Genomic DNA, 576,716 nt, shown 5'->3' with positions numbered 1-576,716 from the left:
ATCGAACTTCATCACTGGTCGCCTGCCAGCAACTTCTTCTTTCAGGCTCCATAGACTGTAACGAGGATTCCCGACGTCTTTTGAACCCTATGCAGCCGCAGCCCCTGTGCTAGGTAACTTGAGCATTTGGGTGCTCCAACGTAGGTTCACTATCTAATTGTCCAGATCCTTTTTCGTTTTTAGCCTAACAAGTCGGATTCGTCCGATAACACTAACTTTACGAAATCTAGCATCCATAGACTTTGTCCCGTATCCCGCGTGAGAGTGCACACTCTGCACCCGATCTCCCTAGGCCTCCTGCTCCTAACCTGAAGGTTCTGTAGTGTAGTCCTAGCGATCCTAAAGCCTCTGGATCCAGTTACTTACTTGCTAGTTTTTCGCATTCCACTTTTGTAGTATATGGTTTTTCGTGCCCCTCGGGCATTTGTGTAAATTGTGCAACTTAAAGTATTTTCTCAAGAGTTTTGTTATGTGCTTAGCTCCCTGACTCATAAAGAGATCAGGGTAGACTTGTTATAAATAAATATCCTTTTATTTTCATAACTTGTGTGGTGTCCTTTCACTTGGTGTTCAAGGGGTATATGTGATGGTATAACAGCTGGCTTAACACGCCCTCTAGAGTTTAGCCTAAAGACTGCTCTTGTCCATGCTACTAGGATAGCTGGTCTATAAGGTTGACTTACAACTAATCATCAATAAGGGTCGTTTGGAATGATACATAGTGATCACTAGAATAGTGAGCACTGCATATCAGGCCAACTTCTCACAAGAGCAATAACATATTATTTCTCTAGTAAATCACGAAGCTCTTCTGGGTTGAAAGCTAAAACAACAATTATGTGTCGTGTGCAAAAGTGAAGCAAGAATGAAAACGGCGTGCAAACATTTAATAAACTCATGCTAACTTAACACAGTATGTAGAAAAGAAGTAGCTATATGACAGGAGAAGTAAGGAGTTATTTTCAATAAACATGATATCCTCTTTTTTTAACGAGTTATAAAATATACATTATGTAGATAAACCTAACTGAAGACCATGTTTGATGAATGAAGTTTGTTTTTCCATTTTAAATTTGTTAATGCAGATTCAAAATTGCACTAATGGAATACCAACTGCTTAAAGCAGCAGATCTGATGTATAGCTACAGCATTATCTTATTGTGTCTTGCAGTGGTTTGTGTTCTTTTTAATGATAAAAGATACTTGAGAAAATCGGAAGACTTTTTTCGCTTTGTGTGGTGTCTTTCAAAGGTAGAAGTGTTGTTCTCCAGTATTGTATCTTTTATGGTTTCACATGCTTGAATTGTCCTCGTCCTCATTTATTTATTTATTTTTGTGTTTTATAGAGCGCGAACATGACCCGTGAGGGTATCAGAGCGCTTTACACAGTATACATTGTTGAGCAAACAAAAGATTGAGGTGCAGGGACAAACAGATCAAACGTTTACACGGTATACAATGTTGAGCAAAAAGATTAAGGTGCAGGGACAAACAGATCCACACGAATGGTTGCACTCATTGTCATAGACAGAAACAAAAGCAAGGTTCCAAATGTATTTGTCGTGGGTAGCTTTTGATATGTGAGGCGGTAGTCTTAGATTAGTCCCACTCAATGAGGAGGTTCTGGGCAGACCTTAGGCGAAGAATTTCGTCTCAGTTTTGAAGCGTGCTAGAAGAGGGATTTTTCTGATGGAGGGTGGAAGAGAGTTCCAGATTCGTGGTGCTGCTCCGGTGAACGCCCTGTTATAAGTTTTTTTTTTAAGGAGGCAGGTTGAAGCAGTAGGTTTCCGGCAGACCTGGAGTTTCTGTGCCAGATAAGCAGGGGAATTTGTGTAAAGCGCCTTGTGTACAGTGCAAGCCAATTTCAACTGGATTCTGGCCTCCAGGGGGAGCCAGTTCAGCACTTTCATGTGTGGAGAGATGTTGTCAAACTTCCTGGTACCTGTGAGTAGTCTGGCAGCCGCTTTGAGGCAGGCTTTTAGAGGTGCTAAGGAGGTCTTAGGTAATCCTGTGAGGGTAGAACAGCCGTATTCCAGTCTGGAGATGACAAGTGCTTGAACTGCAGTTTTTAAGTCTGGTGCATCGATGAAAGGTTTCAGCTTCCAGAGGTAGCTCAGGTGGAATCTGGCTGCTTTGGCCATCGAGTTAATGTGGTCTCTCATATTGAGGTTACTGTCGAGGATAATGCCCAGGGATTTGGCAGAGTCCACAATGGTCGGTGGGCAATTCAGGGCTGTGATGGCCTTAATCCACATCTGTATCTCCGGGTTGGTTTTAGATGGGGAGATTAGGAGAAATTCAGTTTTCTTTGCATTTAGTTTGAGTTGGTTATTGGCTAGCCAGTGGACAGTTAATTTCAGGGTCTCGTTCAGGGAGTTTATCTCATTGAGCGAGGAGATGTTGATGTATAATTGGGTGTCGTCCGCATACATATGGTAGGAGATGTTGGCGGAGCGGAGAACTTCGGTGAGTGGCTCAAGGTAAAGGTTGAAAAGGGTAGGGGAGAGGGTTGAGCCTTGAGGGACTCCGACTGTGACCGGGGTGGGAGCTGATAGATTGCCGTTGATGAGGAATCTCTGGGAACGATTGTGGAGGAAGGATCTGAACCATTCTAGTACCACGCCATCCAGGCCCATCCTGAGTTTGAGGCGTTCAAGTAGTTTTTCATGGTTGACCGTATCGAAGGCAGAGGATAGATCAAGAAGGATTAGAAGGCAGGTTTTGCCTTGGTCTAGGGCTTGGAGGGCATCGTCCACGATGTGCAGCAAAGCAGTTTCGGTGCTGTGCCCTGGTCTAAATCCAGATTGGAAGTCATCTAGTAGGTGGAAGTTGTTAATATGCTGGCTTAGTTGCTGTTGAACACACTTCTCTAATACTTTGGCTAGTAGCGGGATATTGGAGATAGGTCTAAAATTGTCAGGAGAGGCAGGGTCAAGTGAAGGTTTTTTTAAGATGGGGAGAACTTGGCCAGCTTTCAAAGGGTCCGGGATCAAGCCCTGCTGGAGAGAGGCGTAGATAATTGCAGTCCAACAGGGGACGATGGATTGGGAGGCGATGGTGAGGCAGTTGGAAGGAAGCGGATCATTGAAGTGATTGTTTGGTTTTAAGCTAGAGAGAATTTTTGAGATGGAGTCTTCATTATAGTATTTGAAGTCCGTCCAGCGGGCTTTGTTTTTAGGGGAGGCCATAGAGGTAGGAGTGCAAGGGTGTGGCAGAGCAGGAGGGGTTGGGCGCAGTTGGTAGTACTAAGTTCAATTCCTAATGCCGTGATTTTATCAGCGAAGAAGGAGGAGAATTCGTCTGCAGATATTAGCGATTTGGGGGATTCTTTTGTTGTTTTAGCCAGTTTGTTAGATTGGAATTTAACCAGTTCAAAAAGCTTTTGGGGTCTGTTCTTGGCGTTCCCTAATTCCGATCTGAAGTACTCTTTTTTGCAGTTGATGATGTGCTTGTTGTAGGCATTTCTCGCCTGGCGCAGCAGTTTTAGATGCACTGCAGAGGGTTGTTGTCTCCAACTTCTTTCAAACTGACGGAGGGCTATCCTCTCTATGTTGAGGGAGCCAGTGAACCAAGGGTTTCTGTCCTTGATTTGAGTTCTTTTAAGCTTTAGTGGGGTAAGAAACTCACGTTATCAGTAAAATAGCAGTATCAAGGTTTAAAACTAAGTTCCCCTTGAAATTAAATAGTATTCATTAACCAGTTAACCTCATTGAAGAACATCCAAACTCCAGCCAATCACATGATGGACCCAGAGTATCCATCTCCTGCAGGGCCACCATACCTCAGATTTCTTACCGCACGTCTTGTGTTGAGGAGCATCTTTGAACTATGCTCAGTGAGTGTTTCTGTCTTGACCTTATCAACATTCAGCCAGCAGTACCTTTTTCTTCAACCTTCTCTTCAGCAGAGTTACTGTTGGAAAGTGAGTTTACCTTTTTCTGTCTTTGCTGCAGGATTTCAGAGTCTAAAAAAGGGTTGTTTAGTTCTGCAAGACTTGTGGAAAGTCCAGGCTTTTCTCTGAAGGTCTGCATAAGGAGTGCTTATACTGCTTATATCCGGATCATAATCTCAAAGACTTTAAGCACTGCCGGACTTTCTCTCCAAAAATCCTAAAGCATCGTGAGGGAAGACTGCTCCAATGGTTTCAAAAGAGCAAATATATTAAAGATTCTGACTCCGAGAGTGAGGACAAGCCTCATACCTCCTCTAAGAAAAGGAAGGAAGAAGACCCTTCTGTCCAGAGTGTCGAAGAAATCAATGTCTCAAAGTAAGGAGTTATCTGTGGAGAGAAGGGCTAAAAAAGAGAAGTCTGGCTCATCTCATGCCCAGGAAAGATCTGGTTCTGCGCCTCATACTCCCTCACAAAAAAATCCACCTTTTCGGCGGCCTCGTCGATGAAGCATTCGCCGTCTACGATCGCTGGATCCGGAATGCTATTGACTGTTTCTTCAGCGACATCTATGCCGTTGATGGTCCGAACGACGACAGTTGTAGCGTCAACGAAGATTGAAGTGATGTCGACAACTGAGGAGTTCTATGTCGTCAAGAGCTTCGCCGTCGGCAGTTTAGCTGGGCGCTGCGTCGCTGACTAGTGTCTCCACACCGTCGACATTACTGCCGACAACCCCGTCAACGGTCCAGTCGACGAAGAAAATTGACATGCCTGTTCCAAAGGCAGTTCCATCCCTACTGCAGGATTTCTCAAAAACCTCTCCACTGCCTCCTGGACTACCAGGAATCGGAGGATATGTGTACTTATGGTCCCGCATATAGTCCTTCGTAGCTTAGGGTCACATGCCAGGAAACTGAGGACGAAGAGCCACTGGATGACCCTTCTGCATACTTGGAAAGCGGTTATTCCTTCTTGGACAGAGAACTCTGGAGTTCTGGACTTTTTGGTTCCGTCCAGAGGTGTCAGGGAACAACACCCAAAGACCCCGGAGTTCCCACCTGCCTTGGTGCACAAATGAACAGAAACACGGGCTTCTCGATGGTGGCGTCAAAGACCAAAGGTTTATTACTGCAGGGACACAGAAGTCACAGAAACTACGCATGGGCAGTAACCAGGAGCCTGTTCGATTTGTACAAAGAGGGTTGCTCCTTATATACTGAATTTTAAGCTAGGGGCAAATTCTTTACATGTAATACATTCCCAAAACCTTTGTGTCTAAAACAATAAATATTTGGCGTTACACAGGAACCGTCGATAATATCTGAGGCAAAACATTGCGAAGAGAGGGGTTCCCACTAGTTTGTCACAATTCCCTGTCAATATTGCATTCAGGACCCGGACCGCCTCATCGTAAAGTTCGTTACCTCCCCCTAATAAAGATTCAGAAAGAAAGAAACAGAGCCAGGTGTGGAAGATAGGAAAGCGGGATAAGAGATGTTTGTGGGTTGTAAATGGGCAAGGCTACCGGCTTCGGCCGCCTAATCATGATCAGGACAATGGACACGAAGACCAGTTTGGCAGGACTGGCCTCGGGCAGAGGAGGCAGCCTTTGTCGAGTCATGCAGCTACAGCGTGATCTGGTTTAAGGTGCACGTGTCATGAAAGAGGTGAATCTCCGGCTAAGGTTACGTGTCCTTAATCGAAATGAAGTGATCAGAGGTTATTGCGTATGTGAGGGCAAGAAACACAAAATGGCGGCCATGATCTAAGATGGATGCCGTGGGTAGATCAGAAATGTGTTTATAAAAGGAGTGCTCTTGCTCGTAGCGTAGCGAAAACACCAGGATATACTAAATGGATCATTTGCGGTTCGCTGATACCAATATTATGTATTTCCGACAAACTTGAAAACACGGGTTCAAATCGTCACGGAACCGTCACGGAACCTCAGACCCTCCTTTTGCCCTTACATAGGCAATCACTCAGTCTATGTCAGAATCTAGTTCTATGTTCATCAGGTCAGTGACATGCTGTTGTATCATCATCCTTTCTCGTGCCTTTTCTCCAAACGCAGGTGGTTTTCTGAGACAAGTTGCAGCACAAAGACTACACAGAGCAGGACCACACTGGATAATCAGACAACATGAGAAAAGGAATACTAAGATGACACCAATGACCATCAGAACCTTCCATCCCCACGCTGATATCAGAGTCCAAAACCACTCCATGAAGGACCAGTTTCCCTTGTCTACATGTATAGAGTCGGAAATCTTGTGTAGCTTAGAGATCGCCTCATAGACTGTTGGAGCATTATTAGGAATAAAGACACAGCAGCTCGATTGGATCATTCTGCATACCCCACCTCGATCTGCAAGTATAACGTCTAGAACCATACGATTCTGCAACGTCATGAGCCTATCCGCCTGAAGCTCAGCTGTCAAGTTGCTAAGGGCACCAGCAGTTTCGGTAATAGTAGATTCAACTACCCGTGTTAGCTGACGTATGTTTCTACTATTGGCCATAGGCCCCCAGAACGGAAGGAAGCCTTTGAAGAAGTCTCCAGCTTCCTGACCAGCGGTATCTTCCTTGCTGAAGACACCTCTCGCTATTCTGGTTCTGTGGTAATCAGATGATGCAGTGTATGTCGGAGGCAACAATCGAGCAATATAACATGATCCTGAAAAGTCGGCAGGCAACCATGTATAAGCTCTGTCTCGACAAATGAAGTAAGTACCCCTAGCAGTGAGAAAGGCAGGGGAAGAGTTAGCCGGAAACACATAAGTCTCTACGCACTCACTCCTCCCTAGCTGAGCTCTCGGATTTCTCCCGTTACCTTGCAAACAGACCTGACCTCGGTGAGGTACGACCCAGATTGGAGTTGAGCTTTTACGCTTGCTTTCTCCTAAACTAAGGCGATACTCTGAAGTATTCCAACTTAAATATACTCACAATTCGTCTCTAGGGTAAGATGGAGTATTATTGACGTCCTTGACCATGTCAATAATCCCCTGGACTAAGGCTTTGTTGGCAGAGTTATATTTAGTGGAACGCGGTGGACGTGGAGGATAGGTTTCAAGGGCATAAGCAAAGATGGTTTGGAAGGCCTGAAATGATCCATTATAGCTGTAAGGCAAAACCAGATAGGGAATACCTTTATCCATAGTGTGGGGTATCAAGCCACACACCCAGCAGTCTGTAGTGTTAACTACCAGTTGGTGTTGGTGCAAGAGCTGTACAAAAGTGTTGTTGGTGAATTCTGAGCGTCGGGCTTGCTCATGTTCAGGAAACGAGTGAAAAGAGTGTATAGAAGAAACAGTAGAAGTGGCAGGATCAAGGGGAGGTACTGTAGTAACTGGCACAAAAATCAAATTTATACTAAAGACGATTCCACCCACCAATGTTGCTAAAATAATCAAAAATGTAATGGCACATTGCATCAAAAAACATTTGCTATGAAGAATTCTATTAAGTCTGTTTCTGCGAACATAAATCACATTTTCTCGTTGCAGCGCAGGAAGCTCCATCTTCTACAATCCGCTCGCGACCACTGATGATGTGTACGTAGATGAAAATGCCTCTATCAGCCCTGGGAGTTCCCAGAACCAACAGAAAGATCGACCTTGTGTCAGACCCCTGCAGATTCAAACTAGGCACACAGCCACGACCCTACGGCTACCCAGACGGCAAGGCAATTTTAAAAACAATAAACAATAGCAAACTTCCTGGCTGAAGGCAAAGGTTCAATATATCAAAATCACAATATGCAGTTGCCTGCTTTATTTGTCCATTTTACGGCTTCTTAAGTTATATCTCTGTTTTGCTGGAACTGTCTGATCGGAAAATAGTGTATCACTAGCAGCTGTTGCAGTGTTTAAGTTCGCAGATAGCAAAGTTTCTTCTGATGCTGGAGACAAATGTTCAGTGTTCAAAGGAGTCTTTTCAGGAGGAGAGTCAGGTTTTGAAGTGTCAGTAATCAATTCGGCATCGCTGAAAGAGATGAACTTCGGTGTGCTTTCAGATTCGGAGGCACCAATTCCCTTCTTTACCCAGTCGTCGTAAGGGAGCGGCAAAGGGACACGCTTAACATGTGATGCGTGTACCCAGTGCTTGCGGCCAGCTACACGAACTGCTGTCCTCGTTGCCAGTAAGATTTGGAAAGGCCCCACAAATCTCGGCTGAAGGTTCTTCGTCCTCGCGAAGTTCTTGATGACAACGAAGTCTCCCGGTTTCAGCTGATGCCCTGGACTCTCCGGAGGTTTTGGCAAAGCATCGAAAACCTGTTGATGAATAAGACTCAATTTAGCAGTCAAGTCGTAAAGGTAGTCTATCAACATAGGATATTCTATGGAACAAAATTCTTTAGGCCTTGGCACACCCCAGATATTTGCCGGGCGACCAAAGACTATTTCATACGGACTAAGCCCTATTCTAGAATGTACCGTTGCTCTCGTTGATAACAAGGCCAAAGGAAGTGCGTCTGGCCAGGCTAAACCTGTGGATGCTTGTATTTTAGCTATTTTCAGCTTGAGGGTACCATTGTAACCCTCCACTAAACCAGCAGACTGGGGATGGTTTGCACTGTGAAATTTCTGTTTCAGTCCTAGGCCGGCACACACACTCTGCATAACTTTCCCTATAAACTCACTTCCGTTATCTGACCATACAATCCGTGGCATTCCAAATCTAGGGAAAAATTCTTTGAGAAGAATTTTGGCAGTTGATAGGGCAGTGTTGTCCTTTAATGGATATGCTTCTATCCACCTGGAAAAAGCACAAACTACCACCAGGACATACTTCAAATTATTGCAGCGCTCCATGTGAATGAAATCTAACTGAATCACTTCAAAGGGGCAGGAAGGAGGAGCGAAATGACCAGCTGGAGTTGGAGTTCCCTTGCCAGGATTATGCATTAAGCACACCATACAATTTTTCACCACCCTCTCTGCACACTTACTGATTCCCTCATTTTTCCAGACCGGAGCCAACATCTTACATATCCCTTTAGAACTTATATGCGCTACTCCATGCGCCATCGTCACTACTGCAAGCACATACGCATCGGGCAACATCCAACGCTGTTGTTCTGTCAAATCAATCCAACATCCATTCGAGTCCAACTTGCCCGTACTTTCTCTCCATACACGTTTTTCTTCCTCAGTTGCTTCTTTCTGAATCTCTTTCACACTTTCCATAGTATCCTCACACATTCCAGACTCAGCAATCCATCTTGCAGACGTAGCAACATACATTCTGCTCATCGTGTCTCTAGCTGTCTGTTTAGCAATTTCATCAGCAAAAGCATTCCCGCGACCAACATCATCCGTGATTGCTTTATGAGCACTGCACTTTACAATCGCAACTTCAGTCGGCAAGGTTAGAGATTCCAACAAGTCATTAACTAGCTGACCATGTTGGATCTTAGTCCCATGGGACGTAATGAAACCTCTTTCTCTCCATAACCGGCCAAAACTATGGGCCACGCCAAATGCGTACTGACTATCTGTAAACCCATTTACTCTCTTTCCCTCAGCTAAAACACATGCTCTCGTTAGGGCTATTAATTCTGCAGCTTGGGCAGAATTCTGACTCACTCTTGCAGTCTCCACAATCGTTTTCAAAGTCGTTACTGCGTAAGCAGCAGTCACATCACCATTCTCCAATTTAAAACATGACCCGTCCACATACAGCGTACCATCCGGATCTGATAACGGAGTATCCTTCAAATCAATGCGTCCTTTTGTCTCTTCCTCCGTTTTGAAACAGCAATCATGTGGCTCGGAATCACTCGACTCTTGATCAGTCGGCAACAGTGTCGCTGGATTCAATACATTACATCTTTTGATCTGAATATGACTCGCTAGTAATGTCAGCTCGTAACCAGATAATCTCGCACTAGTAAGGTGTTGTGTCTTCGTTCGGTTCATGAGTGTATCCACTGCATGAGGAACCATGACCACTAGCATGTTGTTCATCACCAAACCAGCAGATTGTCGAATGGAAGCCGCAGCTGCCGCTGTAGCTCTCAAACAACTAGGCAACGCTCTGGCTACCGGATCTAATGTTGATGAAAAATACGCACAAGGGCGTTGTTTATCACCAAACTTCTGTGTCAGAACACTCAACGCGCAACCTTCTCTCTCGTGAACGTAGAGCGTGAATGGCTTACTGTAATCAGGTGTACCCAATACAGGAGCTGAACACAATGCTTTTCGTAATTCAGTAAAACTTTCCTGACATTCATCAGACCATGGCACCGGACTCGGAACATTTTTCCCAGTCAAAGCTACCAATGGTTTCGCTAAAAGAGAAAAATTTGGAATCCACTGCCTACAGTAGGAGGTAATACCTAGAAAGGCACGTACTTCTCTCTGTGTGCGTGGAACACTCATCTGTGTAATTGCTTTTATTCTTTCTGGGGTCAACTTCCTTCCCTCCTTTGACAAGAGATGACCTAGGTAGGTCACTTCTTGGCAGCAGTATTGCATTTTGGAAGGAGACACCTTGTGATTCAAATTAGACAAATGATGCAATAGGGAAATTGTAGCTGCTTTGCAAGTTTCCTTGTCATCGGCAGCCACTAGAAGATCGTCTACGTACTGTACTAGAGCAGAACCTGGAGGAAGGACAAAAGAATCTAACTGGCTTTTTAATGCTTGACTGTAAATGGATGGACTCTCACAATAGCCTTGTGGAGCGCGTTTAAATCTGAAACTGCGACCTCCTATACAGAAGCCGAAAATATCTCTACTTTCTTCGGCTATCGGAATGCTGAAAAAGGCATTTTTTAAGTCAATAACTGAGAACCATGTGGCTGTAGCAGGAATCAATGTTAGCAAGGCAGTAATGTCTGGCACTACAGGAAACTGCGTGACTACAATCTTATTAACTTCTCTAAGGTCTATGACAAACCTGTACACTGGAGGTTTTGTAGGATCAGTTCGTTTCAGAATCGGCAATACAGGACTGTTACAGACATTTCCTCTAGTTTCTTCAACCACACCTTTCTTAATCAAATCTTGCACAATGAATAAAAGTGCACGCTCTCCTTCACTAGATATTTTATATTGGGGAATTCTTGGAAATTTTACATTTGTTTTCAAAGTTACCACATACGGTGGAATTTCTAGGAGACCTACATCATTAGGACCAGTCGCCCAAAGAGAATCAGGGAGTGAACGTAGCTCTGGCGGGAGTGCGTCCATTGACAAGTACATCGGAGAGGTGATATTTTTACCCAATGTAAGCTGTACTCCTTCCGGAGAACAGTACAATGTCGCATATAGTCGTTTTAACAAATCTAAACCAAGCAGATTTTCATTACAACCTGTCGTCAAAATCAGGGGTGCTTTCAATTGGCACGGTCCAACAGAAATAGACAAAGGACCAGATATCGGGTTGTAAACAGGGGCGCCTGAAAAACCTACGGAAACATTTGTTGAGCCGGACAAAGGTGCGCCAGGGAGTTTTGCATGAATGATAGAACTTTTTGCGGCACCAGTATCCAACAGAAACGGTTCGACTACACCTGATGTTGCTACTGCGACATAAGGCCCACTCTGATCCACTGGAACTGATACTACTCCCTCTCTCTGTCCATGGCTGTCCTAGTACCCATTTTGCTGAAAACCCTCATCTATTTCACAATAGTCCTCAACAAGATATTGTTGAGATCTATTCTGTTGAGTAGATTGTCCATTTCGTTGATCAAAGTGATTGGAGGGACGATCATTCGTTTGTGGAGGCATAGCACCTCGTCCTCGACCTCTAGAATTTTGCACAAAACCACCACGACCGCTCTGAGCTGCTGCTGCATTATTTTGCGCTAAGATCGGACATTCATTTTTATAGTGACCCTCTTTCTTACAGTACGCACACTGATTCCACTGGTATTGAGGTCTTGATGAGCTATAATCTGTCCTTTGGTACGAACTTTGCTGCGTATTAGATTGATTCGTGCGAGGCGGATACGCCTGCTGCAAAAGAACTTTAGTTTTTAAATCTTTCGTTTTCTTTTCTGATTTTTCCTTTTCCTCTTTATCCCTATTTTCGTAGTACTGTGCAGTCGCAAGTATTTGCGCTGTTGTAGATACAGCCCACGCACTTTCTGAATCCTTTAATTTATTGCATAATTCAGGTAACAAATTATGCACAAATTTATCGACAAACAGTCTTTGTCCTCCTTCTGTACTCATGTCCTGACCACTATGATCTGCAAAAGTCTCTTCAAACCTCGTGAAGAAGTCGGAGACACTTTCGTCTTTCTTCTGCCTGCATGCTGACAGCTTGTCCCAGTTTACACGCAATGCTGGCATCAGAGTCTTCATTAGATCAATTATTCTACCTGGAAGATTAGCAATTAGAGGTTCGGGTTTTGCGCCACCTATTTGCTGACCATCTGCTGCAGTGATAGCTGCCCAATCACCACCTAAGGCAGCTTGATGATCCTCTCTACGAATTTTAGCCCACACTGGTTGCGGAACTACGTTACCAAACAACATATCGATGTCCACTAAGTTCATTATACAAGCCTCAACTGTCTGTGTTAATTCCTTGTAATATCCAGCAGGATTCTTGCGTGGATCTGGCAAGGCCTGTTTCACCGCTAGCACTTCAGCTCGCTTCCATGGAATGTGTATCCACACTCGTTGGAACTGTGCTGGAGCAGCTGCAATACCAGCATTATCATCACGTTGTATTGCTTCGCGCCAGATTGGAGGAACCTCCCTCATAGGATATTGGCGACTTAGCTTCATTTTACCTTTTTCTAAATCTCTCGGCGAACGAAGAGATGGATCATTCCTAAAACTTAAAATAAGTTCCATCGCTTCCTTTATATTATCACCCACTATCATTCCAGCAGCAAACTCTTTTTGAATTTTAATTAAATCTTCCAAATCCGATTCAACATCGTCTTCTTCTATTTCTTCACGTAACAACGAGCACATCTCATCAAAGACGTACCGTTGTGTTGGTTCCTTCCACTGCATAAATGTGTCTAACACATCTCTCGTACTATATCTTCTACTCTTCGAAATCCATCTGAGAGCCGTGGAATCTAAAATTCCCCGTTCCTCAGTACTTGGTAGCTGACTACGTCTCTGAACTGAATCAGGAGTAGGAGTCTTAATTAAAGATTTATATAAAGGAGACAGTATGTTAGTAACAGAATCAGTGATTCTTCGACGAACAGAAAGTGGAGTTAGCACACTCGCAGACGTGGAGAATGCAGTAGAGGTAGGAATAGATAACGGAACAGTAGGAGTATCGAGAAAAATAGTTTGTGGAATAGTAGGTACAGATGTAGGTATAGAGGCTGGCAGTGCAGGAAGAGGAGGAGCTGTAGGAACATTCACATTCATCACAGGAGGTACAGGAACTTGATTCTGGGGAACAGGAGCAGGAACACCAGGTTGTCCAGCAACCGGCAATTGAACATTCGGGACAAGTGGAGCCGCAGCACCTTGTGCATACGGTGGAGGTGACCGTAACAGATAAGATAACAGAGGATCGTTTTCGGAATCCTCCAGTATCTTAGCCATTTTCGATGGCAAGGCAGGATAGCACTTGTCAATCGCTAAGTTATGCTCTCTAATTGCTACATCTATGGCCTTCTCACACTCGTTAGCCTGCAACTGTTTAGCCGCTTGCTCTAGAGTCAACTCTTCTTGTTCTTTCTGTTCTTTCTTCAACCTTTTCATTTCTCTCTGTTTGGATTCTTTTCGTCAGTAACGGAAAGAATCAAACATTGCCGGCCGGGCTTTCTTCCTAAACAATTTCGCTTCTAAGTTGTCGAGAATCTCGGGTTCAAAACTACCATGCAGTGGCCAACTAAGGACACCATCCTTCTTACAATAACGGACCCATACCTCATTATAAGATATAGGACCCACACCAAATTTACAATATAAATCATATAGGGGAGTCCCAATCGGAGGAACCAGACATGAGTCCTCCAATCGTGAGTCACGGTTGCAACCAAAACAAGACAACATTTTCCGACTTACCATTTTCAGTCCGGAACACAAAACAAACAAAACACGGAACAAATATGTGCACTCGAACCAAGAACTTAGGCCTACCAAAACGAACTGATGTATCGATACCCAAACTAAACCAAATAGATTATCGTAACTAGAACAACCAGTGATAATCTTACAAAACCAAACCAAACCAAGAACCGATCAAGGATTTTAACAATCCTCACAAAGTAACCAGCTAGCTATCACTAAATACTTAACTGAGTCACTGAAGACGTCACCAAGGAGAAACCCGTCACGTTTCGCCGTACTAAGGACTGCACCTCGGGTCCAAGACAGGGCGACGGTCAAGGCAACGGCCCACTGCAGCCCTCCTGAACGGGAAACCCTCGTGGAAGAGAACTTCGGGCCACTTTTGCGATATGCCGGGATCGATGAAGTGGGGCGCCTCCCTCAGGAATCTTCACACGAAGCTTCTCGAACTCTTCAGGCTTTTGGACCGGTACCGAATGACGTCGCCCCACGTTGGGCGCCAATTGGAGTTCTGGACTTTTTGGTTCCGTCCAGAGGTGTCAGGGAACAACACCCAAAGACCCCGGAGTTCCCACCTGCCTTGGTGCACAAATGAACAGAAACACGGGCTTCTCGATGGTGGCGTCAAAGACCAAAGGTTTATTACTGCAGGGACACAGAAGTCACAGAAACTACGCATGGGCAGTAACCAGGAGCCTGTTCGATTTGTACAAAGAGGGTTGCTCCTTATATACTGAATTTTAAGCTAGGGGCAAATTCTTTACATGTAATACATTCCCAAAACCTTTGTGTCTAAAACAATAAATATTTGGCGTTACACAGGAACCGTCGATAATATCTGAGGCAAAACATTGCGAAGAGAGGGGTTCCCACTAGTTTGTCACAATTCCCTGTCAATATTGCATTCAGGACCCGGACCGTCTCATCGTAAAGTTCGTTACCTCCCCCTAATAAAGATTCAGAAAGAAAGAAACAGAGCCAGGTGTGGAAGATAGGAAAGCGGGATAAGAGATGTTTGTGGGTTGTAAATGGGCAAGGCTACCGGCTTCGGCCGCCTAATCATGATCAGGACAATGGACACGAAGACCAGTTTGGCAGGACTGGCCTCGGGCAGAGGAGGCAGCCTTTGTCGAGTCATGCAGCTACAGCGTGATCTGGTTTAAGGTGCACGTGTCATGAAAGAGGTGAATCTCCGGCTAAGGTTACGTGTCCTTAATCGAAATGAAGTGATCAGAGGTTATTGCGTATGTGAGGGCAAGAAACACAAAATGGCGGCCATGATCTAAGATGGATGCCGTGGGTAGATCAGAAATGTGTTTATAAAAGGAGTGCTCTTGCTCGTAGCGTAGCGAAAACACCAGGATATACTAAATGGATCATTTGCGGTTCGCTGATACCAATATTATGTATTTCCGACAAACTTGAAAACACGGGTTCAAATCGTCACGGAACCGTCACGGAACCTCAACTCCTGGCATTTAGCGCTTGGATACTTTTCAGGAGTATTATCCTTATTATGAGCAGGAAGAGGAGGAACATCATCAGGAACCCTCCATTAATGTCCCTATGTCTCTAGTCATGGACTTGCGTCTGATGCTCCGTGACTACTACAAGCATTTCCTTGAGGCTAATGTTGCTCAAAAGCCAGCTCTTATACAGTGGGATACGGCTGTCATCTGTGATTAGAAGGCTGCACCTGCACCACCGAAGCAGAAATACTTACTGCCTTTGCAGATTCCTTTTCAAACTTTGGAAAGTGGTGACCAGCAGCTGGAAGAGGGGGAGCTGCAATTGGATCTGGATGTCCATGACGAATGGATTGACTGTGGCACATTCACTTCCTTCTCCCACTCTGCCGGTGGTTGATTCTCCTCTGGCAGATATCGATTGCTTTCATGACCTTTTAGAGTCGGCGTCAAACATTTTGACCTCCCCATGCTGGTCAAGCAAACCGAGTGCTTCTTATATGATTCCAAGGGCAATACGCAGCGCTCCATTAGAGCAATCCCTATTGTTGACTTCTTGGGAGGTCTTAAGCTGAGGAAGACTCCAGCTTCTGTGCCTGCAGTTATCCTGGAATTGGACAAAAAATACAGGGCGCCTGAGGACACTCCTGCATGCCTCATTGGCCATCCGAAGCCTGATTCCATGATAATGCAAGCCGCCCAAAGAAGATCCAAGAATCCTGCATCACCATGTACTGCCCCGTTGGACATGTTAGATAATATCTGAAACAGATTTTCCACGCTGGTAGCGATGGCCATCAGGGCCTCCAATGCCATGGCCATCCGCTGGAGGAATGACAGGCAGATGTGGTCAGACATCGCTCCCTTCCCGGAATATCTGCCCGAAGATGAGAAGAAAGAGGCGAGGGATATACTTTCAGAGAGAGAGAGAACCTCATCGGAAATCATCAATGTGGTGCTGGCCGTCTCTTCTATTGCCTTTAGGTAATTGGCGGGTGCTGCTGTGTTGCGCATACAGGGGTGGCTGAAGGCAACAACATTCTGCCAGGATAAGGTGCTAGGAATGCCATCTGATGGTGAATACCTTTTCGGCAAGCACTTGGATGAGACACTCCAGTCTATTAAATCAGACACTGACATGGCTAAATCCTTGGCCAATCTACAACAGAAGATATTTTCTCCTTTTCAAGGAAAGGCCAATTTCTTTCCCAGCTCCAGCAGCGCTTTTAGACCTACTATCAGCAGGGTTTCCGGCCGCAATATTCAGCGCCGTCCTTTCGCCAGACTTCCACACCAACTTACACGAGAGAACCAGCATGCAGACGACCCCCATCTGGAGGAAAGTCGCATGATGCAGGCAGAAGACAATGAACATTTTCAGGCACCCGTCACCCCAGTCCCCCCCTCCATTTGGCTCAAACTTCATCCAAATTCTTCCCTCAGTGGAATGCAATTTCTTCCGACAAATGAGTGTTAGATGTCTTCAACCATGGTCACACCCTGGAATTTCTTCAACGACCTCCAAGGTCTCTCCCCGGAAGACTGCTCACCATCATCTGGCACTTCCCAAAAAAGAAATGTCTCCCTCTCGACAAGCAAACAATCGAAGAGGTACCACACAGTCAGCACAACCTCAGCTTCTACTCTCACGTCTTTCTGACAAAGAAAAAAACAGGAACATGGAGGCAAATTATGGACCTTAAGTGAGCCTCTCAGGATGTTGTCGCTTCAGGAGATTCTTCTCTTGCACACAGGGGATTAAATGACCTCCCTGGATCTTCTTGATGCGTACTTTCATATTCCCTTACATCCAAAGTAACGTCAATTTCTCAGGTTCTGGGTGGCAGGGTGCCATTACTAATTCAAAGTGCTGCCTTTCGGGATAAAATCAGTGCCCAAGGTTTTCACCAAGTGTCTGGTGCCAGTGGCAGATTGTCTCCGGTGTTCCAGACACCAGTTTTTTCCCTACCTGGACGACTGGTTGGTCAAAGTCCCATCCTTTCAAGGCCCAAAGAGTAGACAAGAGCATGTATTCGAGAATTTCACTTGCTGGGCCTCAATCTCAACTGAGTAAAATCCTCTCTCCTTCCCTCCAGGTCGCTGGTGTTTCTGGGAGCGATATTAGATACCAACCGCTCAATTGCCTTTGGCTCAGTCCCTCTCCTCAAGAAGGTATGTTTCTGTAAGGACTTACAAGTCGATGTTGGGGATGATGTCATACTGCCAATTGTGGATGAGACCTCTCCAGAAGCTGCTCGAATATCAAAGGATTGAATCTTGAGGCTCCTTCGATGACATTGTCTCAATCACGCCAGAGACGACCATAGCGATGTCCTGGTGGGCAATTAGAAGCATCCTCTCTCAAGGCCTGTCCTTCCTCCCAGCAAAACCAGTGATGGTAATGACAAAAGACGCTTCCATGGAAGGATGGGGCGCTCACCTCCAGTAGCTTCAGGTCCAAGGGAGGTGGTCGGTCCAAGAATAATTGTCACATAAATCTGTTGGAACTAAAAGCAGTCTTTCTAGGGCTCGAATTCATTCTGCCAAGGATAAGGGGATCGTTGATTCTTGTCCACGCAGACAACACAACCACCATGTTCTACCTGCAGAAACTAGGGGAGATGAGGTCTCTGGCTCTGTCAAGTCTAGCACAACAAATTTGGAAATGGCTGATACACCACAACATATCTATGCAAGTCCTGCACGTTCCAGGAGTGCAGAACAAATGGGCTGATTCTCTCAGCAGGGTCACCAAACATTGAGATGGATGCCGATCAGCTAGGAATGGTGTTTTAGTGTTATCCAGTATTTGGGTATCTTTCATAGATTCACATGCTTAGAATCATTCCTGCCGACGAGGTGGGAGTCTCGAGGTACAATAAAACATATACATTATAGTCATAATAACATAATACAATAGGTTACTATGGACAGCAAAGTCACTACATTAACCTATCCTAGTCCTTTTTCAAAAAGAATCAAACTTGGAACTCTGCCAATCAGGTAGCAGCACCCTCTTAGAACCTTTTCCACAGAGGGGCAGACCCTCAGATTTTCTAACGCACCTCGTGTGACCGGGAGTCTCCCTGAGATCTGCTCAGTTTTTCCTTACTTTCCCTTCTTGAAGAGAAAATATGTCTGATTCTTCAAAGAAAAGCTTGTTCTTCATGTGGGAAGAAAAGATTGCACTTTGAGGATCCACATAAAGAATGTATTTATTGTATTTATGTTATGTTATGTTACCTAGCTTTTGTATAGCGCAAATCACCACTGGTCTCTAAGCATTTACCCAGCCCACAAGGTCAAACATTGCAGTACTTTTCCTTCCAAGACCTTGAAGGACCGAGATGGAAGACTTTTGGTTTGGCGGGAGGAAAAGGGAAATCCTCTTTCTCTTCTGAGGTAAAATCTGGTGGAAAGGTAAAGATTTCTGTGAAAACTGCCTCAAAATCCTTCGTCGACGTCAAAAACGGCTCCGTAGACTAAATATCCTCATGTGAGTGAATCTTCAGCGTCAACATAGAAAATCCCATCATCGACGAGAATTCCGTCGACGGCGCCGTCGGCGATGCCCATCACGTCGGCGCCTTCATCGACTCCTACCCCGTCGACGATGCCACTGCCGTCGACGACGATACACCTTTCATCGACGAGTACACCGTCGACGATGTTGCAAATTCCATTGACGACACTGTTGTCGACTAGCCCACCGTCGACGATTTTACTATCGACGACAAGCCCATTGTTGACAACGACAATAACAGCGACGACCTCCTTGATTTCAATGTCGACAGTATCTTTGATTATGGCAATTTCCATGGATACTGACTCGCCATCTATGTATATTTCTTCAACGCTGAAGCGTAAGAGGCCTGCATCTCTACAAATCACGCGTGTTTTAAGCTCTAAATTGTCATCTTCAAGACAATTTTACCAGGATGTGTCATATATTTTACCTTTACCTCCTAGCCACTATTTGAAGGAATCAGATGATGAAGATCCCTTTGGTCCAGCACTTGACCCTTCTCAGCTCCGAATAAAATATCAGGAGGATGATGACAAGGAGGAATATTATGAACCCTGCGAGTCTTTAAGAGGCCCTCAAGAATCTTTCCACCGAGAACCTATGGTTCAGATGCCTGCTGCCTTAATGCAAGACCTCACAGCGATGTTGAGGGACTATAATGCTAGTTTTCCTCCAGTACCAGTTCCGGAAACCGACCCTGCGCCTATAGCTGTGCAGCTTGCGACTCCGCCTACCCCTGTTTGAGTACCTTAGGTAGCCCTGCCTTTTCAATTCCTTCAGGATGATGGAGACACGGTGGCTGAAGGAGAAATACCAAACTTGCCCACGACTGCTGACGAGTGGGATGAGTATCTTATTCCAACACCAGCATCGCCAGTTCCCAAAGCTGTTGACTCCCCTCCTGAGGATCTAGGAGGTTTTCATGCTATCATGGAAAGGGCAGCCACTAGATTCCATCTGTCAATGCCGGTACAGAGTGTTTTCTTTATGATTTTAAAGACCAAGGCAGAAAGTCGGTTTGTTCAATTCCAATAATAGATCATATCTGGGAAGAAGGGGTAAAGGCAATGAAGACTCCGTACTCAATTCCAGCGATCCTTCCTAGAATAGACAAGAAATACAAGGCGCCAGATGATGCTCCTGCCTGCCTCTCAGGACACCCTAGACCTGACTCCGTTATCTCACAGGCGGCCTTAGAGGAAGTCTCGAAATCCTTCCGTCCCGATAACATCTCTGTAGGAAGGTGGATGTCTGACTATGGTTGCCCCCAACTTTTTGCCTGGTGTTTTGCTGGTTTTTCGACTTATTTGACCTGGGACCCTGCTATTTAGGACCCCAGGCCCACTGCTCTCTCTGTAAAATGGATTCCATGTACTCTAGGTACATATCTAATTGGATACTGAGTCACCTTATCAGTCCCTGTACAGTGTACCTTAGGTACCCAGAGCATAGGTGCACCCAGGGCCTACCAGGGGCTGCAGCATGTATTATGCCACCCCTGGCTGGCCATCCAAATCTGACACAACTGGCTGCACGACAGCTGGGGCAAGGTGGTGTAATCACCCTTTGCTTTAGATATAGTATTTCTATATCTAACCCTAAAATGGACACATATATTCCTAGCAGTCACTCCTATGGCAGGCCTTATCAATCCTGAAGGCAGAGTGCTTGGAATTATGTGAGAGGGTGCTCTGGCATGAGCTGAGCCCGTTTGCAGCTTGCAGAACCAAGTCCTAATAGCTGTTGCATGATAACGCGTACCATATACTCTTAAGTGCATTATAATCCTCGCGGTTATTTGCTAACTTTGGTATTGCATTATCAAAACATGTTGAGTAAGGTGTCATACGAATTGGAATACTAACCCCTCGCCAATTCTGGCGACGGAGTTAGCATTCCACCCTTCTAGAGGGACACGACATGTATGTAACTGTGAACCACTGTTAAAGTTAACTCGAGCCTCAGCATCACAAAATGGATGCTGCCACCACAGACACAAGTCTGACCTCCTGCTGCTGGGAGTCCTTCCAGCGAGGGAGGTTTAGACAAAGGGTTTCCTGCCTTGGGAGGTGTTGGCACCACCCCAGACAGGATTTTGTGTATTCGGTAGGACAGGGCTGAAAGGAATGAGACATGCCTGGGGCACACAAGGTATCCCTGTGCATATGCCGGTCCAAACCAGTTCCTGGGGCACTCCAGCCCCAGAGCTGGCGCAGGACCGGTCAAAGGAAAGGGGGTGTAACCACCCCCCTTCCTGGTCCCACCCAGGGGAGGGACCTAGTCGTAGTGCAGGCCCCTTTAGCCGGATAAAGTTAGGAGCTGGTCCCATTCCAAATTAGATTATCTTGATCAACTTCACAAGAAGAAACTCTGGACCTCGACGTTCTGCTCCACAGAAGACAGAAGGAATCTCCCTTGTGGGCAAGGAGTGTCCACCCTGCATCTGCAGGCACCATCAGCGTACCGTGACTTCCCTTTGTCGTCTTCCTGCAAAGGATCCAGACTTCAGAGCCCGACAAGACCCGGATTCCCAGACCTCTCTGACCTCAACCCACATCTGCAGCCGAGCTGAGACCCGTGGGTGCGACGAGACACGTGGGACAGGCCATCTTGAAAGAAGCAGCACTTCACTCCAGCACGACTTCCGAGGCCTCCTCGTCCACGTGCTTTGGGGACTGAGACGCCCCGACCCTGAGCAGCTCCTGCATCGAAGATCAGCCCTCCAGCATCCACGAGATCTGCGTGGGGCCCTTCTGCCTGTTTGCTGCTCGACGCGTTGTCTGGTCACTTGCCGGCTGGCTAGTGACCTCCTAGACGACGAACACCGACAACTTTGCTGCTGGTCTGGTTGCTCCAGACTGGCCCTTGCTCCCTTCCAGAAGAGGAGCACCCCGGACCCTCCTGGTCCACTCCAGACGCCGTTTCCACTCACCGCGTGGGTTGCCTTTGCCAAGGCCTGTTGAACCCGAATCCGGAGACGACACCGCCGACAGCGAGAGCCTGCGTGGGACAGCTCATGCCTCCATCCTGGTCGTCGAAGACACCACCTGGTCCACGTGGCTGCAGAGACAAGCGTCCACCTTCACCTGATCGCGACAACGACACCTGGTTCCACTCCTGGTTCCACTCCAGTCACTGGCTAGTGACTTTGAACATTGTCCCCTCTGCTTTCAGGTTCCTCTCTTCACCAATCCACCCTTGGATTGCACCGGACATCTTCCTCCTGACAGCCTGCAGCATCTTTTCCTCCAGGCTCCATAGACTCCAACGCCGGAACCAGACACGACTTGGCACCTATGCACCCGCAGCCTGTGGGTGAGGTAACACGAGCATTTCGGTGCTCAGGGGTAGCTTCACTATCCTAGTGTCCAGTTACATTGTTGTTTCAGTTCTACCTAGTCAGGGACGTCCGTACTCACCTTTTCTTTAAACTGTACTGTCCATAATCGATTGTATGCATCTCGCGTGTGAGTGCGCACGCGTTCTGTGGGCCTCCTATTACTTACCTCCAGTCAGGGTAGTGTGGTCCCAGCGATTCTACAGCCTCTGGACAGCTCCATTCCTTTGATTGACTTTCGCATTCCATTTATTTAGTGTATGGTTTGTTGCGCCCCTCAGGCGTTCATGTAAATACTGTGCGAACTCGTATTTCCTTTCAAGTATTGTCATGTGCTTAGCCCTCTGACCTCATAAAGAGTTCAGAGGTGTATGTTAGTTAATAAATATCTGTTTATTTTCATAACAACCTGTGTGGTGTCCTTTCACTTGGTATTCAAGGGGTTATATGTGGTAAAACAGCTGGCTTCACATGCCATTCAGAGTTTAGCCTAAAGACTGCTTTTGTCCACGCTACTAGGATAGCTGGTCTATAAGGTTGACTTACAACCAATCACCATAAGGGTTGTTTGGACTGATACAAGGTGATCACTAGAACTAGTGAGCATCATATATCAGGCCAACTTCTCACAATCTCCACCAGACAAAGATAGTAGGCGCCTAGACAACATTGGTAAATGTTTTACCACCTTGGCGATTTTAGGCAGATACGACCGACAATTGTGGTCAGATATTTCACCTTATTGGAGTATCTGCCTGAGGATAACAAGCAAGAAGCGAGGAAAATTGTTCTGGAGGGCGAAAGAGCTGCTTCTGAGATTGATAGCTCTATGGATGTAGCTTCTTTGGGGTTTCGCCAACTTGCTGGAGCAGCGACCCTTAGACGTCCGGGTTGGCTGAAATCTACTAACTTTCGCCCAGAGGTCCAAACTGAAATTCTGGACATGCCCTTTGACGGATATTTGTTTTTTGGCAAACACATAGATGAGGCATTGCAGGAAATCAAAAAGGACACTGATACCGCTTGGGCATTGGGTACCCTACAGTACAGAAAAACACCTTTTCGAGGAGCAAGGGGCAGAGGCTCATACTCCTTTCGTGGAGGATACCAGAAATACCAGCAACAGAATGTCAAGGTCAATATAGATACCATCAACAGCAGTAGTTCAATAGGAATCCCCCAGCAGCCGCCTATAGACAACAAGGCAGAAGTCAACCTCAAGGCAGAGATTCTGCTAGGAAACAGTGACAATCTAATGGAACCTGCACCAGATATGCCACAAGTATACAAAATTCCGAGGATATCCCATCTTCTCAAAAATTGGAGAAAAATAACCACAGACAAGTGGGTTTTGGATATAATCAAATTTGGTCATACCCTAGAATTCACTGAATTCCCCCTCCTCATCCACTTCTGAAGAAAAACCCATTGCATCTTGCTATGCTCCGAAAGGAGGTGAGACCCATGCTGTCGAAGGAAGCGCTAGAGAAAGTGCCTCGCTCTCAAACGGGAAAGGGATTTTATTCTCGCTTTTTTCTAATAAAGAAAAAGTCTCGGGAATGGAGACCAATCCTGGATTTAAGAAAACTTAACAAATATCTTCAGAAGAAATCCTTCCGGATGGTAACATGCCAGGAAATCCTCCAGCATTTGAATCATGCAGATTTCATGACAACGTTGGATCTTCAAGATGCGTATTTTCACATCCCAATTCATCCCAAACATCGAAGATTCCTAAGATTTACAGTGGCCGGTGCACATTTCCAATTCAAAGTATTCACATTTGGCCTAAGCTCAGCTCCAAGAGTATTTACCAAATTCCTAGCTCCAGTAGCAGCTCACCTCTGGCTACAGGGTATTTGGACGATTGGCTGATAAAGGCTCTATCTTTTTGTCAAGCTTCTCTTGCAAGAGCAAAATACCTGCAGGTTTTTCACTTTCTAGGACTATCTCTGAACGTCCAAAAGTCAATCCTCTATCCGTCCCAAATAATTCAATTTCTAGGGGCAAGACTGGATACGGTTCAAGACAAAGCATTCTTGTCCAAAGAAAGACAATCTCGCCTCATTTCTCTGGCGGCAGACCTCCTAAAAAGAAAGTTAGCTTCAGTGGGGATGGACAAGTCTTTCCTGGGAATATTATCGGCAATTCTGCTAGTGCCTCGTACGTGACTAAAGATGAGACCGATTCGAGAGGAGCTGGACAATCAGTGGCTCCAAATCTCTGGTTCATTAGACGACCTAGTCCAAATAACTCCAGTTATCAGAAGAACTTTTTCTTGGTGGAGGTTTTCCAAAAATGCCTCAGTAGGGCTCAGCTTTCCACCTTCAGTACCGGATTTCATCCTCACAACAGATGCCTACCTAGAAGGTTGGGGTGCGCATCTTCATGATCTCTGCATAAGAGGAAAGTGGTGTGTGGCAATGGCAAAGATGCACATCAATTTTCTGGACCTTCGAGCCATTTTCCTGGCGCTGCAGTCCTTTCTGCCAAAACTTCAAGGATCAACGGTTCTGATCAGAACAGACAACACCACTTGCATGCATTATCTAAACAAGCAAGGGGGTACCCGGTCTCACATTCTGTCTCAAGAGGCTCAAAGTATTTGGGAGTGGCTTCTCTCGCACCATATAACGATCCAGGTGGAACATCTTCCAGGAATCCACAACACTTTGGCAGACACTCTAAGCAGGACGTCGAAATCCTGTCACGAATGGGAGCTGGATCAAACCGTTCTGGAGAATGTATTTTAGAAGTGGGGCAAGCCAAATCTGGATCTCTTTGCCTCCAGGAACAATTAGAAGTGCCATTTCTTTGCAAGTTGGGAACCAGAGAAGGACACTTGGGGAAACGCTTTCATGAAGAGATGGACGGGGCTTTTCGCTTACGCATTCCCTCCCTTTCTGCTGATCCCAAGACTTTTGCGCAAGATCAAGATGGAACTATGCAGTATGATTCTAATTGCGCCGAAATAGCCACGTCAGCACTGGTTTACAGACCTTCTCTCGAAGAAGTGCAAACCATTTCGCCTTCCAACAATACCAAACCTGTTGTCAATGAGCGAAGGCCAGATTCTTCATCCTCGTCCGGCCCAACTGCAGCTCCATGCATGGTTTCTGAATTCTCGGAGTTCAAGGGGTTAGATTTGCATCAAGACTACAGAGACATTCTGAATAGGGCGAGAGCTCCTTTTACATTGAGGACCTATGCCTTAAAATGGAAGAGATTTAGTTGCTGGTGCAGCAACAGAAATTTACATCAGCTGAAATGTTCACCGGATAAGGTTCTACCATATTCATTGTCTAAATCTGTTCTTATGTTTGCTTCTGTTAAATTCCATCTAACTGCCATTTCCACATATAGGCGATCCTCAGGAGCGGCATACCTTTGTTCCAATCGTCTCATTAAACAGTTCCTGAAAGAGCTTATCAGGACTTTTCCACCTATTAAGGCTCCTCCTCCGGAATGGCGACTGATTTTAGTACTACAACAACTAATGAAGCATCCATTTGAACCCATTCACAAACCAGATTTAAAATATCTCTCACGGAAGACCGCTCTCCTATTGGCACTTACCTCTTCTCAAAGAGTAAGTGAAATACAAACGTTTATTATAAGACAGCCTTATTTAAAGTTCACCAATGAATGTCTTTTTAAGGATTAATCCACGTTCGTACCTAAGGTTCCTACTTCATTCCATCTCAACAAACCTGTTATATTGCGATCTTTCTTTCCTAATCCGTCTTCCTCTGCGGTAAAATCATTGCATACCTTGGATGTTTAAAGATGCTTGAAGTTCTACATTTCTCGGACTGTGTCCATCAGAAAATCAGACCAGTTGTTTATTTCTTATGTTAGTCAAAAGCCAGGATCAGCATTAACGAAGGACACAATCTCAAGGTGGATTGCATCCACTATCCAATTCTGCCATTGTAAGGCAGGACATCCGTTATCAAATCAACCTAAGGTTCACTCTACCAGGGCAGTATCTTCATCTACTGCACTAATCGCTGGGGTGTCATTGAGAAGATTTGCCATGCTGCAACCTGGAATAGTGTGCACACGTTTACTCGACATTATTGCCTGGATCTGGCAACAGAGGCTGAGTCAGCAGTTGGTCAAGCAGTATTACGAAACCTTTTTATATAAGTTAAGCCTATATGATACAAGTATATTGGTTCTGCTATTCTCATGTTATTTATTGCATGTAATTATTTATTGCATGTTATTATTTATTGCATAAGTTATGACTTGCTTTTTATTGGAATCGGAAGGTGTATATATTATTCCATTGGTTTGACATGATATCTTTTAGAATTTTCTTATGATACCCACCATCCACTATGTATCTGAGTATTATTTACTGCTAGCTATTCTGATTCTAAGCATGTGAATCTATGAAAGATACCCCAATACTGGATAAGAAAACAAGTTATTTACCTGTAACTTCAGTTATACAGTATTGATATTTTTCATAGATTCACATGCGACCCACCCTCCTCCCCGTAGAGGCTTACCTTATCAGTATAGCATACTTGCCCCAGTATTGGAACTTTCATAGATTCCCATGCTTTTGTATCATTCCCCGTCGTCGGGATGGGAGTCTCTGTAACAAAAATAACATAGCAGTAGGTACAAAAGAGAAAGGAAAAAGGCCTAGGCCGCATTCCCTTTTGTAGCATATCCGCCTCTTTTTGTAAAAGAGACCAAACTAAGCATTAGCCAATCAGAGGAGCCTCACCCCAAAGAACCCTCCTGAAGGAACCTCAGAGCCTCAGATTTTCTACCGCACTTTGAACTTAGGAAGTCTCCTTTGAGCTCTGCTCAATCTCTATTCTTTCAGAAGTTTTTCTTCAGGATTTCTATTCAAAATTGTTAGCAGGATGTCTGATAAGGAAAAGAAGGCCCTTTTCAAGCCATGTTCCACCTGTGGCAAGAAAAGATTATTTGTTGAGGATAAGCATAAAGATTGTATCAACTGCCTCTATCCTGATCATCTGCCGCACCTTTTCAACCAAGACCCTCTGGGATCGTGAGGGAAGGCTTCTTACATGGCTCCAGAAGTTGAAGTCAAGAAAGGACACAGTCTCCAGTGACAGTGAGGACTCTTCATCAGTGTCATCGACCAGAAGGTCCGTCAAAAGGTTTAGGGGTTTTCCTTTCTCCTTCTGTGGAGCGTACTTCTAAGTCCTCAAAAAAGACCCCCAGAGAGTCTGAGAGCCAAGGTCCAGTCAAATCTCCTCACCATGGTGAATAGGAGAGGGTTGGACCATCTAAGCCGTCTTCGAGTATGGAGACTGATCCAGCCTTCAAAAAACCCTCTTCTCAGTCTTCGGGAAAGTCTGACAGAAGTTCCATGTCGTCGATGATAAAGGCGTCGTTGACGAAGGCTCCGTCGACAAAGGAATTGAAGCCTCAGCTTAAAATGGTACCGCCGATGGGCTCGTCCACGGGACAATCGACGTCGACAGGATCGACAGGAAGACTGAGTCGTCGACGGCAGTAATACTGACGTTGAAGATGGTGTTGATGACGGCGACTAAGATATCGACAGCGGCGGCGACGATGATGTCGACAACGATAGCGACGACTAAGTGTTCGTCGGCGGTGTCGTCGTCGAAGCCCTCGACAACGACACAGTCGACGAACATTGACGACGACGGCAGAAGCGTCGACTGTGTCGTCGTCGACGGCATCGACAACGCCCATCTTGTCATCAATTGTTCTTTCGTCGACGCCTATTCCGTTGACGAAGCCGACGACGATGGTATTATCAGCACCATTGTCGACGGGATCGTCAACGATTTTATTAAAAAAGAATTACGATTTCTATGATGAGAATCACACCGGACATGACATCTCCTAGGAGAGTTACCCCCTTGCCTCCAGCTCTACTTTTAGAGGAGGATGATGATGAATTGGAGGATGACAATCAGGACTCATATGGCTATGCAAACAGTTCATCCCAGCTTCTGGTTAAATGCCTAGAGACGGATTCTGATGGAGAGTACAACCAGGAATGTGGTTATCATCATTATTCTGCCCAGCCTCAGCAGCACTCCGGACAAGACATGGTGTCTGTACCATCATCTTTCTTGCAGGACCTTCACAACATGCTGCAGGATTACAAGTCTAGATGTTCACAACCTGCTGCTGTTCCGCTTGCGCAAGCCATGCCTTTTCCTGCAGCTCCTGCATTGGCTACCCCTGAATTGCCGGCCCAGGTGTCATCTCATCCACAGACACAGGTTCCACAGGAGCCTTCAATACCATTGGACACCCATGATGATTTCTCGGATGAGGATCAAAATTTTGATGACAGGTCTGGTCAAGGTGTAGAATGGGATGAATACGTCATCCCAGACCCAGCATCTCCATGTCCGGATCCGGTGGACTCCCCGCCAGTGGCAGGCTGGATGACAGCGAACTATTTACAGCTGAAATGCCAACAAAACGGAGGTCCTGATAGTGGGCAAAAAATAGGTGATCAGTGGTGGCCATCGGCTTTGGGTAAGACACCCACACCAATAACTGAGGTAAAAAATCTGGGGTCTGGATTGACCCTTCCCTCAGTTTCATTAGCCACACTAAAAAAGTGGCGGCCACCTGCTTCGGCATTTTGCATGGCATCAAACCTATTCTAAAAAATGTTGATGCTCCCACCAGGCAGATGATAATTCAGGCCACCATACTGTCTCGTCTGGACTACTCTAGCTCCCTATTTTTGGGGGTAAATAAAGCCGGAGTCATCCGGATGCAGCGCATCCAGAATGCAGCTGCTAGGGCCTTAGTGGGCCTACCAAGGTTCTGCTCGGCTAAGGAGACCATTCGGAAGCTTCATTGGCTTCCAATGGCTCAAAGGATACAATTCAAGACGCTGTGTCTGTCCTTTAAAATTCTAAAACAGGCCACTCCGCAAATTCTTGAGAACCTGCTGACCCCTTATGTACCAACCCGTCTCCTACGGTCTGTGGGGCAGTGCCTGGTCACGGTGCCCCGCTTTAAACGTTGTAGAGCGGGAGGTCGCTCTTTTCGCTATCTGGCGGCAAAATTGTGGAACTTGCTGCTGACCCACATTCGAGCACTCAACGACCTTCTTTCCTTTCGGAAGGCGGTTAAGACACACCTTTTCCCGCTCAGGATACAATAATTTTACACTACTTTTTTGTTCGTCATCTTCCTTATAGCTGCCCTATACTCTGCTGCTCAGGTGCCTGGACGCCCCTTTGCTGGGGCAGCTGTGCGCTATAGAAATTGTTTTAACATAACATATAGGGGGGTTTCATAAGCTAATGAAGAGAGCGGCTGGCAGATTCAAACTATCAATGCCTTCTGTTGCCACCAAGAGTTTCTTATATGATTTTAAAGAAGACAACAAGATCTATCCCTATTGTCCAGCATCTGTGGGATGAAGGCCTTAAGGCAATAAAGAATCCAGAGACGGTGGTCCCTGTACTACCGCGCCTTGACAAAAAATACAAAGCGCCTGAGGATGGTCTGGCGTCTTTGATGGGACACCCTAGACCGGACTCTGTAATTTCACATGCGGCACAAAGGAAGTCACGCAACCCCTCAGCTCCTTTAACAACTCCTCCAGATAATGAGGGCAGGAGGTTAGACAACGCCGGGAAGAGGTTCTCTTCAATGGCGAGTCTTCTAGTGCTGGCAGCAAAGTCCTTGGCGATATTGGGGAGATACGATCGCCTACTATGGTGTGATGTTTCGCCATGTTTGGATCAACTTCCTCCAGAGTCAAAGACAGAAGCTAAAAAGGTTTTGCAAGAAGGGGAGGCAACATCAATGGAAGTCATAGACTGTGCCATGGACATTGCCACAATGGCTTTTCGTTCTTTGGCTGGGGCTGCAGTCCTTTGTCGCCAGGGATGGCTTAAGGCGACTTGGTTTAGACCCGAAATCCAGAATAAAATCCTGGATCTACCTTTTGATGGAGAGGCATTATTTGGAAAATTGATAGATGACAAGATATTAAAAAGGATACTGAGACTGATCAGTCTCTGGGTACGCTTCAGTACCGTAAAGCTCTTTTCAGAGGTTCCAGGGGCAAAAGCACCACCTACAGAGGCTCTTACCAGCAGCAAAGGTACTCCTCATATAGCTCAGGTTTGCAACAGTACAGCCAATCTTATCAGCAGAGGCAAGGCCAGTCGTCGAATTTCTCAAGACCTAATAACAGAGGGAAGCAGGCTCGCCAAGGACGTGATACGTCCAAAAGACAATAGCGGCCTCCTGGCTCTTCCTACTGTGCCCACCTCCGCAAGATCATCAGTAGGAGGCAAGGTGTCACAATACCTTCAGAATTGGTCCAAGATAACATCAGACCGATGGGTGCTAAACATCATTCGAAAGGGCCATACTTTAGAATTCACGCAAATCCCACCATCCAAGCCCCTTGCTGCCATTCCATCAAAACATCTGCGGCTCGAAGTTCATCAGATGCTCCTGAAAGGTGCTATAGAGCCGGTCCACTATGCCCAAAGAGGAGAAGGATTCCATTCCAGGTTCTTCCTGGTAAGGAAGACGCTAGAGAAATGGCGCCCCATTTTAGACCTCAGGGAGCTCAACACCTATCTCATCTCCCTGTCTTTCCGGATGGTCTCTTCAAGACATTCTACGTCTCATCAATCCAGGGGATTTCATGGCCCGCTCGATCTCGAAGGTTTCTACGATTTTTAGTAGCCAAGAGCCACTTTCAATTCAGGGTTTTACCCTTTGGTCTTCGCTCAGCCCCGAGAATCTTCACAAAGGTGCTGGCACCAGTAGCAGTGTTTCTACAGAAGAATCACTTTCAGATCTTCCCTTCCCTGGACGATTGGTTGGTGAAAGCTCCGTCCAGGGGGGCCGCAAGGGAAGCGGTTGACGCATGTACAAACCTGTTTCAGAATTTAGGTCTCACTTTAAACAAGGAGAAGTCTTCTCTGCTCCCGTCCAGGACAGCACGCTTCCTGTGAGCCATTTTGGACTCTAATCTCTTGGAGAGGCAGAAAAACCTGCACACCATGGCGCTAGAGTTACAAAGAAGAAGGTGTCTTTCAGTACGCCGCTACAAATCTCTTCTAGGGGGTAATTTCTTCATGCATTCCTCTAATTCCACACTGCAGATTGAGGATACCTCCTCTTCAGGAACAACTGGACATCCAATGGAAACAGATTCATGGGTCATTCGACGACAAGGTGGCCATCACTTCGGCAATGAAAAAAGCGGCCTTGTGGTGGACGAAGCAGGAAAACTTGTCCCAAGGTCTTCGTAAGCGATCCGTCTCCTCAGGTGGTGACGACGGATGCGTCGTTGGATGGTTGGGGAGCAGTACTGCAGGACCTACATGTCAGTGGACATTGGTCTCCTCAGAACCGTCAGCTCCAAATCAATCTCTTGGAGCTCAGAGCAATCAAACTGGCTCTTCAAGCTTTTCTCCCTCGCCTAAGAGGTTCAAAGGTTCTCATCTGGACGGACAACACCACTGCCATGCATTACGTAAACAAGGAAGGGGGAACCAGGTCTCTCCCGTTGTCTCAGGAAGCTGAAGAAATCTGGGAATGGGCGATCCTTCACGGAATGTCACTGCAGGCAAAACAAACTAAGCAGATTATCCTCAATCAGATCAGTCCCGAGTGGGAACTGAACCAGCGGGTTCTGGACGAGGTCTTCCAACAGTGGGGCAAACCTGCAATAGATCTATTTGCCACACTGACCAACAAGAAATGCCGGTCTTATACAAGCAGGCTTCACCACCGAGGATCATTGGGGAGTGCACTTTCCATAGCCTGCTCTGGGACATTTGTCTACGCCTTCCCCCCCATTCCACTGATCCCGAGGCTTATCAGGAAGATCAAAGTAGAACCATGCAAGATGATCTTGATAGCCCCTGCTTGACCAAGACAATTCTGGTTCCCGGAACTCCATCTGTTGTCGCTGACTCCTCCTCTTCCTTTGCGAGCCATTCCAGACCTTCTCACAATGTCCGAAGGGCAAATTTGGCATCCGGATCCAGAGTTATTGCACCTGACTACAGCATGGCTCCTGAACAGCGAGAATATATGAACCTTCCCATCTCAAATGAAATAAGAGGTTCTCTCCCAGGCTAGAGCCCCTTCCACGAACAAGACTTACCGTCTCAAATGGAAGAGATTTTGCGTTTGGTGCAGAAAAGAGTGTGTTGACCCTTTTTCTTCAGAACCTCATCAACTGCTGCCTTATCGTTTGTCCTTAGCTAAAACGGGGCTGGCCCATTCATCCATAAAATTTCATTTGGCAGCGATTTCTAGGTACAGTAGTTCTGAGTCTGGACCTTCTCTTTGGTCTTCCAGGATAGTTAAAGTTTCTCAAAGGATTGTTCCGTGTCTATCCGCTGGTGAGGCCTCCGCCTCCTACTTGGCAATTAAATTTGGTCCTCACGCAGCTCATGAAGGGCCCATTTGAACCAATACATCGATCAGACATGAAATTCTTTTCATGGAAATTGGCTCTCCTTCTTGCCCTCACATCAGCAAGACACAATCTTCATTTGGATAATGAGCATTGCTCTAAGGCCACGGAACTCATTGATGACTTCCTATCCCTCAATCTAAGTCTTAAGAATACTGGCCCAACCCACACTGCAGGTCACTTATTGGACCCAATCTTTTCGAATATTCAAAATTTAAACACCTTCCCAGCATTACCTATTCCTTGGTCCGACCACTTTCCCATTAAATTTTCCTTTCAAATACCAACATCTAATATCCCACATATGGCACTGCCCGCCATGGTGAGGAAATGGAAAAAACTAGATATTAATATTCTTAACACCTTGTTAGAAAATACGATACCATATACTACTTCAGGAGTTCAAAATTTATCCATCTCTATTCAATCATGGCTCTTAACAGCCATTGACTCCTGTCTTCCTGTGACTAAGCTAAAAGGCATTAACCAACGTCCACCTGCTCCGTGGTTTAATGACTCTTTAAAGCAGGAAAAAACTAAATGTAAGAATGCTGAGCGTCAATGGAGAAAGTCCTACTCCGTTGAAGCTAAGAATGAATACAAAAATCAACTAAATCAATACCAAAAGCTGTGCAGTAGAGCAAAAACCAACTTTGTCTGCTCTAAAATTACTGCTGCTTTAAACCAAGCTAAAACACTTTTCCAAACAGTTAAAGAGCTAGCTGGCTCTAACACCTCACCAACCCCACCTGATTTAAATAAAACCCAATGCAATCAACTTGCCGCATTTTTTGTCGACAAAGTTGATAAAATTTATCAGACCATCCAACTTAATCAGAACAATCATGAGGAAAGTCATTTTGACGGTAGTGATGCTAATAGATCAGATAGTGAAGAGACCAATTCTGCCACTCTTTCGGATATAATCACTACCCCTTCTCTGAGTGTTTGGCCTACACTCAACGTTGACACTGTCACCGAACTTCTAAGTACGATCAAATCAGGTTCGCCAAAAGACCCGCTACCATGCTCCATCTTAAAACTACTTAGCAGAAAAGCCCTATCCACTGTCACAGAGCTTCTAAATAAATCCTTGCAAGAAGAATGTGTTCCATCGGAGTGGAAACATGCCATGATCCATCCCCTCCTAAAAAAAGCTAATGCTGACCCGAAGGTACCCGCAAACTTTCGACCAATTTCTCTCCTACCTATATTTGCAAAAATTCTAGAGAAACATGTCCACCGCTGTCTCTCAAATTATATAACAACACATGACTTGTTACCTCCCTTTCAATCTGGCTTCCGAGCAGGTTTGTCAACCGAAACCACTCTCTTAGGTGTAACCGAAAATATTCGTCAAATGATAGACAGGGGTGAAACAGTGGCACTGGTGCTTTTAGACCTCAGTGCCGCTTTTGACACTGTCTCACATGCGGTACTAATAAAAACCCTTCGCTCAATGGGCATCTGTGGCCCTGCTTTAAATTGGATCACGTCCCTACTTGAAAACAGAACATTCCAAATTTTTTCAAACTCTACGTACTCAGATACTTATATCTTGAAACATGGCGTCCCCCAGGGTTCAATTTTAAGCCCATTACGTTTTAATTTATACATGAGCCCTCTTGCTAAAATAGCTAAGGATACTGGACTGATAATGTTCTCCTATGCTGATGACTCTCAGCTTCTCTTTTCCCTTCCGCCTACAGACAATAATGATCCCTCTATCTTGAGAACTGGGCTTACAAAAATTGCTGGATGGATGAAAAATAATTTTTTAAAATTAAACGGTGAAAAAACCGAACTCATAATTCTAGGGAAAAATAAAGAACTCTGGGGACCCCAACACTGGCCCCCAGAAATGGGCTCTCCTCCTATACCAACTAACCAGGCCCGTAATCTTGGCTTTGTGGTAGATGACACTCTTAGTATGCACCAGCAGGCCATCAAAACATCAGCCACCTGCTTTGTCATTCTGAAGTGGCTAAAGAAAATCTGCTGGATGCTACCAGATCACACCAAAAGAACTGTCATTAACGCCCTCATAACATCCAGATTGGATTATGCCAATATACTATATTTGGGAGCCAAAAAAGCCACTGTCCGCAAACTACAAACCGTACAAAATGCTGCAGCTAGATTGCTAGGTAAAATTCCCATCCATGCACCTACTACCAAACTCATACGAGAATTACACTGGTTGAAAATTGAGAGCAGAATCAAATTTAAATCACTATGCTTTATGCATAAAATCTCAGCAAATAAAGCCCCTAAATACCTGTTAAATCTGGTACAACACTACCGTCCATCCAGGACGCTGAGATCCGCAACAGCAAACAAATTTGCTGTGCCTAAAATAAGACTATCACGCATGGGAGGTAGAGCCTTTGCCTACCTTGGCCCCTCCCTGTGGAACTCTATGCCACAGGCTTTGCGCTCAGAGGTTAATCATATCAGTTTCAGAAAAGCCATTAAAACTTGGCTGTTTAACATCTAGTCAGTTGTCCAAACTTCCACCTCTGAATCACAAGCGCCGGGAAACCCTTTGTTGGGTAGCTGTTTGCGCTATACAAACTAAACAAACTAAACATTGGGGAGTTGCAGGCTCTCACAATCCAAGAGCCGTTTCTCCAATTCAAAAGGAATACAGTAATCTTGAGGACTAACCCAAAGTTTATACCCAAGGTGCCCTCGGACTTCCACTTAAATGAGCTGGTTATTCTTAAAGCTTTCTTTCCTCACCCTACTACACCAGCGGTGAGGTCACTGCATTCTCTGGACATACAACGGTGCTTAAAATTTTATTTGGATCGCACCAAGGGATTCCGTAAATCCTCCCAATTGTTCATTACTTTTAGTGGTTCTTGCAAGGGCCTCCCTCTATCCAAACAGGGTATTGTGAGGTGGATTACAAGTGCCATTCTACATTGCCATACTGCAGCGGGTAAGCCACTGACCAGCAAAGTTAGAGCGCATACCATAAGATCAGTGGCTTCTTCAACAGCTCTCTTCGCGGGAGTGCACATCAAAGACCTCTACAGAGCTGCGACTTCGAGCAGCGTGCACACCTTTACAAAGCATTACTGCTTGGACTCCTTGCAACAGGAGGACACAGCCATTGGCCAGATGGTCCTGAGGAACCTCTTCCACTAATTGGTGAGCTTTCCTTTCTATCCCATCTTCCTTTATCCTGCACATTTTGGTTTTCATGTAATGATGGCTATTGTAATGTATATTTATGCCACAAAATTTGTTTATGGCTACTGCTTGCTACTCTGATACAAAAGCATGGGAACCTATGAAAGTTCCAATACTGGGGCAAGAAAACAAGTTACTTACCTGTAACTTTGGTTGCCCAGTAGTGATAACTTTCATAGATTCCCATGCACCCACCCTCCTCCCCGAGGAAAGCTCAGCCTTCAGCAGATGTGGTTACTGTTACACAACGGCTGCGAAAATCGGAGGCTCTGAGGTTCCTTCAGGAGGGTTATATGGGGTGAGGCTCCTCTGATTGGCTAATGCTTAGTTTGGTCTCTTTTACAAAACGAGGCGGATATGCTACAAAAAGGAATTAGGCCTAGGCCTTTTTCTTTCTCTTTTGTACCTACTGCTATGTTATTTTTATTACCGAGACTCCCATTCCGACAACGGAGAATGATACAAAAGCATGGGAATCTATGAAAGTTACCAATACTGGGGAACCAAAGTTACATGTAAGTAACTTGTTTTCTTACTGTCACTTGTGCTACGAAAATCTGATGGTCTGCCTCTCTGTGAGGAAGGTTCTAAGAGGGTGCTGTTACCGGATTGTCTGAGTTCCAAGTTTGGTTCTTTTTTCAAAAGGACTAGGATAGGTTAATGTAGTGACTATGCTGTCCATAGTAGCCTATTGTATAATGTTATTATGACTATAATGTATATGTTTTATTGTACCTTGAGACTCCCACCTCGTCGATGGGGATGATTCTAAGCATGTGAATCTATGAAAGATACCAATACTGGATAACTGAAGTTACAGGTAAGTAACTAGTTTCCTTTTCAACCCTAGTACTATTCGCTACATCACACAACATAAAATGTGAATAATACACCAGCAGATTTCCTCAGCCTGGGTCTCCGGGGAACGCTTTCCATGTTTCCAGGGAAGGGACATTTGCTTACGCGTTTACTCAGTTCATGCTCATTCCGAAAGTTCTACAGAAAATCAAACTGAACCCTGCTGCATTATTCCTATTGCCCTGGTGTGGGCAAGACAGTTCTGGTACACTGCTTTGCCAATCCATCTTCAACCAAGTCTGCTTTACATAGACCAAGGCCAAGTGGTTCATCTACAGATTCAAGCGCTTCATTTGTGGGCTTGGCTCCTCACCACACTAGTTTGGGGACTTGATTCTCTCTGAGGAGTGCCAATCAATACTTAGCAAAGTCTGAACTCCTTCCACAGTCAAGTGTTACTAGGCTAAATGGAAGAGATGCTGTTCCAGGTGTGCCAAGCACTCTTGTCATCCTCTCTCGTCTCCTCCAGAATACGATTTGCCGTATCTCTTGTCTCTGGCCAAGGCTGATCTTTCTCACTCATCGATTAAAGTACATTTAGCGGCGATTTCTTGATATAGGATGCGTTCGAACCAGTTGTCTGTGGTCCAACAGACTGGTGAAGGAGTTTAGGAAGGGTCTTTTTAGAGCTTACCGACCGATTCGACCACCTCCGATTCTCTGGCAAATGAACATTTTCTTGTCGCATCTAAAGAGGTCACGCTTCAAGCCGATTCACAAGTGTTATTTTAAGTATCTCTCATGGAAGGTGACTTGTCTCTTAGCCATCACATCTGCTAGACGCGTTAGCGAAATTCAGGCCTTCACTGCAACAGAGCCTTACCATGCAGTTTCAACAGGACAGGGTGGTACTCTGCACCAATCCTTCCTTCATCCCCAAATTGCCAACCATGTTCTATATAAATGAACCAGTGGTCCTGCCTTCCTTTTTTCCTTCTCCTTCTACACCGGCAGAGAGAGGTCTCCATTCTTTGGACATTAAGCGTTTCTTGAAATTTTACTTACATAGGACAAGACCCTTTCGTAAATCTACCCAGCTGCTCATCTCCGTCCCTGCCCCTTGGAAGGGGCAAACCTTGACTAGAGCATCTATTGCACGCTGGGTTTCCTCTACTATAATTTTCTGTCACGAGAGAGTCGACTCCCGCTAACATTTAAAGTTACCACCCACTCCACCATGAAGATGGCAGCATCCTTGCCCTGTTTGACGGAGTGTCTTTACCTGACATCTGCAGGGCAGCGACATGGACAAACGTTCATACCTTCACAAGGCACTACTGCCTGGATGTATGGTGGAAGACTGATATTGCTGTTGGCCAAGCGGCCCTACAACGTCAGTTTGCATGAGGTAGGCTTGGTCTTATTTAGGTTTATTATGTTTTCCTTGGTGCTGTTTTGAGTATTTTTTCTTTGAATTTTGATATATATTTATGTTTATGTATGTAGGTACTGTATTATCTGCTTGCGATTCTTGTTATCGTTTTAGGGTCACATGTTGGGATGGTTCACATGTTCTTCCCACCTCTTTTAGCTCATATGTACTTCTTGCTATTCTAATTCAAGCATGTTAATCTTTAAAAGATATAATACGGGAGAAAAAAACAAGTTACTTACCTGTACACTGTGGTTCTCCAGTATTGATATATTTTATAGATTCACATGCGGCCTTCTGTCTTCCCCTACCTGGTTCAACTTCCATACCTCTATCCTTTTACTAACTGCAATTGTGCTCAAAATCTGTGGTATGGTATAGTATGGCAGGGGATGGATACACTGGGTCTGCCATGTGATTAGCTGGAGTTTGGATGTCTTCAATGAGGTTAACTGGTTACTGAATACTATTGAATTTCAAGGGGAGTTAAGTTTTAAACCTTGATACTGCTATTTCACTGTTAACGTAGGACTCCCACCATGACGATGGGGAAGATTCAAGCATTTGAATCTATAAAAGATATCAATACTGGAGAACCACAGTGTACAGGTAAGTAACTTGATTTTTCCAGAAGCCATTGATTGTTTCTCAAAGATCTATGTTCCAGGTGAAGATTGATCTGTGGAAGAGTCTTTGTTCCTATTCAAGGGCTGTTTGGTTTACCAGGAAGAGAGCCCATTATGGTATTAAGCTGTATTTGTTGTGTGAAAGTGCCTCTGGATAGGAGGATAATTCCAGGGTGTACACTGATAGGGGTTCTTCAAGTGACGCCCATGGATGTCCATTGATTTTTGGAGTCCGAGTAAAATCATAAGGTCACAGTGAGCAGTTAGAAGAGTCGTGATATCGAAGCAATAATCATCCATATAGATCTTTCACAATTTGTGGGGAGATGGAAGGAAACAAGATATCATTACTTTCAGAGTCCGACGGCAGCGGAGTATCGTCTGATTGTTCTGGAGACACAACCTGCGTGGGGTCACATAGGGAGGCAGCAGCCATCAGCGCAGACTCTTGTCCTGAGATAGCCTGCGCTGGAGTAGGTTGTTTACCTGAGAGTGTGCGACGGGACCTCGAGCCCTCCTGAGGTAATGGCAGACGACGTAACTGTTTATCAATGATGCCCAGAGATTGGGGAGGTAGTGTAGATTCCAACCAGGCGTTGGCTGCCTCAGGTTATTAAAAAAAATTAGATCTTTGTACCTTATTCCTAATATACTTTTTACTGTTTTCTGGGACCTGGACATTATGTAGACATCCATGTACAAGCTCATTAATTTTGCCTCCCCAGGTTCCTGTCTTCTCTGTGCCTATAAGAGGGACCGGCCCGTCTAAAGGGAATTGCATGCTATGCAAATGTGATGATAACATTTCCTTTCCCTCAGGTTCCACTTTAAATTTTTTCAATTATAGGGCCCGGCCCAGGGTGCAGCCTTCACACTACGAGCTTGCCCATGTTCTGTTTGGCACCCGCCCCTCCTACAGTTGTTGCAGTATATAATAGTGTGAATGTAATGCATTTTAGAACAAGTTTGGGCCAACCTAGTTTGCTCGTTGGTCCTAGAATTCTGGTGGGTTTGTTTGGTAAGGGTTTTCGGTTCCTGGTTCTAGATATATTTGTTCTCCCACTGTGCTTTTTAGGCTACTATATGGTATATTGCTGCGATACCCCACTGACTTATGGCTGTTTTGGGTAAATATAAAATGCTGACATGGAACGTCTGGGGAATGGGGTTTGTGCATAATAGACATTATATTCATGCCCAGCTGAACAGACACAAAGTTCATATAACTTTCATTCAAGAAACTCACTAATTCAGAAGTTTCTAAAGAAATGGAAAAGACAGTTTTTCAACACTTCTTATTCCCCTTTTGCCCTTTACATTAATCGAACAACAAGTCGACCCTTGGGGATGCTATGTATTCTAATTTTGGAAAGTTGGACGGTTCTCCGGTGATTGTTGGGTGTGTTTATGCTCCAAATTCCGACCAGAATAATTATCTTTCCAAGCTTAATACAGTACTATCTGAGTGGGCACGTATCCCCTGGGTTATCAGAGGTGATTTTAATTTGATCCTAGATATTCACTTGTATCGCTCACACCCCCCATTACGAGGAGCAGTACCCACTAAACATTCAGATGCTTTACAGGCATGGGCAATGGGGTGGGCATTACAAGATATTTGGCATGTGCATTGCCCTGACTGTTGAGAGTATTCTTTCTACTCCCCTCCACGCCAGTTGCACACTAGAATTTACAGAATATTCTGCTCTACACTGTTGATGCCCCAAATGGCTGAATCCACATACCTTGGGAAAACACTGTCCGACCATAACCCACTGGAAGTGATACTTACATGGGGTAGAACTCTGGTCCCAACCTGGCAATTCTGGCCACAAATGTTGGAAGACGCTGTCTTTCGTAACACTTCCGACACCACAATTACAAATTATTTCACTGAAAACAGTGGCACGGCATCTTCTTATCTGGTGGAATGGGATGCATTCAAGTCTTATCATGCGGGGAACAGCAATTCGAGCTATGGTTGGGGATCAACAAGAAGTAACTAAGCATCTTACCACAGTAGAGGCCTCCTTTAATAGGGTTGAGAACACTGCCATTACCGACCTGTCCCAGCTCCCATACCTTCAGGAGGCCAGAATTAAACACGCTGAGCTTCTGGAACAACTCCGGCTAATAGACCATAAGGCATACAGTCACAAAGATGCCGACAAATCGGGGACTCTCCTTGCACGACATTCCCGGGACTCTTTCTCCCTCCCCCCGTGCCTATTACAGAAGTCTATCTCCTGGACAGATCAATTGTGTCTACCCATGCTGAAATTAATTTAGCATTCTTTACATATTACCAACGCTTACCTACTACCATATCACACAATGATGTCATGACCTTTCTGCACGACCTACCCTTCCCCCCAGCTTTCAGATCACATTCAATCTGAATTAGAAGGCCCTATAACTTCCGCTGAAACTAAGGAGGTCATTAAAGATCTGCCTAGAAACAAGACCCCAGGCCTTAATGGCATACCCATAGAATTCTATGCACTCTACACCAAAAACTTGCCCCACGTCTCGAGACCCTATTCAACACAGTACTGGATAAATCTATGTTACCCCTAACGACCATGCAAGCATTGGTGACCTCTCTCCCTAAACCCAACGAGACCCCCGTGACATCTCTGGCTATCGCCTGCTCTCTTTACTGTCCACCGACTATAAAATACTCAGTAAATTATTAGCCAAGCGACTATTCTTTATAGTCCTAAACTAATCCATATCAATCAATGCAGCTTCGTTCCGGGCCGCAGTTCAACACTCAACATAAGGCGGCTTCATTATATTTTGGAGGCAGTAGCGGCCACTTCCCATACGGCGGGATGTATTTCCCTTGATATGCAACAAGCATTTGATACCCTCTCCTAACATTACATGTGGTGTGCTCTGGAACGGTTTGGTATTCCCAAGGGCCTCTTGCCATGAGTGAAGTTGCTATACAGTGGTCCAACAGCCCGGCCCGTACTGGCGCGCACATTTCTGCAACATACTCAATAACCAGGGCCACCGTTCAGGGCTGCCCACTATCGCCTTTACTTTTTGTGCTGGCGATGAAGCCTCTTCTCCTTCAACTTCGAAAGGATGCAGTGGATCTTGGAATTTGACTTAACAATACACCACATATAGTATCGGCCTATGATGATGACCTGATTCTTTTCCTTAATGACCTCAATCTCACTTTGGAGCCCATCCCATCTGTTTGTAAACGATTTGAACACATTTCTGGTCTAGCGATTGATGCTACTAAATCTTACACCTTTTTTATGCGATACAAGGAGAGTCCGGCTCCTATCTTATTTGGTGACTTAACGTTGCAGACAGTGCCTGACACGCTTAAATATCTAGGTATTCAAATATATAGAACCCCACAGGACCTAATCAATGGCAACATACTGAAAGTGATAGGCTCCCTCTGCTTTTGGATTTCCTTACCATTATCTGTTCTGGGCAGAATACTCTAAGATGGTGATGCTTCATCGACTTCTTTATTTTTTTGCTAACATGCCTGTAGTTATTACTGCTCTCATTTTTAAAACTTTAAATACTTTATTGACTGAGCTTATCTGGGGCAAGGCCGCAGAAGGATAGGGCTGGCAAAATTGCAGCTGCGTCCAGAGGAGGGAGGTCTGGGAGCACCTGATTTTAAAGCCTATTGTCTGTCTAGCCAACTACAGTGGCTATGATACTGTTTAGCAGGTCATCATCTGCAGGAAATAGAATATACTTTCCGAATGTTACACCAGGACACTTTGCATAACATGCTCTTACCGACTGGTAGGATCCCACATACGCTTCCTTCTTTGCTTAACACGGCCCTCCTATACTGGAAACAAACACTCAAATATACCAGCAAAGCAATTCCATACTCCGCTAATATACCACTACTTGGGATCCCCACTGCTACTGGTATAGTCTCTAATAAACTATTAACCCCATGGATACATGAGGGAGTCTCGAAGGTGGGGGCACTGTTTCCTGGCTGACCATGACAACTTCATACTTACTCAAGGGGTCCCTTCAATGTTATTTCTCCTTCATTCTACACTAGTCCGCTATATTAAACAATACTGGACTCCTGATGATGATGAGTCCGAACCACCTACTCATGCTTTAGTACATGCAATGCACCTAATTGGGGAAGGGCAACATCTCCTACGTTGGCTGTATAGGGGTATCAGGACTCACTCCAATACACCCTTACTTCGTACCCGATGGTCACTAGACTTAGGCAAAAAATTCACAGATAAAGACTGGGCTTCGATACTGGAATTCCCCAAGAAAGTGTACCGAAAGGCTTGTTTTAAACATATCTAACCCATGATTTTACATAGAGCCTATCTCACACCCCACCCTCTTAATACTATATACCTGAATGCTCAACTCTCCTGTCCTAGATGCCAGGAAGCAGATGCAAACCTTGTTCATATGCTATGGGCATGTCCTTGCCTCTGTTTCTTCTGGCATGCTGTTACATGTGCCATACAGCAAGTTACTAATACGACCAAAGGGTTGTCACCAGAAGCCTGCCTCCTAGGCCTCCACGGTCGGCCTAAGACACAGAAGGTCCAACTCAAGTTTCCACACTTGGTGATACTCCTTATTAACCCGGCAATTACAATGAGGTGTTAGTCTGCCTCTCCCCCCCACACCACTACACTGGCACACAGAACTGACACGATGGGGAATGGCCAAAAGCACTATAATTCGACAGGAGCAATTCCGGGGGCTGTGTAAGACCCTCATCTCCCTGGAATGGGATCAAATGTTGGAAACTTTAAAAGTCATGGATTCCTTTGCAACCCATTGTCACCGAAAGCTCAGACTCACCCGCCACTCCTGCATTTCCCCTAAATGACTTGACTATATCCATCTAATCAACTGTTAGCTTTCTAATTACTATATGAATGTACACAAATTTTAGCCCATCAAGGCTGACAACAGATGTTTCTATGTACCACCATGTGCCCCAGTATCAATATGCACATTGGGTGGCTCCATCGGAAATTGAATTATTATCAGGAATTTACGAACCAATGACCAGGGGGAGAGTTGGTTATTCTTTTATTTTAATTTGTTCTCACTTTTTCCTTTTAGCATTAGAATTGTCGAGACAATATACAGTGTGTTGTTATCTCTGCTTAGACTACTTTTTTTATTACATGGTAATGATCTTTGAATCGCGTTTATCCTACTTTGCTGTTATTACATATTGATCAGATGACTCACTCTTTACTTTCTGAAAAATCTCAGGTATATCTCATATGGACAAGATGATGTCATTTACTACAGCCTTTTTTGTAATGCACAGCTCTATTGACAACCAACTTTTGTATGTGGTTTTATTTGAAATATCAATAAAACTGGTAAAAAAAATAAGTACCAGCAGTGGGAAGGGCCTGAGCACCAGTCACGGCTGCTGCAGCTCGACGGCGGCAATTACTCGAGGCCCTGGCTTTGAGGCCTAGTAGACTGAAGCGCCGGAAGCAGAGGACATCCCCTATTAAACATCAGTAGAACACCGTAGAGGCAGGAGGACTCGCAAGTGGCATGGGCGAGAAAGAGCACCGGAGAGCAGCTCACACAGCCAGAGAAACTCCTAGGCAGAAAGGAACCGCAAGTGAAGCTAATACAAGTAGCCATTCACAAATGGAGTTTGACCCTCAATATTTATCTACAGACCACTGTCGCCACAAGAGGACCCACAGGTACCAGGAGCGACACAACAAATCAGGGAGCAGCCCACACAAGCGGAGGTGAGCCAGGGGGGCTGGTAACTGCAAATGCAATATGGCCCAGCGACCTACCAGCGCAACACTGCAACAATCACCTGATGCACTTATTGGGCAGAAAAAACGGATTGCGGGGACTTTAAGATATTGTTATAGGTTCAGTCACACTCTACACCCCCCCTACCTCTCCCCTGAAACGCAGTGACTTAGGGCGGAGCCTCATTTCGACTCCTTCCCCCAAATCGCGAGGTGATCGCCTGACTGGGAAACCCGACTGGCCGGCACATCTTCATTACACCGGACCCCCAAATTTTTTATAACAAGAACTTCGCAGTTCTCCTAAAAAGGCTCCATGATGATGTCAAACATTGGAGATCGCTGCCACTGTCATTAGTAGGTCGGGCGGCCCTATTTAAAATGTTGGCTCTACCGCAATTCCTCTATATTCTCCAGAATTGTCCATATTGGATACCCGACTCGTATTTCAACAGCATGGAGGGTGAGGTCCGTACACTATTGTGGGATGGAGGTACACTGCGCATAGCTTTAGGGAAATGGATGAAAGGTTGGTACGACGGTGGTATCGGACTCCCCGATGTACGACTCTATTATTGGGCATCACAATTGGTGGCGATATATCACTGGCTGTACCGCTCCCCGACTAACTCAGCATACAGATTAGGAAAATATCAGATGGGACGAGAGGGGTGTCTAGGGGCCCTTCACATTAAGGTCAGCACGGAGAGATATCTGTACCCTATGGCTCAAACGGTAACCATCTGGCATCAAGCAACAAAGCATCTGGACTAGATGGGTGTGCTGACAAAAGCTAAGCCTTTGTGGTCCTCAACAGCTGGGATTCCTTTGTAACCATATGGGTTTTGACAAATGGGTCACAATTGGACTGTCCACCATAGGAGACCTTATATATAAGGTAAAGATCCTTACATTCAAAGAATGACAAGCAAAACACGAACTAACACACAGTGAGATATTTCCATATATACAGATTCACCATGCTCTTAAAACAGCACTCCCAGACATGACAAACATGCTGGACTCGTCTCCCTTAGGGGACCGGCTGTTATCGGAACCTATCCAAGACAAAGCCATTTCACTCACATATCTTAAATTGTGCAATAATTTACCAGACCCCTTCCGCACTCTCAGAAACCACTGGCAGGCAGACTTGGGGTAGATCATTGCTGACGATTGGCAGACCGCATTGATGTCCCCAAGAGAGGCTGCCATAAATCATTGTTTTCGATTGGTTCAATTGAAAAGTTTACACAGAACATACCTCACAGGAGTAACCCTAGCCAAAATAGGTACAAGATAAGAAGCACTCTGTCTACGTGGGTGTCACCAAGTAGCAACACTTTATCATATTCTATGGGACTAACCCCAAATAAGACCCCTGTGGGAAAGGGCCAGAATGAAGATGCAAGACTCACTAGGGTAACAAATGACCCTAACACCACCAATGGGAAACCTAAATATTCGGGAGGCCACTGACCTAATGGAAATAGAGCAGCAATTAGCCACCTTGGGCTACACATTAGTGAAAAGAGCAATGAAATGGGGGACAGCAGATCGACCACTGACAGTAGACTGGTTGGCGGAAATGGACAAGTGCATGATTGCTGAAAAAATGTCTATAAATCCAGAGGCTGTCTTAAAAAGTGGGGCAAAAAGTGGGGTGGGTGGAACGCGTATAGAGGAGAACTGTGTGTTTCATTAACGGTGGACATGGAAATGTCAAAAAAGGGGGACCGCTGGCATGTAATAATGGACTGAAACACTGTGCATTTTAAATGTTTATATCTAATTGTCTTCTTATTTGTAAGGGAATGTATGCAAAGGTAAATCTGACTCTGACAAGTTAAAAATCATTTAAAAAAATGTTAAAACAAAGGGAAAACAAGCATTTACAATGCAATGGTTTTGCCTTTGTTAAAGTTAGAGCTATTGGCATTGCTCTTGACATTATTTTTATTTATGTTTTTTTAACATAAATAAATGGCATTGTCATTTACAATGCCAATAGCTTAATCTCTCGCAAATGCCACACACAAACTCACAGAGAGCCCGCCCCCACACACACAGAGCCCTCTCCCCACACCCACACAGAGCCTCCCCCATACACCCCCACACAGAGCCCCCCCACACACTGCGAGCAATCTTGTAAATGAAACTTATAAACCACGGTCGTGTGCTTCAACTCCACAACAGAGGTAGTAAATTCTATTGAAATGCAATTACAATCTTACAAGAACTTAATCTGCAAAAATATAAAAAATATACAAGTGCATGAGTTGCCTAGTTGTGATTTCTACCCTACACTTTGTCTCACGATTGCATTCTTATTCCATTTCTGCTTCCTCCCTTTGTCGATGTTTCCTAGTGTTTCTCCCTTTGCTTCCTGTCGCTCTGGGTCAAACTTTGATGATGAAAAGTAAGTTTGGGCCCTCAAAATTCAGTGTCGATGACCACCGGTTGCAAACACCGGCACAAATTAAGCACCACATCTAACCTTGTCAAAAGTGAATACGATCCTGTCTGCGGCACGTTGCCACTGACACTGTCATGCACTACAGTGACATTCACTGTCACAGCCACTTTATCAGCCCTATGCACGCTCATGTCTCTTTGACACACACGCTGTCTTGTGTGCTCACAGTGTTAAAACCTAACACACACAAACTCGCACTGACATACTATCACTATTAAAAGACAAATCCACACAGTCACAGGCACACACTCGCACTGTCCTGTCTTACATGGCCGACACTATCCCAATCACCAGAAGTTAATTGGTCGGTCTTGTGCGTGACACCTGCAGCTGTTCATTCCACAACACTTGGCAGGCCGGAATTGAGGCTCAGGCGTATTTTGACAAAAGTTAAACTACAATCCCCAGAATGCAAGATGCTGTTAGTTTAAAAAGCTCGGCTGTCTGAATCAGTCACACGTGGTATGTGGAAGCTTAGCAGCTAAGCCACACACATGACCAATCCACCGCACGCTGACATCATCGCACAGCCAGACCCCGTCACACAGAAGAGCACCACAAACACGTATACTCACTCTTGAGTGTGTTTTGATCAGTCTAAAGTCAGCGGGGTTTCCTGCCCTCACTTTTTCAGTCTCCGGCCCTGGAGCAGCTGTCCCGAGGGAGGTTTGCGAGGACTGACAGGGTACTCCCTTCCCCGGTGCCGCACTGCCTCCCTCTCCCGCGCTGCTCCCCTTCCCTCTGCCTCCCTCCATCCATCCCATACACACAGCTCTGCACTCTCTTCCTCCTCCTCCCCGGTCTCCTCCCAGAAGTCTCAGACCCTCTTCTAGCCTAGGTTCTTTCCACCTACCCCGGGCGACGCGGAGCCGCGGACGCTTCCTGGAGGCGGCGGCGGGGCAGGGCCGAGGTGACTGAGGTCTGCCGAGCCCATTTTGTAAAAACTCTCCTTCACAGAAAACGGAGGCCGCTTTCCTCTTTCCGGGGTACAGATGGTCGATTTGCTGGATAGGGGTCATTTTCATTTGGGTTTCCCAGGCTCACCCCGAGAAAGAAGGTTCCATCCAGTTTCAGACTTCCCAAGTTGTGGCTTTTTTTCGCACATCGAGCAGCCAGGCAGTAATGAGGTCGTTTGGCAGCAGCATGCATTGGGAAGACACCCACTGAGCTATGGAAACGCTGGTTCAATGAACGCCGACCAAAAATCGGCTAAAAGGGAAACTGAAACCGCAGTACGCAGTAGAACAAGCTACGTAAAGAAGGGGGACAGCACGGCCTCGTCCCGAGAGCCCTGTGAGCTGCACGAGAAAGACTGGCAACAAATCACCTTCCATTGTGTCTGCTCGGAGTAGAGAGCCGGTCAGGTCCTCACATGGAGAGCTGTCCAGCTGGTATGAGGAAGGATGCTGCAGAAAGAAGAAAAAAATAAACACGCCCACCGCCCGATGACGAGGCAAAAAGGGTGGAGAGGGAAAAAATCTCGGGAACGCCCCCGAATCTGGTCCGGCCTTGACGGACAGATCTCTGTTCCAATGGCTAGCCTCCATTTATGGAGCTAGCCAATGGAACAGAGGGCGTATTCAAGGCACCCATACTGAAAACTAAAGATTTCTCCTGGGGGCGGAGCTAAAGCTCCGTGCCCCAGGCAAAACCTAAAAAGGACCCAAGGGGGTGTGGCCAAGCAAGTCAAGATGGTGGACACGAACCTCTAGCGCTCCACCAGCCAGTCAGTCAGACAATCTCCTTCCAACTCTGGTGGTGGCAAGGCGGAAAGGCTGCAAATGAGAGGGTCGACTCCTGAGGCCTTACCCTACACTCTACGGAAGGTCAGAGCGACTTCTGAGGGCGCCTGCCATGGGATGACACCCACATAGTGGAATCCATTTCCAACAACGTAGACAAAACAGTGGAGAGGTTTAGGAAATGCATGGAACAAGTCAACCACTCGATGCAACGAAACCATTTGAAATTAAAAGGCGATAAATCCGAGGTAATGCTGTTTGGGATAAAACCCAACATCTGGTCACAGAAGTGGTGGCCGGACAGCCTGGGCGATTGTCCAGTACCAGTGGATAAAGTTAAGAATCTGGACTTCGTATTTGACGATAAACTTACATTTCTAGCCCAGACAAACAAACTGTCTTCCTCGGTGTAGTACACCTTGAAGCTGCTAAAAATAATCTACTGACATTTATCCCCGTAGATACCCGCAAAACCTTGGTAACCCTGCTGGCTCTTTCGAGGCTGGATTATGGGAACACCATATATGCAGGGATGCAGAATCAACTGATGCTAAAACTACGACGACTACAAAATGCGGCTGCTAGGCTAATTCTGGACATCCCCAAGTATGAACCAGTAGCCCAAAGACTCAGATGCCTGCATTGGCTTCCTATGGAGATAAGGGTATGTTTCAAGTCAGCTTGCCTGGCATACAAGGCCCTCCATGGGATTGATTCCCATTTTCTAAAACATAACCTAAAACAATATGATCCAACAAGGAATCTCAGATCTAGCAATGCGAAGTTGATCAAGACCCCTAGATTTAAACAACTAAGATGGGGGGAGAAGTTTCTTGCTGCATACAGCCAAGACCTGGAACCGACTGCCACTAGCAATAAAAAACAGCCCATCACTTCTAGCATTCAGGAAAGCTGTAAAAACCTTCCTCTTCTCGACTTAGCCCGTTTCCCAACTTGGCAGTCCTAGATTTTATGCATCTGACCCAGCGCCAAGACGCCTCTGGGGATTTGTGCGCTCTATAAATTCTTAAATCAAATCAAACCCCATGGCAGCTGCCATCATGGCTGCCGTTGCAGGCCGCTGATCTGGGCCAGAGGCGGTGGGGAGCTGTTGTTTGCTCCACGGCCCCGTAATACCACTTCAGGACACGTGCTACCATCCATCTGTGGGGGTGCAGCACCCCGGCCTGGCACCAGCACGGCAGTGCCGATGGGACGGGTGGAGCTGTGTGGGGGCCAGCCACGCCGGGGAGTCTGTCCAGGCCTTCGCAGCGACCACCGTGAATACTTCCCGTGCTGGGGACTCAGGTGACGGGCGGTTGCGAAGTGCAGGAGATCCTGGCAACACGATTTGCTTCCCTCTGCTATTATTTAGTCAGTGCCATAACCATAACCGAAGAGCTTCGGGAGAACGACCCTGTCTGTTCCGCTCCCCCTGCTGCAGGACTGAGGACTAGCACTTCCCCCACTGGGGACACAGGTGAGGGTAAGCGGCCATGAGTGAATGCTAAATCTGACAAACCTATGGCGGCCTATACAATGCCTGGAGTGGTGCGCCGCTGCTGGGTTGGGGGGCCCATGTGCAGCATGGGCGGTCCTGCCGCCCATTGATGCCTAGCAACTGGAGTCATTCACCAACCATGTTTCTTGTTTTCCACCTGAATTGACATGCTGCTCAGAGACCTGGTAGGCCACCCATCTTCAAACTATCATAATGCTGGAGGGGGCCAGTCAACCCTTGATCTCAAGGCAGTAGCAGACGGGCAGTTAGCATCCTGCCTCCCCATCTACCCCCAGATTGGCATCAGGGGCCGGTTGCAGGGGGATGACGTGGCCGGTGGGGTTTCCAGGGGGACCTCCCGCCTTGGTATTCCGTCCGTACTTAGTCACTCAGCGACCCTGTGCTTTGCCCCACCTTGATGGGACCTGGGCTGCTCCTGGACTGTCCTCAGACCTTTCCTCTTCCAGGACAACTGCTGCACAGACGCCTGGACGGGAATACTTGGGGGACCTCCTTCCCCTCTGCTCCCCAGCATTACTGACGCTACTTCTGCAATTCTGCCCACACACTCCCTTGCCAGGAGGGCAGCATGGAGGGACAACATCCAGCCACAATAAGACAGGAGGAGCTTCTTCACCTGTAGCAGCACCACAATCAAGGTGCGCACAGCTGACTACTGGTGGCGCCATTTCAGGGACCTAGGGCAATCCCTGAAACATAGGAGCTAAGTGGATACCTAGGGGGGCTGAGGAGATTGCATGGGGACCATCCTCGTGAAGACATCAAAGCTGTAGTTCACAGGAGTTCATTCACCACACCTGACCTCCAGGGTGGCCGCAGGTTCCAGAGTAGGGGCCCTCCCAAACCAGAGTCTGGGAACCATCCAACAATCTCCTCGAGCAGCACCACTGCTCGTAAAAGTGGGTTGGCAGCCATGGGGCAGCTCCACTCAGCCTCCACAGTCCCCCAATAGCTCTTACAAACTCGTCCTCGGATGCCCCAATGCCCCAACTGCCCTGCTGCCAGGGGACACCACCTCCCTTTCAACATCAGACAAGTTGAACAAGGTGCTAGAGGCCATTGAACATTCCAGAGCTTCCACGGAGGCCTGGTTTGGCGCCCTGTCTACAGCCCTTAACTTTTTGCATGTACAAAGTTGCAGATGTCTACTCTGCAGCCACTCAATACCAACCAATCAGCAATCCACGGCTTGCAAGGCCGCGTCCTACATCTCGCAGGCAGGGCAGGATGCGGATGTTACTCCCGCAGGAGTAACATCCGCATCTGTAGTTTCCAGAGGGAATGGAGGGGGCAGACCTACTCACCTATCTAGATACCTGGTTCAAAACATTCGCCTCTACATTGGACCTCACCGCTTCCTGCTCAATTTCGAGAGGGCGGACTGCATCCTGGCGAGAGCCCCGCCGCTGGGGTTCCTTCCCCGACCCATGCTGGCAAAGCTCCTGCATTCTGAAGACCACGATGACTTACTTTGAGCGGACAGACGAGCGAGCCCCCTCTGGCTTGAAGACAAAACGATCATGATGTCCCCGGAATACACTAGTGTCGTACATCGCCAGCGCATCTCCTTTCTGGATATCAAGCGGTGCCTCCAGTAGCAGGAGGTGCAATACTCTCTCCAGTTCCCCACCCGCCTCAAGGTTATATACAACAGCAACACTGTCTTCTTTACAGACCTTAAGGAGGCCTGGGACTGGGCCGACCTTTACCTGCTGGAGCCCACAGCCAATGGAGCCCGGCTGGCGGTTGACAACCATGGGTGAGCACCCGGTGATGGGGCAAACCACGTAAAAGACTGTGGGCCGGTATGTCCTCTGCCAGCTCCCCCAACCTGGAGCAAATTATCACTGACCAACGGCGGGCTAGACTAGCTGCAGCAAGGTTTGGGTCCAACACTGCTACAATGGAAAACAAGATGGGCCCTCACATATTCTCCTCAGAGGAAGACACCTTCCACTTCGACAATTCTTGAAACAACTTACAGACCCCCTGCGCTGGTGACCCTGCAGACAGAGGTGAACATTGGGATATTTACCTCTCTGATAGACTGGCGACTGACATAATTCTGTTTTGATATCTCACTGGAGCCGAGCAGACCATCATTGTCGCACTGGTTCTCGCACCGCCACACCCGGCTAACACACACAGCCATGCACACGTATGCCTATCATCGGGGGCGCGTGACTTGCGCTTGCCCTTGATGACGTCTGCCTTGGTTACTGGCGGGCTCTCGCCTTCACCTGCAAACCCCCTCATCCTTGACACTGAAGGGCTTCTAGGCTACTCTGCTTTACATCCACGATTAGCATTCCCCTACGATACACAGGGGTATAACCACCATGCTTAGTTTGGGCATACTGCTGGTTGCGGTAGGCTCCTGGTTTTAGAATTATATCCCTACCAAGTTACAGTTTCTTTTCACCACTTTCTCCCTTACAACTCCACCACCCTAGCATGCAGGTGTTCTATGCTTCTCAAGGTACGGGCAAAGCGATTGAGCGGGTGGCTTCCCTACACACTGCGCCCACATCAATCACACACCATCATGGCATTGACATGCAATTCCTCACCCTAAACATCTGCTGCATGCACACTGCTAGGAAGCGCTATGCTGTCTACTCCTACATCAAACATCAGGGGGCACAGGTAGTCTTCCTACAAGAGACACGCCGAGGTAGCTGGATCGCTTGCGCAAGCACTGGAGAGAACTCTTGTGTCACAACCTACTTGGCGTATGCGCAGGGCACCAGGCTGTGGTTCCGACTTGGAGTTCCTTTGCCGGAAAACAGTAGGACAATAGGCAAGGACGGTTGCTACACCCTCCTTGACGACCACCTAGACGTCCGGCCAGTTCTCCTCTGCAGCATTTATGCGCCCAACGCTGAGCATGGGACATTCTGGGATGCCCTCTCTACCACACTCGCCCACAGTACAGCATTACCATGGGTGTTGGGCAGGACTACAACTGCGTACTTGACCTGACCCTAGACACATCCCATCCTCCCCAACCTTGCTCCATCCCAAATGCATTTACAGATCCATGGCGATCCTGACACCCCATGTTCCGCCTTTACTCCTTCCACTCGATTCTGCATAACTTACATATGCAACTTGACTCCTTCCTCTGCTCTCTTACACTAGTACCCCTTATACAACACACAGACTATCTGCATCGGATAATCTCTGAACATGAAGTGCTCATCATGAACCTCAAGTGGGCACCCCCTTGTCCCCCACATCCACCTGGAAGCTGCTGTGCAAATGCCTTGAAGATCCGATGTTCCAGAAAGAACAGGAAGTCTGTATCTGGTAATACTTCCAACGAAAACCATAACAGAGCTTCCAGTGGGACACTGGAATGGGAAACATTTAAGGTGGTCGCAAGAGGAGCCTGTATCCATCAGATAGCAGGAGTCCACAGGACTCTTGAGAGGGACATAGAGGCAGCTGAGTGGACCCTAGCGGACCGTAGCAAGACAGCAGACATTGACCCCACGCTCACCTTGCGACTGGCAGACTCGAAAATTGAATACGTTGCTCTCCTGGAAAGCGTACGCCTCTACAATTCTATAGCCCATGCTGCTAGAGTTTACCAGGAGGGTAACAAGCCTGGCAGACTCTTAGCATGGCTTATACAGCAGGAGTAGGTGACTCGTCCCATAATCAAAGTGATCGATTTTGCAGTCCGCACTCAAACTGATATATTGCAGGCCTTCTACGAGTATTATTCTGCTATATACAGGACACCTTAGGGGACCCTGTCGGACGTTCCTAGCTGACATCCCCCTCCCTTGCATTCCGACCTCCACAGACTCTGCTTAGAAGTGGAGCTTACACCAGTAGACGTAAGCAGCCAATCCATAACCTTGCTCGTAACAAAACCTCGGGCCTCGTCAGTCTGCCCCAGAAGTATTATAGCACTTTTTTGTCTCTCCTTGCACCCTGCATGGTGGAAATGTGCACAGCAGCACTACGCGGTGATGAACTCCCCCACTCACTTCACAAGTTCCTCCTGGTTTACCTCCATAAACCAGACAGGGACCCCACGCAGCTGACCCATTGCTGTACTCGGGGGTGCTTACAAAATCCTAGCTAAAATTCTGAGTGTTCAATGTGCCCAGATCCTTCTGGAGCTGATACACACCATCAAAATGGAATTGTTGTGGGCCGTAGTACTTCTCAGGAAATTAGCTGCCTCTTCCACGTACAGGACTAGGTGAGGGGGCAATTCCCATGGGTGGCTTGCCTCATACTTGACTTAGAGAAGGCCTTCAACACCCTGACCTAGCATTACCTGTTTGTAGTGCTCACCTGCATCGGGATCAGACCCAGGCTCCTGGCTTTTACAAAATTATTGTACTCCAACCTAACATCCCAGATCCACTTGGGTCACCTGGTTTTGTCTCCCTTCCCGGTGGGCCGAGGGACGAGACTGATGTCCGCTCCCCACCTCTTAGATGCACTCGCAATTGAACCTCTTGCCATGTGGCTGCATGAGGGAGGCCGATCTACTCGCTAAGCTCAGAACAGGCACCTCTGGATACATATCTCGGGGACTCATGCCTCAACTGGCACACCACAGGGGTCCGCCTCTATCAAACCCCCCTGGATTCTATTAGGGGTACCTCTGCAGGGCCTTGGCGGGCATTAGATCCCAAGTTCACTTCTGGCAGTCCCTTCCCTTGGCTCCAATCAGCAAAATTGTCTTGGAAAAATGTTTATTCTGCCCGTCTTCTATATTATTGTGTGAATCTTCGGTTATACCACCCCACTCCTCCTTTAAGGTGTTGGACACAATCCTCTACTCTCTCATATGGGGACCCGGTCACTGGCGATTGGCCCTGACTAAACTGCAGCTGCCAATGGACCAGGAAAGTTTGCGGGCTCCATCCTTTGAAGAATACTTTCTAGTGGCACGTCTTTACTGGTGGTCCTGCTGAACGGATGGGTACTGTCTGAAAGAGTCCAACTCCTTGAGCTCTTAGTGATGTCTATGATCCAATGCCTACTCCTCCCAGGGGCACAATCCACAACCCCTTGCAGGCAACTGTAGCGAAGACTTGCATGGCCAGGATACACCGCCTCTCCCAGGAGACTCTGCTCTATGCCCCAATTTGTCTCTGGTTGGCCTTCCCCACAGCCAAGACTATTATACCACCGCAGAACTATGGTCTGGGCTGACCATTCACTGCTCGTGGTGGGCGACCTCTTCACGGAGGATCATCTCCTTTCCTTTGATCAACTGGCTGAGGCAGTTCCTCCCCCACAGACGACTCAGCCACACCTGCCATATCCTTTGGGATCTCTCAGGGGAAGTCCCTGCGACACACCTGGTACTTCGGACCATATTGACTATGGGTCTAGGTTACCACTTTATTACATGGTTGTGCAAAGCTATACAAAAACTGACAATAGCCCCTCTCAGAGCACTTCATCAAAAATGGGAGGACGAGTTTGACAAGGTGCTCTAAGATAGGGGGTGTGTACGGTCACTTGAGTTCCCAAAGAAAGTTTCCCGCAACTCACAGTTCAAGAACATACAGTTTTTCATTTTGCATAGGGCCTACCTAAACCCTGCTCAGCTACACCGCTAATTCCCCGAAGCACAGAATGCCCCCGCTGCCAGACTTCAGACCCGATATTCATGCCCATGCAGTGGTCATGCCGAGCCCTCAAAAACTATTGGCATGCGATCCATATCACACTGCGTTAGGTCACAGAGCTCACAGGCACTTGGGAGGCATGCTCCCTAGGCACATTGAAACGCAAGAAGCAACATAAAATATGGACCTGCACGGTTACACTCCACTAGTGATCTCCAATGCCCCCCCCCCCCCCCCCCCCCCCGGTAGAGGGATAGAGAGAAGCAATGAGCAAGTAGGGTGTGGTGAAGATGCCCTGCACTACGAGGAAGTCCATCCGATATGTCGTTGACCCATATCGCCACCGTGGGCTACCCTGCTCACACACTTTCGCCAGGTGGCAGACAATAACGACTTGCCTCCATGAATGCACCAGCCCTTCTCTGTTCATGTAAGACCCTTTCCTGGGATCGAATTTTCAAACCCAACGCCGGCCAGTCACGAGCCCCTATCCACTCCCACCAGGTATTAATACGCGAAGGTGCCACCCACTCCACCCCCTACCTAGAACCACCCAATTCACAACTATCGCTGCAACTAGACTTGCCCACCACCTTACCCACTTAGTCTCCCAAGGGTCACTACAAGTTGCGATCTGACGGTGCCAGCTATGACTGGCCATGAGCACTAAGCATCTACTAAGCATCCAAAGGCAAGGCAGATCTACATGCCGAAGTGTGCCCCTCAAACACATTCATCTGATGTGTTTGTGCTTCTCTTTTATTTTGCACTGTTGCTATAAAGCTGTAAAAAGTAATAAAATACTGTTTTTTACAATGCATAATCCAATAAAAAGGTAATGAAAAAAAAAAATCTAAAAAGGTCCCAAAACAGTAGTAAATGTACTACAGCTCAGACTTGGAGAAAGTCTAGCTTTATAGATGGCCAATCAGGGGTATGTAAATTAATGGAGTCTGGGACTTAAAATAGAACTCCATAGGAAATAATGTTTAAGTTAATTATTTATTTCATCTCTTTCAAAATATATACATTTAATTTATTGTTAATTATATATAAACAAAAAATACATGTTTTATTAAATACTTTTTGATTTAAAAATACATGTAGCTTAAAAATATTGAAATTAATGTAAATTAATTCTATACATAACTGTTTAATACATAATGAGTAAATATAAAAAAATAACTTTAAATGGGATTTTTAAAAATACATCTTTAAAAAAATAATTTTCATTTAATGTAACATTTATTTATAAACAGTTTAACATTTAACATTAATGGGATTGGAAAATTCATAATTGTAAAAATCTTTTGAGGCATAATAGTAAGTGTGGTCCAGCCTGAACTATCTTTTGTAACCTTTGAGTGCAACAACATATTTAGATTTGTCTTCTAGCCTTTCCAAAACATTCACCACATCTCATCCACTCACATCGCAAAACAACAGTAGTTACAATTCAATTACTTTATATACTTCAATTTTTAGACATGGACAATGTGAATCCATAAGAGTGCTAATAATAAGTTGTTGATCAAGACACATATAATATAAAGCATTTAAAAATGGCACTGTCTAAAAAATGAAGTATATAAAGGAATTAAATTGTAAATATTGTTGTGTTGCCCCGTGAGTGGATGAGATGTGGTGAATGTTTTGGAAAGCGTGAATGAGATAATGAATGTATGAAGCTTAATTTGTAGTACTGAACGTTTTTTATTGTTGTAATTATGCTGTAAAAATTTAAAAAGAAAGAATTGCATTCATGCTTTGACTTTGAGAAGAAAACAATAAGAGTTTAGAATGATTCAGACAGAACCATTAGTCTAATATACTTGTTGTAGGAGGTTCAACTTGTATGTACAAATTAGGAATGAATAAGATGGCAGTATTGGTGGTTGTTTAGTTGGATATTTACAACATAGAGCAGCTAACATCGCTTTATTGCAGGAAACACACTTGACGAGCCCAGAGGCTGTTCAGCTACGCCGTTGTCTGGTAATTAGCACTAACTACTCATCCCAGGCAAGAGGTGTACCAATCTGGGAGAAGGCCGGTGTCCCATGGGAAGAAGAAGTTGTAGTGGCAGACCCCGCTGGGTTCCATGTGTTCCTTGTGGGTAGATTAAATGGCCAACCCATTCTGCTAGGCTCTATCTATGCCCCTAACACAGATCAGAATGCCTTCCTTTGCAATCTATCAACACTTTTGCCCCGCTGGAAAGATGTTCCATGACTATTGGGGGGTGACTTCAACTCGATCTTGGATATCTCACTCGATCACACCTTCCCTCCCCTACACCGCACTATAGTCCCATCAAACACGCACTCTCTGCACACTTGGATGGGGCACTGGTCCCTGATGGATATCTGGCACAAGCGTAACCCTAACACAAGGATATACTCTTCCTACTCTCCGATTCATAACCTACATGTGCGGCTACACCGCATACTAACCTCGGCAGCTTTGATCCAGAATGCAGAGTACTTACGTCGCATGTACTCAGATCGTAATCCCCAGCTGCATTGGAAGATAAGGCGTTCCAGGGCTTGCTGGTGTCGACAGTGATCGGTTATTTCTAGCACAATGTGGGCTCCACAAACTCACCCTTGACAGAATGGGAGGCCTTTAAGGCTATGACCAGAGGGCATTGTTTGGGCCACACATGGAGCATTCATAAGCAACTAGATGAATCATTGTCAACAATCGAGCGGCAACTTCTCCACTTGGAAACATTAGTCATCACCCGACCTGAAGCAAAAACGCAACTTGAGGGAGGAGCCAAGATGGCCGACAGGACGGACGCGTAGGCTCCCAGCTCCGCGAGCCTCTTATTCTTGCACCGGTATCCTGTCATCAATCCTGATCATCAGCCGCGGCGCCACGACCGCGCTAACGCGCAGATCACGACCGCGTTCCTCCGAGGGCTCTACTGGCCGTGTGGACGACGATACGGTAACTCGAACCGTTCGCCATTGTGTCCCCCTGGACCTCGCTCTGATGGCCGCTGCGGGATGACGCTGCGTTGGGAGGACTGACACGGGAGGCGCCGCACCTCAAACTGGAATCGCTGCCGGTGGAGTGAAACGGCGGGGTCATCCTCCTCACCCGGGGCTCCCCGAACTTGGATGCGGTGGGCGCTGGCGGGTTGGGACCCCTAACCCTCTTTGTTTTTCGGAGTGGCTCGGCTGGAGGGCTGCCTCGGCTCCGGCCGGCGGTGCCGCCCGCGCCGGGGGCCGCCTTCAGACCAGCGGCGAGGGGTCGCTTGCTGTTTGCCACTCGGATTTGTGGTCTGCTCCCCTGCCGGCGCCCCCGCCTGCAGCATCTCGATTTTCGATCGTCTCTCTCTCCCTCCCTTTTGTTCCCGGATTGCCGTGGTGAAGATGGCGGACTTGGGGATATGATTGCTTCTTTGTCCTTTGGCTGTTCTGCCTTGCCTGCACCGCCCCGCTCCTATTCTCCGGGGACAACGACCCAAATGCCGGATTGTGAGGCCCCGCAGCGGGCCCCGACTCGTATGGAGATCCTGGCGGCTCTTGTGGATCTGGGTTCCACATGTCGGCAAATTGCTAGAGAGTTGAGCCGCAAGTTCGAGGAGGTGATTTCCACACCGGGACACCAGCTGCCTGCAACTATCCATGGCCCGGATACTATGTTACAGCTGGCGCCTGCCACGGAGCTAATGGTTTTTGGCGACAGTGTTGCTGCCTTGTCTGCCGACGCGAAGGGGGATACATTGTCTTTCTCCACCCTGTACTCTGATGCTCAGCCTCCGCCCTTACTGCTTCCACAGGGTTTGCTGACACCCCGACGGCTGGACTTCCTCGCTGTTCTTGCTGCTGGAACTTCATCCTCTCTCCAGTCGGTATTATCCTCTCCTGTGTATGCTGGGAAGCCCTCCCTTTTTGTCAGTCGTCCCCCCGTAGTTTGGGGCCCTGCATCTCCTTCTTCCAGGTTTTCTCTTCGTTGGGGACGGCCATCTTGTCCCTTTGTTTCGCCTTCGGCATGGTTCCCGAGGTGGCCATTTTCGGACGGACTGCAACGCTCAGGCCAGGGGTGATGTATTTTAGTACTGACTTTGCTTGCCTGGCTGCCGGACATCGGGACTTTCGACCTGTTTTGGAACTTCTGATGGTGTCTTGTATTGACCAGCATGGGGTTGTATTTGGTGGGCACAGCTGCTGATTTCTGCTTGAGGGATGGGGGTTCGGCTTGCGGTTGGTCTTGGGGTGAGTGCGGATGGAGGGATCCCTGCTACGGCTTTCTTTAGTTAACTGATTGCATTTTGGGTCGGGTTGTCCCTCGATGTATTGGGAGGCTACATGTTTGGCATGATTGCTTGTTCTGTGCTACATCTGACATGGTCTCTGGTGGGTCGTGGTTGTCGGGTGGGAGGTTAGGTGTGGGCTGGGAGCCTGGGTAATAATGTTGCTGGCCCTCCTCCGGGCTTCTGTTTTATGGGAGTGGGATTGGATTTTCTTCTCTTACTCTCATACTTCAGTCACTATCGTGTTTCCTTTTTCTTTCCTCTCTCTTTCTTACGCTAAATTTCGGGTTTACTGGGCGACAGACACACTGCTGGGGGGGGGGTAGGCCGTAGCCTCTGCATGCGTGTAGGGTGGTGGGTGGGGGGTAGGGTTTTCTTATTTTCGGTTTCTATGGTGCCTTGTTTTTTCCTTTCTATGATTTCTCTCTTTCTTCCTGCCTTGGGCCTGTGCTGCGATTGTGTGCGGGTGGCTGGGGGTGCATACCAGATAGCTTATTGATCCTGATACCCCTGTTGGTCGTACTTGACCCCTATGCTGCCTGCGGGACCCTGATTTTGTATCGTTATCTATATGGTGAACATACCGCCACCGATGTGTTTACACCTGCACGGGCCCTGTCTTACTATTTCTCTACCCTTATCTTGTATTTTATACTGGAACAGCAATGTTGGACTTTAATTGTTGCATAAAAAAAAACCTTTCAAAATTAACCTTACAGCTCCTGTGACGTGATATCACGTTAATGGTGTAACTTCATGATCATAGCCTATGTTCGTTATGTGCTACCGTGTCATTGTATTGCTTGCGACAGTGCTGCTACAGTTTTTCGTGGCCGGCCCGAGGGTTGTAGGCCCGTATATGTACTGCTATAAATGCACAATAAAGGTTTTCCAAAAATTAAAAAAAAAAAAAAAAAAACGCAACTTGACGATATTCAAGCTGAACTATCTAGCTCATTCAACTTCCACGCACTCTGGAGCAGATAGAGCAGGTAAACTATTGGCCTACTTAATGCGGCAGGAACCCCTGCATCGTCCAATACAGCTGTTAGTGGATGAGTTGAGGCATAGGAAGTACACACAAGGAGATATTCATTCAGTAATGACGAAACTCTATTCTAAACTGTATGCGTCTGAATCGAGAGGGGATTATCAACAAATTGGGACATTTTTGGATGCAGTCGAATTGCCCACACTGACGATTGGCCAACTCCTAGTATTGGACTCCCCCTTATCAGTGGATAAGTCAGAGAAGCACTAATGTCACTAACATCCAGGAAAACACCGGGACCGGACGGGCTCCCAACTGAATTCTTTAAGACATATGCGGAAACCCACGTCTACACGCATATGCAATAAGCAATATGGCCCTCGCTGTGCGCAGCTAATGTGGTCTCTTTATTTAAGCCGGGCAATGACCCAACATCCCCCGGATCGTGAAGGCCGAAAGCGATTTGAAATACGGACTACAAAATATTAGCGAAGGTCTTAGCTGGTAGGCTGGCGCAGTGTATGCCCACCCTTGTGCACCCAGACCAAAACTGGGTTGTTCCTACCCATAACACTGTTCTGAACATCTGTCGTTACTTTAGGGTAGCAGAGTATGCTCCTATGAATTGGCTTCTATTGGGTTGCTTGGTGCTAGACCTCGAGAGAACTTTTGATTCTCTTGAGTGGGATTATCTCTTTGCATCCTTACCTAAATATGGCATAGGACCCCACTTCCTTAACATGGTTAGGCTACTGTACAAATGCCTGACGGATCGGGTCAAGATGGGACCTTACATCTCAGACCCTATAGAAGTGAGACGTGGGACAAGACAAGGCTGTCCGTTGTCCCCTCTCCTCTTCTCGCTAGTAGTTGAGCCATTGGCAGCATACATTCGCTCACACGTCGACATGGGTATCACCTTGGGGGATGGCACACACGTAATCTCATTATATGTCGATGACTAAATGTTGTAGGTGAGAGAGAAATCTTCATGCCATCGCCCCTCCTCGGATCTAGCGCTAACATTATTCGCCAAAGCATCGGGGCTTCGGGTCACCGCTGCAAAATCCATTCTCTCTCTTTACCAACAGGCAACCTCAGACCAGGGAAACTCATTTGGAGAAACATGGTGCGCTGATACTTTCAGATAACTGGGGGTGCGCATATACCATACCAAAGAGGACCTATTTGAGGGAAATATAATGAGACCCACTACTGCCATCCAGTCGCAAATGAGCTTCTGGAAGACCCACCCATTAGCGGTCTCTGGTAGAATTGCTTTCACAAAGATTGTGGTCCTCCCTTGCCTCCTCTACTACTTCACTACCTTACCTATCGTCATCTCCCCTTCCTTTTTCCGCAAATGGGAAAAGACTATCAGGGATTTTATATGGGGGACGTCGAGACACAGAGTCTCCATGAGGAAACTATATTTGCCAATAGAACAGGCGGGTAGACAGTGCCCAATTTTGAACACAATTATCTAGCCTCCCAGTTGCAGCGGATAGCCCGATGGCTGTCTTCCTGGCCCCTGGCAGACACTGCTTCATTACAACCCCCAGTACCACTTGACATCTTACTTAGTATTTTCATCCATAATCGAAACCCAGGGTCCTGGGATCATTATTACTCACCATAGCATACAAATGCTACTGCAGATGCCTCTTTCTCACTAAGGACATCACGCCATATGTCCCTGCCATCCCCTTACTGGGAACGCCACGAGGAGACACATATACCACGGCAGCCGAGCTGCAGAACTGGGACACAGAGGGCTTTCAAGACACCGGGCCCTTTATCTAGATGGCTCCCTCATCCAATACCCAGAGCTTACGTCTGAGGAAAACATGCCCCCTGGACAATTCCTACTACATTGTGCGCTCATAGCTTCCCTGTCATCCAAATGGGGCAACCTTGCCTTGGAACCACCCACACACCATACAATTCAATATCTACACGTGATGGGAAATGGGGGGCACCTGACTTATTAGTTTGCGTCCTCACTCGCCAACACACAGTGATTGACCTTACCCCCCCTAAGACAACATTGGGAGGAGGATCTGGGGCACGCATTCACAGATAAGGAATGGACAACTGCTATGGAAGGTCCGACACATATCCCACACAATCAGCGTTTCAGACAGATTAGATTTTTCATACTGCATCGGGCATACCTCGCCCCAGCCCAGATAAATAAGTATTTTCACCGAACCGATGCAGCCTGCTCCAGATGCTGCTTACCAGACCCAGACATACTACACATGTTATGGCATAGCCCTGCTGTAGGTGAATACTGGACTAACATAACAGCTATACTGGACAATTGCACAAAACAAGACACTCCCTTTCGCTGGGAGGCATATATACTACATCTCTTTGCAGGAATAAGAAGAACAGGGCAACCTCCCGATATCTCGATTTTGGCCTAATCAGAGCGAAACGCTTGTTCACCAAGAAATGCAAATCCCTGATAGTCCCCCACACAATAGCCTGGCGCTGAGCACTGCTCAACTGGGCTAGGGCGAAGGGGGTGGCCTTGCGTAGAGAAGATCTGTTGGGTCTTTGCAAATTTCCTCTGGCTAGTCACTGGGAGAATATAGTGTTAGACCTTCAAGTCCTTGAAGCAGTAGTGGAGGAAGCCCAGGAGAGTGAGCACAGTGTCAAACAAACACTTAGGCTCTGAGAGCACACGTAGAGAGGACCAGGAAGATCAGATCCCCATTCACACAGCTTAAGCCCATACCTCAAGCGGTTTATCACCATTCGCTTCTAGTAGGGCTCTCCCTGACCAACATACCAGGCAACAGGTCTCATGCGAACACCCAATCCCTGATTTGGTTACTTTGTCCTCATTTTGTTGTATCCCACATCCACATTTTAAATGAGTGATACAACATGTTCAGAACATTAACACGTTGTATACCAAAATGTCTCATCAAAGCCATTAGTGTTATTCTAATGCAATTTTCTAAGTAATAATCCGAATTAGTCAAGTCAAGTCAAGTTAGAGAATTTATATAGCGCACTACATACCCAGAGGGTCTCAAGGCGCTTAGAAAGGGGAGGAGGATTATTTGTCAAATATCCACGTTTTAAGTTGCTTTCTGAATGCTAGGTGGTTCTGGGTAAGGCGAAGGTAAGCGGGGAGTGAGTTCCATGTTTTAGCAGCCAGGTATGAGAAGGATCTGCCTCCCATGGTGGTCTTGTTGATGCGAGGTACAGTGGCGAGGGCTTGGCTGGAAGAACGTAGTTGGCGGGGGGGGGTGTAGAAGGACAGTCGTGAGTTGAGGCATTCTGGTCCGGTGTCGTAGAGTGATTTGTGTGCGTGGGTTAGCAGTCGGAAAGTGATCCTCTTATTGACGGGTAGCCAGTGGAGGTCTTTAAGGTGACCAGAGATGTGTTCGTAGCGTGGGATGTCTAATATGATCCTGGCTGAGGCGTTTTGGATTCGTTGGAGTTTCTTCCGGAGTTTAGCGGTAGTGCCTGCGTAGAGGGTGTTTCCGTAGTCCAGTCGGCTCGTGACCAGAGCATGGGTGACTGTTTTCCTTGTTTCGGTGGGGATCCAGCGAAATGTTTTTCTGAGCATGCGAAGAATGTTGAAGCAGGAAGAGGATACGGCGCTGACTTGTCTGTTCATTGAGAGTGAGGAATCCAGGATGACGCCTAGGTTCCGTGCGTGGTCTGTTGGGATGGGTGTTTTTCCGAGGGCTTCCGGCCACCAGGAGTCGTCCCATGCAGAGCGCAAGCGTATGTGACACAATGGTAAATTGTACCAAGAACTGCATTGCCTAAATACTGTTATGATATATGATGTCATTACATTGTTGGTATTGTACGAGAAAATAAGAAATGTCGATAAAAAGATTTAAACAAAATTAAAAAATGAATACACACATCACTGTATGAAATAATAGTCTAATGCAGTCTAGGCAATAATGACTATTATTAAAATTAATAGACTGTAGCCCTCTGGCTGGTAGACTTCTTGCTTTTCATATGACCATTTGGACACTTGTGAATGCTACATGTCGATGTTTCCTAGTTCACAAATGATTATTTCTCAGCACTCAAACAAGTGTCAAACTTGGATTTTCACAGGCGTCTTACTTACAGCTTCCTTCATGCTCGATTCTGATGCTTGCCCTGGATTCCGTTTCGTTACCCACCTTCTCCATATTACTTAGAACTATACATGACTGAGGCAAATTCGAATCAGCTCGTCTGGCTGGTTGCAGAAGCCCCTGTGGTATAATTGCAAACTTGAGTCTTGAGGAATTCTCAACAGGGGAAGTCGCTGCTTTGAGTTTTCTGTATCTAATTCTGGTGAACAGGGACGTTTAGTCATCTATAATTCTAGTTTTTTAGCATTAAAAAAAAAATAGAACTGCAGTAACTATATATATATATCCGCCAACTCGAACCACATCGTTGACTCCGTCCAAGCGGTCAAGGTGGATGCGGTGCTCCCGGGTACTGGACACGGTTCTGGTTTCAAGCGGCCATGAAAGGGGGCTGATTTGGAGAAACCTGTTGCCCGAAAATGCCCGGAGAAATGACAATTAATGGCATTTAGCAACACTGACCCACTGGAGGGTTAAAAGACTTTCGGAAGAAAATACAAGAGGGAGCCGTGGGCACTACAAGGACCACCATGCTCAGAAAACAGGAAGTGACCTAACCAAGATCGTACCATCAAAGGAAACTGAGCCTTTAAAATCAAAGAAACATGTGGTGGCAAATCGGCTTCCCAATCAAACGGTGTTTGTAAACTGATGAAGTTCTTGGCAGAACGAAACGCGTCTTGCATAAATGCCGTTTTTCCAAAAAGAAAAGGAAATGAAAATAAAATGTAGTAATGTGGCAAATACTTCGGTTTCTGTGCGGCTCTACTTCTTCTCTGCGGGGGAGAGTTGTTGGAATATTTAATCGGCTTGGTTCCGCCGAAAGAGACTACACAGCCAACGAGAGCGCCATCATCCGCCAACTCGAACCACATCGTTGACTCCGTCCAAGCGGTCAAGGTGGATGCGTTGCTCCCGGGTACTGGACCAGGTTCTGGTTTCAAGCGGCCATGAAAGGGGGACGATTTGGAGAAACCTGTTGCCCGAAAATGCCCGGAGAAATGACAATTAATGGCATTTAGCAACACCGACACACTGGAGGGTTAAAAGACTTTCGGAAGAAAATACAAGAGGGAGCCGTGGGCACTACAAGGACCACCATGTTCAGAAAACAGGAAGTGACCTAACCAAGATCGTACCATCAAAGGAAACTGAGCCTTTAAAATCAAAGAAACATGTGGTGGCAAATCGACTTCCCAATCAAACTGTGTTTGTAAAGTGATGAAGTTCTTGGCAGAACGAAACGCGTCTTGCATAAATGCCGTTTTTCCAAAAAGAAAAGGAAATGAAAATAAAATGCAGTAATGTGGCAAATACTTCAGTTTCTGTGCGGCTCTACTTCTTCTCTGCGGGGGAGAGTTGTTGGAATATATATATATATATATATATCTATATATATATATATATATAACGAAAAAAAATAAAGGTATCTTAGTTGGGGAAATCTTTCTGGAATTTTTATGTACAAACTCAACTTAAACTATACAACCGTGGGAGGTTATAAAGTTATAGTTAAATCTAACATTTCGAATTTACGCACCACTAGATGGAAGTTACCTTTATAATTTACACACTCGCATCAATCGCCACACTATATTAACTCTAATTCACCCTTTCTCAATGCACTGGTGGTACCCCTGCATGTATATATCATATATGATGTGAAATCATAGTGGGCGTAATAAGACTTATGACATCCGAAATATCGGTACAAAGCAAGCAACTTTATTTCAGTTCTAAGACCATAAAAGTACAGAATATCAAACGTCTCAAGGTTAAAAAAAAACTTTGAACATAGACGAAATACACAATTTGCTGCAGTACATCTCAGTTGCGAATAAAGTGAATAACGAAAACACACATTACGTTAAAATGCCAATAGATGCATAGATTAAAATCATAGAACAATAATTTTACATTTAATAAAAACATGTGACAACTATTGATAATAAAACACATGGGAGTGCCTCCCTGCTAAACAAATTCCAGAAAGGCAAAAACCTAAGAAAGAACCTAAAAGAAACTCTAGGAGAGTCCGCTATGTCAATCATTATGTCTAGCAGATCGCACTAACTCTGGGCTTCTAAGGCATAACCTAACATAGGTAAAACGCAAGGTGCAAAGTGCACATAATGTAAAAATACTCAATAATCAATAAAACCTTAAGACCTTAAGAAGCCACCCTTAAAAAAAGAAAAATCACCCAACCTTTGATCTAATATACCAAATTGTGCGTAAAAGGGTTAAAAAAAATAAAATTATTTTATGATTACTTAAAATTGTTACAAATATCCCAAAAAATGCAATAAAATGGTTTTACCTGTAGCGTTAAAACCAGACAACATTGTTAAAGTACCACTGCTTAAAAGTGTGTGTTTTCCCAACACATAAAATGTTATGAATACAATAAATAAAATTGAATCCAACTTCAATTATCATGCTTACTAATGAGTTCATTAATATGTTATTCTTCCAGTCCATTTATTACGTATCTTGCCCAGCTGGACCCATGCCCTGTCAGTCACGCCTCTCTGTTCTCCTCCTGGTCTACTTGCTTTACAAAGTTTTCTTACCTCTGACAGGTATTTTACTCTCCAGCAGGCCAGAATTATGGAGGAACCGTCCAGCCAGTGTACTACCGATTGCCTACACGTACGGATATTCAGTTCATTAAAAATATGTTTTAAATACTGTTTCCTCAAAGTCATGACCGCTGGGCATACACACAGAAGATGGGTTAGAGATTCCTTGTGGTAGCCACACAGTCTGCACTGCAGTGATTGGTTAGGATGTTTCCAGGACTGCTGAAGGTCTTTTGCCTCGTGCATGCCCATCCGGGAGTCTGTGTAGCTCTTCTTCAAATGCTGACTGAAATGCGATAGTAAGTATGCTTGCGGTTTTAATAAATTTGAAGAGGATATGACCGTCCACCCATGCGGGCGTTGAGAAATTGTATTTTTGCTACGTAGTTGGCCGCCTTACTAATGCTTGCTTTACCTGCCCTATTTTCCCATACTCCTTGTATTTCCAAGACCGCCAAACAAGTTCTCAGATAGCTTCCCCATGAATTTGAGGTTTTTTGGCCCACATGTTGCTTGATTTCTTCCCAGCATAAGCTGTCCATTGTGTCTGGGTCTGCGGAGCAACATTTCTGGCATAGTTTTACAAAGCCACTCATGCCCCAGAATTTCTGGTTTTGGAGACCGAATTCAAGCCGGACACGCGACGGGGAGGCACACTTTGGCAGACTGAAAACGGCCTTGTAGATCTTCATCTGGAGGTCATTTAATAGCTCAACCTCCTTGCCTCGCCATGTGGTTAAACCGTATGATAAAGTGGGCAGGCTTTGCGCAGCCATTACTTTTAAGAGATGATTATGATTTGGGCAATCCAATTTTGTTTTTAGTTGTCTATACGTAAGAATTAACGATTGCGCTTTAGCTTTTATGGCCAGCTTGTGCTCCTTGTGTGTTATGCCCTGCCCAATTATTACGCCAAGGTATTTGTAGGACCCTTGCTCTTCCACCGTTGTCCCCTTTACCGACCATTTAAACTTGATTTTATTTAAATCCATTAGGCGGACAACTTTTGTTTTTTCTTTATTTAATTCCAAGTTTTCCTGGTCCAAGTACGATGCTAGATTGTTCATCGCTCTTTGAAGACCAATAGGGGTTTGGCTCAACAGTATGATACCATCCACGTACTGTAAAATGGAAATCGGCTTGTTGGCCATATTCGGCAGATGGCAATCGACTGCTTCCATGTTTTTGCCGATATCTGAGAGAAACAAATTAAATAGGCTTGGTGTTAACACGCATCCTTGTTTTAGTCCTTGCTGCGTGTCAATGCTCGAGGTTGTACTGCATCCGTCGCCTAGTTTCACTCTTGCCCAGGTGTCACTGTATAGGGCAATTATTGCATTTAATAGTTGGCTCAGCAATCCCCATGCCTTTAGCTTTTCCCAGAGCCGCTTTCTACTCACTCGATCAAAAGCGGATTTTATATCAACAAAACATGCATACAGTCGTGTTCTCTTTTTTACTGCTTTTTCAGTTAAGAGTGCCAGAATAGCCAAATTTGTTGTTTTGCCTATCCCTTGTCTAAAACCTGTTTGGAATTTGGGAATTATGTTCTTATCATCCATCCATTCTCGCAGATGAACACGGAGGCAGGAAGCGTAAAGTTTGGCCTCTACATCAATTAGGGATATCAACCTGTAATTCCCTGGTTTGCGGTGATCTCCGTGTTTAAATATTGTTCCCTTTCCAAGATTCAGGGATGTAGGTGTGCGTATAGATATAATTGAAGTTTTCCGACCAGAAATCTGTATCATTCTTAAAAAGTGCATTGGGTAGCCCATTCGGCCCTGCCGCTCCGTGTCTTAAGCTTTTGTATTATACCTCGCAGTTTCCTAATATTGGTCAGGGTTTTTTGTTCGTTACGATCTTTCTCTTGTTCTGTGTCTTGACCCTCCGCGTTGTCCTGGCTGAGTTTTGTTTTTATATTTTTCACTTCCTTTGACGGCCGTCGTGAACCTTCAGTGGTCCCTAATTCCATACAACTGTACATGTTCCACACATATTTATCCCACAATTCCACTCCAATTCCTGGTTCTTGCTGTAGAGGTACTCCTTTGTTCAGGTTATTTAAGATACCCCAGAAGTCCCTGCTGTTTGGCAATTTACTAGCACCCAATAGTTTTGTCCAGATGGATTCTTTATAAGCTGTTTTAGCTTTCCTCAGCATCTTCCTGTAGATTGCCCTTAATTCCTTCAATTTATTTTTATTTGCTTTTCTTCCCAATCTTATCGCCCGTGATTGTAGATGTACCTCTCTCGCGATCCTAATCTTTTGCTTTCGTAGGTCGATACTAAACCAGGGTTCCCTCCTCGTGTTTTTTCTAATTTGGCTACCCGGTTGGGCTGGGAATTTTCGGGTGAGGACCTGCGCCAGATCTTCCCAGTTATTTACACGTTCTTCGTCTATTTGTGTCCCCCGTTTGCTTACATACTCCCTGGAAGTCTCCTGAATGCTCTTCAAATCCCTTCCTTGCCATTTTAATTTTCGTAGGTTGAACTTTTCGGCACGTCTTATAAGGGAGTTGATTTTTTCGGCCTGTGAGATAGCAATATTCATTCTCGTAAATTGGGGGAGGTGATCACTTTCTATCCGCTGGACGATACTAAATGTTTCAGTACAAGGGAGTAACTTATTGCTGATAATTGTGAAATCTATGGTTGAGCGAACATTTATGGTTGAGCGACAAATATGTTTATGCCAGTGATGTATCGCCCTAAGTCTTACCATTCAAGATTGTCAGTCCCAAATCTTCTAACTTGTTCGTTATTAATCGACGTCCCCAATTTACTAACTCTTTCCTTTTATCCGATCTTTAATTATAAGATTACATTTGAAGTCTCCTGATATGACTATAGGGCACTGCTCATGAGATCTTTGCATTGTTTTGATCAGGGTCATTAAGGTAGAGTATTTTTCTTTCTGTGCCTTTCTCTCTGGATGGATGTAAACATTAACCAGTAGGAGTTGCCACTTTGATTTATTTTGTCTACACTTTCCACTGATTTTTATCGCTTGTACCCAATTAGCCCCTACGTCCAGTTCTTCGGTTAGCCAGTCATGATTTTGGGCAGCGTATATTGATAAACCTCCTCTCGGGTGCCCAAAGGTTGAAAGTCTTTCTGCAAGAATATGATGTTCTTTAAATCCTGGAATTGAAGATGGAGTCATATTCCAAGTTTCTTAGAGCAGGATTATATCTTGTTGTTGGAAAAAGGCTAAGGTTTCATGGTCCTGTTCCATGTCTTTAAACCCATGGGCATTCCATGAACAGATCGTCATACTATCCTGCCTTTGTCCCTCTAAATTCTGAACCTGCGTCTTTTCTCTTATTCTTCTATTTAAATCTTTGTTATGTATGCTTTTTACTTAGCGCCTTTGGCACCCATGACCAGTCTAGCCTGTCCAGGATTTGGCTTCCCTCATTTAATGTGTTTATTGATTTGCTAGGCCCGTCTCCGATGACTGATATGATAGGTGAAGTTGATCGAGGGTATCTTGGACGTTCGTGTAACTTCAGCGTAATTCCCCAGATTTTGAATCTTGATCTTGTTGCAAATATCTTGTCCATTAGTTATTTTGAGGACCAAGTTGTCACGGAATGTTCAACGTCAGGATTGTTTTTTGAAATTTAACAGCTTTTAAGTCTTGTGAGACAATTCCGTTTAGTTCTGGGATTGCTTTAAACAGCTTTTACAAGTTCCCTTGGTTCAGGCTATCTTGCCTTCCCTTGGTAGGATATTACGGTGCGAAAGTCACTTTTAATTCGAACTCGTCTGGGTCGGTATGAAAACCGTCGGGTGATTGTAAAATTACATCTTTGGTAGCTATTAAATTGTTAATAGTTGATAAATCGCGCACTGCGTGGGCTTCTTGTCCCGATTGGTCTTCATGCTCCTTTTCCTTTTCTATTTTCCCGTAGTTTTCTATTGTCCTTGTCCCTATTAGTTCGGGATCCGATTCCGTGGGGGGGCAGTATACATCTTCGTTTGTTTCCAGTTGTTGTAACCTTTATCAAGTTATGTTGGAGTTGAGGTTTGATTTTTTTTGTCCTTCCAGCCACCTCTTACATGTTGAATCTTCCTGGGTTCCTTTTTCCTTCCGTGTTTTGTTTTCCTCCTTCTGTTGTGAGGATGTGTCCCCTATTTGTGTCCTTGTGCATGTTTTGCTCCAAGAGAATTTTTTGTATCTATTTGTTTTGTTGGCATACGTCCTCCATCTATAAGGAGACACTGCTTTATCTGATTTTTTTGAGGGATGGGGACAGCGTTACCAGCAGCGCGTAAACTTTCCACCATTGGGTTGAGTTCTTGCATGTATTTCAGGTATTTCAGTAAATGTTGGCCTACTCATAGGTTCATTCAGTGATTTATTTTTTTCTCCATGTGATGTTTTAATTGTGAATATTGAAAAAATGTTCTCTGTGCCTACGCTTTGTTGCTTTTTGTATTTAAGCCTGGCCTTTCTTGCCCTTTATCTTTGCTTTTTTGTCGGTTTTGCAGGGGGCGAGGTATCTAGGGAATTGTGTAAAGCTTCCATTTGATTATCTGTATTGTCCGGTTGCTCCTCGATTTCCACTTGCTCTTGTTTGTCTTTGGCCTTGCTACTTAACTTTGTTAATGATTTGCTACAATTTGGAGTTGCCTTCCATCCATCGTATGTGAGGTTTCCATGTTCTGCCTATTGTTTGAAGTTAGTTTTACGGCCCCAAGAATATCCTTTAAAATATCAGGGAGACTTGCCAGTTTCTCAATTATGCTCCCGCAGCCGCAGTTAGGAAGTTGTTTATCTTTGATTGTTTGTTGCTCCAGATTTCCTCTGTTAGTTAGTAAGGACGTAATTAAGTCCATCTTGGAGTTTATGCTTGAAATGTGGCCAGCTATTAAATTTATAAGGTCTATTAGTACTTCCATTGTATCGGATTGATAATTCAGTACTCTTATTGCTTGGTCCAGTGTGCCTAGCAGAGACTGACTCCATTGTGTGCTTGGCTGTTGTTCTTCGCACTTCCCCGAGACCCCTGATGCACAATCTATCAAACAAACTATCGTCCAGTGTAATCCGTTGTTGAACTTTGCTGGCCGGCATGCTTCGTGGGGTTGATAGCGCTATTCCCTGTCGTCTCGTTGAGCTTCCAAGCGGGCCCTGACAGCGGGGCATTCCCTTGGGGTTCAGTTTTTTGTGTTATTATTTCCATGATTTCTAACAAGTTGGGGGTCATTGGATATAGACAATGAGTTTGGCCAGGGCTCTCCCCCTGGCGCTACCAGCTTTGGTGATTCGCTTAACTTTAGTATTTTCTCCGGGGCGTGGCCTGGCAGCCTAAGATGGCGGACGTGCTTCTCTAGAGCTCCGTCCCGGAATCGCCTGCGCAATCCACGCCAAACGCTACGGGGATCCTCTCCCGGCCCTCCGGCCATAATGCCACAGAGCTCAACACCCCTGGAGCCCCCCAGCGTCCCTGAAGTGTGAGGTGACGCGGAGCTGCCACGAGAACGGGACGACCGATCCGCGGCGGAGGTCAAAATGGCGGCACCTCTCAGGAAGACGGACGGTGGGATCTAACGGTGGCGGAATCGAGCATCCTCACAGGCGACCCGGAGTTACCCCCGGCTGTAGGTGTTTCCCGAGCGGAGGGAGCGGCGGCCGGATTGGAGCCCCCGATGTCCCCACGAGGCAAGTGAGAGCGCATACTCCAATGGCGCTCCGGGCCCTGCCGGCAGTGGGCGGCCCGTGCATAGGGCCTAGCTCCTGTGCTGTAATACCTGGGCCATAGTGGGAGACCCCCACTGTCATACAAAGACTGCCAAACTCCCTCCCTCCTGCTGCTTGAGAGGTCCGGATACGGGACACGTTCCGGGCGGTGGACCGGCAAGAGGGGTGCGGGGGCCTTGCTCCACCCGGCACCCTATACACTGATCTGGCGCCGAAATCCTTCGCCGCGACCCCCGCTGGGAGCCACCAACCCAATGGGCTACGCAGCTTCGTCCACAGACATATGCCCCACTAGGCCAGCGCGGCTCCAGCGGCAAAGAACTGCCCCCCCTCCCCTCACCCCCAATCGGCGCTGGTACTCTGAGCACAGGGGGGGCAACGGGGCCTAAATGTGAGGATACCGGCTGGGGAACAGAGCGGGAGGCCCATCACACTACACCCGCCATTGCTCTGGGACAGCAGAAACCCCTACGCCGGCTGTGAATGAAAACCCAGGGGCCCAGCGACAGGGCACATACCGAGAGGCAGCAAGGACCTGTAGGTGGGGTGCCAAATATCGCCAGAGCCACAATAACATGCCCAGGGCCCTGTGTGTACAGGATGGCGCCCACAACATACAACAGCAACACAGCTAACGACCCTTGAACCCCCTGCACACCGCCTCAAAGCATTGCTGGCTCTGGAACGTACCTAAGGTCCTCCCCCCGCCTGGCACTGGGCTTTGTGGTGCGCGGTGGGGGCCCTCAGCGAGGGGTGAGGGCAAAGGACGATACCAACCGTTACGGAGGGGTGACCTACATAGAAGAGACAGCCACAACAACCATCAGAGACAGGGGCGAAATGGACGAGGCAGATTCGTGCTGGGCCCGACGCGCAGCATTAAGACCAAACACGGGTGGGGATGGATCCCCGACCATCACGGCTCCCTGACACTTGACTCGACAGCCATCCGCAGCTTGTCACACCTTGCATGCCCAAATCAGACGGTGACCCCTGTACCTCTCCTACTCCCGGCGCCGGGACCCAAGGCACGAGTCAGGCGCCTAGATAGGAATTATCACATACGACATCATGGGACACCAACTCATAACAGGGTCCACACCGGCACCGAGTTGCAGGCAGGCTTATCTGGAACCCACAAATTCCTTCAAAGAAGAGTGGCCCTCCCACACAGCATCCACATCTGACAAACTGGATAAAGTCCTCGCCGCCATTGAACACTCCAGGGTGATGATGGAGAATAAGTTTGGAGAATTGGCAGCAGACGTCAATATATTGCGAGATGATCATTGGAAATTGGCAGACAAAGTTAAGCATACCGAAACGACGCTTCAAGTAATAGAACCACAGGTATGGATGCTCCAAGATGGCCTGAAAGACCTCCTGCACAGAATACAACTCCTTGAAAATAAAACGGACGATTTGGAAAGACTCTCTCGGAGGAGTAATATCTGCATCTTGAACCTGCCGGAAGGCTCAGAAGGTACCCACCCAGTTAAACATATGGAAGCATGGATAAAGTCATTTACCCGACCAGAAGATTTGACTCCATTCTTCTCCATAGAAAGGGCTCACCGAGTACCGGCTCGTAAACCAATACCAGGCTCACCACCATAACGGTTTCTCGTGAACCTACTCCACTTCTCAGACAGAGACACTATTCTCAGAGCAGCATGGGAGAAGGGTGCGCTTCACGTAGAAGATAAGCGTGTCATGCTGTTCCCAGACTACTCACGAGCCGTCCAGCAACAGAGAGCCACCTTCCTGGCGGTCAAGCGAACCCTGCGACAGAAACAGATGCAATACGCTCTCCTCTTTCCAGCCCGTTTAAAAATTCTCCATAAAGGCTCTACACATTTTTTCACCGACCCAGCGGAGGCAAGTGACTGGATAGACCAGCAGCTACCCAAGCCGGATGCCCATGAGATCACGCAATGCCGCTGACAGTTGAACAGCCACGGACGTCAAAAGAAAAAGATTAAACTCACACAGCTCAGCTCCCGCTCAGAGTCACTCACACATCGCTCCCCCAATCTAGAACAAATTATAGCAGAGCGCAGGAGGGCCCTACAGGTGGCAGCGGTGAGAAGGGTAGTCGAGAACAACCCTGTATGGAAAAAGCTCCCCACATCTTCCCCAGCGTACGACGAAGCCAGTGATACACAAACATCTCACGACGGCTCTGGCACACCGCCACTTGTCACTCTGCAAACAGCAGACACGTTGATATAGACTGTGATGAGAGGGGCAGGTCATGCTAAAATGTAGCTCCCTGGCCGATATCCACCCCCTAGACTTTAAGTGTACACAGGGCAGTGATGGGTGGCAAGGCTACACAACCCTAAGGGCGACCCGCCTGGGCTTGTCACAGAGCGAGATGACACACGAGCTACATCATGAGAGACCACTTCCCTAGCAACATGAACTGGTCACTATAAAGCGGGCAGCCAGACCTCCGGAGACACCCGCAGCCGAGCAACCACCCCCCCTCACAGAACGATTTAAAGAACAGTACATGAAGTACAGTTTGGACATACCGTTCCCGACGCTATATCCCCGTTTTGCAGTCTCACCCTATACCCCCTGCGGATCAATCAAGTAGAATCATATGTAATCAATGGACAGTCGGCAAAAGAAGGAGTAGGGTACAGGAGGGAGGTGAAGGGGTGTCACAAGGGAGCGGAAGGCCCACGTACACGACTTATCATGACCCATAGAGTCCCTAATACGGATATGAAGATCATTACCATAAATGTTAGGGGTATGCACACGGCTAGCAAGCGATCCTCTCAGATCACGATGTTCATATACTGACACTCAGATGGAGACCTCCACACCCCACGTGCCCACATGGAAACTGCCGCGTGATTGTCTTTCCGATCAGGTATTCCGACAGGAACACAGCTCCTATATTGGGGAACACTTTGCGCTTAACTCAGGCACAGCGGGGTCTAGCCTAATAGAAAGGGACGCGTTTAAAGTAGCTGCCAGGGGTCACTTCATACAACAAATAGTAGGGGTTCGAAAGATGATCGACAAAACACTTCAAACAGGGGAACTGACGCTAGCGACACTAGCGAAACAAACGGACACCACTGAAGCCACTACAGAGCAAATAGCGGCGGCTAAAACCACCTATGCAGAGGCACTACGAGACCTACGTAAATATAACTCTAGGGCCTATGCCTCCAGGACACACAGGGAGGGCAATAGGGCGGGTACACTATTAGCAAGGTTAGCCAGACAGGAAGTGAACACAAACCCGGTCACCGAACTACTAGACCACTCAGGTACCCCAGGCACTCACAAATCGACATTTTGCACATCGTCCGAGATTACCTTGCTAGATTGGCCTTGCTACTTAACTTTGTTAATGATTTGCTACAATTTGGAGTTGCCTTCCATCCATCGTATGTGAGGTTTCCATGTTCTGCCTATTGTTTGAAGTTAGTTTTACGGCCCCAAGAATATCCTTTAAAATATCAGGGAGACTTGCCAGTTTCTCAATTATGCTCCCGCAGCCGCAGTTAGGAAGTTGTTTATCTTTGATTGTTTGTTGCTCCAGATTTCCTCTGTTAGTTAGTAAGGACGTAATTGAGTCCATCTTGGAGTTTATGCTTGAAATGTGGCCAGCTATTAAATTTATAAGGTCTATTAGTACTTCCATTGTATCGGATTGATAATTCAGTACTCTTATTGCTTGGTCCAGTGTGCCTAGCAGAGACTGACTCCATTGTGTGCTTGGCTGTTGTTCTTCGCACTTCCCCGAGACCCCTGATGCACAATCTATCAAACAAACTATCGTCCAGTGTAATCCGTTGTTGAACATTGCTGGCCGGCATGCTTCGTGGGATTGATAGCGCTATTCCCTGTCGTCTCGTTGAGCTTCCAAGCGGGCCCTGACAGCGGGGCATTCCCTTGGGGTTCAGTTTTTTGTGTTATTATTTCCATGATTTCTAACAAGTTGGGGGTCATTGGATATAGACAATGAGTTTGGCCAGGGCTCTCCCCCTGGCGCTACCAGCTTTGGTGATTCGCTTAACTTTAGTATTTTCTCCGGGGCGTGGCCTGGCAGCCTAAGATGGCGGACGTGCTTCTCTAGAGCTCCGTCCCGGAATCGCCTGCGCAATCCACGCCAAACGCTACGGGGATCCTCTCCCGGCCCTCCGGCCATAATGCCACAGAGCTCAACACCCCTGGAGCCCCCCAGCGTCCCTGAAGTGTGAGGTGACGCGGAGCTGCCACGAGAACGGGACGACCGATCCGAGGCGGAGGTCAAAATGGCGGCACCTCTCAGGAAGACGGACGGTGGGATCTAACGGTGGCGGAATCGAGCATCCTCACAGGCGAGCCGGAGTTACCCCCGGCTGTAGGTGTGTCCCGAGCGGAGGGAGCGGCGGCCGGATTGGAGCCCCCGATGTCCCAACGAGGCAAGTGAGAGCGCATACTCCAACGGCGCTCCGGGCCCTGCCGGCAGTGGGCGGCCCGTGCATAGGGCCTAGCTCCTGTGCTGTAATACCTGGGCCATAGTGGGGGACCCCCACTGTCATACAAAGACTGCCAAACTCCCTCCCTCCTGCTGCTTGAGAGGTCTGGATACGGGACACGTTCCGGGCGGTGGACCGGCAAGAGGGGTGCGGGGGCCTTGCTCCACCCGGCGCCCTATACACTGATCTGGCGCCGAAATCCTTCGCCGCGACCCCCGCTGGGAGCCACCAACCCAATGGGCTACGCAGCTTCGTCCACAGACATATGCCTCACTAGGCCAGCGCGGCTCCAGCGGCAAAGAACTGCCCCCCCTCCCCTCACCCCCAATCGGCGCTGGTCCTCGAGCACAGGGGGAGCAACGGGGCCTAAATGTGAGGATACCGGCTGGGGAACAGAGCGGGAGGCCCATCACACTACACCCGCCATTGCTCTGGGACAGCAGAAACCCCTACGCCGGCTGTGAATGAAAACCCAGGGGCCCAGCGACAGGGCACATACCGAGAGGCAGCAAGGACCTGTAGGTGGGGTGCCAAATATCGCCAGAGCCACAATAACATGCCCAGGGCCCTGTGTGTACAGGATGGCGCCCACAACATACAACAGCAACACAGCTAACGACCCTTGAACCCCCTGCACACCGCCTCAAAGCATTGCTGGCTCTGGAACGTACCTAAGGTCCTCCCCCCGCCCGGCACTGGGCTTTGTGGTGCGCGGTGGGGGCCCTCAGCGAGGGGTGAGGGCAAAGGACGATACCAACCGTTACGGAGGGGTGACCTACATAGAAGAGACAGCCACAACAACCATCAGAGACGGGGGCGAAATGGACGAGGCAGATTCGTGCTGGGCCCGACGCGCAGCATTAAGACCAAACACGGGTGGGGATGGATCCCCGACCATCACGGCTCCCTGACACTTGACTCGACAGCCATCCGCAGCTTGTCACACCTTGCATGCCCAAATCAGACGGTGACCCCTGTACCTCTCCTACTCCCGGCGCCGGGACCCAAGGCACGAGTCAGACGCCTAGATAGGAATTATCACATACGACATCATGGGACACCAACTCATAACAGGGTCCACACCGGCACCGAGTTGCAGGCAGGCTTATCTGGAACCCACAAATTCCTTCAAAGAAGAGTGGCCCCCCCACACAGCATCCACATCTGACAAACTGGATAAAGTCCTCGCCGCCATTGAACACTCCAGGGTGATGATGGAGAATAAGTTTGGAGAATTGGCAGCAGACGTCAATATATTGCGAGATGATCATTGGAAATTGGCAGACAAAGTTAAGCATACCGAAACGACGCTTCAAGTAATAGAACCACAGGTACGGATGCTCCAAGATGGCCTGAAAGACCTCCAGCACAGAATACAACTCCTTGAAAATAAAACGGACGATTTGGAAAGACGCTCTCGGAGGAGTAATATCCGCATCTTGAACCTGCCGGAAGGCTCAGAAGGTACCCACCCAGTTAAACATATGGAAGCATGGATAAAGTCATTTACCCGACCAGAAGATTTGACTCCGTTCTTCTCCATAGAAAGGGCTCACCGAGTACCGGCTCGTAAACCAATACCAGGCTCACCACCTTAACGGTTTCTCGTGAACCTACTCCACTTCTCAGACAGAGACACTATTCTCAGAGCAGCATGGGAGAAGGGTGCGCTTCACGTAGAAGATAATCGTGTCATGCTGTTCCCAGACTACTCATGAGCCGTCCAGCAACAGAGAGCCACCTTCCTGGCGGTCAAGCGAACCCTGCGACAGAAACAGATGCAATACGCTCTCCTCTTTCCAGCCCGTTTAAAAATTCTCCATAAAGGCTCTACACATTTTTTCACCGACCCAGCGGAGGCAAGTGACTGGAAAGACCAGCAGCTACCCAAGCCGGATGCCCATGAGATCACGCAATGCCGCTGACAGTTGAACAGCCACGGACGTCAAAAGAAAAAGATTGCCCTCACACAGCTCAGCTCCCGCTCAGAGTCACTCACACATCGCTCCCCCAATCTAGAACAAATTATAGCAGAGCGCAGGACGGCCCTACAGGTGGCAGCGGTGAGAAGGGTAGTCGAGAACAACCCTGTATGGAAAAATCTCCCCACATCTTCCCCAGCAGACGACGAAGCCAGTGATACACATACATCTCACGACGGCTCTGGCACACCGCCACTTGTCACTCTGCAAACAGCAGACACGTTGATATAGACTGTGATGAGAGGGGCAGGTCATGCTAAAATGTAGCTCCCTGGCCGATATCCACCCCCTAGACTTTAAGTGTACACAGGGCAGTGATGGGTGGCAAGGCTACACAACCCTAAGGGCGACCCGCCTGGGCTTGTCACAGAGCGAGATGACACACGAGCTACATCATGAGAGACCACTTCCCTAGCAACATGAACTGGTCACTATAAAGCGGGCAGCCAGACCTCCGGAGACACCCGCAGCCGAGCAACCACCCCCCCTCACAGAACGATTTAAAGAACAGTACATGAAGTACAGTTTGGACATACCGTTCCCGACGCTATATCCCTCCAGTTGGGAAGTTTCCCGGATATCCAAGTTTTACTTCCCCGTTTTGCAGTCTCACCCTATACCCCCTGCGGATCAATCAAGTAGAATCATATGTAATCAATGGACAGTGGGCAAAAGAAGGAGTAGGGTACAGGAGGGAGGTGAAGGGGTGTCACAAGGGAGCGGAAGGCCCGCGTACACGACATATCATGACCCATAGAGTCCCTAATACGGATATGAAGATCATTACCATAAATGTTAGGGGTATGCACACGGCTAGCAAGCGATCCTCTCAGATCACGATGCTCATATACTGACACTCAGATGGAGACCTCCACACCCCACGTGCCCACATGGAAACTGCCGCGTGATTGTCTTTCCGATCAGGTATTCGGACAGGAACACAGCTCCTATATTGGGGAACACTTTGCGCTTAACTCAGGCACAGCGGGGTCTAGCCTAATAGAAAGGGACGCGTTTAAAGTAGCTGCCAGGGGTCACTGCATACAACAAATAGTAGGGGTTCGAAAGATGATCGACAAAACACTTCAAACAGGGGAACTGACGCTAGCGACACCTATGCAGAGGCACTACGAGACCTACGTAAATATAACTCTAGGGCCTATGCCTCCAGGACACACAGGGAGGGCAATAGGGCGGGTACACTATTAGCAAGGTTAGCCAGACAGGAAGTGAACACAAACCAGGTCACCGAACTACTAGACCACTCAGGTACCCCAGGCACTCACAAATCGACATTTTGCACATCGTCCGAGATTACTACTCAGAAATCTACCAAGCCCCAGTGCAAACGAATCAATGGGACATAACACAATTCCTCCGCCCACAACACATCCCCCACATCCAAAGAACCGCCAGAAAAGACTTGGATTCCAAGATCAAAGCTCCGGTGGTCAATCACGCCATTAGACAACTAGCATGACATAAAGCCCCGGGGATGGACAGCTTCACACTCGAATACTACAGCACATTCTTGATGCATCTTGTCCCCAAGGTAGTGACCGTACTCGAAGAGGCACTGGCCAGGTTAGAACTCCCAGGGTCACTCCGGGAGTCCATCATTGTAACTTTTCTCAAGCCACATTGGAACCACGTCCTCCCCGCCTCATACAGACGATAACACTACTAAATACAGACTGTAAACTATTAGGGAAGATTTTAGCAAACCGATACACCCAAATCCTGGCGCCATTGGTGCACCCCGACCAAAACGGGCTTGTTCCAGGGTGAAACACCTCACAAAACATACGTAGGCTGTTAGATCTCCAAGAAAGAGCAAGAACACACTTCCCGAACGCAGCCTGCTTGTTCCTAGATCTTGAAAAGGTGTTCGATACTTTACTCTGGCCATATTTGTTTGTGATCCTGCGCAGGGTCCGGATAGGACCTGTTCTGCTGAAATACACCAAATTACTCTACAAGGGCCTTACATCTTGAGTGCGGATAGGCAAATATATTTCAGCCCCATTTCAGCTAGAGAGAGGGACAAGACAAGGGAGCCCTCTGTCCCCCCTATTGTTCGCTCTAGCAGTTGAACCGCTTGCAATTAAACTACGACAGGAGGGACAGGCATGGGGAATACCAATAGCAGACATAACACACTGCATATCACTCTACGCATATGATCTTTTGATCTATGTCAGAGACATTACGAGTAACCTCTCTACTGTCTGGTCGGCGCTACAGGACTTTGCGGTGGCATCAGGCCTTAGTGTCAACTGGACCAAGTCCACGATATTCCCTTTGATCCCACATCTAGCTCCACACGACATACAGGTGGGCGCCCACACGCTCTCTTGGAGTACGGCAGCACCTAGATACCTAGGGGTACAATTATTTCACTCTCCCACAGATTTATACGACGGGAATCACCGCAAGGTCTTAGCGGGACTGAGAGCGTCAGTGAAATTCTGGAAAACACTACCCCTGGCCCGCATAGGCCGCATAGCACTTGCAAAGATGATAATGGTCCCACGACTCCTGTACCATTTCGCCAACCTTCCGGTGATACCGCCACGTTCCTTTTTTAAAGAACTTAACACGCTCCTCACAGCCCTGATCTGGGGAGGGTGGCGAAGCAGCGTATCCTTGACCACGCTTTACCTACCCACGACCCAGGGAGGACTCGGTGCTCCGTCCTCTGAAGCATACTTTCTGGCGCAGAAACTCCAATGGTTGTCGTACTGGATAGTGGAACGCCATATCGGGGAAACACTCACGGAACAAGGGCGGATCCCCCTTCCAGCTATACGCAGGCTATTGCTCCCAGGTACAAAGCCCCTGCGTACATACCCCTTGCAGGTAACAGTTGCACGCACATGTATGCGGAGGATACACTGACTGTCCAGAGGGAAACCCCAGTACTCACCGCTACTTCCATTGGTAGGCTTCCCCCATAATGACATTTATTATACCACCCGCGCCCTCCAGGTTTGGGCGGACCACTCTATCACGGACATGGCGTCCCTTTTCGACGCCAGTCAATTAATGACATATGCCCAATTGACAGACCTCTACAACCTTCCTCCAGGACAATTTTTACTACACCGACAGATAATACAGTGGCCGCCCGTTCTGGAACGCGCAGGCGGGTGAACCCCCAACACTCCTGGTAATGCACACCATTATACATATGGGAGTGGGTAGGCACCTGGTCACATGGTTATACAAGGCGGTCCGAGAGCTTCTTCTCCGTCCCCTGAACACATTGCGACAGACGTGGGAGTGCGAAGTGGGTCGGGTATTTAACGACAAAGAGTGGGAAAGAGCCCTAGAGTATCCAAAGAAAGTCTCCAGAAACGCACGTTTCCGAAACATTCAATTCAATATACTCCATAGGGCGTACCTCACCCCACAAATTCTTCACCGGTTCTATCCTGACACACACTTCGCCTGCCCCCGATGTCAGGCCCCCGGAGCTGACTTCAAACACATGTTTTGAGATTGCCCATGAAGACCACTGTCAGTCTACCCCACCCAAAACTGTTGGAAGTATTATTAACATTTCCCTTATGCTCTGTGCTTTAAAAAGCCAGTCCGTCAATCCACCCAGGTTACCTCTGAACCAAACTCCCTCCCCCCCAACCCTATCAGAGCCTTCGGAGGAGCTTCGACCAGTGCCTCTTCGTACATATGCTGAAAGAAGCGGCAACAAATCCCTGCACATCGCACACACCATACCACCTCCCTCCTCTAGAACTAGCAATAGCAACCACATTAATGCCCCCCCCTATCAACACCCTACTTCAGCTCCCCCCGCCCTATCAAGATTCTCCTAAAACACAGACTTGCATCACCGTCCGAAATTTACAAAACGTCATCCTTAAAATCAGAAACATCCTACAGCTCGCTGAAAACTCCCTTTCCACACTTAAATATCTTGAAAAATCCCTGGTAACTGGCGAGAAGGGGATAAAAACTATCCCTCAACTACTATCGGATCGAGTCTTGCGCACAGGCAGACTCTACAATAACATAACTGATAGTGAAATCCAATCACTTATTCAGCAATATGAAACCGCGGCTAGACCTACCTCTATTAAAGATGAATATGCTATACTCCCAGTCCCTAGCGACCCAAGTAGAACTTCTCATCCAAGACCTAGAGGAATAAATCTGAATAATCTTCAATCATTAACCGCACACATTGAGAACCCTGAGCCAATTGTAAAGAGCGCCGCAAACGCGCTCTCCTGTCTTTTACTGAACTGCCGGTCAGCACCAAAACACGCATCAGACATCGCCGACCTTGCCCTCAACAGGAAAATTGATATAATCATCCTCACTGAAACTTTTTTATTTATTTATTTATTTTTTATAAACATTTTTATTGATTTTTCAGCATAGAAAACAAACAGTATGCATGCCAATATCAAGCTACAGTTCCACATTCCCATTTTCGTCCCCCCGCCCACCCCTCCCATCTCTTGTTCTAGGACACGATCTTTCCTTTTCAGTAGCTCATTTAGAGTTCTCTTCCAGTCCCGTAACTGTAGCCGCGGTAGGACCTGCGGCTCCATTCCATCCAAGTCCCACAGGAGCTCAGGCCTCCAAGTCCTTTCAAAGCCCCCCCATCCAGACCCTGGTAGTGACGCCATTTACCCCATACCCTACCAAATTTCTTTGGGCATCCCCTTGCTTTGTACGTGACCCTTTCGGCTGCCATATATATGTCCATTCCCCTTCTCCACTCCTCCAGCCGGGGCGTGTCAGGCACCCCCCACTTCCTGGCCACGTCTCTCTTGGCCACCACCAGGGCAAGCAGTAGGAAAATCAGCAGAGGGCGGGCCAAGTCTACCTCGTTGGTCATTCCCAGGAGCACCAATTTTGGGTCTACCGGGATGGACGTTTCCAACACCTCTACCATTTCCGAGAGGACCTCCCCCCAGAATGTCTGAATGTTCGGGCAGGACCAAAGCGTGTGAAGGAAGTCCCCCCTGTCATGTCCACAGTGTAGACAGCAAGGGTCAGGCACCCTCCCCATCTTGTACAGGCGCACTCTATCAAAGTATGATCTATGAAGTATCTTAAATTGGACCAATCTGAGGCGTGATTTAATGGCTACCTCCCTAGGGTGCATCAAGACCACACCCCAGTCTACCTCATCCATATCCCCCATCTCCCACTCCAATGAGGCCCTAAGGCTCCCAAGTGTATCAGGTCTATTATTCATTATCGTTCTGTATGTCAGGGGGACCGCCTTACCAGGGATCCGGTCCTGTAACAGGCGGCCCTCGAGGGGAGCGTACTCGGGGAGTGCCTCCGACAATGCACCCTCCGCCCTCCAAGCATGCCTCAATTGTAGATATTTAAAATATTGGGAGCGATGGAGCCCATATTCCTGTTGCAGTGAAGGGAAGGATTGCAGCGCCCCCTTTTTGATCACATCCCCTAGAGTTGAGATGCCTATTGCATCCCAACGTTGGAACCCCCTTAACTTGCTAAGTTCCCTCAACCAGGCGCATTTCCACAGCGGGGTTTGTTCCGTAGGTTTGTGTTCCCACCCTATCGTCTTCATCGCTCTCTTCCATGCCCCCAGAGTAGCTTTGGTGGCGGGCAAAGGTTTGGCCTGTCCCCTGCCTCCGTACAGATAGTACACACACGTGTGCGTGCCCATGGACCGCCTTTCTAGCGCATAGGTGGGGTGTGTCGCCGGTGCATGTATCCAGTCATTAACCGGGCCAGGTGCTCCGCCCAGTAGTATGCTTCTAGGTCAGGTAGAGAAATTCCCCCATCATATTGGTGTCTCTGTAGGGTTGATAGCGCTACTCTAGGTTGCTTCCCCAGCCATAGAAATGACCGCAATTCTGCATGGATGTCACGAAATACCCCTCCCCTCATGGGGAAGTATGCATTCTGAAAGGCATATAAAATAAAAATCTCGGGAGTGAGATCATTTTAAACATCGCAGCCCTTCCCAACAGCGTCAGTGGGAGCAGTTGCCATCTAGCTGTGTCCTCAGCAAAGCCACTTACTATACAGCCAATATTCCGTTCATAGGAAAGAGTTGCATCAGTCGTTAGAAATATCCCTAGATACGTAAATCCCTCCCTAGTTGTTTGCAGTCTCGCAGGCAGCGTGGGCCACCCGTCTCCTCCCTGTGGATCATAAAGCGCCGACTTGTGCCAATTAACCTGATAGCCCGACTTGGCCCCGTAGCGGTCCAACTCCTCAAACAGTGCAGGTATAGTAACCTCCGGCTTCGTGATATATAAGAGCACATCGTCTGCGTACAGAGACAGTTTTTCCTCGGTTTTCGTCTGCTTGCCCGATCTGGAAGCGGGTAATCCCTGCATTCTGTCTAACAGCGCATGACATAATTTCAATAGTAAGGGCAAACAGCAGGGGGGCAGGGGGCACCCTTGCCTAGTGCCCCTTCTTACTGGGAAGTCCCTTGATAGCTTCCCATTGACCCGAACTCTCGCACTGGGGTCTGGATAGAGGAGCACAATTTTACGTCTATACTTAGGTCCAAAGCCAAGACGTTCCAAAACCCCTTCCATAAAGGGCCAGTGGACAGCGTCAAATGCTTTTTCGGCATTTAACGATAGGAAACAATGGGGGTCCTTTCTGTGGCATACTTCAACTAACCAATTGTGGGTCCGCCGTAGATTGTACCTGGTCGCCCTTTCCGGGCAGAAAACCTGTTTGGTCGAGGTGGACCAGCCCCGTTATGACCCTTCGTAGGCGGAGGGCGAGTATCGTTGCGTAAAGCTTCGCCTCCACATTAAGGAGGGAGATGGGTCGGTAGGACGAACAGTCCTCGGGTGGCTTACCCTGTTTATAAATTGGAACAATCGTGGCCTGTCTGAGGTCTAGTGGGAATTGCCCCTCAGCTTCGGCATCCAAATAGAGGCCCAGCAAGTGACGGGTCAATAGGTCTGCCGTTTTCTTGAAGAATTCCGCTGGGAAACCATTAGGGCCCGGGGACTTTCCCGTATGGAGCCTAGTCAGTGCCTCTCTAATTTAGTCTTCTGTGATCTCCGCCTCTAAGTCCTGTTGGTCTATCTCCTCGAGCCTCGGGAGGTTGATGTGTGCCATGTATTGCAACGCTTCCTCCCTGGTCCCTAACTCGCGTGCGTCATAGAAGGCCTCATAGTGCCCTGCAAAAGTATCCGCAATTCCACTGTCTGTCCTGACCCATCCCCACTCGGTGTCCCTCACCTTTTCCACCCATCGTTCATCCCTTTCTTTCCTACTAAGCCACGCTAGTAGCCTCCCTGTTTTGTCCCCCACATCTTAAAGGCGATGCAGAGTCGCCAGGGCCTGTGCCTTAGCCTCACCCATCATCAGATGTTTGTATTGGGTTTGCAAGTCAGAGAGACGCCTCAGCAACCCTGGATCTCTGGTGGCCTGATTCTGTATCTCTAGCTCCAATATTTGGGCTTCCATGTGACAAACCTCGGCCTGGACTTTTCTTCTATCGTCGGCTATTCTACATTGGGCCCTATCTCGGAGTACCGTTTTGAGTGCCTCCCACAGGACCACCCGGGAGTCGACTGGCCCTACATTTTCCGCCAGGTACACCTTCACGTCTGCCCGTAGGCCTCTCAGAATCTCTGTATTTTGTGGGTCCCATGCCGATAATCTGAGTTTTCCTGACCTCATCTTCATTCCCTCTACCACCTCTAACAACATTGGTGAGTGATCGGATATACCTCGAGCGCAATACTTTGCTGTGCCTGAGATCTGCAGTGTCTGTAGTGCCATAAATATATAATTTAAGCGAGAGTACACCTTATGTGCTCCGGAAAGAAGGAGTAAGCCCTGGTCTCCGGGTGGAGCCATCTCCAGACATCAATTAGGCCCAGAGTAGTCATTGTTGTGGCTAGCAATGTGGCACAGTAGGGTCTGTCACCGTCGCCCGACCTGTCCAGTGCTGGGTTCATCACGTCATTAAAGGCCACTCCTACGATTTGAATCGTGTTTGCTGTGTCAAGAAGAATTTCGGTGACTCCCCTAAGTGTACCTGCCTGTAGTTTTGGTCGGCAGACAAAGGAACTCAGCTCCTTGGTTAAATATTGCAAATACGCCCCCTTGTGTCTCTGATATTTCAGAGGAATTGATTTATCCTAAATATAAGGGTGCTAGTTGTCTAATTTATCATTTTGAATGACAACTTTGTATTTCGCATTGTGTATATATTGATTGTTCTTTGTGACATTTCATTCGTTTGTATTGATGTTTGATTATTATGAGTTTATTTGTAATTGTATGTCAAAACACATTTTCACGTTGTTCATTTTCACTGTGTAAGTACTAATGTGGTATTTCGTTTAGTTGACTACGTGTTCTTTTTGTGATCAAAGATATTATTTTGAAAAAAATAATGAAATGAAAGGCGGAAATTACTGCTAAGGTAAACGTATTAGTTTGCGTTCATCTTACTTCATATGAATAAGTGTTGTGAAGTCACTAGAGGCATAGGTACTTTTTTTCTTATGTTGTAGTTTTGGTGGGGCATACACTGCGATGATCGTATATTCCCTCCGTCGCCACAGCCCTCTCACCCCTACGTAAGTCCCCTGCGGGTCTGTCCAGGTCTGCGTTATTTTCATAGGTGGATGTTTTTTGATCAGGATTGCCACCCCTCTGGAGCCTGTCGAGAACCATGCATGTGCCACGACTTTATATTGTCCTCTAGCGAGGACGGCACATTTGGTACCTTGTAGGTGTGTTTCCTGGAGGAGTATTACATCTGCCCCCAATCTCTTCACATAATTGTTGACTAATCCACGCTTAATCTTACAACCCAGACCATTTACGTTCCAGGTCAGTACCTTAAGGCCTCCTCTGGACCTGCCATTCCTTTCTTGGCCACCCATCATCCTATCATGGGATGGTACGTATGAGGCACCCTCGTCCTGTAGTGGGGGCCGACAGAAAATGTATGTGTATGCTCGTCATGACATGCAAAAACAACCCTCCCCCATCCCTCACCCCTCCCGCCCCTCTCCTCTAGAACGTAGTCAACTCCCCTTCTCTTCCAGCCCACCCCCCTCTCCCCCGCACTCCTTCCCATTCCCACCCTCAGTACCTTCAAACTGGAAACACCCATAACTCCCCTCCGCACCCCCCTTCCCACCACCCCCCCTTCAGTCTCCACTTTCACTGAAACAGGACTGTCAGCGGAGAGGGTCTGTCGCCCTCCCTAGGAGCCCCCCTCTTTAACCTACAGTTGCAATATGTGCAGCGGGTGTGTGACCCAGCCCCGCCCAATCAGCCCACAGTATGACAAAAACAAACTTAAGAATAAAACAGTAAACAATAGGAGAAGGGGAATTCGTAACTTGCGTGCCCCCTTCACGATGAGCTGCAATCATGGATTCCAGTCCTGTCCCTGTTCAGGAGTGTGAGTCCTGGGTATCAGTTCTCGGGTCTTCAGCCATTCCAGACCCTTCCTGCTCCATTTCCTGGATTGCTGCCTCCAAAGGATACAGTGAGCGACTCTCCTCTTCCTCCTCTTTTGAGGATCGCCTCCCCGCGTCTTCATCACCATCGGAACCTGGATTCCTTTCCAGGCAGCTGAACCTGGACCCCGTTGCTGCACGGCCCTCGGGTGACAGAGGGTCCCTTCGCATTCTTCCCGATGCGTCTAGTCTCGGATAAGGTGTCAGCTGAGTCCATCTCCTGTTCTTCGGTTTCTTAGGTCTTTGGGTCTTTGGAGGGCTGTGCCGGGGAGCTGAAGCTATCAGCCCGCCCCTCCCTCTACTTCCCGCAGGATCCGTTCTGTGGAACGTAGGGCGCTCCTCCAGCCATTGCCATACATCTTCCGGGTGATTGAAGAAGTGCGTTCTGTCGTCATATATCACTTTCAGTTTCACCAGAAAGAGTAGCATATACGTTATGTGCAGGTCCCTTAGTTTCGCTTTGACTGCATCATAGGAGCGTCTCTGCTTTTGCACCTCTTGGCTGTAGTCCGGAAATATCATAATGTTCGTATTTTCTAGGCGGATCTCCCCCATCCTTCTAGCCTCACGAAGTATAAGGTCCCGATCCGCAAAGTTGAGGAAGCGTGCGATGACCGCTCTCGGCCATACACCCTCCGGCGGCTTCGCCAATAGCGCCCTGTGTGCACGTTCAATAATAAAACAATTAGAGAACTGCGCTTTCGGGAAAGTTTTCCTCAGCCAGGAATGTAGAAAGGTCGCCATGTCCGTCCCCTCAATGTCTTCCCTAAATCCCACAAAGCGGAGGTTTTTGCGTCTCGCCCTGTTTTCGGCATCGTCCACTTTCCATAACAGTTGACGGTGTGATGTTTGTAGTTCCGAAAGGTCTTTCCGGAGTGCGGTAAGAGAGTCTTCTGCCTCGCTAATCCGTGTCTCTGCCGTAGTTACCCTCTCGGTTAAGTTACGGAAATCTTGGCGTAGCAATGTCACTTCCGAGCCTACCTCGCCAATCTTAACCTCTAGTGCTGCCCGTTACTCTTGGATATCAGCCCTGTACGCTTGTATTGCCCCCATTAACAGATCAGTGTCCGAGTGTGCACCAGAGGCCGGAGGGATCGTCTCTTTCTGTGTTCGAGCCGATGCGTAACTGTCTATGGTTTCCTGTCTAGAGGTTTTAGTGACTGGGTCCTGTTTCCCCATTTTGGGCTTCTTCGTGCTCTCACCTTCTCAAATGACCTCTATTCGCACCCTCTGCCACTTCCTCGACGTCCGTAGGGTGAGGATGTCTGCCAGTCACCTTTGGCGTGGCGGCTACTCTCAATTCCTTCCTGCCTCGCTGCTAACCTCCGCCGCCGTTTGTATCCCTGCCTCTTGCGTCGTCACCTCTCTCTCTGCCTCCTCTCAGCACTGTGCCGAGGTCAGTCCGGGCCTAGCGGCGGGTGTGGCATCGCGCTTTTCGTAGGTCTGAGCAGCCCCTGCCCGTGGTGCCGTCCTGGACCCCCAGTCCGAGCTCACTATGACAGTCTACTCCCAGTATGTTCCGAGGTATTGAACTCGATTGCTGTCGTAGGGCGGGTGTAGTCGTTTTCTGGGATCCGCTGCCTTCAGGCTTTCATCCCATGCCATTTCCGTCAGGGTGGAAAGGTGCCCCCTCTGCGCCCTCTGCCCTGGTCTGCTTTCCTCCGCTCGCAGGCCCTCTTGTTCTGGGGCCTTACCCCCGTGCTGGGAAGCGGCTTGTTGGTCCGGGCCCTGACCATCTCCCTCGCCGGGTTCACGGGCAAGCGGATCTACGCCGGTGCGTCTGCGGTGGGGGAGGGGGAGCAGATGCGGTGCTTCACGCTGGCTCCATCCTTACCAGTGTATGGGTCAATAGCCTCTCGTCGCCAGCCGCGGGCAGCCAATGTCCTCCGGTACAGCTCTGCTCTCGCCCCCTCGATGCTTCCGCTCTATAGCGCCTGTCAGGCCCGGGGAGTATGCCCGTCTCGCACTGGTGCCCGGGCCGCCAGCGCATTCCTGTGCTCCGAGGGCCAGGGCTGTTTCGCCAACTCTGATGCTGCAGCACCGGGACCAGGATCTTCTCCAAGTGCACTTCCCTTGTCTGGGGGCACCGGCCTTGTTCCAGGAACCTCTTGGGGATGCGGCGCAGTTCTTACACCCGCACTCGGCCCGTCTGTCCAGAGCCGTCTGCCATCTTGGTGCTCCGTCCCGGCTCGCTGGCGCCCCGGTGCCGAATCGCCCCTTCACTGTCTTGCAGGTCGGCGGTTTCTTCATGGCAGGGCACGTCTGTACCCCTCCCGGTTCAATCGTGGGGTTCCGGGGCTACAGGACCGGAGTTTTCCGTTGGATTTCAGGCAGCTCATCATGAGCTATAGCAGCGCACGTCCTAACCGGCCATGTTCTTGACCACGCCCCATCCTCACTGAAACTTTGATTAATGAGTCATCCTCCTACCCTTGCCTAGATCTTCTTTTCCCACCCGATTACAACATCATTAGATTAGACAGAACGCACAAGACAGGTGGAGGCTTAGCCTGCATACATCGGTCTGACATCTCCATCTCGAAATTTCATTCGGAACCCCTTGTCTCCTGTGAATATTTGGGGATTTCTGTTAATTCTTCAAGTACCCACTCTTACACATTCTTTACCATCCTCCAGGGTTGAATGCTGAATTCACTGAACAGCTTATGGAAATTATTACTTCAAACTTTTCCCCTCACTCCAAAGACATATATCTGGGTGATTTCAATCTACACTGGGATAACCCCCTGGACAAGAAGGTTAACGCCCTTAAAACCTTCCTATCAGACCATTCCCTGACCCAAGTTATCTCAAAGCCGACTCACTCAAAGGGTGCCACTCTTGATTGGATCATATCTAATCAAAATACTATTGACTCACTCTCGGTTATGCCTTGTGACTGGTCAGACCACCACATTATCACCTTCCAAATTCCATCTGCATTCAAGAAAATCTTCCTGCAACAATGCAAGCATAAACATTGGATAAGAGACACAAAAAACATTGATTGGAACAACCTGGCCTCTCACTGGGAGAAGGTTCTCACTCCGCCCCAATAAAGGGTTAGACATTAATGACCTCACAGCTCACTACAACTCCGTAATGACCAAAGTCTTCGAGCAAGGCGCTCCACCAAATCTCAAAAGAATTCGGGAAAAAGACAATAACCCATGGTTCAGCGAAGCCTTAAATGAAGAGACACAAACTCAGATCAGCGGAACGGAAATGGGGGCAACATCCCTCCCCCAATCATCTCAAACTTCTCCGGAAATTGAGAAACTACTACAATAAAAGTACCCTACAATCAAAAAGTCTTTTTCAGATCAGAACTAGACAAGGCCAAAAATAGACCAAGGAAACTCTTTGAAATTCTGAAACAACAATCTAACAAATTAGCTAAATCTTCACTCCTAACATCGAAATCACAGTTGAGTAGTGTAGAATTCTCCTCATTTTTCTCTGCTAAAACAAACTCTCTTCAACTCGAACTTAGTGTAGCAGCACTCAACTCAGCCACCCCAAAGGGCAATCAAGTCATTATACCTGCAATGCTTGAGTTACCAAGGCCCAAAAATAACTCTTTCCGGGCCACTTTTAAACTCTATGATCTCAATGAAATCACCAATATTATTGCAACGAACAAACTTAACAACCACTTCAATAACCCTGTCCCCTCAAATTGTTTACCCCACCTCTTCCATATTATCTCTCCTCTTTGGACCAATATCATCAATGCCTCTCTAGGCCAAGGTCACATCCCAGATTGCTTAAAAACAGGACAAGTCACCCCTATCCTTAAAAAACCTACTGCAGATAACTCCGACCCTAACAACTTCCGACCAATAACCAATATTCCTGTGCTAGCCAAGGTCCTGGAAAAATGTGGTCTGCAACAACTAAACCAACACATTTCAAACTTCAATCTACTGAACATTCACCAATCGGGTTTCAGACCCGGGCATAGCACAGAAACAGTCATCTTACATATAGTAGATGATGCCCTGCAGGCCCTTGACCGCAACAAAACCTGCCTGCTAGTTTTACTCGACCTCTCCTCAGCCTTCAATACGGTCAACCACGACAAACTACTAAGAAGACTAGAATACAGGATGGGTTTTTCTGTTAAAGTCCTTCAGTGGTTCAAATCCTTCCTGTAAAACAGAACGCAATCCTACTTGATCAACAGCAATCTTTCAGCTTCCTCCCCTAACCTACCGGGAGTTCCTCAAGGCTCCACACTATCTCCCATGCTATTCAAACTATATGTCGAACCACTCACCTAGCTATTACAGCTGGAGAACATATCCTTCCACATGTACGCAGATGACACCCAACTGTACCTCAAGATCTCCTCTATCGAAGGTATATGGTCAATGAATACAGCCCTCGAAAAGACAGTCCAATGGCTATCGACCAACTTCCTCAAGCTAAACTCTCAAAAAACAGAGTTCCTCCTAATCTCCCCCCCCTAAGAACACCACTGAAACAAAGGTATGGATCAAAACCATCACAGTGTTGAATTGCACGCTAACAGTAATGGACTCCTCCATATCACTAGGAATCACTCTGGATAAGAACCTGAACATGCAAAACCACGTCAACTTATTGGCTAAAAATACCTGCTTCCATCTCCGCTATCTCAGAAAATTGAAACCATTTCTCGAGAACGCGGACCTCAAATCTGCAGTCCAGTCCTTAGTTATTTCTAGACTTGAGTACAGATGTACCACCCTCGCGGGGCTTCCCAAATTCTCAACCGCCCCTCTAAAAGCCTGTCTCAATGCTGCAGCAAGACTCATAACAGGCTTTAGGAAATTTGACCACATATTGCCACACCTGAAAGCACTCAACTGGCTACCCTACGACGCTCAAATCTACCTAAAAATGGCCTGCATCACACACAAGGCGCTACACCACAACACCTCTCTGTACCTAGCCCGAAAACTCAGCCTATCTGGAGGAAACAGACATTCAAGGAGTGCTAACAATCTACTTCTGAAACCTTCATGTTTCAAAAAGTCTAAAACTTCCAACAGTGCATTCTCTGGGGCAGCACCAAGAATTTGGAACTCCCTTCCACCACACATCAGAAAAATCTCCTCTATCCCTCTCTTCAAAAAGGAAACAAAATTATTCCTGATGAGCAAATTCCTACCTTAAATCAATACAACCACGTCACAAGATCGGCAAACCCCAAACTACCTCTATTCTCTGGTCCCCTTAATTAAAACCTTCATGAACTTAAATTGTTTTTTTTGGGTTCAGAACATTCTTCTTATTGTTGCCACGAGAACTGATGACCCACACGAACTTGAATGGTCTTTCTATTGTTTTTCAGAACAAGTTTTCTCAATGTTGTTACTCCCTGTTACTTGCAGACTATGTTTCTTTGTATGCAATGTTCCCCTTTGAATGTTTCGCCGTACGCCTTATGTAGAGCGCTCTGATATCCTAGTTTGGTTCTGGTTTGCTCTCTATAAAACTTTAAAAATAAAATAATAAATAAAATAAGTTAAACAATATTGGAACCAGGTACACCACACACTCCAGGAGGTTACTAGTAACTTGACCCTCTCCTCATGGGAAGCCAGTGCCCTAAGGTTGTTCCGCAAACAGAAAACCGAGAAGGTACCATGCCGATTCGCTTCATTAGCCATTCTCTTAGCTAAGAGAGAGAAAGCCATGCACTGGCGTGCCCCGGATGGACCCCATTGAGGCAGCATGGATAGGGGCAATGAAGAAATGGGGGGCGGCAGAGGAGGAGACGCTGCGGGATGAGGAGGTGAAAGGCATGCGAAAACACCCAATCTCCCTTGAATGGGCGCAATAATGGGCGCAACTGATGCAACTGATGCACCAATTTACCCACATAACAACACAGCCACCCTCGCCAGCCGCCTCCCAGGCACAGTTCCCATTGGGCTCCCCGCAGAGACAGATAAGAGATAATCCATGAGTAACTACTGGTCCCTAGAAAGAAAGATAGCATGACACCAACCCTATCTCCCCCAAGAGATACATAGCAGTTACCTTCTGCGACTGTCACCCATAACGATCCGACCACAGTCCACAACACTTACCCAGATTAGATTCTTTTCACACTAGAATATCCGCAGCACCATCCCCCAGTTCATTCCCCCCAGTTAACAGTTCTTCTCTATATCGGAGGTTCCGATTCCGATGCATAGTTTCTGGGAACACATGCACCAAAGGCCTGGTGAGGGACACCACAAGGATATATGGAGGTACCACACTGAGACCCTGGATTCACCAGACAATGCTGACCCAATGGCCCGTACACTCCATAAAGCTACATCAGAGGGTGGACTTGGGATCTTTCCACAACGGGTAATTATTGCAGATGTTCCAGGGGACCATGTGTAGGAGGACAATTCCTTCTGTCAAACTTGTATCCTACCAATGTTCATTGTATAGACACTCGCCATGGATCACTGTACCTTTGTTAAAATGGTTTGCTCTCACCAGGATACTTGATGTAATGTAATACAAAATCTCAATAAAAACATTTGAATAAAAAAAATTAAAAAACTTTAGTATTGCCTCCTTGGGGTCCTCCATGTGTTCCTTTACTATTATATTTCATACAGATTCTATGCTTCAGTTAAGTTTGTTTGAATTTGGTTTTTCCTCCCTAGGGTCCTCTGCGCTACCCTTTTTTTTCCGCTTCTAGTTGTTTCCTTTGCGTTCGTTGTGGCTTTGATCGCATGCACCTGTGCAATCACAGTTACCAGCTTACTTGCTGGTTGATCTATCATTGATTTCTGAGGGCTTTGCTTCCCTGTTGGAGTATCATTGATGTTTACTGGGGTCTGTGCAGGTGGAGCGTTTGTTCTACCAGGAAAAATAGGGCTGGGCAGTTTAGTGGACTCGACTGTTGGTGCGTATATTGTCGCCATTAGGTCCTTTAAAAATCATTTTTGAATCCCATATTGCTTTCTCGGGTTCGGCGTTGTTGTATCAGGGGTCGGGGCTGAGACCAACCTCTCTCTTTTTCTTAGAGCATTACCCTTTTGGTTTATGGGAGTACCTTCTTCAAAGGATTTTTTAGATTGAGCTTTTTTTGATTTTTTTCGTGTCGCCACTTGACAAATTTTCCTCAATCTCATTTCTTTCCTTGCTTCCTTGGTGCTATGCTCCTTAGCCCTTTACTCTTCTTTTTCACTATACCTTTAACCTGAAGTTTATTTATTTATTTATTTATTTGAGAGGAGCTATGACCCCTAGTGGTCTTCTAGCCTATGAGCCTCGTTGGGCCTTAGGCGACGAGAATGTGCGCACCAGCCGGTAGACTGGGGCCTGTATTACCTCACGTCTTGCCTTAGACCTAAGGTGGGTGTGCAGGCGCTGGTCAGGCCAGGAATCACAGCTCTCCTCTCGTGAGCAGAAGACTCAGCACGACCATGGAGCCCCAGGGCCGCAGACTAAGCTGATGGCTCCGTACGGCGGACGTGCACCTTTATGGGGAGATGGGAGGGGTGGAAGACTATTGCGGGTCTGTAGCAGGTCTTCAGATCAACACTCCTGGTTCCAGCCGTCACCCAAAACACAGCCAGCCGTGTACAAAAGTCCTCCTGCGGCTCCCACCGTTTTACCAGACAGCTGTTATGTCGTGTGGTGCACACACAACATAGGATAAGGCCGATGTAATGGCCGTGGAACCGATACTGAGGCCTATGGTAATAATCACACAGACAAGGGTATTCGTGCTCTTCGTCTTCCACGCCGTCGCCAACTGGCGTACGTGCGTGCGTAGACGCTATTTATTAGAACCAATGTCACGTGACCGTGACGTGTTCCGTCGGTTGCGCCACCGACTACAACACTACATTCCTCCCCAACAAACATAAAACAATCATCAGTAACAAGGCCATAGTTCTTCAATGCGCATGCATATATAGTCTATACTTCGCATGAGTGTCTGTATGGCGGAATACTATTCAAGATAATGAAATAAGAACAGTCTTACATTACATAGTCTTTCAGGCGGCTGGAGGGCGCCGGGTTCCGTCGCAGCCCGTATTGAGACAGTCCTCGGCTCTGGGTCTTACCAATACTGGACTCCTCCTCAACTCCACTCTGGTCCTGGGTCACTGCAATCACCATCCTCACTGTCCTTGTTGCCACCCTGACCTGGAGATTCAGTTTGAGTAGGGGGAGCTTCATTGGTGTTCAATGTGCCCAAGGGAGCTTGAGGGCTACAGGGGTCTCCGCCTGGTGATGGGTCTCTGACCGGAGATGGCGCGGAGCCCTGGGCCATCAAGGGGGTCGCTCTGGTTTCCGAGATGTGATATTTCTTGAAATGCGACACGTTGCGGGTCACCCTTTCCCAACCTCGGGTCGCAGTGACTCGTGTGCCTCTGACTCTGATGACGGTCCATGGATCGGATTCATAGAGGAGGCAGAATTTGCCACTGGTGATCCTATTCTTCATTATCACCACGTCCCCTCGGGCAATCTGGGATTGCTGTGCCCTTCTCCGGCGACTGGTGTGCGCACATGATCTTTTACGGCAGGACTCCACCCGACATTCATCAAGAGGCGCAGGCTGCCACTTCGGATGGTGCGGTATTGAATCCATGATCACACGTCCCATGAGCAAATGTCCGGGAGAAACACCGGTGGTGGAATGGGGGGTCTGCCGGTAGCTCCGCAGGAATGTAAAGATGGCCAGTTCGATGGACTGACTCTTGTCATGGGCAATCCTAATGACCTTATTGAGTTCACATGAACCTTTCGGCCTCGCCATTGGCTTGCGGCCATCTTGGAGTGATCCGCCGATGCCGGATGCCTAGTGCATTTAAGTAGTTGGCCAGTTCCTGTCCTTGGAACGGAGGTCCATTATCAGTTCGGAGTTCTCGTATGATCCCATGTGCTGCCATGATCTTTTCTAGCTTCGGAATTAGCTCTGCAGCAGTAGTGGTGGATACAATTTCGACCTCCGGATACTTGGAGTGATCATCGATTAGTACCATCGTGTGGCGACCGTCTGGAAGGCTGCCAAAATCAAGACTCACACATGTCCAGGGAGATTTGGGTCGTGGTTCCACCACTATTGGTGCGGGTCTGGGAAGTTCTCCAGTTACTTGGCATGCGGCACAGGATCGGACTGTGGCCTCAACGAGATCATCCATCAATGGAAACCACACCTTTGTCCTAAGGCGCGATTTCGTCTTTACCATGCCTTGGTGACCTGCATGAGCTAGTTGAACCACGTGATCTGTTAGCGATGAGGGTATTACCAGACGATGTCCTCGTAGTAAACACCCCGTGTGGTCTTCATTCAGCTCCTCCAGAACGTGGTACAGACTGTCCATTATGCGTTGGGCCCCAGGAGTCAGGATCTTCCACTCCTCTTTTGCCTGTGCCAGTTTCCTGTCTGCACGGCCCCGATGGCTCGCTGAAGGCATTCATCTCTGCTCGTGGCTTCCGCAATGTGTTCTATGGATATGGGCAGCGGGCATGAGCGGGCCGTGATGCACCTTATATATTCTTCCATATCAGCATGGCTGCTCGGGGGTGTCGTGATAAGTAATCGGCGGGGTTGCGGGACCCAGGCTGGTACTCCACCCGTCAGTTGTAGTTTTGGAGCTGTAGCATCAATTGGCTTTCCATATACATACAGATGAAAGTGCCTGCACCCCCAATGTATAGCAATCGCCTCCTTTTCAATTTGGGAGTATCTCTGCTCCGTCTCTGTAAGGGACCGGCTAGCAAACGCCACGGGGATAAAAATCTTCATCCGCTCGCTGATGCTGCATCAATACTGCTCCTAATCCAACAGGACCAGCGTCTACCGCTACCAATGTTAGTTTCCTTGGGTCAAAGAATGCCAATGTGGTTGCTGCCGACAGGGCCTCTTTGATGTCACGAAACGCTTTGTCCTGTTCCGTGCCTCATCTCCACGGCGTGGCTTCTTTGGTTAGTTCTCTCAGAGGTAATGTTAGATTGGCCAGGTCCCTCATGAACCTCCCACAATAATTTACCATTCCCAGAAAACTCCGGACTACGGTGACGGTGGTGGGGGGAGCGGCCTCTTTGATGTCTTTTACTTTTTCTGGGTCTGGGTTTACACTTTCGATTGAGAATGTGTATCCGAAGAATTGTATTTTCCGTTTCAGGAATTCACATTTTCCCTGTGCAGTGTCAGCTATGCATCCCGTAGTTTGCGGAGTACTTGGGTAAGGCGATTGTTGTGTTCGGGTATGGTTCTCGCGTGTATCATTATATCATCACTGACATTTATCACCCTGGGGATGTCAGCGATGAGTTCTTGTATTACATTTTTGAAAACTTCTGCTGCACTAGAAATCCCGAAACTCAGGCGAGTATACCTTCGGAGCCCTAGGTGTGTTGAAAACGTGATGATGTTACGTGAGGACTCATCCAGTACCAGCTGGTGGTAGCCTGATTGCAGATCCAGTTTGGAGAACCAGCACGCTCCCGCCATTTCACCTATGAGGTCGTCGATGGTGGGGGTGATGTGGCGTTCCCGTTTGATGGCAGCGTTGGGAAGCCGCATGTCTACGCATATCCGGACCGCCTGTTTGGGTTTCCGTGTGACTACGATCGGCGAGACCCAGGGGGTTGGTCCGGTTACTTTCTCAATTATTCCCGCGCTTTCGAGCTTCTTCAGTTCCTCTTCGACCAACGGTCTCAGGTGAAACGCTATATGGCGGTGCCTCAGAGCTACAGGTTGCACGGTATTGTCAATGTGAAGGTAGATTTCCTTCCCACTGAATTTTCCAATCCCCTTGAACACTTCGGCAAAGTCCATCAGTAGTTGTTGAATGGATTCCTGATGTACTCCGAACGCAAATGACACGACTCCTAGGTCTTCAGCCGCTTTGCACCCTAGCAGCATGCCCTGTCCATCTTCGGACACGAATATGTTGGCAGTGACCGAACGATCTCCATGGGATATTGAGGTCTTGAATTTCCCCTTGATCTTTAGAGGAGTGTTTTGTCCATATGCGAACACAGTGATGGCTGATGGGAGTAGAGCCGGCGGTGGATTCAGAGTTTTGTACATCTTCGGACACGAATATGTTGGCAGTGACCGAACAATCTCCATGGGATATTGAGGTCTTGAATGTCCCCTTGATCTTTAGAGGAGTGTTTTGTCCATATGCGAACACAGTGATGGCTGATGGGAGTAGAGCCGGCGGTGGATTCAGAGTTTTGTACATAGCCGAGGCCATTAGATTGATGGTCGCCCTGGTGTCCACGACGGCCAGGACTTCTTGCTTGCCAATCCTGACGCCACACTGGGGTAGGCTTCTGGTTTTGCGGGTGGCGGTGCCAACCATGTGTACTTTGTGTACCGTGCGCTCCTCCTCCTCATCATCGTCCATGTCACTTTGGCTCTGGTCTCCCTCTGGCACCGCGTTTACGATCTGGTGTGGCTTCCTAAATCTTTTCGCTCTGCACACTTTTTCAAAATGATTGAAGCGGCCGCAGCCCGAACACCGCTTTCCCCTTGCGGGGCACTCTGCCGGTGTGTGTGTCGGTCCCCCACAGTAGCCGCATGACTTGGGTTGGCCTGCTGGAGGTACTCCACCACCCTTCTTGGCCCATTTCGTCGGGGACTTGACCGTGACTTTGTTGACTGGTTCCGCTTTCACCGGTGCCAAGAGGGCGGCCTCCATGTGCGCAGCCCGGGCTTTCGATAGTTCTTTGGTGCGCCCTAATGTTAGGAGATCTTCCAGGGGCTTGCCCGATTCTTCGAAAATTCTCTCCCGCAGTTTGGCAGAGGTGCAGCCTTGGATTATCAGGCCCCGAATTTCTTCGGTGACGTCAGCAAATCCGCACGTGGACGCCAGGCTCTTCAGGCGCGTATGATAAGTATCCAGCGATTCCTCTGGCAATTGTCGTGCCTGCCGGAATATGAACCTCTCATAGTCCTGGTTAGCCATGGGCTCAAAATGTGTGTTCAGGGCATTGATTAGCGTGTGATGATTCTTGGGAGTGGCCTCCACTAATGTTTTTGCGATGTGGTGGACGTCTTTGCCTCCCAGATGGAGGATCATGGCCCTTTTCAGTTCTTTGTGGACTTTAGTGGCTTCGAAGAAGATTGTTAGTCGGTCCACCCAGTCTTTCCACCTGGGGGCTAACGAGGATGGGGAACCCTCCACCACAAATGGCTCAATGGGGGGTATTGTGGCCATGCTGGGGCCCGTGCATGTGGTGTTCGAGGTGTGTCCGGGTGTGATGATTCTAGCACCTCGTTGAGTGGTCCTGCGCAGTGGAAGAGATCGCCCCTCCCGCGCTCGTCTTGAGCCACATGGCGCTGGGCCTAGGATAGGCCAGGACTCGATCCTCGAGCGTGAGGGCCGGCGCACCTCACCTGGTGGCTTCGCGCACTGTCACTGCAGTTGCGGTTGGTCCTTCTTCCCTCCGATGTACGGGGACAGCGGCACTTCGGAGAGGGGTTCGCCGGGCACGAGCGCCGCAAGTCAATGGCCAGACTCGTGACCGCCGTACAGCAGACACGGCACTGCAACAGCGAGGGCTATCCCACCCTCGTCGCCAGTTTTTATGTCGTGTGGTGCACACACAACATAGGATAAGGCCAATGTAATGGCCGTGGAACCGATACTGAGGCCTATGGTAATAATCACACAGACACGGGTATTCGTGCTCTTTGTCTTCCACGCCGACGCCAACTGGCATACGTGCGTGCGTAGACGCTATTTATTAGAACCAATGTCACGTGACCGTGACGTGTTCCGTCGGTTGAGCCACCGACTACAACACTACAACAGCCGCGGCGCAGTCCGCCGCGTTCAAAAATCTCCTGCGGCTAATGCCGCGTTAGCAACCACACGCTGCACAGCCAGCCGCGTTCAGAACTCCTCCCGCCGCTCCTGCCTGAGCAAACGCAAGTGCTTGTGCGGCCAGCCAGCCGAGTTAAGGAAGCTTCCAGCCTCCCGCCTACAGCCTCGACGGCACGTTCAGGAGATCCCATATGGCCCCCTGCCAACCCGGCTCAGCGCTCAGGGGGTCCCCGTTTCCGTATGCGCTCCGCCTGCCGCTGCACAAACTCTGCACCGAACCTGGCTATGGCTCGCCCTACCGGCAGCTGGAAGGTGGGGGAGAGCGGGCGACGGCCGCAGCAGAGACGTGGCGAAATCCTGCAAGGGGCCAGCAGTCAGCAGTAAAGCAGTGCCTCGGACCCCGGAACCTCCTCGCACCGGAAGCAGAACCTCACACACCGTAAAAGGGTTGAATCCTAAGCTCAGAATATTACACATACTGTCTGCCATACAAATTCCCGTTGCTATGTTTTGGTTACCAAATTCAAGGAACTTGCAAAATTCAATCATACAATAAACAAACAGTCACAGGGATATTTTTTTCGCAGGCACCAAAGACAGAGCTTGCTGACACGGCAGCAAACCTTTTAAGCATTTATTTTAACTTGCTCTTTATTGCATTTATTTTAACTTGGTCACTATACCTATTGAATTACTCCTGGGCGATCTACTCTGCAGACAAACCTACCTGGCTAATCTTATGTGTTGTTTCCCGGGTAGCTAGTTTGCCAGCCCCCAGCAGGTGATCCCGTTCCTCTCAGGTCCACCGCAGCACTTCCGTGCTGATTGAGTAGAGGGAGGGGCAGTAGTTGTGATCTCCTTCGGATGAAAGCCATCATTTTGGGAGGGCGATGTAGCCGTCCGCCTGACTTACTTGGCTCACTATAAAGCAGGAGGATTGTGCCGACGTGCAGGGAACGTATGCAGCGGGCGCGCTGCAGGTGCGCCAAAGGCATGCCCATCTGCACCTGTCCACGTCTGGACCATACCCAGTGCCGGTCCCCCTGGCCGTCCTCCTAAAGATCCACATCAAGGGCTCAGTTACTCACGAGAAGCGCTTCTCAATTTAAAGGCTATGAGTAAGTCAGCCAATTGTCCTCCGTTACGCATAGCAACTATGATTGAAGCCTTACCAATCCCCTGCTCCATTTGTAACAGTCATTTTCTGACTGGGCACCCACACTGGTTAACAAGCTGAAAATAGTGTGTATGAAGGTGCGCTACTTAATTTGAAGATGGTGGATAAATTGTAAAGGAAAGTTATCACTCTAACTTTAGGATTTCTTAAGTTTATGTAGTTTAAGTTTGGTTTGTATAGGGAAAAATTATTTTCTTAACTTTAACTAAGCTTTAACCTTAGTTTTGTTTTATTGACTATATAATTATTTATAAATATAAACCAGAGACTGTGAGAAAGTGCCATCTTTCTTGCATTGATATGCCCCACTTTTCACTGAACTGCTGATGTGCTTTAACTGAGTGTGCCCTGGGTTCCTGCCATCCAGGTACCCAGGGCTTGTGTTCCTTCCCTAAATCTATGCTGAAACAAAAGACCCAATTGGCATCTCTGGCCACCTGTCAGCCCCTAGTAAAGGGTACCCTAGGTACCCAGGTTATGGTGACCAGAGAAGACCCCTGAGGGCAGCAGCACTTATTGTGCCACCCTCCGGGGCCCTGTACCCTGGCACCCACACACTGCCTTTGCAGGCTGAGTGCCTAAGTACAGAATTGAAACAAGAGTCGACATGGCACACATCCCTGTGTGCCATGCCCACAGAACCCACTGCCCTGGCATACTTGAGTCACCCCTCTAGCTGGGTGCCCTATGCCAGAGGTGAGAGCACAGGTGCATGAGCCCTGTGCCCCTACAGTACCCAGGGCCATTTCTAGGCACTGTAAGTGCAGCATGCCACTAAGAGTATATGGTGCTGGGAGGTTGTCATTACAAACTCCACAGCACCATAATGGCTGCACTGAAGACTGACAAGTTTGGTACCAAACTTCTCAGCACCATAAACCCGCACTGATGCCAGTGTGGGATTTAATGTAAAATGAACCAGAGGGCATCTTAGAGATGCCCTCCAAACCCCGAACCGACAATCCACGTCTGGGCTGAGTGGCTGCAGAGGCTGCCACACAGCAGACATGTTGCTGGACCCCTGGGTGGAGAGCCCCCCGTTCTTCTAGGCCTGCAACAATGCACATCCTGGGCAAGGTGCTATGTCTCCTCCCCCAGGATGGACAGTGGGAAGCTTCAAAGGCATGCCGCCTCTGAGAGCTTCTCCAGACCATTTGATTATTTACCTGAGAACCTTTTAACCTGTTTTCCCTCCATAGGATAACATTGACACTTTTTTAAGTGTGGAGTTTTGAAACCTAAAATGATTCTTTAAAAATTGCACAAATAATGAAAACGTATTTACTTACCTTTTGCACGAAATGTCCCAGTGCTGAATCTAGGTATCCAGAACGGAGTTAGAAAAGTAACGTGAAATGTAACTTACCTGCAATTTACTGAAAAAGCCTATTCATTCCAATGTACAGTATTTGCTAAGTGTTGCATACTACTGCTCCCCTGTAAATCAAACATAGTACAATTTCTTTTGCATTTTCAAACTGTTCTATATCCAGTAACTTATTACTGAAAAGTATTTAATGCTTACCTGTACCAGGCTTGCTTGGTTCTAAAAATAAACAACAATATATTTTTATAAAAAAACACAATTGGCCTAGAGTTCAGTTCTTCAGTGTGTGGATTCATTTGCTGACTGAGGGTGTACATCAAATGCTTAACACGGTCATCTGAAACTGCCTTACTGCTCCACCAAGCTACCACTTTAGAGAGTAAGGTTATATCTAACTTTAACCTCTGCCTACCTCTGGGGACACTTGGACTCTTTACACCCTATACCTCATTTTGGTGTAGTATATATAGATCCAGCTTCTTACAGTGGTGCATGCACCAAATTACACAGGCTGCAATGGCAGCCCTGTAGTTGCATTTTTAATGGTCTCTCATGGATGGCATAATACATGCTGCAACCCATGGGAGACCTCTGGGGTACCTATGCCCTGGGTACATGGTTCCATATACTAGGGACTGACAAGCGTACTCCAGTATCCAATCTGGCGTGTACCTAAGTACATACACAACAGTTTTAGGAGAAAGCAGATAGACTGCGGTCCTGATTAGCAGGAATCCAGTCAGACTAGTCAAAAACAGCATCACATCAAGCAAAATGTGGTAGTAACTATAAGAAGTAGATCCTACTTTCCTACAATTGTCCACTGTAAGCTGTGGCTGTTCATTGGTCAATAGGCTTAGTAGTCCCGCCTTAGTACTGCCTTGTCTAATTTTGTAACCTCTCATGGCGACACCCTGTTACGTCTGTTGTTACTCGGTAGGCTTTAATTACAGCCTCCGAGCATCATTTTCTCAAATAGCTTTGACCTGCCTGCAACAGGCAGGACACGCTTTCTCCTAATGTTTTTTTAAAGCACAAGCACCGACGGCATTTGCAATGCAATAGGTCTCGTACTTGCGAAAGTTTAAGCTATTGGCATTGTACATGACAAAGCCTTTTATATATCTGTTTTAAAAACAACACATAACTAAAAGGCATTGTCATTTACAATGCCATTAGCTCAAACTCTCGTAAATTAGAGACCTTACTCCTGTGTGTCCCCGACTTTTCCCGTTCAAGCAGCTAGACACTCTCCACCATCCCCCCACGGCTCGGTATCAACCTCGAGCAGCATCAATACTCTACCACTCTTATCTCTTCATCCACTCTTTTTTCTCTCTCCAATAACGAACACTGTTGCTTAGTGTTTCTCTATCACCCACCAATACCAATTGAGCAGAGCTGCTTCTTCATCCTAATCCTCTGCCCCCCAGTATCTCCCCATGCCACACTCCTAGGCACCTTCCATTCTACGTTCCAGTCACTCTCTCCTCTCTGGTCCTTCCATACTCATCACTCTCTACACCACCCACATTTTCCTCTTGTTCCATGCCACCTTTATACTTTATTTGGAGAGATGAGATGTTTTCTAAAGTCTAATTAGATTGGCGCCAAGATAGGCCTTCTTTAATGGCGAATCTGTCTTTTTGTTTGTAGGATCCTTTGTCATCTTTTCTTCTGCCATGGAAGTACGAGCTATTAGGCTGACCACCAAGGATTCTATTGTCACTGAATCAGGATATTTCTTCTCAGTGTCCTCCAAAAAAAAAACGGGCAGAGCTCGGGCATAATTCGAGCATAATGATTCTGTTCGGGTGCTTCTACGCTCTCAAAAAACATCCATCGGAAAAAAAGGTCTGTATATTTCAAAACTTAATTCAATAAAAACTACAAGACTGCTGTAGTTAGTTAGTGTTGAAACAGCAAATATGAATCTGACACACAGTTTCCCGCCATCTTCCAACCTTCCATTGCACTTTCTACGTCATTGCAAATTCCTCACCTCAGTCGGAGAAAAGCAAAAAAAAAAAAGAACAGACAGGCAGGCACCTACAAGAAGGGAGCTCAACCCATGGTGTCGCAGAGTAAGGTTGAAGACTGACTTGTTACTCTTCCATTTCATTTCACTGTGCATTTGCAGTCCGAAAGAATGCACACAAAGGACGCACGTGCACAGGACAGGCATTCTAAACCCAGGTTGCTGAGTCCCTTGCTTAGACGTAATACTACGACGTCTCCTACGTACTTAGGTAATATGAGCAAGACGTGGACCGGAAGTGCTGCCGCAAAAGGCTTTGTTTGTTTCTGATTTCGCTGGCGTTTTTAGCGAATATGTGAGAGGAAGACATTGCTTTTTAGGTCGAGCAGACCTACCCTCAATGCGTGAGCATTGAAGGTGTCTGCTTCAGACCTATTGTGGCCCGTATTTAGGAATGTGGACAGCTACCAGACGCGTGCTTTGACGAGGTCAGATTTCACCTCGGGAGCGAGCGTCTGATAGCTGCGCATGTGCGGTGCAAAGCCCTTGCTCACACACAGACACAGGCAGCCCCCACCCCTCTGCACGCACGCACACACACAGACACACACAGGCGAGCACATGCACACGCAGGCATACGGCACACATACAGGCACACATACAGGCACACTATCCCCTACCTCGCATTCTCTCTCAATCACACACAGTCACGCATGCGCACACACATTCCCACGCGCGCACACACTCTCCCCCACCCCCCTCCAGGCATACACACAGGCACGCACGCACTTCACATCAGCCCTGGGCCCCACTCACCGACTGCGCTCTTCCGGCGGGGCTCCTCTCGCGCTCCGCTCCTCGCAGCGCATCTCGTCTCCTCTTCTGAATCGGGGCTCTCTCAGGTCAGAGGAGCCCCGCAACAGGCGCCACACTCCTCCTTCTCCCCGGCCCCCTCCTGGGGACCTGGGCTACCCCGGACTGGCAGGGCGCTCCATGCGCCGGCATGCGTGTTCACGGACCTCGGGAGGCGGGACTTCCGGTCGGCCGCGAGCGGATTGGCCGGCTGGCCAAGAGCTTCCGGGTCGCCGCGGGCAGCGCGGCGGCACCCTCCCTATCACTACAAGGGCAGGGTCTGTGCTCTTATTGAACTATGAAGCAGCCCGTGGATTTATTTTTGGATTTCAAGCCTGCTAATTAAATTGCTGAAGCGTTGGGCATCCATTAACTCACGTAGTTATACTTTTTTTTACTATTCATAACTCTTCATATGAAAACGCTTTTTACATAATCTGTATTAGTTTTGAAGTATAATTATATATACGGCCCGCTTCCTCCCACAGTGCCTTAAAATAGGTTATAACAGGGGTCTTATTTGTTATGCAATGAAGTCACACAAATAAAACCTCTGGGGCCTATTTTTCTTACACTGTTCTTTGGCCTCTCAACTAATGTTGATGCAGATAACGTAGCTAATTTGTTTTAGCATATAAAACATTCATGGCTTAATTTTATTAATTCTGCTTCAAGGCAAGTTACCCTATCGTGGAGCAATGTGTGTCTACCGCTCTGGTTCTACATACCTTATTAAGCCTGCTTTCAGAGCAATGCCAGAAATTGCAATTTGTGAATGGGTTAAGGATCTTCAAATAGGTAACAGTGTATGGGAAGACCTTTCAGTAAATATAGATTGGATGTTGCTGTCCATTCCTCCCTAGTCGCCACCCCCTCACCCTCACATCCCCTCACCCTCACATCCCCTCACCCTCACCCTCACATCCCCTCACCCTCACATCCGCTCACCCTCACACCCCCTCACCCTCACTCACACACTCACCCTCACCCTCCCTCTCACCCACCCTCACCCACCCACCCTCACACACCCTCTCACCCTCACCCCCCCTCTCACCCTCACCCACCCACCCTCACACCCCCTTACTCTCACACACCCTCACTCTCACACCCCCTCACTCTCACTCTCACACCCCCTCACCCTCACACTCTCACTCACACCCCCTCACCCTCACACGCCCTCACACACCCTCACCCTCACATGCCCTCACCCTCACCCTCACACACCCTCACCCTCACACGCCCTCACCCTCACACGCCCTCACCCTCACACGCCCTCACCCTCACACGCCCTCACCCTCACACGCCCTCACCCTCACACGCCCTCACACCCCCTCACCCTAACACGCCCTCACAAACCCTCACTCACCTTCTCACCCTCACTCACCCTCACTCACCCTCACCCCCTCACCCCCTCACCCTCACACACATCCGCACACACCCTCTCACCCTCACACACATCCTCACACACCCTGGGATTGCTGTGCCCTTCTCCGGCGACTGGTGTGCGCACATGATCTTTTACGGCAGGACTCCACCCGACATTCATCAAGAGGCGCAGGCTGCCACTTCGGATGGTGCGGTATTGAATCCATGATCACACGTCCCATGAGCAAATGTCCGGGAGCAACACCGGTGGTGGAATGGGGGGTCTGCCGGTAGCTCCGCAGGAATGTAAAGATGGCCAGTTCGATGGACTGACTCTTGTCATGGGCAATCCTAATGACCTTATTGAGTTCACATGAACCTTTCGGCCTCGCCATTGGCTTGCGGCCATCTTGGAGTGATCCGCCGATGCCGGATGCCTAGTGCATTTAAGTAGTTGGCCAGTTCCTGTCCTTGGAACGGAGGTCCATTATCAGTTCGGAGTTCTCGTATGATCCCATGTGCTGCAATGATCTTTTCTAGCTTCGGAATTAGCTCTGCAGCAGTAGTGGTGGATACAATTTCGACCTCCGGATACTTGGAGTGATCATCGATTAGTACCATCGTGTGGCGACCGTCTGGAAGGCTGCCAAAATCAAGACTCACACATGTCCAGGGAGATTTGGGTCGTGGTTCCACCACTATTGGTGCGGGTCTGGGAAGTTCTCCAGTTACTTGGCATGCGGCACAGGATCGGACTGTGGCCTCAACGAGATCATCCATCAATGGAAACCACACCTTTGTCCTAAGGCGCGATTTCGTCTTTACCATGCCTTGGTGACCTGCATGAGCTAGTTGAACCACGTGATCTGTTAGCGATGAGGGTATTACCAGACGATGTCCTCGTAGTAAACACCCCGTGTGGTCTTCATTCAGCTCCTCCAGAACGTGGTACAGACTGTCCATTATGCGTTGGGCCCCAGGAGTCAGGATCTTCCACTCCTCTTTTGCCTGTGCCAGTTTCCTGTCTGCACGGCCCCGATGGCTCGCTGAAGGCATTCATCTCTGCTCGTGGCTTCCGCAATGTGTTCTATGGATATGGGCAGCGGGCATGAGCGGGCCGTGATGCACCTTATATATTCTTCCATATCAGCATGGCTGCTCGGGGGTGTCGTGATAAGTAATCGGCGGGGTTGCGGGACCCAGGCTGGTACTCCACCCGTCAGTTGTAGTTTTGGAGCTGTAGCATCAATTGGCTTTCCATATACATACAGATGAAAGTGCCTGCACCCCCAATGTATAGCAATCGCCTCCTTTTCAATTTGGGAGTATCTCTGCTCCGTCTCTGTAAGGGACCGGCTAGCAAACGCCACGGGGATAAAAATCTTCATCCGCTCGCTGATGCTGCATCAATACTGCTCCTAATCCAACAGGACCAGCGTCTACCGCTACCAATGTTAGTTTCCTTGGGTCAAAGAATGCCAATGTGGTTGCTGCCGACAGGGCCTCTTTGATGTCACGAAACGCTTTGTCCTGTTCCGTGCCTCATCTCCACGGCGTGGCTTCTTTGGTTAGTTCTCTCAGAGGTAATGTTAGATTGGCCAGGTCCCTCATGAACCTCCCACAATAATTTACCATTCCCAGAAAACTCCGGACTACGGTGACGGTGGTGGGGGGAGCGGCCTCTTTGATGTCTTTTACTTTTTCTGGGTCTGGGTTTACACTTTCGATTGAGAATGTGTATCCGAAGAATTGTATTTTCCGTTTCAGGAATTCACATTTTCCCTGTGCAGTGTCAGCTATGCATCCCGTAGTTTGCGGAGTACTTGGGTAAGGCGATTGTTGTGTTCGGGTATGGTTCTCGCGTGTATCATTATATCATCACTGACATTTATCACCCCGGGGATGTCAGCGATGAGTTCTTGTATTACATTTTTGAAAACTTCTGCTGCACTAGAAATCCCGAAACTCAGGCGAGTATACCTTCGGAGCCCTAGGTGTGTTGAAAACGTGATGATGTTACGTGAGGACTCATCCAGTACCAGCTGGTGGTAGCCTGATTGCAGATCCAGTTTGGAGAACCAGCACGCTCCCGCCATTTCACCTATGAGGTCGTCGATGGTGGGGGTGATGTGGCGTTCCCGTTTGATGGCAGCGTTGGGAAGCCGCATGTCTACGCATATCCGGACCGCCTGTTTGGGTTTCCGTGTGACTACGATCGGCGAGACCCAGGGGGTTGGTCCGGTTACTTTCTCAATTATTCCCGCGCTTTCGAGCTTCTTCAGTTCCTCTTCGACCAACGGTCTCAGGTGAAACGCTATATGGCGGTGCCTCAGAGCTACAGGTTGCACGGTATTGTCAATGTGAAGGTGGATTTCCTTCCCACTGAATTTTCCAATCCCCTTGAACACTTCGGCAAAGTCCATCAGTAGTTGTTGAATGGATTCCTGATGTACTCCGAACGCAAATGACACGACTCCTAGGTCTTCAGCCGCTTTGCACCCTAGCAGCATGCCCTGTCCATCTTCGGACACGAATATGTTGGCAGTGACCGAACGATCTCCATGGGATATTGAGGTCTTGAATTTCCCCTTGATCTTTAGAGGAGTGTTTTGTCCATATGCAAACACAGTGATGGCTGATGGGAGTAGAGCCGGCGGTGGTTTCAGAGTTTTGTACATCTTCGGACACGAATATGTTGGCAGTGACCGAACAATCTCCATGGGATATTGAGGTCTTGAATTTCCCCTTGATCTTTAGAGGAGTGTTTTGTCCATATGCGAACACAGTGATGGCTGATGGGAGTAGAGCCGGCGGTGGATTCAGAGTTTTGTACATAGCCGAGGCCATTAGATTGATGGTCGCCCTGGTGTCCACGACGGCCAGGACTTCTTGCTTGCCAATCCTGACGCCACACTGGGGTAGGCGTCTGGTTTTGCGGGTGGCGGTGCCAACCATGTGTACTTTGTGTACCGTGCGCTCCTCCTCCTCATCATCGTCCATGTCACTTTGGCTCTGGTCTCCCTCTGGCACCGCGTTTACGATCTGGTGTGGCTTCCTAAATCTTTTCGCTCTGCACACTTTTTCAAAATGATTGAAGCGGCCGCAGCCCGAACACCGCTTTCCCCTTGCGGGGCACTCTGCCGGTGTGTGTGTCGGTCCCCCACAGTAGCCGCATGACTTGGGTTGGCCTGCTGGAGGTACTCCACCACCCTTCTTGGCCCATTTCGTCGGGGACTTGACCGTGACTTTGTTGACTGGTTCCGCTTTCACCGGCGCCAAGAGGGCGGCCTCCATGTGCGCAGCCCGGGCTTTCGATAGTTCTTTGGTGCGCCCTAATGTTAGGAGATCTTCCAGGGGCTTGCCCGATTCTTCAAAAATTCTCTCCCGCAGTTTGGCAGAGGTGCAGCCTTGGATTATCAGGCCCCGAATTTCTTCGGTGACGTCAGCAAATCCGCACGTGGACGCCAGGCTCTTCAGGCGCGTATGATAAGTATCCAGCGATTCCTCTGGCAATTGTCGTGCCTGGCGGAATATGAACCTCTCATAGTCCTGGTTAGCCATGGGCTCAAAATGTGTGTTCAGGGCATTGATTAGCGTGTGATGATTCTTGGGAGTGGCCTCCACTAATGTTTTTGCGATGTGGTGGACGTCTTTGCCTCCCAGATGGAGGATCATGGCCCTTTTCAGTTCTTTGTGGACTTTAGTGGCTTCGAAGAAGATTGTTAGTCGGTCCACCCAGTCTTTCCACCTGGGGGCTAACGAGGATGGGGAACCCTCCACCACAAATGGCTCAATGGGGGGTATTGTGGCCATGCTGGGGCCCGTGCATGTGGTGTTCGAGGTGTGTCCGGGTGTGATGATTCTAGCACCTCGTTGAGTGGTCCTGCGCAGTGGAAGAGATCGCCCCTCCCGCGCTCGTCTTGAGCCACATGGCGCTGGGCCTAGGATAGGCCAGGACTCGATCCTCGAGCGTGAGGGCCGGCGCACCTCACCTGGTGGCTTCGCGCACTGTCACTGCAGTTGCGGTTGGTCCTTCTTCCCTCCGATGTACGGGGACAGCGGCACTTCGGAGAGGGGTTCGCCGGGCACGAGCGCCGCAAGTCAATGGCCAGACTCGTGACCGCCGTACAGCAGACACGGCACTGCAACAGCGAGGGCTATCCCACCCTCGTCGCCAGTTTTTATGTCGTGTGGTGCACACACAACATAGGATAAGGCCAATGTAATGGCCGTGGAACCGATACTGAGGCCTATGGTAATAATCACACAGACACGGGTATTCGTGCTCTTTGTCTTCCACGCCGACGCCAACTGGCATACGTGCGTGCGTAGACGCTATTTATTAGAACCAATGTCACGTGACCGTGACGTGTTCCGTCGGTTGAGCCACCGACTACAACACTACAACAGCCGCGGCGCAGTCCGCCGCGTTCAAAAATCTCCTGCGGCTAATGCCGCGTTAGCAACCACACGCTGCACAGCCAGCCGCGTTCAGAACTCCTCCCGCCGCTCCTGCCTGAGCAAACGCAAGTGCTTGTGCGGCCAGCCAGCCGAGTTAAGGAAGCTTCCAGCCTCCCGCCTACAGCCTCGACGGCACATTCAGGAGATCCCATATGGCCCCCTGCCAACCCGGCTCAGCGCTCAGGGGGTCCCCGTTTCCGTATGCGCTCCGCCTGCCGCTGCACAAACTCTGCACCGAACCTGGCTATGGCTCGCCCTACCGGCAGCTGGAAGGTGGGGGAGAGCGGGCGACGGCCGCAGCAGAGACGTGGCGAAATCCTGCAAGGGGCCAGCAGTCAGCAGTAAAGCAGTGCCTCGGACCCCGGAACCTCCTCGCACCGGAAGCAGAACCTCACACACCGTAAAAGGGTTGAATCCTAAGCTCAGAATATTACACATACTGTCTGCCATACAAATTCCCGTTGCTATGTTTTGGTTACCAAATTCAAGGAACTTGCAAAATTCAATCATACAATAAACAAACAGTCACAGGGATATTTTTTTCGCAGGCACCAAAGACAGAGCTTGCTGACACGGCAGCAAACCTTTTAAGCATTTATTTTAACTTGCTCTTTATTGCATTTATTTTAACTTGGTCACTATAGCTATTGAATTACTCCTGGGCGATCTACTCTGCAGACAAACCTACCTGGCTAATCTTATGTGTTGTTTCCCGGGTAGCTAGTTTGCCAGCCCCCAGCAGGTGATCCCGTTCCTCTCAGGTCCACCGCAGCACTTCCGTGCTGGTTGAGTAGAGGGAGGGGCAGTAGTTGTGATCTCCTTCGGATGAAAGCCATCATTTTGGGAGGGCGATGTAGCCGTCCGCCTGACTTACTTGGCTCACTATAAAGCAGGAGGATTGTGCCGACGTGCAGGGAACGTATGCAGCGGGCGCGCTGCAGGTGCGCCAAAGGCATGCCCATCTGCACCTGTCCACGTCTGAACCATACCCAGTGCCGGTCCCCCTGGCCGTCCTCCTAAAGATCCACATCAAGGGCTCAGTTACTCACGAGAAGCGCTTCTCAATTTAAAGGCTATGAGTAAGTCAGCCAATTGTCCTCCGTTACGCATAGCAACTATGATTGAAGCCTTACCAATCCCCTGCTCCATTTGTAACAGTCATTTTCTGACTGGGCACCCACATTGGTTAACAAGCTGAAAATAGTGTGTATGAAGGTGCGCTACTTAATTTGAAGATGGTGGATAAATTGTAAAGGAAAGTTATCACTCTAACTTTAGGATTTCTTAAGTTTTTGTAGTTTAAGTTTGGTTTGTATAGGGAAAAATTATTTTCTTAACTTTAACTAAGCTTTAACCTTAGTTTTGTTTTATTGACTATATAATTATTTATAAATATAAACCAGAGACTGTGAGAAAGTGCCATCTTTCTTGCATTGATATGCCCCACTTTTCACTGAACTGCTGATGTGCTTTAACTGAGTGTGCCCTGGGTTCCTGCCATCCAGGTACCCAGGGCTTGTGTTCCTTCCCTAAATCTATGCTGAAACAAAAGACCCAATTGGCATCTCTGGCCACCTGTCAGCCCCTAGTAAAGGGTACCCTAGGTACCCAGGTTATGGTGACCAGAGAAGACCCCTGAGGGCAGCAGCACTTATTGTGCCACCCTCCGGGGCCCTGTACCCTGGCACCCACACACTGCCTTTGCAGGCTGAGTGCCTAAGTACAGAATTGAAACAAGAGTCGACATGGCACACATCCCTGTGTGCCATGCCCACAGAACCCACTGCCCTGGCATACTTGAGTCACCCCTCTAGCTGGGTGCCCTATGCCAGAGGTGAGAGCACAGGTGCATGAGCCCTGTGCCCCTACAGTACCCAGGGCCATTTCTAGGCACTGTAAGTGCAGCATGCCACTAAGAGTATATGGTGCTGGGAGGTTGTCATTACAAACTCCACAGCACCATAATGGCTGCACTGAAGACTGACAAGTTTGGTACCAAACTTCTCAGCACCATAAACCCGCACTGATGCCAGTGTGGGATTTAATGTAAAATGAACCAGAGGGCATCTTAGAAATGCCCTCCAAACCCCGAACCGACAATCCACGTCTGGGCTGAGTGGCTGCAGAGGCTGCCACACAGCAGACATGTTGCTGGACCCCTGGGTGGAGAGCCCCCCGTTCTTCTAGGCCTGCAACAATGCACATCCCGGGCAAGGTGCTATGTCTCCTCCCCCAGGATGGACAGTGGGAAGCTTCAAAGGCATGCCGCCTCTGAGAGCTTCTCCAGACCATTTGATTATTTACCTGAGAACCTTTTAACCTGTTTTCCCTCCATAGGATAACATTGACACTTTTTTAAGTGTGGAGTTTTGAAACCTAAAATGATTCTTTAAAAATTGCACAAATAATGAAAACGTATTTACTTACCTTTTGCACGAAATGTCCCAGTGCTGAATCTAGGTATCCAGAACGGAGTTAGAAAAGTAACGTGAAATGTAACTTACCTGCAATTTACTGAAAAAGCCTATTCATTCCAATGTACAGTATTTGCTAAGTGTTGCATACTACTGCTCCCCTGTAAATCAAACATAGTACAATTTCTTTTGCATTTTCAAACTGTTCTATATCCAGTAACTTATTACTGAAAAGTATTTAATGCTTACCTGTACCAGGCTTGCTTGGTTCCTAAAATAAACAACAGTATATTTTTATAAAAAAACACAATTGGCCTAGAGTTCAGTTCTTCAGTGTGTGGATTCATTTGCTGACTGAGGGTGTACATCAAATGCTTAACACGGTCATCTGAAACTGCCTTACTGCTCCACCAAGCTACCACTTTAGAGAGTAAGGTTATATCTAACTTTAACCTCTGCCTACCTCTGGGGACACTTGGACTCTTTACACCCTATACCTCATTTTGGTGTAGTATATATAGATCCAGCTTCTTACAGTGGTGCATGCACCAAATTACACAGGCTGCAATGGCAGCCCTGTAGTTGCATTTTTAATGGTCTCTCATGGATGGCATAATACATGCTGCAACCCATGGGAGACCTCTGGGGTACCTATGCCCTGGGTACATGGTTCCATATACTAGGGACTGACAAGCGTACTCCAGTATCCAATCTGGCGTGTACCTAAGTACATACACAACAGTTTTAGGAGAAAGCAGATAGACTGCGGTCCTGATTAGCAGGAATCCAGTCAGACTAGTCAAAAACAGCATCACATCAAGCAAAATGTGGTAGTAACTATAAGAAGTAGATCCTACTTTCCTACAATTGTCCACTGTAAGCTGTGGCTGTTCATTGGTCAATAGGCTTAGTAGTCCCGCCTTAGTACTGCCTTGTCTAATTTTGTAACCTCTCATGGCGACACCCTGTTACGTCTGTTGTTACTCGGTAGGCTTTAATTACAGCCTCCGAGCATCATTTTCTCAAATAGCTTTGACCTGCCTGCAACAGGCAGGACACGCTTTCTCCTAATGTTTTTTTAAAGCACAAGCACCGACGGCATTTGCAATGCAATAGGTCTCGTACTTGCGAAAGTTTAAGCTATTGGCATTGTACATGACAAAGCCTTTTATATATCTGTTTTAAAAACAACACATAACTAAAAGGCATTGTCATTTACAATGCCATTAGCTCAAACTCTCGTAAATTAGAGACCTTACTCCTGTGTGTCCCCGACTTTTCCCGTTCAAGCAGCTAGACACTCTCCACCATCCCCCCACGGCTCGGTATCAACCTCGAGCAGCATCAATACTCTACCACTCTTATCTCTTCATCCACTCTTTTTTCTCTCTCCAATAACGAACACTGTTGCTTAGTGTTTCTCTATCACCCACCAATACCAATTGAGCAGAGCTGCTTCTTCATCCTAATCCTCTGCCCCCCAGTATCTCCCCATGCCACACTCCTAGGCACCTTCCATTCTACGTTCCAGTCACTCTCTCCTCTCTGGTCCTTCCATACTCATCACTCTCTACACCACCCACATTTTCCTCTTGTTCCATGCCACCTTTATACTTTATTTGGAGAGATGAGATGTTTTCTAAAGTCTAATTAGATTGGCGCCAAGATAGGCCTTCTTTAATGGCGAATCTGTCTTTTTGTTTGTAGGATCCTTTGTCATCTTTTCTTCTGCCATGGAAGTACGAGCTATTAGGCTGACCACCAAGGATTCTATTGTCACTGAATCAGGATATTTCTTCTCAGTGTCCTCCAAAAAAAAACGGGCAGAGCTCGGGCATAATTCGAGCATAATGATTCTGTTCGGGTGCTTCTACGCTCTCAAAAAACATCCATCGGAAAAAAAGGCCTGTATATTTCAAAACTTAATTCAATAAAAACTACAAGACTGCTGTAGTTAGTTAGTGTTGAAACAGCAAATATGAATCTGACACACAGTTTCCCGCCATCTTCCAACCTTCCATTGCACTTTCTACGTCATTGCAAATTCCTCACCTCAGTCGGAGAAAAGCAAAAAAAAAAAAGAACAGACAGGCAGGCACCTACAAGAAGGGAGCTCAACCCATGGTGTCGCAGAGTAAGGTTGAAGACTGACTTGTTACTCTTCCATTTCATTTCACTGTGCATTTGCAGTCCGAAAGAATGCACACAAAGGACGCACGTGCACAGGACAGGCATTCTAAACCCAGCTTGCTGAGTCCCTTGCTTAGACGTAATACTACGACGTCTCCTACGTACTTAGGTAATATGAGCAAGACGTGGACCGGAAGTGCTGCCGCAAAAGGCTTTGTTTGTTTCTGATTTCGCTGGCGTTTTTAGCGAATATGTGAGAGGAAGACATTGCTTTTTAGGTCGAGCAGACCTACCCTCAATGCGTGAGCATTGAAGGTGTCTGCTTCAGACCTATTGTGGCCCGTATTTAGGAATGTGGACAGCTACCAGACGCGTGCTTTGACGAGGTCAGATTTCACCTCGGGAGCGAGCGTCTGATAGCTGCGCATGTGCGGTGCAAAGCCCTTGCTCACACACAGACACAGGCAGCCCCCACCCCTCTGCACGCACGCACACACACAGACACACACAGGCGAGCGCATGCACACGCAGGCATACGGCACACATACAGGCACACATACAGGCACACATACAGGCACACTATCCCCTACCTCGCATTCTCTCTCAATCACACACAGTCACGCATGCGCACACACATTCCCACTCGCGCACACACTCTCCCCCACCCCCCTCCAGGCATACACACAGGCACGCACGCACTTCACATCAGCCCTGGGCCCCACTCACCGACTGCGCTCTTCCGGCGGGGCTCCTCTCGCGCTCCGCTCCTCGCAGCGCATCTCGTCTCCTCTTCTGAATCAGGGCTCTCTCAGGTCAGAGGAGCCCCGCAACAGGCGCCACACTCCTCCTTCTCCCCGGCCCCCTCCTGGGGACCTGGGCTACCCCGGACTGGCAGGGCACTCCATGCGCCGGCATGCGTGTTCACGGACCTCGGGAGGCGGGACTTCCGGTCGGCCGCGAGCGGATTGGCCGGCTGGCCAAGAGCTTCCGGGTCGCCGCGGGCAGCGCGGCGGCACCCTCCCTATCACTACAAGGGCAGGGTCTGTGCTCTTATTGAACTATGAAGCAGCCCGTGGATTTATTTTTGGATTTCAAGCCTGCTAATTAAATTGCTGAAGCGTTGGGCATCCATTAACTCACGTAGTTATACTTTTTTTTACTATTCATAACTCTTCATATGAAAACGCTTTTTACATAATCTGTATTAGTTTTGAAGTATAATTATATATACGGCCCGCTTCCTCCCACAGTGCCTTAAAATAGGTTATAACAGGGGTCTTATCTTGTTATGCAATGAAGTCACACAAATAAAACCTCTGGGGCCTATTTTTCTTACACTGTTCTTTGGCCTCTCAACTAATGTTGATGCAGATAACGTAGCTAATTTGTTTTAGCATATAAAACATTCATGGCTTAATTTTATTAATTCTGCTTCAAGGCAAGTTACCCTATCGTGGAGCAATGTGTGTCTACCGCTCTGGTTCTACATACCTTATTAAGCCTGCTTTCAGAGCAATGCCAGAAATTGCAATTTGTGAATGGGTTAAGGATCTTCAAATAGGTAACAGTGTATGGGAAGACCTTTCAGTAAATAGAGATTGGATGTTGCTGTCCATTCCTCCCTAGTCGCCACCCCCTCACCCTCACATCCCCTCACCCTCACCCTCACATCCCCTCACCCTCACATCCGCTCACCCTCACACCCCCTCACCCTCACTCACACACTCACCCTCACCCTCCCTCTCACCCACCCTCACCCACCCACCCTCACACACCCTCTCACCCTCACCCCCCCTCTCACCCTCACCCACCCACCCTCACACCCCCTTACTCTCACACACCCTCACTCTCACACCCCCTCACTCTCACTCTCACACCCCTCACCCTCACACTCTCACTCACACCCCCTCACCCTCACACGCCCTCACACGCCCTCACCCTCACACGCCCTCACCCTCACACGCCCTCACCATCACACGCCCTCACCCTCACCCGCCCTCACCCTCACCCTCACACACCCTCACCCTCACACGCCCTCACCCTCACACGCCCTCACCCTCACACGCCCTCACCCTCACACGCCCTCACACCCCCTCACCCTAACACGCCCTCACAAACCCTCACTCACCTTCTCACCCTCACTCACCCTCACTCACCCTCACCCCCTCACCCTCACACACATCCGCACACACCCTCTCACCCTCACACACATCCTCACACACCCTGGGATTGCTGTGCCCTTCTCCGGCGACTGGTGTGCGCACATGATCTTTTACGGCAGGACTCCACCCGACATTCATCAAGAGGCGCAGGCTGCCACTTCGGATGGTGCGGTATTGAATCCATGATCACACGTCCCATGAGCAAATGTCCGGGAGCAACACCGGTGGTGGAATGGGGGGTCTGCCGGTAGCTCCGCAGGAATGTAAAGATGGCCAGTTCGATGGACTGACTCTTGTCATGGGCAATCCTAATGACCTTATTGAGTTCACATGAACCTTTCGGCCTCGCCATTGGCTTGCGGCCATCTTGGAGTGATCCGCCGATACCGGATGCCTAGTGCATTTAAGTAGTTGGCCAGTTCCTGTCCTTGGAACGGAGGTCCATTATCAGTTCGGAGTTCTCGTATGATCCCATGTGCTGCCATGATCTTTTCTAGCTTCGGAATTAGCTCTGCAGCAGTAGTGGTGGATACAATTTCGACCTCCGGATACTTGGAGTGATCATCGATTAGTACCATCGTGTGGCGACCGTCTGGAAGGCTGCCAAAATCAAGACTCACACATGTCCAGGGAGATTTGGGTCGTGGTTCCACCACTATTGGTGCGGGTCTGGGAAGTTCTCCAGTTACTTGGCATGCGGCACAGGATCGGACTGTGGCCTCAACGAGATCATCCATCAATGGAAACCACACCTTTGTCCTAAGGCGCGATTTCGTCTTTACCATGCCTTGGTGACCTGCATGAGCTAGTTGAACCACATGATCTGTTAGCGATGAGGGTATTACCAGACGATGTCCTCGTAGTAAACACCCTGTGTGGTCTTCATTCAGCTCCTCCAGAACGTGGTACAGACTGTCCATTATGCGTTGGGCCCCAGGAGTCAGGATCTTCCACTCCTCTTTTGCCTGTGCCAGTTTCCTGTCTGCACGGCCCGATGGCTCGCTGAAGGCATTCATCTCTGCTCGTGGCTTCCGCAATGTGTTCTATGGATATGGGCAGCGGGCATGAGCGGGCCGTGATGCACCTTATATATTCTTCCATATCAGCATGGCTGCTCGGGGGTGTCGTGATAAGTAATCGGCGGGGTTGCGGGACCCAGGCTGGTACTCCACCCGTCAGTTGTAGTTTTGGAGCTGTAGCATCAATTGGCTTTCCATATACATACAGATGAAAGTGCCTGCACCCCCAATGTATAGCAATCGCCTCCTTTTCAATTTGGGAGTATCTCTGCTCCGTCTCTGTAAGGGACCGGCTAGCAAACGCCACGGGGATAAAAATCTTCATCCGCTCGCTGATGCTGCATCAATACTGCTCCTAATCCAACAGGACCAGCGTCTACCGCTACCAATGTTAGTTTCCTTGGGTCAAAGAATGCCAATGTGGTTGCTGCCGACAGGGCCTCTTTGATGTCACGAAACGCTTTGTCCTGTTCCGTGCCTCATCTCCACGGCGTGGCTTCTTTGGTTAGTTCTCTCAGAGGTAATGTTAGATTGGCCAGGTCCCTCATGAACCTCCCACAATAATTTACCATTCCCAGAAAACTCCGGACTACGGTGACGGTGGTGGGGGGAGCGGCCTCTTTGATGTCTTTTACTTTTTCTGGGTCTGGGTTTACACTTTCGATTGAGAATGTGTATCCGAAGAATTGTATTTTCCGTTTCAGGAATTCACATTTTCCCTGTGCAGTGTCAGCTATGCATCCCGTAGTTTGCGGAGTACTTGGGTAAGGCGATTGTTGTGTTCGGGTATGGTTCTCGCGTGTATCATTATATCATCACTGACATTTATCACCCCGGGGATGTCAGCGATGAGTTCTTGTATTACATTTTTGAAAACTTCTGCTGCACTAGAAATCCCGAAACTCAGGCGAGTATACCTTCGGAGCCCTAGGTGTGTTGAAAACGTGATGATGTTACGTGAGGACTCATCCAGTACCAGCTGGTGGTAGCCTGATTGCAGATCCAGTTTGGAGAACCAGCACGCTCCCGCCATTTCACCTATGAGGTCGTCGATGGTGGGGGTGATGTGGCGTTCCCGTTTGATGGCAGCGTTGGGAAGCCGCATGTCTACGCATATCCGGACCGCCTGTTTGGGTTTCCGTGTGACTACGATCGGCGAGACCCAGGGGGTTGGTCCGGTTACTTTCTCAATTATTCCCGCGCTTTCGAGCTTCTTCAGTTCCTCTTCGACCAACAGTCTCAGGTGAAACGCTATATGGCGGTGCCTCAGAGCTACAGGTTGCACGGTATTGTCAATGTGAAGGTGGATTTCCTTCCCACTGAATTTTCCAATCCCCTTGATCACTTCGGCAAAGTCCATCAGTAGTTGTTGAATGGATTCCTGATGTACTCCGAACGCAAATGACACGACTCCTAGGTCTTCAGCCGCTTTGCACCCTAGCAGCATGCCCTGTCCATCTTCGGACACGAATATGTTGGCAGTGACCGAACGATCTCCATGGGATATTGAGGTCTTGAATTTCCCCTTGATCTTTAGAGGAGTGTTTTGTCCATATGCGAACACAGTGATGGCTGATGGGAGTAGAGCCGGCGGTGGATTCAGAGTTTTGTACATCTTCGGACACGAATATGTTGGCAGTGACCGAACAATCTCCATGGGATATTGAGGTCTTGAATTTCCCCTTGATCTTTAGAGGAGTGTTTTGTCCATATGCGAACACAGTGATGGCTGATGGGAGTAGAGCCGGCGGTGGATTCAGAGTTTTGTACATAGCCGAGGCCATTAGATTGATGGTCGCCCTGGTGTCCACGACGGCCAGGACTTCTTGCTTGCCAATCCTGACGCCACACTGGGGTAGGCTTCTGGTTTTGCGGGTGGCGGTGCCAACCATGTGTACTTTGTGTACCGTGCGCTCCTCCTCCTCATCATCGTCCATGTCACTTTGGCTCTGGTCTCCCTCTGGCACCGCGTTTACGATCTGGTGTGGCTTCCTAAATCTTTTCGCTCTGCACACTTTTTCAAAATGATTGAAGCGGCCGCAGCCCGAACACCGCTTTCCCCTTGCGGGGCACTCTGCCGGTGTGTGTGTCGGTCCCCCACAGTAGCCGCATGACTTGGGTTGGCCTGCTGGAGGTACTCCACCACCCTTCTTGGCCCATTTCGTCGGGGACTTGACCGTGACTTTGTTGACTGGTTCCGCTTTCACCGGCGCCAAGAGGGCGGCCTCCATGTGTGCAGCCCGGGCTTTCGATAGTTCTTTGGTGCGCCCTAATGTTAGGAGATCTTCCAGGGGCTTGCCCGATTCTTCAAAAATTCTCTCCCGCAGTTTGGCAGAGGTGCAGCCTTGGATTATCAGGCCCCGAATTTCTTCGGTGACGTCAGCAAATCCGCACGTGGACGCCAGGCTCTTCAGGCGCGTATGATAAGTATCCAGCGATTCCTCTGGCAATTGTCGTGCCTGCCGGAATATGAACCTCTCATAGTCCTGGTTAGCCATGGGCTCAAAATGTGTGTTCAGGGCATTGATTAGCGTGTGATGATTCTTGGGAGTGGCCTCCACTAATGTTTTTGCGATGTGGTGGACGTCTTTGCCTCCCAGATGGAGGATCATGGCCCTTTTCAGTTCTTTGTGGACTTTAGTGGCTTCGAAGAAGATTGTTAGTCGGTCCACCCAGTCTTTCCACCTGGGGGCTAACGAGGATGGGGAACCCTCCACCACAAATGGCTCAATGGGGGGTATTGTGGCCATGCTGGGGCCCGTGCATGTGGTGTTCGAGGTGTGTCCGGGTGTGATGATTCTAGCACCTCGTTGAGTGGTCCTGCGCAGTGGAAGAGATCGCCCCTCCCACGCTCGTCTTGAGCCACATGGCGCTGGGCCTAGGATAGGCCAGGACTCGATCCTCGAGCGTGAGGGCCGGCGCACCTCACCTGGTGGCTTTGCGCACTGTCACTGCAGTTGCGGTTGGTCCTTCTTCCCTCCGATGTACGGGGACAGCGGCACTTCGGAGAGGGGTTCGCCGGGCACGAGCGCCGCAAGTCAATGGCCAGACTCGTGACCGCCGTACAGCAGACACGGCACTGCAACAGCGAGGGCTATCCCACCCTCGTCGCCAGTTTTTATGTCGTGTGGTGCACACACAACATAGGATAAGGCCAATGTAATGGCCGTGGAACCGATACTGAGGCCTATGGTAATAATCACACAGACACGGGTATTCGTGCTCTTTGTCTTCCACGCCGACGCCAACTGGCATACGTGCGTGCGTAGACGCTATTTATTAGAACCAATGTCACGTGACCGTGACGTGTTCCGTCGGTTGAGCCACCGACTACAACACTACAACAGCCGCGGCGCAGTCCGCCGCGTTCAAAAATCTCCTGCGGCTAATGCCGCGTTAGCAACCACACGCTGCACAGCCAGCCGCGTTCAGAACTCCTCCCGCCGCTCCTGCCTGAGCAAACGCAAGTGCTTGTGCGGCCAGCCAGCCGAGTTAAGGAAGCTTCCAGCCTCCCGCCTACAGCCTCGACGGCACGTTCAGGAGATCCCATATGGCCCCCTGCCAACCCGGCTCAGCGCTCAGGGGGTCCCCGTTTCCGTATGCGCTCCGCCTGCCGCTGCACAAACTCTGCACCGAACCTGGCTATGGCTCGCCCTACCGGCAGCTGGAAGGTGGGGGAGAGCGGGCGACGGCCGCAGCAGAGACGTGGCGAAATCCTGCAAGGGGCCAGCAGTCAGCAGTAAAGCAGTGCCTCGGACCCCGGAACCTCCTCGCACCGGAAGCAGAACCTCACACACCGTAAAAGGGTTGAATCCTAAGCTCAGAATATTACACATACTGTCTGCCATACAAATTCCCGTTGCTATGTTTTGGTTACCAAATTCAAGGAACTTGCAAAATTCAATCATACAATAAACAAACAGTCACAGGGATATTTTTTTCGCAGGCACCAAAGACAGAGCTTGCTGACACGGCAGCAAACCTTTTAAGCATTTATTTTAACTTGCTCTTTATTGCATTTATTTTAACTTGGTCACTATACCTATTGAATTACTCCTGGGCGATCTACTCTGCAGACAAACCTACCTGGCTAATCTTATGTGTTGTTTCCCGGGTAGCTAGTTTGCCAGCCCCCAGCAGGTGATCCCGTTCCTCTCAGGTCCACCGCAGCACTTCCGTGCTGATTGAGTAGAGGGAGGGGCAGTAGTTGTGATCTCCTTCGGATGAAAGCCATCATTTTGGGAGGGCGATGTAGCCGTCCGCCTGACTTACTTGGCTCACTATAAAGCAGGAGGATTGTGCCGACGTGCAGGGAACGTATGCAGCGGGCGCGCTGCAGGTGCGCCAAAGGCATGCCCATCTGCACCTGTCCACGTCTGGACCATACCCAGTGCCGGTCCCCCTGGCCGTCCTCCTAAAGATCCACATCAAGGGCTCAGTTACTCACGAGAAGCGCTTCTCAATTTAAAGGCTATGAGTAAGTCAGCCAATTGTCCTCCGTTACGCATAGCAACTATGATTGAAGCCTTACCAATCCCCTGCTCCATTTGTAACAGTCATTTTCTGACTGGGCACCCACACTGGTTAACAAGCTGAAAATAGTGTGTATGAAGGTGCGCTACTTAATTTGAAGATGGTGGATAAATTGTAAAGGAAAGTTATCACTCTAACTTTAGGATTTCTTAAGTTTTTGTAGTTTAAGTTTGGTTTGTATAGGGAAAAATTATTTTCTTAACTTTAACTAAGCTTTAACCTTAGTTTTGTTTTATTGACTATATAATTATTTATAAATATAAACCAGAGACTGTGAGAAAGTGCCATCTTTCTTGCATTGATATGCCCCACTTTTCACTGAACTGCTGATGTGCTTTAACTGAGTGTGCCCTGGGTTCCTGCCATCCAGGTACCCAGGGCTTGTGTTCCTTCCCTAAATCTATGCTGAAACAAAAGACCCAATTGGCATCTCTGGCCACCTGTCAGCCCCTAGTAAAGGGTACCCTAGGTACCCAGGTTATGGTGACCAGAGAAGACCCCTGAGGGCAGCAGCACTTATTGTGCCACCCTCCGGGGCCCTGTACCCTGGCACCCACACACTGCCTTTGCAGGCTGAGTGCCTAAGTACAGAATTGAAACAAGAGTCGACATGGCACACATCCCTGTGTGCCATGCCCACAGAACCCACTGCCCTGGCATACTTGAGTCACCCCTCTAGCTGGGTGCCCTATGCCAGAGGTGAGAGCACAGGTGCATGAGCCCTGTGCCCCTACAGTACCCAGGGCCATTTCTAGGCACTGTAAGTGCAGTGATGCCACTAAGAGTATATGGTGCTGGGAGGTTGTCATTACAAACTCCACAGCACCATAATGGCTGCACTGAAGACTGACAAGTTTGGTACCAAACTTCTCAGCACCATAAACCCGCACTGATGCCAGTGTGGGATTTAATGTAAAATGAACCAGAGGGCATCTTAGAAATGCCCTCCAAACCCCGAACCGACAATCCACGTCTGGGCTGAGTGGCTGCAGAGGCTGCCACACAGCAGACATGTTGCTGGACCCCTGGGTGGAGAGCCCCCCGTTCTTCTAGGCCTGCAACAATGCACATCCTGGGCAAGGTGCTATGTCTCCTCCCCCAGGATGGACAGTGGGAAGCTTCAAAGGCATGCCGCCTCTGAGAGCTTCTCCAGACCATTTGATTATTTACCTGAGAACCTTTTAACCTGTTTTCCCTCCATAGGATAACATTGACACTTTTTTAAGTGTGGAGTTTTGAAACCTAAAATGATTCTTTAAAAATTGCACAAATAATGAAAACGTATTTACTTACCTTTTGCACGAAATGTCCCAGTGCTGAATCTAGGTATCCAGAACGGAGTTAGAAAAGTAACGTGAAATGTAACTTACCTGCAATTTACTGAAAAAGCCTATTCATTCCAATGTACAGTATTTGCTAAGTGTTGCATACTACTGCTCCCCTGTAAATCAAACATAGTACAATTTCTTTTGCATTTTCAAACTGTTCTATATCCAGTAACTTATTACTGAAAAGTATTTAATGCTTACCTGTACCAGGCTTGCTTGGTTCCTAAAATAAACAACAGTATATTTTTATAAAAAAACACAATTGGCCTAGAGTTCAGTTCTTCAGTGTGTGGATTCATTTGCTGACTGAGGGTGTACATCAAATGCTTAACACGGTCATCTGAAACTGCCTTACTGCTCCACCAAGCTACCACTTTAGAGAGTAAGGTTATATCTAACTTTAACCTCTGCCTACCTCTGGGGACACTTGGACTCTTTACACCCTATACCTCATTTTGGTGTAGTATATATAGATCCAGCTTCTTACAGTGGTGCATGCACCAAATTACACAGGCTGCAATGGCAGCCCTGTAGTTGCATTTTTAATGGTCTCTCATGGATGGCATAATACATGCTGCAACCCATGGGAGACCTCTGGGGTACCTATGCCCTGGGTACATGGTTCCATATACTAGGGACTGACAAGCGTACTCCAGTATCCAATCTGGCGTGTACCTAAGTACATACACAACAGTTTTAGGAGAAAGCAGATAGACTGCGGTCCTGATTAGCAGGAATCCAGTCAGACTAGTCAAAAACAGCATCACATCAAGCAAAATGTGGTAGTAACTATAAGAAGTAGATCCTACTTTCCTACAATTGTCCACTGTAAGCTGTGGCTGTTCATTGGTCAATAGGCTTAGTAGTCCCGCCTTAGTACTGCCTTGTCTAATTTTGTAACCTCTCATGGCGACACCCTGTTACGTCTGTTGTTACTCGGTAGGCTTTAATTACAGCCTCCGAGCATCATTTTCTCAAATAGCTTTGACCTGCCTGCAACAGGCAGGACACGCTTTCTCCTAATGTTTTTTTAAAGCACAAGCACCGACGGCATTTGCAATGCAATAGGTCTCGTACTTGCGAAAGTTTAAGCTATTGGCATTGTACATGACAAAGCCTTTTATATATCTGTTTTAAAAACAACACATAACTAAAAGGCATTGTCATTTACAATGCCATTAGCTCAAACTCTCGTAAATGAGAGACCTATTGCTTTGCAAATGCTTGTTAATTTTTCAAGCTATACCATCATTTGACTTTTACACCCCCTTACTCCTGTGTGTCCCCGACTTTTCCCGTTCAAGCAGCTAGACACTCTCCACCATCCCCCCACGGCTCGGTATCAACCTCGAGCAGCATCAATACTCTACCACTCTTATCTCTTCATCCACTCTTTTTTCTCTCTCCAATAACGAACACTGTTGCTTAGTGTTTCTCTATCACCCACCAATACCAATTGAGCAGAGCTGCTTCTTCATCCTAATCCTCTGCCCCCCAGTATCTCCCCATGCCACACTCCAAGGCACCTTCCATTCTATGTTCCAGTCACTCTCTCCTCTCTGGTCCTTCCATACTCATCACTCTCTACACCACCCACATTTTCCTCTTGTTCCATGCCACCTTTATACTTTATTTGGAGAGATGAGATGTTTTCTAAAGTCTAATTAGATTGGCGCCAAGATAGGCCTTCTTTAATGGTGAATCTGTCTTTTTGTTTGTAGGATCCTTTGTCATCTTTTCTTCTGCCATGGAAGTACGAGCTATTAGGCTGACCACCAAGGATTCTATTGTCACTGAATCAGGATATTTCTTCTCAGTGTCCTCCAAAAAAAAAAGGGCAGAGCTCGGGCATAATTCGAGCATAATGATTCTGTTCGGGTGCTTCTACGCTCTCAAAAAACATCCATCGGAAAAAAAGGCCTGTATATTTCAAAACTTAATTCAATAAAAACTACAAGACTGCTGTAGTTAGTTAGTGTTGAAACAGCAAATATGAATCTGACACACAGTTTCCCCCCATCTTCCAACCTTCCATTGCACTTTCTACGTCATTGCAAATTCCTCACCTCAGTCGGAGAAAAGCAAAAAAAAAAAGAACAGACAGGCAGGCACCTACAAGAAGGGAGCTCAACCCATGGTGTCGCAGAGTAAGGTTGAAGACTGACTTGTTACTCTTCCATTTCATTTCACTGTGCATTTGCAGTCCGAAAGAATGCACACAAAGGACGCACGTGCACAGGACAGGCATTCTAAACCCAGCTTGCTGAGTCCCTTGCTTAGACGTAATACTACGACGTCTCCTACGTACTTAGGTAATATGAGCAAGACGTGGACCGGAAGTGCTGCCGCAAAAGGCTTTGTTTGTTTCTGATTTCGCTGGCGTTTTTAGCGAATATGTGAGAGGAAGACATTGCTTTTTAGGTCGAGCAGACCTACCCTCAATGCGTGAGCATTGAAGGTGTCTGCTTCAGACCTATTGTGGCCCGTATTTAGGAATGTGGACAGCTACCAGACGCGTGCTTTGACGAGGTCAGATTTCACCTCGGGAGCGAGCGTCTGATAGCTGCGCATGTGCGGTGCAAAGCCCTTGCTCACACACAGACACAGGCAGCCCCCACCCCTCTGCACGCACGCACACACACAGACACACACAGGTGAGCGCATGCACACGCAGGCATACGGCACACATACAGGCACACATACAGGCACACTATCCCCTACCTCGCATTCTCTCTCAATCACACACAGTCACGCATGCGCACACACATTCCCACGCGCGCACACACTCTCCCCCACCCCCCTCCAGGCATACACACAGGCACGCACGCACTTCACATCAGCCCTGGGCCCCACTCACCGACTGCGCTCTTCCGGCGGGGCTCCTCTCGCGCTCCGCTCCTCGCTGCGCATCTCGTCTCCTCTTCTGAATCGGGGCTCTCTCAGGTCAGAGGAGCCCCGCAACAGGCGCCACACTCCTCCTTCTCCCCTGCCCCCTCCTGGGGACCTGGGCTACCCCGGACTGGCAGGGCGCTCCATGCGCCGGCATGCGTGTTCACGGACCTCGGGAGGCGGGACTTCCGGTCGGCCGCAAGCGGATTGGCCGGCTGGCCAAGAGCTTCCGGGTCGCCGCGGGCAGCGCGGCGGCACCCTCCCTATCACTACAAGGGCAGGGTCTGTGCTCTTACTGAACTATGAAGCAGCCCGTGGATTTATTTTTGGATTTCAAGCCTGCTAATTAAATTGCTGAAGCGTTGGGCATCCATTAACTCACGTAGTTATACTTTTTTTTACTATTCATAACTCTTCATATGAAAACGCTTTTTACATAATCTGTATTAGTTTTGAAGTATAATTATATATACGGCCCGCTTCCTCCCACAGTGCCTTAAAATAGGTTATAACAGGGGTCTTATCTTGTTATGCAATGAAGTCACACAAATAAAACCTCTGGGGCCTATTTTTCTTACACTGTTCTTTGGCCTCTCAACTAATGTTGATGCAGATAACGTAGCTAATTTGTTTTAGCATATAAAACATTCATGGCTTAATTTTATTAATTCTGCTTCAAGGCAAGTTACCCTATCGTGGAGAAATGTGTGTCTACCGCTCTGGTTCTACATACCTTATTAAGCCTGCTTTCAGAGCAATGCCAGAAATTGCAATTTGTGAATGGGTTAAGGATCTTCAAATAGGTAACAGTGTATGGGAAGACCTTTCAGTAAATATAGATTGGATGTTGCTGTCCATTCCTCCCTAGTCGCCACCCCCTCACCCTCACATCCCCTCACCCTCACATCCCCTCACCCTCATCCTCACATCCCCTCACCCTCACATCCGCTCACCCTCACACCCCCTCACCCTCACTCACACACTCACCCTCACCCTCCCTCTCACCCACCCTCACCCACCCACCCTCACACACCCTCACCCACCCACCCTCACACACCCTCTCACCCTCACCCCCCCTCTCACCCTCACCCACCCACCCTCACACCCCCTTACTCTCACACACCCTCACTCTCACACCCCCTCACTCTCACTCTCACACCCCCTCACCCTCACACTCTCACTCACACCCCCTCACCCTCACACGCCCTCACCCTCACACGCCCTCACCCTCACACGCCCTCACCCTCACACGCCCTCACCATCACACGCCCTCACCCTCACCCTCACATGCCCTCACCCTCACCCTCACACACCCTCACCCTCACACGCCCTCACCCTCACACGCCCTCACCCTCACACGCCCTCACACCCCCTCACCCTCACACGCCCTCCCAAACCCTCACTCACCTTCTCACCCTCACTCACCCTCACCCCCTCACCCCCTCACCCTCACAAACCCGCACCCACCTCACCCTCACACACCCTCACCCTCACTCACCCCCATCACCCCTGTCACCCCCCTCACCCTCCCTCACCCTCTCATCCTCACAACCCCACACCCTCACCACCCCATACCCTCACAACCCCACACCCTCCCCCTCACACCCTTGCACCCCTCACCCACACTCTCACACCCCCCTCACCCTCACACCCCCTCACCCTCACCCCCACACACCCTCACCCCCACACATCCTCACCCCCACACATCCTCACCCCCACACATCCTCACCCCCACACATCCTCACCCCCACACATCCTCACCCCCACACACCCTCACCCCCACACATCCTCACCCCCACACATCCTCACCCCCACACACCCTCACCCCCACACACCCTCACCCTCACACACCCTCACCCTCACACACCCTCACCCCCCCACACCCTCACCCCCCTCACCCTCACCCCCCTCACCCTCACACACCCTCACTCACCCCCCTCACCCTCACACACCCTCAACCCCCTCACCCTCACACACCCTCACCCCCCTCACCCTCACCCCCCTCACCCTCACCCCCCCTCACCCTCACCCCCCCTCACCCTGACCCCCCTTCACCCTCACCCCCACTCACCCTCACCCCCCTCACCCTCACACAACCCCACCCTCACATACCCTCACCCCCCCACCCTCACATACCCTCACCCTCGCACCCCCTCACCCTCGCACCCCCTCACCCTCACACCCCCTCACCCTCACACCCCCTCACCCTCACACAACCTCACCCCCTCTCACCCCCTCACCCCCTCACTCAACCTCTCACCCCCTAACCCCCTCACCCTCTCACCCTCTCACCCTCTCACCCCCTCACCCTCACACACACCCTCACCCCCTCTCACCCCCCCTCACCCTCACTCCCCCTCACCCTCACACCCCCTCACCCTCACACCCCCTCACCCTCACAAAATCACTATGTGCTACCACAGCATCACTGAACGCCACAGCATCACTCGTTTGCCATCACAACATCACTCAGCGCCACCACATCATCAATCTCTGCGACCATTCAACAACACCTGGTTCAAATATGCTCTCTCAATGTTTGAAGCTTTATTACAAATGTAACAAAAACATGTTAATATTTCACTTCTGTTCTTGGAATTTCGTCACAATAAAATACACTGAACATAATCTTCACAAAAGTTATTTACAAAACTTTAAGCTATTGCCATTATAAATTACAATAACTTTTATTTAATTATTAACCATTAAAAAAAATTAAAAGCCATTGTTATTTGTAATATCAATACATGTAAGTCACGTAAATACAACACATATTGCATTACAAATGCTATAGGTGTCACATTTGCCAAAGTTATAACTATTGGCATTGTAAATGACAAAGCTATTAATTTAGTTATTTTCAAAAACAAAATATAAATTAAAAAATTGTCATTTACAATACCAATAGCTCAAACTTTCCTAACGCGAGACCTTTTGCATTGCAAATGCTTGTTTACTAAGTTGCTGGGAGAGGAGTTAGAGCAATACTCATACACCATTTGGGGCTGGCTAGCATACCATATGACAGTTGCAGCGCAACACATTTTTAACATTTTTAAATCGTGAAATGTAGAAGGAGGTGCGGAGGACAGGAACTGGCCCAAAAAGGTCACGCGGAGGTGACTTAATTTCTTTTTGTTCGCATTGAATACATGACTTACATATACCTGTGTTAAACCGGTGCTTAATTTGTAAAAAAAATAAGTGCCGGGTCCTCGTCAAGAGGCTACCACAGTTTGCACCATACCTTCCCTCAACTACTAACCATCACACTGCTCCAAGTGTGACAGTGAGGGCTGTTTGAGGCAGCCAAAGCCTTAAGAATGGCGTGGGTGGCAGGTATTTGCTGTTTTGAATGTATATTGAATTAACAAACAACTGTCTACCAGTCATACAGGTATCTAAATCCACCAAAATACCATGAGAGAGCGCTATGTTATTTTGAAAGTTGTAGGGGTGCACCATAGTCCAGAGTAGTCAGCACCCATATATTTAGAGGATTCTACTAATGTAGTTTAGAAATGTAACCTTAGGCTGGGAATTAGCACAATACGTAGTGATGTGTTTATTAATTAGAGACTAATGTAGAGTTTTAATCGATATGCAGTGTTGCCTAATGTAGAAATGTAATCATATGTGAAATGTCGCATTACTAATGAAATACTTTTGAAATACACACGTGCTTATTAATGAGTGAATTAACGTAGGCTTTTATATGAAAATTAGTGCTTACACCGAAAGTAGAATTAATACTCTATAATGGTGAAATGTAATGTCATGTAGTATTAGAAAAGCGTTTAAATGTGCAAGGCTTGGGACATGCTGAAGCCAATAGAGGCCTAACTGTATTTTCTTTTGTTAACTTTAGTCGAGAAGGAATGATTTTTTCTCTTCGTGGAAGAAGCTGTCCTCAGCAAATCTGAGATTGTAACTTCGAATGTTGCAGAGATGTTCCCATGTGTTTCAGCTTGCAGGTGCAAGGCCACAAGGCTCGTTAGGTAGAAGAGTCCATTGTTTAGGAGTTGGGATAGTAGACGCGAGTGTAGAGGAGCTGCCAAGGAATTTAGGAGTGCAACATTCAGCGAGGAAGGTGCCTGGGACCCAAGGACACACCAACGGACGCTTGATGGAGAGGTGCCATACTGGAAAAGTTTGAAGATCTGTACCTGCCAGAGGGGTGTACCTCTGGGCGTGTCAACTGTTTTTGGGATTTTGTATTAGGGAAAGCACCCGGGGTCGGAGAGCAGATTTTGGTTAGGGGATTGACAGAGCAGGATGTTTGTAGAGGGAGTTTGGGAAACTTAGGGCAGAGTGGGGTGTAGGAAGGAGCATCTTAGAACGAGCTCGATAGTTAGACCATCTGTTTAAAGGAAGTGAATGTACTTCTTTGGAAGTCCTCACTGCTGACACCTTTACTCTTGTCTGATGGGAATGTTAAGTAGGGATGTCGCCTTAGAGTAGTGTAGGGACAAACTAAACATTTTCTTTTCTTTTGTAAATGCCTTCCAAACGTCAAGCAGGGACTGTTCTCGGTTGCCAAATGTTACTCGAACTGACTTTGCTTTATATCCTGAGTCGTTTGAGAATCTTGCATAGGATTATGTTTGCATTAGTGCCAGTTTATTTTTTGAACCTCTTGCTGAGATCTCTGTATGTTCAATTATTTTTGGCTTTGTAATAAATCTTTAAAAATTTCAGTTTGTAGTCAGTGGTCCTTTGAGTTAATTTGGATTTGATTGTAAAGTTGTTTAAAGTTATCATTGAGAGATCTTCCTTTACACTCCTAGAACAGGGAAAAAGATCCAGTCCACCTGGTTTGGGATTCTAGAGATGGGTAAGAAAATCTAGATGAAAATCCCAGCTTCCCCAGTTGTTAGCAGAGTAGGATGGTTCCCTTTCTAGAGTAAGGAAAGATCTGATCTAGATTAGGATGAGTTCCCCAAGGCCCATAGAAATTAGAGGATGGTTGCCCAGTGGATTGTCGGCGGAAGCCTGCGTTCCATGGAAACTGACGGAGAGTGACGGTGCGGTAAAAAGGAGCAGTTCGTAGGAGAGTGAGTATGAATAGGGTTATATGTTGTTAGATTGCGGTGTTTGTATGTTGTGTTGTGTTGTAATGTCTTGCGGAGTTGGAATGCCTATTGTATGAAAGGAGATCAGGCTGTGAGCGCACGCAGCCCGGGAAAATCTTAGGCTCAAGGAGTTGCTTAAGTGGTTCGGGTGTATCGAACACCCATAGTAATTGTCGACCATTGTTAAGGGGATCGTGAGTGTAGGAGAGTAGGGTCTGCAATCCTATGATCACCCAGATTTTTTGCTTTTGTTTCACTGGTTTACGACTTTCTCTGGCTGTGGGCCTGCCAATCAATCAATCAATCAATCAATCAGTGACATTTATAAAGCGCGCTACATACCCGTAAGGTCTCAAGGCGCTGGGGAGGGGGGGTGCCGCTACTGCTCGAACAGCCAGGTCTTCAGCTTCTTCCTGAAGGAGAGGTGGTCTTGGGTCAGGCGCAGGTCGGACGGGAGGGAGTTCCAGGTCTTGGCGGCCAGGTAGGAGAAGGACCTTCCTCCTGTAGTCGCTCTTCGGATGCGGGGGACGGCGGCGAGGGCGTGGTTGACTGATCGGAGGTGGCGTTTGGGGGCGTAGAAGTTGACTCGGCTGTTGAGGTAGCTCGGGCCTTGGTCGTGTAGGGCTTTGTGTGCGTGGGTGAGGAGGCGGAAGGTGATTCTCTTGTTGACGGGGAGCCAGTGAAGGTCTCTCAGATGTCCGGAGATGTGGCTGGATCGTGGGATGTCGAGGACGAGTCTGGCTGAGGCGTTTTGGATCCGCTGGAGTCTCTTCTGGAGCTTGGCGGTGGTCCCGGCGTAGAGGGCGTTGCCGTAGTCCAGTCGGCTGGTGACGAGGGCCTGGGTGACGGTCTTCCTGGTCTCTGTGGGGATCCACCAGAAGATCTTCCGTAGCATGCGTAGGATGTTGAAGCACGCCGAGGAGACGCTGTTGACTTGCCTGGTCATGGAGAGGGAGGAGTCCAGGATGAAGCCCAGGTTTCGTGCATGGTCTGTCGGTTTGGGTGCGGTGCCCAGGGCGGGAGGCCACCAGGGGTCGTCCCAGGCGGAGGGTGAAGAGCCCAGGATGAGGACCTCCGTCTTGTCCGAGTTCAGTTTCAGGCGGCTGGTCGTCATCCACTCGGCTACCTCTTTCATCCCTTCGTGCAGGTTGGCTCTGGCGGCGGCGGGGTCGTTGGTCAGGGAGAGGATCAGCTGGGTGTCGTCGGCGTAGGAGATTATGCTGAGGTGGTGTTTGCGTACGATGGCCGCGAGGGGGCTCATGTAGACGTTGAAGAGGGTGGGGCTCAGTGATGATCCTTGGGGGACGCCGCAGATGACTTCGGAGGCCTCTGACTTGTACGGTGGTAGGCGGACTCGCTGTGTTCTTCCGTCGAGGAAGGAGATGATCCATTCCAGCGCCTTGTCCTGAATTCCGATGTTGCTGAGGCGCCGTATTAGGGTGCGGTGGCAGACCGTGTCGAATGCCGCGGATCAGACCCACAGCCTGGCTGTTCTCTCTCTAAATTACGACATGTACCCTAGGTGCATTTACCAATTGGAACTGGGCCACCTTATCAGACCCTGTAACTCAGGGCATAGGTGTACCCAGGGCCTACCAGGGGCTGAAGCATGTATTATGCCACCCCTGAATGGCCTCCTAAATCTGACACAACTGGCTGCATGACAGCTGGGGCAAGGTCGTGTAATCACCCTTTGCTGTAGATATAGTATACCTATATCTAACCCTAAAAATGGGCACACGGATTCCTATCAGTCACTCCTATGGCAGGCCTTGACAATCCTGAAGGCAGAGTGCTTGGAATCGTGTGAAATGGTGCTCTGGCATGAGCTGAGCCCGTTTGCAGCTTGCGGAACCAAGTCCTAATAGCTGTTCCATGATATCGCATACCATATACTCTTAAGTGCATTATAATCCTCGTGGTTAAATGCTATCTTTGGTATTGCTTTATCAAAACATGTCGAGTAAGGTGTCATACGAATTGGAATACTAACCCCTCGCCAATTCTGGTGACGGGGTTAGCATTCCACCCTTCTAGAGGGACACGACATGTATGTAACTGTGAACCCCGGTTAAAGTTAAACAAAGCCTCAGCTCCACAAAATGGATGCTGCCACCACAGACACGAGTCTGACCCCCTGCAGCTGGGAGTCCTTCCAGCGAGGGGAGCCTGGACAAAGGGTTTCCTGTCAAGGGCGGTGCTAGCACCGTCCCAGACAGGGTTTTGTGTATCCTGGGTAGGCAGGGCTTTACAGGAAGGTGACTGCTGAGTGGCACCCCGGTGCTCACTACGCATAGGCTGGTCAGAACCAGTTCCAGGGGCACACCAGCCCCTGGCCTGGGGAAAGTCGGCATGGGAGAAGGGTGTAACCACCCCCTCCTAGTCCCACCCATAGGCAGGACCTAGTCACCGGGTCAGCCCCTTTTCTTAGTATAAAGATAGGAGCGGGCCCCCTGTTCAAATTAGATCATCTTTGGAATCAAGACACGACTTTCTGTGAAAGGACATCAAGATTTCTTCTTCAAGATTCTCCCTTGTAACTAAGGAGTAGTCACCCTGCATCCGCAGGCACCATCTTAAGAACACTGCGGTCTGCTGTAAGTCCTTCCTCCGGAATCCGACTGCCCAGCTCGACGAGAACCAGCTTCCCTGGCACCTCTGACCTCTACTCATCTCTACAGCAAAGCTGAGAATCGTGAGTGCGACGAGACCTCGAGGGACCGGTCATCTTCAAGACTGCACGACATCTTTCCAGCACGACCGCCGAGGGATCCTCTGGTGAGTGCTTTGGGGTCCGAGAAGCCCCGACCCTGAGCAGCTCCAGCACCGAAGATCAGCCCTCCAGCATCTCCACGATCTGCGTGGGGCCCTTCTGCTTTTTGCTGCTCACCGCGTTGTTTGGCTACTAGCCGGCTGGCTTGTGGCCTTCTTCACGACGCCCGACGACATCACTGCTGCTGGTCTGGTTGCTCCAGACTGGCCCTTGCTCCCTTCCAAAAGAGGAGCACCCCGGACCCTCCTGGTCCACTCAAGACGCCATTTTAGGTCCACCGCGTGGGCTTGAATTTGCCAAGGCTTTGTTGCCCAATCCTGGGTCCAGCGACGCCGACAGCTTCATCCATCGTGGGACAGCTCGCTCCTCCATCCTGGTCGCCGGCAACGCCTCCTGGTCCGTGAGATCTGCAGAGCCCAGCGTCGCCCACTCACCTAGTCGAGGTGACTACCATCCGGTGCCCTCCTGGTGCCACCTGACTACTGGCTAGTAGTCACGAACTTGGTCCTCTCTGCTTTCAGGTGTCATCTCTCTTCAAGATCCAGGCTTGGATCACTTCGAACTCTCTTCACTGGTCGCCTGCCAGCATCTTTCTTCCAGGCTCCTGGTCCGTCTACGAGGATTCCCGACGTCTTTTGAGACCTATGCAGCTGCAGCCCCTGGGCTAGGTAACTTCGGCATTTCGGTGCCCCAGCATAGCCTCACTATCCAAGGGTCAGAATCCACTTTCGTTTTCCTCCTACCAGGTCGGGTTCGCCCGAGAACACTAACTCTGTGAAATCTAGCTACCATAGACTTTGTCCCGCATCACGCGTGAGAGTGCACACTCTGCAGCCGAGTCCCCTGGGTCTCCTAGAAGTAATCTAACGATTCTATAGTCAAGTCCTAGCGATTCCAAAGCCTATTAGTACTGTACTTACCTGCTAGTAATTTCGCATTCCACTTTCAGAGTATATGGTTTCCCGTGCCCCTCGGGCATTTGTATATACTGTGCTAACTGAAGTATTTTCGTAAGAGTTTTGTTTTGTGCTTAGTACCCTGTCCTCATAAAGAGTACAGGGCTGTTGTGATCTTAATAAATACACTGTTTATTTTCATAACACTTGTGTGGTGTCCTTTCACTTGGTGTTCAAGGGGTATATGTGTGGTATAACAGCTGGCTTAACACGCCCTCTCGAGTCTTTAGCCTTAGACTGCTCGTATCCACGCTACTAGGATAGCTGGTCTATAAGGTTGACTTACAACCAATCATCAATAAGGGTTGCTGGACTGATACATAGTGTTCACTAGAATAGTGAGCACTGCATATCAGGCCACCTTCTCACATTGGTGAGCAGCGGTTGGGATTTGAGCTTGCTGTTGTTTTACCACACGTATCCTAAGAATATCTTGTTGAAAGATCACATAAGTACTTTTAGGTACATATAACTTAGCTTAGAATACTCTGAGTTCTACTGAACCAGCTGTTGCAGCTCCTCAAGGCTTAGCACACCTTGGCTGCAACTCTTAGCAAGGGATCAGTAGGCAAACACATAGTGTAGGTAGGTGCATCACTTACACCACACTAGAAGCATGTCTAACCTCGGAGAGTCTGCTGAGACCCCTCTGGTGGTTGAGGACCCTCCACAGGCCTCTTCTAGATATGCAGCCCTTAGCTTCCAGGAGATGAGACAAGTGTGTACCTCCAGGAAGCTAAAACAGGGGTCTAACCCCACAATCCCATTTCTGATTGGTCTCTTAGAGACTTATGATGCCAGAAAAGCTGAGAAACTTCTTAGCTCTTCTCATCCAGAAGGGGACATGCCAGCCCTAGAAGGAACCAGGGGTGACCCAGATCTCATCCATCTCTCAGGTGAGGAGGATGATGATCAGGAGACATCTGGGGATGAGGCAGACAAAGGTCCAGAAATAGTTAGTCAGCTAACTAGGGACAACTTAAGCAGGCATGAGAATGGTACTAGGAGATCCCTGGGACCCCTCTCAGGCCAGCTTAACATTGGGAATGGACGAGTTAGGTCTCTATCAAGAAGCTCTAACAGATCCATTCGAACCAATGGCTCTCAGGCCTCTGCTCTGAGGAGGATGACCTCCCCTCAGAGGAGAATCTATGAAGCCAAGGAAAGGGAAGTCAATCTGAGGATTGAAAGGGAAGAACTTGCCCTGGCCAAAGAAAGACTTGCCTTTGCTAGAGAGCAGGAATTGAGTGGGTCAAAACCCACTGGTGGCAGCATTATACCTAGCAATAGGGAAAAGACTTTTGATACAAAGCACCTTAATAAGATAGTGCCCCCCTTTAAACAAGGGGATGACATCCACAAATGGATTACTGCTTTGGAGAGGGCCTGCACTGTGCAGGGTGTTCACCAGAGTCAGTGGGCAGCTATCTTGTGGCTCTCCTTTGAAGGTAAAGGTAGAGATAAGCTCCTCGCTACTAGAGTGGAGGATGCTAACAATTACCAAGTCCTGAAGAATACACTGATTGATGGGTTTGGCCTAACCACTGAGCAGTACAGGTTGCTGTTCAGGGATACCCAGAAAACTCAGTCTCAGGATTGGTCTGATTTCGTAGATTGTGCCACTAAGGCTTTGGAGGGCTGGTTGCTGGGCAGTAAGGTTACTGATTATACAGGATTGTACAATTTGATCATGAGAGAACAAATTTTAAACAATTGTCAGAACCAGTTGTTGCATCAGCATCTTGTTGACTCAGATCTGACCTCTCCCCAAGAATTGGGAAAGAAGGCAGACAGATGGGTCAGAACAAGAGTTAAGCAGAACCAGGGCCAGAATCAAGGTGGTCAGAAGAAAGCAGACTAGAAGGGTAAAGATTCTAAAGGGGAACAAAATGACCAGAAGTCTTCGACAGGTCCCCAACAACCCAAAGAGGGTGGGGGTCAGGCTCCCCAGAAAAAGAAGAATCAAGAAGGCCAGTCCAAAAGGTGGTGCCAATACTGCAAAAGTAAAACTCACTGGTTTAGTGAGTGCACCAAGAAAGGAGGAGGGCAGACTCCTGCCACTGCAGCCCCTAAGGCACCTGTGCCCCCTAGTACAGTCAGCAGTGGTAGTGCACCTCCCAAGGGTTTAGTTGGGTTAACCTTGGGTTCTAAGGGGTGTGACAACTTAGTTGGCACACTCACTCAGGCTGTCCTTGTCTGTACAGGGGATGTGGATATATCCCCTGATGTCAGTCCCAATACTTTGGGCAAAGACAGACAGACACCTTTAATAAATGGAAGAATGGCTCAGGCCTATAGGGACACTTGTGCCAGTGTCACAATGGTGACACCTAACTTTGTGGACCCTGGACAGATCATGCCAGGTACAGATTTCCTGGTGACCAATGCAAGCAATGTCACTACCAGTCATAATATGGCAATTGTTGCTTTCTCCTGGGGAGGGGTAAATGGCCAGAAAAAGGTTGTTGTAAGTTCAGACCTCCCAGTGGATTGTTTGTTGGGCAATGATTTGGAGTCATCACAATGGTCAGAAGTGGAGCAGAGGACTCACATGGAGATGTTAGGCTTGCCAGCACATGTGCTTGCTGTGACTAGGTCACAGGCCAGAAAATGCCTCACTGAACAGGTGCTGGATCCTGGAACAATGGACCAAACACCTTCCAAGAAGAAGAGCAGTAGGGTTAAGGCATTGCCTTCCCCCTTGCCCCAGGTTGAGGATCAAGTCTCAGAGGAGGCTGACCTACAAGAATTGAGGGAAACTGAGCCTAAAGAATTTGAACTTGATCAAGTTGAATTTCTGGGCTCAGGGGGACCCTCAAGAGAAGACCTGGGGAAGGAACAGTTAGACTGCCCTTCCCTTGAACCCCTCAGACAGCAGGCTGCTGCTGAGGCTGCTGGGAATGCCACAGGTACCCACAAGGTATACTGGGATGATGGACTCCTGTACACTGAGGCAAGAGACCCCAAGCCTGGCATGACCAGGAGGCTGGTTGTACCCTTGACTCAGAGAGGTTTCCTTCTCACCTTGGCCCTTGAGATTCCCTTAGCAGGTCACTTAGGCCAGACAAAGACTTGGGACAGACTTGTCTCACACTTTCACTGGCCTCACATGAATGAGGATACCAAGGGGTTTTGTCGCTCCTGTGTCACTTGCCAAGCCAGTGGTAAGTCAGGTGGCACAACAAAGGCCCCCCTTATAGCAATGCCTGTGGTGGGGGTGCCCTTTGAAAGAGTGGAGATTGACATTGTTGGTCCAATGGAACCCCAGACAGCATCAGGGCACAAGTTTATACTGGTGGTAGTGGATCATGCCACCATGTATCCTGAAGCTATTCCACTTAGGACCACTACAGCACCTGTAGTGGCAAGGGCCCTAGTTGGAGTGTTCTCCAGAGTGGGCTTCCCTAAGGAGGTTGTCTCTGACAGAGGTGCAAACTTCATGTCAAGCTACTTAACTGCTATGTGGAAGGAATGTGGTGTCAACTACAAGTTCACTACACCCTATCATCCACAATGCAATGGGCTTGTTGAAAGGTTCAACAGGACCCTAAAAAGGATGATTCATGGACTACCTGAAAAGCTCAGGCGTAGATGGGATGTCCTGATACCCTGCCTTCTGTTTGCTCACAGAGAGGTCCCACAAAAGGGGGTTCGCTACAGCCCTTTTGAACTTTTGTATGGGCATCCTGTGAGAGGCCCCCTGTGTTTGGTGAAGGAAGGATGGGAGAGACCTCTCAAAAAGCCTGCAAACAACATAGTGGACTATGAACTTGGTCTCCGCTCCAGGATGGCTGAGTATATGGAGAAGGCATCAGAAAACCTTAAGGCCAGTCAATAACTTCAAAAAGCTTGGCATGACCAAAAGGCTGTCCTGACTGTTTACCAGCCTGGACAGAAGGTGTGGGTGTTGGAGCCAGTGGCCCCAGCAGCACTCAAAGACAAATGGTCTGGGCCCCACACAATTCTTGAGCAAAAGGGAGAGGTCACCTACCTGGTGGACCTTGGAACTCCCAGGAGCCCCCACAGGGTACTCCATGTCAACAGGCTCAAAGCATATGTCGACAGGAAGGACATGAGCTTGCTCATGGCCATTGATGAGGGACAGGAGGAAGAGAGTGACCCTCTCCCAGACCTGCTCACTCAGAATCCTGATGATGGATCAGTGGATGGTGTTGTCTTTTGTGGCAGCCTCTCTGAACATCAACAGAAAGACTGTAAACAGGTTCTTCAGTCTTTCAGACATATGTTCTCTCTGACACCCAGTCAGACCAATTGGTGTACCCATGAGGTTGACACTGGCGACAGCCTGCCAGTCAAGAGTAAAATCTACAGGCAGCCTGATCATGTTAGAGACTGCATCAAAACTGAAGTGCAGAAAATGTTGGAGTTGGGAGTCATTGAACCCTCAGATAGCCCTTGGGCTAGTCCAGTAGTTCTAGTGCCAAAACCTCACACCCAGGGTGGTAAGAAAGAGATGAGGTTCTGCGTAGACTACAGGGGTCTCAATGCAGTCACTAAGACTGATGCCCACCCAATACCAAGGGCAGATGAGCTTACAGATTGGCTTCTGCCAACTACTTAAGCACATTTGACCTGACAGCTGGGTATTGGCAAATCAGGTTAGCTGAGGATGCCAAGCCCAAAACAGCATTTTCAACCCCTGGTGGGCATTATCAATTTGTGGTAATGCCCTTTGGTCTGAAAAATGCACCTGCCACCTTCCAAAGGTTGGTGAATCGTGTTCTCACTGGGCTGGATGACTTCTGTGCAGCATATCTAGATGATATTGCTGTCTTTAGCTCCACCTGGGAGGATCACCTGATCCACCTGAGGAAAGTGTTAGAGGCTCTGCAAGCAGCAGGCCTCACTATCAAGGCCACCAAGTGCCAGATAGGGCAGACACAGGTTGTATACCTGGGCCACCTTGTAGGTGGAGGCCAGGTTCAGCCACTGGAGAGCAAAATACAGTCAATCAGGGACTGGGCTCCTCCAACCACCCAGACTCAGGTTTGAGCTTTCTTGGGCCTGACTGGTTACTACAGAAAGTTTGTCAGGAACTATGGATCAATTGTGACTCCATTACATGAACTGACAAGTAAGAAAATGCCAAAAAAGGTTCAGTGGACAGCAGGCTGTCAAAAAGCATTCGATGACCTAAAGCAGGCCATGTGCACAGCACCTATCCTCAAGAGTCCAGACTACTCCAAACCATTCATTGTCCAAACAGATGCTTCTGAGTTGGGTGTGGGAGCTGTTCTATCTCAACTGAATCTTGATGGTCAAGACCAGCCCATTGCTTTTATAAGCAGAAGGCTGACCCCCAGAGAGAAGAATTGGTCAGCTATTGAGAGGGAGGCCTTTGCTGTGGTTTGGGCCCTGAAGAAGCCGAGGCCATACTTGTTTGGCACTCACTTCAAGATTCAGACCGACCATAAGCCCCTCTTGTGGCTAAATCAGATGAAGGGTGAAATCCCCAAACTACTTAGGTGGTCCATTTCCCTACAGGGGATGGACTTTACAGTGGAACATAGACCTGGTACTGATCATGGCAATGCCGATGGGCTCTCCAGATATTTCCACTTAGAACAAGAAGACTCACCTGGTCAAGGTTAGCTTATTGTCCCAAAGTTTGGAGGGGGGGGGGTCATGTAGGAGAGTAGGGTCTGCAATCCTATGATCACCCAGATTTTTTGCTTTTGTTTCACTGGTTTACGACTTTCTCTGGCTGTGGGCCTGCCAATCAGACCCACAGCCTGGCTGTTCTCTCTCTAAATTACGACATGTACCCTAGGTGCATTTACCAATTGGAACTGGGCCACCTTATCAGAGCCTGTAAATCAGGGCATAGGTGTACCCAGGGCCTACCAGGGGCTGAAGCATGTATTATGCCACCCCTGGCTGGCCTCCTAAATCTGACACAACTGGCTGCATGACAGCTGGGGCAAAGTCGTGTAATCACCCTTTGCTGTAGATATAGTATACCTATATCTAACCCTAAAAATGGACCCACGGATTCCTATCAGTCACTCCTATGGCAGGCCTTGACAATCCTGAAGGCAGAGTGCTTGGAATCGTGTGAAATGGTGCTCTGGCATGAGCTGAGCCCGTTTGCAGCTTGGGGAACCAAGTCCTAATAGCTGTTCCATGATATCGCATACCATATACTCTTAAGTGCATTATAATCCTCGCGGTTAAATGCTATCTTTGGTATTGCTTTATCAAAACATGTCGAGTAAGGTGTCATACGAATTGGAATACTAACCCCTCACCAATTCTGGCGACGGGGTTAGCATTCCACCCTTCTAGAGGGACACGACATGTATGTAACTGTGAACCCCGGTTAAAGTTAAACGAAGCCTCAGCTCCACAAAATGGATGCTGCCACCACAGACACGAGTCTGACCCCCTGCAGCTGGGAGTCCTTCCAGCGAGGGGAGCCTGGACAAAGGGTTTCCTGTCAAGGGCGGTGCTAGCACCGTCCCAGACAGGGTTTTGTGTATCCTAGGTAGGCAGGGCTTTACAGGAAGGTGACTGCTGAGTGGCACCCCGGTGCTCACTACGCATAGGCCGGTCAGAACCAGTTCCAGGGGCACACCAGCCCCTGGCCTGGGGAAAGTCCGGCATGGGAGAGGGGTGTAGTCCCACCCATAGGCAGGACCTAGTCACCGGGTCAGCCCCTTTTCTTAGTATAAAGATAGGAGCGGGCCCCCTGTTCAAATTAGATCATCTTTGGAATCAAGACACGACTTTCTGCGAAAGGACATCAAGATTTCTTCTTCAAGATTCTCCCTTGTGACTAAGGAGTAGTCGCCCTGCATCCGCAGGCACCATCTTAAGAACACTGCGGTCTGCTGTAAGTCCTTCCTCCGGAATCCGACTGCCCAGCTCGACGAGAACCGGCTTCCCTGGCACCTCTGACCTCTACTCATCTCTACAGCAAAGCTGAGAATCATGAGTGCGACGAGACCTCGAGGGACCGGCCATCTTCAAGACTGCACTACATCTTTCCAGCACGACCGCCGAGGGATCCTCTGGTGAGTGCTTTGGGGTCCGAGAAGCCCCGACCCTGAGCAGCTCCAGCACCGAAGATCGGCCCTCCAGCGTCTCCACGATCTGCGTGGGGCCCTTCTGCTTTTTGCTGCTCACCGCGTTGTTTGGCTACTAGCCGGCTGGCTTGTGGCCTTCTTCACGACGCCCAACGACATCACTGCTGCTGGTCTGGTTGCTCCAGACTGGCCCTTGCTCCCTTCCAAAAGAGGAGCACCCCGGGCCCTCCTGGTCCACTCAAGACGCCATTTTAGGTCCACCGCATGGGCTTGAATTTGCCAAGGCTTTGTTGCCCAATCTTGGGTCCAGCGACGCCGACAGCTTCATCCATCGTGGGACAGCTCGCTCCTCCATCCTGGTCGCCGGCAATGCCTCCTGGTCCGTGAGATCTGCAGAGCCCAGCGTCGCCCACTCACCTAGTCGAGGTGACTACCATCCGGTGCCCTCCTGGTGCCACCTGACTACTGGCTAGTAGTCACGAACTTGGTCCCCTCTGCTTTCAGGTGTCATCTCTCTTCAAGATCCAGGCTTGGATCACTTCGAACTCTCTTCACTGGTCGCCTGCCAGCATCTTTCTTCCAGGCTCCTGGTCCGTCTACGAGGATTCCCGACGTCTTTTGAGACCTATGCAGCTGCAGCCCCTGGGCTAGGTAACTTCGGCATTTCGGTGCCCCAGCATAGCCTCACTATCCAAGGGTCAGAATCCACTTTCGTTTTCCTCCTACCAGGTCGGGTTCGCCCGAGAACACTAACTCTGTGAAATCTAGCTACCATAGACTTTGTCCCGCATCACGCGTGAGAGTGCACACTCTGCACCGAGTCCCCTGGGTCTCCTAGAAGTAATCTAACGATTCTATAGTCAAGTCCTAGCGATTCCAAAGCCTATTAGTACTGTACTTACCTGCTAGTAATTTCGCATTCCACTTTCAGAGTATATGGTTTCCCGTGCCCCTCGGGCATTTGTATATACTGTGCTAACTTAAGTATTTTCGTAAGAGTTTTGTTTTGTGCTTAGTACCCTGTCCTCATAAAGAGTACAGGGCTGTTGTGATCTTAATAAATACACTGTTTATTTTCATAACACTTGTGTGGTGTCCTTTCACTTGGTTTTCAAGGGGTATATGTGTGGTATAACAGCTGGCTTAACACGCCCTCTCGAGTCTTTAGCCTTAGACTGCTCGTATCCACGCTACTAGGATAGCTGGTCTATAAGGTTGACTTACAACCAATCATCAATAAGGGTTGCTGGACTGATACATAGTGTTCACTAGAATAGTGAGCACTGCATATCAGGCCACCTTCTCACAGTGAGGTACTATCGATTTTCTGCTGGACCGAGATAGGAGGAACGAATGTGTGAGTGCATGAGTAACTGACGCTGGTCGTGAGTTGCTGTGTGTCTGTAACCTATCAGTTGAGGTGATTGTCCGGTCGTTTCGTGGACAGACAGTTGCCAGTTCGGTGACAATTATGCGACTGTGGACGTACAGTCAGACTGTGGACGTACAGTCAGCAAAGTGGTTGCTTGGTCGGAAGTGATCATTTCAGTTTATGTTTGGGACGTGTGTGTAGGAGTGAGAGACTAAAGGAGGGGAACTGCTGCAAAGCCGAGGCGAGTGACGTCAGAAGGTGCCGCACTGGGATAGGGCAGTTGGTGTGAAGCCGCACTGGGATTGGTGGAGTGTCATCAGGAAGTAAAAGAACGCTGCAAGAGAAAGACACTGGTTTTCATCATGAAATGTTTTAAAGTTTTGCGAGATTTGTTTAGAAAAGAGGATAGAACCCCGGGGGGGGGAGAAGAGGCCCCACCCGAGGATACTCCGGCTCATTGCATGGCTACAAAATGTTGGGTTGCTCACTATATTGTGACTCGAGAATTGGGCTAAGATGACAGATGGAAATGAGAAGTTGACTTGTATCAGTTGAAAGAGATTATGGCTTCTTTGCGACCTCTACCTAGGCCGACACAGTTTGAGGCATTGAATGCATGGATCAGGGCGGCGCACGAAAGAAACAGGGACAGGCGACAGGAAAGAGTGAAGAGACCAGTTAGAGCAGTCCAGGACGCGAGGTGGGATGCTTTGGAAAAGAGATGGAGAATACAGAAGATCGAAGGAGACAGATTGTACCCACTGCTGGTTAAGGCAGGGAATGCGCAGCAAAAGAGCACAGAGGACGATGACAGTGATACGGATGATAGCTTGATAGAAAGGCTGTTATCAGAGAGACCACCCCCATACAACTTAGAGTCAGGGGAGGAGAAGTCAGCCCCGGTTGAGGAAGTGAGGGTACCACCAGTTCCTCCTAGAGCTGAAGTAGTGGGGAAGCTCTCGTCAGGAGAAGGACAGAATGTATAAAGTGTCGGTTCTCAGAGGTTGCCGGATGCTCTTACAGTACCGGTTACCATTGGCCATATATAGTGTCAGTATATAATCCAGAGCAGACGCGAAGTGGAGGTCCATCACGGATGGGTATAGAAGGGAGCGTGTGACATGACAAGGCCTACAGAATGGTGTACCCCATTGCCAGCGACAGCAGACTCGTCGAGAGGTCTGATGGCTTTAAGGGGCCCAAGACTAAAATCTTTCGGAGAGTTGAGGCCAGATTTGAGAACATGGGAGACAGTTGAAGGGGTTCAGAGTGACAGGCCAAGGGAGGACTGGGACAAGGGAAGCGTCGAGAACAGGACGCCTTTCAGGAGCATAGCTGAAGTGAACAGGTGCAGAGAACAGGATAGTGCCTGTGAAGAAAGGAGTAGTGGCTCTAGTCGAGGTACCTTGAGTGCAGCAATAAAGGCAACAAGAATTGATGTGATGCGATTAAAAGCAGAAGTGGAAGAGATTGTTAAAGGAAACTTGCCTTTAGAGAGGATTGAGCTTTATGAACTAGATGAATTGTTGTTTAAAGCTAAGGATGTGACTCGGAAAGCTAGGTCGACCCATGAGAAACTGACAGAATTAGCTAATAAATATGATGTGGATCTGTCTAGGACAAAAATGTTGCAGGGTAATCATAGATTGCAATATACTGATCAAGATTTAGAAGAGAAAAGGGTGATCGGATCAAGGACTCACATTCGAGAACTGATTATAGGGATACGAGCTTGGAGCAGACTTGACAATGGAAAGAAAGGTGGTCGAAGAAAAAGAGTCTTAGAAGGAGTACGACTGAGACACCCCCTCCGGGAGGAGGAATGGCAGGAATTGAAGCGTACCATTTGAGGGATGTGGCCAATGGAGGATATGTACATGTCCCCTGGAGTCAGGGAGATTTGGCTGCCTTTACAAATGATTTCCCAAAGCTGCGAGAGAGCCCAGTTGAATGGTAAAAGCAGGTAGAGAGGTTTGTTAAGATTTCGAAGGTGCTTTGGATTGATTTGAACACTTTGTTTGACATTGTAGTTCCAGGAGACTTGAGGGTAGCATGCAAGGTTGCTGTTGAATGGCCCACTGTGGAGCCAGAGAGGGATGCTGCCACAAATGGACCGTCACCTCTTGTAATGAAAAAATACGAACAAGTGATTACGTGGTTGAAGTCTAAGGTACCACCACAGGATATCGACTGGGTTAAGATAGACCAGACGGTTCAGGAGCCTAAAGAGACAGTACATGAGTATTATGAACGACTATTACAGGTCTTTAAACAGGACAGTGGGTTAGACGTAATGGACCCTAGAGACATGAGACAGTTTGTTTCAAAGTTCGTTCTAGGATTGAGGCCTGATATCTGTCTTATGATCCAGCAACATTTGATTTGTTGGCAGAACAAACCACTAGATGCTATTTTGAGGTATACTAGATACTGTAGTGATGAAATATACTCAAAGCACAAAAAGCTTAAGGAGAAGCTGATGCTGGTCCAGATGCAATATTGCTGACAATGGAGGTACCTTAGGGAGTAAACAGAATGGTCAGAAAAAAGGAAATGGGGACCACTCTAAGCCAAGGGTAAATGTAGCGACGTTGAAGAAGACTACAGAGTGCCACCAGTGTCACCCGATTGGACACTGGAGACGCGAGTGTCCCTATAATCCTGCAAATCAGGAGCAGCAGAAGGAGGAAGTGGTTCAGGAACAGGTACCCCAGGTGACCATGACAGCAGTAGCAAAGACCAAGTCGATAAAAAGGGGGACTTCGGCTCCTCGAGTTCAGGTTCCCCAGCCACCAAAAATATCGACAGGAACTCGGACTGTCCGGTGGATGCCTCTCTTTGAGGAGAGCGATGATTGTTACATAGACCCATTGGCCTGAAGGGGCCTGAGAGGGGAGGAGGACCGCAATCTTGGGGCAGTCCTGGAGGTAGACCAGAGGAGACCATTTGTATAAGCGGATGTTGATGGTCACCCTACCACATTTCTGGTTGATACTGGTGCTACCCGTACTACTGTGAGATCCGCGGTAGTCCCCAACCTACCCCTCTCGGGACAGACAATCCAAGTTGTAGGCGTTGCTAATAGGAAAATGACAAATCCTCTGACTGAACTGATTCCTGTGAAGATAGGAAACATTCAGGGATAGACGTGAATTTGTGGTGTGCGATTCAAGTCCTGTTTCTTTGCTAGGGAGAGATCTCCTGTGCAAGCTTAATTGCACCATCTATTGTACCCCCAAGGGAGTGGAATTACAGACTAATGATGATGACGCTACCTTTAAGGTCGCGAATGAGCATGAGTGCATAGATATGTACCCGTCTTTGACAGTGGAAGAGCTTCCTTTTGATTTGAGAAACTCAGTTTCACAGGTGGTGTGGAACTTTTCTGGAGAAGACATAGGATTGATTAAAGGTGTTGAGCTAGTTAAAATTCAGGTAAAGGAGAATGTTGATTTCCCCAGAACCCCTCAGTATAATTTGACCCTTGAAACGATTGCAAAAATAAAGCCTGTGATTGAGTCCATGATTAAACAGGGAATACTGAAGGAGATATTGGGGAGTCCGTGTAACTCGCCAATCATGGGGTTGCAGAAACCGAGTGGGAAGTTCAGGATTGTACAGGACCTGCGCTGAGTGAACAACATAGTTGTTCCCTGTTATCCAGTGGTACTGAATCCATCTGTAATCTTATTTCAGATCCCGTGCCAAGCTGAGTGTTTCACTGAGATTGATCTCTGTCAGGCTTTCTTCTCAATACCTCTTCGTGAAGTGAGACAATTTTTATTCGCTTTCAGGCTGGAAAATCGTATCTTAACGTGGTGTTGTATCCCTCGGGTACACAGAGAGCCCATCGATCTTCAATCAGATCCTGAAAAAGAATCTTGAAAGTCTAGTGCTGCCGCAGAACTCTGTTCTCGTCCAGTACATAGACAACCTCCGTGTTGCGTCAGAGACTGAAGATGCGTGCGGGATTGATACCGTTGCCTTACTGAACCATTTGGCAGAGAACAGACACAAGGTGTCGCCAAATAAGTTACAGTATTGCTTGAACGAGGTGCAGTACCTAGGGCACAGGATAAAGAACGGTAAACGGAAAGTGTAGCCAGATAGGATTGATGCAATACTGAATATGACGGTGCCTTCAACCCAGAGAGAGGTCAAGATGTTCTTAGGGATGGTTGGCTACTGTTGTCAGTGTATAGCAAACTTCTCCTTAAAGGCAAAGCCTTTGCAGAGACTGACGCACAAGGAAGTGAGTGATCCGGTACCATGGGACAATCACTGTATGAAGGCTTTCCTTGAGTTGCGAGAGGACCTTTGTCGTGCTCCGGCATTGGGAATGCCTGACTACGACAAGTCTTTTTCGCTTTTCTGCTGTGAACGAGAGGGTTGTGCATTAGCAGTCCTAGTTCAAGATCATGGAGATTGCAAGGGACTCGCTGAGGTCATCCGTTCTGTGTTTCATCAGGTGCAGACTGCTGTGGTCCGACCTCCAGTGATCTCTGCCACAACCTGAGTCCGGGGGACTAGGTGCTGGTTCGGAAGCACGTGAGAAAGAGCTGCTTGGATGCTCGTTGGAAGTGACCCTACCAAGTCATCCATGTTACGAACACTGCTGGGAAGTGTGGAGGGTTACCGAATTGGATGCATGCTTCACACACCCGTCGAGTTCGAGCACCCTTGGAAGAAACAGCTCCTCTCCTTGATGAAAATCCAGCTGAAGTGGCAGGGCCACAGGAGAGGACAAGCCAAGCTGTGAGGGTGTCTGAAGAAGCTGGAGATCAAGCTGAGGAGGGTCACAGCGGAAGTGAATTTGAGACAGTCTTCAAAAGGGGAAGTGACTGTGAGAGTGACCCGAAGCCAAACTCAGCTGAAGAAAACAGTGAGCAAGTTGAGAGCAGGAGAACAAGCAGAGCAGGGGAGCAGTGGCCAGGAAGACAAAGGCGACTGAACCGGAGGATGGTTTCCGAGAGGGACCTTGCTCCTGTGTCTGAGGAGTCTGAATAAGACGGAGACATGGAAGGGCAAGTTTGCGGAGGACCGAGTAGACAAGGTGAAAGAGAGTGCTTTGTCGAAGGTACGTTACTCCTGAATGGACCTACCCTGTACCTGATGCCAGGCATATTGAGATTGGGGATGGGGAGGGCAGTGATAGTGATCAGTAACAGTCCTAACATCAAAGTGAACGTGCTGTTGTTGGTGCCGGGACTTGAGATCGAAGGTGTACTGACCATCACTGTTCCAAATCCACCGGTTTTAAGCAGAATTTGTCACCTGATTTTGAGTAGATTGCTTTTCCCTACATTTGACCCTGAAATATCAGCTCAAGAATCCATTGTTATTCGTCTTGAACTTTTGGAATATGTGCTAGAAGCATGGGCGTCCGCAGACATTTTTCCAGGGGGGGAGGGGGCAAAATGTTAACATCATCACCATCCTCCGACATGATGTGTGCCAGGTGGGGCACAAGAAACACTGGGGCGCAGAACTGGGATAGACTCAATTAAATGCCAGGAATCCAGGACATGTGACTGACCCTGCCACAGGCCAACAAACACCAACTGTAGGGAAAACGCTAAACTTTCTGACAAGATGCTTTATCTCTGTGTGCTAGGTGTGCAGACTTCCGGGTCCTCGATCCAACACCAATCAAGGCTGCCTTCAGCACGATTCGATTTTTATCAGAATACTTTAAAACAGCCTATTATTAAAGCACTAGATTAAATATATTATATGCACAGTGTATGTTAAGGATTATTTGTAGCACACATATTTACCAATATTGGCTTCTTGGTGCTAGAATTCATGATAACTTTTATCCAAAGTTAAAGCACAAAGTCAAAGTTAGTAATAAATAATTCAGTGATCACACACGCTAGTGATTCGCCAATGGGTGCTCCGTTTCCTAGAATTCCCCGGGCATTGCTGAATTTTACACACAATCAATTAATTTATACAAAATAAAATGTATGGGTCCAAATGTTAGCTATATTGATGAAAAGAAACGTAGAGCCCCTCTACGTGTAGTCAATGTCAAACTGACAACGTGCCCACGTTTAGGGATACAATAATGGCCAGCTCCCTTATGCGGAAGCCCGGCACCGTAAATGTGTGGCACATGCGGTGCCCGCAGCGGCGGCACATCACAGGTCCAGGGATGCTGAGTCTTATACAGTGGTCGAAGTGGGGGAAATAAAGTAGGGGAACAGTGGACGGAGAATGAAAGGGCGGGAATAACCCAAGGATTGGATCTGTGGGTGGAGCCAGAGGTGTGGCCAGAATGCGCAGACATCCTTATTTTTTGTATTTGTTTGGCATTTCACTGCCCAGTTTAATCAACAAATGGATACACATGATTATTTAAGGTTATAATGAGTTATTGACATTAAAATATATTCACAAAGTTGGATATGCTTCTAATCACAGAATGTACCAAATACGATAAAATGTGGAAACACAAGCCATTTGTCTCCGAGCCATGGAGTTTCTGTCATCAGCACTACTCCCTTTTTCCACAACAGCAGTTCAAACATGAATGGCAAAATATCCTAGTTTGCAAATGTTTTCTCTAAAATTATGGCTCTGCCATATTTGCCTCATAATGCAAGATATGCTGCAGGATCTGACCATGTAAACTAATAAATTGTTTGTAGCTCAAACATATCAAAAGTTAATAAAATGTGACTTGTGTTGCTGCCCAATGGATGGCCTATTGTAAAGGTTGACTGGTTGTCTTTGTATGTTACACTGGTACAAATAAGGAAAAATCTTTCCAGAGACTGTTAGCATGTGTACACATGTCAAATTAATCAAATATCTGAAAATATACTGCATTACACTGCAGCCTTTTTTTTAATGCATAATTTAGTCAACACTACGGCATAATGTTGTCATCCTTTGCTGCATAATTAATCCCAGTGGCCCCACAGCAGGCAGCACATGTTAAAAGTGCTTGTGAATGAAGCCAGCTGACTGTAAGTTTGCGAACTAAGGGGGTCATTAGGATGTCTGGCGGATTGCCTCCGTCAGGCTGGCGGTGGCTACCGCCAGCCTGGCGGAGGCAATCCGCCAGACATCCTTCCCTGAATTCCCCCCGCCATATTACAATGGCGGGGGGGACCGCAGCGGGAGAAAACACCGCCCGCCTGTTTTCCGCCCCGGTCGCCTTGCGGCCGGGGCGGAAAATGATTAATATGGTGGCGGTGTCTATTAGACACTGCCAGCCATATTAACATGGGCTGTGTTTCATGCTTTTCCGCGGCGGCAATGCCGCCACAGAAAGGCAGGCGGTGTTTACTCTGGGGACTCCCTGCAGGCCCCCAGAGTGAAGTAGAGTGGGGACATGCACACGGGGGGTACTTGTGGTACCCCCCCCCCACATTTACATAAACAAAGCAGCAGGCAGCAGAGACAATCAATATGTGTGTAAATCACTGTATAGAAAATGTTACATAAGACTAAGGACTACAAGGTGTAGGAGTCACATGACAACCATACTTGTAGCCTGTATAGTTTTATAGTGATTTGTCTGGAGAAACACAATACCCGGAATTTAAAACGTAATACCATGGTTGATGGTTCTCCTTAATAATCAGAATTGATTTCTGTCCAAAAGAACACTTTTTGGGACATTAGGATAATCAAAGACTGGGGGGAGAGGCGGGGGGGGGGGAACATAACGCTCTAATTTATACCTTGCAGTTTGTATGCAGCTCTTAGATGACAGTTAATAGCTCACTGTTCTAAATTAGGATTTTAACTTATAAACTGCAAGTAACAAAAGGATCTCTCTGACAAAAGCAGTAGACCTGACACTGACCTATTTACATTATGTGCACTTTGTGATCTGCATGGCGCATGTTATTTGCAGCCGGTACATTAACCCTCTGAGCTACCTTTCCATGAGTCAAAACTTCCACTAGACAAAATTCTGATCTCTCTCTCTAGGAAGAACATTAATCACCAGAGTCATCATGACATTTTTATTGTTGCCGAAAATTGCTGGAGGCCAGGAAGGAGGCAGCAAGCGTTTTTAAAACCATAATATACTTGCAAACATGATGCCTCCACCTAAAGTCAGCACCTGGTGCGGTCACACTGGTTGCACTGCCCTAGAGATGGCCCTTCTCAAGGGTCCTGTGACCTCATTGACTGTTGTTCTAGGGTGTGCTGCTTCATAGGCCTGCCCGCAAGACTAGAGGTGAACTTCAGTATGGATAGTGGTGGACAAGCCTTGAAGGTTAACCTACACTTGTAATGCTAGGGTCCACCTGCTGGTGCGAAGACACCAGGACTTCTAAGGTGTTGCGAAGCCTTCTAAGGTCTAGCATGTGATTGTGCTCTCGCAGGAGAGTGATCTGGTGGACTGGTTATTAAGTCTGAACCTGGTTCCCAGTTCCGAATTCAGCAGCTCTGACCATAGTGCCACATCCTCTCCCCCACTGAACACCGTACTGCCCCACTGAGAAAAACTCCCACTGTCTTCAACTACAACCCAATTGTTGCCCGCTATAAACACCTGGATGCGGCTCAATTTAAATTACGCACTAGTCAAGAGCAATATGCGGCCTACAAAAAAAAAAGTAACAACGTCCTGGAAAAAGCAAACACTTATAGAGAATGCAAAATTTAGCAAACCATGGGAAATGTAAGTAGGACCAACATGGTTACCGTAATGCTTTTACACTCACTATTCAGAAATCAGTGAGTGCTTTTGCCTGAAAAGTTAAGGACACGACTACAGGGCCCTGAATGGACCCATTTCATTGGCCATTGCTTATATCCTTACTAAACGTAAGCAGTATGGTAAAAAGACCACATCCCTGGATGCAGAGCCGCAGTACACATTTTGTTTTCCAATCCACAGATTGCAGTACCTCCAGGATTGGTGCACTAGTTCCAAGTCCAGGGAAAACAAAGACAAGAAAACAAAAATAGGGCTACACTGGCAAACTCTGTACTTCACTGGCAAACTCTGTAAAAGTGGCGCTAATGTGTTTCGGTGTGAATAAAAGCAGTTTGGCCAGTTTGCTACCACTCTGTCTTACTTTATTTAGTTATTTATCTATTTTTCATGTTTTTAACCTTTAATTCCCAATGTTGCACTTTGGAATTAAAATGTCAGAAAAATATGACATTTCCAGCAAAAGCGTCTTTCTTTTTTGGATCCATTTCACAGGGAAGCAAATAAAAGAAAGGAGAGGAAAGAGATTGAGAACCCCGTCTTGAAGTGACGGTTTTCATGGGCGTCCGCAGGGAGGTCAAGGAGGGTCGCTCCAGGGGGGGGCAAGCGCCCCTCCTTGCCCCACCCCCTGCGGACGCCCATGGCTAGAAGCGGTTGGAACAAATCTTATCATTGATGAATGAGACTTTTTGTAAATACTTGCTGTAAATAAACCTAGATCCGAGTGGAAGAAGAAGAAATGTAGGGACTTCTCATCGAGGATGGAGAAGGGTTAGCTTTGTCTATTGTTCACTGTAAATAAGGAACTGAAATAACAAGGGGACTTTTCAGCCTCTGAGGTGTGGTTCGAGGGCTTTTACAGGAAGACGGAGAAAAGACTCTTGAACACTGCTGTTGAACGACTATATTGAAAAGCAAGTCCTGAGACCATAGAGGCTGGAACCCCGAATCGTAGAGCTAGGTGCATTGTAGGCAGACTTATAGGAGGAGTTATACTCTTCATTATTCTAGTAGTTGTAGTCTCGTATTTAGCACCCCATGACCAGGCAGTAGAGTTTGAGGGTACACCTACACCTACACCTACTACTCCTAGCAAAGATGAGGTAAAGGTAGGAGGTGACAGAGCTTTGCTGCTAGAAGAAAGTCGTAGATTCAACGTAGATCTGTCCAAGGGTAATTTCAAGCTTAATGCATATTCAAAGTTGTTGTATGAGTATATTGATGCAATGGATGTGAACGATTGCTATGTGTGTATGCAATTGCTTACTTCTGTAGACGAGGGTATTAGATACCATCATCTTCCATTGACACATGGAATTTCATGTAGTTTGCTGCTTAGCATATTTTATGGTCGCAATCACTTTGAATATTTCTTTTCGAATTATGATGCGGTGCTTCCTGAAGTACCAGCCTATAAACATTTGAACAAATATGATTATTATAAGTCAGAGGACCGACTTGGAACGTATTTTATTCCGACCCAGGAGTTGGATACAACTTATCCGCACCGTCATAATCTGACGTGCTTGTTGTCAGACACAGAGAAGAAATTAATTGATCAGGTAGAAGATAGATATCGAAAACGAAAACAGTTGCGAGATTCAGGACAAGGCAAAGAGGATTGGACAGATGAAGAGAAGTTGCAAAAGTCTAAAGGGAGTTATGGTCCAATAGCTCTAGATGAAGTACAGAAAGGGAAGTTGTGCATTCACCGACCATAGATATATTATGAGAATGTCAACGTAGGTCACACCAAGTGTGAGCATACTTTCACTTTGGAGTATTATGCAAAGGATTTCTTGCAGAGTATGGTGCAAGTCATTCAGACTGTGTATTTTGTCTGTGGGAGGAATGCTTACGTGTGATTGCCTGAGAAATGGTATGGAACGTGTTATTTAGCAATCATTTTTCCTAAAATTTATCATACAGAAGATTTCGAACTGCTGGAGGGAGGACAACATGTGAGAGTGAAGCGAGGTGAAAGTGCAGGAGCCATAGTTGGGGATATTTGTGGAGCAATGATACTAACTTTAGGAGTGATCATGAATGATGTGAAAATAAGAAGGTTGGCGACTGTTGTTGATGAGTTGTCAATGACTACAGCTAAGTCATTAGTGTTGGTTGAAGGTGAGATGTTATCGATAAGGACTATGGTTTTACAAAACCGTCTTGCCTTAGACGTTCTTTAGCTAAAGAGGGAGGAGTCTGTAAACTTTTAAAAGTTCAAGAATGTTGCATTTATATACCAGACAATAGCAAGGATCTGGAGAAATGTATAAGCAACCTTACTGCGATTCATTATGAGATTGAAGACTTGACTGGAGAAACAGTGTGGAAAAAGATTGGAAAGGGTTTTGGAAAGGTTGGAAGTTGGTTTGCGAATCTTGGGAAAGGAGTTCTTGGTTACATCTTGAAGCCCATAATAACAGTGGTGTGTTGTGTGATTGGCTTATGGGGTTGGTTAGAGCGTACAAGTGGTACAAGTCAAGTCGACTGGAAAGGTCAATGAGAATGCAAGAGAGACGAATGGAGAGACTGCAGGACAGTCAATATCAAAGTCTGAAGAACATGGAGTTGCTCAGGAGAGGGAAGATGGCAACAAGCTCTGTATAAGTCGGTTCTTCCCTAACGATGGTGTAGTGTGTGATGACATGGGTCATCAAAGGGGGGAACTGAGAGAGCACTATGTTATTTTGAAATCTGTACGGGTGCACCATAATCCCGAGTAGTCAGTACCCATATATTTAGAGGATTCTACTAATGTAGTTTAGAAATGTAACATTAGGCTGGGAATCAGCACAATACTTAGTGATGTGTTTATTAATTAGAGACTAATGTAGAGTTTTAATCGAATTGCTGTGTTGCCTAATGTAGAAATGTAATCATATGTGAAATGTCGCATTACTAATGAAATACTTTTGAAATACACACATGCTTATTAATGAGTGAATTAACGTTGGGTTTTATATGAAAATTAGTGCTTACACCGAAAGTAGAATTAACGCTCTATAATGGTGAAATGTAATGTCATGTCGTATTAGAAAAGCGTTTAAACGTGCAAGGCTTGGGACATGCTGAAGACAATAGAGGCCTAACTGTATTTTCTTTTGTTAACTTTAGTCGAGAAGGAATGATTTTTTCTCTTCGGGGAAGAAGCTGTCCTCAGCAAATCCGAGATTGTAACTTCGAATGTTGCAGAGATGTTCCCATGTGTTTCAGCTTGCAGGTGCAAGGCCACAAGGCTCGTTAGGTAGAAGAGTCCATTGTTTAGGAGTTGGGATAGTAGGCACGAGTGCAGAGGAGCTGCCAAGGAATTTGGGAGTGCAACATTTAGTGAGGAAAGTGCCTGGGACCCAAGGACACACCAACAGACGCTGATGGAGAGGTGCCATACTGGAAAAGTTTGAAGATCTGTACCTGCCAGAGGAGTGTACCTCTGGGCGTGTCGACTGTTTTGGGAATTTTGTATTAGGGACAGCACCCGGGGTGGAGCGCAGATTTTGGTTAGGGGATTGACAGAGCAGGATGTTTGTAGAGGTAATTTGGTAAACTTAGGGCAGAGTGGGGAGTAGGAAGGAGCATCTTAGAACGAGCTCGATAGTTAGACCATCTGTTTAAAGAAAGTGAATGTACTTCTTTGGAAGTCCTCACTGCTGACACCTTTACTCTTGTCTGATGGGAATGTTAAGTAGGGATGTCGCCTTAGAGTAGTGTAGGGACAGACTAACCATTTTCTTTCTTTTTATAAATGCAGTCCAAACTTCAAGCAGCGACTGTTCTCGGTTGCCTAATGTTACTCAAACTGACTTTGCTTTTTATCCTGAGTTGTTTGAGAATCTTGCGTAGGATTATGTTTGTATTAGTGGCAGTTAATTTTTTGAACCTCTTGCTGAGATGTCTGCATGTTCAATTATTTTTGGCTTTGTAATAAATCTTTCAAAATTTCAGTTTGTAGTCAGTGGTTCTTTGAGTTAATTTGGATTTGATTGTAAAGTTGTTTAAAGTTACCATTGCGAGATCTTCCTTTACACTCCTAGAACAGGGAAAAAGATCCAGTCGACCTGGTTTGGGATTCTAGAGATGGGTAAAGATTTCTAGATGAAAATCCCAGCTTCCCCAACCACATGGTCTCAAACTTTCTATTTCCCCCTCCCAAACATTCAAGGCAGAAGTGGCAATATCAATCTACAACAAGCATTGGCATAGCCGATCGGTCTCGCCTTTGGGACCTTATAAGTGTTTAGCTATACAACAGTTGATGTTGTTGCACCAAGGATATTGTGTTGCATAACTAAATACTTATAAGGTACTAAAGGTGGGACCCATTGGCTATGACAATGCTTGTTCAGGAAGGGAGAGAGTGAGTGATCAAGTAAAGGACAGGAAAACAAAATGAAACCTAGCAAGTGAACAGCAGTTACATGCGCAATGGTTACCAGCAGCCATTCAATAGACAAATAACACTGTACCGCGGTACTGGGGTCATGAATGCACAGAACACTGTACTGCAGGTCAAGGCGATTTGAAATGCTAGAAGTTGTCACAGTATAGCCCCGCTAAAGCAGAGTCCTGTTACCACTGCAGACAAATGTCGCTCAACTAAGCACTGCCTGAGAGAAGCGACTATACATACCCCCTACCTCTCAAAGTTCAAATTAAGATTCATTGTAAAGTGCTTACAGCTTACTGTAAACAAAATCACCTTTTATACATGGAATAATTGTGCCAACAGCCACTAAACACAATCTATCAAAAAGTATAAATAAAACATATTAAAATGATATTTGTTAATATCCACCACAGATCTGGTGGTACAATATAAAATCCAACACTTAGGTGTATATAAAAAAAATAGTTCTGATTAAAGCTGTGGAAGAAAACAGTGTGATGTAAAAAAAAAAGATTTTTGTTGTACAGCTTCGAATTCCTGCCAGATTTCCTATATTGAATAATATTATACGTTTATTAAGTCATAACTATTGTAGTTTATTGAGGTAGGCAGGAAGAGTGCTGGAAATAACAATAATATTAATATTAAATCTTGCAACCGTTACAATACTTTTTTATAGGGGGTAGAGAAGTGATCAGCATTAACTTTGTGTAAAGCTGGGCTACTAAAGACAATTCTTTTTTTTTTTTAAACAGATTTTATTTGATAGACTGCACATATATTGCGACCCCCCACATGTCGGAAGCAGGTGGCCAGCAATACAAAGCATCATTTTCATGGCAAATTTTTAAATCATTGTATACGACAACAATATCTAACTGAAAACAGTGAAAGTCCCCCCTTCCCCCCCAACCCCCCTCTTACCTGGAACCCCCCCCCCCACCCCCAGAGTCACACACCCTGTCCCCTTTAGTCAATACTTGGTGGCTCATATCAGTATCATCCATAGATCCATAATTGTAGCTCAGCACACATTCCCCACTGTAGCCTCACGCTCTACCGGAGGGTCCAGCCACAAGCCCCTGTAGTCGGCCAACCTCTTCCAAATCCGATAATGTTTTCGCTGGCAGCCCCGGGCTTCAAAGATTGGCTGCTCCAAACCCATGCAGTAGTCCAACCCCTCTTCCACACCGGAACGGAGGGAGCTCGGGGATCGTTCCATGCTTTTGCTATATCCCTTTTAGCGAAGGTCAAGACTAAGACCAACAGGTGCCTCTTGTACCTATTTCCTCCCACCCCTTCCATCACATGTAGCAGACCCAGTCATGCTGTTCGCGGGAGTTCCCACCCCAGAACCTCTGCTAGACAACCCCACACTCCTCCCCAGGATCTAGCTAGTGAGGTGCAGTCCCACACCATGTGTAGCAGTGTCCCCACTTCCCCACCACATCTCAGGCAGTTCGGGCTCCTGATAAGACCTGCCTTCCACAGCTGCTCCCTAGTATAATAAATTCTGAGGAGATATTTAAATTGAATAAGCCTCAATCTCATTGCTATCGCCGCACCTCTAGGACCCTCCAGTGCCTCCCGCTAATCCTCCTCCTCCAGTGCCCCAACATCCCCTTCCCACGACTCCCTAAGCTTCTGTAGTGTTGAGGAACAATGTGTGGTGAGAGTCTGGTATATGCATGATATCTTTTTGTCCCCCAAGTCCCCCATGAAAACCTTGGCCTCCACGGGACTAAACTCTGGGAGAGAGTCCAATCCCACTAGACTCGGTGTAATGGCGTGGCAAAATTGCAAATATTTGAAAAATTGGGTCCGGGGCATACCGTATTGCACTCGGAGGTCCTGAAAGGATTTAAGCGTAGTACCCGACATGACATCCCCTAATCTCGAGATCCCGATGGCGACCCAACTCCCGAATAACTGAAGGGACTCCAGAACCGGGAAACGTCTATTCTGCCACAGCGGGGTCTCCGCAGTCAGTCTGCACCACCATCCCATACGACGCAATGTCTGTCTCCAAATCTGGTATACCTGCGGAGTTGCCTGTGGGAGCCCCCTGCGAATGTGTGCCGCGTATAATATCTGGTGTAAAGAGTTGTTCCCCATCAGATAGCGTTCCAGGGCATATGCTGGGTCCCCATATCCCCGTACCACCAGTCATTTGGAACCAGGAGATGAGAGGCCTGGTAGTACGACAGGACATCCGCGGATGCAAGACCCCCACAGTACGTTGAGAGAAAACACGTCCGCAGCGCAACCCGCACCACACCCCCCTCCCAAAGGAATTGGCCCAATGCTGAATTCACTTGACGGAACCACTGGGGACATATAGGTTAGGGATGATTCTGCAGTTGATAGAGTAATCGGGGGAGTGCTACCATTTTAAAAATGGCAGACCTGCCGTATATAGTGAGAGGCATACGGGACCAAGTCTTCATGTCAGTCCGGACCCTATCCCATACCGGTACTACATTGCGCTCCCAGGAGACAGCGGGGACCTTAGAGAGAAACACTCCCAGATATTTGATACCTCCAACCGCCACTTGTAGCTCCGAAGCCCAGTCGCCCACTCCCGCCCGGTCCCCCAGCACCCACAGCGTCGATTTAGGGGGGTTAAGGTATAGGCCATAGGTCTCACCGAAGATTTGCATTATTTCAAGAATACGAGGTCCTGGCCTATTTAGGTTAGTGAGGAAGAACAGGACGACGTCCGCATAGAGGGCTATCCTACCAGACGGACCCCGTTCACACTCCAAGCCGCTAAGTTGTGCGTCCATACGGACCCAGGCCGCCAGGGGCTCCATTGCCAAGGCAAATAGGTACAGCGAGAGGGGACAGCCCTGCCTGGTTCCCCGCCCGATTACAAACTTAGTAGAGATGGCCCCCGCTACTCTCACTGAAGCCGTCAGGTCCGTGTATAACAGTCGTATGTAGGACAGGAACCGAGGCCCCAAGTTTAGCCTGGGCAGTAGCGCAAATAAATAGACCCAGCTTAGGGAATCAAAGGCCCTATCAATATATGCTAAGAGAAGAGCCACCTGCACCCCAAGGCCCCGGGCCGCCGCCACCACCACGTGCCCTACGGATATTGTGTCTAGTGGCCCTATGCGGCATGAACCCAGCCAGGTCAGGGTGGACGAGGCCCGCCATATGGGGCAGAAGACGATTGGCTAGTGCTTTCGCCAAGATTTTGGCCTCGACGTTCAATAGGGAGATTGGCCTATATGAAGCATGTTGGTCCGGTGGCCTATCAGGCTTCTGGAATACCACTATTTCTGCATGCCTCCAATCTGCAGGAAGGCGGCCACGGTCCCGTGCCTCCTCCAACGCCGCCCTGTAATGCACACCCTACTAAAGACAATTCTAACCTAGTTTAACCTGATGGGCCTTCAATAAAAACTGAACATTGTTTCCTGGCAATATTTCATATGCAGAAACTCTTTCCAGAAAATCAGCAATGGCCTTGTTTCTCATCACTGAACTGCACTGTCGAGTAAGCACGACCAATAAAAGGATGTACCCTTTTAATGCTGATCCATCCATGACATCCGTTATGCTATGTTAAAAGAATTTGTAGAGCGCACGTTCATCGTATGGTTTCATGGCGCATCTATAGCAGACCCGGACTACCCCCACCTCCCAGGTTCTCTAGCCTCCTGCGCCTAGAAATTCGAAATTGATGACGTTAAGTTGCTTTAAGAACTATTAGCCCGCTTCTGCCGTGGAGCAGAGGACCAATAGCAAGATGTGAATGCAGACCCAACTGATTAAAAAATAGCATTCTAAACCCTAAATGTCCCTAGTCTCCATGTAAGGAAGAAAGACAGGAAGGAATGTAGAAAGAAAAAATAACAAGGAAAAAATTCTGGATGGAAGGGTGTAAGATAGAAAACAATGTATGAAGAAAGAAAGGAAAGAGTGGAGAAAAGAGACTGGAAGAAACGAAAGGTGGAAGCTAGAAAGGAAAGAAGATGGAAAGAAAGGAAAGAAGGGAAAAAGTAAAGGCACAGTTTAGACCTTTATTACTTGAAGGTAGGAAGCAAGGAAAGGTTTTAGTGTCAGTAAAAATTGGGCGCACTGCTAGAAATCAAACGCGTATGAGTGTGCAAAAAAACAACCATGGGTTGGGGGTGCAACTGAGTGAATGGAAACTTATGAAACCACTCAATAGTCTAACCAGTAAACCGGTGAGACCCAACTTATAGAACAAATACCCTATGCACACACACTAGAAAGTACATATGATAATCATATCATTGGGTAAGTACAAAGTCCCAAAAGGTAAGGTGGCAGAGAGACGAAGAAGTCTTGTATAGGCTGAAATCTTCAGTTCTTTTTTTTTTTTTTTTTTTTTTATGAAAATAAAGAATTGAAGATTTCAGCCTATACAAGACTTCTTCGTCTCTCTGCCACCTTACCTTTTGTGACTTTGTACTTATCCAATGATATGATTATCATATGTACTTTCTAGTGTGTGCGCACAGGGTATTTGTTCTATACTTGAAGGTACATACAGAAAGAAAACCCTTAGATAACCAGTCTTCGCATAAATAATACCAATGGGCGCTTGTTTTTTTCGTTGCCAGCCATGGGTTGCAAATTGCATCAATTTTGAATGTTTTATCCTCAGCCAAACCGGAACTCAGTATGCCTTTTAGCGTATTTTAGAAACGGAGGTCAAAAGTCTTTCTCACTCACTAAGATGCACACATTTATTTCCACAGTGTAAGTAAGGCAACAAGTTCCGCATGTTTTCATTTGTGCGGAGCCGTCTACGGGACTCTTCCCTGCACCAACCCTGGCCTGAGCCGAAGCGCAATAAGAGCAGGAACATGACAACTTGGTAGTCGAGAAGCCACCACCCTCGAGAAGTTTATAATAAGAATGTTCTTGCAAGAATTTTCTGGTGCTGCACGTCCAAATTATTTTTCCACTAAACGGAGATGAGGCAATTGTTACTTTTCAAACTCTTCTTCACAGTGATACCTTAAATATATATATATATATATATATATAATTTGTATTGCTTGCGCTCTATACCACTTTGTAGCATTTCACAGCACTAATTAGTGTACAAGATTGACGATGTTCATTTAAAGGTGAAACTAGCCTGAACCAGGGCTGTGCCCAACATGCATGTGCACACAGCCCCAGGAAGGCAGGCTCTAGGAAAGGGGGGGCCGCTCGGCCCCCCGCACGTATGGCGGGGCGCCGGCCCCCTCCTTCCCCTGACCTCTATCGTTGGTGGGGCTTGCCCCTGCCGCGTCTTGATGACGCAGCAGGTTTGCCCCGCCACCGATTGGTGCTGGCTTCCCGGTTGACCCGGAAGCAATAGAATTGCTTCCGGATCAAAGGGGGGGAGCCAAGGGGGCAGACCAGTTGCAACTGGTCTGCCGCAGAGGGGTGAAAAGGCAACTGCCAGCGCTTGGGGCACACCTCTGCCTTCTGCAAACAGAAGCCAAAGTGCGTACGCTGTGGAGGAGAGCACACCTCTAACCAATGCACTAGGAACCGGGAAACTGAACCAGCAAAATGCGCCAACTGCGCAGAACCACATCCAGCAAGCTACCACAGCTGCCCCTACCTCCAGAAGGCAAAGAAGGAATGCCAACGCCAACCCCCACAACCACAAAAGACTTCCCTACACTCAACAACAACGGACCAGGGGCAAAGGAAGACTTACAAACCCTCAATGACACACAGGATCCCAAATGGCAGGCCAACCAACAGCCATAGCAGCGCGCGCATGGATGGAAGATCATACGCAGAGACAGCTAAACCCAAACAGGACAGCCCAGCACCAACTGCCACCCCAGCACCAACTGCCGCCCCAGCACCAACTGCCGCCCCAGCACCAACGACCGCCCCAGCACCATCCTGTGAGTTAGGATCAGCCATCAACTGGCAGGAACTCATCGCGAAGATTGCAAAAACAGTCGCAGACATGAACATCCACCCGGTGGTGACAATGGTGGCGAGCCTTATCGCCGGACTTTTCCAGGGCGAAGAAAACACCAGCAATGGCAGCAAAATCTAAAAGAAACTCCCTCTTCGTGATGTGGAATGCTAATGGCATTCAGAAGAAAACTGCAGAACTCCTGCACCTGATGGAAACCATGGACATGGATATAGCGCTTATCTCCGAGACCCACCTCCAAGGAAGCCAGAAGCTCAACATAGCAAACCACAGGGTATACCGCACAGATCGCACCACTGGAGCCAAGGGCGGAGGAACAGCGGTGATCGTCAGCACAAAAGTGAAGCACCACGAGATCTCTTTACCACCAGTTGGGAGCATTGAAGCAACTGGCATACAGATCCAGACATCTGCAGGCCCGTTGCGGCTGATCGCTGCCTACTCACCCCCAGGCAAGCTAGTCCCAAAGGACCTGGATGCTTTATTGGACCCAGCATCCCCACACTAATTGGAGGCGACCTTAATGCCAAGCACAAATGCTGGAACTCTCGGACGGGAAACTGCAAAGGACACGCCCTACTCGCCCATTCAAAGAAGGAGGACTTTGTAGTGGCAGGCCCGACTCAACCAACACACTATCCAGGCTCTGCACTATATAAACCGGATGTTCTTGACATAGTGGTCATGATGAATCTCTCTCAGTATATGGAGCTTGAAACCCTAACAGCGCTGACATCCGACCACAACCCAGTGTTGATCACAGTTGGAGACGTACTTGAAGACCAGCAACAGGGCATCAGGCACAACTTCAAGAAGGCGGACTGGTGCCTATACAAGAGATGCCTGGAGGAGACACTGGTCCCTGGTCCCCTGCAAAGCACTGAAGACATTGACCAGGCGATTCGCCACTTCACAGATTCAATCCACGCAGCTATTGAGCGCAGCACTCCGGAACAGAAACTACAACGATGCTCAATCTACGATCTCCCGAAGGGCATCAAGCAGTCAATAGCTGAGAAGAACAGAGCCCGCAGAGAGTGGCAGAGGAACCGCACCCCGACCTGCTGAAGAAGTATAATGAACTGACAAGACAGCTGAAGATGCAAATAAGCCAGCACAGAGGAGAAAAATGGGAAGCAGCTACAGCTAACCTAAAGGACTCAGACAACTCTCTCTGGAGAATGACCCGCCGCCTGACTGGGAAGAAGGAACCAAACCCACCGATCCAAGGGAAGACTCACCTGGCATGCAGCAACAGGGATAAGGCTGAGGTCTTCGCTGACACGCTGGAGGAATCCTTCAGGCCCAACCAGGCAAGCAAACTGGCAACAGAAGTTGAGCAAGAGGTCGCCAAGCATCACCGGGAGCACCCACCAGAAACAGAAACTGCACACTTTGAGGAATGCTCAATGGGCGAATTACTGGCCCTGGCAAAAACACTAAAAAACGGCAAGGCACCAGGGAAGGACAGAATAGTCAACCAAGCCATCAAGATGCTCCCAGATACCGCAGTTGAGCACCTTGCTGAGATATTTAACGCATGCATGCAGCACCAGTATTTCCCAAACGCCTGGAAAGAAGCAAGAGTCGTCGTATTCCCCAAGGCTGGGAAACCACTGCGAGATCCTGCAAACTACCGCCCCATAAGTCTGTTATCTGGCCTATCAAAACTCTTTGAAAAAGTTATCCTCGCCCGTCTCGTGGATTTCGCGACAAGCAACAACCTCCTTGCTAAAGAACAGTTTGGGTTCCGGAAAGACCACTCAACCAATCACCAACTCCTCAGAGTTGTGGACATCATCAGCCATGGATTCAACATCAACAAGTCTACCGGAGTAGTCTTTCTAAAACTCAAGTCCCGAAAAAGTTTACATGAAAAATCGTCTTTAGTAAACTACAAATGGTCCCATATTAGTGTATCAGTCAGGTAAATACAAAACTTATTTATACAGAGATCTGTATAAATAAGGAGGAGGGGGTCCTCACTAACCAAAAGAGGTGAATTTGTGAAATGCAAATCCAACGTATGGTCTGCAGAATGTGTGGGGCCCATATTGGGACCATTTGTAGTTTACTAAAGACGATTTTTCATGTAAACTTTTTCGGGACTTGAGTTTTAGAGGGTCTATTCCAACATTCTATTGTGTAGCGCAACCTTTGCGTTTAACTATATGCATTTTCAAAGGGGATTTGCCATGTGCTTAAAACTCTAAGATGGTGGTCACATTTGCTTGTTTTTGAACGTGCTAGATAGGTTTGTTCTTTGCCGATTAAGAAACCCTTTCCTCTTTTGCGCCCTGATTCTAGAGTGTTTAATTTGACACTTTTCTGTGTAACGCCTTTATGTGTGTATTCCATGCATTTCACAGGGTAGTTTTACGTTATGCCCTGAATTTATAGAGTGCATATGGATATTTTTGTTTCAGTGCTATTTTCGCATTATACTATATTCACCTTACAGGGGACCTGCTATGCGCTTAAGAGACTTAGCGAGCGGTCATTTCCTTTCTCTTCTTGCATAAAGCTCATGACCGGATTGTATTCAGTAACCAACCGTGCAAGACTAATGCTTATATGTCTGTACAAAATATCTCCATTCTAAACAATATTAAACGCTTAAATAACATTAAGGAGGTGATAATTCGAAAGGGATTATCATTAGAAGTGGAATCTTGAAATTTGGAAACTCTGTTTAACATCATGAATGTATAATTCTCTACTATACTAATAACAAGTGTAGAACAGTAATTCTGTCCTACAATTATTCTTATCTCCATAACAATAGTTGTTTCTACTCACACAACAGACATTTTCTTATCCCACTCTAATACTTCGTAAATCCTTCTCGCAGGCATGTACTTCATTCTTCTTCTTTTTCTGATTGAAATATAACGAACTGATGGTATATCTTGAATGCATAATCCGCCACTATTATACTTGAAGTAAGTGTCTACTATATATCTCCTGAACTATCAATATTGTTTAACTTTGTAAAAATTCGGTGTCCTAAATAGAAAAGTTTTTTCTGTCTTTCTACTGTTTTTTAAATTATATTTTATGATGAGTACAATATGTCAGGAATCACAATTAGATAATGATTTTTCTCTCATAAATACGTGTTATGTGGAAAGTCTGTAAGAAATAGAGGGTCTTTTTGACTATAAAGGATTCCAATATGTCCATGTACATATTATTGAAACCTGGATATATTTATTTATAGAACCCTATTGAATATACAACTCTCAAGACGGACGGGACGCTGTGTATAAAGATATATTTGAGTCAAGGTATTTAAGACCTTTTTGTAATTTTAAAATTTGTACACTGAATAAATTCACATGTTAAATTAAGTAGGATTTTCCTAAACACTCCCTTTTTTCAATTCTCCTTTCAAGGTTAGGAGATAAGCATTTATTAAATCAAGCTCTTTCTCTTTAATCCTTTTGTCACAATATATGTTCTCCCTGAAATGAAGATATATCCAATCCAAGTCTATTTTGAATAATGTATACCTTAAAATGTCTGGTGCATCATAAATGTCTTTTCTTGTTAAAATTGTGTGTTTTACTTGTCTGTGCACGAACTTCTATATCATGTACATATGTTTATATATATTTTTGTATCTTTTTTAAATGTAGCCCTGAAGAAGTCCGGTTTCGGACGAAAGGCGTTGGCTATTGTTTTTATCTGCAAATTTTGAATAATAAAAGAAAGAATAAAGAAGAAAATTAACTTGGAACTTTCTTGGGAGAACATTTGGATATCTCTTTTGTTACAAAACAAATGGAAACTAAGCACTAATATTGTGTTCATTAAATTGTTTTTGGTGTGCATGGTCAACTTGTGGAATTTGATGTATAAAACAAATGGTATATGATGCATAGTATGGCAGCAATGGACAGGAGATGGGGGAAAGTGGACCAGATAGGAAAAAGCGTGGCTGAGCTTAGACAGAGGTTTAATGATCAGACTGGGACATCTGGGAGGCCCAAGCGAATAATAGTGCCCCCGCAGCCTAGAGGGGAATTGGATCCTCTGCCCAAGCAGGCCACGGCCAAGAAGGGTAATGGTTGGGTCCCCAAGCAACAGGGGGAGGGGGGTCCTCCTGGGGGGGGGTCCCTAAAGGGGGGCTTATACCACAGGTGGTTCCTATACCTATTCCCCTAATCCCGGCAAGTGTACCTGTAACACCGGCACCTGCCGCACTGGTGCCAGCACCAAGCACAGTGCCTCTGGTGGTCCCAGAGGTAGTCCCGGTGGTACCCAGGTTTAACCCGGCACCTATCCGTTACCCAGCACGGCACCACCCATCCCGGTTTCAGCACCTTCAGCCATTGGTCAGGTCCCTCCGGAGCGAGCAGCACAGATAGCGGCAGTGCTCCCTTGGGTAGGGATAGGGGAAATGTTACCTTCAGTAGGCGTGAAGGAGGTGGGGGAGGATCCTTTGGCAGAGCGCATAAAATGGTGGCAAGGATCATGACTGCCTCTGGTAGCGGGGGTGGGCCAAGTGCGTCTATTACTCCACAAGCAACATGTCCAGGCAGCGACTACTGAAAGGACAAGATTGTAGAACCAACGTGAGCCGGGGAAAGAGGTAAGGATGTGGCATTACCACTGCTAGGTGAAGGTACAATACCCCCCAGGAGGGAAAATTTGGCTCAACATGTAACACAAGAAGTGAAGGATTTGATTTGGGCGGGCAAATATGTCAATATGTTTTCTTTGCTCGTGGATAATGGAGTATGTGACAAAGAAGAAAGACTGGATTTCGCCTAGCGAATGGCGGGGAGAAACGGCAAGATTCAGGGTGGAGGAGACATTGATCAACTGGATTAGAGCCGTTTCTGTGTTTATGGCGATTACAGTCGAGCGTTCCCCAAATTTGCAGGCAGAGATGGCATGTTCTTATCTTATCTTATCTTAATGGGGTTTTGTATAGCGCTCTGTCACCATAAGTTTCTTGGCGCTGATTGAGTGCTGAGAGGTGTAGGCACGGGGGTCTAGCCAGACTGTGTGAAAAGGTGAGTTTTCAGGAGTTTTCTGAATTCCAAAAGAGAGTTGGAAGATTTGAGCGAGAGGGGCAGCGGGTTTCAAAGGTTGGGGGCCAAGTGAGCGAATCTACGGCCACCAAATTATTTAAGCTTGATTGGGGGGGTAACTAAGAGCTGGTGATGAGAGGACCGTAGGTTGCGTGCCAGACAGTAGGGGGTGACCAGGGATTTAAGAAAGGCGGGAAAAAACCCGAAGACAGCTTTGAATGCCAGGCAGCCGATCTTAAATGCAGCCCTCCGTTCAACCGGCAGCCAATGGAGTTTGCGAAGTAATGGCTTCGCAGACTGCCACTTCGGGATTTTGTAGGCCAGTCTGGCCGCCTGGTTCTGTACTATTTGGAGCCTGTGAAGAAGGGATTTGGGTAGGCCATGGTACAGAGAGTTTGAGAAAACCAGGCGGGAAAGCACCAGGGCAATCAGGACTTGTATCAGAGCCTCGGGTGTAACGAGGTGGGAGACTTTCCTGATTTTTCTGAGCTGGAACATGCATGACACGACAGCACCCATCTGAGGCTTGAGGGAAAGCTGTGTCGATAATGACCCCAAGGCTCTTTGCTGACTTGGCCGGTGCAGGCGGGGAGCCAAGCTCCACCGGCCAGAACTGTGGGCCCCAGTAGGTGGGGCTGTTGCTCGGGAGAATTAGCTCTGTTTTCCCCGGGTTCAGCTTGAGCTGGTTAAGATTCATCCATTGTTGGATGTTTAGCATAACCGCTTGACAGTCAGAGGCTGCATTTGGAGTGTTGAGGGGGAAGATGATTTGCAGATCATCTGCATAGTTGAAGACGGTGATGTCCCACCTCTTCAGGGAGTGAATAAGTGGTTGGAGATAAAGATTGAAAAGCAGAGGGGACAGGGATGATCCCTGAGGCACTCCGCAGATGGATGGTACCTTGGCGGCCGTGAAAGGGCCTAGGCGGACTGCCTGGGTTCTGCCTGACAAGAAATATTTGAGCCAGGCAGAGGCCAGGCCCTGGATGCCAGCCTGCTCGACACGGTGGAGAAGGATGTTATGGTCCACCGTGTCGAACGCCGCCGACAGACCTAGTAGGACGAGCGCCTGAGGTGCCCCTTTATCGGCATTGCCCCTTAGAGAATCCATAACTGCCAGGATCACAGCCTCGGTGGAGTGGGCTGGTCTGAAGCCGGCTTGGTTGGGTTCAAGGTAGTTGGAGCACTCGATGAATTGAGAGAGGCAACTGGTGACGTGTGCCTCCAAAAGTTTGGATAGATAGGGCAGAAGGGAGATAGGCCGATAGTTGGCAAGGTCCTCTGGGTCGGCACCGTTTTTTTTTTAGCAGAGGCACCAGAACAGCCTCCTTAAAGGAATTGGGCACTGTGTAAGTATGAGCGCAAAATCCGTTCCGCTCGCGGATTTTGCGAATTTTCGGTAAATTCGCGATCCGCGAACTCCCGCGAATTTACTGCGAATTCGCAAATCCACGAGCGGCGGATTCCGGGGGCAAAAGTTGAAGCCTGGCTGGCCTGTCAACTTGTAACTATTTTAGGATGGCGCCGGCAAGCTGCCAGCGCCATCCTAAAATAGTTACTAAGTTAGCTTCAACAGGAAGCTCTAACAGATAAAATAAAGCAGGTGCTCGCACCTGCTTTATTTTATCTATTAGAGCTTCCTGTTGAAGCTAATTTAGTAAGTATTTTAGGATGGCGCTGGCAGCTTGCCGGCGCCATCCTAAAATAGTTACAACATGCCCTAATCGTGAGCGTCGTCGAGGCAGGTGTGCCTTCTTCACAAATCTACCGTGGAAAATCAGCTGTGATGCTGGATAGAGGCTTTTGCATCCTTGACTTTCACGAGCGCAATACCCGTGCTGTTTCTGTGACCAGGAGCTTATTTCTCTTCATCTGCTGAACTGATCTTTCTCTGACCTTTTATACACACAAGAAGCATGTGTGAACTCGCATGGTAGCCCTGCCCGTTTGGCCCCGCCCACACACTCGCGGTTTGCAACGTCTTCCCGCCATTCACCCACTATGATGGACAGCTCACTCAAGGGACCCCTGCGCCCGTCGGGCGATTGCATAGTAACACACACATGGTCGCTCGAACTAGTTGATGCTCAAATTCAGTGACTCATTCATTAGCTCAAAAACAATCGTGAGCGTCGTCGAGGCTGGACAGATGTGCCTTCTCTACCGTGGAAAATCAGCTGTGATGCTGGATAGAGGCCTCACTCGCATGGAAGCCCCGCCCCAAATCCGCGGATCCGCAAATCCGCAAAATCCGCGGATTTTGCGGATCCACGATCCGCAAATCCACAAAATCCGCGGATCGTGGATCCGCAAAATCCTCCCATGCCTAGCACTGTGCCCGTCTCAAGGAAGGTGTTTAACAGAGGCAGAATGCAGTCCGGCAGAGCCAGGCAGATGTTGCGAAACACAGAGGGGGGACAACAGTCGTTGGGCGAGCCCGATTTGACTCGAGCAAAGGGTAGGAAAGCTTGATAGTGAGAGTGGGTTTCCAGAAGAAGAGGCTGATATGACAGCAGAGGGAGCAGGGGGAATAGTATTCTTAATCTTGGTGATTTTATCGATGAAGAAACTATTTAGGGCATTGCGGGACTCTTGGGTGGGGGTCTGAGAAGGGAGGGTTCTAGCGTCGGACGTGAGCTCACTCATAACTGTAAAGATCTCCTTGGAGTTATTAGGGGCAGTGAGGATCCTTTCAGAGATATGTGAGGATTTTGCTGCTATGATTGCAATTTTGTATTTTTTTCATGCGTTACGTCTCCACCTACGTTCCATCTGGCGTAGTTCAAGTTGCTGAGTTTTCAGGGTGGTATTAAACCACCTAAGAGATTTTCTGTGCCTGGAGCAAGGGAATCTGGAGAGGGGGGCGAATTGGTCGCTGGCCTTGGTGATCCAGCTGGAGAAATCCTCCTCCAGTGTGTGGACAGTCGCGGCACTGCGCGGCGGGGGGCGAGTATCAGCCAGGAACAAAAGAAAACCTTGAGAATCAAGGGCGCTCCATTTGCGGGCGGCCCCACCTCTCAGAGGAACAACCTTTACACGACCCCTGACAGTGATCACGGTGTCGATCATATGATGATCTGACCAGATACAGGGAGTGATCACGGGACAGGAGAGCGTGTGGTTGTGGGTCCAGATATGATCTAGAATATGGCCCCTGATATGGGTGGGAGAAGTGATGAGTTGGGTCAAGTTAAGGCTAGAGAGAACTTCTAACAGCTCAGCCGCATGAGGGCCAGCGTCGCAGTCGTTGTACCAGTAGTTAAAGTCGCCAAGGACAGCGACTCGGGCAGAAGAAGTGATCAGGTTGGCTAGCTGTTCGCTGAAGGCGACGGGAAACAGAGGCATAGGGTGGGGGGGATAAAGAACAATAAGGGTAAGAGCTCTCTCTCCAGTTTCCAGGCTGATGATGAGGTTGTCCACATCAGCGAGGATAAAGGAAGACGTAGAAATGAATTTGAACTCCTTTCGAATGACAGCTGCCACCACTCCGCCAGCCCGACCAGAGGGTCATTTCGTGCTGAGGATGTAATAGTCGGGGGGCAATGCTGCCAGGATGTCGGGGAGAGAATCGTCAGTCAGCCAGGTCTCAGTAATTAGGAGGATGTCAGGTCTTTCATCAGTGAGGAGGAGAAAAAGGTCGGCCTGGTGTTTTACAAATGAGCGTGTGTTTAAATATAATACACGGATATGCGTTTCAGTAGTGCTGAGGCAGGCTGGGGGCTTGCGGCTAGGACGTGGGGGTGAAGCTTTACGCGCAATGCCAAGTGAGGAGGCACGGTCTCGGCTTTCCGGAGAGAGAACGCAGTGTGCGGATTGTAGTGTCCTAAGGGCAGTGGGAGAATAAGTGAGGAGAGTGGCAGCATCCCTAGCCCCTGGGCCCGTCCGGCCGCGGACTGGCGCAGACGGGCAGGACTCTGGCACGACTCCGGCACAGGTCCAGCGCGACCGCTGAACGCGTCCGCTGAACGCGTCCACTGTACGGAGGCATGGACGTCCCCTTTTATGCCCAACTAGACCGCGAAAATTAGAGCCACACATAATATGGCCGCCGCTAGTCTGTACCTGGGACCAACTCCACAGCGTCAATACTCGTCTGGGAGTGGCCCAGGGCAGCGGGAAGGAGGGGGAAGAAGTCAGCGGTGAGAAGCTTATTAAATCAAGCAATTTAAGGAAATGTTGCGAGTGAATTTAAAAAGCGCCGTATTACACAGGTAAACGAATTACAAGTAAGATTAAAACAGAGCAACACAACCTCCCGGCTTCCGCCTCAGGAGGGCCACAAACACTCAGTCAATCGAGCGCCGGGTCAGAGGAAGCCCCTTTTATGCGCAACTAGAGCGTGAAAATTAGAGCCACACACAATATGGCCGCCGCTAGTCTGTACCTGGGACCAACTCCACAGCGTCAATACTCGGCTGGGAGTGGCCCAGGGAGGGCAGCGGGAAGGAGGGGGAAGAAGTCAGCGGTGAGAAGCTTATTAAATCAAGCAATCTGTTACCAGAGTAGGATCACATCTTTCAGTGATAAATATGGAGGGGAAGGGTGGAAGGACTATAACACGAGTTTTAGGAAGGCTAAAGAGTTTTACCCCTCACTTTCCTGGGATCGGGTTGATTCCATTTCATGGTGTAGCCAGTTTACAGCAGGGCAACCTGGTGGGGCGGGGCTAAGTTGGACAGAAGCTACCCCTCCAAACCCCAACAGCCCTTTTGGCAGGCAGAGGGTGGTGACACGGCCCCTAAGACAGGGAGCAGTGGGGGGCGAAAAGGGGAGTGCTGGGATTTTGACAAGCGTTCATGCACCAGGGCACAAGGCACTTGCAAGTTCAGGCACGCATGTTCCATTTGTAACCAACCTTCCTACCTAGAAACAACTTGCAGCAATAAAGGTAACACCTCTAGAAACAGAGGAAGAAAGAAACAGGACTAGGGAGGGAGGGCGGTTGGTATCTCATTCACCCATTGACGTGCTGGCTATGACTCCTTGGCTGAACAGGTACCCAGACCCTGCCTCTGCGAGGATGTTGCAAGAAGGTTTTTTCGGGGCTTTAGGATCCCAGCGGTGGGATACACAGGAACAGCAGAGTGTAGGATCCGACTATCTGTTAGGGACAACCCAGATGTGGCAGCGACAAAAATTGCTAAAGAACTGCACCTAGGCAGAATAGCGGGTCCTTTTAATCACATCCCTGTGCCTAATTTGGTTTGTTCGCCTCTCGGCGTGGTGCCAAAGAAGGAGGAGGGCTAGTTCAGGCTCATTCATAACTTGTCAGCACCTAGGGGTGCATCTTTAAATGACGCCATCAATGAAGACATTTGTAGGGTTAGGTATGCGTCCTTTGACCAGGCAGTGGATATGTTGAAGATTCTGGGACCTGGAGCCTTGTTGGTAAAGTCAGACATTGACTCTGCTTTTCGGCTACTGCCGGTTCATCCCCTAGATCAGCATCTGCTAGGTTTCTCTTTTCAAGGCAAATTCTATATGGATAAGTGTATGCCCATGGGCTGTTCTGTTTCCTATGCCTACTTTGAGAAATTCGGTTCTTTTTTGGAATGGGTTTTTAGGCAAACAACAGGACACCACCATTTCATGCATTAACTGGATGACTTTCTCTTTCTCGGGCCGGCGGGCTCGCAGGAGTGTGCATGGGCATTGCAGGAATTTTGCGTGCTCATGCGGGCCGATAGGGTCCCGCTGGCGCCTGGGAAAACTGTGGGTCCAGCAACCACATTAGAATTTTTAGGCATAGACTTGGACTCAGTCGAGGATTGTTTCAGGTTACCAAAAGACAAAATCATGAAATTTAGAGCAGCTCTCCAGCAATGTCTGACCAAAGACAAAGTGACACTACAGCAGACTGTGGGCCAGTTGAATTTCGCACTGCGAGTGATACCCATGGCACACCCATTCTCCCGCTCAATCTCTCAAACCATGACAGGTCTGCGGGAGAAGCACCATTGCATGAGACTGCCGGCTGAGGTCCGCCAGGACATGCATATTTGGATCGCATTTCTGAAGGGCTTCAACAGCAGAGAAGTGTGGTCCGGTCCCCCCACTACGTCTGCAGAGTAAGGTTTATGGACTGACGCGGGCAGTGTGGGATTAGGCGCCATACTTGGAAACAAGTGGGTGGCACAACAGTGGACGGTTTGGTGGGAGGAGAGCGGCCTGACAACTAATATCGGTTTCTTGGAGCTATTTCCAATCTGGGTTGCATTAACAGTTTGGCCTGATCAGTTGTGTAATCAATCTGTAATCTTCTGGTCAGATAACATGACGGTAGTTCAATGTATGAACCAGCAGGCGGCACGGCGTAAATTTATACTTCGCCTACTGAAAGAAATTGTGCTGGTTTGCATGAAACTCAACATACAGTTTAGGGCCAAACATGTTCCAGGGTGTTAGAGTGCGTCAGCTGCATTATTTCTCGCTTTAAGATGCAGGTAGTCAGGGAACATATACAATCCGCAGAGGTGACGCCTACACACTTCCCAGCAACACCCCGGCAAATTGGTGCCCTCAGCTACAGAACCTAGTGACAGCTAGCCTAGCGCCCAGGACCAGAACCGCTTACGAAGGGGCGTTTTTGTCTTATTGCTCCTTTCTGGGACAGGATTGGGCGGAGAGATGGGATCAGGCAGTGCATTTCACTCAGTACCTAGATGCATTACATAAGAAAGGGCGCTCCGCAGCGACAGCTAGCAGGCACGTGGCAGCTGTTTCTTTCTTTGCTCAGATCAGGGGGGCCAAAGATCCCACAAATAGTTTAATCGTGAGGAAGGCACTAAAGGGGTGGCGGCGTCTCCAAGCAACCGCCACGGACACAAGACAAATGATATGTTTAGAACGGCTGGCTTCATTATTGAATGCCTTGTCTGGCATCTGTAGTTCATCAGGGGAGGTACTGCTGTTCAGAGCTGCCTTTACATTAGCCTTTTATGGGGCATTCCGGGTAGGGGAACTGGTGGCTAGCAATAAGCAGGACATGCTAGGTAGACTCAGGCTGGAACATACAAGGATACTAGGTGATACGCTGTTGATCACCATACGTAAATCAAAAACTGATCAGGAAGCCCGTGGGGATGGGCTGGTATTCCTTCAGGCACGGACTACTCCTTGCTGCCCAGTGTTCCACGTAGAGGCCTTCATCAAACAGAGAGCAGGCGCAGCGGGGAGCATTGTTAATGCATGCAGATGGTACCCCACTTACCAGGTTTCAATTCCAAAGGGTATTGGCTATGACAATGGACAGGGCTGGTTTAAATCCGAAAGATTTTGGGACACATTCATTCCGAATAGGGGCTACCACTGAAGCAACTGCTAGAGGGTTACACGCTAGCAGTGTGAAAAGAATTGGGAGATGGTCTTCCTACTGTTACTAGCGTTATGTGCGGCTGCACATGTTGTGAGGTGGCAGTATAATTTACGCTGACGCCTGTCTTGTTTGTTTGCTTGTAATTCAGTTTCTCGAGCCTGTCACGCAGGGCAGAAACTGCCGTCGGATCATCAACAGCAAGTATCTTCATCGCGGGCGCACCCAGGCACAGATAAAGGAGACACAAGTTGTATGGATTGTTGTGCATTCATTTGTGAAACGTGTTAAATCTGTTTTCTTTGCAGGTAACTATAGACAGAGGACGGAACAGGGAGGTTTCAGGGTTTCCTTTCATGGTAGGTGGGGTCTCTGCCTCAGTCAGTTTAGGGGGTTCTTTACGGAGTTGCTTGACAGACGCACCCTGCCGCCCACAGTTCTTATCTTACATTTGGGCGGAAACAACCTGGTAAAATTGGGCAGGAGGGTCCTGATGGAAGAGATAATCTCAGAGGTAAGCTGGTTAGCCAAAACACGCCAAGTCTGCACCATAGTTTGGTCTCAGATGATTCCTAGACTTAGATTGAGGGGGGGACTCTATCAATGCGATGAATCACTCGGTAAACAGGATCAACAACAAGAAAGAGAAATAATTTCGGTCACCTCAATTACAGAACATACCACATGGGTGTGTCAGGGGGGGAACAGTTCTTCTTAAAAGATGGGGTCCACCTGACTAGGGCAGGAACATCTTGGCATGGCTAGGGGGGTTCTAGGTAGGCATGACCTTTCAGAGGAGGAGGATAGATGGGGGCAGATAGGCGGGCAACTATGCTGGCCTGTGGCGGTAAGGTCCTGATCGGTGAGAAGTCAATTTAAGGTCCCTAGAGGGCGGCGCCATTCTTGAATGGGGTCGCCCAGGGGAAGAGACTAGCGGTCTCTCCTAGAACTCCAGGGGCGGTACATCCGCTTGGTTGGATGGGTGCAGGGGAGGGGGGAGTCACACTTTCTTTGGACTGGTTAGCCACCCTGCACGTGCACTATGATGTCATTAAACGGTGCAGAGTGCAAGGGCCCCCCTTTGGTTAATGGAGTTCATGGAGCGTACAGGGGTAACCGGGAGGGGGGGAAGTACCCTCTCGGTAAACGGGCCCTCTGCGCATGCGCACTCATACGTGAGGGCGTAGCTGGCTGATAAGGATCTGACACCGGTGAGCGACCTTGCCGTAGGCCCAAAAATTAGATATGCAGAAAAAATTAATAATGTGTAATTATGATCCAACATATTAGATTCGGTTAGGAAACATTCTGTATTAGAAATGTGTTAAGGTTAGCCCTTTGATACCTGCCTACATGGCTTGTAATCTAATGTCAGTAGTTTTTCTGCATAAATGATTGTGTGAACATTGTTTATTTCAAATTTTTTAATTTGTTTTCATGTTTTAATAAATACGGCCGGGTGGTCATGAGACCCCCGCCTACCAAAGAAACTCCTCTCATGTCCAATTTCTATATAATTGTGGGAGTGCACAAGACTGGGAGGGGGATGGTCGGTAGTCCCTGACCATAGTGAAACATGTAACATGGGAGGAGGGGTTTACGGCGACATCCTATCAGGCAGATTTGTGGTGTCTCGGGGCTCGAAGGGGACATGAAAGCGAGTAAATATGTCTGTTTTATTATGTTTATTGTAAGAGTGTGAGCATCTGCACACTCCAGAATCCATCTCAGAGGGGCTAAGGGAAGCCGAAGGTGTTTCAGGGCTTTAAACTCTGAGCATATAAATATGTGTTTGTTAGCCAGCAGGCTGGGGGTGGCCTGTCTCCTAACAGTAGCTTGTAAAGGCGAACCTAACCACGTGCCCACTGATGGCAGATCTATGCTAAGCCACTTGCAGGTAGTGTTTGAAAAGAAAATAAGCAGTATTTCATCGGAGCTGAGAATCGCTAGTGCGCACATATTACTAGTGTTACAACCCAGTAGAGAATTTCCACTGCTTGTATTTAACCAGTTTTTAACGCAGCCGAGCAGTACTAGTTCGCATATATTACCAGAATTACAATCCAGACGAGAAGTGCCACTGCTCCTATTTGACAACCCAGTCTCGAAGTTGTAGAGATGAAAAATAACAAAGTTATGATGAAAAGAAGAAATGCTTCGTGAATATTCCTTTTCTGTGATTCACGAAGAAAAAACAAAATGGTGGCATGTAGCTGACGTCATCACGTCAGGAAGGTGAAAGGGTAATACCCACAATGCACACCGCTAATCCTTAGTCAGGAAATGAAGATGCGTAATAGTAGCGCGACTCACAGCTGTAGAATGGAGTCTCTTCGGTGAACAGTCACGGGACTCGCAGCCGTAGAATGGAGTCTTCCCCGCGTTGCTAAGTTGCGGTGTTGTGGAAGTACAGGCGCAGCGAGCGCAAGATTCAGCTAGGGTTTGAAAAATGCGCGAACTAACGGTGAGAGAAACAAAACGTAAGTAAAACGTTTTCTTTCCTAAAGTTAATCGCACAAAACTCACAGTTGTAGCCGACGTGGTTCTTCAGTTTAGGAAACACTGATAGAATGTTTCTCCACTTCTGTTTCTCCGCTTCAAACGATTCCGGTCTTGAAAAAAATATATATATACTTCCAAGCAAAGAGAAAACAAAGAAACACTGTCCAAAGGCACAAGTCCTGGTCCCATAAAAAACACCACGCAAATGAAAGTACGTGAATGGAAAGAAAAAAAATCGAAAAGTGAACGTTGTTTAAAAATCCTTCTTCTGGTTTGTACGACTTGGTTCCCAAACGTCGCCAATAATTATGTAGAGATGAGTCCACACAAGGAGTTCCACCAAGTAGTTTTAATGTAGAAGGAAAACAACTTAACATCCACAGGAGCATCCAAAGGAGGCAGGCAGTAGTTTTACCAGATCTCCACCAACTGAAATCATTCCTGACACTCATACATTCTACATGACATGCAATAATTCTACAGGTGACATCAGGTGACATCATGTAGGAATACAACAGAAGTGGCAGTACTTGTATCAATATTACAACAACCCAGATGAGAAGGTCACAGCCAACCAGCTGAGCAGTACCATTGGCTCTGTATTATCAGTATGGAGAACCAGCTGAGAAGCGTCAGTGTTCTTGTATTACAGTATTTCAGAGCCCAGAAGTGCCAGAAATCATATATTATCTGTATTACAACCCAGGAGAAAAGTGCAAGAGCTCATACAGATTCAGCATTGCCAAACAGCTGAGAAATGGTGCTGCCAATATGTTATCAATATTGTAGAGAGGCAGAAAAATGAGGGAATTTTCAACCTGTCCTTGAATTTCAAGTGCTTGTAAATGTATACTATCAGCATTGTAACCGTGCCGTAAAATGCTTTTAGAAACTGATCAACAAATACCAGTACTCATCTTAAAGTACTGAAGTTTGAAGTTTATTTTATTATGCTTGATTAATTAAAACCACTGCATACACTAATTCTTTTAAAATAGAATATCTTACTCTTTGATGATAAAAACATTGTTAAAAAATTCTCCGATATTTACCAAAAATAAGTAATGAGAGTAAATAAAGTCACTCAGGTCCTTGGAGGAAATGCTCAAATTATTAAAACTTTCTGCACATTGTTCATGTTAGACTATAAGTTTTGTTTCAACTGTATCCATTCCAGAAATTATGTCTGTTCTTGTAGTAATTGGTCCTTGGCCAACTCAGACTGCTGTTTCAATCTTTTTGCTGTTATATCAAGGAATTTAGTTAGCCAGCAATTTAGCTGCACCAGCTCTGGGTTAAAACACAACATTATCCATACTGTCTAAACTCTGGCTTTAGCAAGGTTATCCTTATGTCTCTTAGCTTTTTACAGATGCATATAACATGGGTAACGTCCTTGACACCACAGCCGCATAAATGACAAGACTGATCTCCTCCTTTTCTCTCCCAAGGAGGTAGGAAGGATTAAAGGGCCCAACCATTTTATTCCCATTTTCAATTAGAGTTGGGGTTTAAGTGATTTGTATGTATTTAGGACCACCGAGCCATGAGATCGTTTGACTAATGTTTTTTTATCCTCTATAGCAGACAATAAGCGGATTACCTTGTTGTAGCTTTTTTAAAAGCAAAATGATTAATCGAGGTGTTTCACAAGTCTGTTAGACCTAAAAGTTTATTGTATTCCTGGAGGTACTCACTTGCTGGCGATTTTCCTGAGCGAGACAGTTCCTTCTTGAGTTGGTCATTCAGGGATCCTTCACCATCGCCTTTGATCTTATGCCAACATTTCACATATGCTCCCCTTCGTTCCAATGACTGTTTTTGAAGCCCAGATTCTAACCGTATTTGGGCTGGGGAGACATTTCTGGGGAGTAGTAAGATCGCTCGGTAAGAGTTGGATATTATATTGTTGAGGATTGTTGCGTCTTTTCCCTTCATCGTTCCTCTCCCGTAAGTTATTGTTGGCTCAAGTTTCACTTGCAGGACCCTTAGCAAAGGGTCGAGCGTCGGGTCTGGCAAGAACTTCTTCAGTGGCTTTATGGCAAGATAGGTCATTACCCCCTTTCTCCGCAAGGCTTCTATTTGCGGTTTCGACAATTTATTTTGATCAGGTATTTCCCCTAGATACCTGTAACTTGCTACTTGGTCCAAACAATGGCCGTCGAGAAGCCAATTAAGATGTTTCTTCTTATGATAGTTGACTGCCATATTTTTTGTTTTATTGAAGTTTATTTTTAGTGCATTTTGTTTTGAGAATCTGAGTTGCGTTCAGTAGATACTGAAGTCCAATTGGGGTCCGCCTTATCAGAACTAAGTCATGCACGTATAACAAGTTTGACAACGTCATGTTTCCTTGTTCTGGTGCATGGGCTACGCATCTATTCAGCACCCCAGGAAGGTCCGCTAAGAAAAGATTGAAAAGCATGGGGTCTAGAATGCACCCTTGCTTTAGCCCTTTTGTGGTAGGGATTTTTTTTGTTGTATATGTAGACCTTCGCCAAGCTTTATCCTGACCCATGTGTTAGTATGCAGGTTCCTTAATTGGTGTAGGAGAGAGGAAAGTATCCCCCAGCCGTCCAGTTTTTGCCAGATTTTTGTTCAGTCTACATGGTTGAACGCAGCTACAAAGTCTATGAAACAAAGAAACAGGGGGTATTTTCCCTGTTTAGCTGCATCCATGAGCAAGGACAGAGCCATTATGTTGGTTATTGTGCCTTGCCCTTTCCGAAACCCTGTTTGCATAGGCGGGATAATATGATTCTCATTAGCCCAAGTGGCTAGGTCATTTAAGATGAGCCCCGCAAAGTATTTTACCTCAATGTCTATCAGGGCTATCAGGCGGCAGTTTTTCGGCTCAAACCTTGCACCTTGTTTATAAATTGGGCTTATGATTGAGCCTCTCCATGACTCAGGAATTGAGAAATTTCGAGCAGCATTCTTGAAAACTGGTGCAAGTACGTTGCTCCAATAGTCCAGGTCATTTTTGAACAACATTGGCGGGATGCCATTAAGGCCCGGTGCTCCAACCAGTCTGCCCCTTTCTATTTGTTTCTTTATCTGTTGAGCTGCTTGTCTGCTGTGCTCCTTCTCAAATCTCAATGTATCATTTTGTACATAAGTTGAATTTAATACCCTTTGTTGTTGGATTGACACTATACTATCCCTTTCCTATTCTATCCCTTTGGTGAAGCTGTGCATTGTTGTAACAACTCCTTTGCGGTCCTGCTGGAACTTTGAATTCCCAGTTGTACGGGTGGGGTAGCTATTTGCTCTGTTTCGTTAAAATTATTAAAGAAGAATTCTACCCAGGCTGGTTCGGTAATGTGAGAGTTGATGCCGAGATGGTTCGGCCGATGTAATTCATTTACAGATTGCCAAAACTTGGAACTATTTTTCTGTTTTGCATCGTAAAGGAGTTTAGCCCAAAATTCGTTAGTTTGCTGCAATTTAATTATCTTATTAAAAATAACTCATCACAGAGCTAAGGAGTGGCGAACACAGGGCTGGTCCCTGTGTAGTCCCGAAGAAGTGCTTGGGGTATGCACGAAACATGTTGACGATAGGAGTTGATAGGTACACCTTGACACATTACGTTTAGGGCGCCCTATCTTTCCACCCCGTTTTTAATACTACCACCTAGAGGCAAGAATAAAGTTTATTGTAAACCTACTGGGCAGGTATTTTTAAATACATCAAGTAGTCCACTCCACAATTACATATGCACCACACATAGTCTTTTGAAAGTGCTCCTACGTAACTCGCAAGTCGTAGCACGCCCCAGCCCGTAGAGGACTGGGATGGCCCCAATGATGAAGCATGTCACCATGGGACAACCCTGGTGAGTGAGGGGACACCTAGAAAAGGAGCAATTTCTCCTTTTCTGCCTAGTATAAATTTTCCATGACCGACCCCATTGAGTGTTGGGTATGGTTTATAGTAACTAGCAAGGCTCTCAGGAATCTGGTAACAGAGACCATTTGTTGATTATAGTTTTTGGAGGGTGAGCCTTAGCTATTGTTTTCCCTCTCTTTAGTGTTGACACGTTGCAGCGCGCAGCTGCGGGAGATTTTCAAGCACACCTTACACTGTGACACAGGCCCCCCCCATTTTATCGGTTGACACACCATTACCAGGAAATAGAACACATAGGAGAGACCATCATGGCTGAAATTACAGGACTCTCATTTACTGAAGATGAGGCAGATAGGATAATAGCATCTATGCTCCCTCATTCGAGTACACCCTACAAAGACACGAGTGAGGCCCAACAATGTTGGGATGAATTAACTGAATTAAAACGTAACTTGGTAAAAACCATAATACATGGAATTATGATGAGCGAATACCATAGGGCCAACGCAGCACCACGTGGCCTGATAGTAAATAATGAACCGTTCATCTTTCAGGACGATCTCGTCTTTAAAAAAGATTGGTCACTAATTAGCTGGCACTGCACTAGGGACTGGCTAGTCCTAATTGTGAAAACTGCAGCACGCCGAGCAGAGACATTGAAAGTTGAGATCCATGACCTTGAGATCAAATTGAAATCTTACCAATAACCAGCGGAACTCAAAAAGATATTGGACGAACTGAATACGTCCATGACTGAATTTGAAATCTCACTGAAAGACACGAAATATGTGAAATTCCATAAAGACAAGAAATCTTTCTCACATGAGAAAGTATATCCATACATTAAGGTGGAATATGTACCTTCCGGAAGAAACCCCAGCTACAGTACGGACAGTGGGGGTTCAGACTCAGGATCTGATTCTTATGACACAACTTACAACCGAAATCAGCCCAAGAACAGGCGAGGCAGAGCAGGAAGGATGGGAAATAGAGGGAATTTCTGGCAACCTTACCAGGGACCACCACCACAATTTTTCTATGGCCATCCGCCTTTTCAACAACCTTTTCCGCATCAACCCTTCCCATTTTGGGACAACACCCAGATGCCAGGTATGCAACAGCAACCTTTTTAGGGAGAGGCAAGAGACCAGGAAGAGGAAAAACCAGAGGGCAACAAGTGCAATGGGCACAACCACTGGAAACCGGCAGAACACCCACGAGGAGTCAAGGGCCGGTGACGACACCGTCAACCAGCAACATCTGAGCCTAGTGGTTAACCTATCAGAAAAAGTCCTGTTACCAGACCAAAATACGGTGTTAGAAAAGGGTCTAGGTTTCGGCCCTACAACAAACTTGGACAAATTCAAGCTATTCTGTGAACTGAAGGAGTTCGTTCGCAGTATAAAACTACAAGTCTATTTCAAAGACAAACCACAGTCAGTGGGAACTGTAAGTGATACAGGACTGAAGAAAAAATCTTCCTTCACCCCACCGGCAGCAAGTCTACCAGTAGAACTGCTGGCTTTCGAAAAGGCAATCCTAAAGGATGTGATGGATCTGGATACTGGATCACTGAAAACATTCTACAACACTAGTAGAACAGAAAAGGAGGCAATACATGAATTGGCAAACGACACGAGCAGCACAATAAAACCGGCTGATAAAGGCGGAGCAATAGTGGTACAAAACTCAACAGACTATCAGAATGAATGCCTTAGACTGTTAGCTGACCAACGGAATTATGAAATCCTAACAGTGGACCCAACAGAACGTTTGAGAATCGAAATTGCAAGAATGGTGGAAGAATGTCTGGTAAACGACTGGCTATCTAAAAAGGAAGCAGATTTTCTGGAGAGTAAACATCCAAGGACTCCGTATTTCTATACGATTCCAAAGATTCACAAAAGACTAGTAAATCCACCCGGGAGACCTATTGTCTCTGGGATTGGGTCTATTTTAGAGCCCTTGTCTAAGTTTGCAGATGCCTTTTTAAGACCACTAGTGCAACAAACAGAGACATATCTGCAAGACACCAAATCAGTATTATGCCTCATCAAGGACCTCACTTTTGACCCTACGACACAAATAATGGTTGGGCTCGGCGTGGAGAGTCTTTATACGAGCTTGCCCCACAGAGAAACATGACAGATTTTGGAGGAAATTCTATGTGAAAATGAGTGGCAATACAAGACACCAAGACATGTGGTGTTAGAATGCTGTCGCCTCGCACTGACCGAAAACTTCTTCCTTTTTCAGCAAACCATGTACAGACAAACCCATGGAACTAGCATGGGAAGCACATTCGCGCCGAGCGTGGCAGGATTATATGTCCACCAGCTAGAGAATAAAAGAATTCTGACTCCCAACAATCCGTTCTCGACAAAAATCCAGATGTGGAGACGTTATATTGATGATGTCATCCTCATCTGGAATGGCAATGAGATGGAAGTAAACCTCTTTCTAGATTGGCTGAATCTGCAAGACCCTTTTCTAAAATTTACCTCTACAATGAGTAGAGACCAGTTGGTCTTTCTGGACTTGAACATTAGAGCGGACAGAGGTAAACTAACGACCACGACACACTTCAAACCTACGTCGAGAAACTGTTTATTAAACTTTGAAAGTTTTCACCCTCAACAGCTCCGGGAGAACCTGCCTTTCGGACAGTTTTTACGCCTAAGGCGAAACTGTTCGGAAAAACGAGATTATGAGATCCAGGCTGAAGAACTGTGCACGAAATTACGCCGGAGACAATACCCACAAAAAATTGTCTCAAAGGCTAAAAAGAGAGCATCGAACAACAATAGAGATGCACTCTTAGAAACAAAACCCAGAGAACAATCCACAAGTAACTCTGAAAGAAGACCCATCTGTGTTACTACCTATACTGTAGCCTCACAGAAAGTAACAAAGATTGTCAAGAAACATTGGAAAACATTGAATAGTGGTGGCCTCAACCTCACTCAACCCATGTTTAGCCACCGAAAAGGAAAAAACCTGAAAGATTTGGTAGTCCACACACGCCCAAAAAATGTGGAGGGTCCCATCCGACGCCTACACCCACTGCCTTTGGGACACTATCCGTGTTTCAATTGCAGTGGGTGCCATCTAACTAGTGCGACCAAACAAGTAACATGTAACAACGGCTTGATTTGGGATTTGAAGTCCTTTTCCAATTGCAACACAACAGGGGTTGTGTATATGATCACATGTAGTTGTGATTTACACTACATTGGTATGACCACCAGGAAGGTCAATACAAGGATGGTGGAACACTGCAGCAATTTCAGATGCAAACATTCCAATACAAAAATGACCACTCATTTCTTGGAAAAAGGACATACCCCCAATGATATGCGGTGGGTGGTCCTGGAAACACAACAACCACATGCAGAAATGGAGAAGAAACTACTTGAAAAAGAACAACGCTGGGTTTTTAAACTTCGCTCTCACATAGTGGGTCTGAACGATGACATCCCCTGGGGACAATTCACTTGATATGCATGAGTTTACCCCAGAGTCATTAAGCCGTACCTGTAATGAAATAACTGAACTAAACAACTGTGGGCGTTCTTTACAGACTAACTGTGGGTGTTTCTCTACAGACTAGAGTGTACTACACCATTACCAGTCTGAGTAAACCCTAATATATTCTTAGTACATTAGGGCTACTTAGCAGATGTTTTCTTCAATTAAATCAATAAAAACAACCAATAACCTATCCTCGGGAATGAGTTAAAATGACTTCAAAAATGTAAGGGGCCACCTGAACGTATCACCGACCTCAAAATATGATATGTAAATAATTTTGGTAACATACGGCATTGTGTCTGATAATATAGAATAGGTGATAATACAAGTTCTAAATTAATTTCTGGACATACAAACTCCCCGTAAACATAACTATTGCCCTTTTGAAGTAACGAAACAGCACTTCATTCTCCTAAGATGGCCGCCACCCGCGATTGCTCAGGGCGATCCACAAACGCACCAGCTCTTTATCGAGCATGGGCGCGTATGCGGAAGTAACCGGGATCGGGAACTTCTTTAAAAACAAACTCAGCCCCCGGTCGAGTAACATTCGGACCGGAGGGACACAAGTAGGTGCCTATAAGAGTGAGGTATCCTCAAAGCAAGTAAGTGAAAATCGGACTAACGAAGGGTGTTAACCCTTACATTTAACGGGTATGATTACCATCGCTAAGCAAAAACAACCCTGTGGCTGCTATTTACGATATCCCATCTCTCCCACCTTTTCTTAGATTTGCTGGGATACTGAACCCCTCCGAGTACATGGGGCACAGTTAGGTCCCATGTCATGTATGTAAAAACATGTATGAGAGTGTGTGATAGATGAATGTCTGGGTGTGTCACAGGAAGGTGTTTTATCACGTTTTGATGCATGAGAACTATCACGTTTTGTGCATGAAAACAATCACGTTTTTTACATGAAAAAACGTCCGTCAAGGACCACAGGAACTGTAATAACGTTTTCCGATGCAACCCTACAGTATGGTCTATGTGTGTTATGTTTCGGGGTAACCTACCCCATGAATTTTCAAGTTGTCTTTTATTTTACAGGAACCACGTGTTTGGATTAAATACGTAGGTATTACTGCATGCACTAATTATAGTTTGCTGCAATTTAATTATCTTATTAAAAATAACTCATCACAGAGCTAAGGAGTGGCGAACACAGGGCTGGTCCCTGTGTAGTCCCGAAGAAGTGCTTGGGGTATGCACGAAACATGTTGAGGATAGGAGTTGATAGGTACACCTTGACACATTACGTTTAGGGCGCCCTATCTTTCCACCCCGTTTTTAATACTACCACCTAGAGGCAAGAATAAAGTTTATTGTAAACCTACTGGGCAGGTATTTTTAAATACATCACGTAGTCCACTCCACAATTACATATGCACCACACATAGTCTTTTGAAAGTGCTCCTACGTAACTCGCAAGTCGTAGCACGCCCCAGCCCGTAGAGGACTGGGATGGCCCCAATGATGAAGCATGTCACCATGGGGCAACCCTGGTGAGTGAGGGGACACCTAGAAAAGGAGCAATTTCTCCTTTTCTGCCTAGTATAAATTTTCCATGACCGACCCCATTGAGTGTTTTATAGTAACTAGCAAGGCTCTCAGGAATCTGGTAACAGAGACCATTTGTTGATTATAGTTTTTGGAGGGTGAGCCTTAGCTATTGTTTTCCCTCTAACTCCCTCTCTTTAGTGTTGACTGAAAAAAACCTCAGCTGCCTTGTGTGGTTTTCTGCATTTATGTCTTCTCTATCTTTGCCTTGTGATGCGCAGGCTACCTTTGTTGAGGTTGCTAGGATGTGTTTTAATGTGGAACTCTCTCCCCAGTGAGAGAATGTTGTTCTTTAAAACTTTTATAAGTTGGCCTTGACTGTTGGTCGCTGAGGTCCCTTATATGAGATGTACAATACACTTCTCCTGATTCTTCAACTACAATTTGTCTCCTGCCTGCTATTTACTCTTTGGAGAACACCTCATTTTGGCAACGAGTGAACCTACTTCTCTACCAAACAGTGACCTCAACGCAACTCAGCCCAACAATTAAACCCAGCAGCTTACAAAGATTTACTCTGGGCTTGAAGATATAAGGTTATAACCTTAATTCTTTTGTGAAGACCATCCAGTGTGGTGCTGTCTTGGATGTCTTTCATTCAACGTGAGGATCCTTCACCGGTGATTTCTCTGCTTCGCTGATGCTGTCTTGCTGAGGAGCGCTTTGGTGTGCTACACCCAGGAGTCTCGCGATAGGGTCTTGTTCCCTCTGTTTATGGCACCCGTTTAGTTCTGCCTGACACTGGCATTATAACGCGCTGCCTTGCGCCGCCTTGGGCCTCCTCGCACTTGCTCCTGATTGCCAGGTTTGCCTGACTTTCTGTTTGTTGCCTTTGAGGCTTACCTCCAATCGTCGGTTTTGCCTGATGCTAGCTATGCGTCCCGACGTAGTTTGCCTGGCCCTGCCTGACTCTTGCGATTGCCTGGTGCACTCTGATGCAATGTAGGCACCATTTTGTTTTTCAAACGTGACGTTGCCTGGAGGCTTATGTTTGCCTGGCACACTCCGATGCAAAGTAGGAGCCATTTTGTTGTCCTGCCTGACTTTGCCTGGAGGCCTATGTTTGCCTGACCTTGCCCGGAGGCCTCTCAGAACAGGCCTATTTCTTTATGTTCGGCGCTGATGCTCACAGCTTTTATGTTCTATTCTTATGCCTGCGTTGATGCGCACAGCTATATTATTATCCTCTTTACTTGTTTAACTCTTTTTCGCAAAGTACGTCTGGCTCACACACTTCGATTTTTTGCTTGAATTTGGCTGACCTTGCCTGGATGCTTGTTGGAACAACCTTATTTCTTCATGATCAGCACTAATGCACACAGCTCTTATTTATTACTTGTACACCTGCGCTGATGCACACAGCTTTTCTACTTTACTATTATTTTTGCGCTGAAGCGCACAGCTGTAATTCATCGTGCTAATTTTTCTGATGGGGCACACAGTTGTCAACGCTGATGCACACAGCTGTTCGTCATTACTCTTACTCCTGCACTGCTGTGCACAGCTGTAATTCATTTTGGTTACCTCTATACACAGCTGTTTTTGTTAAGATACTCACAATTGTTTACGTTGTGCTAAACTCTCTCATTAATTTTTAGACATGCAAAATGTCACTGCTGCTCCATTTTTCTAGCTGCACCTGGTAAAATCCTTTAATTTCATGGATCAAATGAAAAAAGTGTTTGCTAATTATGCTAGGGTCTGTCGCATTTCTTAAGTGCATAAAGGAAAGCCTCTTTGTTTATGCATTGTCTGGGTTGGGAGGGTCAGGTAGTTTTGAACATCTCCCTGAGCTTCTGGACAGTGAAGCTGCTGTTTTAAATGAATATGAAATATGTGTTAGAAAAAAGGACATTTATTATCTTCCCAGAGTAAGTATGGTTCTTGAGCGTTATCATTTTGGTAGGAGAAAGCAAAGACAAGAGGAAACTGTGGAGCAATATATCACCATTTTGAGAAAATGAGCTTCCACTTGTTGTTTTGGTGCAGCCTTGGAGTAGAGGTTGAGGGATCAACTTATGCTTGGATGTTTTATTGATAAGGCCAAGGACAGTTTATGGCAAAAAGATAATCCCTCCTTACAAGAGGTTATTACTATCTTAAAGTTACATGAGTATTCTAAAGCTTGTGTCGACACCATTAGAAAGGAGTGCTAAAAAAAAGGTTCTGTTGAGAAAAATGAAAAAGATGTGGTTAAAGAGGTTAGTATCAAACCTCCCTCTAAGAGTGGATCTGATGTCCAATTGCAGGTCTTATTAGGACACATTGTAAGTACTGTAAGCACTGTAAGTCTTGGAATGTCACACTGTAAGTCTTATTAAGACTTAAAAAACTGTTTACAAAGTGAGCGACGGTTCCCTGACAAACATATTGCAACGTGTCCCTGTCACTGCCAGTCATCTTATGAAACCTGCACACATTTCACAGAATTGTTGGCATCTTGCTTTAGTGGCCATTAGTATGCCCCATGAGCAATCCTCAGAATCACAGACCACAACATGTGAACAGAAACCAAAATAGATGAAAGTGCATAACACGTCTGGATTTTTTATGAGCATAAACATTACAGCAAAACAAAGTGACCGCAATTATTGCAAATTTGTAGACTGAATAAGTGAGTTTTCTACTTGATGGCAATTCTTTGACATGCAAGGCAGTATTCTTTGTCCTGAATTCTTGGTTAAACCCCATGGCTATTTATTACTTCTGAATAACACAACAGACACCGGTCATGAAACTCCTCTTTTTGGACTCTCTGTGCCCTGGAGAGGAATCCCATTAGTTGAAGATTTCAAATTGGGATATGGAACTGACTAGACATTTCAACAGTCTATCGTCTTGCATGCTATTTTCCAACCAGGTGCATTATTGAATATACTGTGTTTGATATTGCAGCAGAATTCCCCTTTACCACAGAAAATAAAGATTTTGGAGCTGCTAGTGAGCCCGGCTCTCAAATATATAGACAAAAAAAGAGTGGTTCTGATAGGTCTTTGGTGTCAACCAAAGTTTCTAAGAGTTTTTCACCTTCTAATAGCACTTCATTTCAAGGTAAATGTTTTAGGTGTGGTAATCCTGGTCACATGGCCAACTTTAAAGACTCTCCTGGATGGAAGGTTTCCTGTTCCAATGTGGCAAGAAATGTCACTTTTCACGTTGCTGTAGATCCAAGAGGGAGCAGAAGAAAGTCAGGGAAGTTGATGTTTACAAGCAAGATGATGAGGTTGTTGAAATTTGGCAAAGTGCGTTGACGCGATTGCGGAGCCCCTAACGGAATGAGAGTGGGCGAGAATTCACAAGTGTCCAAAGTGTGAGTTCTAATGCACAATTTATATTAGCCCAATACAACTTTGTATATCAAGCTGTACAGTAGGAGTGATGTGGACTTTCCATGCTGTCTCTTGTCTGTTCCCTCCCCTACAGTAATAACCAAGTGGTCCGAACAAACAGATGGAGAAAAGGAAAATTATGAATAATAAAGAAAGAAAAGTTGAGATAACCCCACCACAACCGCTTATATTGTTACTCTGTTAGGTTCCAGGATGTTCTTGTCTGTGTGGTTTGAAATGTTTCCATCTGGGGCTAACAAAATAAACAACCAATCATGCTTGAGCAATAATAGCCTCAGAGTAGGCCAACACAATAGCAAAACGTCAGCAACATCTACTCAATACAATACTAGTATCTGGGCCCTCCTAATCCAGAAAACTACTGACCTGTTTCACTGTTGCCACTGTTGGCTAAAGTTACAGACAAAAATGTAAACCGTCAGCTCTCTCAGTTCATTAAGACTAATGATCTTCTTCATAGGACACAGTCGGAGTTCCGCCCATCCTATAATATGGACTCGGCCCGACTGCTAGCCTTGGAATCTATTAGTCAAATCTTGGATGCAGGGAGGAGGAGCCAAGATGGCGGACGGACAAGACGTCTGAGCTCCCGGCTCCGCAGCCCGTCTGCTGAATACATGCCATCCTGATCTTTAATCCTGCCTACGGCGCGAACAAATATAATCACGAATGCGCCGACACTTTCCGCATTCCTCCGATGTCCCCGCCGGCTTTTTTGTTCGAGGATTTATAGAGTTTGCCGACTTTGGACTTTGCCCATGCACTCTGGCCCGACCACCGCCACCGGACACCGCTGATCACGTACGGTGATACGACCTGGGGCAGGACCGGCATCTGGGGAAATGTTACCGGCTGTGGAATGGGCGGCTCGGCGGAGCCCTCTTAGCGACGGAGAAGATACCTGTGTGGTTGGATCCGGGCTGGCGATATCTCCTTTGTCATGCTACCAGTGGTCAGAGCGGTATCCATTTTGAAGCGCCTACCATCCGCATTGCTGTACAGCCGGGGGCTCTCACATCGTGCGAGCCCCTTATTGCGAGCAGTATCTCTTTTTGCCTTCAATATTCTCCCTCCGCCCTATGGATTCGCCATCCCCCCTCCGATGTGTGCCTACTGCAGAGATGGTGCCGGCGCCGGTCTACCTTGCCGAAAAGACGGAAGCCTCCATATCCCTGACGCTAGCTGCCCTGCCTACCGTCGAGCTGGAGGGTGCCCCGGTGGCGCCTTTGCATACTGCTGCCATGCTGAAGCGGGGAGCTGTCCTGACCTATGGTGATATCCTTCTAGCCCTGGAAGACTTGAGGGCGACATGGTGGCAAAACACTCGGGAACTGGAGCGGAAGATTGATGTCGCTATGTCATCCAGGGAACTATTGCGATTGTCTGACCCCCCAATGCCTCTCAACCCACTCGAGGTAGATACAATGTGGCGACAGGGGGATACTGTGGAACGTCCTCTCCCTGGCTACAGTGTCGAGTGTTTTTTGCATGACAAAGCTGCAGATACAAAGTTCCCTTCCACTCTAAAAGCTGAGACTCTGCCTCTGCAAGTGTTGCCACGGCTTCCCCAACATCGCCGGAGTGTGTGCCGTTCTGTGGGGGAAAAGGTGTTTGCCACTTTGGACGTGGTGATGGTCGATGATTGGGAACTCTCGCTTCTTCTTCCTCTGCTTCTTCTATGCCGGGAGCGGCCATCTTGCTCCTTTGTTCTGCCTGAAGTACATTTCCAGCGGTGGCCATGCTTGGAGGGGTTTCAGCGTTCAGGCCAGGGCTGATGTTGCCTCCCTTGATGATCCTGCTTGACCGCCTGGCATGACCCGGACTTGAATACTTGTCGATGTTTTTGATGTGCCGCATGCGTGTAATCCGCTATTGTAGACTGCGGGGGTGGATATGTGGGGCCACCTAAGATCGGGCCAGGACTGGGCGATTTCCTTTAGTGTGCTGTACGTATTGGCGGGCGGGGACTAGGATGGGACTGCTTTTTGTCGGGTTTATTCGCACATTTGGAATTGAGTCTCCCCACCTGCTGCTTACTTGCTACTTCATTTGTGCTGATGATACTCAGGGTGGGGGATACTTACGGGGCTGGTGGTGACCGGGAGTATGCTATATTTTCCTCCTCCTGCCTTTTCTGGGAGTCGGCGACTGGGATGTACTTTCCCACTTGCCAGACTCTCTTTTCCCACTTGGGGTCCTCTTGGGGCGACAGGCATGCCTATTGGGGGGGGGTGGGCCGTGGCCTTCCGCTGGTATGCAGGGTGGGGGGATGGGATGTGTTCTGTGTCTTCTCTTTGTCTCTATGGCCCTCTTTCTCTTTCTTTCTCTCCTCTTCTTCGGTTTCTTTTTCTTCTATGTTCCTCGGGGTCGGGGTCCAGTGTTAGTAGGGAGTTTATTGTGTTCTATCATTCTGTGGTATAGCGTTTGCTCTTAGTTCCTGGATGGCGGCCTCCTATTTCCTCACAAATGTCTTCCTCTATATCGCCTCCTTCTGGGTGCTCCTTAAACGGTATGTCTATCCTGGCCAGTGATCTGCTTCGACTCTTTTCGTAGTTTACTACAAGTACTCGACAAAATTATAAAATTAAACCTTTTCCTATCCTGACATTATTGTTCTATGTTCTACCCGACACTTCTCACTCAGAGATTGCCTTAACGGCGTTCTGCCTATTGGTTTTTTCTCATATCCTTTTCTAATATGTCATAGCGGCCGGCCTCGAGGGGTTGTAGGCAGACGCTGTGTATTGTGCATTTCACAAAATAAAGGTTTTAAAAAAAAAAAAAAAAAATCTTGGATGCAGGAGACACTGCCTCTCTTTTGATGTTAGACCTCACTGCGGTGCTCAACACTATATCGCACAATCTGCTCATTGAGCGTCTGTGGAGATATGATGTTAGAAATATGGCCTTACGGTGGGTGGCTTCCTGTTTTCACGGACGCACGTTCCAGGTGTGTCAAAAATCACACCATTTGAAAGTGTTCAGTCTGCAGCAGGGAGTTCCTCAGGGATCCTTCCTAAGTCCAACATTATTATTTTTTATATGCTCCCATTGGCTAAGATCATTGAACAATATAGGTTCACAGTAATCACCAATGCTGATGACACTCAGTTAATCATCACACTTTCCCAGGATGCTTCAACCATGGCTACTTCTCTGAGGTCATGTTTTGAAGATGTTGCTAGGTGGATGGAGCAAAATGGTTTAAGCTGAATGTATGGAAAACGAGGTCTTGATCCTGGGCAAACAACTGAATATTAGGTTGGCCGCAAAACCTCAGCCCGTTACCTAGCCCTAAGCCCAAGGTTAAAACCCTTGGTATAGGGTTTGACCAGAAACTGTATTTTGACAGCCAAATTACAGGATTGGCTGGTAAATTCTTTGGAGTCCTCAAAACCTTGAAAAAGACCATGGGTGTTCGCCCAGAAACTGCAAGGAAAACTGAGGTCCAGGCATTAATTATTATGAGGCTGGACTACTGTAACGTGTTCTATCTGGGGGTGTCTCATTCTCCCATGATGCGTCTTCAATGAATGCAGAACGCGGTGTCTTGTTTGCTACTCAATCTTCCGAAGCATGTCTCCATGGGATCCTTACTTGCTAAATTACATTGGCTCCCTGTGAAGCGGATAAACTTGTTTAAGGTGTTGCGCTACTGTTATAAAGCTTTGACAAACAGTGGCCCTCGGTACATACACCCTTTCATCCAACCCTTTACTCATCAGAGGAAACTCAGATCCTCTGGGGCGAGTATGGTCTGTATCCCAAAAGAGAGAGGAGTGTGCCTTGGTGGCAGTGCTTTTATCTTTTTAGCTTAGAAACGCTGCTTCTACCTGTATGACACCCCGCGTCTGAACTCCTTTTTGTAATGAGAGTTAAAATGTGGCTGTTTAGATAGAATTGATATGTTGCTTTTGCGAGTGCGCAGCACTTGGGAGCCTGGATTGCAGAACTAGTACACTTCTTCTTGAAGTAGCCACGCCGTTCAAGTTTCATTTTATTATTACTTGCACACAGTGGCTGATTATGAGGCGGTGACTGTTTTATTGCATTTATGTGGTATTTGTAGTTAACATTTGATTTAAGAGATATCCGGGTTCTACGTGCAAAAGTGGACACATCCTTGACCTCATCTTCCCAACCTCACTGACCCATTGCAAAGCTTTCGGCTTTACCAACCATCTTGCCATGCCTACCTCCCTGGTCAATGTCTAATCAACAAACCAAGGTCAACCCAAAAGAGAACACCAAATCTTCAGATCCTTCAAAGACTGCTCCACAGACAAGCTAAAGCTTGAACTCATCGACCTGCCAACTCCATGTCCAATACCAACACTTTTTGAAACGACTCCAGCATTTTTCTGGAAAACGTGAATATCCACGCTTTAACTAAAACATGCATGTAGAAACTAAAACCTTCAGCATCCTGGTACTCCGAAGATCTCACTGGCAACTAATGCCCTATCCACAGACAAGAAATAAAATAGAAGAAAAATGGAACCTCCAATGACCTCTTGCTTCTATAGTCCCTCCATGCAAGACACAGACTACTCACAAAGTACTACACCCAACACCATCAATAAAGCTTCCAACAGTGACAGAATGCTCTCCAAGAAAGTCAAGAGTGCATCAACCCGTGCCTGATCATTTTTCCCTACACTCCACAGATAGGTTCAATGCCATCAACCAGTGAAACAAATTTAGAAAATTCAACAGCACATCAACAACACCAAGCCTAATTCTCTTCTTAAACCCCACCTCTCTCTTAGCATCCCACAATATTTATCCTTACAGTCCTATGTCTCGCAGACCTTGTTGAGATACTCGCATCCCTCAATGGCATCCCTATAAAGATGCTGCCGCACCCTCATCCTTCATCAATACTCCTTCTAAAGAATCTATTGTACACCTACTCACCATTGTCAATCCTCACTCAAGTCATCATCCTAGAAGCTCTGAGGACAGGACAGATCCTCCCACTCCTAAATAAACCTACACTAGACCGTGATGATCTTGCCCACTAGCAGCTCATCACTTACCTATCCTTCATTGGCAAGATCATAAAAGAATCAGTCTACGCTCAAGACTAAGATCACATAAACCCCTACCATCACCTGCATGACTACCATTCTGGCTTTAGGTCAATCTGCAGCATGGAGACAGCACCCTTACACATTGTAGACAACATCTTCCAGACTACAGGTATAGATGACCCCTGACTCCTGTTGCCAATCTGGCACCATTCACCATTCCATCTACATCCATAGCAAAGTCTTGAATGGAATTCATGTTTTCATTGGTCCTCCTCCTACCTTTACAACAAAAACTTGTCTGATCACATGGGCATCTCTAGGTTCTAGAAGAGCCCTATAAACCTTGGAGTCCTCCTGGGTTCCACTTGTACCTACATCTCTATGTGGAACTTCTATTTGGAGACCCTTTGGGGCTCAACTCACTGAAAACAGCATTACAATTAGGTATGCTTATGATGCACAACTCTGCTTGAAAGTCTCCTCTGCTTCAGACATCCAATGCCCCAGTGATGATGCTTGCACCTCGTCCAGACCTAAATGTCCAGCACCTAACTAAAGCAGAATCCCATCAAGACAAATTCTTGTTCTGTGCCAAGAACAACACGCAAGAAATAGTACAAACCTGGCTCAATGACATGAACGTTAACAGCTATGAACCCCAACTTTCACCCAATGCCAGGCCACCATGGACACCAACCTCCCCTCAAGGAACACACTGCCAACACAACAAAGGTTGCCTGATATCAGCTTATTTAATGAAGAAAATAAAAGCATACCTCCTACAAAGCAACTTCAGAACTGCTGTCCAAATGCCCTGCTCCAAAGCCTCCCACACTCTACACTTTACTTCGTCCTTCTTGCCACAGCACATCTTGTCCAGATCCTGATGAAATATGATTGCATCATCTCCATCTTGAGGGAGCTCCACTGGCTCGCCTTGCCATCCTACACCATCCTCAAAACCACCATCATAATTTAGAAAGCCATCACTACCTGCAACCATGTCTGTCTGTCTGATATGCTCATCATTTGTGGTGGCTCTCCGAATAACTACTGCCTGGACACCATCAGACTGGAGACTAAGAAGTGTAAAAAAGGAAAAACAAGGCATAATGCCTTTTCTGTCTGTGCATGTAGAATCTGGAACAACCATGAGACAGTGTTGAGGGCTCTATGAACTGTGCACTCTACATTGGGGTCGCAAAATTGTTGAGTGCACTAGAGGTAAAAGTAAGGTTGTCCAGAAAATGTGCAACGGCTGTGCTGTAGGGATTTCTCATACCACGTAGAGGACTTTCATTCCAGTGTGCATTGATGTAGATCCTGAACTGAAGTTTGAGGGGAGAGCCCACAGGGTGTTCTAGAGTTGATATGATTTGCTTGTGGGTACTAGTTTCTAACCCTCAGTCCAGCCTTCGCTGGCACCTTTATTCTATATTGTTTTTTTCATAGTCGCTGAGCTTGGGAGAGAAGTCAGTCAGGACCTTCAATGGTAAGATTGAGAAGGCATGTGATGCCATTGGAATTCATGTAGAATAGTTTCACTCCAATAAATAGCCTTTGTCAATGACAGAATTGTTGAATAAAGCATGTGTATACCATAAAAAACACCTTGTGTCTTTGCCTTGGTACAGCATTTAACATATACCTACCACATCACCCAAAAGTCCTGTTTTTGTATTTCACAGTAAGTTAGGTGCTTGAAGAGGTAGCATGAGCTGTCTGTGTTCATCTAAGTAAATTCTTCATTTCATATTGCAGTGAAAATGAAGAAACCTATTCAGAAACGTATTATGTCAGTAGTACTACTCACATATCTCAAAATAATCACAAACCAATGGGTGGGGATGTCTGCCAGGGTGGCAGAAATCTCTATATGTGTCTATGTTTTAGTATTAAATGTGGGAGGGACAAGAGGGTGTAACTAGAAAATAGGGAATAATTACTACAAAATGGGAGGGGTTTAGGGCAAATGAACAGACGGTTTAGGGAGGGACAGGCTACTACAAACACCTACCTACAAGAGCAAACCAGTTTCTATTCACAAAATATTCTAAAGTTACTATAGCTATAAAGGTGATAAAACAGTAGTAAATGTACTTAGCCCACCCTTGCAATAAGTCAGACACCACACATGGCCACTCACAGCTATTGCAACACACACCCATAGGAAGTTAGGAAGGCCAGGGCTTAAAACAATACCACATGGAAAATAATGTTAAAAAATAAAATAATGTTGACTTCAAAATAATCACAACCGGCCAGGCTCTTGAACAGGATAGATACAGACCATCAACTGGCTCTGTCAACCCTGTGTAGCATATCCCATCAGCAAGAAGTCCTTTATGGATAAAATAATTGTGGTTGCACACACAAGGAGAATAGTTTCAAATGCAGACGTTTATATACATTTTAACAACATTTAATACAAATTAAATAAAAATGTTATTGGGTATAGGATTTGTTAAATTATTCATTAATAAGTACTCCTAATAAATTCAATAGATATATGTAATCTAATATCTAACATACATTTAATTTAGAGAGCTGTAACATTTTTATTTTATTTCAAAATATTTTAATGCGTTTTTTGAAGAATAATAATTCAAATATTTCCCCTCATGCTTTCCCTCAGCCACAGCAGCTGTAATCTCCACCTACATGTCAAACGTTAATAGTAACTTTACACTTGTAACGCTAGTTGTAGGAGGCTCAACCAGGAGGTGCAGGCATGTAGGGCTACCCCTACAAGTACATCTATGCTCAGAAATGGTGAATAGCAGACAGTGTGGATTCACACCTAGATGTAATAGTAGATTTACATGTGAGTAAATATACACAATTCAAATATGTGTGTTTCTTTATTCTGCGAGTTGGGGTTAATCATCCAAATGCCTGGCTCTGGAATGATGTGTCTCTTATGAAAACTGATCTTTTCTTACGTGTCACCATTCAGGGATGTTTTCAAGGAAAGGTCAAGCCATGTGAGTTTAGCTGGTGTAGATGCATTTCACACATTTGGCCTCATGGTTCTCTTTCCTTTGAGCACACAGTCATGTACCCTTTGTAGTCTGATATGGTGATCTGTTCCTCACCCACCATCCCTCACCTTTGTAGACTACCCCCACTGCACATTAGCAGCTGTAGGATCGATGGTCTCAGGTCTATAAGAAAAATGTTACTTTCTTTTAAATACTGTGAGAAAATCTGGTAGGTTTGTGAAGGCTAGAGCAAACAGTATGCTTTCAAAAGTTCTCAGTCACTTGAATCACACTCCACATCAACGAAGGCTTTTTGTCCAAAATTAGAAAATCATTGTAAGGTATCCATTACTTTGCAAACACAAATAGACGACCAAATCAAAATTCTTTTAGAAAAAGTCTTCATTGATTTTAGTGTCCAACGCAGTTGGTACCACCAACAGAAGCTGCACTCATGAAAATGAAAAAAAAATTTGTGGATGTGACTGACAAACATTGACATTCAGATGGAGATGCATCCGTAAGCCCATAACAGATATATGATCACCTTCCTATGTGGTTCCTAGTGTTCTTTTAATTAGTCGTATTAAAAGAATGCAACTTAATCAAATTATATAATTGGTTATGTTATAGGGCTATTTTCCTACAGAAGAGTTAACTTTACCATAGAAAATTTCTAATGAAATCTTGCAAGATAGCGTGTGGTGAATAATTCGTCCAGTATATAACTACTTCAGCTATGCTATGATGTCCTGGAATTTGGAAAGGAACTTGATCACACTCTGACCAAATGTGATTAAAAATCCAAATGCGGAGTGCACATTGATGAGCTGGAGCAAGATGGATGCTATGAGTGTTGGTGTTTGGAAATATGGTGTTTGGATAGTTGATAGAGATTTTTGGACAGAAGGATTCTTGGTAGTATTTTGGGTGCAAGTGGTGAAGGATGGCCACAGATATAGCGGTTGGGATGAGGGAAGACATTGTGGCTCACTGGGGCTGTATTGAGCAAACTGATCACTGGCCTTTCACTTTCACTGATCACTGGCCTTTCACTTTCACTGATCACTGGCCTTTCACTTATCACTGGCCTTTCACTTATCACTGGCCTTTCTGTCACATAGAAATTCCAAAACTGCAAACACAACTTTTTGTTGCTTAATTGGCCCCCACATTCGAATTTCGTCAGAAGACAAAAAAACAATGACTCGATGCCAGGCTTGTGTTATCTGTGACCTGTCACAAATGAGCAGTCAGTCAGCCCTGCTGTTAGCCTCAGACTCTATTAGTCAAATCCTGGATGCAGGAGACACCGCCTCTCTTTTGATGTTAGACTTCAGTGCAATCTGCCTATCGAGCGTCGGTGGCGATGTGTTAGGAATATGGCTTTATGGTGGTGGGTGGCTTCCTGTCTTTAGGGACGCAGGATCCAGGTGTGTCAAAATGTTGCTGAGTTTGGAGGCCACGTTTTGCTAGGTAATGTGATTCATGTGCGCAATATTGGAGTCAGATGGCAACCATAGATCACTCAATGCCTGGAGAACTTTAGAAGCAGTGTTGCATAAATTAAAATGCGCGCTTCAAGTTTCACTGAGTGAGTGACGTGTGAAAGTCTGACATCCCTCCCTTCCGACTCAAGGAAAGGGGGTGGGAGGTTCTTGCTGCCAAGAAAACATGCAATTAAATGGTGCACTTTATAGAACAATTTTGTAAAACATTCCCTGAAAGGTTATAGGTATTATGGCAATTCAGATGATATTGCATTGCAATTGAAGGTATCCATCTATCAGTTTTAGAATATTAAAATATTTGTTGGATCACATTTACAATCCAACTCCTTTCCCGTCTTGCCTCTTCTAAGTAGATTCTCAGTCACATCAACATATAATGCCTTGGAATCTACTTTTAGTGGTCGGGTGGGACATTGAAACGCTGTAGTTACAACCCTTACAATCTCACGCCTTCACCTGTGGCGCTGTCCACAGGTTCACCCGTTTCACAGGGTTAGAAAGCTGAGGTATCAGTAAGGTTCCTTTCATATTCCGATACCAAAAACAAGTGCCTAAGATTACACTAATATCATAGGCTTGCAATCTGGCCGCAGGCACCAGCGGTTTATATACTGACAATAACAGTGCACAAAGCTGTCAATAAAGATCATTAAATGATCACATATCAAGCATGAAACAACTGCATAGCATAAATAGTAAGTTTCCCCAACAAAACATGAATTAGGCACTCAGAATAATAATTTCTCTATTTTTGGTAACTGAATATGTCTCCAGTCACCCCACCAAAACGAATCAAATTTTCTAAATGTACACTTACATGTTAATAAGACATGAAATCATGTAAAAGGGTAGTCAAGATTTTAGAAGAGGTGAGACTATGCAGTGCACCAGTTTCCGAAGGCAACCAGGACATTTGCCCCAGCATGATTTGTGCATAATGCTGATCATTTTTAAATTGATCATGACATTAATTGGGAGTCAATGGAGAGGTTTCAGGGTTAGCATGACGTCTGATGCCCCCCTAGAACCCTGGGATTCAATAACATACGAAGTTATTTCTGGCTGTTGAGACAAGGAGAGATGAGGATCCTGGTTGGTAGGCAAAACGGATTGGGTGACTATGAACTGGCCCCTCCTACTATTATGAGTTCAGTCTTTGTTCCCTTTAAGCTAAGGAACTTTTACTTCTTCCACACAATACTCAAAACATGGTGCTGTGCAATCATACTTCTCTGCACAGTTTTCAAAGTTGATGTGCATGTGAGTATTGTCCACATATAATGTCAGCTGTTACTCCGCAGGTTATTGATTACTTCAGGAGTTATTATATTGTGATCATTACATCAGCAGTACTTTCACATTAAAAGTTATTGCATTGGAGTGCCCTTTACTTTGCAGGTAAGTTCTTAAGTATAAATTTAAACCAAATGTGTATATATATATATATACATAAACATACATTCACACATAACATTGTGACTCTAAAAATAATGTAACTCTTTACTTTAAACGTAACTATGTATGTCCCAGAATACATTTAAGGCTCTGGTTATTTTTTTTTAAAGCCTTCCATGGAACAGATGCCACCTATCTTAAAAAACGATTCAGCCATTATATGCCCACCAGGACACTGAGATAGTGCAACACCGATCCCCAAAGCTTGTCTGGCACGCAGAGGCGGCAGATCTTTTGGCTTTTTTGGGAGCCCACCTCTGGAATAATCTGCCAGCAGCTCTAACAGTGCTCTCCCACTTCAAAAAATGGCTGAAAACTTGGCTATTAAAAAACTTAGGCGTGCAGGGTATGCACTTTGCTAACTTGCCAGTGCCTGGACCGTCTGGATGGAGTAGCTGCACACTTTACAAATACGGGTCATTCATTCATTCATTTTAATTATATCAATATGTATTCTTAACTAAATTTATACAACAAGTTTAATATGCCCATATAGTTGGACCCGGGTCCTTTCTGCGGGGTCAACATAGATTTTTGCCTTCCTTTGCTAAGCCCATTTTTTGTAGACTTTTTGTACTCTGCACACTTTGCTCCTGCTAAACAGTGGTAAAGTGCTTGTCTTCTCCCTCCTAAACATGGTACGAATGGCCTACATTTCATTATTGGTTCCTAGAAAATTGTACTGCGTGTACCCAAAGTCTGTAAATTAAATGCCACTAGTTGGCAACTCTCATTGTGCCTCCCAGTAAAGTAGTTCCTTAAAACATGTCTCAGGAGGTGGCTTAGCAGGTCCGGCTGGACTGTTCCCATGAGGAGCAGGGTCAAGACTGATTTGCATATGGCTGGGTCCAAACTGGGGTGGGGTAATGAGCAAAACAACAATGAATTAAACCCAGATCTTTGTGACTGGGGGTGAATGTTTGCATTGTTCAGCATTCTGTCCATCATTTGTTCATTTTGCTTTTGTCCCCCTAAGTGGGAAGGGTATTCCCAGACTTGGGTACCATGCTCGCTGCCCCACTACACTCAACCCAGCCTGGCTGATGAGAGGTGATACCCCAAAACCGGTCCCAGGATGTTTGTTTACAGTCCAGGGTGGTCCTGGATTGGCAGTTTGGGCTGGACAGTTCCCATGAGGAGCAGGGTCAAGACTGATTTGGATATGGCTGAGTCCAAACTGGGGTGGTGTGGTTATCAAAAGAACAATGAATTAAACCCAGATCTTTGTGACTGGAGGTGAATGTTTTCATTGTCCAGCATTCTGTCCATCATTTGTACTTTTAGTTTTTGTCGCCCTAAGTGGGAAGGGTATGTTCAGACGTGGGTCCCGTGCTCACTGTGCCACTGGGTTCAAGCGAACCTGGCTGATGAGGGGTGATACCCCGAAACCGATCCCAGGATGCTTGTTTCTGGTCCATGGAGGACCTGGCTTGGCAGTTCAGGCTGGACTGTACTCATGTGGAGCAGGGTCAAGACTGATTTGCATATGGCTGGGTCCAAACTGAAGTGGCATGGTGAGCTTAAGAACAATGGATTAAACCCAGATCTTTTGATACTGGGCGTGAATGTTTGCTTTGTTCAGCATTCTGCTCATTATTTGTTCTTTTTGATTTTGACATGGCAGAATAAACAATTTTTTGCAGGCCGAACCCTTACTTTTCAATACTTATAATTCACTCCTAAGGTAGATCCTAAAGGCTTATAGGGCAGGGTGCATGCTATTTAAAAAGTGTGCTGAACTGTCCTGACAACGAAAACTTCTAAAGTCGTTTTTTCACTGTTGTAAGGCTATCCTTCCCTTATACTAACACTGGGTTACTTTATTACACTTAATTTGCTATCCCTCTGTGAGCTAATAAAGAAATACTTCTTCTGCTTGTTTAAAATGTAATTTAGAGAAAGAGAAAGAGATTGAAGTTTTGTCTAGTGTCAGCTTTGACTTGCCATAAAGTAGCGCAGAGGGTTACTATGCCTGCTGCAAAGACAAGAGCTGTATTTTATGTGGCTATCTGAGTGGTTTGGTAAAGATAGCCTTTACCAATTAAAATGTGTGTCAAAGAGGGGCTATGGAGAGATGAAGGGCACTTGTGCTGGGTGGTAGTGAGTAAATCCGAGGAAGTGGTCATGGGGGGTCCAAAGAAGATTGTTGAAACAGGCGCCACAAGCACTAAAGCTGGCACTGTATGCAGTCCACACCTAGGTCTGTATGTCTTTGGCTCCCTAGACAGTTCGGAGCCAAGTGCACAGGAATGGGCACAACAGCCCAGAAACAGATGAGGGGTAGATAAAGAAAGGGACCACCACACACAGGTTGGCACAAGGTAAAAAAAAGGGGCACCCTCAGAACCTCTCCTTAGAACCTCGGCCTGTGCACAGTTTAGAAAAAGGACTGCCCTGCTGTCTAAAGAAGGATGACTGGACCTGCTTGCCTTGAACCCAGGATACCCAGAATTGACTCCAGGGATCAGTTGACTGACCTCCTATTTGAGCTAAAGGGACACAACAAGCTTCAAGCTCCTGCAACTGCCCAGCTGGCCAGCACCAACTGGACCTATCTTGAGCACTGCTTCTCTCCTCTGCTGGAGTGAGTCCTGAGCTCCAAGAAATGCCCTCCAGGACTTGGGCACTTGGCTGACATGAGCGTGTACTCCTCCTGTCCCTAAAGTGAACTCCAGGTGAAAATCCAGAAGTTCTGGGCTCTCTGGGACTGTGAGAGAGTTTGTTGCATCAGCAACGATGGCTGTGTCTCCCTCCAACATGAAGTTCTGACAGCACCCTGCAATTTGTGTAAAAAAGTAACCGCCTGAATCTTGAGTCAACGCAAAGCACCAGCCACGACCTGCGCCTTGCCTGACAATGATGTCCTTGAGGCCCCCGCTAATGCAAAACTATAGCTGAGGCTCCTCAGATGGACTTTGACTGGGACAAAGTAAACTCTTCACCCGAACTAACGTGGCCCCTTTATCCGACCCATGCCCTCTTGTGGTCGGACTAAACTTGTTACTTTGACCAGGTCAAGCTTGACCAGATATCCGTGAGTAGCGCTTTGGGCCTTTTGGCACTATTTTCACCTGAAAAGGTGAATATTCATAATTCTGGTTCTGCGTATTGTTGTTTTGTCATTTTGGTTTCATTTTATTCACTAACATTATCTCTATTGTTCTAAATTGGTTTGGGATTTGCCTTGTGTTTTGTTTCTCACTTTATTAGTCATTGTGTGCTGCATAAATACTTTACACATTGCCTCTAAGTTAAGCCTGATTGCTTTTGTGCCAAGCTACCAGAGGATTATGCACCATTTACTTAGTGACTTTTGTGGTTCATGCTGACAGAGATTGTTTTTATTGCTTGAGTGGGGCCCTCCCCACCCCCACCGCCAACTAATAACCCAATTTCTTAAACATTTGTATTATAATTCCATTTAATGTAATTATTTAATTCAAATGTAACTAAATATTTTAATAATTGTGCTCTATACTAAATTCATATTACTTGTATTTTAATTCAATTTAATTTAATTTTACATTTAAATTACCGAGTCCTAACGAGCCCTTATTACCTGTAAACACTATCTGTCCCTGAGCAAAAAACCTTCTTAATATCCATATACACTACTCATCCCTGTGTCCTAAAACTCCTTACTTACCATCCCTGAACCCTAAAAACTCCTTGTTGGCGCTATTCACTACCCATCCATGTTCCCTAAAAACCAATTGGTTAACCTTTATTAACGGTACAAATTTAAACCATAACCCCATGCTCTAATGTTATTTTTTAAGTTACTTATTAAATACTTTTTGGCTTAACAATTACTTACATTTATTTTAATTTATTATTATAATTTTAATTGATATAGATATATATGGAATACAGCATTATCAACACAGTCGGACTCACGCATGCCATTACAATGCATGCATTACCACACTTGCCTTTACCATGAATGCCTTTTCAACAAATTCTGTTGTATAGGCAGTAAAGGAATGTATGTGGTAAAGGCAGCCAGCACTCTTGATTCGGTGCGGAAGGTGGTAGAGACTTGGGGGGACTTTTTGCCCAGATGAGAATGGAAGGAACCAGAAGGATCGGTACGCGGTTTGGTGAGTAGTTTTCTGTTTTTTGGATTGGGATCGGGGTAGTTTTCAGGGCTGCGACCGGGTTTTAGGGCTCAAGGCGGGAGGCCAAGGTATTTTTAGGGCTAGGGTTGAGGTCGTTTTTAGGGCTGCTTTCAGTGCTTAGGGCGGGAGTGTTTTTAGGGCTGGGGACCATGGCCTCCGAAGAGGTATTAGCAATCCCACTGTGTGGGACTTACTGGAGGTAACAAGAGGGATAGTTGGCCCCCAAGGATATCCTTGGGGGCCAACTATATACAGGTAGAGAAAGGTTTTTCTTTGTGAATTCTGATTTTCCTCTGTTTCTATACCTACATTAGTTAGTCAGGGGTTCCCCTTTGTTATATTGGATAAGTACTCGTACCAGGCCATGCCCACTTTGCCCACCACACTACAAACGCGCTCCCTGGCACGCTCTTGGATGGGAATGAAGTCCCCTTCACTGCTGGGGGTCCTTTAGGGGCCAACTAGCCTACCTTTTACATCCAGTAAGCCCAACGCAGTGGGATTGGTGAGAGGTAGACAAAAGCCACTCTGCAAACACGCCCCCTGGCCCTTTTGTAAGTTGAGGGATTAAGTCCCCTTGAATCCTGAGGGTCCCTGGGGTCCAAATAGCCCACCAGGTACCTCCAGCAAGTGCCACAGAGCTGCATTGTAGAGAGGTGTAAAAAGGGGTGTGGCAGGGACCACAGGCCTGTGGCGCTTACTGGAGGTAACTGGTGGGTTAGTTGGCCCCAAAGGACCCCCAGTATTAAAGGGGAATTAATTCCCCAATTTAAAAAGCCCCACAGGGCATGTTCGCAGAATGTTGCTGGGAGGGGGCGGGGCCTCCGGCACAATCGCAGTCTTTTCTTTTTTTTTAGAATGGGGGCTGTGTGGCCCCCTTCTTTTCCCTTTTGTTGGACCCTGGAGACTCCATCCCCCAGGGCCTGACCCCTTTAAAAAAAAAAAATAACGGGAAGGGAGTGGCGGGGGCACCCCTCCCGTGGCCAATTGCGGACCCGGGGACCCCATCCCCAGGGGCATGGCCACAATATTTGGGTTTTTTTTATGGAGGGGGGCTGCATTCCCCCCCCGCCCCTCCTGAGGCCTCCATTGGTTCCGGGTACCCCATCCCCCAGGGCCAGCCTTTAATTTTTAGAATGTTTTATTTATTTTAGGGATGGGGGCCACGTGGCCCCTCTCCCAGGCCACTTCTAGCCCCGGGGACCCCATCACCCGGGGCAGGCCCTATCCATTGTGAAACATGGGGGGGAGCCCCAATGCCCCCACGGTCCCGCCGGCTCCCCACATCCTGCAGGAGCCAGCATTGCTATTCCACATGGGGAGCTGCTGACATGCAGCTCCCTGTGTGGAAAAGCAATCTGATTTGTTTTTATGAAGCGAGAGCAGGCTTCCCTGCTCTCGCTTCAATGAAGCAAAGCAGTTTGCAATGACAGAGTGGGAGCCGCACTGCTCCCGCCCTGTCATTGCAAACAGCAGTGTCCCGGGGGTGGGCACCCCGGGACACTGCAGGAGCCGGGTCCTGGGGGGTGGCGGTCTATAGGGCCATCAAGGGCTCCTGGAGGTGGGCTGCGCGGCCCCCCTCCCAACATTGGCAAAGCCTCGGGGAGGTGGTGGTCCCCGGGGCTCGGGGGTCCCTAACGGACTCCCGAATTTACATAGTTAGTGCCCCGGGGAGGTGGCTGTCTCTGGGGTATGTGTGGGGGCTCGAGCCCCCAGACACAGGTTCTAATATTTAAGAAAAGCTTCGGGGGTGGCGGTCCCCGGGGCTTGGGGGCCTTGGAGGCCCCCCACCCTTTTTTAATAAAAAGCCCCGGGGGGTGGCGATCCCTAGGGCTGCGGGGGCCCCCCTGGGCCCCTGCAATCACAATATGGCATGTCCCGGGACATAGCCTGTCACGAGATGGCTGCCAACACTTCCTGGTTTAGAGTGTTGACAGCCAATTAGAATAAAGCTCGTAGTCGTGAGGGTCTGCGTATCCAGCGCGCTTCTATATATCAAAACTTTTATTTTTTTATTTTCTCGGCAACTACTGAACGGATTTACACCATTTAAAAAAAAGTCTCTTTCTGAACCAAGGGCTACCTTTTTGCCAAATTTGGTGTAATTCCATTCAGCAGTTCGAGCTGTAGCCGTGTCTAAAGTTTCTTATGGGAGATTGATTTTCCAACCTCTATTTTTTTAATTTCTCAGGAACTACTGAACGGATTTACACCATTTAACAAAAAAGGTCTCAGCAGTTCGAGCTGTAGCCTTGTCTAAGGTTTCCTATAGAAAATAACATGGAGAAAACACGCTTTGGGATCCCCCTTTTTTCTCGGCCCCTGCTTGCCAAATCATCCCGAAACTTTTAAGACAGGAGCTGACCGGAGCTCCCCACGAGTTTTAAAAATTTCCCAAAGATTCGTCATCCGCACCAAAGTTATTGGGAAAACAAAAAACACTTTTCCTATGGAAAAAGGCCCTAACTACAACTATCTACTGGCGACCGCGAGTACAATATATATCTATATATATATATCTATATCTATATCTATATATATATATATATATATATATATATATAGAGAGAGAGAGAGAGAGTGAGAGAGAGAGAGAGAGAGAGAGAGAGTATAATATACACACATATATATACTTTTAAGATTAGGACACTCTAAATTAACTAATCTGCAAAGTAAAAGACTGAAAACTTACCAGCCACGTTAAGACTCCGGATGTAACTCCCACAGTGTAATGACTCCTGATATAGTGGCTGCGCTGTAAACATAGGCTTCGTCCTGGATTTATTTTACCTGATGATAATTCTAAAAATATATGCTAAATTCCATATTTGTAAAGCGTGACGTACCACCCTCAAGGGTATCCAGGAGCTGGAAGCCGTCAGAGAGTTTAAGTGAGCTATATAGCCTAGAGTCACATGATGCCGAGCTGAGCCATTGTCGGACATAGAACCGCGAGCCCTGTGCTCCAGAGTCAGCCGCTCTGGTCGCTGCGCCACACCTCTCCCACTAATTTTTTAGTGGATCATGTAGCTACTGAAGAGTAGAAGGGGAACTGTGTGACCTGTCTCACTTTGATGGCGTATAATTCCAACACATTAAGGGAACACAAATGTGAGAAAGATTCATTACAACCTCACAAAGAACTTACATTTTTCAGATTTTAGTAACTGTGGCAAATAAAGATGAGTACATTTTGTCCAAAGTTACACTGAACGTCCTGTTACACAGCCAGGATCTGTTACAGTGATGAATTGTTCATGTGTTTCCTGCCACAGTCATGCGGCTGTAATTGGCAGAAGAGCAACCCCCAAAATGAGCACCGTGATCCATTGTCACAGTACTGTTTCCAGTTCGATCTGCAGGCTGGTGCTGCTTTGGTGCATTGCGTGGGAACAGCAGGTATCTTTGTAGTCCTCCATGACGCCCCTGGGAGGGTTCTCTGTGGCGGGAGAGGGCATGGTATGCTCCAGATTAGATGGGCACTGGGCGCATCCAGGCACGTTGTTTAGTGACTGGCAGGGTAGTGCCTTGTGCTTTCCGGCCTGTAGTGATCCTCCAACTGATGCCCTGTGATTGGCAAGGCTCATACAGACACTGTTAGTGGTATGGGATACTACTCCTCCATAGTGGCAACTACCACCTGTGCTTGTGACGCGGGCTCTCTGCTTGATGTCGAGGTTCAAGTTCCTTCTAAACCAGGCTTTCTTTATTTCTGCCTGTACCTGGGGAAGAAAAAACACAATCAAACAGAGCTGCTCAAAGTTGTAATAAGGGGAAAATGATTGTCTCACCTAAATGGAATTAAAGACACAAACATGTCTCTAGACCAGTCCACATCTGATAAGAGACCTCTCCTCTGCAAACCACCTCCCCGTCTTTCTCCCTTATATACCAGGGGAAGGGATAGAGCATGTAATGTCCACCCATGTCCACATCCTCTACTTCTTACTCCCTCCCTCCATAACTGCTTCCATCCACCAGGTAGAGTTCCCTTCCTACCTTGAGTGGAAGTCTGGGTTCTAATTTGGATAGAGAGATGAGTATTACCTCATATTCAGTTATAAGATTCTGCAAGCTAGTAATTGTTAAACAATTGGACAATAACCTCTCTACCAGCATAATGTATGCTGTTTCTTTATTCTAGTGTTGGAATACAAGCAGAATTAAACAGTGCAAAGAAACATCTTAAGAAGATATTTGGTAGGAAGCAGTGTCTACTGCAACAGTTGTGACGGTTTTCACAGAAAGGTTTTGTGAGAAACTGTTTTGCAACTGGCTGAAACGACCATGTGCTCGTAGTATGTATATTGTTTCGATTGTGTCATTATAATGTATTCACAGGATAAGCCCCTTCTTAATTGAAGCTAGAAAATTCCCCATTGTGCTCTACTGGAAACTGAAATATCTGCATGCATTATTCCATATCATTGAATGCTAATTCAATTAAATCTTCATCACGTTTAGGTAGAACCTAAATCAGCAAATATCAATAGATTGAATGGCATCAGTGTTATAAATTGGTTAAAATTGATGCCCCGATCTTTATTACTGGTCTGTCACCAACGCTGCAGTATGCATTTATATGGTACTTGTATAACGGAAACCTAGCTGAAGGGCAGTGAACTATCAAAATAGACATTGCATGCACAATTTATCACTGTTATACGACATGTACTTCACAGTGGGTGCCTCCCACTACAATAGTAAGCAAATATTCTCATGGACACTTCTAAGCGTGGATTCCTCACCGTGTGAATAATTCCCATGCTTCAGACTGGATCAAGAAACGTTTAGAGCAGTTCTCCTGCGTGCCACTAAGTGGTGCTGTGCGGCTCCGCACCAACATCGTTCACTCAGAAAAGGACAAGTGGAGCCCCATGTAAGCAACACCCATGTGCCCTGACGTCAGTTCCTTTCTTTCTGCGAAGCCCATCCAGTGCAGTTTAATTTACATTCTGAGTTTCGTAGTCGTGCTTTTACAATAAGAAGGAAAACCTACAAGTATGACAATGCTAAGGGACAAACGCTTAAATAAGAACTTCACTCTCAATATGGGGGCAGCTTACAATACATGTCAGTCTATGTGCCACCCTCACACTAGCTCCATATACCTCAATTTCCTCACACTTCACATGGGCCTCAAGTTTATCCCATTTTCCATGTGCCCCAAGAGCCTCACACTGTTTTCCTATCTGCTTCATGCTTTTCACACCAGTCTTCCATGTGCCTAAGACCCCTTCCACTCTCTTCATGTGCACCAAGCTCCTCACACTGTCTTCCCTGTGTACCCAAACTCCTCATACTGCTTTAACATGTGCCTGAAAAAAGGCATCGCGCAGGTCCCTTCGGCGCAGAGGGGCCCCAGCCCTTGAAGAGACCACCCTTCAGCCCAAGGGTGATTGATGGTGGTGCCTGGGATCAGACCACGACTCCAAAGCCTGAAGAGGAGGGGGTCAGGGTGTTTGGAAGTGGAACAGAGCCGGAGGCCGCCAAATCCCTGCTAGGGGCCGCCACGCAAATATGTATCCATCCTCAGAGGATTATTATATTATGGATATATATTGACATAGTGGCCCCTGGGGTTTGGTGGCCCTGTGCAGGTGAACAGCTTGCACATGCCTAAGGCCGCCCCTGGTGGGAGGCTATGTTCCAGATTTTCTGCACTTCACTGGTTCCCTCTGCACCTTTGGGCCCAAAGGATCTATAGGGGTCTCCAGTCAGACTTCCACTGGCGGGTTTGCTCTCAGCGCCATCTATGCCCCTTGAGCCCGTATTGGGTTCAGCAACCTCGTCTCCGTCGCCATCGCCACACTGCACACTGGTTCTGCTTGCATCAACGCTGCTGCCAACACTTGATGCCAGATGACGATATACAGCCTATTGTACTATCCAACTCCGAATTAAATCCGCCACGACTTCGTATGAAGTCACGCCCGGCGTCTACTGGAGTGCAACCATTTGCCAACACCTCTGATTCATTCTGATACACTGTCTTACTACATGGTAGTGCCCAGATTTTACATCATATTTTTGGCACCGAATCGAGCAACAATGATGCGGATAGTTATGTTCATCTAGTATGAAGATCTTCAGAATGCCAGTGGGCTTGACACTTCCTCTGATACTGTCCTTGTGTCTCCCCAGTGGCATGGTATGGATGAAAGCACCTTTTTCGCTGCAGTGATGCAAAGGGCAGCTGAGGTGTTACATTTACAATTGTGAAGCATTGAAGTGAAAACTAACACATTAAGTTTTATAAACTATCAGACTCTCAATGAGCCACTGCTGCCATCTGACAAGTTACTTACTGGCACCCTTCAGGGTACCTGTGCTAAGCCTTTGCTGGGGTCCCCAGTTAATAAACAGGTTGCCTGCCACTGCTGTCCTGCATCTGGCGATCCTGCCTTCTTAACACGATATCCCTCTCGTGAGAGTCCCACCAGCAGGGTCGCCCCCTATGCCTTCCCTACCACTCCTCCTAATGTGAGCCCAAAATAATAGAAATCTTTGGGAAGAGAATTTTCTTCTCCATGAAACTTGCTCTGAGATTAATCAATGCCATTTACCTCCTTTGCCATCTTTCCATGCCCTTTGGTATATGGTGGCTTAAGTTCCACCGGCTGATCGGAACGAGCTGTGGTTATCTCTTACGCAGTCTATTCAGTACAGCAGGGATGTAGCAAAATTTGGCTTAGGTTCAAAACTGGATGGACTGCCTGGGACGTGCCATGGGTAACATGGTACCCTCCGGTGCCACACCTGAATGAGGTTCACAAGCTTTTTTGGGGACATCGAAGCATATTTAATGGACATGCCTTTTGACAGATCATGAATTTTTATTGATAAAGCAAACTTGGCCTTGGTGAGTATTAAAGAGAGCAGAGCCACAGCATGGTTCCCTGTGCCTTGGGCCTTTCTGCTCCCACAGGGCAGTTCTACTAACAATTTCAACCTCTCCTCGGCTACGTTAGATGCTTTTCCATCTATTGATGCCAGACTCCTATTACAGCACAGCAGGATTTTCAGGCCTGTCATGGCAGAGTCCAACAAAGCAGCAGAGACAGTAATCACCCAATCCCTTGCCCCTCCAGTGGCCACAACTGCAAAACCACTTAAGTGTGTCCTTATCAGCACACAGCCACCCTATCAGAGGCAGGGTCCAAACTTTCCTCCAAGGGTGGCAAGCAATATTGACAGGCAAGTGGGTCCTCCAAATTGTTGATCGGGGCTATAAGCTTCCATTCCTTTCTACCCCGCCACACCTTCCACCGACTTCAGGACTGCTGAGGACTAACCATCTGTCCATTTTACAACACAGAGTAGCTTTAGGCCAAAGGGGCCATAGGTGGGATTTTGGTTTTGGAAGAGGGAACTAGGTGTTATTCTTGCTACTTTCTTGTGCCGAAGATGGTTTGAGGCTTTCGTCTTATTTGAGAACTTCACCCAGTCAGATCCTTCCTGCTAATGACAAATTACAGATGCCAATGCTAGTAGAGACTGGATGGTGGCATTGGAGCTGGAGAATGCTTATTTTCACATCCTTGTACTGCAGACCCACAGGCACTTCTAAAGTTCACAGTAGGCTATGAGCATTTTCAGTTCTCAGTGCTCCACTTCGCTGTCACCAGTGCTCTTCGAGTATTCACGAAAGCAAAGGCATGGCTTTAGCACAACTACGGAGGTCAGGGTACCAGTCTTCCCCCTACTACGACTGGCTGTTGAAGGCCAGCTCGCCCCAGGCAATCTCCAGATAACAATGAACCTTTTAACATCACCTGACTCTTTCGCAAACGCTTCCTTGGTACAGCTTCGGGCCTTTCCCCAAGAAGGGAGAGTCCAGGACATTAAGGCTATGATCCAGGAATCCAGGACAGAGGCAGAAACATCAGGATCTCAGTGCAAATGACTCTGAGGCTTCTGGGATTGTTGGCCTTCTGCATCCTGCTAGTGACACATGCCAGATGGCACATGCAGGCTCTGCAGTTGGGCATAGAATCCCAGCGGGCAACATCATGGAAATCTATCAGATCCTGTCCAGATTTTGGAGGAGACTGCAAAGGATCTACAGTGGTGGCTACTGGACCACAAGTGTGGCAATGACACGCCCCTCTCCTTACCCCACCGAGAGCTCGTCATCGGTGAATCACTGCTGGGTTGGGGGGTCCAACTGGGAGAGGGGGACATTAGAGGCTTCTGGACTTTAGTGGAGACACAACTCCACATCAATGTGTTGCAATTGATGGCAGTTCACGTGGCATGGAAGGCCTTCCTGCTAATCATTAAAGGAAGGTTGGTGCTGCAACAAGCATGGCACTGTGGGTTCTTGTGCCCTGTGTCCAATGGCGCTGCACTGTTAGAAGTGGGTGGACCGCTAAGGGATTTCTCTTGTGGTAAATCACCTGGCTGGATCTTAAAATGCAAGGGCAGGCAGACTCGGGTACCTAGCAGATCACGAATGGCAGCTGCACCTGGAGGTGGCCCTGGCTCAATTTTGTTTTGCCACTACCAAGGAAGTTCAATGTAATCACTTCTATGCACTGAAATTTCCAAAGAAGCTTTCGCTCTGAGATGCTTTCTAGCTAGTGTGGAGCTCAGGACTCCTGTATGGCTTTCCGTCACTATGCTCTCCTGCCCTGAGTGTTGAAGAAGATCAGGAATGATTGGGCTCAAGCCATGCTAGTGGCACCGGATTAGGCCAGGAGACTGTGGTACCCAGAACTCCTGAGTAAGAGCATCTGTCCTCCAATCAAGCTGTCCCTTCAGGAGAATCTTCTGTCGCAGTAGGAGGGCAGGGTATTGCAACTAGGACTGCGCCCTTTCCACCTCCATGCTTGAATATTGAGCGGCGACAGTTCACCTGCTTCAACCTGTCCCTCAAAGTTGTTGATGTCCTCTTAGCGATGAGGAGACCCTACAAAAAATGTTGGGACAATTTTGTGGACTGACCCTACATACGCAAAGATGTCTGAAGTGTTGCTGTTTGTTCTGTGCCTGTTCCAGCAAAGACTTGTTTTGGGCACAGTTAAGGGCCACTTATCAGCTCTTTCGGCCGGATAAGCTTTCTTTATTCAAATCACCCACTGAAAGGAGGTTTTTGAAATGTTTGCAACTTTTGTTTCCACAAAAACCCTTTGTGATGCCCTAGTAGGACTTTAATTTAATCCTCACTTTCTTGATGTGTAGCCCTTTTAAATTATTGCACCGTTGTCCCTTGAAACTTCTGACTTTAAGGACAGCCTTTCTTATCATCATAACATCGACTAGATGTGTGAAGCAACTTCGGGCTCTCAGTGTAAATCCACCATACACCACATTTTTTCATGACTAACTGGTTCTAAGGACCTGCGCTTCATTTTAACCCAAAATAGTCCATCGTTTTCATGTTGGTCAGTCTATCACACTTCTGGAGTTCTTTGCTTGGCCTCCCTCCTCTTAAGGAGAAAGAGAGACTACACTGATTAGCCTCTAAAAGCGCGGAGAGTTTCTACATGAATTGTGCCTAGAACCATTGAGTGGACGATCAGCTCTCTCAAGGGTTTTCTTCAGCAAAGAGGAACAAGCATTTACAATGCAATAGGTCTCGCAGCATTAAAGTATGAGTTATTGGCACTGTGTATGACAATGCGTTGCATAACATTTTTAGCAAACTTTGAATTGGTGAGCAGTGAGAGTGTGCGCAAGAGTATGCTGTTCTTGAAAGCACTGTGGTAGAGAGTGCAGGAATTTGGGTGACCTGAGCAATGTGGATGATGCACCTCACGCACAGGGCTGACGCAGTTATTATTCACACAACTCTGATGATGCACCTCACGCACGGGCTCACAGTTGTTATTCACACAGCTCTGATGATGCACCTCACGCACGGGACTGACGCAGTTTTTATTCACACAGCTCTGATGATGCACCTCAGGCACGGGCTCAGAGCTGTTATTATTCACCCAGCTCTGATGATGCACCTCAGACTCAGGACTGACGCAGTTATTATTCACACAGCTCTGATGATGCACCTCAGGCACGGGCTGACGCAGTTATTATTTACACAGCTCTGATGATGCACCTCAGGTATGGGTTCACAGCTGTTATTATTCACCCAGCTCTGATGATGTACCTCAGACACAGGACTGACGCAGTTATTATTCACACAGCTCTGATGATGCACCTCAGGCACGGGCTGACGCAGTTATTATTTACACAGCTCTGATGATGCACCTCAGGCACGGGCTCACAGCTGTTATTATTCACACAGCTCTGATGATGCACCTCAGGCACGGGGCTGACGCAGTTATTATTCACACAGCTCTGATGATGCACCACAGGCACGGGCTGACGCAGTTATTATTTACACAGCTCTGATGATGCACCTCAGGCACAGGCTCAAAGCTGTTATTATTCACACAGCTCTGATGATGCACCTCAGGCACGGGGATGAGGCAGTTATTAAGCATTCACAATGCAATAGGTCTCGCAGCATTAAAGTTTGAGTTATTGGCATTTTATATGACAATGTGTTGCATAAAATTTTTAGCAAACTTTGAATTGGTGAGCAGTGAGAGTGTGTGCAAGAGTATGCTGTTCTTGAAAGCAGTGTGGTAGAGAGTGCAGGAATTTGGGTGACCTGAGCAATGTGGATGATGCACCTCACGCACGGGGCTAACGCAGTTATTATTCACACAGCTCTGATGATGCACTTCACGCACAGGCTCACAGTTGTTATTCACACAGCTTTGATGAAGCACCTCACGCACTGGGCTGACACAGTTATTATTTACACAGCTCTGATGATGCACCTCAGGCACGGGCTCACAGCTGTTATTATTCACCCAGCTCTGATGATGCACCTCAGGCACGGGGCTGACGCAGTTATTATTCACACAGCTCTGATGATGCATCTCAGGCACGGGCTGACGCAGGTATTGTTCACACAGCTCTGATGATGCACATCAGGCACGGGCTAACGCAGTTATTATTCACACAGCTCTGATGCACCTCAGGTACGGGCTGACGCAGTTATTTTTCACACAGCTCTGATGATGCACATCAGGCACGGGCTAACACAGTTATTATTCACACAGCTCTGATGCACCTCAGGCACGGGCTGACAGTTATTATTCACACAGCTCTGATGATGCACCTCAGGCACGGGCTCACAGCTGGTATTATTCACACAGCTCTGATGATGCACCTCAGGCACGGAGCTGATGCAGTTATTATTCACACAGCTCTGATGATGCACCTCAGGCACGGGCTGACGCAGTTATTATTCACAAAGCTCTGATGATGCACCTCAGGCACGGTGCTGACGCAGTTATTATTCACATAACTCTGATGATGCACCTCACGCACGGCATGGAGCAACACACCTTACTAGCAAATCCCATCACACACACTTGATCAAGAACCCTACACTCAATACGTCAAAACATAAATATGGGTAGATGCTTGAGTACAGGACTATATAGATCATATCAAAAGCAAGTTGTTTCTAGGTGTCAATGCCGTGCTGGGAGATCCCCGCCGCTCGACATGCGTGGCCGATAACACAGGCCAGATGCCAACCCACAGGCACCCCAAGGCTCGGACCTTAAGCCGTCTGGTATGCTCTCCTGCACCTCCACTGGATGTCCCTAGGTACCGCCGCTATGCCAGTTGAAGTAGAGCCAAAGCGGGATGCAGGGCAGAGAACAGGACCCCCTGAAGCACGAAAAGGGGCGAGGGGCCACGGACAGATCGGTGGCACCGGGAACCCCCCTGCACTCCCCGCCGTCGGTAGAAAGTGCATCCACCTCCTCACAGCTTCACGGAGTCTCGGTGGGGGCTGGGCAATAGGAGGTCAGCAGCTGCCTCCAGCTCCCGTCCAGGCCAACCCCGCAGGGAAACAGTGCATCCGGAGATGAGGGGGCCCCAGCAGTGACTTGGCAGGTCCCCGGATGCCAGTGAAATGGGGGACACCCCCGCAGTCCCGCAGTGGCAGCAGCCAGGCCTTAGAGTGACAAACAGGTCCAGAGGCCCTCAAAGGGGTGTCTCGGAGGTCGATGGTGGAGTGGAATAGCCGTCAGCAACCACGGGCGGTGAGGCTGCAGTGGTAGCTCGATCAGCTGCGAGGCCGGGTCAGCCAGGGAAGGAATCCCAGGGAAGCCTTGCCCACAAATAGGGCCTCAGGTAGCAGTCACAGCAACACAAGGGGGTCAGGAGCGCCTGGGATCAGCAGCGACAGCAAGCCCAGCTGGGCAAAGGAGGGGGCCGTTTCAACGGAGATACATGGGGCGCGTCACAGCAGCAGCAGGACCCTCGCCGGAAGGGGGCCCGTGCCGGTCGTCAAGGCCTGTGAGTCACAGGAGGCCAGCAGTCAGTCCAAGCACTGGGGCACAGAAGGGCCTATGCTAGAAAATACCCGCCTTCACTTACCAGCAAAGGTGGAAGGAGTGTTCACAGTGAATCGCCGCCACATCCCTCACGCTATCGAAGTAATCCGAGCAGATGGTGCACAAGGCACGGATCGGCATTTTAAACACTAGTAGTGTCAGCGCACCAAACGGGGTTCTATTGACTCCTCCACCGCTCTTTCACACCACTTTGGGATCCCCTGTTTGTATTTCTTCGGGGTTCTGTCAACGCGCACGCGTAGCTCAAGTTTCACTGTTTCCTATGGTATTTCAAAAAGTTCTGAAAACGAAACCTATTGTGGGGCGGGACTTCCGTTTCGTGCACGTGGAGTTTTAGTTCTGCTTTCCTGCGGCTTTGTGCACGGCCTTCGCAGTTTCGATAAACTCGTGGTCACGGCCTGTCAGCGCTGAGGCTCCTGAGCTCCCCAGCAGCAGGCTCAGGCATGCAGCAGAGCAGGAGGCAGGCGCCCAAGCACAGAGGAGCGGGGGGAGGGAGCACAGCAGCGAGGCGAACGTGGAGTGACGGCCGCCGCCGCGCTGTGATTGGCCAGCGCCGGCCCGGAAGAAGAAGGGACGTCCTCCCGTGGCCCAGGGCTCCCCTGGAGTGTGGAGAGCCCGGGGCTGCCAGCCAAAAGGGGACACAGCTTTGCGGGGCTCCCATGTACTGGAGGGAGCCCCGGCAGAGGAACCAGCAAGCATTGTTGGGTAGCGGAGGGGGCGCGAGGCACATTGTCAGTGCCTGCCCCCACCGCGAGAGTCACAGACATCCTGCCGCCATCAGAGGAGCCCCCCCTAGCAGCCGGTGAGTATTTAAAGGCGGGGGGAGAAACAGGCGCTCGCATCATCTCCCGGGGGCCCACTAACTATATCAGAGAGGTGCCACGGAGGCGGTGAGGCTGTTTAGGGGGGAGGGCACAATCACGCCTGTGCTGAGAGAGACAGGAGATGTTGAACGCGCGCGCGACCTGATCGGATTACGGCAGGCGGCGCGTGCACATCTCTTGTCGCTCCCTGTACATTCTTGTTAGCCAAAATGATTGCAATAGAGTCTCGCAGCGACGATCGCTTTGCGATCGTTTCGCAGGTGCGAGACCTAAAAAAGCAGTGCAAAAATATACTACTTGCTCTCAAAAATCTTTCAAGCTTATTCAACCAGGGCCAAAGCTACTACTGCTGCATTAGCATGCAGAGTACCTGTCCTGGTCTACCTGTCGGATGGCTACGTCAGCTTTGATACACAACTTTGCGAAGTAATATTGCTTTGACCATCCGTTGAGAGGCACATTTTACCTGTTCAGTACTGCAGGACATTTTGGGGTGAGCTAGTTCACAGACCGACCACCTTGGGAGGGACTGCTCTTGCATCTATTCACAAGTTGAGGAACCTGCAGTTAGAAATATCCATCAGAAGAACAAGTTACTTAACCTCCAGTAAAGATCTTACTGGTGGATATTATAACTGGCAGCAGATTTCTCACTGATCCGCCTACCTCCCTGTTCAGTGAAGTTTACCCTTTTCGAACTAAAATGGTCTCAATCTAGAGATCTGCCCACTGGTCATACCAGTTTGCCATTGGGCTTTGTGTCTAAGAGAGCAGACAGCCTAGAAAATAACCAAAGTCAGCGTGCATGGGTGGTGCTTATATGGGGTTCCACTTGTCCCCTTTGAAGCAGAACGATTTTGGTGTGGAGCCACACAACTCAACTTGTAGACTGGTCAGCATTAGGGTGGTCTTACCACAAACATTTTGCTTTCACTGTCCTATTTTTCTGAATTAGTTTTTTTCTGGCTTCAGGACTCTGTGCACTATACCACTGCTAATCAGTGCTAAAGGGCTTGTTTTCACTCCCTAAAACATGGTAAAATCAGCTTACACCGGATTGACATATTGAATTTACTTATAAGTCCCTAGCAGAGTAGCATACCATATATCCAGGGCTTGTAAAGTAAATGCTACAAGTGGACCTGCAGCATTTATTGTATCAACTAGTTAAGTAGCCCCTTAAAAATTGCTCACAGCCCTGCCATTGCATCCTTTATGCAGTTTTAAACTACCAACTCGACTTGGCAAAAGAACCTCTTTGTCAAGCCTTAAACTCCCCTTTTATTACATATAAGTCACCCTTAAGGTAGGCCTTAGGTAGCCCATGGGGCCGGGTACATTGCATTTAAAAGATTGGACATGCACTTTTAACTTTTACATGTTCTGGTAGTAAAACACACACATTCATTTTTCACTAGTGAGGCCTACCTCTCATAGGATGACATTGAGTTGCCATATTACATTTAATAAGTGCTAACTTTGGATTTAGAGCAAGTAGGAAAAGTTTGGCGTTTGAGAAATGTAATTTAAAATCATATTTAATGATGAAGTCGGATTTTAAATCAACTTATTTAAAACCCAACTTTTAGAAATGTGTCATTTTTCTGCCCTAGCTATTTGGTGCCTGCAGCCTATTCCTGTGTCACATGACTGGGCGAAGTTGGCAGTTGGACTTTGTATATTCCTCCCAGACAGCCACAAAATAGAGAGATTAGTTGTGCTTGGATGAGCCATCACTGAAAGGGTGGGGGTAGTAGCTGGCCCTAACCCCACTGACAATTCAAAAGGCTGTGCCCTGCCTTCACATAAATTACTTCATACCAGCCCACTGTGCCTGCAGCCAGGCTGGAGCAAAAGCTGGGGAGGTGGGAAATTCCAAACACTTCTTAGAGAATCTCTAGAAACTAGACCTACTTCAAAGAAGGCACCAGCTGTAAAAATATGACCTTCAGACCCACTCTTCAGTTCACTTTCTGGATCTGGGGTGGAAGGACTCTCATAGGACCGCCTGCTGCTGTGGCCTGCTTTTTACTTCAAGTGGCTGCTTTGCTGTACCTGGAAGGACTACTCTCCTACCTGAAGCCTGCCATGACTCCTAAGAAGTCTGCCCTGCTGCTTGAGCCCTGCTCTTTTACTTGAACTCATTATTACCAGAGTGACTCTAAGGTCTAGTTGGTTGGCCTCTTCATCCATACCTCAGGGACAGAAAAAGCTCCAACCATCTTGACCCGCAACTGGACCCAGTCCTGACCATCCACGTGGTGCCTCTCCAGCCCTGGACCCTTAGAAGTGGTGCTAAAGGTACCCAGAAAGTCAAACTTGGGAAAAGTTTTAGCTAAAACGTACTCTGAGAATCGCAAGGAGACCTGGACCTACCTACTCGTCAATCTGCCCAAGGTGCTTTGCCAGTCAACCTGACTTTGCAGCAGCTTCTGCTACTTTCTTCTCCACAAAAGCAAATACGGTTCAGCGGTCCTTTGGGAAGGGGTATCCGGCCACATGAAGCACTCTTGGGCTAAAACTTGCATCTTTGTCCCTCTGAAGATTTATGACTTCCAAAAAAGAGACTAAATCTGAACTTAGAAATCTTCACTGCAGCTACATCCAGATGACGATACCGCTCCTCAGACACCTCCTGCAGCTTTGCCCCGCATAACTTAATGTTCTCAGACATTTTTCCACAAAATGTCTTCTAATTCTTCTAATTCCGAAGGTTAGTGCCGACAAGACCCAATCCCATTTCCTGTATGCGACACATGCTCCATCGAATTTGGCCACATTTTTTTACCTTGATCTCACGCGACTCAATGTCCGCGGTTGGTGCTTTGATCTTTAAGATCCTAGTTTTTACCTTAAACTTATAAAATTCATAACCTGTTCTATTGATTGGATTTTTGTTATTTTGGTGTCAAATAATTTATAAAAATGTACTTTATGTTTCTAAATTGATGAGGGTTTTTTCCTGTGTTAAATTGTGATAGGTTCTCCGCGCACACTCTGTTATAATCACTTAACTAACTAATCTAAGTTCATTTAGTGCTACTCCATCAGTTGGACCTTGTCAGAGTGCCATGAATCATAAGTAAGTAATTATTTGGTTAGGAAACTTCTTCCCTGAAGAATGTGCGCACTTGTTACTGGGAACGATGACAGTTCCTTATCGATACTCCAAACAACATTAGAAACAATTATAAGCCGACTTGGCGTCAATCAAATCTTCTTTATTTTCAGAAGTAATTCAATTATTCGAGTTTATACCAATCCACTATAATTTCTGTGGACATCACATGAAATTCTCAATCCATAAATTTAATCAACCCAATGCATTTCGGGTCACTCCATTGACCCTTCCTCAGGGGTCTATAAAAATGATAAACAAGAAGCTAATTAATCCAAAAAATACCTATGTCTATTAATATTTTACATGTACATTTTTTATGGTTAATCAGTTAAAAACCTACTCAGTTTAATATCATACTAACACAGTATGTCTAAACATGTCACCCAACATTATCATGTCATTGAATTCTTATACATAGGTTTAGATAATTTTAACTTTTTGTAACCTAGTGCTAATCGTAAATCACATTATTGGCATTAAGAAACCAGTAAAGTGTCAGTGTAAAACAATATGTTGTGCTAAATGTATTAAAGATACTCATAAAATATAGCAAGGTCTGCCGTCTAGGTATAAATTCCTGATGTGTCATATGTACTCATTATTTAAAAGTTATAGTGCCCGTTAACAGGGACGGTTCTCAATGATTATAAATTCTCACACTCTAAGCTGTGTTTTCACTTTATTACTGTTTGTGTGCTGTATTAATACTTTAAACATTGTTTCTAAGTTAAGCATGACTACTTTAGTGCCAAGCTACCAGAGGGTTAAGCGCAGGTTAATTTAGGGACTTTAGTTGTTCAACCTGCCAGAGACTGTAGCTGATGCTTGAGCAGGGTTTACACCCCTCTCAGCCAACAACCCAATTTCTCATATTCACCTAGCATCGTGCAGGAGAACTGCTCTAAAGGTTTCCAGATCCATTCTGATGCCTGATATTATTCACAAGGTAAGGAATCTGCTGTTAGATAATGTAGCCACCAGAGAGATCATTAACAAAGGTAAGTAACTTGTTCTTCATTTAACAAATCAATTCAAATTAAAGAAATATTTTTACAATTAAGAACATCAGAAATTGTAATTTATCTTGCATTAAGTATTATCCATAAACCAACCCCTATTTTAGTTGTGAACACAGATTCTGCTCGTCGTAAGATCCCTCCACTTAGCAACCACAGCTCTGCAGGATAAACTTACCTCTCCATTGCAGAAGCAGTAAATGATGGCCACAAAAAATCCCTGCAAAGAAACAAAATCTCCATTATTCCAGCTGACCCTGAGAGATGGCCGATACCTGATACTTCTGCAGCAAAGTAACGTTAACATCACTCTTTCAGAAACCTTACTCAGGTTACCCACTACTGAGGTGATGTGAATGGTCAGTTTCAGACCAGAGCAATGAATTTCTTTGGGATGTCAGGTTCTTTCAAGCCATGGTAAAGAGGTCCTTCCGACTTTGCGCTTGTGTCTGAGGATGAACATTTTCTAGGGAACTGTTGCAATGTGATTTGGAATTGTCAGAATGACTTAGTCATAAGGGTATTTACTGGAGTATCTCTGTATATTGAGTTAAAGACCACAGAGGAGCTAAGTCCTATCTATCTTTGTCACAAGGAAATAGCTGTTGAATTACAACTAGACCACCAGTGAAACATTGTTAGGAACACATAAATTAACCAGAAAAGGCGAAAAGCTGCTCACAAGAGAGGGAGGCTGAGAGAAACAATCTAAGAGGTTCAGAGCCTCCCCTCTCTTGACTGGTAAGGCGTGTCCTGCTGGCTGAGCCTGGCAGGGGGTTACCACCTCACCTTCAGACAAAAGTCCTTAACAATCACCCACACAGATTGTTAGGTGAAAGGTGTGATTCTATAGCCTGGCATGCCCACACCTGAAGAATACCCAAATAAGGCCCATCAAGTATGTCCATAGACATGAGCCAATGGTGGTATCATGGGTCTTTCTGCTCACCTTGCTGCAATGTTAAAGTCAGCAACTTCAGATGCCAGTTTATAAGGCCCACTTGGGCAGCTGAAATTGATAAGGACTCCCCAACCACAGCAGGCAAAAGACCCCTAGGACTCTTCGCCAGCAGACTCCAGAGTGTTCAGTCTCCACTTCCCACAAAGTTGATCTCTAATTCCACGACTTTCCTTCTTTTTGGAGCATCCTCTTATTAACAATTTCATGTTTACAAGTATAACGGAACTGAACGTAGGTGAGATACAACATGTCAACTAATAGAATCTGAATTATTAAGTGCAAAGCTTTTTTGATATAAACTGACAAAGTCATAAAACATAGCAAACCCCAGAAAGAAACATAGGGTTGGGATTGTAGTGAGAAGGAGTATGTCGTTAAAGGAAAAAAGGCAATGTGCATAAAGATGAAAATGCAGATATAGATTGCAGTTGTCATGAAAAAGGATACATAGCACATTACCATCTTCAGGCAGCAGCTAAGATAGCCACTTACATTGCTGCAACCATCCGACAAAGGGAACCATATATTTCTAGATCAAGGGAGAACCTCGTGGCTTCTGGAAAAAGGGGGTCGCAGATGTGAAGCTGGTATTGTAACTTGTAAAATATGTTCGCAGTTCGCCCGTTTTACCCATCTCTCAACCAGCCACATGTCATGGTTCTGGTGTAAAATTCTTCTAGTGTCTTAGAATACCGATTTCTGCTATTTACCTACTACCTACCTTCTCTAGACTTTGCCACTATTTGGCATGTCATGCAGTAAGGCCAACGAGATGTTTACCTGTAAGCCATGGTTGCGGATGCGGATGACCTTTACAGTAGCCCAGATTTATGACCAGTACACCCAAGCCTAGGGCTTGACTTTGGCACGTGACACGTGGATTATGCCACAGTTTGGCTTTCTGCACATCCAGCGGTTCACATCCAAGTACAGGCTAGCTGATTTCAAATGGAAGGTTATATATAGAGGAGGGTGTTTCACGAAGGCCCTTGAGGCTTAAGCATAAGGGTTGACTACACATCATTGCTATATGTTTTTGTGTCAATCTTTTTCCAGAGATCATGTTTCCTACGATCTTTAGGCAATGTATCATTTGCAGGTAGTTCCAGTGCTGTGAGGATTCTGTATGGAGTGCAGCTCATGCGAGGATTCGAGAAAATGCTCAGGGAAAGTGAGACCCGCAGTTATCCACGATTGCCATGTCCGGGCATTCAATTTTTTTTAAAACTGAGCTTGGTTTGTAATCACTTTCTCTTCGTCCCTGAGTCATTGGTGTTTGAAACCCTGCTACTACACCAGCAAAGGATAGAACTGTAATGGCCATACCTGTGGCAACTGGCCCCACACTGCCTGTTCTAGCCTCAACGAAGCTGCAGTGTAATGTCAGCAGTTCTGTAAAGGGCGTCTGACACCCCAAAGGGTGTCTTGGCACTACGGATCAGCAAACCAAGGTGATTCTGAGGTTTTAAGGAGAAGAGCCAGGTTTTTTGCTTCTTCTGGAATTTAAGCTGACATAGAGTCTGAAGCAGAGATGGCAAATTATGACAGTGTTTTGTTCAACCACCAATTCGGATAGTTTAACCCACAGTGCCCTCTAGGAGATGCACCCATTCCTCTGAGGGAAAGCCCAAAACATACGTTGTGCTTCCCTATGACCCACCTCCAGTGGTGCATCTGTGCATGTGGTCGACAAGACTACCAATTGCTGATATGGAAGGAACCACTTTCTCCTGAAAGGGGGAAGTAGAAAATAGTGTTCTAGGCGAGAATAATTAGTCCACTGCATGACTGCCAATCATTTCTAGAACATAAAAGTAATGAACTGCATTGCATAATAATCTGTTCCTACTGATCAATTTAAACACATGATTTAGGTTCATCGTCTGAGGACAAAGAATGAGTCTGAAAGAGCAGGAGTGGTTCCTTATAAACATGCCCTTACCTTAGTGCAACATCTTTGTTCTCCCCTACCCCCGTGCAACTACCATGGGCCGGGCCACTAGTGCATCTTTAAATGGCACTTGCAGCTGCGTACTTACTCCAGTGGTGGTGAGCCACGCGTAGCTTCTTTTCCATTGGAGAGAGCTGGCTGGCATGCCTACTTCCATCACTGCTATCGGGGCTGAGGCCAAACATACACTGTCTCCTTTGCTGATATTGAAGGGATTGAGCTTCAAGTGCCTGCCTTGTCCATTTCCTGGTAACAGCTCAATTTTAAATGCATATTGTAGACCCACTGCGGGCTGGGCGGGCTGCAGTAACCAAAGGAGGTTGAGACTTGGCACATACAACCCTCACCGATTGCAATCAACTCCCTCAGGTAAAGGTAGGCTACGTGATCATTTACATATTTATTGCGACACCAGAATTAGCGCTCCTATTCAGGTTGTTTGGCCCCTTACTTCCCTGACGCAAGGCTAGCTTGAGTCTGGAGTAGGCTTTCTTGCATAACACTTGCAAAGGCCATTGCCCCTGATAAGCCAGAATTGGCTTCTGAGGTCAGGTGGTGTCGGTAATAGTCCAGCTCCAGATTTGCTCCTAGAGATAAATATGAAATCTATTGATTGGAGCTTCCATTTGCCTTCAAGGACTGGCTTGGTTCATCTGACCGTCAGAGGATGGCTTGATTTTCGGAGAGAGAAGACTTACCAATGTAGTCTAATTTGTCTAACTGGTGGTACACTGCTGTAAGGTGCCTGGAAAGGAAACTATTCTTTTCTATGTTTAGTGAGGAATCTGCCACAGTCCACCACTCCAGCGGTGTGGGCCATACCATCCATGAGGCTGACTCTGCTGGCCAAGGGTCATTCAGTTGCAAACAGCTGGTATCTGAGTTTTCTCCATCGGAAGTAACGTAGTAATCAGTTGCTTTTTATGCTTTTTTGGATCACCTACAAGAATTGTCTGTTTTTCTTTAGACTGCAGCATTGTTTATGGTTATTTGCTGCGATGAGTACGACAGCCAGTTACAGTTCTCTCTTGCAAATCTCCTGAACGAGCTTTGACAAACTGCTCTAGCTCCCATCTGTAAGTGTAGCATGAAGCCAGGGAAGTTAGGCCGGCTACTCTTTGCCCTGTTACGACCACTATTCGGTTTGGACCCCAGTCCAAAAACAGATACTCGAATGGAACCACAAAAACCAGAGCTTCGGCTTTGCAAAAAAAAACGCTAAGAAATAAAAAAAGAAACCTATTATTTTATCACCAATATTTCCCATCGATTTTCAAACGTATTCGTAAGTTATAAGCACCAGCCACATTAATACCAAAGCGGAGCCCGTGCTTGAATGTCCAGTAAACTCCCACATTTCTTTCCGTCTGTAGGGACATCTTAAGGATTTTGGGGGCCTTGGGCCAAACATATTTTGGGGGCCCCTGTTCAGACGAGCTTTGAATTTATGATCCAATTTGAGCCCCTGTTTCCAATGCAGTTTCCATTCACTCAGCTGGGTTAGCGATCCAGTTTGCATCATAGCCCTTCGGCTATATATTCCCAATGTAAATGGACGCACTCAGCTGATAGCAGTAGGATTTATTGTTTACTGCCCTGCTACTAGGTTTTTAAAATTGTATATGTGTGGTTGAATTACTCTGTGCTTTTTAAAAATGTCTCCTACCTACGGGCACTTGCACTTTACTTGATTCTGCGTGCCTGCACCTCCTTAGCTGCTCCGATTTACATCTCGCTTTTCCTCCAGTCCTGGTCCGCCGCAGCTGATATGCCAATCGTGCGGTGGGCTGGGGCTACTATCGGGCTCCTCACTTCTGCCCACGCAGTTTCCACTTTTTCAGCTGCGTTTGAGAACCAGTTTACATTACAGGCATTATCCTATATATTCCCGATCCAAACAGGCGCGCGCAGCTGACAGCGGTTCGATTTAGTGTTTCCTGCCCTGCTACAAAAGGGGGTGGTGATAGCTGCTTAAAGCTAAGCAGTTTTTCCCTTTTGTACCGCTTTGTTCGCCATAAGTTGACAGGGTATGCTCAGACGTGAGTCCCTTGCTCGCTTTGCCACTGGATTCAAGCAAGCCTGGCTGAAGACAGCTGTAATGCCAGAAACCGGTCCTAGGAAGCTTTAATCCGGTCCAGGGAAGACATGGCTTGGCAGTTCGGGCTGGACTGTTCCCATGAGGCACAGCGTCAGACTGATTTGCACATGGCCATGTCTGAACTGGGGTGGCAGAGTGGGCTAAAAAACGCTGATGGATCAAACCCAGATCTGTTGACTGGGTGTGAGTGTTTGATTGGTTCAGATGCTCCGTTCATCACCACCCCCTTTTGTACCGCCGTGCCCGCACTGGAGGCAGATCCCTCTGCTTTCTAGGCGCAAAATTGTGGAATATCCTCACTGAGTCTTTGAGAATAACCACAGATCACTCTCTTTCAGGAATTACTTAAAAACCTGGCTTTTTAATAACTAAGGGGTCTTTTACGCACGTTTTCCTCTCGCTGTCATGCGCCAGGACACTCTAGTCTGAATAGCTGCGCGCTTTATTAAATACACTATTTCATTTAGTTAGGTCCCTGACAGTGTAAAAGAACACAAATTCTAAGGACCTTATTTATGAGGCCTTGCTTCACTTTAATGCCGCTGGTGCATCACTTTTTGTGACGCGCTGGCAGCTTAAAAAATGTGCCATGTTGCGCCCTACTTACAAACCTGCACCACATTATACCTGCACCAGGTATAATGTATGCAGGGTGGGTGTTGCCCGCAAAAAGCCTCGTAGAAGTGGCACATTGAAATCTATGAGAACTCAGTGCGCCATTGCATCAATATCTTACACCTGCCTCACAACAGGTGTAAGACTGATGCAGGCAAGACCCATGTGAAAGGACACATTGCTGGAGTTGCGTCTATTTTCAGACACACCCCAGCAATGCATCACTTTTGCGCCCTCAAATACGTCAGATACGTCAGAAATACTTATGTATCTTTAACTCCTTGCGACATGAATCGTCATGCAGTAAATATGATGCATCCATCATGTTGCAAGGAGGGCGCACTAAGAAGTTACGCATCCCTGTTTTCTCACAGCGTTGCATCACTTCTCATGAATAAGGCCCCAAATGTGTTTTCATCTAATATTCAGGGATAGTTATGTGTGTTTTCAATATTGTAACACAGCAGTAGCTCAATAATATTACTGAAAATAATCTTTGTGACACCCTCCCATTTCTTATATGTTATGCCTTGTTTTGATCCAAAAGAAACTTTTTTTCATGTATATTGCATGAAAAATAAACACAACGTTTCTCTGCGAAATCATCTCGTTCCTCGCCGGGAGAACCCAGAGAGTCCGACTTCCCCCATTCAAATCAGAGGCCACCGAAGTAATCTGCGGAGTACCACAAGGTTCATCACTCAGTCCCACCGTCTTCAACGTTTACATGAGTCCACTCGCATCCATCGCGCAACAACACAACCTTAACATCATCTCCTACGCTGACGACACCCAGCTGATCCTTTCCCTCACCAAAGACCCTAACACCGCCAAAACCAACCTTCACGAAGGCATGAAAGAAGTAGCCGAATGGATGAAAAACAGCCGACTAAAACTTAGCTCAGACAAAACGGAAGTCCTCATCCTAAGATCATCTCCCTCCGCCTGGGACGACTCATGGTGGCCATCGGCCCTGGGCACAGCACCCATACCCACAGACCACGCACGTAGCCTAGGTTTCATCCTAGACTCCTCACTCTCGATGACCAGACAAGTCAACGCCGTCTCATCCTCTTGCTTCAACGTACTTCGTATGCTCAAAAAAATCTTCCGTTGGATCCCCTCCGAGACTAGAAAGACTGTCACCCACGCACTGGTCACTAGCCGACTGGACTATGGAAACACCCTCTATGCCGGAATAACAGCCAAATTACAGAGAAAACTCCAACGCATCCAAAACGCATCAGCCAGACTCATTTTGGACATCCCTCGCCAAGATCACATTACCGGTCACCTGAAAGACCTCCACTGGCTCCCCGTCAACAAGAGAATAACGTTCCGTCTTCTTACCCACGCACACAAGGCCCTCTACAAACTAGGACCCGAATGCGTCAACACACGACTGTCCTTCTACACACCCACCCGCCAACTAAGATCCTCCACTCAAGCCCTCGCCGCAGTTCCGTGCATCTATAGATCCACCATGGGAGGAAGATCTTTCTCCTACTTGGCGGCCAAGACCTGGAATTCTCTCCCCACCCACCTCCGCCTTACACAGAACCACATTTCCTTCAGAAAGGAACTTAAAACATGGCTATTCGATAAATAATGCATCCCCTCTCACAAGCGCCTTAAGACCCTCTGGGTGAGTAGTGCGCTATACAAATTCCTGAACTTGAACTTGAACTTGAAATGGCTGTACTAGACTCTCACACATCAGGTACATAAAAAATAAATGAAAGGAAAACAGTATTTAAAACAATTTGTTTAAGCAATATTCAAGGTCATTAGGGCAAAACTCTGGGAAAGGGAGCTGACTCTGTCAGGGGGCCCCCTGAAAGGCCGGGGCCCTGGGCCAGAGCCCACTTTGCCCATGCATTAAAACGTCTCTGTCCGTCTGAGGTGCCTACCATGAGGCTGGCATCAAAGTGAATGCATCGATTTCCGGGCGATGCACTACTTGGCCCCACAGATCGCTCCTCTTGCCCCTGTCGATCTCTTGCCACCCTATTTTCTCTCTAGATTTGAACGGCTCTCTGCATGAACAGCGCCGGGCTGCGGAAGCCATGCTGAGAGGGTTGGCACTTCGGCCTAGGACAGGTGAATAGTTCTTAGGCATGGGGTGATAAGCACTGCCACACTGGAGCGTGTTCCTGCTGAGTCTTGCGGCGGCTGAGAATGCTCCAGTGGAAATTACACTTGTGGAGGAAATGACTCACTGCTTTTCACAGGATTTTATGTTGGCGCCATTTGATAAGGTATGAAATTAGTTTTCGTTCGGACTGACACTCTCGGAGGATGGCGGGTGTGCAGCTTCAGTTATTTAGGCCATGAAAGAGCACCAACTCTACACTACACCAGGCCACTACCGTCCCTCAGGGATGGCCCTAACATTCTAAGCACTTTCTGTCACAAAAGTTTGCCCAATTCTCATTTAAAATTCTGCCTCGTTGTGTTCATCTAATGCCATACAATGCAAATAACAAACTGACTTGTGTAGCTTTGGTAGAAGAGTTGTTAGAAAACTAATGGAAACTTTGCAGTGAATGTGACAGCAGCAGTAGAAGAAGCAGAAAACCTATAGAAAGTAAGGAGACCCCAGTAGCAAGAAAATCAGGAAAGACATAGGAAGCTCAGCGACAGTAGCAGAAGGAGATTGGGAAAACACTTGAGTAGTGAAGTGAGATTAGAATCCCATAGCGGGTAGGGTGGTAGGAGAAGATTCAGAAACCATGGTGGCTGAGATATGAGGATACGAATGACGATACTGACGTGCTGTGGATCATGAAGGAAGCGTGAAGTGTGTCCTCTGATGAGCAAGCACAGATGGGACCAGAAACAGACCTGTGAGGAATTGAAGAACATCTCGTAGTGCATCTGAATCTGCCAGAGGATGCCCATCACGTCAGTGTAAGGCATGGCCATGAACACCACATAATGCACCCCAAACAGGGGCATCAGGACCAGGGTGGATTTCAGAAGCTTCCTGTGGGCAAGGAACAGACAGGACATTCATTATTGTGTTATTTTACACAGGTTACAATCGCGGTAGAAAAAACAAGATTTCTTTGGTTGTTTTAGCACATTCCTTCTTCTGAGGTAAAAAAAAAAAAGAGGAGCTTCTTTTTGGATAATTGTGGTCCCACAAACCACTGCCTACTTTTATAAAATGAAAATACAACAAAATGAACCTGCAGCTGACTCTGCGCTGAGCACATCAATCATAAAGTCCCTTGTTAAGTAAAGTCCTATGCCAGCCCACCACGGGACCTGCTGTATCTCGGTCCTACTGGAAATCCGGAAGCGAAATTAAATGCAAGAGTGGAGGCAGCACCAGGGATGAAGTCACAAACTGTTCACTTTATTTCAAAAAGTTATTTATTTTTCCTCATAAAAACACTCAACAACAGCCAACGCGTTTCGCTCCTGTAAAAGGAACTTCCGCAGGGCAAAAAAGTGTATAATTCGATTTGTAGAGTGGACCCAGAATACTAGCCTTGGACGTAATTGTCCCAATCCTTTTATTTCTTATTCCTTCTTATTTTTCAAGAAACAATACCACGATCTATCTTTCTCGAAACTGTACACAGGCGTAGTTAAACAAAAAGGGTATATCTTGTACAGGCTGAAACCTCCAACTCTAAAAGGCCACCACATCTGTCACACCGTCGTAACGTCGGGAAGCAACAAGTCCATGGAAGTATTGTAGAAAATGAAGCTAAGATTTCAAGTCCCGCAGTAGGTGGTACAACTTCTACCCGGGGCTTAGGGTTGAATGCGCTGAGTTACATAGAGTATTGTTCCAAAAAGAAAGATGGATGAGCTACAGCAGTCGACCCCACACAAAGGTCTGTGCTGTGGGTCCTTATGTCAATAACTACGGGAAATCATGATAAATCTCAGAGACATGGAATCCAACTAACGCGCAGAATCACGGCGTCATGGTCCGAAGGTCTTATAAAATTAAAACTTTTCATTTTTGTTTTTGAAACTCTTCACGTTTTCCTTTAAAGAAAATGGGATGGTGGCATGCTGACCCCAGCAGGCCACCATCCCTGTGATTTTTGCCATTTCCATGGGGTCGCAAATTGCGACCTACCTCATAAATATTCATGAGGTAGGTAATTTGTGATCCCCTAGGAATCGCAAAAAGTGTTCAACCCACTTTCATGCATGCCGTTTTGTGATTTGCTAATTGCGAATCACAATGATTCGCAATTAGGAAATTGCAAAACGTTTTCTTCATGCATCTGGCCCAAAATATGTTAATGTTTCGATCTCCGAGGTAATTTGAGGAGCTTGTCATCAGGGCAGGTTAAGGAAGTTTAAGAGAGTATTCTTACTAGTAGGTCGAAAATAAGACAAGAAACTAAGGGCCTCATTCAGTATATTTTGACGCACGGCGGCACAATAAGCCTTCCAGCTGCGCTGCAGTGCGTCAAAATAAAAGGACAGGAATGCGCCGTATCTCCAAGATATGACGCATTCCTGTCTTTCTCCCCTGCGACGGTACACAAACAGCAGGCATGCGCCAGCACAGACACCCTTACGACATGGTGCAAGGGTGCCTGCGCTGCATGGAGGATTGTTGTGGTGCAGGAAGGGACACCTTCCTGCACAAAAACAATAATTAATGGCATTTTGCTCCTTCTATGTGTGTTGCAGAATGCAGCCCACATTGAAAAAGCAAAAAACAAGAAGAAATAAAAGTATTTTGCCTTGCTGTGCCACTCCGACACCTCCCTTGGGAGGCGTAAGATTCTGACGCCTTCCCAGGTTTATGTCACTTTGTAAATCTGGGTATGTGTCAAGTTCCAAGATGTTGCTTACGAACAGTCCCAGCAACACCCATGGAACGCACCTTGCACGCAGAGTAATGCCTGAAAGGGGCCTATATTTACAAGGCCATGATAAGTCATGCAGGGTGACTTTACATGGCCTTGTTGAAATATGGGCAGGCACATTGCGCTTCTGAAGTGTCTTAAAACGTATAGGCTTGCAAATGAGGCCCACAGTTTCAGATGTATGACAGGGCACTCTTCACTTTTCCCTGTAACTATGTTTTGGCTATTCACTTCATATAACCTGCTATTGATCAACAGTAACTATATATTAGTACCAATGTCTAAGAATAAAATCTTAAATTTCCTTAATCTTGTCTTGATGAATTTGGCAAAAGCGCACCTATTCTGCATGCAATTTCCCATTTATTGCTGGAAACCCAGAACAGGAGGTTTTACGGCACTCAGAAAATATCTCACCTGAGGCATTTGTATTTGTTAGGTGCAGTAAAGGCCCTCCCTCCCCCGTACCAGCTCACTCGTAACTTAGGCCTACAAGGCCAATTCCAGTGATAAGAGAGAACTGTAAGGAAGAGAGAACATGGTTTTGGTTCTTTTCATATTCATTATGATACATAATAAATACAGTTGTAGCGGACCCCAGACTATTACCCTCTAGTAAATGCCTGGTAGGGATAGTGGAACAAGCATTTGCAATGCATTAGGTCTTGCATTTATGCGAGTTTGAGCTATTGACATTGCAAATAACAATGCCTTTTATTTTGTTCCTAAAACATAAATAAAAGGCATTGTCATTTACAAAGCCAATAGCTTAAACTTGCGTAAATGCGAGACCTATTGCATTGCAAATGCTTGTTAGAATTGCGGTGCTGAGCACCAGCAGGACCTGGCCCACTTAAAGCCCTGCTTCTTAACCTCATAGATGCTAGTAAACATCCCTCCCCAGTGCTGCGCTGCCCATTGGAACTAGTGCTGAATGGACGTCCAATGGTCGTGCGCAGCACTGGGGAGGTAGTGCTGCCGTCGGCCAACGCACCGACGCAGCACTTAAGGGGTTAAGATTCGAACAGCACCTCACAGCAAATATCAGCGGCGAGTGTATAACCAGCAAAGCCATTTTTCTGTCAATCTCAGGTGTGAAGGACAGCAGGTACCAATGTAGCTACTTTCCTTTTGTGCATTTATTGAACTGCAGCATTTGGTACATTCAAGAGACAACCCACTGTAATGTACATTTAGAGAAATACATCTATCAACACACAATTATTGTAGGCGGCTGTATATATGTAAATATATATGAGGTAAACTCCTTTTCGCAGTTTCTTCTCCCTGCGCTTTAAGAACGGAGGACGGACCACAGATGCGTGCAACAAAGTTTATTCTGCTCGATTACACCACTTCAACAGCATATATTACATATATATGTATATATCAAAACAATACCCTTTCAGGTTGGCTTAGTTGGTATTTTACCAATTCAAAGCAGTAATACTGTGTCTGGAGTGGTAATTGGCTTTTGTCATTTTACAGCTTGGCATGGACAGCACTGTGCTAGTCCTATGCTTAAAAACTTGCTGTAGAAATCGCGAAAAGACTTTGTCCCTTTCTAACTTTCATAGGAAAGCAGACATTTGAGGTGAGCAGATCTAGCGTGCTGCTGGTGTTGAGAGTGCTCTCTACAGGAGCTGCTTTCCACCTAAACTTGAGAACTACCCAGAGTTCTATACTCACACATACACAAACATATATATATTTGTTAATATTACGGTTTAAAAAAAACAGAGAGATCAGTCCTTCTTCCTTGTGCCCGAACAAACTGCTCTGCTGAAGGGCCGCCATCAGAGGCCAGCGCCGCGGTTTGTGGTGCTGGGTTATCACGGGCAGTGCCCTGAGACTGCCTCTGGGCTTCGGGGTCAGCCATTCATTGTGTGTACAATATTGTCCTGTTGGCAAGGATTCCCGGTGGCCATGTTTGTGACTGGCCTAATTGTAGTTCAGCAGCCAGCCCGTGTATTAATGAACCCTTAATGAGCTGCAGTGAAGACTGAATTTAGCGGCGCCGCAATCAGACCGCATGAGTGGCTATTCCGCGCTGTACATCTGCAGCATTGCATGGGGAACGGCTAGGTTTGTACTAATTCAAACCTGCAGCCTCTTTACTAGACTCTTGGTACCTGGCCCCGTTATCTCTAGGGCCAGGTGCTCAGCATGCTGAAAGATAACTTATTAGGATCTGCTGGAAGAAAGGCAAATCCTGGTTCATTCTTAAAGAAGGTTTCCGAGTATGTTTCTGCCCTTTGTCTAAACTCCACGGTCCCAACTAGCATTTACAATGCAATAGGACTAGCATTTACACAATACCTATTGCTTTGCAAATGGTAGTGATCACGGACAACGGGGGAGGGCAGCGCGAACAAGGTGAGTGCAAAGGCATGACGACAATGGGAGGGACGGCTGGCAGGGTATTTGAAGGGTTGGACAACGGGAGGGGGAGAAGGCACGAACAAGGGGAGTGGGGAGTAAAGAAGGCACCAAAGCGCCGCGTGCCTGCAGTAGGACTGACGCCGTTGTCAATAAAGTAAATAGCGCTCATCCACTAGATAAAGCATGCTGTGTTAGGAGGGGAGTAAAAGGACCAGTCTTTATGGGGGCAACAAATGGAGACAGGGTGGTAGCGAGGCGGGACTAACAAGCCTCATAATGAATCGGAAGCCAGCGTTTACCAAGGACATTAAATCCAGCCAATTACAAATATGGGCGGACAGTGGGAGAGGCTTCCATAACAGTTCCACAACATACCCTACTACTGCATGCCTCGCAGAGCGAGCAGTGTATTTGCGCTGCAATGCTAGGCTCGACCTAAAAATAAACATGCAGCATTACAGGTTCCATATATACCACATGCTGAAACGGGGAATTGCTTTGTAGACCCAAAGTCAAGTATGGGGGCTGAAGGGGACCGAAGGACTCCATATTAGTTTTTGGTCCATTCCACACCAACTGCTTCACACTTCAAAAAATATTTCCAATTCACTTTGTACAAGAATGCCCTTGCCTTTGTGAGCGCCAGAAAGAGTCTATGAAGGGTCCTTCTTTGAACTAGCACATTTCTTATTTCCTTATAGTTTTCACATTAAGCATTTGAAAAATGAAGTCTAGAACAATTCATACTAATAAATATTTATTAATACGTAATTCATAATAAAATGTATTCCATCTTTCCAAAATCACTGCCATACGAGGTATCAGCCTAACTTAATACATTGGCCTCGAACTGTCTGAGGCTTAACTCGGACAAGACCGAGATCATGACCTTCGGCAGGCTCTCCCCGGAATGGTCTTCCATCTGGTGGCCTGAAAAGCTGGGCCCTCCACCTGTCCCAGTGGAAAAGACCAGAAACTTGGGAGTGATCTTTGACAGTAAGCTGTCCTTTGACCTTCACACCAATAAGGTTGTTTCGTCAGCATTCTTCATTTTAAAAAAAAATTAAGAAATTACTGCCTTACCTCCCTACCTCAGCTGGAAAAACTCTGGTCTCTACCTTAGTTTTTTCAAAAATAGACTATGGGAACGCTCTCTTTTTACATACTCAGAAGCGTGTCCTAACGAAGTTGCAGTCTATCCAGAATGCGGCTGCAAGGATTCTCTTAAATATCCCTCGTCGCAAACCCACCACCCCTGCCATCCGCCACCTCCACTGGCTGAGAGTCGAGAGCCGCATCAAATTTAAGGCCCTCTGCATTGCCTATAAGGCAACACATGGCATAGGACCCAGGTTCCTTACCAAAGCTTTTCAGCTTTATACTCCCAAGAGGCAATTAAGATCCGCTAACTCCAGTCTCCTCCCTGTACCGCGTACAAGAACTGCCACCTGGGGAGACAGGCGTTTCTTGGTGGCCACTCCAAAACTTTGGAATCTTTTGCCACTGGCCATTAAGACCGCCCGAACCTGATGAGCTTTCGCAGGCTCTTAAAAACATGGTTGTTCAACCAGTAAGATGATGGCTGATTCTAGTAGCTTCACAGCGCCGAGACACCCCAGGTTATTTGTTGCGCTATAAAAATCTCGAAAATAAAATAAATAAATAAAATACATTTTCCTATAAAACGTAGCCACAACTATCCAGTACCGTAATTCATAATAAAATGTATTCCATCTTTCCAAAATCACTGCCATACGAGGTATCAGCCTAACTTAATAAATTTTTCTATAAAACGTAGCCACAACTATCCAGTACTAGCTTCAGTTTCTCTGTTAGCTGTCACTGATTCATTGACCAAGAATTTAACTTTTAACCATCATTTGTAATTCAGGGCTTGATCGGTGCTGTGACTGAGTGGTTTCATGTGAGTGGGGCTTAGAAGCCTATAAATTACATACCAACACCAAGTGCTATCTTCATAGGGCCATTCAAGCGAGGCAGGCCATTCGCATTTTTTCATTTTGACCGCTTCATGGAATAGTCTATCAAATTAATCATCAAGCAGGGGTGAGCACAGCAGGCAGTACCACAGCCTTAAGACATAACATCCCACCTTCAGGAGAACGGAACTTAACACTGAAGACCAATCTGCATTACCATACCTTACACCACAAAATCTCTGTATTTTTAATGAGTCTGGTTTGGACTTGGTCTATACTCTACCTGAGATCCTCACGCCTGCACACACTCATAAATACTATATGGGAACTTGTTCTCCATGCTTCTCCGGTAAAGGTAACCTAGTCAAAAGGCAGTGGAGCACTGTACATGGTCAAAGACAAGCATAAAATCAGTGAGTAATTAAAAAGGAGGCTGGGATATGGACTGTTAATGCATTCTGATATATTGTTCTTTAAAGAATTGAGTCTTCAACTGTTTCCTAAATTGGAGCAGAGTCGGGGCGGTCCCGGTGGATATAGGGATGTTGTTCCAGATCCAGGGTGCATGGGTAATAACTGCCTGCTGTCTTGTGTTTTTTGTTTTTTACAGTACTACTTTCTGAAAGTCTGATGGTGTCTTGGCTGTGGGTGTGCTGAGAACCACCAGAGATGGTGCGCTTGTCTGCAAGGTAAGCATGGGTGTTGGTTGTGAAGGCTTTGTGAATGATGCATTTGTGTTGTTAAGATGGTTCAGGCCAGCTAGGGAAGCCAATGGAGTTCCACCAGGTCAGGTGAGGTGGTCATATTTCTTTAGGTCCTGGATGAGACATGCTGTCATGTAAAGGGTACCCCTAAGGGGTGTCAATTTGGAATCTGACATGTCATGGACTAGTAGAGCATTAACACGTTAAATGGTAGGGCATTGAATGGGATGCTCCATGTATTATCCGAGGGAATGTAAGCCATGCCCACTAATATAATGCCCAATAACAGAGTTTCACACACTGAAATTCGTGCCTGTGCTTAATTTGGAGGGCGCAAACTTGTTATGGCAATGAGCAATGGTCACAAAGCCCAATTGGTTAAAGGTGACTGTTGGAACTGGCCCTTCTTGCAGGGTCATCCCCAAACTTTTTGCTTCTTCCTCCATTATTTTTCCTGACCCGTGGCTGTTGGCAATAGGACTCTGAGCACTTTACCACTGCTGATCAGTGCTAAAGTGCATACGCTCTCTGTGTAAATTGTTATTGTCATTGGATCTACATGATTGGCATATTTGTATTACCAAGATGTCCCTAGTAAATTGCACTGGGTGTGCCAGGGCTGGTGATGACAAAGGCTACTAGTGGGCCTGCAGCTCTGATTGTTCCACCCACATGAGTAGCCCTAAAATTGTGTCTCAGGCCTGCCACCGCAGTGCCTGTGTGCAGGTTGTGAACTGCCATGTCCTCCTGGTCAGTATCCCCACTGACCGGACCTAATCCTTCCCTTTTTGTGTACATTGGTCACCCCTATGGAAGGCACAAGGTACCCCTCTGGGCAGGGTGCAGTGTATGTGAAAGGTAGAGCATGTACTGGTGCAGGTGACATGCTCTGGTAGTGAATTACAGCCATTTTCGTTTGTCACTATTGTAAGGCTATCTTGCTCCATAGGTTAACATGGGGGATGCTGGCTACAGTGGCTACCAGCATTTCTTCCCATAGGAACCGGATAGGACATAAGAGTCTAGTATCCCCGAACTCAGAATTTAATAACAAATCTTTTAGGAAAGGTTGTTATTAAATCCTGTGTTTGAGAACAGTACTTTTAGAAAGTTGCTGTTCTCTTGTCTGACCCTTCTGTGTGCCTGGGCCTGTTTGTGTATTGACTGTCTGGTTTGAGAGTGACAGGGGCTGGGGATTCCCCAGGAGGCTGGCTGAGTCAGCCCTAGGCTGAATGACTGCATTTGCAACTTGAGTGGTGGGAGGAGATAGCACCTGGGCCTGAATAGGGCTGTGCCTGCCTTCCACAATACTGGCTCCACCTCCTGCTGCGCAGCTGACGACCCTGCCCCTCACTCTGAAAGGAAAGGAGAAGCCAGGAAAACAAAGTGCTCAAGAAACACCCAGACCTGGTTCAGACCGGGCTCAGGGCCCACTTGCACAAAGAGAACAAAGACTTTTAGAGGTATAAGTACAGGACCCCTGACAACAGAAAATTAGATCATCCTGGAATCAAGAAGGAACCTCTGCCAAGGAGAAAGCTGAAACTGAAGAAGGAAGATTGTCCAGCTGTTGCTATGCTGGATTGCCCTGCTGTTGCTTTGCTGCCAAGGAGAGGGGAAGGACTTTGCTTTGTGCTGTGTCCCCTTGCTTGAAGGAATCTCCAAGGGCCTGAGATGAGCTGACTGTTTTGAAGTCCCAGGAACAAAAGGACTTCACCCCCAGCTTCCCCTGAGCTCTACTGAGAGAGTTCTGTCCTTCCTGGAGTGCGTGGGCCATGTGTGGTGCCTCTGGTAGTTGTACCTGTGCTGGGAAGCTGGAAACCAAGCTTAAGAGACTTTGCTATAGAAAAGTTATTGCATCGCTTGCTGCGGAGCGCATCCCCGACAGTGCAAGGAAATTCCCGCCGCTACGAAGGTCGAGATCATCGCAGCGCCTGTTGCAGCTGTAAGAGCCGTCGCATCCTTCATTTGCGGGACGCACCCGATTGGTGCGGGAAGTTTAACATCGCTGCGAGTGTCATCGCAGAGCCTGCCATCGCTGGGTGAGATCGCCGCCTCGCCTGATTGCGGACCGCATCACGTCGCTGCGAGAGTCATCGCCGAAGCCAACGCATCGAGGAGCTGCGAGAGAGAAGATTTGTTTTCTGGAAGCCACGCTACTCACCCCTGTCACTCCGTGTTCCAGCACGCTGCTGCTCGCCGGACCCGCTGCGCGGGTCCCGCTTCGCGGTTATCAGCGGCTGTTGACTGATTACAAGGGGCATCACCTGGTGACCAGCAGGGCTGCGAGGGAACAGCGGGTGGACTCCACGGACCAGGAGTCCCCGCGCGCCCGTTCCCAGCTGGGCTCCTCTCCCTGCCGGCCCCGCCCCCATCACTGCAATCTTTAAGAGGCTCCCTGCCTTTTCATCGGCGGATTTGTTTTCTGGAAGCCACGCTTCTCACCCCTGTCACTCCGTGTTCCAGCCTGCTGAGCTGGGTGAGATCGCCGCCTCGCCTGATTGCGGACCGCATCACGTCGCTGCGAGAGTCATCGCCGAAGCCAACGCATCGAGGAGCTGCGAGAGAGAAGATTTGTTTTCTGGAAGCCACGCTACTCACCCCTGTCACTCCGTGTTCCAGCACGCTGCTGCTCGCCGGACCCGCTGCGCGGGTCCCGCTTCGCGGTTATCAGCGGCTGTTGACTGATTACAAGGGGCATCACCTGGTGACCGGCAGGGCTGCGAGGGAACAGCGGGTGGACTCCACGGACCAGGAGTCCCCGCGCGCCCGTTCCCAGCTGGGCTCCTCTCCCTGCCGGCCCCGCCCCCATCACTGCAATCTTTAAGAGGCTCCCTGCCTTTTCATCGGCGGATTTGTTTTCTGGAAGCCACGCTACTCACCCCTGTCACTCCGTGTTCCAGCCTGCTGAGCCGCTGCGCGGGTCCCGCTTCGCGGTTATCAGCGGCTGTTGACTGATTACAAGGGGCATCACCTGGTGACCGGCAGGGCTGCGAGGGAACAGCGGGTGGACTCCACGGACCAGGAGTCCCCGCGCGCCCGTTCCCAGCTGGGCTCCTCTCCCTGCCGGCCCCGCCCCCTTGGTGTCCCAAGCACACCTATAAAGAGGAGTGGACATACCCGCTGCGCGGGAGGGCGCCGGGAGAAGCCCGGGACAAGGGCGGGACCGTCTGTGGCCGTCCGGGGCCGAAGGTGGCCGGGCTGGGCTAGGTGATTTACATCTTGCTTGTTGTATGCAGTGTTTTAGTATCCTTACATTGTGGATAGTTAGCAGTGGTTTATAGTTATTACATCAAGCACCTTTATTCTGAACTATCCTCCTTTAACATGAGCCACTCTGCTCCGCCTGGTGTGAGTGTCTCTGTTCTGGGCCCCCTAGATAAATTTTTCAAGAAAAGTGCAAAGGAGGTAGATATGGACTTACTTCTTGCCGAAAGAAGAGCTGAGCGCAGACGCTCAATTGAGCAGTTAAAGAAAAACCCACTACCAGTTTTTAATACCACAAAAGAACTTCCCGCCCAAGGCTTGAGCGTTATTGACGCCGACGCGACTGATCTCAACCTTACCCCTAGTATATTTAGGTTTCCTGCTATCTCTCCGCCCTGTAGTAGTGCCACCTGCGGAGGTCAGCTTGTTTGTCCTCCTATCGATCACTCAAGCATAATTGAAACAAACATCCCCGAGACTTCCATCAGGGAAGTAGAACCAACCCCCATGCTGTCCAACTTGTCTCTGGTCTGTATTGATCCAGGCGAGATCATTCCTGAGACGAGTGGATTAAAGCCAGGAACCACGTCAGACAGAGCTACTAGGGTTGTTCACTCCCCACCAAGGAAGAAAAGGAGAAAGGGAGGGGTAAAAAGGAAAGGGCGTAGCTGTCAGACTCCACCACCGCCCCGACCTAACCCAAATATTGAGCCTGTTCCACCGCCCTTAGTAGAGCCTCTTCCCTTGGACACACGTGATCATGTTTCCTCAGAGTTAGTAACTGTAGGGGTAAGTGAGGTGTCCCTTGATATCTTGGAGAAGCTTATAAAATCCTATATGCTTCCCCTGTTAGAACGTGTGAGGACTATGGGTGAAAAATTGGATCGCCTTGTGGCGACCATTGAATCTACACACACCACTGGCCTGGATATGAACAAGGGCCCTTCCACTAAACCAGCCGGTTCATCTCTTGCTGCTGGCAAACCACCTAAAAGTACCAGCCAACTCACCACCAATATTTCTAAAGCAGTCACCATTTCAAATAAAGCACCAACGGTGGTTGCGAAACCCACTTTAACACTACCCCCCGCGACAGCTAACCCCAGTGCGGTAGTCAGCAAACCATTGGCTAAAGGTTCAGCACCGCAGACAAAGAAAGGGATGGGTAAACCCGCTGGCGCAAACGGTAAAAAGAACAAACCCTTACCATCAAAGAGAAATGTAGACTTGCCGCCAGACTCATTAAATTTTGTTATTGTTATGACAGGTGTGCCTCCAGTTCAGGAAGGGGATAGAAAAAATGACGAAAGCCTAAAAAACAAAGTCATCTTCTGGCTAAAAACTAACAGACCCCTTCCTCCTAACCTTAACGGGGATATCGTCACGGTCAGAAGATGTCAGTGGGTTGGGGTGCGCCCTAAGGATATTGAGGGGGACATAGTGATCATCAACTTTAGGGACCATCGGGTTGTATCTCACCTTACAGATTGGTATGTGGGAAACAATGAGGGAGGAATTTCCACAAGGAATCTAAGTTATTTCTACCCCGAAACCCTGATCAACTCAAATAGTCAACCTCCTGGTAGAACTAACAAAAACACTAAAAGCCTCCTCAAATGGTCCAACTTCACACCAAGTTTCCATGTACCCCACTTCAACCCAGAGGCGCTATATCGCTCTTATATCCAATCTACCTACAACTGCCCAGTACAAACGCCGGGCTGGGCTAAGCCATATATCCAGCCCTCTGGTCCCCCATCACTTCTGGAACTGCCATTTGCAAATAATCCCCCGGTTCCCTTGGCTCCCCCAACACCTACCTTTTCACAGTTTCAGCAGCCTCCCAGTTTATTTCCTGTAAATCCCTATACCATTAGGCCTTCCCACCCCAAAGACCTTTGGAACATTCCCCTGAGAAACTTATATGATCCTCTCTCTGGGCTGTCGTCCAATGATTGACAAACAAGAGAGAATAGTAACGATGTCCTGTACAATTCGTGTGTGGGAGGTGACTTGAGTATCCTCTCACGTACTGTTGCAAGCTCTAAAGTCTCACTCCAGTGTTGTGAGGAGGGAAGTTTAACTCACCAAAGTGAGCTGGTCATACCTACACCGTCTCTTGACACACTGTACTCTAAGGTTGCTTCTCCCTCAGGCTCTACTGCAGTGCAAGCAACCCAGGATGGGTTAATAAGTACGAGAAGGAAAGGGTTGTTCACTGAGGTATCTCCATCTGAAGAATCTTCCCTTCAACCCTGTGAACCCCCCCCTTTAGATACATTAGTCCCGTGTGTTCAAGCTTGTGTTAAGGGTACTACTTTGGGATGTTGGAATGTGGCTGGTATAGAATCCTGTTTATGCGTACCTGACTGGGCTGACTTCATCAGTCAAGGTGATGTTTGGTCTTTTCAGGAGACTTGGTCAACCCATCCAGTTTTTCTTCCAGGTTTTCTGAGTTTTAACAAACCCGCAGTTAGAGGCCCAAGAGGCAGGGCCATGGGGGGCCTCACTATTTGGGTTCGCCAAACTGTAGGGGTCTCTGTGAAGGAAATTTATATTGACTGTCCTGATATCCTTATAGTTAACATGAAATTTAATAGCGGGCTGGATATTTTGTTGTTTAATGTTTATGCCAGAGGAACCCCTGGTGGTCGTGTATCAGCCACCCTAACATGTTTAGATGAATTCCTTGGCTCTACCCAACCAGTGGGTCATGTGGTTGTAATGGGTGATTTTAATACTTGCTTCGAACCTCTAAGCAGGGAGGATGGGATGCTAACTGAGGACGAGGACATGATGTGGGGTATTCCACAACTCGAGCTTCCTCCAATTACTAAGTGGTCCCAATGTGCCATTTACATCAAAGGCCTATGTCTGAATTGGGGGTTGCGCGCCCTAAACGGTCGTACAAGATCGGATAGAATGGGCAACCCTCATTCTTCAATGGCAGGCATAGTAGTCGCATTGATTATATCTTAGTCGATACAACCTTGTGGCCCTTGGTAACGGATATGTCAATCAGTCCACGGCCTGAAAGTGATCACGAACCACTCATCGCAGAACTGAAGGACTTTAGTTTTGCCGGGCCGGATGTGCGACATTCTAATCTCGTTCAAGAGGCCGTGGTATTAACTAACGATATGAGGAGGGTTCGATGGCCAAAGGTTGCTGTAGACGTGAATGCACGTAGGGAAATAAGAGCTCTGGTTTCCGGTTCCCTTAGGGAACTAGAGAAGTGTGACGATCTGAACCGGACAAACCCCAATATTTCAGACATTCATGCCAGCCTGTTTGCATCCCTAAAGACACTATTTGTTAAAATTGTAGCCAAAAAGGGCTTAGGAAAAGCGAGAAAACCTGTGAACTGGTTTAATGAAGAGTGTGGCAAATCCCATTCAATCTTGTTTAAAGCACTAAAATCTAGGAACCCAGCCCTAATCAAAACTAGCAGAAAGGCTTACAATGAAGCTAAACGGCGGGCCAAGGCCGCATGGGATGTTGAGCGCTGGGCCCTCCTTGTTGAGGCCTGCGGCTCTGGGAACCTCACGCAATTTTGGCATCTCCTCAAATGGGGACAGTCCCAGGATGATCGACCCAGCCCTGCTTCCGTTGATCAACTAAAATGGGTGTCCCACTTTGAGGAACAGTTTAGGTGTCTTAGGGAGGGGGAAGCTCCCATTAGTTGGCCACTGACCTTTGATACCCTTGTGTTTTCAGCCAAAGAGGTTGTAAACGTTTTGAATGCCATCCCCAGGGGCAAAGCGCCCGGTCCGGACTGCATCCCAGCAGATATTTTCCAGCAGGATCAAGACTTATGGGTTCCTTATCTACTGCATTTGGCAAATACGTTGGCTAGGGGCGCCAAGGTACCTGTCTCATGGGCTGGTGCCGAGATCTTGCCCATCTTCAAGAAGGGTGATCGGTCGGTTCCATCCAACTACCGGCCGATCAGTCTTATTGATGCGGTACAAAAGATAGTATCTCGTCTTGTCCTCTCTAGGGTCCAGGCATGGATTGAGGAACATAACGTACTCACTCCTCTCCAAGCAGGGTTTAGACCCCACGTAAGCACCCTGGATCAGGCTTTCCGCTTTATGCTTCTACACTGGAAGACGGTCACCCTTGGTAAAGGAAACTTATTTGCGGCATTCGTAGACCTTCGGTCTGCGTTTGACCTTGTCCCGAGGGCTGGGCTCTGGAATTGCCTTCTAGAAATGGGTATGCCTCCCACTTTGGTCCGCATTATAGTCAACCTCCACGCAGAGACTTATGCCTTTGTGAGGTGGGGCAAACCTGGTGAGGTGACTAAGACCTTCCAAGTGTCGAAAGGTGTTAGACAGGGATGTGCTTTGGCACCAACCTTGTTTTCTCTATATATTAACAGAGTTATTAAGTACTTTGACGGATTTCCCACTGATGCCCCAAGTTTGGCTGGCATGAAAATCCCCCTGCTCATGTTCGCTGACGACACTCTCCTGATTTCACGAACCAGACAGGGCCTCCAGCTTGCTCTGTCGAGGTTTGAGAGTTTCTGCAGCGAACATGAGCTGGAGGTGAACGTAGCCAAAACCAAATTTATGGTGATGAGGGGGCACAAACTGGTCAAGGCTAGGGTTACAATGGGGGATACCCCTCTGGAGCAGACCAAGCACTTCACCTATCTGGGCGTTACCTTCAGTGACACCCTAAGCTGGACTCACCAGATAGAGCTCATGACCCTGAAACACCAACAGTTGGGCGGAGTCCTGATTCAGGAACACAAAGGGTCATTCACGAAGCCCATGTCACCGCTGATGAAGATCTATGGTGGAAAGGTTTTATCAGCGGTGTTATATGGCGCAGAGCTATGGGGTGGAAGTAATCTGGAATCCTTGAAACATGCCCAAAACAAATTTTTAAGGATGGTAACAGGTCTGCCTCAGTCAACTCCTCTAATCCCTCTTTTATTTGATCTGGGCTGCCACTCAGTGGTCGATTATGCAAAATTTCGACCATTATCATTCTGGCGACGCCTGTGGACAACGCCGGAATTACACCACTACGCAGAAGCTTGTCTGGAGGTAAAAAATAGTCCTGGAGCCACTAAAATCGGTTGGTTCAAAGATCTTAGGGCCACCTTACTATCTTTGGGCCTCATTGAGTTGTGGTCTACGCCCGAGACAGCCAAATTTCCATCAAAAAATGAGCTCAAAAAATGTTACTGGGAATGGGTGATGCATAACATTTTCTCAAAAACGAGCTCGAGCAGTCTTGCTGGTCTATTTATGGTACATAAAGACTCACCCAGGTTAGAAAGGTACTGGGAAACCATTACCAAACCTCTGGACCGTGAACTCTTTTTTCAATTTAGATGTGGTTCTCTTCCCCTAGGGGACTTCACCAAAAAGTGGGGAACGGATGGTATGGGGAACTCCCTCCCTTTGACTCTGCGACACAGTAAGGACCTTCTTGCCTTCAGGAAGGCATTTAAAACTTTTCTTTTTTCCTAGGCTTATGGTAAACAGTGATTGTATTTCTTTTATGTATTGTTATGTTGACTCTCTCACCAGCGCCAAGAAGCCCTCGGGCGTATGTGCGCTTAATAAGTAATAAATACCATAACATAACATTGTGCTAACTGTCAGGGCACTGGGGAAAGTCTTTCTCACTTTTTGTACGTGTGCCCACTATACTCAGCCCCCAGAACCAAGTGGCTCAAACCAGTGTGTAGACAACTAGGTACCAGATCGGCAGCTGAAGCCTTGAGACTGTTAAAAACCAATCTGGATCCACTTATTGTTGTGGGGGTTGCTAAGTTTCTTGGGTGGGCATGGGTGATCAGATGTAGGTTTATTAAACACAATCTAGCGGAGACTGCCTAAACTTTTTGTATATACAGTGGTAGTATGGTTATGTACGACACCTTTTAAATTTTTGTATAGCTCTGTAAGAAGTCAACTCGATGTCGATGATTTAATACTGGTTTTATATGTTATTGTGTACTTGTATTTATGTCTTTTATGATGAATTAATCGAATAAAGACTTCTTGAACTGAACTGAGAAGAACACCGCTGGTCCGCGCAACGTCGCCCCGGAGATCGTCGCAACTCCAAAGATCGTCGCATCGTGCCTTTGCGAGAACAAACTTCCTATGGAACCTACGCACCGGAATCCATACAAGTGGCCTTCCTCCCCATACAGACCGGATTCATTGCAACACGCCCGCTGCTGCAGCGGGGCTGTCGCAAACGCCTCCCCAGGGTCTCAGGAGCAACGCATTGCTTGCTTACCACCACACCAGCTTCTGCTTTTGGAACTTTGTCGCAACTAAAGGTACTGTGAGTTAATCGTGACGCAACTGTGAACTTTTCACGTAACTGTGGATTATTTTATCGCAACCTAAAGAACTTTGTATCGCAACCTTAAGAACTCTTTTGCAACCATATTCTTGAACTGTGTATGTTGGAGTTTTGTTTTTTGTCGTTTTGGTCTTGTGTAGTTTAGATTAAATACCTTTATTTTTCTAAACTGTTGTGGAGTCAGTTTGTGGTGTTTTCACTGTGTTACTGTGAGTGTTGGTACAAATACTTTACACATTGCCTTCTGATTAGCCTTGACTGCTCGTGCCAAGCTACCTAGAGGGTGAGCAGGGGTTATCTCAGAGGGTTTCCTCCTTACCCTGACTAGAAGCAAGGGTCCCTATTTGGACAGTGGTACCTACCTCTGCCAACTAGAGACCCCCAGTTCTAACATTGTTGGTCAGAGGTGGGGATTTGAACTTGTATTTGTACTAGACCCACAGTGATTGGTGTACATCGCTAGTGAGTGCAGACCACTACGCCACCACAAACTGTTTGTTTTTTCCGGTGTCCTCATGGAAGTATTTTTTGGATATTGAGACTCTGGCTAGTGTTGCACCTGTAAAATCCTGCCAAAATGGAAGTCAACTTTTTCCACCTGTGCATCTACACAGAAGAGGAGATAAAAGCCTTTTGCAAGAAGAGGGGGCTGCCCGTGGAGAAAGGTTCCACAAGGAGGGATCTTGAGGCATGTCTGTATTCCCATGAGGCCAGAATTTGGGAAGCAACATTAGAAGATGATTCTGAGGAGGAGGACTTCTCTGACAGTGAGGAAGAGAAAGATGAGTGGCTCCTTGCTGCTGGACAAAGGTGCAGAGAATTAGACAGGCTAAACAAGGAAGGTATGATCCGGTGGGCCTTAGCCCAGAAAGAAAATGGGACGCTAAAGGAAGGAGCTTTGCTAAGTTGGAGGTGGAGTCCAGCTCAAATGGTGGCAGCATGATTATGATATCTAGTGCGGAGAGAAAGGTACAAACACCCAGTGATTTGGCGCCTGACTTGAGGGAGGGGGTCAACATACACCAGGGGGTTGAGGTTTATGGTGTAGTTCCAGTGGAGTGCAGTGTCCGTGAAGTAGATTGGGGGACTGGCACAGGGGACCATATTCCTAGTGGTGGGAGGGACACTCTACTGACTCTAGATGAGAGGTACAGGGAGAGGGGTTCCCCCATGGTAGAAACCTTGGTGTGTGTGTGTGAAGATCAGCCAGAAGAGTGTGGGTTGTGTGACATAGACAGTCAGATACTGTCTTGCCAGTCTCAGGAGAGTGGTGTGGGGTACTTGTGTGAGGCACTGGAGGGTGAGGCAAAGAGTAGCTTGGTTAACAACTGTGGGGGGCTGTGTGATTCCTTTGTTGGAGAGCATATTTTAAGTCCCTGTTTTCCAGAGCTATGCCAACACCTGGTGGAGTGTGAGTTCTCTGATCCCAGAGAGCTTGCGTTGGAGGCAGACCTTTTGGTGGATTTCAGAGAGTCTGAGGAGACATTGGGGAGTGAACCCAAAGCGCAGGAAACAACGACATCACCCCATCACAAGACCTCTGCAACTCCCTCGCTTCTTACTTCCACAACAAGATCGCCGACATACACAACAGCTTCAACAACCAACCAACGCACACCATGACCGAACAACCACCCCCCACCACCACCCTCCACGCTTGGACCCCGATCAGCACCGAAGACACCATCCGCACGATGAACTCCATCCACTCCGGATCACCGACCGACCCCTGCCCTCACCACATCTTCAACAAGGCCAACGCTGTCATCGCACCCCACCTGCGAGACATCATCAACACATCCTTCGACACCGCCACCTTCCCCGAGAGCTGGAAGCACGCCGAACTCAGCGCTCTTCTCAAGAAACCCACAGCGGACCCCACCGAACTCAAGAATTACCGCCCCATCTCGCTCCTCCCGTTTCCAGCCAAAGTCATCGAGAAGACCGTCAACAAGCAGATGGCCGCCTTCCTCGAGACGAACGGATCCCTCGACCCCTCACAGTCCGGCTTCAGAGCCAACCACAGCACCGAGACCGCCCTCATCGCCGCCACCGATGACATCCGAGCCCTGATGGACAATGGAGAAACAGCGGCCCTCATCCTCCTAGACCTCTCCGCAGCATTCGACACGGTCTGCCACCGCACCCTAGTACGGCGCCTCAACAACATCGGCATCCAGGACAAGGCGCTGGAATGGATCATCTCCTTCCTCGACGGAAGAACACAGAGAGTCCGCCTACCACCGTACAAGTCAGAGGCCTCCGAAGTCATCTGCGGCGTCCCCCAAGGATCATCTCTGAGCCCCACCCTCTTCAACGTCTACATGAACCCCCTCGCGGCCATCGTACGCAAACACAACCTCAGCATAATCTCCTACGCCGACGACACCCAGCTGATCCTCTCCCTGACCAACGACCCCGCAGCCGCCAGAGCCAACCTGCACGAAGGGATGAAAGAGGTAGCCGAATGGATGACGACCAGCCGCCTGAAACTGAACTCAGATAAGACGGAGGTCCTCATCCTGGGCTCCTCACCCTCCGCCTGGAACGACTCCTGGTGGCCCCCCGCCCTGGGCACCGCACCCAAACCAACTGACCATGCTCGAAACCTGGGCGTCATCCTGGACTCCTCCCTCTCCATGACCAGGCAAGTCAACAACGTCTCCTCGGCGTGCTTCAACATCCTACGCATGCTACGGAAGATCTTCTGGTGGATCCCCACCGAGACCAGGAAGACCGTCACCCAGGCCCTCGTCACCAGCCGACTGGACTACGGCAACGCCCTCTACGCCGGTACCACCGCCAAGCTCCAGAAGAGACTCCAGCGGATCCAGAACGCCTCAGCCAGACTCATCCTCGACATCCCACGAACCAGTCACATCTCCGGACATCTGAAAGACCTTCACTGGCTCCCCGTCAACAAAAGAATCACCTTCCGCCTCCTCACCCACGCACACAAAGCCCTACACGACCAAGGCCCGAGCTACCTCAACAGCCGAGTCAATTTCTACGCTCCCAAACGCCACCTCCGATCAGCCAACCACGCCCTCGCCGCCGTCCCCCGCATCCGAAGAGCGACTACAGGAGGAAGGTCCTTCTCCTACCTAGCCGCCAAGACCTGGAACTCCCTCCCTCCCGACCTGCGCCTGACCCAAGACCACCTCTCCTTCAGGAAGAAGCTGAAGACCTGGCTGTTCGAGCAGTAGCGGCACCCCCCCCCCCCCCCCCCCCAGCGCCTTGAGACCCTACGGGTATGTAGCGCGCTTTATAAGTGTCAATGATTGATTGATTGATTGATCCCAAAAGGAGTGGCTTAGATATCTTCCAGACCTGTGAGGTGGAAGAGGTTCAGTGTAGCCCAGTTAGGTCCCAGTGTAGTGGGAGGGGTGTAGGGGTGCATGTCCGGTCTCAGTGGAGAAGGAATGAGTGTGGGACGGTGTGTCTCACGGTGCCCGAAACCCAGTCTCAGGGCCTGTATGGTTCCTTAGGGGAACACCAGGTTGGGGACCTAGACTGTACTTGTAGGCCATTTGAGGAGGATCGCCTAGTGTCTGTTGAACGGGGAGTGCCTGTAACCAGGCCTCCGTCAGTTCTGGTGTCTGGCAGTGCCACTCCATTTGGGAGGGTGCAGAAGTCCAGACTGGGGGGTGAGAGAGGGAAGGAGTCCCCAGAAGTCCTGGTGTGCCAAGCAAGTGCACAATCACAGGTTTTGGTCCCTGGGTTGGCAGACAAGGTTCAGGATCTGCCTGACCTGGAAGGAAGGGCATCTGTAACCAGTGCCCTGACCAATATGGTTCCCAGGGGTACCCATCCAGTAGGCAGGGTGCAGCGCTCTGGAAGGGGGTGCAGAGGGAGGGAGTCCTCGCTTCTTACCCCGGTACAACCTGAGGGGTTAAACCCTAGGTTGGGAGACCAGTTGCTGGAGGGAGGTCCTGAACTGGTAGGAAAGTTGTGTTCTTGGTTTTCTTGGTGGACAGGGTTGCCCCTGAAAGAAGGGCAGGAGTCTCACCCTGGGGGTGGACTAGGCCACACCCTTGTGTTGGCCAGGTGGGTACTGTCTACCAGTGTGGGCACATCAGTGAATTAAGTCCTGGTGCGCCAGGCAAGTGTTCCACCGCAGGGGTTGGTCCCTGGGTGGGAAGCCAGGTTCAGGTGTTGTCTGACCTGGAGGCTTTGGAGCCTAGGTTTGAGGGCCAGGTCCGGGGTGTCCCCCCTGACCTGGAATACCAGTTGCAGGATAGAACTCCTGAACTGGTGGGTGAATGGTGCAGGACACCTGCCACAGGTGCCCTGACTATTCTAGAAGGGGTACCGCTCCAGGTTGGAGGGTACAGAGCCCCAAGGAAGAGGATGACCGGGGGTGAAGAAGCCCACCTCAGCCTCCTGTCCAGCCACCGGATACAGGTCCGGGGCTGGTGGGGCAGTGCCAGAGTGTCAGACCTGACCTAACAAGAGAGGCAGTGGACAAAGGGTGTCAAGCACCTGGGGCTACTGTCCCCCATGCTCTGACGCCACAGGGGTTTGAGAGCCATGAGAGGCATGAGGCCTGGGTCTCATCCCTGATCACTTTTGGAGGTCAGTGTGGCTTGCTGTCGGTCTGTTGGGACTCAACTGTGTGGAAATTAAGGTTAGGTGCTGAACAGGTGATGTCCACAGGTGAGGAGAAGGGTTCCACATGGATTGGCATGGTGGACCCTGAGAGTATGGATGGAGTGATCCAACTAGGTTCAGGAAGGTGTAGAATAGAAGGTATGCAACGGTTACCACGCATATTTTACAACGCGGTACCGTTACAACGCTACTGTTACCACGCAGGTCATTACAACGAAATGCGCTGGGGGGCGCTCCAGGATAGTAAATACTTTAATTTACTATCCAACTCCTTTCCCTAGAGTCCACGGGGACTGGAGTTGGAATAGTAAATTAAATAATTTACTATCCAGTGCCCCTCCACGCAAGTCGTTGTAACGACTTGCGTGGTAAAAGTAGCGTTGTAACGGTACGCGTTGTGAAAGTACGCGTGGTACCGTCATACATCCAGAATAGAAATAGTGCCCTGCTGTTTGGACCAGGTTCCGTGTTCTATCGCCTTAAGCAGGGAATCCCATCGAGGTATCGTTTGGTCTACCCTGGCTTTAGGCTGGAAGGAGGTTGTGTTGAAACTGGCCCTTCTTGCAGGGTCATCCCCAAACTCTTTGCTTCTTCCTCACTTATTTTTCCTGACCCGTGGCTGTTGGCAATAGGACTCTGAGCACTTTACCACTGCTGATCAGTGCTAAAGTGCATACGTTCTCTGTGTAAATTGTTATTGTGATTGGATCTACATGATTGGCATATTTGTATTACCAAGAAGTCCCTAGTAAAGTGCACTGGGTGTGCCAGGGCTGGTGATGACAAATGCTACTAGTGGGCCTGCAGCACTGATTGTGCCACCCAAATGAGTAGCCCTAAAATAGTGTCTCAGGCCTGCCACCACAGTGCCTGTGTGCAGTCTGTGAACTGCCATGTCCTCCTGGTCAGTGTCCCCACTGACGGGGCCTAACCCATCCCTTTTTGTGCACATTGGTCGCCCCTATGGAAGGTCCAAGGTACCCCCCTGGGCAGGGTCCAGTGTATGTGAAAGGTAGAGCATGTACTGGTGCAGGCGACATGCTCTGGTAGTGAATTACAGCCATTTTCGTTTTTCACTATTGTAAGGCTATCTTGCTCCATAGGTTAACAGGGGGGATACTAGCTACAGTGGCTACCAGCATTTCTTCCCATAGGAACAAGATAGGACATAAGAGTCTAGTATCCCTGAACTCAGAATTTAATAACACATCTTTTAGGAAAGGTTGTTTTTAAATCCTGTGTTTGAGAACAGCACTTTTAAGTAGTTGCTGTTCTCTTGTCTGACCCTTCTGTGTGCCTGGGCCTGTTTGTATATTGACTGTCTGGTTTGAGAGTGACAGGGGCTGGGGATTCCCCAGGAGGCTGGCTGAGTCAGCCCTAGGCTGAATGACTGCATTTGCAACTTGAGTGGTGGGAGGAGATAGCACCTGGGCCTGAATAGGGCTGTGCCTGCCTTCCACAATGCTGGCTCCACCTCCTGCTGGGCGGCTGACGACCCTGCCCCTCACTCTGAAAGGAAAGGAGAAGCCAGGAAAACAAAGTGCTCAAAAAACACCCAGAACTGGTTCAGACCGTGCTCTGGGCCCACTTGCACAAAGAGAACAAAGACTTTTAGGGGTATAAGTACAGGACCACTGACAACAGAAAATTAGATCATCCTGGAATCAAGAAGGAACCTCTGCCAAGGAGAAAGCTGAAGCTGAAGAAGGAAGATTGTCCAGCTGTTGCTATGCTGGATTGCCCTGCTGTTGCTTTGCTGCCAAGGAGAGGGGAAGGACTTTGCTTTGTGCTGTGTCCCCTTGCTTGAAGGAATCTCCAAGGGCCTGAGAAGACCTGGCTCCCTGTTTTGAAGTCCCAGGAACAAAAGGACTTCACCCCCAGCTTCCCCTGAGCTCTACTGAGAGCGTTCTGTCCTTCCTGGAGTGCGTGGCCCATGTGTGGCGCCTCTGGAAGTTGTACCTGTGCTGGGAAGCTGGAAACCAAGCTTAAGAGACTTTGATACAGAAAAGTTATTTCATCGCTCGCTGCGGAGCGCATCCCCAACAGTGCGAGGAAATTCCCGCCGCTACGAAGGTCGAGATCGTCGCAGCACCTGTTGCCGCTGTCAGAGCCATCGCATCCTTTGTTTGCGGGATGCACCCGATCGGTGCGGGAAGTCTAACATCGCTGCGAGTGTCGTCGCAGAGCCTGTCGTCGCTGGGTGAGATCGTCGCACCGCCTGCTTGCGGACCGCATCACGTCGCTGCGAGAGTCATCGCCGAAGTCAACGCATCGAGGAGCTGCGAGAGAGAAGATCACCGCTGGTCCGTGCATCGTCGCCCCGGAGATCGTCGCACCTCCAAAGATCGTCGCATCGTGCCTTTGCGAGAACAAACTTCCTACGGAACCTATGCACCGGAATCCATACAAGTGGCCTTCCTCCCCATACAGACCGGATTCTTCGCAACACGCCAGCTGCTGCAGCGGGGCTGTCGCAAACGCCTCCCCAGGGTCTCAGGAGCAACGCATCGCTTGTTTTCCACCGCACCAGCTTCTGCTTTTGGAACTTTATCGCAACTAAAGGTACTGTGAGTTAAACGTGACGCAACTGTGAACTTTTCACGTAACTGTGGATTATTTTATCGCAACCTAAAGAACTTTGCATCGCAACCTTAAGAACTCTTTTGCAACCATATTCGTGTATGTTGGATTTTTTTTGTCGTTTTGGTCTTGTGTAGTTTAGATTAAATACCTTTATTTTTCTAAACTGTTGTGGAGTCAGTTTGTGGTGTTTCCTCTGTGTTACTGTGAGTGTTGGTACAAATACTTTACACATTGCCTTCTGATAAGCCTTGACTGCTCGTGCCAAGCTACCTAGAGGGTGAGCAGGGGTTATCTCAGAAGGTTTCCTCCTTACCCTGACTAAAAGTAAGGGTCCCTATTTGGACAGTGGTACCTACCTCTGCCAACCAGAGACCCCCAGTTCTAACAGTGACACTGCACATATGATACCCCGCTCTAAACACCCACCCTAAAAGTTCTCATGCTGTAAAGCACAGGCTGCAGCACCTTCGTTCCTTTGAATGGTATTAAGGAACTATGGCCTAGATGTAGGTAATAGCAAATTACGAATGGTAAATACCGAATTTTACCGATTCGGTATTTACTATTCGGTAATTGCTATGTAGGTAAAAAGTCGGTAAAAATACCGAATCAGTAAGATTCGGTAATTACCGATTCGGTAATTACCGAATCGGTATTTGCCATTGATTCCTATTGTCCTTGAAACCCATAGGATTCAATAGCAAATACCGATTCCGTAATTACCGAATCGGTAAAATTACCGATTTTACAAGGGGGACAGGGTGTCACTTCGACACCCTGTTGCACCCCTGTTACTGGCTTGTGTGCCATATGACACACATACATGCCCTTAGGGCATGTCTGTGTGCCACATGGCACAGGTGTACATGCCCAAATGTGCATGTACACTGGAATTCGTTATTTACCATGTAATAGCATTACATGGTAAATAACGAACCGGTAATGGCCTGTGGCACTGTTTCCAGTGCCACCCACATCTGTATTTACCGATTCGGTAAATTTACCGATTCGGTATTTTACAGAATCGGTAAATTTACCGAATCGGTAAATATACCGATTCTGTATATTTTAAGACCCCTACATCTCCATTAGCAAATACCGGTCCGTAACGGCCGAAATCAGCCGTTACCGACCGGTATTTGCCGACCTACATCTGGCCCTATACCCTGACCACTGGCCGTCGTTCCACTCCAGGCGGTTGAAGGGCATTAAGATGCTATCTTTTATTGGCATAAGGCATTATGATAAGTGGAGTAATGACAGCTGAGGAAAATCTGTAGTAGATCATCATATCTTCAGAAGAGCACGCAAACCTCACGTCAATTCTGCTCCTTCTTACATTAGGCACCAGTTGAATTGTGTTTCGGTGAGTAGATGTTACTCTTCAAAACAAAAAACTAGGAATACCTCGAAGATGTAACGGTGGCAAAAGCTTGCCCTCTAGAAATTCCTTCTAATGTAAGGTAACATTTCATTACAGTATGTTTCATTCTGCAGGTGAGGGGTGGCCTGCAGTAACTGTCAAGGGCTCACTGTCCTGCTTTTTAGCAAGCAGGCAACCATGGAGCAGAGGTGATGTTAGGATCACATTCTAGGCCTCCTTGACCACAGATGGCTGTAGAACCCACTTGGCCTTGATTACGTTTTGGTCTTTAGGGTTCCCAGACAAAAATGGAGCTGTACAGCAGCTACAGCATTGCTTCCCACATAATCCCTCCATATGTGTCTGGTGAAGCAGTGTCCATTCTGAGTATTGCGCTCGACCATACCTCAAGTGACATGGTGTAGGTGCACCTGAAATTAACAGGTGCAAGAATAACAGTTTTACTGGGTACAAACCCTCTAGGTACATGCTTTGGGCACACATACAGGCCAACCCCTGCCCTGGCTCCACCAACACCAGAAGGAGCAGGCAATGCCATAGCCTTCCATGACTTCAACGCCCTCTCCACCCATCGTAAAATTTGAAATTGTGGATCCAATATAAGCCAAATACCAACTACTACAATGTCCTATGGTACTAGTGAAGTATAACGAAAGCTACTCCCACTATTGCACACTTAACTCTGCTCCTATGTGGTGCACACTCACCTGTACTGTTGCCTTGGGTCCAATTTTCCTGTGTTAGTCTCCCAAAGCTTTGATGCCAAGAGCCTCACAATGTTCATAAATAGGAAAAAGTTTATCTGGGTAACGGGAGACAGAAAGAACAGAGGAAGTCAAGCCTGGTTTTGGTATCTCACATGGACAGATACTGTTGATACCTCATTTCTATTCATCGACATCAACCTTGCAATCCATTAGAAAAGACAAAGCAGTCTTGGAGAAAGGATGCAAACCATAGATTTGTTGGGCCTTCCTGATGCCATATTATATAATGTGCCCTGGAGGGCCAGCAGACATTTTGCAAACTGAAGTGTGGTTACTTCTGAAAATGGTGATACACCTTCTGCTCTTATGTTGTGGAACTAATTCTACTATTCTGTACTGAGCACTGTGGGATTGGAGTCATCGAGTGTTCCCACCAGAGTGGCAAAGCTTACCTCAATGAAGTAAAACCTTTTTCAGTTGTCACTGTTTGAAGTGTTTTTTTAAATTTTTTAAAATTATTTTTATTAGCATTTTATTACGTAACAACAATACAATCATGTCATCATCTGTCATCACACCCTCCCCACCATCCCCCCACCCACCGAGCATCACCATTAAAATCAGTATACGCCCGTTCGAAGCGAGAATCTTCACCAGAGCTGTCCCTGGGCCTAAGTCTGTATTACCATATTGAGCTTCCTTCCGGTGTTGCTGTGCCCGTGGATGCAGCCTCTCCCAATGTCCACCCTCATAGTCCTCCATCAAGTCCATGATATTTCCGTTATTTGCTCCAGACTCTGCCAAATTTCTTAGGGCATCCCCTTGCCTTGTATGTGACCCTTTCCGCTGCCATATATCTGCCATATATAGATCCATACCTCTCCGCCACTCCTCCAGCTGCGGTGGCGTGGCTGCCCCCCATTTCTTTGCCACATCCCTCTTGGCTACCACCAAAGCCAGGACCAAAAAAATCAGCACCGGGCGTGCTAGATCCACATCGTTGGTCATACCCAACAGGACCAGTTTAGGGTCCAGTGGCAGGGAAGTCTCCAGCACCTCCCCCAATTCTCTCAGGACCTCGGTCCAGTAGGCCCGGATTATCAGGCACAACCAGATTATGTGGTAGAAATCCCCCTCATCTAGGCCACATCTCATGCAATTCGTGTCTCCAGCTCTTCCCATTCTGTGTAGGCATACCCTATCATAATATGTCCTATGGAGTACGTTAAATAGAAGAAGCCTCAACCAGGATTTAATAGCTACCTCTCTTGGATGCATTAGAACTGTATCCCAGTCCACTGTGTCCATTTCCCCCACCTCGCCCTCCCACTTGCTTCTATGAGTATCCAGGTCATCGGACATGTTATTCATAAGAGTCCTATACGTAAGCGATACCGCCCTTTCCGGAATTTGTTCCTGTAGGAGGCGGCCCTCTAGAGGTGCATAGTCAGGGAGTGTGCCCTCTGGGATCCCTTCTGCCCGCCAGGCATGCCTCAGTTGCGCATATTTAAAGTATTGAGTGCGATGTAGGCCAAAGTCTGCCCTCAGTGCTTGGAATGATTTCAGTGCCCCCTTTGCAACGACTTCGCCTAGCGTTGAAATCCCTATGTCGTCCCACCTCTTGAACCCTTTCAGTTTGTTTAGTTCTTGCAGCCAGGTACAGTGCCCAAAAACGATTCAGAAAAGGGGGTGGTGATAAACAGAGTGTCTGAATTAAGCAGACCACTCTTACCCAGTCCAAAGATCAGGGCTTGATCCATCACCGTTATTTATCTCACTGCACCATCCCAGCTCAGAACCTGGCTATATGCAAATCAGTCTGTCCCTGGCCCAGTGCATCATGGGAACAGGGCAGACTAAACTACCAAGCCAATTCTTCACCAGAAAGGAGACAAGCTAAGCGTGGAAGGGTATGCTCAGATGTGAGTCCCTTGCTCACTGCACCATCAGGATTCAAGCAAGCCGGGCCGAAGACGGCTGTAATGCCAGAAACCGGTCCCCGGAAGCTTGTTTCCTTCCCAGTAAAAGAATTGGCTTGGTAGTTTGGTCTGCCCTGTTCCCATGATGCACTGGGCCAGGGACAGACTAATTTGCATGTAGCCAGGTTCTGAGCTGGGATGGTGCAGTGAGCTAAAAAACGGTGATGGATCAAGCCCTGATCTGTTGACTGGGTATGAGTGTTCTGTTTAATTCAGATACTCTGTCCATCACCACCCCACTTTTCTTAATCGTTTTGTCCACCATAAGCGTGGAAGGGTATGCTCAGATGTGAGTCCCTTGCTCACTGCACCATCAGGATTCAAGCAAGCCGGGCCGAAGACGGCTGTAATGCCAGAAACCGGTCCCCGGAAGCTTGTTTCCTTCCCAGTAAAAGAATTGGCTTGGTAGTTTGGTCTGCCCTGTTCCCATGATGTACTGGGCCAAGGACAGACTAATTTGCATGTAGCCAGGTTCTGAGCTGGGATGGTGCAGTGAGCTAAAAAACGGTGATGGATCAAGCCCTGATCTGTTGACTGGGTATGAGTGTTCTGTTTAATTCAGATACTCTGTCCATCACCACCCCCTTTTCTGAATCGTTTTGTCCACCATAAGCGTGGAAGGGTATGCTCAGATGTGAGTCCCTTGCTCACTGCACCATCAGGATTCAAGCAAGCCGGGCCGAAGACGGCTGTAATGCCAGAAACCGGTCCCCGGAAGCTTGTTTCCTTCCCAGTAAAAGAATTGGCTTGGTAGTTTGGTCTGCCCTGTTCCCATGATGCACTGGGCCAGGGCCAGACTAATTTGCATGTAGCCAGGTTCTGAGCTGGGATGGTGCAGTGAGCTAAAAAACGGTGATGGATCAAGCCCTGATCTGTTGACTGGGTATGAGTGTTCTGTTTAATTCAGATACTCTGTCCATCACCACCCCCTTTTCTGAATCGTTTTGTCCACCATAAGCGTGGAAGGGTATGCTCAGATGTGAGTCCCTTGCTCACTGCACCATCAGGATTCAAGCAAGCCGGGCCGAAGACGGCTGTAATGCCAGAAACCGGTCCCCGGAAGCTTGTTTCCTTCCCAGTAAAAGAATTGGCTTGGTAGTTTGGTCTGCCCTGTTCCCATGATGCACTGGGCCAGGGACAGACTAATTTGCATGTAGCCAGGTTCTGAGCTGGGATGGTGCAGTGAGCTAAAAAACGGTGATGGATCAAGCCCTGATCTGTTGACTGGGTATGAGTGTTCTGGTTAATTCAGATACTCGGTCCATCACCACCCCCTTTTCTGAATCGTTTTGTCCACTATAAGCGTAGAAGGGTATGCTCAGATGTGAGTCCCTTGCTCACTGCACCATCAGGATTCAAGCAAGCCGGGCCGAAGACGGCTGTAATGCCAGAAACCGGTCCCCGGAAGCATGTTTCCTTCCCAGTAAAAGAATTGGCTTGGTAGTTTGTTCTGCCCTGTTCACATGATGCACTGGGTCAGGGACAGACTAATTTGCATGTAGCCAGGTTCTGAGCTGGGATGGTGCAGTGAGCTAAAAAACGGTGATGGATCAAGCCCTGATCTGTTGACTGGGTATGAGTGTTCTGTTTAATTCAGATACTCTGTCCATCACCACCCCCTTTTCTGAATCGTTTTGTCCACCATAAGCGTGGAAGGGTATGCTCAGATGTGAGTCCCTTGCTCACTGCACCATCAGGATTCAAGCAAGCTGGGCCGAAGACGGCTGTAATGCCAGAAACCAGTCCCCGGAAGCTTGTTTCCTTCCCAGTAAAAGAATTGACTTGGTAGTTTGGTCTGCCCTGTTCCCATGATGTACTGGGCCAGGGACAGACTAATTTGCATGTAGCCAGGTTCTGAGCTTGGATGGTGCAGTGAGCTAAAAAACGGTGCTGGATCAAGCCCTGATCTGTTGACTGGGTATGAGTGTTCTGCTTAATTCAGATACTCTGTCCATCACCACCCCCTTTTCTGAATAGGTACAGTGCCACAACGGTGTTTGTCTAGTGGGCCTCTTCTCCCACCCCATGGTCTTGGTAGCACGGTTCCAGACCTCTAGGGTAAGGGTGGTGGCCGGCAGCAAACTCCCCCACCCTTTGCCCCCATATAAATAATAATTATACGGACGAGTAGCCATGGTGTGTCTCTCAAGTACGTATGTTGGGTGTATTGCCGGGGTGTTGAGCCACTCGTTGATAGGCACCAAGTGTTCTGCCCAATAGTAGGCCTCGATGTTGGGGAGTTAGATCCCTCCACTATACTGATGTCGTTGCAGGGTAGTCTGTGCCACCCGCGGCTGCTTATCCAACCACAGAAAGGTTTGCAGGTCCGCATTCATTTCGGCGAACACTCTACAGGGAAGGGGGTAGTACTCGTTCTGAAATGCATATAGGAGTTTGGGCAGCGTCATCATTTTAAACATGGCTGCCCGGCCCAGGATTGTAAGGGGAAGCAGGCGCCATCTGTCCGCATCCTCTATAAAATTATTCACTATCCGTTTTATATTCTTGGCGTAGGAGCGGCCGCTATCTGGCGTCACAAACACCCCAAGATAGGTGAAGCCCTCACTAGTCGTTTGTAGCCTCTCCGGAAGGCCTGTCCATTGCTCCCATCCCGAGGATCGTACAGGACTGACTTATGCCAGTTTATCCTGTACCCTGCGTGAGCCCCGTACCCTTCCAGCTCTGTAAACAGTGCCGGTATCGTGGTTTCTGGGTGCGTTATAAATAGGAGGACATCATACGCGTAGAGAGATATTTTTTCCTCTGTGGTATCCGTCGACCCAGTTGAAAACCCTTAATGTCAGCGTTTTGCCGAATTGCACCTACGAGCACCTCAATCGTCAGCTTAAAAAGCAGGGGGGACAGGGGGCACCCCTGTCTGATCCCTCGTCTCACCGGGAAATCCCAGGATAAAATCCCATTTACTCTAACCCTAGCTCTGGGGTCTGTATACAGCAATTGGACCCATTTCCGAAAGTTGGGACCAAAACCAAACCGCACCAGGACTCCCTTCAGAAACCAATGGACTGCATTGATTGCCTTTTCGGCGTCCAGGGACAGAAACCAGTAAGGGTCTCGTCTCTTGCCCACCTCCTGTAACCAGTTGTGGGTTCGTCTGAGGTTGTATCTAGTGGCCCTCGGAACCCGGTTTGATCCAAATGGACTAGTTCCGGTATCACCTTCCTCAATCTGAGAGCAAAAATGGTCACCAGTAGCTTCACTTCAATGAAATGGAGGCGGGAGCACCCTGCTGTTAGACCCCGTTGCATCTTGGTAAACGCAGTTAGTTCGCACTTTCGAGTCGCTGTAGTTTTTAACCATTGTTGGTTTTGGCAGTGCAGATATCTCTAGACACTAGTGTTTCAGGGTTTAGCCCATCGTCAGTAGAGAGCATATAGTATTTTAGAAACATGGAAAAAGTCTTTGGGGGTTGCTGAGAAGGAGCCCAGGTCGTCGCAGGTCACAGTACCTATCCGAGGCACACAGGTGCTACACCGAAGAGCTCGTCAGCTCGAAGCCAAAGAAAACAGGAAATGGAGGCGGGAGCACCCTGCTTGTCATCTCAGCGCTGTTAGACCCCGTTGCATCTTGATAAACGCAGTTAGTTCGCACTTTCGAGTCGCTGTAATTTTTAACCATTGTTGGTTCTGGCAGTGCAGATATCTCTAGACACTAGTGTTTCAGGGTTTAGCCCATCGTCAGTAGAGAGCATATAGTATTTTAGAAACATGGAAAAAGTCTTTGGGGGTTGCTGAGAAGGAGCCAATGTCGTTGCAGGTCACAGTACCTATCCGAGGCACACAGGTGCTACACCGAAGAGCTCGTCAGCTCGTGAGCTCGAAGCCGAAGAAAACAGGAAATGGAGGCGGGAGCACCCTGCTAGTCATCTCAGCGCTGTTAGACCCCGTTGCATCTTGGTAAACGCAGTTAGTACGCACTTTCGAGTCACTCTAGTTTTTAACCATTGTTGGTTCTGGCAGTGTAGATATCTCTAGACACTAGTGTTTCAGGGTTTAGCCCATCGTTAGTAGAGAGCATATAGTATTTTAGAAACATGGAAAAAGTCTTTGGAGGTTGCTGAGAAGGAGCCCAGGTCGTCGCAGGTCACAGTACCTATCCGAGGCACACAGGTGCTACACCGAAGAGCTCGTCAGCTCGAAGCCGAAGAAAACAGGAAATGGAGGCGGGAGCACCCTGCTTGTCATCTCAGCGCTGTTAGACCCCGTTGCATCTTGGTAAACGCAGTTAGTTCGCACTTTCGAGTCGCTGTAGTTTTTAACCATTGTTGGTTCTGGCAGTGCAGATATCTCTAGACACTAGTGTTTCAGGGTTTAGCCCATCGTTAGTAGAGAGCATATAGTATTTTAGAAACATGAAAAAAGTCTTTGGGGGTTGCTGAGAAGGAGCCCAGGTCATCGCAGGTCACAGTACCTATCCGAGGCACACAGGTGCTACACCGAAGAGCTTGTCAGCTCGTCAGCTCGAAGCCGAAGGAAACAGGAAATGGAGGCGGGAGCACCCTGCTAGTCATCTCAGCGCTGTTAGACCCCGTTGCATCTTGGTAAACGCAGTTAGTTCGCACTTTCGAGTCGCTGTAGTTTTTAACCATTGTTGGTTCTGGCAGTGTAGATATCTCTAGACACTAGTGTTTCAGGGTTTAGCCCATCGTCAGTAGAGAGCATATAGTATTTTAGAAACATGGAAAAAGTCTTTGGAGGTTGCTGAGAAGGAGCCCAGGTCGTCGCAGGTCACAGTACCTATCCGAGGCACACAGATGCTACACCGAAGAGCTTGTCAGCTTGAAGCCGAAGAAAACAGGAAATGGAGGCGGGAGCACCCTGCTTGTCATCTAAGCGATGTTAGACCCTGTTGCATCTTGGTAAACGCAGTTAGTTCGCACTTTCGAGTCGCTGTAGTTTTACACCATTGTTAGTTCAGGCAGTGCAGATATCTCTAGACACTAGTGTTTCAGGGTTTAGCCCATCGTCAGTAGAGAGCATTTAGTATTTTAGAAACATGGAAAAAGTCTTTGGGGGTTGCTGAGAAGGAGCCCAGGTCATCGCAGGTCACAGTACCTATCCGAGGCACACAGGTGCTACACCGAAGAGCTCGTCAGCTCGAAGCCGAAGAAAACAGGAAATGGAGGCGGGAGCACCCTGCTTGTCATCTCAGCGCTGTTAGACCCTGTTGCATTTTGGTAAACACAGTTAGTTCGCACTTTCGAGTCGCTGTAGTTTTTAACCATTGTTGGTTCTGGCAGTGCAGATATCTCTAGACACTAGTGTTTCAGGGTTTAGCCCATCGTCGGAAGAGAGCATATAGTATTTTAGAAACGTGGAAAAAGTCTTTAGGGGTTGCTGAGAAGGAGCCCAGGTTGTCGCAGGTCACAGTACCTATCCGAGGGACACAGGTGCTACACCGAAGAGCTCATCAGCTCGAAGCCGAAGAAAACAGGAAATGGAGGCGGGAGCACCCTGCTTGTCATCTCAGCGCTGTTAGACCCCGTTGCATCTTGGTAAACGCAGTTAGTTCGCACTTTCGAGTCGCTGTAGTTTTTAACCATTGTTGGTTCTGGCAGTGCAGATATCTCTAGACACTAGTGTTTCAGGGTTTAGCCCATCGTTAGTAGAGAGCATATAGTATTTTAGAAACATGGAAAAAGTCTTTGGGGGTTGCTGAGAAGGAGCCTGCATACTTGAGTCTATAGCAAATTCAAATGTGCTTTTTAATAGATCCACACTTCAGCCTGCCTTATAGTTCTCATCAGGAAGGCTTGTTTCTAGGCACTAGAATTTTATGACAAATGTACTCTATGACTTTGGATATCTAGCCATTTTCCGTTATGCCTTTTTAATAGATACTCATTTTAGCTTGCCTTGCAACATTTATCAACAGTGCTTGCCCCGACAGAGTGAAACCGGGTTTTCTTAAATGGGTTTTTACTTAATAGCATGAAATGATATGCATTTATTGCTTTGCTAAAAATACGCATTTATTGGTCCACTTGTGAAATAATAATAAACGTGCCACTTCAACATGATTTTTCGTCAGCTCATCTCATTGTTCCTTGTTTCTCAGTAAAGTGTTGTGCTGATGGCCTGTGACCACACCCAAAAGGGGCTTCAGGTCCCCTTTATCAGCTGGCGACCATGAAGGGACAGTCATGTTGGCAGCACCTGTCAACCAGATGACGGCCGTCACCACATTCCCTCAGAACGCCCTAAACGCACTAGCAACTAGTACGCAGCCGGCCATGCAGCAAATGCAGGCGCAGCCGGCCATACAATATGCACAGGCACAGCCCCAACAGCAAACACAGCCAGCAGTGCAGACCCCACCCCAGCAGCCTGTGCAGTATGTACAGATCCAACCCCAGCCTCCTGTGCAGTACGTGCGACAGCAGCCCCCAATACAATACGTTGCACTGCAACCTGCCTACGGTAATGGCCGACCACAGTATTACAACAATGACAGAAACAATGCTAACAAAAATACAGGCATGCAGGGAAGAGGTAATGGAATGGGACAACAAAGGGTCCAACTGCAGCCGAGGTCGCACACTTGCTTTTATTGTCACAAGGTGGGCCATATGCAGAAAGATTGCCACACTAGACTCCTAGACCAAGGCCAACAAACTATGTGTTCCACCCAACAAGCACCACCGCGATTCCAACAACAACCACAACAAATGTACCCTCAGCAACCCCAGATACTGTATGACTATGCCCAACATGCCCCTCAGCAAAACATGCAGCAAGTACAGATTGCCCAAACTCCACAGTCACCCCAACAGATGCAGGCTCCCATGCAGCAGCAGCTGACACCCACCTACCAAGGGATTCCCCAAGCCCAAAATGCTACACCCCAAGGTGGAGTGGTGATCACCCCCAATAATCTGTTCGCACAAGGCACCATCCAACAGTACCAAGCAGGAGGATATACTTGCTAGGACATTCCGCAGACAACTCTTGTGTGCCAGTTTTATCATGCATCATGAGCGGTGAAGATGACCCCACCGTCCTGGTCACAATAAATAATAGAACATATAGCTTCCTCATTGACACAGGCGCCACGTACTCCTGCATTACAGGCGGACCTCTGCCTATTTCTGATCAAGTAGCGGATACACAGGGATTCTCTGGGGCAATAGCAAGGGTCCCTTTCACCAAGCCAGTACCCGTACAAATAGGAGACCGGGTGCTGGAGCAACAAATACTGTACTCGCCGCATTCTCCAGTGAAACTTTTAGGGCGAGACCTCATGACAAAACTGAACATGACCATTCACTTCCATGAGAATGGAACAATGATTTGTTCTATACCAGGCACACCCCTGACAAGGATGATGGCACTCACTGTTGACTCTTCCTTGAAGGATCAAATAAGAGCTCGCCCTGTGGATGAGCAAGCGTTCTCCACTGCGGTACATATCATTGTAGCCAGCACACCAGAACTGCACCAGCGCACTGTCCAGCTTCCAAAAGAATTTCTATTTCGCCCACAGTCCCAGGACTCCCAGATATCTGACAAAAGCATGATCCTAGGCATATAAGCTCTCGAAACAACACCTACATATGGGCATTCATAGCAGTAGACGACAATATGTGCACCTGGGCCTGTGTAATTTTTATCAAGCCCGGACAACTAGTGCGAAGCATTTCAGATGAGCAAGTCTTTGGCGATCCCGACGAATATTCCAAAACAGAGATCATCCAAATGAATGACGTACCCCTCTCAGTCACAGTAGAAAAGAGAACACCCACTGCCCCACCACAGTATGATTCTGTGCGTGAAGCAGACTTGGCTCAAGTCCCGCCGCATCTGTGGACTACTGGCCACAATGACGTAGGCCTTATTCACTCTGCTGCTCCATTTAAGAAAACACTGAAACCAGGCGCAATTTTACCCAGAATAAAACAGTATCCACTTTCTAAGGAAGCAGAGAAGGGCATTGCCCCCACCATACACGCCTTGCTGGATCAGGGGGTTATATACCCCTGTATTTCTTGCTGTAACACCTGTCTATTTCCTGTTCGTAAGGCTAAGATCAATCAATGGCGTCTAGTACACGACCTGCGCTCAATCAATAACATAGTAGTTCCAGAGTTTCCCATCGTCCTGGACCCTTCTGTCATCCTCACAAATGTTCCCCCGAATACACAATACTTTTCCGTAATTGACCTGAAAAATCGTTTTTCAGTGTACCCCTTCACCCAGACAGTCAATAGCTATTGGCTTTTTTGTTCCGTGGGGTGCAAATGACTTACCGACGGTTGGCTCAGGGGTACTGTGAGTCCCCTAGCATCTTCAACAGAGTTGTCAAAGAAGACTTATCAAATTTCCAATGTGACAGCACTTTGCTGCAACATGTCGACGACATTTTGCTCTGCAGCACCACAGAACAAACAGTGCAGAACAGACACCATCTCTCTGCTTACCACCCTGGCGCGCAGGGGCTACAAAGTGGACAAAAACAAACTTCAGTACTGCCAAACAGAGGTACACTATCTAGGCCAGGTACTATCAGCATCAGGGAGACGAGTCACGCCAGGCAGAGTTGAGGCCATAAAGAGCACCCCAGAGCCTCAAACTGTGAAAGAAATGCAGAAATTCCTTGGACTTGTCAATTATGTCCGTCAATGGGTCTTTGACTTCTCCACGATAACTGCCCCGTTGCTGAAAGCAGTTAAAGCAGCCAAAGACAGACGTAACAAAATAGACTGGACACCTGAAATGACAGAATCCTTCAAACAGTTAAAAGATGAAATTACAAACGCACCAGCGTTAGGTACACCCAATTACACAAAAGAATTCTACTTGTTCACTCACTGCAATGGTCGGGTTATGACTGCAGTACTTACCCAGAAATACCCCATGGGCCACAAGCCCATTGCCTACTTCAGCGGCATGCTAGACTCAGTCATGAAAGGACATTACCCCTGCGAACAAGCTCTCGCTGCTGCAGCCTTTGCTGTCGAGAAAAGTGCTCCCATTGTCATGGGATCCTCGCTAACACTGTACACTGAGCACGCCGTCTTTGCTATAATTCAGAAAGCCAAGACAACATTAACAACACAAAGAGTGTCAGGTTACGAAGTCATACTGTCATTGCCCTCTCTGAAAGTTGTCAAATGTCACAAAGTCAATCCTGCCACGTTCCTTGCCCATCCCATTGCAACCCCAGACGATGACACCCATGACTGTGCCACATACTCTCCAGATGAGTCAGGAGCAGCAAAAGAGGACCCCCTGCCAGACAGCACTGTATATTTTGTTGATGGGTCCTCTACCATTGACCAGGAAACAGAGATTAGGTACACAGGAGCCGCAGTAGTTAGGGCCCAACAGCATGAGTCCTCTGATTCCCTAGACATTGTACAGCAAATTGCATTGCCTCCACACTACTCAGCCCAAGCTGCTGAATTAGTGGCACTAATTGCCGCTTTGCACCACGGAACTGATGACCGCATCAAAGTGTACTCAGACTCTGCATATGTCACAACAACGACACACTCAAGCATCCTGCGCTGGAAGAGGCGCAGGTTTGTCAAATCTGATGGAACACCTGTGTGCCACAAACAATTGCTAGAAGACTTATTTGAGGCCCTTACACTTCCAACTGAGGTAGCTGTTGTCAAATGTGCAGCGCACACTAACGGACAGGACTTTATCTCCAGAGGTAACGCTCTGGCAGATTGGGCAGCCAAAGCTGCAGCCAGACCCCCCCTTCCTTTGACTACGCCACATTCTCAAACACCCCTATCTTACTTGCCCAAGCTGTAGCCCCAGCAGACCTGACAAACACACATGAAGATGATCTAGCTCCAGCACAGCACACAGACAGGAACAATGAAACTCTTGACACAAAGGCTTCCTACCCTATGGACAACACGCAACAATATGATTGCATTGCCCAACTACATCTCAGAGAAATACAAGAAAGTGCACCACATCGAGAGAAAGAACTATGGAAGAAGAGGGGAGTACAGCAGGACCCTGCTGATTTCATTTACAGGCAGACCATGTCTGGGAAGCCTGTCATGCCACAAGCCTTACTGCAGGTGGCACTGGACCAACTCCACCTTCCCGCCCATGTCTCCCGAGATAACATGTCCACAACGTTGCAAGCAGACTGATTCGTTCCCAATGCCCACAAACTAATACAACTCTTTGTTAATAAATGCCTCATTTGCCAACAGTATTCACCAAACCCAACACTCAAAACAGTCGCTTCCACCATCCCCAAGCCCTCTGGCCCCTTTAAAGAACTCCACCTCGACTATGTCGATATGATCGATTGGTGCCAAAATTACCGATATCTCATTGTGGTGGTATACCCTTTCTCACGCTGGATCGAAGCTGGACCATGCGTCCACTGCGATGCCAAAGCAGCAGCCACATTCCTACTCCGTGACGTCATATCCACACTTCAGCTTGCCTTATAGTTCTCATCGGGAAGGCTTGTTTCTAGGCACTAGAATTTTATGACAAATGTACTCTATGATTTTGGATATCTAGCCGTTTTCCATTATTCCTTTTTAATAGATACTCCTTTCAGCTTGTCTTGCAACATTTATCCGCATTTTGTCGTCCAGTGCTTGCCCCCGACAGAGTGAAGTCGGGCTTTCTTAAATGGCTTTTTACTTAATAGCATGAAATGATATGCATTTATTGCTTTGCTAAAAATACGCATTTATTGGTCCACTTGTGAAATAATAATAAACGTGCCACTTCAACATGATTTTTCGTCAGCTCATCTCATTGTTCCTTGTTTCTCAGTAAAGTGTTGTGCCGGTGGCCTGTGACTCACAATTGACGTGACCACACCAAAAAGGGGGTTCAGGTCCCCTTTATCAGAATGTCTTGGTCCCCAGTTGAAAAAACGCTCCCCTTACACTGCTCTCTGGTCGGGCCCCACTTACTGGTGTCCGTAGGTGCCCTTTGTCAGCCTCTGTCCCTCGTGGCGCCGACGCCGATGCCCGGGACTCGCCCCTGTCAGTCCGGGCCCGAGGCCTCGGTCTGGTGCTTCTGCGGTAGGCCTTCTCCATCGCGGGGACCGGGCCGCCCGGTCCCGACGTCACCCCCGCTTCCGGCGGTGTCAGGCCAACAGCCCATGGCTGGCGCGGTGCGTCTCCCCCTTCGCGGGGCACTGTCAGGGATTTCCAGTCGCCCACTCCGTCCGAGCGGCCTCTCTGCTGGTGCTCCGGCCGGCGCCCCCCATCTGTCGGGCCTGCCCCTCAGGACCAGGCCCCCGTCTCGGGTCTCTCCTGTCTCTCGGCATCTCGTCGCTCTGTCCCCGGGGTCTCAGCCGCACCTCGCCACCCTGTTGGGCTTACTGGACGTCCCGGACCCCCGCCAGTCCGGATGTCCTCAGGGCGCGCTCCTCGCGTCTTTGACGGGGACTTTCAGGGCACCGCCATCTTGAGGCCGCCTCCGCCTGTCTCCAGTGGGCCGCAGTTCACCGTCGGATCTCGGGGATCTGTGGACCCTCCGCAGCGGCGCCACCCTCACCACGACAGTACGGGACATTCCAGTCACCCGTGGCGGCATTTAGGGGACCTCTGGATGGTTTTAAAGCACATCGGATCAATGTGGCTCGCCGGAGCTTCGCTGTCGTGCGACTTATTCGGCCATGCTGTTGGCCACGCCCCCCTGTTTGAAGTACTTTTATAGTCAGACCCACTCACATGCTCATTTTTCAACAAGAAAATAATTATGTACATTTTATAACAATTCTGCTTAGCAAAATAAGAATATGTAGATAGTGAGACTCATTCTTGCCTCCTGATTTAAAAGAAATTTGTAAAGAATTAATTTTCTATCTTAATTAAGAGATTTCCAGAGGGGTACTGGTGTACTAATTGGCAGATAACCAAAACTGCAATTGGTTTGCTACATTCAAGTTAACTATAAAAAACTAGGTGGGTAGCAAACAAAAGTGTGCGCCTTTCTACGAGTTTCAAAACTTTCGGGACATATTTGAAAATATTATATTTTGTGTTTTTTGTGTCAAGAGCAAATTTGGTGTAGGGTATTAGTCGTTATCTTACAAAAATCAACTTCTCAAGCTTCAAAGTTTAAAAACTTGTCCACTAAGTTAGGGTTGGTCTACAATTGGGACTCTCTAATCTAGCCTTTTAAAACTACAAAATCTTCCCATAGAAACAATATTTTACTTAAGTGTTCCTCCAAGCCAATCTGCTCTGCATCAAAAACTCTTATAACCTCCCAATTACATTGGTGGGGACTTTTGTGCTGAGAGAACAACTGTTGTCTCTGCACCAAAATCCTGCAATTATGACTTTTTACCCGTTGTACTTCTTCAACTTGGAGTTACCAGGTGCCTTACTAGGCAATTTTTCCTAATGTTATCATAAGAAAGCTGCAATTTTCCACCTGTTATGAGCAGGTGGAAAGTGTCAGCATGAGTGCTGAGGGGGGGTATAAGGAGGATTGGGGAGCAGAGGTGCTGTGCACATTTGTGCCTGCCCAGGGGAATTGGAACTAACGCTGCTGCCTGCAGCCTCTGCCATGCAAGACCTGATGTATCTGGGCCCAGGGTTTTCAGATCTGATCATTTCAGTCCTGGACACACTTGAAATCTGAACACTCTTGAAATAGCTATTTGCGGTATTTCATTCATAGTTATTGCTGCGGGTGAAATACCTCAACTTGTAATGAGAGCCTAGATATATATCTTGGACATTGACGTATCTGTTGTCAACCAAGCCACTTACTTGGCCATTTCACAGCTAAATTCTAATTTTTTGTGCACTTTTCTCTGATGCTTTCCTTTTTGAAGACTGCCCTAGGCATCGACAGTTCTGCAGACTGTTGACAACATCTATTTTTAAGTAACCTAACTTCTGCCTACTACTATGGACTGCTTATAAAAGCCAAGCACCAAGGTACTACAATTTACACTGTGATCTTATAAATCCATCAGTCACTCATTAAATTTACTTGGTCAAACATATGAATTGCAAAAGCAAAATTCTTGCCATAAAGTTCTAATTGATGTGGATGAGTTCCTCTGCACGAGCTATGCAACAAAGAAAATCTGTCCCACCGACCTCAGTCTTTTCAACTTACCACAATAGCTACCAGAATGGGGGTTTGATAAATCCACTTCATTTTCCCAGCACTAAGGTCCCAGCATCTAAAATATAATGAAAAAAACCCAGAGATGGGGCATAATTTGACAATAATGTTATAGACATTAGTGATGTTCGATTGAAAATAAGCACACGTCAGAGCCTTCTAAGTCAATCGCATCACAGACATTGCCTCCTGGGGCCAATCAGAACCCTCAAATGACTAAGCACTATGTAAATTCACTCACTCCTCATAATTCATTAGAAGTATACATCTAGCAGAAAACCCTTCTGGTCATGCCCAAGGGTCCCTGCTAATGATTGCTACAAAGAGGTATTCAGAGGGAAGCTACAATGGGTCCGGTCAGTGTAGTCAGCAGAATTTCATCACATTTAAGTTTAAGATATTGTTGGTGCATACTATCAGTGGGTAGTGCCAGGTGCCTCTTTGAACCACTCACTGTTGCTATATCAAGTTGCCTCTACTTACCTATATAGCGTATACATAAAAAACTAAATATTATTGGGAAAGTCTCTAGTTTACGATTACCTACCATTAATCTCACCAACATCCTCTGTCCCTAACTCAACATTCACCATACTCCATCAATCATTCCTCGTACTACCTCTTGTATCATTATCTTTAATGAGTCCATTATTCTTTGTTGTTCTTTAATACTCCATCGATTGTCCATGCTTATCCATTATCCTCTAATTTTACCCATTTTCTCATAAACTCATACGCTCTTCCACCATGCTTCATCATCTATTTATTCTCCACCTTTCATCATCTACAACTTCATTTGTCATTGAGCAATTGTAGTCTTTCATTCTCCATCATCCTTCCTACATCTTCTTTCAGTACAGGTTTCTATTCTGTTTCCTCAATTTAACATCATCAATCTACTTTTCTACATAATTTGACATTTAATATCCTCTTTTTACCATCCACCTTGTACCTTCAATGCTTCTTTCACAGTCCTTTGTCATTAATTCTACAGCATCTATCACTTTCATGATGGTAGTCAGTATTTCCACCTTAACTCTGGATCACTCAGCCTCAATGGTCCTCCATCATTCATCTTTTGTTCTTCAATACTACATCCCATAATCACTGTCTGCCATCCATTGTTAGTGAACTTTCACCATAAGCTTATATTCGAGTTGTTATAAAACACATGACATTGAATCCTTCATTCTCTGTGTTTTATCATTCATTTCCCATATGTCATCGCCTACTCTTTATCATGACCTTATGTGCTGTAATCTTCACCCGCTTTGGTCATTAACTGAATACCATTGTTTTACTTTGCCACTCCATCATCTCTTTTCAATTCTTCAGCTATTATATTATTTCTAATGTTATTTTTAACTCCATATAAAGCATGTCACTGTCTGCACTTCTATACCGTTCTCCCCCCATGTTTCATTCTCAAATCTTTGAGCTACCTGATTTACCTTTCAAATTCAATCATCAACCCCTTATATTTAATCATTAATCTTTCAAACACCATCACTCATCTTTCATCCTTCATTACACACCTGCTATACTCTCCCGCCTATCCTTCATCCTCCATCCCTCATAATTTATTCTTCATTTTTTATCTATCATAATCCCTAAATAATCACCCTCCATCACCAAACCTTCATACTCAATTGGTTGTTCATATTAACTATCTCTCAAACACTATTTTGCATTATCCATAATCCATCACACCCTTGATACTCCATCTCGCTTTGCATTCCCCATCATCCATTCTGCATCCTACATCACACAGTATTCATCCTGCATCACCCACACTGATTCTTCATTACCCATATTCATTCTCCATTACCAATCATTCACACTTCATCATGGATTCATCATCCTTCATTTCTCATCATTCATCCTCTGTCACCCCCATATTTCATCTCTTTTGCTTCATTAGCCATTATTACCCTCATCCATTCTTCAGTTTACGTCTTTCAAAATCCATCTTTCATCCTCTGTCACCCAACGTTTAACTCCATCGCCCATCAGTCCTCATCCATCACCTCCTTGGAGCCTTCATCATCCATACTTCATCCTCTGTCAACCACTTTTCAACCTTCATTGCCCATCTTTTGTTCCCTTTGAACTATCCTGCACCCTTCATGCTCGACTTCACATCTTTCATACATATCCACCCATTGTCAATTTTCATACCCCCTTCTAAAATGGTACATTCTTCTTCATCCACCTTTCATATACATCACTGTTCTTTAATTGTCATCACCCATTTTTCATTCTCCATAGCCCAGCCTTCATCCTCCACTCTTCATACTCAATCAACCATGCTTCACTCGTCATTACCCACCTTCCATCCATTAACCATGTACCATGCTCCTTGCCCTACTTTTCATTCTGTTTCATAAACCCCTTTTTCATCTTCTATCATCCATCCATTACCTTCAATCTTCCACCCTCAACCCTTCTTCAACTTTCATCATACATCTGTTATCTTCAGTTACCCATCCTTAACTCTACATCATTCATTATTAACCCTCGTTTCCCCTGTTTTACCCATCTTTCACATTCCGGCATCCATACTTCATTTTTTATTCATAATCCACCTTTCAATTTTATCATTCATTCGTTATCCTTCATCATCCATCCTTCACCCATCATTCATTTTTCTTAAGCCATACTTCACCATCTGTCATCCTTGCTCTAACTTCCATCACCCATCTTGCATCTCCATTTTCCATCTCCCTAATGTTTCCGTCACCTTTTATTCTAAATGGTAATCTTCCAACATCCATTCTCTAGATTCAATACCTACCTTGTACATCCTTCATGGTCCACCTTTTGTTATGAACCCGCTACATCCATCGTCCAGCTATATAATTCACCATTAATAATGTACCTCCATCCTCACCAACATCATTGTACCTCTATCAATCCTGTCATCCTTTCTCTCCCCGTCTCAACTGCTTCAGTGATGCTCCTTTAACATTCACCTCTATACGTTTTCATCTTCCTGCATTTGTAAAGTGAATATTTGGCCTGAAAGTCGACAGAAGCCTACAGCATTCAGTGTAGTGTCATCTGCAATACTTTTTGATGCATACAAAATTCAAATTTAAATGCAGTCAAATCTCAAGCGACAAATATACACTTTCCCATTAAACTGTTAAAAGACAGAGTCATGTTGATATATTTTAGATTAATTTTCAGTCTATCTGGCCAGTTTTTCAAACAGTAACACAAGCCTCAACTCGACTATTAAATTAAGTTTAGGATTCCGTTGATGAGCTGGTGTTGATGATTTGACACGGTCTCTCTCATACATTAGAGTGGGAGGTCTGGCAGTGGAGTGGATTGGCTCTGTCCTTGACAACAGAGGACAAGTCGTCTCGATGGCACCTTATTTTTCTGCAACAAGACTCTTAACTTGCAAGTACCTGAGGGCTCATGTTTGAGCTCGACTTTATTCAATATCTTTATGTCCGCATTTGCTTCACTGGTTCATTTAATATTAAGATAATTTCCTATCCAGATGTTCTTTTGACAGTGGTGCCTAGAATTAAGCGTTCAAGGAGAGGCGGCTCCTCCTTTTCCTTTTTGGCTTCTCAAGCCTGGAATTGGCCCCCATTTAATCTTCGTGACATTCAAAATGAATCAGAGTCCAAGTAACTTTTAAAATATTTTTGTTTACCTCACCTTGAGCACTTTGGTTAGCATGATACCTAGGTCCCTAGCGCTGGGACGCTCTTTGAGTAATTGTGCGATCAACAAATCCTTTTTCATTCATTTATTTATTCATTCAGCTGAGCCACAGAGCTCTGACAAGCAAATGTCCATCGTATATCAATCCTAAGAAGAGTCTTAGCACCAATCCAATTACATTTAGTTTTCATGTATTCCTCGAGTGAGTGTCACCTGGTCCACAGTGGCTTACAAGGGATTTTCCCACTTATTGTCGACTATAGAAGTTCTGCATATGGCTCTCTATAGCCTGTCCACTGAGCAATGTCTTGGATTGTTGAATACTCCGGTTCCTAGTTCTCTGGGCAGATGAAGTCCAGAAGAGAAGTGTGTAATCTAAGTGCATACAATATCTGTTAGAATTGGGGCTCTCTAGTTGGCACAGGCAGGTACTTGTGACAAATAGGGACCCTCTCCTCTAGCCAGGATAAGGGGATTACACTCCTAAAATAACCCCTGCTCACCCCCTTGGTAGCTTAGCACGAGCAGCAAGGCTTTATTTCAGAGGCGTTGTAAGTTAAGCATTCGTGACCACATACAGTAACCCAGTGACAACACTACAAATGGACACCACACAAGGTTTTATATCAAAAATAAGTATATTTTATTTAGAGTTACCACAAGACCAATAAGCAACAAAAAGAATCCACAGTACTATTAGATTTCAAGAGTTCTGGTTAAAAAGGCTTAAATCAAGGTTCTGTGCGAGTCGGTAGCCCAGACGGGCTACAGCATTGTTGAAAATAACACAGAGTCTAGCAAATCCAGCAGACCGCGTCGGGACGGGCCCACTCCAATGTCGACAGACTCAGTCACAGTACCTTTTACTTGAGGCGGCCGGCATGGATGTGCGAGCCAGTTCCGGTGATCGCCGCGGTGCAGAAAGGAAGTGTTGCAGGACGTATAGTCCCTTGATGCGGTGCAAGCAGCGGGCTGTTGACAGAGTAGGTGGATCCAAGGCATGCGTTGCAGGGCGAGACAGTGCTTCTTTGCGGTGCTTGCAGCTTGCGGTGCGGCGACAGAGCCGGAGTTCGGGAGCTGGCATCGATCCATCCGGACAGCGGTGCGAGTTGGGTGGTGCGTCGCGAAGCATGCGAGGCGGTGCCCAACTACGGTGCGGTCACAGGACTCGGAGTCCGCAGCAGGGAGCGCTTCGTTCAGACCAGTACGATTCAGTGTAGTGAGGCGTTGCACATTGATGTGTCCACCAGTCGTGGTACAGGCTACGGCTCGGTGACGGCATTAGGACGGAGTCGTGAGTGCAGAGCTTGCGTTGTTCGAGGCGGACATTGCTTGATGCCGTGCCTACAAGACACCGGGCCGGTCATGAGAGTCCGTCACAGCTCCCTACCTCTGTAGCCACTTGTTTCCAGCAGCAATTCACAAAGGCTGGTGAAGTCCACTGGTCCTGGGACTTCGGTCAGGGGGCAAGCTCTCTTCCAAGCCCTTGGAGATCTTTGCACAAGTTGAAAGAAAAGTCCACAAAGTTCTTTCTCCTCTCTTTGGCAGTCAAGCAACCACTGCAGGCCAATCCCCCAAGCAGCACTTCAGCTTGGGAATAGTCTCTCCTCAGCTTCTTCAGGTTCCTTCTCCCCAGCAGAGGTTTTGTCTTGTAAGTCCAGAAGTGATCTAATTTCATGGGATCAATACTTATACCCCAAATCCTTTGTTCTCTGAGGGAAGAGGGGCCTGTGCCCAGTTCAAGCCAATTCTGAAGCACTCTGTTTACCAGACTTCTCCTTTCCTTTCCTTTCACAGAGCAGGGCAGGCACATCAGACGCAACACAGGAGGTGGAGCCAGCATTGTGGAAGGCAATTACAGTCCTCGAGCACTTTGTTGACAGTCTTCCTTCTCTTCTTTCAGTGTGCAGGGCAGAGACATCAGACGCACCACAGGAGGTGGAGCCAGCATTGTAAAGGGAAGGCCCAGCCCTATTCAGGTCGAAGGTGCAACTCCTCCCTCCCTTCTAGATGCAGATCTCCCTAATCACCACCAGGCTACCCCAGCCTGTCTCTTGGAATCCCCCAGCCCCTGTCACTCACAAAACCAGACAAAGGAATGCACAACCTCGCAGAGGCAGGCTCAAATGGTTAGGCAAGCAAATACCTACTTTCTAAAAGTGGTACTTTCAAACACAGAATACTAAAATAAACTTCACTAAAAGATGTATTTTATTATTCTGTGTTTGCAAGTACCACTTTTAGAAAGTCCAGGCATACTAAACTCGAATTTCTACCATGGTCTCTGAGTCTGCTAGGATTATAAACATGTAATAATCTGGCAGCCCATTTTGGCCTATGGAGAACAGGTAGCCTTCCAATAGTGAAAAACGAAAATGGCTGTAATTCACTATTTGGACATGCCACACACATCAGGGTTTGTCCTACCTTACACCTACAATGGGCCCTGTCCTTGGGCCTACCATAGGGGTGACTAATATGAAGTCAAGGGAAGGTTTAGGGACTGGCAAGTGGTGCATTTGCCTAGTCCGCATGACAGTATGGCAGACCTTAGACACGTTTTACAAGGCCGCTTCCGTGGGTGGCACAACCAGTGCTGCAAGCCCACTAGCAGCAGCATTTGGATTTACACGCCCTGTGCACACTCAGTGCAGTGTACTATGGTCTGTTAAGTAAACCAAACATCCAATCATGGAACCACTAATCAATATATCAATTTACAGTAGGGAGCACTCACACTGTGGCACTGGATAGCAGTGGCACAGTGCCCAAAGCATCTAACACCAGCAAAAACACCTGAGGCAACAGCAAAAAAATGGAAGGGAGACCCACGCAAATGGTGCCAGGTCTAACAATATCCTAACAGAAAGCATAGTAAGAAAGGCAGACTCCATCAGGATTTCCTTCTTGAAATGTAACACTACATTTTGCTGCTCCTCAGATCTGACCCAAGGGGTCAACAATGCATAGAGGTCTGGAAAATATGCAGCTTCATTTAGTAAAACCCTACAAAAGCCCTTCTGCTTCAGTCTAATGAAAACAAGCTTGGGTGTAGAAATATTCTGGGGAGAGGAGTCCTCCCAATCCTGGGCCTCATCCCACTGTGCTGAAGTCCCGACTATCAAATTTCCAGAATATCATAGCCAAAATATTGAAGACTAAAAAATTGAGTCTGTAAGGAAATTCAGGAAGATATAGATTTTGTATTCCTAAGTCTGCATCTACGTAGGTTGAATATATATATATATATGTATTGTCACAGTACATATTTGTGGTGTGGATATTTGTGCAGGCTAAAACTAAAGCTGTAAGCACAGTAAACACCTATATGTAATCTGAAACTGGAAGCAAACACTGTGTGTACCTCATTTCAAATATAATTTGGCACTTGCAATGAGGCAGTTTGAACTACAAGATGATTGCACTTGGTATCTTCCCATTATAATATAGCATAACATAACATGACTTAACGTAAGGATAAGAATAGGGCTCAGGTATTGTTGGAGGAGTATGGATTTCTTTAGAGGAGCAATGATGTACTGTAGGATTTGTTGTCACCTGCCAAGTAAAACAGTATTGTAGTAAATACGTACTGTGTGTCTGCCAAGGATGCCCTCACACTGGCCCACACCGACACAAACACAGCTGGAACACCTGGACAGAAGGAAGGAAGCAGGCCCGATTAAAATAGAAATAAATAACAGTGCAGGGGAAATGCTTCAGTGATTACAGACGGTGTTCTAGGTCCTGCTTAATGGTGAACCCACCTCTTTCTTTCTTTACTTTGAGTTATTCCTACCAAGCATCACCTTCTTGCTTTCTTTTTGTTAACTCATTCTGTCCTCTTTTGCTTCTTCATTTTTCCTTTCAGTTCAAAGAACAAGAGCTACTGTTGAGAGTAGGAGGAGATGTGCATACAAAGGAAATATCCTAGACTGGATCTCCTCCTACCTTCAAATCATGTCCAGCATTATGTGACTCCATCCTTTCTTGTCACTTCCTTTCACCGCCAACTGTGGTGTAACTCAAAGTTTGCTCATCATCCTATTCCTGTTTAATCTCTACCTCAACCTAGTACCAGACATCATCAAATCTTTCAACGTAATCTGCTACAACTATGCCGATGATACACACATCCTAAAATTGTAAAAACTAGGTTAGAGTCAACAGGACTTTACAGTTGCCCCAGAGCCTATTATGAATGGATGCTGAGTAACCACCTTCTACTTAACTCTTCCAAAACCAAGATGCGCGCCTGTGTAGAAAGAAAGAACTGTGAACAATCATGTGGCCCAAGAATTTCACCTCCCGTATAAAGTAAAAAAGAAGAGAGTGGCCTTGAGCTTAACCCTTTCCTGATCCTTCAAATGAACTAAGCAGCCGGTTGCCCCTTCTTCACCACACAAACTCTTCAATGCATGTGACCTCATCCACACTTCACTCAGAAGAATCCTTGTCATGCCCCAACTTGGCTTGTAAATGGGGTTTACCTATGGCATTTACTGGTGGTCTTCTGAAACCTTCGAGAATCAAAACGCTCCAGTCACTTCACTGACTCCCTTTGGCCAGATGATCCACCTACAAGACACTCACATCAATCCAAGGCTAGGGCCAATTGTTCATCTCAGTAAAGTTCAAAGGATAATCACAGAATAGAAAACACATTATAGACTAGCTCCTCGGCTGATCGTCCTTCTCCCCAACAAAAAGCAACACATTAGTGGAACGTAATTTATGCAGGCTGCAAAACTTTGAAAATTCCCTCCCTGCAGAGACAAGACAGAACCAAGATCGCTTCAATTCAGGCAGGAAGTCACAAACTGGCTCAATACTAGTGATGCCAATAGCCAATAAACCAAATTCTATTTTTCAGAAGTAAATTATGGATATCAGATGATTTGGAACACATCCAACAAAAAACTGGAACCTATTCCAATTCAAGGATGGTAGGCAGTGCCACACACAAAACTATGTCTCACTATACTTCATTTCACTCCAAGCATTAGCACAGCTAAGCAGTGTCAGCAACACAAGCAAGTGTGATGTGCTGTTTATTATGCACATCAGCAAAACACTGCTCACATAGGTGACTCTTATAACATACACCTGTCAAACCATTGTTGAATTCAAACCTATAAATAAATGATTAGCAACCATAACTCAGTCCTTTTTCTCACCTTATTCTCTCCAATATTCGCTCAAGTGCAATGATTGTTGTTCGGATTAGTGTATCATCATGGTCATCAGGCACAACACCAAAATGCTTCCCGCATAAACAACACCGCAACTCAACATTCTTTCATCAATCATTTTCATCCTTAAATGAGCATTGGCACCTCGTCAGAGAATGAAGCACAGTTTAAATCCAACTAAAGCATTAAATACTATGCATGGTTCTTCCCTCTCCTATCATTCCTTGGTTCGTCCTTTATTTTTTCCATCCTCCAGCTACCAACCAATCTCCCTCCTCTCCCACAGCATTCCTTTTTCTGCCTTACCGTCTCTTCTTGCAATTTCATTTCTTTATTCCTATACACCTCCTTTACTCAAAGCCTCTGTCTTTTGTTTATCCCGTCATCCCTCCCTCATTAGTTTCTCTTTGTACTTTATCTGAGGTTATGAATCCCTTCTGTATCTTTTCTACATTAAAACTTTTCTTTTTCTCTTCATTTGAACTTTCCCTCCCTTATCTTTACTCGCCCCATTTTTATCTCCCTTTGACATTATCCATTTGTTTTTTCTTCACCCTTTCATTATCCACTCACTCACTTCTAAATCTTCCTGTTCTTCTGGCGAGCCACCCCACTTACATTAAAATAAACCCTCCAACTAAAACATCTAGTTCTGTTGGCTGACATACCTTCATGTTAGGTTGACACAAGCCATAGACGCCAGGCAAGGCACATATACTACAGAGTAAGGCAAACTACCCACAGTGATACACTGCCTACCCTATCCAGTACAGGGCTACTTTTATCACAACCGCAAGGGCAGACGTAGATACACAGTCGTCAATATTATCTGGGAATGTTTTTAAGGACTTTCTTAACAGCGTTCCAGGCTCTCCTTAGACAAGGGTCTTATGAGTTCCAGAATGTAATTGGTTGTTTTCTGTTGCTTGTGGAAACATGTATTTCCCTGTGAAATTCTTCTATTTGAATTGAAAAAACATACAAACTGGAATATAATTAAATTACAATTCCCTCATTAGTTTCAAACTCCTATACAAATACATAGCAGTTTGGGTTAATACACTTTCCGGTGTAATGAGCCAGCTTCCTAATTTCTTAGTACACTTTCTTGAACAGTTTAAATATAAGACATGGACAGGAGATGCAAAGGGATCTTGGGTTCTAGTTGGTGCCTCCCAAGCAGATTCTGGCGAGCATGACGCTGCAGTGGTAGGATAAGCGCCCTTCCTACTCTTCTGCTCCCACGTGCTACTTACCCCAGCCAATGATAGTCAGAGCCCAGAAGTAGTTCTTGTCTGATAGGAAAACCATGAATATGAGGCTGTGTAGGTAGAGCCCTTCCACCAGAATCCAATAGTGGTTGGTCGCCAAGAAGTAGAGGAACAAGGTCACAGCCAATTTGCACCCCACCTGAGGTGAAACAATACATTAAAAGGAGGTTAATCGAGGCTCTGGCACATACATTATAATTAGATTAGTGGAGGCTGTGCCACATGTTTCATCATCTTACCTGTTTTGCAACTTGAGGGTCAAACCCATTTTAATGTAGATCTCTCACCTCCAGCAGAATCAATAGTAGATAATTTTTTTTATTTGCATGCACCGCTCTTGGCTGCCAGCTTTGTATGATGGTTTCCTCCAACATGATTACATGTATTTACTTTGATGTCTTCCTTGTGGCCAACTCAGATCATGCATGGACTTGCATTGCTTTGGAAAGACTCCCTGGCTTACTGCAGTACCTGATCTATAAAATTCAGCGATACACTGTGACAAATGTCTTATGCTAGCATTCCTCTCTAAGGCACAGATATTGGGTGTGCTTTAAATAGTCCCCCTACCAGGCCATCACCAAGCACAGTCCCTCTGGTTTTCAAAGATTATAACCAATAATACCCTCCTTACGCAACTAACCATGATTTATGCTACACATTTATATTAAAGAAAAGTCTACTGCCCTTAACATTCATCACTGGTAAATTTATTTACAATGGTGTTAGTGTGCCTTTCATAAAAAGAAAGCACAGACAATAAGCCTGCATAATTATACATAAACACAAGCACATGCTCAAATATTTTGTTTATTTAAATGGCTCTTTAATAGTTTTACATTTTAAAATAGTCATTATTACAGTATCATCTTGCCACGTCTACCAGTTCACCAATATGATACAAAGCTTGATCAACGTTTTTAACCACCGATCAGTAATAAACAAAACATTCCCTAGAGTACTTATGTTGCACTTTGCTTATGATGTACTAAACATTTTGGAGCAATAACCGGATCACAACGCTTACAATGGTATCCGCATTTGAGTGATGTGTTGACCCGCTCATGAAAATCCCATTATTATTACACTCTTTTATCAGGTGTCTAACCTCGTAATTGGCTCTCTTCCTATCATCCACCTTTCACATCCACAGTCACATATAATACTGCATGCTTCATTCATCCGTGATGTCTTTCTTTGTGTCTGTACATCAGATTTAACCTCAAAAGCTAATGGAATTGTGTCCATACATCTGCTGAATCCCCCTGCCATTATTCCTAAATTGAATGAGGAGTACAACCAATCTGCCAAGGAGCACTTACATCTTGCAACCACTTCTTAACATCTGGTACCCACATCATTTCCACCCAAGCACAACATTTTTCTTGGTGGTTGTGATTGCTACGTCAACAAATCATGAAAGACATGTTTCAAGGTTTTTGTTCTCTTCATTTGACTCGATGAGCATTGCAAAAGGCAGAGAGCTACAGTTCTACTCCAATTTATTTCATGAGTCCATGAACTTCCTCCCAGTACTGTTGTATTATGGAACATTCCCATCCCATTTGATAAAAGTTCGTTTGCGCCTCCTGACATCTTGGCCAGAAGTTGGGGACACCTGGGTGCATTCTAGGGATCCTTAATGTGGATAAGATTGGTTAAATAAATAAGCAGAGTAAATTTAAATCAATGATTCCTCATCACCTTTTTTCTGTAGTCCAATATTTTTACCCAGTCCTTGTCCATAATCTCCTTTCCCAGTTTCTGCTCCCATTTCTCTTTCAACTGTGGTGTGTATTGCTGAATACAAGACCTTATTCCTGAAAGGAATGGACGTGTTACTACAGATACAGCATTCCCCAAGTTCTGTGTCAATAGACGGTCATCACTGTGAAGTATCAGGGTGCCTAGATTATTAATGCATCAGATTCCCACTTGAGAGGTTGGTGTTGTGTTGCTCTAGACTATTTCAGCTCTGTATGGTGTGCACTAGGAGTAGCCATGACATTTCCCAATTGACCTGTAATCCGGAAATTGCACCAAAAGGCTGTAATATTTCCATTATATCAGGCAGACTTGATTTACGGTCATCTGCTTAGAGCAAGATTATGTGTGTGTCTCATGGAAAGCATATTTCCTATTCCTGAACCCTTCCTAAATAAAACACAGGCCAGTAGCTTCATTGCAAGTGCCTCTTTTAATCGATCCTTGCTGCAAACATGTCTGACTGCCCTGTTAGGATCCTTGCCACTGGTTCCATATACAGTAACTTGCTCCATCTCAGTACTGCAAACAAGAATGGCCAAAGCAACGTATCAAAGGCCTCAATATCTAAGGAGCCTCATGGCCAGTGCTTGGGGCTAGTACAGAAAATAGTCTTTTAATATTTATATGTGTGTTATATCCAGGGATAAAGCAATGTCGGTCCAGGTGTACCAGATCTCGAATAAGCTATAATCTTTCCAAGTATCTTAAACTCTGAGATTAATAGGAATAGTAGTCTTCAGAACTTAACAGTCAGCGGGTCTCTTCCTGCTTTAGGTAATTGTGCCCCCCATTGTGTTCTGTAGGATATCCTTGCCAAATGCATTATTATACATAGCTAATAGTTTTGTGGCTAACTTTAATTTATCGGTCTAGTAAAATTTGGGGTGGTGCTCGTCAGTCCCTGGCCTTTTGTACTTAGCTAACTGGTCTATGGCTACAGTTATTTTCATTATAGCCAAAGGACTTCTAGGTTGTTGCTCTGAATTGTCGTTAAATGGGGTGTGAGTCGCTCTTGTAAGTAACAACCAACCAATGAGTTCTTCTTCCGGTTCATGGGGTATCGAGTAGAATATTACATATGCCACTAAGGCCCTGTTGATTTCCTTTTGTGTATGCAAAACATCACCCGTCTTAGACCTAGTAGCACATATGGGTTTTCTTTCCGCATCTGTGTGTATTAACCATGCCAGCAGGCCTCCTATTCTATCTCCCTCATTCTGCTTTCTGGACACGTATTCTTTATAATTTAACCCCCCCTTCCACAATCTCTCTACCAACAAAGAGTATTCTTTTTCCATTTCAATTCTTCTTATGACATCTTGGATCCGTTACTGCTTTCATGTCCAAGTAACATTCTTCGTCTTCTAGTGTGTGTATTTTCTGAGTGATAGTTTAATGTCATAGATGATTTTAAGCACACAACCCTAATGACAGCCTTAAAGACGCCCCACTCAATTGTTGTCTCCCCTACTGTGCCCTCATTTTCAACAAAGTAGTGATCTATATGTTCCTCAACCAAGGATGGTAAGGATGCCTCTAGTAGTGCCTCCACTTTTAAGAACCATTTAAGCACCACAGGGCGGATCCTGCCTGTGTAATTTATATCTGCAGTAGGTTGTGATCTGACTCTTTTTGGCCAAGGTCTAATGGATTTAATCTCCATCCTCCATCCTCCTCCTCATACTTTCCAGAAACCTATAAACTCTTGTGATGGGTTCCACCTATCTTTATTGATATCTGAAACTGTATTATAGTCACCCCCTTCTCTTGGCACTTCATGGATTCTTGCCAACATTGGATTCAATGAGTCAAAGAATTGAACCTGATTGGCGTTTAGTGCCTAAATGCTTGCCGAAGTCCTCGCCATCTAATTTTCCCTCTCATATAGTGAATCTCACTGCTTTGTCTGTGTACTTCTGACACAAGCATCCTTGTGGGAATCAACAACACCAGTGAGCCCCATTGAGTATGCTGAATATGTGAAGCCCACCAGTGTCCATGTTATCTCCTGTGCAGGTTCTCCATTTCCGCCCTGGTGAAACAGTTCTCCTATAAACATGCATTATGTATCTGCCTATGTTTCAGTTATGATAACACCTCTTTGGCACCTGGTCGAGGCCCCATGCCCCTCATATTTGAGGCAGTACAGCTGTAAGTGTTGCACATGTTATTCATGTGTGTCTAGCAGCCAATGAACCTGCTCTTTTCAAGAGTCTGGCATGCTTCTAAAGTGATACCCTCGTTTTATCCGAAACACTGACACAATATCGAGGTACAAAAATATTGTGACAAAAATATTGAAGTCAAGAATATCGACTTCCTATCTACATCACTGTAAGTACAAAAATATTGAGAAACAAAATATTGTCAAAAATATCGTTGTTGAAAATATCGTTTTTTTAATGTTAAAAAAATGATGTAAAATGAAGTAAACAATACATATAATTAAATGAAACATAGTTAAAAATATTCTAAAATCTTTAAAAATGATAACTAATATATATAGGGCCTGATTCCGATATCGCTGGTAAAGCCCTGAGGCCGACTCACGCCCGTAGAGCTTTCCGACTGACTCGTGCTCCTGGGCTCCTAGCGACAGAGTATGATCGCTACAGCGCTGACGGACTCGGGTCGCTCGGAGCCCCATTGATATCTATGGGAGCCTGGTGAACATTGCATACATATGCTCCTATAGACAAAAAAAGCAAGTTTCAGACAAAGGCGCCCCCTGTCGCGGGGATGCCTCCTTCCCACCTGCACCGTGCATGCATGTGTAGGGGGGACCATTGGGACCCCCACAGTGATCGAGTCGTTGGACCGCCACAGTCTGCTTCCGGGAGCTTTTTCGAGTCAGAGGGTCCAAGTCGATCCGGCTGCTCGACACGAGCATCATACTTAGTTGTTCGGGTGTCGGACCCATTGAGCAGTACGCGCCGATAAAGTTGGAGTCGTCCGGACGGTGTCGCTGACGGGTACGAGTCTGTCAGAGCGCGAGGTGATCCTCTCATCGTACTTCCTCGCTCTTAAAGCAATAGGAGTCGTCCGGAAATCGCACATACGAGATGGAATCGCTCCTGACGGATGACGTCAGGAGCCCCTCCGAGCGAGATTGGAATAGGGTCCTTAATGTAAAAATAAATTAAACATATACATATAAAATAAATATATATACTTACTTAATAACATTCATAAATAATTATTTTAATAACTTATACATTGGTAACAACATTTGATAAATTATAAATACATATATATACACATGCAACAATATTATAAATAAAAATATAACAATATATATAACAAATTAAAAATTACAATATTTTTAATCTTTTTTAAATAAATTATACACTACATTAACTAAAACAGTAGAGAACATATTGGATAGCGGAGGGAATACAATTACTATTCCAATTCCAAAGAGTGCAACAGTAGGGAAAGTGTTGGATAGCGTAGGGGTAAAAATTACTATTCCCACTTCAGTCAGTGGAACAGTAGGGAAAATGTTGGATAGCGTAGGGGTAAAAATGCTATTCCCACTCCAGAGAGTGCAATAGTAGGGAAAGTGTTGGATAGCAATAGGGTTAAAATTACTATTCCCACTCCAGAGAGTGCAACAGTATGGAAAGTGTTAGATAGGGAAAGGGTTAAAATTACTACTGCCACTCCAGAGAGTGCAACAGTAGGGAAAGTGTTGGATAGCGTAAGGGTTAAAATTAATATTCCAACTCCAGAGAGTGCAACAGTAGGGAAAGTGTTGGATAGCGAAGGGGTAAAAATTACCATTCCCACTCCAGTGAAGGCAACAGTAGAGAAAGTGTTGGATAGCCTAGGGGTTAAAAATACTATTCCCACTCCAGACAGTGCAACACTAGGGAAAGTGTTAGATAGTGTAGGGGTATAAATTACTTTTTCCTCTCCAGTGAGTGCAACAGTAGGGAAAGTGTTGGATAGCGAAGAGGTAAAAATTACTATTCCCACTCCAGTGAATGCAACAGTAGGGAAAGTGTTGGATAGCCTAGGGGTTAAAATTACTATTCCCACTCCAGAGAGTGCAACAGTAGGGAAAGTGTTGGATAGCGTAGGGGTCAAAATTACTACTCCCCCTCCAGTGAGTGCAACAGTAGGGACAGTGTTGGATATCATAGGGGTAAAAATTACTATTCCAACTCCAGAGAGTGCAACAGTAGGGAAAGTGTTGGATAGCGTAGGGGTCAAAATTACTACTCCCCCTCCAGTGAGTGCAACAGTAGGGACAGTGTTGGATATCATAGGGGTAAAAATTACTATTCCAACTCCAGAGAGTGCAACAGTAGGGAAAGTGTTGGATAGCGTAGGGGTAAAAATTACGATTCCCACCCCAGAGAGTATTACTGTTGGGAAAGTGTTGGATAGACAAGGGTTACAATTTACATGCTTATCAATTACATATTTTTTAATTAAATAACAAATTAATAATAAGTTAACAAAAAAGTTATTATGAATACCAATAAATTAAAATTAATAATTACTTTAGTAACATTACATAACTTTCCACCCTATTCCCCAATAAACCCACAACCCACTCCTTAAATAAATGAACACAAGTAATATAATAAACAATTAATCAATTAATAAAAATGTATGACCAATTATTAATTATTTTCTATAAATTAATTATGAATATCATTAAATAATAATTATTAGTTAATGTATTATAATCAGGGTTCCCGGTTTTATGGTATTTATTTTTTGGCCATTTCCATCTGTATTTATCCATATTTATTTTTGGGCCCCTTTATCTGTATTTATCCATATTTATTTTGTGTTTTACAAAGAAATAAAGTTGTAAAACTGCACATTTCTGTATCTATTTAACTGATAGATGCGCACTCTTACTTTGAGGTCTGTTGTGTTTTATCTATTTAAGCTGCTAAATATTACGTAACAATACATCCACTGGTAAATACTAGCATAATACCATAAATGTATGTTGACATATGCAGTTATTTAAAGAAATTTCATCCTGTTCTTAAATTTCCCATGCTGCCCATCTGCTTAGTTGCTGGCTTATAATTCATGAAAGACAGCTCGTAGAATAACTTAAAAGAAGCACAAGTTTCTGTATTTATCCACTTTTAACCCCTTGTGTGCTCCCGTTGGCCGTTGGCCGACGGGAGCACTACCTCTCTAGTGCTGCCGTCGGCCAACGACCAACAGAGCCCCGCCCACCTAATAGAGCGCTCGCACTGCGGTTGAATAACTGCCGCGGTTAAGGCGTTAAAAATAAATGCAGACAGAAAACACATTGTTTTCTGTCTGTTTTTTCATGTAATAATCAATAAAAACGGAAAACAGGAAGCCTTAATTATAATTAATTTGCTTCCCACCCTATTCCCCTACAAACCCACAACCCGCTCCCAAAAAAATGAACACAATATAATTATCAATTAATAAAAATTAATTACCAATTAATAATTAATTAACAATAAATTAATTAACAATATCACAAAATAAAAATTAATAATGTCTTAATTATAATAAATTACTTCCCACCGTATTCCCCTATAAACCCACAGCCAGCTCCTAAACTAAATTAACACAATTAATATAATTATCAATTAATCAATTGATAACAATTAATTAACAATTAACAATTATTAACAATAAATAATTATCAATACCAAAAAATAAAAATTTGTATTTACTTTATTATAATTAAATTACTTCCCACCCTTTTTCCACTATAGACCCACAACCCACTACGGTACTAAAACGCACAATTTACTTGAAATTTTTTTACTAACTTCTAAAAATGTAATACATATATTTTAAAATAAATACAAAACATAACATAAAATGTGGAGCACATACATATAAAATAATATAAACACCGATATTATTAACAACAATATTTTTGCAAACAATATTACTAACTTCGATATTAACAAAAACGATATTTCTTACCTTAAGGTCGATATTCTGGTCACCGATATTCTTGATGTCGATATTCTGTCCCTCCGATACTTATAACTCTATATTTCTGTGGGTCGAAAAAAAAAAACCTCGATATTAAGTCTGTGCACCGTTTTATCCCAGTCAATCAGACCGATCAATGTGTGGCTTATGCACACCTGTGACCAAATTCACTTGCTAAAGTGCTTTTGACACAGGTTTTCCTATTGATACTTGCAGTGTGTACTTCAGCTGATTTGTTGCCATTCCCCAAGGCTGAAGCTCGTGTAACTATATCCCTATGTCAGATCACCAATAGCTTTTATTTCCAGTTGAAGGTTGTGGGGTGCATATGATGCACTCAGTTGAGTACTGCTGCCTGGGCCTCCCCTCCCCCCAGCAAAACTCAAACTAAATCTGGAATGTCTAACACTTCTGTTTCCATCCCATCCCAAATGTACCAGTCACACATCGTGTCTCCATCTGTGATGCCATGGGAGGCAAGGAGAGTCAGTATATTTGTTCATCGAGCTGGCGTTGTCCCAATCTTTATCATGCAGTGTGCTCTGAATTCAGGGGAGTTATCATTGGGCCACGCTCCATTATACCTGATGTGGAGGCTCTTCCAAGTTTTCGTCTTTATTCATAGTGCAGTGGTCAGAGTCCGATGCCAATGCCAATTCATGCCAATCTCTGTATTTTGAAATGTCTTCCACAAGTCATGTTTTTTTTTTCGCCATTTGTTTCTTGATCGATCAGACCAAAGATTTCTTTCTCTTTCCTTCATCTTTTCTGTAGGGTTTGCTTTCTTGATGTGCTTTCCCACCAGTGTCCATCTTAGGCATCCCAGCACTCTTCATCCAAGTCCATGCTTTGTCCAGTGAAGTGGAAAAAGTGTGACGCTCCAACACTGTAATCTGCAATTTTGCTGGGTACCAAAGAGCATGTTGGACTTCATGTTTCTGTAGCACTTGTTTAATGTCCATAAAGGATCACCTCTGACATTGTACCTGGGTAGTGTAACCTGGAAAGATATGCAATTTCTTATTTTCCATGTTCCCAAGTTATTTGCAGTATGTGATCAGGGTCTGAACATTGAGGAACCTGGTCACCATAGGTCTGGGAGGCACTCCAGGCACCAGTGGGCATCCCCTCATGCAATGTGGCAATTCCACCAATAACAATTGCGGGGGGGGGGTCCCTCTCATAGATATTGTCAAGCAGCTATTTATAGAATACTCACCCGCCTGCATTTTCTGCACTGCTGCATAGAAACCTCAAGACCACAGTTAGCTCTTTTACATTTGCCTGCAGGTCACACACAGTGGGGCAAAGAGAATGGATTTATTCTCAGTCAGTCTGCGAGCTTCTTGTGATTGCTGTAAGTATAGGTCTATTGCGACAGGGTTTATTCTCGAATGTAGTTTCTGTATTCTGGATAGGTTGTAGGATGGCTTAACATTTTTCAATGTGTCACTTCAGGGTAATCTCCACTGTCTTTTTTTTTTTTTTTTGTAAATCTGTTTATTGCACAAGAAAGCAATCCAATTATTACATACATATGCAACAGCGGGAAAGAAAAAAGAAAATCATACAATAACCGAAGAAAAAGTAGCCATCAACGTACAAAGAATGAGTCAAGTCGGTAAAACTGCGAGCACAGTCGAGCAGATCAATCAGCCCAAGAAACAGCTTCTATCGGGTCTAGCAGAGCCCTACCAGGAAATCGCCACTGCCTTTCGTACCCCCCCAATCTGGGGACCGTTAAAGTCAAAACAATGGGAGAGTGGTCGGACAGGGTGCGAGGCAACGTGGAAAGGCCATCCACCCAGCCCGCAATTCCCGGGGAGAGGAGCCAATAATCGATTCTAGTGCTTGTATTGTGGAAGCCAGAGTGATGCGTGTAATCGGGTGTGTGGTGGTGCAGTCTAGCCTCTATGTCCACTAGGGAAAAGTGGGAGCAAATTTCCTCCAGCACTGCGCGGGCCCTGGGTTTGCTGTCAGGAGAGGGAGAAGTACTGTCCCTGTCAGGATTCATTAATATGTTAAAGTCTCCCCCCAGAACCAACAAATCAATGTCTGAGTGAAGCAGCGTCATATGCAGGTCCTGGAAAAAGGCCGGGAATCCACATTGGGGCCGTAGACTCCCACCAGTGCGATCTTATATCCAAACAGCACTCCCATTATAAGCACATATCTGCCCTCCTCATCGGTTTTGCTGCCGGTCATTACAAATGGGACACGTTTGTGTACAATAATTGCTACACCCCTAGCGTATCTACTATAACAGGAAAACACTCTGTGCGACCCCCAACCCCTGGCCACTGAGACCACGTCCGACTGCACCAAATGAGTCTCTTGCAAAAAGTGGATATCCACCCCATGTCGCGCCACATAGGCCAGCACCTATCCTGGCCATAACTCCACAGTAAAGATATTCTTCAGCAAGTGTGCATACGACAGTCTACTCCAATGATACTCGCAACTACTCACTAACATGTATGACAACTGAAACAAAATATATCCCAACTAGCACCCAGCACCCAGCCTCCCAGAATCCCCCGAGAGGCAATCCCCAGACAATTGCTGAACAATAGTGCAATTTACAAAAATTAGTGACCGTTCAAAGAAACAATATTGCTGCAAAAAAAATATGTTAAAGCCCCAGAAAATATAAACAACAAGGCCTGTGCCATCGGGGGTAGCAACGCCACTCCAGGCGGGCGTCCCAACAAGCGGTTTCCGAACAGGAGACCAGTCAATAAACGTTGGAAGGACCACATCCAATAAACAGTATTACGAGAAGGGTGCAAAAATTAGTTAACGCTGAGCGGTCAGCCCTGGCCAGTTTCAGCAAAAAGGTCAGCACTGGATTGTGTGTCGTTACGAGGTGGAGTATTCGGCGCGGAACCAGAAGCTGCCGATGAGCCCTGCTTCTTGTAGCCATGGCAAAAATCTTGCGCTTCAGCAGGAGAGTCAAAAATGCGGAATCTGCCGTTCACATCCACCTTCAACCTAGCTGGGTACAACATACCGTATTTCAGTCCTATGTTCCGGAGGGTGGATTTAACTCCGTTATACTTGCGACGTGCCTCCTGGACCATCAGTGTGAAATCAGGGAAAAAGGACAGCTTGCTGCCTTGCCACTGTATTTCCCCAGCCTCACGTGCCGCACGTAACACTGCGTCGCGGTCGCGGAAGTTCATGATTCTGGCGATAATGGGTCGTGGTAGTTGGCCAGGGCGAGGTTTAGGCCCCAGAGACCTGTGTGCACGCTCAACAACAAAGCCCGCAGTGAAGGTGTCTCTGCCAAATAGTTCGATTAGAAGAGTTTCAACAAAGGTGTCGAACCGGCCCGTGGCCGTCGTCTCCGCCACGCCAAGAATGCGAATGCTATTGCTCCAACTACGCGCTTCCAAGTCTTCATTTTTGATGGGCACGTCTTTAAGTATTTTCTCAACCCGCTCCAGTCTCTTAAGCGACTTCGAGGAGCCATCTCTATGTCCGATATCCTTGATTCAGCCACATCGAGCCTTCTGTCATGGGCCTGCACCTTGGAGCCCATGTCCGCTAGTTTTTGCTCTAGGCTGTCGAAGCAGGTGTCAAGTGCTTTGAAGCCGGCACGCATTTCACCCATAATGGTGGCGACCAGAGCCGCGGCGTCCCCCAAGTCTGTCGAGTTGGAAGCTCCGGCTGCCGAACCAGGTGGAGGGTCCGTAGCAAGAAGGGGGGTCTTATCGAAGCTAAGCTTCCTCTGGTTAGGGTCTCTCTTCCCCATCTCCACGGTAGTCCCGAGGGTGTAATTGAGTTGGAAGAGACGGTGCGGTAGCTCGTTAATGGGGGAGAGCAGCAGAGTAACACCAAGCTCCAGACAGTTCCACAAACAGGTAGTCCTCGGCGTCCGACTGTGAATTGCGCTCAGTCGAGGTGAATAAGAACCAGGTCAGCCTCTCGTGCGGAGAGTTATGGCGTCGGGCTGAAGCAGGGGCCCAGTTCCGAGTTGCAGCATGGGCCTAGTTACAAGTACGAAGTGCACCCACAGTATTCAGTGGAGCGGGGAGTGGCCCTCTCCTGTCGCTTAGAGCAGGAGGAATGGAGGGATTCGAAGATCTCCACGAGTGCATCCGGGCGGGGCTGCCGAATATCACTTAGCAGCGCCCCCCGGCCACCCAGCCGCCGCACTCCCCCACCCCCGTCGTCCCTCCGCGAGAGTCCCCGTCCGCCGCCCAGCACCCGGCACAGGCCCGCAAATCGAGGCACCCCCTAGGCCAGTGGGCCGAGATCGCACCGGGAACCGGCAGCCCAGGAGCTCGAAGCTGATGGGCAGCGCGCGAGAAACCCCGCAGGAGACGTTCGAAAGGGCGCACTCACCAGTGATCCGGCGCAGTTAGAGAAGATGGCGCTGAGGTCCGAAGGCCCTGCTTCTCCTCCACCGTGCACACTCTGCAGGCCGCTCCCGCGCTCTCTCAAGTCACCCAGATGGTCGGGCGACATCAGTGCTCGGATCCGCAAGGATGTGGGGAACAGGAGTGGCGGATTACATCTCAGTCGCCGCCGTCAGGAGCCCGCATGGAGGAGCTTCACGGAAAGGTGGCCATTCCGATCGCCGCTGCGGCCACGCCCCCAATCTCCACTGTCTTTAGCATAGCCTCTGCATTTGTAATCCCTTTCACGAGTGGGTCAGTGAACTGTTCTGCAGACTGCACAATTAAGGTGTGAGAAATTGGGTTGTTGGATGAGGTGGTGAAACCCCACTCAAACAACAGCCACAGTCCTTGTCAGGGGCGACTGCTAAAAGTCACAAAATTAACCTGTGCTTAACCCTCTAGTAGCTTGGCACAAAAGCAGTCAGGCTTACCTTAGAAGCAATGTGTAAAGTATGTATGAAGCACTTAAACAGTAATAAAGTAAAAAAACGCAAGAAAAATCTCTTACTAATTTGGAAAAATACAGTAAACTTTTATATCTCTATCTGGGTATACGCTGGACTTGCATGTCACTGTATTTGCTGGTATTTCTCAATTCTTAATTTTATCAATAACATAATTGATACACAAAAAGAAATGTATAAGGCAGCAGGGATGGGGTACCCTGATTCCCTAGAATCAGGACCCAGAGTGCGGTTCCAAAGGGACAAGACAACACCCCCAACTCCGCCCGAGGTCAAGTTTTGAATTATTATAATTTTTTTTTTTGCTACATTGCATCCTCTGAATCTTTTTTCAAGACCTGATGGAGCCAGCAAGGCCCTACATTCCCACTGGACTCCAGCGGATTTGGGAAACAATTTTTGTGTCAACCAGGCGATTGGCGCAGGGCATGGTCACGCACAGCCAGTCTCTCACCAAACCCTGCTAAACAGAGCCTTAACCCTATACAAACGTATTTACAATAGGCCAGTCCCACACTAAACGCTACTAGCAGAGCCTAGGCTCTGACAGAGATCTTCATGGCAAGGCCAATCCCTCCTCCTGCCTAACTACGCACAGCGTTGTAGTCACTTATTGGGCAACCAAGTCTTTCTTCAGTAAAAATAGCAGTTTTGTGTCTTTTTCTGTCCGGACATGCATAGTACATATTCTGCCTTTAGGACTTGATAGGCCTGCCAGAGGTGTGACTTACACACATGTCCAGAGGAAGTGGTGGCTTTACCATTGCTTTCAATGGCAAAGTTGGCCTAGCAGTGCACAATGGCTCTACCAGTCTGCTTTGGCAGACTGGGGGACTCGTTTTACTTGGGGGACTTCCAGGTTGGGACAATCAGTGCTGCAAGCCCTGGGGTACCTCATCGCAGAAATTTGCTGCTATTACAAGAGGTGAACATTCTTATTAAGAGATTGGAATATTTCCTATCAGATAAGTGGCTCTCAAAGATCTCTAAGAATGCTGCAGACGCAATCAGTCAGACGTCATAATTGCCTGACATGTGGCTAACTCTGCAAAGCAAGCTACTGCAGACCCTGGTCTGTCAGGGACACTTTAGATTTCTCAACAGACCAGTTTGTCCCCTGTGAGAAGACTCCTTCTGACCCTGATGTTAGATTGTTGCCCATGCATCTTGCGGTAGTAACTGCCACAACAAGAAGATGACATAAGACAGGACTGAATGCTGTAAGCATTTGTGAAATATGTGGAAATTGAATACTATGAAGAAGTGAGCAATTGTAGAGTCAGCTCAATTTTTATTTTTACACAAACTTCATTAATATGCCATTTATGTCCACATTCTCTCCAATATAAATCTCATTCAATAAGGTCAAATCGGTATGGCCTAACTTGGATATCCACCAGGCATCTCCTAAAATGTTTTGGAGCGCATCATTAGGAGTCAGTATCTGAAGTACAATATTAAGATTGATACTTGCCATTGGTGGCCTGTGTCCTGCTGAGTGGCCCAACTCACTCTTTGCACCATCGATTCTGACCTTTGCAAGCTCTTCAGGCACAGAGTTTGAGTACAGCACAGCGTCCTTCACAAAGATGCTCGAGGCACGACAGATGAAGGATGCAAAGAGGTGGATGTGAATATAGTTCCTTGTGCAGTGCAGACGCCTGGGGGGAGAAGGAGGGAGAGAAAAGAGACTCGGGGATCAGAGGCAGAAGATGTGCAAGAGAGGGAGGAGGTGATAGTGAAGGGTTAAAGGTAAATGTTGCTGGAGAGAAAAGACAATATGAAAGAATGAGATGAGGTTTAAAATTGTCAAAATCCCTACCATACACACACACAGATATCCCTACATCAATCTCAACTGGTATGTCATCTCTTAATTAATCTAAAGTCCACTTCCCAAATAGATGAGGCCTGGGTCACTTTAGTACCACAATTCCAGTCCTAGCATATTTTGGAACAAGTGCTTGAAAGGGGTTACTGGGGATAGACAAGTAAGGGCTTCAGGTGCAGGTTAATATTATGTAGGGTGATATTTGAAAAGGTTGAGATTTTTTGTAGTTGTTAGACCTCTTTCCCCAAACCTTTTCCCTACTTACCTCAATTTTTCTGCTGAAATTCGTTTTTTTTGGCCTTAGGACTCTGTGCACTTTACAAATACTGACCAGTGCTAAAGTGCTTGTGCTTACTGTCCTAAAGATGGTTAAATTGGATTACACCTGATATATTTAATTTACTCATAAGTCCCTTGTAAAGTGGTATACCATATACCTAGGACCTGTAAATTAAATGCTACTAATGGGCCTGCAGCACTTGTTGTGCCATCTACTTAAGTAGCCCCTTAAAACATGCCCCACACCTGCCATGGCAGCCTGAATGCAGTTTTAAACTGGCAATTTGATTTTGACATATAACCCTTTTGCCAAGCCTTAAACTCCCCTTTAATTGTATACAAGTCACCCATGAGGTAGGCCCCAGATAGCCCATAGGACAGTGTGCGTTGTACTTAAAAGTTTGTGCACGTCCTTTAAAGTGTTACATGTCCCGGAAGTGAAAAACCTAGTAAATGAATTTTTCAATATTGTGAGGTGAACCTGTCCAATATGATAAGATTGGGTTGGCTTGTTACATTTAATAAGTGCTTACTTTTTATTGGGACCAGGTAGGCATTTCATGTTTGTTATCTATGAAATTATAATAGGAAGTCACCTTTAATGGTAAAGTTAGATTTTTTACCACGATTTTGAAAATCTCACTTTTAGAAAGTTGGCATTTTCCTGCCCGTAGCCATTTGGTGCCTAAAGTCTCTCCTGGGTCCCATAACTGGATGTACCTGACATTAGAATTTGTGAATTCCTCAAAGACAGTCACACAATAGAGGGATTAGGTGTGCCTGAATGGGCCATTTGCTGGCAGGATGGGGATAGCTGGGCACAGCCATACTTGCAACTGAATAGGCAGTGCACTGCCTTCGCACAAAGGTCTTGTCACCTCCACATTATCTTTGCAGCCAGCTTGGAGCTGGGGGAGGGGAGTCAGTAAATTCCAAGTACTTCAAAGAGAAACGTCTACAAACCTCTCTCAACATTAAAAGAGGCACTAGGTATAATATTAGGGCCATCAGACCCACTCTTCAATTCGCTTTATGGATCTGTGGAAGGACTCTCGGAGGACTGCCTACTGCTGTGGCCTTCTGTGTACTCCACAAGACCGCCATGGTGCACCTGGAAGGACTGCTTTGCTGCCTGGAGCCTGCCTTGAACCTTCAGAGGCTAGCCCTGCTGTTTGAGCTCTGAAACTTCACTTGAACCCAAGACTTCCATAGTGACTCCAAGGACTAGTAGTTTGCTGGCCTCCTGTTCAGAGCCACAGGGACATAAAAGGCTCCCACCATCTTGAACCGGCACCAAGAACCAGTGAGTCCTGAACCCCCAAGTGGTGTCCCACCAGTCCTGGACCCTTGGTTGTGGTGCTAAAGGTGCCCAGTTAGCCAAAATCCAAGACTTAGGCTAAACATTTTTTTTGCTAAATACTGCTCAGAGAACCTAGGGCAAGGCCAGACTAAACTGCTCGTCGATCCGCCCAAGGTGCATCGCCGATCAGGCTGACTTCACACCTGCTCACACTCTGTTCTTCTCAGCAGCAGCAAATCTTTCTCAATGGTCCTTCGCCAAAGGGGTAAACGACCTCCTAGAATTGTCTTCAGGTACAGCCTCCTGCCTCATGCCACTGGAGAATTTCACCTTTCAAACATTTGACTACGTCTGAACAAGGAAATCTTCACTGCGACTTTGTCCTGAGGCTCTCCAATGCACCCTCCTTAAAGCTGACTGCAGCCTTGCCCCGCTGAACTTTACCTTCTCAGGACATTTTTCTTGAAAATTCTTCTAAGTCCGAAAGTAAGCACCGACCAGGTCCAGTCTACTTCTAGTATCCGAACCAGGCTCCATTGCAATACCCGGTCTCGCACGACTAGATGTCCGCAGTTGGCGCTTTGATCTTTTAGATGCTAGTTTTTATTAAAAACTTTCAAAATGTATAACTGATTGGATTTTAGTCATTGTAGAATGCTGAGTTTTTGTTGCAGTGCCCCTCCCCCCACACACACTTTTTGCCTGGTAGTTGATGCAACGTTGACGCACGTGTACTGGATTTCTGCTAACCAGGTCTCAAGTACCAGTGTTCTTTCCCTAAAAACTGTACAATTGTTTCCACCAATTAGCAAAACCTTTAGCACCCTCTGTAAATCCCTATTAAATGGCACCCTGGTACCTAGGGCCTGAGGTACTAACGGGGCCCTTAGGGACTGCAGCACAAATTGTGCCACCCTAAGGGACCCCTCACCAAGCACATGCAAGACTGCCATTGCAGGCTGCGTGTAAGCATGGGCGGAAAATCCGTTTCGCTCGCGGATTTTGCGGATTTTCGGTAAATTCGCAATCCGCGAGATTCGCGAATCTCCCGCAAAATCCGCAAATCCGCGAGCAGCGGATTTTGCTCGCACTGTTCGCACTGTTCGCGTGAGTTTGCGGCTTCCCAGTACAACTTCGCGCCCCGCGAATAAGTGCAAAATTGCAGAAATACGATCTTAGCAAAACTGAAACTACTTACCAGGTTCAAAAGTTCAGGCTCATCATTAGTAGCCATTTCCTGTAGTGCTTCCTGAGGGGCCCCTCCAGAGTTCAGTTGCCAGTTGCAACTATTATGTGACCCTGCTCTGAACCTCAGAATAGTTACACATATGCCACAAAGGTCCTGAACTACAGCTAAGGGAGACAAGCAGGAGCCAGGCTGGAAGTTCAAATCCTTTAATCAGCCCCTAATTCATTATTGTCAGTTGGGGCAGGGCAGGTGTTGTAACTAATTTTGCAACAATGAAAGCACTTAGCAAGTGCAAAAGATCACTAATCAGGAAGCACTAAGGAAGCAGGTGCCAGCTAAAAAAATATTCTGTGACACATTAATCAGCCCCAAATTAATTCAGGTCACTTGAGGCAGGGAAGGTGTGCTTGCGTTGCCACAATAATGTACACTGACTGGACAACCAGAGGGTGCTGTGATGAAACAGAGGGTGGCATGGGTGGGCCAGAGGGTGGCATGAGTAGTCAGAGAGTGGCAGTGGTGACAGAGAGTGGCAGTGATGAAGAAGAGTGTCCCAAACAGGCTGGACACGTAGAAACAACAAGTTCGCGAAACTTGCGACCCAACAGGTAAGTTCGCAATTTGCGACATTGTACAAAACCCTCGCGAACTGGCAGAAACCCGCGCAAACACAAAAAAAAACAAATCCGCAAATTCGCGAGAATTCGCGGATTTTGCGGATTGCGAGTTCGCAAATCTGCAAAATTCGCGAACGCGAGATTCGCAAAATTCGCCCATGCTTAGCTGCGTGTCTTGGTGCAGACAAAAGTGAACATGAGACATGTCACAACACCCTGTGTGCAATGTCCCCAACCACATGTAATATTTGTAAGTCACCCCTACAGCAGCCCTAATGCAGGGTGCTGAATATTACATATGAGTGCATACCTGCATGAACAGATATGCCCTTATTCTGGTGAGTCCTATTACTGCCAGTACAAGTAAACAGGGAAGCCATTTTAAAACTTGCTGGACATCGATGAAAACGAGTTCCCCAGCTACACAATGGCTTCTCTGAAAATAGAGATCTTTGGTAACAAACATTTCCTATTGGAAAACCCACACTGATACCAGTGTTGGATTTACCAATACATGTACTCGCAGCACTCCTTAGAAGTGCCTCCTGAAAACCTATCAGCCTGGTTTCTGCCAGTCTACCACCTAAGACGTAGTTCTGACATCCTAGGATGAGAGCCCTTGCTCTCGGGAGGCCAAGAACATAAGCCTGTCCGGGAGAAGGGTGTAACACCCCTCTCGCAGAAGAACTGCTGATTAGCCTCCTTGAGCCGGTGAGCTTCAAAGAGGCTGCCGGCTTTGGAATGTTAATCTGACTCCGCTCACAGGAGAGGAAGCCAATTCCCCCTGTCGAGAGCCCACTTGGCACATAAACAGGCAGGAAATTTAGCTTGTCAGGTAGGCGTGCCCCCTCCAGCTAGTACCACCACTACTACTGTGAGGTGGGCACGAATTTTCAGAAGTAGCGATGTTTGTGAAGGCATACTTAGGAATTCTCTGACAGGATTATGCCCACTTCCCACAGGAAGTGGTTATATAGGGGGCATAGTGACCCCTAGGGTCTGTAGCTCATTGACTACTACCCTACACTTCCCTAACACCCCTAAAGTCAGTATTTAGGGGACCCCTGGCACCAGAGATGCACATCCCTCATCGAAAATGGGGCCAAAGTCGACTCGCCCTGCAGCTGTTACTCCTGAAACTTGGGAGGACAGCCTGCCTTTGAAAAAAATTCAAGACCTCCCATGAGCAGCAGACCTATTCAAAAGAATCTCCAAAAGAGAAGCCTCTTAGGCCTCTGGAATGTCCAAAACCCGACCCCCAAAGCCACCGCTGCACCCGTCATTTCCGGTCATAAGTTGAAGTGAGCCACCAATGCCAACAAGGTTCCCCAGCCCTCCATAGCTTGAGTCCATCGTGATATCACCCCTCATGGAGTCACTGACATTTCCTGCAGCCTCTGCATGCAGCACCCGTTGACCGCAACTGCTCCTGGTAAGAAAACCTGACGCCTAAAAACACCTTTGCATTAGTCACCACCGGGCTGTAGAGAAGAGGACCCCAGTTGTCCCTACATCTCAAAGCACTCCAAGCCTTGAATCACCCCCATCCCCCCTCCCCCCCTGTTGGTTCACCCCGACAGGCTGATTGGCCTTCCAGCCAGAGCTTATAGCCTCTTTCAGCAGTGACCTATCTCCACTGAAATATATTGGCCTACCAATGCTGTTTAGCACCCTGCACCCGGCTTCCCCCGTCCTGCTGGTGGTGTAATGTTGGTGCTGCCTTGGACCTAAGCCACCACTCACTTTAACCCCTGGAGATTGGTCTTGTAGGTTGCTGTACTATACCTGTTTACAGAACTTGTTCTTCCTTCCGTAGGAAAACATTGCAGAACTCAGAAATTGCAGTTGTGACCTCTTTATAAAGATTTTTTATTTAAAAACATACTTACCTGAACAATTTATCTCTGATACCAAATAATATATAAAGGTATGGTACTTAGTATTTTTATAAATTGGTGTGGATCTCCTTGAGCCATGTTGTCATTTATTAATCATTGTGTGTATTTTGCAATTGTCTTGCACTCCTCTGGGTTGCCTAAGGCTGCTTGACCACACTTTCCCATAATAGAGCACCTTAAGATTGCATTGCAAGCCCCTGTCTACTCATAAGGGACCCTTTGTACTTTTTACATGGTATATGAACCTTTTAATATATCACATAAAGAGCCAGATTCCCATAGTTGTTTTGGGGTCAAATAATGGATTAAAATGTACTCTATTTTTCTAAATTAGTGTGCAATTTTTCTTGTGTTTTGTTTTTGCTTTATTGATCCCGCATCTTCTTTTCTGCTCGCCTGTGTCTGACTCCAGGTCCGAACAGGAAGTAGGCAGACAAGTTCCGACCCCTAAGCCAATCACAACGCTCTAATAGAGCATTGTGATTGGTTTGAGCACTGTGACACGGCGCTCAGCCAGGGGCTGTAGGGGTGGACATGTTCTCCATGCAGGCTGTAATGCAGTCTGCATGGAGAACAGGGGAATGCGCATGACAGTTTTGGGTGGCCCAGAAGGGCCGCCCAGTCAGTCAGGGCCCGATTCACAGAAGTAACTTAAGAAAAAATCCTAAACTTACTACCATTTTGGTATTCACAGTAGGCACTTACTCATTTCTGTATTCACAGAAGTTAGGAGTTCTAACTGTAGGACTCTTAAATGCCTTCTGTGAATACCGAAAGTCGAAAAGTTAGGATTTTTCTCAGTTTAGGAGTAGTAAAGTTAGGACTCCTAGCTTTAGGACTCCTTAATGCCTTCTGTGAATACCGAAAGTCTTAAAGTTAGGATTTTTCTCAGTTTAGGAGTCCTAAAGTTAGGAGTCCTAACCTGTGCGGTCCTTTACTGACCATTCACCTTGATCATTGAAACAGATGCTTTATTTAGAAAACAAAGGAACCATAACAGTAGCAGCATAAACCCACGTATGCATATTTAACTCCCTCTCCCCTTCCCCATTTCCCACCCCTGGGGCCCCCAATGCGTTCCGCAGCTACGACCGCATTACTGTGGTTGCACTCGTACCAGGACTAAAGCAAGAGAAAAGTGTTACCGGAATATCACGTAAGTGCATTGGCATGTGGTGTGTCTCCGCCTGTGAGGTCATTATCTACACCCCGGGTGTCTCCCATGTCTCTCCCAGTCCATTTGCTGAAGTGCACAAAGCATCTGCTCCCAGTGAGCCGCAATAGGCTCCTTCCGCAGCCCCAGTGTTTCCTCTGCTCGAATGGCAATCCCCTCTGCCCTAGCCCATGCCTGAAATGAGGAGCTCCACACCCTTGTGTGTGGTGGGTTATGTGCCTTCCACCTCTTCGTGTGAAGGCGTTTTGCAACCACTTGCTCCCGTTCTAGGAACCGGGACGTTACCTTGTCCTTAGAGGGTCCTCCTGAAGTGATGCAATATGTACTCAGGCCAATCAAAGGGTATGGTGCGACCTGTGCAATCCTGCAGCAGCCCACTAATTGTGCGCCAGCATGTATCCAGCCTAGGGCAACTCCATAGCAAAAATCCTGCCCCCAGCTCACTACACCTAGGGCACAGCGCATCTTTATGATGAAAGAACCTGTTAATCAGTTCAGGCGTGACGTAAGCCCTAAGGACGATGAATAGCTGTATTTGGCGTAACCGCATGTTTCTAGGGATACTCACAGGACTTTTAAGTATCCTTTCCCACTCCTTATCCACCAGTGACTGACCCAAGTCCAGCTCCCATTTGCGGCGGAGTGAATCTAAGCTGAAAGCTGAATGTGCCCGCAACGATGCCGTAAACCAGCAGACCAGGTGCCTATATTGCATGGTTAGATGCTGACTGGGCTCCGTGGTCACATCCCCCCATTTGGCAGTCAACCTCGCTATCAGGAAGCGATGCGCTAAAAACCCTCCAGGTGGGAGCCCCTCTGCCACCAGGGTCTCGTAGGGTATGAGCTCACCATCCTGGTTTAAATCTCCAAGTGTGCGAATATCAGCCTTCCACCATTCCACAAGCACAGGAGCCGTAAGCAGCCCTCCTCCACTGGGGGATCCCTCCAGGGGTATTGCAGGTGCGTAAGGGACAATAGTTTTGGCAAGATATAGAGCCCTTGGATAGCATTTGTATGTCACCGCTAAGAGGAGCGGCGACGGCCGCGCAACGGTAGTGGCAGGGTGAAAGAGTCTGGTTATTCGTTCCTGCGAGTACGGCCGCAGTGTTGTGGCCGTATCGTCCTGACCCTTATCTGCCAGCCAGCGGCCGACCCATTGCAGCTGAGCGGCAAGGTAGTAGTGTTTGAAACAAGGAGCAGCTAGGCCTCCCTGATCCGTCGGTAGATATAACTCCTCTAGTGCCAGTCTATGCCGAGCGGAGCCCCAGATAGAGTCCCGTAACATCTTAGTGAGCATGTTAAAAAAGGCTGCCAGAATAAATAGGGGCAAATTAACGAAGTAGTACTGGAGACGAGGGAGCATGACCATTTTGGCGAGTGCCACACTGCCTGTGGTCGTCAGCGGAAGTGTGCTCCAGAAGCGCACCTGCGATTTTAGCACCTGCAATTTTAGTGCAGTGACTGCCCTCCCCAGGTTCCCATCAAACAGATCAGTTGGTTAGCAATAGATCTGTATCCCCAGGTAATGGAAGGTACCCTCCTTCCATTGGACCTGTGTACCGCCAAGAAAGTACCCCGGGTCAGTGTTCCCCTCTCCAAAAGAGTAAAGACAGGATTTACCCACATTCACTCGGAGCCCCGAGACGTTGGCGAAGGTCTGCAGCAGTTGGGACGGCTGTCCAGGTATGTGCCCCACGTCCCTCACATACACCAACTCACTCAGTTAATTTGCCCCTATTTATTCTGGCGCCTTTTTTAACATGCTCACTAAGATGTTACGGGACTCTATCTGGGGCTCCGCTCGGCATAGACTGGCACTAGAGGAGTTATATCTACCGACGGATCAGGGAGGCCTAGCTGCTCCTTGTTTCAAACACTACTACCTTGCCGCTCAGCTGCAATGGGTCGGCCGCTGGCTGGCAGATAAGGGTCAGGACGATACGGCCACAACACTGCGGCCATACTCGCAGGAACGAATAACCAGACTCTTTCACCCTGCCACTACCGTTGCGCGGCCGCCGCCGCTCCTCTTAGCGGTGACATACAAATGCTATCGGAGGGCTCTATATCTTGCCAAAACTATTGTCCCTTACGCACCTGCAATACCCCTGGAGGGATCCCCCAGTGGAGGAGGGCTGCTTACGGCTCCTGTGCTTGTGGAATGGTGATATTCGCACACTTGGAGATTTAAACCAGGATGGTGAGCTCATACCATACGAGACCCTGGTGGCAGAGGGGCTCCCACCTGGAGGGTTTTTAGCGCATCGCTTCCTGATAGCAAGGTTGACTGCCAAATGGGGGGATGTGACCACGGAGCCCAGTCAGCATCTAACCATGCAATATAGGCACCTGGTCTGCTGGTTTACGGCATCGTTGTGGGCACATGCGGCTTTCAGCTTAGATCCACTCCCCCGCAAATGGGAGCTGTACTTGGGTCAGTCACTGGTGGATAAGGAGTGGGAAAGGATACTTAAAAGTCCTGTGAGAGCGTAGAGCGTAGAGCGGCACTTGGTTCGACCGCGTCCCCCAACGGTATGCCATCCCCCAGAGTCGCATGTATAGCAATGGCTAGGGGGATGGCACAGTAACGGGGACAAGGGGTACCCCTGCCTGGTGCCTCGAACCACTGGTATAGCATCAGAGATGTAGGGGCCCAGCCGTACTCGGACTGTGGGGTTTTTGTATAGTAGGTCGACCTTTTGGAGGAACCCCATGACCAACCCGTATCGGAGCAGCACCGCCGACAGGTAGCCCCATTCTAGGCAATCAAATGCCTTCTCCAGGTCGAGGATAAGACATCCCGCTCTGGGCCACTCATGCATGGCCTCAGCTGCCACCCGAAAGTACCTCCGTCGGTTCAGTGACGTGCACCTCGCAGGGACAAACCCATTCTGGTCAGAATTGACTAGGTGGGAGACCGTCGGTGCCAACCGTTCCGCCACTACTTTTGCAAGCATTTTATAATCTACATTATGCATCGCCAGGGGTCTATATGATCCTAAAGCTGTGGGGCCTCTGTCTGGGTAGGCAGGGAGACCAGGTATGCCTCCAGCATCGAAAGGAGTAATGGCGTCAGGGACTCACCGTATGCTTGGTAGTACTCAGCAGATAAGCCGTCCGGCCCTGGCGTCTTCCCAGGCGCCATGGACATGATCGCCTCCCCAATTTCCTCCAAGGAGAGAGGCTCATTAAGTGCCTCCTTATGTTCCTCTGGAGCTGTGGGTAGTTGGATAGAGTCCAAGAATCTCTCCAGTATATGCCTAGGGCCAATTCCTCTGGCTCTGTACAGCTGCGTGTAGTGATCGGGTAGCATCCCCTCTGCCGTGCGAAATGCATGGCTTCCCTCCTGCCTTAGCAGCCAGGCCAGTAGGTGGCCCGCTCTATCAGCCCTGGCGTGGGTTCCGGACGTGTGCCCTGTGTAATTGTGACATCGCAGACGTTCCAGAAGCTCTGCGTGCTGAGCGCGGAGGTCCAACAGTCGGCATGTATGTCTGCCCCCCCACTTCTCCTTCACGTTCATATTGTAATAGCTTGGCTTCTAAGCGTGAAAGGGAGGCTAATAGCGTCTTACGCATATTCCACGTGGCTCCCAGGCAGTGTCCCCTGACAGCCACTTTGTGGGCGTTCCATTCAACTAGTGCGTTGCTCGCCGTCCCTTTGTTAATATCGAAATATGTCTGAATAGCCGTTCCAAGGGAAGAGCGAAACTCTAAGTCCTCCAGTGCGCACGGCTCCAGTCACCATGTGTGTACAGGCGGGCATCCGCCTCCCAGCTGATCTGGAACCACACAGGGTTATGATCGGAGTGCGTCTGCCCCAGATATTCTGATTGCGCAATAAGCGGGAGCAAAGACTGGTAACCCACCATCCTGTCTAACCGGACATGCAAATCGTGGACTGCTGAATAATAGGAATAAATAGTCGGGTGGAGAATGCGCCACAAGTCTTGTAGCACCTAGTTAGGAAGCCAGTCCCCAAGCGCCTGTGCATTGGACACCGCTGTTGTCGCGCAGAAAGGGGGAAAAGATCTGTCCAAGTGAACAGCCAGCACCATATTAAAATCCCCGCCAAGCAGCCATGGTAGCCCAGCATAGGGGATCAAGACCTGTGACAGCTGTGTTAGAAAGGACTGCTGGTCTACATTAGGGGCATATACCGATCCAGGCAACATCACTTGACCATTCAATTTCCACCGCATAAGGGTGTACCTGCCCTCCCGATTGACTACCACCTCTTCACAGATGAAAGGAGTGCCTGCTCGTACCCAGATCAGTGTACCCCGCGCATGCGCTGAAAAGGTAGTGCCATATATTTGCCCTCTCCAACGCCTGTGAAGCCGGTCAAGCTCCGTCTGGGTCATGTGTATTTCCTGCAAAAGGGCGATACCCACTGAGATGCAGTTGGAGGTAGGAAAAGATAGAGTAACGCTTCGAAGGGTGTGTGCATGCCACGTATATTCCAGGTCACAAAATTAGTACGTGTCATTGTTAATCTGGTTAGTCAGTCACGGATTGGGGTGCAGGTCCGCACCAGGGAGTCAGTACCATGGTCTGAGGAGAGCACATCCGTGTGCTGCAATGTAAACAACATAACAACTGCACACAATATAACAAATGGGGCGTATCCCCAGAGAGACATCCGTCCAAACCTCAGAAACAACAGTCAATTGTGAGCTAGTCCAGTGCAGTTTCTAGTGGGGTGCGTTTGGTGATGATCGCTTATCTGCACTATTCCCCCCTTTGCCTCCGGTGTATACAGGAGGTGCATCAATGTGTCGTGATCTAGGCTAGCGCGCAGGTCCGGTGCGGGTCATGGTAGAGCGCCCGTGGCTCCAGGTGAACGCAGTGTCAAGCATCATACACCCCCCCGCACTCGGCAGGTTGTCCCCTGGTGTTGCGCATGCGCCTGTGTAGGCCCTGAAGGCACCCCTAGTGTGCAGTGTAGCTTAACAACACGTGCAGAGAAATAGGAAAAAACTGAAAAAATCAAATGTCTACTTGCGTAAATTGACCATGTCTAAGCTCAGCACAGCTTCATAATACCACATAATCTGGTCAGCAGTCTGTGGAGTCACCGCTGGCAGGTTCGAGTTCTCAGAAATTACAGTGGACGGAGATGATGAGCCACTAGTTCCCGGAGCACTTCGTATATAGGCCTCTATGCGGTCGCTGCTATGTACAGTCCCAAGGGTTTCCACCGCCTCTAGAACTTCCCGGCGTTCCATTCTGATTTGTCCGGACTGGGCGACTGGGTCCGGCCTTGCAGAATGGCACGTCCCTCGCCGCCTTCGTCGTTGGGGTCTCCTCTCCGTCAGATTGCCTTTATCCGAACCCGGATGTCGTGTTCCTGTCCACAGCCCTGACTCCTCCAGCCAATCCCACACTTCTGCTGGGGAGTCGAAGAATTGGGTCTCCTCTTTCGCAACCACTCTCAGCCGGCCCGGGAACAGCAGGGAGTAAGGCAACTCCAGCTCCCTAAGTTGACGCTTCACCACCATGTGGTTGCTTCTTCGCCGCTGCACAGTTGCGGTATAGTCCGGGAAGAACATAACTCGACTGCTTCCCACATTCAGATCACCTGACTTCCGTGTTTCGTGCAGCACCACATCCCTATCCCGGTAATTGAGGAGTTTGAAGAGGAATGGGCAGGGCCTGGCTCCTGGCCTGGGCTTCTGCGCCGGCACCCTATGCGCTCTCTCCACGACAAACTGCAGCGATAACGCCCCCTGGGGCAAGAGATCGCGCAGCCAGCGCTCTACGTACTGTTTCGGGTGTCTGCCTTCCTCCCCCTCTGGAAGGCCTACCATGCGAATGTTGTTGTGGCGATAGCGCCCTTCCGCATCGTCTATTCAGTCTTCAAGCGCATGGACCCGGTCAATCATGTCTTGTAGTGCTGCGGTGTGACTCTTGGTGCTGGGCTGAAGCTCTTGGATTGCTTGGCCATGTACCGCAACCTTCTCGGCCAGCTTACGATGATCTGCGTGGAGGAGGGTAAAATCCGATGTGACCTTACCAATCCTTGTTTCCAGAGACTCCTTGGTCTGTTCCAGGGTGGTGCCAATCCTTTCTACTGCTCCAAGCACAGAATCCATCTTGGCCGCGAGAGAAGCCGCCGGTGGTTCCATGTCCCCACTGTGGCGTGCTTGTGGGGGTCCAGATTCCCTGCACGTGTCTGTCCTTGCTGCGACTTGTCTCGCAATCGGCCCATCACGAGTTGTGTCGTTGGCATTCGCAGGCAGCCCGCAGTGTGAGGGAGCTCCAGCAGCAGCAGGCTACTGAACTAGGGCAACCGGGGGGTGTTGGGCCCACCTGCAGTCAAACATTCTTTGTGCCACTTGGCTAGCAGAGCATTCAGTGGACAATCCCCACAGTGGGTGACGTCGTGAATTCTACAGTCAGGTTCTCTGTGATCAGGCTGCCTGTCTCCGTAATTCGGAGAAAAAATGCCCACGTCTCACCAGCCACAAGTACCAGGGGCATCACCTGCAGGCTGCAATGTGTAATCTGCTCCCCCTCTGCGGTGCAGGGATCCCCTCGGTCCTCCTCAATCGCCCATGGGTGCCTCATTGCTGTCCCCACAGCTCTAGTGCACTCTTTGTTGTGATCGCTCATGTATTTCACTATTAGTGTCTGATGTATTCAGCACATGCGCTGCACAGCCTCGCTAACAACACCATGCAGATGCCCGTCTGTCTTACTGGAGGCCACTGAGTCACTGGACACTGCTCCCCTGGAGCACCTCTGTCACGCGCTGTACATTCTCTTTTAAGCTGCGCCCGGTAGAGCTCCGGCCTTCCCTTCCGTATTAATGCCACCAGCTTGTGTTCAACCAAGGTTCACACTCTTTGGCCCACAAGTAGGCGCCGCTCGCCTGGCAGTACACCAGCCTGTCTGGTAGTCGGCAGTGCCTAGGCTCCCCTGTTGCTCCTTGGGGGCCCAGCACCGCTCAGCGAAGTGCCTCGTAGTACCACATGTCGTAATTCTCACCGCCCTATGAGGCCACTGGTGGCTGCACCATCACCAGCTCCTCATTGGCCACAGTACTGGGGTCCACAGATAGGGCACCTGTGGCACCTGCTACCCCGCGCAGGAGATGAGCGCAAACAGGGGTATACTACCACGGCCACAACACCTGCCCCTTGGGCATTTCAAACTCTAGCACCGGGGCACTCACGTCGCCTGCAGCCCCAGGCACGTCTATCCTGTGTCTGTCCTTCTTCACAGGTCTCAGCACACCAGCAGCGGGCACGAGGGTCACTGCAGCAGGGGACCCCATCTCCTAATAACAGGGAGCTCCCCTGTGTCCTTATATGTCCCCAGAATCATTGTATTGTGGGCCTCCCTTAGCCTCGGCTCGCAGGGCCGCGGGAGACACCAGGTCCTTTCTTGTGATGACACCTCAGAACGTCACAGTGCCCACGGCACTCATCCGCCAGCCCTACACTGCCCGTAGCGCCTGGAGTCCCAGGTGGAGCGCCCGCAGCCCTGAGCAACATTTGTGGCGGGCGACAAGGACAAGAGCACACTGCCGCCTCCACAGTGCTCAACCGCCCAGCAGCCCCAAACACCAGCACAAGGGGCCTGTCTCCGCTACTTAGCCTCAGTTGACTTTCGTGGTCGCACTCGTTACACACCCGCACCTCCTTACTTTTCGCCATCAGCACTAGGGACTCCGCAGCAGGGTGCTGGCGCTCCCGAGGCTAGAAAGTGCTTCCACCTTCAAAACACACCGACGTCGGGGGATCCGCTGTAATCACCGGGTGAACATCTCACAACATGGCGCCATTTCCTCACACAAAATGTCCGCGCGCGGCCCGACCGTTAGCAGGGCTGCGCTCTTGTCATCCCTGGTATTTCACTGTCAATCACTCAATACAACCCTCCCCGGAGGCAGCACGCCCTCCGGTAGCAAGACTCGGGCAGCAGCATCGCAGATGGCACCTCCAGGAGAAGTTTCAAGGTTAATAGGGGATCAGTGGACGATGCACTAGCAAGTTGCGTCCGCCATTTTCCCCGGTTGGCCACGCCCCCCCACAAGGAAGTTACTTTAGTGCAGTAATCCCAGTTTACTGGGACACCAGAGTAACACAACAATACAAGGATGTTACTTTAGTGCAGTAATCCCAGTGCCCTTGGACGCCAGAGGAACACAACAATACAAGGAAGTTACTTTAGTGCAGAAACCCCAATGCCCTGGGATGCTGGAGGAACACAACAATACAAGGAAGTTACTTTAGTGCAATAATCCCAGTGCTAATGTAACTTCCTTGTATTGTTGTGCTCCTTAGGAGTCCCAAGGCACTGGGATTACTTCATTAAAGTAACTTCCTTGTATTGTTGTGTTCCTCCTGCTTCCCAGGGCATTGAGATTACTGCACTAAAGTAACTTCCTTGTATTGTTGTATTCCGCATGCGTCCTAGAGCACTAGGTTTATTGCATTAAAGTAACTTCCTTGTATTGTTGTGCTCCTCTGGCGTTCAATGGCACTGGAATTACTGTACTACAATAACTTCCTTATATTGTTGTGTTCCTCGTGTTTCCCAGGTCACGGATTACTGCACTAAAGTAACTTCCTTGAATTGTTGTGTTTCTCCGACGTTCAAGGGCACTGGGATTACTGCGGTAAAGGAACGTCCTTGTACTGTTACGTTCCTCTGGAGTCGCAGAGCATTGGGATTACTGCACTAAAGTAACTTCCTTGTATTGTTGTGCTACTCTAGCATCCCAGGGTACTGGGATTACGTTACTAAATTAGTTTCCTTGTATTGTTGTGTTCCTACTGCATCCCAGGGCACTGGGATACCTGCACTAATGTAACTTCCTTGTATTATTGTGCTCCCTCGTGTCCCAGGACACTAGGATTACTTCACTGAAGTACCTTCCTTGTATTGTTGTGATCCTCCTGCGTCCCAGGGCACTGTGATTACTGCACTAAAGTAACTTCCATGTATTGTTGTGTTCCGCCTGCATCCTACTTTAGTGCAGTAATCTCAGTGTCCTGGGAAGCTGGAGGAACACAACAATACAAGGACATTACTTTGGCTCAGTAATCTCAGTGCCCTTGGATGCCGGAGGAACACAACAATGCCAAGAAGTTACTTTAGTGCAGTAATCCCAGTGCCCTGGGAAGCTGGAGGAACACAATACAAGGAAGTTACTTTAGTGCAGTAATCCCAATGTCCTGGGATGCCAGAGGAGCACAACAATACCTGGACATTACTTTAGTGCAGTAATCGCAGTGCCGTTGGACGCCGGAGGAACACAACAATAGAAGAAAGTTACTTTAGTGCAGTAATCCCAGTGACCTGGGACGCAGGAGGAACACAACAATACAAGGAAGTTACTTTAATGCTGTAATCTCAGTGCTTTGGAACGCCGGAGGAACACAACAATACAAGGAAGTTCTTTAGTGCAGTAATCCCTGTGCCCTGGGACACAGGAGTAACACAACAATAACCACTGCAGAGGTAAGCATGCTAGTATGGGGACGGAGGCCTTTGCCCTCCAGAGTGCAAAGCAAGTTAGTAATTTTAGAATATCCCATATGCACATCCAAATGCAAAGCCCGCTGGAAATATCCCAGGACACCATTTGCAGGTAATTTCTTTCATACCATTTTCCCCACAGATTGAAGTACATGCTTGAACACAGACACTAAGTGCTAAGAATTCCAACAGGATATATAATCAGATGTGCATGGGTTTCAGCAGCGTAGCTGGGGGGTGGGAGGGTGGGGGGGCACTATTTTGAGGGCGGCGGCGGCGGGCAGCCGTGTGGCACTGGCCCGTTGTGGTGGGTTTTATAATTAATTTGGGGACACTCACTGACACTACTGTCAGTCAGTGTACCCAAATAAATTAGAAAGTCAATTTGAAGCGCTGCGCAGCAGCACCGCACGTGACTTCCTTCCTGCTTCCTGCTCGATGTGCCTCAGAATTAAGTTGTGGGAGGCTCCAGGGGCAAGGAGCACGTCTCACACACACAAAGGGGCAGATTTATGTTGGACTTGCACCACGTTTGCGCCACGCAACGGCGGCGTAAACGTGGCGCATCCCTGCGACCCATTTACAACGTGACGCATCTAGGCAGATGCGTCACGTTGTAAAGCCCTGCGTCACATGTGGGCGTTCCGGGGCAGGGTGGGCGTTCCGGGGCAGGTGCGCCTCGCAAAAGTGGCTGAGTGAAATCTGCAAGCAGGCGTAAGGCTTGACGCAGCATTGGACAGATAGGGCACCCCCGAGCCTTGCTGGAGCTGCGTCGCGCTTGCGACGCAACTCCAGCAATGCGCCACCTTTACGGCACAGATGCGTCACCGATCTGTGCTGTTTTTGCCCCATGGTGCGCGGCGCACCATGGCTGGCGGAGCTGCGGCGCACAATAACTGGCGCATCCCTGGAGATGCGCCAGTTATTGTAAATCTGCCCCACTTTATTTTTCAATGACGCAGCCCAGGATGATGCCCCACAGCTCATTAGAGTTGCAACATGAACAATTATGTTCTCATTGAAAGCCGTCACTTTACCAGACAGGAACGATGAATAATATTTCAGTAAGTCTTTGTTATTTACCCTCCTTAGTTTTGTCACGTAAAAGTTGTGAGTAGTAAGCAAGAGATTAATTTGAGTGGGCGGTTGGAACTAGGGGGCCACCCCACCACACTCATTCTTGGGACCAACAGTTATTTGTCCTCATCAAACATTTTCTGAGAGGGAGAAACACACTCGGGAAATGAGGGAGAGAAAAATGGGCAAAATACTCACCAAGGGAGAAAGTGGGAAGCTGAAAGAGTTAAATAAGAGAGCAGAGAGTGTTCGGCAGTAGATTAAAGAGTCATGCAGGGATTCAGGACTACACAGCCTTGGTGTCCACACTGACCTATTACTCATACTTTAGATTCACAGGGAGGTGCTGGATTCTGCAAGTTCATTATACCGTGACTTTATGACCCTACTGAGTTTATTTATTTCAATCCTTGGCACACTCTTTCCTTTCTCACCCAAATCCTTTCATAGTTTATACTTTTGGATTTTTCCAAGTGACAGAACCTTTCTGTCCCTTGTAGTAAGTAAATAACGGACTGTTTACACTGGCATACGTTCCAGCCTGCTAATTGGGTTTAGAAAAAAACTTAAATACATTTTTACTCTTACGTTTTTCACAGAGCTCTGTTTAAGCTAAATAACCTAACACCCTGCTGATGATGATGTCTTAAATAAACACGGGTCGAAATGTCGTTAATGCACTTTATAATTGGACCCATTAAATTGTTTATTAGTTATATATGTTACAATTAATTCACTTAGTACCATTAGTTTGGATTTGTATGGTCCATCGCTGGATCTCGCATGTACACACATCTTGCTCTTCGCGTAATCTTGCTCTGCTCTTCTTCTAACCTTATACAGCATTATATTATTTTCGATTGTTGTGTCCAATTGTACAGTCTATGCATGCTTGAAATTGTTATTTTTTTGTTCAGCACATCAATTGCATTTCAAATATATTCTATTTATACTATTTCAGAAGAAGTATATGTCCATTAATCATCTTTAAAAAAGAGAGCACTTGCAGTTCAAGTCTTCTCTTCTGTCATTTGTTGAACTCACAGAAAACCTCACCCTTTCAACAAAAAAAAAGAAATAGAGTGAAGTAATGGTAGCTCTCACTCTGCTAGTTTCTCATAAAATTAAAAGTGTGCTTGCTGCCTTTTAAACTAGCAGCGCCTACTGCACAGTCATTATTATCTTCAGCTGCCTGCTCTGTTACAAGATATAGTTTTGCAGTCACTCACAGCCTGTGTCTGCCTGTGTCTGTTGAATCACTCGTTTTCACTAGATAGGCCACTCCATATACAGCCGCACTAAAATCATGTTAGGCCGCTCGGGTTTTCTGAGCCACACTGTGTCACTTAAGTCAATAGAGCCTAGTGTAGCTCTGACAGCATGTGGGGGTCATAGTGTGATCTGTGCCTTAGGCAGATAGAGGTTCCCCAACTGGGGGAGGGGTGGGAACGGACATCTTAGGGTTAATGATTTTTATTACAGTTGGAGTCAAGTTACCTTTTGGAAAAAAACATTTAAACTCATTTATGTTGGATTTTTTTATTCAACCACAGCGTGCTTCCCTTGTCTTACTTGCTTAATGTTACTCTTGTGAAGGTGTCCCTCATTGTCATTGAAATGTCACTCATAATTTCACAGAAATTATGAAAGGTCACACATAGCAGTCTGAAACCTTGGCAGCTATGGTGCTTTCTTTGTTATGTGTAGAGGGAGTGGGTTGCAGGCTCTGGCCTTGGCCTTGGACACAGGGACAAACTGGCACAGTAACAGGGGCAGTGTTTTAAATGGGCCTGCACTTCAAAATACTCTTCTCCTCAGTAATGGAACTTTTGTTTTGCAGTTTTGTAACAGTACAGAGATGTTAAAAGTACTACAATGTTCCTTGTATATTGAGCAGTTTTTAAGCAACACACAGTGTCAAGTAAACTTTGGTGACTCATTTATCAGCTGGAGTGATATGGAAGTTTCATCTAGTGGCAGGTTTCATTTGTTTGAGGTAGCGCAGGTGGGTAATATCATAGCTGCCAAGTATTCGCATTGCTAATGTGACATTTCCATTGATGCAGTAACTTATGAAAAACATTCCACAGCGAAATGTGGCACTTCAAAAACATTTTATACTGTGTTAAAATTATGAGTTGCATATTCATTGTGCTTTAAGTAATAGCTGGGATATCGAAGCACTTTAAATACAGAAGCCGTTAACCACCACTCCTTACCCACCACCACCAGGAATTTATTCCTTTACAGTCTGGTTACACACATCTGTAGTGACTGAACTAATCAATAAAATATCATAATGCAAACAAATGCATTTCCTACTGATTACTTTAACTTGGATTTATCTTTAAACATACAGTGTGCCTTTATTTTATATGCAGTTACCTGAAGGTAAGACAATCGAAACTTGGGACAGAATATACATATTTTGTCCTTCTAGCTTTGGTTTTAAATTTCTGCCCCTCCCAATCCTCTTCCCCCTCATCCGGCCTGGTACTGCCCCAACTGCAGAACTCAAGTTAGTCTAGTGATCAGGTGCATTGGATTAATCTGTAGTATCCTGAAAGTGCTGCCAGGGGAATCGTGGTCAAACCCAGTGTGGTGGACCGGTCTGCAGATATTGCTGAGGTCATGGACGGGGCTGATAGGGGACAGGGGACAAGGGTCCTGCTCAAGCTGTGATGTTATGAAGAGATGTCACAAACAGGGTAGGTAGAACTGATGTAAGTTTTGGGTTTCCTTCTGCTTTTCCTTCAGCGGCGTAGCTAGGTGTGGGCGGCCTGCCCCAGGCAGCACTATTTTGGGGATGGGGCTGTCTAGCCCTGGACCGTGTTATATATGTGCATGTAACCTGCATGATCGAGGTAACTATTAGCGACTATACTACGTGTCTATTTGACCTCTTTCAGGTGCTCGCCGTCCTTTTTCCCCAGCACCCCCAAGGGGAGCGGCAATCTGATGGATAGCCCCGGGCGCCACAAGCTCTAGCTACGCCTCTGATGGGTTTACTAGCAAGGTGAGTTAAGCACCACATCACTAGCCTGTCTGCATCTCACCGACATTTCCTGGATAGTGATGAAAAGTAGAAAAGAAGTGATTCTGATAACATTTCTTACTTGAAATAGCAGAGAATGCAAACAGCCACAAACAGGGATGCGAGCGAGATGGAGTAGCCGACCGTGTAAATCAGATGCAGGCGGTCGAATACCTTCTGAAAGAAAATAAAAGAAAGGTTTTAATGAATGTGCAGCCCTTTTGTGCGCACTCAGAGCCTGAATGCTATACACAGGCAATTCTTTTAACTGGACACTGCAATGTGTGGGAAGAGAAAGCTGACACCACGCAGCCATGTCTGCTCTCTGACACCAACCTGGAGGACTGTCCCGTTAAATTAATTCACTTTACGCAAAGGAGATGCATAAAAAGACGCTGGACAGTGCAGCTCATCATAATAATGCAAAGTAGGCGAACACCCACAGCCCTGGGATTTTGTTTCTTATTTACATATTTCTCAATTAACATTTCCATCCCGTATACAGTAGGTAATTTACTGCTTTATGGTAAATTTGTTTCCAATGTGGGAATTGTGTGGAAATGCCGGCAAAAGTCTTGGGGCTGTGAGGGAAGGGCTATCTTCGACGTGCAGAATATTTTCACTGTGGAAAATAAAAACATTTGACAGTGCAAACGCACTGCTGCAAATAATTTACATGAGCATAAAGCACACCATTTACAACTACGCCTACTAAAATGCTTTCTCATGAGAGAAACTTAAAATTACCTAACAAAAGAATTCCAGAGCTTCTCTTGCACTAACAAATACAAATGGAATCCTCGAATATGTTAATAATCCAGTTCTTGCTGCAAAGAACTACGAAGAACTGAAGAAACCTGCAAAATCGATGTTTCGCCCTTCTTGCGGCCATATTTTCTGATAAAGTTGTCAATCAATCAATCAGTGACACTTATAGAGCGCGCTACATACCCGTAGGGTCTCAAGGCGCTGGGGGGGGGGGGGGGGGGCGCTACTGCTCGAACAGCCAGGTCTTCAGCTTCTTCCTGAAGGAGAGGTGGTCTTGGGTCAGGCGCAGGTCGGTCGGGAGGGAGTTCCAGGTCTTGGCGGCCAGGTAGGAGAAGGACCTTCCTCCTGTAGTCGCTCTTCGGGTGCGGGGGAAGGCGGCGAGGGCGTGGTTGGCTGATCGGAGGTGGCGTTTGGGAGCGTAGAAGTTGAATCGGCTGTTGAGGTAGCTCGGGCCTTGGTCGTGTAGGGCTTTGTGTGCGTGGGTGAGGAGGCGGAAGGTGATTCTTTTGTTGACAGGGAGCCAGTGAAGGTCTCTCAGATGTCCGGAGATGTGGCTGGTTCGTGGGATGTCGAGGATGAGTCTGGCTGAGGCGTTCTGGATCCGCTGGAGTCTCTTCTGGAGCTTGGCGGTGGTACCGGCGTAGAGGGCGTTGCCGTAGTCCAGTCGGCTGGTGACGAGGGCCTGGGTGACGGTCTTCCTGGTCTCGGTGGGGATCCATCAGAAGATCTTCCGTAGCATGCGTAGGATGTTGAAGCACGCCGAGGAGACGTTGTTGACTTGCCTGGTCATGGAGAGGGAGGAGTCCAGGATGAAGCCCAGGTTGCGTGCATGGTCTGTCGGTTTGGGTGCGGTGCCCAGGGCGGGAGGCCACCAGGAGTCGTCCCAGGCGGAGGGTGAGGAGCCCAGGATGAGGACCTCCGTCTTGTCCGAGTTCAGTTTCAGGCGGCTGGTCGTCATCCACTCGGCTACCTCTTTCATCCCTTCGTGCAGGTTGGCTCTGGCGGCGGCGGGGTCGTTGGTCAGGGAGAGGATCAGCTGGGTGTCGTCGGCGTAGGAGATTATGCTGAGGTTGTGTTTGCGTACGATGGCCGCGAGGGGGCTCATGTAGACGTTGAAGAGGGTGGGGCTCAGAGATGATCCTTGGGGGACTCCGCAGATGACTTCGGAGGCCTCTGACTTGTACGGTGGTAGGCGGACTCTCTGTGTTCTTCCGTCGAGGAAGGAGATGATCCATTCCAGCGCCTTGTCCTGGATTCCGATGTTGTTGAGGCGCCGTACTAGGGTGCGGTGGCAGACCGTGTCGAATGCCGCGGAGAGGTCTAGGAGGATGAGGGCCGCTGTTTCTCCATTGTCCATCAGGGCTCGGATGTCATCGGCGGCGGCGATGAGGGCGGTCTCGGTGCTGTGGTTGGCTCGGAAGCCGGACTGTGAGGGGTCGAGGGATCCGTTCGTCTCGAGGAAGGCGGCCATCTGCTTGTTGACGGTCTTCTCGATGACTTTGGCTGGAAACGGGAGGAGCGAGATGGGGCGGTAATTCTTGAGGTCGGTGGGGTCCGCTGTTGGTTTCTTGAGTAGAGCGCTGAGTTCGGCGTGTTTCCAGCTCTCGGGGAAGATGGTGGTGTCGAAGGATGTGTTGATGATGTCTCGCAGGTGGGGTGCGATGACAGCGTCGGCCTTGTTGAAGACGTGGTGAGGGCAGGGGTCGGTCGGTGATCCGGAGTGGATGGAGTTCATCGTCCGGATGGTGTCTTCGGTGCTGATCGGGGTCCAGGCGTGGAGGGTGGTGGTGGGGGGTGGTTGCTCGGTCATGGTGTGCGTTGGTTGGTTGTTGAAGCTGTTGTGTATGTCCGCGATCTTGTTGTGGAAGTATGATGCGAGGGAGTTGCAGAGGTCTTGCGATGGGGTGACGTCGTTGTTTCCTGCGCTGGGGTTGGAAAGCTCTTTCACGATGTTGAAGAGTTCCTTGCAGTTGTGTGCGTTGTTGTCCAACCGGTCCTTGAATGCTGTTTTCTTGGCGGCGCGGATCAGCTGGTGGTGTTTCCGGGTGGCAAGTTTGAAGGAGGTCCTGTTGTCCGGTGTCGGGTCCCTTCTCCAGACTTTCTCGAGGGCTCGGCAGTTCTTCTTGGAGCTCTTGAGTTCGTCGGTGAACCATGGGGCCTTCTTGCTGCCGGGTCTGCTAGGCGGGGTCCTCAGTGGGGCGAGTTCGTCCGCGCAGTTGCTGATCCACTTCGTGAGGTTGTCGGCGGCCTGGCTGGGGTTCGCTGAGCTGGCAGGAGGGTGCTGGCTCAGGGAGGTGGCGAGCTGGTCTGCTGTGATCTTGTTCCAGCTTCTGCGGGCGGCCTGTTGCTGGTGTTGGTGGGTCGTCGTTCTCTTGAAGGTGAAGTGGACGCAGCTGTGGTCCGTCCATTGAAGCTCTGTGGCGTGGCTGAAGTCGATGTCTGTGCTGGAGGAGAAGACTGCGTCGAGTGTGTGTCCGGCGAGGTGGGTGGGGGTGGACACCAGTTGCTTGAGTCCCAGGTTGGCGAGGTTGTCGAGCAGGGTGCTGGTGTTGCGGTCGTTGTTGTTCTCCAGATGGAAGTTGAGGTCTCCCAGGAGGATGTAGTCAGCGGAGGGGAGGGCATGCGGGCTGACAAAGTCGGCGATGTCCTCGCTGAATTGCGTGCGTGGTCCAGGGGGTCGGTAGATCAGGGTGCCTCTGAGGGTGGTGTTCGGGTTGGTGTGGATCTGGAAATGCAGGTGTTCGGCGCTGGTCAGGGTGTTGTCGGTGCTGGTCGTGAGATGGATGGTGTTCTTGTGGATGATGGCGATGCCTCCTCCCATCTGGTTGCCGTTTCGGTCCCTCCGGACGATCTTGTAGCCCTCTGGGATAGCGATGGCGATGTCGGGAGCTGAAGAGGCGTTCATCCAGGTCTCTGTGAGGAAGGCAACGTCAGGGGCTGTGGCGTCTAGAAGGTTCCAGAGTTCGATGGCGTGTCTGTGGACGGAGCGGGTGTTGAGCAGGATGCACTTGAGGTGGGTGCTGCTGGTGTTCGACTTGGCGGGTGCTGGTGCGAGGCTGGTCCGGAGGCAGGTGAACTTGCAGGCGTGGCAGCTGAAAGGTCCGTGGGTACGTCGTGGAGTGGCTTGATGGCATTCTGGGAGTCGGCCGGTGTTGAGAGCGGTGAGGGTGGCGGCGGAGTACGTCAGGCGGGTCGGTCAGGGTCTTCGGGGGCCAGGGGTCCTGGCGCTGGTCGCGATCCGGTCGCGGACGGGCGCAGACGGGCTTACCTTTGGCGTGCCTTCGGCGCACAAACGGCGCACCCGCTGCGCGTGACCGCTGCGCGTTCGCACGGTCGCCATTTAAGGCGAAGTGCGCGGGTGGGCGGAGCAGCTGGGAGGCGGGAGCGGGGAGGGTACAGAATAGAAAAAGGGGCGGGGAAAAGCGGCGGTGGCGGGAAGGGAGGGCGGAGGGTGGCGAGGTAGGCGGACAACAAGGAAGGAAAAGCCTAAACACGGGAAAAATGGAGATTTTAAAGAAAACAGGCACAAATTATCGACAAGACAAGGGAAAGATGAGATTACACAGAACAGGCACAAATTAGCGACAAAACAAGGTAAAAACAAGGTAAAAACAATCCCCGCAGCGGAGGCAGCCGGCAACCGGCAAACGAGGCAGCAGCGAGGCAGAGGGCAGGCAAGGGGCACACGCAGCAGCTGGTGGCCGTGCGGCGCGGGGGTGTCCCACAAGTGGGTCACACTCACCTGCGTCGCACGGTCGCCATTTAAGGCCAAGTGCGCGGGTGGGCGGAGCAGCTGGGAGGCGGGAGCGGGGAGGGTACAGAATAGAAAAAGGGGCGGGGAAAAGCGGCGGTTGCGGGAAGGCAGGGCGGAGGGCGGCGAGGTAGGCGGACAACAAGGAACGAAAAGCCTAAACAAGGGAAAAATGGAGATTTTAAAGAAAACAGGCACAAATTATCGACAAGACAAGGGAAAGATGAGATTACACAGAACAGGCACAAATTAGCGACAAAACAAGGTAAAAACAATCCCCGCAGCGGAGACAGCCGGCAACCGGCAAACGAGGCAGCAGCGAGGCAGAGGGCAGGCAAGGGGCACACGCAGCAGCTGGTGGCCGTGCGGCGCGGGGGTGTCCCACAAGTTGTGTGGGAGAGAGTCTCCACGCACAGCCCCCGTGCGGCCGAAGAAACTGACGCAGTGCCTGTCAGTGGCCCGAAGAACTGCCACACGCTGGATTCAACGCACCGGTCTCTCCGAAGTCGGAGAACCCCACACCGACTCAGGCCCTGCTGTGCCTCTACACAAGCGAAGTATCGTGGGACTATGGCTGAAGAAATCGACCCAGCACCTGTTCGCTGCCGCCTTACTGACTATCAGCACATCCTGGATTTCCACACATTGTGTCTGTGTGCCACACATTGCAGACACAGCACCCACAGACCAGAACTGTCTTGGAATCAATGGCTCATTTCCCCTTACAGTCTGGATTCGATGCATCAGTTCTTCTGCGTGCAATAGAACTGTTGCAGCGCCTCTCCAAGGACTCAGGAACTGACACATCACTGTGTTTTCCGACGCTTCCCTCCTCTGTGGCTGTTTTGCCTTTTGGAGTTTGACGCATTTGAGGTACTTTGTGTAAAAATCACGCGTCCATAGTTTCCTATGGACAGAATTGCTTGAAACCATTTGAAAGCCATATTTTGAGTTGTATATGTTGAATTGATGTTGTTTTGGTTTTGTTTGGTTTAGATAAAGATACTTTATTTATCTAAATTAGCTTCGTGTCCATTTCTAGTGTTTTCACTGTGTTACTGTGTGTGTTATGTACAAATGCTTTACACATTGCCTCCGAGATAAGCCTGTCTGCTAATGACAAGCTACCAAGGGGGTGAGCAGAGGTTATCTAGATGTGTAACTCCCTTATTCCTGACTAGAAGGAAGGGTCCCTACTTGGACAGGGTGCATACCACTGCCAACTAGAGACCCATATTTCTAACATTTGTTAATCCAAAAGGTATTTAAGGAATGTCTTATTTCAATAAAAGCATGAAGGCAGATTTGCCAACATTTAACTTACTTTTAGGGAATACCAATAGGTTCAGCTCGCTTGCAGAGATATTCATTCTCCTCTTCTGAGCTAGTGTCTCTAAGATATGTCATTTTCTTTTGAAACAATACTGTTAACACTTTTTCCTAACCTTTTGATGATCCATCCCACAGTTTAGATTGCACAGAAATGCATTCTGAAGCCTACATTTGAGGAGTACCCCAAAGATATGTTGTATTGATTCCCCATTTCAGTGCTGTAGTTTCTCTCATTAATACAATAGTCAGAACCAATTACATTTCTGCCGTCCAGTCAGTGGAAAACACTCACCATGTTCTTAATGTCATGAGAAGTACAACAATTGCCAGCTGTCTGAACTCAATGCGCCAGTTGGAATGTGGCTGGCAGCCTCACAGGATGGGAGTCTGAAGACTTAATCCCCTCCCCACAACCAAACACCAATAAAGAAGAGAATGTAAAGTTTCCTAAAAATTAGAATAGTTGTGTCATCAATACTAATGGCAGTGGAAGAGTCTGCTCCAGCACACTAGTTGTTTAAATACCTATATCGGCAATGTTAATTGATGAGTGATGACACTGGATATTCAGTCAGAGAACATACGTTTTGGCAAAAATCCTCATCATGGTTATGTCCCCACTTAGTTGTATAGTCTTCATCCCAACAATACTCTTTCTTGACTTACTTTCTCATGGCTCCGATGATCTGGAGTCAAAAACTTTGTACATTCAGTATAGTTTGCCCATGTCTTGTTGATTCCAAGTGCAAATTCCCATCTCCCAATAGAATCGCATCTGCGGTATGCGTGGCCTGGCAAAACAAGAATTAGATTTGAGAGATTCACATTGCTGTGCCATATCTGACCAACATGGAGGGAATGGGGGTTTAAGTAAACCGTGTACTATTTTCTAGTATGTAACCAAGTGTGGCTCCTAAATATCGAGTAGAAGGTTTGAAAGAAATGGAAGGGATGCCTTATAGGACCAAATGCATGACCTCAAAGATTGTAGCACTCTTTCCAGGCACTGCTTTATTACAATGAAAAGACAGGTTCTGAGGTGGTAGATTAGAAAATAATCTCATTGTTTTGAAGAAATCAAAAGTATAATACTATTTAAACAAAAAAGTAATGCTATTTCTCTAGAGCAACTCAAGCCAACTCATGTTTCATAACTTTTGAATACATTAGTCGCTTCAGGGCTTAAGACCGAAATCATTTTTGACCACATAAATATGAACAAAATGTTTAAAGAAGGCACAGTGATGAAAATGAACCAAAAACACATTCAATACAGGGAATGGCTAAATGGCAAATAGAAATTATACGAAACATGAAAGAAAACATGCCAGAAATCAAGAAGATAACGTGTGTGTGTGTGTATATATATATTAATATATATATGTGTGTGTGTGTATAGACATATATACAATCTTGTTACAAACCAATGAATTTATTCAGAAATATTTATGTTTACTTTTATATGTAAATATGAAATGAGGAGTATGAAAATGTAACCCTTGTACTCTAAGACGCGCAAAAAATACCGTAGTAGTATTTTCTCCATGCCTATTGAAGTCACATGGTGTGCAGAAGCATTTTTAAAAAACCAGGCATTATCGGTAATGTGTGACTGTGAACAAGGGCAACTGCCCGAAACGCGTCAGTCTCGTTTGCTGCTATTGACAAATAAATTATTTATTTGCCTTGATTTTGGGATTCGTGTTGCCTTCTGTCTCTGGGAGACCAGAATTGCAGTTGTGCTTTGTTTGGCATCTGATCTAAGGGGAAGGGCACCTGCTCTAATTTGGAAAAGGAGCTTCCTGTCCCTTGGTGAGGTTATAGCGTCCCAATAGAGTTCAAGGCTGGGATTCTGCTTTAGCTTCTAGGAATACCATAGACGCTGCACTATTACTACTCCAATACCGAGCAGCCACCTTCTCCCAATAGATTTCTTTTAGGACTTTTTTAGTTGGGAATGAGGCTCCCACTGGGTTTTCCCAAAGCATACAAAGACCGAGGTCGCCCAGAGTTGCTCTAAGTACATTCAGCCAGCCAATTTTGTGGAACACATCCGCTTTAATGATGTCTAGAAACCCCTCTGCATAGTGTAGTAGCTCAGGTGTAGTCCAGAACCTCCGCCAGTACAAAATTGGACGAAGCCTGGCCAGATCTGCAACAGCCTCCTGCCCAGATTGTACCTAAGTGGCGGCAATGGAGTACTTTTAGGGAGGCCAGTAATGGTCCGGAAGAACTTATTTTCCGATAATTGAAGTGACTGGAGCTTCTCAGAGCCCCACAGCTCAACACCGTAAAGTGCAGAGCCGAGGGCCTTGGCCTCATACACCTGCAGTACTGGTTTTATTGGTTTGGTCATGGATTTTCTATGCTCCAAACCAAGAGCACCAGCCAATTGTCTGTGCCTTAATACTGTAATATCTATATGCTGGGACCATCTAAGATCATTTGATACGTGGATACCCAGATACGTAAAAGCATTAACTATCTCTAAGGGGCGGCCATTCATGACTAATTTAGATCTAAAACTTCGATGGGGATTAAAAACCATAAGCTTAGTTTTAGCCACATTAACTTCTAAGCCATGCTCCCCGCAGAATTGGTCAAAAATTGATAGTGCACGCTGTAAGCCACTCGGAGTCTTAGATAAAATCAAAGTGTTGTCTGCAAACATTAAAATCGGTATCTTAGTACCAGCTAATGAAGGAGCATCCACGTTAGCAGACAACATACGAGCCACAACACCATTAATATACAGAGTGAAGAGCGTAGGAGCCATCAAACACCCTTGTCGAACTCCCCGCTCCACTGGGAAGTCCGCGGTGACCATTCCCTGGCACCTCGCCCCTCCCTCAACCCCCCTCCCCCCACTGGATCTTTAATTTGCTTTGTGTAGCTTCATTAACATTAACAGTAGTTCTTCTGGTAGACCCAAGTTCTTCAATACCAGCCACAGCTTGGACCTGGGGACTAGGTCAAAGGCAGCCCGCAAATCGACAAAAGCCGCATACAGGCTACCCTTGCCCAGTAATACAGTCCTCCACTGCAATCCAAGGATATGATATCACGCATCACATCACCTTAGGTCAAATACTACGTGTCACTTTATACGGAATTATAAGCACATCTATCTAATTTTTTTTTAAAGTAGGAAGTTCATCATCAGTATTCAAGACAGGGAGCGACAATTTCTTCTTGCAGATCCAGAAGGTTTCTGTCTCTCTCACATTTTGCTTTCCATCACTGCCTCGTCTGTCTTTCTTGATGAGACAAATATCAAAAAATGTAAGGTGATATATCTTAAATGTATCATTTGAATTCTGTGTGTGTGTAGACATTGGGTATTTGTTATTCAGTTTCCTGAAGGCTACTACATGTTCTTTCCTGAGTTCTTTCACTGGCCTACTAGTAGAGGCTACATATATTTTGGTACATGCACAAATGTTGATGCGTACACCGAATGTGGTATTACAGTCTCAAAAATCCTTGCTGTGGTACTCCTGTTCTTTTAATGCATTCCCAAAAGGAATGCTGTTCCATAAGGGTGTGGGGGAAACAAATATAGTTACTACATTTGTAAAAGCTCTTCAGATCTACCAGCGTAGTAGCACTTTTAACTGGAGGCTTACAATATTTATAAGTATCACTCAGTAATACTGAGGTTTTCAGCATCATGCCCTTTCTAATAGTGATCAATAGTTTCCTGGTAATGTGGTTCAAAACATCTTTATATAGATGTGATTATATACAAATGTCTGTTGAAGATCTTAAAAAATGGCTGATTCTCACATCTGAAGTTGGTAATAAATGTCACTTTTTGTTGGGACCAATTGTGTTGTTTCTTAGTAGAGGAGTTTATAAATTCTTGTCTTGGTTTTAAAAATACCTTAATTTGGCAGTTCTTGCAATTTTCTTGTTATAATCTCTCTCTATATAGTGATTTTGAATTTTTTCATCTACTTCTATAAAATCCTCATCAAAACTGCACAATGTCCAAGCATGGACGAATTCATCAAAGAGAATGCTATTAATCTTGCGTTTAGGATAGAAGGAAGTAGCTTGCAAACTGCTGCTTGCAGATGTGGGTTTTCTATAATATTGACTCTTAATTCTACCTTATATCTTTGTGTACAGAAAAGTAATTTTAGAATTGGTGAATTCAAGAGTGAGGTCAATATTCAAGTTATTTTTGGTTTAGTTTCTTATGATAGTCAGTCAATGAATCAATATCATCTTTCCAAATAATGAAAATATCATCAAGAATCTTAACCTTAATGATAGACAATAGTCACATTTTTGTAAGTCCAGACGTGAAGAGCATTCACTTTTGTAGTAGCCCATAAATAATAAGGCAGGGAAAGAGCAAATCGTGAACCCATTGTGGTTCCTCCTATTTGATTATATAGTGTGTTCGCATGAAAACGGGTTACTGTTGATCACAAACTTTGCTAATTATAATTACAGGTTACTGGTCAACAGTAAATGTGGTGAGTTGCATATAGAAATCTCTGCATACAATTGATTCCAATGTCATGATCTATGCATGTATACAAAGAATTTGCATCCATGGTCCACTACCAGCATGCCCTCCTCTCAGGACCAATTTTAAGAATTCAGAAGTGGCTTTAATATTGGATGGGAGACATTAAAACAGAGGTGCCATGTAGATGTTAATAAATTTGCATACGTTTTCCGTAAGTGAGTCATTTCCAGATACAATTGGTCTTCCAGGTAGTAGTTGGAAATTTTAGCAAATCGTAGCTAGAAAGAAAATAGCTAGTAATATTGCATTGATTATATTCAGATATTTATATTCCTCCTCACCAATGATCGCTGAATCTTTCCATTTGTGAAGAATATCATTTAATTTGGTCTTATTCAATTTAAGTTCAGAAACAGAAGCCTATCTATAACATGAAGGGTCATTTAATTGGTTTATTAGTTGGTTTATTGTAATCATTATAGTTTTGTATCATTGTGGCTCCACCTCTGCCAGCTGATCTGAACTATATTCAGGTTTTCCTCTAAGGATTTTAATGCTGAAATTGGGGGTTAGGTGAGATCATCTAAATCTTTTGTGATACAATGGTGAAAGATATCAATAATGTTTTCATTTGGTGTTCTTGGAAAAAACGATAGATTTTGGTGTTACACTACTCTCTTAGGTATGGTCAATATTTGTATTCAAATTAGATGCTAGATTCGGCAGAGAAATTGTTGCAGTGCCATCAAGAGATTTTGTTGTCTGAATATCTACTAGGTCTTGGAGGGTGAGTACAGAGGTAAACATCTCTGTCTCATGTTCGGAGTAATGAGTAAGGGCTGATTTAAAGAATTTATAAAGATTTAGATGTGTCCCAAAATGTAATAGATCTATTTTTATTTTAAAACAATTCATATGTTGAGATGGCACAAAATTAGGCCCTCTGTTTAACGATTCTGTTTCCATATTTTTCAATTCTCTGTTTGATAGATTGAACACAATTGTTAATTCTTCAATTCCTCCTGGTTCTATAATTTTGCTTTCATTCTTCCTTCATCATCGTCTTCTGCTTTTTTATGGCTTAGTCTCTGTCCTCCGTTGGTCTTCTGTTGATATTTATTAGTGTGTCTTTTATTGCAAGAAGTTCCTGTATATTATTCTTATTCATCTGAATTCCTCAAAAAATTGCAATTGCCCCCCACAAGCGTATTTTCCTAGCTCAGTATCATAGCCTGACTACAGCCAAGATGACATTGACTGAATATGTTTAAGTCATATAAACAAACCAAAAGCAATAGGTCTGATCCTCTGTGACTATTTCACAAGTTTGGATCCTGAAGTGGAGTACCAATTTCTCTGTTCATATTGAAGCACTTACACTGCTTTACATTTTCTGTTGCTAGGGCCTGTGTATCTGGGGCAGCTATATGTTCATAATAATCCTCATCCTAATCAGTTGTCACAAAGGATAAACAAAAGTAGGTGAAAGAAGGTCAAATAAAAAATGTGCACCTAATTCACAGTGTCTGATAGGGCAACCTGTGCACTGCCACCATAGGTGCTGTCTCTTTGGAGTTTGACACTTTCTTAGAATATCAAAAGTCATAGGTGAGAATTTAAACAAAGACTGTACTGGAAGGCAACGCCCTTCGGGGACTCAGTTCTCTATTGTGAACATGGCAAAGCCAGCTGTTGGCACACGCTTCCAAACTAATTACCATGAGCTACAGACTGCAACCATTACATACAACCCCAGATTCAATGACCGTCTATTAACAATAAAACAATATTTTGAGATTATAGCCCGATAATAGATGGCGATCACTGGTAAGCAAAGGAGCTGCTGGTACTAAAAAAGAGCCTGAACTTCACTCAACATGTCATGCCACCTACAAATAATATTGGCATCTTCCTGGACCTCATTATTGGCATATATGCTCTGCATAAATACAGTAATTCACATTGTGCAACTTTCTGCCATATATCCAACATGCTCATAGCGGGTAAAGTTATGGAGAGCCTGTTTTATGAACAATTTCGGAATCCAATGTAACGTTATGGTTATTAGATACAAACCCATTAATGTGATGTCCCAAAGCTCCACAGATCTCAGTGAGGTACTGCTTTTGACTATGGGCAGCTGATAATAATTATTCTTTCACCCTCTTGCACACCTTAAACCTAGTGGGTTATTGTCTTTTGGTCAAGAGACTTGTGAGCAGGTTTGCACAGACTCAGAAGAAAAAACATCTGCAGGAGCTCTTTCCTAAAGGTCTGATTACAGTAGGGAAAGTTGGGTTTCTTTCCAATGAGGTTCTGCAAATTATCTCTCTCCTTTGTGCTGCTTAACTTGTATAAGCATGAACCCCCATGTTATCCATCTCTGTTCAGATTTTACATTTAGTGTCAATTATTAATTCAGTGCTGTACCATTACTAAATAATATTTATATAAATTCAAACACATGCCTCTATCAACCATGGTACCATTTCATTCTCAATCTTTCTACATTCCTTTTTTTTTTAATATCTTTATTGGTCTTTTTCATATTATTCCATTCCCTTATGGTACATGGCAAAGCAAAATTGCAAAATTGTGGAGAATACAATATATATATATATATATATATATATATATATATATATATATATATATATATATATATATATATATATATATATATATATATATATATATATATATATATATATATATATCCAACAAAGTTGCCTGCTTGATAGAAAGAACCTCATGACAGGATAGTTTCTGCCACCTTTATTTGATGGAGGAAAAACTGTGAGCGAAGACTTGCTGCAACCAAATTAATTCCGAATTGCCTGACGCGTTTCGTGGAAACACCACTTCCTCAGAGGCAACGGACATGAAGAGTGTAAGGACACAGCCATTTGTAGACACCACTCGCCTCAGTGGGCGTAGCCACTCCCGAGGCATGATGGTCTTAGTAGTGTCTCTGTATTGCTGGCGTGCCCATATGCGTGTTTGTTCAAATCCTTCCACAGTGGGTGTTGTCGAAAGGCTCCAACTCACTGCTTGCACTCTGTTTCTCCATCAAACCGGCACCTGTCCCATTAGCAGCGGCGTCGATTGGTGTCGCTGCTGGAGTGCTGTGAGGCACCGGTGCTCTTCCCGCGGCACAGGCGGGCCGCAAAAACATCCAACAAAGTTGCCTGCTTGATAGAAAGAACCTCACGACAGGATAGTTTCTGCCACCTTTATTTGATGGAGGGAAAACTGTGAGCGAAGACTTGCTGCAACCAAATTAATTCCGAATTGCCTGACGCGTTTCGTGGAAACACCACTTCCTCAGAGGCAACGGACATGAAGAGTGTAAGGACACAGCCATTTGTAGACACCACTCGCCTCAGTGGGCGTAGCCACTCCCGAGGCATGATGGTCTTAGTAGTGTCTCTGTATTGCTGGCGTGCCCATATGCGTGTTTGTTCAAATCCTTCCACAGTGGGTGTTGTCGAAAGGCTCCAACTCACTGCTTGCACTCTGTTTCTCCATCAAACCGGCACCTGTCCCATTAGCAGCGGCGTCGATTGGTGTCGCTGCTGGAGTGCTGTGAGGCACCGGTGCTCTTCCCGCGGCTCAGGCGGGCCGCAAAAACATCCAACAAAGTTGCCTGCTTGATAGAAAGAACCTCACGACAGGATAGTTTCTGCCACCTTTATTTGATGGAGGGAAAACTGTGAGCGAAGACTTGCTGCAACCAAATTAATTCCGAATTGCCTGACCCGTTTCGTGGAAACACCACTTCCTCAGAGGCAACGGACATGAAGAGTGTAAGGACACAGCCATTTGTAGACACCACTCGCCTCAGTGGGCGTAGCCACTCCCGAGGCATGATGGTCTTAGTAGTGTCTCTGTATTGCTGGCGTGCCCATATGCGTGTTTGTTCAAATCCTTCCACAGTGGGTGTTGTCGAAAGGCTCCACCTCACTGCTTGCACTCTGTTTCTCCATCAAACCGGCACTTGTCCCATTAGCAGCGGCGTCGATTGGTGTCGCTGCTGGAGTGCTGTGAGGCACCGGAGCTCTTCCCGCGGCACAGGCAGGCCGCAAAAACATCCAACAAAGTTGCCTGCTTGATAGAAAGAACCTCACGACAGGATAGTTTCTGCCACCTTTATTTGATGGAGGGAAAACTGTGAGCGAAGACTTGCTGCAACCAAATTAATTTTGAATTGCCTGACGCGTTTCGTGGAAACACCACTTCCTCAGAGGCAACGGACATGAAGAGTGTAAGGACACAGCCATTTGTAGACACCACTCGCCTCAGTGGGCGTAGCCACTCCCGAGGCATGATGGTCTTAGTAGTGTCTCTGTATTGCTGGCGTGCCCATATGCGTTTTTGTTCAAATCCTTCCACAGTGGGTGTTGTCGAAAGGCTCCAACTCACTGCTTGCACTCTGTTTCTCCATCAAACCGGCACCTGTCCCATTAGCAGCGGCGTCGATTGGTGTCGCTGCTGGAGTGCTGTGAGGCACCGGAGTTCTTCCCGCGGCACAGGCGGGCCGCAAAAACATCCAACAAAGTTGCCTGCTTGATAGAAAGAACCTCACGACAGGATAGTTTCTGCCACCTTTATTTGATGGAGGGAAAACTGTGAGCGAAGACTTGCTGCAACCAAATTAATTCCGAATTGCCTGACGCGTTTCGTGGAAACACCACTTCCTCAGAGGCAACGGACATGAAGAGTGTAAGGACACAGCCATTTGTAGGCACCACTCGCCTCAGTGGGCGTAGCCACTCCCGAGGCATGATGGTCTTAGTAGTGTCTCTGTATTGCTGGCGTGCCCATATGCGTGTTTGTTCAAATCCTTCCACAGTGGGTGTTGTCGAAAGGCTCCAACTCACTGCTTGCACTCTGTTTCTCCATCAAACCGGCACCTGTCCCATTAGCAGCGGCGTCGATTGGTGTCGCTGCTGGAGTGCTGTGAGGCACCGGAGCTCTTCCCGCGGCACAGGCGGGCCGCAAAAACATCCAACAAAGTTGCCTGCTTGATAGAAAGAACCTCACGACAGGATAGTTTCTGCCACCTTTATTTGATGGAGGGAAAACTGTGAGCGAAGACTTGCTGCAACCAAATTAATTCCGAATTGCCTGACGCGTTTCGTGGAAACACCACTTCCTCAGAGGCAACGGACATGAAGAGTGTAAGGACACAGCCATTTGTAGACACCACTCGCCTCAGTGGGCGTAGCCACTCCTGAGGCACGATGGTCTTAGTAGTGTCTCTGTATTGCTGGCGTGCCCATATGCGTGTTTGTTCAAATCCTTCCACAGTGGGTGTTGTCGAAAGGCTCCAACTCACTGCTTGCACTCTGTTTCTCCATCAAACCGGCACCTGTCCCATTAGCAGCGGCGTCGATTGGTGTCGCTGCTGGAGTGCTGTGAGGCACCGGAGCTCTTCCCGCGGCACAGGCGGGCCGCAAAAACATCCAACAAAGTTGCCTGCTTGATAGAAAGAACCTCACGACAGGATAGTTTCTGCCACCTTTATTTGATGGAGGGAAAACTGTGAGCGAAGACTTGCTGCAACCAAATTAATTTTGAATTGCCTGACGCGTTTCGTGGAAACACCACTTCCTCAGAGGCAACGGACATGAAGAGTGTAAGGACACAGCCATTTGTAGACACCACTCGCCTCAGTGGGCGTAGCCACTCCCGAGGCATGATGGTCTTAGTAGTGTCTCTGTATTGCTGGCGTGCCCATATGCGTTTTTGTTCAAATCCTTCCACAGTGGGTGTTGTCGAAAGGCTCCAACTCACTGCTTGCACTCTGTTTCTCCATCAAACCGGCACCTGTCCCAATAGCAGCGGCGTCGATTGGTGTCGCTGCTGGAGTGCTGTGAGGCACCGGAGCTCTTCCCGCGGCACAGGCGGGCCGCAAAAACATCCAACAAAGTTGCCTGCTTGATAGAAAGAACCTCACGACAGGATAGTTTCTGCCACCTTTATTTGATGGAGGGAAAACTGTGAGCGAAGACTTGCTGCAACCAAATTAATTCCGAATTGCCTGACGCGTTTCGTGGAAACACCACTTCCTCAGAGGCAACGGACATGAAGAGTGTAAGGACACAGCCATTTGTAGGCACCACTCGCCTCAGTGGGCGTAGCCACTCCCGAGGCACGATGGTCTTAGTAGTGTCTCTGTATTGCTGGCGTGCCCATATGCGTGTTTGTTCAAATCCTTCCACAGTGGGTGTTGTCGAAAGGCTCCAACTCACTGCTTGCACTCTGTTTCTCCATCAAACCGGCACCTGTCCCATTAGCAGCGGCGTCGATTGGTGTCGCTGCTGGAGTGCTGTGAGGCACTGGAGCTCTTCCCGCGGCACAGGCGGGCCGCAAAAACATCCAACAAAGTTGCCTGCTTGATAGAAAGAACCTCACGACAGGATAGTTTCTGCCACCTTTATTTGATGGAGGGAAAACTGTGAGCGAAGACTTGCTGCAACCAAATTAATTCCGAATTGCCTGACGCGTTTCGTGGAAACACCACTTCCTCAGAGGCAACAGACATGAAGAGTGTAAGAACACAGCCATTTGTAGACACCACTCGCCTCAGTGGGCGTAGCCACTCCCGAGGCATGATGGTCTTAGTAGTGTCTCTGTATTGCTGGCGTGCCCATATGCGTGTTTGTTCAAATCCTTCCACAGTGGGTGTTGTCGAAAGGCTCCAACTCACTGCTTGCACTCTGTTTCTCCATCAAACCGGCACCTGTCCCATTAGCAGCGGCGTCGATTGGTGTCGCTGCTGGAGTGCTGTGAGGCACCGGAGCTCTTCCCGCGGCACAGGCGGGCCGCAAAAACATCCAACAAAGTTGCCTGCTTGATAGAAAGAACCTCACGACAGGATAGTTTCTGCCACCTTTATTTGATGGAGGGAAAACTGTGAGCGAAGACTTGCTGCAACCAAATTAATTCCGAATTGCCTGACGCGTTTCGTGGAAACACCACTTCCTCAGAGGCAACGGACATGAAGAGTGTAAGGACACAGCCATTTGTAGACACCACTCGCCTCAGTGGGCGTAGCCACTCCCGAGGCATGATGGTCTTAGTAGTGTCTCTGTATTGCTGGCGTGCCCATATGCGTGTTTGTTCAAATCCTTCCACAGTGGGTGTTGTCGAAAGGCTCCAACTCACTGCTTGCACTCTGTTTCTCCATCAAACCGGCACCTGTCCCATTAGCAGCGGCGTCGATTGGTGTCGCTGCTGGAGTGCTGTGAGGCACCGGAGCTCTTCCCGCGGCACAGGCGGGCCGCAAAAACATCCAACAAAGTTGCCTGCTTGATAGAAAGAACCTCACGACAGGATAGTTTCTGCCACCTTTATTTGATGGAGGGAAAACTGTGAGCGAAGACTTGCTGCAACCAAATTAATTTTGAATTGCCTGACGCGTTTCGTGGAAACACCACTTCCTCAGAGGCAACGGACATGAAGAGTGTAAGGACACAGCCATTTGTAGACACCACTCGCCTCAGTGGGCGTAGCCACTCCCGAGGCATGATGGTCTTAGTAGTGTCTCTGTATTGCTGGCGTGCCCATATGCGTGTTTGTTCAAATCCTTCCACAGTGGGTGTTGTCGAAAGGCTCCAACTCACTGCTTGCACTCTGTTTCTCCATCAAACCGGCACCTGTCCCATTAGCAGCGGCGTCGATTGGTGTCGCTGCTGGAGTGCTGTGAGGCACCGGAGCTCTTCCCGCGGCACAGGCGGGCCGCAAAAACATCCAACAAAGTTGGAGCCTTTCGACAACACCCACTGTGGAAGGATTTGAACAAACACGCATATGGGCACGCCAGCAATACAGAGACACTACTAAGACCATCATGCCTCGGGAGTGGCTACGCCCACTGAGGCGAGTGGTGTCTACAAATGGCTGTGTCCTTACACTCTTCATGTCCGTTGCCTCTGAGGAAGTGGTGTTTCCACGAAACGCGTCAGGCAATTCGGAATTAATTTGGTTGCAGCAAGTCTTCGCTCACAGTTTTCCCTCCATCACATAAAGGTGGCAGAAACTATCCTGTCATGAGGTTCTTTCTATCAAGCAGGCAACTTTGTTGGATGTTTTTGCGGCCCGCCTGTGCCGCGGGAAGAGCTCCGGTGCCTCACAGCACTCCAGCAGCGACACCAATCGACGCCGCTGCTAATGGCACAGGTGCCGGTTTGATGGAGAAACAGAGTGCAAGCAGTGAGTTGGAGCCTTTCGACAACACCCACTGTGGAAGGATTTGAACAAACACGCATATGGGCACGCCAGCAATACAGAGACACTACTAAGACCATCATGCCTCGGGAGTGGCTACGCCCACTGAGGCGAGTGGTGTCTACAAATGGCTGTGTCCTTACACTCTTCATGTCCGTTGCCTCTGAGGAAGTGGTGTTTCCACGAAACGCGCCAGGCAATTCGGAATTAATTTGGTTGCAGCAAGTCTTCGCTCACAGTTTTCCCTCCATCAAATAAAGGTGGCAGAAACTATCCTGTCGTGAGGTTCTTTCTATCAAGCAGGCAACTTTGTTGGATGTTTTTGCGGCCCGCCTGTGCCGCGGGAAGAGCTCCGGTGCCTCACAGCACTCCAGCAGCGACACCAATCGACGCCGCTGCTAATCGGACAGGTGCCGGTTTGATGGAGAAACAGAGTGCAAGCAGTGAGTTGGAGCCTTTCGACAACACCCACTTTGGAAGGATTTGAACAAACACGCATATGGGCACGCCAGCAATACAGAGACACTACTAAGACCATCATGCCTCGGGAGTGGCTACGCCCACTGAGGCGAGTGGTGTCTACAAATGGCTGTGTCCTTACACTCTTCATGTCCGTTGCCTCTGAGGAAGTGGTGTTTCCACGAAACGCGTCAGGCAATTCGGAATTAATTTGGTTGCAGCAAGTCTTCGCTCACAGTTTTCCCTCCATCACATAAAGGTGGCAGAAACTATCCTGTCGTGAGGTTCTTTCTATCAAGCAGGCAACTTTGTTGGATGTTTTTGCGGCCCGCCTGTGCCGCGGGAAGAGCTCCGGTGCCTCACAGCACTCCAGCAGCGACACCAATCGACGCCGCTGCTAATGGGACAGGTGCCGGTTTGATGGAGAAACAGAGTGCAAGCAGTGAGTTGGAGCCTTTCGACAACACCCACTGTGGAAGGATTTGAACAAACACGCATATGGGCACGCCAGCAATACAGAGACACTACTAAGACCATCATGCCTCGGGAGTGGCTACGCCCACTGAGGCGAGTGGTGTCTACAAATGGCTGTGTCCTTACACTCTTCATGTCCGTTGCCTCTGAGGAAGTGGTGTTTCCACGAAACGCGTCAGGCAATTCGGAATTAATTTGGTTGCAGCAAGTCTTCGCTCACAGTTTTCCCTCCATCAAATAAAGGTGGCAGAAACTATCCTGTCGTGAGGTTCTTTCTATCAAGCAGGCAACTTTGTTGGATATATATATATATATATATATGAAAGCTCCACTCGCACCAGCCTGTTGCACTCCAAGGCGGGTGCCTGCCAGTCGCGGGTGCACCCGACAACAATATCAGCTCCAACAGTCCCTCCCCGTAATGCTCGGGAATCAGGAGGCAGCACTCCAAAGATAGGTTAACACAGAATTTAATCTCGAAAAACGCGCTTTCGGCACTCGGCCTTCCTCAGTTACGAGACAGTGAGACGTTGGAACCGTCATACATTTAAACATCACACGTGACAAAATGGGTAAATATAGAAATGAGACTCAAAAATAGATAGGCGTCCGCCATCTTGGAAAGGAATAAATATACATGATAAATGCATAGTGTCTCTGACCAATGTGTCAAAATATGTTGCAAAAATCAAAATCATACAAGAAAAGCCACAATAGGCTATTTTAACTACGCAGGGTATTCCATTACCACGAGTCACCACTAGATATCGCCCTGGATGGGCATAACCATTACATTGTTTCAGTCACGTGAAAATCATGTATATTTATTCCTTTACTCCTGATTCCCGAGCATTGCGGGGAGGGACTGTTGGAGCTGATATATATACATATATATAAAAAAAGTCGGGTTGAAGGCGGCTTCCAACAGCTGGGGCGGGGTCCGTAAAGACGAAAGCAACCAGCAACTTCCGCATTGGATATAGATCGAATTCTGTTTCCAGGATGAAACAACAGAAAATACGGACCACCACACGAATTGCAGAGTGTCACAGCAGGCGTTTATTCAACCATTGCGCAGCTTCAACATGCCAAATTGAAGCTGCGAAATGGTTGAATAAATGCCTGCTGTGACACTCTGCAATTCGTGTGGTGGTCCGTATTTTCTGTTGTTTCATCCTGGAAACAGAATTCGATCTATATACATATATATATGTATGTATATATATGTATATATATATTCACTGAAAAAACCATAGGTTATAGACCATATATAGTTAGGAATTCGCATTTACAAAACCTTATTTTACTCACACAAAACCATTGAAATTCCATATATAGTTAGTTGCACTAACTATATATCGCGCACCCGCAATCCACTGCTGATGATGTCACATATTACATCATTCATGACATGGTCAGTGACATCACTGATGACATCACTGATGACATCTCAAATGACATCACTGATGACATCTCAAATGACATCACTGATGACATCTCATTTGACATTACTGATCACATCACTGATGATATCATTCATGTGATAATACGATGAACCTCTTCAGACTCTAATATAACCTTAGATACAATCAGTGTAAACAGACACTCACAGACTGTCACTCATCCATGGAGTTACTCACACACCTAGTCAGTCATGCAAAGAATCAATCACACCTCCATTTCCTCAACTATACAGTTATACAAACTTTACTTATTCAAACATATACTAACACATATTTACTCTCTTATACAATCCCTGATACAAGTTCACAATGATCCATAAAGCCACTCACACATTCACTGGCTCTTATGCACAGTTATTTATATATGTCAACTCTCACATGTACTGTGTTTTACATATGTACTTACTTTGACATGTAGCACTGAGATATCCATTCACTCACCAATACACTCATGCACACAGTCAACCGCCCATACAGCTGTTTCCACATGCACTTTTGAAACCATACATCTAGTGAATCAACTGCTCACACATCTATGCACAGAGTCATACACCTCCCAGCCACCCACACACACACTCAGTCTCCCATACAAATACTTGGGCAACCAATCAATAACCCATATAGTTACTCATATAGCTACTTATCAACACATGCAACAGTTTACAGAACAACAGACATAATGATGCACAAATTAAGACAGTTTAGTCACTAACCCATGCACTCAGTGAGACACATTTAATCACTCACTCATACAGTCAGTCATGCACCTACTAAATCCTTCATCCAGACACTTATACATCCACTCATTCTTCAATATGTAAGACATATTTTAACTGTACAGAAACATACAGTCACTGGATGTTGTCATCAGTGATGTCATCAGTGATGTCATTTGAGATGACATCAGTGATGTCATCAGTGATGTCACTGACCATGTCATGAATGATGTAATATGTGACATCATCAGCAGTGGATTGCGGGTGCGCGATATATAGTTAGTGCAACTAACTATATATGGAATTTCAATGGTTTTGTGTGAGTAAAATAAGGTTTTGTAAATGCGAATTCCTAACTATATATGGTCTATAACCTATGGTTTTTTCAGTGAATTTTCAAGGTTTTGTAAATGCTAATTCCTAACTATATATGGTCTATAACCTATGTTTTTTTCAGTGAATTTTCAAGGTTTTGTAAATGCTAATTCCTAACTATATATGGTCTATAGCCTATGGTTTTTTCAGTGAATATATATATATATACATACATATATAAACATATATCATCTGTATATCTATATAAATACAAACATAAATGCATGCATACATATACTTATATGCATACAGATGCATGTTATTTACATGAAAGTTGAAAAAACACTAATAAAAGCAAAGCTAAAAAGCCACCTCATTACAAACAGAATGGCTTTAACTTAAACGAGGGCGAGATCTATTGCATTTTCAATGCTTGTTTACTTTGGTTCCATCAAGAAGGCATTCAGATGTGTCACACATTTACCATAAATTCTGAATGTTAGCACTCTAGTTGCACATTAGATCACTGTAGTAAAGCTACTGCTCACCAGGGACGTCTGCTGCTGGTATTCAAAGTGCATGTTTCAGTCTGCATGTCACAATTTTTTTAATGAAATAGAAGAGGATTTGAGAAGTCACTCAAAATGATCCCTAATTTTTCTTTCTGAAGCACTAATCATACTTTCTATGGCAAAATTAACCCCCTCATGTTGTTCCTTTTTAAATTGAGTGTTTTCAGACTTACCACTTCATTCCAATCAAGATGGCTTCTGGTGTGCCATACTTTTGTCATAAGTAAGACTGTTAGCGCTCTAGTTGTTCTTTAGAACACTCTGGGACATTCTGTCATTGGGCTATACTTGGGGTACATCTGGGTGATATTTGGGCTACATTTAGGCTCTTTTGTCTCTGGTGGCCATCTTGGGAGACTGTATGTCAGAATTTTTTAATGAAATTGAAGAGGGTTTGAGAAGTCACTCAAAATGTGCCCTAATTTTTCTTTCTGCAGCACTAATCATAATTCATATGGCAAAATATACCCCCTCATTTTGTTCCTTTTTAAATTAAATGTTTTAAGAGTTACCAGTTTATTCCAATCAAGATGGCTTCAGGTGTGCCATACCTTTGTAATAAGTAGGACTGTTAGCGCTCTAGTTGTTCTTTAGAACACTCTGGGACATTCTGTCATTGGGCTATACTCGGGCTACATCTGGGTGATATTTGGGCTACATTTGGGCTCTTTTGTCTCTGGTGGCCATTTTGGGAGACTGCATGTCAGAATTTTTTAATGAAATAGAAGAGGATTTGAAAAGTCACTCAAAATGTGCCCTAATTTTTCTTTCTGCAGCACTAATAATACCTTATATTGCATAATATACCCCCTCATTTTGTTCCTTATTAAATTAAATGTTTTAAGAGTTACCACTTTATTCCCATCACGATGGCACCAGGTGTGCTATACCTTTGTAATAAGTAGGACTGTTAGCGCTCTAGTTGTTCTTTAGAACACTCTGGGACATTCTGTCATTGGGCTATACTTGGGCTACATCTGGGTGATATTTGGGCTACATTTGGGCTCTTTTGTCTCTGGTGGCCATTTTGGGAGACTGCATGTCAGAATGTTTTAATGAAATAGAAAAGGATTTGAGAAGTCACTCAAAATGTGCCCTCATTTTTCATTCTGCAGCACTAATCATACTTTCTATGGCAAAATATACCCCCTCATGTTGTTTCTTTTTAAATTAAATGTTTTAAGAGTTACCACTTTATTCCAATCAAGATTGCTTCAGGTGTGCCATACCTTTGTAATAAGTAGGACTGTTAGCGCTCTAGTTGTTCTTTAGAACACTCTGGGACATTCTGTCATTGGGCTATACTTGGGCTACATCTGGGTGATATTTGGGCTACATTTGGGCTCTTTTGTCTCTGGTGGCCATTTTGGGAGACTGCATGTCAGAATGTTTTAATGAAATAGAAAAGGATTTGAGAAGTCACTCAAAATGTGCCCTAATTTTTAATTCTGCAGCACTAATCATACTTTCTATGGCAAAATATACCCCCTCATGTTGTTTCTTTTTAAATTAAATGTTTTAAGAGTTACCACTTTATTCCAATCAAGATGGCTTCAGGTGTGCCATACCTTTGTAATAAGTAGGACTGTTAGCGCTCTAGTTGTTCTTTAGAACACTCTAGGAGGCTGCAGTAGAACACAAAGGAATCAACTGACAGTCTCTGTCCTTGTTGGATGTACATGTTTTACTGAGAATGTCAGACTTCATTTTCACATGACTGAGAAAGATAATGTGAATTTACAGAAAATATGCTTTCAGTTTAGCTTATAGATCCCCTTCCAAACCACTGTGGGAAAATCATGAGATATTAGTTTTCTTTCAAACAATATTCATGATATCACAGCAGAAGGTTTTTTCACATGGTAAAATCACCTTAGAACCCACCACAATTCCTAAAACGAGTATGGTACCATCAACAAATGATTTATAATGTAACTAAAGTCCTAAAACCCTCTATTAACTACAATGCTTTTTAATGAGGTGCTATCATGTATATTGGTCCCAAGATGGCTGCCAACACTTCTTGGATGAAGTGCTGACAGCCAATCAGATCAGATGTGTGGTTAGGCTCCGCCCAGATATATATCTTTTTTTGAACCTAAATTACTCAAAATCCACTGGAGCACATATATTGAGACCTAGCAAAGGCACATCGGGCTAACAGTCCCTACAATTTTGCCAAGTTTCGTGCAAATCCATTCAGCCGTTCGAGCTAAAAGTGAGGCCAACCGCCCTATGGAAATTAACATGGGAAAAACACGTTTTGGGACCCCCCTTTTTTCTCGGCCCCCCCTTGATGAAACCCCCCCAAATTGTCAGGGGCTGCTCAGAAACAAAATGTTCCATTTTCCTGAAAATTTCAGCCAATTCCGTCCACAAACGCCAAAGTTATTAGACATAGAATTTTCAAAAATCCCATAGAGAAAAAATCCTAACTATATATACCTACTGGCGACCGCCAGTAGGTAATATATATATATATATATATATATATATATATATATATATATATATATACATATATATATATATATATATATATATATGTATATATATATATATATATTCAATGAAAAAACCATTGGTTTTAGGCCATATATAGTTAGGGATTTGCATTTACAAAACCTTATTTTACTCGCATAAAACCATTGAAATTCCATATATAGTTATAAGCGCTAACTATATATCGCGCACCCGCAATCCACTGCTGATGATGTCACATATTACATCATTCATGACATGGTTAGTGACATCACTGATGACATCACTGATGACATCTCAAATGACATCACTGATGACAACATCCAGTGACTGTATGTTTCTGTAAAGTTAAAATATCTCTTACATATTGAAGAATGAGTGGATATATAAGTGTCTGGATGAAGGATTTAGTAGGTGCATGACTGACTGTATGAGTGAGTGGTTAAATGTGTCTCACTGAGTGCATGGGTTAGTGACTAAACTGTCTTAATTTGTGCATCATTATGTCTGTTGTTCTCTAAACTGTTGCATGTGTTGATAAGTAGCTATATGAGTAACTATATGGGTTATTGATTGGTTGCCCAAGTATTTGTATGGGATACTGAGTGTGTGTGTGGGTGGCTGGGAGGTGTATGACTCTGTGCATAGATGTGTGAGCAGTTGATTCACTAGATGTATGGTTTCAAAAGTGCATGTGGAAACAGCTGTATGGGCGGTTGACTGTGTGCATGAGTGCATTGGTGAGTGAATGGATATCTCAGTGCTACATGTCAAAGTAAGTACATATGTAAAACACAGTACATGTGAGAGTTGACATATATAAATAACTGTGCATAAGAGCCAGTGAATGTGTGAGTGGCTGTATGGATCATTGTGAACTTGTATCAGGGATTGTATAATAGAGTAAATATGTGTTAGTATATGTTTGAATAAGTAAAGTTTGTATAACTGTATAGTTGAGGAAATGGAGGTGTGATTGATTCTTTGCATGACTGACTAGGTGTGTGAGTAACTCCATGGATGAGTGACAGTCTGTGAGTGTCTGTTTACACTGATTGTATCTAAGGTTATATTAGAGTCTGAAGAGGTTCATCGTATTATCACATGAATGATATCATCAGTGATGTTATCAGTCATGTCAAATGAGATGTTTTCAGTGATGTCATCAGTGATGTCATTTGAGATGTCATCAGTGATGTCATCAGTGATGTCACTAACCATGTCATGAATGATGTAATATGTGACATCATCAGCAGTGGATTGCGGGTGCGCGATATATAGTTAGCGCTTATAACTATATATGGAATTTCAATGGTTTTATGCGAGTAAAATAAGGTTTTGTAAATGCAAATCCCTAACTATATATGGCCTAAAACCAATGGTTTTTTCATTGAATTTTCAAGGTTTTGTAAATGCAAATTCCTAACTATATATCCACTATAACCTATGGTTTTTTCTGTGAATTTCATTGGTTTTTTAATAGCAAATATGAAAAGCTTTAAAATGTCAAGTACGTGATAGATAAAAACATTTTCGTATTTATGCACGCTGATGTGCGTTGAACGCTGCACCCCCCCCTCCCCTCTTTTGTCTTAGTAGTACTCTCTCTTTGCAGATAGTGAACGGTAGTTAACGCAAGCCTTTGCCCCCGTTGTAATCCGTCGTGCCTGCTTGTCTCTCCATTTGATTGATTGTTGTCCAAGCATTTACTGTTTTAGAATTGGTTCTCTTTGGATCATTCTCTATTTACAAACAAGCACAAAGTCGCAATACTCTGTTTAGTCTTTGCAGATAGTGAAAAATCGTGTAAAAAAATAAAAGTAATCGAGCAAAATCAGTAGGCCACTAATTGGATCTCTTTTTGACCTCGCTAAAATAGAAATATTAGGAACAACCCTTCATGAGAAATACGAAAATAGTGAGATGAACTGAGCTCCACACCATGAGAGCTGCAAGACAGCTCGGCTCCATCACCCATCCCGCACAAAATAATGACAAACCCTATGCAAATATTAAAAATATAGACAACACACCAGCAAAGAAACAGGGTAAAACATTTTATTAAAAAACTATTTACATAACGTTGGTTTATAAGATGATGTCAGTAGTGGACCGATGTGTGAATAGATCAAAAGCAGCACAAGGCTCCAAGATCCGGATGGCAAGCTCCTGGATGTTGGGTGCCATAGTTCAGAGTTCTGAGTTTGAGCCTTTTTCAATGCCTGTGCTTTGTTGAATCAAAATGCCGGCTTGACACAAAGCTGACTCAAGCGTTGCTACTGATGCTAAGCAGACCAAAACTGGTTTTCAGTTTGTACATTTTTCTAGATTTTTCAATCCAAGTTTGGTTGACTTTGTAGAACGATGGCTTCAAATTTTCAACATACGGTGTGGTGGCGCTGACTGGGAGGGGGCGCTTCGCTCCTGCCCCCTCCCCAAGTAAGATTTTCATACGTGAAAGTACGTTAATGGTTTTGGTCCCTGAGTTGCTTCGATGTCACTGCCATTCTCAAATAGCATAAGTTCTGGATGTTGGGTGCCATAGTTAAGAGTTCTGAGCAGTGCTTGTAACACTGTCTGAAGCTTATTTCCACCTACTGCAGCTTCACTATTCTCAAAGTAAGTGAGTGTCGTTTGTGGACCTGACTGCATTAGAAAACAATGTGATATGTTACCTTCCTAAACAGCTTGAGGGAGGCCCCTGAGGGGCGGTGTGATGGCCATGGACTCGGATAAGACGCTTGGCTCCGACACCCTCCCCAAGTCTTATAGCACTGGTGTAGCCTGAGATCGCCCCCGACATAGGCGGCCGGCTCCCGGGGTCCGGCGGAACTTTTTGCCTTTTGATGACTCTTCAATTCTGGACCTTGTCCCACAATCCGTTTCACCTGAAGACAAGCTGTAGTGGGGCGCCCCTTTACCGTTTTAGTTGCCATTCCGCCCGCTTTTGCTACACTGTGCCTCTTCCGCCATTCAGCTGTTTACCGCCCGCTCTTGCGACTACAGCGTCTCGCTCACCATGTAGTTGAGTTGCTCCCGCTCTTGCGGTGCAGCGATAGGCGGCTGCCACATGGCTCTCAAAATGGCGGCCGGCTCTTCGGTTTTGGGCCTGGTCCACTAAAATGGCCCTGGGACACATTGGAACTCGGACGCTTCCCTGATAGGGCTTGGGTCCCATTCTCGAAAAGCGTCCCCTCAGCCGTGAAGATTCTACAAAAGTCTTGGGGGCCTCCGACTCCCGCAGGCTTCTGGTGGGGAGCGGCTGCCATGATTGCTCGTGGAATGGCCACGACGGAGCTACGAGATGGTAGTGGTCTCATGCTGACGCCAGCTTTAGTCTGAAACATCCAGAAACACTGTAGACTACCAATTCGATCAGTTCCGGTAGCGCCCCAACATGACCCGGAAGAGAAGAACTTGCCCTCCCCTCTTTGACTGATGGTTCTTGTTGCCTGTCCCCTCTGTTGTCATTTAACAGAACTTTTTGGACTGCTGAAAGGGGTTGTGTTCTGAACGCTGGTTGGTGGAGACATTTTGACTATATTCTTGACCTACGTTGTCGCGTAATGCGTTATATGACACGCCGCGTTAGCGCACCCGGAAGTGATCCGAGGCGCAGCGCGCAGCGCGTAGCGTAAGCATAACAGGTCATGTGACTTGTTAATAAAACTTTTCATTGGTTCATTTTACTTTTGTTAATTTAATGATGAAAAGCTTGGTCATATGACCTAAAAATTACGCTTTTTATTGTTTTCGAATATTTTTTTTTCAAACATATGTTATAATATTCCAGGCTAATGTACTTTCCCGGAAAATTTACAACTGTCTTGCAAGTAAAATATATTCCTTTTTCGAGAAAAAGGGCGTTTCTTCCTTCCATGACGGAACCGTTGAGTAAAAGAGATTCGGCCTGCTGTCTTAGTCGCCGATACGCCTGATTATCAGATTCTTATCGATCACTTTATGTTGCAGACATGAAAAACACAACTGCCCTTGACCATTTATCTTTACTGCGTTCCTACATATTATACCTTTTATCCGTCATGTAATTGGACTGCTTTATTTCACTTGCCTTTTACTGATTCGAAAACAGTGACTAAAAGTAAAAACGTTACCAATGTAAATACTACTACCGTGTTTTGTTTTAAAAACCTTTATTGTGAAAATGTCAGTATACAAATACGGGCCTATAACCACTTGGGCCGGCCACGGAGCAAACTGAAATCGTATATGATGAGGAGACATTTACACTGTAGAGGAACGTAACGAGCGGGCCATTAGGTTGCAAGAACTAAGGTGTCTAACAGTTGCGGAATCGGTGGACATACATTTTGTAATTAAAATAGGACAGGGCCACTTACAATAACATTTTCTAGATATACATTTGCGGGCAAGGAGTTACGAGTCCCATTTATACTGGCGCCATTTTGGGCGAGGCCGGGCAGGTCCAAAATATAGTCAAAATGTCTCCACTAACCATCGGCCAGACCAGAACCCCTTTCGGCCCTTTATGCTACAAGATGGTGTCTTCCATTCAGAAAATATTGTTGGCAGCATTTTGAAAGGAAACAGAAACAGCCGTTCTCCTAGTGAGTTTCACATTGTTACATTTAGGAAGAATGTTGAAGAGTAGTATGTGGAAAATCTGAAGCCATTTTTCTACAAACTCTTAATCAGACTTGGATGGAAAAAAAAACCATGAAGAATGTACAAACTGAAAACCAATTTTTGTCTGTATAGCATCAACAGTAACGCTTGAGTCAGCTTTGTGTCAAGCCGCCATTTTCATTCAATCAATAGCGTCCCCCTGCACACATTCAGGGACCTGGTCGTGTCTTCAGATGAAACGGATTGTAGGAAAAGAAGCAGAAAGGAAAAGGCAAAAAGTTCCGCCGGACCTCGGGAGCCGGCCGCCTATGTCATGTGCGACCTTTAGCCACACAAGGGCAATAGTGAAGCTGCAGCAGATGCAAATAAGCTTCAGACAATCTTACAAGCACTGCTCAGAAATCTCAACTGAGGCACTCAACATCCAGGACTTGCCATTCGAATCTTGGCGCCTTGTGCTGGTTCCGACCTATTCACACATCGGTCCTGGATCTCGGCGCGTTCGACTCACTGCACCGCAACAGTGACCGCAATTCAGCTGGACAAGCCACCATTTTCATTCACTCAATAGCGTCCCCCTACACACATTCAGGGACCTGGTCGTGTCTTCAGATGAAACGGATTGTAGGAAAAGAAGCAGAAAGGAAAAGGAAAAAAGTTCCGCTGAACACCACCTTGGGCAATAGTGAAGCTGCAAAAGGTGCAAATAAGCTTCAGACAGTCTTCAACTTACTCTGATTCTTATAATAAACTTCAGATAGTCTTACAAGCACTGCTCAGAACTCTCAACTGAGGCACTCAACATCCAGGACTTGCCGTTCGGATCTTGGCGCCTTGTGCTGGTTCCGACCTATTCACACATCGGTCCACTACTGACATCACCTCATAAGCCAACGGGGCACCCCACGCCGACTTTCGGCGCAGCATTGTAGGATGGCCACACCAGTGCGGCAACTTGCTGGACACAACATCGGGGCCATCCAGATCTCGGCGCGTTCGACTCACTGTACCGCAACAGTGACCGCAACTCAGCTGGACACGCCGTCTTTCGGCGCAGCATTGTAGGATGGCCACACCAGTGCGGCAATTTGCTGGACACCACCTCGGTGCCATCCGGATCTCGGCGCGTTCGAGTCACTGTACCGCAACAGTGACCGCAATTCAGCTGGACACGCCGTCTTTCGGCGCAGCATTGTAGGATGGCCACACCAGTGCGGCAATTTGCTGGACACCACCTCGGTGCCATCCGGATCTCGGCGCGTTCGAGTCACTGTACCGCAACAGTGACCGCAACTCAGCTGGACACGCCGTCTTTCGGCGCAGCATTGTAGGATGGCCACACCAGTGCAGCAATTTGCAGGACACCCCCTCGGTGCCATCCGGATCTCGGCGCGTTGTGCTGCCTTCGGCCTATTCGCACATCGGTCCGCTACTGACGCCGCCTCACGTGCCAACGGATTTTCTACGCTTTTTGTAGCCCTATGCCGCATAACAGGTCATGTGACTTGTTGATAAAACTTTTCATTGGTTCATTTTACTTTTGGTTTCCTAAAGATGGAAGGCTTGGTCATATGACCTAAAAATAACACTTTTCATTGGTTTAGAACATTTTTTTTTCCCAAACGATGAAAGCCCCACCTTGTTTCTGGATCATTCAGACTGAAACTGGCGTCAGCATGAGAGCACCACCATCTCGTGGCTCCGTCGTGGTCATTCCGCGAGCAATCATGGCAGCCGCTCCCCACCGGAAGCCTGCGGGAGTCGGGGGCCCCCAAAACTTTTGTAGAATCTTCACGGCTGAGGGGACGCTTTTCGAGAATGGAGCCCAAGCCCTAGCAGGCAAGCGTCCGAGTTCCAAGGTGTCCCAGGGCCATTTCAGTGGACCAGGCCCAAAACCGAGGAGCCGTCCGCCATTTTAAGAGCCATGTGGCAGCCGCCTATCGCTGCACTGCAAGAGTGGAAGCAACTCAACAACATGGTGAGCGAGACGCTGTAGCCGCAAAAGCGAGCGCAACTCAGCTAGATGGCCGCCACCTGGGGAGGCCCGTTCACGCCGCCTCCCCCACCCCCGGGCCGTCGCGCGCCAATTTTCGGAGCAGCATTGTAGGATACCAAAACCAGTGCGGCAGTTTACTGGACATCACCTGGGTGCCTGTCGTACATGTTTTGTCAGCCATGTGACACTGGACACAGTCCCATCAACATCTCAACGCGTTCTGCTGCCTTGGGACTATTCGCACAACAGACCGCTACTGACGAGTCCTCCCCCCGCACCACCCGGGACGCCCCACGCTGTTTTTCTGTGCTGCATTGTAGGATCCCAAAACCAGTGCGGCACCCAGGCGACATCACCTGGGTGCCGTCCAGAACTCTGCACGTTGTGCTGCCTTGGGACTATTCGCACAAAAGACAGCTTCTAACCATTGTTGCTTTTTGTGTTGAAAAATGTTTAAATGTTTTTAGTTTTTGTTCCGTTCGTTATAGTTAATAGTTAATAAAGTTTTATAATCTTACTTTGTTGGAGTGTTATCTATTTTTTTTAAAACGGGTGAATGGGGCCGTGAATCGGGTTATTGTCATGTGTGGGCTTTGGAAGTGTGCTGCTGCAGGATCGGACATTTCAAACTCAAATGCACGTTCTTTTTCTTACCTTTCCGAAGCATGGAGCGCAATAGCAGGCAGAGAAAGGGTGATGCACGTGTTGAACACTACCTGACCTGGCAAGTTGCTGGCAGTGCCCCCCCGCCCGCTCCTGAAAGAGGGCACACACACACCGCCGCCCCGAGTACTTCACAAATCTTTAAAAGACCATGCGCTTGTTCATGAGGCTTAAATGGTTTATCACCTCTTCTAGAACCCCTGCATCGACCCTCTGACGTTTCCTGGAAAAATTACCATGTAACACAATACCAAGCCCTGTCAGCTGAAACCCCCAAGGAATCGTGGGGCATATTATCAAGGGGGTTTATCTCCGCTTTTTTGGCTTTAAAAGCCAAGAAAGCGGAGATAAAAATATCTCCCTATTACCAAGCTGTCGCTAACACCAGTTAGTGACAGCTAAAAGGAGATAGCGACCATCTTGGGCCCCGCTTTGCATGTCAGTGATACTTATCACTAATGACATGCAAAGCGGGCGTGCCAAGATGTTAGCGACTGGAAACAGTCCCTAACATCGCTATCTCCTATTACCAACTTTTGGAGATATTCGCGCTAAGCGCGAATATCTCCAAAATCTAACACCTGCCCTGAGCAGTTCTTAGCCATGTTATCCAATGGGAGGTGGATAACATGGCTAAGAGCATTTGCTCGATAATACATGAATATCGCTGACTTTTCTGCGATAATAGCAAGGTTTATCTGCGATAAAAATCGCCGATGTGCGGCGATAATTTTTGTCTCTAAACAAATAAGAGACAAAAATTATTGCTAGTTGTTGGTAATATGCCCCCGAGTTTTTGCTTGCAGAAATCGGGAGGCGGGAGACTAGCACTGAAATCAGTAGTCACACGCCTGAATCGGGAGGGTTGGCATGTCTGAATTCTCTACAGCTGGGGCCATAAACTACATCCGCAGGGGTAGGTGATAGCCTAGGTCCGGCCTGGACAATCGGACACAGAGGAAGAGGAGTGTCAGAGGGTGCGGTAGTGAATAGGGTGAAAGAGAGGTGTCGGGAGGGCACAGGGTGTGATTCTCAGAGAAGAGCAGCGCAGATGGGGGGAAGTATATGGCCCATGCATGAGAGACAGAGCGGGGATGACCAGTGCGTGGGGGAGATGCTTGCGAGGGTGGGAAGCCATGCTGAGGATCGGCGGCGTGCAGAGAGTGGGCCTGGTCAAGGCATCTAAAATGGCTGCCGTGCACGACAAAATTGTGGCATTGGACAAAAAGGCAAGATGGCGCAGACAATGTTTTTCAATAAGGATTCATTTATAACAAAATATTTACTCGCAGTGACAAAATGGTGGTCAACACTTCCTGATTTCCATCGAATCGAACGTTAACAAACGTCACGCAGCAAAAAAAAAAAAAAAAAAAAAAGCTCACGCACAGAGCAGTTTTTAACCATGTTATCCAATGGAAGGTGGATAACACGGCTAAGAGCATTTGCTGGATAATGCATGAATATCGCTGACTTTTCAACGATACTCATGCATTGTGGCCGATGTGCGGCGATAATTTTTATCTCTAAACAATTAAAACGAAGCACAAAATGGCGAATTCCCGTTTCGCTACCAGTTTGCGGCCCAGTTCGCGGCCCGTGAAGCGCTTCTACCGTGAAAAATCATTTTTTATTTCTTTTCCCCACGGGACCCTTTAATAACCCCAACAACATTCCTAGGGGGTCAAGAGGGGGATACCTTGCCCCCTTTCATTAAATTCCACTTTCGTTTTTCACCTCTTCTTCTCTCTCGATCCTACCGAGAGACAAGATGGCGGCCGCTCCGGACTGTTTAGAATGTTGACAGACACCGGAGAGCCAATCAGCTTTCTGCACGCAAAGTTCCGAAACGCGAAAAGTAAGCGGACCGGATCGCTGCCCGGAGCGCTGTTACAGATATATATCTTGATTTAAACGTTAATTTCTCAAAATCCACTGAAGCACATATATTGAGACCTAGCAAAGGCACATCGGGCTAACAGTCCCTACAATTTTGCCAAGTTTCGTGCAAATCCATTCAGCCGTTCGAGCTAAAAGTGAGTCCAACCGCCCTATGGAAAACTCAATGCAAAAAACGCGTTTTGGGACCCCCCTTTTTTCTCAGCCCCCCCTTGACGAAACCCCACCAAATTTTCAGGGGCTGCTCAGAAACAAAATGTGCCATTTTCCTGAAAATTTCAGCCGATTCCGTCCACAAACGCCAAAGTTATTAGACATAGAATTTTCAGAAATCCCATAGGGAATTAATCCTAACTATATATACCTACTGGCGATAGCCAGTAGGTAATATATATATATATATATATATATATATATATATATATATATATATATATATATATATATATATATATATATATATATATATATACATATATATATGTATATATATCAGCTCCAACAGTCCCTCCCCGCAAGGCTCGGATAGGGACTGCTTAGAGGCTGCTTAGAGGAATCGGGTGCAATAGGGGGTTTCCAGCAAGCACCGAAGAAGCAGACGCGAGCCCAAAGTAAGTGCAAAGCAAGTAGCGTTTTATTTCTCAAGAGTCCGCCATTATATATATTATATATTATATATACCACCACACTCGTTCACGATTCTCAAGAACGATGTCCAGGCCACAAATAGTTTTCAAAAACCGGATTTATTCACAGCCCTACTCGACGCGTTTCGGGAATTGCCTTCCCTTTCTCACGAGTACAGAGTCTGTTTGCATCCAACATTTAAAGTAAATCACGTGATCGTGTTGAAAATATACATAGACATAGCCAACAGACTACCATAACATCATACGTCTGGAGCTATGCAATACATTCATCTTTCAGCAATGTGTGGCATTTCATTATATCAGTATTTTTTGATTAGTTAAACATTGTCTGTCTAACAACTTATGCTTTTGGCAAAAGAAAATACATTGTAAATTCATTATGCGTGAATGGTGTTCTTTGTTACGGCAGGGTCATTTCAAAGCCTCGAAATTCCACATGATTTGCATACGTAGTATCACTTGGGGATAACATCTTTCTTGATCAATAATTCATTCTGACTTTTAACTCAAGGTAAAGAAATTACAGGCTTATTCATTGTGAACTACAAAAATTCATAAAATAAATTATGCTCCGAGTGAAAATACAGTCTACTCGAAGCCTCGAACTCTCAATTCAGAGTTCATGCGCACTCGCACTGATCGTCTGCTTGGTTGAGCTATATCGCTGCCTCCTGTTCAGCAGCTCTCAGCAGCTCTCACTATCAGCCAAATAAAAGACATCTACTGCGTGTTTTGGACTAGTTGCGTCCTAGTAGAAAGGGCAACTTGTATTTCACTGTCCTAATTAATCTTTACTTTCATTCAAACTGCACCAAACTGGTGCTCCAGAATTCCGCCCAAGTGGGCCAAGTGTTTATCCGCTTACAAGTCCGTTTAGTGTCAGTTCCAAATCATGACTTACACCAGGAAACACCTTTCATTGTAACATTGCCCAGCGTGATTTCTGCAACTCGATACATACTGCCACACACTTTCTGACTGTGCTGTATTTTCATACTCTCCCACATTCAATGGTACCTGTGACAAATGATAAAATACAGTGATTAAATAACCTACCCAGTCCGTGCCTTTCATACATTCATGCAGATAAAATCAAGATCAGAGGACAGGTCGTCAAAAACAATTATATCAGCACTAATATTTCGATTCATCCAAGGTGTACACCTAGAGCTTCATCACAATTGTGCCCCTGGGGCTGTAAGGTATGATATTTGATTATAAATCTCGACTCCAGGCGTCTAAGCTCTTGAAGTCTATTCCCGCCTCTTTCTCTTATGGGTACTTGGTCTAGTACCACATAAGAGAGGAGGCTGCTGTTGCTTTTGTGGTGGGATGCAAAGTGTCTAGCCATGGGATACTGTTTGTCATGGTTTTTTATGGCTCTTAAGTGCTGTAAGATCCTGTCTTTAGCCGGTTTAATTGTGCTGCCCACATAGAATTTGTTGCATGGGCATTTGAGTACATAAACCACATACTCTGTGTGGCACGTCAGATGTTTGGTAATTTTAAAAGGCTCACACAGACGGGATAATTTTATCTCTTTGACATTGTGGCTGAATTTGCACGCTTTACACCGGCCACAAACATAAAATCCCTGGATTGGATTGGCTCTCTTTTTGTTGACTATCATGGTTTGGCATACTTTGTCTTTTAAACATGTGGGTTTTCTGTACGTAATTTGGGGGTAGTCGCTGATGCTTGGTTGGATATCTTTATCAGTCTTGAGGGCATTCCAATATTTATTGATTGCTCCTCTGACCTCTTTGGTTTGGGAGTGGTAATCAGTAATGAATCTCACTCCTTCTTTCATATCCTCTTTTTCAGTGGATAAGGGTTGGTTGGTATCCCTTTCTTCCACTTTTCGTACAGCCTCTGCGATACATTTTTTGTTGTATCCTCTGGACTTAAATCTGTCACACATGATGTCTCTCTCTTTCTCATAATCCAACTGTCTGGTACAATTTCTTCTGGCTCTTAGTAGTTCACCAAAAGGAATTGAATTTATCAGATTTCGGGGGTGGCAGCTTTGTGCATGGAGGAGGCTGTTTCCGGCAGTCTCCTTTTTGTACAACGTTGTCACTAGGTTCATTTCTTCTATGGTGATTTTTAGATCTAAAAAATCTACAGTTTTCTTGTCAATGTGGCTTGTGAACGACAAATTGAATTCATTTACATTCAGGACAGCCACAAACTCTTCTGCTTCCTCTCTGGTGCCATCCCAAATGATGAAGATGTCATCTATGTACCGGAGCCAGGTGCGTACTCCGGTACAGCATTGGTCTAATTTTCTGACGATTAGTTCTTCCCACCAACCTAAGTAAATTCCAGCAAAACTACCTATCCTTGGAGGAACCACCCTTGGAAACCTGACAACTAAGACTGACCCCGCTCTGACGAAAAAATTACGGAAGAAGTAACGTTTAAGCGCTGATTTGAAAGCACAACGAGACGCAAAATCTTTCGTTTTCTAAGGTGAGCGGAGAGGTGGGACCGTGGGACTAAAATCCAACAGGAGGAAGGCAAGCGGAAGTGTGTTGCGGTGTAAAGATTTGAGCACACGCACGGACAGTGTCAAACAACTGGGGCGCATTTAACAATATACTGCGCATTGATTGATGAGAACAATATAATCATGGCAGCATCCAGAATCACTAAGAGAAATGAGGCAGCTAAGCAGATTTTTGACGTTCAACCAAGAGAGCTTAATGCCAGCACACCGCCCAGCATGGGGAGTGGGATACAAAGCAAATCCAAACAAGATCTCTGGTCAAAGTTATGGAAACTACTTAAACTTGAGCAAACAAAATGGTGGGAGGCCACCACACTGGCCAAATACATAGAGGTTGGTCGAGTCCCAAGAGGGCTCAGAATTTATACAACTCCAACCTTCAATGACCCTGACCCCGAGCTAGTGGATGAATGGGCAACTAACAGCCACGAATGTTCAACAATTATGTTAAAACTGTTAGTAAAATATGCGAATAAAGACTGTGAGAAATGCGCGCTGGAGATTGAAAAGATTACAGATGAACTGACCAAACTGTGCAACACAGAGGAATTTGACACAGAAATGAGTAAAATGGAGAAGAAACTGGAAACTCTAGAAAAAGAAATTAAAGAGAAAAAACAAAGGAAGTTCCTCAGGGACCACATGGATTACGAGAGAGGCCAAGTCCTCACATTTTCCAAAAAGTATGACCACTTGCGGGCTGAAACAAAGAAAGCCAATGTACAAGGCGGAGCGTCAGCCACCGTAGAAATACCTGAAATGAACGAAGGGGCCCAAACAGAAGAGAATGATGATGAGGCAAACCAGCCAGCTGAAATGGGGCCAGGCTTCTTAAGCCCAAAAGACAAAATTTTAAACGAGTTTTCGCTCATGGCCAAAGGGGGACAGGAATCCCAGAACAAATCCTTCGTCGGAGGAACAAGAGGACGAGGAAGAGGAGGCAGAGGAGGAAAAAGAGTAAATTTAACAGATGCCAACACATCAAGCCCTGTGGGAACGAGAACAAGGGGCCAGAGGAAGCTAAAATGAAGGACACCAAGACAGTTATCAACCTCTCTGACAGGAGCCTCAACACTGCTGAAATAGAGGTACTATCCTTTGGATTATCGTTTTGCCCTACATCTAACTTTAACTATACCCAGAGCCGCATAGACCTTTTCCAATTTACTAGGAAGCTCAGACTGAGGAAATGGTTCGCCACCAGAATAAACAGTGAACCAGGCACAAGTTCCGAGACTCCAAGTACATTACAAATTGGAGATGCGGATATGATACAAGTAATGCATGAGCTAGAAGGAAATCCAGAAGTAATTGAGAACCCTACCATCAATTTAATTAATGAAAATATCAGGCTGGACCTGAGCAGTAAAAGTGGATTTAAACCAAAATCTATTTTTCTGCCAATGATCAATAATGAAGCAATTGATGTTTTTGAGAAGGGGGTTATCACAGAATTCAAAAAACTAGCCAATAACAGAAAGTGGGGAAGAAACAATCTTAGTCAAGAGCAAAGATTAGCCATTGAAATTTTAAGTAATGACCATAACATTGTTATAAAGAAATCGGACAAGGGGGGCAACATTGTGGTAATGTCAAAAGAAATGTATATACAAGAAGGTATGAAGCAACTTAGTGATACTACTAAGTATGAAAAAAGCAATAGGAAAATGTCTGAGAGTAAGAATCAAGCATATAATGAGAAAATGTGCGAATGGAGGAATCAAGAACTCTTAGAAACCGAAGAGTTTAATTTTTTAAACTGTAAATTCCCGAAAATACCAGCACTGTACTTACTCCCTAAATTGCACAAAGACCCTATCAACCCCCCAGGCAGGCCAATAGTATCTTCTAGGAACAGCAACCTAGAAAATACATCAAGATACGTAGATCATTTTCTGCAACCTATCGTGCAGGGCCTTCTATCGTATCTGAGGGACTCAGGTGATTTTTTAGAAAAAATATCTAATGTCACAGTTGATGCAGGCTGTCTGACTTATGACACTGGATGTCAACAGCCTCTACACCAATATCCCCCACGAAATGGGTATAAAAGCATGCAGACATTTCCTAGGCACAAGATCAGTCTCATACCTTTTTCATACTGAAATGCTGTTAGACATGATTTATACATGTCTTACTCAGAACTACTTCTTGTTTAATGGTGCCATCTACCACCAACTACTTGCCACTTCTATGGGCACTTGTTTTGCCCCTAGTTTTGCTGGAATTTACTTAGGTTGGTGGGAAGAACTAATCGTCAGAAAATTAGACCAATACTGTACCGGAGTACGCACCTGGCTCCGGTACATAGATGACATCTTCATCATTTGGGATGGCACCAGAGAGGAAGCAGAAAAGTTTGTGGCTGTCCTGAATGTAAATGAATTTAAATTTGTCGTTCACAAGCCACATTGACAAGAAAACTGTAGATTTTTTAGATCTAAAAATCACCATAGAAGAAATGAACCTAGTGACAACGTTGTACAGAAAGGAGACTGCAGGAAACAGCCTCCTCCATGCACAAAGCTGCCACCCCCGAAATCTGATAAATTCAATTCCTTTTGGTGAACTACTAAGAGTCAGAAGAAATTGTACCAGACAGTTGGATAATGAGAAAGAGAGAGACATCATGTGTGACAGATTTAAGTCCAGAGGATACAACAAAAAATGTATCGCAGAGGCTGTACGAAAAGTGGAAGAAAGGGATACCAACCAACCCGTAGCCACTGAAAAAGAGGATATGAAAGAAGGAGTGAGATTCATTACTGATTACCACTCCCAAACCAAAGAGGTCAGAGGAGCAATCAATAAATATTGGAATGCCCTCAAGACTGATAAAGATATCCAACCAAGCATCAGAGACTACCCCCAAATTACGTACAGAAAACCCACATGTTTAAAAGACAAAGTATGCCAAACCATGATAGTCAACAAAAAGAGAGCCAATCCAATCCAGGGATTTTATGTTTGTGGCCGGTGTAAAGCGTGCAAATTCAGCCACAATGTCAAAGAGATAAAATTATCCCATCTGTGTGAGCCTTTTAAAATTACCAAACATCTGACGTGCCACACAGAGTATGTGGTTTATGCACTCAAATGCCCATGCAACAAATTCTATGTGGGCAGCACAATTAAACCGGCTAAAGACAGGATCTTACAGCACTTAAGAGCCATAAAAAACCATGACAAACAGTATCCCATGGCTAGACACTTTGCATCCCACCACAAAAGCAACAGCAGCCTCCTCTCTTATGTGGTACTAGACCAAGTACCCATAAGAGAAAGAGGCGGGAATAGACTTCAAGAGCTTAGACGCCTGGAGTCGAGATTTATAATCAAATATCATACCTTACAGCCCCAGGGGCACAATTGTGATGAAGCTCTAGGTGTACACCTTGGATGAATCGAAATATTAGTGCTGATATAATTGTTTTTGACGACCTGTCCTCTGATCTTGATTTTATCTGCATGAATGTATGAAAGGCACGGACTGGGTAGGTTATTTAATCAATGTATTTTATCATTTGTCACAGGTACCATTGAATGTGGGAGAGTATGAAAATACAGCACAGTCAGAAAGTGTGTGGCAGTATGTATCGAGTTGCAGAAATCACGCTGGGCAATGTTACAATGAAAGGTGTTTCCTGGTGTAAGTCATGATTTGGAACTGAAACTAAACAGACTTGTTAGCGGATAAACACTTGGCCCACTTGGGCGGAATTCTGGAGCACCAGTTTGGTGCAGTTTGAATGAAAGTAAAGATTAATTAGGACAGTGAAATACAAGTTGCCCTTTCTACTAGGACGCAACTAGTCCAAAACACTCAGTAGATGTCTTTTATTTGGCTGATAGTGAGAGCTGCTGAACAGGAGGCAGCGATATAGCTCAACCAAGCAGACGATCAGTGCGGGTGCGCATGAACTCTGAATTGAGAGTTCGAGGCTTCGAGTAGACTGTATTTTCACTCGGAGCATAATTTATTTTATGAATTTTTGTAGTTCACAATGAATAAGCCTGTAATTTCTTTACCTTGTGTTAAAAGTCAGAATGAATTATTGATCAAGAAAGATGTTATCCCCAAGTGATACTACGTATGCAAATCATGTGGAATTTCGAGGCTTTGAAATGACCCTGCCGTAACAAAGAACACCATTCACGCATAATGAATTTACAATGTATTATCTTTTGCCAAAAGCATAAGTTGTTAGACAGACAATGTTTAACTAATCAAAAAATACCGATATTATGAAATGCCACACATTGCTGAAAGATGAATGTATTGCATAGCTCCAGACGTATGATGTTATGGTAGTCTGTTGGCTATGTCTATGTATATTATCAACACGATCACGTGATTTACTTTAAATGTTGGATGCAAACAGACTCTTGTACTCGTGAGAAAGGGAAGGCAATTCCCGAAACGCGTCGAGTAGGGCTGTGAATAAATCCATTTTTTGAAAACTATTTGTGGCCTGGACATCGTTCTTGAGAATCGTGAACGAGTGTGGTGGTATGTGAAGGGACTGGCGATCCCGTCCTGGGCCCGCCGCTGCAAGAGGCCACTACAGCTTTGCGCCAAAACTTTTGCTGGAATATATATATATATATATATATATATATACACATGCAATCGTCATCAGAACAACATTATAATAAAACAGCTGCTCCTACTACCGCAGCACGATTTCACATGCACAATCTCATATTAGTTTATTTCTAATAAACAGTTTCTCATACATTGTTGCAATTGCCTGCCCAACACATATTTCAACAGCCTCCAAGTGCCTACGCTAAAACAAAGTGAAAAAAGAGAACAAAGGGACATGTTGCTAACTTCACATGCAAATATTACCCACATTATTTAAGTCCTTTGTGACTAATGGACACAACGTTATCAGGCGCTGGAGATCCATACATGTGACCTGTTCAATATTACAACGCAGCGGGCTTTGCCGAAGAGGAAAGGTGATGATGAATGATTATAACAACAGACACATCAATAAAGCATTTTGTTTTTACGAAGTTAACGTACTGAACAACAAAACTAAAGAGCTGCTATCTGGAGAAAGTATGTTAACCATTGCCATAATGCATGTTATGTCATGTTATGTTAACAGCCATTTCTAGAGCGCGCATACACCCGTAAGTTTGATGGCGCTATTTGTAAGGGACACGGAGCACAAACTCTAAGCGTAGGCCTGCTTGAAAACCCACGTTTTCAAGCAAGTAGGTTGCGTGGTGGTTTATAGTTTGTGACCAGATTTCTGATGAATTTGGGGCCATTGTCATGCAATGCCTTGAAAGTAATGCATCCCGCTTTAAAGGTGATCCTTTGGGCCACTGGCAACCAGTGGAGTTTATCCAACCCAGCTCTAACAGATTGCCACTTGGGTTGTTTCCAGATAAGTCTGGCCGCCTGGTTCTGGACAATCTGGAGACGTTTTAGCAGACCTAATGGAAGGCCCAAATAGAGGCTATTCGAAAAGTCCAGACAGGAGAGTACAAGGGCTATGACTACTTGGATGAGTGCTGAGTGTGTTAATATGTGATTTTTCTGAGTTGGAAGAAGGTGGAAGATACAACAGCTTCTACCTGTCCTTTAAGTGATAGGTCTGCGCTGAGAATGATCCCTAAGCTTTTGACCGAGTGAGTCTTAGTGGGAGGAGATCCCATGTCAGGTGGCCAAAAATGTCGACCCCAGCTCAGTTCACTTTTCCCGGGCAAGACCAATTCTGTCTTGCCCGGGTTAAGTTTGAGATGGTTGTGGTTCATCCATCTATGTATATGTGACATGGTTGCTCATAATTTGGCAACCGAGTCCGTAGTGTTTAGGGGAATAATTAGCTGGAGGTCATCAGAATAGTTGAAAATAGTGATTTTATGTTTTTTTAGGGAATGTAACAGCGGGCAGAGGTATAGATTAAATAATAAAGGTGAGAGTGACGAACCCTGAGGCACCCCACAGGTAGATGGAGTCCCGGGGCCTGTAAATGTCCCCAATCTCACTGACTGAGTACAGTTCGTAATAAAGGAGGCTATCCAATTCAGGGCGGGACCCTTGAGGCCGGCCTGCTCGACACGGGTCATCAGTATGGAGTAGTTTCTGTCCTGTAACTCCAGTTCTGTAGTAGGGGTATCTCTGTTATAGTCATAATCTAGTGAATAGTCCCGCCCATGTGCGTTGACCCCGGCTATCAAAAATAATCTTTTAAGTTGTCAAATCATGCAGAAACTGCAAAGACACTTAAGAGAGAATTTAAAGACAAAAAATGCAGCCTATACCCACAGGCTACACTGTCCAGTACTTCAACTAGTAATTCCACCAAACAAAACCACACACAACACAGCCTGCCCAGTTTCTTCCATAGAGAAACTTGCCTCTACCAGTAAAAGACTCTGGAATGATAGAGAGGAAGGCATGGTCAGGCAAGCCCCATAGGCTGCCATTATGTGGCTTAAATAGGATACTGTGCCTTTAAGAGAACTTTCCAGAACTTTCTCCAAGTATCCCAGAATGCACAGCAGGTCCCTTTTTCTTTCAGTTCTTTTTTCCGGCTCCTGCTAACAGGACCCTGACATTGAGCTCTCCCCTTTTTCAAGGGTTTATATTGAATTTAAGTCACTTTTTGATAAAAGTGGTTGCAGTTTATATTCATGGTGTTTCCCTTCTCTCCTGTGTGTTTATCAGGCTTTTAGGGCTCTAAAATGCCTGCTCTTTTCGACAAATGCCCAGCATGTGAAAGGAAGAAGGCCAAGACTGATCCACACGACGTCTGCATTATTTGTCTCCCTAAGGCGCATGTTCCTGAAGACTGTGACATCTGCCAGAACCTCTCAGCAAGGAACCTGAGGGAAAGGCTGAAGATTAGGCTCCAAGGCCTGGAAGAGAGACGACTGCAGGCTGCAGATGGGTCTGGGCAGGCTGGGAAGGCTCCCTCTGCCTCTGCTGAGGCCTCTGGGGGGCTCCCCAGAGGCAGGAAGACCAGAAAACGCTCCCGGTCTCCGTCGGCGTCTATTGCATCGACAACGACGTCGAGAGGGATGACGACGGTGTGTACCCCTTCACCCCGGCGCTCCTGGTCGAGACGGCGTGAAGAGTCGACGTCGAGTAGCCTGGTTAGGCCTCCGTCGAAGGACCTCGAGGAAGAGGACGGCGTCGAGGAGGAGTCGACGCTCGTTGTCGAGAATGTTGTCGACAACTCGTACACATGCCGTATGACCCGACAAGTACGATCCGGACCGGGGAATCAGGACGCGGTTCGTAAGGTCCACGTTAGGTAAGGGCAATTCGTACGGAAAAGCGCACAATCACATACACACCGTACGGCGCGTACCCCCCATGATCGCAGGGGTACGGCGCGTACCCCTGCGATCATGGGGGTTACGCGCCGTACCCCGCGATCGTAGGGTGTACGCACCGTACACCCAGCGAACATGGGGTACGGTGCGTACACCCCAAGATTGCGGGGTACGGCACGTACCCCCCATGATCGCAGTACCCCTGCAATCATGGGCGGTATGCGCCGTACCTGGGGGGGGGCGTTCCGTACCTGTTTCGGGGCGAACTCTGCTTTTATGGCTGTTTTCATCCCCCCTAGGAAAAGGGTCATACGGTGCGTACCCGAGACGAATGGTACTTGCCGGGTCAGAAAAAACAGCCGTAAACCGTACAGATGTCACGTACAGCGGGTTCTGAGGGAGATTCGTGCGGAGATTCGAGTTGTACGGTCTTTGAATGATTCGTACGGAGCCCTGCTCCTGGTACGAATCGTACTTCGTTGTACATACGGGGGACGTTGCAGGGTACGATTCGGACGGGAAAAATGCTCTGGACGGCTATTCGGAGCGGTTTTCCCCGAATCGGAATCGACCCCCATGTAGTCACTGACTAAGTGTCAGTGAAGGGAGGTGCAAGACCAAAGCATGTGGAGCAGGTCCACGCCGGACTGCCGACAGCGTGGGCATTCTGCCATGGTAGTGTGAAAATATCTATTCATTTTGTCTGGGGATAGATACACCCTGTGTATTATATATATTTGTATTAATTTGAATCTGGAATTTCTAGGTATATTGTTTTTTTTTTCAGAATCAGAAAAATGCTTTATTCAATTTTAGCAAAAACATAAAATCATAAAAGCAGCAATTACACAGTCAAATTCATACAAATATCATAGTTAAAAGAATTAAAATTATTCTGTTACAATAACAATACTATTCCCTTTCAATATTGCAACTAGCAAGTTATATTATTTCACTTCTTCAGAATACTCTCTAAACAACCAGACATAATTACAGTACAGAAATCATTTTCCAGTAGTTGTAATGATAAATAAGCTGGATGACATTGCCTTTATAGTCCCTTCTTCAAGTACTGCTTAATCCACCTTATACATCCATTCTCATAATATTTACAAAATAAAATCACATGAAAGGTGGATTGCACTGAAAGATTGTCACAGGGGCAAAGCCCCAAATTCCTCGATCAATAATTTTTTGATGGAAATGTTACCAGGCGATGGAATGTTTCAAATCTAAACCTGGTCAATATGTATCTGTCAAAACCCTTTATACAATAAAGCAGAAACGGTTGAATGGTATAACAGGCCAAGGTCATTTGGTGTTGAATCACAGATTTTTTTGTAATTTAATGATTAAGCCCAAGGTAACTGAAGACCAGACTTGGTGCCAGAGTAGAATAGATTGTAATTTAATACGGTCTGTAATGAACTCAATTCCTAGTTCTGCATGACAATTAAAAAACTGAAGTACTTTGAGGAAGCGCTAAAATATACCTTAAAAATTATTTTCAACAATTTGCATGGACGCTACATTTTGAATACCCCAAATACCCGCCCCATAAAGTGCTATACTTCTGCATTTTGCTATGTATATTTTTACGAGGATCTCCGGTGGTCTTTTTCTCAATTTTTGTGCAAAATTCATTAGTGCTACAATTGAGCGTTTAAACAGTAGAGTCCTCCTCTTGATCGCAGGGCCCCAGGAACCTGCCCCCTCAAGAAGAACCTCCAAGTAGGAAAATGTTCTAGTTATGTTCAATTAAAACATCACCTACTTGGAGAGTTTTACATTTAGGCCGTCCTTTCCCGCACGTCATCACAAAGGATTTCTTTGCATTGAGTTTTAGACCCCTATTAGCCATAAACTCAATGTATTTGGAGAGTGCTCTCTGGGTACCTATCTTAGTTCTGGCCATTAGCACTGCGTCATCCGCGTAGAGAAGGGAGACGATCTGCTTGTTGTTATATCTTGGCGAGTCTACTACCCTGGCCCCCAGTTCCTCCTCCAAAGCGTTTGTATATATGGAGAAGAGGAACAGGGCCAAGACGCAGCCCTGTCTGACTCCCCTCTCCTCGCAGAAAGGCTTGGTGCATTCTCCCTTTGGGCCATGTCTCACCATTGCGGTGGCTCCTACATATAATTGTCGTAGGAATTGCACAATACTGGGTTCCACCCTTATGTCCTCTAAAATTTCCCATAGCTTGTTGTGGTCTACACAGTCGAAGGCGGCCGTGAGGTCAACAAATATGGCATATAGACACCCTGTCTTTGCTTGTGAATATTTTCCTTGAAGTAAGAAAAAATTTAAAACTTGCTCCACGGTGCCCATCCCCTACCTAAAGCCACACTGAACAGGACTCATAATGTTATTATCATCTGCCGTGGTTTGTAATTTATTCAACACCACCCTACCTGCAATCTTCATTAACAAGTCAAGGAGTGATATGGGTTTGTAACTGGCTGGATTCTCCCGGTCCCCTTTTTGATATATGGGAATAATTACCGATTCGGACCAGGTTTTTATAAACCCTTTTGAGCAACAAGCCATTAAGACATGTGTCAAAAGTGGGGCCCAAAGATCCGTAGTCAGTTTAAATATGTAGTTTGGTATCCCATCAGGACCTCGGGCTTTCTTTCCTTTACTCTTATTAATTGCTAGTAACACTTCCTCGACAGTGAACTCAATTGGAATCGGGAAATGGTCCGGTTGGCACTCCTCCAAATTTCCTTACAGCATTATCAACTTCTTTATTGTATACCTTCGAGAAGAAGTATATCCAGGTGTTTTCATCGATCGCAATTTCTATTCTCGAAGTATCAGTTTTGGAAAAGAAAGGAGCGTTCACAGCCTGCCAAAATAAAGAAGAGTCTCTACGTTGGGCGGCCTAATACAGATTATCCCATGCCTGTTCTTTAATTTCTTTTTTACGTTGTTTCCTCGCTGAGTTGTCGGCCTTCCTACAGGCTCTGATTACCTCACCATCCCTTGTTGGTGTACCAAGAGCAGCCTTAAGAATGGAATATGTTTTGGTACACTGGCTGTCAAACCACCCATTACTCTTACTTTGTATTTTTTTATTGGGTGTAGAGAGGGAATTTTGTATAATAGCGGTAATCTCCATAAAGGCATCTAGAATCTCAGCATATGGAGTCTCTTCATCTAGACATACTAAAATTGGTGTCAAAGCCTTTGATATTATCTCAGTATTCATTACTATTGGGTCTTTTTTCCCCACCTTAATGAATATCCATTTTGGCGGGCCAATACAATTTCTTGAGGCCAGCACTCTATGCTAGAAAGATCGTTAATATCTGGTAATTTTAAGTTCAGGCTAAGGGGCAAATGGTCACTAAGGCCATTTGGATGAATCATAAATTTTTCCACCGATTCGCGTATCGGGTAGAGAAGATAATAAAGTCGATCACAGTTTTAAAACCTCGACCTATATAGGTTGGACTAAAGTTAACAATCGGGGCACACAACATGTTTGCAAAACCAAGGTCAAACATGGCCATGATATCAGTAAATTTATCCCCTCTTTCTGTATGGACAAAGTGTTTAAAATGACCATTTTCTTCAAATCCATTTACCCTAAGGCATTCGAATTACAGACACTTGTATTAAAATCCCCTCCCCATATCAAAATTACATCTCTTCCCTTTGCACTAATTTGATCATTTAGATCTTCAATAAAGGTTTTTATCACATCCACATAGTTAGCCTTATCAATAGATAGAAACGATTTGATAATAAGCCATGCTTTTTAGCATTTTGATACTCTGCACCTTCAACATGTTAGATATGTAAACACAGATTCCCCCTTTGTGTCTCCCATGAGCTGACCGCACTGCAGGGATGTGAAATGTTTTAATGCCATCCAGATGTTTTTCATTTATAACCCAAGTTTCTTTGAGGCATATTATATCAAAGTTCTGAATGAAATCACTCCAGACATCAGTAGAGACTTTAGACTCAAGGCCACAAGCATTCCAAAAAACTATTCTAACAGGCCCAGGGATAAATGGTGGCCTGGAAACTAAATCACAGGCCTCATCATCATAAATCTTCGTTTCCCCCTTCCTCATAGGGATCTCCGCCTCGTCGCCAGCCTCAATAGCTAAATCCCGGGAAATCCCTATTTCGGAGATGACTTGTTCATTTAATGTGATTGCTAAGGTCGCACATTGATCCCCATTTCTATGAGGTACTAAGCAATCATTATAGACCTCGTCAGTAATGTTACCAGGAATTACTGTTTGTGGCGAGTTACCTTCACTCAGGAGCTCTAGTTCAACCCTATTTAAGTGCTGTATGCCAGGTACATTCACTTTCCTTCCTAGGCTTCCCCTATTATAGATTGTGTCTCAGAGTCAATCCACATCCTCAAGCTGTCGCAAGGAGTCAAATCGATTATTTACCGCTGCGTTATATATCAAATTATTATCATAGTGGCGATGTCCCACCAAGGATTTTTGCCTCCCTAGTATATATGGGCGATAAAAAAGGCCCAGTGGGAGGATATTTATTCGATCCATTCTAAGATCAACCGATCCCACGCGGATTAAGATTTCATAGACCAGTGCGGGAGAACTCAGGGTCAAGACCACACAGTCCCCCGTCCAGTTCTTTCTCTCCCTGCCCACCCATGTGACCCGCCTCAACATTTTAAATGCTTCAAACATTTCCTTTTCTAGGCCAGTCTTTAACCCCAGATGGTGAATGGACTTGTTCCGCAAGGTAACCCAGGATTCTTTGTCAGGATCATTTATCGGCGGACATTTGCCAGAATGATAGTATAGGGGGCCGTGGCAGGTGGGAGATTTAAAGTACTAAGGGCCCGATGTAGGTAAACGCGATTTTCCGATTTCAAAATACCGAGGCGGGCCGAATCGGTATTCTGAAATCGGAAAACGATATGTAGGAAAAAAATACCGAATGAAAACCGAATCGGTCGGCATCGGTAATGAGAATCGGTACGTTCCGATTCAGCTCGTTCCGAATCGGAAATTACCGATTTGGCCAACAACGAATCGGAAAACACCGAATCGGCTCTCATCGAATCGGATAGTTCCGAATCGGCGAATACCGATTCGGTAAAAGCCGATTCGGTAAAAACCGAATCGGCAATCATAGACCCATGGCGAAAAAGCCCATAGGAATGCATTGCATGAACCGATTCGGCTTTTACCGATTCGGATAATACCGAATCGGATTTTACCGATTCGGCTAATACCGAATCGGTAAAAGCCGAATCGGCAATAGGCGATTCAGCCAATGAGGTGGCTCCCCCTCCCCCACCCAAACAGGGAGTGGCAACCCTGGCAGGTGCAGACAATTAAGAAGTTACTAGAAGTTACTGGAAAGCCTGCCTGAGCCCAACACACAGTTAGCAGCAGTGGGAGAAGGAGGTTGCAGACTGAACAACAGCAGAATGGCAGATCAGGCAGGAAGCCAGAAGTCCTCCCAAAAGAGGAAGCCCAAATTCACCACCACAGAACTGCAGGTGCTGGTTGAGGAGGTGGTGAGGGTGCACCGCCAGCTCTTTGGCAGGCTGTCCCTCAACGTGCCAGACAGCACGAAGAGGAGATTGTGGACCGACATCGCACAGAAGGTCAATGCTGCTGGAGTCACCCCCAGGTCCATTGAGGAACTAAAGAAAAGGTTCTACGACCTCCGCAGCCTCACGAAGAGGAAGCTGGCCGAAATCCAGAGGCAGGCTGGACACACCGGAGGAGGCCAGAACCCGGCGCCACCCCTCACCGAGCTGGAGGAAATTGTCTCCAGCACCATCGAGAGGGCGAGCATCGTAGGGATCGGGACCCTGGACAGCACTGCGATGGCCACAGCTACAGGTAAGAAGCATGCGCATCATGACACACCCTACCAGACACCTCCCCATTAGACACAATGCATAGGCAAACACCAGCACTGTACTGCCACCAACATACAAGAGACAAGCATCATGGTACATGTAGTCAGCAGAAGTTAGCCAGATATGTCAGTGCAGAATCACAAGACAGGAAACAGTGTGACACGGTGTAAGGAGATGCAAGGACATGTGGAATGCCATAATTGTACTGCCTGTAATACATCGGCACTCAGTTTACAAATGCTTCTTTGTACCTAGGGGCACCATCAGGCAGCACCACTGTGGCAGCAGAGGGAGCCTCGACATCTACTACTGCAGTGGCAGGGCCGAGCACCAGCCAGCCTGGCCAGGAGGAGGAGGATGAGGATGAGGAAGGAGACACCACAGGGCTTGGAATGGAGGGAGTCCTGGTGATTGATTTCCAGGCAGTGCACTCCCCAGTACTGCCCAGCTCACCCCCCTTGCAATTTTCACCATGCAACTCCCCAACAAGGCAGACCATTCCGCCGACAACAGCTCCTGCCACAACCGTGGCCTTGCCACCCGTCCTACCTGTCCTGGGAGCAGGGGCACCGGGACCGGCCAGCACCACACCACCACCAGTGGCACCCCAGCCCACTCAGCAGGCCGGAGGCAGCAGTGCCAGACGCCGTGCCACCACCACCACCACCACCACTGCTGCACCAGCACGGGAGGGCAGTGTGTTCCTGGGCCTGGAGGGCCAGATGGTCAAAATCCAGCGCCAACAGGCCAGATCCACCATGGCCTGCCAACGCCAGCTCCTGCAACACAACCTGCAGATGGGGGAGTTGGTGAAGGGGTTCCAGGCTGTTGTGGACAGCAACAAGGAGGTGGCAGCAGGGTTGGGCAGGCTGACCACTGCCATCACCCACTCCTCTGCCAGGCAGGAGGAGCATGAGGTTGCGCGCAGGAGGGATGCCCGGGTGCTCAACCGGGCCATGGCCCGCCTTGCATCGGCGACCGCCCAGCTGTGCATCCGAAGCGCAAATCAGGAGTCGGTGCAGAGTCAGCAAACGGCTGAGCTGACCAGGGGGATGGCCAGAATCACCACGGCCATGGAGGCCATGTTAATTTCAAACGCCGCCTCCAATCCTGCCCTGGACCTGGGTGATGCTGGAGACAGCAGCAGCCGCAGCAGCCCGGCCAGCGCTGCATCAGAGCCTAGGAGGAGCACCAGGCGATCCGCTGATGCTGCAGGCCATTCGGAGGGGGCCGGGGGACACCCCAGTGGGTCTGGAAAGCGGGCCAAAAAATAGGCTGGCAAGGGGGGATGATCATACCAGGACCCTGGACTTTATTTGTTTTGACAGACTCCATTTTTTAATGCACTTCAGTGATGTAACTGTGGTGCATCACTATTAAAAATTTTATTTTCCAAGCAACATTTCGCTGTCTTTGCATCTGTACTCAGTCAGAAATAGTTCTCAGTGATCTCCTCACGTCTGTATCTGCCATCACATGGCGTACACACCCCAGCTGGCTGTGTCAGTGGCACAGCTTCGTCGTCGTCATAGTCCTCGTAGTCAGACAACTCCACCTCAGTGCCCTTCTTGACCGCAAGGTTGTGTAACATTGCACATACAGCTATGATCTTGCAGCAGGTGATGGGGGTATACTGCCTTGCACCTCCACTCTTGTGCAGGCATCTGAATCTACTTTTCCAGATGCCAAAGGTCCGTTCCACAACATTCCTGGTGCGTATGTGGGCCCGGTTATACCTCCTTTGGCTGGGTGTGGAGGGGTTGAGGTAGGGGGTGAGTATGAATGAGCGGAGGGCATATGCACTGTCGCCTGGAAGAGAAAGGGGTCACATTAGACACATGCATACATGTATTACACCTACCTACCATGTGTTATGGGGGTCTGATGATGTGGCTCACCTAGGAGGTATCCTTCTCCAAAATCGCCAGCCATCAGCCGTGCATATATGCCGCTCTGTTGGAATATATAGGAGTCATGGGTACTCCCTGGAAATTTTGCTACCAGGTCTGTGATGGTGCACTTGGCATTGCAGATCACCTGCACGTTGATGGTGTGTGTCGATTTCCGATTGCGGTATATGTATTCGGTGTCCGCTGGTGGGCAAATCGGAATATGCGTGCCATCTATGCAACCGATGACTTGGGGAAAGTGTGCCATCTGGTAGAAGTCCGCTTTGGTTTGTAGCAGTTCTGCGTGGGTTGCAGGGAATGAGATGTATTGGTCCATCCTGTCTATCATGGCGTCAAGGAATATGTGGAAGAACCTTGACAGGCTGCTCTGGCTCACCCCTCCTGCTGCTGCTGCTCCACTTTGATAGCTGCCAGACGCTACCAGGTGTAGGCTGCATAGCACCTGGACGTGCGCAGGGATGGCGTGTGCCCTTGGGGTGTGGTGGTCCAAGTATGGCTTAAGGTCCCTGATGAGCTCAAGTATGGTGTCAGAGTCCAGCCTGTATCTCTGTAGGATCTCAGCCTCAGTGAGCATGAACAGGGTTATCCTCTGTCTGTAGACCTGTTCATTTCTTAGCCATTCCCTCTGTCCTTCCTGCTGTAGCCGTAGCCGCCTCGCAATGACATAGAAAGCTGCCATCCTGCAAGTTGCAATGCATTTTGGGACTGTTTATATGGGTTGGAGTTGGTTACCACCTGATTGCAATCCATGGTAAATACCGAGTGTATTCTACCGATTTGGAGCCGATTTCGGTGTTTCTGTGCCTCCCTACATCTCCCCAACTGTCGGAATCGGGGAATTTCCCGATCGGAGATTCATACGAATCGGCATGTTTTCCGATTCGGTTCATGTCCGAATCGGTATTTCTACCGAATCGGTACATGGACCGAATCGGTGATTTCCCGATTCGGTGTCACTAACGAATCGGTAGTGGGACCGAATCGGTGAATTCCCGATTCGGTGTCACTAACGAATCGGTAGTGGGACCGAATCGGTGAATTTCCGATTCGGTGTCACTAACGATTCGGTACATGGACCGATTCGGTCTTTGTCACCGAATCGGTGTTTTTCCGATTCGTTACATATCCGATTTTCGGTATGTACGTATCGGATCCTTTCACGTTCGGTACACATTCCGATTCGGTTTTCTATCCGATTCGTTCTGTTTTTGGTTCCCTACATCTCGATGGCTGTTTACCGATCGGTAAGGGCCAAAAATCGGTATTTTCGGCCGATACCGATCGGTAAAGCCCTACCTACATCGGGCCCTAAGTTCTTGGGACACTATTTCAGTAGAAGGTCTTAGTAGCCTCTCCTGTGAATACACATTATTAGGTAATGTCCTGTCTTTATTACTATTTTCTGTGCCTCCTACCCCCTCTTTTCCGTCATATCTATTTTGCCTTGAGAAAATACCTTCTCTGGAAGTTTTTCCCAGACTACTAGGACTGCAAACTCCCTGGGTCTGAATGCAGGAGGGCTGCCTACCTATTATTTCTTGGCCCTCCTCTGGCATTGATGATCTTGGTGCTAATTCGGTTAATGTGTTTAATTTATTCATTATGGATGCTTGCCCTGCTTCTATCTGGGTTAACCTTTCCTCTAATGGACCAATAAGCGTTTGGATGGTGAAGACCAATTTTGAGAAAAGGGACTTAAATTCAGAGGAGCTACAATTGTATTGACCTTTGGTGTTACATTTAGAACTACTATAATTTTTTGCCTGGGTTACTCTTTTCCCCCTCTATTTACCCCTATAATGGGCTTACTTTGCTTCAGCATTGCACCAGGTACCATATTTTTAGTTGTCTCAGAAATTGTTTGAACCACAGGTGTTAAACTATTAAGTGGAGCTTTCTTTTGCAAGTTCTCTTAGGTGGTGGGAGTGTGACAACATCTTGGTCATCCGACGAAATCTTGTCCCCTCCTCTAAGAATACAGCCATAATTTGGCTCAATTAAGATTTTAGTAGTGTTTTGTATTGCGGGCAGCATTACCCCTTGGTGACTAGCATTCCCACTTGAGTTCCCTGAGATCAGTGCTTCCTTGTCCTTAATCAAAGCATCTTCCACACAAGATATTTGTTTATCAATAGCCCCCACTGCACCCGTCAAGTAATTCATTAAGGACATATTATTTGTTTTTGGCTTGTCTGACAGTATACCTCCATTGGATTTATTTAACTTTCTTTTGCCCATTACTTGAAGATTAATCCTTTCTCATATGTTACTGAAAACACTGTATCAAAGCCTGAGTGCCTTTTACCATATATAACCTTACTTGAGAATTGTCCCAATGTCCCAATGTTCTGATATCAGGAAACCAAGAGACGGGGTCCAGCCCAGCCTCTTCCGGGCTATGACGGGCAAGGACGGGCCCTCCCTTGGCCCGGGCTTTGCCCGGGCGAGACCCCGCGCATCGTGCACCGTTGGAACCCCGAGAGTTATTTGAGCTAGTTTGGCCTCGCTCAAAGTCCCGCGAGAGCGCGCTGCCTCCTGAGGACTGCAGTCCAGGCAGTCCGCGCTCCGCGGTGAGATCCGACGTGCTAGTGAGGAGGTTTGAAGGCAGCAAGGGTCCCGGGCAGCACAGCAGCAACAGAGGTGAGAGGCAGGCGGATGAATCAATAAGGGTATATATGTAGCACCAGCTAAGATTGTAGACCATTCCTTATCTGTCCAGGGACGGCCTCTGTCCGTTTCCCAGCGGGTGCGAAGTGACAACATTGGTTTCAGCGTATGCGTGAGAGGGGCTGTCACCAGCCAGTGTATTATGTGAGAACCCGCCCCCTTATGTGCAGATACTGTAACAGAAGAGGCGCGGGGGTTCGGACGTTAAATCTTCCAGAAAGGCAGATAACGCACGCATAAGAGAGGTATATAACAGGAATTGTCCAGCCGGTAAGGCAGTGTTCTTCGCAAGTGCCTCAAATTTCGAAAGTGCGCCCTCCTCGTATTGGTCCCTCAGAGTCTCTATACCTGCTGCATGCCAATGCACTAGAGTGGATTCAGAGGTGCACGTTCGCCCTGTAGGAGTTCCCAGGATCGGCAATATCGGGGCATAAGGGAGTGCCGCTCGGGTAAGATACAAACTTCTCTTGTAGCACCTATACGCCAAACTCAAATGCAATTGTAACGGGCCGGGACTCTAGCCGCCAGATGGAACTGGTGACATATTTGGGTGTGGGTCCACGGTTGCTACAGGGTTGCCATGTCTTCCAGATTAGTGCCATTAAGCCATTTTGTTACTCACTACAGCTGAGCTGCTATGTAATACAGTTCCATATTAGGAACCGCCAGTCCTCCCTGCGAGGTGTGGGCATATAATTTCCACAACGCGACCCTGGGCCTGCCTTTGTTCCATATGAGATCCCGGAACATACTTTCCAGTTCACAGAAAATCTCACTGGAGACATAAACTGAGAGGCTCGAAAAATAGTAAAAGAGCTTAGGAAGGGCTATCATCTTCAGCAGAACCACACGACTCATGACATTCAACGGAAGTGATTTCCAAAATTGTATTTGGGCCTTTACCGCCGAGAGCGCCCTCTTTAAGTTGCCCTCAAATGAAACGTCTGGCGTCCGATATATGAGGACTCCAAGATAGCGAAAGGTAGTGGAATACCATGGGAGGGACGAAACTTTAATGATCACGTCCGTTTCCGCTGTGTCTGCACTAAATGGGTACACTCCAGACTTGGCCCAATTTACCCGGAGGCCTGATATTTCCTTACACACCTTCAGTACCTCTGCTATGGAAGTGGGGATGTCAGTTATGTTACGTATATATAGCAATAAATCGTCAGTATACAGAGATAATGCATGAATCCCATCTCCTAGTCGTATGCCCCAATCCTCGACACTTCTACGGAGTAACAGTGTCAACGGTTCCATAGCTAGGGGAACAAAGCAGTGGGGACAGCGGGCACCCCTGACGCGTCCCTCTACGCACTCTAATCAGATACGATATAAGCCTGCCAGTGCGAACACGGACAGTGGGGCGTTGATATAGCAGCTGTACCATACTTTAAAAGAGGTCACATTGTTCGTATTTGTTTAGCACCGCCGCCAGATAAGGCCACTCCAGCGAATCAAAGGCTTTCTCCAGATCTAACACTAGGCACCCTGAACAGGACCATCTGTGTGTCGCATACTGCTGCACCCTAAAAAATCTACGGAGATAAAGAGAGGTGTTCCTGGTCGGAATGAATCCGTTCTGGTCTGGGTGTACCAATGACTTCACTAAGGGCGATAAACGCCTGGCGAGTAAGCATGCAAAGATTTTATAATCGGTAATGAGAAGCGCGAGGGGTCAGTAGGAGCTCAGCGACTCAGAGTTTTTGTCTGGCTTAAGGAGGGATACTAGTAAAGCTTCATTTTGTGTGTCAGTAAGCGTGGATTCCTCCAGCGCCGTCTTGTATACATTTGCGATACCAAAGGGGATGATGGACGGAGTGCTTGAGCAAATCAAACAATCACCCCCAGTCAACTGATCTGGGTTTAATCCATCATCATTCTTTAGCTCACTCCACCACCCGTCTTCAGACATGGCCATATGCAAATCATTCTGAACCTGTGCCTCATGGGAACAGTCCAGCCCGAACTGCCAAGCCATGTCTTCCCTGGACCGGAAACAAGCATCCTGGGACCGATTGCGGATTCATAATCCTCATCAGCCAGGCTATCTTGAATCCAGTGGTAGAGTGAGCAAGGGACCCACGTCTGGGCATACCCTGCCAACTCAGGGCGAACAAAGCGATACCAAAGGGGATGATGGACGGAGTGCTTGAGCAAATCAAACACTCATCCCCAGTCAACTGATCGGGGTTTAATCCATCATCATTATTTAGCTCACTCCACCACCCCAGTTCAGACATGGCCATATGCTTGTTTCCGGTCCAGGGAAGACATGGATTGGCAGTTCGGGCTGGACTGTTCCCATGAGGCACAGGGTCAGACTGATTTGCATATGGCCATGTCTGAACTGGGGTGCTGGAGTGAGTTAAAGAATGATGATGGATTAAACCCAGATCAGTTGACTGAGGGTGAGTGTTTGATTTGCTCAAGCACTCCGTCCATGATCCCCTTTGGTATCGCTTTGTTCGCCCTTAGTTGGCAGGGTATGCCCAGACGTAGGTCTCTTGCTCACTCTACCACAGGATTCAAGATAGCCTGGCTGATGAGGATTATGAATCCGAAACCGGTCTCAGGATGCTTGTTTCCGGTCCAGGGAAGACATGGCTTGGCAGTTCGGGCTGGACTGTTCCCATGAGGCACAGGGTCAGACTGATTTGCATATGGCCATGTCTGAACTGGGGTGGTGGAGTGAGCTAAAGAATGATAATGGTTTAAACCCAGATCAGTTGACTGGGAGTGAGTGTTTGATTTTCTCAAGCACTCCGTCCATCATCCCTGTTGGTATCGCTTTGTTCACCCTGAGTTGGCAGGTTATGCCCAGACGTGGGTCCCTTGCTCACTCTACCAATGGATTCAAGATAGCCTGGCTGATGAGGATTATGAATCCGAAACCGGTCCCAAGATGCTTGTTTCCGGTCCAGGAAAGACATGGCTTGGCAGTTCGGGCTGGACTGTTCCCATGAGGCACAGGGTCAGACTGATTTGCATATGGCCATGTCTGTACTGGGGTGGTGGAGTGAGCTAAAGAATGAAGATGGATTAAACCCAGATCAGTTGACTGAGTGTGAGTATTTAATTAGCTCAAGCACTCCGTCCATCATCCCCTTTGGTATCGTCTTGTATACCTTCAGCAGTTGTGGAACTAAAATATGCGCATATGCTTCGAAGAATTCAGCCGGTAAGCCGTCTGGTCCAGGGGACTTCCCATTTGCTAAGGAGTATATACTGTCCTGTATTTTCTCCGCAAGAAGAGGAGCATTTAGCTCCTCCGTCTGTGTATGTATAGGTGTTGGTAGATCTATCCCGTCCAGATAAAGCTGTAGCTCCGGATCCGTGCCTCGCCGCGAGATACGTATAAGCCCCTACAGTGGGCCACAAATGTCTTGTGTATATCCTGGCCGCCGTGCGCATAGATGTAATGGGGGCTGAAGAGTCGTCTTGGCTCGTAAGCCATGTGAGGGATTTCCCGGCTTTGTCACCCATATGATGCGTTCTTGCCGAGTGCGCGGTATAATTGAGACATCGGAGCCATTCTAACAATCTTGCATGGTCCTCTCTATAGCCATCAAGTGGGCTCCAGGATCCCTTCACTGCGCCTTGTTCCCTGGCCACCAGTCTCTTCTCCAATGTGGTTAGCTCTTTTTCGAGCTGCACCCTGAGACCCGTCTGTGTACCTAAACGGTGACCTTTCACTACCACCTTGAGGGCATCCCATTCAAGCAGGGGTGAGGAAGCCGTGCCTGCATTTTCATCAAAATATTGCGCTCCATTTGTGGTTAGTAAGTCTCGGAAGGGAGTGTCAAGTAGAACATCTGGCTGTAATAACCTTACAGTTATTGGTAGCACTGTGTCTTCCAATTGTAATTCTACCATATGCGGATTATGATATGAGTGCGTCCGCCCCATATATTAGGAATTAGATACACTTGAAAGAAGGTCATTTGATATCATAAAATTATCCAAACGCACATGGAGACCATGCGCTCCAGAGTAATATGAGTATACCCTTTCATGTGGGTTTCAGTGTCTCAAGATGTCAGTTAAGCGTCAATGTGCGGCCCACTGGTTCAACGCCTTCGCAGCTGCATGTGTAGCTGTGCCAGGTAGGGGAGGAAAGGAGCTATCCAACGACATATCCATCACACTATTATAATCGCCCCCCAGAATCATTGGGACATCGTGCCATTCGGCTAATCTAAGGGAGACCAGATCTAAGAAAGCTGCTTGCTCTGTGTTGGGTGTGTATAGTGATGCAAGGATAACCCGCCTCCTGTCTAAAACACCCCTGACTATGACATATCTACCCTCCACATCTATGCAGGAATCCACCAGGCAGAAGGGAGTCCCCGGCCTAACCCACACCAACACTCCACACGCATATGCCGAATAGCCAGTAGCATACAATTGACCCCTCCAGCGTCTGTGCAGCCGTCCTACTTCCGATTTCTGCAAGTGTGTTTCTTGTAAAAGGGCTACTAGTATGTGATGTCGTTTTAGATAGGAATAAATGAGATAGCGGCGTGATGGACTATGGATGCCTCTTACATTCCAGGCCCCAACCCTAATAGATGCCATAGGGGTATAAAGGGTAGCAGTACGATTAATCCAAACGAGGCAGAAGGCGAAATGGGGTAGCGTATGCGCGCATATGCAAGTCCAGAGTCCACCTCTCAATATCGACCTATGTCACCGGTTACCCAGCCCAGCAAGCAAAACATGGCATTGTAAATATCAGAGCAAATAGCAGCCATAACAACCAAAAAAACAAAGCCATACAAATTACAATGCCATTGGCAGCCATAAAAACATAAAAGAAATACCAAAAGGGTGAATATGCAACAGGCAATCGTCTAAACGACATATGGAAACATCATACAATCTCTATATAGGGGGGGTGAGCTGCGTGCCGCAACCTTTAAATGTCTACTGGAAAAAGAAAAGGGGGATAGTCCCCCCCGAAGCCTCCCAAGTGGTCAGCCCATCATGAACCCGCCCATGTAACGCCCACCAATAGTGCCCCATAAGCTCATCATGACATGGACCACGAGGCATCGCGCATCATGTCACATTCCCTGTGTACAAGACAGAGAGCGACCATATGGAACAGCGATATAATGGAACATTAGGGCATACAACTTTCTGCGTGACAGGCATTTCACAATGGTGTACAACTCACAACCATATACTTGCGTGCGTATACATCAAGTCTGAAGGAATTCAGGCGAAATAGAAGATGACTGCAATCAAACTATATTATCGGCAGTCTGTGGAGTGACAACCGGCAGATCATAAGAGTCTTGCGCGGTTAGGGGATCATCTGAGAGGTTGTCAGCATTGCTGCCTTGATCTTGCTGGCTAGTGACAGATTCATTGTCCTTCATGTGTGACCCGCTGATGGTCGCCACTGCCTGCAAAGCGTCTCGTTGGCCGCAAAGTACTTGGTCCAGATCCGGACCCGCAACCTGTGTAGACTGCAATTGCTTCAGCTTTTTACCCCTTGGGCGCCGGCGACGAGACGTTTCATTAGCAGGGTTATTTCTGGCACGATCCGGTAGAGGCGAAGTCCCCGAGGGGGAGTAGGTGTCAACCCAGCCCTCAGCTTCCTCGTAGGTGGTGAAAAAATGTGTTTTGCCCTTTGCCACTACTCTCAAGCGTTACAGAAATAACACCGAATACTTTAAATCATATTGTCTGAGGCGCCTCTTCACTGCCATGTAAGAGTGTCTCCGTTTCTGTACTTAAATTGTGTAATCAGGAAAAAACATCTCCTTTTGAATGTCCACTTGAATGTCGAGTAGTTTCCGGGTTTCCTGCAAAATCATGTCTCTGTCTCTAAAATTCAATAGACTGATCAAGAGTGGTCTAGGGTAGATCCCGATGGTAAGGGTCTGGTCGGCACCGGGTGATCCCTCTCCAAAACAAAGTGCGGAGATAGGGATCCCTCCGGCCAGTACGGTATGCAGCCAGGATTCAACAAAGGCTACAGGTTGCCTCCCCTCCTTGCCCTCTGGCACCCCCACCACTCTCACGTTGTTGCGTCAGGCCCGGCTTACGGCATCCTCGGCCCTGTCCTCAAGGAATTCCACCCTGTTGAGGAGTTGCTGTTTGTGCTTGTCCGCCGCCAGCACCCGTGGGGTTATCTCCGCCATCGTGGTTTCCAGCGCTTCTGTACGGTCCATCAATTTTCGGTGTTCAGCATGTAGAAGGGTCAGATCAATGATTGCCTTATCAATGTTACCTTCTAATGCAGCATGGGTGTGATTCAGTGATTCCTCAAGCTTCTCCACCACAGCAAGGACCGCATACAACTTGCCGGACATAACAGCCGGCGACTCCGCTTCCGCAATTTTCCCTGCTGTGGCTCTCGTCTGAGGGGGAGGGGCCATTATGTCAGGTACATTCGTTTTAAGGCGCCTGCCTCACAACATCTAATCCAGCGTAGCTGCAGGTCAGGCTTGGCGCACCCTAGACAAGGAGTCAGGGGGGCTAATGATGCACAATTAGGCCCTTGCACCACGTCCAAAGGATCACTTCCAATGCCCCCAAAGTCAGGGGCCGTCGCCGTATCACCACCCCTGCACCGCTCCTCACCAGCCAGCAGTGGCACTTCAGCAAGCAGAGTTCTTAGAATTGTGGAATGAATGCACACATGCTGCGTTTTAGGGGCAGCGCTTCAAGGTCAGATCATTGGCACTATGCAGGATTCACAGGTGCCTGGTCGGCTCTCCCCTCCGGGGTCCAGGGCCCCCGCTTCTGCAGAGTCTCCACAACGTATGAGGGCCCAGCTAGGGGCATTGCAGATTGGCACCTCCTTCTCTGGGGCCCAGAAACACTAGTACTATGTAGGATTCACAGGCGCCTGGTATGCCCTCTCCTCCGGGGTCCAGGGTCCCCCCGCATCCGCAGAGTCTCCGCAACGTATCAGGGCCCAGCTCGGGACATTGCAGATTATCACCTCCTCCTCTGGGACCCAGAAACAGCCATTCGGCTCCGCCGCCCTCCGGACTCCCGCCGCGGCAAAAAAAGGCAAATCCTGCTGTGGAGGTAGCTGCCGCGGGTGGGGGGGTGGGGGCAGGGCATCAGTCTTCAATGCCGACTGCCCTCCACAGCGCAGCGTTAACGCAGGCCTGTCGCGTCACTTCCAATGCCCGCCTCAGCAATCACTGAGCCGCAAGCTGGAGGAGCGCCCGGCCCTCAGCCTGGGCCACAGGTCACCGGGGGTTATTCTCCGGGGAATTTGACAACAGTACAGCAGCGAGCATGCGGCCCCCGCAGCCTGACCGGCCATCGCTAGTGTCCAGTGCGACACAGCGCGAGGCCCACTGGGTGGGGCCAGACCCTGGGCTCATGTGAGCAGCCACACCAGTTCAGAAGCACCTCACCGGGTCACATGGAAGGCCACAGGTCCCGGGGCGGAGCACAACATCTGATCTCCCAGGAATTCGCATCAGAGGCACAGGGTGGGTGCAGCAGTTGCCGGATAAATTTGCAGCATGAGAAAACACAGTGCACACGGATAATAGGGGCTAACACAGGAGGCCTCCGGCGGAGCTCAAAGCAGACACGTCTACCTCCATTCCCTACGTAGCCATGCCCCCTCAATCTTTCTACATTCATACCATTTAAAAACGTCATACTATGTTAAATTGAGCCACATACGCTAATCCTTAAATTCCTTGGATTCACTCTCCGGTTTAGAGTGAATCCATTTCAATGGTGAAGCCTAATTATATAATATCCACACTCTTCTGTAAACAAAAAATTTCAACCTCAATATTTAATGTGTGGCCTTGAACATCTGTCACCATGCCTTCATCAGGACATTGTTTATTTGATATCTGCTAAATATTTCACAATGATTTACTGTTTGTGGTGAATCTTTTCTTCCTTATCTTGCTTGGATCAAGACAAACTATTGTTTGATTTCTTGTATATCTGTTATTCTCTTCTTGTAGTGCTTTATGAACAACCATGTTGTATGCTGTGAAAAGACCAAGAAAGATTGGAATTTAAGTTTGTCCCCTATTAATAGAGATTATAATTTCTTTTTTAATTATGCTAAAAACCTGATTGTCATCAAGAGTTGTGTTTGTTTTTATGAATCCTTGCAAATGACTTACATAATCTCCCTCCTTAATTTTGAGGCTAAAGGGAAGCGAAGTTATCACTTAATTTTGAGGGGTGTGGGTTAAAAACATTTGGTAGGGCCCTAACAACCAATTTTATGCTGCATATAGAGTATCTGGTTTCATTTTTCATACTTTAGCTTGTAAATTCTCCAACTATAGTCTCCATGCACACCTTTTTTACCATACCCCTCTTCCTTGTGAATGCCACCTCCATTTCTTTTCTGCACTACTGTCTCTATTCTGCAGATATCCATCTCACTCTCTTCTGCACCTCTTTCTCCTCTATCTTCTACCCTGTTTTGTTGACTTTTCCTCTTCCACCTTTACTTCTGCCCTCTCTACTTGAGCACTCAGCTATGACTGGGCCATCTTCCATGCACCTGTCCCCGGATACAACTGAATAACTCTCCCCATTCCAGGTGCAATAGAGAAGTAGTCAATGAAAAGAGGACCCCTTCCACCTCCAGTGTAAGATTCTTCTGGGGTAAAATTATAGTTTGTCTTATGGGCGCTAGCAAAATATTTTCGAACATTTATTGCAACTTAATGACATTTTCTCAACAGCTGCGGTGGCTTCATAAGACAATAGCCAATTATGACCTTCAGAAGACACCACTTTGGTCCCCTCTTCCCCAGCGGCTGCTGCCAACTGAGCTTACGCTATCAGTAGCACCCACACTATAACCGACCCAGGACCCAAAGGCACATTTGTCAGTGTGCCACAATTCTGAACTCTATCACTCCTGTGTATTGTTGCTATGTTACAGTTCTATATGTTTTTGTGATACATTTGTTGTTGGGGGTTCTAGAATATGGGGAGCAAAATGGAGACTATGTTGAAAGCTGGAGATGGAAAAAGTGTACCAGGTCATCTAGAATAAACACTGTAACACAATATTTGCGTGTTACGTTACAAAAGTAGGGATGAGTGACAACATCACCTGGTGAGATAACTACATGTGCAGTTAAAGATGTTAAAAGATTTGGACGGAAAGGAGAAGTGCAAGGGATTAAGGAAGCAAAACGTCAAAGTACAACAGAGTAATTTCTGAAGTAATGCAGCACGTAATGTATTCGGCTTAAAGAGAAGAGGATTTCTGGTGATTTGCCTCAGATTTAAACAACAAGATTTAACTGTTGCAGCACTAGCATTTGAAGTCAGTTTCTGGGTACGGGTGCAAGAAAGGTTTGGACATACCAGCTCTCCGGAAGGCATTCCATGACTGCACACTACTGAAGGTTCATGCTGAAGTTACGCTGTCGCATAGTGTACACACATCCCACCATTTACATCACAACACTTACTTACGTGATGGCCATTTTGAGTCTAGGGAAAGACCGCAGCGGTACCTTCTTGATCAGGTGCACACGAAGTAACAAGTGGTGCATATACCTTATCAAGGATAGTTTCCAACTTTGTGGTTCAGAAACTTCAGAATTTAAATTGAGTAAATGGCATTGTTTTTGTGGTCGAATTGTTTCCATATCATTACATAGAACAAAGATGACTGCGCAGAAATTAAAAACTCAAGTATTGAATTGAACTTTACACAAAGGCTCATTTAATTACATGCTACTAAGTGAAATTAGTTTCCATTTTTGCCATGTATGCCAAGGCTATTACAATTATCCCTCCAAAACAATGTTTACACCAGCTGAGCCCATTCTGAAATTGACAAAATGGAAAGAATACTTTATGACTTTGTTAGATGCCACTGATATGAAAAATAAACTTAGTCCTGAAAAAAAAATATTAATACACTCTTGAAGGTTTACAAGTATACCATTGTTTACTTAAGAAGGAGGAACAGGAGATAGTAAAGTATTCCAAGAAACAACATAGGATTTAGATAACCATTTCTCACCTAAAGTTTGCATAGACATAACGCACTACACAGTCTTCCATCCCAAACAAGATAAATTCGAATTGATTTATGACTGTGTCACTGCATTGAAGTTATTGGCAGTAGTCTGTAAATTTGACATATTGGAAGAGGATCTTACACAAGACCAAGTAGTAATACAGGCTGCTAATGAAAACATACAAGAAAGACTTTGGATGAATGCCGATTCGAAACTTAAAGTAATACTGGCATTTTGTAGGAAAGCAGAACTATCAGGACATTGAGCAAAGACAGTTAAGGTGGGAAATGCTTTTGAACTGGTTGGACAAGTTGGAGGAAAAATAAATCCTGGAAAAAAGCCCTGCAGTACTCGCAGTTTACAACTACTCCTAAGAACCAGTTTCCCAAACAAGACAGATGAGATGCAGTAGGACATTTAGGCTTCAACTTACATTAAAACATAAATACATTTTTATGGACTTAAATGCCACTTCTCAAAACTCTGTAGAAAAAGAAATGGTAGGGTTACATTTATTGCAAATGGGGATGAAGAACCAATCACTGGGGAGAGGAGAATGTATTGGAAACAATTGATGTTTTGATCAAAAAAGAATGTGTTCTTAACATTAATGGTTACACAAATAAGAATAAACCAGTTTGCTTCATGACAATAAGTGGGGTTGGCATGCATATTACTGCAGATTGAGGATCCTGTTACGCTATTACAGACGTAGAGATGAGGAGAAAATATTTTGTAAAGAAAACAGGAGATCAATTAATGGAGTCTGACATTAGACCCATTGGATTCAGTTGAGAAACCACAGACATGTTAAGTTATCAGCAATTGAAATTGAACAGACAGTGAAAAAATTATATGTTGCAAAAGGGTCCTTAGTTTTAGGATGGATGGATCAAGGTGATCTTCATGGAGTTGTGGACCCAAATATTGAGGAGAAGGTTTTAATAGTTTTCACAGAATAAGCAATCACAGGGGTGATGTTAAAGAGGTATCTAACGTGTTTAGTCTTGGTAATTGTTAGAACTTGAGCATAAAATTGCGTTGAAGGGCGAGTCCATACCCAAAGTACATTGTAATAAGGAATATACAGATATATTTAAGAGAGGAAGTACCTAAGTGGAAGATGATATAAGTGAGCCTGTATATGCATTAGATTGAATATCTACTTTGGTCATAGCCAGAAGGGCGGGTTGATTGTGTGTTTGCCTTGGCTACCTCATGAAAATCTAATTATTGACAGGTTTCCTCTTCCAAGGATGAATGGTTTTCCACATTGGTTCTCTTTGTGGCTTATCATCAAGTCGTATTACAAGAAGGGAACTGGAAATGTTACAACTTTTACTACATTTGAGGAACGTTATCATTTTAAATGTTTGCCCTTTGATCTGGTGTCAGCAGCTTTAGTATTGGTAAGATTTGAGATGTTATGTTATGTCAAGATGAGATTGTGGTCACCGGGAGTAGTAAAGAGGCATGCAATGCTAAATTTAATGAGGTTTTGGGAACATTAGAAAAGAAGGACCTTGCAGTTGAATTTTCAAATTATAAATTTGATGTCAACAGAGTAACATACCCTGGGCATGAGGTGAGTTACGCATTAAACCAAAAACCAAAACGTCCTGCTTTGCTGTTCTTAGATGGATCAAAACAATCCTCTGGATAATTCCTTCGGCAGCTCAGAGAACTGTTCTGCAGGCTTTGGTGATATCTAGGCTGGACTATGGCAATGTGCTTTATCTAGGTGCAGATAAAGCCTCAGTACATTGGTTGCAGTTTATTCAGAATGCTGCTGCACCTCTTCTTTTCCATCTGCCTAGATGCGCCTCTGTGTCTCCTCTACTCCACCAACTCCATTGACTTAAAGTCAATAAGTTTATTGAGTTCAAGGGCCTTTGTTACATGTTTTGTGCCAAATATGGCCTTGCCCTCTCATACATTCAAAGATTGCTAACACCTTATGTGCCGGCTCGACAGTTGAGATCATCCAGCCTCACACTGTTTTCAGTTCCCATGTTTCGACTTGTCCGCAAGAGGGGTCGCTCTTCTTCTTACTGGGCCCCAAGCTTTGGAATGCCCTCCCAATTCACCTTAGGAATTGCCATGCTTTGCTTGCTTTCCGTAAGCGTTTAAACTCTCTGCTGTTCAACTACCTGGTTTGAATCTTTTCTTTCCTATTTGCGCCTGTTGCCTAAGTTACCTACCCTCCATATGTTTTAGCACCAGGAGACCCTGTTGGGTAGCTGCGTGCTTTATAAATGCATAAATAAATAAATAAATAAATAAATAGAAAACAGATTAGTAGATGCGATAAAACTAGCTCCTGTACGATTAGACAAAGATGAGATTAGATCATTTGTAGGTCTTACAGAATTTCACGCCAAGTATGTCACAGGATTTCCCAAAAAGTTTTATCACATTAGACATTTGAAACAAAACAAAAAGTTTGTGTGGTGACAAATGGCCGGAGATTTTCAAAGAATATAAAAATGACATACATAGTTGATGCACCTTTTTACGGGGCCTTGATCCTCAGGCTAATAGTATCCTCAAACACATGCAAGCAATAAAGATACTGTGGCAGTACTATCACAATATGATGTTAAGGGAAAATAAAGTATTATAGATTTTACCTTGTCTTTATTGTCAACTACAATAGAGTTGAGAAGTACTCTGTGATTGAATGGGATGCACTAGTCTGTGTATGGGTAATGGGGTTTTCAGAAGTTTTATTTGGGGCAAGCCTTTTATTATTTAATGTGATTATAAGCCTTTAACAAAATTGCTCACAACAGAGGGAATAGTTAATGCTTATTCTGGAAATTACAAGATTCTCAGTCTGTGTACAAGATTTTATCTACAAGTTGATTTATGTTCTTGGAAAACAAAAAGTGACTGCTGATTTTCTTCCACAAATACCACTACAATGACTAAAAGGTATACCAGTGAGTGCGAACAGTGTCAGGTTGCTTTAATTTGCTGTCATGGAATTTTAGCAATTGTAAAGGGTAAATAGAAAAGTGAAAATGAGAAGGACAGTGTATTGATTGAAGTCAAAAGCTCTGTGATGAGTGGTTGGTCAAAGAAAAGTATGGCACCTATTGAAGTATTACTGTTTTGGGAAATAAGAAATTAGTTGGGTATTGAGGAAAATTTGCTTGTAAAGTGTGGAAAGATTGTCCCTCCACAAGCTCTGAGAAAAAGGAAAATAAACAAAGGCATGAGGAATTGTAAATACTGAAGAAGGTTTAAAACATTTGCAATGGTAGCCATCAATGGATTCAGCCATAGATTCTGTGGAGAGTGTGTTAGTGAAGACAAAACAATGAAGACATTCAGGCCTAGAATGAACGTAGAAGAAGCCCCTGAAGAACTGTAAAAAAAGTTTGCTATGGGCATTATGGGCCCTGTAGGAGAATTTAACAAATATGTGGGGGTCATGATTGATATATTTTTCAGGTGGCTAGTCATTCATATTGTTGAGAAGGTGGGCATGAAAACTGTTGAATTTTATGGATTACGTTTTTCTTGAAGAGGGAGTGCCAGAAGTATTGGTGAATGACAATGGAGTGCAATTTGTGTCTCATAAGGGAAACACCATTTCAAGACTAGGTATTATTTATAGAACAACTTCCTTATATTATCCTAGGGGTAATGGCACTGTAAGAGTGGCTTAATAGGGCAAATAAAGGAACCATTCAACTGTCCTTATGAAATAATTTGGATTTGGAAATTCAATTGAAGTAAACAGTGTGGTCATATAGAACTATGAGTTGTGAAGCAACTAATGTTACACTGTTTTGAAATAATGAGAGGAAGGTTCCCTAAGTCCAAACAATGTCCAGGATGGCCATTAATGGCAAGGAGATGTTTAAGATATGTGTAGTCCATTGATGAAGTGAGGGAAAGACTCAGGACAAGTAGAGAACATTATAAGAAGTATTTTGAAATGGAAAAATTCTCAGGAGGTTCAGAGTGAGGTTGGGCAGTGAGTACATGTGAAACAAATTGGAAAAGCTCCCAAGGGAGAGTGGGTTTTATATGAACCTATGAAAGTAGGTGGCATTTTCAGAAATACAGTGCAGCTAACAGAGGGTAAAGTCAGTAGGGTAGCGAGATGTGCAGAACCGTGTAACGTTAATAATTTCATGTTGAACAAAAGATGTATTGAATGGATGAACCTGAAAAAAGGGTGATGAATGATATTCCCCTGATCAGGAAAAAAGTGGAAATAATGAAGGTGAAATAGTGGGAATAGGAAGTAGGTGTAAAATAGAATTGGCTGAGGAAGTGTCAGCGGGTATGTATGAAAAAGAACTGGCTGAGGTAGGGATAGGTCAGAAGTAGGGTACTCGAATAAGGGTGCTGGAAGAAACAAAGATGGATTGATAATTGAAGTTGATATCAATGAAGAAGGAAATTGAAAGGAAAGAGTGGTAAATAATACTGGATTTTATACAGCGCGAACAGCTACCTCGCGAAGAGGTGTCCCGGCGCTAGTAGATCACTGATAACCTTAGGCATAAAAATAGGAGAGCTAGCGTGGCTGGGAGAAAAGCCAGGTCTTTAGCAATTTCCTAAAGCAGGGTTCGGAGGGGGCCTGTTGGATAACTTGTGGCAGGGAATTCCACAAAGCGGAGACGTTGGCTGAAAAGGTCCGGCCGCCTAGCCGGGCCTTTTTTGCCCGCGGGATGACCAGTTGGACACGGTCATTGGATCGTAGTGCACGGCTTTGAAAGTATCTAGGAAGGCGGTTTTTCAGGTATTGTGGGCAGGAGCCATACAGAGATCTGAACGCAAGCGTCAAAGCTTTGAATTTTATCCTGTTGGCTACTGGTAGCCAATGCAGGGTTCGAAGATGCGGAGAGACTGACTGCTTGAAAGGAATTCGCAGTAACAGTCTCGCAGCCGCATTTTGAACTACCTGAAGCCTGTGAGTCAAGTATTTTGGGAGGCCCAGGTATAAACCATTGGCATAGTCCAGCCGTGAGGTGACAGTCGCGTGGACAACCGTTTTTCTACAACTCTCCGGTAAGAGCCTTAGGATTTTTCGGAGGTTTCTCAGCTTGCTAAGACACCATCCGGCCACTTGTTGGACATGCGATGAAAAGGACATGTTATCATCCCATCTCACTCCAAGATTTTTTGCCGAGTGACTTGGTGAAGGGGGCGGGCCCATCTCCGTAGGCCACCAGAGTTCAGGGGCGGGGGGGGGACCCTTGCTGAAGAAGATGACTTCAGTTTTATTGGCATTCAGTTTTAATTTATTAGTGTTCATCCAGTGTGCTATATCCTGGAGACAGCCTTTGAAATTTGAGAAAGAATTATGCGTCATCTCCGAGTACGGAAATACCAACTGGGTGTCGTCGGCATATGAAATTGCCTTGACACCCCAGTTGGCAATTAACGTGAAAAGAGGAGCCAGGTAGATGTTGAACAGAAGGGGGCTGAGGGCCGATCCCTGCGGGACTCCACAGCCAAGAATTTTGGGTGTGGAAGAGAACGTCCCAAGTGCTACCTTCTGCGTTCTAAGTGATAGGTAGGAGTTTATCCACCCTAGTGCTCTGTCCTGAATGCCTATCTCTGCGAGCCGGTTGAGTAGGCTGGCGTGGTCCACCGTGTCGAAGGCGGCCGACAGATCCAGGAGTACCAGCATTGCTGAGTCTCCTGCATCCATCGACCACCTCACTGACTCGGCTACCTCTATGAGCGCTGTTTCTGTGCTGAAACCGGGACGGAAACCCGATTGAGTTTCATGTAGGATGTTATTGGTTTCCACAAATTTACTCAATTGTCGCTGTATAATTTTTTCCAGCATTTTTCCCGGGGCAGCAAGTAGGGATATAGGGCGGAGATTCGTAAGGTCGTCTGGGTCCCCATTGGGTTTCTTCTTTAGGGGTAGAAGAGTAGCATGCTTCCAGACGTCCGGGAAAATGCCCGAAGCAATGGAAGAATTCCAAATGCATTGAAGTATCGGGGCTACCGAGTCTGCAATGGCACTCCATAGTTTAGCTGGGCAAGGGTCGTCAGGGGAGCCGGATTTGCATCGGCTAAGTTCTTGCCTTACCTCATTCAGTGGAATATGCATGAACTGGGTAAAAGTCTCTTCTAGCTCGCCTTTATTCGTTATGTCCTGCTTCACTGTTTCTGTTATTGGGCCAAAAGAGTCGTAGACTTTTTTAATTTTATGATCAAAATACTCAGAAATTTGCTCACATAGCGTAGCTGTGGGTACAACCTCTCTTTCAATACATTTTGGCTTAAAAAATGACTGTACCACTTTAAAAACTTGTTTGCTGGACTGTTCTGCCTGAAAAATTGAGTCCGCATAAAAGCGTTTTTTGCTTTTCCTAATAGCTTTCCGGAATTGTTTAGAAGCTTCCTTATACCTAGCTTTTTCTTCTGGACCATAGTTTACTCTCCAGAGTCTCTCCAGTTTTTTACAGGCCGCTTTCTCAATCCTAAGTTCCTGCGAGAACCAGGGAGCTGAGGGAGAGTCTCTTTTAGATAGGGCCCGGGTGGCTGGAGCAATGGAGGAAACCATCTTTCCAATCCATTCATTAAGAAGTGTAGCATCCGTATTGGTATTATTTGTCAGGGAAGGGATGGTTTGCGCGAGAACCGGGCACATAGTATCAGGGGTCAGTTTTTTCCATTGCCTCTTCAGGAAGTACCGTTTACTCGAGACAGGGGTATCATTCGCGATATTCAGTGTGAATGGGACGAGTGCGTGATCTGACCATGTCAGAGGAAGAGGTGTCTCAGACTGCACATTCTTGATATTAGAAAAAATGAGATCAATAGTGTGGCCCCCTGTGTGTGTAGGGCCCTCATTGATCAGTCTGAGACTAGCCGTATTTAACGTGGATCTGAGCAGCTCTGCCATGGCACAGTCAGGTTTATCCATGTGGATATTGAAGTCGCCTACCACAATAAAAAGGGGGTGGAGGAGCGAACTCTGGACAATCGTGTCCAGTAGAGTAGTAAGGTAGGGGTCTGTACCAACCGGGGGGCGATAGAACACTAGTCCTGCTAGTGACAACTGAGGGCTCACTTGGAAGCAAAAGTGGAGGCCATCAATACCTTGAATAGCAGTGGGGGCAGAGGATGTCAAAATTAAATGCTCTTTAAAAATAATGGCTACACCACCGCCTCTTTTTGTCCCGGGGCGGTTGGCGAGGCATATTTTAAATCCCAAAGGGACTGCAAGTGCAATGGAGGTCAAGTTGTCCTCCTTGATCCAAGTTTCAGTTAAAAACAATATATCGCGAATATAATATATAAATATAAAGCGAAAAAAGGAAAATTCATTCTCTTAAATGGTTTGAAAAGTATTATTGTTATGCATAGTCACATATAAATGATTGGTATTGTTTAGTTCTAACTATCTTTTATAAAGTAAATTGTGTGTTTTTAGATTTTGTTGGTAACAATTCATATTATATTTTCTGTCATTATTAATATAGTATAGTTTTGTTTGCGTTTGTAAAGAAAAGGGGATATGTAGTGTTGGTATGTTTTAATTTCATAGGAGATATTTTCCCCCATTAGAGAAGAATATGTTATGTCACCTATTAGAATGTGTGGAGAGAAATGGAGTCAGTGAGGGAAAGCTGGAGATGGAAAATATGTACAAGGCCCTTTCAGAATAAACATATTAACACATCACTTGACAAGTATGTTACTTTACACCCTGGCCATCATATACCTGCAGGGCTCCTGCACACAACCCTCGAAAGGAAGCCTATGACAACCTGCAACATTCCATCTATTTTCATTCTTGTATCGACACATTTTTAGTACAGCTCAGTTCTGAGCTACAACATGCCTTACTATTACAATATTAAGATGTACACAGAGCTCTGCCTCTGTACATTGGTCCGAATCAGTAACTCATTTGTAGTTCCAGATCAGAGACCCCCTCATAGCTTGACCAGTGGGACTTATTTCTTGACCAGAGGTAATCCGTGCTACACCAATCCTTAATCCCATGCGCATTTCTGCTAAATGCAGGTCAATTTAGCACAGATTTACAATAGTTTAATAGATTAGAATCTCAGAATAACACGGACAGTTTACATAGTGGGTGGTTTATTGAGAAGAAATAGTTTACGCTTTCCCAGCTGCTACCCTACCATATTTATCTTTAGGCCACTCTGACCATATGTCTGAACAATTGCCTTACTTAAAGCTTCTCGGATAAGAAACATTGTACATGTGCCCTTCACCTTTATCCCTTCGTCTTTGTGAGGCGCAGTCTCCATGCACAAAATGCGCATCATGGCACGGTATCTGATTTTATTTTTTTAGAGGCCGCACAGTGTTCAGTCAAACTTGCAAACTGTGCACATTCTGTAGCGATTGTCTCTGGAGGGAAGGGTCCCTACTCAAGCTTGCCTCAATGAACTCAGAAAAACATCTCGTTTTGCTATGGCTGAGTGTTTACTAAAGTCATTTATCCTTGCTTATCTGTGAGCTGAACTGTAGGACCCAAGTCAAATAGCTTCACTGCCACTGAGACACACCAAAGGAACTATATGAGCTAGGTCAGTAGTTTGCTATATTCTGAGGGCCTACGGTGGGTGGTGTCTTTTGATCATGTCAGTGTCATAGATGAGTGTTTTAAGGTATTGTCAAGTAATCCTTAGTGGAACTAAGAGTTAATGATTCCAACTATCTCTGGCTTACTGAGGGCATATATACTTTTATTGTCACAACGAAGCAAGGGTCATAAGAGATAATCAAGGGTATCAGCCTAATGGCAGCTTTGAGCACTAACAGGATGCTTTTTGCAGACTTCTTGAGATTTTGTGGTGGGGTGTTTTAAGAAGTCTGGATTAGTGGTTATTGTGGACTGATGGTGGTTTGTGGTGGTGAATAGGTGAATACTTTATAGATCCTCACTGGTGATAATTTCCTTTGTGTCAGTGTTGAACTGGGTTTTCCACACAGGAAGATTTAACTTTTAAATGCAGTGCAAAACGTATAGGGGGTAGGCCATCTAAGAGTTTGGCTTGGCATATAGGTCTGAAGTGTTAAGACAGCATGTGAAAATTAAGTCCAGAGTGTGACCTGCCGAATGCGTGCATGCCAAAAGAAGCTGGATGAAGCCTAGAGACTCGACGTTGATATATTATCTTTTTCATAGCTTGCTCTTAATTTTATAATTCTAAAGAGCTAAGGAGGTCACACCCACAGGGCTGTGAGAACTTCAACCTAGCCAAGTTCAGTTTAAGCAGCCAGGCACCTGCACATTTAGTGCATGTATAGCGCCTGGCTGCCAGACCTGAACATAAAGAGCATCTGTCAGGGTGACCTATGCTCTCGGGAAACATCCTTTACGACGTAACTTATACCACGCAGTGCCTTTACAACGCAGGTTTTTCAACGCAAGTCATTACAACGAATTGCGCTGGAGGGCGCTGTAGGATAGGTAATAGTTTAATTTACTATCCAACACCTTCCCTACTATCCACGGGGACTGGAGTTGGAATAGTAAATTAAACTATTCACTATCCAGCACCCCCCAAAGCAAGTCGTTGTAACGACTTGCGTTGAAAAACCTGCGTTGTAAAGGCATGCGTGTTAAAAGCATGCGTTGTAACAACGTACATCCATGCTCTCAGCTCTAAAGACGACTGCTGCTGGACGCCAATGGCTAAATCTGCACTGGCCCCTTCTGCCTTCAATATGTCTGTTTCATCTTATGAAACAGGGTGTCCAAGCAGGTCGAGGATGTCTGCTGCTCATGTACACATCTCTTCCGAAATATTTCCTCCTATATCGATTACTGTAATGGAATATATTTTGGCTTGCTCAACTTCATGTTTCAGGTTCTATACAAAATTCAGCAGATAGGCTGGTGTTTGGTCTCTCTCGCTAACAACATACCACCAAACATCTCGGCATTCTGAGCTGGCTTTCTGTTTCCAAACTTTACGTTTCTCTTAAAGAGAGTTACAATTTAAGATCATTGCACTTGCAATATATGGTACACCTTTATACACCTGTTTGCTTTCTCAGATCTTCTGCTCTGCTGCTTTCTATCCCCAGATTCAGGTGGATTCGTACTGGTGGGTGGTCTTTTTCATATATTCCTGCAAAATTAGGACATTTCTCTTACTTCTAACTTCCTTTCAGAACGCTGTTAAGATGTGGTTATTTTCAGTTTCAGTACTGTATACTTCACTGTCTGTTCTTATTTTCAGCCAAGAGGTATCTCTCTCAGCATAGATGTTGCTGTTAAGAAATATTGATCATTCATTGTTAGACACAGAAACTTGCCTGGGAGACAAATCTTGGTGATTTCTAACGAATACTGCATGTTGAGAGAGGATCTTGGTTAGTGATGAGTGGGTAGCTTGCTAATATGGTGAGATAAGACCAGCTTACTGCATTTACACAATTTTCAATTGGCAGAACACTGTTAACTACTTGTGCTACTCCTTCTACCTATGCAGGTGCATGTTACCTAATGTACCAACCTCCAGGCTGTAGTAGCCATTTTTACGCAGGCATCTACATTTCTTATGCAAGGTGATTCTAATTTAATGGTAGAGTTCTCGTTTAAGACCAACATTCTCTGGCTTTTTGGATTGTTTTGCATTGTAAGGCCTTCAACATCTTGAGTCCAGTACAACCCATTTGTTGAACCACAGTCATGATTAGGTTATTAAGTTATTTTTGCCATGGACTGCCTTTAAACACTAACTTACAGCTTCTAAAACTGGACAGTCATAGACCAAAGTTACTAAATATAGTGTATCTGTGTCCTTAAAACATCATTCTGCAATTTCAAATGGTGACATTTCCACTGATGCTGCCACATTCAATGGCTGGACAGAAGGTATATTGGAACATATTGCCCCTTAAAGAAAACCAACATTGTCAGCCCAAGAACTGTAGCCATGTGGTCCCAGGCTGGCCTCAATTAAACAAAACTTACAAACATAAGGAGCGGATATGGCAATCCAATTACTGCCTCCTTGCAAAGAAAATGTATTTTGCACCATTGAAAGGCTATGAGCAGCCAAAAAGCCATTAAAACTTCAAGAATGACTTATTTTTCCAACAGAATCCTTAATGCACCTAAGGCCTCTCACGAAGGTTTCTAAAATTATCTAGAATCTTTCATATCCTCTGTGTGGCAGCCCTACTATTCCAGTGTGTAACTTATGTTGTACAGAGCTTAATGATTTTTTATTAGGCAGATTTAAAAGATAGTAACTTCTTTTCCTTCTCATACTGCTAGTCTATTAGTTGATAATAGTGAGTTACCTCTGGGTAATCCAACTCTCACTAAATTCTCTGGGGCATATTCACAAGAACTTGTGATAACCATTGCAATAGTAAGTTAACGCAAAATTCAACATAGCCGTCTATCGCTAACTAAGTATTCACAACACAGCGGTACCATCCAATAGTCTCCAGATAACTCGCCAACCAACTGCGTTAAAATCAACGCGACACCGCAAAAATGCAGAACGCGAACGCAAGAAAACATGCGATGAGGCCATTCGTGATACAAAAAGCAGCGAAAACCAGCAGCAGGCCTGCAAATCCCCCGCGTCTGGTGGGAAAATGCACTATAAAAGCAACAAAAACAACACACCAAAAAGAATCTAAAGTGTGTAGCAACATGCATGCACCCTGACAGAGTGCAGAGGCCAACGCGCATCCCACAAACCCCACAGACCACCAGCAAGGAACAACGGGACGGTGAAGGCCAAGGAGAAGAGCGAGAGGAAGTCTGCCGCAGAACCAAATCAGCGTCACGGAGGGGACAGAACATCAGCTCACCCACAACCAGACTACCGTGAATGCAGACGGAGTGTCGAGGAGGCCAATGGAGGAGGCCAAGAGGCCCTGGCATGATTCGAAAAGCTAAACCAGGCACAAAGCCGCTGCCAACAGGAAGGCAGCAACGGTGACAGGAGGTGGGATTCTTGTGCCATAGGAGGAGCTGGAGGAAACGGAGGCCACAGTCATCAGTGTGGAGACAGTGCAAGGAGTCGGGAGTCCGGACACAGCTCAGGAGGACCTGACACAACATCAACAAGTTGAGTAACGACCAGGGGCTGGTGGAATGGGGGCGATGTGCACAATGGCACACATGCACAACAACGTGTAGCACACTGCACACCCACAATGACCCTGGATCATTTCCTTGATCCCCTTGGCACACTGCAGCACACACACATAGCAATTACAGCACATCCACATTGACGACAATGTGGTACAATGTGCAACCCCGTCACTGCAGGGAGAGGACACAACTGGCTCCGTACATGCGCAGAAACAGGGCAAGTACATCTGACAGAGCTGGAAACTGTGAGATGGAAATGTACGCTGACAACCTCACATCCGTCATATAGTCCAAATGTCCACCGTCCCGCATCTACATTCAGCACCTCCAAAACAGTCACAATGTACATTGTCACACAGTCTGCATGTAAACAAGAACAATGGCCAACATACATGTCAACACAATGTCAACATGCCTCTCCCCTTCAAATAGCAGAGGGACACACAACACCTCCAGCAGAGCAGAGCAGACTACTCATCAGTGATGCCGGAGAGGACCACCACACCTTCGACACCAACGCCCTACAACAGCCCATTGACATCCCAGGCAACCCACCACCAGGACCAGGGCATCCAAGCTAGGTAGAGGAGAACAAAGCCCCTGCAAGAGACCACACAGCAGGAAGCACCTGCAAGCACAACTGGCTCCCAACACTTCAACGACCCACACATGGCATCCCAATGCCAGGTGTCAGAACGCCAAATGGAGGTGGCTGACTAGGTGCAGGTGGGGTCAGAACCCATGGAAAATGAACTAAATCACATACGTGGTTGTCTAAAACTCTTCTGGGACCAGCTACACCCCACAAAGTAGACCCACACTGCCACATAGACACATGCAGATGCACATTTCCAGTGCAGAGCCACGCCCAGGGGCACGCAATTATCAGTCACACACCCACGTTGGCTCTGTGTACTATGGCCAGTCCACTCCTCTCACGCATTGAGTGGGATATGACAAAGCTACATGTCCAAGCACTAACACGCTGCCTGTGAGGACATGGTTGCATCTGCTATACACAGCACAATGTAATGTTGTAGGGCCCGGGCCCTCATGCACACATCATGGCCACACGGACACACACAGATAGTATGTGGAACTGGCTACGGGCACGTGTGCCCGGCCCCTTTATTGGCAGGGTCACATGTACAGTGAACCCTGTGCTGGATATGTGTGGGGTGAGTGTAAGCCAGCCCTCACGGAGTGGATGGTGCTGGCAACAAATACAACAGTGAACACTATTAAGACAGAAACGGTAAACACCATCATTACAGTGACAATAGCTGTGCATTATGGTGGTAGCCGGTCAACTACAGAGGTCACCCAAGGGGCAAACAGAAGTGTCCGTGAGTTGCAGTGCACTGAGGTGGGGGCACTAGAGCTGAGCGCGCTCATGTGAACAAAATGTCTAGGATTGGTTCCCTTCGGGATTTTCCTGATGCAGCTGCAGTGGGGGTAGTCACACCTGCATCGTCTTACTCATCATCGTCCCAGGTCTCCCACACTGCCTGAGATGACATTGCTGCGTGAGCTAGCCACAGCACATAACCAAAACAGAAATGGACAATGACTTGTGGTGCACTGAGTTAGTGGTACCTGGAGTGCTGAGCAGGGCACCAGGCAGATGAAGGCATCCACGACAGGTGTGAGCAAGTCCGTTAGTCTGCCAGTACCACTGTTTCGACTCTGGCAGATGGCGGTTGGAGGTGTTCCTGGCGATGGTCGCATGTGCCTCCTGCGGTGATGCAACGTCTGGGCCTGTCAGGACTCGATTGGTTGCGTGAGCCCTAGTGGACCGCAGTTGAGGATGGAGGCATCGGACAGCACAGGGCCATTGAAACATGGTGTTGACGAACCCAGGGCCATCGTCTCAGAGGCCATACAATATCTCAGATGTCGTTGGCTCGCAATGCAGAGTTAGTGACACCAGGGCAGTTGTCGGTAGTGTACGATCACCTCGGTAATGATGATCAGTTCCAATTGTATGACATACTCGAGCGCAGCATAGGCCAAGGGCAGAAGTCCACCTGGGCGCACAGACACGTGTGGTTGAGGTGCTATGCACAGACTTGGCGTCACCACATCGAAGGGAATATAGTGACATCAAATCATTCAGAAACATCGTTCTCTGCCATAGTGTAATCAAGACTCAGTTCCAAATGTGTTACCTACTTGTCCGCTGTGTATGCCGGTGAAGTATGTCAACGAGAAAGGAGTACTGCGGGACTCGGACTTAGAGCTTGCACTGGCACATGGTGGGCCCTCTTCGACACACACCGGTGTCGGCAGGTGGGCATTGAGGGCTGGGTGCGCAGGGGTGGGCAAGGCTGGTTCGGGGACCAGCATCCCGGGGTGCAGCAGGCACACAGGATCGCAGACACTGCTCACGGCGTTGTCCTTGTGGCCGGGTGAGAGGTGCTGCCCTGGCAGAGGCATTGGCAATTTCGGAAGAGGACCATGCCCAGAGTTATGTGCCTTTTATTCACACCCCTACGCTAGACAGGTGTACAACATGCTAGCCGACTCAGCACCCCGTTACGGTGGGACTTAACAAGCTACATTTCTACAATCTTCCCCACTGGCTGGGGTGACATGGTTGTGTCCACTGTCCACTACACTCCAAACAACAGCGGTGTGTGTCGACATGGATATATCTGTGGTCTGCATACTGCAGTCTGTCCAGCACATCCACACCATACTTGGCATTGTGTGCATTCTCATTCATCGGTCACTTGCCTCTTTCGCACATGCCTGGGCCCCACCTATTCCCACATTCTGCTATTGTGGGGCTGCAGTGCCATGCCGTTGATGGCTAATGTACATGGCTGGCCCAGGTTCCCACAGTAAGTTGTGCTGTCGTGTCTGGTGGGTGTGCATGTTGTTTGGCATGTTGTATGTGAGCTTGTGACATGTGCATTCCCACTGTTGTGAGTTGCATGATTGTGGAGTTCAGGTGTGTGGTGTGTTCATTTGGTATTTGCCAACGGTCATTACCTTTCCGTGGGTGCCATCCTGGTAGCGCTGGTTGATGATGAACTTTCAGAAGATGTTGGGATCATGCACACTGCCTGGGTGGTTAGCAACGACGTTGGTGGGGATTCCCCAGTGGCCCAATATTGCCTGGAAATTGGTGAAATATGTGCGCTTTCAGTGGCGGTTATTGTGTGCAGTGTTGCCAGGGGGCACAAGTAGGACATGTGTGCAGTCAATTGCACCCTGACACGTGCGGGAAGCCAGCTATGGCGTAGATGCCTTGCTTGGTCTCCGGCTGTTCCTGCGCAGTGTGGGGGAAGTATAGATAGTGGGGTACCAAGCTGATGATGTCATCCATGACTGTTGTGAGAGACTTGGATTGGGCTGGCTGTGAGAATCCTCCAACTCAGGGGGTTGTTGGTTGGAGGGTACCAGAGGCCAACACATGCAGCAAGGCCAGATGCTTTGTCTAAGGTGGGATGTCGGTTGTCCACTGTGTTGGTACCATCATTCTGTGGACCATGGTGGTCAGGATGTGGAGGATGGTTGTCCCCTTGGGCCTGTACTGGGCAATGACCTTGTCCTGTGTTGGGTCTCTGAGGTTGGTGCATTTTCTTGAGGGTCGCTGTCTTTGTCTGTGCTGCCTCGGTTTTGGTCCGGGGGGTGGGGGGATTCTGGGGGTGGTGGCGGTGGGTGTTGTTACCCTCTTGGGGCTCCATGCTGCATGTTCGTTGGCTCCATGACATCTGTTGTTCTTCAGGTGTGGGTGTGGAATGGGCTCCCTTTTGAGGTGCAGGCAGTTGTTAATTTCCTGCTGCTAACGTGCCTTATTGTATTTTTTGGGTTCTTATCGCCTTTCTGGCTGGTCATTGAGAATGTGTCGGAGTGGTGTTGGCGCGCCTTTTGGCACGGGAACTCCTACTTTGCATCTCATTAGCAATAGTTGCGGTGCTCATCTGTGACAATGTTTTTTTGTGGCTGCTAACTGGTGATATGGGCTGTTAACATTGTGAATGGGGCGATATATTTATCGCCACTTTGGCTGCGATAAAGTGCTGTTAACTCGGCGATAAGTCCTTGAAAATATGCCCCTCAGTGATTAGTCCTGAATTATGTTTTTCAGTTATTCATTTTTTTTTTATAACTCCTTTTATTGACAAACATCGGCAAATTATACAATATAGAGGATCTGACATATTTGACATCACAATACCTAAGCAAGGAAGGGCACACACAAATTACACTAGAAATGGACATTACGGGGAGACAGGCTCATCCTGTTCAATGCTGCGAGGCGGGGTACAAATGTCGCCTATGTAGTTATTCCATAGGCCCCAAATCTGTGACCACTTCCTGGGGCACCCCCTTGCCAGATACACTGTCTTCTCACTGAACATACACCAATCGACATTACCTTCCCAGGTCTTCAGGGTGGGTGGATCCGCTGCACCCCATAATTGAGCTATACTTTAGGCCAACATGAACCCCAATGTGGCCCATTGTGTCTGTGCGGCGTTCAAGTCAGTGGGCTCCCATATCTTTAGAAGGCATCTCCTTGCCTCTGGACGGAGTGTGATACTCAACACCTTGCTGATTATCTCATGGATTTGGAGCCAGTAAGAGCTGATATATCTACACTCCGTGATAGTTTGCATAAAAGTGTCTGAGAGGCCACAATGCCTTTTACATTCTCCCGAGTCAGCCCACCCCATACTAACTAATCGAGGCCCCGTCATCTAAATTCTATGGAGGATTTTTAATTGAACTAGTCTTAAACGTGCTGGAAAAGTGACGACCCTGGGGGAGGATACCGCCGACTGCCAGTCCTAATCATCAAATTCTATCCCGTCCTGCACCCATTTGTCCCTCAGTGTCTGAAGAGGGTCTGTCATATGGTTAATTAGTTTTTATATATTAGTGAGATGGTCTTTTTGGGAAGAAGACCATCTAAAACTCAGTCTTTGCAACTGTTTTGATTTGTATTTGGCAATCCCTCAGAACGAACAGCAGGGATTTCCCCCAATTAATGGTGAGCCCCGAAAACCTTCCGAAGACTGTCAGGATGTCCAAAACGACTATGAGGGACTTATGGGGAGAGGCCATATAGAACAAGATATCATCAGCGTATAGAGATATGCGGTCCTCCCATCCAGGGGACCACCTCAGTCCCCTAATCATTGGATCCCAGCGAATCCAGGCAGCCAGGGGTTTCAAGGCCAGGGAAAAAAGGAGGGGGGACAACGGGCATCCCTGACGTGTACCATAACTATGTTTGAATGAGGCTCACACCTTATTATTTACCACCACTTGTGCCAGAGGTGCCGCATATAGTAGAAGTACCCACCGGATGAACTCTGGACCAAACCCAAACTTAGCCAGAACCGCCCACAAATAGGAACACTCAATAGTGTCAAAAGCCATAGTCGCATCCAATGACACAACCACTGCTGATTCTCGAAGGGTGTGTGCACTATCGATTACTCCATGCATCCTATGCAGATTAAGGGCTGTATTCCTATGGGGCATAAAGCCAGATTGATCGGGATGTATTAGGTCAGTAATCACTTTTATCAAAAGGTTAGCTAAGAGCTTGGCCAAGATTTTAGGCTCTGCGTTTAGAAGGGAGATGGGCCTATAGGAGGCACAATCAGTCTTGTCCTTTCCCTCCTTGTAAATAGTGACAATAGTAGCTACCCTTTGCTCTGGGGGAAGTATCCCTGCTTCTCTGGCTTCCTCATACATTGTCTTCAAGTGGGGGGTCAGTTTATCAGGCCTCAACTTGTAGAGCTCGATAGGGAGTCCATTTGGGCCTAGCGCTTTCCCTGAATTTAACCAGCGAATTGCTTGGGCAATTTTCTCCGATGTAAGAGGACTATCAATGTAACTCCGGTCTTCAAGGGAGAGACAAGGAAGTTTAATGTCGCGAAGCAGTTCCTGTGAATCTTCCTCCGAAAGGGAGGATTTTCTCGTATAGACTGCTTGAAAGTGCTCAGCGAAACTGTCTACAATTTCTTGTGGGTCCGTGATTGGGACATCCCTTTTTGTTCTGAGCTCAGGTACCAGGCGGCTTGCCCACTCCTTTCTGTCCCGCAATGAGTTTCCCGGCCTTGTCTCCCAGATCATAAAGCTTACCGTGTTGCTCCCTTCTAAGGGCCTTGGCCCTATCAGTGACTAGTGTTTTGTAGTTGTGCTGCTTTAGGCCCAGTAGATGTAGCTTGTCCAGTGTCGCCCCCATCTCCAGGTCACCCTCCAGTCTATAAAGTTCAGTCTCGAGCTCGAGAAACACTGTTTGCTTGTCTTTCTTAGCGTCAACTATTAAAGATAGGGAGTGTTCCCGGATTACCGTCTTGAACGCTTCCACAAAGATTGGGAAGAGGATACCGATCCCACATTATTAGTAAAGTATTCGTCTATGGTATTGATGAGATCTTTACGGATCTTTGGGTTACGCAGATACCAGGGGTTGATTGGGGCCAGTCTCCCAGCCGTCCCCCGGCCCAGAAGCAGGAGGATCCAGAGAGGCGAGTGGTCCAAAATATCCCTGGCTAAGTGTTTAATTTGACTTATATAGGTGGCTTGTGCGGCTGGTACCAGGCAGTAGTCTAGCCTAGAGAGGCTGTGGTGGGCTCCCGAGTGGAATGTGTTGTATCTGGTTTGGATGATAGAGCCTCCAACCATCGACTAGGCCCATAGCTTCCAAGAAATCGGGTAACCAACGGGCAGCCGACCCCATCTCCCGTGGAGGAGACCTATCCAAAGTGCCGGAGACGACCGCGTTAAAGTCGCTCACCAGTATCAGAAGCCCATTCGGGACCGTGAGCAGGATTGCACCTAAGTCAGCAAACGTGGTTCCATGCAGGCCCGGGGGGACATAGATGGACATAAGGGTGGTCAAATGGTCCTCCTACATACCAGTCACACCAACATATCTTCCTCGATCATCACTCCATGTGGAACTTACTTATAGCAGGAATGTGTTTCTCGTCATGATGCCCACCCCCCCTGGACCCCGATGTGAACCCTGCATGTGCGATCACCTTATACCCCCCTCTGTGCATTGCTTTGCATAGGTTTCAACCAAGTGCGTCTTCTGTAGCAGGACTACATCTGACGCGTGCCTCTTAATATTATTTGAGTACGACACTCCGTTTGATTTTATATCCTAACCCATTAACATTACAGCTCAGAATCTTTATATCCTTATCCCCCATCATCTTTGGTATGAATATGGACATACCAACAATCCTCTGTGATCACTTTTTCAGATCATCTTTTGCCGAAACACTCATATACTGTGCTGATTATACACAAAAAATATGAAACAAGCCAACTCAATACCCCATCCCAACAACCCCCCTCCCTGCTGCCCTGTACTCTGGGCTTAAAACTGCCCATTAAGAAAACTTGCAGAGTGCCTGTCGCCCTAACGGAATTCAAAGGAAGACAAAACAGGGGGAAAAGTAGCGAGCTCCGTGCCCCTGCGCCAGCCAATAACTATGTTAACCCATCCACTGCAATAATAGCTTAAAAACAGTATAGATTTTACCAGTCCCAATGAGTAAATCGCAGGTGTCATTCCCTCCCCCTCCCAACCCGCCCAACCGTTCCATTGTAGCCTATAGAAAGTTGCCTGCATGGAGATTCCGTCATCAGAGCGGCTGAGTGTCCGCTGAGTCCCCTGTTACACGGTCCGCTGGGCTCTTTGCCCCCCTATACTCAATCCACTCTGCCACAGCCACCGGCTGGTCGAAGAGCCAAGATTTTCCATCAGCCTCAACCCGGACACGTGCTGGGAATAGCATTGAATATTTTAGGCCTTTATCTCTCAGGTCGCGCTTCACCAATAGGAAGGACCTCCTTTGCCTCTGCACTCTTTGAGTAAAGTCCGGGAAGAAGGATATTTCTGCATTTTCATAGCGGAGGGGGGCGCCAGCTCTGGAGTTTTGGAAAATAACATCTCTATTTCGGAAGTTTAATATCTGAGCCAACATGGGCCACGGGGGAGCGCCCGGTTTGGGACGGCCGCCCGGGACCCTGTGAGCTCACTCAATAACAAAGAATTTACTGAGGCCTTTGGGTTTCAAATGGTTGAGAATGAGTTCCTCAACAAATAGGTCCCGGGTTTGCCCCTCCAATTTTTCTGGAACTCCAAGGATGCGGAGGTTGTTCCGGCGAAGTCGGCCTTCATAGTCATCCAGCTTAAGGTCTGTAGAGTTGCGAAAGCCCTGGAGTTCACTGACCTCCTTTTGAAGCTGCGCTACATCTTCCACCAGGCTGATAGCTGTTATTTCCACCTGTTTGACTTTCTCATTGAGCTTCCCCATATCCGCCGTGATAAGGTTGATATCAATGGCCATGGTGTCCATTTTGTGTTCCTAGGAGGTCTTAACACCAGAGATGACCTCCATGACTTCCTTGAGGGAAAGTTCCTGTTCCTCTTCCCCCGGGTTTCCACGTGCAGTTTCTTCTGACAATCGGCCCGCTGCGCCTCTTTGGAGACCGTGTATCGGTCCAGCTTGTTGGTTTGAATTGGTTGCTGCCCCCGGGATCCAGATCCCTTAACGCGCTCCATTGTAGCGTTTGAATGTTTGAGTGTTAGACAAGATGGAGGTGAGAGATGTGGGAAGGGGGGCACCACAGCACGACACCGCTCCTCTCTTCCGCCTAACCCCAATTTGTGACTCACCGCTGATCCTGAGCTCAGGTCTGTTCCCTGCAAATGCAGGGGTCTTAGCGTCTGCTTCCAATATCACGCCACCCAAGGGCCGCTGCAAAAAGGACAGGCTGGAGGTCTATTGTCAAGGGGCGGTTGGTAGCCTCAGGCGGCGAGGCGCGTGGGGCCCCAGGATCATGGAAGTCAGCCTCCCCGGATTCGGTCCTCCAACTGGCGAAACTTCACAGGGGGCACCAAGCGTTCAGGACAGGGGATTCCCCACAGCCCCAGGAAATTTGCTTTGCGCAGGTAAGATGGCCTCCTGCTGCTGGAAAGCAGTGATAGGGTTCGAGCCAATGCAGAATACCACGGGGGTGATATTTGATAATAGAGGGGAGACTTTATTTATATTAAGAAAATTAGGCAGCACTTTATGGAAGTTCAATTATGTTATTGACAACTCTAGTAAGGTCATTTGGACACTGCCAGGTTTATGTTCAGCGAGACAGCATGCACCGGCTGCAAAGATGGATCATGCAGTTGCACTTCGGGCTATACTCGGTGTCTCATCTGTAAGCGAGCACAAGGATCACAGTTCAAGCTCACTCAGTCTTGTAGCAGTCAGAAAATACACAGAGGTCCTGTAGCTTGCAGACAGGGGACTGAGTAGGTTGGGGCATTCGTTGCTGTAGGCAGTGGTCCCCTTTCTTTCAGTGCAGTCTTCAGCAGGCACGTCTGGGTTTCAGTGATCCGTCTAAAGATTCAGAGGCGTGAGCTGGTGCATCTATAGGACCCAGTAGAGCCAGGTGCAGAGTCAGGAGCTTTGAGGACTCTTGAGCGGGGTTGGGCGGAGATGCTGAGAAAGAGGCTCACACGCATCACTCAATTAGCACCAGGTAGTTGGAAGAGTAAGTTGTGGCCCCACTGCTCAGACTCATAAATCTTAACAATTCGTTGATTCTGTGAGGCATTTTCACAACAATTCGTGACTTAATCAAAGGCGCATTACATCTGGCCTCCCACTGCCGGCAAGGGGTGTCAGGTCTCAAGCAGAAGGGGAGTTCTCGCCCCCAAAGACGCGCTTACCGCAATTCAGTGCGTGCAGTTATGTCCCCTGCTCCGGTACACCTCTGCGGGTCGGGAGTACCGCTATTGCTGGATCGATGGGCAGCTGCGCACAGCCGGGGGCCGACAAATATATCCCTAATGCGGCAGTCAGCAGGACAGATCGCCGCAGTAGAGTCGCACGCCGCCATTGCAGGGCAGCACGGCTGGCGCGTTGAACTGGCCTCGGTGTATACAGTCAGAGGAGGTAGGGGGGCTCATGAATGCCAGCGGGTCATTAATGCTGCCACCGCCGCAGGTCACAGATGCCCCATGGGGCGCTCCGGCCGCAAGGAGGACCGCTGCAGCACCCTGGATCGCAGCGCCAAAGCTCCGCAACCTCGAGGCAGCCGAGGCGCTCCCACGGCAGCCCGATGCACCAATGATCCCGGCCCCAGGTTCCGATGAAGGCCGCAGCTCTCTGAGGGCAGGATCACGGGCGTCAGACGCGATCTCGGCGCCGGAGCAGGCGAGTTGGGCTCCACTGGTGCTTCGGTGTCGAGGACTGGCAATTGGTATGACGGATGGTAACTCAGGATAGACAGGGGCTAAGATGGGTGGCGGAGCTCACTCACTACACAGCCATCTTCTCTCCGTGCTTGGCCACGCCCCCTTCAGTTATTCATTTGATAAATCTGGGCCTCTTTCCTCCCCTATTGCGGTGATGTTTAACACATTGGTACCTGATATCATTATACCTACTTTAACAGGCTAATGTAATATCTCTTTACTCAATGTAGCAGTTCCCAGTGAATGGAGAAGACTATGGTGGTACCCCTTTCAATGAAACCCAATTTTGATCCCAACACTGTAGGTTGTTACTAACCAAGGTTACCCCCAACCCCTTTGCTTCGAAAACCAGGGAAACAGGGTTAATTCTGAGCAGCTATTGACATCCTTTGAAGGCAGTAACATTTTACACACTGCTACAGCAGCCTTTCAGCCCTTTTATTGGAATGAGTCAATTGTATTCTTGGTCGATGATGACTATAGACAGAAGCTAGCTTGACTGGATGCAATCAGTATCACTGCCTCCATTTGAGTGTATCCTTCATTAGTTTCTTTTGAAGTCCCACAGATGTTCTACCTTATTTCTATCTCTTCTAATGTTCATGTTTCCTCTCTGGCTGTCTTGATCAGGTCTTTTGGTTTTGTGTAAGTCAAGGCTTTATTGGAGGAATATACTCATAAAAGCACAAACATACATTTAAAATACATCACTTTAAATTTTTTTTCCTTATTTATACATACTTTTAAAACGTTTGTACATACATAAACAATAAAAGAAAATATTTGGTATACATTTGCACATTTGCACAGAGATCCCTTGATACCCTAGTTATATTTCATTGGTAGAGATTGCCCTCCGTCTAATAGACCAAGCCCACCCCAGATACTTCCTAGAACGATAGGCATATCAGTGGTGGTGCAAATAATTTGTAGTGCCTCAACACCCCTGGATGTCCCTAGATTTCTACAAACGGGAGTTAGCCAAACTCTTCTCGGGGTGGCATAAGCTTTGCACAAGAATAAAAAGTGATCTATACTTTCCTTAATTGCACCACAAACCGGACAGGACGAGGTAGTTACACTCCTCCACCTACCCGTCAATGATCTCAAAGGGAGGGCACCTGATCTCAACTGGAAGAAAAGCTTCCTATCCCCTGAGTTAGTGATACTGTCCCAGTATAGTTCCAGTATAGGACACAGTTTGATTTCTAAGAAGCGCCCCGCCATTATATCTGACCTCGTTCTACTCCAAAAGTTTACCGTCTATCCAATCCCAATATAAACTCTTGATTATATTTTTGCTTGGAAAGGGTTCTCCAGATGGATTATCCCATAGATTAGAGAAGCCGAGGTCACCTAGAGCTGTTCTAAGATTTTTTAACCATACTATTTTGGGAAAGGTATCAGCTTTGATTATGGCAAGGAACCCCTCTGCGTAGTGCCGTATCTCTGGAGTAGTCCAGAGGCGTCTCCAATAAAGGATCAGGCGCAATCTTCTCCCTAGATCAAGACCAGGCGGGATCAGTGGTGTACTCTAGGGGAGACCTGTGATTCCCCTTAGGAACCTATTCTCCGATATTTGCAGAGGGAGAAGCCTATCGAAGCCCCACAGCTCCGCCCCGTATAGGGCAGACCCAATAGCCTTAGCGTCATATACTGCTAGGACTGGTTTTATGGGCTTTGATTTTGACTTTTTATGTTCCACCCGGAGTGCCCCCGAAATCTGTTGATGCCTCCTACCACCTTTTTCATATGCTGGGACCATTTTAGATTATTTGCTCTCTGCACCCCTAGCTAGGTAAATACAGAAACAACCTCTAACTCACAGTTATTCAAGAGTATTTTGGGCCGGGGTCTGCGCTTTGATGAGAAGGCCATCAGCTTAGTCTTACCCACGTTAACTTCCAGGCCATGTTCCCCTCAGAAGAGGTCAAAGATGTTTAAAGCTCGCTGCAAGCCAGCCGGTGTTTTAGATAAAATCAACGTGTCATCGGCGAACATCAGGATCGGAACCTGACGCCCGCCGACAAAGGTGCATCGACACTGGCATCCGGCATCCGAGCCACAATTCCGTTAATAAATAGGGAAAAAAGCAGGGGGGCCATAGCACACTCCTGTCGTACTCCGCGTCCACTTGGGAAGTCGGCAGATGATTCGCCATTCGTACCCCACTGGACTTTGGCGAACTTGCATTCATGTAGCCTCATTATCAGGGTGAGTAACTCGGCTGGAAGGCCTATATCACTCAGAACTGCCCAGAGCTTTCTCCTTGGGACCAGGTCGAAGGCAGCCCGCAAGTCAACAAAGGTGAAATACAGGCTGCCCTCGCCAAGCACCACCGTCCCCCACTGCAGCAGAGCAAAACGAAACACCTGATCAACTGTGCTTGTTGCCCGCCGGAATCCAGCCTGATATGGGGACAGGGCGTTTTTCTCATCTACCCAGTCCATTAGCTTGTTTACCACCATTCTCCCCACCACTTTTTGGATAGTGGCAATCAAGCTTATCGGCCTATAGTTGGCCGGGAGGGACCGATCCCCTTTTTTATATATGGGTATAATAGTTGCTCCCTTCCATAATTCCGGGACTGCTGTTCCCATTGCAATTGCGTTTCCTAGGAGAAATATATACCTAACCCACCTCGCCTTGTCGTTTGTAAAAACATCAGAGGGTATCCCATCTAGACCCGGGCCCCTTCCCCCTTTGGCAGCGCCTATTGCAACTTCAGTTTCTTTGGTGGAAAATAAATTCCCAGTGGGAAATACAGCTGAAACAACCTTCACATCATTAAACTCGGTTGTCTCAGCGTATTGAAATAATCCACCCAGGCACCCTCAGTGACATTATTGTCAGGTTTGTTTGGAAGTCCTCCTCTGCCCCACTTGGCAATATTCCAGAATAACCTGGAATCCTGGGCCCCTGCGGCCTCCTTTAGTTCAGCCCAGTGATTTTCGTCCCATGTTTTTTTTGCTAGTAATGCACTAGCCTTATAGTGCTTCCTAGCCTCGCCAATCACTACCTTATCCCTATTCCTAATTGCACTTCCCAAGCTTAACCTGGCTTCCCTGCACTGGTGGTTAAACCAACTAGCTGGTTTAGGTGGTTTTTTCCTATTTTTATTACTGGACCTCGAAATACGCGGTTTTAGAGTGGAAAAGAGCTTGTTATGTATGTCCATTATTTCCCTTGAACCTGGGGTTACAGGATTTGCAGCCTCCATAGCAGCGATTGCAGTATCCACTTCAGAACTTATAAAGTTCATAGACTCTGCATTCGCTAGTACACTCGGCAAGTTAAGTCTGCGCATGTCATTGGCCATAGTAGGCATTAGGCCATTGCTTGATTGTGAGTTCCCTGATATGGCCATCCACCAATCATGGGACACACAGAGGGGATTGTGGTCACTTTCTAGTCTACCCTCAATTTTCATGTCACATACCAACTGCCACAAATTAAGGCTACAAAGGACATAATCTATCCGGCTTTGATTATGACCATTGTCGAATGTGCAGGCACCTTCCCTATCGCCCTTCGTCCTCCCATTTAAGGCTCTCAAACCATGTTCCAAGCAGATGGCATTCAGTTGTAATATATCTTTTGTCCACCGCTTAACAGGAGCCAGATGTAAAGTCGGAACACCCCATTGTGTATCCTCTTCATGCCCTAGGGGATCGTCCGAACTATCCAATGGTTCGAAGGTCCTATTTAGGTCACCAGCTACTACAACTTTGTTACCCAAAGACTGCAATTCCAGGGAAGTGGACAAGGCCTCTAAAATAGGAGAGCTCCCAGTGGTACTACCCCTGGCATAGATGTTATATATATCTATCCCTCCCCGCTTTTCTGAGGTTATTCTTAGCATTTGGATGTCTTTACATCCCAGGTCCACCACTTTGATTGTTATCTGAAGGCATTGCCTTACCCAAATAATTAGGCCTCCCATCGGTCGGCCCCTAGAACCTCTACTGGCCGGAATTGAAAAATTTAAATAACCAGGAAGAAATATAGGGTCGCAAGCCCATGTCTCCTAGAATAAACAGATTTCAAAACCGTTAACGAAATCAATCCAGTTTTGGGACATCAGCTTGCTATTCAGCCCCGCGATGTTCCATGGGAGAAACTTCCCTAGACTGTCCATGGGTAACTCTCCTACACAGGACACCCCAGAGTTGTTCACTAAAGTTCCATCACGCCCCTCCCCCTCCATCGGGTGGTATCCTCTACGCTATGATCAGCCTCCTGGGTGTCCACAGTGCTAAATGTAATTAATACCTCCCTTTCTGAGTCCCCGGAAGTAGGAATACACTCCCCACAGGTTTCATTCAAAATCATAGTCTCCCCACCAGTTCTCATTTCATTTGATATCACATTTTTGGACAAAACAGTTAACACAGGCTTCCCACATATCTCCCTAAGGGACATACCTTCCCTGTTGTTCTGGCAATAATCAGAACTGGGTCAATGGATCCACCCTAGATCATTCATTACTTCAAAACGATTATACATTGATCCGTTATAGAGGTTGCCCCGTTGAGAGGGTACAGTGAAAGGAACAAACCCTGGGGAGGGGAAATTATTAAAACAACCTGGTTCGCTGGTCATTCCAAATTGTACACCTTTTGGTCTTGGGTAAAAGAATGTGAGATCAACAACACCAATTCCACCACTACTTGTGCCCCAATTTTACTTCGTAATCAAACGTGCCACCCTAGGATCTTGAAAGTTAACAACTATACACTCCCCCCCAGGTTCTTAGGAGTACAACCTATCCAATCTGCCCTTCTCACTCCAATAATCAGCCCGTCCACTTCCCCGGGCAATGGTCTATTCACCTTCAACCAGTGCATTACCTTATTCTTTAGCATCTGGAAGGATTCTCTTTGCCCGGCCAACAGAGGTGGTACATTAGTGAGGACAACCACAAAAGGATAGGAATCCGGGGTAAGATTCATGGGAGGTATCCTACGCGTTGCTCTCATCGGGAGGGTGTTAGGCCGGCTTATATCAGGAGCAGCGGGACGTGATGTTGAGATACTTGGTAGTGGCTGGGAACTACTCAGTGCAGTTTTATTGGTATTGGAATTGACTTTGTTACCCCTAACTGGAACACCAGAATGGATTTTTAAGCTGCTTGGTAAGGGTTGGGAACCATTAAAAACAGGATTACCATTTTTGGAACTCTCCTTATTACCCGTAGCCACAGTATCAGGCAGCTTGGTTTGTTTGGTAGTATTATTACTTGGGCGATGCAACAAATCTAGGTTAGTCTAAGGGGTTTGGCCCTTCGACTGGGGCTTGCTAGCAATGCTGACTATAGGGGGAGGGGGCACTACAATGGACACTCCATTAGCCTGGCTGTTTGATTTCAAAGAATTGGCACTTTCTCCAGTCCTAAGGTGGGACTTAATTAGGGCTTTGGTGGAAAAAAAGTTATCTAGGGTTGCCTGCTCAAAACGATCTAGTCGATCAGCTAGTTTTTTTACTCGTTCCTCGATAGGATTCAGGAGAGACCTCATCAGCCTCTCCAACTCGAGAAGCAGAACTGGAGCAGAGGATAATGTCTCAGCCGATCCCATCGCTGAAGGGACATTCGTGATAGATGCAGGACTAACCGAAACAACTCCGTCCTTAGTAGTCTCTTCCCCACCAGAGCCAGCCCCAGTAGGCTCGCTGGAAGGACGCAGGGCTACTCCAACCTTCCTTATTTTTTTCGGGTGTTTGGAAAGAGAACACTTCTTCGGGGCAGCACTTCTTTTCCTTTTAATACTTGGTTTGGTTTTATCTATTTGAGCTGACACTCTCGATTGGGCAGTGGTCACCTGCCCTAAAAGTAAGCCAGTTGTTGTTAAGGGCGAGGTGGAAGACAAAATGGGCACACTCGGTTGGGCAGTAATCACCTGCCCTGTAGGTAAGCTAGTTGTTATTGGGGGCGAGGTGGGAGGTAAAATGGGCACAACGTGGCCCACAGACGAGCCAGCCAACAGCTCTGGTGAAGGGGAAAAGGCATAAGGCGTTTCCAGAGCAACTGGCAGGCTTAGAGATGACAGGGGAGGAACCAATGCCAATGCAGGAAAACCTTGGGGTGGCCTTTTCTCCAAGGGAATTTTAAGGAGTTCAATGGATAACCTACGCTCGGCTCGCCTCTCTGCCAAAGCAATTTCTTTGTCAATATCTTGGGTTGCCCGACTGAAGTATTTGTCTAGAGGGCCCAAGATAACTAGCCCCGCCTCGGCCTGAGTGGGGATCTGGGCAGTGGTATTTGAGTTAAAAGACATACTTCACAGCCAACAATCTATAAGATTAACAATACTATGTATGCAAACACCAGGTATCTCATGAACGTGGTAACGCACTATATCATGTGAATAAAAGGCACAATGTTTAGAGGGTAAGCCCAGCCTCCTTCAGCCCCTGACGGCCACAGACGGTCCCGCCCTTGTCCCGGGCTTCTCCCAGCGCACACCCGCGCGCTCCCGCGCAGCGGTAGACTGCTTTTGCTAAATAGGGTGTGGAGAGGGCAGGGGGCGTGTCAGGGAGAGCGGACCAGGTGACTCGAATTGGTCTCCACAGGGACTCCTGGGATACGGAGTCCCTTTTAACGCTCGCAGCCCTGCAATAGTCCGTACCTCAGCCCTCGCACTCCACAAGTCCAGGCAGTCTTCTCCTCAGACCGCGAAGCGGGACCCGCGCAGCGGATCCGGCGAGCGGTTAACAGCGGCAACAGTGATCCCGGTAACTCAGTAGGTAATGCAACAATGGGCAGCAACCACAACGCCAAACGGACACAAAGGATTCCCGCAGTGGCTCCAGGTATCCCCGCCTTTCAGTGATCGAGGGCAGGGGGCGTGTCAGGGAGAGTGGACCAGGTGACTCGAATTGGTCTCCACAGGGACTCCTGGGTTATGGAGTCCCTGTTAACGCTCGCAGCCCTGCAACAGTCCGTACCTCAGCCCTCGCACTCCACAAGTCCAGGCAGTTCTTCTCCTCAGATCGCGAAGCGGGACCCGCGCAGCGGGTCCGGCGAGCGTTTAACAGCGGCAACAGTGGTCCCGGTAACTCAGCAGGTAATCCAACAATGGGCAGCAACCACAACGCCAAAGGGACACAAAGGATTGGTTTTGTGCCTCATGTTATGGTGATGATTCAGAAAAGGGGGGTGGTGATGAACAGAGTGTCTGAATTAAGCAGACCGCTCTTACCCAGTCCAAAGATCAGGGCTTGATCCATCACCGTTTTTTAGTTCACTGCACCATCCCAGCTCAGAACTTGGCTATATGCAAATTAGTCTGACCCTGGCCCAGTGCATCATGGGAACAGGGCAGACCAAACTACCAAGCAAATTCTTATACTGGGAAGGAAACAAGCTACCGGGGACCGGTTTCTAGCATTTCAGCCGTCTTCGGCCCGGCTTGCTTGAATCCTGATGGTGCAATGAGCTAGGGACTCACATCTGAGTATACCATTCCACACTTATGGTGGTTTAGTCTGCCCTGTTCCCATGATGCACTGGGCCAGGGACAGACTGATTTGCATATAGCCAGGTTCTGAGCTGGGATGGTGCAGTGAGATAAATAACGGTGATGGATCAAGCCCTGATCTTTGGACTGGGTAAGAGCGGTCTGCTTAATTCAGACACTCTGTTCATCACCACCCCCTTTTCTGAATCGTTTTTGGCCACTATAGGTGTGGCAGGGTATACTCAGACATGAGTCCCCTTCTCACTGCACCATCAGGATTCAAGCAAGCCGGGCCGAAGACGGCTGAAATGCCAGAAACCGGTCCCCGGTAGCTTGTCTCCTTTCTGGTGAAGAATTGGCTTGGTAGTTTAGTCTGCCCTGTTCCCATGATGCACTGGGCCAGGGACAGACTGATTTGCATATAGCCAGGTTCTGAGCTGGGATGGTGCAGTGAGATAAATAACGGTGATGGATCAAGCCCTGATCTTTGGACTGGGTAACAGTGGTCTGCTTAATTCAGACACTCTGTTCATCACCACCCCCTTTTCTGAATCGTTTTTGGCCACTATAGGTGTGGCAGGGTATACTCAGACATGAGTCCCTTTCTCACTGCACCATCAGGATTCAAGCAAGCCGGGCCGAAGACGGCTGAAATGCCAGAAACCGGTCCCCGGTAGCTTGTCTCCTTTCTGGTGAAGAATTGACTTGGTAGTTTAGTCTGCCCTGTTCCCATGATGCACTGGGCCAGGGACAGACTGATTTGCACATAGCCAGGTTCTGAGCTGGGATGGTGCAGTGAGATAAATAACGGTGATGGATCAAGCCCTGATCTTTGGACTGGGTAAGAGTGGTCTGCTTAATTCAGACACTCTGCTCATCACCACCCCCTTTTCTGAATCGTTTTTGGCCACTATAGGTGTGGCAGGGTATACTCAGACATGAGTCCCTTTCTCACTGCACCATCAGGATTCAAGCAAGCCGGGCCGAAGACGGCTGAAATGCCAGAAACCGGTCCCCGGTAGCTTGTCTCCTTTCTGGTGAAGAATTGGCTTGGTAGTTTAGTCTGCCCTGTTCCCATGATGCACTGGGCCAGGGACAGACTGATTTGCATATAGCCAGGTTCTGAGCTGGGATGGTGCAGTGAGATAAATAACGGTGATGGATCAAGCCCTGACCTTTGGACTGGGTAAGAGTGGTCTGCTTAATTCAGACACTCTGTTCATCACCACCCCCTTTTCTGAATCGTTTTTGGCCACTATAGGTGTGGCAGGGTATACTCAGACATGAGTCCCTTTCTCACTGCACCATCAGGATTCAAGCAAGCCGGGCCAAAGACGGCTGAAATGCCAGAAACCGGTCCCCGGTAGCTTGTCTCCTTTCTGGTGAATAATTGGCTTGGTAGTTTAGTCTGCCCTGTTCCCATGATGCACTGGGCCAGGGACAGACTGATTTGCATATAGCCAGGTTCTGAGCTGGGATGGTGCAGTCAGTGAGATAAATAACGGTGATGGATCAAGCCCTGATCTTTGGACTGGGTAAGAGTGGTCTGCTTAATTCAGACACTCTGTTCATCACCACCCCCTTTTCTGAATCGTTTTTGGCCACTATAGGTGTGGCAGGGTATACTCAGACATGAGTCCCTTTCTCACTGCACCATCAGGATTCAAGCAAGCCGGGCCGAAGACGGCTGAAATGCCAGAAACCGGTCCCCGGTAGCTTGTCTCCTTTCTGGTGAAGAATTGGCTTGGTAGTTTAGTCTGCCCTGTTCTCATGATGCACTGGGCCAGGGACAGACTGACTTGCATATAGCCAGGTTCTGAGCTGGGATGGTGCAGTGAGATAAATAACGGTGATGGATCAAGCCCTGATCTTTGGACTGGGTAAGAGTGGTCTGCTTAATTCAGACACTCTGTTCATCACCACCCCCTTTTCTGAATCGTTTTTAGCCACTATAGGTGTGGCAGGGTATACTCAGACATGAGTCCCTTTCTCACTGCACCATCAGGATTCACGCAAGCCGGGCCGAAGACGGCTGAAATGCCAGAAACCGGTCCCCGGTAGCTTGTCTCCTTTCTGGTGAAGAATTGGCTTGGTAGTTTAGTCTGCCCTGTTCCCATGTTGCACTGGGCCAGGGACAGACTGATTTGCATATAGCCAGGTTCTGAGCTGGGATGGTGCAGTGAGATAAATAACGGTGATGGATCAAGCCCTGATCTTTGGACGGGGTAAGAGTGGTCTGCTTGATTCAGACACTCTGTTCATCACCACCCTCTTTTCTGAATCGTTTTTGGCCACTATAGGTGTGGCAGGGTATACTCAGACATGAGTCCCTTTCTCACTGCACCATCAGGATTCAAGCAAGCCGGGCCGAAGACGGCTGAAATGCCAGAAACCGGTCCCCGGTAGCTTGTCTCCTTTCTGGTGAAGAATTGGCTTGGTAGTTTAGTCTGCCCTGTTCCCATGATGCACTGGGCCAGGGACAGACTGATTTGCATATAGCCAGGTTCGGAGCTGGGATGGTGCAGTGAGATAAATAACGGTGATGGATCAAGCCCTGATCTTTGGACTGGGTAAGAGTGGTCTGCTTAATTCAGACACTCTGTTCATCACCACCCCCTTTTCTGAATCGTTTTTGGCCACTATAGGTTTGGCAGGGTATACTCAGACATGAGTCCCTTTCTCACTGCACCATCAGGATTCAAGCAAGCCGGGCCGAAGACGGCTGAAATGCCAGAAACCGGTCCCCGGTAGCTTGTCTCCTTTCTGGTGAAGAATTGGCTTGGTAGTTTAGTCTGCCCTGTTCCCATGATGCACTGGTCCAGGGACAGACTGATTTGCATATAGCCAGGTTCTGAGCTGGGATGGTGCAGTGAGATAAATAACGGTGATGGATCAAGCCCTGATCTTTGGACTGGGTAAGAGTGGTCTGCTTAATTCAGACACTCTGTTCATCACCACCCCCTTTTCTGAATCATGTTATGGTGATGACACCCAGCAAGATGGACAAATGCCAGTTGTCTATCCCTCAACAGCGACATAATGGTCCTGCTTCCTTACGGGATGAAACTTGGAGGCCTACTGAGGATGGGATGTTTCCATGCACAGTTTCTTTCTGCGCTCCCTAGAATTGTGGATCCGAATATTTGAGGAATTCCTCAGATTGATAAGTAAATTTATATATATTTTCTTGCTTTGAAAATGCTCCATCTGATTTAAATATTTTCAGGGGTTATACAAGTCCCCTGTTGCCAACCAAAAGTTGACTGTTTAAACTCATAGTTATCTGCTTTTGGACTGTGCACAAAATGTAATCTGGGTTTTCTGAAAATCTGATTGTGTTGGTTGTTAGACCTGGCATCCTTAGGGTCGTCTTACCCACCCCCCCAAATAGTTTAGCTTTTTATCTCCAAATTTTGCAGTATCTTTTTGTTTTACATAGTCTTATGGCCAACAAAAAGATACTGCAAAACATGGCGATAAAAAGCAAAACGATTTGGGGGGTAAGGGTTTTAGAATGTGGACATTTCTCTGGACTTACTACTCTGTGTGCCTGACAGCCTGTCTCCAAAACACATCTGAGCTGCATGACAGCTACATTTGTGCATTCTCTCTAGACAGACACAACATAGGCCACTCAAATGCGTCTGTATTCATGTGCATACTGATTGGTCATCCTGGGCAGGACGGAGGAGAAGAGGTAATACTTCACTTTAATAGGTAGTGTACTCTCTCCACACAAAGGTGTGATTTACCCCACATAGCTAGGCTGGCAGACAGGACTAAATTGAAATGGATCCTTGTGCACTTCAGAAGGCTCATTTGAAGTCACCCCCTACATCAAAGGTACTTTTGGGTATCAGTACTGGGTCTCTGACCCCTTCACGTCGGACACTTTTTGGACCTGTAAACAATAATCGCTGACTCTACAGGAGGACAGCTGTGCTACCAGGAGGGACTGCCACACTGCTAACTGTTCTGCTGTGTTGGCCTGCTGCTTGCTACCTTTCTACTGTGCTTCCTTCACAAGTGATCTCCAACGGCTTGCTGGTTTGCTCCCTGTTCTTGAAGCCTTAGGACCATCAAAGACTTCGCTACGCTGCTGTGGGACTCTGCCATTGAGAGTCCGGTAGCTACACTTTGCCCATGCAGACTGTGCCAGATCACCCGCGTGTGCTGTGCAGAGCCAGCACCAGGTCAGTGGAGAGATTGGGCACCTTCCTGCTTTATCCAGAACCTCTGAGTACCTGATCGCCTACCTGTGCTGGCAGAACCAGCACCGAGATTGGGCGCATTCCGGCTTTTCTCTGAGCTGAGCGAGTCCCACTTCAGTCGACACCACCGATCTGAAGTATTTCCCAGCAATGCTGTGCCCCACCCCCCACCACTCCAGAGGGAGACAGTCGCAGTGCTGCATGCGGACATTTCAGCCTGGTCTCTGAGAGAAGACCGTGGCATTGAGAGCCCCGACACCAGCGGCTCCCCTTGCTGGTTTTAAGTATCCGAAACAGGTACTATGTTACCCTGGATCCCAAAGGTCCCAGCAGTTTGCAGTACTTCCTCTGACTTGTGCCAAAGGTGCCTTGATTTACTGACATGACTGCGGACAGCGTCTTCACACTGTTCTTCTTTCAGTGTACACTGGTCGGCGTGACCAGAGATCAATTATTGAACATAAATGTTCTACCAACACTTGAGAACCCTGAAATCACTGCATTCTTATCTATTATTCTTTTTTTAAATTATACTGTTTATTGAAAATTGACAGGAAACATTACAATTTACACAGATCCAGTTTCGATAACGGATACATGATTTACAGTCTTGATTACAACACCACTCTTCCATTTGCTTTTCTATCTCTATAACTTTAAGCGTCGATCTCAGGGGGGATCATCCCAACAGTTAGTCCCTTGTTGCGATCCCCTACCCGGGTTCTCACATAGGTTCCCACGGAAGGTATTCCACTTGCTCAAGACCTGCTCCCTCTTCCTGGGGCAACCCCTGCTTTCATACACTGTTTTTTCCGCTATCATACACCAATCAAAGTCCCCCATCCAGTCTCGCAATTTTGGTGTAACTGGTGCCCCTCCCAATTTTTGGTTATATTGAACTTTGCAAGTACCAGTTCCATTGTTGCTCCGATTATTACTTTGTCACTAAGGTCAGTGGGTTCCCATACATTTAGGAGGCACCATCTCGGGGTAGAGATCATTTCCACCCCTGTGTTCTCACTCAGTTTTTGGACTATGGCCGCCCAGTACTGTTGTATGCGGGGGCAGTCCCATAGTATGTGGTAGTATGTTCACTCTTGGCCAAAAGCCAAAAACCCTCCTGCAGGTAGGGTCCTCTCTACCCATTTTAGTCAAACTGCGACACAAGTAGTATATTCTATGGAGTATTTTCAATTGTATTAACCTGGATTTGCTCGGTATGGCTACTTCTTTTGGGCTTGTCAAAGCGTCTTGCCATTCCTCGTCATCCAGATCGTCTATTTCTGCCTGCCACCATTCTCGGAGTTTAGTGAGGGGGTCACCGACCGACCCCTGCCCTCACCACGTCTTCAACAAGGCCGACGCGGTCATCGCACCCCACCTGCGAGACATCATCAACACATCCTTCGACACCACCATCTTCCCTGAGAGCTGGAAACACGCCGAACTCAGCGCTCTACTCAAGAAACCAACAGCGGACCCCACCGACCTCAAGAACTACCGCCCCATCTCACTCCTCCCGTTTCCAGCCAAAGTCATCGAGAAGACCGTCAACAAGCAGATGGCCGCCTTCCTCGAGACGAACGGATCCCTCGACCCCTCACAGTCCGGCTTCCGAGCCAATCACAGCACCGAAACCGCCCTCATCGCCGCCACCGATGACATCCGAGCCCTGATGGACAATGGAGAAACAGCGGCCCTCATCCTCCTAGACCTCTCCGCGGCATTCGACACGGTCTGCCACCGCACCCTAGTACGGCGCCTCAGCAACATCGGAATCCAGGACAAGGCGCTGGAATGGATCATCTCCTTCCTCGACGGAAGAACACAGAGAGTCCGCCTACCACCGTACAAGTCAGAGGCCTCCGAAGTCATCTGTGGCGTCCCTCAAGGATCATCTCTGAGCCCCACCCTCTTCAACGTCTACATGAGCCCCCTCGCGGCCATCGTACGCAAACACAACCTCAGCATAATCTCCTACGCCGACGACACCCAGCTGATCCTCTCCCTGACCAACGACCCCACCGCCGCCAGAGCCAACATGCACGAAGGGATGAAAGAGGTAGCCGAGTGGATGACGACCAGCCGCCTGAAACTGAACTCGGACAAGACGGAGGTCCTCATCCTGGGCCCCTCACCCTCCGCCTGGGACGACTCCTGGTGGCCTCCCGCCCTGGGCACCGCACCCAAACCGACAGACCATGCACGCAACCTGGGCTTCATCCTGGACTCCTCCCTCTCCATGACCAGGCAAGTCAACAACGTCTCCTCGGCGTGCTTCAACATCCTATGCATGCTACGGAAGATCTTCTGGTGGATCCCCACCGAGACCAGGAAGATCGTCACCCAGGCCCTCGTCACCAGCCGACTGGACTACGGCAACGCCCTCTACGCCGGGACCACCGCCAAGCTCCAGAAGAGACTCCAGCGGATCCAGAACGCCTCAGCCAGACTCATCCTCGACATCCCACGAACCAGTCACATCTCCGGACATCTGAGAGACCTTCACTGGCTCCCCGTCAACAAAAGAATCACCTTCCGCCTCCTCACCCACGCACACAAAGCCCTACACGACCAAGGCCCGAGCTACCTCAACAGCCGAGTCAACTTCTACGCTCCCAAACGCCACCTCCGTTCAGCCAACCACGCCCTCGCCGCCGTCCCCCGCATCCGAAGAGCGACTACAGGAGGAAGGTCCTTCTCCTACCTGGCTGCCAAGACCTGGAACTCCCTCCCGACCGACCTGCGCCTGACCCAAAACCACCTCTCCTTCAGGAAGAAGCTGAAGACCTGGCTGTTCGAGCAGTAGCGGCACCCCCCCCCCCCCCAGCGCCTTGAGACCCTACGGGTATGTAGCGCGCTTTACAAGTGTCATTGATTGATTGACCATTCTCGGAGTTTAGTGAGGGGGTCTGGGTAATTTTTTAACCAGTTTTTGGTATGTTAGGGATATTGCCTTATGGTCCATGTGGTTTATCAGGATTCTGTCCTCTAGTGGGGAAGACTCTGGTTATTGCTGCTTGTAGAACGTGCTTAATCTTCAAATCGGACAATTCGTATTCTTGCTGGAGTGCTGCAAAAGATCACACACTCCCCTTGCCCATAGGTCACCTATGTGGGATATACCTATTAGGTCCCACTTGTCGAAGCCATGAAATTCGCCCATGGCTTCTATCCTTTCCACGCCCCACAGTGGGGTGTATTGTGTTATTTTGTTGTCCCATCTCATCTGATTCTGAACCATGTGCCACAGTTGCACCGTAATTTTGGTTGGGCCTGTCAGGGGTAGTTGTCGGGGTGAAGTGTAGAGTGCTTTAGTGTATCCCCTCTTGCCTAATACATATCTGTCCATACGGTACACAGGCTCGTCTGGTGATTGGTATACATATTGGTTGATGGCTACCAGTTGTGACGCCCATTAGTATTTACGTATATGTCGGGCAATGCGATACCCCCGTCGTACCTCCCCCACACTAGTTTCTGGTGGGCAATTTGCTGAGACTTACCATTCCATAATAGTAACCTTTGTTCACTTTCTATTGTTTCGAAATACTTGGAGGTCACAGTACATGGTGTGTTTTGTAGGATATAGAGAAACCAGGGGAGTGTCATAATTTTTAAGAGTGCAGCTCCCCCTAGCAAAGAGAGAGGCAGCATACTCCAGTGACGCACGTCTCCTTGTAGATGTTACACTGGGGCAAAAGATTGCTTCTATAGAAGAGGTCAGGGTCTACAGTTATGAAAACCCCCAGATATCAGAACCCTTCCGTTACCACCTCCACTGCACGTTCCCTAGGAAGTGTGGGAGATGCCCCATGTAGTATGTAAATGGTGGACTTAGACCAGTTAATGTTGTATCCTGAGTATTGGCCAAAGCTGGTGAATATGTTCAACACCCCATAGATTGAGGTTTTGGGGGATGCTAAATAAAGGAGTACATCATCTGCGTATAAAGATATTCTATCCTCCCAGCTGTTTGTCCATCCTAGGACCCTTATCAATGGATCCCTCTGGACCCACAAAGCCAATAGTTCCAACATTAAGGCGAAAATTAACTCCGATAGCGGGCAGCCCTGTTTTGTCCCTCTTCCCAAGGGAATTCTGCCGGTATACACCTGTTACAACGCATTTGTTACAACGCACTACCGTTACCACGCGACTTTTACAACGCATACCATTACAACGCATTGCGCTGGGGGGCACTCTAGGATAGGGAATAAGTATAATTTACTATCCAACACCTTCCCTAGGGTCCACGGGGACTGGAGTTAGAATAGTAAATTATACTTACCACTATCCAGCACCTCAAAGCGCTATGCGTTGTAATGGTATGCGTTGTAATGGTCGCGTTGTAACGGTAGGTAGTTGTAATAGTATGCGGAGTAACATGGTACATCCAAATCTGCCAGACATTTTGTTGTTAAGCGCAACTTGTGCTATAGGTTCAGTATAGAGAAGTCTGAGCCATGCCGTAAAGTTGGGTCCAAATCCCATTTTTTCTAAGACCATAAACATATGCGGTCATTCCACAGTGTTGAAGGCCAAATGGGCATCAAGGGACATGACTACTGCATCCTCTCTCAGTGTGTTTACCCTCCCCAGCATTCCTTGGAGTCTTCGTAGGTTAAGAGTTGTATTTCGTCCAGGCATAAAGCCTGATTGGTCGGGGTGAACCGATTACGGAATGATTTGAAATAAATGTCCGGCGAGTAGTTTAGCTAGGATTTTGGCTTCAGCATTAATTAGTGAAATGGTACAATAGGAAGCACAGTTATCCTTTGGTTTGCCGACCTTGTGGATTACTACTATGGAAGCCAGCCGTTGGTCATCCGGAAGCATCCCCTTAGCAAGGCTTTTCCAGATACATGTTTTTAAGGTGGGCAGGCATCGTATTTGCAGTTAGCTTATATAGCTCAATCGGGAGGCCATTTGGCCTCGATGCTTTCCCCGATTGTATATTTTGGATCGTTTGAGCAATCTCTTCCTCTGTTATTTCACCCTCCGTTAATGCCAAAGCCTCTGAACTGAGGGTTGGAAGGGGAATGTCTGTCAACATGCCCTTGGCCTCCTCTCGTGTCGATGCTACGGAGGGAAAATATACGCCAGGGTAGTACGTGGTAAACAAGTCAGATGTCTGGTGTGGGTCTATGAGCATCTCCCCCTCTCCCTAGGTTATCGCAATAACTAGTTTACTTGCTTTTCCTCGTCGGTCAAGCCAAGCGAGTAGTTTTCCTGTTGTGTCTCCTACTTCATATAATTTGTGCCTGGTTGCTATATAGTAGACCTTTACAGCATCCATAGCCAGATCCAGAGATGTGTCTGGTCTCCCCGGAGTTGCTGCCCGATAGGGCTGCCTAAGTTTTTCAATTGCGGCTCTTTTGTCTTTTCTGTATCCCGCTACCAGAGAGATGGATTGTCCTCTTACCACAGGCTTGTATGCCTTCCATAGAGTCTGTGCAGATTGGACCACCCCACGTTTTCTGGGAAATTGTGTTTTGGGGTTTGAAGCAGTCCTTGTTTTACCCGGGGGGACTTTAAGCCACCATGGGTCGATTACTGTCCTCCCTTCTGGCTGAGTTGCACCCTCTGAACCGCCCCACCAGATCCACCAATGTAATCGCATAGTCTATTTTGGAGAGAGTATGTGATCCCGAGTGGAACGTGTAATGCTGTGCTATTGGGCTGTTAATTCACCACACTTCAACCAGCCCCATGGCGGTAAGAAAGTAACATAGTCAAGAGTTGGCCTGCTGCGAGGCCCACAGTGCATATCTATCTGTATGATAATGCTGCATTAAAATCTCCCCCAATCAGTAGCTCCCCTACCGGCAGATCCAACAGTACATCACCGATATCTTGACAGGCTTGTGTGTGTTGTGTTAGGGGGACATAGACGGTCATCATGGTTATCATTCTCCCCTTCCACGTCCCGGACACTGCAGCATAACTGCATAGAGCGGCCGCTCAGGTACCGTTGATGGCAAAGAGAAAGGTCTTCATCTGTAGTATCCCCAGACCTCTAGATCTTGTAGTGAAGTCTGCACGCACAATCAATTTGTATCCCCAACGATCAAGGGTTTTGCAAGAGTTACCAATCAGATGTGTCTCCTGAAGTAATACAATGTCAGGAGAGTGGCGCTTGATGTATTGGGATACCATTCTTCTCTTGAGTCTATCTCCTAACCCATTTACGTTCCAGGAGAGGAGTCTCAATTCCGGGCCCTTGTCAGTATGCAGCATTTCTGTTGTGGCTTGTTCCCTTCCCCTCTTCTCTGCATCGGGCGTGATTGTATGGTCGGCTTGTTATGTGGCGTGTCACTCATAACCTCTCTTACTATGTCTGGCTTAACATACTCAACACATTTTACTCTTCCTGTCGAACTTTGAAAATTCCTGTCAACTAACAGGGAGTAACAGTTCTTCCCTTTTCCCGTGCCCTCCCTATCGTAGACATAACTTTAATACAACGTTGTAACCTGAAATACCCCCCTCCCTGCCTCCCTGCAATCCAGGTCTATGCCTGCCTGAGTCCCCAACAATGCAGAGTGCCTATCTCCCTTTCTCAATTTGTGTAATGGGGGACCGGGGCTAATCCCCTGCATCCACCGCCCAACCCCTATATTGTTAGGAAACCAGTTTATAACAATCCCTTACACGGTAATTTTCCGTATCTTCCCAGTATTTCCTCCTGTTGCGAAATGAGGCTCACCTGATACCAGCTTGTTCTGCAGTGTCGGCGGTGTCTTTTTGAACAATATAGGCCATATTTATTGTTCCTCTTCTGGAAACTGATCGTGCCTGGTGTCCTGCCGCATCTGTTCTATTGGCACCTGTAGTGTTTGTCTTCGTATTTCACGTCAGTCTTTTGGGCTACTGCTTCCCAACACCTTCCACCCCTCTAGCAAGGACTACTTCATGTCTCGGCTATGCAGTACCTGTTTGACTTCATTGAAAGATCTTTTCTATCGTTGCAATCTGAGAGTAAAGTTGGGGAAGAAGGTAACTGTGTTATTTTCAGGGTGCACCTCTGGTCCACTCCTTGCTGCCTGCAGGATAATGTCCCTGTCTCGGAAATTAAACAGGCGGGCCAGGATAGGTATAGGTGTGGCTCCTGGTTTGGGCCTACCTCCTGGGACCCGGTGTGCCCTTTCCACCGAGAAGAATTTGGTAAGGCCTTGTGTTTGCAGTTGTTTAGGTATTAGTTATTCCACAAATAGGTCTGTTGCTGGCCCTTCTGCGCGTTCAGGCACTCCAATTACCAGGACATTATTGCGCTGCGACCTTCCCTCATAGTCGTCTAGCTTGGCTTCCAGGTCACGATAAATGCTTTGTAGAACTTTAACTTGCTGCTGCATAGTTTTTGAGTCGCCCTGGAGCCCAGTCACTGTAGTCTCAACCGTGTTTACTTTGTCTCTCATCTTTCCCAGGTCTGCTCTAAGTAGTGAGACCTCATTCATGATGGTGTCCATTCTGTGCTTCAAGGATGTGTGTAATGCTGTAATCGCTTTCATAATGCCCTTGAGGGAAGGATTGTCGGCCTCTTAATGTGGTTGGTTAGCCACAGTAGGTAAAGGTGGTGTCTCTGTTTCCATCATGTGGCTTTTATTTGTCGTGAATTTATCAAGCTTTGTTTGATGCACTCCTTCCGGCCCTCTCCCTGTATCATCTCTCATGAATGAAGGATTTTGTTGACTCGCTCAGATTTGAGAATATGGGTGTTATTGCCCGCCGCCTGCCTGAGGGGGAGTGCTTCCCACGCTGCCTGTCGGGTTTCTCCCCACCTTGGATTTCACGTTCAGTATTAGGGTTTCACTTAGGCGAGTCTCCCTTGAGGTGTTCTCCCTCGGATCTTGACATTATGCCGTCATATATCGACAGGATGGATCCACTTCCCAGGGCACTGGCTCTACGAGTTATGAATTGGGGCAGGGGCTTCTCATTAATGCTACTGTTGATTTGCTCACCTACAACTACTGGTGGTCCGTACATGGTGGAAACGTTATTGCTACTGGCTATTTCAGGAGAGCTCAACTCTATTCCCCTTCCATGCTTTTCGTCATTGCCTCTGATATTTCCCTGCTTGCTGTGTAGCCTTCCTTGCGTGGCACACCAAACCACTGAGTTGCTTCTATTTATGTCAGTGTTCTACTCTAGGGATTGTTTCACGCTCCGAGACCCCCACACTTGCTTCGGCTGCGAGCGCCCGACACTCAGGATCTCCAAGTGGCGCTGTCATAGTATGCCAGGTTGTGATCTTCTCTGCTACATCAACACTGTTCTTTATAACCAATGGGGCTGTTCCCATACTTTACTTGTTTTTTTTGGTGTCTGCCATTGTATTTTGCTCTCCTGGGTGTGATGTTTTATTGAGTGTGGGTAAGATTGTGATATTGTGTGCCCCCTTCAGGACTCCGGTACCTGTGTTGCGGCTTCTCGTCTTGGTGTATGCCTCTTTATTGCACAATGGTTATGGTTTCCAGGCGTAGTTTCTCAGAACAGTGCAGCCGGCTCTTTTTATGCCCAGTTCTGCTCTTGGAATCTTACTGTTCTATGCGGGCCCCAGAATTTGCTCCGTAGTCTGGGGGAATGAGGAAGGGGTGAGGGGTTGCGCAGTAGCGAGTTGCTCTTCTCTCGCTCCGCGATTTGCCTCACCCACTCACCCTCCTAGGCCGGCGCTCTGCTTCAAGCCAGTCACGCAAGTCCCCCGCTCTCCGAGTTGCTCAGGCCGCTATTCTTGGCCACTCTGGTTACATCCCTTGGGTCGAAATTGTGGTATCGCCGTGGCAGAAACTCCAGCGAGAGGGGTCAGTTGTTGAGTGTGGTTTCCAGTACCCGGATTAATTGGCCCCTTATCTGCTGTTCTTAAACGTGCATTCCCTAAAAAGTATACATTGTAGTATTGTGGTTTTGGTGCTTATTGTTTTTATAATATACAAAGCTATTTTTTATAAACTGGTGTGGAGTCTTTTTGTGGTTTATTCATGGTGTTACTGTATGGGTGTGTTGCACAAATACTTTACACATTGATTATTTAGATAAGCCTGCCTGCTCTGTGACATGCAACCAGAGGGTGAGCAGAGGTTATCTTAGTTGTGTATCTAGCTTACCCTGACTAGAGTGGGGGGTTCTGCCTTGCTTGGGTGTATACTGTAGCCAACCAGAAACTCAATTTCTAACAGTGGTGCACTCTCAGGCTTAGTCTTTTCATCTGCTTTCCCATTGTCTGTACATATGGTTTGTAGTACATGATGAGAGAGAACAACATTTTTGGACCTTTATGCTAAAGCTTGGTAATCATGCAAATGTGCTGCTTTTTTATGATGTTCATAAATATATTAAAAAGTTTGTCACACAGCAAAAACCTTCATTCAAAAAATCAATTTTACATAAAATACTCAAAAAAGGAGAAGAGAGACAGCACTATAATAGAAGGTTTATTCCTTCGCCTGATTGCCCCTGAAATATAGCTAGCTACCCCAAAACACACAACTGTGGAACCAAGCATTTGCAGATAGGCTATCGCTGGCCTAACTTGCTCAAAGTTACCCCCGCTTAACAATGGTAAAATAATACCTAACAAGTAATTGAACACCCTTGTCAGGTTAATGGCCTTTTCTTTCATATACTCATCTGGAAAAAGCAGTTTCTTATAACTGAGATGATTTTAAGGATACATGGAATGAAGAGCATAGCTGGGTGTTTATAGCATGGTAGGGGAATCAAGCGTTACCCAATAAACCAAATGTGTAATATATTAAATATGAGTTTCACTCGCTGGACCCCAAATATGAGATCTATTTGGCTGGACCCAACTAGTATGGATCCAGTTTTATACCTCCTCTAAACTTTTCAGTTTTGGTCATGTAACTCCTCTGGGTATTTCAGTGAGACGTATAGCTGAATATCATTTGTGCTGGATTATCACTGATCCTTGTGGAACTTGATGAGCTTGTTGTTAAATAGACATTGAAGAGGGTCGCTCTGAGAGTGTAACTCATGGGCACTGTATAGAAGGGATACGAGTTGAAAATCAACAATGCTCCTGTGTGAAAAATTATATCTATGATATGTTATATGAAATATGCTGTGATATAAGGTATTTTCTGTTTGTTCAAAGTTGTGGTGTGTTTTGGCATGTTATTTTATGGTAATGTATGGCTATATTATGGTTATAATTGCATTCATACACTACCTGTAATGCAAACGTAAGGGATGGAACCAAAGTGTTGATTGAGCCTTTCTGTCTCCTAGGAGATTCTGAACAGGAAAAGCAACGCCCCAGCCCCCACCCCAGGCCAGCAGACCATTGACTATTCAGCTTACAGGCAAGTCTGAGCCCTCCTCTCCCACCTGCCCAGGCCCCTTAAGGCCTTGCTGGGTGCACCCCAAATCATTTTCCTCCATCTTGTGAATTGCAGCCTACCTGTGCCCAGATTGCTGTGAGCAGAGTCCAGGAAGTGGTAAGGAGACAGACTAGTGCTGTCTCTTCCCAAAACAAAAGTTGTTTAAAAAACGATTTTCTCTTTCTGTGATTACTGTCTTTGCATGTGGTTGTTACAGTGTATAATTGCAATTTTGACCTGCCTGTGATTGCATATTTTATCACCTGTTTTGTGTTTTAAACTTGTGGTTTTCCCTGCCCATGATTGCTTGCATTTAACGTGTTGAATTGTGGGATTTGCAGTCCAACCTCTGTAGTTTGTCCCTCTCATTCCTTGGTGACAAATCTGTTTTCCCTCCAAATTTCTCCTTTGCTCTGTGCTAAGACCTGTGTGTTAAAATATTGCACCCCAGCCACCATTTTGTGTTCACAAGCCAGTGAGGCAAGCCCCCCTGCACCCCCCCCCCCCCCCCCCAAGCAACAGGGATATTCTATATCAGAGGGTGCTTCTGTGAGCTGTTTAAACTGTATTTACTGGGGCCTGTGCACTTCATTTTTTGGCCAGCAGGGGGAGTAAAGTTTATTCAAACAGTATTGTTAGATTTCGAGTTAGTGAAGCCTTTACCTGCAGAAGTCCAAAGTGTGGATTGAGCCTGTCTGTCTCCTAGGAGATTCTGAACAGGAGAAGCAGCTTCCAACTCCCTGGCCAGCAAACCTTGTCTGAGGTCGCTGGGACCTTATATAGTCTGCTATTGGTTGGCACACGTGTACACTGAGTGGTGGTTGTATCTGGTGTTTCTATTGGGTTAGGGTTAATGTCCTCATTGGTTGGGTATTTGAGGGTTCTGATTGAATTCTGTGTCTGATTCAATCATTGTAGGGTTGGGACTAGGGCTAGGGTTAGGATTTCTATTGGAAGTAGGGACTAGGGCTTCCTATGTTATTGGTTGTTGGGAGTAGGGTGGGTACTAGGTCTAGGGTTAGATCTTTAATTGGAAGTAGCTATTTAGGGCTTCTGGTGTGATTGGTTGTTGGACTAGTTGTGGGACTAAGAGTAGGGTTAGGCTTTCTATTGGAAGTAGGGACTAGGGCTACCTGTACCATTGGCTGCTTGGTCTTGGGTTGGGACTACTGGTAGGGCTAAGGCCTTTATTGGACATAGAGATCAGGGTTTTTTAACTGATTGGGTGCTTGGACTAGGGCTAAGATTGGCAGTAAGGTCCTGGTCTTCTATTGGTTCTAGATTTTAGGGTTAGTGTTGTGATTGGATAGTGTTAGGGTTAGGGTTCCCATTGGCCAGACTTAGGGCGTCTCAGCCCGGGCGTTGAGGCTAAGGGCAAAGAGGACAAGGGCAGTTGCCTGTTTGAGCCTATTCGAGACTGGTCGGGACTAGGGCCAGAAATGCTGCCCTTTTTCTCATTTAGCAATACCCAAAACTCCTTTTTACTCATCCAAAAGCCTCCTCCTATTTCTAGGACCTAAAAAAAAGTTTAAAAAAAAATCTTTTACTCTTTTATCCTTTCACTATCCTTTTCAATCGAAATTAACAGACTAACATGTTCACTTCTCAAATTCCATATTAAACTATACTAATATACTACCCAAATATCCACTACTCAAATTACTTCATATTTTTTTTACTATACTAATTTTCAACAGTAATTCATTATGGGTTCCAGAGTGGCCAGCTACTCGCCAGAAAAGCGATTCAACACTCAACAGGGCTAACACGTGCTATATGAATGCAAATCTTTCTTCCCCTTTTATCCCTCCGCTATCCTTCTTACTCCAAGTAACTGACTAATATCTACCACTGAAATTACTTCATATTTCACCATATTAATGCACCACTAATCCTTTGTAGGCTTCCTGAATAGCGTGTGTCAACAAGCGCTATATAACTACAAACCATTGTCCTCCTCTATCCTTCTGCTATCATTCCAAATAACTGACTAACCTAGCCACCACTTAAAATGTACTTGCATGTTTCACTATACTAATTCAACACTAATCCTCTGTGGGTCCTGGAGTAGCGTGCTACTCGTCGAAAAAGTGCTTTGACGCCTCGTCCGGGGTAGTAAGCGCTATATCAACGCAATTACAATTACAATTACAATTACATTATACCGCAATATATTCACAACGCGGTTGTTACAATGACCGCGTTGTTACCACACAATGCCATTACTACGCAAGTCATTGCATCGACTTGCTGTAGTTGACACTCTAACATAAGGAATAGTATAGCTTACTATTCCAACACCTTCCCTACTGTTGCGTAGGCTGGAGTTGTAATAGTAAATTAAACACTTCTAATGTTACGTCACCATCTACTGCATGTCGATGTAATGACTTGAGTAGTAATGCATTGCGTGATAACATAGTCGTTGTAACAACCGTGTCGTGAAGTCACGCAATGTAATGACTCGCGTAGTTAAGAGTCATATTCCAAACGTAATCATATCTAGATGCTTGGATTCATAGGGCAGAGCAATACAACAACACTGAATAGATAGTTATAACGTAAAGATGAAACACGCATTTAGATTGGGATGTTCACCATTAACTGTGAGTTGTGGATAAAGCTATTTAGAGCACAGTGGACATAATTTATAATAATGCCTTTTGGTTAGTCTGGGAAGTCTCCCACCTCAAAGGAGGTGGACAGTAGCTAGTCAGAGTGAGACAAAAATATCAAGCACCACATTCGTTATGGAAGCCAGATGTTGGTCCTTGATTTTCCGTCTAAAACATGTTTTTTGTAATATCTACATAAAATATATCTCGATGTACCAATATTTACCAATACTTGATGTTACTGTGAAAGCCTTTTCTATTAACATATTTTTTTCTCCATCAACAACCTTTCTAAACTTTTATGAAAACAAGTCTTCATTGCTTCTCCAGCTGGTGGTAGAGCCTTTGCTGGGAAAGATATCCATGTCTAAACAACTCTGAAGAATGAGTTAACACTTTAACAGTTCAAGCTATGTCCTTCAATCTTATTTGTTAGACCTCATGGGCCAACAACACTCCACAATTTACACCAGTGGTCACATATTAAGTTGAACGGAAAATCAGCATGCATCTAAATCTCGTTCATACCTAGTAAGCATTTTAATATAGCACAACATTTGCACCACAGACAAGAATTTCCCAAAAATCTCATCTGCTGTTTTCTGAGTATATTTTTAACATATTGTCGTCACCTTCAAACTGCACATCTTGCTTGAGTCCTTCAAAAGGTAAGCAGGTTATTTACTAGATATATATTATATTAGTGTCTGTACAGAATTTAGACATATTTATTGAATGTGAATGAATGTCATTCCACGGTATACTCAATTTGAATTGCCTGTTGGCCATGGTATTTATGAATTGGATGCTGAAAAGGATGGATACATGTGCAATTATTGATATAATGTATAGTGGGCAACTGGTATCCAATTGGTAGGACAGCATCAATTACCTTTGTGGTTGAAATCATAGATATACTCTGGACACCGCACATTAACCAGTTGGTTCTTCTCGGCTGAAGGCCAACAAATGATTCCGTCCCATTCTGAGAAACAGCTGACACCTGTAGAAAAAGAATATATAAATGGTTTGCAAAAAAAGGGACCAGGATGTGAGCCAGAAAATTATTATCAAATTATTAACAGCCTCCCTGGGCAGTTCAGCGTGACTTTTCTTATTGGAGCAGGGTCAAGACTGATTTGCACATGGCAAGGTCCAAACTGAGGTGGCATGGTGTGCAATATAACGAAGGATTATGAGACAGACCCAAGTAATTACTAATGGCTGAGATTAATTCAATCATTCCTTCCATCACTTTTTTGAATATTTTAGTCACCCTTAGTGGATGGGTATGTCCAAACGTGGATCCTGTGCACACTGTGAGACTGGTACCAAGCTACACCTGGCTGATGAGCCAATACTAGGGTGAAAGCGGTTCTAGGTTGCCTGTGTTCCAGTTCATGGAGGACCTTGCTTGGCAGTTCCGGCTGGACTGTGCATTTTGCCGCAGGGTCAAGACTTATTTGCATATGGCTGGGTCCAGACTAAAGTGGCATGGTGTTCAAAATAACAATGGGTTGTAATGTAGCCTTAAGTTTTTATCTGTGGTTGAGATTAATTCAAGCATTCCATCTATTGTATACTTGAGTCTCCCGAATAACAGAGGCCTGGAATGGATGTTACCAAGTTAATATTGCAAAGAAAAACCCAGGCAAACTTAAACTTTTCAATTTACACTCACTGATATTCGAGTCAAAATGTCTGGCCAGAAAGGAAATTACTTTACATTCGTATTTTTATTAACATTTTATTTATTCCATCTCATATTCCTACACATCATGTCCTCAATCTGATAAAGCCATTCATTTAACCTACTTGTTCTCTTTCATAACCTCGTTCATACTTTTTGCACACTCACATCATCCATTTAAAACGTATTGGTACACTTCCAAATGTCTTTCTCGATAGGTCTTAGATGTTGTGATATCATCTATACACACTACTTATGTCTTAGCAAAGAAATCAAATACAATATATTGTTACTCTATTTTATGCAATTAATATTACAATTTCTCTTTCTTTGTTATACATCCATAATTTTTTTTACTTTTGTACAATGGCAAACCCAAATGTTCTATATTCTGATGATACTGTGGCTACTGTTCATACACTTCTCAATGCGCATTTCGGTGTGAAATGCCTTCTTCAGGGATGCCACATATTCAATTAAAGACCTTTGTTATAATTCACAGGACCTGCAATCAGAACGATAACCCTCCTGAGCCATAAATTGCCAAAAAAACATACCGGAAATAATTATGTTTATTTAGTTTCTTGGTCAAACGTCGGACCCATCACCTGATACTCATGCCCTGTGCCTTCCCCTAGGCTGTGGGAAAAGGAACATTCTTTCCACGTCTTACACCATCACAAATAGAATATCAAATTGAATAAATAAAATGAGTGTAATGGAATTGTTAATAAAAATACAAATGTAAAGTATTTGTTTCCTCTCTAGTAAGTGTGAATTGAAACGATTAAGGTTGCCAGGGAATTTTCTTTGCAATATTAGCCTTATCCGTGCTCTAGGAACCGGATGAAAGCAGGAGGATCTCTTCTTTTTGAGCTTGGGTACCATGGAACGAAAACAGATCACAGTCACCCTCGTTGTCTTCACATATGTAGCTTGGGAGCATAGGTAGGCAGCACAGAAACTAGAAGCATGACGGTCTTCGTTCTGGTCATGATGTAGGAACATTTGTGCCAAGAAAGTAAGAGCCATGTCAGAAAATACATCTGTCTGTCAGTTGAATGCCCTTCTTGAATGATCCTTCTAGATTAGCATAGTGGTCTTTTAGTAGGTAAGTGTTGTTGACTTGTGCTTTGGTTGGAACACTTGGTATGTATCTGGATGGGTGCAGCTGCATAGAATCTGGAATGCCACGTATGCTGGAGTCTGTAGTGACACTAATTTATCAAGTATCTAAATAGATTGGCATACCGAATGGCAAGATCTTGGATTGCCGCAGCTTACGGGCATCTTGTACTGGAATGGCATTGTTGATTATTTATGAACTTATCAGAGCTACGTTCTTATTGGAAATTGGCACACAAGGCTGTAAGTTGCTTAGGTAAGCGGGTTTCTCCTGGGTTTTTGCAGCATGATGTTTTGTGGATTGGCACAGCTAGCTGGTGCTCACTTTGGAACAGATGGATGACTCTTGAATTGATACAGTTGGATGTCTGTTACTGGCCAACTAGATGCATCTGGGAATGGCAGAGCTGTGGATCTTTTGAATTGATACTGTAGGTGTCTCTCGAATTGTAAAAAGGAATATCTCCTGAACTGACGTAGTGAAGTGTATCTTGGACTGGGGCTGTTAGGTATATGGTGGAATAGCAAAGTTGTATTTCTTGTGGTTTGGTATTGTTCGCTGTTTGCTTGTATTTACATTACACACACCTGTACATTAATGGGAGTTAGGAAACGGTTTTAGATTTTGTACATCATGTGCATATCTGCATTATATTTAAAAAAAAATTATTAAGTTTGATTGCCAAGAGAAAAACAAACAGAAAATGACATACACATCAACAGTGCGATTATGTATCGTATCATCATTATACAAAGTAGTGATAAACATAACTTCCCCCAAAAAAACAAAACAAAATTCACAACACAAAAATACAAATCATAAAACTACCTTAGAGCCATCCACATATCGTACAAGAGCGATATCTACAGTATTGTATTGCACCGATGAAGCATCCTCCCTCTATTCACCCAGACCGGCATCCCGAACCGCGCGTCCCATCACTATCAGCATCTAACTCGCATCATCCCGCCTTTTCCCAGCCGCTTTGTTTTGAAGGAATTGTCTCAAGGGTTCCCATATAAGTTTTGGTCTAGAGACTGTGGGTAGCTCTTCTGCATATGTTTCCAAATTACTTTTGCAGTAAACCAGATCTTTAATCCAGTGGTCTATTTTTGGGCTGCGTTCCCCCCCCATGTGATAGCCACTCTTCATTTGGCCATGAGCAGCGCCAGACGTACGAATCTCCCGCAAGCCCCACATATCTACGGAACGCAAGACAACAGGCAGACCAGGGAAGTACACTGTAGTTCAGTCCCCACTATTTTATTTATTTATTTCAATTTATATAGCTCATTATCACCCGGGGGTCTCTAAGCGCTTGTCCTTTATGTCTCTCACCACAGTCGTCCAAAAAACAGCCACCCCGCGACAACTCCAGGCAAGGTGCATAAAGTCAGCATCAGTCTGACCGCAATGCATACAGCAGCTAGATTCTCGCAAACCATACCGATGTAGACGTGCCCGAGTGTAATACACCTGGTGTATGTATTTAAAATGTATGATACGCAGGTTCCCATTCATGAAAAGCGTACCTGTTAATTCACATACATACTTCCAGTCTTTCTCTAGGATCGGATTGGGGAGGTAAGCATTCCATCTCTCCCAGCTTCTGTTAGGCCGGCCTACACACTACTCTCTTATGTGTCTGTATAACCTAGAAACCAAATTTTTATTAGTGGCTGTAGTGAGCACTAGCTGTAGGGACGTCAGTGTGGGGGGTTCAATAGGGTAAGTGTTGTAATGGGCCTTAATGGTGTGTCTGAGTCTGTGCAACGCAAAGCGGAACAATAATGTGGGATTGCTTATGTATTGTAAATTGTCCAGAGTAAGAAACGTCCCCTCCGGATACAGATCCCTCAAAAGTTGGAATACTGCTTCGTTAAGCAGAAGCATTGACGGTACCCCCTGGGTCACTGATAATGCCCCGTGGTGTTCTATATGCATTGCTGAAGCATATATAGTTAATTTACCGGCCTGTCTCCCAATCTCCTGCCAAGCAGCCAGCGTCGCGTCTGCCAAATTGATTTCTGTTTTCCGAATGCCATGTGTTCTGTGTGTGATCATACTGCGTAATGGAACGGGGCTAGCGCCTCTCTCCTCCACTGCGACGTGTGGTGTGAACGCATGCAGTCTCATCCAATAATATACATACTGTGCCTGTGCACTTAAATAGTAAATATAAAAATCAGGCGAACCAAAACTACCCTCGTCATAGTTACTAGTGAGAACAGACCAGCTCACCCGGGTGTGCTTGCCTCCCCAAACCAGTCGAAGCAGGGTCCCGTGGAGCGTGTTAAAAAACCCTTAGACAGTACAATCGGGATATTCGTGAATAAGTATAAGAATCGGGGTAAAACCACCATCTTTAATAAGGTGAATCGATCCGCCAGCAAGAGCGGAAACACCGTCCACAACTCCACCTGTTGTTCCAGCCTGGCATACACCTTCCCATAGTTCTCGCGTATAACTGTATCAGGGTCACGATGAATCCAGACTCCCAGATACTTAACCGGATCCATGGTCCATATCAGCGGGTATTCCATATCAGGTTGAGTCGTGGATTCCGTTGAAGGTATAATCACTGATTTTTCCCAATTGACATCTAAACCCAAATCATACGTACTTTCGGAGGAGTTGTGCTAAATATCGCGAGGGCTCTCGGACAAAGAGCACCATGTCATCCGCATAAAGCGAAATGGCGACCGGGCGATAATTAAAGTTCAGCGCTGTTTATCTATTCCTCTGTCTAATGGCACACGCCAGCGGTTCCAGGGCTATTGCGCTGCATTATATGTTTACATTACACAGTTACAGTATTTATTGGCACCGGGCACTTGTTCATGATGACAAGATTGTTGGTTACGTGTCTCTGGTATTAAAAACTGGGGGCTGGTTTAGAATTTGGCAGACAGGGCACTCTGTCGCAAATGTGACTGGAGTTCCCTGTCCACCAAACTCTATCCGCCTGATTCATGAAGCAAAATTGCACTCGCAAAGGGCAAGATTCTCAGAATCTTGCCTTTTGCGAGTGCAATTTTGGCATTTGGGATTCACAATCCCAAATGCTAAAATCGCTAATGAGGAATTAGCAAATATGCGAGGATTAGCATTTAAGGAATCTCTATTAGAGATTCCTTAAATGCTATTCATGACACTTGCAAAAATTGCGATTTAGCAAAATTGGGCCGCTATTTACCGAGAGGTCAGACCTCTCGGTAAATAGCAAAAACATAGAAAAATGCTTTTAAAAGCATTTTTCTAAGTTGCATGTTGCACACACACATGTCCTTTGGACATGTGTGTGCGCAACACCTGTTCAAATGTGCATTTTAGGGGTGCTACAGGGTGTCCTTTGGACACCCCTGGCACCCTTAAAATCGCTATCTGATTTGCGAGTAGCAAATTGCTACTCGCAAATAAGGGATACTCCCCATTCATTCCTATGGGCCTTTTGGCCCATAGGATTGAATGGGGAGAAATTCCTTTTTTTGCGAGTAGCAAATTGCTACTCGCAAATAGAGAACATGTAGGAATCGCTATTGATTTAGCAATTCCTACATGAATGCCGTTTTGCGTGTCCTCAATGGCGAGTCGCTATGATTCGCTATTAGGGCCACGCAAAACGGCCCGTACATGAATCAGGCTGTTGGTTCACCCGCCCTACTGTAAATCGGGCAGACAGTCAGATTTTCGGCAGTGGAGGTCCTGTTGGCTGTTGATGGAAAGCTTACTTTGATGGCCTGATGCGAATGCTGGCAGTCAAAATAAAAACACTACACCCCCCCCCCCCCCCCCCTTATTTAAAGTGGAAGCTCTCATCTCTTTTTTTCTATCTGTCACCGCCAGAGAAAACCTGGCAGTTTTTTCAAAGAGAAACAGATGTTTGTTTTTGAAAAACAAAAAGTTTGGTAGACAGCTGTCTAAATTGACAAGGTACAGAGATCACCGCAGGGCTGGGGGTGACCTCTCAATATGACATCCCTCTGTCAGTCAGGGTAGCGGACATAATTGTCTCCAATACAGAGGTACACTAGATGTCTTTGAGGTTTGCATTGTTTGATGCCTCCATGAGTGGCAAAAAAAGGTGGCTCTTTGATAAAAACAGATGAATTTGTCTTGAATGGAAATGATTAGAGTCTCTTGGATTGGCACAGTTAGATGTATCTTGGCTTGTGGTCTGGTAAAGTTGGGATTCCTTGGACCTACACCGTTATGTTTGTTGGATTGGAAAAACTTGCTATCACTTAGAAAGACACATGTGGTTGTCACTTAGATTGCCTTAGTTTGATACTTCTCGGATGAACAGGTAAATGGCTCTAGCATAGGAGTATATGGATTTATTTAGAACTAGATTGGCATGGATCAATGTATATTGGGTTAGTAAGAGTAGATATATTGTTGGCTATCACACTTACATGTCTCTTGAGTTTAGGCATATAAATGTCTCTTGTCATGGAAGATATGGGTAATTGTTAAATTAGCACAGTTGGTTGTCTCTTGAATTATCACATCTATATGTCTCATGAGTTTGGACTGACGTGTGTGTGTTTTGAATTAGCATGGATGGATATTTCTTGGATTGGCGTTGATTTGTATATCTTGAGTTAGTGCAGCTGTTGTTTAATCAACACTGATAAAATGGAGATCATTATTGTAGGAAAAATACAATCTTTGTTGCCCCCCTCTCCACTATGACCTGCTTCCTTTGGTGTTGCTATTCCTAACACCTCAGGTAAAACTTTGCGTATCAAGTTAGATAACAATCTATAATGAGCCAAACATTAGCCCTAGTTTTATCCTGCCCTCTCTGGCTTCGAAAACAAAGCCTATATTGTTCCTTCTTTCCAATCAATAACAGATCAATAATTATGGCTCTGGTTATAGGGTCAAAGATAGACTACTGTAATTCTTTATACCTTGAACTTTCCAAACATAATCTTTCTAGGATGCATGTAATCCAGAATGAAGCAGCCAGAATGATCACTCTTGTTCCCTGTTTGTCCTCGGGTAGACCATTTGTATCTGCTTTTCATTGACTGCCAAATGAAAACGGTATCTCTTTCAAGAGACTACACCTCTTACAAAAATGCCTACACGGTGATGCTCCAAAATTTCTAAAAGTAAACTTAGGGACAGATTTATCAAGGTTTTACGTTGTGCTTGTGCCAAGCAAGGGAGCGCAAGGGCAATGCAGAACCTAAATGAGATTTATCAAGCCTCACAAGGCCACCTTGCTTGGCCCTCCATGGCTTGATAAATCTAGAGTAACGCAAGGCAGCACAAATCGCCGTCTTGCGTTACTCTAAGAGAGAGAGGCATTTAATTGGTGGAGTACGGGTGATCCCATGCATTCACCCATGGATTTTGTCTCATTCCCAAATTTACCATTAGTGGCAGACCTGGGAATGCGCCAAAATGCTACGCCTCCCTAGGTGAGGTGTAATAAGGAGAAATATCTTTATTTCTCCTCATGTTTTCCTCTTCCTGCGTGTTCTGCATTCAGAAAGAGGAAACTGTCTCTCATGATTTTTTTTGTGCAGGAAGGGGTCCTTTCCTGCACAAAAACAATCCTGCCTACAATACAGGCACCCTTGCACCATGACGCAAGTGTGTCTGCATTGGCATTGGGCATCCAAAAGTGCACCAGCGATAGGAAAGAACAGGAATGCGCTGTATAATGGTAAATACGATCTCTATAACATAACTTAACAAAACATAACATACATTGTGCCCGCGGATTTTAAAAATGGTCATTGCCGCCATGGAAAGGCATGTCCTGAAGCTCATCCTAATATGGCTGGCGGTGTCTGATATACACCGCCACCATATTAGAGCTTTTCCGCCGCGTCGGAAGGCGACCGCGGCGGAAAAGCGGCGGACGGTCTTCCCGTCCACCGATGACCCCCCAGCCATCCTAATGTGGCGGGGGGTCTTTTCATTTACCGCAGCGGTGAATCCGCATCCTACGGGCCGGCGGTGGGTTCCACCGGCCCGGAGGATGCGTATTCACCGTAATCCTAATCAACCCCTTAATTTGGGTCGGAACCCGGACTGAGAGGGGTCCAGGCAGCCTGTTACTTCGGTGTACTCTGAGAGATATTTGTTGTTAGACCTGACATCCTTGGCGTGGTTTTTCCCCATCTTTTTGCCTCTGACTCATGTATTTTTGATGCTGTGCTGGATTTCGTTTTTGCTGGTTTAGATGCTTTGGACCCTCTGCCACTGCTGATCAGTGTCAGAGGGTAAGTGCTCCCTCTGTAAATTGTCATATTGATTGGGTATACCTGATTGGCATATTTGTGTCACCATGAAGTCCCTAGTAAAGTGCACGGTGTGTGCCAGGGCTGGTGATGACAGATGCTACTAGTGGGCCTGCAGCGCAGATTGCGCCACCCACATGAGTAGCCCTAAAATGATCTCAGGCCTGCCAGCGCAGGGCCTGTGTGCAGTCAGTGGACTGCCATGTCCGCCTGGCCAGTGTCCCCACTGGCTGGGCCTAACCCTTCCCTGTCTGTGCACACCAGTCACCCCTATGGAAGGCTCAAGGTACCCCCCTGGGCAGGGTGCAGTGCATGGATAAGGTAGAGCATGTACTAGTGCAGGTAACATGCTCTGGTAGTGAGCAGCAGCCATTTTGTGTGCTCACTGCTGTAAGGCTATCTTGCTCCATAGAGTAACATGGGGGAGGCTGGTCCCATTGGATCTCAGCCTATCTTCCCATAGGAACAAGATGGGACATAAGTGAAAGATATCCCTGAACTCAGAATTTAATAACACATCTTTTAGTAAGGGTTGTTTTTAAATTCTGTGTTTGAGAATGGCACTTTTAGAAAGTGGCTGTTCTCTTGTCTAAACCTTTCTGTGTGCCTGGGACTGTTTGTGGATTGACTGTCTGGGTTGAGGATGACAGGGTCTGCAGAGCCCCAGGGGGTTATCTGAGCCAGCCCCGTGGATGAAAGGCAGCATCTGCTGCCAGGGAAGTGGGAGGAGATAGCACCTGATAGTGAAGGGCTGTGCCTGCCTAACCACAAAGCTGGCTCCACCTCCTGCTGGGCGACTGTCACCTCTGTCCCTGGGACAGGGAGGAAGAAGGAAACCAGAAACACCCCAGACCCCCAGAACTGGCTTGGACCGGGCTCAGGGCCCCCTTTGCACAAAGACTTCAAAGGACTTCAAAGCCTTTTTGGGGTATAAGAGAAGGACCCCTGACTACAGAAAATCAGATTCTACAACCAAGAGGAACCTCTGCCAGAAGAAGGACTGCTGAAGGAGCTGATGGAAGATTGCCTTGCTGTGTGCTTTAAGGGCTGACCTATCCTGCTGTCCAACTGAAGGAGAGGAGAAGAAAGGGACTTTGCTGTGTGCTGTGACCCTGCCTGCTTGAACTAAAGAGACTTTGCTGTGTGCTGTGTCTACAACTTGAATCTCCAAGGGCCTGAGAAGAGCTGGCTCCCTGTCTGCAACCCAGGAACATAAAGGTTGCCCAAAGGACCACAAGATTCTGCTGCGCCCCCCCTGAAGCTGCTGTGCAGTGCAGAGATCGTGAAACACTGCGTGGGGCTGTGTAGCGCACTGGCTGCTCTCTAATCTGAGTGAGGGCGCCGCGCTGAACCAGCCTGCCGTGTGGCCGAGATCGACGTGTTCATCGACACGTAGGGAGCGAAGATCGGAAGCTTGTGGGCCTTCCCAGCGTAAGGAGCGCTGAAAAATAATTGCTGGCCGTGTCACCGTCGCAGCCCGGGGTCAGTAACCCCCGTGAAAAGTGCCCCGTATCATCCCGGTGGCTGTGTCCTGAAGATCGAGCCCGCCGCGCTCTGATTGGGCGAGAGGGCCGAGCCCCCTCACCAGAGTCGCGACGGGATTGGTTGTTGTGGCGGAGCGTCATCAGCGAGGCCGCGCTGTCATTGGTTGGCGGCCTCGCGCTCAAGAGGGGCTCGACTCGAACGCCGCGACGGGATTGGCTGCCTCGACTGGAGCTGCCGAGGAGCCGAGGAAGCGCTGAAGATCACCGCCGGGACCGGGAAAGATTGACCTGACCTCGCCGAGGGATTATTCCAAGTGCTCCAGCCCCGGCCTGCCGTCTCTGCTCCCCGCTGCTCCTTGAAGGACGGAGAGCGGGCGGAGAGCGTCCGGAGACCGGCCGGGCTGGAGCGAGAGTGAGCGCTCGCCGCGCCTGAACGCCCCAAGCCACACCGAGCGAGGGGAAGGGAGTCCCCCTCCCTCCAGTACCCGGGTGAGACGCGCTTGTAGCGCTTGGAGTCCCTGATGCCAGGGGCTCGCTGCGACACATTTTTCAACGCTGGCATTGTTTAATTGCTCGTTTTGAGAGCGTTTGATCCTTAAGACATTGGCATGGTTCTTGGCTCATTTTGAAGAGCGTTTTCAATCACCTAATATTGGCATATTGTGCTGATTAAAGAGACTAGAGACATTTGCTTCAAGAACTTCCTGAAAGTTAGAAACACCAATTAAGATTAAGTACATCGTTACTATACTGAAGTGATTATTGTGCAACTGCTTATTTACACTGCTGCAACCAGATAAAAGTTATATATATTTTTTAAAATATACTTACCTGTGTGGTCTCAGTTTGTGGTGGATTGGAGATTATTGTTGTGTTGAGTGCAAATATTATACACATTGCCTTGGGGATAAGCCTGCCTGCTCGCGCCAAGCTACCTAGAGGAGAGCGGAGGTTATCTACTGTGTGTATTCCTTCACCCGGACTAGAAGCAAGGGTCCCTACTTGGTCTAAGGTACTTACCTATGCCAACTAGAGACCCCCAGATCTAACATTGTTGGAAAGCGGTGCGGATTCTGAACTAATAATTGCACTTGACCTGCAGTGTTCTCTTGTACATCACTAGTCTAGTTTAGCAGCACAGGTTGCGCAAGATTTTTTTCTTTTTGGTGAAACCTTTTGTTGAAAAGGTTAGGAAGCATCATGTCTGTGAAAGCGGCAAGCGTGAGAGTAGAATTGGAAGTGGAATTCGAAATTCAGGAGCTGTACAACTACAGAAAGGATATCCTGAAACAATTCTGCAAACAGCTTGGATGCCCAGTGAAGGGCAGCGCAAACAAGGAAGAGCTGCAGAAAGCTCTAAGGGCCTGGTGGGAGGCCAAACATGTCTCAGAAGAAGCTACTGAAGTGGAAGGCGCACCGGAGAATGTTTTTTTGCTCAGTGATTTGCCAGCGCGGTCAGCATCTAAGGCTGGCAGCAACCATTCCAGTAGGGTTATTTCTCCAGAGGAGGTGGAGGAAAATCAGAGAGCTAGGGCTCATGAGATTGAGATTTTTAAACTCTGAGCCCAAGCAGATGAAAGGAGAATGCGCCTTGAAAATGAGAAGGCGGCGGAGGAGAGAAGACATGCTCTCGCTTTGGAGGAGAAGAAACTCCAATTGGTTCATGAGAGGAACATGAGGGAGCTGGACATCAAAGAAAAGCAAGGGGGGTCCAGCTCTAATGGTGGCAGCGCACAACCAGTACAGGCGGGTAAGGTATACATACCAAAGGATCTGGTACAGAATTATCAGAGGGGTGAGGATATTTATGCGTGGTTTAGAGCGTATGAACTAGCCCTAAAGATGAATGAAGTGCCTGAGAAAAGTTGGGGGGCAGGTTTATGGAAGCACTTTGAGGCCTCTGGGAGGGATGTCTTGGCACCCTTAGAAGCAACAGGTACTTTAGCCTACCCCTCCATGAAGGAGGCTTTGTGCCTCAGGTATGGGCTCACTGCAGAACAGTACCGCCAGAAGTTTAGGAACTTCAAGAAGCTTGATTCAAGTACTTGGGTGGAGTGTGTGAGTATGTACACGCGTGCACTGGAAGGTTGGATAAAGGGCAGCAAAGTTACTGATTATGTGGGGTTGTGTCACTTGATTAGTTGGGAGCACTTAAGTAGTTTATGTGTTCCAGAGCTGCGCCAGCATCTTTTAGACAGCAAGTTAACTGATCCCAGTGAGCTTGCTAAAGAGGCGGACCGCTGGACTAGCACCAGGGTCCACAAGGGGGTGGTAAGTACCCCAGCCAAGGGTGGACAGGGTCCCCAGCAGAAGAGTGGGGGGGACACGGGTAATCAAAAGGAGTCTTCTAAAGGGCCCCAAAATAGTTCCCAGGAGAAAGAGTCTCCACCCCCCAAGTCTAAGAAGTCCTGGCCCCATAAGGGCAAGCAGGACAACAGGCCCCCACCTACTTGCTATGCCTGTAGGGAGGTGGGGCACATTGCCCCCAAATGTCCAAAGAAACCTCCAGCACCCACTGGTGCTCCAACACCGGCATTAGCTAGTGTAGCTTTGGGAGGGGATTTGATTTCTAGTGGGGAGGAGGGGTTAGCAGTGATGACCCTTGTCTCTTTAGGAGACCAAGAGATGGCCCAGGAAACCTTGCTGCCCTTAAACACTAAGAAATATGGGCAGAAGGTGACCATCAATGGAAAAGAGATAGAAGCTCTGAGAGACACAGGGGCCAGTGTGACATCTGTCAGGTGTCAATGGGTGTCTGAAGAGCAGATCATTCCCGATGTACTCCGTCCTGTGGTGGCAGCTGACAGTTCAGTGCGCCTCTGCAAGTTGGCACGTGTTCCATTTGAGTGGGGAGGAGTCTCCGGTACATTGGAAGTTGTTGTAAGTGATGCCTTGCCTGTAGATTGTCTGTTAGGTAATGACCTGGAGAGCTCTCCATGGAAGGATGTAGAGCACAGGACTCACTTGGAAATGTTGGGCTTGCCTGCGTGGATCTGTGTGACCACACGTGCAATGGCAGCCAGTAAGGGTGGATTAGCAGAACTGGAGCCTGGAACAATGGCCCAGGGACCTGTCAAGAGAGGAAGGGGCAGAGGGCGCGGGAAACCAGCCCCCACTGTTCCCACGGTCCAGGAGGAAGCAGAACCTGAGGGGGATGCCCTGGAACCTACAGGGGAACAGGTGGCCGAACTAGGGGAATTGCCTGAGCTGTCCCAGTGGCAGCAAGATGGTGGTCCCTCCAGGGAGGAATTCTGCCAAGCTCAAAAGGAGTGCCCTTCCCTCATTGGTGTGCGGCAGCAGGCTGCAGACCAGGCAGCAGGCCTGGGGTCCAAGGAACATTTGATCTACTGGGAGGATGACTTACTTTATAGTGAGCCTAAGTTCGCTGAGCCCGGTGCAGCCCGTGTGCTGGTGGTACCCGAGCGATTCAGGAACTTCCTACTGGGTCTGGCTCATGACGTGCCTCTCGCAGGACATCTGGGGCAAGACAAGACCTATTACAGGCTTGTCACCCACTTCTACTGGCCCCAGATGAAGAAGCACGTCGCTGCCTTTTGTAAGTCTTGCCAAACTTGTCAGGCCAGTGGCAAGAGCGGAGGGAAGTGCGTGGCACCCCTCCAACCCCTTCCTGTGGTGAGCACCCCTTTTGAGAGGGTGGGCATTGACATCGTGGGGCCCCTGGACCCCAAGACAGCCTTAGGCAACAGGTTTATCCTGGTCTTGGTGGACCATGCCACCCGATACCCTGAAGCAGTCCCTCTCAGGACAGTCACAGCCCCTGTGGTGGGCCGTGCCTTAATGGGGATCTTTTCCCGTGTGGGATTCCCCAGAGAGGTGGTTTCTGACAGGGGTACAAACTTCATCTCTAGGTACATGAAGTCTCTGTGGGAGGTGTGTGGAGTGAAATATAAGTTCACCACACCTTACCATCCTCAAGGAAATGGGTGGGTTGAAAGATTCAACTGCACCCTGAAGGGCATGATTATGGGCCTAGAGGAGCCCATGAGGCGGAAGTGGGACGTCTTGTTACCATGCCTGTTATTTGCATACAGGGAGGTGCCTCAGAAATCCTTAGGGTTCAGTCCCTTTGAGTTGCTGTATGGCCACCCTGTCAGAGGACCTCTCACTCTGGTGAAGGAGGGGTGGGAGAAATCCCGTGGGAAAACCCCTCAGGATGTGTTCAGCTATGTGCTGGCCATCTGCAACCAGACCAAGCGCTTCAGGAAGCTCGCTCAAGAGAACCTGGAGGCTAGCCAGGAGGAAATGAAGAGATGGTATGATCAGAACACCTCTCTTGTGGAGTTCCAACCTGGGCAGAAAGTGTGGGTGATGGAGCCAGTGGAGCCTTGTGCGCTCCGTGACAAGTGGTCTGGGCCATATGAGGTGGTGGAGCGCAAGAGCGAGGTTACCTACTTGGTTAACCTGAAGACTCCCAGGCAGCCCCTGAGAGTGTTGCATGTAAACCGCCTCAAACCCCACTTTGAGAGGTCAGCAGTGACTTTGCTCATGGCGACAGATGCAGGAGGGGAGGAGGATAGTGATCCTCTCCCTGACCTCCTGGCAACCAAGGAGCAAGATGGGTCAGTTGATGGGGTGATACTCTCACCCACCCTGACCCCAGAGCAGCAACAGGACTGTCGCCAAGTCTTGGGTCAGTTCGCCCCCCTGTTTTCCCTGACCCCAGGTGTCACTGACTGGTGTGTCCACGATGTGGACACTGGTGACAACCTGCCTGTGAAACAGAAGTTTTACAGAGTGGCTGACAAGGTCAGGGCTAGCATCAAAGAAGAGGTTTCTAAGATGTTAGCGCTAGGGGTCATTGAGCCCTCCAGCAGCCCCTGGGCTAGCCCAGTGGTCTTAGTGCCTAAGAAAGCTGCTACCCCTGGTGGCCCCCAGGAACTCCGTTTCTGCGTGGACTACCGTGGGCTCAATGCGGTCACCAAGACTGACGCGCACCCCATCCCCCGAGCTGATGAGCTGGTGGATCGGTTGGGAGCTGCCCGGTACCTGAGCACCTTTGATTTGACTTCAGGTTACTGGCAGATTGCCTTAACTGAGGGGGCCAAGGAAAGATCAGCATTTTCAACACCAGAGGGGCACTTCCAGTTTCGTGTCATGCCCTTTGGGTTGAAAAATGCCCCTGCCACATTCCAGAGACTGGTCAACCAGGTATTAGCAGGGCTGGAGGAATTCAGCGCAGCATACCTGGATGACATTGCTGTGTTCAGCTCCACTTGGGAGGAACACTTGCAACACCTCTGCGCAGTGTTGAAGGCTCTGCAAAAGGCAGGCCTCACTATCAAGGCCAGTAAGTGCCAGATAGGGCAGGGATCTGTGGTGTACTTGGGACACCAGGTGGGGAGCGGCCAGGTGGCGCCCCTACAGGCAAAGATTGATACCATTCTGGCTTGGGAACCCCCCAAGACCCAGACTGAGGTGAGAGCCTTTTTAGGTCTCACCGGGTATTACAGACGGTTTGTCAAAGGTTATGGCACCATTGTAGCCCCTTTGACAGAGCTGACATCTAGAAATCAGCCCAGGAAAGTGAATTGGACTGAGGCCTGTCAAACTGCTTTTGACACCCTCAAAACTGCCATGTGCACAGCACCGGTGCTTAAGGCACCTGACTTTTCAAGTGAGTTCATTGTGCAAACTGACGCTTCAGAGCAAGGCGTGGGAGCAGTACTCTCACAGATCAATGAGGAGGGTGAAGACCAACCGGTGGCTTTCATTAGTAGGAGGCTACTCCCCAGGGAACAGAGATGGAGTGCAATCGAAAGGGAAGCTTTCGCTGTGGTCTGGGCTCTGAAGAAGCTGAGGCCCTACCTGTTTGGGACTCACTTCCGTGTTCAGACCGACCACAGGCCCCTCAGATGGTTAATGCATATGAGGGGTGAGAATCCAAAACTGTTGAGGTGGTCCATTTCCCTACAGGGTATGGACTTCACGGTGGAGCACCGCCCTGGTACAGAACACGCCAATGCTGATGGTCTGTCCAGATTCTTCCGCCTTAGTGATGAGGACTCCCAAGAGGTTGGGTAGTTCTCCCCACTTTCAGCTGGAGGGGACACGTGTTAGACCTGACATCCTTGGCGTGGTTTTTCCCCAACTTTTTGCCTCTGACTCATGTATTTTTGATGCTGTGCTGGATTTCGTTTTTGCTGGTTTAGATGCTTTGGACCCTCTGCCACTGCTGATCAGTGTCAGAGGGTAAGTGCTCCCTCTGTAAATTGTCATATTGATTGGGTATACCTGATTGGCATATTTGTGTCACCATGAAGTCCCTAGTAAAGTGCACGGTGTGTGCCAGGGCTGGTGATGACAGATGCTACTAGTGGGCCTGCAGCGCAGATTGCGCCACCCACATGAGTAGCCCTAAAATGATCTCAGGCCTGCCAGCGCAGGGCCTGTGTGCAGTCAGTGGACTGCCATGTCCGCCTGGCCAGTGTCCCCACTGGCTGGGCCTAACCCTTCCCTGTCTGTGCACACCAGTCACCCCTATGGAAGGCTCAAGGTACCCCCCTGGGCAGGGTGCAGTGCATGGATAAGGTAGAGCATGTACTAGTGCAGGTAACATGCTCTGGTAGTGAGCAGCAGCCATTTTGTGTGCTCACTGCTGTAAGGCTATCTTGCTCCATAGAGTAACATGGGGGAGGCTGGTCCCATTGGATCTCAGCCTATCTTCCCATAGGAACAAGATGGGACATAAGTGAAAGATATCCCTGAACTCAGAATTTAATAACACATCTTTTAGTAAGGGTTGTTTTTAAATTCTGTGTTTGAGAATGGCACTTTTAGAAAGTGGCTGTTCTCTTGTCTAAACCTTTCTGTGTGCCTGGGACTGTTTGTGGATTGACTGTCTGGGTTGAGGATGACAGGGTCTGTAGAGCCCCAGGGGGTTATCTGAGCCAGCCCCGTGGATGAAAGGCAGCATCTGCTGCCAGGGAAGTGGGAGGAGATAGCACCTGATAGTGAAGGGCTGTGCCTGCCTAACCACAAAGCTGGCTCCACCTCCTGCTGGGCGACTGTCACCTCTGTCCCTGGGACAGGGAGGAAGAAGGAAACCAGAAACACCCCAGACCCCCAGAACTGTTTTGGACCGGGCTCAGGGCCCCCTTTGCACAAAGACTTCAAAGGACTTCAAAGCCTTTTTGGGGTATAAGAGAAGGACCCCTGACTACAGAAAATCAGATTCTACAATCAAGAGGAACCTCTGCCAGAAGAAGGACTGCTGAAGGAGCTGATGGAAGATTGCCTTGCTGTGTGCTTTAAGGGCTGACCTATCCTGCTGTCCAACTGAAGGAGAGGAGAAGAAAGGGACTTTGCTGTGTGCTGTGACCCTGCCTGCTTGAACTAAAGAGACTTTGCTGTGTGCTGTGTCTACAACTTGAATCTCCAAGGGCCTGAGAAGAGCTGGCTCCCTGTCTGCAACCCAGGAACATAAAGGTTGCCCAAAGGACCACAAGATTCTGCTGCGCCCCCCCTGAAGCTGCTGTGCAGTGCAGAGATCGTGAAACACTGCGTGGGGCTGTGTAGCGCACTGGCTGCTCTCTAATCTGAGTGAGGGCGCCGCGCTGAACCAGCCTGCCGTGTGGCCGAGATCGACGTGTTCATCGACACGTAGGGAGCGAAGATCGGAAGCTTGTGGGCCTTCCCAGCGTAAGGAGCGCTGAAAAATAATTGCTGGCCGTGTCACCGTCGCAGCCCGGGGTCAGTAACCCCCGTGAAAAGTGCCCCGTATCATCCCGGTGGCTGTGTCCTGAAGATCGAGCCCGCCGCGCTCTGATTGGGCGAGAGGGCCGAGCCCCCTCACCAGAGTCGCGACGGGATTGGTTGTTGTGGCGGAGCGTCATCAGCGAGGCCGCGCTGTCATTGGTTGGCAGCCTCGCGCTCAAGAGGGGCTCGACTCGAACGCCGCGACGGGATTGGCTGCCTCGACTGGAGCTGCCGAGGAAGCGCTGAAGATCACCGCCGGGACCGGGAAAGATTGACCTGACCTCGCCGAGGGATTATTCCAAGTGCTCCAGCCCCGGCCTGCCGTCTCTGCTCCCCGCTGCTCCTTGAAGGACGGAGAGCGGGCGGAGAGCGTCCGGAGACCGGCCGGGCTGGAGCGAGAGTGAGCGCTCGCCGCGCCTGAACGCCCCAAGCCACACCGAGCGAGGGGAAGGGAGTCCCCCTCCCTCCAGTACCCGGGTGAGACGCGCTTGTAGCGCTTGGAGTCCCTGATGCCAGGGGCTCGCTGCGACACATTTTTCAACGCAGGTATTGTTTAATTGCTCGTTTTGAGAGCGTTTGATCCTTAAGACATTGGCATGGTTCTTGGCTCATTTTGAAGAGCGTTTTCAATCACCTAATATTGGCATATTGTGCTGATTAAAGAGACTAGAGACATTTGCTTCAAGAACTTCCTGAAAGTTAGAAACACCAATTAAGATTAAGTACATCGTTACTATACTGAAGTGATTATTGTGCAACTGCTTATTTACACTGCTGCAACCAGATAAAAGTTATATATATTTTTTAAAATATACTTACCTGTGTGGTCTCAGTTTGTGGTGGATTGGAGATTATTGTTGTGTTGAGTGCAAATATTATACACATTGCCTTGGGGATAAGCCTGCCTGCTCGCGCCAAGCTACCTAGAGGAGAGCGGAGGTTATCTACTGTGTGTATTCCTTCACCCTGACTAGAAGCAAGGGTCCCTACTTGGTCTAAGGTACTTACCTATGCCAACTAGAGACCCCCAGATCTAACATTTGTTGATGTGTTTTTCTAAAAGTTTGCACGGATAAGGTAATAAGGAGATGGGGGGTAGTTGGAAATTTCATCCTGAGGGGTGTTAGGTTTGTTCCGGATGGGGATTACCTGGGCGGCCTTCCATTCAGAAGGAAGAGATCCTTATCCAGGGAAGAATTAAGAATGGAGCAGATGGTAGGTGCCAACTGTTTGTAGAGTAGGGATGATATTTAAGCTGGTAGAATATCCTGGGGGAAACCTGATTTTACAGTTTTCATAAGAAACTCCACCGTATCTATGGAGAGTGGGGGGAAGCAGTCTCTTTTACATGCCTTTCCAGTTTTTTGCATAGGCTTTTTTCTTTCCGCAAAGCTGGGGAGAACCATGCCGCCTGCTTTCGCCCTGTCTTGGTTGGATGAGGTTTTAATGGGGCCAACTGTTCCTTGGTGGTTCCAAATATGTTGTTGTACCTGGCCAGACAGTCATCCAAATTATCTGAGGCATTAGTTGGAAAGCTATTCGCAAAGTGTTCCTGCGTAATTTTATGCCATTGTCAATGCAGACTGTAGGTGGTTTTGATGGGGCTAGGAGAGGCCCCTACTGCTTTTATTTGAAAACGAAGTAAAGAGTGACCAAGTGAGGGGGCAAGGAGCCTCACGGCAGATGTTGGGAGAAGTGATATTATATTGAGCAGAATCATCTCCTTGCTTCCCACCAAGCAGGCTTCCGCTCGGGCCACTCGACCGAATCAGTGGTGCTTGCGGTTCTCGACGAGTTGAAGGCAAAGGCTGACACCAACTCTCCTCAAGCTTTGGTTCTCCTGGATCTCTCCGCTGCGTTTGACACGGTCGACCATACCATCCTTCTTGACCGTGTCAGCGCAGCGGGCATCCGAGGCTCCGCTCTTTCCTGGATCACGTCCTTTCTTTCAGGACGTTCGCAAGCTGTTCACCTTTCTGGTTTCTCTGCTTCTCCCCTCCCGGTGTCCTGTGGGGTTCCCCAAGGTTCCTCTCTCTCCCCTCTTCTTTTCAATCTTTACATTCGCCCCCTTATTGCTTCTCTTCTCGAACTGGGGGTCTCTGTGTACAACTACGCAGATGACCTCCAGCTCGTCTTTGATCTTTCTTCCTCTTCTCACTCCTTATCCTTTTTTCGTTCCACTTTGGTTTTCATCTCTGGTTGGATGAGCGCCAATCACCTCAAGCTCAATCCAGACAAGACTGAGCTTGTCCTGACGGGTGGCTCATCCAGCCCTTGGTCCTCCTCTTTCTGGCCCCCCATTTTTGGTCCCCCTCCTACCCCTGTCCCTTCCGTCAAAACGCTGGGCATTAAGGTCAGCCATGACCTGTCAATGCACGGCCAGGTCAGTTCTGTAGTGTCCTCCTGCTTTCTCTCCCTTCGTTTGATTCGTAAAATTTCCCGTTTCTTTTCCCTTGATTCCCTTAAAATTATCATTTCGGCCCTCATCACTTCTCGTCTTGATTACGGAAACAGCTTGTTCGTGGGCATTCCTGCCTACGAAACCCGTCGTCTCCAAGCAATCCAAAATCAGGCTGCCCGTCTCATCTTTCATCTTCCCAAAACTCACCATATCACTCCTGTCCTCAAATCTCTCCATTGGCTCCCCGTTCTACAGAGATCCCTGTTTAAACTAGGGTGTCTAGTTTTTCGGGCTGTTGATCGCTCTGCTCCGGCGTTCATTAATTCTTTGATTTCTACTCACACCCCTGCTCGTACCCTTCGCTCATCTTCCTTTGCCCTCCTCACTGTTCCCCGCTTTCGTAAATCCCGCACTGGTGGAACCAGATTCTCCGTCCTCGCCCCCCGGTTCTGGAACTCTCTCCCTCTCTCCATGCGTTCCATTCCCATCTTTTCACACTTCCGTAAAGCGCTAAAAACATTCTTGTTTGCCCAGGCCTACCCCCGCTAAACTCCCTCGGCCCTGTCTGTTCCGTTCAGGAGAGCTCCCAGCGCCAGGAAGCCGTTTGGCCACCGTGCGCTCTATAAATACCTTATTTCATTTCATTTCATTTCATTTCAAGTGGTCAGGATGAGGTCTAGCGTGTGTCCTGTGAGGGCTATTGTTGGACTTTTCCAGCCCTAGTGTGGCTAAATCTGCCAGGAGAGTCAAGGCGTCTGCATTAGAAGGGGTTCTGCTATGTACATTGAAGTCTCCTAGTAATAAAAACTGTTTGGATGAGATAATGTGGGGTGCAATAAGCTCCATGATTTGTAGCGAGAGGTCCTGAAGGGGGCCTGGAGCTCAGTAGATAAGTGCACCTTTCCAACAATAAAGGGGTTGGGCGTTGTTACGGAACACAAAAATGTCTAAATTATTGCCACAATATTGTTCCAGGATAGTAATCTTGATGGAGTCCTTGTGGACTATGGCTATGCCTCCACTGACCTTAGCGGGTCTATCAAGTTTTTGGATGCGGTAGCCATCGGAATTGCCGGGGTGGAACTTGGTTTGAGCCAGGTTTCCGTTAGGAAACCAATGTCGGTATATCCTGAGGAGAGCAAGTCCTTAATTTCAAGTTCCATCCCTCTTTGGGGTTACTGGTGGAGTGGTTAGGGTGAGAGGGTGATAATTTGTTTCCCCATGGGGATATCTCTTGCATATAGTGGTGGCTCTAAAGTTTGCCTGCTGAAATGCCAAGCTGTGGAACTGGAAGTCTTTACAGGTAAAAGGTCCTTCCATTACAGGGGGGGCCTTAGGAGTGCATGTGGGGGTGCTTACCCTTCTTAGAGCAATAAGCTACGTACTAGTATACGTATATTTTTGGCTGAGGCTTCAATCTAGGTTGGGAGGAGCAGGGACCCTGGCTCCCGGCAACAGCTGAGAGTGTACGGGTGCAGATAGGCTTGCCTTTGGCGCACCAGCGGCGCGCCCACTGCGTGTGTCTGCTGCACATGGGGAAGAACATGCAATGAAGTAGAGAGGCCAGGGAGCAGCTAGACTGCTAACCCTGGGTCCTCCCAGACAGGAAGTGAGTGAGCGAGAGGAAGACACCACCTGTAACTCCCTTTACACAAGCGGGAAATCCCACGGTGGACCGGGGAGGAAAGCGGTGAGTCACAGCCTGGCAGAAAAACAAGAGTCCAACTGAGGTAAGGAGAACACTTAAAACATCGCCAGGCTAAAAGTATTCTCCCTAGTAAAATAAATAATAGTGAAATGTCAATTTAGCAGCACATGATTAAGTAAAAGAATAAAATAATAAAATTGTTGTGGGCGGCCAAGTGGCAACGTGAGATTAGGTAGATTAGGTAGTGAGCCTTACTCTAAAGCGCGTCCGCTGTGCGCGGGGAAGCGCATCGAATTAAGTAGAGAAGGCCAGGGAGCAGCTAAACAGCTCACCCTGGGCTCCTCCCAGACAGGAGGCGAGTGAGCGAGAGGAAGACACCACTGCTAACTCCCTCCACGCAAGCAGGAAATCCCGTGGTGGACCGGGGAGGAAAGCGGTGAGTCATAGCCTGGCGGGAGAACACCAGCTCAACTGAGATAAGGTAAGGAGAACACTGGTAAAAAATTGCAAGGCTAAAAGTATTGTCCCTAGTAAAATGAATAATAGTAAACTCACGATTTATCAGCACATGATTAAGTAAAAGAATAAAAGAATACAATTGTTGTTTGCAACTGGCCCGCCACCTGAAAGACAACAACATCTTGGACCCGTCCCGGTCCAGATTCAGATGAAACCACAGCACTGAGACTGCCCTCATCGCCGCCACAGATGACATCAGGCGCCAACTAGACAACGGTGAAACATCAGCCCTCATTCTCCTGGACCTGTCAGCCGCCTTCGACACGGTCTGCCATCTCACTCTAAAGACACGCCTCCTAGAAGCTGGAATCCAAGTGAAGGCTCTTGACTGGACCACGTCCTTCCTCTCCGGCAGAACCCAGAGCGTCCGCCTCCCACCCTTCCGATCCAAAGCCACCGACATCATCTTCGGCGTCCCCCAGGGCTCATCCCTCAGCCCAATGCTGTTCAATGTCTACATGGCCCCCCTCGCACAAGTGGCCCGCCATCACAACCTCAACATTATCTCCTACGCTGACAACACCCAACTCATCCTCTCCCTCACCAAGGACCCACACACTGCCAAAACCACCCTCCATGAGAGAATGAAGGCCCTCGCCGACTGGATGAGGAGCAGCCGTCTGAAGCTGAACTCGGAAAATACGTAGTTCCTCATCCTCGGACCCACCCCCTTAGCCTGGGACGATTCCTGGTGGCCGACCACACTGGGAACAGCACCAAGACCAACCAACCATGCACGCAATCTAGGATTCATCCTCGACTCCTCCCTCTCCATGTCTAGGCAGGTCAACGCCGTCTCCTCCTCCTGCTACAACACTCTCCGCATGCTCCGCAAGATCTACAAGTGGATCCCGACCAAAACAAGAAGAACGGTGACACAGGCCCTCGTCAGCAGCAAACTGGACTATGGCAACGCACTCTCCGCAGGAATCCCAGACAAACACCTACGCCGAATACAACGCATCCAAAACGCCTCCGTCAGACTGATCGTCAACGTCCCCTGCTACAGCCATATCACCCCCCACCTGGGAGACCTACACTGGCTCCCCGTCGACAAGAGGATCACCTTCAAGCTCCTCACCCACACACACAAAGCACTCCACAACGCCAGACCAGCCTACCTGAGCAGCAGACTCAGCTTCCACACCCCCACCCGCCAGCTCCGCTCCGCCAGCCTCGCCCTCGCCACTGTCCTCCGCATCCAACAAACAACCTCCGGTCGCGCATCCTTCTCCTACCTCGCCGCCAAGACCTGGAACACCCTCCCTACCCACACACAGCAGACCCAAATCCTACTCGCCTTCAGAAGACTCCTCAAGACCTGGCTCTTCGAGCAGTAGAAGCACCCCCTCTCCCCTCAGCGCCTTGGGACCGTCATGGGTAAGTAGCGCGCTTTACAAGTACTCTGATTGATTGATTGATTGATTGATTTGAGATTGTAGTCCCTGGAAATCTGTGGTTAGAGTGCAAAGTGGTTACTGGATGGCCAACACAAGAACCAGCTAGACTTGTTCCTAATAATGCGCCATCAACAGAGATAGCAGACAAATACAAGGCCATGACTGATCATATGAACAAGTGAGTTCTTGAAAGGTTATAAATTAGGAGACGTTTTTAAGAACAACGAAGGAACCTAAACAATCAGGGCATTCTTATTATGAGAAGTAGAAGCATATTTTTTAAAAAGCATATTGGAGTTGCAAATGCAGAAAAAGATGGAGCTTATGTTTTTTTCTGCTTTCGTAAAGGGATTAAGATCAGAGATTAGTAATCATATTCAACAAAGTGAATTGTGTTGGCAAATTAAGAGTATTAATGAGATCTTGATGTTGGTGAAAAATAGTCGTGACTATTTTGAAACAAGGCTGAAGATAAAGGAAAAGATTATGATTGATCAGACAAAACAGTATGAAAGTGCCGAATCAAATGGGTTCAAATATGAACTTTGTACAGAATGGAATGAATGGGGTGACACAATCAATGCAAATGTTGAAAAAGAATGCACTGTGTCATTATTGTGGGAAGATTGGACATTGGAAAAGAAAATGTAGACAGATTCCTAACAGAATTCAAGTGCTTTTTGAGCAATTTCAGCAAAAAGAGATAATAGGACGAATATGCAGTATCAGAATCATTCTGAATGTCCATACCAACAGCCCCGGTGATGCAATAAAACCTGAGAAATAAAATGCCATATAATCCAGGTTACCAGCAAAATACCATGTTTCTGAATGATGAGATAGTAGGGGAAAGTTCACAATTACAGTGCTTGAAATGGGGAGGGGAGCGGGGGGAGGGGGTTTGCTTGCTTTGTTCCGTGCTGGGGTAGAACAGAGTGGCCCATATGTTGATGGAAAAGTCAATGTTCTCTCTGTTTCATTTCTGATTGATAATGAGAGCTACCCATTTTAGAGTTTGTTCTGTGGAAGCCACAAAAAATCTATCCCTCTCAGGAAGAGAAGTCCAAGTTGTAGGGATCAGCAATAAACACATTGTTGCACCAGATGTTCCAGTCAAAACAGGACCAATGGAAATTGAAAATTAATTCATACTATATGATTCAAGTCTATCAATTTACTTTTATGCAAAATGAATTGTGTGATTTATTGCACATCGGATCATGTGGCGGTTGAAGCACAAGATGAGGATTCAGTTTTTTAAATTAAATGGAAGACACAAGAGTTGATTTGTACCCAGTCTTGACAAAAGATGATCTGCCTCTGAATTTAAAACATACTGTCAAGAGAAAGGTATGGGATTACACTGCCTATAAAATTAGGCTGGTTTAATGGGCAGAACCAGTGAGAATAATTGTTTATTGAGATGCAATATTTCTTAGACCTAGAAAGTAAAGCCTTTCGAAAGAGGCTGAGGAAGGAATGAGACCAGTAATTGAAAGAATGATTGAGCAGGAAATTCTTAGAAAGTGCTTGTAGTTGTCCAGTGATGTCTTAACGCTGCAAGCCAAGGTCAGGTTTATTAACACCAATATAAGCATGGGCCTAAAATGCATTCCGTTCGCGGAATTTGTGGATTTTCTGCAATTTCGCGGTCCGCAAATCTCGCGAAATTGCAGAAAAATCAGCGAAATCAAGTTCAGGGCGGATTTTCAAAAACTGAAGTACATGAAGCACTTACAGGGTTACAGCAGGTGCCCAACCATTTACAAAATGGTTACAAAGAAATTAACTTCAACTTGGGCACCTGCTGTGATCCTGTAAGTGCTTCCTGAGCGGCGCCTCCAGAGTTGTTGCCTACTTGCAACTATTCTCTGACCCTACTCTAACCCTCGAAGCAGGGTCAGAGAATAGTTACAAGTATGGCACAATGCTCCAGACTGTCACAGATAAGGAAGCAGGTGCCGGACTTGAAGCTCAAATTCAGTAACACATTAACCAGCCCCCGGTTGAGGCTGGGCAGGTGTGCTTACTCCCCACAATCTACAGTGGTGAACCAGAGGGTGCTGTGATGAACCAGACGGTGCACTAGTGAACCAGAGGGTGCTGTGGTGAACCAGAGGGTGGCAGTAGTAAACCAGATGGTGGCAGTGGTGAACCAGAGGGTGCTGTGATGAACCAGAGGGTGGCAGTGGTGAACCAGAGGGTGGCAGTGATGAACCAGAGGGTGGCAGTGGTGAACCAGAGGGTGGCAGGGGTGTACCAGAGGGTGGCAGTGGTGAACCAGAGGGTGACAGTGGTGAACCAGAGGGTGGCAGTGGTGAACCAGAGGGTGGCAGTGATGAGCCAGAGGGTGGCAGTGATGAGCCAGAGGGTGACAGTGATGAACTAGAGGGTGGCAGCGATGAACCAGAGGGTGGCAGTGATGAACGAAAGGGTGGCAGTGATGAACCAGAGGGTGACAGTGATGAACCAGAGGGTGGCAGTGATGAACCAGAGGGTGGCAGTGGTGAACCAGAGGGTGACCGTGATGAACCAGAGGGTGACAGTGGTGAACCAGAGGGTGGCAGTGTTGAACCAGAGGGTGACAGTGATGAACCAGAGGGTGGCAGTGATGAACCAGAGGGTGGCAATGGTGAACCAGAGGGTGCTGTGATGAACCAGAGGATGGCAGTGATGAACCAGAGGGTGACAGTGATGAACCAGAGGGTGGCAGTGGTGAACCTGAGGGTGGCAGTGATGAACCAGAGGGTGACCGTGATGAACCAGAGGGTGACAGTGGTGAACCAGAGGGTGGCAGTGGTGAACCAGAGGCTGGCAGTGATGAACCAGAGGGTGGCGCTGCTAAACTGCCCGGGAGCCCTGTGGGTGTGAGCCCCTGCGCTGCTGAGCTGCCCAGGGGTTGTGAGCCCATTCGCTACTGAACTGCCCCGGGCCCAGTGGGTGTGAGCCCCTGTGCTGCTGAACTGCTCCGGAGCCCTCTCAGTGTGAAAATCATTTGTGCTCAATTGCCTTGGAGCCCTGTGGGTGTGAGCACACATTGTGCTAAGTGTCCCCCTGCCCCCAGTACATATATACCCGTACCGCACAGCACCATTATGCTCTTGCAACATGAAATCTGGTGCCTGGATGCTCCTGATCCGTGTATGTGGTACCACCATCTGGTGCAGTCAAAATGTAAAGTCATAACTTGCTACACAGCACCAATAAACACCTGTCCCCCCAGGCACCGGTATGCGCATGTACCAGGCGTGGAGCACCCGCATGCCACTGCACCCTACTGCCCAGCGCCAGCATATGCCTGTACGGGGCAGTTTGGTATGAGATGGGACTTTGTCCAGCAGCAGCAGCTGCATGCGCCTGAACCAACTGAGCAGGATCAGAATGGCTTTGTACCAACACGCGCAGCAGAGCTATCTTGGACATCTGAAGGATTCTGGGGTCCTGTGCCAAACGTATTTTTGCATCCATGAGTTCCCCGAGCGCCATCCCCGTGTAGCTCCTGTGACCAGGAGGCTGCTTTCTCCTCATCTGCTGCTCTGCTCGGTCTCTGACCCTTTAGAAACAAGATGCATGTGAACTCGCATAGAAGCCCCGCCCGTTTTGCCCCATCCACCACACACTAGCGGTATAAAACGACTTCCCGCCCGTCCCCACTATAATGGCCAGCTCACTCAAGGGACCTCGGCGCCTTTTGGTGCGCTGGCAAAGTTATAGGCACACGTGGTTACATAGTTGTGCAAATGGCACAAAAATCTGTGAGTTCACGGGAAAATTCACAAACTCGCGGTCTTTTTTTGCAATTTCGCATGAATTCGCGGATTGCGAATGCGCAAATTTCACCCATACTTAAAAATTCGTCTTTCTGTATGGAGCAGAAAATTGGAGGACAACAGTGACCACCACCAACAAAGTCCAGACCTTCATCAACACCTGTCTGAGAACAATCTGCTGGCCAAACACGATCAGCAACAACAACCTATGCCAGAAGACTTCCCGCCTCCCTGCTCATAAAGAAATCATGAAGTGACGCTGGGGCTGGATGGGTCACACCCTCCACAATCCCACATCCAACACCATCAGACAAGCCCTGACATGGAGTCCTTAAAGAAAAAGAGGAAGTCTGAAAAAGAGCTGGTGCTGAGGCCTTGAGTTTCAACTGCAAGGAGATGGATTATACCTAGAGTCAAACTGAATGAAAAGCCTTGGACACATATGGCTGGAGATTCCTGGCTGATAACCTTTAACCCATGATGGGTAGTAGGCATAATTAAGTATTAGTTGGCTTTTTGATGTATTTACAGATTCCTGTGAGAAACATTTCAAGTTATTTGAATATTAATGATAAAGCTGTAACTAATTATGAGGAGTTTAAACCAATGACACCAATACATCTAAAGCATTTGACTAGTGTTATTTTTAAGGACAATGTGTGTACTAAAATGATGAGGGAGTATGTAGATGTACTTACCTTCCTACCTCAGGCGGGGATGGTTCGACATACGTAAAATTTGGGATTTCTTACTCACTGTCCTGTAACGTTTTTGTAGCTATTTATGTTCAAATTTGTTTTGTTGTGGTCACATCCGAAGCAGAAGGTACATGGGAGGCAGCGGCCAGGAGGGCATGAACATTCAGCCCCCACTGGCTATCACATCAACTTTTTAGAAATGAAAAACAAAAGAGTTCCCCCTTCCCCTCTCCCGCCCCCCTATTCTCCCCTGGGTGCCAGTGCCACCTACAATGTCCAGCAAAGTTGAGTTGTATGTGTCTCCTCTTTGCGGGGCTCGAATGGGTGACTCTGTTGGTGCGGTCAATCGTAGTAACTTTAGGTATCTCGAGCAGGTTATCTCTGCGAATTCCTGTTACAAGTGTGTGATGAACGCTGCCAGATCAAACCCAATGCGTCACCTTGGTGCGTAAGTGTCAGTGATAGCCATTCCATCCTTAACAGATACCATATACAATGTAACCAGTTTAGTCTTGATGGAACCCTATCAGTGCCCTAGAGTGCTAGAATGGATTGATGTGCTGCACCTAGGGCCAATGCAATATGCCTGCCTCTTCTAGATTTGAGTAGAAACGTCTGTGGGTTGGGAAGGCCCAGCACTACATAAGAAGAAAATCGGGGCAATTGAGTGTAGAAATGCGTATCGATGTCTGTCAAGATCTCCTTCCAAAAATTATGTCACCTTAGGGCATTTCCACAAAATGTGTACCATTGTCCCTATCGGAAGTCTCGACATCTCCAGCACCTATCTTCTTTGTCCGGATTCTCTCTGTTTAGGTGGACAGTTGGAAGATACCAGTATGTGGCAATTTCTGTTGCTGTTTCTATGCTGGAGGAATTAGATGCTGTATGTCTCACCGATAGTAAATATCTCTCCATTGCTCTGTAGACAATTCCTAACCCAATTCCTTCTCCCAGTGTAATTGTGCAGGGTTTTCTGAATCAGGCTTCCCCTGTGACAGCATCGTGTACAGTTTGGAGACAAGGTGTCTGTCGGAGTCTTTGGCTAGGAGCCATCTGTCAAACCTTGTCAGACGCTGCTGCGCCGCCCACTTCATCGTCAACTGCATCACCAAGTGCCTTATATGTGTGTACCGGAATCATTCTACTTCTGGTATTGCGTACTCAGTCTGCAGAATATAAAATGGGATGGGACCCTCCTCATCGAAAAAATAGATCTACATCCCGATTTTTGCCACACACTAAACGCGGTGCTATCGTGTCTCAGGGTGAAGTCCCAGTTCTCCACCACTGAAGTGAGCAGAGAGCGAAACGATGAGAGACCCCCACGAGTCGCCACCATATCCCAGACCCTCAAAGTGGGCGCAGTGATCGCTGACAGCTAGAGGTTGGCAGGGCGGTGAGACCGATCCACAAATGGGATCTTCCACAGGGCCGTTCCGGTGATGACCCTGTCCATGAACAGTCAACCCTTTCTGATTCTGGACATGACCATTCCATGAAGAATCGAATATGCGAGGCTTGGAAATAGCAGAAGATGCATGGAATGCCTAGTCCGCCCTCTACAGGAGCCCGTCAACTTCAGTCTGGTCCCATATGGGAGTGGCAGCCCACATAGACAAAGCTCTGGAAAGCTTTCTGAAGAGTCCGGACTGCCCCCGGCGGGTGCCTCAGAGTTAATATCTGGAATACATAAAATATGTGGGGGAAGGACTGTCACTGTCATAGTGCAAGATCGAATGCGTCTGCCATCGAATGAGGTCAGACCTCACTTGTGCGAGACTCTGATAGTTAAGAGAGACCACCTCTGCAATTGTCGAGGCTTGTTGAATACCCAGGAATGGGATGGAATTTTGTGCCCATTGGATGGAGAGGATTCGGGTAAGATATACTTGTGTGTCTTAGGACAGTGTGAGGCTCAACGCCTGTGATTTGCCTAAATTAATCTGAAACACCAACACTGTCCCGCATAGTCTCACTTCTTCTAAGAAGTTAGGGAGGGCCTCTCTTGGGTTAACGAGGGAGGTGATGACGTCATCTGCGTATTGTGTTATAAGGTGTTCCTCTCCCCCAAAGTGAATCCCTGTAGCCCTCAGATTGTCTCAAATCCTCTGGGTGAACGGCTCCATATAGAGCGCGAATAACAAGGGGGATAGTGGGCCTCCCTGTCCTGTAGATAAGAAAGTCGAGAGAGCTTCTACAGTTTACCCGGACGGAGGCCCTTGGATTCCCATATCTGCTCTGAACCCATGAGTTGAACCTCTCCCCGAAGCCAAAGTGTTTCAACACCACTGCAAGGTAGGGCCAGTGAACATCGTCGAATGCTTTCTCTACATCTATGGAGAATAGCATTGACTTGCAATGAGAACGGGCGGCCTGGTCAAATGCTTTCTCTACATCTATGGAGAATAGCATTGACTTGCAATGAGAACGGGCGGCCTTGTCAGTAAGTTGCAGGATCGGCTAGGTTTTGTATGAGCACTGCCTATTAGGGATGAAACCCGCCTGGTCTGGGTCTATCAATCCCAGCATAAGGAGAGCGAGGCGTTCCGCCAGAATCCCTGTAAACAGATTTACATCGATATTCAAGAGCGAAATAGGTTGGTAAGACCCACACTGTCTCTTGTCCCTTCCTTGTTTTGCTATGACCACAACTGAGGCCTCTTTAATGGAAGGGGGAGCGTCGCTGAGCCCGTGATCAAGTTAAAGATCCTAGTAAGTAAAGGTGCCAGAGAGTTGCAGAAAACTTTATTAAATGACTCTGAAAAGCCATCAGGGCCAGGCGATCTATGGGGCTTCAATCTGGCAATCGCAGATACGACCTCGTCTATTTTAATTGGGTTGTCCAAGCTTGCCGCTTGTTCCCCTGTCAGACGTGTGATCTTAGCTCCTTGCAAGAATGTCGAGATGTCTTGGGGAAGGAGGTCTTGTGCGGAGTATAAGTCCTTATTGAAAGCCGCAAATCTAGCTGCCATTGCCCCGTCTCCTTCAATTATAGTCCCCTTTTCCGATATAAGGGCCTCGACTACATTGGCCTGGCGCTGTTCGCTAATATTCTCCCACATTTGTTACCCTCCACGTAGAAGGCGTGCTTAAGGCGAAGTATTGAGTACTCCACATTATCCCAGTCAAGCCCGCCAATTGTATCTTCATAGCCTCCAATTGTCGTCAGACCCTAGAAGCCCCAATACGGTGATGTATTTACTCAAGATCCCGTACTTGCTGCTGTAATTGGAAACGTTTCTCTCGCCTGGCTTTGTTCTATGTCACCGACCGGTCGATGAATCCCCCTCTGATTACTGCCTTCAGGGCATCCCAAACCATAGCAATTTGTGTCTCGACTGTGTCGTTGGTCTCAAGATAGTCCCTGATCGCCTTACCTATTTATTTTAGTAACCTCTGGTCTGCAGAGTGGAGTCTCCCGCAACCACCATGAGTGGGAAATCTGGCCATATGTCGGGATAGCTAGGTCTAACAAAACTGCTAAATGATCAGACAGGGAGCAGGGTTCTATCTCTACAGCATGTGTTGCTACCTGTACCTCCCGGGAGCCCAAAAGGTAGTCCAGCCTGGCGTAGGATTAATGAGCATGAGAGTAAAAGATGTATCCCCTTGACTCTGGATGAGAAACCTTCCATAAATCTTTCAGACCCAACTCCTGTAACCATAGTGTCCCCCCTGGACCAAGAGCCCCTGCTGTCCCTTGTCTCTGAGTCAATCGATCTTGCTCATTATTAAATACTAGGTTTAAGTCTCCTCCCGTAACCATCCACCGCCACTGTTCCTCACAGGAATTGCTCCTGGCCCTTGTTGGGCGCATAAATGGATCCTATGATAATTGAGAGAGGGCCAAGGTGGATGTGATACCCCAGGAGTCTGCCTTTTATCTCCGCTACCTTCATCCCTTCTTTCCCTTGGAAGGAGCGGAAGAATAGCAGCTCCACCCCAGTCGACTTATGAGGAGAAGAACTGCTGTGGGAAGGCTCTAGATCTAAGCCAGGGCCAATCCTTATGTAATACATGTGTCTCCTGTAGGAGACAGATATCCACCTGAGAATGTTCTAGATATGATAAAATAGCTCTCCTTTTAACTCGATAGTTCAGGCTTTAACATTAAGGCTCATCACCCTCAGTCCTTTCATCAGGGACGCCATACCGAGCGTCTAACATGCTTCTGATATGCTTTCGAGATCCTGCCAAATATGCCTCCTCCCTGGACATTGTGTTGGTGCTGCTGGACATTGTGTGAAAAACATGATCTCTGGCTTAGTGACTGGCACCCAATAAGAAACCCCCAAACATGAACAGTAAACATCAAAAGTCCCTAGAGTGGGAAAAAGACAAGTAGTCCGTCTCCCTACTAGTGGTTTAGTCTCTGTACCGGACAGTGGCCAAGTCCCTGATGTCGTCCCTGGTCCCCTCCACACCGGCCGTCCGACCCCTCCGGTGGAACCCTAGGCCAACCTGTAGTCTCCCAGGTGGGGTCTTTAGATGCTGCATCCTCAACAAGCTTGTCCAGGAGAGCCTTTCTTTCTGATGCTATGGTCTCCTGGTCTGGCCCGGTGCCCTTTCTATTTTGAGCGGCCCTCCGCCTTGAGCCCTCCGTTCTGCGTCTTCGGCAATCTTCCTCTTGGAGCTCTATCTACAGTAATTTGCATGCCTCCTTCAAGGAATGGATTTGATAGAGCCGGTTCTACCAGCGAAAATCAACCTCAGAGGATGACCCCATCATTAGGCCACTTTCTTTTCTCGCAGGAAGCTCGTGATGGGGTGAAATTCTCATTGCTGCTGTCGAGTAGAGGCCGTTAGGTCCTGATAGAGGTGGAGCGAGTGGCCTTGGAAATCGAATGCTGGCGATGCTGGGGCCTCTCTCAGGGTCCTCTCTTTAAGAGAGAAACTGTGAACGCAGGTCTAGATATCCAGATGGTGGGACGGGCCAGGGCCCCATCGGCTCACCATGTGGGTCCAGTCCAAGCGGATCTCAGCTACCGGTGTGTCTCCCAGTACCTGGGGGAAGAGAGCCATCACGTAGGCCTCTATGTCTTCCCCCTCTGCATCACGGGGCACCCTGCGTATTCTGATGTTGTTTCGCCTGGAGCGATTTTTTAAGTCTTCCGCTTGGGCCTGCAGATCCAGTTGCTGGTCTGGGAGGCAAATGACTTCTTGTTGTAGCTTTTTGATTTCCTCGTCTCGTGAGGATTCTCGACATTCTAGGCCATCGACCCTGCCACCTATGTCCGTCACCAACATCCGTGCCGCTTGCAGTTCGCTCGTGAGGACCCTCTTGACTGCCAGGAGGTCATCTCTCAGGGCTGAGAATAGGGCCTCCAGATGGGGGCATGTAACCGGGGCCTCTAGATCCTCCCCTGGTGGCGAGACCGCTAAACTCAAGCCTCCCTTGGGGTCCCCTTCCTGGGGCCTCATGAGCATGTATTTGAAGGAGCCTCCATCTTTGCTCTTGCCGACGTCATCTGCTCAGCCCTGCTGGGGTCTCAAAAGAAGGTGGGCGTGTTTCTTATGCAGGTTTGGCTCTGCCACCACCTCATTGCTCAACCAGATCCCTTTCTGATCCCATGCCTCGCACAGATTCTTGGGGCATCCCTCACACCAACCGCCACTTAATGGATCGGCAATCAGGTGAGTGGTGTACCTAGAGCCTTCCAGCACCCCCACCAGGGATCTTCCTGTGTTTCTACTAGATGTCTCCCACCACAGCGATCCTGATACCAGGAGCCTGTCTTCAACTGCATGCGAGGGGAAGGGGGGCCCAATGCTCCAATCACTCTACACCAAAAGTAGACTTACTGCATAGATGAGGCTTCCCTTTTGCTGCACAATCTCGGGCCCATGTAGTTCCTCAATCCTAGAGGTGTTAGTGACACACTGTATTCAGGGGTCTCTGGTCTTTCATGTGGCTCAGGAGTCTCGGCCTTTGCGAACCGCTAGACCTCCGTGGGCCCCGCTGAGCTGTCTCCATGTCAAGACTTGATCAAGCTCTTCTTCCTGATGACACCGCAGCTTCTGATCTCGCCACTCTGCTGGGCAGCTGGGACTGAGGCCCCCTGCCAGATCACACAGCTCACCACTTGAGCTGCAGAAAAAGTCATAGGGGACAGACCGGTCCAAATCCCCCAGGACTAGGGCTCAATGCGCTAGTCTCTGTGCCACTGCTCTCTGCTCCTTTTTAGCTGAGAGCCGCCGACCTACCCTCTACTCAGTAAGCAACGCAGGGAGGTCCTCCACTTTCGTTGCTCTCTCTGGGGCAAAAGAGGACAATTTCGGACCAGATGTTGTACTGTAGTTCCTATTTCCCAATAAGCTCTGCGCATTGGAATAGTATATCCTATAGATTAGACGTAGGACTGAGGTCGACTAGGTCTCTATCCAATATACTAAACTTAATAGTGTGTGCCAGCTAGCTCAGAGGTCACTTGAAACTTTCTCGAATACACAAGAAGGGATTAGATTCTGACAACTGTATAAACAGGACAACTTTGTTTCCCCAAGAACAAACATATCTTCAGAGTCGTGGAAACAAAAGATAAATATTTTACTCAGTCAATAGTGCATGCTTCGTTTCAACAGAGGTGAAGAGAAATAGAGAGACGGGCATTTTCAATAAAACTACAATTGTAATGCAGGCTGCAAAGTATAACTCGTACAGGGGGAATAGAATCATAAAATAATACTGTAAAAGCATTGTATGGTTTCTAAGCCATATAAAAGTACATAAATAAATACAGAGACTAAAATACTTAACCAGTGCTATCTGAAATACGCCTACCCCAATGTATCTAATCTAACTCTAGTACGCGAGAGGGAGTAAGTATTGTGTAGAATAGGTTTGGTTTTCTCTGCCAAGAATCTATCCAAGATTTCTCTTAGGGTCTAATCAGCTCAATACCTTAGTTTAGAATGAAGGAGGTCTGGTATCTCTGTCCCGGGACTCGATTTCCCAACACCCTGCACGGGGAGTTTCGAAACACTGGAGCTGGATTCTTGCCAAAGCGAAATGCAGCCTCTTGATCAGTGCATCAGCTGGAGGGTCGGCTTACTTCGGCACTTGCTGTAGCGAGCTGGGTCGGGCAAGTGGATAGCTGAACTGCTCGGAACCACCACGTCTTGCTAGACCAAGTCAAGGCATATTTATACCTTGAAGGTGCCTAGTTTGACGTAAAGTCGGGCATAATAACGTCAGTGAAGAACCCCAAGGGAATAGTAGTTCTTTGTAAAGTCCATGAGTTCTTGGACAAATCAATATTCAAGCAAGGGGAGGTCCCTGACTGCTCAAGCCGATTTTCCAAGAAATCATTGTGACGTTTTGGTACGCGGTGGAAGTAGCCATGCCTGTATTTGGACTGCACGGGCTATGTCTAAATATGGGTATGATTTCTATGCCTATTTTAGGGCAATGTGAGTTGTACCTATATAAGGGCATGAATCTGGAAATTTTGCTTGGATCCTAAAACGCCATACAACAGTGGGTCTCTACTGTGTGAGAGCTGAGGGGGTCTCACCACTCCTCCAATCAGACCTCCACCCCTTGCGTCGGCCTCTCCGGGGTAACACTCTCTCGGCCTCCCTCCACTGTTACGCAATAATGTGGCTGTCCCTGCAGCCACACCCAAGATGGCAGGTCAGTCTGGTCTACGCGTTGGGTGCTCTTTCGGGAGGCCCGCTCTCTGTCTCTGGGCCACTCCACCAAGTCGTCCTCTGGATCTCAGCCTGGAACGAAGGGTTTACTGGCCAGCACTCCACTTTATTATGTTTGACATTACTAAGTTCTAAGCACATAAAACATATCTAAAACATGGAGGGGAATATTACCAACAACTAGCGATAATTATCGCTGTGTTGGCTTAGCGGGAATATTTCTATCACCGCCCTTCACCTGTTTCTATCGCTGAGATACCTTGCTATTAGCAAGGTTTATCTCAGGAGCGATAAAAAACAGGCGAAATGCTTCAATATCGCTGTCAATACTGCGATATTCAGGCATTACCGTGACAATGGTCTTAGCCATGTTATCCACCTCTCATTGGATAACATGGCTAAGAACTGGTCAGGGCAGGCGTTAGCTTTTGGAGATAATCGCGCTTAGCGCGAATATTTCAAAAACTACGCCTGTGTTGATCATAGGCGATAGCGATTGCAGCGACTGTTTTCAGTCGCTGACATTTTGGTACGCCCACTTTGCATGTCATTAGCGAAAATTATCGCTGATATGCAAAGTGGGCCCCTAAATGCCCGCTATCGCCTACAAGCTGTCGCTAACTGGTGTTAGCGACAGCTTGGTAATAGGGCGATAAAATTATCGCCGCATTAGCGGGAAAAAGTCCAGCTAAAGCGGCGATAATGGCCCTTGGTAATATGCCCCGATGTGTTAAAAAATGCAATGGTATTGGTTGTACACGAAAAGAGCATTTGTGCTGTATGCATTGTAAAAGCAATGTTTTCATTCAAAGCATATAGTATGACATTGGAAATGCTATCCGAATGAATCGCTAAAAATACATTTATGAAATGGCTCTTAATTACAGAAGAAAAAAGGTTGAGACCATTCCATGACATTATTTATAATTCGTTTTGTTGTGGACAAGGTCAAATATTGTCTCTTGGAAGTATTCAAAGAATGCTTGTTCTCTAGGAATAGTTCTACTTTAAGCAGATTACTTTGTGCCCCCCCCCCCCCAAATTTAAATTTTGGAAAAAGTCAAATTGTAGAAAAATACGAATTCCAAAGTTAGAAGTTTGTTTTGAAAAGTGAAGGTCGAATACAGAGTCCCATAGAACACTGTGTGCTAACTTCAAAAGTCAGTCTCATTGTTTGGAGAAAACATCAAATCTTCTAAGCTTGTAAAGAATTTGTCTACTACAGTAGGTGAAAGTTGGACTACCTCGTTGAGTAGATCGATTGCACAAAAATGAGAAGCATCGCCGTCAGCGTCAGCCCCATTAGCAATGTTCGAAGGAGATGGTACCTGTGTGCCTGTCGCTCCACGTATCTCAGTCAGCAGTTTGCGTCTGTGAGACCGCAATGAATGCCGTCATCAGGATTGGTAGCCGCTGGGGACAACACAATGCATGAGCCATTTCCGATCCAAGCAAAGTATCAACATCCGTTGGCAGGACTGATGGGAGTGTCAGGCAGATGTCTAACATGCATTCTTCTCCACATAGCAGGCATCGTAGAACAGGTAAGATGCAATCTTGCCAGATTGGTCGGAATGATAGAAACCACGTGGTATTAAGATCTCGTAAACGAGCCAAGCCCAGAATATGTATCATGCGCTCACGAAACTTCATTGCCAGTAGAGTGTTCTCTAAGGTAATCTGGGTGTCGCTGGTGACTGGACTTGCCATATCAGAGCAGAAGGAACAAAAATAGTATTCCTGCTACGAGTCCCAAAATGAGAGGCAGGCCGCCGAACACAGAGTGCACGAAGTTTGGAAATATGCAGAGGACTGCTTCAAACGGTGCTAACAGTCCCGAAAAAAAAGTCTTAAATACATGTACAATACCACTGGTATCAGACATGTTTAAGATAAGTCCTAACATTTCTACGAAATGTATAGGGCAGTTTGTTGATAAAAGGGCATGTATCTCTGCAGAAGACCTTGCAACTTGTAGTTCATGCGTCTCTTTGGATGAGGTCAGTGGCACAGTTTTTTGTAAAAGAATGGCTTTCCTTCTGCTATCAATTCGTATAGAAGAGATGTTTAGTGAAGGCCATAACGGCGACTCCCCATCTGTCTTAGTTTTAGGAAACAATACTTGCATACAACAAGTGACCCTGGCTGACACAGTTACGAGATAGGCTATTCCTGGCAACATTCCACAGCATCATTCAACATAATATAGCTTCCATTTGAGAGTTGCCTAAAATTGGATCTATCACTTCAGCTGGAGAACCTTGCAGGTGGTAGGATAAGTTGGTCGAAGAACCACCCATGTTAGTTAATACCCTGACATAAAAGTGTACCACTTAGTGTGATTAGTTGCAATTTGTACCACTAAGAAATACTCCTTTTCCCCCACTCCAACATCTGTGCGTATATGGTAATTCCTAGGTTGACTTGATGTATTCTTTACTCAACCTTTCATATACGCCAGCTGGTATATGTGTCAAACAATATTGAAAATGGAAAATTGTGACAGGCAGAGTGATTGTCCTGTGTATTAGCCATTCTGTTGTAGGTTTTTCTGAAACAGTTAATGGTAATCTTTCCAGTTTCTCAGTGCTCAGCAACGTATAGTCTGCTCCTCTCTGTGCCAAAGTGATTTGTTTATCTGTAAGGTTAAATACAGAAAACAATGACGTGGTGTTGATTAGACGTCATGTCACATACCCAGAACAAAGATTTTCTAACGTCCAGCCTAAATGCATTATAGAATGCAATTGTGACTGTCCATGCTGTAGCATGAGCAAGTCCTGTTCCATTATGTCTATGGCAGAGGATACTATGCTGTCCAAAGAATACATTCAGGATGACAGAGTTGTTAACCCATTGTCAACTGCAGAGAGAGATTTCTCTAAATAATACGATCAATTTCTCGTATTCGATCTGCAGTCTCTGCTTGCGTCACTTTCCAAGCTTCATTATAAATGGCATATATACCAGCGTATATAAAACATTAATGCTGCCATTTCGCAGGACCTTGTAAGAAGTCCCTCAAATCAATGCCATCTACTATCAGGTGTAGCTGTAGGTATGGCCAGTTTGTCTTTTATCTTAGCTAGACCAAGACAGGGTGTCTGTTGAACAGTGTCGCTTAAAAACAAAATTTGTTCAGGGATGATGCAGGCTCGAAATAAAGCTTCTAATCCCTGCACCTGCCAGTCTTTTGTGCCCCAGACAGTTTTTGTCTCAATGTTGTCTCTCCAAAAGACAAAACCTATGGTGGACAGCTGGGCATAAAAGGCCGCAGAATAAATCTGCTTAGTATTAGTCAACATACTTTTCGTTCCTGTCTTATTAACATTTTTAAAGTAAAATATTACTGGATTTGAGACATTAAAACCTGAGAAGTATGGACATTTTTCATAGAATGTTTTTGAGCTACCCTTTGGTGGTGTTGGACAATGTTCCCATTGATTAAAAGTATAAACATGTCTAGGGTTTGCAGATTTGTGCAAAAAATGATGACCATAGTGATTATAACAGTACATTTGTTCATAATCTGATGAACCTTCTAAGTATTCATGTTTTGTAAATTTTGCAGACATCTCCAAGTCTGACATCATATTAATAATAGTCTCAAAGTCCCAATCATCAGAAAATATGCTGGGTGAAACAAAGTCACTCAAGGAAACCTTGAGTTGGTGTGGAATCTTCAACAGTTCTACAGGACCAAAGATGTCCTAATCAGTTCTGTCCCAGGCTATACCCCCAGGTATAGGAACGGCTGTGATGTTTACTGATGTTAAGTCTCTTTGTTCATGATGAGATGATTTGTGTGGCTTGAGGAGTAAGTTGATGTTTTTACTTGCTCAGTCCATTTTACTATATCTTCCACTTATCAGCATTCCCAAGCTTAATACAAGAATTAGCCAAAGTAGGACAAAAAGTACACCTAGCACAATCCAAAGTTCAACCCATGGTGAAACCAGATAAGTTTTTTCAAGTTGATGAAAAAGTTCTGTTGCTTGTTCTTTGAAAGTTATTTTTGCTGGCGTCGTTTCCGGTTCACTGGGATCCTCGGAAAACATATCAAAGTTAATGAAATAGCCAGATGCAGTTCTGTCAATTGTAGGTATTGTATCAGGATTACTTGAAATCACTGGATCCCTTGTCATATTAGTAAAGTCAGATTCTATATCATTGTAGACAGGTGTTTGACGAACTGTTATTTGGGTTTCAAGAGGCACAAGTTCCATGGCTTTATTGCTTAGTCTATCTTTTCCTACTGCAGATTCTTCAAAGGTGATGAGCCTCTTGGATAGTAGCCAGATTTGGTCGTCTGCTACATCTTTGGAGTCCACTTGGCCTACTACTTATGATTGGCCACATGATGTGGTTTTACCAGGTCGATGGATACAAACCTGTTTTCCTTTCTTCCAGCAAGCGGCGGCAGTAACACTGTGCTTGATCTGGGAATTGCTAAAACAGGAACTGGTTGTCTGTAAGAAGGCCCAAATTCCTTCTTATCCGCAATTGTTTCCTCGACTAGATCCCCACATTTTGGAATCCAGGCAAGCCTTGCTGAGACGGTTGGTTCCCCTTCAGTGGTCCTTGGCTTCTGCAATGTATTGCTTTGACTTCTCCTTGTTTCATTTAAGTCCTGCAAAACAGCCAAACGGTCTTTAATATCAAAAGGTTTTTGTTCTACCACTGAAGTGTGATGATCAAGGTCCTGGACAATCATTCTAGTACCAAAAAGGATTTCATATGGAGTGATTCCACCCAGAGAACTTCTTGGCAGATTGTTTAGAATGCGTTGGACACTTATTAGATGTTTGACCCAACCATCACCCGAGCCTAATAACCTAGCTGTTATAGATTGCTTTATGTCATGGTTTTTTCTCTCCACTACAGAATTTCCCTCAGGATGGAATAGACTAGAATACTGCAATGCAACGCCCAGATTGGCCATGGCCTCCTTGTAAGCTTTTAAGCTAAACGCAGGACCCTGGTCAGAATGTAGCGTGCCGACTGCGTATGTGCCAATAAAGACTCGCAAATCTTTTATAACTGTTCGGGCGTCAACTAAGCGCTGGGGCCACATCCAAATGAATCTTGAGCATGAATCCACTGCGACCATGATATATTTATAGTTACCATCCCTCTATAAGGGACTGCAGTGATCCAGATAAATGCAAGGTAATGGTTTATCTAAAATTAACACGGGCGTCTGGCCGGTCGTTTCACTGTTGAGAATTTCATTTTTTGGCAGATTTCACATTCCAAAACATAGTTTCTGGTCTGTTTCCTCATGCGTGGCCACAACTATATTTTTTAAATAATGATACAGTGGTGGAAACACCTGCATGTGCAGAGGCAAGCCCTTCATGTGCTGCTAAAATTAGTCTTAATCTATGTTCCATGTTTGGGATTACTCTATCCCCCACTCCAGGGATTCGGCAAACGGAACATTATTTGCATCAGTTATATACAAGTATTTGAGTGGAGAGCCTTTCGGTAATGTTTTACCGCTGTCTTTGCTGGAAGCAGTGACAGCTAGCATTATTTCACTGTCTATTTTTGTTTTTGAACGAGTGATTGCAGCTACGGAAGCGGTTTCCACAGCTTCCTTCGCGGCTTCGTCAGCCAATGAATTCCCTGCAACGTGAACGCCATCACGTTGATGACTCAGTGTATGGATCATGTGACTCTTTTGTAGTTGTTTCTGTAATTGAACTATTTGTTATCAAAGAAACTTATGCTTGATTGTGCCACCTTTTGTGTCTTTGAAACTATTTTGAATCCAGTTCTGCAAGTATTCATTGTAAGATTGAACGCAGTAATACGAATCGCACACCTGAGTGTGGCGAATTCGTGATCGGTATTTTCAAGCGCCATCTTGAATGCTTGTAGTTCAGCTCGCTGAGCTGTACAATCTCCGAGAGATTGCAATTTTGTGACCTTAGGTCGGAATTTACCATCGCGCCAGCGCCCTTTAATGATCGCGCATGCAGCACTATAAGCTTGTTTACCCCCAATTGCGGGCTGTGCTGATCCGTCTGTATAAATTATACATTCATACTGTTCTAGAGGCAGAATCTCAGTGGGCAGGGGACATTCTTGTTCGTATTGTAGAAATTCTTGTGTTTTCAGATATGGGTCAAAAACGTATTCAACATCTGTTGCAGCAAGAGAGCAAACCCATTGTATCCATCTCGGATGTAAATCCTTTGCATTCGGAATGCTTGCTTTTGTCACTGCTTCTAAGGCAGGTACAGGAGTAACGACCATTATGCGTTTTTCCTTGTGCGAGGGCTCTCTCTTTTGCTACTGCAGTTTGAACCGCTGTCAGAATTTTTTCTGTAGTAGTGAATTTAATTTCAGCTTGTGTGTACAAGTGTGACTTATAAGCAATCGGTACCTTCTCCCCTTAATTGAAGGTTAAGTACGAGAATCCGCATCTTCCTGGGATGATTCAGATTACAAGGTTGCGTATGTTTACGTATGTCTGTAAGTGTGTTGTTGCTAACATGTCTGTTAGCACTGAACGCAAAATTTCTGTATGTTTTTGAGTCCAATTAGTTGTTTTGAAATCAGGTTTGATTAATTCATAGAGAGGTCTAACCCTTTCTGCGTAGTTTAGAATGTATGTTCTTCTGAAATTCAGGAAGCCTAGAATTTACTGTACGTTTTTCAGCATTTTTAGAGGTTGGGGCAGCGCACATTTTTCTAAAAAGTTGGCTGCCAGGCTTTTTCCTTCACTTGATAACTCGTATCCTAGAAAAAGGACATTGAGGTGGGCAATTCTTGATTTTTTAAAATTAAATTTATACCCTTCAGAGGCGAATTCAAGTATAATGGTATTTTCTCTGTTCAAGTGCCTGTCCAAGTCATCGTCTGTTAGGTAGATGTCATCGACATAAGATAATGCCTCATCATCATACGTTTGTAGTAACTCTGTTACTCTAGCTGAAAATAACCCGGGACTATTCTTGAATCCCTGGGGGAGACGACAGAAGTGACGCTGTGTCCCCATAAGTGAGAAAGCGGTCAAATACCTGCTTTCATGTGCAATGTTTTGACAGAAGAAGCCGTTAGAAATAACTAATGTTGTTTTATATATTTTACGCACAATGTTATTCATTAGTGCTGCACTGTGTGCATTTTGTACTGCAAAAGTTTTGCAACAAGAGTTTAAATGTCTGTAAGCCAAAACTAGACGATATGTATTGTCTGGTTTGGAGACAGGAAACAAAGGATTGTTATTTGACTAGGTGCATGTTTCCATCACCCCTTGGTATTCAAGGTGATCTACTATCTCCCTGACCTGTTTTTTAGCTTCTTGCTTAACTGGATACTGCCTTAGTGCAGTTGGTTGAGTTTTTAACTGGATTTTATGTTGAGGAGAATCCTCATCCCATCCTACATGATTTTTATATAATGTAGGAGCCTGGGCTACTGCCCATTTCCTGGCATAGGTATATTTTTTATGAATTGGAATATGTTTTGAGAATGCTGGCATAATGACGTCCTCGCCATGTGGGCACTCCCTTTAATATTAGGTAATATTATAGCTGAGATCTGTTTGCAATCTCTCAGTAGTTTCATACCCAGGTTTAAAGCAGGCTCTGCCCCGTATTCATTTTGAATTTGTTTCAGGACATCTGGTATTACTGCCATAGACGGAACACCATGTGTTTTTGTGTAGATTGCATCAAAGACTGTACCCCAAGTGTCACAGTCCTCCAGGTGTGGTGCGATCCCCATTGGTAAACAGATTGTTAGAATCCTGTGTTTCACATGAGGGGCAGTATCGGGAAATACTGCATCTATTTGAGTAATTTTTTTAGCTATCCAGAATGGAATTTGTTCCCTTTTTGCGGGCAATTTACCAACCACTGATTGTATAGTCTGTGGTGTGATTTTTTTTGTGTTCCCCTGGTAAGAGGTTTGTTGTGGAATCCTTATAGGAGGTTGGACGGTTAGAGTCCGCATGACATATTGAACCAATTGTCTATGGATTTTGATTAGTTGTTTTAGTTGAACTAATAGTTCTGCGCCCGTCATTTCTTCAATGTCAGGATGTGGTGTATAGCCGACTAGTACCGGCCATATTGTTCCTGGTCTACCTAGTGGACCGAACCTGGTAATGTGATTTTGATGTTCTAGGGCGCCTTTAAACCAGAGCGCGTGCTCTTGGTATGTTAGTGGAATTTCAACATCCTCGAAAGGAGTGTATTCCGTTGGATGTTCCTCTACTTTGTAGAAGTCAAACACATGTGATACTGCATTTGCTTCAGGGAAGAAAATCCATGAATAGAATACCTCTGTCTGCCAATATTCATGTGCCTCTATGACAAAAATTACCCTATCACCTCTTGGTGATAGTCCATTTGTTATAAGCTTTATAGTGATTGTTTTCCATAAGTTTTCCGGGATGATTATAGCATCCGGGTTGTCTTGTTAGAAACCTGTAATGTCTAAGCTTGGTTGGGCTGCAGTTGCTGCAGCTCCATCGTTCTCGGTGTTGTTGCCGTTATTCGACATTGTTTAATGAAAGTTGCGGAGCAAGTTTCAAGGAAATAAAGATAAGGTGCACAATATTTTGGAACCTTCAACGTTGAACGTTGAATGAACCAAAAACGAATACATGGAATTTTCGTGCTACTCAGTTATGGCAGATTTCTTTATCCTTTTACCCACTCCAGACGTCTATTGGAGTATTTTACTGGAAAAGGGTCTCTGTGAAAAGCACAACTGAGTTCCTCTAGTATCTAGCGTTAAATTAGTGCCTTACCAAACGTTGGGCGCCATGTAGTGTAGTTTCTATATTGCCAATGAGCCCTGCTCATTGGAATAGTATATCCTATAGTTTAGACGTAGGACTGAGGTTGACTAGGTCTCTATCGAATATGCTAAAATTAATAGTGAGTGCCAGCTAGCTCCGAGGTCACTAGAAACTTACTCGAATACACAAGAAGGGATTCGTTTCTGACAACCGCATAAACATGACAACTTTGTTTCCCCATGAACAAACGTATCTTCAGAGTTGTGGAAACAATAGGTAAGAGGAGAAGTGTGGCTCACTGGTTAGAGCAGGCAGACCCTGAAGCAGAGGTCAGACCCGGGACCAGGGTTCAATTCCCGACGCGGCAGGGTCTTGAGCTCAAATGTCCATGGACTCGATAATTCTCGCTTCGGTGCCTGACCTAATCATGGGTTCACACTCTGCAACTCTGGGCATTAAGCGTGCTTAATCTCCACAACGGCCCCCCCGCGGCGGGATGCCTGGCTTTCACCTTGGGGATGCCCTGTAGGGGCTATCTCACAGGAAAAAGCCAGGACGGGTTCCCAAGGCAAGCGCGGAGATACCCCTTCGGGGGTCGATTCAGGCGCTATATAAGAAACATAATAATAATAATAATATTTCACTCAGTCAATCGTGCATGCTTTGTTTCAACAGAGGTGTAGAGAAATAGAGAGACTGGCGTATTCAAAAAAAGGATTTATTGAACAGTCTTCTTTCTCGTGCAAGTAAAGTGAACTGCTACAATCATAATGCAGGCTGCAAAGTATAACGTGTACAGCGAGAATAGAATTATAAAATAATACTGTAAAAGCATTGTATGGTTTCTAAGCCATATAAAAGTACATACATAAATACACAGACTAAAATACTCAACTAGTGCTATCTGAAATACCCTTACCCCAATGTACCTAACCTGAGTCTAGTACGCGGGAGGGAGTAAGTATTATGTAGCATAGGTTTGGTTTTCTTTGCCAATAATCTATCCAAGATTTCTCTTAGGGTCTAATCAGCTACATACCTTAGTTTAGAATGAAGGAGGTCTGGTATCTCTGTCCCGGGACTCAATTTCCCAACACCCCGCAAGGGGAGCTTGGAAACACTGGAGCTGGATTCTCGCAGAGAGAAATGCAGCCTCTTGATCAGTGCGCCAGCTGGAGGGTTGGCTTCCATCGGCACTTGCTGTAGGGAGCTGCGTCGAGCAAGTTATTAGCAGAACTGCTTTGAAACCACTGCGTCTTGCTAGAGCAAGTGAAGGCATATTTATACCTTGAAGGTGACTAGTTTGACGTAAAGTCGGGCACAATAACGTCAGTAAAGAACCCCAAGTGAATAGTAGTTCTTTGTAAAGTCCATGAGTTCTTGGACAAATCAATATTCAAGCAAGGGGATGTCCCTGACTGCTTAAGCCGATTTTCCAAGAAATCGTTGTGACGTTTTGGTACGGGTGGAAGTAGCCATGCCCATATTTGGACTGCATGGGCTATGTCTAAATATGGGTATGATTTCTATGCCTATATTAGGGCAATGTGAATTGTACCTATATAAGGGCATGAATCAGGAAATTTCGCTCGGATCCTAAAACGCCACACAACAGTGGGTCTCTACTGTGTGAGAGCTGAGGGGGTCTCACCACTTCCCCAATCAGACCTCCACCCCTTGCGTCGGCCTCTCCGAGGTAGCATTCTCTCGGCCTCCCTCCACTGTTCCGCGATAATGTGGCTGCCCATGCAGCCACACCCAAGATGGCAGGTCAGTCTGGTCTACGTGTTGGGTGCTCTTTCGGGAGGCCCGCTCTCTGACTCTGGGCCGCTCCACCAAGTCATCCTCTGGATCTCAGCCTGGAAGAAAGGGTTTACTGGCCAGCACTCCGTTGACGCAGTGCTGGTCAGGAGCCGCTGACTCTGGGTCCTCTTGGCAATCTGACCCGGAGAGCTGCTACTCCCATTCCCGCCGCAAGCCCGAATCTCTCTTCGCCCGTCCTCACCAGTTGCCTCCTCAGGACTGTTTTCTTTGCACTGGAGGGGCACCCCACTCCCCCCTGCGCTTCGTTGTTGTAGGGCACAGCTTTTAAATTCTTTGTAGGGGTTAATGGGAAGGCTGTGCCGCAGCGGGGCAGGAGAGACCGAGACACATGTCTCACACTGCCACCATCTTGGCCACGTCCCCCTTGTAGCTATTTATAACCACAAGAAATTCCTTTCTCCGGATCACCGACCGACCCCTGCCCTCACCACGTCTTCAACAAGGCCGACGCTGTCATCGCACCCCACCTGCGAGACATCATCAACACATCATTCGACACCGCCACCTTCCCTGAGAGCTGGAAACACGCCGAACTCAGCGCCTTACTCAAGAAACCAACAGCAGACCCCACCGAACTCAAGAACTACCGCCCCATCTCGCTCCTCCCGTTTCCAGCCAAAGTCATCGAGAAGACCGTCAACAAGCAGATGGCCGCCTTCCTCGAGACGAACGGATCCCTCGACCCCTCACAGTCCGGCTTCCGAGCCAATCACAGCACCGAGACCGCCCTCATCGCCGCCACCGATGACATCCGAGCCCTGATGGACAATGGAGAAACAGCGGCCCTCATCCTCCTAGACCTCTCCGCGGCATTCGACACGGTCTGCCACCGCACCCTAGTACAGCGCCTCAGCAACATCGGAATCCAGGACAAGGCGCTGGAATGGATCATCTCCTTCCTCGACGGAAGAACACAGAGAGTCCGCCTACCACCGTACAAATCAGAAGCCTCCGAAGTCATCTGCGGCGTCCCTCAAGGATCATCTCTGAGCCCCACCCTCTTCAACGTCTACATGAGCCCCCTCGCGGCCATCGTACGCAAACACAACCTCAGCATAATCTCCTACGCCGACGACACCCAGCTGATCCTCTCCCTGACCAACGACCCCGCCTCCGCCAGAGCCAACCTGCACGAAGGGATGAAAGAGGTAGCCGAGTGGATGACGACCAGCCGCCTGAAACTGAACTCTGACAAGACGGAGGTCCTCATCCTGGGCTCTTCCCCCTCCGCCTGGGACGACTCCTGGTGGCCTCCCGCCCTGGGCACCGCACCCAAACCGACAGACCATGCACGCAACCTGGGCTTCATCCTGGACTCCTCCCTCTCCATGACCAGGCAAGTCAACAACGTCTCCTCGGCGTGCTTCAACATCCTACGCATGCTACGGAAGATCTTCCGGTGGATCCCCACCGAGACCAGGAAGACCGTCACCCAGGCCCTCGTCACCAGCCGACTGGACTACGGCAACGCCCTCTACGCCGGTACCACCGCCAAGCTCCAGAAGAGACTCCAGCGGATCCAGAACGCCTCAGCCAGACTCATCCTCGACATCCCACGAACCAGCCACATCACCGGACACCTGAGAGACCTTCACTGGCTCCCCGTCAACAAAAGAATCACCTTCCGCCTCCTCACCCACGCACACAAAGCCCTACACGACCAAGGCCCGAGCTACCTCAACAGCCGGATCAACCTCTACGCTCCCAAACGCCACCTCCGATCAGCCAACCACGCCCTCGCCGCCGTCCCCCGCATCCGAAGAGCGACTACAGGAGGAAGGTCCTTCTCCTACCTGGCCGCCAAGACCTGGAACTCCCTCCCGACCGACCTGCGCCTGACCCAAGACCACCTCTCCTTCAGGAAGAAGCTGAAGACCTGGCTGTTCGAGCAGTAGCGGCACCCCCCCCCCCCAGCGCCTTGAGACCCTACGGGTATGTAGCGCGCTCTATAAGTGTCACTGATTGATTGATTGATTGATTGATTGATTGATTCTCCTCATATGACTGACTTTAACGTGTCTTTAGAAAATGTGTTTATTAATGCGAATGATAAAAGAATTAAATATGGTGAGTATTTGAGGGTATCTGATAGAGACTTCTAGCCACAGATTCCTTACCGTAGAATTATCCCCAGGCATCAGACTAGATCCAGAAATGTTTTGTGAGCAGTACCCCTGCGCACCAGTACGTGATTTCATTTGGCTCAGTGTGGCATCCTTGGCATTGTCTGTGCTGGAAATAGCATTTGCGGTGCCTATATATAGGCACCATCCAGGCACGCTTACATCAGTTCTTTTCTTTCCACGCTAGTCAGTGCAGATGTGGGAAGAGCTACCTCTTAGTCTGACTTGAGTTCTTAATCTGACTTCTTAATCTTAATTTCTTAATCTGACTTGATTTCTTTCGACGTTTTGTCGAGTCTTTTTTGAGACTATCCTCACGGGGTGATAGGAAATGTCATCTAGAAAGGACTGCTTCAAGCCATGCTGCGCCTATCACCGGCAGATGTAGGTGACAGACCCACATTTTGTTTGTCTATTGTGCTTCGAGCACGGGCGGTAACCTGAAGGCCTGTCCTGAATGCTGCACCAGGCAGCCAAAGACCTTGAGGGAGTGATCACTCAAGCTCCTAGTGGCACAACGCCACGACAATCGAGGTCCCGGTCGAGAGAAAAGAACAAGGAGCGGTCGCGGAGCCCGAGGTTATTGTCCCACTCTAAGTCATCCAGCTACTTGGGTAAGCCAAAATCGCATAAGACGAAGAAGAATTTGAAGCGTGCTTCGACTTCACCTTATCCATTGGCCGACGAGACAAGGAAGCATTGCCACTCAAGGCCTGGCGCTGACCAGTCAGGACCCAAAGATTCACAGATGATTCCAGATCAGCACTAGTCGTACACTCCCGACCTTCCCTAGCACTGACCCTAAGGCCAACGCTCCCAGCGCTGCAGGTGCCCACCAGAGGCACCATCCCCATCCTCATCTCCGAGTCAGACACAGAGCCAGAGGGGCGTCATCCGACTCCAGTGCCCAATGGAGTCATGCCACCCAGACCTATTCCTATGTGCTAGGACTCAGGGAGGACTAGTAGGGGTCGTTGGCTCTGAAGAATACCAGACTTATAAAGACCCTATGGACTGGTGTGAGGATCTGGGTGAAGTCAGTGAACTGGACACCTCTGTGGCTACTGTTATGCTTTCTTCCTCTACCATGGCTATGGAGGAGTGAGCTTTAGTTGCAATGGTGGTGCACAGGGCTGCTGAGGTCCTCAACCTTTGTTTCCCCTCAGTGGCAGTCAAGACTAACATCTGGACCGAAGTGCTTTAGCCAGAAGTGTCCCCATCAGAACCGCTTCTCATTTTCAATGAGGCACTTACTGATGTGCTGCTTGGGACATGGTCCAAGCACAGCCCAGGTGCTCCTATTGCATGCCGCCACTGCCAGCTTCCACCTCACATATAAACCCTGGAACATTCCCTATCCCACCTCAGATCAGGAATCCAAGAAGCTGGATAATTTCAGCTTGGCATTGAGGTCGGTGAACACCACACGTCGTTTGGGCCGCTACTCCCACACTCTGTGGGACACGGTTGCGCAGGCTACTGCCAACTGTTCTGAAGGAAACCATTCGCTGTGGACTAAACACCACCGAATACCTAGGCAGAGGGGTTTCATTGACAGTGGTTCTGAGATGCCATGCCTGGTTGAGGACTACTGGTTTTTCTGGGGATGTCCAGACATCACTCATGGACATGCCCTTTGAGGGCTCCCATCCCTTCTGAGACAAGGTGGTTTCGGTGCTAGAATGCTTTACGAACAAGACGGCTACGGCAAGGTCCCTGTGGCTTTCCACGGAACCCTGTCACCCTCAATCCACATTTTGCTCCTTTTGTGGCCATAGAAGTGGCATGCAGCTGCTTCCTTACCCGTCTATCCTACGCACGTGTAAGCTTTCAGGTCTTTGCATGACCGCAGCTCCTCCTCGCCCTATGGGTTGGGTGGCCAGTGGTCAGGTCAGTCCACAAACCCACCTTCAACTCCATCCTCCAAGCTCTCCTAGGCTGCCCACTTATCATCATGGATACCCAGTGGGCAGCAGGATTCGTCATCACCTCCGCCACTGCAGCCCATACGTCGGGCAGGTGGGTTTTGCAGATTTCTGAAAAGGCTACTCCATTCCCTTCGAGACTACTCCTCCCCAGTCTGACAAAGGACCACCTATCTCTTCTCCATCAGGAAGTGATGGGTCTTTTGGCCAAAGGAGCCATAGAGAGAGTGCCAATGCAGAAGTGGGTTGTGGTTGATATTCTCTCTACTTTCTTGTGCCCAAGAAGGACAAAGAAGTTCAAAATGCTTACTCTAGCTCAGGTCCTGTTAGCACTAAAGCTAGGAGACTGGATGGTGGCGTTGGACTAGAAGGATGCATATTTCCAAATTCCCATCCTGACTGCCCACAGGGGTAACCTGTGGTTCATGGTGAGCCACAAGCACTTCCAGTTCACTGTGCTTCCTTTTGGCTTTACCAGCACCTCTCAGGTGTTCATCAAGGTAATGGTGGTGGTTGCAGCTCCTCTGCGGAGATCAGGAGTGCCTTTCTTCCCATGTCTCACCAACTGGCTGTTCACTGGGGGCTTGCCCCATGCTGTTGTCTCCCACCTCAAGACTATGGTGGACCTCCTGCATTCGCTGGAGTTCACTATCAACGTGCCGAAGTCACACCTGACTTCCTCTCAGACTCTCCCTTTCATTGGAGAGGTTCTGGACACGGGGCATTTTCGGGCCGAAACTCCTGAATGGTGAGTCCAGGATATTCAGGGTATGTTACTGATGTTTCAGCCACTATCTTAGATTTTGGTGAGACTGACTCTGAGATTACTGGGCCTCATGGCTTCCTACATCCTGCTGGTGACACATGCAGTAGGACCAGAGGTTACACTGGGGGAAGCATCTGAGGAATCTCTCACATGGTCCAGATCTCGGAGGGAACTGCAAAAGATCTGCAGTAGTGGTTAGACTCCTCTTCCCCTCCCAACCAGATCTGACAATAGTGAGAGATGATTTGCTGCTGGGATGGGTTGGCCATCTGAGAGAGGTGGAGATCAAAGGGCTCTGGTATCCGGCAAAATCTAGACTCCACATCAACCTGTTGGTGCATTGAGTGATCCGTTTGGCATTGAAAGCCTTTCTGCCCTCCATCCCGGGCAGGCTAATGCAGGTGTTCACTTACAACACCATTGTAATGTGGTACTGCAACATGCAGTCCGGTGTAGGGTTGTGAACCCTTTTTCAAGAAGCCCTGCACCTCTGGACATGGCTGGAACAGCAGGGCATTTTCCTGGTGGTTCAACATCTGGCAGGTTCTCTGAACACCAGAGTGGGCAAACTCAGCTGTTGAGCATTGCGGGTCACGAACGGTTTCTCCATGCATAGGTGGTGCATGGTCTCTTTCAGCAGAAGTGTGAGCATTATTAAGATTGTCACTTGGCTAGATTAGGCCCAGAATGAAGCACTGCCATTTTAAAAGTATGCTTTTCCAAAGTTGCCTTCCTTTTCCACTCAATGACTTTTGACACACATTTGTTTACATGACAGTAAAGGATTAGTGTCTCTGAATCCACATTGCTTACAATTCCACTTTATAAGTACACTATCATGACACCTTGAACATCCGGTACAAGGCCTGAACATACATTACGCAAATGTTGTAGTTTTTTTAAGGTTCAAAATAAGCTTTATTCGATATTACCAAAAGAATATCATATAAGCATACAGTAACAGAAAAAAATAATACAGTACATTTAGACAATTTCATTCAAATAAAAGGGTAAAGGGAAAGATGATCATCATTTAAAAAGAAAGAATCAAAAGAACCAGTGTCAGCTTACATAAAAAATTAAAAAGGTTTAAAAGTCTAAAAAGAGGAGTAAATTTAGGTATGACCTTGCAAAGTTCAACATTCCTCCATGATTGCCAAGTCCAATGTAATCCAAGAACAGCAGGACAGGGTCCCAAACATAATTAGTTCCCTTCCACCCCCGGGTTGAGATGGTGAAAATGGGGGTTAGAATTAATTATTACCACTCCCAGTATTTCCCAAAAAGATCATGATGTAGGAAATGATTTCAAGAAAGGGGGAAAACCAGGGATTGCGGGATAAAAATCATATAAGTCCCATATAGATATTGGGCCGTCTGTCTCTTGTGGCGGCCAGGTTTTCAAGTAAGGGACAATGTTTGTGTCTCTGAATCTCACGAGTACCAGGTCCCCAGGAAGATCCTTATGGAGAGAACCCAGCCAGTCCACCCTCCTGACGCTCCTTATTGCTCCATATAGGTGACGAGGCAGTGGCCTATTTTTTGACAGCCAGAATTTAGTTTTGTTTAGTAAGTCATGTTGGCTCTCAATTTTTCCAGGTGGAAGAGCAGGGACGCCAGCAAGTATGCACACGAATGGGGCCGCTTCTGGTGGTAGATGGATTGGTTTAATCTTATCATGATCTGCTCTAGGTGTGGTCAACTGGGGGGAGGAGACATTTGGAGAGTGTTTGATTACTTTTTGCCCCACTGTACTAGGGCCAGTTAGTTGTGTTTGGCAGCTTTTATCCCGTTTAAAGCCTTCGTGAGTAGGAGGTGACTTTGGACGGTTGAAAGTGTCACGGTGCTTGTCGGCCGACAAATTTGACTTGATTGCTGAGTCTAAACTGGTAAGCCTATCCCCTAACATGTTAATTTTGTCCAACAACGGGGCTATCAGAGAGCTAAGCAGTTTTTCAATGAGCGGTACTAAAAGCGGGTGTATAGAAGGGTTTAAGGGATCTTGGGCCTCAGGAATCGAAGATATCGTTGGGGAATTAACAATGCGTGAACCTAGAGGCAGTGTTTGAGTCCTTTTCACCGATAAAACCTGGGGGGGTGCGATATGAGGACTACATGTTTTGTTGAGTAATGTGGGGTGCTCCGAAAGAGTAGACTTAACTGGTGGTATGATGTCGCTTTTGGGCGAAAGGGGGGTTTCTGATGGTGCATAGGTGGTTTGACATAGGAGGTTTAGCTCGTCCAACCAAGAAAACTTTTGCCCAGTTCCTGCTACGGTAGCTGGGTGATCCACTTTAGTATTCATGATAAACGGGGAATACCAACAGATGCATAAGAAATAGTCTTTACCTGCGTGGTGTAATGTCAGGTGTGAAAGCCAAGGGGGGTGGCCCGCCCCGTCCTCCTCAGGTCCTCTGAGGGCCACAGAGGGCCCGCCCTTTGCCCGGGCTTAGCCCGGCGCAGTCCGCGCGCGTCCCGCGGTGCGGGTTGCAGCCCGGTGCTTTGTAGCACCTCCGGTCGCTGGTGGTGGCGTTCGGCTTGCGCCGCGGGTCCCGGGGCACCTGGGGATTGTAGTTTGCTGCTCCGCCTGCACGGCGTGGTAATGGTCCCGCTGTCCCCTGACAGCACGAGTAATGCTACGCCGTTGCCCTCACGGCTGGACGTCGTCACTGGACCTCAGTTTATTTTTCGTCTGTAAGGCGATGGTGTTATCATAGAGACAATAAACAATGTCAGCTCGGCTGAAGCCTCAATACAGAAGCATGAATGTTGTTGTTATAAATAAACGCATATTTCCGTACTCTAATTAGAAGAGCACTCTGCTGTCATTGCGAGGTAATCTCCATAGACGGTGTTTCAGCACAGCTAATTCCTGTTTACCCTTTGTGAGGAGGGATGTCCAATTTGTGACCAAGAAGGGGACCTATATATCTTCTCAACACATATAAGCAACTGCTTCTCCCAGAATTCTCCCAAGCGGCAGACGGAGTGGTGGCATTTAGGTAATCCCACGGTGTGGATCTTTTGACGAATGTGTGACTAAAAGGCAGCACCTCCCACCAGATCCGCATGTCCCCTGAATAAAGATAGCAGTGGAAAATCCACTGTGGACGAGAAGAAGACAAGTGAGCACATTAGGCCTCACGATAGTGCATGGAGTGTGTGTGCAATATAAAAGCAGGAACATTAAAATAGATAAATAGCCCTAACGAAGGCCCCAGACCCAATTGGGCTCAGAGCACAGGCCAAAACATGTTGGCACTACAAGAGGGGTACAACTGAACGATTATATTCAGTAGAACCCAATAAATTCACTTTTTTATATATACACCAGGTACCCTTCAAATGAACATAGTGTTTGGGTATACCTACATGTATTTTTAACATCACTCTTTTGGATTCCTGCTTGTCCAGTATTGCTTTATCTAAAAACTCCCATTCCATCTATGGTTGAGTCCACCCGGGTAGTATCATCTTACCCTGGTGTGGATAGGCGGCGATGATGTAGCATGTCACGATAAGTGAGTGAGGCGTCTACTTCAATATCTTTGCATACCCTGACCTTCGCAGATAAAGCTGAGGGAGATTTTCTCATTTTAATCAGATTCCTCTTTTATATTGAAACCAGAGTTCTGAGTGAGAATTCTGAGAGAAGCTGTTGCTTATATGTGTTAAGACTGCATATGGGAGGTTACAAATGTCTCACATTTCTCTCACTCTCTATTGTGTAACCACGACCTATATACCTTGCCTTCAGGTAATGGGGATTTAGATCACCCAGTAGGGAATTTGTGGCAGGCAGAACACCCAACAAGGGCAACTAGGTTACGGAACGCATAGTAGAAGAACACTACACACGGTACTTATATGCTAGCATATATACACTGTTGTAGCACGATGGTGGAATCATTCATTCTTTTCACTGTCCTTATATTGATAATCACTTTTGTGTGCTTCTGTCTATTAACCATTGTAGCGCATATATTTTATACAAGACTCGCTATGGTTCAATAAATATTGAAAACACCCCTTTGCGTATTTCTTGTACATCTCTATGAGTGAACACGAGTGACTGAGCAAAAACGTTCTAGATCTATTACCTCGATTCCTTGGGGGCTGTGTTGTCATATTCTGAGATGCCCAAACCATTTGTTACCTTTCCAGGTTTAGGGTTACTTATGGTGGCACTGTGAGCTAGCAGGATTAGAGGCCAATATATCCTGAGGGGGTGCATGGATTAAGTCTGACACCATCCAAACGTTTGATGTTTTCTTAAAAACAAACAGTTCCTACGGAAAAGTGGAAACCGTACAAGATTTGTTAGCCACCGACGAGAATGCACAATGTCAGCAGTTCTACGCGTTGAAGTTTCCAAGGCAGCTCTCGATTGGAGACACTTTTTGTAGGGAGTGAAGATCAGGCCTGTATGCCTTTCCGGCCATAGCACTCCTTCCCAGAGTTCTCAAGAAGATGAGGAACAACTGGGTCCAAGTCACTCTTGTGGCTCAGGATTGGGCATGTAGAGTCTGTTATCCCGAGCTGTTGAGCATAGCTATTGCTCTGCCGATCCGGCTGCCCCTTCAACAGGATGTTCTGTCATAGCAGCGGGGGAGTGTTCTCCACCCAAAACTGTTAATGCTACGACTTCCCGCGTGGACATTGAGCTGCAACAGTTGACAGCTTTTGACCTTCCGTCTGAAGTCTGCAATGTCATTTTGGCAGTCAGGCATCCCTCCACCAAAACAGTGTACGTCTGCCATTGGGCAAATTTGTGGCATGGTGTGCAGAGAAACAAGTTGACCCTCTTTCTGCTCTCCTATCTCAATTTATTCAGTTTTTTTATTTCCCTTGCCCAGTAGGGCTCTGCTCTGGGCACTAAGGGACATCTTTCCACAATATCTGCTTTTCTATGGTTGTCTGATAAACCTTCCCTTTTCCAATCCCCTATTGTACATGTTTTTGAAAGGTTTGCAACATATGGTTCCTCTGTCTCCCTTCTTTATGCCTATGGTACCTGACATTCCTGATGTGAGCTTCCTTTAAGACCTTGCAAAACTGCCCTCTCAGGCTCCTTACCATCAAGATGGTCTTCCTAGTGGCCATAACATCTGCCTCTAGAGTCAGTGAGCTTCATGCCTTGTTATCCAAGCCCCCTTACCTGAACATCTACACAGACAAACTGGTGCTTCGTACAAGGGCTTCCTTTCTTCCAAAAGTGGTCACTCCATTTAACGTAGGCCAAACCATCACTCTGCCTACATTTTGTGCTCCGCCTCACCCCTCCAAGGAAGAAGAGCGACTTCACCATCTGGACCCAAAAAGAGCATTGTCATTCTACCTTGACCACACACAAGAATTCCGGGTGGATGACCAATACTTCGTGGGGTATGTCGGAGCAAATAAAGGACGGGCCGTGCAAAAGCAGACCATCTTCCGATGGATTATGCTCTATATAAAAAGCAACCCCCTGAGAATTTACGTGATCATTACACCAGAGCTAAAGCTTCTACCACTGCATTAGCACACTGGGTTTCGGTCCTTGACATCTGTCAGGCGACAATGTCAGGTTACTTGCACACGTTTACCAAACAGTACTTCCTAGACAGTTAGGTTCATAGGCATGGGCATTTTGACCATTTTGACCTGCAGGATTTCGCGTAAAATTGGTCAGACCCACCCCCAGAGAGGTATTACTTGGGTATCTATTCTAAGGTAAGGAATCTGTGGGTAGTAGTCTCTATAAAATGAACAAGTTCTTCCCTTCAGTAACACCTTATCTGCCAGAAACTCTATCTATCTGCAGATTCCTTATCAACCCACCCAACCTGCCCACCCTGCAAATGGATTTCTAGAGACAGGGCTTCCCCTTTCAGGGCCCTAGGTTTGGTCAGCATACTCTGTGGTTCTGCGCTTCTGGCGTGGAAAGTTGTGAAAAGTAACTAATGCCAGCATGCCTGGGTGGTGCCTATATAGGCAACACAAACGGAATTTACGTGCAGATGACACCACGCAGAATCAAATGCTGCCACCTACCTGCATGCTGGGGTACTGCTCACAAACATTTTCTGAAACTAGGCTTACTCCTGGGGATAATTCTAAGGTAAGGAATGTGAGTCTAGTTAGAGTCTCTACCAGATAAAGCATTACTGAAGGTAAGTAACTTGTTCGATTGCACAAAACAGACATAATACTAATGTGAATGAAGATTATCTGTGTTTATTGAGTAATGAGAAGTTTGATTTTATTAGAGGATATAATGAGAGAGCAGAGGATTGCTTTAGAAGAAATAAAAGAAAAAGAGGAAGTTAGGCTCTCAGGTTTACGTCCTCAATTGAAAGCGGAACAGGAAAGAAAAGGTGAGATGTGTATGGTAAGGTGTTACCCTAAGTAAGCATGGGCGAATTTCGCGGATCCACGATCCGCAAATTTGCGGATTTGCGGATCCGCAAAATCCGCAAATTTGCGGATTTGCAGATTTTTTTAATGGGGGGGGTCTTCTGTGCGAGTTCAAGTGCCTCTTGTGTGTATAAATGGTCAGAGACCGATCAGAGCAGCAGATGAAGAGAAAGAAGCTCCTGGTCACAGGAACAGCACGAGGATTGCGCTTGTGAAAGTCAAGGATACAAAGGCCTCTTTCCAGCATCACAGCTGATTTTCGACGGTAGATTTGGGAAGAAGGCACGCCTGCCCAGCCTCGACGACGCTCACGATTGTTTTTGGGCTGATGAATGAGTCACTGAATTTGAGCTTCAACTAGTTCCAGCAACCATGTGTGTTACTATGCAATCGCCCCGAAGGGCGCAGGGGTCCCTTGAGTGAGCTGTCCATCATAGTGGGTAAATGGCGGGAAGACGGTGCACAGCCACCGCAAGTGTGTGAGCGGGGCCAAACGGGCGGGCTTCCATGCGAGTTCACATGCCTCTTGTGTGTATAAAAGGTCAGAGACCGATCAGAGCAGCAGATCAAGAGAAAGAAGCTCCTGGTCACAGGAACAGCACAAGGATTGCGCTCGTGAAAGTCAAGGATACAAAGGCCTCTATCCAGCATCACAGCTGATTTTCGACGGTAGATTTGGGAAGAAGGGCGGCACACCTGCCCAGCCTCGACGACGCTCACAATTGTTTTTGGGCTGATGAATGAGTCACTGAATTTGAGCTTCAACTAGTTCCAGCGGCCATGTGTGTGTTACTATGCAATCGCCCCGAAGGGCGCAGGGGTCCCTTGAGTGAGCTGTCCATCCATCATCCTGGGCTGTAACTATTTTAAGATGGCGCCGGCAAGCTGCCAGCGCCATCCTAAAATAGTTACTAAATTAGCTTCATCAGGAAGCACTAATAGATAAAATAAAGCACCTGCTTTATTTTATCTATTAGTGCTTCCTGTTGAAGCTAACTTAGTAACTATTTTAGGATGGCGCTGGCAGCTTGCCGGCGCCATCCTAAAATAGTTACAACAACAACTTCAAGCTTGAAGGCTTGAACTTTTGCCCCCCGAATCCGCCGCTCGCGGATTTTCGGTAAATTCGCGGGAGTTTGCGGATTTACCGAAAATCCGCGAAATCCGCGAGAGGAACGGATTTTACGCTCACGCTTAATCCTAAGGAATAAGGGAAAATAGAATTTGTAAGTGAAAGTGTGTGTGATAAATCTTATGAGGTCAATGGAGATTTTTTTTTGGTCTGGAGGGGAACCTGTTAGAAGGGGGAATTGATTGATTACATTTGTGGAAGGACTGCTTATTTTAACCTACCAAGAAATTGGGTGAGTTTATTTTAGATGAGCTAGATGAAGAACATAGAATGAAAAGAGTAAAACAAAGTTTGGACATGTGCTTTTAAATAATTTAGGAGCAATGATTCTTCCAATGGGTGTAGCCATGATTTAAATAAAAATTAGACTTTTGTCTAAAGTAGTGGACAGACTTGCTGTAGATACAGCAAGATCTTTTGAATTAATGAATGTAGAAATGGTAGCAATTAGAGCAATGGTTATGCAGAACCGGCTTGCCTTGGACATTCTCCCAGGCGAAAGAAGACGGAGTTTGTAGAGTAATTAAAGCAAGGAGGTGTTGTACTCAAATACCTGATTATAGTGGAGCAAATAATTATTTTATTAATAACATAACTAATTTGACTACAGGTCAAACACCAATATAATAATTTCCTCTTCTGCTCTCCACAAATACTGTTTGCTGCATTACTCATCGTAAAAGATGTAGACCATTACGACTCATCTCCATCTGAAACAATAGCTACTTCTCACATTAACCCTCTATCTTATTCTCTAGCACTTTCCCTGACTGCTCCAGGTACCAAACTCTCCTCAAACACTATCTACCATAAATCCTCCCCAAACGTATCCAATTTCCACTCTTTGCTGAATCCTTCGCTACCATCTCGCTCGCCAATAATTTCTTATCCATTCTAACCCTGGGAAATCCCTCCTCCAACTATTTGACCAAACTTGCATATAGACAACGTTGCCATACCAGCCTGAGAAACTGTAGGGACAGTCAAGTGATAGCCACTCAGTCATCATCTAACTATACAAAGCTTATGTAAACCAGTACAACAACTGTCTACATCTCTGCTGCCTCTCTGACAAGAGACAGCCTACCATGCACCTGCTGTGGCCGTGCTGTTAGAGCAATTGCCAGGACAACTCCAAAGAGTGAAAAAAACAGCTAGGCTCTATTTTCTATATCACCTGCCTGACAGTCCAGAGTAATCACCTTAGCAACTACTGGCCAAGAAACTACACCTCCTTACTAACACCATCTACAGCCACACCAGAAAGAACAATCGCCATAAGGTTGAGCTGACCCCTGGCATATGAGACTTCTGAGCATGGACCTCGGTAGTCCCTTCTTCTTAACATCTGCAGCCTCACCGGCTAGAGGAATCTCTAAAATGAATCAGCTTATTAGTGAATGCTCAAACTTCTTGTTGCCCTTGCCAGACCGATAATCTTTGTTGGTACAGAAATGCAAACTCTGGAACACACTCCCTAAGAAAATAAGGAAAGTTAGCAATCACCTAGAATTTGTAAGAACAATAACGATCCAGCTGTTTGCTGCAATCCTACATTTCACATTTTTTCACTACATTCTTTATGAAATAGTACTCTGCAGCATACATGCTACAACACAATTGGAACACTCTGCCTGTCTTCACCCTCAACATGTCTTCCATAGACAGCACAGAAACCAGCATCCTTGCAACAAGGCACGATAAATGGAGTAGGTACTGTAGTGTAGTTCCTAGTTTCCCACTAGGCCCTGCGCATTGGAATAACATAAACAGTAGTATCGACGTGGAACTGCGGATATTCCAGGCCTCCACTGACTATGCTAAACTTAATTGGGTTGTGTTACCAACTAGCTCAGAGGTCACTGGAAACTTTCTCCTCTGCATAGGAAGTGATCAGCTTCCTTGGCACAGACAAGAAGGGATTCAGCTTTCCAACAACCGTGCAACATGACAACTTTGCTCCTCAGATCAAGAGTCGATCTCTAGGGTCGTGTGAAACAATAGACCTGTATTTCACTCAGTCAGTCTAGTGCAGTTTACTTTCACGAGATGTAGAGAACTGAGAGACGGGCGTTTGTCAATAAAGGGTTAACATTTATTGAACAGTCTTTCTTCTCGTACAAGAGAAATGTATTGCCACAATTGCAATAATTGTTATTATAAAAAGTACGTACAGTAAGATAAGTATTGCGAAATAGAACTGTAAAAGCATTGATATGGTTTCTTAGCCATACAATGGTTTAAAGTAATAAAACATATATACAGTCATATATACATTAGGCTAACATACTCAACTGGTGCTTCTAACTAAGCCTACCCCAGTGTGCCTGACCTAAGCCTAACACGTGAAAAGGGGAGTGAGTAAGTAGCTTAAGTTAAGTTGGTTTTGCCAAGGTTTGTTTCAAGAATTCTCGTCTAAGGGTTTAGTCAACACCATACCTCTGAATAGAATGATGGAGGATTGGTATCTCCTTCAGGGGTCTCTCTCGATATCCCAGTCACCCGCGAGGGTAAACCGGAAGCGCCGGGACTGGATTTCTCTGCACGAGAAAGGCAGCTGCTTCTCTTCAGCGCGTCGAGGAAGGAGGGGGGACAGCGTCCGCGGGCAGCTGGAATCTGCTGGATGTCTTCGCAGAGGGACGGCTGTTCAGCTCCTTAAGCGTACTGCACCATAGTTTGCGCTTTAGCGGCGATAATGGTATCAGCAGCTTCACCACCACAGGATAGCAGGCTGCAGCGACAGAGTGCTAGATTTACCAACACGGGGTCTTGCAGCTCACAGCTCACAGCTTACAGCTCTCATTGCTTAAGGCAACGTTGGTAATATTTATACCTGACAGGTGCCGGGTTTGACGCAAGTTTGCTGGACATAAGACGTCAATTAAAGATGTCACTAGGAAGTGATAGTTATCAGTTGCTCATTAGAGTTCTATTACTAATCAAAACATAGCAAGCGGGGATTTCCAGGTTTGTGGAGTTTTTATCTTGTTGAAGAACTCGGAGTGTTATCTAGGAATATCAGATAGTGACTACTGCTCTGTCATTGCACTAATTGGTCGCAAAGGAAGTGGCAGAGGGAACTATGCTGGAATGTGGCTCTGTTCGTGTGAGGCCAGAGATGACTTTTCAGAAAATCGCACTTGAACGGTTATGCCAATATAGGGATTAAATGGATTTATAGCCGAATAGGGGCATAAGGTCACAGTATCGATCAGGAACCTAGATAAACACGCAACACCCACTCCACGGGTTAATGTCCATCAAAATTACTCAAACTAAAGCAATTAGATGCATGTGTAACATTGCCCACCCCAAAATACATAAATGCATTCGAAATAGGCGTACTTGTAATACATGGATTTAGGTACTGTACGTTTTTTTTTTTTTTAAAAGCATAGAAATCATTCACAGGATTATTGCATATAAAATCATTGAACGATTATGCATAAAGAATTACACATGAAGTATCTCTGACAGAAGAAATGCGAGATAAATCATCACATAAAAATGCATTGTAATAACATGTGTGCTAAATGTAAATGTATTGGCATTTATATAGCGCACTACTTACCCGTAGGGTCCCAAGGCGCTTCGACCGCTGCGAAACCCTTCCTGGCTTCCCTGAGAGATGGTCCCTTAATGGGTATCTCCAGGGTGAGACCAGGCATCCCCGGCGGTCTGGTGGGGCCGTTAGTGAAGATGAGGCAAGCTAATGCCCAGAGTTGCCGAGTGTGATCGCTGATCAGAGTGGGCACCGTGGCGAGAGAATTATCGAGTCCGCTGACCCTGGTCCAGAAACCTGCCGCGCCGGGAATCGAACCCTGGTCCCGGGCCGTCCTCTGCTCTCGGGTCTGCCGCCTCTAACCAGTGAGCCACACTACTTCACTGCTAGAGGCTGGTGTAATGTTATGTCTCTAGATGTGTTTAGAAATAGAAGTGTGAAGCTTCTGTTCTCTAAGAATAGTTTTTACGTTAAGCAAAGAATTGTTCGTGCCAAAAAAGGTCAATGTTAGAAAAATTGTCCAATTCAAAGAAAATAGATTTCCAAAGCTCTTGGCAGTTTTTGTTGATCAAAACTGAAGGCCGAATTCAGAGTTCATGGGAACGCTGTGTGTCGGAAAAGCTTCTAAAAGTTATTGTTTCTGTACGGGTGAGAACATCGTATCAGACAGGCTCTCAAAGAATTGGTCTACAAATTCAGGTGACAGTTCAACCAAATTAGATAGCGCTGTAACTTGGCAGGTGTGAGAATGATTGCTGTCATCATATTCGGGAGCAGCAATGCTCACAGCTCGTTGTACCTGGATGATGTTGCTTTTGTCACTCGCTCCACTGTTACCACCTGGCTGTAGTACAGGAGTCTCCACGAATGCCGTCATCAGGATTGGTAGCCGCTGGGGACAACACAATGCGTGAGCCGTTATTGGACTGAGCATAGTATCGACGTCCATTGGTACTGCTGATGGAAGTGAAAGACAGATGTCCAACACGCATTCATCGCCGCAAAGCATACACCGTAACACAGGTAAAATGCAATTTTGCCATATCGGTCTGAATGAAAGGAACCAGGTCATGTTTAGATCTCTCAGCCTGGCCAATCCGAGGACGTTAGTTATCCTGTCCCGGTAGCGCATTGCTAGGATTGTCTCTTCCATTCCCATGGGAGCTATGTCTGAGCCGAGGCTTGCCATAACGAAGCAGGAGGGTCAAAAATAGAATCCCTGCGACGAGTCCCCAAAATAATGGTATGCCGCCAAAAATGGAGTGCACAAAATTAGGAAAGATTCCCAAAATTGCCTGGAAGGGTGTTAGCAGTCCCGTAAAGACTGTCTTAAATATGCCTGGGATGCTTGTTGCACTAGACATGTTAAGGAGTTGGCTGAACATTTCTACGAAATGCACGGGGCAATTTGTTGATAAAAGGTCATGAACTTCAGTAGCTGTCCTTGCAACTAGAAGATCATACGTCTCTTTAGATGACGTTATAGGCACTGTTGTCTGTAAAAGTACAGATTTCATTTTGCTTAAAGTATCAATTCGTATAGAATAGAGATTCAGATGAGGCCAGATGGGAGTCACTATGTCTGGAGGCCCACTCGGAAACAATGCTTGCATACAGCATTTGACCATGGATGTTACTTCTACTATATAACTTTTCCCTGGCACGAGGCCACAACATCTGTGATCCGTTCTAAGAATGTAACTCCCGTTCGAAAGTTGCATAAAGAAGGGCTCTATCTGAGTTGCAGGTGTGACTAGCTGGTGGCATGAAAGGTTGTTTGAATTTCCATCACATGCTCCGTGTAAATTAATACCCTGACACAAAAGTATACCGCTTAGTGCGTATTTACAGTTCTCACCACTAAGAAATACATTTTTGTCGCTGTCACTATAGCAAGAATGAGTGTATGGTAATTTCCATATAGATTTTACAAATCCTTTACCCAATTGTTCATATTGGCCAGCAGGTATGTACTCAAGGCACTTTTTTAATCGGAAAGTTGTTATCGGAATTGTGATAATTCCGTGTATTATCCATTCAATGACAGGACTCTCTGACATTGTCAATGGTAATCTCTCGAGTTTTTCGATGCTCAGGATTGTATAGTCTGCTCCTTTCTGTGCCAAACTGATCTGTTTATCAGTAAGGTTAAAACTGGAAAATAATGACGTTGTGTTGATTAAACGCCAAGGCACATAGCCTGAACGAAGATTTTGCAGCGTCCAGCCTAATTCTATAATAGAACGCAATTGAGACTGGCCATGTTGTAACATTAGCAAATCTCTGTCTATCACATCAAAGGCAGAGGATACAATATTGTCCAACGAATATATTCTGGAAGACAGAGTCATTAACCCATTGTCTACTACAGAAAGTGATTTCTCCAAATTAATACGATCAATTTCTCGTATTTTTTCAGCAGTTTCAATTTGCTTTACTTTCCAAGCCTCGTTGTAAGCAGCATAGATACTGGTCGCTATGAAACGCTTTTGACGCTGTTTGCGTGGTCCAAGAATGAAATCGCGCAAATCAGCACCTTCTTTTAGTAAAGATAAGTGTTGCTTAATTTCAGCCAGTGTGGACGAAGTAAGCCATTCGAGGCAGGGTTTCCCTACACTGTATGTTGTTATAATCCCTGGATGTTGTCTCTGGGAATATCTCGAGTCTAATCTGGTCATTTTTAAACCCTGTGTTTTATTCAGGAATCTATCTTGACAGCTGTTTGTGTCAGTAGGCCAGATTAACCACTTTTTCCAATCAGGATGTGTTCTGTTGAAATGTAAAATTTGTGACACGCCTAACTCAATATCTGCGGTTACATTTTCAGGTATTGGCTTTGGTATAGACGGTGTTTTAAGGTCTTTGTTCTTAGCTAGGCCAAGACAAGATGTTTGGTGTATTGTGTCATTCAAAAATAACATTTGTTCTGGTATCATGCAGGTTCTAAATAGTGCTTCTATGCCTTGCACCTGCCAATCTTTTGTACCCCAAATTGTTTTCGTTTCAATATTATTTTTCCAATAATCAAAACCAAATGTCATCATTTTGTCATAAAATGCTTCTGAATATATCAATTTAGAATTTGTCAGCATTGTTTTCATTCCTGTTTTATCTAACAGTTTATAATAAAACGTTTCTGCATCACTGGTGTTAAACCCTGAGAAGTATTTGAATTTCTCAAAGAATGCTTTAGAACTGCTTTTAGGTGGTGTAGAACAATGTTCCCATTGATTATACATAAAAACATTTCTAGGCTGTGCAGATTTATGCAAGTAATGATCCCCATAGTGGGTGTAACAGAATAACTGCTCATAACTAGATGAACCTTGTAAATAATCATGATCTGTGAATCTAGCTGACATTACTAAATCAGACATCATATCATTAATACTGTTAAAGTCCCAATCATCAGAGAATGTACTCGGTTTCACAAAGTCACTTAAGGAAACCTTTAGTTGATGAGGATACTTCAGGATTTCGACCGGACCATATATCTCATAGTCTGTTTTCTCCCATACTACCCCACCAGGTATTGGAATTGCTGTGACATTTACTGTTGACAGTTCTCTTTTCTTCACGTGGGATGATCTGTGTGGTTTCAGGACTAGTTTGATGTTCTGACTTGCTGTGTCCATTGTAATATATTTTCCTTCAATGAATTTTCCCAAACACAGTACCATGATGTGCCAAAGCAGGAGGAAAAATACACCTAGACCGAACCAGAACTCTAGCCAAGGGGAAACAAGGTAGATTTCCTTCAGTTGATGAAAGAGTTCTGTTGCTTTTTCTTTAAAAGACTTTTTTGTTTCTGGCATCACTTCGGGGTCGTTTAGATCTTCAGAGAAGTTGTCGAAGTTGATGAAATAACCAGAGGCAGTTCTGTCAATTGATGGGATTGTTCTTTCAATCTGTCTCTCGGTAGCACTTTCTGATGCCACATCATTGTAGACTGGTGTTGTTTCTTGACGAACTGTTTCAATCTGTGTTTCAAGAGGCACGAGTTCCATGGCATTATTGCATAGTCCTTCATTGTGCACTGCAAGCTGATCGAATGTGATTAGTCTTTCAGTTTGAACCTCTTAGATTGTTGCAAGTTTGGGTATTCTGTTGTTTCTCGGGAGTCCTCTGGGCCTACTGTTGATTATAGGCCACATGCTTGTGGTTTTACCAGATCGATAGACACGACTCTGTTCTCCTTTTTACCAGCAAGGGGCGGTAGCACAACTGATCTTGTTCCGGTGACTGCCAAGACAGGTACTGCTTTTCTGTAAGAAGGCCCAAATTCCTTCTTAACCGCGATCTTTTCTCTGACTAGATCCCCAATCTTTGGAATCCAGACAGGCCTTGCTGGGGCTGTTGCGGGTGGTACCTCGTCAGTGGTACTTGGCTGTTGCTTTAACTTTATGTTGCTTAATGATTTTCTTGTTTCATTCAGTTCCTGTAAAACAGCCAAACGATCCTTTACATCAAAGTGCGTTGTTTCTTCTTGTACCACTGACATCTGACTATCGAGGTCCTGAACTCGCATTCTAATTCCGAACAATAGTTCGTATGGGCTGAAACCTTTTAGAGAATTTCTTGGCATGTTGTTAAGACTAATCTGGACACTTATTAAATGTTTGACCCACCCAGCGCCTGAACCTAATACCTTCGCTGTTATAGATTGCTTTATGTCCCGGTTTTTTCTTTCTACCACACTGTTCCCTTACGGGGTATGACGGACAAGAATACCGCAACCCAATTCCCATGCTAGCCATGGCCTCCTTATAGGCTCGAGAGCTGAAAGCAGGACCCTGGTCAGAATGGAACGTGGTAATTGCGTATGTGCCGATAAAGACTCGCAAATCTTTTATAACCATTCTAGCGTCAGCCGAGCGCTGGGGGCCTCATTTTTTAAGTGTGTTTAGCCTTAACTGATTAATAGGACGCAGGTTGGGGTGCAGGCAGCGTTACGCTGTTTCTGATCGGTAGCCGGTAGCATGGTTCACTACTGCGATCCCTATTGCAGTTTTCACAGTTGTTTGCATATATTTGGTGTTCTACACTCATTCCCGGCCACCAGTATACTGATTGTAATTCAGTCAGAGAAACCTTAATTGTTTGGTGTCTCAGACCCAAACCCATATGTGCGTCTGCTATTAAAAATATTCTCCTGTTCGTATTTGAAATTACTCTGTCCCCCACTCCAGGGATTCGAGCAAAAGGAACGGAGTTTGCATCGATTATGTATGCATAATTGAGTGGATAGTTCACGGGTAGTGCTGCACAGTCGCCTTTTACGGTCGTTCTTACTGCCAGCATGGTTTCCCCGTCTATGTATTTATCTGTACGCTTTTTTGTGGCTACGGAAGCCGGTTTAGTTGCTTCCGCGGTGGCTGTATTAGCCAATGAATTCCCTGCAACGTGAACGCCATCACGTTGAAGACTCTGTGCGTGAATCACGTGAGTCTTTTGTAGTTCTTTACTTAAAAGAGCTACCTCGTTCCAGAGCAATTTATGCTTTATTGTGGCACCTGTGTCATCTTTGTAGTCGTTTTCAATCCAACTCTGCAGTTTGTTATTGTAAGAGTTGACGCAAAAATGAGAATCGCACACTATAAGTGTCGGGAATTCACGTTCTGCATTTTCAAGCGCCATCTTTAAAGATCTGATTTCAGTTCTCTGAACCGAACAGTTTCTTACAGATTCAGTTTTTGTTACTTTCGGTCTGATTTTACCGCACAGCCAACGACATTTAATGATCGCACATGCTGCGTCGTAGGATTTTCTCTCTACGTTGAAATGCTGTACAGAGCTATCTGTATAGATTATACAGGCATATTGTGGGAGAGGTAGGATTTCGATTGGCAGAGGATATTCTTCTTCATATTCTAAATCATTCAGTTCTTCGTATTGCGGGGCGAAATAGTATTTCACGTCTTCCGCTCCTAGAGAATCTATGCACTGTATCCATTTCGGATCCAGTGACACTGTAGGCAGGTTTACTGGGCTGAATAGCGCTTCGAAGGCGGATTCCGCAGTGAGGATGTTAATCCTTTTGCCGTGTGCTAGTTCTCGTTCATTTGCTAATGCGATTTGCACTGCGTTCACAGTTCTTTCTGTGTGACTGAATGTTTTTTCTGCTTGTGTGTACAAGTGTGATTTAATTGAAATTGGTACCTTTTCTCCCTCATTAGAGGTTAGGTATGTGAATCCGCATCTTCCTGGGATGACTCGGATTACAAGATCACGTGTGTTGTCACGTGTGTCTAATTTTGTTTTTGCTAACATGTCTGTTTGCAGTGATCTCAAAATTTCTGTGTGTTTTTGAGTCCAATTGATTTGTTTAAAATCAGGTTTAATTAGTTCGTAGAGAGGTTTAACCCTCTCTGCGTAATTTAGGATGTAAGTTCTTCCGAAATTCAGAAAACCTAGAATGGATTGTAAATTCTTCAGCGTTTTTGGAGCTTGGAGTACAGCGCACTTCTCTAAGAAGTTGTCCGCTAGGCTTTTCCCTTCACTTGATAATTCGTACCCTAAAAACAGTACCGTCAGATGGGCAATTCGAGACTTTTTAAAGTTGAATTTGTAACCCTCTGCTGCGAACCCAAGTATAACTCTTTTCAAGTGAGTATCCAAGTCGTCGTCTGTGAGATAAATATCATCTACGTAAGATAATGCTTCATCATCATAGAGTTGTAGTAACTCTGTTACCCTAGCTGAGAATAGTCCTGGGCTGTTCTTGAACCCCTGTGGGAGTCGACAGAATTTTTTCTGCGACCCAAATGCGGAGAAAGCGGTCAAATATCTGCTTTCTGGTGCAATGTTTTGACAAAAGAAACCATTAGATATGTCTAATGTCGTTTTGTATTTTTTCCTAACTATGTTATTCATTAGGGCTGCACTATGCGAGTTTTGTACTGCAAAAGTTTTGCAACATGTATTAAGATGTCTGTAGTCCAAAACTAGACGATATGAATTGTCTGGCTTGGAGACAGGAAACAAAGGATTGTTCATTTGAGAGGTGCATGTTTCAATCACCCCCTGGTATTCAAGTTGATCTAAGATCTCCCTGACCTGTTTTTTAGCTTCTTGCTTTATGGGATACTGCCGTTGAGCAGTTGGTTCACTTTTTAGTTGGATTTTGTGAGGAGGTGAATCCTCATCCCATCCTACATGATTTTTATACAATGCAGGTGCCTGTGCTACTGCCCATTTCCGTGCATATGTATATTTTTTGTGAATCGGTATGTGATTCGAGAAGGCAGGCATAATCACTTCTTCGCCACGAGGGCACTCCCTGACAAACTCCGGGGGCCAATCTTTTTCAGCTAACAGAATATCATAGCCTTTTGAGAGCTTATCCCAAAAAAGACCCTTAATTTTCCTAGTCTTATCACCCTCTATACGCAATGTTATTTCGTATATATTTTATGGGGCTCGCTAAGTCTGGTGTTGGTAGTTTCAACCTGAATGTATTCATTCGTGTCCACTGTCTCCAGATGACTCATCAAGATCTTGCGCGCTATACTGATCTCTGCTGCACTGTCCAACATTGTCAATGCCCACTCCCCGTTTTTCAACTGTGTCCTCATTATTCTCGGCATGGTTGATTACTCTAATACTGGCTACCTTCTTTTTAGGAAATTGAGATTTTTTACTCTGAGCAGGTTCCTTGTCTTTGGACTTGGTGTGCTCTCCTGGGTCTGACCGTCCTCTTCTTTCCGAATTCTGTGGAAGAGATCGAGAGGGACGTGTATCAATACTTTGATATCTATCAGGTTTTTTCAGATTATCCCTATTTCTAAGGTTATACCTTTTCTCAGAGGGCTCCCTCTGGGGAGACTGGCGTTCTCGAGTCGGAGTTCTTTCCCTCCGTCGAGGAGACCTTCCTCTGGACTGGAAAACTTTTTCCTTGGGAGTGGATTGTTTATTTCCATCCCAGCTCTTTTTAGGAGTGTTTCAATTATTTTTAATAAATGATTTTTCAGGACTTTCGAGCAGTTGGGGTTTTACTGGTTTCCCACCCAAGCTGTCTCTACCTAATTCTTCATAGCACTTTTCTATGATTTTTGCAAGCTCAACAGGATCTTTTATATCTGTTTCCCTCACCTTCTGGCGAATCGCCACAGATGCTGCTTCTCCTCTAATGTTGGCTAATAATATAGCCGAGACCTGCTTGAAGTCTTTCAGTAATTTCATACCTAGATTTAAAGCGGGCTCTGGACCGAATTCATTTTGAATCTGTTTTAGCACTTCTGGTATTACCGCCATAGACGGAACACCGTGTGTTTTTGTGTAAATGGAAGCAAAGACTGTACCCCAAGTGTCACAGTCCTCCACGTGTGGTGCGATTCCCATAGGAAGGCAGATGGTCAAGATTCTGTGTTTCTCAATAGGGGTAGTATCAGGAAACACTGCCTCTATTTGAGTGATTTTCTGTGCTAACCAGAAAGGAATTTGTTCCCGTTTTACGGGTGTTTTACCAAGACATGAATGTATGTTCTGTGGTGTAATTTTATTTGTGTTCCCCGAGTGAGGGGTCAGCTGGTGTGAATTAACAGCTGGCTGGACTGTTGCAGTCCGCATTACATATTGGACTAATTGCCTATGTATTTTTATTAATGTGTTTAGCTGTACTAACAGCTCTTCTCTAGACATTTTTACAATGTCAGGATGTGGTGTGTAGCTGGCTAGAACCGGCCACGTGGCTCCTGGTCTACCTAGTGGACCGAGCCTAGTTATGTGATCATTGTGTTTTAGGGCGCCATTAAACCAGAGCAGGTGCTCTTGAAATTTAAGTGGAATTTCAATCTCCTCAAAAGGAGCGTACTCTTCCGGAGGTTTCTCTATTTTGTAATAGTGAAACTCTTGTGTTCTAGCGTTTGCCGCTGGAAAGTTTATCCATGAATAGAATACCTCTGTCTGCCGATACTCGTGAGCCTCTATCACGAAAATTACTGTACCACCTTGAGGTGTCAGTCCGTTCTCTATAAGTTTTAACGTTATAGATCTTCTTAAGTGGACCGGGATGATAATTGCATCCGGGTCTGTGTGTTCGGGACCTTGCTGAGTCGCAGCTACTGCGGCCCCAGAGGTTCCGTTATTTTCTGGCATTGTAAAAAATGCAAGGTTTGCAGAGTAGGTCTCCAAGGAGACAAAGATTAGGTGCACAATATTTTGGAACACTGTATCCTTCAACGTTGAATAAACCAGAGCTTTACATAGGAATCTCTTCCTACTAAGGTCGGGCGGATTGTTAACCTTTCACCCACTCCAGACGTCTATTGGAGTATTTACGGGAGAAAGGGGTCTGTGTGAAATATGCACGACTGAGTTACTCTACTGTCTTGCGTTAGTTTATCGCCTTACCAAACGTTGGGCGCCATGTAGTGTAGTTCCTAGTTTCCCACTAGGCCCTGCGCATTGGAATAACATAAACAGTAGTATCGACGTGGAACTGCGGATATTCCAGGCCTCCACTGACTATGCTAAACTTAATTGGGTTGTGTTACCAACTAGCTCAGAGGTCACTGGAAACTTTCTTCTCTGCATAGGAAGTGATCAGCTTCCTTGGCACAGACAAGAAGGGATTCAGCTTTCCAACAACCGTGCAACATGACAACTTTGCTCCTCAGATCAAGAGTCGATCTCTAGGGTCGTGTGAAACAATAGACCTGTATTTCACTCATTCAGTCTAGTGCAGTTTACTTTCACGAGATGTAGAGAATAGAGAGACGGGCGTTTGTCAATAAAGGGTTAACATTTATTGAACAGTCTTTCTTCTCGTACAAGAGAAATGTATTGCCACAATTGCAATAATTGTTATTATAAAAAGTACGTACAGTAAGATAAGTATTGCGAAATAGAACTGTAAAAGCATTGATATGGTTTCTTAGCCATACAATGGTTTAAAGTAATAAAACATATATACAGTCATATATACATTAGGCTAACATACTCAACTGGTGCTTCTAACTAAGCCTACCCCAGTGTGCCTGACCTAAGCCTAACACGTGAAAAGGGGAGTGAGTAAGTAGCTTAAGTTAAGTTGGTTTTGCCAAGGTTTGTTTCAAGAATTCTCGTCTAAGGGTTTAGTCAACACCATACCTCTGAATAGAATGATGGAGGATTGGTATCTCCTTCAGGGGTCTCTCTCGATATCCCAGTCTCCCGCGAGGGTAAACCGGAAGCGCCGGGACTGGATTTCTCTGCACGAGAAAGGCAGCGGCTTCTCTTCAGCGCATCGAGGAAGGAGGGGGGACAGCTCCGCGGGCAGCTGGAATCTGCTGGATGTCTTCGCAGAGGGACGGCTGTTCAGCTCCTTAAGCGTACGGCACCATAGTTCGCGCTTTAGCGGCGATAATGGTATCAGCAGCTTCACCACCACAGGATAGCAGGCTGCAGCGACAGAGTGCTAGATTTACCAACACGGGGTCTTGCAGCTCACAGCTCACAGCTTACAGCTCTCATTGCTTAAGGCAACGTTGGTAATATTTATACCTGACAGGTGCCGGGTTTGACGCAAGTTTGCTGGACATAAGACGTCAATTAAAGATGTCACTAGGAAGTGATAGTTATCAGTTGCTCATTAGAGTTCTATTACTAATCAAAACATAGCAAGCGGGGATTTCCAGGTTTGCAGAGTTTTTATCTTGTTGAAGAACTCGGAGTGTTATCTAGGAATATCAGATAGTGACTACTGCTCTGTCATTGCACTAATTGGTCGCAAAGGAAGTGGCAGAGGGAACTATGCTGGAATGTGGCTCTGTTCGTGTGAGGCCAGAGATGACTTTTCAGAAAATCGCACTTGAACGGTTATGCCAATATAGGGAATAAATGGATTTATAGCCGAATAGGGGCATAAGGTCACAGTATCGATCAGGAACCTAGATAAACACGCAACAGTACTTACTCATACACTAAATAAACGCTTTGGGATGTTGCAAGAGGTGGGAATGCTCCATATATAACTGTACCTTTCATCCTTTCCATGCTAGTTTTGATGTCCTTCTGGCACCTGTTGTAGGCCTCTTCTAGGAGATATATCTGTTCTTCTTTGGTGATAACGTCATCTGTGTCCACCTGTCCGAAATAAGAATCACATGTGCTTTAGATGTCACTGAAGTTATATATCTAGGACCTCATTATGAGTTGACTTGTTATATGCCTGGTAGCTCCGCCCCCACATTTAACTCATATTTGGAGTACCAGTAATTCTGGAAGAGGGGTGGGACAGACACCTGTTTAGAAATGAGGAATAACAAAGAGAATCGGTAATTCAGGTTCCCCCAGTAATTCTTATAATATATCTGACATCGGGCCATATGTATGAAGCTGTTTTACGAATGCAAACACTGCAATTCGCAAAAAACTGTGTTTGCGGTCGCAAAACACAGCTACGCTATGTACGAGAGACATCCTGATTGCAAAATTGCTAATCGCTAAATTAGCGATTAGCAATTCTTGCGACTAATGGAATCTTCGAATATTCACAAACTGCTAAGCCACAATTGCAAAAATTGCAATTATGGACTTCTCAATTTGCGAATACGCTAAACGGAATGTATGAAAAAATTGCTATTTGTGAATTCCTGTAAATCGCAAAATTGCTAATCGCAATTACCACCAAGTCTGAACAGGTGGTAACCAGGTGCAACGTATTTAAAGAGGCCCACATTGCCACAGTATTTTTTCACAATGGCTGGGCTATATATAATAGCCAGGAGGCTGCGACTCAATGCTGCTGCACAGAGAAGTAGACGCCAGGAAAGGATCTTTAGAGCACGCATTACCCTGTTCCAGCGGACTGAGGAGGAGATCCATATTAACTACAGGCTGGATGAAGAGAGCATCCAGGACTTAATAGAGGAGCTCAAACCTATACTTGAACACCCCACATACAGGACACACACCATCCCCACCCATATACAGGTCCTGTGCTTGCTGCACCTCTTGGCATCAGGGAGCTTCCAGGGGGTGATAGCCATAGCAGGAGGGGTCTCACAGGGTCCACTTTTGTGATTTTTCCACGTGTTCCTTGATGCAACGGTACAGAGGCTGCATCACCACATCCACTTCCCCAGCACACCACAGGCACTAGACCAGGCGAAGCAGGCGTTCTAACAAATTGCACAATTTCCCCACATCATCGGCTGCATCGACCCATGTCGCTATATCCACCCCTCCAAGATTGAGTATGTGTTCAGGAATCGCAAGTCCTACCATTCCCTGAATATACAGGTGGTGTGCAATGCCAAGCATATTATCACTGACATCGTAGCAAAATACCCAGGCAGCTACCACGACTCATTAATCTTCCACCACGTGGGATCCACTGTCGACTCACAAATGGGGAGTTTGGTGAGGGCTACCTACTAGGTAATTGCATTGGAAACAAGGACACACTAGTAAAGTACAGCAGTGGCAGGACAGTGTTTAACCTTATTCCTCTCACCCCACAGGTAACAGTACGTATGCTGTCCATGACTACATAATGACTCCGTACCTGAATCCTGCCAACGCAGGGGAGCGGAGGTACAACTGTGCCCACACAGCCACTCACTGTACCATTGAGTGAACCTTTGGAATACTTTTGGAGCAGTTTCCGCTGCCTACATAAGAGTGGAGGGGCACTAAAATACAGCCCTGAGACATGTTTCAAGATCTGGTTGCGTGTGCCATGCTGCACAACATCGCCACCAGGAAAGGCATCCCAGTGGAGCTCACAGATTCAGAATCATCAGATGAGGAGCGGCCAGCTCCAGGATGCAGGCCAGCCTGTGTTATTGGTGCGGCTGCCGGGCGCAAAAGGCTTGATGAGATTACACAGAACTATTTCTAGGTCAGAAATGATGACACAATGCTATATATTTATGCAAGACTGTGTTTAATTTCCTTAAGGTCAGGATATATTGCGTCACACAGCCTGTGTAGCACACAATGTGGTTATTAATGTCCCACACATGTTGGACATACAGTGCGAAGAAACAATACTTAACTAATGTCTGTGTGCAATGGGTTAACACACCAATTGCCATTTGGTAGTCAGGGCATCTCAACGTTGGTGCTGACGGCTCGTAGCTCCTCGCCCTCTTCAGTAGCATCTGCAGCCATACCATGACGTGCACTACGGCGCCTGTCCCGTGGGAGCGGGGGAGTGATGCTGCTCCTCCTTGATTGGGCGTCCTCCTCCAGCAGACTAAGGACTCCTGTTCCAGCAGTGGCAGCTGCCTGCAGCTGGTCCACAGCACATGTGACCTGGACTATTCCAATGGCTACGTCCTGGCTGCAGTGTGCCACCTCATGCTGCATGCTGATGCAGGGCCATGACAGCACTGAGGTGGCTGAGGCCAGACGGTTGACAGGCCTTGTGTATAAGTCAAGGCATGTGTGGAGTCACTGCCTCTACCTGCACCTAGCAGACCGGTCCTCTCTTATCTCAGCACAGAGTGCCTCCAGGGCACCTGTCAGGCCCATGAAGCCCACCCTAATTTGCCTCTGAATGGATCTTATGCTTTTCCCCTGCAGGCGCTGCACTTCAACATGTGCCCCTCAAGCCCTCTGAAGACTGTCTCCTCTCCTGCAGCAGATGCGCTTGTGGATGGACGTGCCCTGCGCCTGGATGGTATTGCTGGAATGGGAGTTGAAAGTGATCGAGCTCTGTGTTGTGGCTCAGACTGTCCCTGGACTTGGTGGGCACATCATCAGTGTCCTCTGTTTCCTCCTACAGCGGTGGCAATGGTGTCACTGCAATGCGCTGGGGGCGTTTTGCAGAGATGACTGGGCTGCCTTCCTCCTCCTCCTCTACTTGCCCTGAAACCTCAGCGCTGTGGGATTCATCCTCCCCTCCGGTTTCAGGTGGTGCTGTGGACGTAAATGCACACATTAATTTGGTGTCCTGCCTTGCATTTGTCATGCAATAAATTACACTTTTTGTGATTACATGGGTCCTGACTGTCTGTATTTTGCCTTTCCTGATGCACTCATACTGGTTGACCCTGGCTGGGTGTCACTGCTCTACTGTTAGGTGCATGTGACAACATCTCCCGTAATGCATTGCTGTGTGTGCTTATGTGCCTGCACTGGACTTGCATTTTTGTTGTGTGCCTGGGTCTCTCCTGGGTGTGTGGTAGAAGTAGGGAGGTATCAGGGGTGTGATGGCATGCTTCTTACCTTGTCTTGGGTCTGGGCGGTCAAAGCTATCAAGGTCTGCCATGCCTCTCTCACTCTCTGGGAGCAGGGTCCCCTTGACCATTTCCTCAAGTGGCATGGAAGCGGTGGCAGTGGAGTTCCCAACACCAGTGTTTTTTGCCTCCCCCAGCCTGGCAGCAACCTTTTTACTTTGAGCGCTGGCGCATGTCATACCAGCATTTTCGCAAATCCTCAACGCTGCGGTGGGTGACACCAATGGAGTTTACCTTCTCCTGTATGTCAGCCCATATCATTCTTTGCGTGTCTCTGGCACACGCAGGTATTTCTTCCCGAAGAGCAGCTCATGGCTCACCACCATCTCCTGTATCAAGACCTCCTGCTCCCTTTCAGAAAACTTGTGTTTTCGCTGTCTTGGTGTTTCCCCCTTCTGCTTGTCCTGGCTCCTCTCACAGTCGCAGTGCAGTGGTGCCTCAACTCTCCTCCCAGTCTCTCATTCTGCTTCTGAAACTCAGGTGCAGCATGGGTAGTCACACTTCCTGGTTGTGATGTCATCAAGCTGCACCAGAATTTCTAATTATCAGATTTGCGATTCCTTAATTGCGAAATCGCAATAAGGAATCGCTATTTGGGTATTCGCAATGGGAAATGCGAATTTTAGGGAATCACTATTTATTTGCGGGATTTAATTTACATACTGATTTGTGATTCTCAAATTGAGATTCGCTAAAAATCGCAATTTGGGAATCGCAAATTCAAACTTTGATACAAATGGCCCATTATAGCTATATTTTTTTTTGAGTGGCTGAATTAGCTGAGGCTGCTGATTTAGGATTAAACTTGTAATGCTATGGAGCTGCCAACCGGATTTTTGGCCTCCTTAGTATTAAAGCGGGGCTCGGAATGAGGCGTAATACTGTTGTCCAGATCTGCTTGAGCTTTTTAAACTTTGAGGCCCATGGCTACTCTAAACTGTTATTTCATGTGTACATTATATTGTTTTCCTACAGCCCTATTATACAAAGCTCTGCTCAGTTTATTCTTTAAAAGCAGCTCTCTGTCTAAAAAAAAAGAAACAAAATACAGATATGAATTTTAATGTGGACTTGTAAGTTGTTACACGTTCCAGATCGTCGACAACTACCTCTGACATTTGTAGATAACCACATCTTTTTGAACGCCTAACAATATAAGTAGAGCTCACTATTTTATGCTATTTTTTACAAATCCGTTTGTAATTGTCAATGTTTGTTTCCTGCGCATTGTAACGGTATTTATACATACGTATTTCATGCTTTAATCCAGTCCACAAGCAGGGTGTGAGCTCCAAGCAGGACTGGCACAGGGCTTGGGGTCAAACACGCCCCCTACTGATGTACGTTTCACAACTGCCTTTCCAAAAAAAAAAAAAAAAAGAAGCTGGGCTCACGAGTTTCAAACCTTGAACTATGTCACAAAGACCAATCCATCATGCGATCTGGTTTATAAATCGTGAATAAAACGTCTTTATTGGTTTTCAGTTAACCTAAGCACAGTTATATATCTTCAAGGTATGGGTACAGTTCAAGACACATTGACTATGCACACAGGAACACAGAAATCGAAGCTACATGAAGCAGTAATAACGGTATGCTTCCCTCCAATATTTTCCTTTGTGTTAAAATTGACAAGTAAATTGATTAGATTACAGCCTTTTCTCAGTTATGGCCGCGTTACTTTCTTAGCCCATATTCTGCATGGCTGATGCCTGATTCAGTATCACCAGTCCCCCTGGTTCTCCATTTACGCAGTGCACCATCTCTAAACAGATCGCCTACTTCAGTGAAGCCAATCCTCTTTAGAGCCATAGAGACTACCCTTTCTTTACTCGTCGCAAGCCAGGTACAACTCTATAGAGGAATCAGAGGGGAGTATATGAGCATGCCCGCTTGTTTATCCAGGAGATTTCGCCAGTCTTGTATACTAGGATCAAGGGAATCCAAATTGCGGTGTATTAAATTATACTTGTGGTAATGTGGTCGGTTCAGCAGCAGCTTTCTCTATATATAAATGTGGGAGGACCTGCAGACCAGGTATCCATGCATGGGTGTGTGAGCTCTAAACTGCCCTGTAATATAATCCAAGGTCTGGGGTGATGAGGCCCCCCATGGAATATGGTAGAGTGAGAATGTCCCACTTAACTCATGGTTGTTTACCAGTCCAGGATAGTTTAATCAAAAGCGACCTAATCTTGGTAAATATGTGTGCTGGGAGAAGCAGGGGAATATTTTGAAAGAGAAATAGGAATCTTGGGAGGATAACCATTTTCATTAATGAGATCTGCCCAATGAGAGAGGCAATCTGGTCCATCTAGTAATGTCCTCTTCAAGCTTACCAAGCGCTTTACCATAATTATTTGTGAGTACTACTGCAGGATCGGTGTGTATTTGTATACCCAAATAGCAGACCGAATCCATGGTCCACTCTAATGGGAATTCCAGATGCACTGGTGCTGTTGCTGGGGTTAATGGAAAAATTAAGTATTTGGCCCAGTTAATTGTTAGGCCAGACAGCTGTCCAATGTGGACCAGCTCCATGAGAACTGGTGTGAGGTGTGTCTCAGGGTCCCTGACATATAGGAGCATGTCATTAGCATAGGCCGAAGCAATCAATTGGTAGCCTGGGAAGTGCACTCCTCTATGGCCATGATACTCTCTCAATGCGCACAACAGGAGTTCCGCTAATAGTGCATACAACAATAGGGACAGAGGGCATCCCTGGCTGGTGCCTCTAGAGATGGAGGTAGTAGATGTAACTCTATTCCCCATTCTGACTCTAGCAATCGGGGCCTCGTACAATACCTTTATAAGCTAGATAAAGACCTCGCCCACTCCAATGCGTCGTAATACCGCTTCCATAAACGGCCATTTCACAGAGTCGAGCGCTTTTTCAGCATCCAAAAAGACTGCTGCAGCTTTGACTTCTGAGTTTATATGTTGAATAGTGCCAAAGATGATTCTGAGGTTGAGAGTTAGATTACGGCCAGGAACGAAGCCTGCCTGTTCCGCACCTACTAATATCAGGATCAGGGGCGCTATCCGCTTAGTGAGTATTTTAGAAAAGAGTTTTGTGTCCATATTCAAAAGGGACAGGGGTCTGTAGAATGAGCAGTCATTTGGAGTTTCCCTGGCTTGAGAAAGGTGACAATTATAGCCTCTCTAATCGAGTGGGGCATCGTTTTGTGTTCCGCCATCTCCTCGAATAGAGTGACTAGGTGTGGTATAAGTAGGTCTTGATAGGCTTTGTAGGAAGCGACAGTTTGACCGCATTGACGTCAGTACGGCCATGAGATGTTACCTGTGTGAGTCAGTGAGCCATGTCATCTGGATATGTGCCAGGTAGTCTTTCATAGCTTTATCGTCTTGCATTATTCGAGACCTATATAAGCCTGCATAGTACCTGCTGAATCTATCAGCTATTCCAATTGTGTTGTGAACCAGCCTGCCATCCTCATTCTTAATTTCAATAATAGTGCTAGACTCCCTTATTGGGCGCTGTACACTCGAAAGTATTGCCCCAGGGCGTTTGCCCTCCCCATATATTCGCGCAGTAGCATATTTACCTTTATGTTTGACCTCACTGTCTGCAGTGCCATGGTACTCCTCAAGGGCTTGTTTAATGTTGTCTAGTCACTTATTATCACCAGTCGTTAGGTGATCTTGCTCCAGTTTTGTTATTTCTTTCTCTAATCTTGCGAGTCTATCTCAAATGGAGCGTAGAACACCCGCATTCTTTGATATAGCCCCCCCCTTATGTTCACCTCGAAAGCTTCCCATATTGTCGAGAATGAAGTGACTGATCCTATAGTATATTCAAAGAAACTCTCTACAGTTGTGGCAATTTCTGCACAGAAAACTGGATCTAGCAGGGAAAAAGGGGGAACCTCTATGTGAAAGGAGCAAAGCGGTCTGCGGATATTTCTAAATCTAATAGAAACGGAGATGATAAGAATAGGTCCTTGGGATTGGCTCACAAGAAGTGACCTGAAGAAGGGGACTTCTAGAAATCAACCCTGGTATGCGTGTCATGTTGTGCTGAATAGTGTGTAAATCCTGCAGTGGTGTTAGCGTGCTATCTCCAAACATCCAACAATCCCAACTGATCCATAATGTCCATTATTTGCTCCTGCTGCCGCTGCCTTCTAGCCTGACCCTTGGACTGGTTATGAGTAGAATCTAATATGCAATTGAAGTCCCCACCCCAGATTTGTGGAAGGTCGGATATTTCGAGTAAATGAGATGCTAGCGCATGATAAAACTGTGGGTCTTTGTGATTAGGTAACAACAAAAGAAGAGATGACCTTAACTGACCGCGCTCCTTGCTGGACAGCTTTTTTACCGGGGCCTAGATATTCTTGGGCATTTTTATTCTTAATTGCGCTGCTCGCGCTGCTTACTATCGCGCTGCCGCTTTTGTCACCTAATTGCTTGGCGCTTGTTACTGCAGCTGCTAGGGACATCTGTAGGCTCACCTGCACTATAATTGTGTCCTCACTCGCATGTTGCGGGATTTTAGGATTGAGATCGGGGTGGCCGTCCGCCATCTTGGGTGAGTGCAGAAGCTTGGGACACTCTTAGGCGCCATTTTGCTCGGGTGTGGAGGCTCTAGCAGCCGGAAGCCCGCGCATTGGAGAGCTTATTAAAGCTTCGCTGTAAAAACCTTCCCTCAGACCTTAGCTGACCGCGCTCTTTGCTGGACAGCTTTTTTACCGGTGCCTAGATATTCTTGGGCATTTTTATTCTTAATTGCGCTGCTCGCGCTGCTTACTATCGCGCTGCCGCTTTTGTCACCTAATTGCTTGGCGCGGGTTACTGCAGCTGCTAGGGACATCTGTAGGCTCGCCTGCACTATATTTGTGTCCTCACTCGCATTTTGCGGGATTTTAGGATTGAGATCGGGGTGCTCCGTCCGCCATCTTGGGTGAGTGCAGAAGCTTGGGACACTCTTAGGCGCCATTTTGCTCGGGTGTGGAGGCTCTAGCAGCCGGAAGCCCGCGCGGCGTAATACTATATAGAGGCATGGAGGAACAGGCGCACAGCGAGTGCCTGCAGCGGACGCGCCGTAGACGCGCCGGAGGTGCGCCAGAGGTAAGCCCGTTTGCGCCCGTTCGCGCATCGGGCGCGCCTAGGGCTGCCCCCTCTGGTCCCTCACATACGCCTCGCCTGGTCTACTCCCGGGCTGCCCTTTTGGAACTCAGACCGACTCGGTCGTCGCAGCCTCAGAAGATTTCTGGTTCCTCTCCATCTCAATCTCTGTCTTGTGGGTTGCTTAACGTGCGGTCGCTCTGCAAGCACCATACAGAGATTGCATTCCTGATCGAATCTTCAGGGTTGGACGTGTTGTTTCTCACTGAAACGTGGCCTAGGGAGGACTGTCTAGTTGAGCTGGGACTTGCCTGTCCCCCAGGCTTTAAAATCATCCACACCCCTCGGTTGAAGAACAGAGGTGGTGGAATTGGTATCATCTACAGAGAAAAGCTGGGTATCTTTCAGCTTAAAATTGGGGAGGTGTTGGGTTTTGAGTTGATGGGGTTTGCCATTAGAGGTCTGTAGGGAACACTGCTCTCAGGCGTGCTCTGCTATCGTCCACCGGGATCAGCACCCTCTTTATCAGACTTTCTTGACCTAATATATGATTTATCCAACACCCACTCTAAGCTGCTGGTCCTGGGGGACTTCAACTTATGGCAGGGGGGTCCACGGGACGGGGCGTTTACGACACTTTGCCAGGCCTTTGGTGACATCCAGCTGCAACAACTGGTCTGCTCAGCGACTCATAAGGGAGGTCATATCCTGGACTTGATTTTTGCGGATGCTCAATCTGCAGTGGTCACCGACATCCTGTGCCAATGCTGGACGGACCACGCACTTGTGGCCTTTTCCCTTCGTATAGGTGACTACTCCTCTGAGAATGCTGGGGTAGGAGTGGCGAAACTGGGCAGACCCTGGTCTCGATTACTCAGTCGCTCTCCTCTGCCTTCCCTACTACCAGACAATTTTCGTCTGAGCGATTCAGTGGAGGAAAGCTACTCGACTCTCTGCCAGTCGATTACTAACACGCTGGACAAGGTGGCCCCATTTCGTAAGTCCCGTGGGAGAGTGAATCGGGCTTCCCCCTGGTACACGGAAGAGCTTCGACAGCTGAAGCTGAGCTGTAGACGTGCAGAGAGGGCTTGGAGGAAGCAATACTCACCATCAGCAAAGGCCTCGTTTAGGCTCACATTGCAGGGCTATAAAGCACAGATTAAGCTCGCTAAGGCGGCCTTCTTGGAATCCACCTTGAATCAGGCGCCTAACAAATCGCAAGCACTGTTTAAAATCGTCAGGGACATGTCCCACCCTATATGTGCGGCTAACACGATCCCTGCATCGCAGGCCCTGTGCGACTCCTTGGCGGGGGCTTTTGAAGAGAAAACTGCTAAGATCATAGTGGGCTTAAAACATCTCTTGCCCATTACTCTCGGTCTGGGAGTTCCGGTTAGCCCGCTCAGTCGACCCCGGCCAGTTGGCTCTTGTCCTGGCTCGGGAGTTCCAAATGGGTTATCCAGTCGACCCCAGCCGACCGATTCGTGCCTTCCAACTGCAGCTCCTGTCCTGGGAACTCCGGTTGACCTGTCCAGTCGACCCCAGACAGATGCCTTTGGCCTTGGTCTGGGAGCTCCGGACGGCTCACCCAGTCGACCCCAGTTGAGTACTCTAGCTTTTAGTTTGGGAGATCCGGTGTCTCCTTCCAGTCGACCCCAACTAAAATCCTTTCCTCGTCCCTCTTTTGAGGAATTCTGCATTTTGGCCAACACGGTATCCTCTGGCTCTCCGCGTGATCCACTGCCTCCCAAATTTTGGAAGGCTTTTCAGGCGGAACTCTTTCAACCGTTGCACTCCATCTGCCTCCAGTCTCTGGAGTTGGCATCCGTCCCCGAGTGTTGGAAGTTAGCAGTAGTGTCACCTCTGCTTAAGAAGCCAACGCTGGACTCGACTTGTCTGTCCAACTATCGGACAATTTCCTTGCTCCCCTTTCCTATTAAAATCATGGAAAAATGGGTGACCCGTTCGCTCTCAGGTTTCCTGGAAAACATCGGTTGGTTCGATGAGGCACAGTTTGGCTTCCGCCCCGGGCAGGGGACGGAGTCTGCGCTAGTAACCGTATTGAACAACCTTCACTCGCGTGTCGACAGTGGTCGGGCAGCCTTCTTAGTGCTGCTCGACATGTCGGCCGCGTTCGATACGGTGTGCCATCGAACCCTCATCAGGAGACTTGAAGAGTGTGGGGTCACAGAGGATGCAAGAGATTGGCTCATATCCTACCTTGACAGTCGGCAACAACTGGTCTCGCTTCCTCCATTTTGCTCTGAGCCAAGGAAAGTAGGGCAGGGGGTGCCACAGGGCTCGGCCATCAGCCCAATACTTTTCAATCTGTACCTCCGCCCCTTGGTCCAGCTCATAAAATCTTTTGGTGTCTCGGCTTTTAACTATGCCGATGATACCCAGCTGGTCTTTTCCTTGGAGGGCGATAATGCGGTCTCGCTGGAGACATTCCATCGCTGCATGGCAGCCACAGCGGACTGGCTACGGGCCAACTCCCTACAATTTAACAGTGCTAAGACTGAGGTTCTTTATTGTTCTGCAGATCGGATCTCGCGGACATTGCCAGAGAACTTTTGGCCGGCCTCCTTCCCCGAGCCAGTCTCGGCTGCGTCATCTGCTCGCAACTTGGGGGTGATCTTCGGCCCAAATCTACAGCTTGACATGCACGTCAATAAAACTACGTCTACGTGCATGATGCTGTTACGCATGTTGCGTAAAGTTCTGCCCCTTCTCCCCGCCCATGCCAGGCCGGAAGTAGTACGCGGTACTATACTAAGTCGCTTAGATTATTGTAACGCGCTACTTCTGGAGGCCCCAAAAAACCTGGTGGGGAAGTTACAACGAGTGCAGAACATGGCCGCCAAGTTGGCCCTCTCACGGCCTAGGTCTAGTTCTTCTACCTTGGCTCTGAGAGAGTTACACTGGCTCCCGGTACACCTGAGAGTGCTGTACAAAGCCGCTTGTTTAGTGTTCAAAGCTGTACACCATCAGGGCCCGATACCTTTGCAGAATATGTTCTCCTGGTACTCTGCCCCGCGACTTCTCCGAATCTCTTCTGCGCAGCTGTTGGCAGTCCCGAGGTTTCAGAGAGTCAGGATGGGTGGCCGCTCATTCTGTGTGGCAGCGGCTAAGCTCTGGAACTCCCTGCCTCTCTCCTTGAGAAGCCACAATAACTATCTTCCGTTCCGGAAAGCCCTTAAAACGCACTTATTTCCAAAAAATGCTGTGTAAGTGAATAGTGCTGTCGCTCAAGTTCAAAGCGCCAGGATGCCCTCTGGGTGACAGGTATGCACTCTATAAATATACTAAATAAATAAATAAATAAATGTCCCGTCAAATAGATGTGTGTGCTTTGTGATTAGGCCCATAGATATTCACCAGCGTCGCATGAACCCCATAATTACAGCATCTGGTGACAACAACCCTACCATTGGGATCAATCTCCGTATCCTTCAATGTAAAGCCTGATTTAGGGTTCACCCATGTAAGGACGCCCCTGGCATAGGAGGTGAAGCCTGTGGCACGGAATTGCCCTTGTAGTCGTCTCAGGGATACCATCTGATTGTGAGGGGCTAAATGGGTCTCCTGACCCTGCAGCAGCTCCGCAGGGTCTGCAGAGCGAGTGAGCGAGGTGAGCGGGCGAACGGAGCAGAACAGAGAGGCGAGAGGCGGAAGGATGAAGAGACCGAACGAGGCTGTCGAGCGGGCTCAATCAAGGAAACCTACAGTACTTGCCGCCCTCCCCTCCCTGCGGCTCGGCTCTGCCTTGCTCTGCCCCACGCCGCCAAGTCCTCGCCACCAAGACACCACCTAACCCCACTAAACTCTGCAGAACCAGAACCAAAACCACAACCACCTTAGCCACCTTGCCTAAAGAGGGAAGGACTTTGCTGAAAAGTCTGCTCCAGAGGGTGCTGACAGTCCTTGCAGTGATTATTGGTGTTAAGTGCGGCTGCCCTTTAGTGGGTGGGTGGGCAGCCGCAGCAGGTGTGCCCTTGGAGTCTTGGAGTCTTGCAGAGGCAGCCTGCGACATAGCCTTGTGAGCCCCGTCCAAGCCCTCAATCCTGTTCTAGCCCCCCACCACCTTATTATAAACACTATTATAATCATTTCTTTTCATTATTTGCTAAGCTTTGCCCAGCTGCATTACCATACTGCCACTGATCCACTTCAGTTCTATCTTTGTTGTCCTACTGCCCACAGCTTATGATTGCCAGCACTAATTCTTCTGGAGCTGCTCGAGCTTATGTGTCTGCAAGGGGTACTGTACGCTGGAGCGTGGGAGCTCGGTGCTCGGTGTTGCATGAGCGGCGGATCGGAGCTGTACCCCTCTGGTACTGCTGGCAGGCTGGCTAAGGGTTCCTCTGCATAAGGACTAATACATGACCACAAATGAATTGTGCTCTGGTAGATTGTTATACACAAGGTCGTGCAAAAAAACCTAAGTTAATCCCTTAAGGAACCATTCCTTCCTTTTTCCAAAAAAAGAAACAAGCTTAAATTCAGCAGGGATGTTGAAGTCTACTCAAGAATCCCTCGGAGAGGCTAAAGTAGTACCTGGAAAAACATTCCCAGCGATATCTATAAAACTGTCTTCCAAAACTGGAGGAACTTGGCCCAGGGATACCCAACATTCAGAATCTAGGGTGGCTGACACTTTGCTGGCAAATTTAACCATCCACAACCGTGCTAACGGAATGTCCCAACTCGAAGGGGTATCTCATCTAGTGCCAAAAGTTGGTGAACCCATAATGGAAGATTTTACGCTCCCTGACCTCCCTGACCACAACATTAATATAAATCAGTTTTCTAAGATATCTCATACACATAATCTAGAGTCGTCCAGGATTCATATTCCTGCTTCTTTATTTTCCTGCAATTCTCATGATCTCTCTCAGGATCGTCCCGTTAAAATGCAGCTGTTTAGTAGTACACCCAGCGGAACAAGCATAATAGACTCATGGGGCTCGTCTACTCCTGATCTTTCCCTGAAATTTCATCCCTTAATTAATAATTCAGAGTCAAAAATGCTGATGTCGGAATCATTACTTTGCCTGGAAAGAGAGCTGTCTTCAATCTTAGTCAAACAAGCTCTCTTCCCCACGCTAAAGGGCGGGACAATTGGCGTTCAGGCTGGTAAGCCTTTCTCTAGTTGGAAAAACAAAATCAAATTGAAAGGAAATTAAGATATATTCGACAAATGACACTCTTCCGCTCTACAGCGGCTTTTCGATCCTGAGATTTTAGTTTTAGCTTCAGCTGCTGTTTCTACATTCCGCATGCAAGCTAAGAAGGAAAATCCAAGTACAAGTCAAAATGTTTTCCCTATTTTCTAAAATCAGTTGTAAAATCTCCTGAGCATCCTATAGTGGAGTAAAAGTTTGTTGCTTACCCATTAAGGAAAAAGACACCAAGAATAAAAGTAACAACCTTTGTAAGAAAAAGAAGAAAAACAGGGAAAAACGTTGAAGGATAAATAAAACAAGCATTTGCAATGCAATAAGTCTCGCATATTAAAGTTTGAGCTAGTGGTGTTGCATTATTTAGCAATGCCAATAGCTCAAACTTTAATAATGCGAGACCTATTGCATTGCAAATACTTGTTTATATATATATATAAATCTAGTTTAGAATAGCTACCAGCCTTTTTATATGTACAGCATACACTCATTTCCCTACGAATAAAGTTGGTTAAGGGAACTGGATGCTGTGTTTTATGCACTTATTTCTGTTGTGTGTTTGTCACTAGCAGATGTTCTCTGCTTTCCACTGTTTGTTACACGTTTTTTGTTGTTTGTTTTGGACACTTTCCTTCTTCTTTCTTTGAGAATCAAGTGACTACCGATGATGAGACAGGGGCTTGTCTGGAAATTACATACCAGTTACCCCGTTGGTGGTGTTTCCGTGAGGTGCCACTTGTTTCTCGCACATTTTTTAGGTCTTGCGACCTATCAATGCGCGCATGCGCATTGAGCGGAACGAGAATTCAAGTGCTCAAAATGCTCGTCAAACCAAGGGCTTTTTGGTGCGGTTTTCTTTGAGTTCACGTGAATCACGTGACCAAACAAGCACACGCATCAGCCTCCCTCCCTCCCTCCTAATTGCATTTTTTCACGGCCGCACAGCACATCAAAGGGCTTCTCCCAGCGTGTGCTGTGCGGCTTCTCCTCCCCTAATTATTCATGGCTGGCCGGTGGCCGGCCGTACTTTCAGTTTCCCTGACGTTCTTGTTTTAATTGATTTAATGCATTTGCCTTCAAACTATAAACTGTTCCAGAGCTCGGACTGATGTGTGTAAACGGATGTTCACAACATAGTGACGTTTCCACTAATTATTGAATCAATACGTTCTTGCCTATTTGGTAAACTCTGCTTTATTCCTGTGCTACTATATGTATGTATGCTCAATGCTCATACAAAATGCATTTCCGTCTTGGAAGCTCAGCCGTCGGGGGTGTGTGCTCAGCAATGTGTTGTCTTGCTCTCCAGCCCCCTCAGCCTGCAGTCGCGGGCAGCGCTTATCAGTGCCGCGCGCAGTCTCAGACCCGGGCCTGACATCGTCAGTCTCTATGCAGGAGGGTCTCTGCGGGCGCTCTGCCCCTATTGCGTTTGTAAGAGCTTCAGGTCGCCTGTGTCGGAGTAAACCTGTAAGACGCGGGAATGCGGAATATCGTGTACTGACAGGGCACAGAGGTGAGCCCCGCCGCTCACTCTCAATCAACAACTTCACGAGCGGGCAGACTCAATAATGAGGTTATCGCAGGGATATTTTTGATGATGGAGCAGTTTCTAAGATCTGCAAAAAGCCAAACATCTGTTTTCTTCAAGTAGCTATACATTATTCATGCTGCGGAAATGCTTAGCCCCCTTCCTCCAGGAAGAAGGAGGCTTACTGATTGCTAAGGCAGGGAGCTGCGCCAGGGACACACCGCTCTGACCTTGCAAACCTCACTGCCTGCATGCCGGGGCTGTCATGTTTATGTTTTTCCCCCTTGCAACAGAAACATTGCCCTGTATCTCAAACATCACTAGAAAAGTCGATTTCCTACTCGTTGATGCATTTTAGAAGCACTGTTTCTGTAATGTACTTTGTCATGCATAGAAACACGTCAGCAGTGTTCTACTGACTAGCGAAAAATAGACATTTTAGTTGCCCTCTCTTCTCATCAAACTAATGAGCGCGCCTGATGCAATGGACATCCCCAGTGACGTCATGACTTCGAATATTGCTCCAGTGCCTATGCAGCAAATAGTTCTTGCATGCATTTAAACTATCTACATAGCGTGTCAGGCTCCACTGAGAAAGCAACTTCAAGGCACATTGTGCACCGCCTCACCAGTCGCTCCAAAACGGAAATCATCGCTCATACAAAGGACTACTAAAATCTCCCTTTTGCCTTATTTGTTTTTACTAACGCAAACTGCTATTGTAACATAAATATCAGTCAAGCACCGGGGGTAACTAGTCCGCGGTGGTATGCCCTGAGACGTCAACTAGGTTTGTGCCTTCGCCCACACAGCCTTACATGCAGCATTGCAAGTTTTTAAAAAGGCAAACTACATGTTATGGTGTATATAGGCCAAGTGCCAAGGGTAAAGTGCCCGCTGTAGTATGCCCTGAGACGTAAACTAAGTGTGCACCTACGTCCGCACAGCTTTTACATGCAGCATTGCAAGTTTTTACGAAAGCAAACTGCTATTGTAACATAAATATCAGCCAAGCACCGGGGGTAACTAGTCCGCGGTGGTATTCCCTGAGACGTAAACTAGGTGTGCGCCTACGCCTGTACAGCCTTACATGCAGCATTGCAAGTTCTTACGAATGCAAACTGCCATGTTATGGTGTATTTCAGCTAAGCATCGGGGGTATCGGGTCCGCGGTAGTATGCCCTAAGACGTAAACTAAGTGTGCGCCTATGTCCGCACAGCCTTACATGCAGCATTGCAAGTTTTTACGAACGCAAACTGCTATTGTAACATAAATATCAGCCAAGCACCGGGGGTAACTAGTCCGAGGTAGTATACCCTGAGACGTAAACTAGGTATGCGCCTACGCCCGCACAGCCTTATAAGCAGCATTGCAAGTGTTTACAAACGCAAACTGCCATATTATGGTGTATATCATTTAAGTACCGGGGGTAACGGGCCAACCGCAGTAGTATGCCCTAAGACATAAACTAAGTGTGCGCCTACGCCCGCACAGCCTTAAAAGCAGCATTGCAAGTTTTTACGAAAGCAAACTGCCATTCTATTATAAAAATCAGCCAAGCACCGGGGATAAAGGGCCCGCCATGGTATGCCCTGAGACGTCAACTAGGTTTGCGCCTACGCCCACACAGCCTTACAGGCAGCATTGCAAGTTTTTATGAACGGAAACTGCCATGTTATGGTGTATATCAGCTAAGCATCGGGAGTAACGGGTCCGCTGTAGTATGCCCTGAGACGTAAACTAAGTGTGCGCCTATGCCCGCACAGCCTTACATGCAGCATTGCAAGTTTTTACGAACGCAAACTGCCATGTTATGGTGTATATCAGCTAAGCATCGGGAGTAACGGGTCCGCAGTAGTATGCCCTAAGACGTAAACTAGGTGTGCGCCTACGTCCGCACAGCCTTACATGCAGCATTGCAAGTTTTTACGAACGCAAACTGCTATTGTAACTTAAATATCAGCTGAGCACCGGCGGTAACTAGTCCGCAGTGGTATGTCCTGAGACGTAAACTAGGTGTGCGCCTACGCCTGCGCAGCCTTACATGCAGCATTGCAAGTTTTTATGAAAGCAAACTGCCATGTTATGGTGTATATCAGCTAAGCATCGGGGGTAACGGGTCCGGGTTAGTATGCCCTAAGACGTAAACTAAGTGTGCGCCTAGAGGTAAAAGTATTGGCATTGTAAATCACAAAACATAAATATAAAATGTCATTTACAAAACCAATAGCTCCAACTTTCCTACTGCGAGGCCTATTGGCAACGCCAGTGCTTGTTCTAAGTAGAATTTGGTCCAACACTGAGGGTGTGGATCCCTGCTATTGACCTAGATGGGTCAGACAACTTGTACTTGTTGTTCTGTGTATCTGTCAAGGAAGATGGGCCTTTTTTAACGTGAACTTGGGCGCAGTGCAGTGAATTGTCCCCTCATAAATTGCAGGGGATCGGAATAGGTATCAGTACACGTAGAATGTTCTATTTCTTTAGTAACTGACACAAGTTGACGTCCGTCGGACAGGGTCTTTTGTTGTCGGTATATGTTTGAGTGGAGGTCGACCCAGTCCTATTTTCCCTCTGAGCTCCGATTGAGAGTTTGATTATACTCAACTAGAATCCTAATGGTCTTCTTTCTGCATGTCTGAAATCATGCCTTGCAGCCAGAAATATGATTCTTTCTTCAATGCTTCTTTATTTAACTGGCAGACCTGCCAATCACGACACCCAGATTGTTAACCTGAACATTTCACCAGAGAAGCAAGCACAGCTTTTCCTTCTTGCGTACAAGCAGATCAACTCCTAAACTTCATTGCACCCAAACACGGACCACCTATGGAGGACTTCAAATGTTTACCAATTTTGGGCTGGCATTCCAAGGACATGAATTTAGCCTGAATTCACAATGCAGCAAAGACTAATCAAAAGTAAAGTTCAAAGTAAGGTTGTATAACATCAGGGCACTGGGCGAGAATACCATCTCTCTTGGTGCACCTAATACAGTTCTTAAATAGGTATCCAGCGTCTAACACAAGAAACCTTGGTCTTCAGCCATCAGAGCTTGAAGTATTTCTAACTTTCAAAACACCACTAAATGCATCTTGGAAGTAATAATAGGCAGATTGCTTTCACTGCAGTAGAGCTCCAGGGCCATCAACTGTCTGTGGAGTCCAGCTGCTGTTGTGTCTAGAACCGCCACATCATCTGCATATTTTAAGACATTAACTAATCCGGAGGCTACTTTCAGACGGAATACTTTTGCAACAGAAGCATTCTTTGAGGACAGCAAAACCATGCCCAGATCTGTCTTGTACTCCCTCCTTCAGAGTCCAATGGCACTTTTGCACCCAAGTCCTACGGCGAAGACAGAGACGGAAGTCCAGCAATCTCAATGCTTACTCACAGGACTTAAAGATTGTTTTGAACGAGCAGGTCCGCTCGTTCAAAACAATCTTTGAAGTCAATAAAGCACCGGAAAAGCTGTCTTGATGTAATTTACTGATTTGCTAATGTATGCATTTATGTATATGAATGTCTCTATGCACGTGGCATGTATGTAGTACAAACTTAGCTAAAATGCAGGCGAGCCCTGTACAGGGTCAATGAGTGACTGGAAAGTAAGCTGAGTGAAGATGGACTGATACCTCTTCATGATATAGCGTTCTTTAAAGGAGAAGTGTCTTCAGTTCTTTCCTAACCTTAAGCAGAGTTGTGCAGTCCTGATGGATACACGGAGGTTGCTGCAGTTTTAGTTGCAAGTACCATACAGCGAAGAATCGTTGCATTGTGCATAGGTAGGTCAGAACCCACCTTATACTATAAGTAAGACGTTATTTTCAGAAATCCATCTTAAGCATTCTACTCAACCAGGACTAATAGTGGAAATATTTTAGGGGTGGAATCTAAGAGCGAAATCGGCATGTATGATGTTCAGTATCTCTTACATTAGGCTAATTAATCAGCCATACCACAATGCCAAAACAATCTTATTTAGCAAAGGCTATGTAAATCCAGATTTAAGATGTTCTACCAGTCACGGTCTAGTCAAGAAATCACATTGCTTAAGTCTAGTCGGGCAACAGTACTGGTTATTTCTTTTTTTTTCCATTTCAAAACTATTTTATAGGGTTTTCCAAAAGATGAAAAACGCACATAGTATGTACAATTCTGACATCCTGAGCAACATATCTTAACATTCTTCAGCTAACATAGGTTTATAATATAGACATTAAGTTAGTCATGTTCAAAGTACTGTTGGTTACAGCAATAAAGAAGGAGGAGGGGCTGAGGGGAAAAGGGAGGATAACCACACACTGAGTGACTTATGAAAGGAAAGGGGTATGAGCCAGACTAGTGTCGAGCAAAGAATTTATTGTACTGTTCCCTCATGTAGGAATTCGTTTAGAGAGAAGGTGGGGTGGTAATTAAAATTTATCTAAAGGAAAGAGGAATAGAGATTTAGAATAGTTCTATATCAGTGGATTAGCGAGGTTGACGATTATGGTGGCTTCACATTTTAGATATGTAAATCCAATTTATTCCCTAGTTTATGCAGAGATTGGCGATTACATTTACTGTTAAGCAATAAATTGTCTGAACTTCTAGCAAAGCAATCCCACACCCACCAACTCTGGTTGGATAGATCTGAAATTATTTCAATTCACATAGTATATTCTTCATCCCTATTGTTAATAGTAGGTCTAGGCTTGGATCTATAGAGTTTAGTTCCGGAATGGGTAGGAGTACAGGCACTGCCTAATAGTTAAGGGGGATCTCAAAATCAAAAATGTCCTCTATTATGTTTTGATTTCGTCTCAGAGTGTTCTCAGCATCTTACAATAGTCAAGACAGCCTGTCGCTTTGTGGCAGTTCCAACATTGGTTGAAGTCAATAACGCCCGTCCTAAAGAGTTTTTCAGGTGTACAGTAGGTTTTATGCAATGTCCAGAATTTGCATCAGGAAAGAATGGGGGATATTTTGTTACTTAAGGAGAATTTCCAAATATTTTCCCCCGAGCCATTAGATACGTTTGTGGGGCAGGTTGCTGATCTGGTTATTTTCTTAATGTCTGCCACAGTTATAGCAGTGACCAGTTGAACATTATGTGTGTTAGAAGGGTATTAGATGTATTTGAAATATTTTAAACAAACATTCTTTTGCAATAAGATAATATAGCTATAATATAGTTGCAAAATAAATGTTGCCATACAGAATATGAATGGAATGCTCCGAGCTCAACACTTGCTGGTCTCTATACTGTGCCTACCTTAGACTTGGGAAATTGGTTTTGCTGCGTTTACCCTCAAGCTACTACGAAAAACAAGTCATGGACTAGGAGTAGGAAACGCGACGGAATCCGGCGCATGACTTCTATGTGCAGTGTTTGCTAACAGAGCACGGCAGAAGCGGGGCAAGCGAAAACTCAATATCCTGTTCAAAAACAAGTTTTCGTGTATGCCGTGATCTGCAACCACGGGAGACAGTGGTTTGCGTCTCCAGCCCCCGCGCGGCCGTAGTTAGCAAGAGATTGCTGCAGGAAGAAGAGAAAACCGCCCTCAGCTACCCAGCACAGCAGAAGCAAAGCCTCTGTGCCTCCTGCTACACCAGCGTCACCTTAGTCACAGACCAGGAGCAGAGACGTGCCCTGCAGTCAATGAAGGCACCCGCCACCTGGGGAGGCGACCCCCAGCTGAGACCGTACCTGCTGGCCTAGTCATATAAATAAATAAGCACTCACCCGGAAGACCCTGCTGCAGTTGCCCTAGTCTGCCCCCGCATCAGCGTCCATAAGCCGGTGTGGCCGACGGGCTGCTTACCCGCCTCCGTCGGCACTGGAGAGGGAAAGCGAAGGTGCGGCTTGTCAGCGAAGTGCAAGAGGACGGGAGCTGCGTTACCACATGTCCAGGGAAAGCGGAGGTGCGGCTTGCCAGCGAGGTGCAAGAGGATGGTAGCCTCGTTACCATGTGTCCTTACCGCCATAGGAGAAACCAGTCAGCCAGCACTGCATGCCCCCCTATAAAACAAGCCCGCGAGTGGTGCGCGCACGCGAGCCACTGCAAGCCATGGCCTATTGGTGTCTATTACGTGCACCAAACGTGTAATAGACACCAATAGGCCATGGACGGAGCAATGCTCCCTCCTCTGGCCTATAGCGTGCCGTCTTTTATAAAAAGACGCACGCTAAGGCCAATCGCAAACATAAAAGGAATCGGAAACGCACGAGTGTGTGCGATTCCTAGGGCAGCTTTTCACCAATAAATGTCTCGCTCTGCAAAAGACCTTAAAAAGAGAACAAGCATTGGAAATGCAATAGGTCTCGCATTAGGAAAGTTTGAGCAATTGGTATTGTAAAGGACACTTTTTTTATTTATGTGTTGGTTTTGAAAATAGCAAAAGTAATAGCTTTGTCAGTTACAATGTCAATAGTTTTAACTTTCGCAAATGTGACACCTATAGCATTTGTAATGCAATGTGTGTTGTCTTTACTTGACTTAGATGTATTGATATTGCAAATAACAATGGCTTTTAATTTTGTAAATAATTAATACTTAAATAAAATTTATTGTAATTTATAATGGCAATAGCTTAAACGTTTGTAAATTAATTTTGTGAAGATTATGTTCGGTGTATTTTATTGTGACGAAAATCCAAGAACATTGCATTTGCATCTGGTGGTGGATGTGGTGGTGGTGGGTGTGGTGGATGTGGTGGTGGATGTGGTGGTGGATGCGGTGGTGGTGCATGTGGTGGTGGTGGATGTGGATGTCATGGTGGATGTGGAGGTGATGGTGGATGTGGTGGATGTGGTGGTGGATGCGGTGGTGGTGGTGGATGCGGTGGATGTGGTGGTGGATGTGGTGGTGGTGGATGCGGTGGAGCATGTGGTGGATGTGGTGGTGGATGTCATGGTGGATGTGGGTGGGGGAAGGGAGAGGTTAAGGAAGACAACATTAGATTGGCATTGTGGCGACGAAAACATCTATGCCATGCCACACTTAGTGTCATGCGTGAGGACTCAACAATGTCTAGGGAAGAGTGTTAGACTGAGTGCTCAATTGGGCAAGTCTGTGATACGCGGATTGCAAGGCCAGTAGTTAACCAGCCGATGCGAGTGGTGAAGAGATGATGTTGGTTTAAAAACTGTTTACAACTGTAGAATGAGGAGTGAAGGTAACTTGCCGCTGCGAGTGGTGAAAGGATAGTGATCTAATGTTCGCTTTATAACGCCGAGAAATTGTTACAAATGTGCAAGAGCTGGTGTCAAGGAGAGTTCGGGCAGTGCTGTGGTAGACAACCATGCGTAAAGGATTCTGGATGGAGCACAAACCTCGGGCAGTGGGCGGACCGCAAAACAATGGAAGCGTGTCACTGAACCGGTCTTCACAGAGACCTGAAGACCGGTACGCAATTACTTGGAGGTATCAGGCGAAAGTGGCGGGAATTACAAACAGCACTCGTCAATCAGTGCTGCGCCACATTCAAAGTGAGGACTAGTGCAGGCACTAAGAAGGGGGTAAAAATTCAAGGTTAGGCATTTACCTTGTGGAAGTTAAGTGAATAAAATGAACGCAGAAGAATTGCGAGTGTGCGCTCAATTTAAAGCTTCAAGATAAGGAGTTACTGTTCTCAATGGAGCGGTGTAACAATGCCATTCTGAACTGTATGCTTCATGTTGCTAGCCGGTCACACGCAGTGTGCTGATACACTGCAAAAACAAGCAAGGCATATAAGGAAGGGTCAATTACTGGTTAAAACCTCACGGAATTCTCGGGGGCCAACAACAACGAACGCTTACCAGATAAGCCGCAGTATGCCTCAAGCGATCAACCCGACTGACGGGGTGTGTGTGTGCCGTCCGTGCCTATACACGATCGTGATTGTGCACTATACCGCAAACTAGGCGTCAAGGGGCGCCATCTTGGGTGAGAAAAAGTGAGATAGAACAAGGTTGTGCTGGGAGAGAGAGAGTGGGGAGGAGAGTAGGAGGAGGAGGGGGGAGGAGAGTAGGAGGAGGGGGGGAGGAGAGTGGGGGAGGCACGGCCTAGCGGCTGTGCAACCAAGAAGTGAGGGGGCGGAGCTGGGGGATGCTGTGAGAGAGAGAGTGGGGAGGAGAGTAGGAGGAGGAGGGGGGAGGAGAGTAGGAGGAGGAGGGGGGCCAAAAGAGACAAGACGGAGGGAAGGCACAGAAGGGGAGGGGGGTGGAGAAATGCGACACAGCAGGCAGGGGAGGGGGCGGAGCGGGGGTGTGGGAGGAGTGCGCCTGAGGGAAAATACATGCAAGGCAGGCGGCTGGGGGCATGTGCACGCGCTTTTAAGCTCAATGCGCATGCGCATTGAGCTTGAATTTCACGGGCACTGCAAGGAATCGCCACGATTCCTTGCAAGTTGGTTAAAGACTGTTTAAGCCCCCATAGTCTCGCAAGCTCGATGCGCATGCGCATCGACAGGCGAGACCTAAAAATGGGTACGCTTCGACCCTAACCTAATCCACTATATATCACCAGTTCCAGACTCTAATGTTTTGAAGAAGGAAGAAGGTCAAGCAGTATTTATTCTATCTGGACCTTGTTCTCCTTTTTTGAACCCAAGTGCTCCAACTCAATCCTGCCAAGATGCATTTGTATTAGATATAAGCGTTCCCCCGACTGTGCAGAATAACTTGAACCCTAATGCTTCATTATTTGCTTCTACCTTAGGCAATAATGTTATTTATAATGCTACTGAAAATATTGCTGAGGTAACCTGCCAAGTCAATCACTCCGTTTTTGCCCCATACACCTTGGATTTCTCGTTTATTTTTAACCATGAACCATTTATGAATAGGCCCTTCCTGTTGAGATGCTTTGCTGAAATTCCTGGCCTTCAAACGATCCAAAGTAATGACCTAGCTCCAGTTCAGGTTTAAAAATATAATAACCTCAGGGGAGAAAGAGTAACATTTGCATCCAAAGCTATCTCCATCTGATAATATCACACACTGATCAATTACTTTGCTGTGGTATTGACGTTCTTATACCTGAAGAGGAGCTAGCCTTGAAAAAAGAGGTCCAAAATTAGCAATCTAACACTTATCCAGAATTCATCACAAGGAGCATACCCTTTTCGAAGAGAGAGTATATTACAGGTTTCCCTTGGTAAAGAAGGTAGGAGGGTCTCTCTTCTCACAGAGAAAAAGACCCAGTACGTACTTTCTGCAGATGAGGAAGGTAAGAAAGGAGTTGGGTAGCAGGAACTCTTAATACAAATAGATCCTTAGGTTTGAAATGGTGGAATTCTTCCCAGCGGGAATATGAATGTGATATCTTTGAACGCGCCGCCTTAAGCGCTAATAAAAACAAACTCTTATTTTAAAAGAACAGAGTGCTGATATAATATGTCTACAAGAGACTTGGATCACAAAGAACTGGTCCACTAAAGATTATATTGTGCTGAGCCGGCTTGCGCTCCCTGTGAATAGAGGACATGCTAAAGAAGGTATTGCTATTATAAGTCTTAGCTGGGTATATAAAGAATTCTTTCATGCCTCCAACTTAATTCAGGCGATTAAGCTAGATCTCAAGCATGATCATTCAAATTCTTTGTTGATGTTAAATGCATATTTACCTCCCGATGCATCCTACTCTTACCTACTAAAAGATCTATTTGTTTTTATCTCCTCTACCTTGGAAAGTGAAGATTGCAGGTTCCTAATGTTAGTTGGAGATTTGAATTCTAAAGTCTCTTCTCATAGTATAAGGGTATTTTCTAACATCACGAAAAACGAAGTCCTAAACATTCCCACTGCCCAATTTCCGAATAAAAGCAGGACAGACAAAAGAGGAGCTACACTACTCGAAGGTCTGAGAAGATTAGACCTTATAATTGTTAATGGGAGGTTAGAAAATGATATTCCAGTAAATTACACTCATAAGGCACCATCTTGGAGATCTATTATAGATAATCGGATTGTTGCTGCAGATTTGTTCTATAAACTTATAAGTATGGAAGTTTTGCTAAATGATGTTAGCGACCATATGTTTATCTGCTCCAAATTTGAACTTACTTGTGTTAAGGTAGGTCCCTGAAGCTTTAAAGGCAGCACAGTAGGTTTCAACGCAACAAATGGTAGAATTCATTGGAATACTCAAGCGACGCTAAATTAAAAGCGAACTTGACAGCTCTGATAAGAGATCAACAGCACTTAGCAATGGCCGACAGTGACTCTCCTCAATCTGATTTACTCAAAGCCTTTTCCCATAACGTAGGCTCTTTGGCTACATCATGTAAATCATCGCATGTCGCAGTTAAACGGAGATCACATTTTAATCCAATGCTTACCATAAATAGGGAAATGAATAAATTAGTGAGGGACCAGTTCCTGAATTTTTCTCTTGAACGAAGTAATCTAATAAACTTACTAAAGAGGAAAAGACAGAGGAAAAAATGTTCCTTAAAACAAATAAAGGAAGATGGCGTATGGGTGCAGTTAAAAGAGGCTGCTTCAAAAAATAACTCTAAATGGTACTTGGAAATAATCGCTGCCTGCTGTGACACAAGAGTGAAATCTCTCCCCATCTCTATTATAGAAGCGGAATGGAAACTCTATCTGGTAGAACTCTACTCTGCGAATTTTAATTCTACCAGCTCTGTTCCAGTTGCACCCGACTCGTTCGAAGCCCTGTATTCAACTATGTACACTCAATAAGTGACATGGTAGGATCTATCAAAATAATGAGATCTTCAGGAGCAATGGGTCCTGATGAAATCCCCATGACGGTAATTAAAAAGGAGATACTTTTGTGGGCCACCTACTTAGCTCCACTGTTTGATTTTTGCTACTCTCAGGGGAAGACACCATCATCTTGGCCTGGAAGTATATTAATCCCTTTGCACAAAAAGGGTCCTAGAAATCATCCGAGTATAGCTTTATTAGATGCGGCAGGGAAAATATTTGCACGTAGTATTCTTGATCACCTCACCGAATGGGTGATGGAGAAGAAGGTCCCCCCTATAGAACATGCAGGTTTTAGGAATAATCATTCCACCCTGCATAACATCTCCATGTTGAAACTAATTGAGGAGAAATACACGATTTCTCGTAGGTCAAACCTATACATGGCCTTTATAGATTTTTCAATGGCCTTTGATAAGGTAGACCGACCATTACTATGGAGAAAATTGCATTAAATGGGTCTGCCTTCTCCCCTACCATCCTTAATTATTGCATTACATTCTCAAACTTGGTGCCAGTTATTAATGGGAGAAAACCAAGGTTTGTCATTATTAATTCCCATACAAAATGGCCTGAAACAAGGTTGCTTATTAGCACTGCTGCTATTTTCTTTATATATATAGCAGATTTACCTGATTGTTTTTCTGTCAGAGCGAGATGCACCAAAGATAGGCAGCCGTTCTTTTGCATGTCTCCTATATGCAGATGATATAGTAGTGTTAGACCTAACCCCTATTGGTCTAAATAGAAAGCTGATACAACTACAGAATTACACAGCGGCTCATTTCTTGAAGATAAACGTATCGAAAAGCAACATTTTAATCATGAAATGTAACAGAAGTAGAAAATCAAGTAATTTTAAGGCGAAAATTGGTCATGAAAAGCTGGAGGTGGTAGATCCATATCTTTATTTAGGGAAACTAATAGCGGGCAGTACAAAGAATAAACTTCATATCGAACATAGTTCCTGTAAAGCTACACCACACGCTAATGGATTGCATATTTTCTATAGTGCAATGGGCAGAATGCATTTTTCACATTTTCTGACGGTTTTTAAAGCAAAAAGCCTGCTGACTCTGCTTTGTGCCATCGAATCAATCCTTGTAAAGGACTGGAGTTTTTTAGGTAGGATTGAAGGCCAGATTTTACGTAAAGTATGCAATTTTAACACGTTAGTCCCATCAGCTGCTATTTGATTGGAATTTGGCCTGATTAGTTCCTATAATATATAAGGTCTATCCAGATTCTTATGATGGGGATATCAGTTAAAAAAATAGCGAGCCCTATTCATTAAGAAGTTTTTTATGTCAAGAAATCTTTGGCGGTATTGTAGGGAAATACTCCCTCTATTGTGATTTCTCTTTGGCACTAAAACTTTTCTGTGTACAAGAAGAATCAGTAATTACCCTCCCGCCACTAGAATTTAAATCCCTTTTAAAAACCTTAATTGGTAAGATCAGCTATTGTAGAGATATTAAACTTTGTGATTCTAAAGCTAGGTTAAAGATTATAGCCAGGACAAATTCACTGAGAATTCCTCAGAAATATTTATTCTGGAATCTAAAACATGGAATTCGACGATGGCTCATCCTACCTTGCATGAATCTCTTACCTCTAAACGATTTAACAGTAAACTGGTCCCAGAACATGGAAAATGGAAAAAAATGTAATTTCTGTGAGCTGAGCATTCAGAACCTGGATCATGTCCAGCATTGGTTTTGAATTGTCGTCGCTGGCTTTGGCCAATGTTTTTACAAAATTGTGTTAAAGATGTAGCTTTTTTTTTTTCCTTTTCAAAAACCTTTATTGAGAAAAATCAAGGCAGACACAGTATATCATGCAACAGCGCGGTGCAATATACAAAACACAAAGCAGGTCAAGCGCTACATTAGATAGAGGTGTCAACTGTCAGCACAGTAAATAAACATGGAGAGAATGTCACAGCTCCATCACATCAAGGTCCCTCCCTCATGGGGAAACACAGATTGAGCATTGTCGGTAATGAAGGGCTAAGGAGAAAGGGGCGGAACGCCAACTGCAGAGGGGAGAGAAAGTCACTGACCAGTACCGGCGGCCGCTGCGGACCCAGCACCGGTGGCCGCCGCGGAGCGCGGGAGAGGCAGCGCCACTAGGGTGAGAACGGGAAATGAGGTAGGCAATCAAAGGGCCCCAGATGTCAACAGGTCAGGACCTAGCAGGCATTAAATCTCAGAACTCCAACAGGAGAGTCTGGCACAGAGAGGCGTCCTCCAGCCAACTCTTGACTGTGGGAACTGGCCTACGACCCCAACACATGGCCACCCTATGCCTAGCAAGGACCAGCAGCATCGCGATCAGGCGGCGGGAGGCGTCAGGACAGAACTTGACAAAACCGAGAAGGCACAAAGGTGGATCGGGCGCACTATCGCACCAGTAATGTCAGAAATGGCAGAACACACTGCCCTCCAGAACTTTGAAACCCTAGGGCAAAGCCAAGCAAGATGTGCAAAATCTGCCGCAGGAGCAGCACAACGCACACAATTGTCTCCGGGAGTGAGCCCAAGCCTACGGGTACGGTAACGCCTATGCAAGTACTTGAAATGGATAAAACTAAGCCGGTAGTTTGGTGACAACTTCTTCATCTGATTACACCAATAGAGCCAGTCAGCTGCCAAGATCAGCACTCCATGCCTACTGAGCACTATCAGAGGAGATGGGGGCGGACACTAGAGTGAGGGCATATAGTTTGGTGACTAATTTGTGTGGGGACGAGGAGGTATAGATGAGATCCAGAGCCGGCATGTTGGCTGGGGGTTGAGGGAAAGTGGGATGTAGCCTCCGGCACGTGGCATGCAGCTGGTAGAATAGGAGCGTGTCCTGAGGCCCCGATGCGTCAGGGAGCGTAAAGAAGGTATTCTCCGGATAGAGGTCCGCCACCGTCGTCAGGCCCGAGCGCGACGCACACCTGGACATGCTGGAGGCCTGAAGTGAAGGAAAATCCGGGTGGTTAACAATGGGCACGGAGTTAGCGGAGAGCAAGTGGATGCCAGACAGCCGACACAGGCCTGACCAGGCCCATCTAAGCGTCTCGACCGTGTCAACCTCGGCCCGAGGGCGCACCACGGGCGCAAACAAAGCTGTGGACAGAGGCCACGGAGAAGCTACATCCGTCTCAACGGCCACGTGAGGCTGATAATGGGAGGGGTGGATCCAAAAATGCAGGAAACTGGCCTGGGCGTACAAGGCATAAAGCTTAAAGTCAGGTGTGCCCATTCCACCGGCAGACATGGGTAGAGTAAGGCTATCGTAAGCTACTCTTGGTTGTTTACCCGCCCAGACCAGTGAGATAATTAGGGAGCGTAATTTGCAGAACAAATGAGAGGTGAGGGGGATGGGAATATTTAAAAATAAGTAGAGGAATGTTGGAAAGACAACCATTTTGGCGATTGCGATGCCGGCCCGACAAAGAGAGCGGGAGCCGGCTCCACGATGGAATCCTGGTTTCCTGCCAGTCTACCGCACAACCAAAGTTCGATCTCCACAGTTCATCCAGATCCCTACTAAACCAGATGCCCAGATAGCATGTGGGGGCAGAAGCCCACACAAATGGAAAGTCAGGTGAGAATGGCATAGTGGCGTCAGTCAATGGGAAAAGAACCGACTTACTCTAGTTCACCTGGATGCCCAATAGCCCACCAAACCAAATGATCTCGCGGACAAGAGGGCTAAGGTTCTCTTGGGGATGACGGACATAGAGCGTAATTTCATCCGCATACATTGAGATGAGCAAGGAGCGGGACAAAAAACCAATACCCCTGTGGGTATGGTGCTGACGCAACCTGGCGGCCAAGGGCTCCATCGCTATAGCAAAAAGCATGGGTAGCGGACACCCTTGACTAATGCCATGAGCAATGGTAATAGGGTCTGAGACTTGGCCGTTGATGCGGAGGCGTGCCGAGGGGTTGGTATAGAGGAGTCTGATGTTGCACAGGAAGTGGTCACTGAAGCCCATACGCAGCAAGATGTAGAATAAGAAAGGCCACTCCAGCGTATCAAACGCATTTGTGGCGTTGAGCAGGGCAGCCACGGCCGGTAGGTCAGGATTAATTTGATGCAATACCGAGAAAATCGTGCGGAGGTTGTGGGAGGTCGCCCTTCCGGGGATAAAACCTGATTGATCAGGAAGGGCAATGGTCGGTATAAGTAAGAGAAGGCGGGAGGCGATCAGTTTGGCAAAGATTTTGTTGTCTATATTTATTAGCGACAGGAAGCGGTAGGAATCGCGACGGTCGGGAGGCTTATCGGGTTTAAGAAGCAGGGTTATCAGCGCCTCACGCAAGGAAGGCAGGAAGGAGCCAGTGTCGAACGCGTCGTTATACATTGCAGCTACATGTGGTTCCAGGAGATCAGCAAATGTTTTGTAGAAAGAGGCAGGCAGGCCATCTAATCCGTGGGCCTTGTCTCCGGGTAAACTATTGATGGCTTCCAATATTTCTTCTATGGAGAACGGTTCATCCAGGAATTTATGGACCAATGCGATGGAATCTAAATATTGATCAAAATCTTCCCGTGGCGGGGGAATGCCAGCGGAGTAGAGCTGTGAGTAAAAGTCGAGAAAGCGGGACTTAATGTCATCCGAGGAGGTAGTCCTGTTCTGGACCACCGTCACTCAAGGCCATGACATAGGAAGCGGCGCGCGGTGGGCGAAGAAGGTTGGCAAGAGTACGCCCCGGGCGGTCCCCCTCACCAAAACGGCGCGCCCGGCCCTCCCTGCCCAGAAGAGACAGTTTGCGCCCAGCCTCGTCGGAGAATTCAGTGTGTTTCTGATGCAATTGTGCCAGTGTCTCTGGACTGGGACTCGCAACCTGGGCGTTGTCCAGGTTCCTTGATTTCCTCCTCCAGCCTTGCCAAAGTGGTATGAATAGAGAGAAGGACGCCTGCCTGCTTAGAGATACACTCGCCACGAATGACGGCCCTAAACCCCTCCCATAGTGTGGAAGCAGACTCCACAGAGCCCGAATTGAGATCTAAGTAATTGGTTATCGCGGTCTGGATGTCAGCACAGAAGACAGAGTCCCGGAGGGCCTTAGGGGGAAGGCGCCAAGAAAAGGCCTGCTGCGGGGAATGAGGAGGGCGAAGACGGATCTGGACAGGCGCGTGGTCAGAAAAGGTGCGAGCCATGTGCCGCACGTCGAAGTGACAGGACAGAAAGTCCGGGGAGGTCAGCCAAAAATCAATACGCGACCAAGAGCCCCGAGCACCAATGAAGCAGGTTGCCCTACCGCACATCGGGATAGGAATGGCACCAAACGTCATAGAGAGCATTATCGGTTAAGAGAGATGAAAGAGCTACAGCAGCGCGTGGATGAGATGAATGGGAACCCGACCGATCCAAAGTCACAGACAGGGTAACATTAAAGTCCCCGCCCCAAAGGATCGCCGCAGGGCCGCAAGAGGAGAAGAGGTGCCAAACGTGGTTGAAGAAGTCTGCATGGTCACAATTGGGGCCATAGACCACGGCAATCGTAACAGGTTGTGCCAGTAGCAAGCCGTGAAGAATCGCATATCTGCCTTCCGGGTCAAGGATCACCCTGTCAGTCTGTCAAGGAAGGCCCCGCCTGATCAAAATAGAGACGCCCCTGGCATACAAAGAGTAAGTGGCAGAATGGGACTCCCCCCAGTACCTGGAGTGGAGTTTGGAGATAGTCCCCAGCAGCAGGTGCATCTCCTGCTGGAGACATATATCCACTTTCCACTTTGTGGCGTTGCAAATGAGAATGAATCAAGCAGGCTTTGCGGTGATCATTCAAGCCCCGGATATTCCAGGACCAGGAAACAAAATCAGCCATAGGGAGACAGTAGTGAAAATGTCACACCGCGGCGCAAGCGGCAAGCTCCACAAAGGAGTGCAGCGAACATAGGGAGCAGGAGGGGGGGAGGGCAGTGGACAGCGGCCCAGACGGGGGGAGGGGTGGGGGGGACAGACACCTTGGATCGTCCCACAAGGGAGATAAGCAATTGGGACAGTAAAGGAGAGGCGTGCAAGCAACTAACGGACAGGTAAGGCCTAGAGCGCAAATCGCTGCAAAGGACAATGACAGCCCAACACCCGACAAACAGCAAGGGAAATGGCACATTTGAGGAGGAAGGGACTAGGAGAGCAACAGGTTGACCTACAGACCAAGCCCAGTGAGCAGGAGCAGGGCAAGCCAAATAGTACAATGGAACATAGGCTACGGGGGTAAAAGCGAGTGACCAAAGCAGCAAACACCGTACAGGGTCAATGGTAAAACAAGCAAAAACAATAGCGAGCAACAGCATGGCGGCAGACTGAAGCCACCTCCTCAATAGAGGAGCACAACACCCCACAACACCCCCCACCAACCCCACCCCATCCCTGCATAACAGTCCCATACCAAAATAACCCAACCGCCCCACACCCACTCCAACCCCCCAAACAGGCTGAGTTGCCCACCCCCCCCCCCCCCCCCCCCCCCCCACCCTGGGAACCAACCCACAACCTGGGGAGGAAGGAACAATGGAAGAAGAGGGAATCATCCCGTGGGGGCATGGCAGGGCTAGGCGTACGCCCCTGCAGAGAGGCAGGGTGGCCAAGCTATTGTTTGTCAGACATCATTCAGCAAGAAGGAAAGAAGGTAATGAACCAGTAATGTCTACACTCCTCAGTCATTATCACTGAGGTGGCCGGTCCCGTCAGGCTGAGATGTAGAGGGAGAGGAGCGGGCATCTCTGTCCAATTTCTTAGCAAACACCAAGGCCTCTCTAGGGTCTGGGAAAACAAGTGTTTTTGTGCCCTGGCAAACCCTCAGCTTCGCCGGGTAAGCCAGTGAGTACAAAACCTTGTGCTTTAGGAGAATGCGTTTAGCTGGAAGGAATTCTCTCCATGCAGCTTGGACGGCAAAGGTGTAGTCTGGGTAAAAGGAGAGTGTGTTACCCTGGTGGGAGATGGTGCCCCTGTCACTTGGCGATAATGGGTCGGGGAGGCAGTCCAGGTCCGTGGCGGGGGCCCAAAGAGCGATGGGCACGCTCCACGATGAAGACTGAGGACAAGACGTCACCAAACATTTCCTTAATCAGCTGTTCCATGAAGTCCTCCATCCTGGAAATGTTTGTGGACTCTGGAAGGCCCGTGATGCCGAGGTTGCTTTGACGGGAATGAGCCTCCAAGTCCTCATTCTTATCCCGGATACTGGCTAGGATCTTGTCCATCTGTAGTAGTTTCTGCAGGTCCTGGGTGGCTGCATCCTCAGCACCTGAGTCCCTGGTTTCGACATGAAGATTCCGGTTGTCATGGGAGTTGACAGGGGCCTTCACCGCGTCCAGACGGCACATAGTTGGTCCAGCTTGGCGGCTATGCCCATCACCATGGATTTGACGTCCAGCATAATCGCCTTTATGTTGTTTTCGCAATTTGAGGGGGCCTAGACGTTGACAGCGGAATCGGCACCTTCGGAGCCCGCAACGTCCTGACCTCCAGAGATCAAAGGCTATCTTGGGCTGTTTTGGATCATTTTTCCCCATGATGAGAGGCCCCCGGGAGCCGGGGAGCAGCCCACAGGGGGAAGGACACAGTCGAGAAGAGCCAGAGGACAACGGACCCCCAACAGCCAAGGTGGAGCAAGAGGTAAGTGGAATCCCCTCAATGACGCATCCAGGGAGTGGCGGGGGCTCACCGAGGAGCAGAGAAGACAAGGCTTGGAGCCACCTGAAGATGAAAAATGGTCAGTGAGGCCGACAAGCAGAATGTCCAGCAGGCTGCAGGTCAATTCAATGAAGGCAACCAGCCCGTGCCGGCCAGTCCAGAGAGAGCAAGACAAGTGAGGGCACCGCCAGGGCAGCAAGACAGTGGGCCTCCGGGAGAGGCCAGGGCAGTGACACACCTAGCACCCAGCCACCAAGCAGAGCAGCCAAACCCTAAAGAAGAAGATCCTGCCAGGAAGCACCCCGCAAGGCAAGGCCAGGGCGGTGGGGTGCAGCCAGGCTCCGGATGCAGCGACATGCAGCAGGGCAGGGTACAAGCGGCCCCCAATGGGCTCACAGGGGCTGGGGCAACAGGCAGCGGGGAGAAGAGAGCAGACTGGGAACCGGTGGGGCCGCAGCAGGTTGAAGGCCCAGTCTTAGCGGAATAACACCTAGGCGAAGTTCAAGTTCCGAGGCAAAGGCAGGCAGGGCGCAGAAAATGACGGGTGGCTCCCACACAGCTTGAGAAGCAGATGTATGCCAGGAGGGGGGAGCGCTCCTAACTGCAGCACAGGCGAGCAGGTATTCGCGGGGGGACCCGCCACTCCCATCTCTGAGCACGGGTGTTTGCGGTGGCCGCAGCAAACCAGGACAGGCGGAGCGGCCCGCAAGCCCCCAACCCCGCCCGCAGAACCGCAGAGGTCGCCCCACTCGCACGCAGGCCTGAGATGTTGCTAGTGGTGCTCAGAGGGCCACAGACCCACAGGCAGGGAAGGCCCGACCTCGTAGGCCAGAGGGCACGGGCCCGATGCAGCAGATCAATGAAGGGACCTCACCGCAGGGTGCTGCTGGAGGGCAGTGACGAGATGACTCAGGACTGTCACAGGCAGGAGAGAGGCCTGGGGCTGAAGAGGCCGTAGCAGGATCAAGGCCCAGTCCCGGATGTGCGGCAATCAGGCAAGTTGCGGGTCAATGCTGAAGGCAGGCGGAACTCAGGCTGCCGCGGGCACCCCGGGGGGCAGATAGATGCCAGGAGAGGGCACACGGCAGACTGTGGCAGAAACGAGCGGGGAGACGCGGGTGGCCCGCAGCGCTGGGCCCGGGCACTCACAGCAGTCGCGGGAAGCAGCCCGGAGCGTGCCTAAGCCCTGCGTTCACCTCGCGGCGAACATGGCGGGCGGGAAGGCCAGACCCTCAACCCCACCCGCAAAACCACAGCAGCAGCCCCACTAACTTGGGGGTAGCGGACAGTGCCTCCACAGCGCCCCGCGTCCGCCAGCAATCCCACGCAGAAAAGGCCCGACCTCGCGTTCAGAAGGTCGTGGGCCTGACGTCTCAGAGAAGATGTCGCCGCACCGCCGCCGGACACAATCAGGAGGCGGGGACGTGATGAGTCGGTGCCTCTCCTGAGTAGGAGTCTGGATTCAGCAGCAGAGTGCAGCAAAGGTGAGGATGTTGACCGGATTATGGCGGATTTTGATGCTTGGCCACTCAGTGTGCGGCCATCTTGCAGCCGGCCAAGCCACGCCCCCTGTTAAAGATGTCGGTTCAGCATGCAACTTTCTCTGTTGCTCGAAGAATGGGAGCAGTCTATGTAAAACTATTCAACTTTTTTAAGGAGTTTATATATATATTTTAACCTTTTATATATTCTTTTAAATGGGCTTTTGAACCCCGTACTTGTCTCCCTTTTATAGAGTTTTAATATTCTCTCCGTTCTTGGATTGTATTTTGCACATATATTGGTTACTATTTAACTGCTCTTTGCACAATTGGGAAATGTTTTGTTTTTCTCCCTCTTTCTTGTTGGTAATTTGAAAACTCAATTTTCTTTGAAGCTGGATTTTGGATTGTATTTAGCACAAGAACTGACTGCTACTCAAGTGCTTTTTGCACAGGATAGGATATGCTTTGTTATTCTTATTCTCTTGTTGCTAATTTCAAACTCAATATTCTGCCGAAGCTGGATTTTGGATTGTATTTTGCATATGAAATTGGTGCTATTTAATTGCTTTTTTGCCCAATTTGGGATATGCTTTGTTACTTCAATCCTCTTAATGTTAATCCCAAACTTTATCTTCTGTCAAAGCTGCTATGTGTTGTTTAAATGTTTGAACAATTTGTATATGTAGTTGCTGCCATTATTGCATTTTTCGCACAAAATATGAGATTTAGTTCTCAGTAAAAGGAAAATGCATTGTCTATCTAATTATGCTGATTGCTTTAGAATATTTTTCTGTATTCTATCTAGCACTGATGTGTTGTACATTACCATATACTGATTATTACACAAGGTTGCAAATGTTTAGTATGGACCAAAACTTACGCCATTTGTTTTGGTAGCGATCTCTAGGGTCTCTGTCTCTGTCCATGAACCAAATAGTTTTATTGTTGAGACCTTTAGTCGTCTCGCTCACTAGGGTAAATGACAATGTCCATTTATGTTATGTAAGGGAAAATCTAAGACTCGCTATGAAGGCTTTCTATAATTTATAATGTTCTGAGAAATGAGTTGTCCTTATGTTTTATTATATTTTATGTAATAATTTGTATGTACTTTTTATGTGGACCTCATTGGAGTTCCAAATCTTTAATAAATATTCAATTGACTAATAAACCAATGAAGGAATCCCACAACAAGACAGTCATCAGAATTGCAAGAAACAGACTTACTGTACTTTGTGTGAATTGAAAAGTTACACAACTTACCACTCTTGACCCACAAAAATTGTATGATGGCTTGGCATTGACACAAGAGCGACAAGTGGGAGTGTCTTCAAAGTAAAATTGCAATTCATGTCTAAAACTCCTTATGATGCAAGAGATGTACTCAACGACTTTATTCTTAGGGATTTAAAAGATCTACATAGTCCTAACCACTGGGGGAGGTTCTGAAGTATAATTTGTTCAAAAAGCAGCTGCAAGGCAATGCAAGCATTACAGGCTGACGCAGTTGTGGTTATAAAAGCTTTTGATACAGATGATGGAGCGAGGTGGAGAAACAACATTTTGTATACCCCTCGAGAAATAATTTCCTCATAACTGTAACTTTTATTAATTGCATGGTGTGGAAAACATTAACCAACATAGTATAGAATGCACACATAAATACACGTGGGAATACTAATCTGCTTGTATGGCAAAAATATAACTAACTAATTAATGTTTTTGTCGTGATGGGTAATAATGCAAAAGCTTTGAAATAAGTAAAAGCAGCATAAATGTGCTTATTGTGCATGTATTTGTGGCAGAAACCGAGGGATAAGTGAGTATAAATTGCATATATGTCGTTTGTTTGCTAGGTAATAACTAACAGGGAAACCTTAGTATGGGGGGAGGTAAACAGAAGGGCTATAGTTCCATATTTAACATTTATTTGTGTTTGTTTCCAGGATAGTTCCCATTCTAGCTTGTGAGGCCTACCAAAACATGGAGTCTCTCGATTACTGTGACCGTGAGAGATAATGCGCATGTGCGGCTAAAGACGAGAATGAATGCAAGCTGCCTGTGCCTGAACGAAACCAGTTCAAGGACAACATGCCCTGGAAGTCCTGATGACTGCCAAAAAGAATGGACGTTTGAATTACTGAACGTGGGAAAAGTTCATGAAGTTGCTAGTTGAGGATGTGACTAGGCCAAAGACTTTCTTAAACTAAGGACCCTTTAAAATGTAGCTGACACAACGGAAAGAGAATGTTAGAATGATGAGGTGATGCTCTTCCACCTCCAAATTGTCCAATCAGAACTCAGGTTTATGCTGATAGTTACTTTTGTAGATAGATAAAGTTAGTGAAAAAGGTATATAAAGTCACGATTTTCCTTAAGAAAAAACTCCTCTTAGATTTCCTCCTGAGATGCTATCGGAATGCTGATTTTCCTGCGATGTAAGACTTTCTTGAATAAATGTTTTATTTTCTTTGAAGGAGAACTGAGCTTTAGATGAGGTTATTAGTTAGGAAAGTTAGGAGAAAATGAATTTTGGGAACTATCTGTCTTTTCCTAATATTTGTGTTCCGAAACCTTAATAATAATGTCTATTTCTGAATCTTTAAATAAATGAAATTAACTATTTGAAATAAAAAATTTCCTTTTAAAATTACTTTGAATAAAGAAAGAAATAAAGTGAATAAACTGTCAGACATCCTAAACTTTGCTTTTAATAAAAATTAGATAAATGGAGCATTAAGCTGGTCTTGTATTTTCCTACGCCTAATTTTTTACTAACAGATTCGTCGACCATGATGGTGGTGTCTCTAAATAAATGTCGTGTTAAATAAAACCATGGTAAAACTCATTTAAACTGCAGGTATAAATATTTAGTTTTGGATTTAGACGCTCCACTATGATACAGCAACACTCCTTTGAATTTCACTGATCCATGAAGTAGGATGAAAGTGTCTTGTAAGTAACTCACAGTGTTATGGGCCCCACTGATGAGTAGATGTATGATTTTATACTTCAGGGAAAGGTGATATGGTTTTAGAAATCACTTCTGGAGTAGCGCTGCAACACAGACAATATAATATTGTGGGCAGGAACTTATACCTAAAAGAGTATAAAAAAAAAATAGACAGCTAGGGGAATCCAGGATGGGGTGACTTGTGTGGATCCCATGAGGTTGTTATACCCACAGTGCCTTGGAGACTTCACACTTTGCCTGAAATCACGCTTTTTTATTACATGTGAGATCAAAACCTCCGGAATCCCCAGGAATCGACAAAATTCTTACCACCCAGCATTGCCCCACCTGTGCTGATAAAAATGCTGCCCCACTTGTGTGGCTGGACCTAGTGCCTGCGGCAGAAACACATCAAACAAAGGACAATTGGATCCCTTGCATGCGGACTCCTTTTGACCTCGATTGGATCCGTTCCTGATGGGGTAATTGCCCCCTTGGGGGCAGAAAGACTACATTATAAAAAATAGCAAGAGGGAGCGCAAGCCCTTGCCCAAGAAGCCGCTTCCCCTCTCCTTGATGTCTAGTGAATGGATCCCTGATTGGGGATCACCCTCCTGTGGCGATCCCCAAGCAGGGATTCACTGGGCAGAGGTACTATTGCAATGGGCCAATTCACCCTTTTTCAACAATACCTCTCCTGTTAGAATCAGTGCTCGGGCAGAGACAGCCCCTGAGCATTGAATCCATGAAAGTAAAACAAGCCCATTGGCACGTTTTACTTTAACTTTTACTGTAGTGACATCAGAGTGTCCTGTCCGCTGATCGTCGTTACAGTAAAGGAAAACATTTTGACTGCTCGGGAAGCTCTTCCTAGCAGCCAGATGTTAAAAGAAATAAATGGCAGCCTTTATTTACCTCCCAGCTGTTGGTCAATGGACGCCACACACACTGGGGAAGGAGTGCGAGAGTCGGCCATTGGTCTGCACCCGCACTTGACTGGTTAAGATACAAGTGACTAATGGCTCCTTGATTGATTTGGCAATTTGGAAAGCCCAAATAAATGCCCGCAGGTATTAAGGCACTAATGCGGTTAGTCTGCTGAGGAGAGCAAGATCATTAACCCTGAGCTAAGAGGGCATTACAAGGCAAAACGCCAGGTCTTCAAGGCCTTACAGAAAGGAAAATGAGCTTCCACACAGGAGATGGAGTATGGGAGAGTATTCCAAAGCTTAGATGCAGCTACAGCAAATGCTCTCCCTCCCCATCTTGCCCTTCGAAACCTAGGAACAACCAACAGATTGTTTTCACAGAACGCAACTGTCTGGTTGGTATATATCGATGAGAGAGATGCTTTACTCCCTAAGGACCTGAATAATGAAGTGCCTTATGAACAATGCAAAAGGCTTTGAAAGTCATTCGTTCAGAGGCAGGAAGCCAATGCAGTTTCCAAATAGCAGCTGAGACTGAATGATATTTAGGAAGATCCAGAACAAGTTTTGCTGCTGCATTCTGGACAATCGGCAACCTGTCTATGGCTGTCTTGCTAACGTCCAGCTAGAGCGCATTACAGTGAACCATCCTGGATATAATCAGTGCCACTCCCATACAGCTTGTTTACGTGCCTGAAGGAAAAGAAAACACCTTCCTAAGGGTCTTAATTACCCAGAAGCAAAAAGATGCCATCCTGTTAACCGGAAGATTGAAGGACAGGTGATTGTCAACTAGAACGCCAAGATTTTTAGTGAAGTCAACAGGGCTAGGAAGTTGGCCCAGCATTTCTGGCCCATGGATGGGTCCAAATAGATTGTTGGCTGCCAAAAATCAAAACCTCAGTTTTCTGCCCATTCCATCTAAGGTAGTTTGTTATCATCCAGGTGGCCACAGCCTGAATGCAATTGTTAAAATTGTTGGCAGAGGCCTCTATATCCTTTGTGAATTGGAAAATGCACTGCTGGGGACAACATATTTCATGTAGAAAGCATTCACCCATCATCACTAAAATGGAGTATCTCTGATATAAAGAAGATCCTTGGAGTGAGAAGAAATATTTTTGAAAAAGATTATGATGATCATTTATAGTTTGGCGGACAGGGTAGTGCTTCATTACAATCGTAAGGAGAAACTCGGTCGGCAAAAATGATTGCTCCTTCTGACATGTGGTATAACCTTGATCCATGCATAAAGCTCTGATGCTCTTAGGCCCCTGAACCGTGTATGTGCTACAATAAATTCATAAAAATAAAAAGAACCCTAAATCTGATACCACCAAATGAATTTTACGGAATCCATTTGGGGAAATGAAAAGATGGTGAAAAATGCAAAAAGTCGTTATTGGTAGGAGAAAAATAGTGCAAAACCTAATTTTTGCAGTAGAATACTCCTGCCACTAAATGTTTTTACAAGAGAAGTCTTCTGCAAAAAAAAGGCCTAAGCAGGAAAATTCTCCAGTTACAACTTTTATTTTTGCAACAAACATCTTCCACTAGTAAAGCTGTGTGAAATCCACAAATATGCAAATCTATTAACTTTTTGCAACTCCTCTTGTAGAAAAAATGCACACCCATAGTTTTATAGTTATATTAAATTGTGTAGCTTTTGTCATATTTTTGCATGTTTTGGGCGAAGCGTTGTTTTCCATGGTAAACCAATTTTCACCACTCACTCTGGCATCGTCTCCTACAAAGTGTCGGCAGGGAAGACAGGACTGTGGTAGGATATGAGGTTTGTGGTTAGCCAGAGTATTATCTTAATTAATAAGAGTGGTTCTACTTGGGCGTTTCAATAATTGTGATTAAAGAACAGCATCATTCTTAATTTCAGTTAATATTGTGGAGCTGTGTCATACATTTCAACTTTCAATGTCCAAAGAGAGTGAATTAAAGGTGGTAACATAAACCTTTGAAAAACAGTGGTAGTGGTTGCAATTTGTTCCACAAACGCAATTCCCCCAACAATTATCTGCGGTGGGAGTTTTCACTGCCATCCTGTACAGTACAGCAGCAGGAATTCCTCTGGCAGAGATTCCTGTGATGGAAATTACTTTAAGTCCTGGATTACATTGGGGTCGCAAACCCCCAAGGCGAATAAACCGCCTGCTAATTACCGCTATCATGGGGTGCGGTAATTATCGGGTTCCCAGTTTGCACCCCTTATAGGCGTAAGTTGAAATGGGTACCTGAAACCAATTTAATGGCTGCAATAAAGTTTTTATGTATGCTTTTTCAGATTGTAACCTCTAGTGGGAGGAATTTAAAACTTGTCTAAGCTATAAATAGCTGTAACTGTATATTTTTAACTTATTTTGCTTATTGTTAATAAATTGCTTATGAGATCTTTTTAACCAAATCAGTGTTGTTTACATTATGTCAGGTCAGGTCATGTGTTTTCACACAAGCAAATTGTGCAATATGAGATTGTTATAGACACCTGGTCCACGGTGAGGGGCCCCCCTTTTGATACTAATATATAGGGACTTTGTTATCTTTTGTTGTAATGGAGGAAAAGACTTTACCATTCTTTTTCGGAATATGTTACGTCAGCACCCTTCTATAGCAGGCCCTTGCGCTTGACCATGCGTTCAGTGGGATGGGCGGGAGGCGGGCTCCCGCACCCGTCTGTGGTTGCCATGTTATGTTTGGGTTGTGTCCATGTATCTGTCTGGCGGCACCGGGGTGGGAGCGGGTGCTATGTACATACAGTATGTGACATTCAGCTGCAGGTGTTTAACACCGGCCTCCCATCCCTGCTCGGGCGCCTGGGCCTTTCGCTGATCACAGTAAGTTCACTGAGTCCAACAGACCCCGCTGTGTCCAAGGGGGGATGAGCATTCTAACAGGTAGGCTCGATAGGTGAAAGGTCATGGAATTTCAGATCCAGCTCCTGCCCGGTATCTGGGACAGGAGAGGTGGCAGGCTTGTGATAGGGAGTGGGAGGCCGTGTGGGTGTAGGTGAGACTGGAGACTAGGATGGGAGAGAACGAGAGGGAGCCGAGTAAAACCGGAGGGAAGTGAAGAGGAGAAAGGGGGAGAGAGCAGACTAAACAAGCATTAGCAAAGCCAACAGGTTTCCGATTCTGGACCTTTTTCCTTTGTCTGTGCTGTTTACCGACGCTGCTGCTGTAAAAATGGCATCAGGGGCGGCTCTAGGCTCATGGCGGCCCTGGGCAGGGAGCGTAGGTAGGGGGCCCTGGAAGTGGGGGTCCGGTCGGGGCGGAGCGCAGAGGCCAGTGAAAAGGGGGGTCCAGGGCGTTTGGAAGTGGAACGGAGCCGAAGCTCACCAAATCCGTGCCAGGGGCCGTCACGCAAATATGTATCCATCCTCAGAGGATTATTATATTAAGGATATATATTGGCATGGTGGCTCCTGGGGTTTGGTGGCCCTGTGCAGGTGCACAGCTTGCACATGCCTAAAACCCCCACCTGATGGCATGATGATGTGGTCGCAATTACTGAAGGCGTCATTCTGCAGGCACACTTATGCATCACATTGCATTCACACACCTACGGAACGAGGCATGTGTCATTTTACTTTTGTTTTACTTAACCCATGTAAGATACACCTCTTAGATCAGTAAATACCAAAATCGCGCTGATGCCTTAGCAATGGCAGATTGTACTTACACAAATGACTACATCATAACAAAACTGTTCAAGTTGTATGACCTAGTGAAGGAAACTTCTGTCTCAGCTCTGGAATGGTAGAGGTATCCTAAGAGACAAAACCAATCAGTGTAATGGCAGAAGGGGAATACCAAACTGTCGAGGCTGCTGCTCCCCTGCCGACTTGTGACATAGTTCACCCTAGGTCCCCAGCTTCCCCCTGGGTATCTCAGTACTTCTATTCCCTGTGTCTGTCTCAGTTGAATTTGTTTGTCATTTTTGTTTTTGATTGAACCCAATCTGCTTTCAATCAATCAATCAATAAGGGATTTGTGAAGCGCGCTACTCCCTCGTGAGGGTATCAAGGCGCTGGGTGGGGGGGGGGCGGCTGGGGGGGAGGAATCATGCAGCTGCGGACGGCTACGTCTTACCCAAAGAGCCAGGTCTTTAGGCTCTTCCTGAAGGCATTCAGAGTTGGGGAACGTCTGATGCTGAGCGGGGGCTCGTTCCAGGTTTTTGGCGCGATGTAGGAGCGAGTAGGATCTCCCACGTGTTTTGGCTCTGCGGATGCAAAGGAGTTTTGCCCTTGGGTTATTCTGTTCACTGATGTGGAAGAAGAGGTTCTGAAGGTGGAAACCACAGGAGGGAGAAAGGAACACAGAGGTGGTGGGCAGGAGGTTTGCAGGGTGGGAAAGCACTGGAGGGAGAGCCACACGGAACTCAGTGTGTCCAGGGGGTGTTTTGCGTGAGTTAGCAATGACAGAACCCTTTTGGCACCTGATGGACGCCGTAGATCTGTGATGCAAGTGTTAGAATGTAGTGAAGTGAATGCAGGTTTAGAATATTGAGTTCGCAGCTACACGCCGAAGAATAAAGATGTGTAATACCACGTTCCGTGTGTGGTGTAGTCATTGGCAGATAGGGGATATGCAGCCCGAAGATCAACAGTGCTCTCCCAGAGTGTTTGCCGTGGTCCAGCAAACTGCTCGTGGGTGCCACGTATGCCTCAGTTGAAGTGGAGAATTGACATTTGGTGTATGTGAAGTCAAAGTGCCGCTCCAGCTGGTGTGAAGTGAGTAATGATAACGAACGTTTCACTGAGAAGTCTACGCATTGTTGGCCAGAAATCTGCTAGTAAGGCCATACAGAGAGGCCCACGCCACTACGCAACATAGAGCTATACATCATACGGAGCAATAATGCTAAAGGCAGATACGGGCAGGTTTTGAAAGAGCAACAAATAGCGACAGCAAATTGCTAAATAACACTGCAATCAGAAATGCTGCGAGGCAGAGATCAACCAAAATGTTAATGTTAAGGATAATTTATAGAGCGCATGTACACCAGAAGGTTTCATGGCGCTGTGATAGGGTACAGTCCATTACCTGCGGAGAAGTCAGTTGAAGGCTTGTGCAAAGAGCCAAGTTTTGAGTAACCTTCTAAATTGCAGGAGGTCAGAGCAAGCGCGACTCTCCAGCGGAAAGGAGTTCCACAGTCTGGGGGCAAGAGCTGCAAATCTGAGCCTCCCAGCCGTTTCCGTTTGAACTTGGGGGTGGAAAGGAGCCAGAGGTGAGCTGAACGGAGGTTGTGGGATGGGGTGTGCTTGAGTATCAAGTTGTTGATGAATATGGGATTTTGACCGTGCAAGGATTTGAAAAACAAGCATCCAGTTTTAAAGGTGCGGCATTGGAGGTTGGGGAGCCAGTGCAGTTTCCTAAGGCGTGGAGTCGCTGGTTGCCACCTGGGTTGTTGGAGGATCAGTCTGGCAAACTGATTCTGAACCATCTGTAGCCTTTTAAACATGTACAGTGGCATGCCCAGGTAGACAGAGTTTGCGTAGTCCAGGTGCGACAGGACCGTGGCTATCACTACCTGGGTCAGGGCGTCCTGTGTGAGTAAGCGGCGGATCTTCCTTATCTTTCGCAGTTGGAAAAAGCATTTAGATATGACTAACCCGACCTGAGTTTTAAGTGAGAGGTCGCTGTTAAGGGTGAGTCCAAGTGTTTTAACCGAGGAGGAGGGAGAGGGCGAGGACCCTAGCTCTGTCGGCCAGTAGTGTGGTCCCCAGAACTAGTGTCTGTCTCCAGTGAGGACTGGCTCTGTCTTGCCTGGGTTAAGCTTAAGGTGGTTGTGATCCATCCACTGTTGGATGTGCAGCATGGTGGCATGGAATTCGGTGACAGAGCTGTGGGAGTTATCGATCGTGAAGACCAGCTGCAGGTCGCCCGCGTAGTTGAAAATGGTGACCTTTCTGTCTTTGAATGACTGAATCAAGGGGAGGATGTAGAGGTTGAAAAGGTGAGGGAAGAGCGCGGAGCCTTGTGAATACCACACATAGTTCTTTGTTTGGGGGCTGTAAAGTGGCCTGCGCGAACGGCCTGGGACTGGTTCCTCAGGAACGAGCTGAGCCAATTGGCCGCAACGCCCTGAATGCCTTCTTGCCTGACACGGTCTGCCAGTATGGATAGTTGACCGTGTCGAAGGCGGCGGAAAGGTCAAGCAGTACTAGTGCCTGAGGGGAGCTTCTGTCCGTGTTGTCGCGGAGTGTGTAAGATTGCTAGTATCACGGTTTCTGTGGAGTGTGCAGGGCAGAAGCCCGCCTGATGTGGGTCAAGGTATTTTGAATCTTCCATGAAGTTGGACCGACATTTTGCTACATAGGCCTCCATTACTTTCGCCAGAAAAGGGAGTAAGGAGATGGGGCGATAGTTAGACAATATAGTGGGATCAGCTCCAGGTTTTTTCAGGAGAGGGACCACTATAGCTTCTTTAAAGGCATTAGGAACGCGACCAGCCGAAAGTGAGTCATTCAGCAGGGTGAGTGCAGGGCCCGGGAATGTTGAGAAGGAGTCTTTTAGTATGTGAGGGGGACAGCAGTCCGTGGGGGCTCCTGACTTGACTCTTGCCAGGAGGTCCTGGAAGGTCTCGGTGCTGATGGTTGGGAAGCAGCTGAGTGTGCAGTTGTTACTCTGCATGGCGAAGGAGGACAGGGTGGGGAGGTGTTTAGGGATGCTACCTTTGATCTTATCAATAAAATAGTAATTTAATGAGTCACACAGAGCTTGGGTAGGGGTGGCCTTAGGTAGAATTATATCCTGGTTGTACAACTCGTTCAAGATTGAGAAGATTTCTTTGGAGTTTTTGTTAGAAGTGAGGATACGTGTGGAGAAGGGAGCGGCTTTGGCTGAGAGAATGGCCTTTATATATTCTTTCCGTGCTATAGTGTACAGGAGTTTTTTGTCCGGGGAATAACTATGTCACCATTGCCTTCCTAAATGGTGCAGAGCGAGTTTTTAGGATTTGAGATCTGGGGAGAACCATCGCTGGGCGGTGGCGCGGTGAGCAAATTTAACTTTTTTTAGGGGAGGGTGCTTATCACTAGCTGCGAGAAGCCAGCCTGTGAGATTTGCTTCAGCTGCATTGATATCTGAGTCAGGTGTCGGGGCAGTGCTGACCAGCGTACTGAGGAATTCCTTTTTGTTAATAAAGTTCCATTTCCTAGCCAGCCCGCCAGCGACTGTGGGGGTCTTCTCTGTGGCGAGGTTGCCAAGGGTAAATTTCAATAGATGGTGATCGGACCAGATGCAGGGGAGAGTAGAAAAGGCAGAAGTTAACGGCCAGTTAGTCCAGACATGATCCAGAATGGGACCTTTAAGGTGAGTGGGTGAAGAGACCTGTTGGGTGAAGTTCATATTAGTGAGGAGATCAGTCAGTTCGCCGACTGAGGTCCTTCGAGGGGGTCATTATACCAATAGTTGAAATCGCCCACCAGGAGGATTTTGCATGGTTGACAACAAGGTTGGCAAACTGTTAATGAAAAAGGAAAGAGGGGCATCTGGTGCGGGGGTCTGTAGATAAGCACACAGATGAAAGTATCAGAGGCAGATTCTAGTTTCATTACTATGTTCTCCACCTCCAAGAGGCAGAGAGATGCAAGAGCGCTGAACTTGAGTTTAGTGTTAATGATGGCTGCAACCCTGCCCCCTGGTTTACCGGACAGGCGGTTGGCGTGGATGATGTAGTTATCAGAGGGTAGCTCCGCCAGCATGTCAGGTGAGGAGTCGAGTGTCAGCCATGTTTCAGTTAGCAGAAGGATGTCCGGTTTGTCATTGTTCAGGAGGAGAAAGATGTTGAGCTGATGTTTGACGAGGGAACGGGTGTTGAAGTAGTAGATTAGCAAGGGCGAGGGTTTCAGTTTGTTGGTTACCTGGGGGAGAGGGGTGGAGGTGGTAGATATCAGGATTTCAGGGAACGAATTCCTTTCACAAAAGAATTATTTTCCTGTCAATACGGAAAGCGTTTTAGGGGGAAGGGCAAGATTGGTAGAATGCATCCTTTTCAGGGTCTCTGATGAAAATTAGGTGGTACGGGCATAGTGCCTGGCCCCTGGCCCCTGACGGACGAGGACGGGTGCAGACGGGCTTGCCTTTGGTGCAATACTGGCGCACTTCCGTGCTATGTTCTGCATTCGCCTCCGGTCCCGCCCCTAACTCCGCCCTCTCTTAGCGCGATTGGCTTAGTGTGAGGGGAGTGAGCGGGAGCAGCTGGGATGCCGGTGCAGCCTCTCAGACGCGCCGTGACCAATTTTAAAAAGAAGCAAGTGGATTCAATTTTAAAAACAATTGATATCAGTAAGTACACAATTTTTAGATTCAAATTCTAAGAGCAGCAGTAAGCGTGGCCTGGCAGTAGCTTCCTGCGGTAGCGGTGGCAGCCTAATGGATTTCCAGCACTGAGTTTTGCCTTTACCTCTCATCCCCACCCCTAGCTTCACCCTCTCTTAGCACGATTGGCTTAGTCCGAGCAGAGTGAGCGGTGTAGGAGAGTTGGATCTGCTTACTATGGTTACCCCCACTTTTTGCTGTGTTTCACTGGCTGATCGACTTTAGTCTGGCTGTGGCCCTGCTAACCAGGACCCCACCCTAGCTGTTCTCTCTCTAAATTGATTGCATGTACATTAGGTATACTCCAGATTGGTTACTGGGTTACCCTTGTGAGTCCCTAGTATATGGTATCTTAGATACCAAGGGCATAGGTACCCCAGATGCCTACCAGGGGCTGAAGCATGTATTATACCCTCCCTGGGAAGCCTTCCGAAATGGCAGCACAGGCCTGTTCCTGCAGCATGGGTAAGGTGGTGTAAGCACCCCTTACTTAGATATAGTATACCTATACCTATATCTACCTTTTAAAACAGACACATATGAACCTATAAGACACTCATATGGCAGGCCTTGACAATCCTGAAGGCAGAGTGCTTGGATTTGTGTGAGAGGGTGCCCTAGCATGAGCTGAGCCCCTCTGCAGCTTTCGGAATCCCTTCCTTATGGCTGTTCTGTGATATAGCCATAACACATACTCTTAAGTGCATTATAATCCTGGCCGTTAATGCTAACTTTAGAATGGCTTTATCAAAACATGTTGTGTTTGGTGTCAAACACTTTGGAATCCTACCCCCCCATGTACCCACTTACTTACCCGGTAATAGTTTTAAAGAGCCCCAGCATCACAAAATGGATGCTGCTGCCACAGACACAAGTCTGACCTCCTGCTGCTGGACGAAACTCTGGCAGGGGAGGCTTGGACAATAGGTTTCCTGTCCAGGGAGGTGCCAGCACCTCCCCAGGCAGGCTTTAGAGTATTGGGGCAGGGTGGGTTGCATTCAGTGAATGCCTTTCAGAAAGTGCCTGGGGCACACAAGGTGTCCCTGTGCATTTACCAGTTCAAACAGGTTGCTGGGGCACTCAGCCCCAGCCCTGGCGCAAAACTGGACAAAGGCTAAGGGGTGTAACCACCCCCTCCCCAGGTCCTCCCATAGGTGGGACCCTAGAGTTAGTCCAACTCCTAAACTTGGTATAAGTATAGGAACCCAGTCCCTAGGACTTTAAATTACCCTGGACGAAACTCTGAAACATAAATCGTGGACCTTCGACATTCTATTTCGACTAGAAGACAGAAGAAGTCTCCCTTAAGGTCAAGGAGTGACTATATATATATAGTATACCTATACCTATATCTACCTTTTAAAACAGACACATATGAACCTATAAGACACTCATATGGCAGGCCTTGACAATCCTGAAGGCAGAGTGATTGGATTTGTGTGAGAGGGTGCCCTAGCATGAGCTGAGCCCCTCTGCAGCTTTCGGAATCCCTTCCTTATGGCTGTTCTGTGATACAGCCATAACATATACTCTTAAGTGCATTATAATCCTGGCCGTTAATGCTAACTTTGGAATGGCTTTATCAAAACATGTTGTGTTTGGTGTCAAACACTTTGGAATCCTACCCCCCCCCCCCCCCATCAGTCCTGGTGGTGGGGGTAGCATTTCACCCGTCTAGAGGGAGAAGACATGTACCCACTTACTTACCCGGTAATAGTTTTAAAGAGCCCCAGCATCACAAAATGGATGCTGCTGCCACATACACAAGTCTGACCTCCTGCTGCTGGACGAAACTCTGGCAGGGGAGGCTTGGACAATAGGTTTCCTGTCCAGGGAGGTGCCAGCACCTCCCCAGGCAGGCTTTAGAGTATTGGGGCAGGGTGGGTTGCATTCAGTGAATGCCTTTCAGAAAGTGCCTGGGGCACACAAGGTGTCCCTGTGCATTTCCCAGTTCAAACAGGTTGCTGGGGCACTCAGCCCCAGCCCTTGCGCGAAACTGGACAAAGGGTAAGGGGTGTAACCACCCCCTCCCCAGGTCCTCCCATAGGTGGGACCCTAGAGTTAGTCCAACTCCTAAACTTGGTATAAGTATAGGAACCCAGTCCCTAGGACTTTAAATTACCCTGGACGAAACTCTGAAACATAAATCGTGGACCTTCGACATTCTATTTCGACTAGAAGACAGAAGAAGTCTCCCTTGGGGTCAAGGAGTGACTTCCCTGTTCAAACAGGCACCAAAGAAGCATCTTGCCGGTCTGCATTTTAGAGGCTCCCGCCGGATCCTGAAGAATCTGCAACACAGGACATAGACTTCTAGGCATCTCCGATGCCGACACGAGTCCCCACCAAAGCTGAGACCTGTAGCCATCAAGAGAGACGTGGGACCAGAAATCCTGGACATCCAGCACATTTGCTAGTGCATCAACTTCCCGAGCTTTCTGAAGTTGTGCATTGGGCTACTTGTAGTCCAAGCCCTGAGCACCTTTTGCATCGAAGATTGTGGGCCTACACTCCACATGTGTTCCATGGGCCCGCTTTTGGCATTTCTGCTCGAGGCTCCTTCACGATCCCTAGTCCGTTGACTAGTGGGTCCCCTCGAAGGTAAATCTTTTGTTTTTTGGCTTTCCTGGTTGCTCCAGATGTGCCCTGACTCCCCTCCAAAGGGTGCGTCCCTCAGACCTTGCTGGTCTGCACCAAAGCCAATCTTTCCATTCTGTGTGGATTTCTATTGCCAAGTCTTGTTCGGTCCAATACGGATACCGACACTGCGGCACTCGACATCCGATGTGGCACAACTCGAATCCAGCTCCTGGTTGTCGTCGACGCCTCCTGGTCCTCGTGGCTGAAGAGTCAAGCTTCACCTACATCACCTGAAATCACCCAACATCGGCTGGCATCTCTTTGTCGCCTTACTGGTCACTGGCTAGTGACCCAGACTCTGTCCCCTCTGCTTTCAGGTTCTTCAGATCTCTGATCCACCTTTGGATCCATCCGGACACTTTTCACCTGGTCGCCTGCAGCACTTCCTTGCAGCTTTCCATTGGAAACGACGACAAAACCCGACACGAAAAGACACCTATGCACCCGGCTTCCCTGCGTGAGGTAACAAGAGTACTTCGGTGCTCCCGTGGGTCTTGACTTTCAAAGTGTCCAGTACTGAAGGGGTTCTACCGTAGTCCACTCCTAAGTGTACTTATTCTTTAAAATTGTAACTTTAACTTTCGCCATGGAAGTCAATGGTGATTCACAGCTGTGTTTAGACACTGCACGCGTCCCTGTGGGTCTCCTGCGTCCCTACCTTGGGTGGTTCCTGGTTGCCCCAGCGGTTCTACAGATCCTAGGTCTTGCTTCTATCTCTCTTGTGGTTCTTATACCACTTTCTTAGTATATGGTTTGCGAGGCCACTAGGGCAAAACGTATACTGTGCTAATTTACTGTGTGTTATTTAAGTTCTTGTATTGTACGTTTACTCCTAGCCTCGTAAAGAGACTAGGGGGGGTGTGTTTAGAATAAATACATATATTTTATATATATACCTGGTGTGGTTCTCCTTTCATTTGATCAATCATGAGATTATAGACTGTTAAATCAAGCTCCTTTACATTCCTTCAAGACTTAACCTGAAGGCTGCTCTCCACAGCTACCACTAGGATAGCTTTCTATAAAGGTTTTCTAAACCTACCATCAATAAGGGTCGTTTGGACTGGTGCAAGGTGCCCACTAGAATAGTGGACATCATATGCCAGACCAACTTCTCACAAGCAGGAGAAGCTGGGATGCCGGTGCAGCCTCTCAGACGCGCCGTGACCAATTTTAAAAAGAAGCAAGTGGATTCAATGTTAAAAACAAGTGAGATCAGTAAGTACACAATTTTTAGATTCAAATTCTAAGACCAGAAGTCAGCGTGGCCAGGCAGTAGCTTCCTGCAGTAGCGGTGGCAGCCTAATGGTTTTCCCACGCTGAGTTCTGCCTTTACCTCCGGTCCCCGCCCCTAGCTCTGCCCTCTCTTAGCATGATTGGCTTAGTCTGAGGGGAGTGAGCGGGAGCAGCTGGGATGCCGGTGCAGCCTCTCAGACGCGCCGTGACCAATTTTAAAAAGAAGCAAGTGGATTCAATTTTAAAAACAAGTGAGATCAGTAAGTACACAATTTTTAGATTTAAATTTTAAGAGCAGCAGTAAGCGTGACCTGGCAGTAGCTTCCTGCGTTAGCAGTAGCTTCCTGAGTAAGACAATGCAAAGAGACGCCTGAAAGGGAAGCAATTCGGATACTAGAAACAGTTATCTGCTTATCAGAACTGATTAAAGAGTTGTCGATACCTGAAGTGGCACGCCACCAAAGCTGCTGGGTGGGGCTCAGAACAACTCCAAAGGTCTTCGAGTATTGAAAGACTTAAAAGGCCGGGAGTGGTGTTCGGAATAGTGAAAGGCTGTTTTTTCAATGGCCAAGAAGAATGAGGCCACATCTTAAGACTTGTAAAAAACAAGATCACCAAACCGCACCGGAGGGAATGCTACTCTCAATGTCAGTAAGTTCCACAAACAGTTGCTACCACCGTCCTGAAACCACCACCACCATGCGATACCGCCAAAAACCAGAATATTGGTGACAGATGGACTGCCTGGATAGAGACATTTGTTGATATTATTCATGCACTGGAAGAAACAGAATCTTGCCGGTGAAGATGTAAAATAAGTCATAAAAAAAATGCTACGAGCTGTCAAATTTACATACCGTCAAATCAAAGAAGCCTTTAATCTCAAATTCAATCCAGTGCCAGATGTTGATTACAAAAAATATATTTTCAGTCAAGAACTGCAGAAAGTTGGGGAAGTGATTGAGGAATTTGTTGAGAGACTAGATTTGCTCCTCAAATCCTGTACGTTCAATGAATTCAATGATGAGGAAGCTATATACCTCAGAGTTATTGATGGATGTCTGCCAGGTTAATTCAGACAATGAATGCTGAGAGAAACTCTTAGGGCCCGATTCACAGAACTAACTTAAGACAAAATCCTAAACTTACTACCATTTTGGTATTCACAGAAGACACTTACACATTTTGGTATTCACAGAAGGCACTTGCTCATTTCGGTATTCACAGAAGTTAGGAGTCCTAACTTTAGGACTCCTAAATGCCTTCTGCTAATACCGAAAGTCTTAAAGTTAGTATTTTTCTTAGTTTAGGAGCAGTAAAGTTAGGACTCCTAAATGCCTTCTGTGAATAATGAAAGTCTTAAAGTTAGGATTTTTCTCAGTTTAGGAGTAGTAAAGTTAGGACTCCTTAAGACTTTCGGTATTCACAGAAGGCATTTAGGAGTCCTAAAGTTAGGACTCCTAACTTCTGTGAATACCGAAATGAGTAAGTGCCTTCTGTGAATACCAAAATGTTAGTAAGTTTAGGATTTTGTCTCAAGTTAGTTCTGTGAATCGGGCCCCACGTCTTGAGCGAGTTCTCATGGCTTCATGCTGTTGGACAAGCTGCTGACATGAAGGCCGGAGGTGCCAGAGTGAGTCAGCCCTGAACATGAAAAGTAAGCCAAAGCACAAGGTTAAAGGGCACAAAGTGATGTCTCCACAGAATTGTCAATAGTGGTACGTCGATAAACAGTATGCTTGACGAGAAGTACAATGAACTGTCTCAATTGTCCCGACTTTTGCAGTTGAAAACTAAAGTATATACATGGGCTGCATCAAAGCCATTAAAAAGTCAAGGTTCATTCGCAGCAAAGATAAACACAAGCAGACAAAATTACAAGCACCCATTCATGTACTCCCAGGTACTCAGTTTTAGTAGAGCTGCTGATAGGGGACTGATGTTGGTGAACTGCAACATGAATGCTCACTATGAAATAGTAAGTCAGTTCCCTTCATTGTTTCATGGGTTAGGAAAACTCACGACTATGAAAGTACAATTGCATATTAATGAGGATGTAACTGTTAAAAGACACTCATGAATTACATTTCATTAAAAAGAAGCTGATGAGAAAGAGCTTGAATCCTTACTCTAACATAATATAATTGAGCGATTTGATGGTCCCATGCAATGGGTTTCTCCTATAGTGGTAGAGCTCAGAAAGACAGAGAAGGAGCTGTACGCCTCTGTGTAGCTATGCGTCAAGTTAACAAGGCAATTGAAAGAGAACGACATCACGGTCTGCCCATTGCCAACATGATCACAGAGTTGAATGGTGCAACAGTCTTCTCTCACCTTGATTTGAATAAAGGATATCACCAGTTGGAACTTGAGGAGAATTGCAGGCACATTACCAATTTTTCTACACATATTGGGCTATTCTGATATAAAAGACAGGTTTGTGTGTCTTCAGCTGCAGAGCTTATTCAAGATTTCATTTGACGTATCATACAGCCTGTCATGAATGCTTTCAATTATAGTGATGACATATTGGCTGTCAGAACTACACAGAGGAGCACGATGGAGCTGTCATACAGGTGTGTTGTTTACTTGTTGATGCAAGTTTAACTTTAAATGCTGAGAAATGTCAGTTTCATAAGACAAATCGTACATTCTTTGGCCATATCTTTTCTGATGGGGATATGACACCTAATCCAGCTAAAGTGCAAGCACTGTCAATTGCTAGTCCCCCACAAGATGTTTCCATGGTAGGTTCATTCCTTGGCATGGCCAGTTTCTGTTTCAGATACATATGAGACTTTGGCCCAGTGAGTGTCCGTTGAGAGACTTGACGAAAATAATTTTATTTAATTGGTCACATGAATGCGCGCAAAGCTTCAAGAAAACCAAACAGGCTATCAAGAACGCCACTGAAGTGGCATGCTTTGATCCATATGATCAGGGGGGGAAGGATCACTTGTCCTGCATAACTTTGGGTATGCCGTAACTGTTCCGAGTAGTCCCAATGTTAACCCTCATGCACATGCTGGTAATGGTGTGGTATAGAGCGGTATATCTTATTCTCCGCCGTCCCTTGCACGTGTGTGCATAATCATCGGGTTGTTTTTTATGCAACCTCCATCCAGGAGGCATTACCCATTGTTAAAAACAGTAGTGATAAGTGATGGTGAGGTGAAGTGATAAAAAAGTCTCTTTTAATCAGAAAAATTATTTATTCGTTCTGTATTCAGAGGCAATGAAATTTAAAATATTGTCGGTGAACGTGAGTTATTATGACTCGTTCACACTATGTGAAAAGGTCGACATGTTTCAGCCCTGCTTTATTCCTGATAGGTCATGTGGGCTTTCTTCAGGACCGTGACGTGAAATAGAGACCTCTCACGTCTCTATTTGTGGTGAGAAACGAGATTTTAAATAATGGAACAAAGCATTATGTTGCTCCAAATGGGCACCGGGACTGAGGTGGCAGAGTCAGCACAAGGAGTGAATGGAGAGCCAGAGCGTGCCTCCCTGACCCACCCAGATACCGAAGAGGCTTATTACAGCCAAGAACATAGGTACTTTTGACCTCCCATTTGGAGCAACATAATGCTTTGTTCCATTATTTAAAATCTCTTTTCTCACCACAAATAGAGACGTGAGAGGTCTCTATTTCACGTCACGGTCCTGAAGAAAGCCCACATGACCTATCAGGCATAAAGCAGGGCTGAAACATGTCGACCTTTTCACATAGTGTGAACGAGTCATAATAACTCACGTTCACCGACAATATTTTAAATTTCATTGCCTCTGAATACAGAACGAATAAATAATTTTTCTGATTAAAAGAGACTTTTTTATCACTTCACCTCACCATCACTTATCACTACTGTTTTCAACAATGGGTAATGCCTCCTGGATGGAGGTTGCATAAAAAACAACCCAATGATTATGCACACACGTGCAAGGGACGGCGGAGAATAAGATATACCGCTCTATACCACACCATTACCAGCACGTGCATGAGGGTTAACATTGGGACTACTCGGAACAGTTACGGCATACCCAAAGTTATGCAGGACAAGTGATCCTTCCCCCCCTGATCATAAGTATATAATTCGAGGAAATTGGTTGGATCACAAATTCCTCTCTCCCTCCACATTGATTTTGTATGCTTTGATCCATAGCATCATACAGAGGTCGTTGTCAATGTTATGCCAGTCTGGCTAGGACCTTTCCCAGCACAGTGGACACCCAGATGCTTGAGGGCATATTTTGTCATATGTACGCAGACGTTTGTCCCAAACAGAAGGTGCCTATTTACAATCTGAGAAAGAAAGTTTAGCTGTTCTGTTAGCTTGTGAAAATTTCCACATGTTGTTATATGGAAAGTCTTTTACGCTTGTGACAGATCATCAAGCATTGTTGACCATCTTTGGCAATCCAAAGGCCTATATGCCTTCTTGCATTGAACGTGGGGTCTACGATTTCAAGAATACAGCTACACAATTGTGCACTGTCCAAGGAAGGATCAAAACCCTGCTGACTACTTCTCAGGACTGCCAGTACAGTGTAATGGTAATCCTTCCAAAACGGCTGAAGCCTACATAAATTTAATTGTGAGATCGAACACACCTGCCATTTCATTGGAACAAATTGTCACTGCCACAAGCCAACACAGTAACATGTTGAAGCTAAAGGACATTATCAAACATCAGTCTTGGAACCAGCACACTCAGGTCATTACAGTAAATACCAGAAATTCAAAAACGTCAAAGATGAACTGTCTGTTACTCAAGAAGGTATCCTACGAGCTTCAACAATTGTCATTCCCCAGAGTCTGCGACTACAGATAATTGAAGTGGCCAATGAAGCACATCATGGAATCGTTGCCACAAAATGAGTTCTCCGAGACTCAGTCTGAAAGTGAATTGAAGGCCTGTCACCTATGCAATTGTTTAGCATTAAAATCCATTCAACACACCTTAAATATGTCCGAGTTGCCAAAACGTGTATGAGAAAGAATTGCTGATTACTTATTGGGTCCTCGTGAAAATGTACATCACCTGATGGTGAGATTGTTGATGAATTCTCCCATTTTCCATTGGTAGAAGATCTCTCATCTATCAGTCAAGAAAGAGGCATTGTGAGATTAGATGGCATCATAACGACATGGGGTGTTCTATCGATCTTAAAATCTTACAATGGCCAACCTTTCAATAGTCGAGAATTCAGAGACTTTCTCAGTCATCTTAATGGGAAGCACCAGAAAAAGTACTCCTCTTTGGGCACAGGCCACATAATTTGTCAAACGTTTTATGACACTACGCTGTCCAGTGTGCTGTGTTAGAAAAGCTCAACCTTAAAACAGTCTTACATTCCACTCTTACAGTTTACCGTTCAACCCCTCATTCGTTGTAGCCCTGCTACATTAATATTTGGGAGAGCCATGATGGCCAAGTTACCTCAGTGGACAAAGAAAAGATATACCAATGAGGATGAAATTTATAAAAAGGACATGGATCCTAAATAGAAAATAAAAGCAAATGTAGAAAAGCACAGATGTGCTAAGGACATTACTTTCACCAGAGGAGTTCGAGCACTTGTCTGTCAGCTGAGAAAATGCAAAGCTGATGATCCTTTTGATTCTGAGCCATTTCACATTGTTACTAGTAAAGGACACAGTGTGACTGCCCAACGTCCTGGAAAGTTCTTTAATTGAGACTCCTCGCACTTTCGACATTTGGCTCATCGCTCGTCAGTCCCTGATGTCACTGCACAGACTGGTTCTGAGAAGTCTATTTAGAACCCCCTGACTGCTGTTATCCCTACATCACCAATGAATGTCATGGACACTTCGTTTTGTCTTGTCCCAGTTTCCAAAGACATGATCAGGACGTGTTATTAGAGCTCCACGAAGACTCCTTGAAGAATTATAACTATATATTTGTAAAAAATGATCTTTTTTATTTACCGGAGTGGAGTGGTGTAGTGTTGTGGGAGTTAGCAATGACAGAACCTTTTTTGGCTCCTGATGGACTCTGTAGGACAGTGACTTAAGTGTTCAAATATAGTGAAATTAAAGCAGGTTCACAATGTTGAGTTTGTGGTTACACGCATAAGAATAAAGACATGCAATACCAAGCTCCATGTGCGGCGTAATCAATGGTGGGTACCCAGGCTTGGGAGGAGGCTACAAACAGGAGCAGTGGAAGCACTCTACTACAGAGGATATGCTCCAGGGAAGGGACAGACACGAGATTGACAAGGCAAGCCATCAAGTAAAAAGCAAGCAGATGAGAATGACATTAAAGTAACCAATGGAAAGCAGTAGATAACAATAAGTTTACAATAGATTTCCGGAATCAGACAGCCTGTGCTATCTGGTAGAGTCAATCTAAAAAGCGGGGGAACCAGTAAAGGAGAAGAAGGCCAGAAGAAACCAGATAGGAGAGTGGGGGCAAAATAATGGAGGTGGGTGGAGATCAGATGGGAGGGAAAGGGATGGAAATATTAACAGAGAGCAGAAGTGGAAAGGAAATGTGCCACATCTGTGCAGCAAGGAAAGCACGGAAAACAAAGGATTTCAAGTTTATAGCTCCTGTAAATGCTCACAACAATATTATCAATTTATCAAATTGTATAATCAGATTTTATTATGTGGCAAACAGACAGTTGCCATTTGGTCTCACTGAGTCGATTCACCCTCATCAGCAAACCAAGATGCAGCAAACCTCAGCTGTGCCTAGAGCCCAACACACCAGAAAAACGATTTTGCAAAATGGGTATACATTTTGACACTTTAATACATTTCTGACCTAATTAGAACAAAGTGCATTTTAAGAGTCATTTTATGTTTATTATTAAAGGTTTCAGCAAAAAACAAGTCATTTTGATGCACCTGAGGCCCAGCTCATTGATAAGAATATCTTAGATTTTATGTCCTTCGTTCTTGCCACTTCTTCAAATAGACCAAACTTATTTTTTTTTAACAAGAAATTAGTAGGATTCAACTTAAGGCATTTTGACCGAGCTGTGCAGATGCTTGCATCTCGTCACTCCACCTCTCTACCATAAAGGCTAGCCCCAAACTATGTTTAACTGACACTTTCTCCTTATTATTATTATATTATATCTTTTGGCGTGATTACCCCTATCTTTTTGCCTCTGCCTCCTGTATTTTTCGATGCTGTGCTGGATTTGTTTTTGCTGGTTTAGATGCTTTGGACACTCTGCCGCTGCTGATCAGTGCCAGAGTGTAAGTGCTCCCTATATAAAGTGTTATTCTGATTGGATCTACATGTTTGGCATATTTGTATCACCATGAAGTCCCTCGTAAAGTGCACTGGGTGTGCCAGGGCCGGTGATGACAGATGCTACTCGTGGGCCTGCAGCACTGATTGTGCCACCCACAGGAGTAGCCCTAAAATGGTGTCTCGGGCCTGCCACTGCAGCGCCTACGGGCAGTTTAGAACTGCCATGTCCTCCTGGTCCGCGTCCCCGCTGACCAGGCCGAACCCTTCCCTTTTCGTGCACATCAGTCACCCCTATGGAAGGCCCAAGGTACCCCCCTGGGCAGGGTGCCGTGTATGTGAAAGGTAGAGCATGTACTGGTGCAGGTGCCATGCTCTGGTAGTGAATTACAGCCTTTTCGTCTTTCATTATTGTAAGGCTATCTTGCTCCATAGGTTAACATGGGGGATGCTGACTACAGTGGTTAACGGTATTTCTTCCCATAGGAACAAGATAGGACATAAGTATCTAGTATCCCTGAACTCAGAATTTAATAACGCATCTTTTAGGAAAGGTGGTTTTTAGATCCTGTGTTTGAGAACCGCACTTTTAGAAAGTTGCTGTTCTCTTGTCTGACCCTTCTGTGTGTCTGAGACTGTTTGTGTATTGACTGTCTGGTTTGTGAGTGACAGGAGCGGGGGAATGCCCCAGAGGCTGGATGAGTCAGCGCTAGGCTGAGTGGAGCAGTTGCTACCTGAGTGGTGGGAGGAGTTAGCACCTGGGCTGAATAGGGCTGTGCCTGCCTGCCACAAGGCTGGCTCCACCTCCTGCTGGGCGGCTGAGGACTCTGCCCCTCACTCTGAAAGGAAAGATGCAGCCAGCACATCAAGGTGCTCAGGATCCACCCAGAACTGGTTCAGACCGGGCTCAGGGCCCACATGCACAGAAAGAACAAAGACTTTAGGGGTATAAGTACAGGACCCCTGACAACAGAAAATTAGATCATCCTGGAAATCAAGAAGGAACCTCTGCCGGGGAGAAAGCTGACGTGGAAGAAGGAAGACTGTCCTGCTGTTGCTCTGCTGGACTGACCTGCTGTTGCTTTGCTGCCAAGGAGAGGGGAAGGACTTTGCTGTGAGCTGTGTCCCCTGTCTTGTAGGAATCTCCAAGGGCCTGAGAAGAGCTGGCTCCCTGTTTCCGAAGTCCCAGGAACAAAAGGACTTCACCCCCAGTCTCCCTGAACTCTGCTGAGAGAGTTCTGTCCTTCGTAGAGTGCTTGATCCAGTTGTGGGGCCTCTAGAAGTCGAACCTGAGCTGGGAAGCTTGAGACTAAGCTGAGAAACTTGTGAAGCTGAAAAGTGTCGCATCGCTCGCTTGCGGAGCGCAACCCCGACAGTGCGAGAAGTCCCCGCCGCTACGAAGGTCGAGATCGGCGCAGCGTCTGACATCGCTGCCGAGGCCGCCGCATCCTTCGTCTGCGGGACGTACCAGGCCGGTGCAGGGGAATCGAACATCGCTGCGAGTGTCGTCGCAAAGCCTGTCGCTGGGTGAGATCACCGCGCCGCTTGCTTGCGGACCGCATCACGTCGCTGCGAACATCGTCGCAGAAAACATCACATCGAGGAGCTGCGAGAGAGAGGGTCACCGCTGGACTGCGCATCGTCGCCCCGGAGATCGTCGCAGCCCCTACGAGATCATCGCATCGTGCCTTTGCGAGAACAAACTTCCCACGGAACCTTCGCACCAGAACCTACGCAAGCTGCCTTCCTCCCCTTACAGACGGATTCGTCGCCGCACGCCCGCTGCTGCAGCGGGGCTGTCGCATCGCCTCCCCAGGGTCTCAGGAGTAACGTGTTGCTTGTTTCCACCGCACCAGCTTCCTGCTTGTGGAACTTTGTTGCATCTAAAAGGTACTGTGAGTCAACGTGACGCAACTGTGAACTTTTCACGCATCTGTGGATTATTTGATCGTAACTTAAAGAACTTTGATTACAACCTGAAGAACTCATTTGAAACCGTAACCTTGCATTGTGTATGTTGGATTTCTGCCGTTTTGGTCTTGTGTAGTTTAGAATAAATATCTTTATTTTCCTAAACTGTTGTAGAATCAGTTTGTGGTGTTTTCACTGTGTTACTGTGAGTGTTGGTACAAATACTTAACGCATTGCCTCTGGTTAGCCTAGACTGCTCCGGCCAAGCTACCTTGAGGGCGAGCAGGGGTTATCTAAGAGGGTTATCTCCTCGTCCTGACTAGAAGCAAGGGTCCCTATTTGGACATTGGTACCTACCTCTGCCAACTAGAGACCCCCAGTTCTAACATTGGTGGTCAGGCGGTGGGATTTGAACTTGTATTTGTACTTGACCCACAGTAATTGGTGTACATCACTAGTGAGTGCAGACCATTACGCCACCGCATACTACTGTTTTTTGAGTTTTTGCATTCTGTTGTTGAGTAACTCTTCGGAAAGCATCATGTCTCTGAATGGGAAAGCGCCCAGTGAGGAGGCAGAGCTAGATTTGGAATTCTCGATTGAAGATCTGTACTCCTACCCAGTAAAGCATCTTAGGTACTTCTGCCAGCAGTTTGAGTGCCCCATAAAGAGCGCCTACAGGAAGGAGGAGCTGCAGAAAATCTTGAAAACCTATTTGGAAGCACAGGAAGGAAATGAGGTTGAGGATGTAGACAGTGCTTTTCAAGGCAAAGACCTGCCAGTGGGCAGAGTAGGCTCAGGAGCTGGCAGCAACCACTCCAGTAGGGGCCTCACCCCGGAAGAGTTACAGGAGAATCAAAGAATAAGAGAATATGACCTGGAGGTCATGAAAATGAAAATGAAGCAATTGGAAGTCGAGAAGGCGGCGGAGGAGAGCAAGAATGCCCGCGCTTTAGAGGAAAAGAAATTGCTTTTGGCTCACGAGTTGAGAATGAGAGAGCTGGATCTGCAAAACAGGGAGGCGGATGCCGGTTCAAATGGTGGCAGCGCACAGCCAGTGCATGGGGGTAAAGTATATATTCCCAAAGACCTGGTACAGAATTACCATAGGAGTGAGGATATTTATGCCTGGTTCACTTCGTATGAGATTGCATTGAAGATGAATGATGTGCCTGACAAGTATTGGGGGGCGGGCCTGTGGAAACATTTTGAGGCGTCTGGGAGGAGTGCTCTAGAGCCCTTAGAGTTGACAGGTGCCATGACCTACCCCAATATGAAGGAGGCCTTATGTCTCAGGTATGGCCTTACCCCAGAGCAGTACAGACTGCAGTTTAGAAACTCCAAGAAGAAAGAGTCTGAGACTTGGATGGAGTGTGTGAATGGGTACTCGCGTGCACTGGACGGTTGGATGAAGGGCAGTAAAGTAACTGATTTGAAGGGGTTGTTGCATTTAATCAGTTGGGAGCACTTGAGTAGTCTTTGTGTTCCAGAGCTGCGCCAGCATCTTTTAGACAGCAAGCTGACCGACCCCATTGAGCTTGCTAAGGAGGCGGACCGCTGGTCTAGTACCAGGGTCCACAGAGGAATTGTGGGTACCACAGCCAAAGGTGGGCAGGGTCCCCAGCAGAAGAGTGGGGGGGACAAGGGTAACCAAAAGGAGTTCTCGCAAGGGCCCCAAAGTAGTTCCCCGGAAAAGGATTCCCAAACCCCCAAGCCTAAACAGCCATGGCCCTCTAATGGTAGGCGGGACAAGAGAAATAACCAGGGTCCCCCTACCTGCTATCACTGCAACGAGGTAACGAGGTAGGCCATATTGCTCCGAAATGTCCCAAGAAGAAGCCCGCACCCACTGGTGCTCCTGCGCCAGCTTTAGCTAGTGTAGCTTTGGGTGGGGATTTGGTTTCTAGTGATTGGGGAGAGCTAGCGGTCATGACCCTTGTCTCGCTAGGAGACCGAGAGATGGTCCCGGAAACCTTACTGCCCTCAAACACTAAGAAATATGGGCAGAAGGTGACCATCAATGGGAGGGAGGTTGAAGCACTGAGAGACACCGGAGCCAGTGTGACATCCGTGAGGTGTCAGTGGGTGTCTGACGAGCAAATCATCCCTGGCGTACTCCGCCCTGTAGTGGCCGCTGACAGCTCAGTGCGCCTCTGCAAGTTAGCGAAGGTTTCCTTTGAATGGGGAGGAGTCTCTGGTCTTTTGGAGGTAGTTGTCAGTGATGCCTTGCCTGTGGACTGTCTGTTAGGTAACGACCTGGAGAGTTCTCCATGGAAGGACATAGAACACCGAACTCACTTGGAGATGTTGGGTCTGCCTGTGTGGATCTGCGTGACCACGCGTGCTACGGCAGCCAGTAAGGGTGAATCAGCAGAACTGGAGCCTGAAACAGTGGCCCAGAGACCTGCAAGGAGAGGAAGAGGCAGAGGGCGCGGGAAACCGGCCCCAGCTGTTCCCACGGTCCAGGAGGAAGCAGAACCTGAGGGGGATGCCCTGGAACCTACAGGGGAACAGGTAGCCGAACTGGGAGACCTACCTGAGCTGACCCATTGGCAGCAAGAAGGTGGTCCCTCCAGGGAGGAGTTCTGCCAGGCGCAGAAGGAATGCCCTTCCCTCATTGGTCTGCGGCAACAGGCTGTAGATCAGGCAGCAGGTGGAGCAGTCAAAGATCACTATGTCTACTGGGAAGGTGACCTACTCTATAGCGAGCCTAAGTTTGCTGAGCCCGGTGCAGCCCGTGTGCTGGTGGTACCCGAGCGCTTCAGAAACTTCCTAATGGGCCTGGCTCATGACGTGCCTCTCGCAGGACATCTGGGGCAAGACAAGACCCTAAACAGGCTTGTCACCCACTTCCACTGGCCCCAGATGAGGAAGCACGTCGGTTCCTTTTGCAGATCTTGCCAAACCTGTCAAGCTAGTGGCAAGACTGGAATGAAGTTGAAGGCCCCCCTTCAACCCTTCCCAGTGGTGAGCACCCCTTTCGAGCGGGTGGGCATAGATATCGTAGGGCCCCTGGACCCCAAGACAGCCTTAGGCAACAGGTTCATCCTGGTCTTGGTGGACCATGCCGCCCGGTACCCGGAAGCAGTCCCTCTCAGGACAATCACAGCACCCGTGGTGGGCCGTGCATTGATGGGGATCTTTTCCCGTGTGGGGTTCCCCAGAGAGGTGGTCTCCGACCGGGATACCAACTTCATCTCTAGGTACATGAAGTCTCTGTGGGAGGAGTGTGGGGTAACTTATAAGTTCACCACTCCTTACCACCCTCAAGGAAATGGGCTGGTCGAAAGGTTCAACCGGACCCTGAAAGGTATGATTATGGGCCTAGCGGAGCCCATGAGACGTAAGTGGGACGTCTTGTTACCATGCCTTTTGTTCGCCTACAGGGAGGTGCCTCAGAGGTCCTTAGGGTTCAGTCCCTTCGACCTCCTGTATGGCCACCCTGTCAGAGCACCTCTCTCGCTGGTGAAGGAGGGTTGGGAAAAGTCCCTTGGGAAAACCCCCCAGGATGTGTTCAGCTATGTGCTGGCCATCCGCAACCAGACACAACGCTTCAGGAAACTCGCTCAGGCGAACCTGGAAGCAAGCCAGGAAGAAATGAAAAGATGGTACGACCAGAATACCACTCTGGTCGAGTTTCAACCTGGGCAGAAAGTGTGGGTGATGGCACCAGTGGAGCCTTGCGCGCTCCAAGACAAGTGGTCTGGGCCATACGAGGTGGTGGAAAGGAAGAGTGAGGTAACCTACCTGGTTAACCTGAAGACTCCCAGGCAGCCCCTGAGAGTTTTGCACGTGAACCGCCTCAAACCCCACTTTGAGAGGTCTGAAGTAACCATGCTCCTGGCTACAGATGCAGGGATGGAAGAGGATAGCGATCCTCTCCCTGACCTCCTGTCAGTTAAGGAGCACGATGGGTCAGTGGATGGTGTGGTCCTCTCGCCCACCCTGACCCCAGAACAGCAGAATGACTGTCGCCAAGTGTTGGGTCAGTTCTCCTCTCTGTTCTCCCTGACCCCAGGAGTCACCAACTGGTGCGTCCATGACGTGGACACTGGAGACAGTCTGCCTGTGAAGCAAACATTTTACAGGGTAGCTGACAAGGTCAGGGCCAGCATCAAGGAAGAGGTTTCCAAGATGCTGGCGCTAGGGGTGATTGAGCCTTCCAGCAGCCCCTGGGCTAGCCCAGTGGTCTTGGTCCCTAAGAAAGCTGCTACCCCCGGTGGCCCGCCAGAACTCCGGTTTTGCGTGGACTACCGTGGGCTCAATGCGGTCACGAAGACTGACGCACACCCTATCCCCAGAGCTGATGAGCTCGTGGATCGGTTGGGAGCTGCCAAGTACCTCAGTACGTTCGACTTGACTTCGGGGTACTGGCAGATTGCCTTAACTGACGGGGCCAAAGAGAGGTCAGCATTTTCAACGCCAGAGGGGCACTTCCAGTTCCGTGTCATGCCCTTTGGGTTGAAGAATGCCCCTGCCACGTTCCAGAGACTGGTTAACCAGGTACTGTCCGGGCTGGAGGAATTCAGCGGCGCATACCTGGATGACATTGCGGTGTTCAGCTCCTCGTGGGAAGACCACTTGCAACACCTCTGTGAAGTGTTGAGGGCTCTGCAGAAAGCAGGCCTCACTATCAAGGCCAGTAAGTGCCAGATAGGGCAGGGATCCGTGGTGTATTTGGGACACCAGGTGGGGAGCGGCCAGGTGGCGCCCCTACAGGCAAAGATTGATACCATTCTGGCTTGGGAGCCCCCCAAGACCCAGACAGAGGTGAGAGCCTTTTTAGGACTCACCGGGTACTACAGACGGTTTGTCAAGGGATATGGCACCATTGTCGCCCCCTTGACAGAACTCACTTCCAAGAAGTTGCCCAAAAGAGTTGACTGGACTGACGCCTGCCAAACTGCTTTTGAGGCCCTGAAGACTGCGATGTGCACAGCACCGGTGCTCAAGGCACCTGACTTTTCCAGTGAGTTCATAGTTCAGACGGACGCTTCAGAGCATGGTGTGAGAGCAGTACTCTCACAAGCCACTGAGGAGAATGGAGACCAGCCGGTAGCTTTCATTAGTCGGAGGCTACTCCCCAGGGAACAGAAGTGGAGTGCGATTGAAAGGGAGGCTTTTGCTGTGGTCTGGGCTCTGAAAAAGTTGAGGCCCTACCTGTTTGGGACTCACTTTCGTGTTCAGACCGACCACAGGCCCCTAAGGTGGTTAATGCACATGAGGGGTGAAAATCCAAAACTGTTGAGGTGGTCCATCTCCCTACAGGGAATGGACTTTACGGTGGAGCACCGCCCTGGCACAGAACACGCCAACGCTGATGGTCTGTCCAGGTTTTTCCGCCTTAGTGAAGGGAACTCCCTGGAGGGTGGGTAGTTCTCCTCACTTTCAGCTGGAGGGGACACGTGTTAGACCTGACATCTTTTGGCGTGATTACCCCTATCTTTTTGCCTCTGCCTCCTGTATTTTTCGATGCTGTGCTGGATTCGTTTTTGCTGGTTTAGATGCTTTGGACACTCTGCCGCTGCTGATCAGTGCCAGAGTGTAAGTGCTCCCTATATAAAGTGTTATTCTGATTGGATATACATGTTTGGCATATTTGTATCACCATGAAGTCCCTCGTAAAGTGCACTGGGTGTGCCAGGGCCGGTGATGACAGATGCTACTCGTGGGCCTGCAGCACTGATTGTGCCACCCACAGGAGTAGCCCTAAAATGGTGTCTCGGGCCTGCCACTGCAGCGCCTACGGGCAGTTTAGAACTGCCATGTCCTCCTGGTCCGCGTCCCCGCTGACCAGGCCGAACCCTTCCCTTTTCGTGCACATCAGTCACCCCTATGGAAGGCCCAAGGTACCCCCCTGGGCAGGGTGCCGTGTATGTGAAAGGTAGAGCATGTACTGGTGCAGGTGCCATGCTCTGGTAGTGAATTACAGCCTTTTCGTCTTTCATTATTGTAAGGCTATCTTGCTCCATAGGTTAACATGGGGGATGCTGACTACAGTGGTTAACGGCATTTCTTCCCATAGGAACAAGATAGGACATAAGTATCTAGTATCCCTGAACTCAGAATTTAATAACGCATCTTTTAGGAAAGGTGGTTTTTAGATCCTGTGTTTGAGAACCGCACTTTTAGAAAGTTGCTGTTCTCTTGTCTGACCCTTCTGTGTGCCTGAGACTGTTTGTGTATTGACTGTCTGGTTTGTGAGTGACAGGAGCGGGGGAATGCCCCAGAGGCTGGATGAGTCAGCGCTAGGCTGAGTGGAGCAGTTGCTACCTGAGTGGTGGGAGGAGTTAGCACCTGGGCTGAATAGGGCTGTGCCTGCCTGCCACAAGGCTGGCTCCACCTCCTGCTGGGCGGCTGAGGACTCTGCCCCTCACTCTGAAAGGAAAGATGCAGCCAGCACATCAAGGTGCTCAGGATCCACCCAGAACTGGTTCAGACCGGGCTCAGGGCCCACATGCACAGAAAGAACAAAGACTTTAGGGGTATAAGTACAGGACCCCTGACAACAGAAAATTAGATCATCCTGGAAATCAAGAAGGAACCTCTGCCGAGGAGAAAGCTGACGTGGAAGAAGGAAGACTATCCTGCTGTTGCTCTGGGAACTGTCACTTAACCATGCCGCATTATGTTTAACGATCTGAGCTTATTTAAAAGACACGAGAACTTTTTGTATGTTACTATCCTGAATGTTTATCTTTATGTACGCTTGCCAGGTAATGCGTTCTGCTAAGCATGAAATTAACCCACTAGGCTCCCTGAATCTGATCACCGGTTTACAATACAGTGTATTTAAAGCGTTGACAAGGGATTACAACATTGAATGTGCATTTATATACGGGTTGTTTTATATGGTTGCACCAGAAATGCATGAACCTTAAGTTAATGATGCCGGTTATAAAATGTAAGTGATTTACATACTGCTGTTAAAGTATAAATAGTGACAGATACTACTCCTTGTTTCAGAGATTTCCCAGATGAAGGCCAGTGGGCCGAAATGCATTGGAATTTGAATTAATGGATGGTTGGGAACACTTGAATTGTTGCAAAAAACAAATGAACATTGAATATTAACCATCGATTACCTCTATCGAAGTATGAATAAAATACTGCAATGAAAAATAACTTTAAGCTTGGAATACTTTATTGATTAAAATTCGCTGGTTGATCTAGCACACTAATAATCAGTGCCCTTTGTGACACTAGTGCCGTCCAGTACTAGTGCATCTCTTAGCTCTGCTGGACTGACCTGCTGTTGCTTTGCTGCCAAGGAGAGGGGAAGGACTTTGCTGTGAGCTGTGTCCCCTGTCTTGTAGGAATCTCCAAGGGCCTGAGAAGAGCTGGCTCCCTGTTTCCGAAGTCCCAGGAACAAAAGGACTTCACCCCCAGTCTCCCTGAACTCTGCTGAGAGAGTTCTGTCCTTCGTAGAGTGCTTGATCCAGTTGTGGGGCCTCTAGAAGTCGAACCTGAGCTGGGAAGCTTGAGACTAAGCTGAGAAACTTGTGAAGCTGAAAAGTGTTGCATCGCTCACTTGCGGAGCGCAACCCCGACAGTGCGAGAAGTCCCCGCCGCTACGAAGGTCGAGATCGGCGCAGCGTCTGACATCGCTGCCGAGGCCGCCGCATCCTTCGTCTGCGGGACGCACCAGGCCGGTGCAGGGGAATCGAACATCGCTGCGAGTGTCGTCGCAGAGCCTGTCGCTGGGTGAGATCACCGCGCCGCTTGCTTGCGGACCGCATCACGTCGCTGCGAACATCGTCGCAGAAAACATCACATCGAGGAGCTGCGAGAGAGAGGGTCACCGCTGGACTGCGCATCGTCGCCCCGGAGATCGTCGCAGCCCCTACGAGATCATCGCATCGTGCCTTTGCGAGAACAAACTTCCCACGGAACCTACGCACCGGAACCTACGCAAGCTGCCTTCCTCCCCTTACAGACCGGATTCGTCGCCGCACGCCCGCTGCTGCAGCGGGGCTGTCGCATCGCCTCCCCAGGGTCTCAGGAGTAACGTGTTGCTTGTTTCCACCGCACCAGCTTCCTGCTTGTGGAACTTTGTTGCATCTAAAAGGTACTGTGAGTCAACGTGACGCAACTGTGAACTTTTCACGCATCTGTGGATTATTTGATCGTAACTTAAAGAACTTTGGTTACAACCTGAAGAACTCATTTGAAACCGTAACCTTGCATTGTGTATGTTGGATTTCTGCCGTTTTGGTCTTGTGTAGTTTAGAATAAATATCTTTATTTTCCTAAACTGTTGTAGAATCAGTTTGTGGTGTTTTCACTGTGTTACTGTGAGTGTTGGTACAAATACTTAACGCATTGCCTCTGGTTAGCCTAGACTGCTCCGGCCAAGCTACCTTGAGGGCGAGCAGGGGTTATCTAAGAGGGTTATCTCCTCGTCCTGACTAGAAGCAAGGGTCCCTATTTGGACATTGGTACCTACCTCTGCCAACTAGAGACCCCCAGTTCTAACAGTGAACATGACCCTTGCTGGTATAAGAGCGCTTTACAAGGGAAACATAGGGCAAAGAACCACTTAAAACAGTTGTTGCACCCGGATACAGATAGATAAAAAAAGTGCATGCACAAAAACAGAAAATACAGCAAACATCAAAAGCAGAGCTGGCCAACATCCCTCATGCAAGCAAAGTAATGATCATGTGAGTTTACTCATGAGTAGAGACTTCACTTCTTTCTTGAAGGAGGTAGTGGGCGGATTAAGTCTGGTTTCTGGGGGCAATTTGTTCCAGATCATCAAGGCTCGGCTGTATATTTTCTTTTTGGAAAATCTTTGTGGTTTCAGAAGAGGAGTGCTGGAGCTCCTACTGGTGGATCTATCACCGCCTGAGAGAATCAATTTCTGAGCTAATCTATCACCGCCTGAGAGCACTAATTTCTGAGCCAGATATCTCGGGGTCTTGTAATGAAGAGCTTTGTGAGTCGTGCAAGCGATTTTTAATTGGATGATTGCTTCATATGGGAGCCAATTGAGAGCTTTAAGGTAATAGTTCCCCAAGGTACCCCCAACCTCCCTGTGGTCGACAACTGGATATGTGCTTCCCTTGACCCACCCTGCCAGAGAAACTCAACTCAAGCCCCATGGTATAATGAGACTCTGCAGGAAAAAAAAAAATCCTGTAAAAATTAGAAAGAGCATGGCAAAAGCCTTATGATAATAGCACAAAATTAATTTTTAAGACAGCCCAAAATATTTATCATGCCCAGATCTAATTTTAAAAGGACAAAACTGTCACAAGTCCGTTTTCACAGTCGTCCAAGACTTTTTCAACACCGGCAATATTGCATTCTATACATCATTTTTGCAGGTCCAATGTGAAACCTCCAGCAGAATATTTTCCAACAAGGTGGCAAATATTTACAGTGCTCTGGGCAGGGAACTAGGTGTTCCTCGCCAACTGAAAAAAAGCGTGTTTCCTCAGGATCCTCGACCCTGCACCACTCAAGGAAATAACCCCATCAGATTGTGAGCTAACACCCTCCCACTTACACTGTTTCTACCCTTTGGATGTTACCCGATTTACAGACCTACTACGGTCTTATAAATCGGGTTCCCCACTTGATTTTCTCCCTCCCCTCAAGCTGAATGCCTTAAGTCCACATATCCAGTCTTTATTAGTGGACCTCTTCAACTCCTCCTTAAGAGAAGGCCACCATCCCAAAATTTGGAAACATGCCATGGTACTTCCCCTGTTGAAAAAGCCCTGCTTGGACCCTTCCAAATAAGCAAGCTACAGACCCATCTCACTGCTGTCCATTCTGTGCAAAATCTTATGAAAATATGTAAATAATCAACTCTCAAGATATGTAGAAACGCAACATTCCCTCCACCACTCTCAGGCAGGATTTGGAGCCGATCACATCACAGAACAGAAGCCGCCATGCTCGGAGTCACGGAACACCTGCACCAACTGCTAGATTGAGGTGGCACAGCCGCACTGATTCTCTTATATCCCAGCGCAGCATTTCACATAGTGTCCCACAACAAGCTTATCGATAGATTGGCCCAACTTGGCCTCCAAAAAGTGGCACTCGCTTGGTTAAAATCTTTTCTTGCCGATCGCATCTTCCAGGTTTTTTCCACCGATAAGGCGTCTTGTTCCCATTCACTCACCTGGAGTGTCCCACAGGGATCTGCTTTCAGCCCCCTACTCTTTAATATTCATGTCCGTCCTTTGGCAGACCTAGTGGAAAGCCATGATGTGACTATTTTCTCCTATGCTCATGACACTCAGATCATCTTTTCTTTGGAGTCGGTGCGGGAAGTGGGCCCACAGGATCTCAGCTCCTGTCTTAGCCATGTATCCAACTGGATGAACTCTAACTCCATCAAGCTAAATTGGGATATGACTAAGGTGCTTATACTGGGCAAATCCCCCCAGCTATTATCCCCAGGCAGTGGCCCAACACCCGAAGTGGCCGATAAGGTGAAAAGGTGAACAGGTCTGACTTATGTGGAACACTGTCACCTACCGGTTGACAAGTGCTACGGCTTGAGGTAATAGATGATGAAATACACTAGTTACTGATTCAGATGAGTTCATCCAATATCTTATTTAAGTCGAGTTTTTTGTACCATTGTGTCAACTTGGCAATAAATATTCAAGAGGTCGATGGATTCACAAGACTCACTGATGTCTTGAAGATGGTCTCATTGACATATTTCAATGTAGACCAAAATTATTTTTGAATTTCGATACCTATGTCTAGGATCGATTCAATTGCCAATTCTGTGGAGATAGGTGTTGATACATTGATGACTAGTATAACTCCATCGTTGATTGATCTCTGACTTCTGTTATCAATTTATGTGAGTATTCTTTTTAGGAACCCCTATTTTTCATACTTTTTGTATTTAAATCAAACTACTTTTAAAAAACCTGGTTACTGCAATCTATTTACTGAATTGATTGTTTAAGTTGTATATAAAATGTTTTCAGGTATCATATGTGGTCACATTACAGAAGATTTATATAACTATTTAAAAAATATTTTATGAATAAACACCTTGTAGGCAGCACTACCTGTTTAACTCTCTAAAAGTGGCATTTTTTAAATTGTGATTAAAAACCCGACTTCACCACTGAATAGGAATTTACATCCC

At 46.9% G+C, this 576,716-nt stretch overlaps 1 protein-coding gene across 1 annotated transcript; it reads right to left on the bottom strand.

The window, feature by feature from the left end:
• Nucleotides 1–210,962: 210,962 nt before the first annotated feature.
• LOC147716934 (parathyroid hormone/parathyroid hormone-related peptide receptor-like) lies at nt 210,963–507,857 on the bottom strand. The gene is made up of 13 exons (XM_086919829.1): nt 507,606–507,857; nt 505,523–505,628; nt 432,666–432,776; nt 326,228–326,352; nt 319,793–319,887; nt 299,301–299,487; nt 285,223–285,376; nt 282,368–282,428; nt 275,085–275,151; nt 260,015–260,109; nt 234,158–234,299; nt 225,867–225,908; nt 210,963–212,066 (listed from the first exon to the last, which is right to left on the bottom strand). Exons 1-13 carry the CDS (start codon nt 507,855–507,857, stop codon nt 211,677–211,679), a joined length of 1,827 nt encoding a protein of 608 aa, XP_086775955.1. The 3' UTR covers nt 210,963–211,676.
• Nucleotides 507,858–576,716: the final 68,859 nt, after the last annotated feature.

This window comes from Lissotriton vulgaris, chromosome 5 (genome assembly GCF_964263255.1).
Source record: "Lissotriton vulgaris chromosome 5, aLisVul1.2, whole genome shotgun sequence".
Classification (NCBI taxonomy): domain Eukaryota; kingdom Metazoa; phylum Chordata; class Amphibia; order Caudata; family Salamandridae; genus Lissotriton; species Lissotriton vulgaris.
This window is presented reverse-complemented; position numbering and strand designations above follow the sequence as displayed.

Bases quoted from the DNA above. Each gene is read 5' to 3' on its own strand.
- LOC147716934 (XM_086919829.1), bottom strand. From the start codon at position 507,857: ATGCAGCATGAGGTGGCACACTGCAGCCAGGACGTAGCCATTGGAATA. The intron at 299,488-319,792 runs GTAAGAAATGTT...TTCTCCCCCCAG, and splicing joins TGCATTCTCTGCTATTTCAA to GCGTCTGCACTGCACAAGGA. The intron at 260,110-275,084 runs GTAAGTTGAAAA...CCCGTTACCCAG, and splicing joins CCATTCTGGTAGCTATTGTG to ATAAACTTTTTCCTATTTAT.